At 56.0% G+C, this 453491-nt stretch overlaps 22 protein-coding genes and 2 non-coding genes across 38 annotated transcripts; 6 read left to right on the top strand and 18 right to left on the bottom strand.

Moving 5' to 3' along the window:
- Window positions 1-80913: 80913 nt before the first annotated feature.
- On the bottom strand, window positions 80914-80986 carry TRNAG-CCC (transfer RNA glycine (anticodon CCC)). The gene has a single exon. It is a non-coding gene; the product is annotated as a tRNA-Gly (tRNA).
- A 36397-nt stretch (window positions 80987-117383) lies between these two features.
- Window positions 117384-127793, bottom strand: RPS6KA4 (ribosomal protein S6 kinase A4). 3 transcript variants are annotated; one of them, XM_065883240.1, is made up of 17 exons: window positions 127739-127793; window positions 127565-127636; window positions 126653-126871; window positions 126442-126557; window positions 125817-125924; window positions 125532-125612; window positions 125348-125451; window positions 125102-125252; window positions 122633-122797; window positions 120775-120903; window positions 120462-120595; window positions 120272-120365; window positions 119623-119796; window positions 119348-119542; window positions 118938-119097; window positions 118585-118748; window positions 117384-118315 (listed from the first exon to the last, which is right to left on the bottom strand). In XM_065883240.1, the coding sequence occupies exons 1-17, from the start codon at window positions 127791-127793 to the stop codon at window positions 118121-118123; spliced, it is 2316 nt and encodes a 771-aa protein (XP_065739312.1). In that variant the 3' UTR covers window positions 117384-118120. The 3 variants fall into 3 exon arrangements, with proteins under 3 accessions (XP_065739312.1, XP_065739313.1, XP_065739314.1); XM_065883241.1 differs by having other exon boundaries at window positions 118121-118315; window positions 120462-120577; XM_065883242.1 differs by having other exon boundaries at window positions 118121-118315; window positions 120462-120574.
- Window positions 127794-129809: 2016 nt separating this feature from the next.
- Window positions 129810-144360, bottom strand: CCDC88B (coiled-coil domain containing 88B). The gene is made up of 27 exons (XM_065881751.1): window positions 144301-144360; window positions 143865-143998; window positions 143590-143701; window positions 143433-143502; window positions 143297-143355; window positions 143110-143193; window positions 142891-143034; window positions 142561-142709; window positions 142292-142373; window positions 141983-142141; window positions 141314-141460; window positions 141031-141139; window positions 140719-140855; window positions 139507-140637; window positions 136322-136449; window positions 136127-136244; window positions 135298-135393; window positions 135075-135215; window positions 133847-134103; window positions 133358-133501; window positions 132966-133152; window positions 132675-132820; window positions 132346-132444; window positions 131985-132151; window positions 131210-131416; window positions 130977-131045; window positions 129810-130296 (listed from the first exon to the last, which is right to left on the bottom strand). Exons 1-27 carry the CDS (start codon window positions 144358-144360, stop codon window positions 130241-130243), a joined length of 4392 nt encoding a protein of 1463 aa, XP_065737823.1. The 3' UTR covers window positions 129810-130240.
- Window positions 144361-156318: 11958 nt separating this feature from the next.
- On the bottom strand, window positions 156319-159177 carry PRDX5 (peroxiredoxin 5). Its single transcript, XM_065881961.1, has 6 exons — window positions 158929-159177; window positions 157605-157739; window positions 156972-157103; window positions 156861-156899; window positions 156681-156742; window positions 156319-156572 (listed from the first exon to the last, which is right to left on the bottom strand). Exons 1-6 carry the CDS (start codon window positions 159112-159114, stop codon window positions 156467-156469), a joined length of 660 nt encoding a protein of 219 aa, XP_065738033.1. The 5' UTR covers window positions 159115-159177; the 3' UTR covers window positions 156319-156466.
- A 289-nt stretch (window positions 159178-159466) lies between these two features.
- TRMT112 (tRNA methyltransferase activator subunit 11-2) lies at window positions 159467-160719 on the top strand. Of its 2 annotated transcripts, none has more exons than XM_065882984.1 (4): window positions 159467-159913; window positions 160010-160111; window positions 160260-160349; window positions 160437-160719. In XM_065882984.1, the coding sequence occupies exons 1-4, from the start codon at window positions 159836-159838 to the stop codon at window positions 160542-160544; spliced, it is 378 nt and encodes a 125-aa protein (XP_065739056.1). In that variant the 5' UTR covers window positions 159467-159835; the 3' UTR covers window positions 160545-160719. The 2 variants fall into 2 exon arrangements, with proteins under 2 accessions (XP_065739056.1, XP_065739057.1); XM_065882985.1 differs by having other exon boundaries at window positions 159836-159913; window positions 160275-160349; window positions 160437-160544.
- Window positions 160720-161499: 780 nt separating this feature from the next.
- On the bottom strand, window positions 161500-168410 carry ESRRA (estrogen related receptor alpha). Its single transcript, XM_065883011.1, has 7 exons — window positions 168252-168410; window positions 166461-166797; window positions 163432-163548; window positions 163143-163271; window positions 162558-162725; window positions 162190-162459; window positions 161500-161759 (listed from the first exon to the last, which is right to left on the bottom strand). Exons 2-7 carry the CDS (start codon window positions 166783-166785, stop codon window positions 161500-161502), a joined length of 1269 nt encoding a protein of 422 aa, XP_065739083.1. The 5' UTR covers window positions 166786-166797; window positions 168252-168410.
- A 158-nt stretch (window positions 168411-168568) lies between these two features.
- Window positions 168569-172013, bottom strand: CATSPERZ (catsper channel auxiliary subunit zeta). The gene is made up of 6 exons (XM_065882462.1): window positions 171993-172013; window positions 171385-171736; window positions 170431-170510; window positions 170148-170214; window positions 169324-169424; window positions 168569-168700 (listed from the first exon to the last, which is right to left on the bottom strand). Exons 1-6 carry the CDS (start codon window positions 172011-172013, stop codon window positions 168569-168571), a joined length of 753 nt encoding a protein of 250 aa, XP_065738534.1.
- A 437-nt stretch (window positions 172014-172450) lies between these two features.
- Window positions 172451-180385, bottom strand: KCNK4 (potassium two pore domain channel subfamily K member 4). The gene is made up of 7 exons (XM_065882461.1): window positions 179976-180385; window positions 179733-179856; window positions 175136-175259; window positions 174843-175003; window positions 174464-174650; window positions 173816-173955; window positions 172451-173136 (listed from the first exon to the last, which is right to left on the bottom strand). Exons 1-7 carry the CDS (start codon window positions 180383-180385, stop codon window positions 172732-172734), a joined length of 1551 nt encoding a protein of 516 aa, XP_065738533.1. The 3' UTR covers window positions 172451-172731.
- Window positions 180386-181626: 1241 nt separating this feature from the next.
- GPR137 (G protein-coupled receptor 137) lies at window positions 181627-184721 on the bottom strand. Of its 2 annotated transcripts, XM_065881759.1 has the most exons (7): window positions 184208-184721; window positions 184075-184124; window positions 183124-183349; window positions 182860-183009; window positions 182606-182734; window positions 182379-182494; window positions 181627-182086 (listed from the first exon to the last, which is right to left on the bottom strand). In XM_065881759.1, the coding sequence occupies exons 1-7, from the start codon at window positions 184562-184564 to the stop codon at window positions 181927-181929; spliced, it is 1188 nt and encodes a 395-aa protein (XP_065737831.1). In that variant the 5' UTR covers window positions 184565-184721; the 3' UTR covers window positions 181627-181926. The 2 variants fall into 2 exon arrangements, with proteins under 2 accessions (XP_065737831.1, XP_065737832.1); XM_065881760.1 differs by lacking the exon at window positions 182860-183009 and having other exon boundaries at window positions 181927-182086; window positions 184208-184564.
- A 1614-nt stretch (window positions 184722-186335) lies between these two features.
- Window positions 186336-195258, top strand: BAD (BCL2 associated agonist of cell death). The gene is made up of 4 exons (XM_065881761.1): window positions 186336-186399; window positions 186684-186878; window positions 193989-194182; window positions 194753-195258. The coding sequence occupies exons 2-4, from the start codon at window positions 186692-186694 to the stop codon at window positions 194876-194878; spliced, it is 507 nt and encodes a 168-aa protein (XP_065737833.1). The 5' UTR covers window positions 186336-186399; window positions 186684-186691; the 3' UTR covers window positions 194879-195258.
- A 933-nt stretch (window positions 195259-196191) lies between these two features.
- Window positions 196192-212591, bottom strand: PLCB3 (phospholipase C beta 3). 2 transcript variants are annotated; one of them, XM_065882936.1, is made up of 31 exons: window positions 212451-212549; window positions 209659-209736; window positions 209323-209391; window positions 209093-209233; window positions 208774-208853; window positions 208609-208662; window positions 208444-208519; window positions 208236-208336; window positions 207549-207715; window positions 207320-207466; window positions 206110-206350; window positions 205821-205905; window positions 205559-205745; window positions 204564-204769; window positions 203603-203699; window positions 203438-203522; window positions 202997-203121; window positions 202538-202692; window positions 202297-202458; window positions 201539-201638; window positions 201345-201449; window positions 201022-201113; window positions 199970-200123; window positions 199849-199884; window positions 199543-199735; window positions 198983-199124; window positions 198816-198892; window positions 198614-198703; window positions 198464-198521; window positions 198103-198189; window positions 196192-198014 (listed from the first exon to the last, which is right to left on the bottom strand). In XM_065882936.1, exons 1-31 carry the CDS (start codon window positions 212547-212549, stop codon window positions 197811-197813), a joined length of 3693 nt encoding a protein of 1230 aa, XP_065739008.1. In that variant the 3' UTR covers window positions 196192-197810. The 2 variants fall into 2 exon arrangements, with proteins under 2 accessions (XP_065739008.1, XP_065739009.1); XM_065882937.1 differs by lacking the exons at window positions 209323-209391; window positions 209659-209736 and having other exon boundaries at window positions 197811-198014; window positions 209093-209179; window positions 212451-212591.
- Window positions 212592-217580: 4989 nt separating this feature from the next.
- On the top strand, window positions 217581-219896 carry PPP1R14B (protein phosphatase 1 regulatory inhibitor subunit 14B). The gene is given in 6 exon segments (XM_065882724.1): window positions 217581-217614; window positions 217617-217723; window positions 217725-218006; window positions 219040-219123; window positions 219439-219471; window positions 219564-219896. Coding segments are annotated over 6 exon segments (609 nt in total). The 3' UTR covers window positions 219633-219896.
- Window positions 219897-220319: 423 nt separating this feature from the next.
- FKBP2 (FKBP prolyl isomerase 2) lies at window positions 220320-223042 on the bottom strand. 5 transcript variants are annotated; one of them, XM_065882080.1, is made up of 6 exons: window positions 222929-223042; window positions 221514-221682; window positions 221077-221189; window positions 220911-220957; window positions 220529-220564; window positions 220320-220439 (listed from the first exon to the last, which is right to left on the bottom strand). In XM_065882080.1, the coding sequence occupies exons 1-6, from the start codon at window positions 222988-222990 to the stop codon at window positions 220378-220380; spliced, it is 489 nt and encodes a 162-aa protein (XP_065738152.1). In that variant the 5' UTR covers window positions 222991-223042; the 3' UTR covers window positions 220320-220377. The 5 variants fall into 5 exon arrangements, with proteins under 5 accessions (XP_065738152.1, XP_065738154.1, XP_065738153.1 ...); XM_065882082.1 differs by lacking the exon at window positions 222929-223042 and adding an exon at window positions 222399-222587; XM_065882081.1 differs by lacking the exon at window positions 222929-223042 and adding an exon at window positions 222526-222530.
- A 1806-nt stretch (window positions 223043-224848) lies between these two features.
- VEGFB (vascular endothelial growth factor B) lies at window positions 224849-228123 on the bottom strand. Of its 2 annotated transcripts, XM_065882567.1 has the most exons (7): window positions 227975-228123; window positions 227389-227431; window positions 226846-227042; window positions 226606-226679; window positions 226377-226412; window positions 225900-226034; window positions 224849-225292 (listed from the first exon to the last, which is right to left on the bottom strand). In XM_065882567.1, exons 1-7 carry the CDS (start codon window positions 228032-228034, stop codon window positions 225271-225273), a joined length of 567 nt encoding a protein of 188 aa, XP_065738639.1. In that variant the 5' UTR covers window positions 228035-228123; the 3' UTR covers window positions 224849-225270. The 2 variants fall into 2 exon arrangements, with proteins under 2 accessions (XP_065738639.1, XP_065738638.1); XM_065882566.1 differs by lacking the exon at window positions 224849-225292 and having other exon boundaries at window positions 225922-226135; window positions 227975-228034.
- A 543-nt stretch (window positions 228124-228666) lies between these two features.
- Window positions 228667-231767, bottom strand: DNAJC4 (DnaJ heat shock protein family (Hsp40) member C4). The gene is made up of 7 exons (XM_065882886.1): window positions 231746-231767; window positions 231332-231424; window positions 230572-230665; window positions 229906-230090; window positions 229657-229818; window positions 228866-228952; window positions 228667-228775 (listed from the first exon to the last, which is right to left on the bottom strand). The coding sequence occupies exons 2-7, from the start codon at window positions 231406-231408 to the stop codon at window positions 228667-228669; spliced, it is 714 nt and encodes a 237-aa protein (XP_065738958.1). The 5' UTR covers window positions 231409-231424; window positions 231746-231767.
- A 484-nt stretch (window positions 231768-232251) lies between these two features.
- NUDT22 (nudix hydrolase 22) lies at window positions 232252-234935 on the bottom strand. Of its 2 annotated transcripts, XM_065882727.1 has the most exons (5): window positions 234442-234935; window positions 233989-234087; window positions 232898-232995; window positions 232666-232759; window positions 232252-232418 (listed from the first exon to the last, which is right to left on the bottom strand). In XM_065882727.1, the coding sequence occupies exons 1-5, from the start codon at window positions 234919-234921 to the stop codon at window positions 232317-232319; spliced, it is 873 nt and encodes a 290-aa protein (XP_065738799.1). In that variant the 5' UTR covers window positions 234922-234935; the 3' UTR covers window positions 232252-232316. The 2 variants fall into 2 exon arrangements, with proteins under 2 accessions (XP_065738799.1, XP_065738800.1); XM_065882728.1 differs by lacking the exon at window positions 233989-234087 and having other exon boundaries at window positions 234442-234921.
- Window positions 234936-235797: 862 nt separating this feature from the next.
- Window positions 235798-238213, top strand: TRPT1 (tRNA phosphotransferase 1). Of its 3 annotated transcripts, none has more exons than XM_065883265.1 (7): window positions 235798-235875; window positions 236106-236187; window positions 237052-237221; window positions 237309-237483; window positions 237695-237751; window positions 237827-237937; window positions 238067-238213. In XM_065883265.1, the coding sequence occupies exons 1-7, from the start codon at window positions 235801-235803 to the stop codon at window positions 238156-238158; spliced, it is 762 nt and encodes a 253-aa protein (XP_065739337.1). In that variant the 5' UTR covers window positions 235798-235800; the 3' UTR covers window positions 238159-238213. The 3 variants fall into 3 exon arrangements, with proteins under 3 accessions (XP_065739337.1, XP_065739336.1, XP_065739338.1); XM_065883264.1 differs by having other exon boundaries at window positions 235801-235875; window positions 237052-237227; window positions 238067-238158; XM_065883266.1 differs by lacking the exon at window positions 237827-237937 and having other exon boundaries at window positions 235801-235875; window positions 238067-238158.
- Window positions 238148-258299, bottom strand: FERMT3 (FERM domain containing kindlin 3). 2 transcript variants are annotated; one of them, XM_065883263.1, is made up of 15 exons: window positions 258159-258299; window positions 257413-257585; window positions 254416-254649; window positions 254081-254200; window positions 253816-253984; window positions 253500-253602; window positions 241290-241397; window positions 240994-241128; window positions 240864-240913; window positions 240634-240758; window positions 240336-240442; window positions 239997-240230; window positions 239516-239640; window positions 238819-238964; window positions 238148-238707 (listed from the first exon to the last, which is right to left on the bottom strand). In XM_065883263.1, exons 2-15 carry the CDS (start codon window positions 257570-257572, stop codon window positions 238532-238534), a joined length of 1992 nt encoding a protein of 663 aa, XP_065739335.1. In that variant the 5' UTR covers window positions 257573-257585; window positions 258159-258299; the 3' UTR covers window positions 238148-238531. The 2 variants fall into 2 exon arrangements, with proteins under 2 accessions (XP_065739335.1, XP_065739334.1); XM_065883262.1 differs by lacking the exon at window positions 258159-258299 and having other exon boundaries at window positions 238532-238711; window positions 238823-238964; window positions 257413-257572.
- LOC136127708 (U6 spliceosomal RNA) lies at window positions 249674-249780 on the top strand. The gene has a single exon (XR_010656163.1). It is a non-coding gene; the product is annotated as a U6 spliceosomal RNA (small nuclear RNA).
- A 1591-nt stretch (window positions 258300-259890) lies between the features above and the next one.
- STIP1 (stress induced phosphoprotein 1) lies at window positions 259891-272291 on the bottom strand. The gene is made up of 14 exons (XM_065881840.1): window positions 272220-272291; window positions 269079-269288; window positions 268434-268575; window positions 268133-268274; window positions 267289-267457; window positions 265899-266025; window positions 265704-265806; window positions 265315-265435; window positions 264266-264362; window positions 264002-264126; window positions 261487-261523; window positions 261169-261272; window positions 260818-260990; window positions 259891-260360 (listed from the first exon to the last, which is right to left on the bottom strand). Exons 1-14 carry the CDS (start codon window positions 272226-272228, stop codon window positions 260288-260290), a joined length of 1632 nt encoding a protein of 543 aa, XP_065737912.1. The 5' UTR covers window positions 272229-272291; the 3' UTR covers window positions 259891-260287.
- An 11999-nt stretch (window positions 272292-284290) lies between these two features.
- On the top strand, window positions 284291-435524 carry MACROD1 (mono-ADP ribosylhydrolase 1). The gene is made up of 9 exons (XM_065882460.1): window positions 284291-284588; window positions 294663-294764; window positions 295408-295524; window positions 421322-421351; window positions 433869-433985; window positions 434475-434596; window positions 434720-434750; window positions 434909-434982; window positions 435351-435524. The coding sequence occupies exons 1-9, from the start codon at window positions 284291-284293 to the stop codon at window positions 435522-435524; spliced, it is 1065 nt and encodes a 354-aa protein (XP_065738532.1).
- FLRT1 (fibronectin leucine rich transmembrane protein 1) lies at window positions 325462-327486 on the bottom strand. Its single transcript, XM_065882908.1, has one exon. It carries the CDS (start codon window positions 327484-327486, stop codon window positions 325462-325464), a length of 2025 nt encoding a protein of 674 aa, XP_065738980.1.
- Window positions 435525-436770: 1246 nt separating the features above from the next.
- Window positions 436771-444256, bottom strand: OTUB1 (OTU deubiquitinase, ubiquitin aldehyde binding 1). Its single transcript, XM_065882032.1, has 7 exons — window positions 444124-444256; window positions 442408-442469; window positions 442095-442193; window positions 437877-437995; window positions 437546-437630; window positions 437245-437439; window positions 436771-437130 (listed from the first exon to the last, which is right to left on the bottom strand). Exons 1-7 carry the CDS (start codon window positions 444179-444181, stop codon window positions 436933-436935), a joined length of 816 nt encoding a protein of 271 aa, XP_065738104.1. The 5' UTR covers window positions 444182-444256; the 3' UTR covers window positions 436771-436932.
- A 5424-nt stretch (window positions 444257-449680) lies between these two features.
- COX8A (cytochrome c oxidase subunit 8A) lies at window positions 449681-451305 on the bottom strand. The gene is made up of 2 exons (XM_065883100.1): window positions 451192-451305; window positions 449681-450008 (listed from the first exon to the last, which is right to left on the bottom strand). The coding sequence occupies exons 1-2, from the start codon at window positions 451303-451305 to the stop codon at window positions 449913-449915; spliced, it is 210 nt and encodes a 69-aa protein (XP_065739172.1). The 3' UTR covers window positions 449681-449912.
- Between the last annotated feature and the right edge of the window lie 2186 nt (window positions 451306-453491).

Raw genomic sequence — 453491 nt, 5'->3', positions numbered from 1 at the left:
AGTGCTGGTGAAAATGCCGTTCCCCTGTGGGCCCAGGAATTTGCATTTAAAAATAAGCCCTGAGGTGATTCTCCTGCACTAGGACCCAGGCCTCCCTTGGATAGTGGCTGGGCTAGAGGTGGCTACTGAAATCCCAGGGTCTTGGAGAGAATTCTTTCCTCCTTCTACCTCCTCCTTCCATAGGCTTTAAAAAATGTTCTCTTCTTCCCTGCCATTTACCTGTCATGGATGCCCCTAAGCTTTGCTTACAGGAGAATGTCAAACCTCCTGGATTTGCCAGAAGGCTCCCGGAATCTCCAACTGACTTTCCGCTTCCAGACCAAGGAATTTTTAATTTGTATTTTCTTTTTCTGGGGCTGCGGGGGGCAGGACTGGGTGCAGCTGCTCCGCCACCTGGTGGTCACACCCGGGACTGCAGCATTCCCAGCATCACGCTCATCCTCACCCCTGTGCCCATCCCCCAGGAATACCCAAGCAGAGGTGGGAAGAGGGGGCCTTGGGGTGGGATGCAGGCAGCCTCAGATTGTAGCCACAAAGCCCTCCAGACTGTCTCATTAAATTAATTCATGTAAAGTGAACCCCTGGTTCTCGTAGAACCAGAATTGCCCTTGGAGTTGACTTTTCTATCCAAGGGCTCTACCAATTAAAGCCAAGGCCAAGGGACTTCCCTGGTGGAGCGGTGGTTAAGAATCCACCTGCCAATGCAGGGACACGGGTTCGATCCCTGATCCAGGAAGATCCCACGTGCCGTGGAGCAACTAAGCCCGTGTGCCACAACTAGTGAGCCTGTGCTCTAGAGCCTGCGAGCCAGAACTACTGAAGCCCGCGCGCCTAGAGCCCGTGCTCCGCAACGAGAGAAGCCCCCGCAACTAGAGAAAGGCCGTACGCAGCAACGAAGACCCAACGCAACCACCACCACCACCACCACCACCACCCCGCAAAAAAAAACGCCAAGGCCAAGCTTGGCTGCCAAATGACCTTAGGCAGTTCACTTCCCTTCTCTGAACTCCAGGGTCCCTTCTCTGAATCTCTAAGGTGGAGGCCTTCCGCTTACTTATAGTGAGATTAAATGAGATAATGAATGGCCTGACAGTGGGTATTAACCACCACCATCATCACCGGCATCACACTTGATCCCTTATTCTTCCTTTTTTTCTTTTCCAGTTGAAGTCACAGCATTTCAGATCCAACTGGGCTCACTGGATTTTGGCCCCTCCCTGCACTCCTAGAAGATCCTAGGGTCGGCAAAAGGTGAGGGTCTTTCCTGGGCTCACACAGCAGGGCAGGGGTAGAGACTTGTATAAGTCACAGACTCATGGGGGTAATGGAAGGAAAGCCTCTTCTCTGCTGTCTTAACTCCAACACTTCCCGCCCCAGAGGAATCCACTCAAATGCTTTTTTCTATGTATTCAGGAACACATCAGCATTAATAATTAGCTGTCTTTAATTGAGAAGTTGTATGTGTACATGGCAAACAACCCAATGGTCCAGAACTTTGTAAAATGACAAATAAAAGTCCTTTTCCCCCATCACCCTCACCTGCCCGGAGGCACCCTCACCTGCAGGTGCCACCAACAATGTTTATTCTTCTAGAAAAATCTTAGAGCATCTTCAAATATATGCATCAAGTTTTAAAAGTGTTGAATAGGTAGTCAATTCGCAAGGTTCAGAACAGAAAATGTAAACAAGGTATACAATGAAGCGGTTCCCCACCTGCCCCCTTCCACGGTCCCCACTTGCCACCTCCACCCTCAGGTAACCTTTTAAAATTTCTTGTGCATCCTTTCACCTTTGCTTCCTAAAACATAAGCAAGGGTAAAAGTGCATTCTTATTTTGCTCCCCTTTATGCAAAAGGTAACTTTGCACTTTGTGTTTATTTCCCCACAATGGTATACCTTGTGCGTCCAAGAACATACTGATTCGTTTTCACAGCTGCATAGTATTCCATTGTGTGGATTTCCATAATTTACCTAACTGGTTTCCTGTCAATGGATAGTTGGATTGCAACTAATATTTTGATATTACAAAAAATGTTGAAATGAATAACTTTGCACATATACTCTTTTGAATGTGTGCTACTGTATCTGTAGAATAAAATTCCAGAAGTGGGATTATGGAGTTGAGGTGTCAGTGAGCTGGTGGCCTTGAGAGGCAGCCCCAATGGCCTCCCCCGGGACACCCTCATGTACACTGTCCTCAGCTTCCTAACACATTGCACTATGACCACACTTGTGGGGTTTTGCCAATATCATGGGTGACAAGTAGTATTTCAAGGCAGCTTTATTTCATCTTTCTTTTCTTACGAGTGAGGTTGAGCATCTTTTAACATATTTAAGATATATTTGTATTTCTTTTTCCATGAACTGTTTGTTCTTGGTCTATTTTTTGATTACGGTCTGTGGCTTCCTTAGCAATTTCTACAAGCTCCTTTTATGTTCGGGAGGTTGGTTCTTTGCCTGTGATAGAAATTGAGAATATTTTTAAATTTCTTTGGACTTTGTTACCGTGCTATTGTTCTTGATCTTTTTGCATGTAGAATTTTTTTTTTGTCATCAAATTTTCAATCTTTTTTTTTTTGACTTTGGGATTTTTGTGTCATAATCTGAGAGTTCTCCTCCACACTATGGTGATGAAGGAATTTTCTTCATGGTTTGCCTCTTTTTTTTTTTGCGGTACGTGGGCCTCTCACTGCTGTGGCCTCTCTCGTTGCGGAGCACAGGCTCCGGACGCGCAGGCTCAGCGGCCATGGCTCACGGGCCCAGCCGCTCTGCGGCATGTGGGATCTTCCCGGACCGGGGCACGAACCCGTGTCCCCTGCCTCGGCAGGCGGACTCTCAACCACTGCGCCACCAGGGAAGCCCGTGGTTTGCCTCTTTAAATCAAGAAAGATTGTTGGGTTTTGTCACATGTCTTTTCAACACCTATGGGGTTGACAGGATGACTTTTCTTGTTAAATCAATGAATATGATGAATTATGTTAATAAATTTCCTGAATCATATGAATGAGTTTTCCAAAGAATGCTGAACCATCCTTTCATTCCAGCAGTGAACCTACTTAGACAAGGGCTATTATTCCTTCAATGTGCCGCTAGATTCTGCTTGTTAAGGTTTTATTTAGAGCTTTCCACGACTCTTCGCATGTGAGATTGGGCTGTGGTTTCCTCCCTTCCTTCCTCCCTTCCCACAATCTTTGTAGGTTTCGGTATCAATGTGACACTTCATTAAAAATAATTTGGCAGCGTCTTCTCACGCCCTGCCTCAGTTTACATAATGGAGGGCTTTTCCTCCATCCTCGATACGTAGGAAGGCTGAGAAACGGGAGCCTCTGGGACCGGGGAAGAGAGACGGTGGAAGAGTGCCTGAGCTGTACCTGCGGGTTCCAGGAGGTAGGATGTGACCAGACAGTCTCGTATCTGAGCTTTATTTCCTCAGATGGGTCCGGGCTGCCAAGTGCTCACGTTCAGAGGTTGTGTCCTCTCCAGTGGACCCTGGTCACCACAGCCCCCCCCCTCCCAGCTTATGCTTTGACCCGATGCAAGAACAGTGATGTCTGGAAACTGCTGGAATCGTCCTGCAACCCACAGCCTTGTCCACTGGTCCTTCTCAAAGCAGGTGGCCTGAGACTGGACTTTCCCTCAGCCCCAGCTATGTGGATTCAGCCCTTCTTATTTGTCTTCTGCTCACTTCCTTTGGTTCTGTGGGGAAGGGGGCAAAGGACTTCTTTTCTGTACCTTCTGATGGTACCTACTGCAGGTACCCGAGGGCTTTCTCTGGCTTCAGGAGCTCGAGGGGGCCATGTAGAGCGAGTCAGAAGTTTTAGAGACATAAGGCCCCCAGAGCAGCCTCCAGCCCGGAGCTGGTGCGTCCATCCCCAGCTTGTCTGACCCCAGTGCCATGAAGGTAGCTGGCTTGATACCATCCCCTGTGGGCTTCCTTCTCTTCGCTGTCTCACTTCCCCTCCTGAGATCACCTCCAGATAAATGGTTTACACTCAGACCTTTGGAGGAACCCAACCTAAGGCAGGGGGTCCCAACCCTCTTTTGTGAGGCGTGACAGTTGGTCAACAGGGGTCCTGTGATTATGTGTGGGCCCCAGGCTGATGCCTCGGTAATGCTCTGGACTACTGAGGAGGTGGGTGACTCGCGAATAAAGGAGGCTCAGAGATGTCGGGTGATTCCCTCAAGCCTCACAGGGATGCCACAGGGTGGTAAGCCCCACGCCCAACCCCACCCCATACTCCTTCAGGGTGTCTGCTGCTGCGGGTTCCCCTCTCTGCATTCGCCAATAGACTAAAGGGACAGAGACTTAGAGACAGAAGGATCCTGAGATGCGTCCTCACCTCTCATCTTGCCACAGAGAAGAGCCCCAGAAACATAAAGTGCTGGCCCCGGGGTGGAGGGGTGATGGGGCAGGGGCCAGGATCCAGGTGTCCCTGCTCGGTTCTCTCCACACTGCCTGCAGCCACCAGAGAATGACCGTGCAGCCACTGGTCACCCGTGCTCTTCCTGCCTGGACTGACCCACTCCCAGCTGTTATGAGACCCACTCTTGCATTTGTCTCAGAGGGCTTGGGATTCATCTCATTACACACTGTAAGGGGCTGAATGGTGGCCCCCAAAGTGATGTGTCCACACCCTACTCTCCAGAACCTGGGGATGTGACCTTATTTGGCAAAAAGGTCTTTGCAGATGTGATGAAGGATCTAGAGATGAGAACATCCTGGATTACCTTAAATCCAATGACAAGTGACAGACACACAGAGGAGAGGCACAGGGAGAAAAGGAGGTCACGCAAAAACAGAGGCAGAGATCGGAGTGATATGGCCACAAGCCCAAGAGCACCTGGAGCCCCCAGAAACTGGAAGGCACACAGAGAGATGGTCCCCCAGAGCCTGCAGAGGGGCATGGCTCTGCAGACACCTTGAACTTGGACTTCTGGCCTTCAGAACCATGACAGAATAAATGTCTGCCATTGTTAGCCCCCTGGCTTGTGGTGCTTGGTTACTGCACCCTAGGAAACTCAGACACACATTTATTTATTCCACTTGGTTCTTAAATTTTTTTTTTTCAACCACTGCGCCACCAGGGAAGCCCAGTTCTTAAATTTTTTTCCAGCAATTTCCCTCCACCTACCAAGACTCAGATCCCAAAGGCTGTGAAAGAATTCATCATTACTTCAGCTCCACAAATACATATTAAACACCTACCAGGTGTCAGGCCCCACGTTGGGCCCTGGGGACCCAAGATGAGTCAGCAAGGAGGTATGTTCAGTAGAGAGACAGAGGTAAAAAGTCATCACGACATAGTCTGATCACACAATGTCAGCGGGACAAAGCAGAAGACATTAACTGCTGGGGAGGGGGCTCCGGAAGAACCGAGAGAGGGCACAGGTCCGAGGCAGGGAGAGGGAGGTGGGGTGGGTATTTGAGGAAGGAGAACAGCATGTGCAAAGGTCCTGAGGCGGGGGGTGGGGTAGAGGTGGGAGGAGAAGGTCTGGGCCCCAGAAGAATGTGTAGGGATGGAGGATTACAGGACTGGAGTAGAAAGGGGCCCTGAGCACAGAGCCCACCCGCTGGCTCTGCCCCAGAGGGTGACAAGCAGCTTCAAGAAAGAGAGCTCCAGTTATGTTCACAGTTTTGAGAGATCTTCTTGGCCAGTGTGGGTATAGGCTTGGACAAGACGGGGCTAAAAAGAGGAAAAGCAGCAAGAGGCTTTTGCCAGGCGCCGTACCATGCCTGGGCTGAGGACGGTGAGAGTGTAGTTTCAATAAATATTAAAGAGGTAACGATACGAACCGCCGCAGAAGGACTTGCTGGATCCAGTAACATCCCTCCAGATAGGTATCACCACGACAATCCTTTTGAAGGTCCTGATAGCATATACTGCTCTTCAGAATTCTAAAGTGTCTCTTTTCGGTAACGGGACATCTTCCAGACCCGTAGAGTGAGCCTGTCTTGGTCACACGCTGGATTAACCTTTAAGCTTATTTATTAACCCCGGGTCAGCCGCTCTCCCCACATGCACATCTTCCGACTTGAAAGGGGCCCTCGAAGCTCCGTGGTTGGGGAGGGTTTTCCCAGCTAGGTTCCAAGGGTGGCCCGCACTGTCCTGGCCCCTGGCCAATGTCACGGGCTGCTGAGTCACTCGGCCCCGAGATTACCAAGGGTTCCTGGACACCTGCCACATGTGCTGGCTCCACACACAGGCCTCACTTTGCACTTATGGGGACCCGATGACAAACTCTGAAACCGGATACGGGTATGCCTGTAGGACCTTGTCTGATCCAGCCTCCAACCCTGGAACAGAGCCGGAGCCCCTGATGTTCTGAAGAGGGGGGGTTTCACCTGCCCAAGCCCCCAAGCTGATGGGCACTGTCCCACCCGGGCACACCCACCCCCAGCACCTTCCCCCTGGGATGGCATGAATTCCTGGCCAGTGAGACGCCAGGTAGGAGGGCCTGCAGCCTGGCCGGCCCAGCACCGAGACTCAGGCCTGCGTGGGCATAGCACCTCCCTGAGAGACCACAGGACTCTTCTCCTGATGGGGTTCCCAGGGGTCTGCACATCACCCACAGTATGGCAGCAAGGGTGTCGCAGGGAGCTGTGGCTTCCCTCTCCCCTTACTACTCAGAGTGTGGTCCATGGACCAGCAGCAACAGCATCACCCGGGAACTTGTAGAAATGCAGAATCTCAGGCACCACCCAGACCTCCCGGGTCAGAATCTGCATTTGCCAAGATCCCCGAGGATTTTGTGTGCCTGTTCAATTTCAAGGGGCGCTGCCTTAGACCGTTCTCCTCCACCAGCCACTGCTTGTCCAACCCTTCCACCTCCTCAAAGGGACTTTCTAAGAGGGACTTTGTTGTTATTCACACCACTGCCTCCTCATCGAAACATCATCTCTTCAGGAACGGGATCTTACCTCATCTTTAAACTGTCCAGCGCCCAAGCCTGCCTGTGCATGGGAGGCGCATGCTGGGTGTTTGCTGCGTGGAGGGAGCGTTGTCAGGAAGTTTGCCGAGTGCCCCCCCTTGTCAACTTTATTCTCTGCCGGCACAGAGGGCAGGGCAGTGGAACCTGCTGCCCCCGCCAGCGCTGGGCCCATAGAGACAGACACCTGGGGACATGTGTTCCCCACCCCCCTTTCCCGTTCTGCCCCCGGTGGCAAGTAGACCCCAAACTCTCCTCTGCATTGTCAACCCAGCTACAGAGGGACCTCACTCAGCCACAGGCTCTGCAGCTATGGAGCCTGCTGTTAAGGAACCTGCTGGGCGCCATCGCCCAGGGGATGCAGGGGCCCCGAGGCCCTGCTTCACCTGGGTCTCCTGAGCTCTGTACCTGGTTTCCCGGGGTATGAAGGTGGGTGTAGGGTACAAGATAATCTGCAGAGCACTCATTTATCTCCCCCTCCCCAAATTCAGGTGGATTGAGAGAGATGACAAAAGGCAAAGGAGGAAAGGAATACACGTAAGATATAAAGATCATGGGGCAGGTGGACAAGGAGACCCCCCCAGGCAGAGGGACCCACCACCCAACACAGGAGGAAGAAGAGGAGCTTTTGCAGGAGTTCAATAGCACCAGGTGGGAGGCTGTGAGGGAACGGAAGAGGATTTGGGTAATTAACAGAAGGGGCATCAGCAAAGTAGTCATGCCAGCCCCCCTCCCTACCTCCCCTTAGCCACCGACTCCAGTGTTTGCCCAGGGTCAAAGCCTCAAGTACAGATAAAAGGGGTTCAGAAACTGGGGGCTAGGCCCACAGAACAAGGGCAGCACCCCAGCAATGTAAGGGTCCCATATCGGAGTGGAGCCCTTTATTCAGAAATTCATGTCCACTCGCTCCACCTGGCTACGGGACTTGACTGCTAGCCCCCACCTCAAAGGACCATGGCCAGGGCTCCTGCAGTCAGAGATGTCACTCACAGCTAGGTGGCAGGAATTCCCACTTGGCCTGAGGAAAGATGTTCCAGCAACCAACGATTTTGTCCAGACACTCCACTTCTTCAAACATGAATGGAGAACCAAGAAACACCAACACTTAGGAATTCCAGTGCACTGAGAGAGATACACAAGATCAACAAACAGAAGAACCAACTCAGTAGGTAAGTGAAGTAATGCAGTAAACAGAAGAAAAATCTAAAGTAATTACAGCTTATATTGTCAGAGAAATTTGAAAGGACATCTGTTTTTTAAAAAAGGAAAAGGAAACATTCTCAGCATTTTGGAAATTGCAAACATGACTGACAGATTCTGAAACTGTCAATGAATGGGTTGAACAGTGAAGTGGATGCAGTGACCTGGGAGTTCCTGATAAGGGAATTTCCCAGAATACAGTGCAAAAGGACAAAGAGATGAAAAATACTTACAACAAGTTACAAGTCATGGAAATTAGGCTTTTTGACATCTAATAGAGGTTGGAGAAAACATTGAACATAGGATTTGAAATAATAGAAAAAATTAGAGGGAAAAACATCTCTGAGCTGAGTGGTTTAGACTGCTGAGCAGGTATAACAAAAAAATGACACACACTTGGTGAAAGTCTAAGCTCCAAGAATAGAGATGGGTTTACACATTAAGCTCCCACCACGACTCATGCAGTATATAGTCACCTAGGCCATTATTTCAATCACAAATCTTTACTGAGGACCTGAGCACTGTGCCAATTACAGGTAACCCCACTTCTCAAAAGTTCACTTTACGCCAGTTCACTTTTACAAAGAGTTACATTAGCACCCGTTTTCATTAATTGAAAGAAATCTGAAGAGGACTTCCACTTTCACGGAAACAAGCGAAAATAGAGATCAGTATTTGTTCCGCAGCAGGCCCTTATACAGGCGGTGCCGCACCCTGGGCAGCGGGAGTGGCCCTGCCAAGTTCCTTCCCCAGGAACTACACCCAGCATCTCATAGTTTCATAGGAACGCTCTACTTTTGGATAGCGGGGGAAACCTGTACTATGGACGTAAAGGTGAAAAAAAAGCTTCTGGTCTGGGGGAACAGACGCGAAGCCAGGCAGCTAGGACAGAGGTGCATCCCACAGTGGTTAAGAACACGGGGGCTCTGCAGTGCTAATCCAGCTCCACCTTTTCCCAGTTCAGTGACTTCAGGCAAGTGACTTTAACCTCTCTGTGCCTCAGTTTCCTTCTCTGCAAAATGGGAATTCTAATAGCAGTTCCTGTCCCGTAGGTCGTGTTGAGGCCATAAGTAAAGCACTTAGAACAGTGACTTGCACGTAGTACAAGTGAGCACCGTATATATATTTGATAAGGACATAAAGGCAGTGATAAATGCGAATGATCAGGGATATGGAAGCACAAAGAAGGTGGCTGACCCTCCTTGTGGGATCCTGGAGCCCTGAAGGCAAGTGGGAGTTGCTCTAAGGCGGTTTCAGGCCCAGGTTCACTTAAGCAAGCGCCGCTGCCTCTTCCCTGGGACCGGGAAGCACAGTGGGGCCCTGGGCGTGTCATATCCTGTCTGGGCGATGCTGACGAGGATGGCAGTAGCACCAGTGCCTGAGGGAAGCAGCCCTGGCGCTCGGGATGCTTCACATCTCATCAGAGAGCTCCGCTCGTCCACAGCCTGATTTCTTTTTAGCACATCACAGTTCCTCAGCCCCAAGGCCAAGGGCCAGGGCCAATCTGTGGGCAAGGAGGGCCCTGAGAGATGAAGAAAGTGGGGGAGGTGGGCTGTTATATTCATCTGGAATCGTGGCAAGGCAGGGGGCTGTGGGGTGGGCTGCCTCTTGGACTCTCAGTGGAAACACAAAGAGAAGCAGAGCATCCAGGGCACAGGTGGCCAAGAGAAGAGGCTTTAGGCCAAGTGCTACCCCCCAGGGCCTGTCCCCAGGGATACGGGGCGTTGGGGACGTGCTGCCTCTGGGCAGGATCTCCAGAGGTGGGGAGGCTTGAATCCGGATCTCTGTGAGGCCCCAGGAGGAAGACAAACACTGGTTGACTTGAAAATTCTCTTCTCCTGGAGGGTTCTGCTTCCTGCTTCTGGAACGATGAATACAGAAGGCAAATGCGGCTCCAGGGGCTGGGCTTGTGGTCAGGGGACATGCAGCCCAGGCTCTGAGGCTCAGGGGTAGCCCAGGGACAGGTGGGTCCCATGATGCACAGATGACCAGTGGCCCCCTGTCAGCTCCCCCACGGTGGCCTTAGGTCACTGATTGCAGCCCTCCAGGGCTTACAATGCTGGCAGACCACGACCTGGAGCCCAGGGGAAGAGCTAAAACCCCAGAGCCTGTCCCGAGACTGAGGACAGGATTTCCTGGTCCACGGGGACTCCAGCACCTCTGGGCTTTCTCTGTGACCTCCAAGGAGTTTCCTTGCCCCGTGATTTTGTCACCAGGACCTTGATCCTTTTTCCCCCTAGGGTCCCACTCACTGTCCTCCATGTCTTGGATGGTATCTGGTAGTGGAAGAAGTTTCAAGAAGGAGAAAAGACCCCAGACTGGCCATACCAGGAAGGGTGCAGTAGATGATGTGCAGGACAGAGGTCAAACGCCTCCTGTGAGACGCCTGGTCCACTCCCCTGCGGTGGGAAGTCGGAACATCCTCCAACACTCCCATCCTGGAGGGAAACCTGCTGGTGCCCATTTTATGCTTCAGCGACCAGCGCTCCCCTAACTCTGCCCTGGAAGGACAATGACTGCCACTCTCAGCGCTGTCAGCTTTCCCTGACCAGGGGACACCAGCCAAGGGAGCAGTGACTGTAGTCTAAAGAGAGGATTTCCACCCCAAACCCTTCGTGTCTCCCTCAGTCCCCAAAACACAGGGGCCCCAGTGCACCTCTGTAGTAAAGGACGATGCAGCCCCAAGAGGCTCCGAGGCAGGCGGCCATGGCAAAGACCTGGCAAAAGGCCTGCGTTTCTGCAGAGCACCCTCTGCCCTAAAACGCCTTTGAAAAGACTACCTGGGAATCAAATTGCTGTGCTGACATTGAGAGGCTGAGCATGAGGGCTAGGAAGCCAGGACCCCATGAGAGTTCACAGCGCTGACTCTGGAGCCAGCCAAACTGGGTTCAAATCCCAGCTCTGACCGCTGGACAGTTAGCTAACCTCACCGTGCCTCAGTTTCCTCCTCTGTAAAATGGGGACGGTAGTACTGATCACATAGGGTGTGAGGATGAAATGAGATAATATTATATTAGTAAAGCACTTAGAATAGTGCATAGCCACACAGAAAAGCGATGTACATATTTAATAAAGAAATACTTGTTCCAGGTTTTCAAAATCTTCAAGGCCCAGGTTTAGGTCACCAAAAAAAGTCCAAGACAAAGACACAGTAATAAAATGAGTTTCTGACGCAGCAGGCGTTCATCATCTTGCTTCAGAGCACTGTTTTTTCAAAATTCCATCACTTAGGACTTCCCTGGTTGCTCAGTGGTTAAGAATCCGCCTGCCAGTGCAGGGGACGCAGGTTCGAGCCCTGGTCCGGGAAGATCCCACATGCCGCGGAGCAACTAAGCCGGTGCACCACAACTACTGAGCCTGCGCTCTAGAGCCCGTGAGCCACAACTACTGAGCCTGCGAGCCACAACTACTGAAGGCCCCGCGCCTAGAGCCCGTGCTCCGCAACAGGAGAAGCCACCGCAGTGAGAAGCCCGCGCACCTCAACGAAGACCCAAGGCAGCCAAAAATAAGTAAATTTATATTAAAAAACTTCTGTCACTTATATGTCTTCCTGACTTTTGTCACATCCTCAGTTCCCTTGTTTATTATTAATAAATGATAAACTATTATTTATTCATGCTTTTCTTTCAGTCAACAGACTTCTAAATAATTTATCTTCTGCGGGATGTTTGTCAACTACCATAACTGGAAAACCAGTATCACTTGTCATAAACAGGAGGAAACTGTAAAAACAGATCCTGTGGAAACAAAACCAACAGTATGATGTTCTAGCTGGATCCCTTTGCCTGCCAAGGGCTCTGAGCTTTCTCTTTGTTTTTAAGAATAAAGCATGAGCAAGGGTTAAGGAGATTCTCCCGTCAGCCAATCGGGGGCGGAAAGAGAAGTGACCAGGGAATCAACTTCTTTCCCTGTGAAGGCACGCATTTCCCCCTCCTGGGACACCGCCTAGAATGACCCTCTGCCCCTCCGGGCGTGCGCCCGCATCGAGGAGTGAGCATTTGGGGGCGGTGCTTTCACAGTCGCCAGGGCCAGATGCGCGCGGGCGGTGACCCAGAACAGGTGAGGCGGGAGGGGAGGGGCGGCCGCAGCTCAGGGCTGGGTTTGTCTAACGTGTGCCCTCTGGCGGCTGTTGCCTTTGGGCGGGAAGAGCACGTGCGCCGGGGGTCTCGGTGGAGGATCTGCTAAAACAGCCGGGCTCCCTCCCGGGACCCGCTGGACACCCCAGGATAGGAAGTCATTGAGCGCGCATCGGGGGGGGGGGTGCCCGCTCCGCCCCGCCCTCTTCCTCCGGTCACCTTGTGGCCATGGCAAGCTTGGGGCAGACCTCTGGTGCCCAGACCCCCTAGGCCTCCCTCCCGGAGACTCCTCGCCGCTCCCAGCATACGTCAACCTGTCTCTGCCCTTGGCATCACAAGCCGTCCTTTCCCTCTAAGCAGGACCGAAAGACATGAACCGCTACCGTTAGCCAGCCCGAAGAGGTGGGGGCGGGGGAACTGAGGCCCCGAACGCAGCAGCCGCTGTTCAGGCGATGGCGCCCCCCGGCCCTGCGCACCCACCTGGGCACCCAGGTAGTTGCGAGCCCGCTGGCTCCGCCCAGGAGCAGGTCCAGCGTCCGCGCGACGCAGCGGCGGGTTTGCTGGCGGCGGATCTGCAGGCGGCGCGTGCACTTCGCCAAGCAGCGCAGGGACTGGGCCTGTCGCGCCCCACAGCCTGCAGGGCCCCGGGGGGGGGGGGGGCCAGACCTGCGGGCGGGTGCCGAGAATCCGCCTGGCACGGCGGCCTCAGGGTTCCCCAGCACCACCAACCGCACAAAAAGGGAGGAGCCGCGCACCAGGCAAGCCCAGGGCACCGTGGATCGGGGGATCGCGAGAGGCTGAATGTACAAACCGACCAAGGCCAGACCACATACAAAAATAGAACGCTGAGCGAGCCGCAGCAAACCAGCCCGGGGGAGCCAAACCTCAACTTCTGCAGCATCAAGCCCCAGAGGCCAGAACTCGGCAGGTAACTACCAGCTGCCCTAATTTCTTCTCTGCTCCAACTTAAGACCTACCAGAGAAAGCCAAATCTGCTCCCCTGACCAATCACGTGGGCTGCCTCCCTTCTAATCTGCCCACCTCCAGCTTCCCCATGATGACAACCTCCAATCCTGGCACACCTGACGCCTCCCGTTTCCCACTATGAAGCACCTGTGGTGGGAAGCAGATGGTGTGAGACATAGCAGCAAGAGCTCGAGGGCCCCCAGGTCTGTGCCCTGGATAGTGGCCCTGGGGTCCCCCCCCCCATGGTCCTCATCCCTGGGAGCAGACAGAGCGCTTGGGATGAACTCTACACGCAGTCATTCGTTCATTCATTCATTCAACAGACATTTCCTGAGCGCCTGTTGTGTAAGGAACGGCCCGAGGACACGCCCCTAAAGCCCTGCCTCCCAGGGGCTCCACTCCAGCAGAGGAAGAGAGACAGCAATCAACGCGCAAACATATTAATAGAAATGGAGGGCAGAGGATGATATAGCAGAAGGGGATCGAGCGGGGAGGGGAATTCCTGTAACTCAGGAAGAGGCCTTCGTCCTCTTTGTTTAGGACGACTCTGGAGAACTAGGGGGCTCTACCCTTCTGCGGGCTGTGCGGCAGCCCCTCTCCCCTCCCCTAGTGCTGGCGGCCATCTCCCTGCCGCTGTCCAGGACAGCAGTGCTGTGCACGTTGCTTCGCAGCCCCCATCAGCAGCGTGCTTTGTTCCTGAGGCTCCGGAAGGACAGACAGGAAGCCAGCATCGACCCACAGGGACAAGGAGAGCATGTGAGGCTGCAGCCTCCTCTAGAACCGGGTGCTTTTGGGGACCCCAAGGTTGGTTCAGGGCTGTGAGCAGGGGCAATGCAAGACACAGCAAAATACCAGCCCGGATGTGGGTTTGAGGTCTCACTGTCTGTAAGAAAAGGAATATGGCTCAGCTTTGGAAAGAGAGAGCTGGGTGGAATCTCGCTTTGTCACCGTGTGACATGGGGCCAATTATTTAACCTCTTTACTAAGCCTCACTTTCAGCACCTGGAAACTGAGATGCAAATAGTAGCCCTCTCACAGGGCTGTCGTAAGGTTTCCATGAGATAACCTATGTGAAGCCCAGAGCACAGAGCCTGGCGCCAGAAAACCCCTAATAACAGGGCCTGTGTTTACCTGGCATCCAGCAAGCCCAGGGGCTTAAGGGGTGGGCATTGTTTGTTTCCCATGAGGAAACCGAGGCTGGAGAGCTTAACATGGCCCCATGAAGACTTGGAGCAGGGCACTGTGGGTCCTTTTCCAGCTCACTTCCCGACCTGTCCAGGGATCTGTCCTGTTCTGGATAGCAGCGCCCAAAGAAGGCTCTAGTTCCGCCTCTCCCACCTGCACTCGGCTTTCCAATTATTTGTCTATGCGTGTATAAATATGTATTTTTTTCTTCTTTTTTACACAAATCGTAGCCCCTCTCCATTTCCACTACCAATAATTCTTGGAACTCATTCCATATCCGTACATATAGAGCTTCCCGATTCTTCTTTAAGCCCGAGTGATACCCCATTGTATGGATGCATGCAGTTTATTTCCCACAGGTGAGTACATTGGTAGGTAAATTCCCAGAGGAGTGGCCAACTTGGAGGCGTGTGTGTTTGTAATTCTGAAGCTGTCACTGTTGTGATAGATGACCTGCCTCCCTCCCCATCAGTGGTGCCCGCTTTCACACTGTGGATCTTGGCCAACATGATGGGGGGAAACTGGTATTTCAGTGTCTTTTAACACATGTCCTGCTTACGATGAGTGAGCATCTTTCACATGTCTGACAGCCATTTGTAGTTCATTTCTGTGAGTCTCATCTGCCCAGCCCTTCTCCTCCCCCAGTTAGGCTGTTAGTCATTTTCTTGTTGATTTGTACATGCTCTTTATATTTTAGGGAAATTAGCCTTTGTCTGTGATGTGAGTTACAGATATTCTCCCCAGGCTGTCATTCAGAGCAGCACTTCTAACCTTTCTGCTAGAGACCATACCCTGTGCTCTTTTTTTAAAACTTCCACCATTATTGAGTTATAAGAGTTCTTTATATTTTCTGGATATAGTCCTTTGCCCAATATATGTATTGTGAATATGTAATATGTATTCTCCTCTGTGTAAACACAGACTAAAAACAAAAGACTAAAGTCTTTTCATTAAAAAAAAAAAATCCCCCAGCATCTAGCTTAGTTCTTTGCTTATGGCAGAAAATCAACAAATGTTTGACAATTAGATTAGTGATGGAAAAACATTCTTTATTCATCATCTTCATTAAATAAAAAAGTTTAAATCTTATTCTCACCATTTCATATTTATTTAGTTATAACTATATACTTAGACTCCTAATATATTAAAGATAATATAAAAGATAATCAAGAAATGGAAATTTAAAAGAATGAGCTAAAAATAAATACAAATGGGAGTTCTGACATTTCTTCCCTTACCCCAACAGATTGTCTGGTGCCTCTCCCAGAAGCATGCCACCCACTTTGGAGATCTCTGGATCACACATTGTTTCCTGTGAACTTCAGCTTAACTGTGATGTGAATTGGTGTGGCCTCTGGGGTTGGTTGTGAAATGTTTTGACTTGTCTCCCCTGATCTAACACCAGGCATCTCTGAGCTGTCACCGAAACTAGACCACACCTGCCAGGAATACAGGAAGGGGGGTGGAGATGGTGAGGTGCAGGAGATGCCAGTCTGGGATGCAGTAGCCCTGGGCCCCCAGCAATCTGAGGCCCACCGGTAGTGATAGGCGATGATGGTTCCCCCTGTGGCTCAGGACCAGTTTGCAATCCACTCCACACGGTGAGGAAGCCCGCAGAGGAGCCTGCCTTAGGGACAGGTGGGCAAAGAAAGGGACCCACAGCCAGGACCCAGGGTGTGCTGCCTGCAGACTTACAGAGAGGCCTTGAGGTCGTTATCATGCCAGCCACACCCACTGACATGGTGCCACTGTCGAGCTTGGGAACCCTGTACCAATGACTGGGGCAGGTGCCAAGACGTTCTCCACTAAATGGTGAGATGTCAGCAGCTCGCTGGGGAAGACGATGGACTGAAACCTCCCCAGGCCCCCCACTCTGTCCAAGGATCAGCAAGGGCCATGGGGCCCCTGAGAAGAGTTGTGGCATCACAGGGAGCCACAGGCAAGGACGTGCTCGGAGCAGGTGTACCAGTTTCCTCTTGCTGCTGTGACAGTGACCACCAACGTGGTGGCTTAAAACCACACCATGGGCTTCCCTGGTGGCGCAGTGGTTGAGAGTCCGCCTGCCGATGCAGGGGACGCGGGTTCGTGCCCCGGTCCGGGAAGATCCCACGTGCCGCGGAGCGGCTGGGCCCGTGAGCCATGGCCGCTGAGCCTGCGCACCCGGAACCTGTGCTCCGCGGCGGGATAGGCCACAACAGTGAGAGGCCCGCGTACCGCAAAAAAAAAAAAAAAAAAAAAACCCACCATTTCTTCTCTGACGGAAGAAATGTCTCCTCCCGTGGGGAGAATCTGGCGGCTCGCCTTCTCCCGTCTCCAGAGCTGTATTCCTTGCGCTCGGGAGCACAGCCACCTGCTTCAGTGCTCTCAGCGTCACCTCCTTTCATCAAATCTCCCTCTGCCTCTCTTACAAGGACACTTGTGATCATATTTAGGACCCACCCGGATAATCCAGGATAATATTCCTTAATCTCAAAAACCTTAATTCCATTGCATCTGCAAAGTGTCTTTTGCCATATAAGGTAACATTTGCAGGTTCCAGAGGTTAGGACCTGGATATCTTTGGGGGGCATTATTCTGCCCACCACAGAGGGCAACGCCAAGCAGAGAAGAGGCTTCGAAGACCAGAGGGTGTCGGGGGTGTCCAAGCTCACTTCTCACAGAGGCTGTGAGGCACAGGCACAGGGGCTGGGACCTCCAGTGACCGCCCCCCACCCATGTCTCTGCAGTAGCCCAATGGCTGCTTTGGGGAGCATCTCCAAGTTGGGGATGGGGAGAGGAAGGAGGGAGCCTGGATCCAGGGCTCACATCACCCACCCATGGGCACCACCTGCCAGACCTATTGCCCCACTGGTCCAGGATGATGGCTGGACAGGTGGCTGGATGAGTCATCCTCCCTCCAGCCTCCTTCTGGTCCCAATCCTAGTATTTTTCTGACGTTTTCGAGGACAGCTTTTGGTCAGAGAAAAGGCTTTTCAGAAATACTTTGTTTTTTAAGCCCTAATTCTTCTCTGAGCTTTTAAGTGCTAGGTACAAATCTTATCCTATGAATATATCCAGCCAATTTTAACAATCATTTTTAAGGCGAACTTTGATTAATGTTTGTAGCCTTTACCTACTTAGTTAATTAAACTCCTTTAAACATTTTACGCTGCAATCAAAGTGTATTATATTCCATTTTCTAAGTTTTTCAATTATCTGACAAATAAATCTTCCCAAGTCCTTAAGTGATCCTTATCAATCAGATCCATTAAACTTATAAATACGGTGATTTTTAAATATACAAAAACTGTTTACCAATGTAGTAAGACTTCAACTTACAATCACAGGTCGAAACCAATGACTCAAGAGCACATTTAAAATTAGAATCACAAGTCTGATATTAACACTCAAATCTGCCCAATTTGCTTAGACTTTCTAAGTTCTGAAAATGCCAAAGATACAAAGTAGATTTCCGAGCCTAACACAAAAAGATAAATGCTATAGTTTTGATTTACTTCATCATCACTATACTCAACTCTAAATTTCCCTGGGTTAAAAGTGTTCCCCAAACTGACCTGGGGTTTCCTTCTCAAGCACATCCTTCTCAGCTGGATGCGGGTTCTCAACCTGCAGATGTAGGGTGAGTCAATTCTTTTTTAAAAAAATAAATTTATTTATTTTTGGCTGCGTTGGGTCTTCGTTGCTGCGCGCGGGCTTTCTCTGACTGCGGCAAGCAGGGGCTACTCTTTGTTGCCGTGCACAGTCTTATTGCGGTGGCTTCTCTTGTTGCAGAGCATGGGCTCTAGGCATGCGGGCTCAGTAGTTGTGGCTCTCGGGCTTAGTTGCTCCGGGGCATGTGGGATCTTCCCAGACCAGGGCTCAAACCCGTGTGCCCTGCATTGGCAGGCAGATTCTTTTTTTTAAATTAATTTTTAATTTAATTTTATTTTTGGCTGTGTTGGGTCTTGGTTGCTACGTGCGGGCTTTCTCTAGTTGCTGCGAGCCAGGTCTACTCTCTGTTGCGGTGAGTGGGCTTCTCATTGCAGTGGCTTCTCTTGTTGCGGACCACGGGCTCTAGGCACTCAGGCTTCATTAGTTGTGGCATGCAGGCTCAGTAGTTGTGGCTCACGGGCTCTAGAGCACAGGCTCAGGAGTTGTGGTGTACGGGCTTAGCTGCTCCACAGCATGTGGGATCTTCCCGGACCAGGGCTCGAACCGGTGTCACCTGCATTGGCAGGCGGATTCTTAACCACTGTGCCACCAGGGAAGCCAGGGCGAGTCAACTGTGACATGAACTTTCTTTCCATTTTGTGAATAGTCCACACTATCTATCCATTTCACTGAGGAGGACATTCGGGTTCTTTTCAGTTTGGGGCTCTTGTGGATGAAGCCGCTCTGGGGGCTCATGTGATGTCTCGGTGGGATGCACACTCATTTCTGTTGCATCTACACCAAGGGTGGACTTGCTGGGCAGAGTATGAGCATCTTTTTAGCTTTCCTAGACACTGCCAAACACTTTTCCAAAGTATGCACTGCCAATCTCCCTGTTCTCAAGAAAGAAAGCCCTGAGCAGAAAGGACTCAGCTTCCCAGCCTGTTTACCCTCAATTTGCCTTGGCTTAGGGTCCTCCCACAGCTCACAGATCTCTCGGTTCATTGTGTTTCTGAGTTTCCAACTGCTCCTCAAACCCCTGCCACATCACAATCTTGGGGCAGCTGTGTGCCGGACACTGTGCTGACCCAGAGGGCCCAGCTGAGGCACGCCGAGTTCTCATCAGGAGCTCACTGGGTGGGGAGGTAGGCAAGCAACCGGCCACCAAGGATGTACTGTGGTCAGTGCCAGGACTGGTGAACATGCCCATAGGGGCACCAGGCCCACTCGGATGTATCAGAGAGGGAGGCATATACTTGGGCAGTGTCCCCAAGTATCCAGTATCCTTTCCCCTCGTGATAACATCAGCCTTTTGGGGACCACCCCTCCCCCGTTCACGCGGACCAGACTGAGTCCATTTCTGTTGCATCCACAGGATCCTGGCCAATCCCGAAGTTTTCCCAGGAAGTGACACCCAAGTTGGGTCCTGAAGGGTGAATAGGAGTTGGCAGAGGAGGGGTGGGAGGAGAGGCAGGAGGAACCACACATATGAAGGTGAAGAGGCAAGAATCGACCTGGAACAATGGGAGAAATGCAGTTCTCTCCACACTCTGGGAGGTGAAGTGAGACTCAGCACCCGGTCCTGAAGAGTGGGACTGCAAGGCTGGGGATGTGGGATTTCATCCTAAAAGGTAACCCGGAGCTGTCAGCAGCGTTTTGAGCTGAGCGACTTGCTCAGATTTCCACCTTAGAAAGCTTCCTCTGGCCACAATACTTGGGCCAGATGGAGGCAGGAGACCAGCCAAGAGGCAGTTGAGATGGGGGCGGGGGGGGGGGGGCAGGTGGAGCGGGGGAGGGGAGAGGCCTGACAACAGGAACCAGGCTTGTAATAGGGGCGGGGCAGGCGAGACCTGTAAGAGCCCCCCTCAGCCACTGGTCAGCGCTGCAGTGGGCCCCTCCCCTCCCCGCTCCTCTGTATAAAAGGAGCCTGAATTTGGACTGGGACAAGATGGTTTTTTGAGACATTAGTCTGCCATCTTCTTGGTCCCTAGCTTTCCAATTAGTTATTCCTTGCCCCAGCAACTCGTCTCCTGATTTATTGGCCTGTCGTGCAGCGAGCAGAGCGAGCTTGGGCTCAGTAACAGGCTGAGGCCCCTCCAGACCCACATCACAGCAGAGCTGGGCTGATAGCTGCGCCCTGAGCCCAAAGAGCCATGGCCTTTCTGGAAAGTTCCTAGCTCTGCCCTGCCCCCAGAGCCCTTCCTCCCTCCCTCCCCGACAGGGAGAATCAGCTGCTGCCCCTCCCCTGGGATAACAAGAAGTAACACTTGGTCCTAATCCCCAGAACCTGTAAATGATACCTTATAGGCTAGAGACTTTGCAGACGTGACTGAATTAAGGATCTTGAGATGGGGACATTATCCTGGTGGGCCTGCTGTAATCAACTGACGCGAAGGCAGAAGCAGAGAGAGACTTGAAGATGCTACATTGCTGGCTTAGAATATGGAGGGGCAGCCTCTAGAAGCTGGAAGAAGCAAGGAACAGATTCTCCCCAGGAGCCTCCAGGAGGAACCCACCCTATTGGCACCTTGATTTTAGCCCAATGAGAACCATTTCAGATTTTTTACCTCCAGAAATGTAAGATAATTTGTGTTGCTTTTAAGCCACTAAATTTGGGGTGATATGTTACAGAAGCAATAGGAAACTCATACATACACCAGGGCAACAGAAGCAGCCAGTCTCCACCAATAGGTGAGGATGGCCCTTCTCTGCCCCACCCCTCACACTCTGCCCACTACAAGACAACGTGGAACCCTCTACCTTCTCTCTATGGGGTCAGGTGTGGGCGTGGCTGAAACAGATCATCCAGTCCTGCTAGGGCTGGTTGGACACACCCTGCCACCCTACAGGCTGAATAATAAGCTCACTGCTGGAACTATCATTCGGGAGTTCCAGCATATGTCTGTTTTCTCCCTGCACAAGTGCTCCAGTAGTATTCTCTCAGGGGGACTGTAATGCTACATAACAAAATCCAGAGGCTGGTCTGTGTGGTGACTCAAGCCCCCACTTTCACACTTAGCCCAAGGCAACGGTGGTTATCCTAAGACACTTAGGACAGTCCAGTTACCCACTTTCCCAGCATCCCTTGCAGTTAGAGGAAGCAGAACATGACCCAGCACTGTTCTGTTCATCGAACTGCGTTCATTCATGCACAGAATCAGTATGAGTGTATTTGGTTGCAAGTACAAAACCCAACCAGCTACGTCTTAGACAGATGGGGTTTCTTTTTTTTACGTAACTGTAAATCCAGAACGAACAGCCTATCAGAAATGATGGGTGCATCATATTCAATGGGCAAGAGCAGGAGTGTCTCTAGCGATAGCACCAGGACAAGTGGCTGCAATATGGGAAGGAAAGTTGGATCCATACCTCACACCACACAGGAAAAGAAATTGCACATGTATTAAATAAGAGGAAGAGTAACACTCAGAAACCTAGAAGAAACGAAATATTTATAAACAGAGAGTAACACACGTATTTGGTGGTCTGGAGGGCATAGTAGGCACGCCCCCCACATCACACTGGTTCTTTTTTTTTTTTTTTGCGGTACACGGGCCTCTCACTGTTGTGGCCTCTCCCGTTGCGGGGCACAGGCTCCGGACGCGCAGGCTCAGCGGCCATGGCTCACGGGCCCAGCCGCTCCGCGGCATGTGGGATCTTCCTGGACCAGGGCATGAACCCGTGTCCCCTGCATCGGCAGGCGGACTCTCAACCACTACGCCACCAGGGAAGCCCACACTGGTTCTTTATCCCATGTTAATATGACCCCAACCCCTACAAGAACGAACACTCACACACCTAATCCCGGACCATCAAAATATGTGAAGCAAAAACCGATAGAATTGAAGGTAGAAATAGACAGTTCTACATTAATAGTTGGAGACTTCAATACCCGACTCTCAATAACGGGTAGAACCAGGTGGAAGGTAAGTAAGGAAATAGAGGACTTAACACAACGAACCAAATAAACCTGATGGACATATACAGAACACTCCACCTGACAACAATGGCATACATGTTCTTCTCAAGTGCACAAGGGGCATTTTCCAGAATAGACCATATGTAAAGGGATTCTGAACCCAATTCCAGTGTAAGGGCGGGGGAAGGGAGGTTCCCTCCATAACACCAAGCAATTCTCCAGACACCAGCTGGGTGTATTACCACTCAACTCAATCCTGACACTGTCTACCTGGAGTAGCATCAGGTCCCACAGATAAAGGGCTCAGTCCCACAAGACTCTTCCCCTCCCCCACTTCCCCCTTCCCCCGCCAGGTTGTCACCTGTGCTCCTGACCGACTGGCTATAGATTGGAGGTTCCAGTGACCTCCTTCTAGGACTTCCACGTTGTGACCTCATGGATTCAGCCTATTCCCTTTCCAGGGCCTGAAGGGGTGGGGGAAAGTTAACAGGTAAGTACAGATGACAGAGCTAAAGTAGAACTGAAGTCTGAGACCCGGAGCAATAGAGTCCTTTATTTATTTTTCTTTTCAAAGGAAAAAAAAGTGGGAATTCCCTGGCAGTCCAGTGGTTGGGACTCCGAGCTCCCAGTGCAGGGGGCACAGGTTCAATTCCTTGTTGGGGAACTAAGATCCTGAATGCCGCTCAGTGCGCCAAAAAATAAAAATAGAAAAGATTAAATAAAGAAGAACGAAAAAAGAAAAAGAAAGTGTTCAAAGTGGCCCAGAGCATGCTGACAGCAATGCTGACTCAGCCAAAGTCACAGGTCAGATAAAGGTCAGGGGTTAGGAGGCAAATACCAGTGATATGGTGAAGAAGTGATACATTGAGAGAAGGAATTTTTTTTATATATAATTTTTTAAAATAAGTTTCTTTATTTATTTTTTAGCTGTGTTGGGTTTTCGTTGCTGGGCATGGGCTTTCTCTAGTTGCAGCGAGCAGGGGCTACTCTTCGGTACTCAGGCTTCTCATTGTGGTGGCTTCTCTTGTTGCAGAGCATGGGGTCTAGGCACACGGGCTTCAGTAGTACATGGCACACGGGCTCAGTAGTTGTGGCTTGTGGCCTCTACAGCGCAGGTTCAGTAGTTGTGGCGCAGGGGCTTAGCTGCTCCACAGCATGTGGGATCTTCCCGGACCAGGGCTCGAACCTGTGTCCCCTGCATTGGCAGGCGGATTCTTAACCACTGCACCACCGGGGAAGTCCCGAGAGAAGGAATTTTTTAAAAATAGAATAACCAACTTGAGTTCGGGAGGGGAATAGTTGAAGCTGTCCAGTTGAATCAAGCCATTTTCGACACTTTCGCATAAAAAGTTTCCCTACATTGAGATTCCTTTGAGTTTATAAATTTCTCTTGGAAAACGTAAAGGATCTTTAAGGGTCAATTCTTTGGGCTATTTCTTATTTAAATTCCTCTCAATAGCCCATCTAAAGGCAGAGACCCACTAGGATGGGACTTGATTGGGGTTGAGGAAAGTTGATCTTTGATCAGGGACGGTTCATACAGCTGGAACATTAAGGAATGAGACAAGGTGCTGGGGTTCTCAGGATGCAGGGCAGGAAATGGGGAACAAATTTATAGATTGGAGGTTCCAGTGACCTCCTTCTAGGACTTCCAAGTTGTGAACTCATGGATTCAGCCTATTCCCTTTCCAGGGCCTGAAGGGGTGGGGAAAAGTAAACAGGTAAGTATAGATAAGTCTTACAGGTAAATCCCAGAAGGTGGGAGGAAAGGATTGGAAGAGTTGGTGGGAGAATGGCCCCGACCCAGGCCACTGTGGTGGACCCCCTCAGGTGGCAGTGTATATACGCTTAGAAAACATTGTGACCCATATTGTCCCATTGGGTTTCTCTTTCTTTCTCCAGCTACCTCTTCGGATATAGCCAGGGTGATTTTCAATCTTAATCATCACAAACTCAGAAAATGTACCTGCGGGTCCCAGAGCACATGCGATTTGAGTGTCCACCAGTTTGATCACAGAACAATCCTTTAGGTCATTCTGACTCCAGTGATCGAACTGCGTCTAAGTAACTCAGCAGGAGGTTGAGCCCCATCTTCCCCTGGAGCAGGCAGGTTGATGTCGTCCACAAAGACAACCCGAGAACAGAAAGAGAAGAGGTATCGGAAAATAGTAGCATCTGCACACAGAGTCCTATTGGGCAAACAAGGTTCAGGCAAAGAAATAAATTACCCTCTTGTTGAGAAAGTAGGTGGGAAGTGATAGTTTCTTTTCCAATCAAGAATACTGTCCCTTTGCATCCATGCTTTTAAGGAATAGGGAGACATTCTCATTACCAACCTTCATAGGTTAATAGTTTAGGATTCCTTAACCCTCTCAACACAATTTAATTCTCAATATATCTTGTCTTTTTCCCTTGTACAACGTCAATACGTTAAAACAGATGAGAAAGGTGTGATTTCAAAATGAGCACAACTTTTGAGTGGTGAGGGTGAGAAGGGTGTTCTTTGCAGAGGAACACAGATGAGTTAGTGGATAGCTGGGCTGTTAAAAGGCCTAGATGAGCAAGCAGCCGACTCTGCTAAAGGTAAATAACTCCCCAGATGAATATTCTAATTTTAATTAGAATTATTCTAATTTTAATTGCTTTGAATGTCAAGTTGTCCAATGCAGATACAAATATGACGACCATTTTAGGAAAACTTCTAAATCAAAACTCGTGATTTAAAAAAAAACAACAAAAAAACTGTACATAAAGCCGTCAAGCCCAAATAGTTGGTTTTCTTGTTCTGACCACAGCTGTGTACATGAAAAGGACCAGTGCAGTACTATGTGGATAGAAACCAAGGACAATTACCAGTCTTTTTTTTTTTTTTTTTTTTTTTTGCGGTACGCGGGCCTCTCACTGTTGTGGCCTCTACCGTTGAGGAGCACAGGCTCCGGACGCGCAGGCTCAGCGGCCATGGCTCACGGGCCCAGCCGCTCCGCGGCATGTGGGATCTTCCCGGACCAGGGCACGAACCCCTGTCCCTCGCATCGGCAGGCGGACTCTCAACCACTGCGCCACCAGGGAAGCCCCAATGACCAGTCTCTTGCCTAAAGGAGTACCCAAAACTCCCTTTCTTCTTTTGTTCCATTTTGACATGATAATATTCTGAGTTTGAGCTACTGTAGTTGGTGCCGAGAAATTAATTAGCAGAGGCTTGTAGGTTTCCTTATTAAGTTAATCGAAAAGAAAATTCTATATAACAGGGAATAATAAAATGAGCCATAGTTGGAATTATGTTTTGATATTTCAAAATAAGCACTAAACATCATTGTTGACAGACTCAAATTTTTAACCTTTAAGTGTCATAAAAATGTGAAAAGAGATGGAATCCATGGAAATAACCATGTCAGTGGAGTTTCTCTATTTGTCCAGGGCATGTATGTGGCTTCTCTGATTCCCACAACCACCATGCAGAGTACAGATTCCTTCTTACCATGAAGCCACGGGACCCAGAGGTTAAGAAACTTGCCTAAGGTCTCAGAGATGGATCAGGATTTTGTCTGCCATTTATTTCTTCGCAAATTAATGCCCTTTTAAATATACCTATTGTCCTTCCATTTATGTATCAAGTTATTTGAAAAGATAGATTATCAATAAAACAATGACAATTAGGCTGAAAACAGACTTATCACCAGCTACAGTGGAAGCCAGAAGACAGTGTAATAATGTTTTCTAAGTGTCATTAATGTGAAATAAAGATTTTACAAACAAAAATCGAGAGTTTACCAGCAACAGATGCCAACCAAAGGAGGTTCTAAAGGAGGTACTTCAGGAAGAAGGAAAACAATCCCATAAGGCCTGAGGGCTTCCCTGGTGGCGCAGTGGTTAAGAATCTGCCTGCCAATGCAGGGGACACGGGTTCGAGTCCTGGTCCGGGAAGATCCTACACGCTGTGGAGCAACTAAGACCGTGCACCACAACTACTGAGCCTGCGCTCTAGAGCCCGCGAGTCACAACTACTGAGCCCGTGTGCCACAACTACTGAAGCCCGCGTGCCTAGAGCCCATGCTCTGCAACAAGAGAAGCCACCACAATGAGAAGCCCGCGCACCGCAACAAAGAGTAGCCCCCGCTCACAGCAACTAGAGAAAGCCTGCGCAGAAACAAAGATCCAACGCAGCCAAAAATAAAGAAATAAAGAAAAAGAAAAGAAAACGCCTAAAATGAAAAAAGAAATGGTGGGCAAATCAATTGGTAAACATGCAATGTGAGTTGTCCTACGTCAATACAGACTGTGTAAAATAGTCAAGACACTATTCATTTTGAGAGGTTAAAAAACAAACGAGGGTCTTCCCTGGTTGCACAGTAGTTAAGAATCCACCTGCCAATGCAGGGGACACGGGTTCGAGCCCTGGTGTGGGAAGATCCCACATGCCGCGGAGCAACTAAGCCTGTGCATCACAACTACTGAGCCTGCGTGCCACAACTACTGAAGCCCACGTGCCTAGAGCCCATGCTCCACAACAAGAGAAGCCCGCAGTGAGAAGCCTGCACACCACAAGAGTAGCCCCCACTTGCCGCAACTAGAGAAAGCCTGTGCACAGCAACAAAGACCCAACGCAGCCAAAATTTAAATAAATTAATTTAAAAAAAAAAAGAAAGCAAAGGCACTTTTATGTAGCCACTGTAATTTTCAGTCCCACTGCAAGATGGAAGAGGATGGACTGAAGTGTGCAAAAATCATTGAAGCAAACAGGTCAATTATGAAATTATTGTCTCAGCTCCAAACCACTCTTCTCCATTTGGCTTTGTGAACCTGGTGCTGGAACTCAGTAAATGTTTTTCTGCTTTGTCAGCAGGGCCCCTGTTAGGTTCTGCCCATAGGGGCCAAAGATGGCGGAGGAAGAAGAGACTTCTTCCTGTTTGCTTCCTGTTCTGGTGAACTTTATCCCAGCAAAGCTTCTTCAGCCCAGCAGCAGCATTTCCTGCCCACAGCAGCGGGTGGGATCCAGTTTGCAGTTGTGAAAATTAATAAACAGAAACCTCATTTGAAGTGAAGTCAGGAGGCCAGAAGGGGGAACTCTCATACCCTGCCACTTGACCTCAATCGCAGACCCAACAAGAAGATTGCTACTTACCACCCAGCGGGAGGAAGGAAGAATTTCTCTTTGCCCCGCAATGGCCCAACCAATGACAGACTGCCACACTCAGCCAATGAAAAGCCACGACACTTTGACCTTCCAGTTTCCTCCAATGGACCCTTTGTTTATAACAAAACAGTCCCTCCCAGCTCCCCCTTCTCCTCTATAAAAGAACACTTATCTCCTTTGTTCTTGGACTTGCCTGTGGTTCACAGTAAACGTATGTCCTGAGTTGCAATTCTTTACTGTTGCTGAATAAACCCATTTTGCTGGCAAAGTAATTGACCGTTTTATTGTTTTAGGTCAACACAGTTTTTCCAGCACTTGCAGACCAACTTCATCATGCCCTCACTCTACCCTTCAGAGACACCAGTGCAGCCAGTACCTCCCCTCAGAGGTGTGGGCCCCAGACCTGGAGGAGGGGCCCTCCCGCTGAGTTTCTAAGGGAGGGACATTATTCTGAGTTTAAAGATCCCAGCCTCTTTTCTTAGTTCCTTCAGCCCTGGGGGTGGTAGCTGCTTCCTGTGGTTGCTCACCCCCTAATACCTTAGAGTTTTCTCTTTACCTAGTTAACAACTGTATACCTAGTTAAGGATTCTTTTTGTTTGTCTTTTGGCTGCATTGGGTCTTCGTTGCTGCTGGCTTTCTCTAGTTGTGGCGAGCTGGGGATACTCTTTGTTGCTGTGCAGGGCCTTCTCATTGCAGTGGCTTCTCTTGTTGCAGAACACGGGCTCTAGGCCCAGGGGCTTAGTTGCTCCACAGCATGTGGGATCTTCCTGGACCAGGGATCCAACCTGTGCCCTCTGCATCGGCAGGTGGATTCTTAACCACTGCGCCACCAGGGAAGTCCCAAGAATTCTTTATATTAAATCTTCTCTGTTCAAATAACTGGAGTGGTTTCTGTCTCCTGACTGCTCTAACTGATACAGTTTTAGAAATTAAAGTTCGTATCATATAATGTTGGAAATGTAAAAAACACTTCTTAAGTAAAAACACTTGAGTAAACCATGAGAGAATTATTTTACAATTTTGGAGGGGGGAAGATCTTCCAACTATAATGCAAACTTAAAAGCCATAAAATGCACACAAAAAAAGAATAAATTTGACAATATAAATTGAAACATTTCTGAGTGGGGAAAAATGACTAAGTAAAATTGAAAGACAAAGTCAAACTGGAGAAAATATGTATAATTAACATTACAGTCAAATCCTAATATATAAAGAACTGCTACAAATAAACAAGAAAGACTAACAACCAAAAGAAAAAACTTGGCAATGGAGATAATGATTCATAAAAAAAGAAATACAATAACTTAAAAAAAATAAACTTGTTATCTAGGAATAATTTTAGATATACAGAAAAGTTGCAAAGGTAGTCCAATATTGCATTTATTTTGCTGCTCAAATAGTTCCAGCTTTGACCATTGGGAGCTTTTTCAAACGAGGTCACGGAAGAGAGAGGTGTTTCGGATGTTTGTCGAATCTATCCCTTAAGCGCGGTTTTAAAAAATAATAACTAAATAAATAAACTTTTGATTCCCTCCCCATGTAGTTTTTAAAGAGCTTAAAGAGTCCTTAAAGGTGGACTAGTACGACCACTCACTCCTGGTTGAAGAAGTGGTGGGGGCGGTGGGATGTTTGGGAATTCCCTGGTGCTCCAGTGGTTAGGACTTGGCGCTTTCACTGCGGTGGCCCGGGGTTCAGTCCCTGGTTGTCGGAGAACTAAGATCCTGCAGACTGCGAGGCACAGCCAGGGCCAGAGGAAGTCGGGCCAGAGGAAGTTTGGAGACATTAGTGCTCATGTCTCCACCTTCTCCTACGCCCCGCCCCCCCCGCTGTGGACCCTCCAAAGGTGTCCCCACGACGCGTCCCTGTGCTCGGCTGCACCTGATGGGAAACAGCATCAGAATGATGCTCCCAGGAGGGGTGTGAGACGCTCACCATTCAAGAACACAGTTAACCGGTCCAGATGCATTGCCGGACTTGAGGAAACTGCGCTCCAAGTACAGTGAGCGCAAGCTGGGCTGGAGACGTTTCTGGCAAATGGAGAGGCAGCCCCAGAAGTCTGTTTCTTCGAGGAACAGGGAATCAGAGCAGGCAGGAGGGGCTGACCCATTAACAAGTGGAGTGCACTGCAGGGGGCGCCCAAGATCACGGCCACGTGTCCACCGCTCAGCCAGGGTCCCTGCGCAGCCTGGGCACATCTGGGTCCTAGAGGGGAGACCTGAAACAGCTGTTCTTGAAATCTTCTGGGCACAGAGGGCTCAACGGCAGGGCCTAACCCCTTCTGCAGACCAGGGAAGGGGGCCTTCTCCACCACCTGCCACCTGGAGCACTGGGAGGGCATAAGCCAGGAGGCTGAGCCGAGGGAAGGGACCGCTTGGCCCAGCAGAGGCAGGCGCTGGTGTGCTGACTGGTGTTGGTGCCCAGCAGAAGCCAGCTGGTAGCTGCCTGGACATAAGCACAGTGGGCTATCCAGGAACATTGGGGGGGATGCACATTGAGAGAACTCTGCAAGGGGCTGAGACCCCCAACAAGGGAGGCGCCAGAGCCCATCACAGGTTTTACCAGACCTGTGACACCAACCAGCCCCGGGTGCCCTTCGTGCCCACAGCTGGGAAGGCATGGGGTGGCACCAGCTCCACAAGCAGATGCTTCCAGCATATACAGCCCAAAGAACATCTTTGGAGGCCATCAGACCACGTAACCAGCAATCCAGTCTCGTGAATACACAGGGCAACTGAGACTTGCTCAAGGAATAGAGAATAAAACACTTCATGATTTACGGTACAGACAAGATTACATATAAAATGTTACTTTAGTCCTGAAGTTAAAATTTACACTCGTTCTAAAAAGTACACATTTGCAAGTATTTCACTTTAGAATATTACAAAAACAATTTTCCGATGACGTAACGATTACAATTTTGAATTACAGAAGGGAAAATGGAAGAGGCTGCTATCGGAAAATTGGAAAAAATGTCAACAGAATGGCACAAACAGCAGAGCCATGATTTTATGGGCAAAACAGATTTCTTAAAGCAATATCAAAGGGCCTGATTTGAGTAGTTACTTTGAATTTATTTATTTATTTTTGGCCGTGTTGGTTCTTTGTTGCTGTGCGCGGGCTCTCTTAGTTGCGGTGAGCTGACATGTGGGAGCTTCCCGGACCAGGGCTCGAACCCGAGTTCCCTGCATTGGCAGCCGGATTCTTAACCACTGTGCCACCAGGGAAGCCCTGAGAAGTTACCTTGAATATCCTAATTTCCAAGGAACTTGCCTCCTCTTTGCTGAAACACTTTGCCTTGTAAGAACACACAAGCACATAGACACTTCACAACAAACATATTACTAAGAGAATAGGTTTTTGTTTGATGCCTGTAAATCTGCCACGCCAACCGCCAGAAAACTGACAGAGCCGTTCTCACCTGGGATGAGCAGGACACCAAACCCCACGCCGGAGCCAGGCTCACTCTCAGGCGCATGTAGGGGCTGGCACGCACATCCCTGGACGGGACGGGACAGCCAGGGCACCGTGCTGGCCCTGAGGACGCTCTCACAGGCAGGAACAATTGCTGTCAGACAGGCTCCCTCTGCTGCCTTTATACACAATGGAGGCCTCCTGCAACAGAAACAAGGGGTTTCCTCCAGAAACATCCCGACCAAGAGATGCTTCCATGGTTGAAAGAAGCTCCGGGAAACCACTCTCCCACTAACACCAAGACCAGCCACAGAGAATTCTCACTTCTGAGAGGGCAGCTGTGGTCAAGGGGGTGTCTGGTTTGGGTGTGAATTTGAGGGCTGGCAGTCAGCTTCTCTGTCTCAATAGGAACCCTTATATTTGCTGCTCAAGGTGCAAACTGCTACCTCGATTTGGAGAACAGTTTAGCCAGCCCTGATAAAACGAAGACGCACATATCCCTGTCTTCCAGTTCCCCACCTGGGTCTGTCCCCTCAAGATGGACACACACACACATGGATGTTCACGTTTTTTTTTTTTAGAAGATGTTGGGGGTAGGAGTTTATTAATTTACTTATTTATTTTTGCTGTGTTGGGTCTTCGTTTCTGTGCGAGGGCTTTCTCTAGTTGCAGGGAGCAGGGGCCACTCTTCATCGCGGTGTGCGGGCCTCTCACTGTCGCGGCCTTTCTTGTTGCGGAGCACAGGCTCCAGACACGCAGGCTCAGTAATTGTGGCTCACGGGCCCAGTTGCTCCACGGCATGTGAGGTCTTCCCGGACCAGGGCTTGAACCTGTGTCCCCTGCATTAGCAGGCAGATTCTCAACCACTGCGCCACCAGGGAAGCCCGGATGTTCACGTTTTAGTGAAAAACTTGGGAATATCCAGACTGCCCATCAACAGGAGAATGATAAGGAAGTTAAGGTAAATTCAAGCGATGGAATGCTGAGCAGCCAGGTGAAATGAACAAACTAGAGCAGCGTCCGTCAACATGGGGTAACCTCAGACACATCACGCTGAACGGAAAAACGCATTGCGGCAGGTATCATATACGCTGTCTCTACAAAATTCAAAAATGTACAAGACAATACCATATACTGTTTATGAGGGCTTTCCTATGGAGGAGAAGTTGCATCCTTCCTGGGATGGATAATACTAATGGGGGAGAGAGAACCATCCATAAGGAGAGAGATGGCAGGTAGAGACACACTGTCATGTGGCAGCGTGGGGTGTCTTTAGTTAGGTGGCTGTCCCTGGACGTTCATTATATTATTCTTGCTACTTCTTTTTGCATGCTTGAAATATTTCATTAAAAAAATGACAACGGGGCTTCGCTGGTGGCGCAGTGGTTGAGAGTCCGCCTGCCGATGCAGGGGACACGGGTTCGTGCCCCGGTCCGGGAGGATCCCAAAAGGTCCCCAAATGTCCACTGGTGGATGGATGGATAAATAAAATGTGATTCTGTTAAAAACATACCCAGGATTTGTGGTAATCAGGTATGGTAAGACACACGGACTCAGAAATGATTGTCATGAAGGAAGAAATCTATACTCACAGATACCTAGAAACAGGAGGCATGAAACTCCAGACAGGGCCACTCAGGGGAGCACCAGGGTCAGTCGGAAGGCAGAAGAGAGAAGAAAAGGATGAGCGTGGCCCCGATCCTTTATTGGGGTTGTTGTGGGAGAGAATGGGAGAGGAGGGTAGTTACCTTGAGTAAGCCTAGGGTTGGCTAGTTTGAATAATTTCAGCAGGATCTGGGCTATAGAGGCGGTCCCAAGTTATCCAGCACCTGGCCCTGGGGTGATTTAGGGCAGGGAGAGAGTTTGATAAAGGGGATGGTTGGGCGTGTGGGCCCTGGCTTGGTGGTTTGTACATCAAAGGTGCATTCATAAGGGAGTCGTCTGCTATCTCCAGGAATCAGTAAGCCCTGGGAGAGGCAGACTCTCCAGGATCAAGGCCCCCAGTGCCAGAGTGTCAAGAATACAGAAGATATGAAAAGATAGCCAATGCAGTGGTATAAACATACAATGGACTATCATTCAGCCTTAAAAAGCAAGGAAATGCTGACACGTGCTACAACATCGATGGACCTCGAAAGCATTGTGCCAAGTGATGAGCCAGTCACCAAAGGACAAATACTGTATGATTCCACTCATATGAGGTCCCTAGAGTCAAATTCATAGAAACAGGAAGTAGAATGGTGGATATCAGGGGCTGGGGAAGAGGAGAATGGGAAGCCATTGTTTAACAGGTACAGAGTTTCTGTTGGGGAAGATGAGAAAGTTCTGGAGGTGGATGGTGGTGACGGTTGCACCACTATATGAATGTATTTAATGCCACTGAATGGTTAAAATAGTAAATTTAATGTTATGTATATTTTACCCAATTAAAAAAACTCCACAATGTCAATAGACCTCTTTTACATACATTAATGTACATAATTCTTTCAGTTACTCTCAGCTGACTCCTTTACACGTAACTGGGATATTTTCTCAGATAACTAAAATTTTCAGACTACCCTCGATAAAACAAAACAAAATAACAACACAGTGATTTACAGGGCTTATTCCTAAAGGTCAGGGTGACCCATCTGATCCAGGATCCTGGCTGAGATTTTCTCCCTTTTCCTCAGCAAGGAGATCTTCTGGACACCAGGTAAGGACATGCTGTCACATTTTGAGCTCCAGGGATGTGCACACACTGAAGCTTGAGCCCATTCCTCCCACCCCTGCCAGCGCATGTCAGAGCTGGGCTCTGTTCCAGGGGAGGGTGAGCTGGATCAGGCCTGGCTGCTGCCCTCAGAAGACAAAGGACACAGGGTAGATCTGCCAAGAAGTATTCCAGAAGGGCTGGATATGCTAAGGGCTTGTGGAGCCTGTACATAGAGCACAGAGGGAATACAGAGGAGAAATGCGGTACTTCCAGGCGGGAAGGCTGTGGAGACCGGCGAGGGGTAAGCACTTGGAAGGGCTCCCAAGATGGATGCTGGCGCCCGCACTCAGCAACGGGGACAGGGAGGCCCACTAACTGGGTCACACAGAATCTGGGCAGAAAGGCATGCAACCTGCTCAGGGCAGAGAATATCTCAGTGAGGGATGAAGCTGGACAAATGGCAGGCTGGAAGCAGGGGGTCCAATCACTGGCTAAGGCCCCTGGGCTTCACTGGGGAGCTTTGGGGACCAATGCACAAGCTTCTTTGACAGGAACAGCACCGTGAGAGCGGGGTTGTGGGATCTCGTTTCCCCATCAGGCACAGAGGAAAAGGGCGGAGGGGCCAATGGCGGACAAAACCCACCAAATCACATAAACAGGTGTAAACTGACAACTGTGGCCACTGTCCCCAAAGAGGGTACAAGTTCACAGGACAGGGTATACAGGGGGCTTTGATGTGGCCGCAGAGGTCAGAGAGAGCCCCCCAAGGAAGCCATGCTGGAGCCAAGGGTTTCAGCATAAGTAGAAATCAAGTAAGTGAGGGAGTCAGGCAAGAGGATCCCAGCAGAAGGAGCAGCATCTGCCAATGCCCTGTGGCAGGGTAGAGTGTGGGGCATTCTGGGAGAAGGGGTGTGGCCAGACCAGAACGAGGGGAAGGGCGGAGAGGTAGGTGGGGTCTTTCAGTAAAAGATGCACTGTCATTTATCTGACCAGTCACCTCCAGATGGTCCCATGGCTTCAGACACCAGCCATGCCCTTATGGCTCCCAGATGTGTATCTCCAACCCAGGCGCCAAACTCACACCAACTATCTACTTGACGTTGGCACCGGGCTGTATAATGGGCCACTCAAACTTAACAGGTCCCGTCCTCTATCCTCCCCGGGTCTTCCTCCATCTCAGTAACGGCAGCAGCATCACCTGGATGCAGGTGACCTGGGTGCCACCCTCGAGTCCACCTTTTCCTCTCCCCCCTTGCAGCGAACGCTGTCCTTGCTCACCTGATCCCCTCACACCCTCTTTCCTGGTTGTGTGCCCCTCCCCCAGCCACTGCGGGCTTCCTTCCTGGGCTGGGTCTGCCATTTTCTCCAGCTCCTGGAGCCACTTTTAACTGAGTATCCCTGTGATTGCACCTCTGTTGGCTCCATCTTCCTTATCCTGCTTTCCCTGCTCTCCCTCTAGCTTCTCCTGGTAGCGCTTCCTCAGTCAGTCTTTTGCACGTGAGCCCCATCTCACGATCTGCGAGAGCCCGATCTAAACACCCCTCATTCAGTCTATTACCAAATCCTGTGGTCCACCTCTACCACCTCTCTCCATCTCCCTGGCCACCCCCTAATGCAGGGAACCATCATCTCTCAGCTAAACAAGTACAGCAGCCTCCTAGCTGCTCTTCCTGAGTTCTCTCTTGTCCCCTACCCCCAACATTCTCTACCCAAATCATGTCACTGCCTGAGGAAAGCCATCACTCTCCTCTCAGATCAGCCAGGATGGTCTGTTTGGGCTCCTCTGGTACTGTGCCCTCTCTCTCTCTCTCTCACATACACACGCATGCACACACACACACACACACACACACTCACCAGCCAGGGCCGGGATGAATTGCCCTGGCACTGCCATTTACTAGCTGTGTGTTCTCAGGCAAGTTGCTTACCCTCTCTGTGCCTAGGGTTGCTTGTTTGTAAAATGGGTTTATTAAAACTTTCTTCAAGAGGTGTTGGAAGGATGTAACGTGCTTGACACAGTGCCTGGCTTAGAGTAAGTACTCAATAAATATAAGCCAGTTTTCATTAATTCATCAAGCAAAAATCTATTAAGCGCCTGTTGTGTGACAGGCACTGTTTTAGATGCTGGGGATGCACCCATGAAGAAAACAGTAAAGATCCCTGACCTCTTGGAGCTTACAGTCTAGCAGGGGGAGACAGACAGTAAACAATAATTACAATAAATAAATGAGCTAGTATGCTGAGGATGAGGGGCACTACGGAAGAAAGACAAACAGAGTGCTGCAGTGGGGATTCAGGTGGTCAGAACGCAATTTTAAGTCCGGTGGTCAAGGCAGGCGTCAGCACAATGGTGGTGTGTGAGCAAAGACTTAGAGGTGAGGGCGGAAGGCACACAGATGTCTGGGAAATGCATTCGAGGCAGAGGGAAGAGCAGTGCAGAGGTCTCGGGGTAGGAGACGGTGCTGATGAAGAGCAAGGAGACAGGGAGGAAGGGAGGAATCCGTGGGGAGCGGTAGGAGATACGATTACGGAGTTTATACTCCACTCTAAAAACACTTGATAAAACGGAAACAAATGCATAATTAACGTTTTTCCTTTTTGTATATTTTCCAATTTCTTTCATGCGCATTTTAAAACCTGTTTTTAAAATCATACATTTAAAAAGTTTTGAAAGCTTGGAAAAGGAAATTTTTTTACAATAAAGAAAGCTCTACAGTTGTGGGGAAGGAAGGAGCAAAGTTTACACCGTCCTTAGACATCTTCCCTTTAGCCCTCTCAAGCATCTACCGTCTGGGACACTTGAGGCGTTAAGACAATGTGGTGCAGCCCTCTTGGTTCCTCGGGCTCCTGCTTCCCTCCCCCAACCCAAAGGCCGGCTCTGGGCGCCATTTTGGATCCTCAGTCTATGGGATCAGCCGTCAAGGACCACATGACTCAAGTCCACCAATCAGAGGCTTCCCCTCCCCACACCCTGCACCATTTTGTGATTTATCCCTTGACTGCTGTGGGGGAGGTGGCGCAGGGGTGGGGGGAGGGAGGGGTGGCGGGGTAGCAGGGGAGGTGGGGAGGGATGGCAGGGCGGGGAGGGAGGTCAGATATGATGGGATTTGGCCTACATTTGAATGAGGTCACTGAATTTGGGTCTGAGTTAAAAGTTGGGAAGTTGGGGCTTCCCTGGTGGTGCAGTGGTTGAGAATCCACCTGCCAGTTCAGGGGATACGGGTTTGAGCCCTGGGCTGGGAAGATCCCACATGCTGTGGAGCAACTAAGCCTGTGTGCCACAACTACTGAGCCTGTGTTCTAGAGCCCCCGAGCCACAACTACTGAGCCCGCGTGCCACAACTGCTGAAGCCCGCGCACTTAGAGCCCGTGCTCTGCAGCAAGAGAAGCCACCGCAATGAGAAGCCTGCGCACTGCAATCAAGAGTAGGCCCCGCTCACCGCAACTAGAGAAAGCCCACGTGCAGCAACAAAGACCCAACGCAGCCAAAAAAAAAAAAAAAAAAAGTTGGGAAGTTGTTTAAATTGTTCCTGTCTTCTCTGGTGCATCTCCATGATGGTTTGTCACCAAAGGGGAGAACCTAAGGGGATTTCTCTCCAAGAATGCTGTATTTTGCTGGAATTTCAAAATACCTTTGCTTATTAACCAACCTGCACTTCCCATCCTCTGCATTCTGAGCCTCTCCAGCCCAGGTCCCCACCCTATTCCCATTATACTCCCAACACTTTCCTCTTTGCGCAAAGACTTTTAGTACCTTTAGGCTCCCACTGAATATTACGTCACTGCCAGTGTTGGCACGAGACCCGCAGCCTCAGGGACAAGGGCGGCTTGGGCCCCTCAATGACCTTGGCCCTGCCCACACCTGAGAAATAACCCTGAGGAGAGAATAGACCTTCAAGCAGGCACCTCCCCATCCTTCCCTCCTCAGCTCTGAATGGCCCCTGAATCCTTCTGTTTTATTCTCTCAGGGCCCGCACTTGTTCTTTCGCGTTGAGGCAGGAAAGGCAGCGCTGAACCCAAGGACAGTCTCCTCATGTATAGGCGGAAGGCAGAGCCACATCCTTGTTTTGCACTTAATAAGGCCATGACATGTGGAGAAATGGCATCTACAGCAGAAACTTTATAGCATCTGAACAAGGAACGCTGACGTGGAAACCGTGGAGCACGCAGAATAGAAATGCACAGGCGGCTGATGACCCTGTACGACCTGCCACGTGTGGCACTCAACTAGTAAGGGAAACAGCTCTCAAAGCACAAGTAAGGTGGCTACAGGAGACAGACGTGCAAGACCTGGGGCTGACGCAACCCTCCCCACAATGAATATTCCACCCCTAACCGAAAAGACCCCAAGCTGTTCAAAGGCCACACCTCAACCCTCCCCACAATGAATATTCCACCCCTAACGGAAAAGACCCCAAGCTGTTCAAAGGGCTACAGATAAGGTGAAAAACGTGCAGGGTGCCCCTCGCTCATGAGGACGCCCACAGTCTTCTCTGAGTGTGGCCTTTTGTCTCAATAAACTGCTTCTTTGTTCTCTTTGCTCCTCGGCCTTGTGTGGGTTTCTTCCCTTTGTGTTTCTCACACGAGTTCTTTTTGGACAAGTTGAACAAGAACATGGACTTTTGATGAAGCTTTTCCAGTATCACCATGATGGTTGATATGTTTATGTTTGTTTTCTTGTTTATTGTCTGTGTCCACACCCCACACATATACCCAGGCTGCCCACTCTAGGGGCAGGACTCCAACATCTGCCCCACCACACACTCTGGGCCACGGCAGGCACAGCTCTGGAGATATTTTATGAATGAATGGTCATGGGCATCTTCTCTCACTGGGGAAGGTGAGGAATTGCCTCTTCTCTCCTTTAATCAAGCCCTTCCCAGCCTTTCTCTGTTCCACATCCTTCTCTAGTGAGCTGGGGTAATAGGGAAGAAACTGTGTATTCTATTACAAGTTTATCACTAAAGGGATGTTGCCTATAATCTCAAATTATACATAATGGCCCATCTCTGAGATCCCTGCCTCCCAGGTAACCAGTGTTAAGCTAAAATACCTTTGTTTAGTTCATAGGAAACATCCTGACCAGGCCCACCTGTGAGTGGCTGCAGGAAGGAAGAAATTAACACATCCCCTATGGACTCTGGCTGGAACCAGGACTTTACCCCTGCCCCTTTTAGTATAAAAGAAGCCTGAATTCTAACTCAGGGAAGATGGTTCTTTGGGACAGTAGTCCACCATCTTCTCGGTCTGCTGGCTTTCCGAATAAAGTCCCTATTCCTTGCCCCAGCAACTCGTCTCTCAATTTATTGGCCTATCGTGTGGCGAGAAGTACAAGCTTGGGCTTGGTAAGGTTCCTGCATCGCCAGACCTGCCAAAGCCATCCCAAGTGCCTGTTTGAAGAGAAGCCCAACGAACACTGTTCTTTCCAAGGCCGTGACCCACTGTGCTCCATAACACAAGCCACAGCCTTATAAAAGCCCCACAGAGGTGACAAGACCCGCAGGCAGTCGGAAAAGCTGGTACCACTCACGGTGCCGGCCCAGCTCGTGCTCTAAACCCAGTTCTCGATGGGCAGAACCAGAAACATGGGGGGCAGGGAGCTCAGGGAGGCACTTTGTATGTGTCACAGTGACTGGGTGGGGTTCTGAGATGGGCAAGAATATCCTCCACCCCATCCTGCAAGGCTTCCAAATGTCTCTGGATTGGATTTTCAATCATTTAAAATCATTATAAATGTACCGTGGTTTTTAAATGTTACAGAATTATAATTTCAAAATTAATTTTTATTACAAGACCCTGTTTATACTTATTTAGCACCTAAAACCCAGCATCATCTTATATGTTTTTGGGGGGGGTTTTTTACTAAACACTTGATTTTTCAGGACTGCAACTCTCATGTGAAATATGCTGGAAAACTGTACTTTGTCGTGTTCCGACTTTACTGAGAGTCGGTCACCAGTTTGGGAGCCCATGTCAGCAGCGACGGCAACAGCACTTTTCATACTTGCATCACCAACACAGCACACCTGTGTCCGTCAGCATGTGTCGCTGTCAGGGCCACAGTGCCAGCCTCTGGGGGGCATATGGCAACACAGTGGTAGGTTGGTTACCTAGAAGAGATTGATCAACTAAGCAAAATATGGAGAAGAGTGGAAGCCTGGTTTCTCGCTGTCAGACAAGGGGTTACAAATACCGAAAGGGAGAAAACTGGCAGGAACCCTGTGTGTTAGATTATCATTGGAGAGGTGAAATCGTGGTTTTCAATACTTATGGATAGATACAGAAATGGGTGTAGATATAAATGTGTGCATACATGCATATCTTGCCTAGCTTTATCCACCGACAAGGCCTGGAAGCAATAGCGATCAGCCTGCCCAGCACGCAGAGCTCAGTTTCTCCCCTAACAGGAACCAGGGCTTCTTGGGGAAACGGCCAATTTCAAGACAGAGGCATGAAAAGTACAAGATGAGCCTATAACACCTTTTGTGCCAGAAAATAAGGATGTGCTCAGAAATTGATGGGGATAAATCAAAAGGACAGGGGAGCCAGCTCTGCGGGGCTCCCACTGGCTCTGAGATAACTGAACTTCAAAATAAATAATGAAAATAACAGTTTAGAACCTACGGAATGAAACAGAAAAACATACAGCTAAAAATGAATGAATAAATAAATGAGGAGAAAAAAAAACCTATTTACACTAAAATGCCAACTAATAGGGACTTCCCTGGTGGTCCAGTGGCTAAGACTTCACGCTCCCAGTGCAGGGGTCCTAGATTTGATCCCTGGTCGAGGATCTAGATCCCACATGCATGCCGCAATTAAGACCCAGTACAGCCAAATAAATAAAGCCAACTAATAAATGTAGAAGGAATGATGGGATTAGAAAAATTATCGTTTGACAACCATCATAGTTATTAATCATTTAACCTAGAAGTATCAATAGATGCTAAAACTGGTGGGTAAAAGTTTGAAGAGGCAGGGATACTTACAGTGCCTCAGAGTTCTTCCCCACAAAGCACATAACTACAAAAGGGAAAATGAGGACCTCTACAGTGGAGACGCCTGGCAGATACCACGTTAGTCAAGTGATCAAAGTCACAATGTCACATCACCAGTCATGGGACAAATTCAAGTCGTGTTCTCTCTGATCAGATACAAAGAGGAAAACATAACACAAGGTCTGTGATATTCCAGCCAAAAATGTATAACCTGAGTCTAATCAAAAGGAAACATTAAACAAACCCCACTGGAGGGACATTCTACAAAATAGCTGACCTCTACTCTTGGAAAGGGTCGAGGTTATGGACATTAAGGAAAGACTGAGAAACTGTCACAGACTGAAGGAGACTTAACAGACCAGACAACTAAATACAACTTGTGATCCTGGACTGGATCCTATGGCTGTAAAGGACGTTACTGGGAGATTGCCAGAGCTTGAAAGGGGGGTTCCGTTGATTAGATGGCAATAACATATGAGTTTTAACAACCTGATTCTGATGGTGCCTTGTGGTTATGCAGGAGAATGTCCTTGTTTGTAGGTAATACACCATAAACTATCCGAGATCGTGGGGCATCAGAATGGCGATGTATTCTTGAATGGTTCAGCCGGGGGGGGGGGGGGGAAAGCTATTTGTACTATTCTTATAATTTTCTGTAAGTACAAAATCATTTCACAATTAAAATTATCTTTAGCCTTAACAAATAAGAAGGAGTGATGAGCAAAGAAATTGGTAATTATGTGGGCAAATCCAAATATCGACTATGAAACAATAATAATAATGTCTAATTTTAGCGGTTAAAAGACCAGACAATAATAGTGCATAAGTTGGATGGGTTATGTTAGGAATTAAAGCATTCTGAGGTCCTTTATTATTCAGGATAATTATGAAATTTAGATTCTGTTATAAGAATACATGTGAAAAGTCTAGGGTTACCACAAAAAGAATAAACAAATAATGAGAAAAAGGGGGAAGGCAAAAATTAATCCAAAAGAAGGGAAGAAAGAGGAGGGGGAAAGTAAGACCACAGAAAACCCCAAATAAGATGCTCACGATAAATCCAAGCAGATGGAAACAGAAAGCAAAAACAAATGGTGCTATTAATACGAGAGAAGGTGGGATTTAGGTTAAAAACACTAACTAGAAAACAAGGGACATTATGTAATGATAAAAGTTACATTTATGAAGACAATGAAATCACTGTAAACCTGTGTCAGAAAACAGCATAGGGAATTTCCTGGCAGTCCAGTGGTTAGCACTTGGTGTTTTCACTGCCGTGGCCTGGGTTCCATCCCCGGTCGGGGAACAAATATCCCTGGAAGGAAGCCACACATCGTGGCCAAAAATGAAAGAAAACAGCATAGCAGCTAAATAGAAACAAAAACTATTAGAAATGGTAGGAGACCTAGATATATATGTATGTACACATATACAGACCCATACATTAGTATATATACATACACATATATGCAAGTATAGTGGGAAACTTTATTATATACAATAAATACAATAAAAATCTTCATTTAGTAGAAATATATCTAGAACTTTATGTCACCTGAATGGTGACATAACACATCCATAGAACATGTTTCTGTTTTTGTCCGTCAAGAAAGCCTTGAGAATATTTTTAAACTAGAGGCTTTAAGACCACATCTTCTAAACATGATCCAAAACGATTAGGAAAAATTAATACAGATATGAACCAAAATGTTCACGACTTTGAAACTGAGACAAGTTCCTAGCTTACACTTAGCTCAAAAATAAAAAACAGTGACATCCTATCATGAAAACAAAGAAAAAGAGGACTTTTCATCCCCAAATCTATATGAATCCTCAAAAAAATGACACTCGGAGGAAAGTTTATTACTTTAAATGCTTTTGCTGTTAAAGTAGAAAGGTGGGGCTTCCCTGGTGGCACAGTGCAGGGGACATGGGTTTGAGCCCTGCTCCAGGAAGATCCCACATGCCACAGAGCAGCTAAGCCCATGCACCACAACTACTGAGGCTGCGCTCTAGAGCCTGTGAGCCACAGCTACTGAGCTCACGTGCCACAACTACTGAAGGCCGTGCTCTGCAACAAGAGAAGCCTCTGCAATAAGACACCCACGCACCACAACGAAGAGTAGCCCCCACTCGCCACAACTAGAGAAAGCCCATGCACAGCAATGAAGACCCAGTGCAGCCAAAAACAAATTAAATAAATAATTTTTTAATAAAAAATTAAAAAAGTAGAAAGATGAAGAGTAAAAGAATTAATATCTTATATTCATCATGATAAATTAGGAAAGGAAAACAAAATTACTGAAAAGAAACCGAGAGAGGAGGAGTTCCCTGGCAGTCCAGTGGTTAGGATTCTGGGCTTTTACTGTCAGGGTCCTGGGTTCAAACCCTGGTCATGGAACTAAGATCCCGCAAGCCATGCAGCAGTCAAAAAAAAAAAAAGAAAAAGAAAAGAAAAGAAACCGAGAGAGGAAATTAACAAAGGTGGAAAGTGAAAAGTGCCGTTGATGGAGGGAGGGGTGGGCAGGCCACTTAGTGCAGGGCTTGAGGACGGTCCAGATATTTGCCTCCATCCTTGGGGCACAGAGAAGCCACTGAACAAGGCAATGTGATCAGAAGGTATCTCCTTAAAAATGGCTGTGGCTGCAGGGTGGAGGGTGGATGCAGGAGGGGGTGGATAGGGACACACAAGGGTGCAGAGTGGCCCAAGCAAGTCAGAGAACACGGATGGTAGCGGAGAGGGGATGCCGGGGGCACTGACAGCCCTTCTCCAGAAAGACACACAGAGGATCGGATTCAGCAGGACTCAGGTGGGATCCTGAACATGTATTTTTCAATAAGATCCCTCGCAGGATTCCCTCAGAGACACAAATTACTAAATTTACACAAATTACTACACAGCTGTTACTAATCAGAATATAGATGGTTTTAGAAAACGGAACAGACCAGTCAGAGGAATCACAGGAACTGAGGCCCCGTGGATTTGAACAACAAGAGTGTGAGAGTGTGTGTATGTTCGTGCATGTGGGCAATAGTGTGTGTGTGCGTGTAGTTTCCAGGAGATGCCCAAAGAGTGCAACACCCATCATGGGCCTTGGTCATTAAGCAGAAACGTAACCATCATTTTTGAAAACACACGGGTCTCTGGATGTGTTTATCAGATGCCCCAGTATCCAATAATGGTCAGTGTGAGGGCGAAGTAAGACCCCAGCATCAAAGCTCCAAGTTGAGGTGACAGGAAAGGACGAGGGACAGAGGAGACTTCTCCGTGACCCTAAAACCTGAAGGGCCACAGGCTCACTCTGAGTCACGGAGAATAGGGATTTGGCCCCTACAGCTTGGGAGAAACCCTGGGGTGCATCCATGGAACCCCCGAGTAAGGGCAGCCAACCCCAGTGGGCACCAGGCAGCTGTCGGGCCATCTCGCTGAGGTCGTGCCGGGAAAGAGCTCCGCTAGTTCTTCCCCTTGACATCCGGTGGTTCCTTCGGGGCTGTGTTTATTAACGGAAATCTCCTAAATGGCTGAAGCTGAACTGAAGTCCTAAAACCTGCAAAGCCCTTCAGCCCTGAGACCCTACTCTGGCTGGTGGCCACGAGTATCCATGGCAACCATGGTGGACCACAGAGGAGGGTGCAGACCTCACTGGAAACAAAGCCAACGGGAACGTGGCTCTCTCTTGTGTGGAGCGCCCCCAAGTGGTCAATCATGGCAGAGGCGCGAGTCTCTGGGAGACCAAGACTGAGGGATTCTAGGAAAGTGGCCAAAGCTGGGCTTTTCCTGAGCACTCCGCCAAGGCGAAGTGAGTTTCCAACCCAGCAGGTCCCCTCCCTGCCCCACCTTGGCATCTGGCAGTGAGTCATTCTCTGTCTTTGTTCTTTCATCCTCTACTCGCTGGGCCCGGGGGACCCAGGGGTGAGACTCATCAAGCCCCTGCCCTGGAGGAAAGTGTCTGACACCCCGATGAGTGTGCCTAGTTCGCTGGGGTTAAACCATTCAAGTAGTCACTTTACATTTTTATCGTAAAACAAAAGCAGAGGGCTTCCCTGGTGGCGCAATGGTTGAGAGTCCGCCTGCCGATGCAGGGGACACGGGTTCGTGCCACGGTCCGGGAAGATCCCACATGCCGCGGAGCGGCTGGGCCCGTGAGCCATGGCCGCTGAGCCTGCGTGTCGAGAGCCTGTGCTCCGCAACGGGAGAGGCCACAACAGTGAGAGGCCCGCGTACCGCAAAAAAAAAAAAAAAAAAAAAAAAAAAGCAGAGAGTTTCTGGAGCAGCACGAACAACGCACAAGAATTTTTCCGGTAAAACAGGAGACTTTCAAGTAATTTTACACTTGGGAGGGTCATTTCCAGCTCCTTCTCCGTGTTCTGGGAAACGCACGTTACTCTTCTGTGCTGAGGATGCATCTGTGGGAACATTTGAAAAGGGTGGCACAGGCTTTAGAATCAGGAAGATCTGGGTTCAAGTCTCAGCTCAGCCTATAACCAGCCATGTGGCCCTGGGTAAGCTGCTTAATATCTCTGAGCCTGTGGCCTCATCTATAAAATGGAGCTTAGGGACTTCCCTGGCGGTCCAGTGGTTAAGACTCCACACTTCCAATGTAGAGGGTGAGGGTCCCATCCCTGGTCAGGGAACAAAAAAGACACACACACACACACACACACACACAAAATGGAGCTTATATCTATTTTCCACAAGGCAAAGAAACCTTAAACACATTCCTAAATCTCTTAGGAATTTCAGATTACAGTTGATTCTCATTATTCAAGGTAGTTATGTTCTATAAAATCACCACAAACACTGAATTATCAAAACCCAACCATTGCCTGTAGGGAAAGTGAACGGTTAGGAAGTCCTGTGAGCCTCCTGTCCTGACATTTTGTCAACCCATCACTACATAACCTTGTTTTATGCGTGTTTCTGTTCAAAACCACCTTATTTAATATACTTTGTTGACTCATTAATATTGAACTCACAGCCCACAGCAAATGCTTGAAGCTTCCCTAACACAAATGTTTTCTCCCTAAGTCATATCCCAGTCTTTCCGTGCTTGGAAGCAGTAGACAGCATTTCAGCGCTACTCTCGGGGCCATTTTAAACAATAAAATCAGCAAGAAAAAGCACAAAGGTGCAAAAAACGTGACAGTACATAGACGTTGAAAAGGACACCTGTTTATAGCATGAGGGCTGAAGCCAGAAGTCAGAGGTCACCCTGTTGGGCCTCAGCTGGGAATGTGCACTTCAGGCAGCTCAGAAGTTCTCGCTGCTCTGCGCGTATCCACAAATGACTGGGAAAGCGCGGCAGGTATTGATTTGGGATTACAAATAAATCTTAGCAAGTAGGTGGATTTACAAATACGGAATCCGCGAATAACGAGGCGCAGCCGTGTCTGCACTTGGGCGCTCCTCGCCTCCGTCAGCTGTCACCTATCTGGAGCACTGAGCATTTTGCAGTTTTGGATGGGGCTGGGGGCGGGTTTGCCTGGGCTGGGACCCTCGGTGACGGCTTCTCACGGGGCTCACGCAGCAGCAAGCCTTCCCCAGGCTCACATGAACCTTGGCAAAGCCATGATGGAACACCAAGGGCTTGATTTTTCTTCTGTCTTGTTGGGGCTTAGAGCAGCCTGCCCCAAGATATGCCACAATGGCTTATTGATTATTTTGAATTAAAGTTACTTGAGAAACAGCCAGTGGGGGAAAATGATATAAAAAACCACTCTGACCCCCACCCCGCCACTTTCCCCCTGAAAGCAAGAAATAGATCTTCCATGTGAAGGTAGCCTCCCTGTACCAGGAGGATAGAAAGCCTCCTTATCACCAGAGTTAGGGCTCGAGCTAAGAAAGCTGTACAGACTAACTTTGTTACTTCACTAGCCTGCTCCCCCCAGGCACGAGCCTCTTTGTTTTGCTAAATCTTCACCAATAATTCTTTGTCTGAAAGTGATATCGAAACAGCCTGCTTTGGTCATTTCAGGGGTCCCATTTCTATGAGACCTTTGTAAGTAAGAATTAAATTGTTTTTTTTTCCCCCCCTGTTGATCTGTCTTGAGTCAATTTAATTATCAGACCAGTCAAGAGAACCCAAGCGGGGTGGGGGGAGAGGGAATCTCCCCTTCCTGACAGCCTGTGGATCATTTGGGTGAACTTCAATCCTAATTCTTCCCTCTTCGATTTTCTCTCTAATGAGAAAAGCAATAAAAAGAGATCAAAGACTCTGGGGCCTGTGGCCATCCATGTTCAAGAAATAGACCAGAGATATTGGTCCCCAATCACATGGGGGCCATTGCTCCCTGATCCAGAGCAGAGAACATACCAGCTAAGCCCCCATTCCCCACATACCCACCCCCTGCCCAGAGCTGCCTCTAAACAGCTCCCGACACCGTCCTCAGCTAATTCCTCAAAGCAGTACCAGCTACCTAATTTGTGGGATCCTGGCAAAATGAAAATGAAGGGCCCCAGTTGCAAATTATTAAGAATTTCAAAGAACATTAGACTAAGCCTGGGCCCTTCTAAGTATGGGGCCGCGCTTCAAAGCCTTAATCCCCCAGGCCCTTCTCCTGCCCAAACCCGACCATCCTGGTGGTCCTTGCTGCCCTGGCCAGCAACCCTTGTCCATTTCCCAGGGTGGCCAGCAGACTCCACCCACTGATGGCACAGGGGTGGGGCAGGGGCAGGTTCTGGGTCTCCAGCGGGAGATAAGTATCTGGTCTGGTGACCACCCCTTCCCCCCCTCGCCTCCCCACTCCTGGGTAGGACAGGTCTGTTAACTGTGTCAGGATCTGAACCTGAACAGGGGGTAGGGGGGTGCTGCTGGGGAGTGGTTAGCAGACTAGTCAGGCCCAGAGCTGTAGGAGAAGCTTTGCCTACAGGCACCGGGCGCTCCAAGCTGAAGGAGCTTGGCCGAGAGAACAGACACCTCCCCACCCCATGCTGTCCCCCTGCCCTGTGACCTGCCAGTGCCCCCGCACTGATGGAGCCCACCGAGAAGGCCCTTGCCTTCTGATGTGCCTATGACAGCTCCTACCCCACTCCGTTGTGATTCTCTGTTTATGGGTTTATGCCGCCCACCCTGCTGACTCCCTCCCAAGAAGGGGACCACGACTTACTCATCTTGGAGTTACCAGCTCCTGGGCCAGCACCACTGGATCGCTTTACCCGAGGGTGCCCCCCGCAGTGTTTTCAGGAGCCGGTGCGCCCCTTCCCTCCAGGCTGATCCCTTAGCACGGCTTCCTGTGATGAGCCCCAGGGGTCTTTGAGGAGGCGGAGAGAACCCTAAGCTGGATTTATGGAACTGCTGTCAGAACAGTAAGAGGGACAGAGTGACAGGGCAACAGGGAAAGGGGCCTTGGGAATAAAAATCCTACAAAGGGTCCGGGAAAAGTGCCTCTCAGGACAAATTACAACAAGAAACCGTCTGGAGCCTGAGCTGTGTGGCCGGCACTGTTCTGGGTGCCTCCCCGGCCTTAACTCACTTCATCCTCGAATCCGTCTGGTGATTATTCACATTCTACACATGAGGGCACTGAGGCTCAAAGAGGTGAATTGACTGGTCCACGATCATGATCAAGCGGCCAGTGGTAGCCAAGCCCGGACGGAACTTGTGGGTGGGGTTAGGGAGGGCCTCCAGATCCCGTGTAACCTCTCCCCCCGCTGCCCCTCGAACAGAATGAGATCCCGTTGTCAGTCTCACCCTAGCTCCTTTCCCTTTCAGTCGGTCAAAAAAAGTAGTGATTAGATTGTTAGACTTCCCTTGACCTAGAGATTGTTAGACTTCCCTTGACCTAGTTATGTAAATTATCGGCCTTGGTGTCTCCATCTCTAAGATGGAAATTGTGTCCTCCACCCTCCTCCCAGAGCTGTGTCCTTGACGGTGTCATTACTGATAACAGCAGCCCTCCGCCATCTCCGCTCCTCACCTGCCACCCTCTCGCCACCAGCTCTCTGTGCCTAGGACCGAAGCCCCAGCAATTCCGCAGCCCGTCGCCCCGCCCTCCCTTTCACCGGTACCCACCTCAACTCGCCCCAGCCATTCCCCTGCACATGTGCTCATCTTCCCGCCCTCCGCCCTCCCCCCACCCCCTCCCCCCGACCCAGCCTCCCGTCCGGCTCTTGCCTCTGACTTTGCGAAACTTCAACCTAGGTTAAATCAACTTCTCCTCCCACGCCTGAGCACCTAGGAGTACCCAACCCTGGGCTGCTGCGTCCCCCTGGCCATGGGTGTCAGCCCTCCCCCCTCCTCAACTCCCTACGGCCTCTCCCACCCTCATCTCAGCTGACGGAGCTGCTTCCTCCTCCCTGAGAACCTCCATGATCGCCCCCCTGCACACGCTGCACTTGCCCCCAAGCACCACGTGGGCTTCCCCACGTGGGGCCAGTGTCTCCCTTCTCCCCTGCTTCATCCTTCCCTTCCTCTCTCGCATAATCAGAGTTTCCCTCTCTTGTCAAGACCACCAGTGATTTCCTTGTTGCTGCATCCGAGGTCAGCTCTCCCATCTCAGATACCTGACTCTTCTGCAGCTCCTGACACAGCTGCTCATTCCTTCTGGAAATGTTCTCTCTACTTGGATCCCAGGGCTCGGCGCTGCGCTGGGGGCACCTGCTGTCTCCCACGCTGGCCCTCCCCAGCCCACTAAGGGCTCACTGGCACTGAGGCTCTGCTCTCTCCACACACACACACCCCCGCCCTCCCCCACCCCACCGTGGTCTTAACCAGATCCACACTCCAGCCAGGATTTCTACCTTTAACTCCCTAACGTCCAGTTTTATACTAAACGCCTCCACTGGACTGTCCGGGCAGCGTCTCAACTTAGCATGGCCAAGACCTCCCCATGTGAATGGCAGCTGCAACTGGCCAGTGGCTCAGACCAAAATGCTTGGAGTCATCCTTGGTTCTTCCCTTTCTCTCACACTCCACGTCCAACCCCCCAGCAAACGCAGTCGGCACCACCTTAGAATAAACCCAGACTCCAGGCTCCTCTGCCCACTCCGTCCCCACCTCCCACCCTGGACCAGGCCTCCGTCATCTCACTGGCCTCCCTATCTCCACCCTCATCCCCATGTCTAGTTGCCACCCAGCAGCCCAGTGGCCCTTTTAAAACAGCATTTCTCAGGGCTGCCCCCAAGGGGATGTTTGGAAATTAGTAGGAGCCACTCTGGTTGATGCAGTGATTGTGCCCAGCATTTAGCGGCAGGGCCAGAGCAGCCCCGATGCCTGGGACAGGCTCTCTGGCTCAGACCCATGGGACCCTCAAGGCCGGTTCAGTCTCCAAGTCCTCCTGTAGGCCCCCCTGCCCTGTGACCCCATGAGGTCTCACGTCACCTCACCCAGCCTCCTCCAATAGAGCCCTTGGAGTTCGGCCTCTCCCATCTCAGCTGTACCCCTGCCAGGCCCTGAGGGCAGGGTGGTCAAGAAGAGGTTTCACAGCTCATCAAGCCTAGAACCTAAAAGGATCAGATGCGTGAGGTATTTGCAAAAGGGTTTCTTAGGAGAGAGCTGGAAGTCCCACCTCTCGCAAGCGGGCTGAGGGAGTAATAGCAGGTCTGCCTCCCAACTCAAGCTTGGAGAGACTGGGCCTCCCAAAGGGCTTGGTGGGGGAGCACAGTGAAAGGGTGAGAGACTGGGATGCCGCCATGGCCCATTTTACAAGCAGGGACCAGCCATATCCCAGAGTTGGTCCAGGCAGAGGGGTCAAGGGCCACTGTGAGAGAGCTGCTGGAGTCCAGTGGGTCACTTAAAAGGACACACAGGCCTCACGGAGGCGGGCTGCTTAGTTCCCAGGGTCTGAGAAGGGAGTCAGTAAGCACAGGAATAAAGGAGTTCCTCCAGGAGCAAAGGGGCTGCCGATGAGGGGCCCCTGCCCTGGAGTGTCTCCACATCGCCCATGTCAGCCCCCAGGAGAGGCAGTGTCTGTGTTCAATCTCACAGACCCCAGACTGCAGAGCTATCTTAGGACCTGCCTTTTCTGCCCCCCTCCCCTATCCTGCCCCACACCAACACCTGCAGACTCACAGCTCCACCCTGGCCCCTGCCCTGCAGCTGCGGAGGGGAAAGGGGGCCAGAGAGGAAGAGGAAGCTGTCCAGCCCTCCTCCCCTGCAGCCAGCTGTCAACCTGCAGCCAGGTCGACATGCCTTGGCTCAGATGAAGAAGTATGTGCGGACTAATGCACTGGACTGGAAACCCTGAATTTCTGAATTGAGACCCTATTTTGGACTTAAAGTGACTGTAGGACACTTCTCCCCTGAGGGTGATCAGAAAAGTCAGGATTACCCAGATTTTCATCTCTCACTGTACGGGGTTGAACAGTGTTTCCCCAAAGTTCATGTCCACCCAGGACCTCAGAATGTGAGCTTATTTGGAAATAGAGCTTTGCAGAGAAAAAATTAAGATGAGGTCACACTGGATTAGAGTGAGCCCCAAATCCGATGACTGCTGTCCCTATAAGACGAGGGAAATTTGGACACAGACACGCACGGAGGGAAGGCATGTGAAGACACAGAGACACAGGCAAGAAGGTCACGTGATGACAGAGGCAGAGATTGGAGTGATGCGTCTACAAGCCAAGGAACTCCAAGATCACCAGTAGCCACCAGAAGAGGAAGAGGCTAGGAAGGATCCTCCCTAGAGCCTTTGGAGAGAGCATGGCCCTACTGACACCCTAACTTCAGACTTCTAGCCTCCAGAACTGTGAGAGTACAAATTGCTCTTGTTTTAAGCTGCCCAGTTCATGGCATGTTGTTACAGCAACCACAGGAAACTAATACACCCACTAAATATAAATTTGAGTAAGGCAGTGGGGGACAAAGAGAAAGATGCTTTCTGATGCCTGCAGGCTGACTAGGTCAGCAAAACAGCCAACTACAGGCTCCTGTTTCATCTTTGAAACCTCCGGGGGCTTGCTGGGCCCACTCAGTGTAAGAAAACTCCAAGTTCTCCTCCGAAGTCCGAATCAGGCCTGCCAAGTACGAAGGCAAAATCTTCAGCGTTCCTCGGCGGTGCAACCCAGCGCCTCCCAGGCTCTCCTTAAGAGCCTGTGTCCTCGATGCTCTCCACACTTGGATTCAGTTCATCGATGGTATAAATCTAAGATGCCAAGGCTTAAACAAGAGCCCTTAATTCTAATTAAAATCTCGCCAGCCACAAAGCTGCTGCGACACCGGGAAACGCCGGCATAAGACCACGTTTTCTTATCTCAGTGGTCAATGTGTCTCCGGCTTCCTTTTTCCCATTCATTTGTGCTGGTTTTCCGTGTATTTTGAACTCCAGATCTAGTTTGCCTGAGGTGATCAGCCCACTGGGAGACCCTTCCAAATATCCATGTGGGCTCAGATTTCCCCAAGAAACATTTAATGCAACTCACGAACACTGACAATGGACGGATAACTAACGCCCACGGCAAGGAAGCATCGCTGGCGGCCTAGCTCATTAGGGTCTACAGTGTCAGCACTGTGTACAGATTCTTTCTAAGTCAGAAGTCTGTCTTTCAATCAAATAATTAGTGCCCAGAGCAAATGAAAATGGATTTGAATCTCACAGCTAAGTTAGAAGGTCATAGCTTTTTCTATTTCAGTCTTTACATGCTCTATCTCCTTTACAGCCACAGTGATTCCGATTCCGCGTCTACTTCTTTCTTGTTTTATTTTATTTGCATTACGAATGTTAATAATGCCTTTCGTTTACGGCCCAGACAACAGGTTCATCCTCATTTTGTAGTTGAAGTTCGTGCGGCTACCGATTAGGAAGGCAAACTTCTAAAAACCTCTGGGCTCGCGTCTTCAATTCAAAACTTTATCCCCCGTTGTTGCTTTCTCCTAAAGCTAATGAATGAAAAATTGTGATAAAAGGACCTTGAGAGTCCACTTACTGGAATCACTCTGGAAAACTGGTCAGAATCTATGAACTGGAAGATTCCTTGCATCTAAGGCTGGTAAAAAACAATCCGAGGAGAATTCCTCCTCTCTCCCGAAGGAGTGGGACTCTGGAGAGAGAATCCCCTGGTGACGTCCGTCACGTCTCCCAAACCAATTAGCAGACGCACCGCCTGTGTTTGTGACTTGCTAACTCCTGGAGGGTTCCTGGTGTAGGCTGCAAGGAACACTGCACTTACCCTCAATTACCCACCCTCTGCCAGAGGCCTGGCTCTCAGGAGAGAGAGAGACAGTTCACTCATTTTTATGAGCTGAATTGTGCCCCCCAAAACTCATATGTCAAAGCCCTAAACCCCAGTACGACAAAATGTGACTGTATCTGGAGATAAGGCCTTTAGAGAGCTGATTAAGGTAAAATGAGGCCAATAGGGTGGGCCCTAGTCCAATGTGCCTGATGTCCTTATACAAAGAGAAATTTTGGATGCCAGGGATGCCCACGCATAGAGGAAGATGAAGACACAGTGAGAAGGCAGCCATCTACAACCAAGGGAGAGGACCCAAGAGAAGTCCAACCTGCCAACACCTTGATCTTGCACTGCTGGCCTCCAAAACTGTGAGAAAATAAATGTCTGTTGTTTAAGCCACCCGGTCTGTGGTACTTTGTTACAGCAGCCTGAGCTGACTGATACACTCACTGTCCAAGTCATTTGACCTCTGTGACCTTAAGTTTCTGATATGCCACAGGGATGGTTTCCTGCCCTCTACCACCTCACAAGGTCAGTGTTGAGGCCATGGACACAAAAGCCCTTTGTAAGACACAAAGCACCAAACACCCAGAAGACTGGAGGGTATGTGCCCATGGACGCCATGTCCAAGGCTGGGGCCAGGAAAAGCTGGGGTCAGACACTCGCAAAGCATCTGCCTCTGGCTTGAAATGAACTTTCAGAAAGTAATTCGTACAAAAACGCTGAAATGTGCATTGCCTTAGGCTTAACAATTCCACGTCCAGGAGAGAAGCAAACAAGTGAACTGACATAATGGAAAAAAGATGTTCATCCCAGAGTTGTTTATGGTGGCAAAAAAAAAAATTCCAGTAGGGAATCAGTTAAGGAAAAATCATATGACAGGATAATTTGCATCTGTTAAAAACCATACAGTAGGAAAAAAATTATCAGCATTGAAAGATGGTGATAAGAGACTGCTGTCAGGAAAAAGAAGAAAATACCTGACAACAGGACCATATGTAAAAACCAACTACTTTGTAAGACTCTACCTGTATCTATCTGAATACATACATAAAGAAAAAATAGAAAATACATCAAAATGCTAACAGTGGACAGGTGATTATGGATTTAGGGATGTACCTTTCTGAAGTTTTTCTATGTTCTTCAGTTTTTCTGCATTGAATAATTATTAATTTGTTTTTTTTTAAAGTAGTAACCAGTATTTTAAAATAAATATATAGGGACTTCCTTGGTGGTCCAGTGGGTAAGGCTCTGTGCTCCCAATGCAGGGGGCCCAGGCTCAATCCCTGGTCAGGGAACTAGATCCCACATGCATGCTGCAACTAAGAGTCTGCATGCCACAACTAAGACCCAGTGAAGCCAAAAATAAATTTTAAAAATTTTAAATTGTTTTTAAAATAATAAAATAAAATAAATATATAAATGGCACCTAGAGTCCAGAAAATAAATTTAATGGTTAAATGAATGATTTTAATATGTAATAACATAGAGTGGTTTGGGCAGAAATTAAAAAGACTGATTGCATGTAGGACTAGGGTAGATGTGGGGCAAAGGATCCTCTTACAAACTGCTGGTGGGGGTGTAAAATGATATAATCTTTTTGGAAAGTATTTCAGCAAGATATATTAAAACTTTAATATGCATACCCTTTTGTGCCATAGCATCCTTGGAAATCTATCCAATAGAAACCAAAGCAGCACTACATAGGGATATGTGGATGTAAGTGTGGACAGTGAGAATGCCTGGGATATGATGAAAGGCTGTCACACAGGGTGAGTAAAGGGCAGTAGAGCCACATCATGGACTTCTGTGCAGTCGTGAAAGGGCAAGCAATTTATACAGATGGCCTGGAGGATTCCTGTGATGAATGAAGTGAGAAAAGCAAGATGCAGAGAAGTATATATTATGTGGTTCCAATGTAAAAATGTTAAGCACTGATTCTATTGAAAGCCCCTCTATGGTCTGTACATAGGGACTTTGTGCATGATTAAATGAGTGTGGAGGGAAAGTGTTACTACTGAGTAACTGGGATAGGAGAAGGAGGGGATGTAGTGTGGGAAACTATCAAAAAATTAAAATGTAAAAGGGATCAACAATAAAAAAACAACATGTTTACTATGATCCACCATATGCAAAATATGGGGGTGATGCATAGAAAAATGTATGAAAGGATGCGCTCCAAAAAATCAATGGTGGTAATGCCAAGGTTGTAGGTTTTTATGATTTTTACTTCCTTCTTTATATTTTTCTGTAGTGTTTGATATTTTTACAAGAAGCATGTATTTGTAGTAAAGTCATGGAAATGCAGTAAAGATCATATATTTGGGGGGAAAAAAAGCAATCCCTCTGTTCCGACCTCTCTCTCCCAACAAATCTTATTTTGAACTAATTTTGAGAGTGATGCTGCAGGAGTATTTCAGAATTTGGAAGTCTTCAACGTCTCTCCATTTCTTCTTGGTCCTATTAGCTCAGGAAAAACAGGATTTATTCTTCAACTCGGCCATGTGTTCATTGATCTATTAAATAAAGCCTTTACATTGTCCCCAAACTGACACTCCTATGACCTACATGAATTTGTGATCTAGGACAATTTTTAGACCTTGATTTAAAAAAAAAAATTTTTAAACCTGTTCCTTGGTAATGCTATGCTCCCTAATCTGAAAAAGAGCCGGCACCTTTGGTAACACACGCCTGAAGCTGGAGCAACATGGTTCTGAGATCTGACACTTAGAACAGGACAGAAGAGTGTTCAGTGCCCTGTCCCCAGGCATTTGCTCTTGACCACCAGTCCTTTTTTTTTGTGACCCTTACTTGAGATGAGCCCTTACTTTTGCCTCCTTTGTGATTCCTAAGCCAGTGCAGGTGGTCAAACTTAGATAAGGACTGGTGGTCAGGGCTTCCCTGGTGGCGCAGTGGTTGAGAGTCCGCCCGCCAATGCAGGGGACACAGGTTCGTGCCCTGGTCCGGGAAGATCCCACATGCCGCAGAGTGGCTAGGCCCGTGAGCCATGGCCGCTGGCCGCTGAGCCTGTGCGTCTGGAGCCTGTGCTCCGCAATGGGAGAGGCCACAACAGTGAGAGGCCCGTGTACTGCCAAAAAAAAAAAAGCATTACCATTAAAATTCAGGAATAAAATAAGAATACCCACAATCACTCCTCTTTCAACATGTACTGGAGATCCTAGCCAATTCAATAAGACACGAAAAAGAAATAAACAGTATAATAATAGAAAGCAAAGAGTCAAAACATTGTGGGGTTTTGTTGTTAATATAATTGTCTATATAGAGAATCCAGAGCATTTACAAACTTTGAAGAGTAATAAAGGTCCAGCAGGCTTGCCAGATACAAGATCAATGTAGAAGATCAATAATATCGTAGGCCCAGCAATAACCAATTAGAAAATATAATTTAAGAAGGCATCGTTCACAATAGCAAAAGCCATTATGAATTGAGATTAAAGAGAGTGATGGGTAAAACTTTTATGGAGGAAATTACAAAATATTACTGCAGAACACAAGAGACATGAGCAAATAAAGATAAGTGACACGTTCATGAATAGAAAGACAACATCATAAACATAACAATTCTTCCCAAATTAATCTATGAAGTGAATGCAATTCCAATCAAATTCTGAATGCGCCTTTTCAGGGAACTTGACAACATAATCCTAAAATGGAAATGGAATAGTGAAAGATCAAGAATAGCTAAAACAATTTTGAAGGAGAAGTAGAGGTAAGGGGAAGGATTTTCCCTACCAGGTATCAAGACTTATAAAGCTGTGATAATTAAAACAATGGGATAGTAACCCAGGGATAGACAAATACACCCAGAATGTGAACCCAGAAATTTGATATACTAAAAGCAATAAGAAAGTGGATGGACTACTTAATAAATTATACTGGAACAAAATAAACATAGGTTCCAGCCTCATACTTCTGTGGCCACAGGGGTGCCCCACCCTTCACATTCTCAATGCAGACATACAAAAGTGTCCACTTACAAACACCTCTGAGACCCACAGGCTCCCATGCACCCTGCAAGAACAGCAGGCTGGAAGTGCAGGCTGAGTTAGTGCCCAAGGAATGGCGCTCAGGTGGTGATGGTCAGAGTTGAAGGATAAAAACCACCACTTCCTTGCCCCTCAAGGAAGACAACCATGAGACTGGTTCTACACCATCTCCCCAAGGTCCCCAGGGGTTGCCTGTTTGTCCGCTACCCTTCCTTGGCTTCCTCCCTTCCCCTTCCCATTGCTTGCACTCAAATATTTCTCTCGGGTCAGCTCCTGGAGGAACCAAATCTAAGATAGCACTAAACCAAAAAAATAAACCAGGTACCTAGAAGTCCCAAATATGAAAAGATGAAAAGCAAAGTTTTAAAACATTTATAAGAAGAAAATACAGGAGAAACTGTTCATGACCTCTGCACAGGTGAAGGATTTCTTAAACAAGATGCAAAAAGCACACCCTAAAGGAAAAGATTGATACATGTGACAACAGTAGACTGTAGTATCTGTGTTCAACGAAAGACACCATAAACGAAGTGAAAAAACAAACTACCAACTAGGAGAAGATATTTGAATCGCACTTAAGGATCATGACCAGAATACATATGAACGTCCTCCAACGAACAAAGACAAAATTGGGAAAATGAACCAAGGATAGAAATAGGAAATCCACAAAATAAAAAATATAAGTGAGGGCTTCCCTGGTGGCGCAGTGGTTGAGAGTCCGCCTGCCGATGCAGGGGACACGGGTTCGTGCCCCGGTCTGGGAAGATCCCACATGCCGCGGAGCGGCTGGGCCCGTGAGCCATGGCCGCTGAGCCTGCGCGTCCGGAGCCTGTCCTCCGCAACGGGAGAGGCCACGACAGTGAGAGGCCCGCGTAACGCATAAAAAAAAAAAAAAAAAAAAAAAATATATATATATATATAAGTGATCAAAAGGTATTAAAATATGTTCTACTTCAATAACGCATAAGGAAATGCAAATTAAAACAATGAGATAATCATATTTTATCTACCAGATTGGCAAAGTCTTAGAAGATGGAAACTTCTAGTGGGGGGACGACAGGCTTAAACACTTGTTCCGAACAGGACTCCGTGTAACCTTTTGGGAGAACGATTTGGTGATATCTACAAACATTTGAAATGCTTATCCCCTGTGACCCAGCCATCCCACTTTGAGAAATGTACCCTACAGAAGTAATAGCATGAATATATAAAAATATATTAAAGGGTATGTTTTTCTGCGTTGTTAGTAAATAGAACAATTTTAAAGGAAACCTAAATGTCTCTCGATACAGAATCTTTAAATAAAGGCAACTATACCACTTCATCATTAGAAACAAGGGGTGAAGTTTGGCTGTATACACCATGGGATACTATTCAGCCTTAAAAAGAAAGGAAATTCTGACACCCGCTACAACACGGATAAACCTGAAAGACGTAAGCTAAGTGAAACAGCCAATCACAAAAGGACAAGCGCTGTCTGATTCCACTTATAGGAAGTCCCTAGAGTAGTCAAGTTCATAGACACAGACATCAGAATGGCGGGTGCCAGGGGCTGGGGGAGGGGTATGAGGAGTTCGTGTTTAACGGGGAAAGAGGTTCAGTTTGGGACAATGAAAATGTTCTGGGGGTAGAAGATGGTGACGGTTGCTCAAAAATATGACCGTACTTAATGCCACTGAACTGTACACTTATAAATGGTTAAAATGGTAAATTTTATGCCATGTATACTTTACCACCATTTTTTAAGGCAAGGAGCAGATAACACGTATTGACCTAGACAGAGGGGCTCATTTGCTCAGTAAATGCTGGGGCCGACTTCCAGTGGAAGAAACAGACAATAAATAAGTAAACAAGCGTAGACATAAGATAATTTCAAGCTGTAAATATTACAGAGAAAATACAGAAAATGTAGCAGGGGCGTGTAATGGCAAGGGGACCCCCCTGAGATGGAGAGCTGGTGGGGGGCTCAGTGAGAAGGGGGCATCTGACTGATGCCTGAACAGTGAGGACACTTCCTGAAGCCCCCCTCTCACCTCTCCCCTTCCAACACTCTCAGTCCCATTTCCCCTCCTCCATAAGCCAAGAGAGAGCCCTGGACTCCTATCAGGGGAGGTGAATTCTCTTTAGATGTCATGCTAGTCCACGAATGAGGGAAAGCTTTGTAAAGATACACAGGGGGTTAAAAAGAAGTGAGTCATTTAGCTGGGGTTGGTGTGCACGAGGAAGAAAGTAAAGGTGATGTTAATGAAGCAGGATTTCGGGAAGGAAATAAATGCCGGGGTAGCCGGTGCCGAGGAAGAGCACGGCCTGAGGGTGCAGTTCTGCCCCTTAGATAATACGTCAGCCCTCCACTTCTAGAACAGTCTTGGTGCAGTAATTAACACGCCCAAGACCAGGTAATAGTCCACCGCTCCACTTCACTTCAGGCTGAGGCTCAGCCCTCAGGAAGCTCACAGGGGCAGATGTGTGTGTGCGTGCCCACGTATGTGTGTCTGTACGTGTGGCAGGGGAGAGGGGGTTCTTATTTTTCATACATCAATTTTAAAGTAAGGCGAAATTCACATAATATAAAATCAACAGTTCTAAAGCATACCTTTCCTTGGCATTTAGCACACTGAAAATACCACCACCTCTATCCAGCTCCAAAACTTTTCCATCACTCAAAAGAAAGCCCTGTACCCGTTAAGACTGAGGCAGGGATTGGAGAACGTGTAAGTTAGTAGGGCGCACGCTACAGCGAAAGCTGGAAGTGGGTGGGGGAAGAGAAGAGGGCAGAGCAGGGGTGTGGGTTCCACCTGAGCACGGCCCTGCTCTGACCCCAGAGGGGAGGCTCTGCAAAAGACACAGCGGTCAGGCCAGTACACCCACCGCCGGAAGCTCCGCCCACTGCCTCTTGGGAGGTGGGGCCCCCTTCTGCCACCTCCTCCTGGGCTCACACCAGCACACGGAGCTGATGATCTACACGCCAACCCACCTCCCCTCCTCTCAGCTGGTCATGGGGAGGCCTCTATCAGGTGGGAGCTGTCACAGGAATCTGGGCCACCTGTTCGGTCACTTTGGGACCTTAGTGAGCCCAACCCCCTTCTGCCTTAGAGGCCTGGCCTTGTGACCTGGTGGGTGACTCGTCAGCTCATGACAAGTTATGGCAGTTGGTCACTGGGTGGCCCCTGGTCAGGTGCTCAGGTCCTACTGCAGCCGGTGGCGCACCAGGAGTCCTTCTCTGCTGGGGGCGGCCCGGCCTTGCTCCAGTGCCTGGGGAGCTTCCCACAGAGTGACCTTTTCTGCCACAGACACCTCTAGTCCCATGGGATCTGGCAGGTCACATGTCCCAAGCATGGATGCATACTTCAGGGCAGCTCCAAACCAGCAGCGTTCTGTGTCACCCAATCAACGGGCCAAAGAGTGTTGAATATGTACGTATTCAGCAGTGCCGAGTGCGGCAAGCCCAAGAAGGCCCACCAGGAGGTGGAAGGGACAGGGTGCAATAAGCTGACCCTTCCTTCAGGGGAAATGAGCCGGCATGCAGACCACTGGGCCTTTTAAAACTTCCCCAACGGGCAGGGCCCTGAATCTCAGCTCACCCCCCTCCAGCCTCCAGAGCACATACGTTCTACCAAGGCTTCCCTCACACCTACAGCTGCTCACTCCTCAAGTCTGATTAACGTGCTGCCACTGGAATGGACCAAGGTGGCTGCCCAGATGGGCCAGTTCCTCTGGACTGTGTTGTGCAGACAGCGGGAGAATGAACACAGCCCTGGGGGAAGGCCGTGAAGGCACGTGTTGGCCAGATCAGTAGCCGCGTCGCATAACCCAAAATGATATTAACCAGCTCTGGCAAAGACGCAGGTCCTTCCTAGAAGCTGCACTGGAGGCTAGGACTTGGCTGAGTCTCTGGTCGTCCACTGTTGTCTGCCATGACCCAGCTGGTTTTTGCAAGGGCCAGGTTGGTGAATTCAACAGGGGTGTGATAAAGACCCCTGTTCCTGCATCCTTTAAGTATCTGAAGATTGCACTACTGTCATTCCTCCAGAAATGCAATATTGCTTTGGGTTTACTATCTTAGCCAGGATGGGGCGGGGGGAGGAGGATCAAGGCTGTAGCAGGGGCTGCTGCTCAGAGGAACAACAAGATGGTTCTGTGGGGCTTCCCCGGTGGCGCAGTGGTTGAGAGTCCGCCTGCCGATGCAGGGGACACGGGTTCGTGCCCCGGTCCGGGAGGATCCCACGTGCCGCGGAGCGGCTGGGCCCGTGAGTCATGGCCGCTGAGCCTGCGCGTCCGGAGCCTGTGCTCCACAACGGGAGAGGCCACAACAGTGAGAGTCCTGCGTACTGCCAAAAAAGAAAAAAAAAAAAGGTCTGTGAACTGCCAAGCATCCCATTCATATGTTCAGGGACTGGGAAAATGACTGCCAAGTGTGTCTCTGGATACAACAGGCCCATTGTGAGATGAACCTAGGCCAGGCCTCCCTTTATCACCTGGTCCCTGTGCATTCTTATTCTACTGTAACAGGAGGGCCCTTGGATCCCTGGGTGTCAATGTCAGTTTGGACGCTAGATCCAACAGCCCTCAAATGATCTAGGTGACCCGTTGTGGCAGCCGTAGAGATACGCCACTAAGCTCTCCCTTCAAGAGAGAAACCGCCACAAGGCAGTGCACTCACAGCCTCCATGCGGCACCACAGTGCTGGAGCCAAGGCCATGCCGTCCCCTGGCAGCTCTGGGTCAACAACCACACACAGCAGGGGTAGTAGGGCCTGGCATCCTCTTCCCAGTGAAGGACTCCTATAAAGGGCAATCTTTGGGCTCTGGCTCCATCACAGCTGCACTGCAGCTGGGGGCTTCTCCTGCCCAACCCCCATTCCTTCCCACTCTCCTTCCACAAGCGGCAGACCCCCGCCGCAGCCTGAAAGCTTTCCCAGCTGCTCCTGCTACGTCCTTGTCCTTTCACAGAGGATGACCCCATAAACCTCTTGCACCTCTAACTCCAGCTGCCTGCTCCCAGGGGATCTGAACTGACATACACCATTTCCCCAAGTACGGTTACTAGAATGAATGGTTGAAGTTTCCTGTTACAGGTTGAATTGTGTCTCCCCCCCAAAAAAAATGTCGAAGTCCTAACCTCCAGTACCTCTGAATGTGACCCTATTTGGAAATAGGGTCTTTGCAGTTTATCAAGTAAGATGAGGCCCCCAATCCAATATGCGTGTGTCCTTATAAAAAGGGGAAATTTGGACACAGAGACAGATACGCACACATGGAGAGCATCAGGCGAAGGTGAAGGCTGAGATCAGGGTGATGTATCTGCAAGCCAAGGAAACCACCAGAAGCTAAGGGAGAGGCCTGGAACCGACTCTCCCTCACAGCCTTCAGAAGCAAACAGCGCTGCCAACCCTTTGATTTCTGATTTCTGGCCTCCAGAACTATGAGAAAATAAATTTCTGTTGTTTAAGCAACCCAGTTTGTCACAGCAGTCCTAGTAGACTAATACAGTTGCTTTAGGGAAAGACTGGAGAAATCGTTGCTCTGTATGCTTGCCATGGTATTGCGGAAGTCATGGGACCGACCCCTCTTTCAGCTGGTGGATTCTGAGTTTGAGAACTGGTTCAAGTTTGGGCAAGGGATCACCACTTTCATTGGGGCATCTGACCTTGGCCTCCTGCTAATCCCTTCTTGATCACTTTCAATTATATACATTAAACAATACTCATGGTGGCTGCCCAAATATCTTGCCCCTGGAAACGTCATGTCCTATTAGCCATCTCCTGACCTCCATCTCCTGCAGGTCAGGGCCCTTGGGTGCCATGCCAACCTTGCTGTCCTTTTGGGTAATTGCACCCACCTTGGTTGTCTACAGGAAAGTGCTGGCCTCTGGTCTCTGCTCTTCCAGCATCCAATCATCCCCATTGCTACTGGGGAGCTCAGCTCTGTAGCAACATCTCCCATTCTCAGGCCCAGCCTACAGTCACCCCTGGGCTTCTCAATGCTGCTGGTGCCACCTCCCCAGTCCACTGCTTATCACACTGGTAAAGAGGGGGATCCTCCCAGGATTTAGTCAGCCAGCAGGCTTTCCAATCTACAGTAGAAGACCCATTCTAGCTTTTCTGAGCCTTTGCACACTTTCTCCCATAGTCTGCCCCAGCTGTTCCAGCATCTACTTCACTGAACGTGCACTATTACTTCTTCCAAGGTTCCGAGAACCATCTCCCAAGGGCCTTTCCAAGAGTCAAATTTTAGAGAGTCTTTCAATACTGTTAAACTCTTCAATATCCAGCTTATATTCAGCCTCCCTTGATCCGGAACCTCCAGAGTCCACTGCTAGAAATATTCTCCCCGTCTCTGCCAGCCCCTGATCACTTGCTCCTGCAGCTCCATTGATGATTAAGTCCTCCTGCCCCGTAGCAGTCAAAACACTCCCCTGGTCAGGGCGTGCTGAGATGTTATTGTACTTTGGGGTCTGGTGGTCAAGTGGGGAGGTGGGAGCAGATCCTGAAGAGGGTAGGCTTTGTTTTGTAGAACAGCGCCCCTTATTTAAGATTTCTGCTTAGTTTTTAATAAATGGGGGTTGGTGGGAACTTCCCTGGTGGTCCAGAGGTAAAGAATCCGCCTTCCAATGCAGGGGATGCAGGTTCGAGCCCTGGTCGGGGAACTAAGATCCCACATGCTGCGGGGCAACTAAGCCCGCGTGCCACGACTATTGACCTCAAAGAGAGAGATAAAACCCACACGTCACAGCTAGAGAGAAATCTGAGCAGACTGTACAACTTAATGAAATGATTCCACATGCCTCAACAAAGATCCCCTGTGCTAAAACTAAGACCCAATGCAGCCAAAAAAATAAGGAAAATAAATAAATTAAATAAATAAATATTTTTTTTAAAAAAGGGGCGTTGGGGGGGGAACTTCTCTGGTGGTCCAGTGGTTAAGAATCCACCTTCCAATGCAGAGGACACAGGTTCAAGCCCTGGTCCGGGAACTAAGATCCCACATGCCGCAGGGTAACTAAGCCCACGCGCCTCAAGGAAAGATCCCGTACGCCGCAACTAAGACCCGAAGTAGCCAAATAAATAAATATATTTTTTAAAAAAAAAAAGAAGGAAAGAAAGGAAGAGGGGGACGTCTTTATTCCAACAGGAGGGATGGGCCACTTTTGTGGGCCCAAGAGTACAGGAGGGTCTGGGGGCTTGAGGTTTTCAAGAACACCTCCCCTACAGCTCCATCTCAGGTCTCAGGATCTCCGCCGCTCCCTCCCAGGGCCCTGGCTTTGGAGGGGAGACTTCCCCGGGGTGGGAATTCAGCTCTCTCTGAAATCCTGTTACAGTTGAGTCCCGAGTCTTCCTCCAGCTGTCTGCCCTCTGGCTGCAGAAGAGGTTTCTTTAAATGCTGTCTAGGAATCCTCCTGATTTTGCTTTAAACAGGTGATCAGTGGCCTAAGCTGTTGGGATTTTTTCCTTCAAAGCATCAGTGGTCCCCAGCAACAGCCTCCCCTCCCACGGTCCTCACGATTATTATTTTCCCCACTGTCTCTCAAGCACCAGGGATACTGCATAAGCCAGAACATCCCTGTCCACCTGAGTCCTGTCCCAGGTGTGACCAAGTTGAGCAGTTAGGACTGTCAGCTCTCTGCCCCCCACCAGTGACGGGGCCTCCTCACAACTGGCCAGCAAGGCATCCAGTGCAGAATCTCATCCTCGGAGTCAGCTTCCTAGGATCACTCCCGGTACGACCTGCCTTCGGGTAGCTGGAAGCAGAGCCCGAGACAGGGTTTCAGGAGCAGGGATTTACTAGGGGGAGCTTGTCAGGACCAGCCCCTCTGGGAGTGAGGGAAGCAGGATGGCACAACTTGTACCACAGACTTACCCCCGTCTAGAGGCGAGGGGACAGCCTCTCACACCCTACTGTTATCAGTTAGCCATTGACTCTGGGCCATCCCCTGAACCTTCCAGGCACTGTGGCTCTGTCAGCTGAGGGCACTTCTCCAGCGAAGGCGGCAGGGTGCACCAGCTCCGAAAAGGGGATCTGGTCAGGACACCAACATCTACCAGAACCTCAGCCCTCTTTTCTGCTACCTCAGGCTGAATCACTAGGCAGTCACCATTTCATGGTCTCTGGTGGGAGTCAGTCACCCACCCAAGCTGCAGGGGATACAGATCAACCCCTCCAAGCAGCTCTGTGGGTGCCTCTCCATATCACCTCGAGTAAGGTGGGTGGGGACACCAAAGGTCACACTATTCTCTCCGAAGAAAGTCCCCCAAATTCCCACTCCACCCGTGGCCCCTCAAAGTGATAAGCCGGACGGGGTTGCTTAGCTAGGAGTTCCAAAGCCAGTTAACCATGACCCCAACTTTGCAAGGATGGCAGACTTGCTGGCCTATTTTCTTAAAGGCCGCACCAAAGGGAGCCACAACGTCTGACCTTGACACCCCATTATCTTAGTGTGCGAGCTGCCTCTGATTCCAGTTTTCCACTCCCCACCGCTTTTCCCTGCACCGGGGCTCCCCCCACCCCCGCCACCCCAAATCATTAGAAACAGAGGTCTGAGCTCCGTCCCTCGGGCCACCGCCCTCCACGAAAGCCGGGAGGCACGCAGAAGAGGAGAGCGCCACCTAGTGGATGACAGGGGAGGTGGAATCTGCAAGCGGCTGAAGGGACTTGGGAGACTGCAGGGCGGTGTCCCAGGGGAGGGGGTGGCCTAGGCTGGATGGCACAGGATGGAAAGGGAGAGGATTGGTAAGGGGAGGAACCAAGGTGCTTCCTTGGGGGCGCCGTGAGCCCGCCTCTGCCCACACGAGGGAGCGGATCGGCCCACCCAGGGCACGATGTGCAGCCTCTGCCCCCGCCCTTGACTCCTGGGGGAAACTTCGTGAACATCCCAAGAAAGAGAAACTGAAAATCCATTCTGGTGTTTGCATTATTCCAAGAAAAGAGGCAACGAAAATTCAGAAAGGGGAGAAGGTGTCCCTGCTCCATAGTGGCTTGGGGGGCATTGGCCCACCCCCTCAGCAGTGAGTCAACGGCCCCCCGGAGGTGGAGATGGAAGGTCGGTCCTCCACCCTTCCCCTTCCAGACACCCCTGTGGACAGAAAGGAGGCAGCCTGCACAGTTATAAGACAGAGGTTCTTCTAAGTACATTAAAAGGTCCGGAAGAAACTACCCAGCTGTTAGTAGAGGTTCTGGGGGGTGGGGAGTAGTATTGAAGGTACAGCTTTCACTTCTCAATTTACACACTTCCCCAAAAATGTGTCGGGATCATGGGTGAACTCCACTTTCAGTTTTGACCTCATTTTGTGTTTTTCGACTTAAAATGCAATTGCATAGACAACAAGGACCTACTGTATAGCACCAGGAACTATTTTCAATATTTTGTAATAACCTATAATGGAGAAGAACTAAAAAATTACATATATATATATATATATATATATATATGGGACTGAATCACTTTGCTGTACACCTAAAACTAACACAACACTGTAAAACAACTATAACTCAATAAAAATTTTTTTTAAAAAAGTAATTGGATCATAAAGACACAAAGTATCATGGTGGTTGCCTTTATCTGGGGGCCGGGGGAGGGGGAGTGTTTAATGGGGACACTTTCTGTTTTACAAGATGAAAAGATTTAAGGGGATGGAGGATAGTAACAGCTGTACAACAATGTGAATGTATCTAGTAACCATGGAGCTGTACGCTTAAAAATGGTTCAGATGGTAAATTTTATGTTTGTTTTATCCCAATTTTAAAAAAGAGAAAAAAAAAAAAACAGTTGGAAACAATGGGACATGAATTGCCTCCTTAACAAGGCAGCTCCAAAGAGGTGCTGAGCAGATCAAGCCTTACCTCAGGGGTCTGCGAGCCAGGGCCCCAAGTCCGGCTTGATGCATCCCTGCTCATTTGTTTATGTATTGTCTACACTGCTTTCATGCTACAGCACAGATTTGAGGAACTGCAGCAGAACTCATGTGGTGCACGAAGCCTAAAACATTTACTATCTGGCTTTTGACAGAAAAGGTTTGCTACCCCCTGCTCTAGATCCAACCGCCAAGTCACAGGAAACACAGGGGATAGAGGAACACGTTCAAAAACGCCGATGGCGTGCAACCGGCAAAATCCAGACTGCAGGAAACCGTAGGACAAACCACCATCTTCTTCAACACATAATCTGCCACAGAAAATGGAGGGGGCCTATTGGTTTAGAAAGGGCTGGGCGGTTTCAGAAAATAGAAGTGTGGATGCTAAGAAAGTAAGACCTCGTTTCCCATGGTAGCAAACGAAGAGATATATCTAAAACTGAAAACCAGGAATTAAAGTGAAACCACTTCACTGAGAGGCAGTGATCACACAAAAAAGAGGAAACATCTATAAAAAGCTGAATGTGGTTGCCTCTGGAGAGGGGGTTTCAGGAATCGGAAATGAAGCCAAGAACGCATTTTTTTTTCAACTCTAGTGATAGTATTTGACTTTAAGTATGTATAGGTTTAAACATAACATATTTAAATATAAATATTTGAATGAAACAATAACTTGAAATTTTAAAAATTTAACATACGGGTGAATATTTTTATAATCTTGGATTATAGAAGGCCTTTCTTTTTATGTATTTATTTATTTATGGCCGCACTGGGTCTTCGTTGCTACACACGGGTTTTCTCTAGTTGCAGTGAGCAAGGCTACTCTTCATTGTGGTGCTCTGGCTTCTCTTGTTGCAGAGCACGGGCTCTAGGCGTGCGGGTTTCAGTAGTTGTGGCACACAGGCTTAGCTGCTCCGCGGCATGTGGACTCTTCCCGGACCAGGGATCGAACCCGTGTCCCCCGCATTGGCGGGCAGATTCTTAACCACTGCACCACCAGGGAAGTCCTATGGAAGGCCTTTCTAAACACGACTTGAAAATCAGAGACAACTATGGAAATGGTTGACCTATTTACCTAAGGATCTAAAATGCCTCTATGGGAAAAGCTATTGTGTGTATAAGGTTGTGACAACGAAAAAAGAGATTTGCAACAGATACAGAGGGTTAGTATCACAGCTGGGTTTTGTTGTTGTTCTAAGCAACAGAAACTGACTTTAGCTGATTTAAGCAGAAGAGGGATGGATATTGAGTCCAGCACAGACTCTCTGGGAGGGCTGTCCTCCCAGACAGGAACGGCAGTTGTGCTACAGTTGGTCAGGTAATGACCCCACTTCTGTCCCCCATGCTGGGCACCGGCAGGGCCACAGGTCGGCTGCCACTGCTGCCATCCTCTCCAGAATAAAGTCTGCACAGTTCCTGCTTCCTCCCATCACTAGCATCCAATTGCATTTCTGAGACGAGAGCATCTGAGTGGCAGGGTCTCAATCACAGGCCTGCATCCTCGCTCCAAGCGGGGCTGAAAGGTGAGCTCCTGCCCTTTATAGCTTTCAGGGCAGAAATCAAGGGATACTCCCAAGGGGCGAAGAGGAATCAGACGTCAGGTGGACAAGAATCATGACAGATGTGCACTACGATCCCTAATACAACACAAGGCCTTACCAATCACAACATCAAAGATGAAAACCTTGGTAGAAAAATAGGCAAAGTCACACAAAGAGGCAATTGATGAAAAGTGAAATTAGGTCATAAATATATAAAAAGCTGTTTAAAAAAAAAGAAAATAAATAAAAAGCTGTTTAGCCTCACTAACGTAGCAGTCACTGGTGGTCGCCTACTCCAAATCAATTCCCACCGTATTCCTTGCTGACGAAACCCAAATGTTGTTTGGATACCAACGCCACCTGCAAACAACTCAGGCGAGAGCGTGCGATCCAGTTCTGGTCAATGAGCTGTACCAAGAGACTTCCAGGAAAGCATGCTCGACAGCCCTGGAGCCGACACAGCCAGAGTCTACCTCTTGCTCATGCAGAGTCCAACACGGGCATTCCTGGTTGGGGTGTTCTGCTCCAGGGAGTGACTCAGAAACCTAAGATCCTTCCACCGTGTGGTTCTGCCATCCTCAACATATGCTCCCAGATCGCTGCGCCCGTACCTTCTGCTCACATTCCATTGGCCAGAACAGGTTACACGGTCCCTTGGACCCACCCATCTGCAGGGGATGCTGGGAACTGTGGTTTACTCTGTGCCCGGAAGAAAATGAGGCACATTTAGTGAACCCCGAAAACTGTCCCTGCCACAGCTCCCCCTCTGGTCACCACTAGCCACTTGGCTCTTCCTCCCACGTGAAGGACACTCCTCGATTGGGTCTTAATCCTCCTCTTTTAACAAAGCTCTCTTTCCATTACTCTCCACGGCCTCAGGATCCTTCCGCATTAACTTCCTTGCCCAGGACTGAAGGGGTTGGGGGTCATTCCCGCCTTGGGGACTGTACAGCACTTGCTGCTGGGGGCTTTCTGCTCTTTTTGTGGAGACCTGGGAGTACACAGTGCTCTCCCACAGCACGGCTCGGTGAAGGGTGCCACCAGCCCTTGTTCTACCCGCCAGACTCCCACCACTCCTTTGGGCGGGCATTCCCAGCTGGACAGGGCGACCTCTGCTCTCTGCGCAAAGAGGCCCTAATGAATCGGATGAGACCCGCCAGGGGGGTGCACACAGCGCACAGGAAGGAGGCATTCGAGATCTCAAAACAGACACTCACACACGATTTCCAGAATTAACATTTAATAGAGGAAGTGAAAAAAGGAAAGGTCCTCTGAGAGCAGAAGCTGCATTCTAGACGATGAGATGGAAGAGCTCGCTCCCAGCACAGAGCCAAGACACAAAGAAACGAAAGCACGAATAAGATCGTCAGACCAGGCACCCGAATCTGTGAGTAATAAGGTTTCTGGAAGGAGAAAAATGACAAAAGGAGATGTGGTAATTTAAGAAATAGTCAAGTGGAAGAGAGACATGAATCTTGAGATTTGAAAGGGCTGCAGGCAGGAGGGATGAATAAAAAATACACACTTCGACGCAGCCGGGTGAGACGTCCGAACTCCACAGATAAAGACAAAGTCTTTGGAGCTTCCAGACTGAAAGGCTCCTGACAGACGGAGACGCAGGCTTCCCATCCACAGACTGGTGACAGAACGCAGGAGACCAGGAAAAGAAAGACTCCTTCACCACCAACAAGGGAAACAGAGCAGGACGTGCTCTGACAAGTTGGAAATCGAATCGGAATGGAAGACTTAAAAGAGTAGAAAACAGAGAAGGCAAGAAGCAGCAGTGAGAACTAACACACCATTGTAAAGCAATTATACTCCAATAAAGATGTTTCAAAAAATTAATGAAAAAACATTGTGCCCTTCACTAGTTATCAAAGAAATATAAATTATAGGAATACAAAGACATCATTTTTAACATTATTAAAATAAAAATTTTTTAAAAACCAGCAGTGAGCACAAAGCTTCCTCACAGTTACGCTGGATGATCACGTGGGAAGATCCCACATGCCGCAGAGCAACTAAGCCCGTGCACCACAACTGCTGAATCTGCGCTCTAGAGCCCAGAGGCCGCGTGCTGCAACTACTGAAGCCTGCATGCCTAGAGCCCGTGCTCCACAGCAAGAGAAGCCCCTGCTCACTGCAGCTAGAGAGAAAACCCCAGGAGCAGCAACAAAGACCCAACGCAGCCAAAATCAACAACAAAAAAAACCCGAAATCAAATAGCCTGAGACTGGAACTAAAGTTTCTAAATGACATCAATAAAACCCAGACATTGTGTTGGTGGCAGCGACAAGGGAGCAAGAGAGAGGAAGTGAAGTGTCCCAGAATCCTCTTTTTGGGGGGTGTGGGCAGAGTGGGAAAGTAAAACATTAGGGGGTAGGGTATATTTAATACTGAGCTTGGATACGGGAAGGGGAATTTGAGGTTTAAATAAGGTTATTTAGGATGGAAAGTTAACCACCAGTAGAATCCAGGAGTAGAGTGGAACTTCTAAATCAGGAGCAGAGGGGGTGCGGGAGAGCAGAAATAAGAATGCAGTTGTTCAAGCCGGTAAAAGTGAAAAAAGGAAAAAAGAAAACAACGAAGTCGAGTAATTGGAAAAGCCCCAGCATTCCAACCCCTTGTAGAGCACCTTGCTGATGGCTGGAAGGTAGAAAACAAAATGCATTTCCTAGCCTCCCTCGCAGCTCTGTTCTGCCCATCACCTTGCTTCTACCAAGCAGCTGCACCTGGGTGAGATCTGAGGACAAAAGTGAGGCCAGGCCCTGCTTCTGCTTCAGGCAAACAAGGGTGATGGTGGTGGGGCTGAGGTCCCCAGGGCAGAGGCAGCGTTAAGCATGGTCTTCTGGGCTGAGTCGTGGCCAGGCTGGGCCATCCTGCAGCCCACAGTCATGGCGGTGTGTCCTGACCCCCATGTCCAGCAGGGATGGTGTGGGCTGAGTCCCCAGCCTCCTGGTCATGCCGGAAATAGCTGCTCCCTCTCAGGCCAGTTCTGTTGTGGCACTCAGACAATCACTACTGAAACCTCAGCCCAAAACTAGTTCTTCCAGCTATTACAATAATTTGATAAGCATCTGGGTCCTGGTATAAATCTCCCTCTGCTTAAACTAGGTGATTTCTGTTACTTGCAACTGTACTATGACTAATACAAACATAAATATAAAATAAGATGGAAATGATTTTTAAAAACCAAATATGTCAATTGTCACAGTAAAGGCGAGCGGGCTAAATTCTCCTATTAACTATGAAGTTGGGGAAGAAAGAAGGAAAGAGAGAGAAAAAGAAGAAGGGGGGAGGGGAGGGGGAGGGAGGGAGGAAAGGAGAAACAGAGAGAGAAAATCCCAAATCCCATTATATGCAACCACTTTGGAAAACCACATGGCCCTGTCTATCTACTAAAGCTGAACATATGCCTGCCTCCACAATGGTCCAGTGGCTCCACTCCTGCATAAATACCCAAGGGAAATGCATGCATATTTCCACCCAAAGGAAAGTTCACAGCAAGGTTACTCAATAAAGCCCCCAAAGTAGAAACAACCCGCATGTCCATCACTGGCAGATAAATAATGGCGTGTTCATGCAGTGAACTACCGCAGAGCAAAGAAAAAAAGAACAAACTACTGTTACACCCAACAACATGGATGAACCTCACAAACATAATATTAGGAGAAAAAACCCAGACACAAAAGAGCACGTACTGTGGGATCCAATTCATATGAAGTTCAAGAACAGACAACACAAGAGCGACAGAAGTCAGAATAGTGGTTACCTCGGGTGGGGGCAGCCTTCTGGTGAGGGGTGGGGGATGTCCTATGGCTTCATCTGGTGCTGGTTGCTCCGGTACAGATCTGCGTTCAATGTGGGCAAGTTGTGTGCTGAAAATTAGTGTGTGTCATACTAGATGTTTATTATACCTCAATAAATGTTTTAATCCAGTCATATTATTTAGAAAGGAGATATATCTAAAACAAAATGAAAAGAAATACTGAAAAGAGACTAACTTGCTTGAGGAAAAAAAGAAAGCCCTAAAGAAAGGCATTTCAGGGCTTCCCTGGTGGCACAGTGGTTGAGAGTCCGCCTGCCGATGCAGGGGACGCGGGTTCGTGCCCCGGTCCGGGAGGATCCCACATGCCGCGGAGCGGCTGGGCCCGTGAACCATGGCCGCTGAGCCTGTGCGTCCAGAGCCTGTGCTCCGCAACGGAAGAGGCCACAACAGTGAGAGGCCCGCATACCGCAAAAAAAAAAAAAAAAAACAAGAAAGGCATTTCAAGATCAAATCTAGACTCCTTTCGTGCTGCTCTCTTGGACAGTGCTTCTGGCTCTGGGGGAGAAATCAGCAAGTCCTTAAGAAGAGACATCAAAGCCACCCAGATACCTGTTCTGGGCTCCTTCCCACCACCACCCAAGGGAAAATCTACTTCTTTCACCCTTGGACAGATGATAGGACTTCTGAACTTAGACTTAAGTTCCTTGATTGAACACTGAGTAGGCACCTACTGCATGCACCACACTGCCAGGTGTGTCTTTCCCTACCCTCTCCACCCTTCTGCACAGAAAAGCTGGATCTAATGATTTGCTTGGGCTGCTTGACCCCCTGTCTCAGCGATGGCTCCCAGCAGGGTCCTGGGACCTCTTAGGGAGGGTCATGCCCCACAGAGTCAGCCACTGCAATGAGGCACTGACCCAAACCAGACTGTGCCCATTCCATCCCATAGACTGAATTGTCGGCACCAACCCCACCTCTTGTGTGTCACACCCTAGCTGTGAAATGGTCGTGGTTGGGGCCACTTTCCTGCTCCTTGACTTTGAGGTTGTCCGTGTGCTGTTCATTGGCCAGTGACAGAACTGACAGTCGGCCAGGTCCTGAGAGGCCTCATGTGTTCCCCTCATCCACTGGTGCCTCTGTCATAGAGATGCATGCCTGGCTAGCCCACCAGCCTAAGGAGGATGAGAGGCACGTGGGACTGAGCTGCCCCCACGGCAGAAGCAAAGCCTGAGAAGCCACAGCCCAGCTGGATCAGCCAAGCCCAACCAATACATGAAGTCATGAGAATAAGTTGTTGTTGTTCTAAGCCACTGAGTTTGGGGATGATTTGTTACATGGTAATAGCTGACCAATACATCCTGTCACTCAAGCACTATGTGATCAGGACCACATGAGGGCATAACAACTTTTGCAGCCATTCAGAGGAGAGTGAGATCAACATGGAAGAAGAATCAGGAAGCTTCCCAGAGACGGTAGCTCCGTATATTGGCAGCCTGCTCTGCATCGGGTACTGCGTGTAGCCCCTTGTTTATCCTCATCACTGTCTCTGCAAGGTAATGCTGTTACTCTGGCAATGCTAAGCTCCTCACTCCCACGTGACAACAGCCAGCTAGAGCTGAGTGGTCGCCTGTCCCTTCCACAGGGCCCCCTACATCCAGCTCACCACACCTCCTCCACTCCCTCACGCCTCACACGTGGCCCAGGCCACCCCTCTATAGTACCTGCCCGGCCCTTTCCAGCAACAGAGTTTGAGACCCCTGCTCTGCCCGGTCCCTGAATCTCTACCAGCCCTGCAATGAGTCACAGTCTATCTTTTTAGGGAGGGGACTGTTTCTTTGTTGAAAACTCACAACTCCCAGGGCCGTCCAGCCTCTCTGCAGAGAGGAACCATAGTGAAGGTGAAATGGTGGAGAGGCACCTATAGAAGACAAGAGAGCCAAGGGCAGATAGAGGGGACTCCAAGGGGAGGAAGTGAAGCCCCAGGCCTCCAGGAGAGAGACAGAAATGTCCAGAGGCCAAGAGAAGCCTTGTCTCCAGAGGTAGGCCAGCAGACACTGCCGAGGGACTAAGGAGAGGAGAACCCAGCAAAGACCCCACCTGGGTCAGCAGGCGAGGGACCGTGACCTCTGAGAAAACTGCTTCCACAGGACAATAGGCAAGGAGCCAGGCTGCAAAGGGTTGTTTTAAAGACCAGAAACAGGTCCTGAGGACTCAAAACCAACCGCATGAAGGCCAATTGGATGAGCTTCCGGCTTTGTCCACACACTGACTGGTGTACACCCGGAGATACAGTACTGAAAACATGTTCTCCATTCCTTCCAGAATGTTCCTAAAATAGGGTTGTTTCCTCTCTTTTTCCACAGGTCACTCCATTCTGCTTTTCTACACATTCTTTGGTGCAAAAGAGACTAAGGCACGTGAATAGAGTTAGGAGATTTCCCAGAAAAAAACAACACTTTGGTTTCCATAGCTGTGGAATTGTTGCTCCCTAAATACCTGTGTCCATCATTTCTCTTCTAGACAAATCCCAGGAGAACAAGCCAAAATGCTCCCCAGACTCCTCCAGTCCCACCTCTGCCCCGGATATCTGAGCCCCTAGCAAGCAGGGGCATCTGTGGAACCAAAGGTCAGACAAGACACACTGTCCGGTCCAGTCTCTGTGCAGACCCACACTCGTATTCCAGAAGTTGTCCAGATATCCTCAACTATCCTCAGCTCTCAGGAAATGACGCTGCAAGAAATCTCTCCTGTCCTCTCGTGGGCTATCAGTGTCCCAAGCCTTCTTTCTCTCTCTCTCTCTCCTCTCCTCTCCTCCCCACCAAAAATCTCCCAAACCCACTAGATCATATCCCACCGTCTCCTCTACTCTCTTTCCCACTTTCCCAATTTTGCATCGAGGGGTCTGGAAACTGATGTGGCAGGGACAAGGTTCATCTCGAAGGCCAGGAGCAGAGAAAGTGACCCAGCCAGGACAGAAGTCCCCTCAGGAGGCAGGAGGAGGGGGAAGGACCATCCAGCAACACTTACAGCCTGGAGAATTTCTGCTCTTTAACAAAAATGAGCTCTCGTCGCTCCAGAGCTAGTAGTCTGAGGGCTGAAGGTCCTGCCCTGGTAATACCCCACCCCAGCTGACAAGCGGTATCGTTTAGGATGCCCTCAAGAAAATGGGGAAATGTAACTCAAAAGTCCAGAGGAGGGACATCCCTGGTGGTCCAGTGGTAAAGAATCTGCCTTCCAATGCAGGGGACGCAGGTTCGATCCCTGGTTGGGGAACTAAGATCCCACATGCCATGATGCAACTAAGCCCCACATGCCTCAACGAGAGAGCCCACGTGCCACAAACTACAAAGCCCATGCGCTCTGGAGTCCACACGCCACAGCTACAGAGCTCACGCACCCTGGAGCCCACATACCACAAACAGAGAGAGAAAACCCGCACGCCGCAACTAGAGAAAAGCCCGTGCGCCACAACGAAGACCCGATGCAGCCAAAAACAAAGTCCAGAGGTGAGGTGTGCTCAGACAGTATCATCTAAAAGCATGCTCTATCTTTCTGCTCTGTCTTCCAAGGCATTAGCTTCATCCTACCATCAGCCGCTCTGAGGGTCCTAGGGGGGCTGCCTGGCTCCTGGATCCCTGGATCAGTGGGGTGCCGCTTAGCCAGCTCTCGGGGGCTGGGTTTGACGGAGCTCTGATTTGTAGCATTTGCCAATTTCTGTGGTGTAAATGCTCCCACCATGGTTGATTGCAAGCTACCAAATTGACAAGGTAGTTGGAAAGAGATGCTCACGATAGCCAGTCCTAACTGACTCCAGCATACCCTCCCCTAGATGAAAGAAAATCCCCGTGGAACCGAGGACGGGGTAATGTGGATTGGTTTAGACTAATCAGGGCCCACCCCTGGGCTGGGAACAAGGTCAACTCCACCCAAACAGTTTGACAGCTGCATAATGGGGGCCAGAGGAGGGCAGAGCAGGTGTTGGGAGAGGCAGCCGTGATGGACACCTCTCACCTTCCCAGGATTCCCTTCCCAACACTCCCAGCTGGCCAGCATCTTGCAGTTTCCAGCAGTCCCAGGAGCAGGCCCCATCCAGGCAGGGTGGTGGTGGGTAGTGGTTGATCCCTGGTTTGAGGAACAATGAAGCCATGAGACGGACAGACCAAAGGACCTCAGGGATAACCAGGGGCGACAAAAGCCAACATCCCATGAAAGGCCCCAGGAGCCACGGCCCCAGGAGCCATGGCCTTCATCACGGCTGCCTGTAGTCTGCCTACTCGACAATAGTGACAGCCATTGCCCAGTGGTGCAATCACAGCCTGGCGACGTCCAGGCCAAAGGTGGCAGCCGGGACCCCTCCCTCCCAGTCTGCAAGCTCTGGGTCTCTTGGACCATCTCTGAAACCCACTGCGGGTGGAGGAAGCTGCGAGACTGGTATCCCAACCGCCTCTGTCGGGGCTCACGATCATGTTGTCAGACAGCTCATTTTTCTTTCAAGCTGCGCCCGTGGTTTTGGGAAGCCTGTCAGCTTTGTGAGACATTCACACCCCAGCCCCGACATGGCCCCCCAAGTCCGGCACCTGCTCTGGGCTGAGACTGAGGACCTGAAGCCCCCCTCCACCGCCCGCTTCCTGGGCCAGAGCGCATGGTGGGCTTGAAGTGATCTGTCCTGCATCATCTGTGCAGAAACCTGTTTGTCTTCGCTGCCAGCAGAGCTAATTGCTGAGTTAATTGGCAATCTGTTGTCAGGTGAAAAAAACCAAGTTAGAAAACTGTATCTATAGTTTGACATTCTTGAGGAAAAAGAAAAATGTGTGTGTCTGTGAGAATGTGTGTGTGTGTGTGGATGTGTGTGGATGTGTGTGTCTGTGAGAATGTGTGTGTGTGGATGTGTGTGTCTGTGAGAATGTGTATGTGTGTGTGTGTGTGTGTGTGTTGCAGGAGAGTGTGTGAATATAAACGGCTATAGGAGACGAGAACAGAGCGGGGGTTCTCACTGGGGGCAATTTCATTCCCCAAGAGACATTTGGCAATGTCTGGAGACATTTTTGGTTGTCACACTGGGGAGTGAGGTGGGGAAGGTGCCACCGGCATCTGGTGGGTAGGGCCCAGAGATGCTGCCAGACATCCCTCAGTGCACAGGACAGGTCCTCAACAGAGACGTCGACGGTGCTGAGGTTGCGGGAGCCTGATCTGGAGCAGGGGTTCCCAAAGTGGGGTCCTCAGAAAGGGCAGCATCACCTGGGAACTCGTGAGAAATGCAAATTCTTGGCGCCACCCCAGGCCTACTGAATCAAACACTCAGAGGTATCAAACAGTCAGAGGTAGGCCCAGGAGATCCCCGTGTTTTCACAAGCCCTCCCCGTGATGCTAGTACACTCTCCAGCTTGAGAACCACTGCTCTGAGAAGATACAATGTTTTATCTCTGGATGGCAGGACAGTGAATTTTATGCTTTTCTTTTTCTCTGTATTTTCTAAAATCTCTATATTTAAGTAGAGACCGGGCAAACTGCAATCTAAGGTCTTAATTAGTGTGACCGGGCAAACTGCAATCTAAGGTCTTAATTAATCCACGATGCTAAGGTTTCCTTGTCAGGGGAGAAGAGAACTGGGGGTTCCAAGACCGGAATGTAAATCCTGGCTCAATCTGACACACACACCGTGTCACATCGAATGAGCAGGTGCCCCGAACCTCAGCTTCCTCACCTGGGAAATGGGTGTGAGATGGTCGCTCTCCCACAAGTTTATTGGGGGCATGAGATAAAATATCCCAGGTAAAAGCACCCAGAATTGTTCTGGGTTCATGGGAGGTGACCAGTAAGTTCCCTGCCCCTGGGGTGGTGTGACCGGTACCGGTACCGTGGCTGGAGGCAGGAAGAGTCCCTGGAGAAGGTGAGGGCCGCGCCCACACCCCCGAGGGCGGGGCTGCTACATGGAGGTCAGCGGGGCTTTGTTCTGTATTTCCGGCTCCCGAGTCCAGGAAGGAAGCCAGGCATTAGCTCCCTTACCTCTGGGGGACACTGTGATTGGATCCAAGCTGAAGTTTCCCCCAAACGGTCTCCTTCTATAAAAATCCAAACACAGGGAGATTATCTGGGAGTCCTGGAGGGATAGGGAGAGGAAAGCAAGGATCCCGCAGAGCTGGGGAAGGGCAGCACCCACAGGTCCTCTGAAGAGTGAACTCCCAGAGGCCCTGACTCACGAAAGCCAAAGAATGGGGTGGCCATGGTGTCCACAGAGCGCCTGGGCCCTGACCTAGAGGGGCCACGGAAACCACAGGACTCCAGGAGACCACTGGACATGGCAAAGGGTGTCTCCATGGTGACTGTGTAGCCCAGAGACTGGTCCTCAAAGCTGTGAGCTGTGCAGGGTCCCTGTGGCAGGGTTTGGAGAGGAGGCGCCGTTGACGGCTGGGACTGCATTCCCTCCCACCAGAGTCAGACTTCACTGGATGTAAATAAAGCCCTGTCACCAACCTAAGTTTGTGAAATCCTATTCTTCCCAGTTACCACACACACCCCATCCTCTGAGGGAGGAACCATTGTGTCCAGCTGACAGATGACAGCGAGACTTGGGAGGCAGGTACCTCACCCAAGGCCATACACGGGGCAGGCCCTTGCTGAGCCCATAATTCCCAGGCTGTGCCATCCCCATCCTCAAGGAGGTGATGCTTCACACCCGGCTCCTCCCACACAACTCTCAGAAGCCCCTCACCTACCAGCTCCCGGTGCCCCCAGCCCCTCCCAAGAAGACCTCATCTGCAGAGATGTGAAGACAAGTGAACACAGCTCCAAAGCAGCCCACACTGCACACGGTGCTTGCCAGGAGAGGAAAACCAAGAAGGCAGATGCCTGGGCACCAGAAGACGTATCTCCGGTTTGCAATGGGAGACAAGGACTGGGAAGGTTGTGGAAGCAGCAGAACTTTCCAGGAAGCCAGCATAGACAGAGTCCAAGGGAAGACGGCCCTCAGATGCCCAGGATCCCCATGGGGGGCTGGCACGACACCGTCCTAGTGTGAACCAGGCCCCGCAGGGACAAGAACTCCCCTCAGCCACCCCGGACCCCTCCCTCCTAACCAGAGAGCCAGGACAGCGTGATCACTGTGGGTGACGCTGTCCCACCCCACGTCCTAGAGAGGAGCCCGTTAGCTCACACAACAACACTTCATGTTCACGTGGGCTTCTGGTGAGGGGGACATTGTGTTTAGGGGCATTTCCTCCACGGATCCTTTGAACTGGATGCTGTAGGATACTATTTTAGAACCAGCGAAGTCTGTCCTGCACTGAGGAAAATGTCAAAGACTCAGGCCCAGCTCCACCACCTGGCACTTGTGTGACCATGTGTCCGGCTGGTCCACGGCAGGCAGACCCAGTGCCCTCATCCCCGCCGGCCCCACGACCGCTGGTGCCTGTCTGAGCCACGGTCAGAACTCAGGCACCACCCTGGGTTGCAACATGAGCGGATCCTTTACACATATTGAAGGGTCAACTGAGAAATCCAAATGCACAGTTAGAGGTGAATAATTAATACAAGTTTATGCCCATCACCAGACCGACTCCCAGCAGAGGGAACCTTGACAGAGGCAGCCGGTCTGGGGCCGATTCTACAGGTAGGCAGCAGGGGGCGCTTTGGGTGACCTTGGACAGGTGACCCGACCAGGTGGGGCTTCCATTCCTACTTCTGTAAACGTGGGTGAAGACAGCTCCCACTTCAGGGAGAGCTTGTGAGGATTTGTGAGATTATGTGCCTGCAGCTCTAAGCCCCTGTCGTGTCGTGTCTGGCTACATGGCGAAATAATTGCTGGTTAGATGGTGGCTCTCGGCAAATCTTGCACTGAGACCACCAGACCACCAGTGACCACCAGTCGCCGGACACTGGGTCATTGCTCTTTATTTTTCTGGAGGATTTGGGACTCAGGCCTGCCAACGCTTCAGCCCAGGACCAGGCAGGGCCCTCAATCTCAAATCCTCACAGATGAAGACCCAGGATGGAGACCCAGGGAAGACAGCTTTCCATGTACATTTCACCCTAAACTAGGCTCTCCCTGCGGCCTGAGGAGATTTGGGGTAAGGAGGGTGCTTTGAGAGGAAAGGGAGGGCTTGTGAGAGGCAGCCAGGACCCAGGGGAGGGAGCAGCGTCCCCCCCAAAGGGTCTCCAAGCCCCATCCCCTCCCGTGGGGGCCCATTTTGTTGCCTGCACAAGCACCTGAGCTGGCTTAGAAGGTGTCGGCATCTGGCTTTCCGCAGGACAAAGAAGTAATGATCCTCAGAGGACCTGATGCTTACCTTGTGGTTTCCTTGGAAACCAAGTCTCCCACTCATCTTCCCCAGGCTTCTTCTTCCCTTTCTACTGCCTTGATCTGGGCCGCAAATCCAAGAAGGGCCAGGTCACTGCTGTAAAAGGGTGACCTCCCACTAATGAAGAGGAAAGGACCCCACAATTCCCCTGTCTTTCATGCAGGGTCCATACTTCAGGGTCACCAAGGAACCTAGGTACTGAAGAAAAGAATTCCTGCAAATAAATGTGGGAGAAATGGTAGAATTAGAAAACACCATGTTGTAGCTTCTAATAAAATAATGAACGCAGGCAATAATCACCAATAGTTGAAACACTTAGAGGATAAGTCAATGGGTGTTCTGGTCAGTAACAAAACGTCCAAAGCACTGCGACTGACAGCAACTGTTCCATAGGCTGCCTTACAGTCAGCGTGGACCCGGCTCAGCTGCGTGGGTCTCACTCGGGGTCTCTCAGACTGCTGGGGTCAGATGGAGGCTGGGACTGGAGTCATCCAGCATCCTCTCCATCCATCATTCTCATGTCTGATGCCTTGGCTGAGATGACAAGAACAGCGGGGACTGGCGGGGCATCCCTCTCGTCGTGCGACCTCTCCATGTGGCTAGCTTAGGCTTCCTTGCAGCATGGCAGACTCAGGACAGCCAGGCTTCTTGCGTGGCAGCCAGCTTCCCCCCGAGTGAGGTTCTGAAAGACCAAGGGGGAAGCTACGAGACCTCCTCGGAAATCACAGTGTCACTCTCACCACATGCTAGGGTCGAAGGCAAGGCTTGGAGCCAGCCAGATTCGAGGACCGGACTACAACAGGGTATGAACGCTGGGAGACATGGCTGGTTGGGAGAACATGGGTGGGAACCAGCTGACAAGTGAGGAGCCCTTACATGGAGTTGGCAGACTGTCACCGTCAGAACGCACAGACCATTTTTAGTATCACCAACTGAGGGACAAGCCGATGCATGTGCCTCTGATACGGTGCGGTGGGAAACCCCATCATGGAGTATCCATTGAGGCTAATTCTAATTGAGACATCATTTCCGGGAAGTACATGGGGAAAGAGGTAGCAATACTATGAGGCAGCCCAGAACGTGAAAAATCCTCAGGGGCTTCTACAATATCAAAAGAATTAAATTGATTTTTTTTTAATTTTTAATTATTTTTTTATTTTGGCTGCGTCAGGTCTTAGTTGTGGCATGCATGTGGGATCTAGTTCCCGGACCAGGAATTGAACCTGGGGCCCCTGCATTGGGAGTGCAGAGTCCTACCCACTGGACCACCAGGGAAGTCACATTAGCATTAAATTTAAAGAGAGAAGGGAGGGGACCCACCCTAGATTGGAAAGACCTTAAGAGCCTTAAAGGCAAAAGCCACACACAGGTCTTTTCTGGAACCAGAGTCCAACAGACCAACCATAATATAAAAAGACACTTTTGAGGCAAACAGGAAAATTTGATAATAGACTGGGTATTGGATGAGCCCAAGGGGTTATTATTTATTTTGTTAGGTATGATCATGACTTTGTGGTTATGTAAGAATGTGTGTGTGTGTGTGTGTGTGTGTGTGTGTGTGTGTGTGTGTAGAGAAATCATAGAAGTGAAATCACATTATGATTAAGATTTTATTTTAAGTACTTCAACAGAAAGAAAGAAAGAAAAAGAGAGAGGATTAAGTAGATGAAGCATATGTGGCCAAGTCTTGCTAATGATCCACGCTAGCTGGGTGATGGGGGCATGCAGGGCTTTATTGTACTATTCTTTCCACTTGTGTGTACATTGGAAATAGTCCATAATAAAAAGAAAGGTTTGAAGGGTAGCCATTGAGAGGGAGCCTTTTATCCCTGCTGCTCCCGACAGCGCGGTCTCGCACTGGAATCATTTGTCACAGTAAAGCTCAGCTGCCCAGACCTCGTCAGGAGCGCATGCAGCCTTTCAAAGTCACCTTTCGCAGAGCCAGAGGCCGAGATTCTAAGCCGTCACCTTCCGCCCTTCCTATTGTTCAGCGGGGGCTCTGCTCAGCAAGACTGCCGGTTTTAGCTCCCAAAGAACAGCGGGGTCCCTCCCCCAGCATGGCTCATCCCCAGCGTTCCGTCCCCATTGTGGGGGAGTGACACTGGCATCACATGGATCCTTCAAGGCACACGCAGCGTTGGGGAGGAAGGTCAAATACTTGGCACGTCCAAGCCCACATGTGCACGTCCTTCCCAACACGCACGATAGAGGGTGGGGGGCGGCCGGGGGGTACACCCAGTGGAAACTCATTGGCCGTGGCCAGTCCTCCTTCAGGCTAGATGATCCTTCTAGCCCTGACGGGCTAGATCAGGGGACCTGCTTCCTGGCCCAGCCCCAAGCGCTATCTCTTCGTAGGTTGGATTCTGCCTGTGTTTTAAATTCTTTGCTGATTTCCAGGTCATTGTCCTCAGATCAGCATTTTGGGGCCCAGGACCTGAGTCTACGGCCCCCTTGGGGCTTGGATGGGCTGCCTCAGACCTCCTAGGAAGGAAAGGAGTGTGGAGAGAGGTTGCTGGCCTGGAGATCAGGCACCCCAGGCCCAGCCACAGCTGAGCACCGCTGGGAGGGTCATCACTTCTCTGAGTCTCATACGTAAGCCGTAAGCCGGGAGCAGGGCCTGACGCTGGCCCTAGGCCCTGACTTCTGGGGATTAAGCACCCATTCACCAGGCCAAGGCTGATGGCTTGTTTGACCTGCAGCGATGCAGAGCCACTGTGAACGAGTTGGATTTATCACAGGCAGGGCTGAGTCTAATATCTGCTCCCTTTCCAAGGAGAACACAGGCCAGGCCAGGATGTCCCCTGGGAGATGTCATCTGCGCCCCAGTTCTTACCTGAGCACACGAGAGATAGAGCTTTACAAAGAAGGCATGTAGGGGACTTCCCTGGCGGCCCAATGGTTAAGACTCTGCACTTCCATTGCAGGGGGCACAGGTTCAATCCCTGGCAGGGGAACTAAGATCCTGCATGCCACACGGTGCGACCAAAAAAAAAAAAAGAAGGGTTCAAGGTGTGACAGCACAGAGGGGCCGGTGGTGTGTATGTTCAGCCAGAGGAAAGCTACACGCCCCCAGGCTGGGAAGCCCTCAGCCCCAGAAGGATTCAACCCAAATGAATAAACCAAACTTAACCCAAGTTTTATTCTTTCCCATAGCTAACAAAGCTATGGAGTCTCCAGTATACCTGTCTACCTTCCAGCTGGAGGATGCCATGGGAACACACTTGTGCACACATGCTCAGGTACACGCAGAGCTCGTGGAAAACATCCGGCCACCCAGAGAATGACTTTTTATAAGTCCCACCTGCAGACAAACCAGATGCCCTGCCCCACCCTCATCTGACTAAGCCCATCTTCTAAGGACGGCTCTGTAGATACTGGGCATTTCCCTGCCCCTCTCATCTGGAAGGACAGCACATCCACAGACTGGCCAATACCTGTTGGGCACTGAAATGGCACTAAACCCATTATGTCACGTAACCAGGTGGCAATAGAGCCAGGAGAAATTTCAAAAGAGCCAGAATATTCTTAATGTACAAACATGCCTATTTTTTAAAAAATATTCTTTCCTAACAATGTAGTAGGATTACAAGGGATTATTCATTTTGTTTGTTTTTTATTTTTTATTTTTGGCTTACCTGTATATTCAACTCTTTTCTTTTTTAAATTTTTGAATTTTATTTTGTTTATTTTTTTATACAGCAGGTTCTTATTAGTCATCCATTTTATACACATCAGTGTATACATGTCAATGCCAATCGCCCAATTCAGCACACCATCATCCCCACCCCCCCCCACAGCTTTCCCCCCTTGGTGTCCATATGTTTGTTCTCTACATTTGTGTCTCAACTTCTGCCCTATAAACCGGTTCATCTGTACCATTTTTCTAGGTTCCACATACATGCGTTAATATATGATATTTATTTTTCTCTTTCAACTTACTTCACTCTGTATGACAGTCTCTAGATCCATCCACGTCTTAACAAATGACTCAGTTTCGTTCCTTTTTATGGCTGAGTAATATTCCATTGTATATATGTACCACAACTTCTTTATCCATTCATCTGGCGATGGGCATTCCATGACCTGGCTATTGTAAATAGTGCTGCAATGAACATAGGGGTGCATGTGTCTTTTTGAATTATAGTTTTCTCTTGGTAAATGCCCAGGAGTGGGATTGCTGGATCATATGGTAATTCTATTTTTAGTTTTTTAAGAAATCTCCATACTGTTCTCCATAGTGGCTGTATCAATTTCCATTCCCACCCACAGTGCAAGAGGGTTCCCTTTTCTCCACACCCTCTCCAGCATTTGTTGTTTGTAGATGTTCTGATGAAGCCCATTCTAACTGGTGTGAGGTGATACCTCATTGTAGTTTTGATTTGCATTTCTCTAATGATTAGTGATGTTGAGCAGCTTTTCATGTGCCTCTTGGCCATCTGTATGTCTAAAAAACAATTCTATTTACAATACCATCAAATGAAATAAAATACTTCTAAATAATAGATTTAGCAAAGGAAGTGCAAAACGTATCCTCTTAAAACTAAAAAATATTGTTGAAAAAAAAGAAGACCTAAATAAGTGGAAAGACACCCATGTTCATGGATTGGAAGATTTAATGTTGTTAAGATGGAAATACTCCCCAAATTGGTCTACAGATTCGATGCAATCTCTACCAAAATCCCAACCTGTATATTTGCAAAAATCAGTAGGTTGATTCTAAAAGTCATATGTAAACTCAAGGTATCCAGAATAGCCAGTAATCAGGACAGTGTGGTACTGGCATAAGGATAGACACATAGAGCAATGGAATAGAATTGAGAGTCCAGAAATAAATCCTCGCATTTATAGTCCATTGATTCACAACAAGGATGCCAGTACAGTTCAATAAGGAAAGAACAGTCTTTTCAACAACTGGTGCTGGGACAACTGGATATCCACATGCAGAAGAATTACATCATATACAAAAATTTACTCAAAATGGATCAAAGACCTAAATGTAAGCACTAAAACTATTAAACTCTTAGAAGGAAACATAGGCATAAATCTTCATGACCTTGGATTAGGCAATGATTTCTTGATATGACACAAAAGTATGATCTACAAAAGAAAAAAATAGATACACTTGACATCATCAAAATTAAAAACTTTTGTGCTTCAAAGAACACCATCAAGCAAGTAAAAAGACTGTCCACAAAATAGAAGAAAATGTTTGCAGATCATATATTTCATGAAGGACTGGTATTCAGTATATATAAAGAACTCTTACAACTTAATAATAAAAAGACAAGTAACCAAATTGAAAACTGGGCAAATGGTCTCAATGTGCTTTTCTCCAAAGAATATATACAAATGTCCAATAAACATAGGAAAAGATACTCTCAACATCATTAGCCATTAGAAAAATGCTACTAGGGGACTTCCCTGACGGTCCAGTGGTTAAGACTCCACGCTTCCAAGGCAAGGGGTGCAGGTTCAATCCCTGGTCAGGGAACAAAGATCCCACATGCCACACAGCACGGCCAATAAATAAACATTTTTAAAAAAAGAAAATGCTACTAAAATCCTCATGAGATACTACTTCACCCCCAGTAGGATGGCTATAATCAAAAAGACAAACAATAACAGTGTTGGCAAAGATGTGGAGAAATTGGAACCTTTGTATCCCGCTGGTGGAAATGTAAAATGATGCAGCTACTTCAAGAAAGTCTGGGGCTTCCCAGGTGGCGCAGTGGTTGAGAGTCCGCCTGCCGATGCAGGGGACACAGGTTCGTGCCCCGGTCCGGGAAGATCCCACATGCCGCGGAGCAGCTGGGTCCGTGAGCCATGGCCGCTGAGCCTGCGCGTCCGGAGCCTGTGCTCCACAACGGGAGAGGCCACAGCAGTGAGAGGCCTGCGTACCGCAAAAAAAAAAAAGTCTGGAAGTTTCTCAAAAGCTTGAACATAGAGTTACCATATAATCCAGCAATTATTCTCCTAGGTGTACCCAAGAGAAATGAATATATCCACACTAATTAGCTTCCATTTAGAGGGAAACACCATCCGACCTGGTACCCAGATTCTAAGCTACAGCCTCACCTCACCCCAAACCCCTCAAAGGACAGAGATCTAGCAGGACCAGGAGCTGCAACTGGGAAGAGACCGGCAATCCCAAGAATGCACCAGGTCTTTTCTCCTTGGCTTCCAGAGGACAGCATCCATCCATTGAGAGATAACTCCTTGCTTCTGGAGCCATTAACCTCACAGCCTCTTCCAGAGATGGATCTCATTTTTCCTTCTGTCACCACTAAGTCTGGCCATCTCCCTTACAGTCTTTCCCTGTGCCTGTACTTGGCATTTGGTGTCTATTTTCTCAGGTACTACTACAGTAACCCTGGAGATTAGTATTTTTATAGATCCACAGACCTTTCTCCAACACCCTGAGGCCAGAGGTATTGCAGAAATCAGATTTCTTCAAATTTTAGAAAGGTAATGTGGTGCATACACTGTGTATCATGAAACACCCCCGGGGGAGTTGCGGCAGTGCCCTGTAATCAAACGTATTAATATTTCCACAGCGAGACGTATGAATATTCACAATGAGTGAAATAAATAAAAGCTATAAATAGCCTTTCATCAGCTTGGATCACGTTTTGCAGAGTTGAATCTCTAACCAGGTCTGTCTGCTTTGAAGCCTCTGCCCTCACCCCCTCCAGTAACTGTCCCCCCAACACGTGCTCTTAAAACTTCAGCCGCATCCATTTTCCTTTTCCATCTTTCCATACAAAAGCCTGCCTTTGCCATATTCTGGGACCCCAACCTACGTACACAGCCCTAGGGCGGCTGAAGAAATTTGGTGCTTAGAGTCCATTCCTAACCTCCTGAGCAACCCCTGCCTCAGAAAGCTATTTGTGTATATAGACCCTGTTTAGGCTGAGCCATGGACCAAATGCCCACCAGTGTTATATTTTTGAAAAAGGAAATACCCCCTTGCCCCGCACCTCCGGCAAAAGGCTCAGAACCCCTGACCCACTCAAGGTTTCACCTCTTCTGGGAAAACAGAAGGCCAGATTTGGCAGAGCAGAGCCTGTTTTGAGTCTGAGACCTGCCATCATGTCCCTGCTCCATAACTTGCTGTGGCTCCCTGTTGCCTGTTATTTCCAATGACCCTCTTTCTCAGACTGGCCTTAGGAGAATTGGCTTCTGAATCTCAGTATAAGACTCGTCTACTTATATACTAGGTGTCTCTGCAGAGGCCACTTAACTTATTCATTCAACAAGTATTTATTGGATACCTACTAACATGCCAGCACTATTACAGGCACTAGGGTTTTAACAGTGAATAAAACAGACAAAGTTTCCTTTCCACTTGAACTTGCACTGCAATGGGGGTGACAGATAATAAATAAATGTATAACGTAATGTCAGATGGTCAAAAGCGCCATGAAGAAAAATAAAAGGTTTGTCTAATGGAGCAAACCCCAATAAGATTTATAGGAGATCCAAAAAAGTTTTATGAGAATTGTATTGGCAGAAATATTACAAGCTTGAACTGAGAGAGACAGAGACAGTACAAAATGAAAAGAAATCTTTGACTTGTAAACTTCTACAGGCAGAAAGAAGGCTGAGAAAATCAATCAACTGCTAACATAAGCCACCCTTCATGGAAAAGGAAAGATGACTCAGAAGGTGAAACCAAGTTTGCGTAGAGCCAAGAGCCATGGGGAATTATTTCCAGCCCTTAAGTCCAAATGAAGGAACTCCCAACATTGGAAGTTCTGATATATTTCAGGATTGCTATTGACCAGTGACTCCTGAATGCCTCCTTTTTTGAATTGGGAGTGTCTTTAATAGTTATCTTATGCTTCTCACACCATTGTATGCTTCATGCATGGAAGGGTGGGGGGGCCATATAACTGTCTCTTTAGTCCACACATCTTCAGATCAAGAGGAACTGTCCTCAGAGAGCAGTACTTGAGGAACCTTACCCAAGAAGCCTCATCTGTACCTGACTTAGATGATGAGATTCTGAACTTTAGGAACCTTGAGAGGAAGTCAGAGAATTCACATGCGGGAGGCACATGACTTATTGGGGACCAGGAGGCAAACTATGGTAGATGGCCTCAAGTGATCTCCTCTCCTGGTGTTCATATGGTGACTTTCTCCCACATTGAATAGGAAGACCTGTGTAACCAAGAGGATATTGTAGAAACGATGGTGCATGACTTTTGACTCTACGTATAAGACTTCTTCTTGTTCTTTGGCTTCGTCTTGCCCTCTCTTGGATCACTCATTCTGAAGGAATTCAGCCACCATGTTGGAAGCACCCTCAAGCAGCCCTATGAATAAGTTCACATGATGAGGAACTGAGACCTTCAACCAACAGCCAGCTCCAATTCATCATCTATGTTGGTGACCTGTCTTGGAAACAGAGCCTTCAGCTCAGTCAAGCCTAAAGGTGGCTGCAGCCCTCACCAACATCTGGGCTACAAGTGTAATGAGAAACCTCACATCTAAACCATTCCACTAAGCCACTCCCAAATTCCTGACCCACAGAAGCTATCTGAGATGTTAAATGTTTATTGTTGTGTTAAGCCACTAGTTTTGTGAGTAATTTGTGATGCAGTAACAGATAGCTAACACAAATGGGCGTTTATATTTTGCTGAAGTCCTTCCAGGATTAGAGGATTCATTTATTCATTCATTAAACAAAGAGTTATTTAGCATCTACTCTAAGCCAGACAAATAGTCAACCACCCCTCCATGTGGGAGCTTATATCTCCCCACCCCCACTGATGACAGACTTGGTTATTTGATTTGCTTTGACCAATAAAATGTGAACTGGACAGATATATGTTCCTCTGAGCAGAGGCTTTAGAGCCATTTCATGGTTCAACCATCACTCTTATCCCTCTGCCTCAAAAACAGTACTTTCCTAGCTGATCCTTCAGCCTGACTCCTGGAATGAAGAGGACATGGAGCAGGGCTGCAGCCACCACAGGTAACATGTACTATTAGCAAGAACAAACCTTTGCTGTTATAACTGAAACTGAGCAGGACCCTGTGGGGCCCCAAGGAAAGTCTTCTGTGCCCCTCATTTCTTGTTTGTAGGGAACAGACTCCAGCCTCTGTGACTTTCCTTGAGTTCAAAGGGCAGGTTCAAACAGTCGTTAATCAGGGAAGGGAGGGGATGCAGAGATAAGGGAGGAGCAGTCAAGAAACAATAGTGCAGCCTTGGGGCAGGGTCCTGGTTCGCCTCAACGGATACACATAACAATAACTTTGAGCTCTTCTCCAGAACTAAAACCCCCAATAAATGGATGTTAACTACTTAATTAAGCATTCTTCATTCCAGAGAGAAGGTCACAGTTTGATAACCTTGACAACCTGCAGAAGCTCATCAGGAGACCACCTGAGGCCAGACTAAAGGAATGCAGGCCCTGCACACACCACGATCCTTATCAGCAACCCCCCTCCTGGAACCATTGCTATAAAACTCCTCATCAAATCCCCCTGGCTGGGGACACACAGTTTTTGAGGGCATGAGCCCACTGTGTCCCCCTTTGCCTGGCAAAGCAATAAAGCTGTTCTTTTCTACTTCACCCAAAACTCCGTCTCTGAGATCCAATTCAGCACCAGTGCACAGAGGCTGAGTCGTCGGCATCATAACCGCTGTGTTTTGGTGACTGTTTATCACTCAACATAATCCAGCAAGAGCTGATGGGTGATAAGTTACACTGCATCCACCTGTGGGATGTTGTTTTCTGAGCCTCCTCTCCTGGCTTTCCTCCCCAAAATGCTGTCTGGCTCATCACTCTTCCTCAAAATGTGGCTCCCAAGGCTCAGTGTGACTCCCAGGGCTCACCGCAACAGAGTCTGGGCAGCCAAGAGCAGTGGCCTCATCCCTCTCAGATCTGGGTGTCACACAATCCCTCCACAGCTTCCTGAAACCTGGGGGACTTTGCTCTCTGGCAACTGCACAGTCTCCCACGTAGCTAGAGAAGAATGTCTCTGGGGACCAAAAAGACGTCATGAGTCCACCTTCTGAGGCTTGGGAACTTGACCCTTAGGACAGACAGCCCTTCTAACCTCCTCAGAGCCTAATGAAACACCTTAATCTACAGCCTAACGAGCTTGATGATACGGTTGCCAAGTCCACAGCAGATTTAAAGGTGCAAGTTTGAGCTAAATGGACATGCTAGGAAATGAAGCCAAATCAAGGAAAGAAGCAATGGATTCTGAAGGCCAAACAGTGCCAAGGATGACCCAACTCACAACCACTCCACAGGATCAGTATTTATGTGCCCAACTTATAGGAGAGGGAACTGAGGCCCAGATAGGTTAGTAATTTGCTAAAGTCACCAGCTTGTCAGTAAGGATCCAAATTGGCATGTAGTACATACTCTGTGAACAGGAGCTCCTGGTGCTGATTTTGACCTTGGTGTTGTTTGTGGGTAAAGCAGAAAGAACCAGGGAGAGATAAAAGGGTGACAAGAGATTTTCATGGGACCATATCCCAGGTGGAAGGGGGATGGATCATCTGAAGAGTAGGGCATTGGGGAGAGGGGACACCTGAGAGCCCAGGGAATGCAGGAAAACCATCCCCATCTCAGCGAGGTCCTGCCTTGAACAGGCTGTCCCCTTGCTCTTCTCCTCCAGAGACTGGAATTCCTGGATTGTATAGTAATTCTATGCTGAATTTTTTGAGGAACCACTAAACGATTTTCCACAGTGGCTGCATCATTTTACATTCACATCGGCAGTGCAAAAGATTTCAATTTCTTCAAATCCTTGCCAACGGATGTTACTTTCTTTTGCTTTTGCTTTCTTTCTTTTTTTTAAAATTTTTTAGTAATGGTCATCCTGATGGGTGTGAAGTGATATCTCATAGGGATTTTGATTCACACTTTCCTAGTGATTAGTGACATTGAGCATCTTATCACGTGTTTATTAGCCATTTGTATATTGTCTTTGGAGAAATGTCTTTTCAATCCTTTGTCCATTTTTTAATTGTTTTTTTTCTTTGTTGTTCAGTTGTAGGAATTCTTTATATATACTGGATATTAACCCCTTATCAGATATATGTTTTGCAAATATTTTCTCCCATCTGATGAGCTGCCTTTTCACTCTGTTGATGGTGTCCTTTGATGCACAAAAGTTTTTAAATTTGATGTAGTCCATTTTATCTAGTTTTCTTTTGTTGCCTGTGCTTTTGGTGTCACGTCCATTAATCACTGCCAAATCCAGGGCCCTGAAGCTTTTCCCTTATGCTTCCTTCTAAGAGTTTTAGAGTTTTAGCTGTTAAGTTTAGGCCTTTGATCCATTTTGAGTTAATTTTTGTATATGGTATAAAGTAAAGGTCCGACTTCATTCTTTTTCATGTGGCTGTCCAGTTTTCCCAGTGCCGTTTGTTGAATAAATTATTTTTATACAAACACAAAAGCTATGTCTATAGTTATCACAGAACTACAAGCCACACTGAATATACAAATTAAACACAAACCAAGCAAACCACCAGTAAAATTCAAACAGCGCTAAATTAACATAAAGGATGACGTTATTTTGCTGAAACAAAACCCCCATAGCTCAGCAATAGCACAGCAGGTTCGACTGATCATCTCACCACAGTTCTCCACTAGAACCGCCGCCTAAATACATCTGTGCCACATTAGTCTGACTCTTTTCTGTTCCCATTAGCTGTGACATTTAATACTCCAATGTGGTCATAAACACACACGGTGATCATGAAACCACATGGCAATGTGCATTCACGTGCGGTCATGCAGGTAGGCCAGAATCAGGTGTCTAAGTTATTATTGACATGAAACCCTAAATTAAGAATCCTTGTAAAAAAAAAAACTCATGAATCTCAAACATAGAGAACAGACTGGTGGTTACCAAGAGTGGGGGGTTGAGGGAGGCATGGAGTGGGAAGTTGAGGTTAACAGAGGTAAGCTTTTATATATGGAATGGATAAACAACAAGGTCCTACTGTATAGCACAGAGAACTATATTCAAAATCCTATGACAGGGACTTCCCTGGTGGCACAGTTGTTGAGAATCTGCTTGCCAATGCAGGGGACACAGTTTCGAGCCCTGGTCCGGGTAGATCCCACATGCCACGGAACAACTAAGCCCCTGCGCCACAACTATTGAGCTTGAGCTCTAGAGCCCTCAAGCCACAGCTACTGAGCCTGCGTGCCACAACGACTGAAGCTTGCACGCCTAGAGCCCGTGCTCCACAAACAAGAGGAGCCACTGCAATGAGAAGCCCATGCACTGCAACAAAGAGTAGCCCCCACTCGCCACAACTAGAGAAAGCCCACGCACAGCAACGAAGACCCAGCGCAGCCAAAAATAAATAAATCAATTTATTTTTTAAAAAATCCTATGATAAATCATAATGGAAAAGAATATTTAAAAAGTATGTATAACTGAATCACTTTGCTGTACAGCAGAAATTAACACAACGTTGTAAATCAAATACACTTCAATAAATAAACAAACAAATAAATAAATAAGAACTTGTGAATCTTGAAAATATCTCTAGGACCTCAGAGAGTCCATGGGCCCCAGGTTAGAAACCTTGAGTTAGGTAGATGTAGCCCAAAAGCCTTCTAGAATAGAGAGGTGTGCAGTGGCTTTTCTATGGCATTTACAGGGTTCCATTTACAAATGTAAACACTTAACTTTACAGTGGGCAGAGCTGCATCTCTGCAGATTATGCTTGCTTAAGACAAATGTGTCTTTTCTAAATCTGGATTCCTGGGCTAACCTCATGTGGGCCATTGGTGCTGCCTGGCCTCACTCCCCTGGCGGGGGTTCCCGCCCCGCCTTGGACCTGCCTGAGCTTCAGGAGATCAGTCTACACCGCCTGCCTATGAACAGGAGCACCCAATTCAGAGGGGCTGAAACCCTTGACCCCACAGTTCAGAAGCTACCGAGCTTCCACTAAAAAACCGTGACCCACACTTCGGTCCCTGGGTCTGTTCTTAGGGAGAAAGGGACGCTGAGTGATCATTGCAACGTCTCCCTCTCTGCACAATGATCCACAAGGACTGGCATTCTGGGGCTCTGGTACCACGTGGAAGGAACAACGTTCTGGTCATCCACAGGCCTTGAGTCCGCACAGGATGTGACTGGCATTTTTTTTTAACATCTTTATTGGAGTATAATTGCTTTACAATGGTGTGTTAGTTCCTGCTTTTCAACAAAGTGAATCAGTTATACATACACACATATCCCCATATCTCCTCCCTCTTTCATCTCCCTCCCACCCGCCCTATCCCACCCCTCTAGGTGGTCACAAAGCACCGAGCTGATCTCCCTGTGCTATGCGGCTGCTTCCCACTAGCTATCTATTTTACGTTTGGTAGTGTATATAAGTCCATGCCACTCTCTCACTCCGTCCCAGCTTACCCTTCCCCCTCCCCGTGTCCTCACGTCCATTCTCTAAGTCTGTGTCTTTATTCCTGTCCTGCCTCTAGGCTCTTCATAACCATTTTTTTTCTTAGATTCCATATATATGTGTTAGCATACAATATTTGTTTTTCTCTTTCTGACTTACTTCACTATGTATGACAGACTCTAAGTCCATCCACCTCACTACAAATAACTCAGTTTCGTTCCTTTTTATGGCTGAATAATATTCCATTGTATATATGTGCCACATCTTCTTTATCCATTCATCCGATGATGGGCACTTAGGTTGTTTCCATCTCCGGGCTATTGTAAATAGAGCTGCAATGAACATTGGGGTACATGACTCTTTGAATTATGGTTTTCTCAGGGTAGATGCCCAGTAGTGGGATTGCTGGGTCGTATGGTAGTTCTATTGTGACTGGCATTTATTATAGTCATTGCTGATATGGAAGGGTGTGCCAGAGCAGATAAAGTCAGGTGGGACAAGGAAGGATTTAGAAGGAAAAAAACCACATGTGGCGGAAGGGTTTCATCTTCGGTTAGGTCAAGACTTGTCCAGCACAGGGAGGGGGAAGGGTAAGCTGGGATGAAGCGAGAGAGTGGCATGGACTTATATACGCTACCAAATGTAAAATAGATAGCTAGTGGGAAGCAGCCATATAGCACAGGGAGGTCAGCTCGGTGCTTTGTGACCACCTAGAGAGGTGGGATAGGGAGGGTGGGAGGGAGATGAAAGAGGGAGGAGATATGGGGATATATGTATATGTATAGCTGATTCACTTTGTTGTAAAGCAGAAACTAACACACCATTGTAAGGCACTTATACTCTAATAAAGATGTTAGAAAAAAAGCAAAACAAAAAAAAATTTTTTTAATTAAAAAAAAATAAAATCATATGTCAGGAAATAAAGCGTAAAGAAAATGAAAACCAAACAAAAAAACGAGTGTCCAGGAACTCCACAAGACCCAGAGCTAAGATGGAGCTCAGGCTTGGATAAGAGGCAGCTGACCTCTTGGGACAAAGTTTTATGGAGAGCTAGGGCCCAGGAGACCAATGGAATAAAGTGAATTTTCACTTGCATGTTTGTCTGTTTTCCCTTTTTACTCAATTTCTAAGCCAGCTCAGCAAACCTGGAATTCAAATTGTGTGAGCTCCAGGGGTATGACTTTAGCCATTGGCAGGGGCAGGATTTACCCTGAAGTCGACCGGCCCCTCCCTTGAGCAGCCCCTTCCAAAGGCCAGGGAGGGGCTCAGGTAGAGCTAGAGTTTGTGGTACCCGAAACTCATTCAATATGGGGCTGGGGGCATTCTTTAGAAAAAGAATGTAGAAGCATGAATACAGATTGCTAAGGTTTGGAGAAAGAAAAAAAAAAAAAGATTAAAATCAGCAAAGGAAAAACGTGTGCACGGCAAGGTCAAGGAGAGACCAGGTGCGAGCTTCCAGCTGCCCTCTCCCAGTGGAGAGTTTAATGGGCCAAGAACTAGAGAAGGGTCAGTGTTGAATTCTCCCATGAACAGCATGGGACAACATCCGAAGTATTGTCAAGCAGGGAGATCACTGAGCCTTGGTGTCCAGAGTTGTACTGGGGGTCAGTCTTGTAGGCGTGCGTGTGGCACCCACATGGCTGATCTTAGTTACCCATCCACAGCCTCCCTAGAGGCCAGACTGATACAGTGTGGCCACGGCCCCCGGTGAAAAAAAGCAGGTGGTCACCAAAATCATATTGCTGGCAGAAACTCGCTGGTGGGACCAAGGCCCCAGGGGAACAAAGACACTCTATGAAGAAGGATGTTCCGAAGGCCCAAACATTAGCTCCCTGGAGCTGGTTAAAGCCAGTTCTCTCTTTGGCTTGTGCAGCCTGCTTCCCGCTTTTCTGCTGAGTTAAGCCTTTACTGCGCAGGGCCCCTCCTGCATAGGTGGAGTTAACATGGAACAAGTTCTGCCTGCTGGAAAAACCGCAGCTGGGTCCAGCACGACGGCAGGAAGGGACTGCTGCTGCTGGAGTGAAGGGGTTTTGCGGGGGTGACACTCACACGGACAGGAGGGAGCAAGGCCCTTCCTCCTCCAGCCTCGTAGTCACTCCCTCTAACATCCTCTGTGGTCAGGGTCCAGCGGGACCAGCGTCTCAGCGAGCGTCACACCATAGAAGAGGACAGAAGGGTGGATTTGAAGCTGAAAGACGCTAACTTGATGACGGGCAAAGTGTACCCTTTGCCCACTCAGCATCCATATACACCCTCTGTTCACACTTGTACTTCCATACGACAACAAAAATTACTCTGTGGTAACGTAACAAGATGAAATGATCCTTCACACATAGACAATCCCACCCTCTCCCACAAATGGGAAGATGAAAGTCCCAACAGTCAGCGCGTTCATCCCAGGAGGCTGTAATAAGGAAGAACCTTTTGTATTCCATTACAAGTTAATCACTGAAGGGACGCTGCCCATGAATGACTGCAGGGAGGAAGGAATTAACACATCCCGTCTGTCCAGAGGCTGATGGGAACCAGGAAGTGTTTGACTTTACTCCCTTCCCCTTTTAGTATAAACAGAGCCTGAATTCTAACTCAGGCAAGATGGTTCTTTGGGGCACGAGCCCCGCATCATCTCAGTTTGCTGGCTTTCTGAATAAAGTCGCTATTCCTTGCCCCAGCAACTCTCTCCTATTATTGGCCTGTCTGCGGCGAGCAGTAGGAGCTCAGACTCGGTAACAAGGCAAGCACACCGTCCATCTCCAGGACACGCTAATTTCTCCTCCAGTTCAGTCACCACCCAATCTGAAAATTCTGCTACCTAAACTGTAAATTTGACCTCCAGGGCTTCCCTGGTGGCACAGTGGTTTAGAGTCCGCCTGCCGATGCAGGGGACACGGGTTCGTGCCCCAGTCCCGGAAGATCCCACATGCCGCGGAGCGGCTGGGCCCGTGAGCCATGGCCGCTGAGCCTGTGCGTCCGGAGCCTGTGCTCCGCAACGGGAGAGGCCGCAACGGTGAGAGGCCCGTGCACCGCAAAAAAAAATTGACCTCCAGCTTGTATTAAATAATGATAAAATCAGGGAAAGGAGGAGAGAGAAGGAAGAATCATGCATTACAGAGCAGGAACCCAATGTCCCCTTGGTGATCCGGATCAGTAACGGAAGGAGCAGAGTAACCCCCTTTGCCTGTTGGTTAGTGGGTGAGGCACCCAACAGGGCCAACTCAATCCGGTAACTAACCATGTCCCCCGGAGGAAGCAGTCCCTCCTTGGGAACTAAAGCCTCCAAACCAGCAGAGTTCAGAGTTGCCAGGAGGAGAAGCAAAAAATCCCTGAGTGGGATATTAGGGGTGATGAGGAAAGCTACTCTCACCCCACCCCTTGATTCCTGGGCCCATGGATTCCAGACATGGAAGAGCAACCCCATTCTTTGGTCCCAGGTTCAAGTGCACACAGCATCCTGAAGGGAGAACGCCATCCTCTCGGGGTGATGTCAGTGAGTCTGCAGGAGGCCAGCCCACCGCCCATTAGGCAGTTGCTTCTGAGTAATGCTGTATTTGGTAAAACCAGAGACTTCCATGAGCATAAAGCCATTGCCACACTTCTTGAACTCCTTGAAATGAACTCCTTGATCAGAAGCAATCCTGAACCACAGCAGGAAATGAAGCACCCGCAGAGTCCGCGGATGGGGGCGCCGGCAAAAGCAGGATGGCCAGAGAAGGTAAATCCATCTCCAGAACATGTGTCTCTTCCAGTGAAAACACCATGGCCACAGTGAACATGAACTCAGCAAACAAGCACCAGCTGGGGAAAGGGGCCACCAGACATCCACGGAGAAACCCTTTCCTTCACTCCCAGGTCATTCCATCCACCTGATTCCTGAGCTTCGTCTGCGGTGGGGATGCCCCTTGGGAGTAGTCGCGGTGGTTTGTCCACCCTGAGAACTCCCATCACTGATTTCTTACCCACACCTCTTTGTCACCTCTTCATCACCCATCTTCCAGTTCTGTTCTTTCCAAATCCCTGATCATTCTGCCACACCAGGGGTCAGCAGACATTTTCTACCAAGTTTTAAATATTCCAGGCTTTGTGGGCTGTATGTCCTCTGTCACCACTACTCACCTGTGTCGTAGTGACATGAAAGCAGCAGAGACAGCAAGCAAACAAAGGGGTGCGGCTGTACCTCCAATAAAACTTGATTTACCAAATCAGACGCTGGCCAGATTTGGCCTCCCAGAGCTAAACCATTAGGGGCCGCCCATGAATCACTGTAGGTCCGGAGTTCTTGTTTGCCATCCGTCCAAACAAAGTGGAAAACTCAATGTTTTGCTTGAACACCACCTGAAAGGGTTTCCCTTCACCGTGTTCTTCGGGGCAGCCCTGGATGGGGCTACAACGCTGCAGGCGTCCACTTCCTTCCAGTCAATGCCAGGGTATCAGGCAGAATCATCTATAAACCAGGTCCACGAGGTTTTCTCCGCGATTAAATGTTCATAAGGCCACAGGTGCAGGTCGGGAGAGACTGAATCTGGGGTCAATGTGTAAGGAACCTGACCACCTGCTCACGCAGCGTCCTCATGATGGAGCGTATCCCCGCTCCAGGCCAGGTGCTGCTCCACGTGCTACCTCCTGGTTCGGCGGCCCTGATGACGGCCAGGTCCCAACTGGATGCTGCAGAGGACGCTGAGCCATTCAGCGAGCCCCCCCCCCCCCCCCCCGCTCCAGGACTGATTCCTTTGTTCCCCAGTCGCAGGGACGGTGCCCTCTGATGGCTTGCAGTTGAGTCACTCTGGGCCTGGCCTCCACCCAAAGACACGGCCCCACCCCGGAGGAAGCCTGCTTCTGATGGCCACACCAGTGGAGGGGGAAAACGAGCCAGCTCCCCTGCCTCAATGTGGGACCTCACTGAAGGGCTAAGCCAGTTCCAGATCTCCCCTGGGACTGGCGAGCCCGCTGTAGCAGCTTCATCACAGTTCGGTGTCTCCCTCTGCCCAATTCCATCTCCTTCACTCCAGTACTGAGGTTTATTTCTAAGAGCACTCCCCCAAGAAGCCTCCTGCCCGCAATCTCCAGCCTAGAGTCTGTTTCGGGGTCAACCAGTCTGAGACAGAAGCTCAGCTGCATGGTCACTCGATGCCCAGCGTTCAGCCTCTACCAGGCCCACGGCCAGCCAGGGGAATGTTTCTCAAAAGGAGAACAGGGAGTTGTAGAAGAGGGCGTGGGTTTGCTCCCAAATCCTGGAGGTCGGTGCACCTGGGAAATGCATCTAAAAAGCACTGGCTCAGGAATTGCCCGGCCATCCAGGGGTTAGGACTCTGCATCTTCACTGCTGAGGACCCGGGTTTGATCCCTGGTCAGGGAACTAAAATCCCACAAGCCGTGAGGTGCAGCCAAAAATATAAAAAATAAAAACATTAAAAAGCACCTTCTCCCCAAGCGCAATCAGCACACCGCCATCCAGGTAGTAGACCAGCGTGTCATTCTGCGGATCATTGGAGATGGAGATCTTTGCTGATCGCACAGTGGCAGAAAGCAGGAGGGCTGACGTGGCACTAAGGCAAGACTGGGAAGGGGAGAGGTGAGAGCAAACTGCCACAAGTGGGCCTTGGGAATTGGTACAGAGAAAAAAAGCATCGGGCAGGTCGAGCACTGCGTGCCAGGAGCCAGGGGCGGGCTGCTTTGCTCCGTGCCGACACCGTACCTGCAAGAGCTGCTGCAGTCGGAGTCGCCACCTGATGAAATTCCCTGCAGCATCAGTGATTCCCCAGGATCCACCCACCTTCCCGGCAGAGTGACAGACAAGGTAAATGGGGGTGTGCTAGGAATCACCTCTCCTGCAACCCTCAAGCCTTTGATCTTGAAAAGCTGCCCAGGGATCCAGCACTGATCTGGTTCACTGTCCCAGAGGGAGGGAGGGGAAGCTCCAGGGACTCCCATATCTCCCTCCATTCTCACGGCTCTTCCTTCACAGGTTGGAGGGCCAAGGTGAAGCACCCACCTGTCCCCAGGAACGTCTCCTCCAACTGTATGTTCAGGAGCCGGGGAAATAACCACAGAAGGAGTCCACGCGCCCACTGGCTCCACCGTGATTGGAACTCTGGCTAAAACTCCATTTATCACTTGACCTACTTTAACTGGGGGTCTGTAATAAAAGATTTTTTAAAAAAAGAAAAGCTCCATAACACGACAAAGAGTGTAAGACTATGCAGAGAAGAAAAAGAAAGGACCAAGGTGGGGTTTTATGTTTAAAACCCTCACTGGGCCCATAGAAAAGCCCCAGTTCTCAATCCTGGCTGCTACACTCGTCTGAGAATTTATTAAGATACCGATGTGCTCCCCTCCCCCACTCCCACCCCAGATGGATTCATCAGAGTCGCCAGGAGTGGGACCTGAGCAACGGTATAATTGTGATTCCGACTGCTGCCAAAGTTGGGAATGTCAGTGGGGAAAGAACCACGGGTGGAAATAGACACTGGAAGCCTGACCCCCTGCTGCAGACACAGGAGGGGAAGGCTTCTGCTGCCGCTACAGAGATAACACACATTACTCAAGTCCTAGGAAATTCAGAAGCCCATGGAAAAAACACATTCCTGCCCCAGGGCCTCTGGGAACACCAGGATTCGGAAGCCTCGGCAGCTGACTTGGGTCAGGAATATTCCGCGGTGATCCTCCCGCTGAGACACCTGTGGGAAGTGAGGTACTCAGGCCTGGGGGGTTCCCAAGTGAGGGAATTCCAGCTGCTGGAAACCACCTGACCCAGGGGCCGGGGGACTGCAGAAAATCAGGGTCACTGCTCAGGGAAGGGCCTGTTGCACGTTGGGGCGGTGGGTGGGGCGTGTCTCACAAAGAAATAAGAGGCTTCGCCTATGCTAGATGCACACAGAGATGGGGCGGGAAGCCTTCGGTGAATTCTGGAGACCAGAGTGACTTCACTGCAAACTCTGAGTTACCCAAGAAGACCAAGGTGTCCCCAACGCCGCTCACTCTCTGAGAGGAAGCTGTGAGCCCAAGTGGGTCTGGGGAGCAGGAGATACAGTTTGCCTCTCGGTGGGCAATCTCCCCCAGTGGCGTTTAAATTCATGGCTTATGGGCTCTGGGTCTCCTGGTGAAGCTGAAACATATTTTCTCTTTTCCCTCCTCATTTCTCTGTCTTCCCTCTTTTCTCCAGCTAACACTGTCTCCTCTCTGGCCTGCGGCTGACCACTGATCCAGACAGAATTCCAGGAATGTGTGTTGCTGGGTTCACAGCTGGGATGATGGAGGGGCTGCTTTTTGTCTTTTCTATTTTGTGTGTATGGAGCTGGTGCTAATAGCACTTCATGTGTCTCAGTGACTGTGGCTCTATGGAAAAGTGGGGCAGGTAGGAAATCTAGGATTGGATTAACTTCACCCTGGCAGTGGAGGAGGAGCTGTGTCCACCCCAACGGGTGGCAGCTGCCGCCCAGGGAAGCCAACTCCAAAGTGTGGCCCTTGGTCTGGGACCCAACTTATAAGACACCAAAGAGGGAAGGATTCCTGATTCTCATTCACCTGGGCTTTACTTTAGAAGGGAAAGCTGTTCTGGGCTTCCCTGGTGGCGCAGTGGTTAAGAGTCCACCTGCCGATGCAGGGGACACGGGTTCATGCCCCAGTCCGGGAAGATCCCACGTGCCGCAGAGCGGCTGGGCCCGTGAGCCATGGCCGCTGAGCCTGCGCGTCCGGAGCCTGTGCTCCGTAACGGCAGAGGCCGCAACAGTGAGAGGCCCGCGTACCGCAAAAAAAAAAAAAAAAAAGAAGGGAAAGCTGTTCCATTTTTGAGCTTTGATAATGGGGCTTCTTATTCACATCTGGGCCGTTTGTGCTGTAGGTTTGACATGTTCTCAACGTGCAGCTCCCACCAAGGGCTTTTTTTTTTTTTTTTTTTCAGGGGCTTTGTTGAACAATGTCATTTGGCCTAATTAAAGATGGGAACTCGAATAGGAAGTTAATTTTCTTCCTGGTGTGTCACATGGCTGTAGCAGCTAGGAATGCTTTTGGCTGCAACAGAAAATCCACACAGCAGAGGCTGAAGCAACAAGAAGTAGGGGCGGATGGTGCCCGGTTTGGAGTTCAGAGCTGTCATCCGGGAGCCAGACCCCTTTTGTCTTTTTGTTCCACTCAGCTTGCGGGCTTTTGGCAGGAAGAAAGAGCTATTACTCTTATAAAGACAAAAAATATTTCCCAGAGCCCCCCTCCTCCCTGCAGAAGTGTCCTTACATCTCTGTGGCTAGAACCACATCACGTGGGCACTCCTAGCTGCAAGAGGGACTGGGAAGGTGAGTATCTGGCAAGTGGAAATCATATGGTCATGAGTGGGAGGCTGGGCACGTTGCCTTCCCAAACAAAATCAGGGTTCCAGTGGCAAGAAAGAAGCAGGACTATCTGTCACCGTGGTTATTAACGTCCTGTACTGTCATCTTTCCAAAACTTGAGGAACTCAACAATACAAAAGATATAACCCAATCATATATTTAAAATAACACAATTTAAAAATGGACAAAGGCTCTGAATAGACATTTCTCCAAAGAAGATATACAAATGACCAATAAGTACATGAAAAGATGCTCGACATCATTAGTCATTAGGGAAATGCAAATCAAAACCACAGTGAGATAGCACAGCACACCCACTAAGGTGGCTTTAATCAAAAAGAGAGACTGGGGGCTTCCCTGGTGGTGCAGTGGTTGAGTCCGCCTGCCGATGCAGGGGACGCGGGTTCGTGCCCCGGTCCGGGAGGATCCCACATGCCGCGGAGCGGCTGGGCCTGTGAGCCATGGCCGCTGAGCCTGCGCATCGGAGCCTGTGCTCCGCAACGGGAGAGGCCACAATAGTGAGAGGGCCGCGTACCGCAAAAACAAAAAACGAAAAACAAAAAAAAAAAAAAAAGAGAGACTGGGAATTCCCTGGTGATCCAGTGGTTAGGACTCGGCGCTTTCACTGCCATGGCCCAGGTTCAATCTCTGGTAGGGGAACTAAGATCCCATAAGCTTCGCAACGGCGGGTGAGGAAGAGTGAGGGACAGTGGAGAGTCAGTTCTGACCACAGTGTCCAACTTCAGAGACAGTAGGGGCTGCAGGGTCAGGGTGGCACCTGGGGCACAGAGCCAGAGGCTATAGCGGGGCCAGTCGTGGTGCCCGGTGTTCAGCGGTGGCCTCGGCAGACAGGTCCTGTGTGTGATTTTGCCCTGGGTCCTGAAGCCCCCTTTTCTGCTGCCTGGTCCTCTAGCCTCCCGGGTACTTACACCCAGAAGAATCCCTTCCAGCCCGTGGGTGAGGCCAGGCGCCCCTCTCTTAGTGCTCCCTGGTACCACTTCCCTGCTGCCCTCTCAGCTGCTGTCTTTGTCCCCCCACCAGACTAGCAGCCCCTGAGTCAAGGACCACGTCCGTCTTGTTCGCTTCTCTATCCCAGCCTCCAACCCAAGAAAGGCTTCTATTGTTGAATGAGTGTCTGATTCTCTGGAAACAGAAACAACCTGGGAGGGTGTTGACCCAAAGGTCCCATCCTGCAGGGAGACTCAAGGGATGAAGTGTGCAGGTTTTGAGAATCCCCCAAACCCAGCAGTGCCCAGCGCTACAGAGGTAAGGCTCTGAAAACGGCCCCTGAAAGGAAATCAGGAACCAGATAGGGATGAACTTTCTAAGACCTGCCTGAGTTTTGGGACCCTCTGTCCCCTCCCCATCACCCAATGACCTGCAAGAACCACAGAGCAGCAAGAGTTCTGGGATAACAGTCTCTCTCCCAAAAAGAAATCCTAAGAAGCAGAGTGGTGGCTACTGCTTTAAAAGGACAGGCTGGAGGACTTCCCTGGTGGAGTAGTGGTCAAGAATCCGCCTGCCAATGCAGGGGACAAGGGTTCTAGCCCTGGGCCGGGAAGATCCCACATGCCACAGAGCAACTAAGCCCGTGTGCCACAACTACTGAGCCTGCACTCTAGAGTCCGCAAACCACAACTACTGAGCCCACAGCTGCAACTACTGAAGCCCATGTGCCTAGAGCCGTGCTCCACAACGAGAAGCCACCGCAATGAGAAGCCCGCGCACCGCAACAAAGAGTAGCCCCCGCTCGCCGCACCTAGAGAAAACCCGTGCACAGCAACGAAGACCCAACGTAGCCAAAAATAAATAAATAAATAGATAAAATTTTTAAATAAATAAATAAAAGGAAAGGCTGGTCTCCCAGGCTCGTTGGGGGAGGGCCAGGGCTGGCCAGGGCCTGAGTGGTACAGGATGGTGGTGCACACGTGGCCTGAGGTACAACAGGCCTGGCTTGAGCCTCAGTCCTGACCCACGCTGCAAAAGATGAAAGCTCCCTGTCCTCAGTTTTCCCACCTGTAAATGGGGCTCGGTGAGACCAGCTACAGGCTGAAAGCAGATGACATCTGTAAGGTTGACATACAGCAGGTGCTCTTACTGCTTTTTGCCCTCAGGTCACCGTGAGGTTCCCAGATGGTGCCACCTGAGGAAAGGTATGTAGGAAAATCCCACTGTGAAGGGTCTGTTTAGCCACTGCCTGCCTGGAGAGAAACAGACTTTGCCAAGAAATGCCGACCCCCTTTCTCCTCCTCAAGTTCCCCCAGGCAACTTCCAAGCCATTGCTGGCCTCTGCATTCAATTCCCCTGCCAAGAGGGACCGCCTCGGGCAAATTGCTCCCATCGACTGTTTAGGTGGACAGAGATAGCTGCCCTGCAGATTAATGAATTGGCTCTCCAGCCCATAAATCACCTCCTGTGACAAGCCCGGTCTGTTCCCAGAAGGATGTCCAGCCTCAGAGCGAGCCACATCCACTGCAGTTTCCCAGACCACATTCCAGGGAACCCTGGTACTCCACAGGTATTCCTGGGAGTCAGGGGTGGGGCGGGGGGGTGGAAATCCCTGAGTCAAACAGGCTTTGGGATGCAGGTCTTCTCAGAGCCTTGAATATACTAATGAACTTCATGACTTTCCAAGAGGGGGCAAAGTAGACAGGGGATGACAAAAGCTTTTTACAGAACATCTGTTATTTCTTACAAATACCTTGAACTTTAAGGAACACAGTTTGCAAAGAGTTCATTTAAGGCAGTTTGCCACTACTTTCCAGCTGAGGACACTGAGGTTCCACCTCCTGCTGGGAGCAGTAGAGGGTCAGCCTGTTGTCCCCAAGCTGAGGCTCTACCCATGACATGAATTTTCGGAGCCCCCTGAACCAAAACGCAGGCCTGGTGTGTGAATTGGCCTCTGCCTTCTCCTCTGGGCCCTCCCTTGCGTCCCCTTAGCTCCAGCCAGGACGCCGAGGCACAGAGCCCCCCATGTCCATGGCCATCCACCGACATTCCCCCTCCTCCCAGCCAAGTCCTCTCTCCCATCCTTGCCCTGCCCCCTGCAGGCCACAGGAAGGTCCCTCAGCAGCGCCCACTGAAGGCTGGTAAATGAAGAACCCCACCCTCTCAAAAATCCCAACACCATCCAGGGACCTGCCCATCACACCTGAGGATGGGCCGGGCGCAGTGGAAGGAACCCAGCCCCACCCCTGCCTGTCAGCTACCTGCTGGAGCTCTGGGCCTCTGTGCTGGCCAGTGCCCACGTCCTATCCCACAGCTGGGCCAGGCTTCCTCAGAACCTCTGCCATCACTGAGCCCACTCCCTCTGCCAGCTACACACATCTGCCTGCATGGGACTTCTTGTTAATGGACATAACGTCGTCTATGGGCTCTAGACAGCTCTGGGGCTCCGTGCTTCCTTGGCCATGGCTGGTGGAAACACGGGAGTGGGTATTACATGCACTGTGACTTTGGTCAAGGCGTGACCTAGATTGGGCTTGGGCTGTGGAGGGAGAGAATGGAAGCCTGCAAGAAAGTTGGGCTTTTTTAAGATGGTGTAGTGGGAGGCAAGGACGCTGAGTAAGCTGTACGTGTTAAATGAAATCACATATGCAAGGCACTTGGTGCTGGGCCAGGTTCAGAGTTGATGCTCATAGATCAGTGGCACTTTTACTGTATTTAAACAAATGTTTTGGCTAATAGTGAACCCATTTTCCTTTGATGCTAATAGTTTGGAGGGTGATGGAACATGATAAAAACAAAAGGCTCTGATTTCTTTTTTTCTAATTGGTAGAGACCAATCACCCCCACAGCATCGTGAACAAGACCCCCCCCTTAGATTCTCTGTCTATAAAATGAACATTAAAATAACTCAGAGGAGAGACCAGGCTTTGTAAACTGCAGAGAGGTTGGCTGTTATACTTCTGACCCTCGCTGCATGTTTCAGACCCTTATTATGAGCAGCAGTTGGCAAAGGGATGTTTCTGAGGATGGAATCCTTTGGCTAACGGTAAGCCAGACAGGGCTGCTTGGACTGAGGTAGAAGTTTTTGCTTTAAAAACGAAAGTTGGGGCTTCCCTGGTGGCGCAGTGGTTGCGAGTCCGCCTGCCGATGCGGGGGACGCGGGTTCGTGCCCCGGTCCGGGAAGATCCCACATGCCACGGAGCGGCTGGGCCCGTGAGCCATGGCCGCCGAGTCTGCGCGTCCGGAGCCTGTGCTCCGCAACGGGAGAGGCCGCAACAGTGAGAGGCCCGCGTACCGCAAAAAAAAAAAGAAAAAGAAAGTTGTTTTATACCTTTAAATACATTCGGTTGAATTGCTGATTGAATAAGCAAATACAGAACAGACTGAGAACATTTGGTATGGGCTCCAAGACAGCAAAGAGGGCTGTGAACTTCAAGAATCTTTATGGAACAGTTGCTGAAGCCAGCTTTGCAAAGGGGTAAGTCTCCACCAGGTAATAAGGAGGCTACCACATTGGGAGCCCGGCAGGATTTGTGATGTTAATTAAGCTCATCAGATTCCAGCTCCGTGTAGAACCCACTCAGCTATCTGAGGCTATAAATGAAGTCTCTTCCATACCCACGTCTAAACTGCCAAGCATCTTCGCGCCCAGCTGCACGCTTGCAGGACCACGGCCCACCTCAGAGCCTTCTCGGGTGTTTCCTGTGTGCTCGGGTACAAGCCCAAACCTGTCTTCCTCCCTGGCCTCATCCGATCTGTGTCCCCTGCTTCTGCTGACACGCCCTCCAGGAAAGCAGCTGCCCACTGCCAGCCATCAGGGCTGCCCTCCACCATTTCCGCGATGCAGGGCTGCTCAGAGCCAGGTCAGGCTGGAGCTGGGGACAGACGTGCAAGGCTTTGTGCCCTCCCCAGAGCTGTCCTGTTCCTTGTCACGCAGGCCTGGAGGGGACAGTGCCCGGGCCCAGAGGCTCACCACCTCTCACAGAAGCAGCTCCACAGGTCTCTAGCCCCAAGCCCTCCCCTCCTCACTCCTCATGTTCCACTGTTCTTGCCTGCCCCTCCTCTCGCTGGGCACTTCTGCACCAAACGCTTTCATTCTCCCCTTCCAGTCCTAAGAGATGAAACCACATGTGTGTCCATTCCTACAAAGAGGACCAGGGCAACACAAGCCCCCAGGCCTGCAAAGTGTAGGCTCTGCCTCCCGGTATACACACCCCAGGGACACCCTGCTACATCCACATCAGACTCCTCTTTATTCATGAACAGAGGTAGGAAATTGGTATCAGAATTGCACCTGGCTGTAAGTAAAGACCCAAAATAACAGCAGCTAGAATAAGATAGAGGTTAAATTTTTCTCTCAGGTAAAAAGAAGTCTAAAAAAAAAAATAAAAAAATAAAAATAAAAAAAAAAAAAAAAAAGAAGAAGTCTAGAGGCAGCCAGTCCGGGGTTAATACAACAGTTCCATAGCCATCCATGACCCAGGCTCTTCTATCCTGCTCTCAGCCGTCATTAACATGAGGCTCCCATCCTTGAGGTCACCTCATGATCCCAAGATAGTCACTGCAGCTCCAGATATCACATCCACATTCCAGGCCGCAGGGAGTGGAAAGGGGCAAGGGCAAAAGGGCAGGCCTCCCAGCTAAGTGATCCTGCTTTAAAGAGCATTCCCAGAAGCCTCACCCAATAACTTTTGCTTACATCTTATCGGCCTCTTTCTGAGAGGCAAGGGAATGTGGCATTATAAAAATCCCATTGACACACCCAATACTATAAGCTTTCTGTTGCTAAGGAAGACAGGGGTGTGGATTTTGGATAAGCAAATAGCAGCCCTGGACACACTTTCTTGAGAGTTAAACGAAAGTAAGGGAATAGAGCCTCAAACTAATTTCTCACCTGGTTTCTTGCAGAGGGCCACAGATGAGAATAATACAAGTCCATAAACAGTGATTATGGCATCAAAAAAGAGCCCGTGTTGGGCTTCCCTGGTGGCGCAATGGTTGAGGGTCCGCCTGCCGATGCAGGGGACACGGGTTCGTGCACCCGGTCCAGGAGGATCCCACATGCCACGGAGTGGCTGGGCCCGTGAGCCATGGCCGCTGAGCCTGCGCGTCCGGAGCCTGTGCTCTGCAACGGGAGAGGCCACAGCAGTGAGAGGCCAGCGTACCGCAAAAAAAAAGAGGCTGTGTTGGGTATTCTCAGTCCATTCTACACCTGAGATGGGACGCTGTTTTGTGGTGCTCACCTTAACAATTCTACTACCATATTCCACTGCTAGGTAAGTATTTAAAACAGCAGCTAACCTACTATGACACTCAGCTAGTGATCTACTAGGACCTCACGGTCTTTGCTTCCTATACTTTTTCAGAACTTGTTCTTCCTCATCCATCTTTTGTTCGTGTTGTTTGCTTTTCTCCTTGAAACGACCTACTCAAGGACCCTGTTTCTAGTCTTTCCAGACCACAGTCTTCACACTGTGGTACAAAGTCGTTGATCAGAATGGAAAAGTGGGCTATGATGAGGGACACCGCAATGTCACATGATGACCGGCGTGATTTGTTTCTAAAAGGGCCGCTGACATGTCTGCCTTTTTGAGTTGGCGCGTCTGCCTCCAATAAAGAAAGTCCAGAGCTGGCATTCACGGCGCTTCAGGCTCTACAAGTTGAGGCAAGAACCAGACCCTAGGTGCAAAGTAAAGCTAGAACTTTTAGCAGAGGGAAGCAAATAACACACACATCTGTTAGGGGGAACCGTCTTAAAGGTAGGAGATAACCTTGGGAGATAGTTTAACATTACGATTAAGAGCTTAGTGGAGAGACCTGGGTTCCGGGGCCCGCACCCCTGGATGCGGTTGTGTGACTGGACAATTTATCTCTCTGAGCCTCATTTTCCTCATCCATAAAATGGAACAGTAACAGATAATAATAATGTAAGACCCATTCATTAAATGAACTCATCCGCGCACAGTACTTGGCCCAAAACACGTACCTGGCTCCTAGTACAGGGCAAGTGCCCCAAACATCAGTAATTACTATTATTTGTCTAACAACAATAGTGATAATAAGGGTATTGATTTGTTCTGTATGGCACGGAAGGTTTTAGCACAGGGCCTGGCACATAAGTCTCAATGAATTGGTTCAACCTCACTATTACCCTTGCCGGTGACAGAGGACATATCCAGAAAGTGTCTCCTCTTTCCACAGGCAACGAAAGACACCGCCTCCTGGACTTCCCTGGCGGTCCAGTGGTTAGGACTCCACCCTTCCACTGCAGGGGGCATGGGTTCGATCCCTGGTCGGGGAACTAAGATCCCGCGTGCTACGTGCACGGCCCAAAAAACCCAGAAAACAAAAGACACCACGTCTGGATCTGGTTCCCTCCAAGAAGAAGAACCTTCTGGTGTAAGCCTTCAAGCCTCAGGCGGGGGAGAAGCAGGGCATGGCAGCCCCTGTGGGTAAAAGCTTAAGGGGCGCCAAGCTGCCGAGTCTGTTTGTTGTCTGTGACTCCTCCCTGCTGACCCAGCAGTGCCCATCTGGGCTCATGGGCTCAAAGGCAGCTTCTCCCGATTCCCTTCTGTGTCCAGCATCCTCCCAGAAGCCTGCCTTGTGACAGGTTTTCTGGAACATCTGTCAGTGAGCAGGACCTGTTGGTCCCCAATGGGCAGGAAGACAACACACAGAGGATGGGGACAGGGGGCACGGCAGACGCCCCTACCCCACAGACTGCCCTCCTTCCAGTAGAGTGGTGATGGCCTGAATTTCTGGCAGAGGATCCTGGTTTCTGAGAGCTCCTGCCGTAAAATTGGCTCTGTGTCCCTACAGAAAATTCCACGTTACAGAAAGCAGGCCCAATGAGGCGGAGAACTCAAGCTGGGAGCATCAGGAGATGCAGCTTTGCCCTTCTGCAGCCCTGTGACTGTGGCTGGGTCCCTTCCCCTCCGTGTGCCTCGGTCTCTCCATCAGGAAAGTTTAGGGCTTTGGTGAGATCCATGGCTCTAAACACTGAACATGCATCAGGGAAGCTTGTTACAAAGGCAGATTCCAAGACCCAGTCCCAGAAATTCAGATCCAGCTGGACACAGAGGGCCCAGGAACCCACCCCAGCCTCCTCCCAGGACACGGGGCATCTCAAGCTGCCCCTCAGCTGACAGTTTCAGGCGTCCCAGAGTCTCGCTCTGCACATGCATGTCTCCTGGCACCAGCAGGGCAGCTGCGAAATGCAGGCATTGCTGGGAGATGCACCTTATTGAAATCAGTCTCCTTGCCTTTCCTGCTGAAAAGTCCTTACCTCTGAGGTTTTCAGAAATCTGAAAAGAACAGCTGTCTGGACTCCATGTGCCCTTTAAGCAAGGAAGCAAGGGTTTTCTTTCAAGAAAGATGTGGTGGGGCTTCCCTGGTGGCGCAGTGGTTGAGAGTCCGCCTGCCGATGCAGGGGACACGGGTTCGTGCCCCGGTCCGGGAAGATCCCACATGCCGCGGAGCAGCTGGGCCCGTGAGCCATGGCCGCTGAGCCTGCGCGTCCGGAGCCTGTGCTCCGCAACGGGAGAGGCCACAGCAGTGAGAGGCCCGCGTACCGCAAAAAAAAAAAAAAGAAAGAAAGATGTGGTGGAAGACCACGCTCACAGGCAGGTCCGCACTGTCCTGTGGGAGCCAGCCTGGGTCTCTGGCTTGGATGGCAGCGACCTCCCTGCCTCGCCCCCAGGGACGCCTCTGCCCTATGCCGACTCCCCAACCCCACTCTGCTCCATCATTAGCATTTAGTAACACCTGGGAGGTGTTCCGTGGGCTTTGTGTGTTTCACCCCATCTAATCCCCACCACAAGCCCATGAGGTAGCCAGTATCATTATCCCCATTTCACGGATAAGGCTACTGAGGCACAGAGAGGTTCAGTGATTTGCCCAAGGTGACCCAGCTAAGAATTGGTGGAGCTGGGCTTTGGAGTCAGGCAGTGAGGCTCCCAGAGGCTGAGCTCTGAGACCCGTGTGTGCTCAAGAGCTCACCTCTGCAGCCCCACCCAGGACCATGAGACCATCCATCCCGCTCGGGGTCTGAATCCCACACATCCCTGTTGTTAAAGCACATCCGGGAACCTGGCGGTGGGGCGGGGGGTGGCGGGTGGGTGATAAACAGGAAGAATAAGGTAGTTGCTGCAAAGCTTCTATCCTGAGGCCATGTGCCTCCCTCGGAAAGCCCGGTGAGAGCACACTCACACTCACACACACACACACTCACTCTCACACACTCATATGTTCCTGCTCTCACATATACTCAGTGAAACTCACACAACACACATTTTGCTCACATGCATACACATTCACACTCACACAAGCTCACGCACCCTCAAACACACTCACAACACATTCATGGTGCACAACACACACACAGCCACACACCTGTGCAGACACACTTGCACATGTTCACACGCTCTCAGTGCACACACATCCTCGTGCTCACACACGTGTGTCCTCACATGCACACACATTCGTGTACTCACACGCACGCGGGTGTGTTTCCAACCCCCACCCACGCCCAGCTGCTTGGTTTGTTCTCAAGCTGCTGACAGCACGGCAGTCGGGAAAGCTGAGAGCCAGACTCAGCAGGGGAGGGGCCCCCATCTGGTCCCCACACCAGGGGGAGGCAGGGACACCATCAGCCCTGGTGGAAGCTGTAAGGAGGGCCCTGGGGGCTGTTGGGCAGGGGCTAGGGAGACTGGAGGGTGGGGAGAGCATCCCCATTGTCTTGCCGGGACATGGGTCCTTGTCGTGGGCGTGCCTGAGCAGATCCTCATTTTCCCTGGGTTCTCTTAATTTCTTTTCAGTTAAGCTGCTGTTTGTGGAGGGCTCACAGTGTGGCCGGTGTCTTGCCAGGGGCCCTGCCGGACACCCCGCATCTCTCCGTGGTGGGTGCTGTTCTAGCCCCGCTTCGCTCAAGCAGCAGTGGAGTCCCGGCCCGGGTGAATGACTTGACAGTTGCATGGCTCGGCTCCCAGGTGTCCCAGCCACACCCCGCCTGCCCTCACCGCACGCCAACTCCCTGGGACTCCGTGGGGTTCACTGCCACCTTCTCCACACAGATGTCCCCGCCCATCCCTGCATGGAGAGGAGAGAGGGAGGAGCTCCCCACCATCCCGCTCGGGGGCCTCACGTCCCCCCACCATCACAGCCCAGCCAGACTCCAGGCAGAGGAGAGAAGGGCCCCCCTGGTGACCTCCAGGAACTCTGCCGAGAAAAACCCGGGCAGGCAGGCAGGCAGGCAGGCAAGGACTCACTCGGCTGGTGAGACGCGTCCTTTCATTTTCAAGGAGGCAGCGCGGCTTGCATCTCGCCGGTGCTGCTGAAAGTCACGTAAAATGGTAGGATCTTCCTGAAGGGCAGTTTGATCACATATATGGAAAGCCTTTAAAATGTGCACGCATGGGCACATCCTTTAGCCCATTAATTCCACTTTTAGGAAATGTATCCTAAGGAAATATTTGGACAGGTGAGCAAATATTTGACAGGTACAAGGATGTTCATTGCATCACTATTTAAAACAGCAAGGAATTGGGACTCCCCTGGTGGTCGAGTGGCTAAGACTCCACGCTCCCAATGCAGGGGGCCTGGGTTCGATCCCTGGTCAGGGAACTAGATCCCCCATGCATGCCGCAACTAAAAAAAGATCCCGCATGCCACAACAAAGATCCCGCATGCCTCAACTAAGACCTGGCACAGCCAAACAAATAAATAAATATCTTTTTTTTAAAAAGCAGCAAGGAATTGAACACAGCCCAAGTAGCCAAAAATAGAGAACGGTCTAAATAAATCATAATATACCCATGCAATTATGTGACTACAGAAAAAGTTTCATGTAATTATTGACATACAATCTATTTCTGAGTTTTCGACAGGCTATAACAACTTATTTATATTTGATACCATTTCCATTAAAAATCTCTATCAGTAAAAATCAGAAAGTGGATACATCAAAATGTTAACTAACACAGATTATCTATGGAGAGTTATGCCACTGATTCGTTTTCATTTTTTCCTTTTTGCATTTTCTGATTTTTTTCTAAAATTGACATTCAGTGAAGGTGAATTTTTTCAATCATATGTACATATTATTATATTAGTTTGACTATACATGAGATATTCCTGAAAGACATAAGAACTGGTAACATTGATGCCTCTGTTAACAAAAGGTCAGTGGCTAAGGGTCAGGACATATGGAAGAAAATTTTTTTCACTATGTACCTTTGTAGCCTTTTTTTTTTAAATACTTTTTCACACACTTCCTTTTTTTTTTATAAATTTATTTTATTATTTATTTTTGGCTGCGTTGGGTCTTTGTTGCTGTGCGTGGGCTTTCTCTGGTTGCGGCGAGCGGGGGCTGCTCTTCGTTGTGGTGCGCGGGCTTCTCGCAGCAGTGGTTTCACTTGTTGCAGAGCACGGGCTCTAGGCGCACGGGCTTCGGTAGTTGTGGCACGTGGGCTCATTAGTTGTGGCTCGCGGGCTCTAGAGCGCAGGCTCAGTAGTTGTGGCGCATGGGCTTAGTTGCTCAGCCGCATGTGGGATCTTCCCGGACCAAGGCTCGAACCCGTGTCCCCTGCATTGGCAGGTGGATTCTTAACCACTGCGCCACCAGGGAAGTCCCCTTTGTAGCCTTTGAATTTTGAACCATATGAGTTTATTTATGGAAAGGCCCAAACAAACTTTTTGGCCAACCCAATACAAATATAAACTAAATTTAAATGTTGAAACAAACAGAAGATTGATGGGGCATCTTCGACATTTCACAAACCACATTTTTGTGTAGCAGTGGATGTGGAAAGAGACTATTTATATGAGAGTTGCAAACTCAGATAACTAGAGGTTTCAGGAAGATAAAGGAGGGACTGAGCTGGTATGGTCAATAGAGAGTGGTGGGGACTGGGGCCAACCAGAAAGCAGGGGCCCTCTCTATGTGGCAACACGATTCTGCTTTGGCTGATCAGGCCATCAATAAAAGTCAAACATCCAGGCTTTCATATGCAATTTCTCATTTTGAAACATGTGCTGAGTCTTCCCCAGTGGTCCAGTGGTTAATGCAGGGGGTCTGGGTTTGGTCAGGGAACTAGATCCTGCATGCCACAACTAAAGATCCCACATGTGGCAACGAATATCCAGCGTGCCACAACTAAGACCCAGTGCAGGCAAATAATAAATAAATAAACAAACAAGCAAACGTGCTATCTCCCCTGCCCCCCAAAATAACAAGTCTCTATAGGCCAGACACTGGTACCAGTTTGCAATCCCTACTACATGACTGTGGAATATCCTTGTTGAGAGATGCAGGGGACGTTAAGGAGGGGTCAAATGGTGGTTGCAAGGCACAGACTAAAAGCAAGCACCCCGACTTCAGTTCTAACAGCAGCTGCTTACTTAACAGTGACTTGGGGGGAGGTGAACGTTCACAAGCTGCCAGGCCTTCTCAAGGGCATCAGCATTTTAACAGAGCTGGGAGCCCGAGCCTGCCCTGTGAGGCCATTTAAGAGTGGAATTAGAGGCTCAATGCAGAAAGGTGAGCCCTTCCAGCTCTCCCGGAAGAGACAGCCTCCACGTAAGGCTGGGCTGGTTAGAGACCAAAGTCAAGGTGTAGAAGGAAGCAGGCTGCCAGCCCGCAGCCCTGATCACTTTCCTCTGAGCTCCCCCCTCCCTGCCTGTGGCCACCGTCTCCCCGCCCACTCTGCTTGGTCACGCCCTGTCCAGCCAAGTGTCATCTGTCTCCCCTGCAGGTTCCCTGACCGCTCCGGGTAGAGGCAGGACTCAGATCCATGCTGCTCATTCCTCTGAGCCCCAGTCCCTTCCATCCAACAGGCTCCCTCCTTGGGGTTCCTCCCATCCTCCGAGTCTCATGAAATGAGACTAGGAAGACCTCTTTCTTAGGGTGGCTGTGAGTTATGTGGGATGAAGGGTGAGGAAATTGCAGATAAGAGACCACTTTTTATCCATCAGAGTAGCAAAGGTTTTATCACTGAGTGATAACACTCAGTGCCTGTGAGCATAAAGTGAAATGCGACATTTTCATACCCTGCTTCTGAGACTGTATGCCAGTATATCTGTGAATGGATGTTTGAAAGTATATTTCAAAGTATATATCAAAGTATGTAGGCAAATCTACAAAACAGGATTTAGATGATGGTTGTCTAGGGCTGGAAGGTCCAGGGGAAAGGCAGAGTGACTGCCAGTGGGCACAGAGTTTCTTTTTTTTTTTTTTTTTTGCGGTACGCGGGCCTCTCACTGTTGTGGCCTCTCCCGTTGCGGAGCACAGGCTCCGGACGCACAGGCTCAGCGGCCATGGCTCACGGGCCCAGCCGCTCCGCGGCATGTGGGATCTTCCCAGACCGGGGCACGAACCCGCGTCCCCTGCATCGGCAGGCGGACTCTCAACCACTGCGCCACCAGGGAAGCCCAGAGTTTCTTTTGGAGGTGAAAAAAAAGTGTTCTAAAACTAGACTGATGGTTGTACAATGATGCAATGATGGTTGTACAACTCCGAATATTCTAAAACTCACTGGGGAATTCCCTGGCGGTCCAGTGGTTAGGACTTGGCGCTTTCACTGCCCGGGCCCGAGTTCAATCCCTGGTCAGGGAACTCAGATCCAAAAAGAAGAAAACGGCGGCCAAAAGAAAAAATAGCTTTACTGAGATATTTTTAATTGAGGTATAATTTATATACCACATTATTCACCCATTTGAGAGGAAATTTCGGTGATTTTTTTTTTTTTTTTTTTTTTTTTTGGGCCCTTCTGCTCAGCGTGGCTTGCAGGATTTTAGTTCCCCAACCAGGGATTGAACCCAGGCCCCAGCAGTAAAAGCGCCAAGTCCTAACCACTGGACCGCCAGGGAATTCCCTCAATAAAGCTATTTTTAAATTTTTATTTACTTATTTATTTTGGCTGCATTGGATCTTCATTGCTGCACGCGGGCTTTCTCTAGTTGCCACGAGCTGGGGCTACTCTTCGTTGTGGTGCACAGGCTTCTCATTGCGGTGGCTTGTCTTGTTGCGGAGCACGGGCTCTTGGCACACGGGCTTCAGTAGTTGTCGCTCTCCTGGCTCTAGAGCGCAGGCTCAGTAGTTGTGGTGCAGCGGCTTAGTTGCTCCGCGACATGTGGGGCCTTCCTGCACCAGGGATCGAACTTGTGTCCCCTGCTTTGGCAGGCAGATTCTTAACCACTGTGCCACCAGGGAAGTCCAAGGTATTTTTTTTTTCTTTTTTTCCAAGGTATTTTTTAAATGCACAGATTTATGTACCAACTTGTCTCCACATCATTTATGATAGAAACAAAGTTTTAAACAATCCAAACATCCAGCCTTGGGGTAAAATTAAAGCCCATCCTCACTACAGAACTCCTATGGTTGAGGGAAGTCTGGAATCAGACCACCGGGATGGAAGGCACTTCTAGCTGAGTGACCTTAAGCGAGGTGCTGACCTCCACTGAGGCTCACTTTTCCCTCTATTAAATGGAAATGGTGTTTTCTTCAACAGCTAGTCGTGGGGAGTCCATGAGATAAGCCATGTAGTGTTCAGGGCAGTCCCCGCACACTGGAAGACCTCAGTAAATCCCAGTAAATACTTGGTCGTTAAATGACCCCCCTCTCACATGTGTTCATTCTCTAGTTCATCCTGACAGCCATATGACTCCCTCTTGACAAATGGGGAAGCCTGAGACTGTTAGGTGACTTACTCAAGTCACACGGTCAGTAAAACAAGTCAGAATTAGCGATGCTTTCCCCTCCCCTCCCTCCGACCTTCTCCTGGGCCCCCCTCTCCTCCCTCAGACCCATAGGATGGGATACAGTTGGGTGTTCCCACACCCCCTCAGACCCATAGGATGGGATACAGTTGGGTGTTCCCACACCCCCCCAACTGCCCTTGATCCACACGCATGGTGTCCCACCTGCCCACCAGGCCCACCTGGCTTTGCCCTGACTTCAGCATCTGTGGGGCCCCAGCTCCTGTCCCCAGGCCTCCAGTTACCTCCTCCTCTAAGAGGCAAACCTCAGAACAGGAAGGGAAGGTCCACGCTGAGATGACCCCACAGGGTGCCTATGGGGAGAGAGGCCTGCAGCAGCCCATAGTGTCCAGGCAGGGGGTTGGGGCTCTCAGGACGTCTGCACTATACGGACAAATAGCCCTGACCTGGGGGGGCACAGAGGCGCTCAGGCCAAACTGCCCTATGGCCACAACCACCCAGTAGGGATCACACAAGGGAAGTCTCATGCCCCTTGAGAGGGGCGCACTCTGATCACTGCCACAGCCGTGGGTATGAGCTGCTCCCCTCCTGCTCTCCCTCCCTGACCGGAACCAAGCCCTGTCCAACTGACCTCTCTCTAGGGACCATCCCTTCTCCTGCTCTCCACCCAATGAGGTTGCAGAGGGGAGTCTAAGATCCAGATCTAAGCCAATCAGCACACTGCATCCCTGGCCACAGTGATTGATTCAGAGTAGGCACTTGACCTAAATGGATTCAATTGGAGTACATCTCAGGATTCCTGCCAGGAATGCTAAAACAAAGACTCTCTTTCTCACCAGATTTCAATCTGTAGCTCCCTGGAGCACCTGCCACCCATCTTGGGGCCAAGAGGAGAGTCCTCCAAGTCTGCAACAACACCAAAAAAACCCACAACAGAATAAAAAGCTAAGACTGGGGAGCTGAGTCCTGATCATATGTTTGCATCCTGATCAGGTCTTGCCTGGAGCTACCCCTGGATTGTGTAGTTCAAAAAGCCTAGAAGTCCTGCTCTGCTGAAGCAAGTTTAGGTTGGGTTTTCTACTACTTACAACCAGGAGAATCCTAAATGATACATGGCAGAGGTATCAGATACACACCCAAGATAACTGTTTGACCCTCATGTCAAAAGCCAAGGACAAAGGGTACCATCTTACCCAGAAGGGTCTGCCCTGTCCCTCCTCTTTGAGGTCTCAGGCCCCGTTGGCTGGCAGGCAGCCCCAAGACCTCTGCCCATACACACCCCCAACACATACGCACACACATGCCACACACAGCACTGGGTAGACTTTTATTTTTAAGTCAAAGGCACAGCCTGGATGGGCTGAGGCAGTGACTGTGGATGCCCACCCCAGACCCCCAAGGTGCCACCCCCAGCTAGGGGCAGCTGTGCCAAAGAGGAGGGGATGGGTGAGAAGGGAGCCTCCCCTTTTAGGGGGTCGCCTACCTCCTTCCTAAGCCTCAATAGGCGGAAGCAGGTGACATGAAGTGAGGCAGAAATGCTTCAGGGGGTCCCCCAGGGCCTCTCACTGAGCACCCCCAACACAGGTCTTTGGTGGACGTAATTGCACAAACAGTCCATAAAGTGACAGCTTGAGGGGTGCCCCCTCGCAAGAGCAGGACCTCAGGGGAGGGCAGGGGAGAGGTCCCAGTTTCTCCCTGTGGCAACTCAGTGCTTAGAAATGGAGGAGGAGCCATTCCCTGCCGGGGCAGCCCCCTGGGGGAGAAGTGCCTTCCACCAGATGAGAGAGCATCTAGGCAGAGGGCCCCCCACTCCACTCCCCAGCAGGCCCCCTCCCTCCCTGCATCTCTAACTCTATCTGGTAAGACATTAAAAAAAATTCTCTGCTTATAAAAATACTTCTGCTCTGTCTGGGGGTGGGGGGGGAGGGGAGAGAAGGGTAACAATCCCTGGGGATGGGGCGGAGCTATACAGGAGGCCTGGGGGCAGTGAGCCGGCCTCCTAGAACACAGCCCCGACCGGGGAGAGGGTCACAGTGACGGAGGCTAGGAGGGGGGCAGGGGACCGTTGGCTCGTCGGGGGGCTCCCTTGGTGGCGGGTGCCCGGCCCGGGACGGCGGGCACGGGGGAGACGCGGCGGGATGTGGCGGCGCTCCGCAGCTTCTGTTTCCGCCGCTTGGCCAGCGGCGCGTTTTCCACGCTCTTCAAGAAGAAACCCTCGCGTTTGCCCCGATTGAACGCCTGGCGGAAAGGAGGCGGTAAGTTCCACCGGCCCGGCCTCGACTTCCAAATCCTAGCTTTGGCCCCCCATCCCAGGCCTTCCTTCCCATACCACTAGGTCAGGGCCAACAGGTCTTTGGCCTCCAGCCTCTCAAACGGTCAGGGTCCCGACAGGTCAGACGCCTGGACTCGGCTGAACTCAACCTTTCAGGACTCTGCGGGAGTCGCCTCCCGCAGGCTCCGCCTCTCCAGCCTCGGTCCCGGACCCCCCCGCAGGCCCCGCCCCTCACCAGAAAGGTGGCGTTGAGCCCGGAGCGCACAGCTGGCCCCGAGGACTCCAGCACGTCCGGCGTCCGTAGCGGAGGCGAGGAGCGCGCGCTGCCGTCCTGCAGCCACGAGCTGCCCCGCAGTCCCTCGAGCTTCAGCCGCTTGGTGGGGTCCACAGTCAGGAGCCCTGGAGGCAGGACAGGGGAAGTGTTGGCGGGCTGTGTGTAGAGGCTGCGCCCCAGAGACATCCTAGCAGCCCCACTCTCCTCCCCACAAGTCCCCCACCAGGACACCTGACCCAGTAGCAAACCCTGTCCCATCATGACCCCATGGCCTCCCCTTCCCCAGCCATGACCTGTGACCTCCGGCTTCGCACCTCGGACCAGCTCCTTGGCTTCCTCAGACACGCCTCGCCAGGCCTCACCGTCAAGGGAGAAGCGCCCTTCGCGGATCTTGCACATTATTTCCGCCGCCTGGCTCTGCCCGCCCTGGCCTGAGGCCCCCTGGAAGGGGACCTGGCCTGACAGCATCATGTACTGGGGAGTGAAAGGTGAGACCAGTCCAGACCTTCTCCAAGAGGCTAACTCCTGAGGCCCATGGCTTATGAACTCTGACATCCAACTCCTAAAACTAGGATGCCCAGACCCCAGCACCAGAGAGACCTCGCCTCTGTATTAGGACGACTTCTGACCCCAGCCTCAGACCAAACCCTGCCACCCCAACAAGAGAACTCCTGTCCCCAGGCTCGGAGGACCCTGACATCTCCTCGGAGACCCCGTCCCATACCAGAATGACGCCGAGGCTCCAGAGGTCGCAGGACTCGTCGTAGCCCTGCTGCGCCAGCAGCTCGGGGGCCGCGTACTGCAGCGTAAAGCAGGGTGTCTGCATGGGCCCCGCTGGGCTCTGCGGGCGCAGACGCGCGAACCCGAAGTCGATGATCTTCACCGGGGCTCCGGGCGTATCATCGGCGTACAGGATGTTCTATGAGGGAGGCGAGGCGGCCGTCAGAGACTGGCCCTCCGCGCCGAAGCCCTCCCAGTCCGCTGAGGCCCCGCTCCCACCTCGGGCTTGAGGTCGCGGTGCACCACCCCCGCCTCCTCGTGCATGAAGCTCACGGCCGACACGAGGCTGCGCAGGATCTGGCTCGCCTCGGACTCGCTGAAGTGCCGCTTCTTGCGGATGTGCTCCAGCAGCTCCCCACCCTGCAGTAGCTCCAGGACCAGGTACGTGTGCAGCTGCGGGCGGCGCGACGGGCCAAGGTCACCACCTGGGTTTACTGTCACCACCTACCCAACCGGGCCGCCCCCCCACCCCCCACCAGGCCCAGCCGGATCCTGCCCCGCGGTCAACATCAAGCTCCGCCCCCGGCTTCAGGCCCCGACCCTGTTCGAACCCTGACCTCAAGACCACCCCAAGAACCACCTTAGGACTCGCTTCAGTTTCTACCCCCTACTTTTTTCCAGGCCCCCGTCCCTTTGGCCACCTTAAAACCCGCCGCCCTAAATCCTCCCCCTGCCCCGTTCCCTTGGCCATCCTCAGCTCCGCCTTCCGGTCCTCAGGCCCTACTCCCCTGAAATCACACTTCCCTGACCTCCGGGTCCTCAGGCCCCGCCCATGGCGCTCTCAGGCCCCGCCTCCTGTCCTCCTCCCCGCCCCCCACGGGCAGGCTCTAGCGTCCCTGGGCTCCGCCCTAGCCCAGGAAGGCGTCACCTGGTCCTGAAGCACTTCGTGCAGCTTCACCACGTTGGGGTGCGACTGGCACAGCCGCAGGGCGGCCACTTCGCGCTGCGTGTTCGCCTCCAGCCTGGGGGCAGGGCAGGCAGGGTCAGGACAGCTGACCTCCGGCCCCGCCCTCCCCGAATCCGCTCAGCAGAACCCAGCCCACCCCGGGCCCGCCCACCTGCGGCTGAGGATTTTGACCGCGAACTCTTGGCCGTTCTGTAGCTGGCGGCAGCGGCGACACACGGAGAAGCTACCCTGGCCCAACGCGGGTTCCCGCAGGTCCAGTTCATACTGCTGGAAGAAGGGCGAGTCCTGGGGGCGAAGGGGACGCGTCAGAGGTCCTACCGGGAGCCTTGCGGCCATGCCACGCCCCTGTTCAGAGAGGCTATGGACCTCACCGAAGCCACAGCATGCGCCTGCTGAAGCCACATCTGGAGTCCCCAAGCCCAGATGCCCCCAAGCCCACTTCTCCCCACCCTGGCCCAACCCACCTGCATCATGGCGCTCCTGGCCAACGCTGCCCTGCCAGGCCGGTCTCCAGCAACAGACGCTTCCAGCACATCAGTCATCACCGCGTTGTTGTGGTCAAACAGGATGGACGGTGCCACGAAGGAGTATCCCTGGTGGAGGAGGGGTGTTGTCAGGGGTGGATGGAGGTGCAGATGAGTCCCCGGAGGCCCAGACCCAGCGGGAAGGAGGGCGGGGGCAGAGGAAAGACCCTGGAGTAGGGGATGTTGCTTTTGCATCCTGGTGCACACAGGATGTGTGGACATTTTATTCCACCGTGTTCTATGACCTCTTGGGACCATGCATGTCTGTTCCCCCACCAGTCTGTGACTCTACCTTTCCCATCACAGTGATCCCCCCAAGTGCCAAGGGCGTCATCTGGCACACTGCACTGGCCCAGAATATGATAGGCTGAATACATGAAAGAACTGTGGCCTGGCATCACACATACTTAACTTAGGAGAATTCAACTCTACCCACTCAGGACAAAAAGTCTTTACTCCTTCCTCTCAAATCAAACTTTGGCCTCCTCTGCAAGGGGGGCTACTGAGGAAACGTAAAGAGAAACCAAAGTTAATTCTTTGCCTTTCCTAACAATCCACATCCTGGCAATTCAAGGGACTCTCAAGGGTAATTTTAACAATGTGTTGTCTTCTCCTAAAAATGCAGCGCCACTGTGCGCTAGAATGCAAGCTCCACATGGGTGGGATTATTGTCTGTCAAGTTTATCGTTACGTCCCTAGTGCCCAGGTCAGTGCCTGGAACATCGAAGGCACTCAATACATACTTTTGAATCATTAAATGAATGAATGAAAGTAACCACTGATTCACAAGAAAACTTGCTCATTAGGACTGTGAGATCGAGGATGGATCGCAGTAGATCGAGGGATATTCAAGCACAGAGCTGTCCCTTGTGAGAGCTTCATAGAGGGGAACTGATCCATCCATACTTGATATTGGCCTATTCTTATTTAATATTTATGGACCATGTCCTACAGGCCAGGCCCCCAAGCTGGACTCAGGGACACAGAAATTAAACACACAGTCCCTGCCCTCTGGGAGCTTCAGACCAGGTGAGGCAGTCTCAGTCAGCGCCAGGATAAAACCTGCCAAACTGTTTAGAAGGAGATTTTGTCTGTAGCAGGCTGGTGCACAAGGAAAGGGTGACCCAGGGCCAGAGGAGCAGGGAAGACTTCATATGCGGACAGCACTGGACAACAAGGCTTGAATTTTGCCAGGTGAGCAGCTGTACCCTCCAGGTTGAGGGAACCACATATGCAAAGGTACAGAGGTGTGTTCTGGCACCTCTGAGCAGTTCAGAGGTGCTAGAGCACTGAGTGGAATAACAGAGTGCTGAGGCTAGGGCTCTGAGCAGAGGCCACACCGTGCAAGGCCTTGTATGCCGAGCAAAGGAGATGGGACTGGTCCAACAGGCCTAAGCTTCTAAAACTGGGTGGAGGGGGCCTATGCCCCCAGGAGTGTGATATGGTGTGCCAGAGGGACATGCAAAGCCACAGTATAAACAAGGCATCTCTTCCTAAGTGTCCCCTTAAGCAAGTGAATAATTTAAAACAGTATTTTTACATAACAATAGAGATAAGATGGAGAAGCAGGGAAATTAACATGAAATTTCAAGATAAACCAGGAAATTCAAAGGCATGTCCTGCCCAGGTGGTCTCTATGACTGACAGTTGTAGGTTCCGAACGAGTGGAGAGACCTAGAGGAGATGCTGACTCCTGATCAGGACACGGGGCCTGTGCAGTGCCCACAGGTCAGCCAGGGCTGAGGCTGAGCACCATTCTGCCTCCCCCGCATCTGTGGTTCTATGAACGCTTACTCACCTGGAAGATGCGCGGATCCCCAGGTGGGGGGCTTCCAGGGGGTGAGTAGACAGGCTCCAGCCGGGTAAATTCCTCTGCAAAGTTGCCCACGTCCAGCTCTGAGCGGATCTGGGGTCGGAATGGGGCTGGAATCTTCCTGGCAGCCAGAGCAGCCCAATCCAGACCCTGGAGAAAAGGAATGAGAGACAAGGGGTCAAAGGGCAGGAAGTGGAAACCCCTGCCCACTCAGGCCACCCTCACCAGGCAGCTCCTCAGTGAGGCAAAGGTCTCACTGGCATTTGTGCGGGAAGCTGTTCTTCCTGCCTCCCCAGCTTCTGTTTCCCTTCCTCTGATAACAGAATCCCTATTTCTCTTGGAGAACCAGCCCTCCACCACACTCAGCCAACTCTGGGGCTTTTAATAGAATTGATGTGCAAAAAAAAAAAACAAAAAACAAATCTCTTTCTCCTACTGGACTTAAATCTGGGAGGATATGGGCCTGGAACTGCTGGGGACCCCCTCAATGTCTAATGATGAAGTGTCTGTGCAGAAAAGCAGAAGCAAGAGACAAAGAAAGAAATTCCTAATAACATAGATTCAGCACCTGGATGCAGCCTTGCCTGAAGTCAGACCACTTTTCCTTGGACTTTTCATTTATGGGAGCTAAAACATTCCTTTTATGTTTAAACTAGTACAGCGGAGCCTGTTCGTTGCCTGCCCAACATCCATTCTCCTGGTCTTCCTTAGTACTATAGCCCCAGTTTTATTTCAGGAACCAATGTACACAACTAAAAAATAGTATTTTATAAACTTCCTTGCAGCTAGCAGTGACCAGTTACTTGTAAGCAAAAATTACGAGGTAGGAATCCAGGGAAAGAGCCTGAAGAGGAGGGTGAACCGTTGGTAAGGTGCCCTTTTTGCCCTTCCACTCCTTCTTCTTCGTGCTTCCCACCTGGAGAGCAACCTAGATAGCAAGAGCTCCAGCAGTCATCTTGTACCACGAGGCAACCTTGGGGACAGAGGCTACGTGCTAAGAATAGAGGAGCATTTAAAAAGAAAAAAAAAAAAACTGAACTTGGCTTCATGAAGACACCACAGCAGCCCCAGCCTGCCAACTTCTGGATTTCTTTTATGTGAGAAAATAAATAAATAAATAGACGTCTATCTTGTTTAGACCACTGTTCATTCCTATCTCTGTTCTTAGCGGCCAGACTCTATTCCACAGATATCACCATCTTGAGTTGGACTTTTTGTCACTCGCAGCCTAGAGGCCTGGCCTGGGTTTGAAGGCCCCAGTTCTGGCACCAGGGACCTGAGCACTGCTATCACCAAAGAGGCTATCTCAAAAGAAGGGGGAATAAGGGCACCATCAGGCCTCGAAAACTTTGGGGCGCCTCTCCAGTGTGACTACTGGTCCACCTACTCCCAGCACCTGGAGCCTGGCATGTGCTCAGGGTGGGCTGAGGAATTCACTTAAGGAAACTGACACTGTTCAGTCACTTCGCCCACAAAGGGACATCTTCACCGCAGAGACTTAGACTCCTGTCTGAGAAAGCTTCTCTGAGGGCCCTTCCAAGCAGTACTTGCTGGGAAGATTCAAGGAGATGGCACTCATAGCAAGGGTAACTGGATGTCTGGCCCACTATAAGTGCCCATTAGTGGATGCCTCTGTTTCTACGTCAGACCAAGGCAAATGTAATACCCACATGTAAACAGAACATAACAGTTAAGAGCATGGGCCTTCAAGCCACCCAGATGCAGGTTTAAATCTGAGCTCCATCACTTAGCTCAGTGATATTGGGCAAATTACTTAACCTCTCTGAACCTCAGTTTCCTCATCTGTAGAGATGAAGATAATCAGGAAGGTTCTGAGGCTTACATGAAATAATGCAAGCAAGGGGCCAAGACACAGGTGTTCACAGTCACAGGGCCCTGCTCGGCAGTGATGCTGGCCAGGCATAGTGCCCGAGCCAGTGAGGTCTCACAAGGACAGAATTCACTCTGCACTGCACCTTAAACTGTGTGTGCTTTTAACAAGTGAACAAAACCCACGTGGTTGATTCAGACATGTCCATCTGAAGAAGAGGCACACAGCCTGTACAGGTACAAAGACCAAAACCCTGAGTGCACGCAAGAGTCATCAGATTTGGGCTGACAGCAGACCTGGGGTCTGTTCCCAGCTCTACACTTTTACTGTGTGATCTTGGGCACCTTGCTCCTCTCTGAACCTGTCCAATGAAAGGACCGATGAATTCATTCTCAAGTCCCTGCCAGCCCTACCAGGCAATGAATGCTTTCCCGCCAAGAACACATCTTCCAAGTTGCAAGAGAGACGGCTGAGAAGACAAGCCTGCTTTCTTTATCTGAGAGGTTTTCCAAATCAAGTGAAACTGGCCAGCCTCAGACCATCCCTCCAGTGTCCCCCAACCCAGAGCAGTAGCCTGGCCCCGGTGTGTGCAGACAGGTATGGGGGCGAGCCAGGAGCCTCACCTGGAAGAAGGGGTGGTTCTTAACTTCCTGCGCCCCCTGGTGTCCTGCACCCAGCCGCTTCTTGGGGTCCTTGCAAAGTAGCCGCTGCAGTAGATCCTGTGCCACTGGCCCAATCCGGGGGGGGAAGGGAGGGGAGCACTTCAGGATCCGTCTGGGAGGATTGGTGGGGGGGCGTCAGGGGCAGCAAGCCCCCCCTCCAGCCCTGCCCAGGCCCCTCGGCCGCCCTCTGCTTCCAACCCTGCTCACCGAGACACCTCTGCCTGCGTGTTCCTCTCGCCCTCCAGGGTGAAGGGCGAAGCCCCTGTCAGCAGCTCGAAGAGCAGGATGCCTAGGCTCCACCAGTCCACAGCCTGCGGGGCAGAGCCAGGGTGAGGGCCTGCGGCCACCCCTACCTCACCACACCCACCCCTCTGATCCCCTGCCAACCCACCTTGCCGTGGCCCAACTTGCTGCGGATGATCTCAGGGGCCATGTACTCGATGGTGCCACAGAAGGAGAAGGTCCGCTCTTTCTGGGAGGGCAAGAGGACCCGCCCAAGGCTCAGAGTTAAGACTCGTGGACTTGTGAGGGTTGGAGCAGTGGGAACTCCCCGAAGGCAGGGCCTGGATCTACTCACCTCTGCACCCCCGAGAAACGCAGAGCCAGGCATGAAGCAGGAGCCGGGAAGGGACGGCCCGCATGGGGGTGCAGGAGGCCGAGACTGCCCTTCACTCACCTCCTCTGTCAGGAACTCCTTGCTAAGCCCGAAGTCCGTGAGGACGACATGGCCCTCGGAGTCCAGGAGCACGTTCTCCAGCTTCAGATCTCGGTAGATGATGCCCAGCTGGCAGGAGCAAGAAGGCCCTGAGGATCCCTCCCCCGACACCCTCTGCTCCTGTCCCTGCACCTGGTCCCTGGGGAAGGGGATCTCCAGTGCTGGTGCGGGGCTGGGGTGGGACTGGGCCATTGGATAGGAAAAGCCATTTAAGATGTAAAAGCAAGGAAGAGGACACCATGGGGAGGCCGCAGGGGAGCAGGCCCCAAGTTCCCAGGGAGAGGAGCCCCATCTCATGACGGCTTTGGGAGCCAAGGCATGAGGTCTCCATTTGCAGAAGTTCTGTGAACGTGGCCCCAGGAAGCAGCCTCGAGCTCCCTGTGAGAGGAAAGCCCCTTCGAGGAGACCCCAGGGGAGGAAACCCCACCAGGCAGCACGGAGGCCTTCCTTCCAGGAGGCCTAAGGGAAGCAGCTCCCGTCCCCACCGAGGCCACCAGCCCTCAGAAAGCCGCTATGTTCACAGGCCCCTTCTAAGGCCCAGGCCCAGTCCCCACGGCCACAGCCAGGTGGCCAGGTCCTCACCCACCTTGTGCAGGTGTTCCAGGGCCAGCACGATCTCGCCCCCATACACGCGCACCTCAGCCTCCTTGAAGTACTGGCGCTGATAGAGGTGGGTGAACATTTCGCCACCGTTCACATAGTCTGGGGGCGGGAGGTGGGTGAAAGTTGCGAAGTAGCCCCCTTGGGTGGCCCCCCTGCCTCCATGGCCCCCAGGGTTGGAAGGTGTCTGCCCTTACCCAGGATGAGGTGCAGCTTGGCGTCCGTCTGGAAGGCGTAGTGCAGCGTGACCAGGAAGGGTGCCTGGCGCACCAGCTCCAGCACGGAGCGCTCCGTGCGCGTGTGCTCCTGCGTCTTGGCTCGCTGCACCAGCGCCGCCTTGCGCAGCACCTTCATGGCATACAGCTTCCCCGCGTCGTGCCCGCCCGCCTTCCGCACCAGGAACACCTTCCCGTAGGCTGTGGGAGCAGCGAGTGGGCGGAGGGTAGGCCATGAACAGGAGGGTGGTGCAGACTGGTGAGGGTGGGCACGCTGCCAAGCCAGGAGGGTGTGCAAGTCGGGGGAAGGAGCTGGGGTGAGAGGCAGGTGTGCAAGAACTGGCAGAGCCTTCTAAGGAAAAGGTGTGCACACCCCAGGGCGGGTGCTCAGCGAAACCGGGGAGGGGATGTGCAAACCAGGCTGGGGGGCACACAACTCCGGGAGGCCTGCAGCGGGGGTGGGGGTGGGGTGGAGGGCGGGTCATGTGCAAACCTGTGGAAGATGAGACAGATGCAAGAGGATGCAAAGCCAAGGAAGGGGGGCAGAGGTGCACGCAGACAGGGGAGGGCCGGTCAAACCCGAGGAGGGGAGTTTGCAAAGTGGGGGAGAGGGCTTTCATATCCCGCAAGGGGAGGAGCTGTGAAATCACACAGGAGAGCTGCAAGCCCCCAAGAGTGTTGGCAGATCCCGGAGGACCTTCCAGGGAGGAGCGACGTCAACGTGGAGCAGCCCTGGGGGTCGGCGTGCAAACCATGGCAGGGCAGGGCAAAGCAGGCAGGGCAGGGAGAGGCTGGGGGGCACTGCCGGCAGCCTGGCCCAACCCAGGTGGGTGTGCAAGCGGGAGGCCCGGGGCACCATGCCTGGGACACCTGCCGGTGGATAGGGCTCCTCACCTCCCGTGCCCAGCACCTTGAGCAGTTGGAAGTTCTCCACGCCCACCTTCTCCTCGTGCCCGGTCAGGTTGGCTGCGGGCACAGGGGGCAAATGAACCCAGCCCGTGCATGAACCCTCCCAGCCGGCCTGGGCAGCCATCGCCCGGCCTGCACCCCGGGCCACCGCTGCCCCACCTTCGGTGATCTGCAGCTCCACCGCACAGCCCTCGTCCTCGTCCTCGTCCCCCATGGCCGGCGGGTCGCTGGGGCCCGCGAGGCTCAGCTCCGGGCGGCGCCGGTTACATGGCGGCTCCGGCCGGGGCGGGAGCTTCCTGGTGCCGCCTCCGGGGCTGAGGCGGGCGCCGGCGCCGCCTCCCTGCTCCCCGCCCTGCGAGGCCTGAGTCAGGCGCTGGAACGTGACAGCGCCGGGGCGGCGGGCGGGCGGACGGGGCGGTCCCATCTCCCGCAGGCGCAGGGGGCTGGTGCTAGGGCTGTGCGCTCTGGGCCCCAGGCGACCATCCTGGGGACCTGTGAACACCCCTTAGGAGCCATGCCTGGGGTCCGTGGATAACCTGGAGCCTCTGTGGGGCGGACACTCCCAAGCCAGGTGTTGGCCCCAAGGCGGTAAGTCCACATCAGGCTGTGTCCCAAGGGGGATGGGGGTCCCACTCAGGTACTTTAGAGCCGCCTTCCCCTCCAGGATGCCAGCCCTAAGGGCAGCCAAGCAGCTCTGTCCAATTCTTAGCCACCAGCGAAAGTGAGGGATTTCATAAAAATCACAACCCACTTGCCTCGTTTTTGATCACTCCTTGACCTCAGCAAATAGGGAAGGGGATCTGTCGGTCCCCTTGCCAGACAGCAGCCTGAAGCCACACGGCCACCCTTGTCCGCTACTGCCAGCCCAGCCCCAGCCCTGCGCCTCTCACTCAGCGTGGCTCTCGCTCTTGGTGCTGGGCAGGCTAAGAGGGTCCCAGAAGCCGCCCGGCCCAGCCCAGCTCCCTGTCTATACCCCCGGCAGCCAGCGAGACCCTCTCCCCTGTAGACTTGCCTTTGCAGGGGAGGCCTGAGGCACCCTGAGGACCAAGCCCTGTCTCTGGGCTCCCCTTACCTACAAGGGGCACCGAGAGGGAGCCCAGCCCAACCCCCAGCAGGGAGGGGCAGCCGATTTTCTGACCGAATCTCTCTAAAGCAAGCGGACCTATAAAAGCACCTCAGCCCCCAGACACCCTTCACAGCCCACCCAGCGCGCGCACCCCGATGTGGCTCTGCCCCTTGTGGTTCCCAAGCCTGGCACAAAGTAGACCTCGAAAAGGGGTGTCAGAGCCACATAGGTGTGGCCTGCTCTCCCCATCAGGCCCAGAGCCTTGTCCCCCTCCCTGACAACCGACAGGGGCCACCAATAGGGTGGGGCAGCCATCAAAGCCCCCTGCCCTGAGGCCTGTAGGAGGGGCTTCCAGCTGCTCAGCCCCACTGGAGGCCAGGGGGGTCTACTCCCATGCCACCAACCTCAGAAACTCAGGCTGAGAGAAGGAAGGCAGAGCGGTGGGTTATCCCCAAGGGGAGGGCTGTGGAAACCCTGTGAGTCAGGCTGCAGTAGGTTACCCTGGGGAGGCTGGCCTGGCCACCCCTCCCAGCTCTTCCCACCCCCAGATTCAGGTTGCCTCACCTCAGCCGGGCAGTCCCACCCTACTCTGGGCGGCCCCAGGTGCCTTGACTCACGTCCTGCTGCCCAGGCTAATGGCCCCCTTCCCGGGCGTCATCCTAGAGGCCCTGGTCAGAGACCCCGGCGTCCTTCCCACCTCGTGTGTCCCTCCACAACAGCCCCCAACACCAGGCGACACCCCAAGGGCGGTAAATTCCCTGGCGAGGGGCTCAGTCCCAAAGGCATGGAGGAGAGAGGATGAGGAGGCAGGAAGAAATAAAAGGAGAGAAGAGGGTACAGGGGGCGGGTGCAGGCCCTCTGGGTACTTCTCCTGCCCCACACTCGGGAGCCCAGACCCCACCTCTCAAGCAAAGGCTGAGCCCAGACTCAGACCCTACCCGCTCTGCTGGCTACCCAGAACCTCTGCCCCCTCCCCCCGCCACTGCGACATCCAGGCCAGCCCAGCGGGCCCCTCCCCTGAAGAAAGCCCTTTGCTGCCCCATGAAGGGCAAGGAGGCCAATGGCCACAGGCCTCTGCCAGCAGAGAAGGATTCCAGGCCACATGTGTCCCTGGCACCTAGTGGCTCCTAGATGCGGCTGGTAGACACAGAGCACAGATTCAGGTGGTTGCATCCCAGCTTTATTCTCCTGTCCCTCACATCCCACCTAAGGCTCAGAGACAGGCCCAGGCCACAGTCCCCGGGAAATGGTCCTTGACTCACCGTCTGGACCGGGCAGGGGGCTCTTTTGCCCACTCCTGCCTGCCTCCTTCAGCTGGGGGCTGTCCCGGAGACCACCTCCTCAGCAAAGGCCGCATGGCGGAGCCCCAGGCGGGAGCTGTTTGTGGGGGCCGGCCATCGCCCCTGTCCATAAAGTCATCCCAGCTCCAGCTCGGGGCCCCAGTGCAGGCTGTGGAGGATCTGGGGGCCCAGGCCTCCCTGTCCAAGGATTCGCCACAAGTGCCCTGCCTCCCCAGATTCTTGGGCTGCCCGGCGCCCCCGGTGAGGCTCCAGGGTCGAGAAGACTCCACTCCCAAGCTCCCCATCCACGCAGTGTCACTGGCTGAGGGAAGGGGCGAGAGCCCGTTTCTCCGATTCCTGCACCTCGACGTCTGGAAGGGAAAGCTCAGCTCAGGCTCGCTCCCTCGGGGGACTCCCGGCTGCCCTGCCAGCCTCAGACATGCCAGGCCTTCACTTTGGCTGTTCCCTCTGCCACCTGCCACCCAGTGCTCCTGATCTCACTCGCCCTGCTCGCCTGTCTTCCCAGAACACCATCACCTCCTAATATCCTAGGGCTGGGCTGCCCGGTATAGGACTGGGCACGTGAGATGTGGCCGGTCTGAACTGCAATGTGCTTGGGTGTAAAATACCACTGGACTTCAGACTTAGTGTGAAAAAAATAATATAAAATACCTCATTAATGACTTTTACACTGACTACACATTAAAATGATAATAGTTTAGGCATACTGAGTTAAACAAAATATGTTATTAAAACTGATTTTACATGCCTCTTTCTACTTCTCATGAGGCTACTGAAAAATTTTAAATTACACGTGGCGCTCACATCAGGTTTCTATTGGGTGAGCCGTTGTAGATAATTATTATTTTTATGCACGTTATTTGCTGTCTCCCACCTCCCCACACCAGAATGTTCCCTGCTGTATCCCCAGCTAGCACATCACCTGGCACGTCGTAAAGGTTCATTGTCAAATGAGTGAGTGGGTGACTGAGGCCTGCCAGGGGCCCCAGGCAGGGCAATTACCTGCCCTCCTTCCCAGGCCCCCACTCACCCTCTCTGTTGGCATCTGCTTCGCGCTCCGCCAGGGTCTCGACGGAGCCATCCCATCCCACGCTAGGTCCTGGGGGGGGGGCACAAGGCAGCCACTGGCCCGTGAGGACCAACACAGAGGCAACAGGGCTTGTGGGGAGACACAGGAGACAGGAAGGAAGCCCCCTCCCCCATGGAGCTGGTGGGTCCACAGGGAACTGGGGGGCTAGTGGGAGGAGGGACCCTTTCCCTCACCTTTGCCATGGGAGCCGGGTGCCCCCAGCGGGCCTGGGCACCGCTGTCGGAATCTCTGCCGCGGGGTGTCCCCGGGGCTGAATGACTCAGAGCTTCGCCCCACAGGAAATCTTGAGCTGAGTTTCCGCCGCCGCCCACCTGCCAGGGTCTCATCCCGCAGGCACAGGGAGCTCTGGGCCCGGCGCACGGGTGCCGGTGAGGGGGACCCTGCAAGAGGCACAGGCAGGGAGGGTATCGGAGCAGTGCCAGGAGGGGCTGGGCAGAGTGTAGGGGCCAGCAGGGAGAAGCTGCACAGGGGTCACAGGGGACAGGCAGCTGCAGAGGTGAGGGCGGAAGGGCCCAGGGCTGGGTGAGTGAAGGTGGCGACAGGAGGCTGGACCCTGTGCTGGTTCTGACACTAACTCACTGTGTGACCTTGGGCAAGATGCTTCCCCTCCCTGGGCCTCAGTTTCCTCATCTGCTGACAGGGATAAATGACTTCTCACTAAAGTCCCCTGCTGCTCCGAGGTCCTAGGTACCGCTGTGGTTGGGTAGGATGGCGTGGGTGGCAGCGCAGGCAGAAGGGAGGTGCCAGCCAAGAGGGACACAGCAGGGATGCAGGGCAAAGAGCTACTGGAACCATCTGGGGGAGTGGGGAGAGGTTGCAGCAGGGAAGGCCAGCAGGGAGCACGTGTGCAAGCCACACAGGAAGACCAGAGGCATTGGCAAGCCCTGGGGGCAGGGGGTAGGGGACATGGGGTAGGGACCATCTTGGTCACCTGACCCCCAGACCCACCTGTGCCATCTGCCTCCCTGCCCTCAGAGAGCTCCATCTCTGGGGGGCCCCCTAGGCTCTCGGTGCTGCCAGCCCCATCGGCCCCCAGGCGTGGCCCCCCATGGGGGCCCCCCTCCCGCCGGGGCCGCATCAGCCTCTTCACCTTGTCTGCCAGCCAGCTGCCCTTCCTGGAGGCAAGAGGGCACAAGAGAGGCTAAGGCCAGGGAGGAAGGAGGGACAAGAGGCCATGTCTGGGATGGCAAAGGCCAGGCAAACCGTCACTGGGGCCCAGTCCTGGGCTGGGCTAGGGCTCGAAGGGCAGGGCAGGGCAGGGGCTAGGTAGGGACGATCCCAGGCCCACCAGGATGGAGGGGCCTCTCACTTGGTCCGGGGCAGGGGCCCAGGTTCCAGCACACGGTACTGGTCCATGATCTTCTCCACCAGCTTCTGCTTCTCCCGGCGCAGGGCATTGAGCTGGTCCCTGGGAGGATGGGGAGGGAGGATGTGGGCTTGAGGCCTGGGCAGGAACACGGGGTACACCCTGGTGCAACCCTGCCCGTTAACACAGCCTGACATACCCCAGGATGGGCTGATAAATCCCCGCTGCCCCGAGCCCCTGGGGGTCAGCCTCCCCCTTTTCCCAGGTCCTCCCAGGGCGTCTCCCCATAAACAACCCAAGGGGCAGCCACGCCGGCCCCCACGGCCCCTCACAGGTACTCGCGCTGCTCGCGGTGCAGGTGGTCCCGGCTCTCCAGGCTGCGCTCCAGGAGCTCCCGGTTCTCCCGGCTCAGAGCCTGCACCTCGGCCAGCAGCTGCCGGTTCTCCTCTTCCTGGGCGCTCCGGAGCTCCGTCAACAGCTGTCAGGGGCAGGCGGCAGGACAAGCGGGGGTGCTTAACAGGGCTCAGGGCCGCCGCCTTCCACTCTCTCCACGCTCTTGCCAGCCCCCAAGGCCCCCTCCAAGCCAACCTTCCTCCCCAGCCACCACCCACCCCTCACCACACCTCACACTGTGTGGCCAGCCGGCAGGCGCTCAGATCCAGCTGCTGGTTGGACTCTCGCAGTCGCAGGCTCTGCGCCTCCAGCTGTGCCCGCTCCAGCTCCAGCCTCGCCAGCCGGCCCCGCAGCTCTCCGCGTTCCCCCTGCAGCTCACCTCGCTCCTGGGACACCTCCGCCAGCAGCATCTGAGCTCTGCAGAAGCAAGGAGAGCTGCTCTCCAAGGGGACTTGCCCCACCCCACCCCCAGGCCCCTCATGAGGGCCAGAGGAGCCTTGATGGGGAGAGGAGGCAAAGCAGGACCCCACGGGGAAAGCGACCAACTCATCACCATCCCACTTCACAGATGGGAACACTGAGAACTTGCCCGAGGGGCGAGGGGCTGTGCCAGGGCTGGTACCTGTCATGCTCACTCTGCAGCCTCCGGAGCTCCTCCTCCAGGCCCCGCTGCCGATGCCCGTCCTGCATCAGGCGTTCGCGCTCTGCCAGCAGGGCCACCTCCTGCGCCTCCACATGCGCCCTCTGGGCCTGCAGCTGCTCGTGCCTGCAAAGAACAAGGAGCTAAGAGGGCCGCAGGGACCGACGCCAGGGCGTGTAGGTAGCTGGACCGTCTGGACCTGTAAGTCCATCGTCTCCTAAGCTTAAGCCCCGGGGCAAAGCCACAGGGCAGAACGCTGTGCCAGGTGCCCACCACTCCTGACCACCGATGAGCCCCAGGGTGAGCCCACCCCGGAAGTGTAAAGAGCCCAGCCGCACAAGAGGGCACAGCAATGGAGGTGGGTCCACTGGTGGCACTGCTGCCTTGGTGGCATCAGACCCACCCAGGGAATCTGCTCTGGGCGGGTAGGGGGTGCCCAGGAGAGGAGCTGGGAGTTTGGAGGAGGCTCACCGGCCCTGCAGCTCCCGGTGGGCCAGCTCCAGTGCCCGCATGTTGGCCTTGAGGTCGCGGTGCCGGGCCAGCAGTCCCTCTAGCTCGGCCTCCTGCCGCCGCTGCAGCTGTGCCAGGGCCTCGTGATCCCGAAGCAGGGCCTGCTGCTGCCCACGGGTCTCCTCCTGGGAGCGCCGTGCTGCCTGCACCTCTTCCTCCAGCATCCCCAGCTTCCTGTGCAGCTCCTGGCCCTGCAGCTCCAGCACAGACTTCTCAGCCTAGGCCAGAGGAGGGAGCAGGGCCGGCTGGGTGACGTCCCAGGCCGGAAACGGGGTAAGGGACGGGGGCAAAAGGCAGAGGGCAGGGCAGAGGAAAGGAGAGAGCGGTCTAGGGATCCGAAGGCAGAGGCAGCCATGGAGGGGAGGGCAAGTGGCACAAGGTAGGGATGGCACAGATGGGGCTGGGGTCGGGGCAGGGCAAGCAGGAGGGACTAAGGGCTGGCTGTGGAGGAGAGGGCTGGAGACGGGGTGAAATGGGCACTGACGTGGGGGCTAGAGGCAGGCAGAGGGCTTACGGACAGGGGAGGAGAGGGCTGGAGACGGGATGAAATGGGCACTGACGCGGGGGCTAGAGGCAGGCAGAGGGGGTACGGGCAGGGGAGGAGAGGGCTGGAGACGGGATGAAATGGGCACTGACGCGGGGGCTAGAGGCAGGCAGAGGGGGTACGGGCAGGGGAGGAGAGGGCTGGAGACGGGATGAAATGGGCACTGACGCGGGGGCTAGAGGCAGGCAGAGGGGGTACGGGCAGGGGAGGAGAGGGCTGGAGATGGGATGAAATGGGCACTGACGCGGGGGCTAGAGACAGGCAGAGGGGGTACGGGCAGGGGAGGAGAGGGCTGGAGACGGGATGAAATGGGCACTGATGTGGGGGCTAGAGGCAGGCAGAGGGGGTACGGGCAGGGGAGGAGAGGGCTGGAGACGGGATGAAATGGGCACTGACGCGGGGGCTAGAGGCAGGCAGAGGGGGTACGGGCAGGGGAGGAGAGGGCTGGAGACGGGATGAAATGGGCACTGACGCGGGGGCCAGAGGCAGGCAGAGGGGGTACGGGCAGGGGAGGAGAGGGCTGGAGACGGGATGAAATGGGCACTGACGCGGGGGCCAGAGGCAGGCAGAGGGGGTACGGGCAGGGGAAGTGGCAGGAAGTGGGCAGCGACGGGGCAGGGGACAGGTGCGCAGGCCGTCACCCACCTGCAGGCAGCTGCTCTGCTCCTGTGCCCGCTGACTCTGTAGCAGCAGCTCCTGGGCGCGCCCCTGCAGGCTTCCCAGCTGCCCCTCCAGGTGCTGCAGCTGCCCCTGCAGAGCCGCCTTCTCGGCGGCCAGCGTTGCGTTCTGCCCGGCAGGGAGGGGGTTAGCCGGTGCCAGGCCTCTGGGGCACACCCCCCAGCCCCACGCCCACCACGGCGACACTCACGCTGCGCTCCACCTCAATGAGCCGCGCACTCTGGGCCTCCGTGACCCTCGGCTCGGCCTGCGTCTCAGGCCCCTGTCCCACAGCACCCTGGCGCAGCTGCAAGGAGAGAGGGAGTGGCAGCGGCCCGGGCACAGCGCAGCGGACCCTTACCCCCTGTGGCAGTCCCCCAGCGTCCCGCAGCCCCGCCCGCCTTGCTCCGTCGCTCTCCACCTGCCCTTTGCGCCTTCTCCCGGTTCTGCAGCGGAGCCCAGCCTCCGCCCGAGCCGCTGCTTCCGCACATCGTCCTCCTCCTCTGGGCCCCAGTTTCAACACTGCTTTCTCCAGAAAACCTCCGCCGATCAATCCCACACCAGCCAGCTAAGCAGTCTGCTGGGGGCCCACTGGCTATGGTCGCCTGTGTTCTTGCCTCTGCCCCAGGTGCACAGTGGGCTCCCTAGGGCGGTGGCAACCAGGTATGGGGCCGTACCAGAGCGGCGCTGAGCCCGCACGCAACAGGCCTATCAGAAACGATTCCCGACTCGGGACGATAGTCGCTGAGCTCAGGAAGTGGTGGAACCCACGCATGAGGGACACAGCAGGTGCCTCAGAGTCAAGCCGCCAGGCTCTGCCCATTTGAGGAATGGGGGAGACGAGGCCCGGGCAGAGCCGCCTGGCTCCCAGCACAGTGCTCCCTCCTACAGGCCCCCAATCGGGGCACAAGGCGAGCAACTGGCCAAGAGCGAGGGCCAAGACCGAGGGGGCGATACGGGTGCACGCGGCCCTGGCTGTCTGCGTGCAGGATGGAGGGAGGAGTGGGCCGAGGCCCCGGCAAGCAGGGCAGCGGCCTCACCTGGAACAGCTCCTCCTCCAGCTGCAGGGCCCTCTTTTTGAGTGCCAGCAGCGCCTCCTCCTTGCTGGTGGCCGCCACCTGCAGCTCAGCTTCCAGCCGCTGCTCCAGGCCCTGGTACCTGCCGGGAGAAGTGTTGGCTCCCAGCCCTCCCCAAGTCCTTGCCTGCCCCTCTCTGCCCCTCAGGCAACACCCCACCTTTGGTGCTGGACCTCCTGTTCCCGCAGAAATTCCTGGTGCTCCAGAGCCGCCCGTTCCAGCTCACTCTGCAGATGCTCCAGCCGGGCCCCCAGCTCCTGGCCCTGCACCGTGGCCTTCTCTAGCTCCTGAGGGCAGGCAGAGAAGCCTCAGGGCCAGAAGGGCAGACCACCACCCTCACCCAGGCCTGAGAGTCAGGAGACCCGGCTTTCTGTCCTTGCTTTGTCGCCCTGGGCAAATATCTTTAACCCTTTGGGGCTCTACTCCCCCATCTGTAAAATGGGAACAAGGCCTGGTCGCCTTGGAGAGTGGGTATGAAAGAGCTGGGGATTATAAACTGGGGATTATAAGCCTGAGGGAGGCCCCTGGGCCAGGAGTCAGAGGCACTCGCTGGGCAAACGTCTTCACCTCTCTGAGCCCATGGTTCCTCACGTGCCCAGTGACAGCTGGATTCACCCTACGTTCTGAGGCCACACAGGCCATGTGAGGGCAAGAGGGGCTCGGACGAGGCGGGTCTGGAGAGGACCCTCAGCCACAGGAGGGTGGCCACAGAGGGCAGGAACTTGGTGAAGGCCAGGCCCAACCGCAGTGGGAGCTGGGAGGGGGAGGGCCAGGATGCCGCTGACCACGCAGCCTGTGGCGGTTGGGCCGTACCACTGCGGAAGTGGATAGGAGACCCACTCTGGCCTGTGGGCCCCGCGAGGTAGGGCAAACCATTCTGAGGTACGGGGAGTGGGGGCCCTGGCAGGATGAAACCCTGGGGAAGGCCCGACCATGACAGCCGCCCGCCAAATCCTGCCCTTGGAAATGGGGTCTACCAACCCTTACTCTGATCTTCCTGGCTTAACAACCCCACCCGGACCACCGCTCAGGGTCACTGCACTTCTAGACACCCTTGGCCACGGCCTCTCATTGAAAAACTAAGAGTCCCAGGAGTCCCTGCTGCCTGCAGCCAGCAGCCACAAGAGCCCCAGGGCGGAGAATAGGAAGAACAGTGGTGCCCAGGAAGACCTGCATCTCGGGCCAGACCCCTGCCCTCCCCCTAGCCGGGAGGCCCACCTGGACAACCCCCTTGGCCCCTGGTTCCCTGACCTCCCTCCCCTGGCCAGCCACCCCGGCCTGTACCACACCCAGTTATCACCAGGAACTGCTTCACCAGGAAATCTCACAAAATTCCCCTTTGTCCTCAGCCTCTTCCACCCTCTTGGTCCTCAGAGCCGGCTCCTCCAGCCGGCCAGCCCTACCCCTACCTTCACTGCCCACCTGCTGGCACTCCCTCTCCACGGATTAAGCCCATACTGAGTGCCAGGTACTGCCCCAAGCTCTCTACATTCATTACCTTACAGGATCCTGTGACACAGGTATTGTTTTTATTCTGGTTTCAGGTAAAGAAACTGAGACTCCGAGAGGTTAAGTAACTGGCCCCAAGCCACACAGCTGAGTAGGGGATCTGAGATATAATCCAGGTCCGTCTGACAGCATCTCTCAATCACCTCCTACAAAGTGGACCCCAGAGACAACCTCTTGGCCTTACCCTCTCACCCACACCTCCAATTCTCACACTCCCCAGGCCAAGCCAACAGCCTGTTCCTCACTCCTCTCCATCAGGAGGCATCTCGGAGCAAATAACTTATCCTCTCCGGATCTCAGTGCCCTCCTCTGTGCAACAGGGATGAAACTGGCAACTGCTCAGCCAGAACATTTGAGTCCTCGTCTGCAGCACACCTGCCCCTCAGCACTGTGCCCCACTGGCCTGAACACCCGTCCCATTGCCTTGTGGTCTCCTCTGCTTCCCCTGAGGGGCCTTCAGACCCGCAGACCTGACCACTCTGCTCACTTTAAACCCTCCGGTGACTCCTCGTTGCCCTCATGAAAACAGCTGCAACTCCTCCCTTTACTCATAAGGAAGACGAAGCCCTGCCCTACAGGAAACCTGCTTAATGAGGTCTTAGTCTCACCTCCCTCCACTCCCCGCCTCACACTCCACCCCTACAAACTGTACCTCCTCCTGGCTCACTGCCGTTCTCTCTCCTCCTCCAGGAAGCCTTCCCTGACGTGCCCCAGGCTGAGTCCAGTGTGCTTCCTGGACCCCCACGGCTCTCCGCACGGTCCTGTCTCCACCCCAGACTGTGAGTGAGCATCTCCCGAAGGACACATGCACTGACTGCCTGGTACAGGGCCTGGTGCCAAGGAGATGCCCGCAAACATGCTTGACTGAATGAATAGAGGGGTTTCCAGGTCTTCTCTCTCCTCCACCCTCCATCCCAGCTCCAGCCAGCCTCACCTGCCACCTTTTTTTTTTTTTTGGCCGCACCACGCGGCTTGCAGGATCTTAGTTCCCCGACCAGGGATGGAACCTGTGCCCCTGCAGTGGAAGCGTGGAGTCCTAACCACTGGACTGCCAGGGAATTCCCTCACCTGCCACCTTGACCACTGGCACTGCCTCCTATGGCCCCAGGTTCCCCTGTACACCAAGGTGACCCTCCCCAAACGCATCCTCACACAGGTCTGCCCACACCCTTGGGTGAATTTCCCTGCCTGGGAATGGAGTACCAACACCTACAACGCTGGTCCAATGTACTTCTCCACCTTCCCCCACATCTCCTGGGCCCCTGAGCATCTCTAATGCCTTCAAGTCTTTGTACATGCTGTTCCCTCTGGATGAAATATCCTTCCCCGCTTAGCAAAATCTCGATCTTTCCTTAGAACCCTCCCGAAGCCTCTTTGCGCCGACCCTGGCATCAGCTCCCCTTCCCGTGGGGCTCCCGAAGCACTTTGCCTGTAACAACCAACGTATCTTGAGCCTTTGCCCAGCATGAGCTAGGCTCTTCACGCCATTATCTCCCTTGGTCTTCCAAAGACCCGCTGAGGCAGCTACGAAGAGCACCCCCATTTCACAGACGGAGGCACCGGGGCAGAGCTGAGCAAAGCACCACAGTCAGAGAGGCCATCTAGCTCCATGCCCACCTGCTACAGCCACCCCATCAAAGGCAGGGGACATCTGCCCCTCTCCCAAGCCAGGCATGCCTTTGGGAGCCAGGAGGGGACTTCGCCTTTCTATTTCCGGCCCCAGGCCCCAGCTCAGTGCTGGGCACTCAACGGCTGCTGACGGAGTTAATAACCCAAAACCCCAGCAACTGGCCTGGAACCCTGCTTCCTGACCCTGGCTACGAGCCCCGACATACCTCCTGGAGGGCCTGCCTCTCCCGGCGCTCCCTCTCGGCCTCCTCCAGGTGCCGGCAGCTCTCGCTCTGCAGCACCTGCAACCGCTCCTCGGCCGCCTCGGCCCGGGCCCGCAGCCTGGGCGCCTCTCGCTCCCACTGCCTCCGCTCGCGGCCCGTCGCTGCCAGCACCTCCGCCAGTGCCCCCCGCTCCCGCGACGCAGCCTCCAGCTCCCGGCCAGCGGCCTCCACCGCCTCCCGCAGCCGGGCCAGCTCCCGGGCCTGGGCCTCCACCTCCTGGTGGGCCTCGGCCTCTGCCCTCCGTGCCTGAGCCAGCTCCTCGGAGAGGCGGGCGGCCTCCGTGCCTCGGGCCTCCAGCCTCCAGGCCTGGGCCTCCAGCTCAGCTCGAAGAGCCTCAGCCTCTCTCCTCAGCCGTGCCATCTCCTCCTTGAGGGCCTCCTGCTCTGGGACACCACGGGCCAGGATCTCCCCTGGGATCCGCCCCTCCCAGGTCTGGGCCTCAGGAGCCCCCTCCAGCTTCTGCTGTGGTTTTTGTTGGGCTGGGTCCCCGACCATCCTCTCCAACTTCTGTTCATGCTCTCTGGCCTCTGCTCGCCCCTTGGGTAGGTCCAGCCTCTGGTCTAGGGTCTCCTCCACCTGCCCACAGAGGCTGGGCTCCGAGAGTCCGGGTTTGCTCTCAGGGTCCTCCTGTCTCAGCCCCAAGGCCTCGGGCACTGACTCTCCAGTCTCTCCTTCCAGCGACAGCTGGGCCTGAATTTTGATATCTGGACCCTGAGGTGGGGCCACAGCGGCAGGGGTCTGGAGAGGGGCTCCAAGGCCAGCCTTCTTCAGGGACTCCTGTGCCCCTACAGCGGGGCCTGACTTCTGGGCCATCGTGCCTACAGGCACCATGACAGCCGCCTGGAGGGGCCTCTCCACCACCTTTGGGTCCAAATCAGATGCCTGAGGACACTCAGCTAACCCCTCGAGGGCTGAATCTGATGCCAGGGGAGCCGGGTCCAAAGCCTGGGGGCCTTCATCCCCTGCCTGACCTGCCAAGCCCTGGGGGCCATGGTCTGAGGCCAGCGGAGTCTGGGGAGCTGAGTCTGGCTCTGGAATCACGGAGTCCTCGCTCGGCTCCTCCAGCAGGGGGTGCTGAGGGCACATGAGAGGGATGGTCAAACCCAGCGGAGGATGCCAGGAAGGACGTGCTGATGCTTGGGGGAGGGGACTCACCTGGCCACCTGGCTGCCCCTGCAGCGCCCGGAGCAGGCCTCGGAGCTCCTGATTCTCCCGCTCCAGGGTCCGCAGCCGCCCAGCCTCTGCCTCCCTCACTTCGTCATGCAGAGAGGGAGCCGCTCCTGGCAGGGGCGCTGGGGTGTGGGAGATGCGGTCAGGACCCCTCTGCTCCCTTATGGCTCCTCACCCACACCCACCACCCCCCGACACCCCCGGGGGAAGGGGAGGAAATCAGAAGCTGTCCCCACTAAGGTGCAGGAAAACACAGGCAGCTTCCCACCCACAGCCCCTCCACTGGGGTCCACTCACCCTCCCCAGGAGAGCCTGGGGCTGGCTCCAGGCTCCGCTGAAGCTCCAACTCCAGCTCCACGTTCTCCTCTGCTAGCTGGTCCACCTGATGCCGTAGAGAGTTCAGCTCCTGGAGGGGAGAGCAGGGTCAGACAAGCCCTCCCCGCCAGGGCCAGGCCAAGTGTGTGGGCTAGAGGGTCACGAGGGAAACAAGGAGTAGGAGGCACAGGCATCACCAAGGAACCCTGGGGACCACTGGGGCCACAGATCACTGCGTGACCAGGGCTCACGCTGGGAATCTCACCGCGTGGGCCTCGCCCAGCCGGGTCCGCAGCAGCAGGTTCTCCCGCTGGGTCTCATGCAGCCGAGCACAGCGCTCCTGAGAGGCCTCCAGCTGCTCCTCCAGCAGCGCCTTCGAGGCTTCCAGAGCCCCGGAGAGCGCCCGCTCCTCCTGGTGGGGGAGCAGAGAGAGCCGGTGGTGCGATGCCCCCAGCACTCCGGGGCCACAGACCCTGGCTCCCCTCCCCCATCTGACTCTGCACCCCTGTTGCTCTCCAGGCCCCGCCTCTCCCCGCCATCTGCCCCTCCCCCTCCAAGGTTTCTTCAGGTACCACTTCCCTAGCACCTGGCCCTGCCCCTTCTCCCCAGGAACTGCCTTCCAAGGTCCTTCTAAGTCCCACTTAGCCCCGTTGCTGGGTGCTCTCTCCAGACACTGCCTCCCCTACAACTGGCCCCACCCTCCTCTCCAGGACCTACCCTTACCTACAGCCTCCACCTCTCCCCTCCATCTGCCCCATCCTCCAGAGGGCCTGTCCCCAGACACCACCTGACCGCGTTCTCCTAGCGGTGACTATTCCCTCCATCAGGCCTGACCTATCCCTTGGCCCAAATTCGCTCCTCTCGAGGCCCACCCTGTCCCCGGCAGGCCGCGCCCCCCATGCCCCGCCCCCTGCAGACCCGTCGCCCGCCTCACCTCCAGCCGGCCCTTGCAGGCCTCTGCTGCCTGCAGCCGCTCCCGGCAGCGTCGCAGTTCCTCCTGCAGGCGGGGCAGGCGGCCGGCCCGCTCCCGCAGCGCCTCCGCCTCCTCGCGGTACAGCTCGGCCCGCTTGGCCTGTCCCGACAGCGCCTGGGCCTGGGCCAGACGGTGCGGAGCTAGGAAGGGCCACCCGCTGGCCAGAGGGTTGAGGACGGGAAGGAGCCGGGTTGGGGGAGGCAGTAGGCTGGGGAAGGTGCGGGGGGCGGGTTAGGGAATGCGACTGTGTCTGGGGGCACCTGAGCGCACCTCCTGGCGGAGCCTTCGAATTTCGGCCTCCAAGCCCTGCACCTCCACCTGGGAATCTAGCAGCAGCTCGGCTTTCTCCTCCCTGGAGGGAAGGGACGCAGGAGGGGTCTGGGGACCTGCACCCTCCAGCCCTTGCTAGGCCTGAACCCCATCTGGACCCCACCCAGACCTAAGCTACGCTCCCTGCCGGCCCCCCACCACCGCCACCACACCCACCACACCCACCACACCACACCCCCGCCAGGTCCTTCCCAGCCAGCGGTGCTCACAGCTCCTGCCGGACGCGCCGCAGTTGGGCCTTGGTGTTGGCCAGCTGCAGGGCCAGGTGGTGTGAGGCGCCCTCCGGGGGAGTCCTGGCAGGAGCCTCAGGCAACAGGGGGACCGCCAGCTGCCGCTCCAGCAGCAACTCAGCCAGCCGCTGGGGGACGTCAAGAGTCAGGAGTCCGGAGTAACCCACCCCAAGAGCCCCACATCGGCCCCCAAGCACCACAAGACGCATGTGACCGTTGCAGCGCCCCACCCCCACCCGCACCTCCGGCATGCGGCTGGGTGCCCGGCTGGGTCCCTGTGGCCCTCCTCCTCCTCCGGCTGCCTCGTACCTGGGCCCCCACGTCCCGCTCCCGAGCCAGCCTCAACAGTGTCCCCACCAGGCTCCGGGACAGCATCTCCAGCTCCGAAGGCGCCAGCTCCCCAGGCTCGGGCCCAGCCAGCGCCAGCACCAAGCCGGCCCCGGGCTGGGTCACCTGGAGGCACAGGGAGAGCAGGTCAGCCAAGGAAGTAGGGGGCAGGGTGTCCCAGACGGCCGACCAAACTTGTACCTCCTGGATGGCAGCAGCCAGCTCACTCTGGACCTCCAGGCTGAGGCCCTGGATGTGCCGGATGAACAGCTCCCGGTGCTCACACTGCAGGGGGAGCAGGGCGATGAGGAGGGGACAGTGAGGCTCACACCAGCGTCTCCCACCTCTGCTCCCAAAGCCAGACCCTGCCCTTCCCCGCCCCGCTCACCTGCACTGATGCCCCCAGCAGTAGCCTAAGGATGCCTTCCAGCTCCTCCACCGCCTCCTCTGCAGGGCACAAGCCACAAGGGGTTAATGCGCAGGGATAGGGGGAAGAAGCAGGAAGGGGTGGTGGGAGAGAGCACCTGAGAAGGGGTCAAACCCCAGCGCCTGGAGGTCTGGGGGTGGAGACAGGATCAGCAGCTGCAGCTCCTCCTGCAGCAGACGGGGTGGGAGATGTGAGAAGGGCCTTGCCGCGGGCAGGGGGCTCCCAGGCTCAGCCTCCCCCTCCTGACCCCTCACCTGGTAGAAGTCCCTCAGCCGGCCCCACAGGTGGTTCAGGTTCCATACTCGCCAGGCTGTGGGACCATCGTGGCCCCTGATCATTTGAGGGCCGCCTCGGGAACTGGGGGCGCTGTGGGCACAGGGGACGATAGGTGGGAGGGGTAACTGAGGACCCACCTCCCCTAAACCAGGCTCTGCCAACCACCCCTCAGGCTCTTCCCACCAGGCTGCCTGGCCTCCCTCCCCTCAGACCCCTCCGCAGCTGCCCCGGGTCCCCCTCTGATGCCCCTTACATGATGCCCAGCACCCGGAGGAGCAGGGCCCCGTCGCTGAGGCGTAAGAACCTCGTCTCCGGACAAAGAGGCCCCTCTCCTTCCTCCTCCTCTTCCCCCTCCGGCTCCCCCACCAGCCCGGCCAGGCCCAGCGCCTGTGGGGACACAAAGGAGTCAGCTGGCCTGGGTGGGAGGCCCGCACTGGCAGAGTTAATCCTGAGCCCCTCTGACCTGCCTCCTGAGCCCGCGCAGCCCCCCCCCCCACCATTCCCCTGAATGCCAGTGGCCACGGACCTGGACCCCTTTTCCTGCCGCACAGCTGCCTGGACTTCTCCATCCCCACCTGAGCCCGCCCCTCCCCTCAGGCCCCAGCTCTGCCCCCTCTCCCCCCACCCCACACCAGTCCCTCCCTGCTGCTCGTTTCCCCTCCCCAGACTCCCTCGCACTGCCCCCTCACCCAGGTGGCCAGGCTCCCACTCAGGAAGTCTCTGATCCTGGGCCCCTTGCCCCCATCCATGACGGGGTCAGGGTGTTGGTCCCGCTCTGGCGGCTACACCTGCCCTGAGAGGAAGAGGAAGTCCCCGAGTGGGCCCAGGCCCAGCCACAGACACCCTGTGCAGCTTCCTCCTTCCGGGTGCTGGCAGCCCCGTGCACCCCCGGAGTCATGCCTCAGCGCCACCCCCCTTCGCCTCCCTGCATCCTCCCAGCATCTCAGGCAGGGCCAGCCCGGAGGTTAGCAGGGGAAGGTGGAGTCAGGGCCGCCCAGGAGCAAGGCCCACAGCTCTCCTGGCTCGATGGACAATGGCAGGTGAGTCCTCCCCCTCTCTGGGCCTCGGTTACCCAACTTGAAACCCAAGAGGGTGACCTCAGCCTTGTACCTTCCAGGGCCTCGGAAGGGGCTTTACACGGGGGCATCTAGGTGCCCACACCTGCATCTTCTGATTTGCCTGGCTTCCCTTTCCCCTTGATGTTTCCCAAACTTACCCAAATCACCCTCCCAACCTACGAGGCTTGGGAGGTGCCGCCTCCTCTGAACCCCGACCAGATATCAAGCCTCCTCTGAACCCCGACCAGAAGTGAGTACCCCCTCCTCGGACCCCCCCCCATACTCTATATACACTGGACTGAGACAGAACGTCTAGCCCATGGGCTAGTGACCTCACAGGCCTCAATTTCCCGTCTGTGAAAGAAGTGAGTTAGAATCCAGCCTGTGAGGGACACAGTTCAATGCAGAGACCAGCAGCACGTGTCTCATAGATAAACCACGAGGCCAGGAGGACACCCCAGTTCCCCCACTGCTCACTACTGGGCTCCGTGTGGGACATTGCTGGGTACTGAGATGTAGTAAAAAGCCACATAGTCCCTGCCCCCCGTGGTATGCCCAGTACACTGGGGAGACAGCTACGCAGAAAATCACACACACACACACACACACACACACCCAAAATGTAACATTGCAGCTGTACTAGGTGCATTGACAGGGAAGGGATTTGACGTCAGTGGGATGATCAGGAAAGACATGGGGGGTGGGGTGGGGGGGATGACCATGAAGCTGAGATCAGGGATAACTGGGTGAATTAGGCAAAGTGGGGAGGAAGGAAGGGCATTTCAAGCAGCCGAAGCAGAATGTGCAAGCGTTCCGTGGCAGCTGGAAGCATGGCCCGTGTAAAGTTCAGAAATTATTCATGTTTCATCGATTCCCAGACACTTTGTTTTTCACATTTAAATCGCTAAAGTCAGGTTACATGGTGGAGTTGCTGGCTAGCCAGCAACAGTCCTGACGTCATTGTCATTGCCTGCACGTGCCCATACTTCAGAAGCATCAAATCCTGCCGAAAGGGCGTCAGCAGCTTGGGAGAAAACCCCAGAGACAAGAGCGGAGCACTCTTAGCCCCAGGCCCCAAATGGTGGGAGCTCCCAGGAGAGAGGAACCAGACTTGTCAGCAACACTCCCAAAGCAGAAATCCAGAGTCGGCTTGCTCTGCAGTCCTGCAAAGTTGGCTTAGGACTCTGATGGCTGCTGGTGGTTTCAGGTTGTCTTATGAATTTTGGGGGGGAGCATCGCTCTCCCGAACTCTTGATGCCTCACAGGAGTGGGTGGCAGGGAAATACAGACATCGCGCCTCTGTCGGAATCCAAATGTGAAGGAGTTTTCTGAACAGCGTAAACTATTTCTTTTGCTTATATTTTCCTTTTTATGTGTGCATCAGAATTATGTATGATGAGAATCTATGTCTAAGTCAAAAAGAGCTCCTTTGGGGGCTTCCCTGGTGGCGCAGTGGTTGAGAGTCCGCCTGCCGATGCAGGGCACACGGGTTCGTGCCCCGGTCTGGGAAGATCCCACATGCCGCGGAGCGGCTGGGCCCGTGAGCCATGGCTGCTGAGCCTGCGCGTCCGGAGCCTGTGTTCCGCAATGGGAGAGGCCACAACGGTGAGAGGCCCGCGTACCGCAAAAAAAAAAAAAAAAAAAAAAAAAGCTCCTTCAGGAAGTATAAAATAAAGAGTCTAGTGATGAAAGAGCCTTGGGACATAGTTAACTGGCAGCATTCTTCTTTTAGTGGCTTTTTCTTTAGCGGCATCTTTTACAATCGTTGACATCTTAGATTTGCTGCAAGATGGGGCAATATTGCAAACACAGGCTTATCATGAGCCAGTCCTGGTTACCAATACTTTACACTTACTAACTTATTTGCATAGGACTAGGTTATGAAATAAGGACTATGGGTTATCTCCAATTTATAGAGAAGGAAACCGAGACTCAGAGAGGTTAAGAACTTGCCCCAAATCACACAGCTCTGAAGTGGTAGCCTGACCAGGCAACGGGAAGCTGTGCAGGGTTGTTAGCAGAAGAGCATATCCAGTTGTTTAAGCCTCCCTAGAAGCATCTGGAAATGCAGATAATCCTCTCAGAGGGTTGTTACGAGGATTCCACAAGCTGGTGCCCGGCTGAAGCATTCATTACATGGTCCCTAGTGTGGTCCCAAATTTCAGACACCAGACACCAGCTTATTAGCTTTAGTATTAATAATATCAAGGGTCCATCCAGATTGGACTCTGCAAATCTTACGCCTATTTCCATCCCCCCCCCACCTTGGGATTCCAGCCCAGGAAGTACTCCGGAGAACCCGCTCTGGGTTAGCGAAGAGTGGTGACAGGGCCTCACTTCCCAGCAGCCAAGGGCCCCTGCCTTGCTCCGTGGCTTCCGAGTCACACCCTTCCTCCAGCCTCCTCGGAGGCCTGGGCCGTGTCGCCCCACTGTTCTTGCTGATTGCTCTCACATTCGTCACTCCAGACATGCCCGGCTGCACCTCAGTCTCTCAATCTGGTTCTATGACTTGGTTCAGCTGAGTCAGGCAGAGGGAGGCTCGGGGAGGGGTGGGGGGAGGAGGCTGGGGAGGGGCTCCCTCATCAGCTGACACCAAGATGTTGGGATTTCGAGGCTCAATTAACTATTCAGGGATGTTCCTCAGGGGCTGGCAGTGGTTCCTATCCCTAGGCTAGATTTTTTCCTTTAAAAAATTGTTCAGGAGCTTCCCTGGTGGTGCAGTGGTTGAGAGTCCGCCTGCCGATGCAGGGGACACGGGTTCGTGCCCCGGTCCGGGAAGATCCCACATGCCGCGGAGTGGCTGGGCCCGTGAGCCATGGCCGCTGAGCCTGCGCGTCCGGAACCTGTGCTCCGCAACGGCAGAGGCCACAACAGGGAGAGGCCCGTGTACTGCAAAAAAAAAAAAAAAAGAAAAAAGAAAAAAATGTCAAGAGTGCCTAAGGATATAGAGAAAAAATCAAGTCTCCCCTTCTTCACTCCCAACCCCAGTCCCCAATGCCATGCCCCGTTAGCATTTTCTGTGTCCTTCCTGAGCTGCAGCTGCCCAAGTCTGTCTGTCACAAGTGGTTGCAAACACACACACACCCACACACACACGTTACGTGTGCACCTCCATGCTTTGAGATCTGTTTCACAATCTGCTTCATTTCTGTTCAGAACCGTTGGCCTTGGCCTTTTGAATGGCTACATTGTATTCTACGGTGCGCTATCCCATCATCACTTTGTCTCTTATTGACAAAGGTTTTAAACATTTGCATCTTTTGCTATTCCTACAGTGCCATAATGACCGCTCATCTCAGAGATCTTTTTCTGGAAGTTTTTAAGGTGGGGGGGGTGGCGCCCACTGCTGCCAACATGTGAATTCAGGAGGCAGGCAAGAAGCAGAGAAAGACAGACAGACAAATGGACAACGTCGTCAACTGCCTGCAGCCTCCTACCTCAGGGCTCAGCTTCCCCAGCTGCACAGGGTGGGAGCAGGAAGGACTCCCACTTCCCCTCTGGTTTTGAATTCTCTGGGTAGCCCTAGTCTGACCCCAAAGACCCGGGGCAGGAGGGCTCGAGGGCTCTGGGGCTCCGGGAAGCAGAGTCCAGGGAGGCCAGGGCAGGTGGTGGCTTGGTTCAACCAGAGCCCAGGACCAACCAGGACTGAGTCAGAGAGCGACTTTTTCTCCCTGCCTGCGGCAGGCCCCACCTGACACCCCAGCGGCTTGGCTGGGGCCCAGCTCCCTAACCAGATGGTTCAGGGCCCCAGGCTCAAGAACTAAAACCCTAAAACAGCCTCCAGGGGCTTCTGGGCACCTGACCCTCTGGCGCTGGGTCTGAAGGACTCCCTACTCCCCACCCAAGTGTCTGAGAAGGGGTGTTTTTCCTACTTACTATTTGGGGGTGGAAATAACCAGAGTTGGACAAGAGCAGAAATGCTCAGCCCAGCAACCCAAGCAAGCTGCCCAGGCGGGAGGAGGCGGTGGGAAACCAGAGCCAGGGAGGGTAGGGCCCAGGGCCATCTGCCGAGTGCCGGGCCAGGTGCCCAGGGCCTCAGGGTGCAGCCTGCAAGGCCCGGGCCCAGCTCTGAAGAGAGCCCGGTGTGGCCCAGCCGCCACTACCTGACACTGGGCCAGCTCTCCCTTCCTGCTCTCCCCAGGACTCCCCGACGCTCCCGGGGGCCCTGCCTCGCCCCGAGCCTCTCACCGAGCCTGGCACCCCGGCACCAATCCTTCTCCTGGTGGCCTCCACCCAGTGCCCAAGGAGTTGTTCGGAAACACTGACTGACTCATGACCCTTCTGTGCTTAAAACCCTCCAGTGGAAGGACTTCCCTGGCGGTCCAGTGGTGGGACTTCCCTGGTGGTCCAGTGGTTAAGACTCCGCACCTCCGATGCAGGCGGCGCGGGTTAGAGCCCTGGTTGGGGAGCTAAGATCCCACATGCCTCGCGGTGTGGCCAAAAACAAAAAACCCTCCAGTGGCTTCCCCCTATACTATGAATCAAGTTCCAGCCTCTCACCATGACCTCCCAGGCCCCGCAGAACGGCCCAGGCTCGCCACCTGACCCTTGCCCCACACACACACACCTCCGAGCCTCACACCCGCTCCAGCTTCCTCAGTCTCTCTTCTGCCCTCAGCACCTCGACATTTGCTGTTCCCCAGCCTGGAACACCCTCTCCAACCCACACACGTGCACAACCCGCCTCCCCCATCTAGCTCCGTCTCCCCCTACTGGTGTGCCTAATGGCCTCTTTCTCAGAAAAGATTTTCCCTTTTTTTTTTTTAAATAAACCTGTAGATTACTTACAGTTTTGTTTTGTTTTTAATTTTATTTATTTATTTTTGGCTGTGTTGGGTCTTCGTCGCGGTGCGCGGGCTTCTCATTGCGGTGGCTTCTCTTGTTGCGGAGCACGGGCTTTAGACGCGTGGGCTTCAGTACTTGCAGCATGCAGGCTCTGTAGATGTGGCTCGCGGGCTCTAGAGCGCAGGCTCAGTAGTTGTGGCGCACAGGCTTAACTGCTCGGCAGCATGTGGGATCTTCCCAGACCAGGGATCGAACCCGTGTCCGTTGCATGGCAGGTGGATTCTTAACCACTGTGCCACCAGGGAAGTCCGAGATTTTCCCTTTCTAAAGGAGACCCCAGTCCTTCTCCCCTCTTAGTCTTAAGCCACTCTGCATCTTCCCTCGTTCGCTTCATCTGCTCCCCACTAGAGTGGAAGCTCTGTGAGGGCAGGGATGCCGTGGGGTCGTCCACGGCTGCGGTCTGGGCCAAGGAAACCATGAGAGTGACACCGACACCATGTGCTGACCATTTGCCCATGCCAGCTCTGTCCTTCACATATGTTAATCACTCAATCCCCTCTACAGCCATAAAATACAGGTACTATTATTACCATCTCCCTTTTATGATGAAGAAAACACAAAGAGGCTGTCACTTGCTTCAGGCCACACAGCCAGGAAGTGCTGGAGCCACGATACAGTGGCAGCTGAATTCATGGTTTTGAACAGATGAATTCCTACTTCAGGGAATTCCCTGGTGGTCCAGTGGTTAGGACTCTGCACTCGCATTGCCAAGAGCCCGGGTTTGATCCCTGGTTAGGAAACTAAAATTCCACAAGCCACGTGGTACAGCAAAAAAAAAAAAAAAAAAAGAATTCCTATTGCAGAGATGAGGAAAGTGAGGCTCAGAGGGGTATGAGGGTAAATAAGACAACTGAGGGTAAACCTAAGTCCTCGCTCTGAGAGCTGCATCTCCTCCCACGGTCCCCACTGCCTTTTTGCTGCCTGCTGGGAGGGTAAGGCTGGAGCCCAGAGCCCAGTTAGCAAGCATGGGGAGACCCAGTGCCAAGCCCTGAGGTTGCTAGCCTCCCTCATAATTAAAGACACACACATCAAAGACAGCTCTGAGGTACCATTAAAAATCCATTAAGCAGGGCTTCCCTGGTGGCGCGGTGGTTGAGAGTCCGCCTGCCAGTGCAGGGGACACGGGTTCGTGCCCTGGTCCGGGAAGATCCCACATGCCGCGGAGCGGCTGGGCCCGTGAGCCATGGCCGCTGAGCCTGCGCGTCCGGAGCCTGTGCTCCGCAATGGGAGAGGCCACAACAGTGAGAGGCCCGTGTACCGCAAAAAAAAAAAATCCATTAAGCGAGCAAAAAGTAAATCCAGAAGGTAAAACTCGGGTTGGCTCACTGCGGAGAGGGGGGAGAGGAGCACATGCACGTATCCCTGATGGCCCTTAAAACGGCCTCAGGGTTTTCAGACACCAGTAAAACCTCCAGCGCCCTTTGACCCAACCACTCTCAGCATTGGGGAACACGCCCTGAGGAGGAAGCCCAAGAGGAAACAAAATCAGAAATGTGTCTGAAGCTGCCCGTAGCCAAATCGTGGACAAACCCAGATGTCCACCAGGAGAAGCCAATCGTGCCATGGCTTGTGGACAAAATCCTCTCTCTGCCCTCACCTGGGCTGCTCAGTCCATTCTCTCATCTGCCTCACCTTTAGCGTTTACACAGGCTGTTCCCGCCACCTGGAGCACACTTTCCACCTCTGCTCGCCTGGCTATCACCTATTCATTTCTCAGCCGCAGCCAGAAGTCCTTTTCTCCCTTCCTTTCCCCCATGGGAGGGTGGGGTAGTGGGCAGGGTCCTTCTTCTGTGATACCCCAAATGACCAACCTGTGCTTCCTCTTCACATCTTCACCACACTGATTGTAAGCACTCATGCGGCGTCTGGCGCCCCCACTAGCCTGGGAGCTCATGGAGGTGGGACCAGAGCTGCGCTGGCGCTGCCCTGGCTGGGAGACCCGTGGAGCCCGCAGGGCCCGTGCCCAGCGTATTCACTGCTGTGTCCCAGAGCCCCGCACAGTGCCTGGCGCAGAGATGACTTTCAGCAAACAGCCGCCGGATGCAAGATACTGACGTGACTGTGGGAAGCGGAGCCCCCGGAAGTCCGAATGAGTCTTCACAAGCACACAGGACACGCACACACGCATCGCAGTGCCGGGCGAGACAAGCAACAGCCTCCTCTTGGCAGAAGTCACTGAGATTAAAAATCCACCTGAGGGACGCCCCTGGCGGTCCAGCCGTTAAGACTGCGCGCTTCCACTGCAGGGGGCCCAGGTTGCATCCCTGGTCGGGGAACTAAGATCCCGCCCGCCCCTTGGTGCAGTCCAAAAAAAAAAAAAAAATCCGTCTTAGTAGTGGTGATGGCTGTACAACGTGGTGAATAGACTAAAAACCAGTGACTCGGGCTTCCCCGGTGGCGCAGCGGTTGAGAGTCCGCCTGCCGATGCAGGGGACGCGGGTTCGTGCCCCGGTCCGGGAAGATCCCACATGCCGCGGAGCGGCCGGGCCCGTGAGCCATGACCGCTGAGCCTGCGCGTCCGGAGCCTGTGCTCCGCAACGGGAGAGGCCACAACAGTGAGAGGCCCGCGTACTGGAAAAAAAAAAAAAAAAACACTGACTTGTTCACTCTTATTTACTTATTTAAATTTATTTATTTTTTTTATTTTTTTTTTTACTGTGTTGAGTCTTCGTTGCTGTGCGGGGGCTTCCTCTCGTTGCGGAGAGCGGGGGCTACTTTTCATTGCCTTCAGTAGTTGTGGCTCGCAGCCTCTAGAGCGCAGGCTCAGTAGTTGTGGCACACGGGCTTAACTGCTCCACGGCATGTGGGAGCTTCCCGGACCAGGGCGCGAACCCTGCGTGTCTCCTGCATTAGCAGGCGGATTCTTAACCACTGCACCACCAGGGAAGTGCCAGCAAGTCTAGTTCTAATTAAGAACCACTATAGTCAAGTTTATGCTGGAACAATGGGAACCAATATTCAAGAAGCTGGAGAGAAGATAGCTTTCTGTCTCCCTCTCTGCACTTTTTACTCCTTCCCAAAACACATGTTGAATATTTCCCACATTCCCTACCCTGAGCAGGGCACCTTACCTATGTTAAGAAAAAAATATGATTCCCAGCTCAAGCAGGCAGAGTTGGTGCAAATATTAATAACATAACAGATTGATATGCATGTTTATTAGCACCAAAAATCTGTGCCTTCACACAGATGCTACCCAAACTTCTCTAGAAGTTATACAAACACATATATGTACACACACACACACACACACACACACACTTTCTCCGCTGTCACTCCTCTATGCCTATGCAGCCAAACCCAAAGCAAGACCAGCAGGGTGTGTTCTCCTGGGGCCAGTAGCCTCCAGGGCTCCCAATCATGGTGCCTGCATGGCTGCAGCCCAAGCCTAGTCTAGGCCAGAAATGCTGGGACCCCTTCCAGCCCCCTCTTGCTCTCAGAAGCCCAGGTTTGATTCTCTAGGAGATGACAAAGATTCCCCTGGAGATGCCTTCCCAGCTCCTTCTGGTGAGGCTTTGGGTGCCGGACAACATAAGGAGATCCTGGGAGCCTAGAGACATTGGACGGTAAGAGAATCACTAGCCCCATTATACTGATGTGGAAACTGAGGCCCAGAGGGGCACAGAACGGGAATCATCAAGGACAGCCCTGGGATTTGGCCTCTCTCCTAACTCCTAGCTCTTTCCCTACCAACATGAAGGCTGCATGGTGGAGAGCGGGGGTTCTTTTTCTTTTTTATTCCAGCCGTGTATTGGGCACTTACTGAGTGCCCTGTGCCAAATGCTTTACATAAACTGTCTCATGCATTCCCCACAATGACCCTATGAGGTGAGTTGGATTATTCTCACTCTAAAGATGAGGGAAGTGGGGTCAAGGAAAACCAAATAGCCTGCCCAAGGTCCCCAGCTCCTTAGTAGCAGGCTGGGACTCACAGTCTGGTGGTCTGAGCCCGAAGCCTGACAACCCCCCTCTGCTATGATGCGTCCCAGGTCGGGGACGGGGCTCACCTGGAATTCTGGTAGGACTTTAGGAGTTCCTTGAAACTTTTAAAGAGCATGTAGGTGTCCATGTGTGTGCACACGTATTCAAACATGCATTTTCTAAGGAAAGGGGCATTGCTCTTAGCAATACTTGAAAAGAATTTCTGACCCAGAAAAGGCTCAGAATCGCTGACACTGAGCAAAATCCTTGACCTTCTAGGTAGAAGTTGCTGTGGCCTTGGGCAGGTCAGGACATGCCGGGGAGTTTTACTTGCAGATGTGTCGGGTGAATGTTTGAGGGTTGGTTGATTGATTCTAATGTTGGCCTTTAGGCCACCAACAGCCCAGGCAGGTCACGTACAGTGCTCTGTCATGTGTAGCCCCAGGCCTCCAGAACCTGCTGGTCTAGGCCACCGTGGCCTGGCCTGCCCTTATCTATAGGCCTGAAATCTGACCTGTCCGCCCTGGAGGTGGAGATCTGCCAGATGCTCTTACCATGAGACGGTTGATCTTGGCCACTCCAGCACCTGGAGCAGCTCGCAGGACACCCACCACACCAAAGCTGAGCCACACGGCCAGCATCCAGGGCCACTGAGGCCAAAGGCCCACCTCCACCCACACCGAACTCCCATCATGCTGTCCGAAGGGGCCACTCCGGCCCTGGAAGCCCCCTCATCCTGCCCTAAAGGCCCAGCCAGTGGCAACAGGACCCTGGAGGGGACACTTCCTCTCAGAGGCCTCACTGGACTTCAGCCAGCCCAGACGTGAGGCCAGGAGTGCAGGAACAGAGGCAGCTGAGCGGTATGCATGGAGACCGGGCTTGTCCTGAGAGTGGGGAGCTGCCAGAGTGGCACAAGGCCTGCTGGGAAGAGGAATAAGGGTGCCAGCCCACAGGGGGCCCGCCTGACCTGCCATCTACACCGGCAGACACCCGGCTTTGAGAGCCCGGCTGCTGACTCTCATGCTCCCTCTACCTGGGGCTCCCAGGGGTTCCAAACCACTCACTGGTGTGCGCACAGGTGACCACGGAGGAAACTACGTACGCCTCAGTTTCCTCATTTGTATGACGCGAAGATTGAGAGATGGTGTCCGGGAAAGAAAGGGCCTTCCCGCCGTCCAGTCCAGGACAGCACTGTGACCCAGGGCTTGGCAGGGGCAGGTTACAAGGGCTTGGGAAGCTGGAGGGGTGGTCAGCCCCCCGCCCCACCCCAGCCCAGGACCCCTGAGGGGTGACAGACTGTGGGAGAGAACCGAAGGGACAAAGGTCAGTGGGCCGGCCATCTCAGGCAGGCTGAGCACCTGGGACCCCTGCAGGGAGGCTGGCCCCCTGCTGAGGGCCCACCCACATGGACACCACCCCTTAGACCTCCAGCCGAGTGGTCCCCTGGACTCACCCTTCCCTCCAACACCCACAGGTCCCCCCGTCCCAGCACCCATCTCCTGGACATCACTCGGTCATCAGTCCTGCCCCGCACTGGCCTCTCCCCTGCTCGCCCTGCTCCAGCTCTACATCCACACGGGAGCCCAGGTAGGAATCTGACCTGTCGCTGCCCTGCAGGCATCCTTCACTGGCCGGAGGGGCCCGCAGGGTGAAAGGTCAGCAGCCTACAGGGCTGCCCTCCCGGCATCCTCTCATTCAGCTGCCCCAGCGCCGCAGCATCTTGGGGCTGTTCCACTCTCCATACCTACGGTCACATTGCTCCCTCCATCTGGAGCACTGGTCCCACTGCCTCAAGGGCTGTGTCCTGCAACAGGCCTTTCCTCGACCTTCTCTGAGACCTCTCAGCCTGCCCTAGGCAGCTCTGCACCGGCCCTGAGCCTCCACAGATGGCCGGGCAGGGCAGGGAGGGCCCCTCAGAGCCTGGTGCTGACAGGGCACATGGCAGGTCGGTGCCACACGTGAGTAAAGTTTCCAGGGGCCAAGTCCAAACTCCTCTGAAGTGGCTGGGTGAGCCAGGCCTACCTACCTAACCTCTCTGTGCCATCACAGGGCAGTAAGAGCTCACATCCCACAGGGTCGTGGCGAGGATTTGTAGTTTAACTCGAGTACCTGCCTCCCGTAGGCTGTGAGCTCCTCAACACGGCAGGTGTCTAATAATCAGTCTGCTGCCAGACACAGGGCTTCCCAGGGACAAGAGGCAGAGGCCCAAGGGGGCAGGGCCTGCAGACAGCCATGGACCTCAGCCCCAAGCCCCGCTGGCCTCCCTGACCCCCAGCCCCTCACAGTACACCCACTGCTGGGCAGGTCTCATGAGCATCTCCTCCCCTCTACAGCTCACCTAGACTCTGCTCCCAGGAAGCCCCCAGACTGAACCGGCACTGCCTCCACTGATGGAGCTCCTTCTGCCCATCAGATGGTCCCACGTGGCCAGGGGCCCTTCTTGGGACGTGGGTGCTCCCAGAAGGGGTTCAGCAGAATCTGAAAGGATGGTGGGGCTGAGGTTTGGCCCAGGTGTCGGGGGGGGGGGGGCCTTGGGACAAAGTTTCTACCCTGAGGTCTACAGTCAAAATGAGATCATCCATCACCCAGGTATCAGATGCAAAAGGTCACGGGGCCCTAGGCAAGCCCAGGTCTGCCCAGGGCCTTCCCAGGTGAGCTCCCCCTGCACGACTGCTCCTTCCCTCACTCTTCAGACCACTGGCCCTTTCTCAGCTTGCAGATGGAGGCTTCATAACACCTCGTTCAAGGGACTTTCTCTGACTACCTCCTAAGTTAAATCAGGGTCCCCTACTAGTCCCCCCTTTCAGCACCTGCCCACTACCCTCACAGCTTGACTGTCAATGAGGCCTGGCCCTGAGAAAAGCAGGAATTCAAAATCAAGGAGACAGACATGAACCAGAAGTGTTTATTACAGAAATCTGGCCGAAGTTCCAACTGAGTAGCCCCAGCTGAGGCTAGGCTGGGGCCCTCTGCCCAGGGCTGGGCAGGTGAAATAGGCAAGAACAGAAGGAGTACACCTGGGACCAAGGCCTCAGAGCTGTGAGATGATGCTGGGGGCCAGACTGCAGGTGAGGCCCGTGCCATCTGGCTCCACGTTCAGGGACTTCACGATGCCATCCTCTATCACCATGGAGAACCTGCCAGAAAGAAGGGCCGGGCCAGCTGCAACAGCCTGGGCCTGGAGGCTGGGAATGGAGACAGGCGGGGTAGCAGGGGAACCGCACAGGAAACCCTCCTGCTTTTACCTCTTCAGCCGTCGATTCCCAAAGAGGGACACCAGTGAATCATCTAGTAACAAATCTGTCTCCTGAAAGGAGAAGCAAAGGAAAGGTCAGGAACTCCCAGACCTGGCTGGTCCCCACACTGGCCATGTCCCTCCAAGTCCCTGCTTCCAAGATGGAGGCTGGGGGACCGGGTGCACTCACCTTTCCAAAGGCCCCAGTGGGGTCGGCCAGGAGCCGAACCTAAGGAGAAAGTAAGGTCACAAGAAAAATCTCCTGCTTGGCCCCTGATACCCCGCAGGACCCACACCTCACCTTGCCTTCTGTGTTGTGCGCTCGTCCCCACTCTTCAGTCACAAAGACATCATTAACGCTCAGACATGCCACCACCTCGATCCCCTTGGCCTTCAGGGTGCCAGCCTGCTCCACGTACCCTGGCAGGTGGGTCTGGGGAGGGGAAACAAAGAATCAGAAGATGGACAATTGCCTCTGCTCCTCAGCCTACCCTTCATCTCTAGGCCCTCCTCACTTCCCTACTTCAACAGCTTTGATCAGACAATGAGAACTGTGTAAGCCCCAGTTCCTTTTTGCCTTGGCCACTAGGAAGCTCGGATCCAAACTTAAGTGTTCCTTGGTCAAGACCATGAACTTTCCATGGGCAGGACTATGTCTCATTTACCCAAGTCCCAAGTCCCTTCCACTGTGCCTGTCACCCAGCAGGATCAATGAGAGGTGTTGGATTTCATTGCATCACCTTTTCGCCTACATTCCTGGTACCTGTTCACAGCCTCAACTTATTTTTTTAAAAACCCAATAACGTTTTTTTAACTGCCACATCATCTACATCCTCTTGGTACAAGCTACCCCAGGACTATGTAAAGGACTAATGAACAATACAAACATGTACACAAGATCCCAACTGCTGAGCCCCAGAAGGGCAGCCCTCACCTTGGAACAGCCAGGGGTAAAGGCCCCAGGGACTCCAAAGAGCACCCCCTTCTTGCCCTTGAACAGCTCTGCCAGGTTCACCTTGTTCCCAGGCTTCCCTTCGAATACCACCACCGATGGGATGGCATCTCCCACCTAGAGGGAATGACACCAAGGTAAGGAGTGTGGGGGGTGGTGTGCAGGAGGCACCCGGATGGTGGTGCCTCCTTGGCCCTTTGTGCGGATGGTGGATGGCGCACAAAGGGCCAAGTAGCCCTGCCTGGTCCGGTGGAGCCAGGGTTGACACCCAGCGGGAAAGTCCAACCCTGTCAGAGCTTCCAGAGGTCCCTTCCCAGCAACCACCTGGTTACCCCACATGCTCCAGGTTTCAAGGTGGCCCTATTCCTCTTAAGGGCCAGTTGGTGACAACAGAAAAGGGGAGAGGCCTCTCCAGGTGTCGCAAGAGGTTGAGTAAACAACCTGAGTTACAGGAAAGGACTGGGGTAGATGGGCAGGAGGAGGTGGGGAGGAGGCCCTGACAACACGGAGGGAGGGGATCCCGGCCACGGCTGAGTGTCCCACCCTCAAGAAGAGAAAAAGGGAAGGCAGCAGAAGGTGGGAAAGTTGGGGAGTGGGGTGCAGATTCCTACATCCAGAGAGTAGAGAATAAAAGAAGGAATCTCTTGAAGGGGGAGGGATCAGTCTACCTGGGAGTGTGTGAGGGCTTCATGGGGCCAGAAAAGGTAGAGAAAAGGGGTGAGGGGAGTGCCTCTGAGAAACCCAGCAGGTGGTTGTAGGATGAAGCAGAAGGAGGGGGGAGATCTCAGAAGACTGTGGGGCAAAGGGGAGTCCCAAGGAGCTGGGGATGGTTCCAGAAGATGAGAAGGGTGAAAAACTCAGAAGCGTGGGAATTAGCCACGAGAGGAGTGCAATGGGTGCGGGAAGGTATGGAGGAGGGCACATATGGGGATTGAAAAGGGTAAAGGAGATGGTTCCGTAAGGTGGGAAGCCATGGTACTCAATCTCCTGAAAATGGTGAAGACTCAACACTGGTGTCCCAAGGTGGATGCGGAAGGGAGACGAGGGGAAGGCTCAAAAGCCTTGACTGTCCCAGGAGATGGGGCACGAGGCCCCTAAAACTGGCAACAACGTTGCAGCCACAGGGTCTTGATGAAGGGATGGGGGGTACAGACGGCGGAAGGAGCCTCTAGGGCAGCGGGGAGGGGTCCGGAGGGTAAGAAACAGGTTGACTCTCCCCCAGACAAGCGGGACGAAGGGGCTTGGGGAAATAGGCGGGGGGCGGGGGGGCCGCGAAGAGGTCAGGCCTGGCTGGGCCAACGGTCACCTTGATCGGGGCCATGGCTACAGCAGCGCTTCTGAAATCTCGGACCCCGCCAAGCGTCCACTCTAGGCCTCCTTTCACGCACCCTCCGGGTCCCGCTGCTGCCACTGCCGCACACTCAGCGACGGCCGGCCGGGAGACCGCCGAGCCCACTCTACTGCCCAGGATGCGCAGCCACGCCAGCGGCATGCCGGGTCTCGAAACCACAATTGCCCCGCCCCTGCCTCACGGCTAAGGTAGAAGGCTGGGCGGGACAAAGGTGCTACCACGCAATCCTGCGAAAGGCGGAGCAAAAGGCGGGGCGTAGGTCGCCCCGGCCCCCTGCGCGGCGCCTCCACTGCGCAGGCGCGGGCGCCGCGCGCAAGGCGGAGTCTTCGACACGGCTCGGCTCATCTGCATTAGGGACTGGATCACTTGCGCACTTGCAAATGGGCGGGGCTTTCGGCTGCCGCGCAGCTTATTTGCATGCAAGCATAGGGTGCTGCTGTTTTGATTGGCATAATTTACGGACTGGGGCAGTATTTCCGTTCCTTAACCGAAGCGAGGGGCGAGGAACGATGGTGTCAGGCGCCTGTGTAGGAGTAAAGCATATTTATTTTGCCTTCCACGAAGGCCCCTGCATTGCAGCTGTTTTACATATTTGCGTTGTACACGACTTGTAGCAATTTGAGGTTTGTCTCAGCCGAAACCACTGGGCCTGCGCCGTAGCAATCTCCTGCCAAAACGCTTCCGGGAGCAGCGTTTGATCCCATCCGACCTCCGCTCCGGCTAGCACGGGAAGTTCTAGCAAGTTCGCCGGTTCCGCTCCTCCCAGCTGTCCAATAGGATAGAGCGGAGCAGCCCCGGAAATGACACCAGGGGAATCCGCCCTCCTTCCGGTTCCGTCTTTGCGAGAGCGCGTTTCGTCGAGATGAAGCTGCTCACCCACAACCTGCTGAGTTCGCATGTGCGGGGGGTGGGGCCCCGTGGCTTCCCCCTGCGCCTCCAGGTACCGGCCGGGGGAGATCTCGGGCCCCTCTCCTGGGGGCAGGGGTAGGAGAACCAAGGTCTGGTCCCTGCCTAACTAAATCTCTCCACCGCGCAGGCCACCGAGGTCCGCATCAGCCCTGTGGAGTTCAACCCCGACTTCGTAGCTCGTATGATACCCAAAGTGGAGTGGGCGGCGCTTCTGGAGGCTGCGGACACCGTGAGGACCCTCGTTTTCTCCCTTGCACACCTTGGTGGTGGTGGTGGGGGGGGTGGTCTCACCGCAGTCCTTTACACCAGGCCAGGGAGCCTGGCCTCAGGGCGAGTGACGGGGATACCCAGAGATGATTTGGGCCTGTTGCCCACAGTTGCATCTGGTCGAGGTGCCCAAAGAGCCGATACAGGGATATGAGCATGACGAGAGATTTCTGAGAAAGATGCACCACGTTCTGCTGGAGGTGAGAACCAGCCCATTACTTGCTTCCTGGCCATACACCCACACCTGGAGGCTGTCAGTGCTCAGCTCTCTTCCCCTCTTCCTGCAGGTGGATGTGTTGGAGGGCACCCTGCAATGCCCGGAGTCGGGACGTCTGTTCCCCATCAGCCGTGGGATCCCCAACATGCTGCTGAGCGATGAGGAAACTGAGACTTAAAAGCGTGCCAGGCCCGTTTTTCATTTTGTGAGCGTGTGTATCTTTGTTTACGTATATCCTGTTTGCTACTTCTATCCTGTGTATCCCCAACCCTTGGTCCAGTGACACACCAAACACACGGTGTTCTTGAGCTCGGTATTATATTTTTTTTCTCATTAAAGGTTCAAAACCAAAAGCGGTTTCTCTTTGCAGCAAATATACATTAAAATAGAGTCTCTGTACAGCCAAGGGCTCTGGGCCCTGGCTTGCCCCATGTCCCTGCGCCTCCCTGGCCAAACCCAAAAATAAATATAGTGTTATTGCTCTGCAGGGCATAGAGACAGTGCTCTCCCTACCCCGTGAGGAGGCTGGGTGGGAGCTGATGTGGGCGCCCTGGCCACCCCAGGGGCCCAGGGGCTGGAGCCTGCTTGGAGTTATTGCTTCAAGGGGGGGGGGGCAGTAATGCCCAATGCAAATGATGAGGAAAGGAGCGAAGGGAGCAGGGGCCTTTGCTCTCCAAATCCCTCTCTGTTCTGGAGAGGGAGTCGGGTTAAGCAGCAGCAAAAGCATCACCCACTGGGAGACCGTGGCCTCCACTCCCTTCCCTCCCTGAGATCAGGCTTCTGCCCCCCCCACCCCACATACACACACACACACACACACACACACACACACACACACACACGTACGTCCCCTACAGCCCCCTATGGCTTCCGCAAGGCCCCCTACACCCTGGGGGCACGTTATGGCTTGCGAGGGGCAGCACTGTGCCCAGAGCCTGGGCATGCACGTTCCCAGCTTCTGACACCCCCTGGGAGTGGGGGAGGGGAGGGCATAGGGCCTGCTCCGGCTGATGGTGTTGCCCTGGCCCTGCCAGCAGGCTGTGGCACTGCCCAGACCCCAGCTCTGCCCCCTTGGGGCTGACCCCGTGCTGGGCGGGTCCTGCCAGCACCCCCACCTGTGCCCAGCCCTCGCCTCAGTCCATCATGGCCTCAAGCATCTCCAGGAACAGCTTGTGCATGGGCACCTTGCCCTCCAGCTTCACCCCATAGAAATGGGCCAGCACTTTGCCCGCCGTCTGGCGAAGGAGCGGTAGTGTAAGCAGAAGCCTGCCTGCCCGCCTCCGCTCAGCACCCCCTCCGGGGCCTGCCCGGCCGGCTTCATACTCCAGCAGGGCCTCGTGTAGAGCTTCTCGAAGCTGCTCCACAGCCTCAGCATCTTCAATGTGCACAGAGTCTGCGAGGAAAGGTGAGAGAGCTGTTGACGTGGGCCGTCTCCAGAAAGGGCAGAGCCACATCTGCCTGGGCACCGCTGGGGGGGTCCCAACCAGGAGCCAGACAAGGATTTGCTGAAGCACCACCCACTGCTCCTGCCCGTCAGCCAAGGCCCGCCCCTTCTCCCTCGGCTATGGCCACCTCCTGTCCCCATCACCTTTTCTCTCACTAAATGGTTCACCTTTCCACAAAAGTATGGACACCAGGGTTCAAAATCCTGCATGCAGTTCCTGGACCTGTGCTTGCCCGGCTTTGTGACTTTCAGGAAGTCACTGTTCTTTCTTCACCTAAGCTACAGTTTTCCTTGTCTGCAAAATGGGACTGTGCCACCATCAGAGTTAAAAACCAGAGGGCCTTACAAAGAGACCTGTCAGTACTTGCCCCAGACTCACCTGAATTGGCGAGGGCTAGGGCCTTCAGCAGAACGTATTCCTCGCGTTCCAGCCGCAGGGCCTGCAGTCGCCGCACCAGCTGCAACAGGGCAGCCCCCAGCTCCCCCAGGCCAGCTGCTCGAGCCCCCTCTTCATCCAGGACCAGGTCCTCAGCGAAGGCCAGCTCATCCTGCAGTGGAAGTGAGCGCTGGGCCACACCCAACACCAGCACCTCCATCCACACGCTCTGCAGAACTGACATCTGGTCAGACAGCGACAGTGACGAGAAACCTGGAGGGCGGCAGCGGGCAGAGCTGGCTGAGCAAGCGCACCGGAGCAGGCAGGGCCCCGCCTACCCAGGGAAGCCCCACATCGCCGGGGCCCTCTACCTGGGATGCTCTTGGCCCAGCTGATGGTGACCACGATCTCTCGGTCAAAGAGGTCACAGAGGGTAGCCACAGCTGGGAGGTGTCCATCAGGGCCCGCTGGGTCGGGCATGGCATACAGCTTCTCAGGCTCAACCACCAGGAGGTGGGACACCAGTGCATTCACCGGGGCTGCAGTGATAGTTGAAAGTGGCACTCAAATTCATCACCTGGCCAGCATTTCAGGGTCAAGCATCTTCCCAGAGTCAGTCCCCCTGTGGCCTTCCTCAATAGCCACTGGCCAGCCAGGCTCAGACACCTCTCTCTGGGAAGGGCTACACTATCTCCCAGGGAAAGCGTCTGTTTGTGGACAGGTCCTGAGTGTCAGAAAACTCCCTGCTCCCAGCTGTACTGCTCGAGGCCTGACGTAGAAAAGGATATTTTCGTAAATACTTCTTGGGGAAAATGAGTAAATGAATAGATGAAGGGAAGATTTGGGTCCCAGTGCCCAAGATAACTATTATCCCGGGTGAATGACGTCAGGCAGGTCTCCCATGTCCGAGCTCCACCCCAACCCCAGAGCCCCCAAAGACCCCACTGTGCTCTCACCTGTCTTCCGAGGGCCTCCAGCTACTGCCAGAGGTCCAGCAGGGAAGGGGCCTGGGAAGGGCAGCGGGTCCACCTCTGGCCGCCGCTTGTACTTCTGTCGCCCACCCCGGACACGGTCCAGACGTACCCCTTGAATTGTAGGACAGGGCTGTGTCCATGGGGCTGGGGCTGGCCTGCTCTCCAGAGCCCACCTGCCCAGCCCAGTCCGCCAGGAACTTCCCAGGCCTTGCCCAGCCCAACCCCCTGCACCCAGCCCCCACGCCTTGCCCAGGCCCCCGCCAGCGCTCACCCTCCTTGAGCATGCCCACCCGCAGGCACTTGGTGAAGCGACAGGCCTGGCAGGCCTTGCGTCTCCGCTTGGTGATCTCGCACTCGTTGGAGGCTGGACAGCTGTACTCGATGCTCCCTGCCAGGAAGAGGCAGGGCTCCAGTGGCGGCCTCCCAGGGCCCGGAGGAGGCCCAGCGGACAGGAGTCCCCTGACTCACCCCAGGTAAGCACAGGTCTGGGGAGAGCAGGAGTGCTGTGAATGGGGCAGGGAAGCCCGAGCACTGAAGGGAAAGGCCACTGGGCTAGGGGCCCTGGCCTGGGCAAGGGAGGGGCTGGGACCAGAGGAGTCGGGCTGCACCTGGCCCAAGCTTCTTATCAAGTCTCGTTTCTGGGCTGTGCTGCTCTCATCAAGGGCCACAGTGGCCTCCACATTGCTACATCAAGCGGTCAATTCTCATCCTTATGTCATTTGGCCCAATGGAGCATCTAATGCCATTGATCCCTCCTAGAAACACTTTTCTTCTTTTGCTTCTAGGAAACCACACTCCCGGCTTTCCTCCCACCTCATTGCCACCTTGTGGTTTCTGTGCATCGGCCCACGCTCCTTCCATTGAAGACCCCTAGGGTGGCCCTCCGACCTGTCTCCACTGACTCACTCAAATGGTGATCTCACCAAGTCATGGGCTTTCAAATCTCCGTCTCTGGCCTAGACCAGCCTGAACTCTAGACGTATCCCACTGCCTCCTCCTGCGCGCCTGGAAGACACTACAAACTTAAGCCGTTCTAGATGGAGCCCCCAACCTACCCGTCCAAAGCCTGCAGCCACATGTGTCCAGCTGCTCAAGCAGAAATCTAGGAGACATTTTTAATTCCTCTCTCACACCCCAAACCCAACCCACCGACAGATCCTGGTGGGCTTCACCTCCTACTATGTCCAGAAGCGCCCCTCTTCTGCCCCTGGCAACTGTTTCTACCCTTGACCAGAGTCACTGTCACCTCCCCTCCTGCTCTGTCTTTGCCTCCTTAGGTTACTGTCAACACAGAGACATCCTATTAAACCTAAGACAGGGAGTCCCCTAGCGGTCCAGTGGTGCGTTTCTCCTCACAGCCTGCTTTCTCCTACAACCTACCTGGGCTTCTTCAGCTCAAGACACCTCTTCAGGGAGGCACTCCAGAGTCCCAGACCCAGCCAGGTTCCCTGGCACACACCCTGCTCCTCGCCCTCCGGCGCTCACCGCAGCTGTACTGTAACAGCTGTGTACATTTCACTGTTTTCTCTGGCTCTCCCTCTGCTGGAGTGTAAACTGCTTGAGGACAGGAGCGATCCTGCCTTGGTCCCAGCTATGCCCCCACACCTGGAACACTGGCCAGGACAGCAGAGCACAAGTTTGTGAAGAGCAAGGATCCTGGAGGCTGCCACTTACCAATGGTGTGACCTTGGGCAAGTCCCACACCTAAGCCCTCGAACCCTCAGTTTTCCCATCTGTAAAACTGGGATGATTAAAGACTACTTCTGGGCTTCCCCGGTGGTGCAGTAGTTAAGAATCCGCCTGCCAATGCAGGGGACACGGGTTCAAGCCCTGGGCCAGGAAGATCCCACACGCAGCGGAGCAGCTAAGCCCGTGCGCCACAAATACTGAGCCTGGGCTCTAGAGCCCGCGAGCCACAACTACTGAGCTCACACGCCACAAACGCCGAAGCCTGCGCGCCTAGAGCCCGTGCTTCGCAACAAGAGAAGCCACCGCAGTGAAGAGTAGTCCCCACTCGCCGAAACTAGAGAAAGTCCGGATGCAGCAACGAAGACCCAATGCAGCCAAAAATAAATAAATTAAATAAATAAATAAATATAAAACTTTATAAAAAAACTACTTCTTACGAAGGTTAGTTGTGAGAACTAAATGGGAAAATCAAGGTAAGACATTTAACATGGCTCACAGCACCTAAATGCTCAATAAATGATCACTATTTATGGCTAGTGCTCGATAACTATTTGTCAACAGAGAACGAAGCATTCCAGGGTGGGTAGGAGACACCTGGACCCGGACCTGGACCTGTTGGCTCAGGTCTTCAGGGCCAGAAGGGAGCACGGAGCTTTTAGACCAGCGGGTCTCAGCCAAGTCAAAACTTGCTAGAATGTCACAATCAGTCGTGAGGCATCTGTCCAAAGTTCGGTTATTAGTAATAAGCAGAGGCAACAGTCTGGCCTTTACGAGCTTAGCTCTGGACCTCAATCGACCCAAGTTCATATCTTGTTTCTGCCATTTTTCTACCCGTGGGACCTGAACAAAGTTTTGAAAACCTCTCTGGGCTTCAGTTATAATAGTGCTGGCACCTTAGAGATTGCTGTGTGGGTAACTGAGAGCATAAACGTAACAGGACACAGTGCCTGGCACTCAAGAAATGTTCTCAAAAAGCCTACATGTTATAACCCCCAAGTAACCGATGGTTTATATAAAAATATAAGTAATGGGCCCATCCCAAATAACGCTTATTACATCACCATCTTGCTCACTCGTATTTTGATATGCTCTCCTGAGTGAGAAAAATTCAGGGAGTACTACTGGCAGGGATGCCTAATAGTCTTTTTAACGTTAGGTGCTGAAGTACGACATAGCCACTCAGTTACCCGTAAAAACCTGCCTTGTGCTCGTGCTGCTTCGGGGAAATCAACACAAAAGGGGGCATATTCTCCGCTGGTGAGAGGCCAGCAGCTGCTGGAAGCAAGAGTAAAGTTTAGGAGTAAGCAGAGGCTGCTTTGAATTTTTCAGAGCTGCTGTGGAAGGTGCTGGGCCTAGAGTACCCAGAAACTTAGGAGGCATCTTGAGTCCCACTCTCACACCCCACATCCAATCCATCAACACATCCTGGTGGCTTTATTTAACATTTAAGGGAAAGGACGTTCCTGGGAGGTAGGAGGGCCTGGGAACTCCAGGCTGCCAACCCCAAGTGGTACCACGGCAGCCTGGGGGCCTACTGCCACCCAGCAGTGCACCAACTGGGGAGCGCCAGGCCCAGAGGGCAAAGGGCACAGGAGCGGGGTGGGGGCTCACCCTGGATGGTCCTCTTGAAGAAGGCTTTGCAGGCCTCACAGGATGCCACACCATAGTGGTAGCCGGAGGCCACGTCCCCACAGACCAGGCAGAGGCGTTTGGGCAGGGAGCTGAGCACCAGCTTCCCACCACCCTGCTCGCCAGGCCCAGCCCCCTCCCCATCCTCCTCCTCCTTGTGGCCTGGGAGGCAGCGGGTGGGAGCTGGGCCAGGGGCCAGGGCCACAGGGGGCTCAGTCTCAGTCTCCGAGGAACCCTTTGGGCTGTCAGGACTGGCTGGCTCTGCCTTGATGTAGAGAGGCTCAATGCCCACCACCTGGCTGGACATGGCGCTGGTCACCTGCGGGAAGAGACCCGTCAGGTCACAGGGAGGCCCTGGGATGGGGGATGGAGACACCCTGTCACCCTGGTTGCCCAACCCCAGGCCTGGGGCCAGGCTTCCAGGCTCAGCAAGAGGGTGGGGGGGACAGAGTCCAAGGAAGGCTGCCCATGAAGAGGCCCCCACCCCCGCCCGCGACTGTTGCCATGGAAACAGAGTCTCCAGAGCCAGTAACTGACAGCCGGTCTCCCACTTGGGAAACTGCAGGAGGCTTGGAAACCCCCTACTCCCACCCAGGCCAAGGAATAGGGTAACCTAAGTGCCCAAGCAACCTTCAACCCCGTCTGGAATCCCCAGCCGGGAGTGAGATACCTCTCAAATTTTCTCCAGATGCTAGAGAGCTCAGTGATCTCCCCCACACCTGGGTATCCTCCATTCGAGAGAGAAACTGAGACACACAAACCCAAGGGTAGTTGATGTGCTCCACATGTGTGCGCGTGTTTACACCCACACTCCCACTCACCTGGGTCCTCAGGTGTCCTCACCTGCACACACACGCTCACAATCACTCTCCTGGGCAGGTTCACGCTCACACATGTCCGTTCCCAAACCCCGGCACTCACTCATGCTCCCGTTTGCCTTCGCACACTCCTGAAGTGCACACCCCATAACAGTCACACCCAAGGCTCATAATCACACTCTCGCTCACACACTCTTACACTCTCCCCACGCCCCCACACTCACACACACACACACACACACACACACACACAGGCATAGTCCCTCGTGGAAACACAGTCAGAGCCTCTCACACCTGACACATCGCCACCTCCAGCCCCAGGCACACCAGCGGGCGTGGCTCCACCTCCTTGCACCCCCTCCAGCACATTCGCTCTTACACTCCTGCTGCCGCAGAGTCCTCCACCACGGGGCGCCCCGCCCCCCCAACCTGCGCACACCTACGGGAAGTTGTCTAAAGTTGCTGCGCCTCCCCTCCCCCTCCGCCCGCGGGGGACCTCTATCAGGTTATCAGGAAGTAATGGGGGAGCGCCAAGGAGGAGGAAGTTCTCCCCTGCCAGTGCGATGACCTTTGACCCAGAGAAGAGGGTGGCCCTAGGCCCCTTCGAGCGCCCCCACGTGGTCTTCAAAGCCCCTTCCCCGACACAGAACCCTTCCCATCTTCCAGCCCGGCCCTCCCCTGGGACTTCGGCATGCTCCAGGTGCCGGACTGAACCCTGCCCTGGGACTAGATTCGAAGCCCAAGCCCGACTCTGGTCTCAGGCCGGCACCCTAAGACCTGGACGCCATATCCCGCCCAGACCCTGATCCTGTCTGGCTTTCGACCGGGTCCCGACCGTGACCCGGGCCGGACCCAGCCTGGAGCCCGCCCCCCGCCCGCCTCCCTGCCCCGCTCGCACATGGCCCCGGCGCACCGCCCGCCCACCGTCCAGCGGCGCTCCCCTCCGCCCCCGGACCTGGGGCCCCGGCAGGGCGGGCGGGCAGGCATGGGGGCCGAGCGGCCCGGAGCGCCGGGGTGAGCCTGGGGCCGCGGGCGGCCCCTCCTCCGCCGCCTCCTCGGGCCGCGCCGCCCCGCCGCGCCGTGTCCCCTCACTCGGCGGCGCCGCCGGCGGCTTGTAGGACACAAAAGGACATCGCGGCCGCTTCCTACTCCGCTTCCTCCAGCTGACAGCGGGGGCGGGGCTGGCCGTGCGCATGCAAAGCAGGGGGCGTGGCCCAGCGCCCTATGCTAATCAGGCAAGTGGGCCGAGCAGCGCCTGCGCTCCGGGACGTGTCAGGGCGGAACCGGCGAAGCCAGCGGGCCGGCCTTCATGAAGGCCTCGCCCAGCCGCCGGCGAGCCGCAGCGGCGTACTTGCTTGCGTATGCGGCCGCTGAGAGGGCGTGGCCAGAGGAGACGCGGAGAGGCTACGGGAGGGGGTGGGGCCAGGAGCGTTCTTACGTAAAGAAGGAGGCGGGGTGCGCTGTGCGCAAGGGAAATGGGAGAGGTAGTTCAGCGGCCGCCTCTGAGGGTCCGGGAGATGATATACATATGTAGATGAGAGGGCGGGACCAGCACGGGGTGGGGGGGTAAGGTGTCTGCATATGCATGAGGGGCGGAGCCTAGCACGCCCAAATTAGATAGGAGGTGCTGTCCCTTTCCCTTTTCCGCCTTCCCCCAGGATAACACAATCGGGGCACTTGGACCTCTCACCCAGTATCACCACAAAGCTGCTGAAACCGGAGTGGGAGAAGCAGACCTAATGCATGCAAGAAGTCCTGGATTTCGAGTCCCGGGAAGGCGGAGCCGATAGGGCCCGAACCGAGAACGCTCAAGGTCACTGCGGTGACCGAGTGAAGGTCACAGGGAAAGGCGGGGCCACGTGCGTCCGCCTCACGCGGGCAGCCACGCATTGACTCACGGACCATGTACAGAAGACTCTTTTATTTCTCTAAGGCTCAAAATCCACATGGACAGGGTCGGGCTTGGATCTGGGACCAGGGCTGGAGTCGGGCGGTCACTCGAGCCCGAGGCGGTGCTCTCAGATCACCATGACTTGCAGCCTCTTGTTCCGGCGCCTCTTGAGCCCCTCGATGTATCGCTGCAGCTGCTTGGTCAGGAAGTGGTCCCGGCCGATCTCCGATCGGTAACCTGGAGGGCAGAACCCAACTCAGGGCAGTGAGCAGGGGCATGGCCTCCCCCAGCAGCTGGTCTTTGTTCTTTGGGGAACTTTGGATCTCCAGGGTACTGGGACCTGCCTGTTTGTTTCGAATGGTCAAGTCATAGACCTGTGCTCCAAACAGATGGGGGATTCAGAGTAGGATGGGGGTGTTGGAGTGGAGGATGGATGAGGAAGGCAAGTTTAGAGAAGATGTTGCCGGCCTGGATTAGGGCACTGGGAGCAGACAGCTTTTGGGACACCGCTTCGCCCACCCAGTCTCAGCCATTAGCCCTCCCCACCCCACCCCCACATTCATAAACTAAGCAGGGCAAATCAAAGGAAGTTTACTCAAATAATCCACTGTCCAAAGGCTCCTCACAGCAACCAGGGAGGGGCCAAGGCCACAGAAAGGCTGTCATCCCCAATGTGCAAGTGAAGAAATAGCCTTAGAAAACCTACATCAGGTTGAGAGGGGCTGCACTGAGGCTAGAGCCCAGGCCCTTGACGGTCACCCCATGCTGTCCCCACTGGGTCTCCCTGTGCCCAGTCTCCTAACTTTTTACTTTTAATGGGGCTTCTGGAATATTTGTGGGTGGTAAGGGAATCTGACAAGGCAGACACATCCTGAAACCCCACTCCCACAGGCCGAAGCCCTGCCAAATCCCCCAAGGTCTCTTGTGGGAGCTGGGGGGATGGGGAGTGGGGAGGCTCACTCCGGAGGGCTTTGGTGAGGATTTCCAGAGCTTCATTCTCCATGAGTTCAGTCAGGGGCAGGGGCAGCTGGAGAGGCAGCAAGAGACTCAGATGTACAAGGGACCCCAGCTCTGCCCACAGCTGAAATGCCCCACCTGCTCCCTCCAGGCTCAAGACCCTCAACCGACCTGCCTGCCCCTCCACCCTGCAAAGCCCCCCCCACCGTCTCACCCCTGAAACCCCCAACTTGCCCATCCCCCACCCCCCCCACTAAACTCCCCAGTCTCCTTGGGTGCCTCCAACCCTGCTCTGCTGCTCCACCCAGTAGGCTCGATGGGGTGTGTGCTTCGAGATACTGAGCGATGACACTGAAGAAGACTTTTCTGGGAGAAGAGAAAAAAGGGATCAGTCATCTGCAGACTGCTGAGACTTCTCTGGAGCAGAGGGGATGTATGGGTAGGCATGTTGGCCGGGGTGGGGGCGGGGGGCCTTCAGAGACCAGCTCCAGGTGCCACTTTAGTGGGAAACAGGATGGGACAGTGGTTTAAAGCCTGGGCTTTGTTGTCCCACCCTCCGAGGTTCCAGTTATGACTGCCCCACTTTGTGAGACTTAAGGCCAGTGACTGACTTTCTGACCCTCAAGTTCTTCATCTGTACAATGGGATAATAAGAATGGCGCCATATGGAGGTTGTGAAGTTTAAAGGCGATCATGCAAGGGAAGCCCAGTGCCTGGCACAACAGCAAGTGCTCAACAAATGGCAGTTGTTATATTGTTATATGTTCCAATTCCCTGATGAAGGGCTGGAGAGCAGAGGTGGTGAGGAAAAAGGGGAGGCATGTCCCAATCAGCGCACAGCGCAAAGTAGGAAGTAAATACTTAAAAATTGTAACCAATGACTTAATGAATGAAAGACAGGCACCTCCTCAAGCAGCGCAAATCCACAGAAAAGGCATTAACTCCCTCCTTTCAACTCTCCGGGTGATTCCATTAAAAGCGCAGGTCTTACCGCGCTGCCTTTGCGCATTTTCCTGCTCGTCTCTATGACCCCAGGACATTGTACGACGCCTGCCCGGTAGGGGGCGTTCCTAGAAGGTCTGGTTGATTTAAAGCGTGGAAGATTAGCGTTGGCGCCCCTTCCAGGGAATCCTAGAAACTTGGGTCCCACAGTTTTCGCCCATTTTACAGCAATAGAAACTGAGGCCCTGGCCATTCCCCTGCCCTGTGGGCGCCCACAGCCCATTGAAGCCACACTGACCGTCGTCGGTCTTGGAATCGTCCTCCTCTAAAGAGCCTCCCAGGGAGCTGCCGCGGCGCATCTCCAGCTCCATCAAGGCGTGCTCGTCCAGCTCCTCTGGCTTGAAGCTGTCCTTGTCCTCTCCGTCATCCGATTCTTCCCAGTCACCGTCCGAGTCGTGGCCAGCCTTCTGGTTGTAAGACCAGCGAGTCTTGCCGCCTACGCTGCTGCCCTCCAGTTCCGAGTCCTCACGGACAGTAGGCAGCGCTACATTCAGCTTCGGCTGCGACTGCGTGGCCGTAGTCCACAGATTCCGGATGTCGTGCGGGCTCGACTTGCCTGAGCCACGGTGGCCCGAAGACTTGGCCAACGCCTGCAGGCCACATACACCGAGGGAAGCCAAGGGTCGTGGGGAATTGGGGAGGAAAGGAAGAGCAGGCTGGGGGGGGGGTATCCTGAGCCCATCCAGGGCCGAGACTCAGTTGCCGGGGTGGGGATGGGGAGGGGGTGATGGTTGGGAGCTGCCCTGAGCCAGGGCTGAGTGAGAGGATAGCCAGGGAGGGGCCCAGGGTGGACCTAGGATGAGTCTGGGGGCTGACAGGGTGAGGAGGACCAGGAAGAGTTCTTACTTTGAAAGGCTTTTCCTCCATGGCTCTGCCCCAACGGACCCAGTCGCCAAAGGCCTCGGGGCGAGGAGGAGGGGGTCACGCTCCAGGAAGGGGGAGGGGCAGGGTCCCGTCCAGAATGGCGATGGGGGTCTCGCGCGGGGAAGGTTCAAGCTACAGCCCTCCACACTAGATGCCATTATGTCTCCCCATCCCTGCCCCCATAGCTGTACTGAGGATGGACGCACCGCCCATCTTGGCAGATTCCCATGCCAGACCCTATCCTTAACCTCCAGGCAGAGACACCGGTCCAAGCACAGACAAGAGTGCCACGCCTTGACCGATGGTTCGGGTGGTGGGGGGGGGGGAGGGTTCGGCCTGGGGGTCGTGGGAGTGGGGGCTGACTTGCCCCGGAGGTGGCCCGACGACGCAACCACTCGCACACCCTCTCGCGTCCCCGGAGCTCCACGCCCGCAGCGATGCAGACTGTTTTCGTTTATTGATGCAGGCTTTGAGGCACAGTCGTGAGATGTTGTGAGGGACAGGCCCAGACGGACAACGAGACAGAAAGCCTTGGGGTTCTGGAAATGGATGAAGTGAGGAGGGGGCCAGGAGCAGAGAGTGGCAGACAAGCAACCCGTAGCCTCCTCCCCAGGTTTCAGCCGGGTCGGTCGAGAGAGGGCTCTTTGGTTAAACAAGCAGAGCATGCCGGGGAGAGAGCAAGAACGGAGCCCTTGGAGAGGCCCGGGCAGGGGTCTTGCCCCTACGCGGGCACGCCTTTGTCCCGGGGGCGCCCCGGGCCGCGGGGCCGCGCGGGCTTCCTGGGGGTGTTGAGGGGGCGGCGGCTGCCCCGTGGAGCGCGGGGCAGTGCGCAGCCGCGCTCGCTCTGCGTGTCCGAGGACTCGTCGATGAAGGCCAGATTCTCGCTGGGGTAGTCCAGCGCGGAGGCCGTGGGCGGGGTGGGCGGCGTGGGCGGAGAGGGTGGCTCGGTCTTCTCCGGGGCCGCAGGGGATAGGGGTCTGCTGGCGGGCTGCGCTGGGCACGGCGGCGGAGGCAGGGGTGGCCGCTCCTTCTCCGGCGGCGGTGGTGCCGTGGGCCCGACTCGCTGGGTCACCCGCGCGGTCACCGTGCCGGTCCAGCTGGCAGCCTGCGCCGTGAGGCCGCCCATCTGCGCGGGGAGGAAAGGCAGTCCTCGACCGGGGCTCCTCGACCGTCTCCGCAACCCCGGGAGCCTGCCCCTTCACCAGTCAGGCATTGCCCCTCTTTTCCGCCTCGTCTTCCTGCCTCGGGAGTGGGAAAGGCCGGAGGAGGGAAAAGCTCATCACCCAGCCACATGCTCTCCCCTCCTCCGTCTGCGCGGAAGTGCCCTTTTCTCCAGAAGAAAGGACCGACCGGACTTTATTTCAGCTCTCCCTCCCGTGCCCCCAGAGACCTTTGCGCCTCCCCCCTCTCCACGGCCGGGAGCAAGGAGTGGGGCTACAAAATATTTAGAACAATAAATAAAAATACAACAACAAATAAAATTTTAGTGTAAGTATGTCCCATGCAATATTTGGGACATTTATACTCAAATATTATTTGCAACTTATCCAAAATTCACATCAACCGGGCTTCCTTTATCTTTATTTGCTAAATCTGGTAACCTTATCCATGAGAGTAGAGATGGAGTCACCTGCAAACCTGTCAGAGTTTATCACTTTGTTCCCGGCCGGTGCGCACTGGGGCTCCCTCAGTCCCTGCCTTGGGGAGCCCACACTCTGGAAGGGAGGCAGACTAGTCAACCTGCTGCTGGTGAGCAGCGCGTCAGCGCCAGGGCGCAGGCGCGGTGTCGACGCAGGGGCGCCTACCTCTGCCCGAGTGCGGCGGGACACTACTCGCAGCCAGTTCCCGATGGTGGTGAGCACCGAAGCGAAGTAGGCCAGGCCGAGTAGGATCCAGAACCACACCAGCGGCTGGTAGGCTGCAGAGTTCTGGTTGGGGCTGGCTCCTGGGACGCCACGGGGAGGGCAGAAAGAAGTTGATTGCGAGACACGCCTTGAGCCTGTGAGTCTCTGGTTCACTGCCCCTCTTCCCAACTCGTTGAGAGGATCCGCCCTCCCCAGGACGGTGGGTATGAGCTAGAGTGCGCGAATGGATGCAAGAAGATGAGTGGGAGTGACTTGAAGGTGTGCAAGAGAAAAGTGGGGTGCTCACGTGCAAGAATGTGAGTATGTGTGAGGGGTGCACGTGTACAAGAATGTGGCACGTGTGAAGGGGTCACTTAATATGTGTGAGCATGCGTGGGGTGCAAGCATGCGAGAACGTAAGTGGGCATGAGGTGTTGGTGCATCCCTGGAAAAATGTGAGGGTGCATTCAGTGAGTGGATGTAGGGATTGGAGCAAGCACGTGTGAGCGCACAAGCGCCCTGTGGAACCTGGAGGGAGAGGCAAGATTGCAGAGCCTCTGGGCAGGAATAAAATGGGTAGGGAAGTGCAACCCAAGAAAGTGGCCTCACCGGCCACATAGTCCCCGAAGCCCACCGTGGTGAGGGTCACCACGACGAAGTAGATGGCCTCCAGCTTGCTCCAGCCCTCCACATAGCAGAAAACGAACGTGGGCGTGAGAACGAAGAGCAGGCAGCCGATCAGCAGAAAGAGCACCGCCGATAGAATTCGCACCAGCTCTGGTGGCACCTGCCACTTCTGCAGGGAGGGCAGTAGGCAGGGCCGAGGAGTCACCAAAGCCTCCAACTCTCATACCCCACAACCCTCTTCTGGGAGCCCGTGTCCGAGGTTCGCGCGATTCAGGCGCCCCCCGCTCACGTGCCGGGTGGGTATGTAGGGAAGTGTATCCCGAGCCCAACGCAAGGGCGCGCAGGGTGTGGAGCAGCTCACCAGGAAGATGGCTTCGATGTGACCAATGCCGCGGCGTAGGGAGGAGCCCAGCCGGTCCCCGACCCCTGCCAGCAGTATCCCGAACAGCGGGATCCCCACCAGTGCATAAAAGATGCAGAAGAGGCGGCCAGCATCTGTGCGCAGGGCCGCGTTGCCATAGCCTGGGCAGAGGGGTCTAGGGGTCATAGCAGCTCTAGGGGTTGCCTGGCACCCCCCTACCTCCCCCTGCACCTTCGCCTGTGAGAAAGCCCAGCCACCCCGTGCCCCCTCCCATGACCAGTCCCCTCCCCCACCGATGGTGGTGATGATGGTGCCTGAGAAAAAGAAGGCGCTGCCCAGGTCCCAGGCTGAGTGGTTGCTGTTACTGGTTGAGTTGGTGTCAGGGTTTGCACCCCCTCCCAGGGCATCAGCCACCTCCTGCAGGACAAGATGCAGAAGGAGGAACCTCAGTCCTTCCCTCCCGTCCTAGCCAACCCCCTGGCCGTCCAGTCTCCAAGGTGTTTCCCTCCTTACCCCTCCCACCTCTCCCCTGCCCTCTGGTCTCCCTGAAGGCAATCCCTTAGAGCAGACATTGCAAATTGGAGAGCCCAATTTTGTTTGACCAACACATTGTTTTAGAGACATTTGAATTATCGGCCCCTTAATTTCATATAACAGATTTCCAGTTTTACAGCGGTCAGGAGCACAGACTCTGGGACCAGACTGCCTGGGTTCAAATCTTGGTGCGAGGTGAAGTTGAGCTGCGCATCGATTTCTGCATCTATCATTTGGGGATGGTGATAATAGTACCTACCTCGTAGAGTTATTGTGAAAATTAAAGCACTCACATCAAAGCAAGCACTGTGTGTTCGTGAAATTAGTCCCCATGTAGAGATCGTGCCCAGTGAGTTCCAGCTTTCCACAGACCCCACCAGTCCCACCGCCCCTTTGGAAGCTGAGTTTGAGTCCCTTGCCTTCGAAAATCTGATGAAAGTTAGGGACCCTCCCTCCAGGAAGGTTCACATACCAATAAATTTTGCATCCAGTTTTAGGAGGGTCATGGATACACAAACCCCTGCCCACCCTGCTGAAGTCCAAACCAAACCCTGTGCCACATAGTAGGTGATCAATAAACATGATTAAATTAATGAAACGGCCATGTGTCTGCCCCTCTTGCCAACCAGTCTGCCTCCCCCTCAGAGGCGGAGTCTGTGTTTTGAGAGTGCCTGCCCTAAGTGATGGAGGTCAGAGCATATAGAGGAGGGGGTGCAGAGGGGCCCTTCCCCAAGGAGCACAGAGCTAAGACACAAGTGGTGTGAGGGAGGTCAGAAACCACCTTCCTTCTGACTGCAAGTCCTCATTAGCAAGACACATTCCAAATTAATCTTCCTAAAGTGACGGCCCAGAATCTCCGTTGTTCCCTGCTATCTGCAGAGTAGAGTCCAAACTCCCCAGCCCAGCCTGTAAGCCCCTTCTCAGTTCGGTCCCACCCTCCCTTTCCCCAGTCTTCACTCCTGGGACCCCCATTTTGGAATTCAAGTTACAGTGACCTTATCCCCCAATTTTCTGAGATGATTCCATTTCCTGAGATAATTGTTTAATACAGCCAAGAAGTGAAAGGTATGATTAAAAGTGGTTTAATTTTATTCTGCAACACTTTTCCAATAAATTCACTACTTAGGGGAAAAAATCCTTTGTCATTCTGTGTGTTCTAATTTTTGCTTCAAATGACTAGGCATCTGTTAAATCCAAGAACTGCAAAACACTCTGAGCTTTCCAGCCTCCACGCCTTTGCCCATGCTGTTCCTCTGCCTGGGAGTCTCTTTCAACCCAATCACACATCCCTAAATTCTACCCATCTAACCTGCTTCATTTCAATTACCAGCTCTTCCCAAAGGCCCCTGGCATCTCCCTCCTTGCCCCCAGCACCTAGCCCAGGACCCAGCATACAAGAGGCATTTAACAAAGAAGGAAGTAATGAAAGCTCCTTTTCTACTAAATCCTACAGTGAACTTTCCATGGATTTGTCCCTTCACCTAGATGTAACATCCTCTAGGGTAGAGCCTGCATCTGTTCCACCCCAATATCAATTTCCCTGCTCACCCTATGGTGTACAGCACAGCACCTAGCACATAGTAGGTGCATAATTGCTGCATGACTATTTATGGAAGAGAAATAAAGCAGCTGTTGCCCTCCTTGCTTGGTTCTCCCCTTCCTTTTCTTCTTCTTCTTCTTCTTCTTCGTCGTCGTCTTTTTTTTTTTTTTTTTTTTTAATCCAGGAAAAAAGGAATTCCTTTGTGAAGATAAAATAGGTCAGATTCCCTCCCTCCTCCTGCCCTGTGGTCTGGCCAGGCACTCTCCTACCCAGGCCTCTCGGAGCTTTGCTGGGCATTCTGGAGGTGTCAGAGACAATGTCAAGCTGCCTGTGTCCTGGACCCACCCCATCCTCATCTCTGCTCCAGGTCCTGCCACCTTGGGAATCAGCTGGAACACCGAGGCTCCATGTTGATGGCTCCTCCCTCCAAAAGGGGCAGGAAATAGGGGTGCCTTTCAATAAAATAATAAACATGAATGTATTAAAGTTAAATGTTACTTTATTGTTTTTTAATATGACAGTGGCTCAGAAATCAGAGAGAGAGCAGCAGAGGTGCTTGCCTGACAGTATCCCAGAAGGCTGCAACCCACACTTTCTTTAGTCATTGGTCCAAAGTTGACCCCATCCCTGACTCGCCCTCCCTCTAGCCTCCGCATCATAAGCATGTGTCCTGGTGGGAAGGTGTGCTCAACCTGGCATCCATGATGGCATGGACCAGCTTGGGGGATCCTGAAATCCTCCGAAATCATCAGTACATGTTTATATGTGCACTTTTCTGGAGGTAGCGGGTGGGGAAGTGTTCACAGTGTTCTTGGGTTTCTCTGAGGCATCTGTGACTTCAAAGAAGCATAGGAACTAGTGTAGGGTTGCCAGATTTAGCAGATAAAAATACTGCACGGGACATATTTATATTTTAGAAGTATTCATTCTTTAGCTGAAATTTACATTTAACTGAGTGTTCCAGACTTCATCTGGCAACCCCAAACCAGCGAGTTAGACCTGAGAAAATGTAACATATCTCATCTGCTACAGCCATGTATTCATTTCTTCCTTCATGCGTTCCTTCATTCAACCACTATCACACACGGAAGGAGCCATTTTAGGAAGATAACCCAATGCCAGGCACAGCGAGGAAAACAAATGCCGCCCTGGCCGCCATATTGAAAACACAGAGACCTGGATCCCAGCCTCTGCCCTGCACCCCCCAGCGGCACCCTGCCTTCAGGGGTGCGGGTCTGGAAGCAGCTCTCCAGCACAGGGTCCCAGTGGCATGCAGCTAGTGTCAGGGGGTCACGGGTGACTGCTGAAGGCGCTCTCCCCCACCCACGCACCTTGATGAAGAGCCCCAGGTCCTGGTCGCTCACACATGGATGGGCCCTCAGGAACTTCTCTCGGACCTCCCCCAGCTCCCTTTGGGCCTGCTGCTCATGGGGCTGTTCCAGGGCCTGGAACACCAGGGCACCGGACACCAGGTAGAGCAGGACCACAGCCAACAGTGCCAGTAGTGTGGTGCTGCGCATGGCGCGCCCAGAGGCCCGGCCAATTCCACGGCCCGTCTGGGGAGGCCGGGCAGGGGGCTCCTGAGGAGCTGCAGTCACTGTGGGCAGAACCAGGGATGCTGGGATCAATAACCTGACCTGACACCCCTACACCCTCCTCCAACCCCTACACACCCAATGGTCTTGGAGCCCCCAGCCCTACTACCCACAGACGTCTTCTCCTCACATCCCTCTGGCCGGACACTTGGTACCAGGACACACCCAGTCCCCCCACCTCTGTCCTCCCCCTTACCTCCACTGCCCGGCCCTCAGCCCCTGTCCAGGGACTCCAGGGTGTGAGAAGATAAGAGGGCACCGGGAAGGAGAGTGGAAGGGGGAAAGAGAGACCGAGCCTGCCGAGGGAGAGGCAGGACGAGCGAGGAAATGCTGGGGGCGTGGAGGGGGCCTGGGGAACCCGCCTTCCAGCTGGAGGCTGAGGGGGCACAGAGGACTGTGCAGGGCGGGGACGGGGGTGGCGGGTCCCGGCTCGTCCGCTGAGGCTGCGGCAGCATCTTCGCGGTTTCTCCCTCCCCCCCTAACTCTCCTCGCTCCTCTTCTAGACGCGATGGACCGGGCGGGGAGCCTCCAGGGTCCTCCAGCGCCCCGCTGGGCTTTCGAGGAACCCTGGGGCGGGTCCGGATCGCTGCGCAGAGGCGAGGCAGGGCGGAGGGGAAGGGAGGGTACTGGGTTCCGGGAAGCAGAACGGAGGGGGCGACCAGGGCCGGACCAGTGCAGCATCCCCTGGACAGCTGTCAGCCCCCGGGACAGCGGGGGGCGGCGCCCTCGCGCACACACGCGGGCACAAAGATCCGCGCGCCCACGCTCCACCCTGCGGCTCCAGGCGGCGCCTCTGCCCGGACTGCACGCACACACACACTCCACCTGCATACTCCCCGGCCTCTCGGGCACACCGGACGCTCAGGGCCGTGCACGCCGGGCCAAGGCCTCCAGAGGCCCACACACTTGTGTGCACACACTCACATACACACATACCCAGACCGCGGGGCCACCGCGCAGCGCCCACTGCCCAGACACCGCACCCCCGCCACTCGCTCCCACGGCCTCCCCGCGTCTTCACGCCGACGCCTCGGAGTGTGACGGGCGGCGGCTGGATGCTCGGCCGCAGAACTCCCGGAGGCGCCCACGAACGGGGAGGTGGGCGCCTCTGCCGGCCGGTCGCCCCCTGCGCGCCCCAGCCCCGGAGCCCGGCCGGCGCCCTTCGCCGCCCCGCACTCCCTCTCCGCGCCAGCGCGCCCGCCCTCTCCGCCCCACACTCACTGTCTGCCCCGCTGCGGCTGCGGCTGCGGCTGCGGCCCGGGCTCCGGCGCGGCCTCGCCGGTGCCTGCCGGCTGGGCCGCGGAGGCGGCGGCAGCGGCAGGGGCGGAGCGGGCGGCCGCCGGTGCTGGGACCCCCTCCCGCCGCCAGAAGCCCCCCTCCTCCCGCATTTAACCCCTCCAGCGCCGCGCTTCCCTCTGCTGTGCCTCGCCCTCGCCTCCGGCGCAGCTCTCCGCAGACCCTTACCTGCGGCTGCCCAGCCCCCCAATCCTGGCCAGTCCCGGGAGATGAGTGGCAGAGGAGCCCGGGAGGGGTCGCCGTTGGGTCAGGCCTGGAGTCTCAGACCGGGGCCCTGGTTCTGCCCTGTTGGCCAGCCAGCGTGGCCAGCGGCACGGCCCCAACTTGGACATCAGCCGGCTCACCTCTTCGGACAGGCTCCACTCTAATCTCCCAGCATCTTCCAGGCCCACTACCAGGTGGGAAGGGCCCTCAGCTCCCCGCCCCGAGGGACAGCCTGGCCCTTGGGCTCTGCACTCATGAGGGAGGAGACCCCAGGGGACAAAGGAGTGGGGATCCTGAGCCAACCTGGAATTGGCCGAGGTAGGGTTGGGACCAAGCTCTGGGAAATCAAGGTGGGGCACCTCCTGCATCCCCATCTTTTGTTCCTCACTTCCATGCCCATCCCCCAGCCAGGAACGGGTGCCAGCACTCCCTCCCCCACTGTCTGAACAGCAGGGCCCTGGCAGGTCCTGGAACTCATCTCCTCTCTGCTCTTACCCATTTCTTTACAACTCTGATCTTGCCAAAGACCCTCCTCTTGCCTGGGGGCCTCAGCCTTCACCTGGGTGGTTTTAAGCATGGGCTCTAAGGCTGGCCATCCTCTACCAGTAGGGGGCCTAGACAGGTTACCGAACTCTCCCCACCTCCCAGTCCTCACAGAAAAGGGATGACTCTCACCTCAGGCTGCTGTTCTGAGCATTAAAGTGGTTGGTATTTGTAAATGCTCAAAACAGAGCCTGGCACTCACAACTAAGTGCCCTACAAATGTTGGCAATTTTCCTTTCAACAAAAAGTGATGGTCCAGTTTTGAGCTGATTCTCTGAATCTCAGATGCCTTCTCTGGAGGCCCTGAGGCCTGCTGCTTAGGAGAGTCCCAGGTGAAGGGTTTCAAGACAGGCTCCGTGCTAGGCCCCAGGAACTCCCAGGAGCTGGAACAATTGGCCACACACATGGGCAGGAGACAGACCCTCTGATAAATGACTCCCGGCCGAGGGACAGATGACATCAGTAAGGGCTGTGACTACAGAGGGCAGTGACTGCACTATTAGGGACAGTCAGGGAAGGGGCCCCCCAGGACCACCAGGCAGGCTGTGTCGGGGCAGCCCAACCATCTGGCCAAATCCACACCTGCTAGGGAGATGGGGGCTGCTCGGTTACTGGCCAGCTCCTCCTCCGCAGGCCTTGGACTAACTCCTGGACCTGAAGGCCAGGTTGGGCATAATGACAGGGAAACAGGGTCTCTAGAAATGCCTACCCACTAAGGGTAATAGGCATAGGAGCCATGCAATCACTGTGCCAAGGGACCCGGGAGGGGGGGACACAGTTCCCTGACCTGGAGATGGTAGGCTTCATAAAGGAGGTGAAATTTGAAGCAGATCTTGAGGAAAGAGTAGAAATTATTCAAGTGGCGAGGGGACCGGAGTGGGAGCAGGGTCCTTCTGGTCTCTCTTCCCCTCAGACTGCAGGCTCCTCCGTCTCCTCACCCACCAGCCTCAGGGGAGGTAAATGGCCCCTGCCCAGCCCAGCAGCCCCCCTCAAGGGCCGGTGTCTGATCAGCCTTAGACCAAACAGGCAACTGTGTGAGAAACACAAGCAGACAACTGACAGACAGTGAACAGACTCGGGGCACAGACACTGTTTATTGAGTGGCAGGCGCAGGAGAGGTAGCTGGCTCTGGTGTAGAAGCAGAGGTGGTAGATCATGCCAGGCTGCTATGAGCCTCTGGCAGCCAGGGCCATGCCCCCCATCCTAGGGGACAGCACAAGCTCACTACAACAGGAGTAGCAAGGAGCCGGCCTGGGAAAGAGGCAGCCACAGCCCCCGGGATCCCGGGCAAGAAGCGGCAGATGAACTTGGCACAGGGGTCTAGGGTGGGAGGGACTGGGGTCTGGGTCTTCTGCGGGGAGATGAAGGGGGATCACGTCTGTGGGGTAGAGTAGAGACTGTGATGGTGGCTGCCTGGTCCCAGAACCTGGGAGAAGAGCAGAGGAGTGGTCCGCGTCTGGCTGCCCCCGCACCAGCCTGGCTCCCGCCCGATGGCACCGTACCAGCTGCTGGAGCCTAGGCTGCCTGACATGCTGCAGGCAGAGAAACAGGCTCAGTCCCACGGCAGTCACTAGGACCACAGTCACAAGAGTTGGGGGAGGGAGAGACACCTGGAAGAGCCCAGTGACCCAGACCTCTCTGACTATGGCAAACTTCATCTTGGAGGGAGAGGTGGAGGCTTTAGCAATAGCAAACCACAGGGGACCTCACCTGGTACAGATCATGGCACGGGTAGGGGTGTGGGAAGGCCCAGCTGTAGGTCCCCATGGCTCAATGGGGCAACCCGGGAGCCCAGGGGTCCTGAGGTGGAACCGGGACTCCTACCTGGTGCTCTCACCCCGGCTGTGCTCCCAAGAGCAGCCCTCATCCTCGCAGTGTGCCCGGTCGAAGAAGTAGGAACGGGAGCCAAAGACCTGCCCGTTGAGGATGCGGCTGGTGCTCTGGGGGAGGGAGCCGCCATTGATGCTTCCTCCTGCCCCCCACTGCCCTACCCCACCCCCCAGAACCCAGCCCAGGTACCCCCAGTGCCGCCCCTCTCCACTGGCCCTCACCAGGTCCTGCGGGGGCCGGTGCACCCGGAAGAAGCCCACCAGCAGGGTGGTGGGCAGCAGCTCCCACACAAAGAGGATGAGGCCAAACACCAGGTAGCCTTTGTTCCCCAGGTCGTTCACCAGGTCCGCCTGTGGGGAGGCAGGGGCTGTGCCAACCTGCAGTCGTGCCAATGGGGCACCCAGACAGGGCCCAGGCCGGCTTGGGGCCAAGAGCCACAGCTACTGAGGAGGCGGCAGACGTGCCGAATGCCCACCTGATCAGAGACGTTGTACCAGTCATAATCGAAGGCGTCCAGCCGGCTCCGGGGGGCCAAGGCCAGGGCCGCCAGGTTGTAGCAGGCCCGGCTGGCATAGAGCAGAACCATGGCACCACCCATTGCAGCTGCCTGGCACACGCTGGTCCCCTGGCACAGATGACAACAGAGGATCCTTAGGGAGGGTAGGCTCCAGCTTTCTCTCTACTCTGAAGACCCCAAACACCCCACAGGACACTCAGGCATCAGCCCTTGTGGCCCTACCTTGGCCTCCAGGTAGATGCTGGTGGAGGGAGCCCGCCGGGCGACAAGGCAGAGGCAGGCGGCAAGAGAGAGTGCGCAGATAACAAACAGGGAGTCGCTCACCAGGACGCGCACCAGCAGGAGGGCCCAGGGCTGTGCCCGGCGCCGGCGGGACAGCACAGCACACAGCACATTCACCAGCAGAAAGAGCAGCGAGGCCCCCACGAAGGCCCCTCGGACAGCCAGCCTGCGGCCCACAACACGGTCAGCCCCAGAAGACCACCCCTGGCGCTCCCCCACCACCCAGCCTCCCCCAGGAGACCCCGGTGTCCATCAGAACCTCAGGTCATCCAGTCTGAACCCTGCTCCTCTAGTTTTACAGATGAGGAAACTGAAGCTAAAGGGGTCAGAAGATGACTGACGGCTGTGGTACAGCAGAAAGAGCACTGGATTGGGAGTCAGAAATCCGGGTTTAAGCCCTGGCTGTGCCTCCTGCCAGGTGTGTCATCATGAACATGTTGCTTTACCTTGCTGGGCCCCAGTGTCGTCACCTCTCAAATGGGGCTAATAACAGCTTCACAGGTAAGTTGTAAAAATTAAAGATGTTTGTGAAAGCTCTTAATAAACTGTGAGATGTTATACAAATGACAAGAGTATCACCGCCCAAGGTCACCCAGAAGTGCCCTTTGGCTTTGGAGTTTCCAAGGGCTGGAGCCTCCAACTCTTCCTCCATCATGGATGACATTGGTACCCTCTCCCTTCACAGTATCTCAACTGTTTCTATTATAGTTGTCCTTCACATATGCAATGCCCCTGCTGAGCCATCTGCACCAGATGCCTAACTCTTCCAAGCTTTTCACAAATATCCTGGGTTGTCCTCGCCTCAGACCTACCAGGGAGGAAGGAATGGACACCGGGCTTCTCCCTGCCCCTGACCTGGAGGCTGAACCCACCAGTGTCCCGAGTACTTACAAGCCTCGGCTCATCTCTGGTCGACGCTTTGCCTTGGCCTTGAACACCACCTGGGAGCAGAGATGCCCATCATTCTTTGGGGCCCTTGGGGCTTGCCACCCCATTGCCCACCCCCACCCGTCACCATGGTTACCTGGGCAAAGTAGAGGTTCATAAGCGTCAGTGTGAAGAACTGGAGGCAGACAGGACAGCAGTAGAGAAGCCAGAAGGGCAGTGGCCCCAGACGGTTGGCTCGGGGTGTATCTCGAAAGTAGAAGGAGAAGAGGGTGGTACGCAAGGCAGCCCAGAGCAGACAGAGTGCCAGGAACACCGTCTGATAGCTGAGACGCTTGTGCCCATACAGGAGCACCAGCCAGAGCTGGGCATAGACGGAGAAGAAGAGCAGGGCGTACAGAGTGGTGTAGGCCGCAGTCAGCCCCAGGGTCACGGCGGGCGGCAGCGCAGGCACCAGCCCAGCAGCAGGCACCAGGCCAGACAGGTTACTCTCCATGTCAGGGAGGGCGGCCTGAATCCCGGAGACAGAGATGGAGGGGCTGGCAGGGGGCCAGGGAAATAAATACGGAGGGGTGGGAGTTGTAGGGTGCAGAGACAGAGATGGGGAGCTCAGGGGGAAAGAAGTTGTGGCTGGCCAGGCCCTCCCCCCCTGAATAGAGAAGGACCCTTGCCTTTGCGGGGCACAGGCAACCTGGGCCCCTCACTCAGGGGTGTGGAAGGACAGCCTTTCCTCTCCAGGGCAGAGGGGGATGGGAACACTGCTATCTGGGCCAGCCTCAGAGCCGGGGGTGGGGAGGGGGGTGGAGGTGCAGAGTCTGAAGAAGAGGGGTCCCTGGTCTAGGTCGCTGGAGTCGTCCTGGCAGGAGGGGGAGAGCCGGCCAACGCCAGTTTGCTCAGTGTGGCGGCCGCTGCTGGGGACGCTCAACGCCTGGCTCTCCCCCTCCCCAAACTGGGGGACTCTCTCCCCTCCAACAATCCGGATGGGGAGGGCCTCTGCCTTCCGTCCTCGGGATTCCGTACGCTGCCCCCACCCCACCCCCACTGCGTCTACTCCCCAGCCGCGGGGGGCGGGAGGAGGCCGACGCCGGGTCCTCAGGCCGCCGATGGGTAGCCGGCTCCGGTCGCTGGGACGCGGGGCTCCGGCTCCCTGGCTCCCGCTGCTCCGCCCCCTCCTGCGCCTGCGCGGCCGCCGTTCGCTACGCAAATTGCTCAGAGTCTGGCCCCTGCTACGCAGAACCGCGCCGCGCCCGGCGCGGAACCGTTCGAGAATTGGCGCGACTTGCGCCGCCGGCGGGCGTCAGGGGTTACAAGAGGCGGCGAGCGGCCGTGACGCTCGGGCTGCGCCGCGTCCAGCCAGTGCCCGGGTGGGCACTGCCTGGGGCCAGCTGCCCTTGCTTCTTTGGGGGGCCGGCAGTTCCCGTGCTTCTCTTCCCCATCCTCAAATCGAGATCATGCCGCCCGACCCAGGGCGGTAACGACTTCCCTTCACCCGGTCTCTGAACGAAACTTCCGCCCTCAGCCAAGATGGCCTCCGGGGCCCGCCCCCGGGCCTTATCCCGCCTGGCCCCGCAGCCCGCGCCAGCCGGCCCGCGCACTCCCTGGCCAGCGGCGGTTCCCGCTCACCTGGCCCGCCGTCTGCCAGGCGCGAGGCTCCGCGAGTCCTATGGTCACCCTCACAGGGGCCCCTGTCCCTTCTGCGCCGGGGCAGTCATCCTGCCAGGGCGGAGGCTCCCTCTCTTATCTCGAGTGCTCCCGAATTGGCGCGGGGAGTGGCACCCCTGATGCGGGCGGTGCGAGGTTTCCACCGCGGGGAGGAGGGAGGGGGACTTCCCGAGCCGGCCACCCGGTTCTGACGGAGCAGTGACAACAACAACAGTTGCATCCGACGGCTGAGCTTCAATTACGGCTTTGCAAAGTGCCTTCACCCACAGTAATCACCACTCAGTTTACAAGGATCACCGACTCCTGAGGGAGGTGTCATTATCCCCATTATACAGGGGTGAGAAGGCCCAGAGGGCCTGAGGGACTCGTCAGCAGGAGCTGGCCCCCACATGGGGACCCCAAAGAACCCCTCATCTGCTCCCACACACGCCCAAGGCATAAGGAAGTCGGGAGCTGAGCATCCGGAGACGTAGAAGGTACCCAGGAGGAAGGTGGGGGGCGGGGCCCGGGCCGTTAGTAGCCCCGCCTGCTGGCCAGTTAGTGACATTTCGAGAGCTGATTGGGCCGTGTCGGTGACAGTTCCCGTTGCCCAGGCAACTAGGGCCGGGCTCCCTCGGTGCTAGAGGGACGCGGCGGGCCCGGGTCAGGGGCCTCGAGATCGGGCTTGGGGTGAGACCTGTGTGCCGTCACCACGGGCGGGTCTGGCCGAGGCCTGGGTAGGGGCCTGGGGCTGCAGTACCGCCCCAGGGCTCTGAGAGATTTAGATCCTGGGTGGGTAGGTTGAGCTTCCTGCTGTGCCAGACTCAACGGACAGATGGGGGCCTGGGAGGCAGGGTGGACCTGGGGTTCTGAGGTGGGAGAGGGAGCCAGGGATGCCTGCGCGCCCCCCCCCCCACCGCCGGCCCCCGTTAGCCCCAGCTGTGCCCTAACCACCTACCATCTTACCCCCGCAGCCCAGAGCATGTTCCAGATCCCAGAGTTTGAGCAGAGTGAGCAGGAAGACTCCAGCCCTGCAGATAGGGGCCTGGGCCCCAGCCCCACAGGGGACAGGCCCCCAGGTCCCAGCAAGCACCGGCAAAGGGTCCCAGGCCTCCTGGGGGAAGCTGGTCACCAGCAGGGGCAGCCAGCCAGCAGCAGCCACCATGGAGGTAGGCACCCCTGCCCCAAAAACAACCACCTGGCCTCCAGCCCAGTAGCTCCCTGCACCCCAGCCACATCCACACTCACTGGGTGGCTTTAAGCAAGTCCCTAACCTCTCTGCACCTCAGCTTCCTCCTCAGTAAAACAGAGCAATTAGTCGCCACCAATGTAGTGCTGTGGGGATGATTAGGAATACCTAAGAAGCAGTTATAGAGCTGGTGCTTAGTAAGTGGTCAAAGTACGTAGCTCTTAGCTTAGGGCCAGGACAGAATCACTGAGAGGCAACTTAAGTCACACTTGCTTGGCATTTCCTTGGGGCTAGAAGACTTGGTGGTGCCCTGCCCCAGGCTAGCACTTTCCCTGAGATCCTGGGATCCAGCCTTCCAGCCCCAGCTATGTTCTTTCCAGCCCTGTGGCTCACACCCACACGCGGGTTGTCCTTGCCAGTTGCCAGGGCCAGGTGACCCCAAGAGGCAGACAGCCCTACCAGGCAGCGGGTCTGTGTGGGGCTGGGGAAGCATCAGCTGTCCTCCACATCTACTGAGGGGGACCCAGCGCTGAGATGGAAGGATGGGCCCTGGAGAGCAGTGGCCATTTCTCTGTAGTCCCCACCTCCCCAGTGGCCAGCACAAGCTTTGGCACCTGGAACAACCACAGAGATCTTCTGAAAACAAAACTCATGTCCCTCATCTGTGGAAGCCGAATTGACGCCCTCCCATTTTCAGGAGCAGGAAGGCTTATTAAGACCCCCTCCCCAGGGAATTCCCTGGCAGTCCATTGGTTAGGACTCAGTGCTGTCACTACGTAGGACCCGGGTTCAATCCCTGGTCAGGGAACTAGGATCCTGCAAGCCATGCGGCGCAGCCAAAAAAAAAAGAAAGAAAGAAACAAACAAAAAGGTTGGTATTCAGTTATTAGTCAGGGATATAATCTCTAATACAAAACAAAACAAAAAACCCGCCCTAGCCCGCTGTCTGTCACACTGAACTCCCGCAGGTTTTCTTTAACTTCCAGATTTTTGCACTTGCTGTTTTTCTGCCTGAAACAGCTTTCTGCACCCCCTCACCCGGCTGTCCCTTCCCATCTTCTGTGTCAAGTGCTGAATGTATGTTCCAGCTGCCAGGGGTTCATCAGTGACCAGAAGAGAGAAACCCTTGCCCTTGTGGTTGCCCACATTCTAGTAGGTGGAGGGAGACAAACCATAAACAAAGAAACAAAGTAGTGAGTGATGTAATGCGTTAGAAGATGACATACTACATGACACACTCTTGACTTTCTCATTGGAATCCAGAGTACTGGGGGGCCGGGGGAGTGATTTTAACTGAGGTGGTCAGGGTGGGCCTTGGTAAGAAGCAACATTTCAGCAAAGGCTAGAATCAATGAGGGGTGAGCCAGGCAGAGGTCTCTGGGAAGACAGATGCAGGCAGAGACCTGCAGGCGGAGGGAAGGGCATATGCAAAGGCCCTGAGGTCAGGACACAGTTCAGGCCAGTGAGGGGAGGGAGGTTGGAGACTCATCAAGAGTTAAGGGAGGGGGAGGGGCCGATGGACAGGGCCTTGAAGGCCCAGGTAAGGACTCTGGCTTTCCCTTTGAGTGAAAACCTAGAGGGCTTTGATCTGATTTGGACCTCGAGAGAATCACCAGGGCCCCCGTGTTGAGCCGGGTCTGCATTGGGCAGAGGCAGGGGCGGTGCCACAGGGGAGGATGGTGATCTGTGCCAGGCTGGTGGTGGTGGAAGTGGTAAGCAGCTGGACTCTGGGTTTCTCTTGAAGGTACAGCTGGCAGGATTTGCTGGCAGACAGATGTGGGGTATGAGGCACAGAGAAGATGGCTGCAAGGGATCTGGCCTGGGCACCTGGAAGGATGGAGTCGCTCTTAACTGAGATGGAACTGAGACGGCGTGGGGTGAGATCAGGAGCCCTGTTTGGGCCAGAGCAGGTTAGAGGTGCCTTTTGGGCATCCAGGTGGAGACTTCTAGTAGGGATAGATACCTGTAGAAGTTGGCAGTCGCTGATGTAGTGTTCTGTGGGCCCTGGGAACCAGTGTAGACAGGGGAGGAGCTGGACTGAGCCTGGGGATCCAGTCTGCAGAGGACAGCAGGAGAGGAGGAGTCAGCACTGGGGTCTGAGAAGGGGGGAACGGTCTGGTAAGGAAAGGGCGAGCTGAACCCGTGAGGCTCCTTCCAGGGCCGCTGGAGGAGGACTGCGAGTAGAGCACTGGACTCGACACAGGGCCAGTGCAGCTTGGGTGGCAAGTGGGGAGGGATGATAGGAAGAGAGTTGGAGGTAGAAAGGGGAGCCCACCCCCTCTTGGCAGCTGAGCTCTGGCAAAGAGGAACAGAGGAGCAGGTGGCAGCTGAAGGCCCAAGGAGAGTCAAGGAAGGGTTGTTTTATTATGTCTTTTATGATAGAAAGGGAAATGAAAAGAGCATTTGGTGGTGGGGGGCCCATGCTGCGCGGCTTGTGGGATCTTAGTTCCCCAACCAGGGATGGAACCCATGCCCCCTGCAGTGGAAGCATGGAGTCTTAACCACTGGACCGCCAGGGAATTCCCAAAAGAGCATGTTTGTAAGCTGATGGAGTAATCCAGGAGCGAGGAAAATACTGGAGGATGCAGAAGAGAAGGGAAGCTTGCTGGAGAGGTGTCCTTGAGTGGAGAGAGCAGTTTGGTGTGCAGGGGAGGGGCGGCTCAGCTAAGAGCGGTGGAGGGCAGGGGGAGATACCTCATGGGAACTAGTAGAAGTCTCTCTCGTGGGTGCTTCCATTTTCTTGGTAAAAGGAAGCCAGGTCTTGAGCCAGGAGTGAGGGTTGGGAGAGGGATGGGGGCTGATGGGGAGAGAGGAGCAGGTTTGAAGTGGTTGTCTTGGCCTAGAGGATGGAATGTGGAAGGTGTGCTGGGCAACATCTAGGGTGCCACTGGGTCTCGTGACCATGAATTTGAACTGAGGTGGCACGGCTGTGCTTTTCTCCAGCCCCACTGGCCAGTTGGCTGCCTGTGGGAACCGGCAGGGAGTTGGCCTTAACCAGACCTGTGCTGGTCTCAGCCCAGTGAGAGAGGTGGCTGGGGGCTTAGCTCGTGTTCAGTGTAAGCTGGCCAATGTGAGGAGCCCCAGCATCATTAGAGTTGGGGTGCCAAGGCAGGGAGCTGGGGAGGACCACTTCGGTGCCGTGAATGAATGAAGGCGCGAGCGGCTAAGGGCGTGGCTGGGGAGAGAACGGCAGGGAGCTCCAGTAACCTCCCGCACCCACGAGGGGCCCACCCTGTGGGCGGTGGGTGCTTGAGGCCCAGAGTGGGAAGGGTGGCACAGCCCAAGAAACTAGATTTGTGGAGGAGGGAGTGAGAATGGTCTGAAGCAGCAATAAGCCAAGGGGATGCCTATCCCAGCTCCAGGTCCAGCCATGAGGAGGCCTGCAGGGGAGAAAATAGCCACCATGTAAGAGGACTGCACTGGATTCCTTAAACTTTTCTTTTTTAATTAATTAATTTTTGGCAGCATTGAGTCTGTTGCTGCGCGCAGGCTTTCTCTAGTTGCAGCGAGCGGGGCTACTCTTCGTTGCGGTGCGCAGGCTTCTCATTGCAGTGGCTTCTTCTCTTATTGTGAAGCTCGGGCTCTAGGCGTGGGATTCAGTAGTTGTGGCTCGTGGGCTCAGGAGTTGTGGCTCACGGGATCTAGAGCGCAGGTTCAGTAGTTGTGGCTCATGGGCTTAGTTGCTCCGCAGCATGTGGGATCTTCCCTGACCAGGGCTCGAACCCGTGTCCCCTGCATTGGCAGGTGGATTCTTAATCACTGTGCCACCGGGGAAGTCCCAAAGAAGAATAATATTTTATTTCAGTGTCCCAAATACAATTTTGGTGGAATATAGCAATGCACAGCCATGTATATATTGTTCCTGGCTTCTTTCAAGCTATGACTGCAATGCTGAGTAGCTTGACAGAGACTGTGTGGCCTGCAAGGCCCAAAATATTTACTATGTGGCCCTTTACAGAAAACATTTGCCAGCCTCTGCTTTAGTGTTTTCTGATTTCCTCAGCTCTGGGCAAGGTGGGGGTATGTTCTCTACAGGACGGTAAGGGGCTTTTGTACCCCAAACGGCTTTGGGGACGCAGGAAGCCTCGGCCAAGACACGACAGGCAGCGCACCTGCTCAGGGAGGAGTGCCACGCTGCTCTCCTGCTGGGGGCGAGCAGTAAGTGAACCACCCACGTGTGGTAGAGCAGGATCCAAACCCAGCCCTGCCTGATGGCAAAGCCTCACTGCCTCAAACTGTCTGGAACATCACTGTTTTAATGAAGTGTGCAAGGATGCTCACAGAAGCATGAACATGGATGTGTCCAGCCCCATGCACGTACCCAGAAGCCCAATGGGTAAAGAACTTAAAGCCTGGTGGTGGGCCTAGGGGCACCTCCAGCCCTAGGCCCCTCCCAATTCCCCACCCCAGCCCCAGGCAGGCTCTCTGGAAGGATGGTGTGAGTGGGCAGGCCTGGGTACCCACCCATGCTCACAACCAGACAGGAGCCACGCCCATCTCTCACCCTTACCTTCCCCAAACTGGGAGAGGCCACCTCTGCCGTGCCCCGGGGCATGTAGGGGTGAGAGCTGATTGAAGGTTGGATGCATAGGGTGGGAGGGGCATATCCACTTCCCCCTGGGAGTTCACAGAAAATCCCTCAGATTTTTTTCTAGTAAACAGAAGGACGCTTAAATGTTCAGTTTACACTTAGGAGTGTCATTTTGACAATGGCTGGCTTAGCGTTGCTAAATCCATGGCTTTGGTAAAAATCCCCACTCCTTAGGGTAGGCCGCTGGTAGAGCTGGCACTTACAGAAGGACCAGGGGTGCCTTCCCAGACCTGAGCCCCCAAGGTGGCCCGTGGTGCTGCTGGGGGGAGCCGGGGGCATGAGAGTTAAGCACACAGGCACAGGAGCCAGACTGGTTGGGTTGGAATCCCAGCTCTGCCATCTACTAGCTGTGTGACCTTGGGCAAGTTACTTACCCTCTCTATGCCTTAGTTTTCTCCTCTGTAAAATGGGGACAGGGAGTAACCTCCTTCATAGGATGTGATGAGGACGTAAGGAATTGATACACACGAAGCACACTTCCAACCTGACACAGCGAGTGCTCTTCTGCTTGCTCTGATTCCTAGGCGAGGGTGCAGTGCCCACCTGCCAATCACTCATCTTCTGACCCTTGGGCCTTGCATCTGTCAAGTGTGGAGGTGTGTGTATTCTTAGTGCTGGTAAAGGAAAATAATAGCTGATGGTTCCTGAGCATTTAAGTGACCGGGCAGGGTGTACCAGCTGTGCGACCCTGGACAAGTTCCTAACCTCTCTGTGCTTCTACTTCCTCATGTGTGAAATAGGGAGAACTTGGCGTCTGCTTCACTGGGAAGCTGGGAGCCTGCAGGACATGAAAAATGCAGAATTGGGTGCTCTCCCTGTGTCATTTGTTCTCGTGGAGGTCCTGGGGTCTGGGGTCCATTTCACAGAGGACTACACTGAGGCCCCAAGGGATTAAAGAAAAGGCCCCAGGTCACAAAGCAGGAAGGTGGTGGTGGGGACCCCGGCCCTGCTGCCCATGCCTCATGGAACTGGTCAGCACTCTGCAGATGGGCCTATTCTCATCAGGGGTCTTGCTGCTCTCAGCTCCTTAGCCCCCACCCCCAATCCCAGCTGCTGATTTAGCTGCCCGTTCCCACTGCCAACTCACTCCTCAAAGGCTTTATGGTCTCCCTACCTACCTGACCTCAGGCTTTGGTGACGCCCAGGAGCTCCGACCACCCGCTTAGCCTAGGCCTTTCTGGATCCAGCCCCCTCTTCCCTTTTTGGCTTTCTCAGCCATGTGTCTGGAGATGGGACCCTTGGAGGCCCAGCAGCCCTGGAGCTGACCCACAGGCCTTTTGGGAGGGGATGAGACAGTTACCCCTGGCTTCAAGACCTGGTCTAGATCTTACTTTCTCCAAAACGCCTCCCTGTGGACGCTGGCCCCCTGCACTTCTTCCATGCCTGTCTTTCACTCTATACTTAGCTCTGGATTTTGCTCCTGGGAGTATTCTAGGTCTCTTCTGGACTGCGTATGGGGGTGGGGTTGGCAGGAGTTTGGGAGATGGCACACAGTACGTAGGTCGGTCAAACTCAGGACACACCTCTTTGCATAATGATCCACCACGCCCTTTCAGCTTACAAAGCACTTTCCAGCTCTTTATGTGACCCTTATGCAGTCACTGGTAGTAAGGACTGCGTTTATCCCCACAGGGAGGTGAGGGCACAGGTGCAGGGAGCTGAAGGACAGCTGGACAAGGGAAGAAGTGTAGCTCGATGGATAATCACTGGACTCTGGATTCCAACAAACCTCTAGGGACTTCTAGCCTCAGAGCTTCATAGCTGTGGGACCCTGCACAAGTCTTAACCTCTCTTAAACCTCTGTCTTCTCATCTGCAAAGTGGAAGCAATGTTAGTACTCACCTCCCAGGATGGTTAGGAGGATAATGAAGTAATGCCCAGGGCCTACTAGCACACAGCAAGTGCTCCCTAAGTATTACCTAAAGTCAACAGACCTCTCTGGACAATTTCTCCAAAGTGGGTGCTGTGAGAGGTACAGACTCGCTGCTGACAGGCTCTTGTTCTCTGGGGGCCCAAGGTCTCCTGTAGGCCACAGCAGTGAAACAAATGGACCCCAGCAGGTCAGCTGCAGGTCGCCTGGCTGGGGCGACCTCCTCATCCAGGGGACTGGTTTCCTCTGCGGGGGAATGGGGCTGAGCAAAGAGCTACCGGCCCAGGGGGTTGCTGGGAAGCCCCAGCATCACGCACTCGCAGCTCTAACTACTAGTTCTTATGCCCTTATTTTGTGCCAGGCACAGAGGAAAGTCATTTTATACACTAAGGGCCTGGCCCATTATTGGGGCTCAATTAAGATTTGTGGGATTAGTGAGAAGTTAATTCGAATCTTCACAAAAGCCCCATGAGCTTCCCTTAGGAGGGAACTGGGGCTCTGAGAGGTAGAGTGATGTGCACGCAAAGACCACAGCGGGCCGACGGAGCTAATGCTGAGGGCTTCGGCAGAGCTGGGGGCACAGAGGAGTTGAGATTCACGTCGTCCCCACCCCCTGACCTTCTCTGCAGGCACTGGGGCTGTGGAGACCCGGAGTCGCCACAGCTCCTACTCCGCGGGGACGGAGGATGAAGAAGGGACGGAGGAGGAGGAGCCCAGCCCCTTCCGGGGCCGCTCGCGCTCGGCGCCCCCCAACCTCTGGGCTGCACGGCGATATGGCCGAGAGCTCCGGAGGATGAGCGACGAGTTCCACGGCTCCTTCAAGGTGAGCTCCGGCCGGGGCGCACAAGGCACCGTAGTCCCGGAACATGCCGGGACCTATACTCCCGGGGCTCCTCCCACTGGGCTGTCCCATTCGAGTCCCACTGCATGTCGGGATTTGCGGTCTCGGGACTCCTCCCCCCAGCCTGTCCTTTCCCGAGTCCCAGGGCATTTCGGGATCTGTAACCCAGACCCCGCTCCAGAAGGCCAATGCTCCTGCGTTCCCCAAATCCTTTGAGCGCGGGGCATGCTGGCATCTGTGCTCCTGACCGACCTCTTTCGGATATCCGGGTTCCTGGACCTCAATTTCGGAACCCCTTCTTTAATTTTCGAATTACGGTCCCATCTTCCAGGTGCCAGATCTCCAGCTCTGGCGCTTACAGGGTCCTAGGCATCCTCTCTTCCCGCCCCCGGCATGGAGGGTCTGGGATCTCGGTACAGGGCCTGCTGGCAGCTATTGTCTTTATCTCCCCCGTGATCTCACTTGGCGGTGGGATTCCGGAAGTGGAGGGGCCAGGCTCGAGGTGCCAGGATAAGTTAATTCACATAACCCTTTCCTTCTCCCACCCCGAAGGGACTTCCTCGCCCGAACAGCGCGGGCACAGCGACGCAGATGCGACAAAGCCCCAGCTGGACGCGCTTCCTTCAGTCCTGGTGGAACCGGAACTTGGCGAGAGGAGGCCCCGCCCCCTCCCAGTGACCTTCTGTCCCACATCCCGCATCTCCGAACCGCTGCTGGCGGCCATCTTGGGAGTGGGCGGAAGTCTTTTCTGCAGGCATTATGCAAAAGGAGGCTGTTTCGTCCCTTTCAGAAGGAGGCGGTCTGACCCAGAGCCCAATTCCCTTCCGGTGTGTGCAAGGACCGCGGAGGGGCTCGGCCCCCATCGGAAGTTTTGAAGTTTTTCCGCCCTTAGGTGCTGGAAATGGCCCTGTGACCCCGCCCCCGGCGCTGGGCTGCCACAGTCGCCTTCGCCAGTTGCGAGCCGGAATTAACCCTAACTTCGCCAGAACCCGTTCTTCTGCGGAAACGCTGCGGGCCGTTGCTCGCTAGAAATGTGGTAATAAAGCCCGCGTCTATGCCGTGGAGTCTCCTATGTCCGTCGCTTGGGGCTTCGCGGGCAGGGGGAGCGGTAGCACTGACAGAGTTTCAAAAGATGCCCCCGTTTTATATATAAGGGAAATTGAGGCTGTTTCTGAGTGACATCATGGGACCGAGATCAGAGAGGGGTTGAGGCGGCGAGCAGAGCCACGGCTGCTTGGCCTCCGGGAAGCGGAGTGCGACCGGACCTCGGGGACCTCCAGGTCCTTATCTCTAATATGGTAATTGGGAACTGCAGGCCGGCTGGCCGCCGGAATTCCACGCACTGCAAACCGTGCCGCAGTCCCCCAGGGGAGGGTCATTTGTTCCTATTTGGGTCAGTCCTTTTGAGCAGCTACTGTGTGGCCGGCCTGGGGCCAGCGCTCCTCAGGGAACTGGCTGGACGCGTAGGGCGGGGGAGGGGGTGGAACGCTCGGGTCAGGGCTGTGAGTAGAGCGATGGCTAGGGAACCCGAGAAGCTTCACCAGGACCTGGGAGCAGAGCTCAGAGCTCAATTTCAGAAAGATTTATTGGCGCCCCCTACAGACAAGCCAGCACTTTGTACTAGGTACACAGAGATGAATTACGCCACAGCCCCTGCTGTCCCAAGCTTCCTGGCAAGGGGAAAGCCAGCCTCTCACAGTGGAGTTACTGTCAGCCAGTGCTGTAACAGGGGCCTGGAAGCGGGTTGAGGGCGGCTCCCTCCGGCAGGGTAAAGTCAGGGACGGCTTTAGGGAGGAGGTGAGCTAGAGCTGAGACTTGAGATGGGGGAGGGGGCTGTCATTCCCAGTGGAGGAAAGAATAAACCCTTGGAAGGATGGGGGAGCTGCAGAGACCAGGCTTCTCAAGGGTCGGAATGTCATGCCCAGGAGTCTGGAGTTTAGCCTGGTCTTTGAGGACCTGTGGACTGACGTGTAGTGTTTATGTGTGGAGTCAGGAAGATGGGAGTCAGCTGCTCAGGGGCCTGGACGGGGCAGCTTTGGGGCTAGGACCAGACCTGACCACAGAAGCAGGGAAGACCCGGTTAATGATACTGACCCTAAGGGAGCAGGGCCCAAGGCAGAGGTCCCCAGCCCTGGGAAGGCCCCGCTCTGGAAATCCTGTTTCTCTGGCCTCCCCACCCCATCTGTTTGCCTGAGGTTGCAGCAAAAACAAAGAAAACACTCAATTGGCAGGAGATAAGCTCAGATAAGAGGCTGCCTTCCTCTGGAGGAGGGAGGCAGCCCGGGAAGCGCCAGGAAGCTGGGAGAGGCCTTGAAGAAGTGCCAGCCTGACCCTGCTGCAGAACCCAGGCGCACCCTCGCTGCGGGGTCTCTGCCACTCCACGCTGTCCCAGGGCAGGAGGGGGAGGCATGGAGCAGGTCCTCCAGGCTGGCCGAAGACAGTCTGCCATAGAGGGTCCAGGCCCACCCTGCCTCCAGGTCAGGACGTCTTGACTTAGTTGTGGCCTCAGTTTCCTCATCTGCAAAACAGGCATAACGTCTCCCTCACAGGGATGAGGGGGATGCTGCGTCTCCTAGCCCCTGTGTCTGTGACTGTCAGCCTCCCTTCTCCCAAGAGTCACTTCCAGGCTCATCCACTTCCCACCTATTGCTGAGAGCCCAGGTCCCCTGATGTTGGGCAGGTTCTGAGCTGCCCAGCTCCACCCCTAACAGGTCCATCCCCCGATACAGTCAACTGCCTGTGTGGCCCGGAGCAGCCTCAGCGGAAGATGCTGGGTGCTTGGGTCATATCAGGCAACAGGAAGAGGGTGCAGGGGAGGCTTCCTGAAGCAGAAGCCTGAGCCTCTGTGAAGGGAGGACAAGAAGAGCCCGGGAGGGAGAAAAGTAATGGGTGGGGGCGGGGTGGGGTGGTGGGAGGAGAGGGGAGCAGGAGTGATAGCCCAGGGCAGAGGGCATAGAGGCAGGAAAGCCTGGGGGAGGCCAGAGGGCCTCTGATGTCAGGTCACTGGGAAGATCTGCAGGCAGTTCCTGGGCAAGGAGGTCTCAAGATTGAAACCCAGCAACCCTTTGTTGGGGGCCTGACCTCAATCCCACAATCCCATTTTATAGATGAGAAAACTGAGGCTCCAGAAGTAGCAGAGCCAGATCTAGGGCCCGAGTCCTCTCCAGCACTGCCCCACCCCAAACCACGCTGCACACAGGGTCCCTGAAATCCACTTTTATTCATGTAAAAAAATCCCCAAAGGATAGAGAAAGAACGTGACCCCGACTTCCCGGAGCTCGAAGTCTCCACCCACTGTTCCCTGGGCAAGCGAGGGAAATGAGTCCCACTCTAGGGTGTGGGTGTCCTGGGGGTGAGGCCCTTCTGGCCCACAGTGACCCACCCAGCACCTCCCCTAGGACTGAGGGCAGGAAGGAGGGACTGGGGATTAAAGGGGCCCCAGGAGGGTGAAGGAAGGGAGTTAGTGTGGGGTGCTCGCCCCAGTTTAAAAAAATAAAATTTCTAAAGATAAAAAGTTTAAAAAAAAAAAAAAAAAGCATTTAGTGTCTTAGCCTCCTGCCCTCCTCCCAGTGCCCACCCTGGCCTGGTGGCCACCTCTTGCTCAGCCAGTTCAGAGCTTCGTAGTCTCCTCTTGGCTCTCCGAATCAGCGCCGGACAGGTGCCCACTGCTCCCAGGCGCGTGACCATTGCTGGCACAGGCCACCAGATGCCCGTCCCCCAGTCCCTCCGGTGTCTCGCCCAGCAGGCTCCGGCGGATCTCCTGGGGCAGCCTCTCCCGCTGCTCCTGACACTCCTGGGCCAGCTGGGCCAGCAGCTGCAGGAAGAAGAGTATCACAGGCAAAGCCAGGCCACCCGGCGCCCTGCCTACCTGCTGCCTGCCTGCCCCTCATCCAAGGCCTCACCTTGGGCTCCTCTTCTGTCAGCTGTTGGAGAATCTGCTGCTGCGCGGCCACAAGGCGTTCCTGCCGCTGCTTTTGGGCCTCCTCCAGCTGTGGGGGGGCAAGGGCTCAGCCAAGGGTCTCTAAGGAAGGGGCTCGGACCCCAGGGCTCTGCCTGGGCACAGAAGTCAGGCAGGCATAGGCTCCCGGAGTTGTGTGGCCACAGGGTCCTGAGATGACTCTTATAGCAAACCTTCCAGACCCAAAGGAAAAGGTTCTAGAAATCCCTCTAGGGCAACGTAGCACCAGGCTGGCCCCCAGGATACAGGTTTACGATGACTGAAGGAACAGGGGTGGGCTAGGGTGGCACCTGAACTTCACTCACCCGACGGATGGAGTTGACCGACTCAGTGATGTGTCGACGGTTAATCTCTGTCAGTTCCCTGCACAGGAGCAAGGCAGGATGGGCTCAGTGCCCAGGCACCCGGCCCGGCCTGCCCAGCGCCCAAATGGCTCCCGGCCCTGATGCCCTTACGCCTCCTTCTTATGTTTCTCCCTGGTCTTTGCCTCTGAGATACTGTTGTGGCGCTTCCTGTCCAGGATCTTCTGCAGTTCCTTCTTCTCCCTGGAGGAGCCAGTGGGGGAAGAGGAAGCCTCAATGGCAGGACCGGGGTATCTGCCCTCCTCCTGGCACCAGGGAGGATCCCCCATCCGCCCATGAGATCCCCCGCCTTCACCTCTCGTTCATCTCCTTCAGTCTCTTGAACTGAGTGGCGTGAGCATCCATGACAATCTCCCTGAGCCTCTGCTGAGCCTACAGACACAGGTGGCCAACAGGTGACACGGGCTGTGACAGGCCTGTCCAGGAGGCAGTCTCTCCCCCACTGCCACACGTCCCCCTCACCTGTCTCAGGTGCTCCAGCCTCCGCTGGGCCTCTGTGTCCATCTGGGCTTCCCTCAGCTCCAGCAGACACTGCACCTGCTTCTTTTGGAACTCTTGATACCTCTTCACCTCTTCCTCCTCCTCCCTCTCGTCCTCCCCGCCTCTGTGGGGAGAACCCCTCTGGGTGATGCTCAGGTCGTCACATGGACTTGGGCTGGGAGGGCAGGGGGACAGGGCATACTCCAGCAGGCAATGGGAGATGCCAGCCCACAGGGGTGGGATCTGTTACGCCAATGAGGAGGCCCGTTAGCTCCACCCAAATGTTGGGAGCCTGTTTGGGCAACAACCTCTGGAAACACACTCTTACGGGGACTTCAAAAAAGGTATCGCTCCCTGGCGGAAAGAGGGTGGGACCCAGACTCCTCTGTCTTCCTCGCACCAAACCCTCCTCCCTGGGGTCAAGGGGCAGCGCTTGGCCGTCCCTCCACGCCCACCTAGTGCAAAAGCCCACGTGCACACACATTCTCATATTCACATCCATGCACGCAGCACACTTGCACACAGGCAGGCCGGACACTCACAGGACACCCGGCCGGTGCCGGCACCTGCTCTCGGCCTGGGCCTGGGCCAGGCTGTCGAGCAACCGGCGTGTGAGGGCAACCGCCTTCCGCTGATGCTTCTTGTGTAGCTCTCGAAAGTCTCGCTCTTGCCGGCTCTGGAGCTTCAACAGGGCCTTGTGGCCTCGGAGCTCATCCAGCGGGGCCGGGGCCACCTCTGTGGGCAGCAGAGCAAAGATGGGCCGGGCCGGGCTGGGGCAGACCAACCCTGCAGGAGCACCTGCCCCCTCCAGGAGTAGCCCCGCCCCCCAGAACAGGCCTGCCCCCTACCTGAGAGGACGCTGGCAATGAGGTCATCACGCTGACCTGGAGAGCAGAAGTAAGTCTGTCAGAAGCTGGAGGAGCCAGCAGGAGAGCTATGTCCCTGCGCCCACTCCAGGCTGCCCCTCACCTGGGCTGCTGAGGGAGGTGCTGGTGGGGGAGGTGATGGGGCCTGGGGCCCGGCGGGGGGAGGCGTCCAGTGGGCTGGGTGTGGGGTTTGGGGTCAGTTGGGACCCTGGCTGCTGAGACTGGGTCTCCTGGCTTGTCTCCAGGCCAGCCTGAGCCTGTGGGGGAGAAAGTAGAATGCTCTATGCTCTTTCCAGAAGATAACGTGAGGTCGCGTCTCTAGGATGCCAGGCCTCACTGCATATGCTTAGGAGCTTCCAGATTGTTCCGGAAAGCCTTAGCCCAGCCCCGTTTCCTCCCCTCTCCAAGTCCCCCTCCACCCTTGCCCACAGCTGCTCATCTTCCTCGTTGCTTAGCTCCTGATTAAATCAATGAAGGAAGTGGCCACAGAGTGGGCACCAGCCTCTCCCACTAACAGCTCTAGGCAGCCGTCTCTCTTCCCTGCCTGCCGCAGGGCCCCGTGAGACCGGGTCTAGATCTGCGGCGAGCCTCTGCTCCTGACCCCTCCCCGCAGAAGCCACTGCCCGGCTCCCAGGATTTCCAGATGCCCTGGTGAAGCGGCTGTGGCTGAACCCTGCACCCTGGCCTCGAGCGGGCTGGCAGCAGGAAGAGTTCTAGCCCAGGACTGTCCTGAAGGCCTTTCTCATGCAAAAGGGGTGGTTTCCACCTCCTTAAAATGTGGAGAGTAACGGGAGACTGCTGAGCCTATTGAACAAGGGAGCCCTGAAGCCCCACGCTGCCCTGCACCAGGGCGGAAAGGCCAGCGTTGGAGGCGGAGCCCAAGGTTGGAGGGACGGTGTGGGTGTGGGTAACTGCATGAGGTTAGCGTCTGCAGCAGGCAGGGAACAGCCCCACTTGGGGAGAAGAGCCAGACCACCAGCTGGGAGTGGCATGGGACGGTGCAGGTGGAGGAGAGCAGAGAAGGCTGCGGGGTGGGCCCAGAGGTCAGCCCTCACCTCCCTACCCCACCCACACCCCGACCCCCAGGGGCCCCCAGGGTCCGGGTGAGCCTGAGCCCTGCTGCCTCCTGCCTGCCCCCGGCCTGACCCGGCTCACCTCACTCTCCCCAATGAGGGCGGCCAGCTGCTTGGCCCTCTGGTCCATCAGGCTGACGTGCTTGATGGGATTGATCAGGGCCTCTGCGTAGTCTGGGCAGGAGCAGAGGGCAAGGGTCTCAGAGACAGAACCCCCGGAGCCAGCCTCCAGACCAGCCTTCCCCGGCTCTGGTCTCACGGAGGGACGGAGGGAGCACAGAACCCGCCCTCAGCTCTGTTTACCACCCTCAGTTGGGGCCACCAGTCTCAGCCACTCCCAGGCCCTGGTAGTGTCCTTGTCCCCACCCTGCCTGGCCTGCCCCGCCCCAGCTCCCTCCAGCTCACCTTGGTGGTCATCGGGAATGTAGTCAGAGGCCTCAGTGTAGACAAGCAGGGCCGGCAGGCACAGCGGCTGGTTGGCCTCGTTCCGCAGGCAGATGTAGTGGTACCCTGGGAGGGCGGGAGGGCAAGGTGGCTGCGCCCCGATAGGTCCCCACACACCCTGCCCCCCGCGCTGCCCAGAGCCCAGGTGGCCTCACCTGAGCGGATGGCAGAGACAGGCAGGATGCGGTGCCCCACGAACTTGCCACCCTCCTCAAAGGCCGCGACGCGCAGCAAAGCCAGCGTGGGCAGCACCACCTGAGGGCCAGACTGGCCTGAGCTGTAGCGGACCACAGCCACCAAGGCCGACACCCAGAGCGGGCCCTTGGACAATCTGACCCAACCACTGACCATCAGTCACCATCGTCACTGGGCCAGTGGTGGACCCACACCTGTGTGACCTCGCCAAAGGGATGACCAGCTTCCACCAGAGCCCTGAGTCAAGAGAACAGGCAGATGGACCCCTCCAGGCATCGCTATGGTGGGACAGGTCTGGTCACTGCCAGCTTAGAAACTGGCATGCGTCTGGGCCTGAGGCCACACCCCACCCCAGCAGGCTGCAGAGGGCCCATCCGTTTGGGGGGCAGGGAGAAGCTGGGGTGAGCTTGGAGCAAGTCCCTCCTGCCTGGGGGATGGGGTGGGCGCCAACGGGAGCTGTGGGACCTCCCGCTGTCTCAGCTTCCTGTCCTCTCCTCTCACCCCACACAGGGAAGGGAGTGTGAGCCTGATGCTGGGACATGCAGGACCCGGGGTGGGGCCTGGATGTGACAGGCCCAGCCTTGAGGTGCTGGGGCACAACCACCTCCACATCCCCAACCGCCACCAATGCTCCTGGTTCCCGTCCCCCCACTAAGAGAGCCCGGCAGGTCTGGGCTGCAGCTCCCAGTGCCGGGGAGGGCACAGGTGCGGGGCTCACTTTGGGGAAGTCGAAGGGCTCCTCATCCCACACGGGGTTGAACGAGTTCCCCTGAGAGGTCCGAGTGCGGTACTTGCGCCGCGTGTCGACAGGGAGGCCGAACATATCCACCTCCACGTAGATGCCCACCTTCCTGTCGGACAGGAACTGCCCCGAGATCACCTGGGGGGCCAGGAGGGTGAGGTGGCTGCTGAGAGTCCCGTCCCCAGGACACCCTGGCCCGAGCCCTCCCTGGCCCCACCTTGACCCGCACGGCATTGGCCACGATGCCATCCACGATGACCTCGGTGAAGGGGTCAAAGGACTTGTCTGGCCGCCGCATGAACTCGGGCTTGAGTAGGTAGCCACTGCGCCCGTTGTACTCGAACACGCCCGCGTTGAGCTGCATGGCCACGTCTGGGGGCAACAGGGGGAGGGCAAGGGTCAGCAGGTCGGATGGGGTCAGGAGTCAGGAAGAACAGTGCCGTGCAGAGGGGGGACCAGGAGTCGTTCAGGTCGGATCAAATGGCATCAAGGATCCAGACTCGGGAAAGAATGGACAAGGTCAGGAGTTAGGGTCAGCCAAGGTCTCGGCTGGGTTTGGGGATCTGGGATGAGACGGTCAGAGGCCCCTTCAGTCAAGAGTAACAGGGTCATGGGGCAGAGGTCAGTGAGGCGAGGGGGGGCCAGAGGTCAAAGGTCAAGGCAGGCCAGCACTCACCCAGGGTCTGGAAGTTGAGCGCGACGAGCTGGCAGCCCACATTCCAGAAGAGCTGGGGCATGTAGTTGGACGAGTCCACACGTGTGCCCTTGGGGTAGATGCGGCTGAGCTGCTGCTTGTTGTATCTGAGGTTGGCAGTCAGGGGCCACGCCGGGTACTGGCCCCGTCGGGTGGCGGCCCCGCCTTCTGCCTCGAGCCTAGTGCTCTAGGCCCATCCTCAGCTCCTGTGAACCCACCTCCCCGCCTTTGCTTAAGCTGCCCCTTCAGTCCCCCGCTTCTCTGCCTAGGCCCTGCACAGTCTGCCAGGCCTGCTCAAAACCCAGACCGGGGTGCTAGAGCATCAGGATCCTGCACAGGTGCTACGAGTGGGGTCAGAACAACCTGAGCCAGCCTCCGAGTGAGTAGCCCCACCCCACCAGCCCGAGCAACGCGGAAGGATACTCCACAAACTCCATGGGGCTCTTGGTCAGTTGCTCCATGGCCTTGGTCTCCACAAAGGATGACATCTCAAAGCACTTGTTCCTCTCTGGGGGGTGGGGAGTGGGAGGGGGTCAGGCCTGGCAGGGCCAGACCCCCTCCCACTCCTCCACCTCTCACCCCACTCACTTCGAGCAGCCTCGAAGGACTTGAACTTGACGGGCTCGATGTAGTTGACAAGCGTCGACATTTCCTCAGTGGCATTGACCTCACTGCTGGCAGTGCCCTGTGGACCCCAAATGCAGGGTCAGCGGTCCCATGGCCCCCAGCCATCAGTTGGAAGTTCCCTCACCTGCCTCCCACCACAAAGGAAGCACTGACCCTCCTCCCAGCCCTGCAATCACACTGCCCAGTTCTCCCAGCAAAGACCCCAGCCTGGCCACGCCTGTCAGTCCTGGTCCCATCTGCCCTGCAGCCTTCTCTCTGGGCCTCTCTGATGTGCCCTGGACCCCACCTTCCTGGTTTGCCTTCTATCTCCCTGATCCTTGGAGGCTGGAACTCCTCACCCAACCCCAGGGGCTCAATTATTCACACGCAGATGAGCCCCAAATTTCCATCCCCAGTCTCATTTCCAACCACCACCTGCCATCTCCTACTGGGTGGCTCACAAGAGCCTCAGACTCAACCCCTGCTACCTGAGCTCGACCATGGCTGCCCACACCCTTCCCCACTCTGGGCCCCTCTCAAACCCAATCTCATGATTGACCTTTTCTGTCACCTTCTCTCCTCAAAACTCAGCGCTCCCTCGTCTTGCACTGCCCCCTCCCCCTGCACTCTCTGGCCCTGCCACAGGGCCTTTGCACGGTGCTCCCTCTTCCTCAGGTCTGCTCACCCAACACCCCCGCTGAGGTCTGACTCCCCCTCCCGGCCCACGTCCTGAACACAATTTCACACTCGCTTCCGTGCCTGTTTATCTGAGACCCCTCCCTCACTCCACACACACCCCCCTCTGAACTCTGGGAGGGCAGGGATAACATCTGATCGTGAGCGGACCCAGCACCTGGTGCTGTGCCCGGCACAGTCAGGGCTCAGCAAACACTTGGGAAGTGAAGATGTGCTGCCACCCCCTCTTCCTGCCTGTAGGCCTGACCTCGTCGGTGGTCGGCTTTTTGGGGTCCGTCTGTTCCTCCTCTTCCTCATCCTCTTCCTCATCCTCACGGTAGGCAGATCCAAGGGCATCAGGGCCCCGCTGCAAACTCTCCTCACCCAGAGACTTCTGAGGCTCCAGGCTGGGCTTCTCAAGGCCCGCCTCCTCCCCATTGCTCAGGCCTGGGCAGCTGTCAGAGCTGGGGGACCCTGCAGAGGACAAGGCCACAGGCGGTCAGGGGTCAGGGCACACAGAGACACATAGGAGCCAGGAGGAGTTGTGCCCAGAGTGTAGAGGCGACTCACGGAGTCAAGGGGCACTCTCAGGGCACTGTGGCTGGGGGACGGGGGAGCTCAGCAGCTGGATGGGATCAAACCGAACGGTGGTATAGAGGAATCAAAGGTCAAAGGTCAGGATGCAGAGTTATAACCAGCAGGGAGATAGGTAGCGTGGCTCAGAAGGGTGAGAATTGGGGTACAACAGCCTTGACGGTGGGGGTAAAGGATGACAAGGTGGGGCTCCAAGTCAGGGCTCAGTGAGGGCCACACCCAGTGAGGGCGCTTAGTGAGGTGAGCACTGGGGTCGGATGTAAGCGGGACCTCAGTAAAGTGAGAGGTCCAGGGTGAGCTGAAATTAGAACCAGCTGGGTGGGTAGACTCAGTAGGGGTCTCAGGAGAAAGGTGGTTTAGGTCAGAGGTGATTGAGGTCAGAGGTCAGCATTCAGAGTCATAACCTGGTTGAGGGGGAGGGCTCTGTGAGGTGCGAGGTGGAGGTTGAGATTGAGGGGTCAGGAGGTGGAGGGAGCCAAATCCAACTGGGGTGAAGTTCAGTGGGGTGAGCACCTGGGGTCAGGGGTCAGAGGTCCCATACTCAGCTGAGAGGTGGTGAGCGGCTTGGTGAGGAGGGAGGTCAGGTTGGGATCCCCGGGGGAGGGCTGAGCTCAGCGAAGTGGGAGGTTAGGGTCAGGACTGGGGTCGAAGGTCAGGCCAAGACCGTACCGAGCTGGGGCGAGGAGGGCTCGGTGACGGCGGAGCTCTCGCTCAGGGCCGAGTTGCTCTGCTCTAGCGGCCGCTTGCGCACAGAGCTGTCGGGAACGCCAGTGCTGGGCCGGTGCCGCTTCTTGTTCTTCACCAGGATGCGGCCCATCAGGTCCTGGGGGCTGGGCAGGGGGACGCCCGGGGCCAGCTGGTGGGCACGGACAGGTCAGGGTCTGCTGGGCGCCCTCATCCCCATGCCCCGCCCCGGCTCTGAGCCCCATACCGGGTACTTGTCCAGGGGGTCGATGAGCAGCGCGTCCCCAAAGATGGAGCGGCAGTACTCAGCCATCTTGGCCTGCTGCTTTGCCCTGTGGGGCCAAGGTCAGGGGTCAGAGGTTCTTGGGGTGAAGCTGAGGTCCCCAGGGTAGGTCAGAGGCCGGCAGGGTCAGCGAAAGATCCCAGGGTCAGAGTTCACAGGAGCAGTCCAACAGTGCCATGGTGAGGTGGTTGTCTCTGGGTCATCAGGGGTCCCCAGGCCAGGATCGGGGTCCCAGGGTCAGGGGCCCACTCACGAGTCCACATGGTTCTCAAAGGAGAGGATGACAGGGTAGGGCGAGGTCTTGAAGGCGGTCTCCGCAATGGCCTCCAGCACATCTCGCAGCGGCACCTCCGTGGTCATGGTGAAGCCGTGGGTGATGAAGGGCTCCTCCTCAGGCGGCCGCCCTTTCCACACGTCCAGCTCCACGCAGCGGCAGCCCCACAGCAGTGCCTGCCGGTACATCTCCACCGACGATGTTCCCGCCAGCTGCCCCGCTGGGGGCGAGGCTCCGTCACCACGGCCACCCCGCCAGCCTCGCCCTCTTCCCCAGGTCTGCACTGAACCGGGCCATGCTGGGGACGCAGAGCCCCGGGGGTGGCCTGGCCCTGCCACGCTCTGTCTGGCCAGCTTCTGACCACTCCTTAATTCACTGTGGAACCAGCACCATCTCCCCGCAAAGTCCCAAAGCCGGGTAGAGTCGGCATCCACCAGCACTGGCTGACAGGCTGGTTCCTCCTCCAGGTCTCACCCTCTCTCAGATAAACACCCGCCACCCCCCATCCCGCCAGCCTGAACCAGGGAGTCAGCCCCAACACCCCCATGGCCCCTCGCTTCCCTTTCCTCCCTCCACTGCTGCTGCCCTGGAACAGCCTCCATCACCTCCTCCTGGGGACAGCAGGCCCCTCCCCGCCTCCCATCCAATCTCTGCGAAGCACCTGGCATCATCCTTCTAAAAACATACCAGGTCACGTCACCTCCCCCTGCTAAACACCTTGCAAGAAGCCTTCCCACGCACTTAGGATCAGTCCAAATTCTTCCCATTCCTTCTGTGCCCCCTGGGTCCCTCTCATCTCTACCTGCCCCAGTCCCCGCCCCACCCTGCCCCACCCCACCTCTCAGCCGCCTTTCTGCTTAAGAGCACCAAAGGGCCTCCTGCCCCTGGGCCTACGCACAGGCTGTTCCTTCACACACAGGCTGTTCCTTCACACACAGGCTGTTCCTTCACACACAGGCTGTTCCTTCACACACAGGCTGTTCCTTCACGGGGCAGATGCAGGCCTCAGCCCTTCCCCCGGGGAAGCCTCCTGGACCACCCCGAGAAACCCATGCACAGAAGCCCACTCCCCAGGGCAGGCAGTCTGTTCCAGGCGTGTATCCCTAGCAGGGGCCACCCCAAAAGGACGGAAGCAGTCTAAGGGCCAGAGGGCAGAGGGCAGAGGTCATGCTAGGATGGGCTTGCTCACCAGTGAGATAGGTGTTGTGTGAGGAGTTGATGAAGTAGGCACTGAGCGGCTGGGTCATGTCTGCGCTCAGATCCAGAGCCTCTAGGGGCAGGATGCCATTCTCCTCACCTCCCAGGTAGCGGCTGAAGCCCTCCATGGACATCTGGTCTGGGGGCGGGGTGGGGTCAGCAGGGTCAGCAGGGGCAGCTGCGGCCCTCCCGCCTTGCCCCCAGCTCCCACGCCGGCTCACCTCTCTCCAGGAATTGCTGGTTGGGCTCATACTTCTCGATAAGCAGCCGGGCCTGGGAGGGCCGCAGAGGTGGGTACAGCACTTCATTGAGCCTCGGGTCCCGTTGCTTCTGGTTGATGAAGTCCATGAGCTGCTCCAGTGTCAGGTATGGTTTGCCCTTGGCGCCTCTGGAGGGGGCGGGAAGTGGAGTCGGGCTGGAGCCTCACCAGCCCCTGCTCCAAACCCTCACCCTGCGAGGAGTCAGAAGCCCGGGTCTGGCTCCAGAACCCTCTGACTGGGACTTGGGCAAGTCGCTGGCCCCTCTGGGCCTCAGTTTCCCCATCCGCCCTCCTAACCATTTGGTGCTGCCATTGGTATCAGCAAGGGCTTTGGAAGCCACCAAGTGCCTGGCCCACCACACCATGCTTCCAGATCCTGGACCCGATCTCAGCTCCAGCCCTCACCGACAACACATCTGAGCCACTGGGTCCTCAGCCCCAGTGTGCACAGATGACAGCAACCTCGGCCAAGGGTCAGCATAGAACTGTCCACGACAGAGCCCCAGGCAAGGCAGCTCTGAGCACAGGCACAGCTCCAGCACGCAGAGACCCCGACAGCTCCAATTCCCCTCCCTTGAACTGGAAGGAACGCCAGCAGAGGCCAGACATGGCGTATGGGGGGCTGGGAGGCAGGCCCAGCCCTGCTCACATCTCCAGCAGGATCTTGTCAATGTCCGGCCGCAGACAAAGCTTGTTCAAGAACCGCTCGAAGATTTCCAAGGAAAACTCGTCAGGCCGGATGGACTCGCTCTAGGGGCCAGGAGTGAAGGGTGAGAACCCAGGGACAGCCAGCCCTCAAAGAGCAGGCGCCCACTGTGACACCCCCCAACCCCGGCCCCCGGCCCCAGCCCCCTCACCCGGTTGAAATTGAGGCCACAGGATTCCAGCGCAGTTTCTACCCGCTTCTTGTCTGCTGAGAACATCTTCAGGATGCTGAGCAATGGGAGGGGTTAGGGTCAGTGGGGGCAAAGGTCACCAAGGTCAGAGAAGCAGAGAAGGTGCTGAGGGAAAGGGGCGCTCACTTCTTGACCGGGATCCGTCCATCCTGGTTCACCTGCAGTTTCAGCTTCGTGTACCTGGGGACACAGGTAGAAGGGTCACGCCCTGGGAACAGCTACCTGAACCCCCCCCCTGCCCCCGATGCACCCCCCCCAACCCGGCCACCCCGGGGCAGGCCCAGGGCTCACGCTTTGCGCAAGAAGGTGTTCCGGGAGGCGTTCTGAGCCAGGATGTTCATGGCCAGCTTGAACAGCTCCTCGGACCAGACCTGAGGGGTCAGGATCCAGGGGGAGGGCGTGAGGGGGGCACAGAGGGGCTGGCCCAGCCACAGCCCACGCCCAGAACTAGGTCTGGTGCGCACTAAGTGCTTAAATACCACTTTGTAAGAGGATGATTGGAAACAGGGGCAGAGGACAGCCTAGTACACAACAAGTGCCTACTAAGTGATGGCTGACTCAGCAGGTGAGGCTGTAGCTCCCCCAGGCCGAGCCATCAATCCCAGCCCACCTTGGCTGTGTCATCCTGCACGGCCATGAAGTTCAAAAACGATGTATTCACCGGGTCTGGCCCGGCCACCACTGTTATCAACTTCTCCTCCAACCGGGCATCAGGGCCCCCAAAGCCCAACACCTCCCGAATCTTGGGGTCCTGAGTAGGTGAGAGCCAAGGGTGAAGAGGGTTGTCCCCATCCCCCACGGCCTCACGCCCATCCTGAGTCCTGGGCCCCCATCACTCACCTTGGGTAGGCGGGCATAACGGCCTGTCCTCGTGTCCCTGATGGAACTGATGTCCAGTGTGTCCACCTCCTGGGGAAACCAGATGCCAGGGGACGTCTGAGAGGCTACAGGGTGACAGCTGGGAGCCCCCAAGCTCCCCACGCAGGCCAGGGAGTGTCCACCCCCTGCTGGAGCCCCAGCCTCAGCCCCCGCCCTTAGCACTTCCTGTCCAGGGAACCGTGGGAGAGGTCAGGCAGCAGCGGGGCCCCACCCCCATGGGCGGGGGCTGGGGGTGGTTTCGGGGGTCTGGGGTGGGAGCCCTAGACCTCAGCAAGCTGCACCAGCACCCGCCCTCACCATGTTGGGCCCTGTCCAGTACAGGAAGAAGCCACTGGGGTCCACGCGCAGAGTTACCAGGTTCCGACTGGAGGCCTCCTGGGGACGAGACGGACGGCAGGGGTCAGGGGGTAAGGGCTGCCGCCCAGGTTTGGTCCCTGGACACCCTGGGGCCATCCCTCCCACCCCACCCCACCCAGTCTTTCTCTCAGTAGTGAAAATGAAGCCTCAAGCCAGCCCACAGGTCCTTTGTGGCTCCCTGCAGTCCTCAGGACAAAGCTGAGGTCCTAGTCCCCTCCCAGCCCCACTGCTCTCTTGCCCTAAGACTCTGTCACATGGACCACTAACTACCCTTTCCCCATCTCCAGTCTTTGCATCATTGTTCCTTTGCGAGGATATTCTCCCTTCCTTCTCTATCCCTGAAACCTGGCCTGCCTCCTTGGGGAGGCCCCCCCAGACCCCAAGCCTGGGCTCAGTTTCCTCATAAGGTCTGAGAGCTCCCTGATGGCTGAAACCCTCACAGCCCCCTTGGGAATATTTATGGAATGAAAGAAGAGGGTTTGGACGCCTGACCCCCCTGGTCCTTCTGTGTCCCTCGGGTCCCCATGACGACCAGCCACCCCTTACATCTGCTTCAAAGTCCATTACCCCCCCAACCCTGCGCCCCACTGGAGCCTCACAGCTTCGAGGCTCACCCCACCTCACAGAGCACAGACTAAGTCCCCTCGGAAAGGGACTCACCCTGCCCTCAGGACTAGACAGTGAATTCTGTTCTCACTCAAACAGCCCTGGCTGGCAGGAGGGTAGAAAAGGGTGCACCGGCCCCATTTTCTGAGGAGGGCCACCCTGTGTGACTCAGGACCAGCAGCAGTGGGGGAGGGGTGGTGTCATCAGAGGCTTAGACTCGGCCAGGGCCCAAGTGACCAAGTGGCTCCAGGTAGAACTCTCCTGCCCCAGGCCAAGAGAAGACGCTGCCTCACCTTGGTGCCACCCCAAAATGCTGCTCACTGGTGGACGATCCTATGGTCGTAACAACAGCTCACCCTCACGCTGCCCCTACTGCTTGCCAGGTTCGGGTCTAAGCACTCAATATCTAGGAGCTCACTTAGTCCTCCTAACAACCTATGAGGTTTGCACTCTTGTTCTTCCCAGCTTACAGGTGAGAAGACCGAGGCACAGAGAGACTACCTAGCTTGCCTAACGTCAAGAAGAGGAGCCAAGATTTGCATGCAGGCAGTATGGCTCCAGAGTCCCGAGGTTTGGGAAGCAGGGAACTAGGACCCCTGCCAGACTCCCAGCTCCTGACCTCAGCCACAACCCCACTGTGGGGCCTGGGATTAGTCTCCCTTCTCCAGACTCAGTTTTCATCTTCTGGAGAATGGGGACTGCACTAGCCCCGCCCATCTCAGCCTTTACTTACAAAGGACAGGAGGTTGATCTGGGGGCAGAGGGGATAGGAGGCTTGGGAACTGTTGGGATGCTTGGGCCTCCCCACCTCACTGTGCTGACACCCATCCTCAGCCCCTCTCCGGGATTACCAACCCTGCCCTGGGCTCAGGGCCCCCCAGGAGTGTGATGAGGGGGGAGTTCTGTGGGTACTGCCTCCAGGGTCTCCCTCTCCCCCTCCTCAGGGGTCTGGTCTTCAAAGGCAGCCCAGGCCCCAGGTTCTCAGGACCCAAGTCCCTGTCAGCAACCCCCACCCCACCCCCAGGGCCCTCTCCCTGTTCCCACTTCCTTATTTGGGTTTATCACACTGGAAGGAAAAGGAGAAACTTTTTCCCTTCAAGCCGGCCTGGGGGGGAGGGGTCTCCCCTCGCCCCAGGGGCGCCGGGGCACCCCTCTATGGCACACCTGTTACCTCAGGCCACGCCCCAAGCCCCTCCCCCCAGATCCCACGCCTACCCGCCCCACCCAGCCGGAAAGGAGCCGAGTCTTCCAGGCCTCCGGCCTGTCTGGGAAGGAGCAGCAAGGCAGCTCAGGCAGGCGGGGTGAAAGCCCTGGGGAAGGAGGGGCCCAGGGGGCAGAGGAGGGGGCGGTGTGTAAACGAGGGTGAGGTGCAGGACAGCTCGCAGAGCCGCAGGTGGGAGCGGGGCCTCTGGGAAGCTCCAGGGGCAGGTCAGGTAAAGGGTGGTGGGGAGGGGAGTCAGGATCTATTGGGGTTCAAAGTCCCGATGCTAAGGAGTGGAGAGCAAAGTTCCCCCGGGGTGGAGGAACTTGGGGGGGGGCACAGTCTCCACTAGGGCGGGTGACTTAGTGCTCCCACCTGAGCAGCGAGCTGGGCTGGGATCCAGAAGCAGGGCAAAGGGGTGCCAGCCAGAATAGGGTGAAAAAGTGATGAATGGAGAAGAATGTTCAGACTAGGGCACTGGGAAGGGTAGGGTCCCAGAGGCACCCACTCAGAATGGGGGTACACTGAACCAGACTGGGGGCTATGGTTCTTGAGCCAGACTGTCCAGTGCCGGCCAGGGGTCTGGGGACCAGGCCAGGGTTGGGGGAACCAGAATTAGACCGGCCGGGAGAGGTGAGAAGGGCCAGAGAAAATTGGGGGGCTGGAATTTATTGGGGTTCGAAATCTCTGGGCCAAGGAATGAATGCCATATTTTCCGTAGATGAGGGAGTGGGGGGTGGGGGACAGAGTCTTCATTACGAGGACGACTGGGGACTCAAGTTTCCGGAGCGCAGCCAGGCTGGGATTGTGGTGGGGGGGGGGGCGCGGTGGCCAGGCTAGTCTGGGCTGGGGGTCCCCGGCGGCTGGCGGAGCTGGGGTGAGGGAGTCCCCGGATCTGGGCGGAGCAGGGGGCCCCTGCACTTACCTCGTCCCATTTGATGAACTTACTCCCGCGCCGCAGGGTCTCCACGACGGTGGGCGGCTCCAGCTGCAGCGCGTGGACGCCGGGCCTGGCGCCCGCCATAGCTGGGCCGGGGGCGGGTCGGGGACCCACGGAGCCCCGACGGGGACCCGACGGCGCCGCTGCTCCCTCCGCGCGCTCCCGCGCGGCCCGCTCCGGCCCGGCGGCGTCACCGCCCGCCCGCCCGCCAGTCTGTCCGGGACAGACCAGAGAATCGGCGGGGCCCGGCCGGGGCGGGGCGGGGGCGGGGCCGCAGCGGCACCGCCCCCTCCCCCGGCGTCGGGCCCGCCCGCCCCGCGTCGGCTCCCCCTGGCGGCCGGGGTGGCGACTGCAGCCAGAGGAGGGATGGGGCAGAGGCACGCCCGGACTGGGGCACTTCGCTGGGGGTGGCTCAGCTGAACCCGCTCGGGGTTGGAGGAAGGCGCTTCGGGGCGGGGAGGCTGTTGGGGTGCAGCTGGAGGGACTGCGTGCAGAGGGCGTTGCCGAAGACCGGCCGGGGTCGGCCCGCTAAGGTTTCTGAGGGGCAGGGGCGGGGGGTACTACCGGAGAGCAGGACTTGGGCCAGGGGGCGCAGAGACCTGCCACCCACCCCACTCCTGCAGCACTTAGCTGAGCGCTGGAAAAGACACTCCCACCCCCCCTCTGTGCCCTCACTTCGCCTCACCCCCTTCTGCAGCAGCTCGGTACCCGCCCTCCCCTCCCTGGGAGCAATTAGCAAGCTAATGGGCCTTCCGCCGGCGGGCGCCCCTCCCCCGTCCCTAGCCCGGGGAGGCCCGGCGCCTGTCGCCTCCTTTGAGGACCCAAGCACCCTGGCTTTCCAGAGCGAGCCCTGGAACAGCGCCCTTCTTGTTCCGCAGACAGCCCCCCACAGCTCAACCTGGAGCCTGTCCCTGCGGGGCTCTCGACTGCAAACTGAGAAGGGGACAGCTGGTCGTTTGCCCAGAGGGGTCAGAAGCCTCCTGGGTGTCCACGAACAAGGAGGGTCGAGGAGAGGCTCTGCCACTCCTGGCCCACAGCAGGTGTCCTGAAATCTGCTGCATGCCAGGGACGGGAGCGGGGAAGGCGCATGGGCACTGAGATGGGTGGGGGCTGCAGCCCCTCCCGCAGGGCTTGGCTGGGGGGGCTCCTGCCTGGGGGCCCCTGTGGGAGCCCCCCCAATACAGAGACAGTAGCAGCAGCAGGTTTAAAGTAGAACTCATCCAGAGGGGCCAGCCAAGTCACCTAGAAACCCAGAAAGAGATGGAGCTGCTTCTGGGGGAGGAGGGGTCAGTCAAGGAGGAGCCAGCCCTACAGGCCTCTGCCCCAGGCTCTCAGACCCCCAAGGGGAGCCCTGCCTGGCACTGGCCATCCTCAAAATCCCCACCATGTTGGGTACCAACTCTAACCTAACAGATCTCCTAGCCTTTGGCTGAGGCCCTGTGGGGTGTGATTATTATCTCTACTTGAGGCACAGAGGAGGGGAAAGGGCTTGCCCAAGGTCACACAGCTTCGTAGGAAGATTGCAGCCCTCTGTCTTGAAGGCCAGTTTATGTCCTGCCTTTACTCCGTGCCCTTGAAGAGACAAAGAAAGGGGGACAGGACTTGTGATCCTTGTCCTCTCTCACCAGGGCAACAGAGCCATAGCCCTCAGAGACTCAGGGACTATGAGGTCTCACTGGGCAGTGCCATGCCAGGTAGAGATTGGCCTCTGCTCCCGCTGACTTGGGTCCAAGGCTACCGGCAGAACTTCGTCTCTCTGTGCCTCAGTCACCTTGTCCAGAAGGTGGAGGTTGTCAGAGGATGAAATAGGCAAATGGGTATGAGATGACCCCTAGGTGTAGACAGCTGAATCTCTAAGGAGTGAGAGCAGGCTGTGGGGACAAGGGGAAGGAAGGAGGAAAGGGCATGGATCAGCTCTGGGCCAGGGGGCTAGCAGGGCCTAGAGCCAGGGCCTGAGCTTAGGGGTAGAAGCTCTAGGCAGCAGCTCCTTGTAAAACAGGATGGGAGCCTGTTTCCTGGGCCTGAGCCCCTCCCCCTCTCCCTCCACCCCTCTGTCTCCCGAGGCCAGGGCAACCCCCATTAGAGGGCTTCTTCCTCCTCGGACACTTTCTTGCAGCCTTGGTAATGGTAATAGAGTTTCTCGGCAAGCAGTAAACGGTGGAAGGAAGGCAGCCTTTCCGGCCTCTACCCTTGATTAAGGGAGCGGTCTCAGCCAAGGGACCCTCCCTAGGGCCTCTGCTTTGAGGAGGGGCTGAAAGCAGCCTTAGCTGCCCTCTGGTGGAGGGGGGCCAGGATGCCAAGAGGGGTGGGGCTGGAGAGGCCACAGCCTGAGGCTGGAAGGATGAAGAGCAGCAGCGATGACAGGTTCAGACAGGAGAGCAAGGGCTGGGATATGGTCTTGGAGCACTGACCTCAGCCCCAAACCACCAGAAGTCAGCAGAATCCGCCCCTCTGAAGAGGCTCAGGGCAGGTAAATGACTTGCCCAGGGCCTCGAAGCCTAGGGCAGAGGCAGGATTTGAACCCAGTTCTTCCACTCCAAGGTTCTGTGCTGGGCACCCCAGCCTCCAAGACAGCTGCAGGCCATCATGGCCATCTGCACTAACTGTTCACAGGGTAGGCGGCCATGGGAAGGGACTGGATGGACAGGGGGGTCAGCCCCAGGAATCTGGGAGTGCCCTGGGGGTGGCACAGGAGGTGGAGAGAGGGAGAGTCAGGAAAAGCATCCCTGGCTCTTCCCTGTTCAGCCTAGAGAATCCTCAGGGGACCCCTGAAATTTGGACATGACCGGAGGCCTTCACACCAGCCTTGAGAGGAGGAAGATCATTGCTCAGGGTCATAGCATCTGGGGGGTGCAGAGCTGGGGCTGGTCTTCACCCAGGTCTTCACCGCCAGTAGGTTTCACTCCCACAAAAAGCTATGGTATATCCTCTCTTGTAACTGTGAGCTCCCCAAGGCCTGAATCAATGCTCCAGTTCAGAAAGAACAGACCCGCCCCAGTGGGGTGAGGTGGGGTGTGGTGGGGAATTTGGATGTGGGTAAGTTGCTTCTCCCATCAGGCCAAGCTGAGAGCCAGAGGCCAGGCTGGGGTTGGGGCTCTCTTTGAAAGAGTGGGTCTTGCCTAATCTGCAAGAGCAGGGTCAGCCCTTCCCTGGGCCCCCAGGCTGGCCAAAGGAGGCTAAGGCCAGAAGGGGGGCTGGAGAGGGAGGAGGCATCAGCCCGTCACCAAGCCACATTAACCTGCCCCCTACCCAGGCCTCCCACCTGGCCTGAATCCCACCGCCACCATCACCACACACACCATTCTCAGCCAGCGCCTTCTCATTGTCTATTCTCTGCAGCTACAAGGTAAGCCTACAGTCCTAGGTTTGAGTTTGCCTGCAGCACCAGTTGTGTGACCCTGGGCCGGTGTCATCCTCTCTCTGAACTCCATCTACTGCAGAGGACTTCTCTGGCATCCAGAGAGAGGGTGTCTGTGAGGCGCTGGGACTTAACTGCCTCTCAGACCCTGAGACTGTTCTTGGGACTGCAGAGGGTGAGCCTGCTGTCTGTGGAAGCATCCCAAACAGAGCTGCACAGCCTTGTGCGGTGGTATGAGTAGTGATTTTGTGTCAGGGGACCTGGGTACACAAGCTGAGCTCCATCTCTATCTGGCTGTGTGACTTAACCCCTGTGGTTCAGTCCTTGAATCTTCCATGCACTTTCCTATTTAATCTTTGCCACAGCCTTCAGAGGAAATGGATGCACAGAAGAAGCCATTCTTTCAGTCGGTCATTTGTTCAACCAATAGTTATCGAACACCTACTATGAGTCTGACCTAGGTGCTGAGAGTTCAACAAGAGTCAGGTAATTTGCGCGACCCATGTGGGTTTGAAGCCCAGCAGGCCCACTCAGCCATGGGCATCAGCAGTAAACAAGGGCCAGACAGGTCTCTGTGTCATGCAGCTCATAGTTGAGAAATGGGAGACAGACAATGAACCAGTGAATGAGAGACACTATTTAAAAATATGGAAAATCAAAGCAGGTGCGGGAATGAGACGCACGGTCTGCTTAAGAGAGGTGGGCCAGATTAGGCGCCTGTGAGCTCTGAAGGACAGAGGCGGCCACAGGGCGAGGATCTACCGGAGAGCGAGTGAGGTGCCCTCACGCTGGAACCGACTATGTGGAACCGACCGTAGGAACTCTCATTAGGGTCAGCTGTTATTATTATCTTTATTATCGTGAGTACCGGCTCCCCCACTTCCCAGCTCTTTACGCCTCAGTTTGTACACAGAGAGGTTGCGGGGTGCAGAAAACTGCGCCCTGTGGAGACCAGCCCTACGAGGGCGCTCCAAACAAGTTCTGCGCTTCCCGGACCCGGTTCCGCTCCAGGGGAGGGGCGGCCATGGGGACCGGACCCTGGGAACTACATTTCCCATAATTCCGTCCCCGCCGCCATCTTGGCGGGTGGGCGGTGGCTGCCTGGGGTCTGGCCCTTCAGGCCGCCCGGATCGCTCAGCTCACCCCCAACCTAGGCCTCCATCATGGGGGGCACGGAACCCCGACGAGTAGGCCGTCCGGTGACCTGGGCAGCGCCTGCCCGCCTTCTCCACTCCTCCACCCCCGGGCGTCCGGCCCACGTGTCCGTCCGCGCGAAGAAGCCTGCTTTTTACCCGCTGGCCAAGGGCCTGAGGACCCAGAAGTCGGGGGCTCCCACGTCTCTTCCTCGGACCTCTGTCCTGTATACAGTGCCCACTCCCCTCCATTCTCAGACGGCCCCTGATTTTGCTTCAGTCAGGACAGAACACTAGGTTCCCCGCAGGAGCGCAAATCCGGCTACCGGACGCTTAGAACGCCTGGGCCTGGGGCAGGAAGCTTAAAAGGGATAGCGGACAGCTAGGTCCAAACCTCTAAGGACTAGACCCTCTCCTAGCCCCTGCCCGAGGGCGGGGTAGGGGTGAGGGCCCTGCTGCAGGACTGTCCCTTTAAGGGGGTGTGGTCGGGGGGCGGGGGAAGCGATCGAGACAGAGAAAGCGGCTTTGGCTGCGGCGGCTCGGGCGGCGGCCGCGGGGGACAAAGGGCGGGCGGATCGGCGGGGAGGGGGCGGGGCGCGGCCAGGCCAGGCCCGGGGGCTCCGCATGCTGCAGCTGCCCCCGGGCGCCCCCGCCGCCGCCCTCGCAGCGGAGCCGTGCGGAGCCGAGCTCACGAGCTAACCCGAGCCAGCGGCCCGGAGCCAGCCGGCGGGCGTCCCGGAGGCGGCGGCGCAGGGAGGGGCCCGACGCGCGCACGTGGCCCCGGCGGCCGCCATGGCGGACAGCGGCCCCGCAGGGGGCGCGGCGTTGGCGGCTCCGGCCCCTGGACCGGGGAGTGGCGGCCCAGGGCCCCGCGTCTACTTTCAGAGCCCCCCTGGGGCTGCAGGCGAGGGCCCGGGCGGCGCGGACGACGAGGGCCCAGTGAGGCGCCAAGGGAAGGTCACGGTCAAGTACGACCGCAAGGAACTACGGAAGCGCCTCAACCTGGAGGAGTGGATCCTGGAGCAGCTCACTCGCCTCTACGACTGCCAGGTGTGTCCCCCACCCTGCGCCGACACCCTAAAATCAGTCCCGATTCGGGCCGCCTGGGAACCCCACCTTGAGCCCGCCTGTCACCCGGAGTCAATGGGCGCTCCGCTTCCGCGCGCTCCCCAGCTCTCCGTACTCCCCGCCCCCAATGTATGCTTTTTCTTGTCTGACCTAAGTCACTCCTTTCTTATCTGCTGCCTTGGACAGGAGACTCGGGGCTTGTCTGGGCTGGCGGGGAAAGGAGATCTACCTATTGCTTGCTAGCCTAGACTAGTTAAAAGGCGCTAGCTAGCCTGGGTGGTGGTGGTACGGGTCTTGCCTATTCTAATGGGCTAACCTGGGGCTCCATCTTGTCATGGGGGGGCAGGCTAGCCCACTCTCTGGGTTCTAGTTCTCCACCCTATGACTCCTTCCTTGATCAAATGGTGACTCAGTCCCCGGGGGGCAGGGTGGAGGAGTGGGCTTGCCCTGTGCTGCCTACCCTAGCGCAGCCCTGGGATGCAGCTGACTCCAGACGGGAGAGATGCTTCCTGGGGCGGGGGTGGTGGTGGTGGCAGGCACCCCCTCCCTCAGCAAAGCATGGGCTCTTTGTTTCCCCTTTACCAGGCCTGGGTCCTTCCCACTGACCCCTCACCCTTCACTTCCTCCTCACTCCTGGGAAGCTGTGACAGGTGTTTGGGGGAGGGGAAGGGGCTGTGATGAGTTGGGACAGCTGGCCCCACCTGTGCTCTGGTTGAGATGGGGGGCCCGGAAGTTGAGGAGACACATCTGCAGGGTTCCTAGCCCAGGATCCCCAGCCCTAGCTGTCTGGCACCCAGGGTGCCCAACTGGCAGGGACAGGAAGTTCCCCCCCATTGGGCAGTTTGCCTTGGCACAGGCCTGATCTGTTTTCTCCTCGGAGCAGCTGCCGCTGTCTGCTGGGCAAGAGGGCTGGCTCATCTGCAGTAGGGCAGGGGCCTCAGCCAGAGAGCCCCTCTCACACCCTCTCTCCCAACTCAGGCCCTTGTTTCTCCCTCCTCCCCCACCCCCACCCCAGGAAGAGGAGATCCCGGAGCTGGAGATTGACGTGGATGAACTCCTGGACATGGAGAGTGATGATACCCGAGCTGCCAGGGTCAAGGTGAGAGGGGGTTGGGGGGCAGCAGGGCCAGGTCAGGGGAGCAGGGAATAGAGGGGTGCCTGGAGGCACTGCTCCGTGGGTAGGCAAGCCTCTGGAGCCAGGCCTTCTTTGGTCTGAGTCAGCCAGCTCTGTGACCTTCCTGGGCTCAGCTTCTGGCTCTGTCAAATAGGGCCAGTGGTACTTGCCTAGCTGTTCAGTAGCTGTGGCATCTCCTGTGCCTCAGGGTGGCCCCAGTGCCTTGGAAGAGGGTATAGGTGAACTTTAGGCTCGTGTTCTTGAGACTCATAGTTATACTTTTCCCCCGTGCCCCACTAGGAGCTGCTGGTTGACTGTTACAAACCCACTGAGGTAAGGAGGTGGTTTCCCCAGAGGGTGGGGTGAGGAGCCTGGAGTCCTGTCATCTTGGGTTCTGGTCTCCCTAATGTCCTCCCTCCCTCCAGGCCTTCATCTCTGGCCTGCTGGACAAGATCCGGGGCATGCAGAAGCTGAGCACACCCCAGAAGAAGTAAGGGTCCTCGACCCAGGTGAACGGTGGCTCCCACAGGACAATCGCCCCGCAACCTCGTAGCAACAGCAATACCGGGGGGCCCTGTGGCCAGGCCTGGTGCCATGCGCAGTGCTCCCCGTGCCCCTGGCCCAGGGGCCTCTTCCCTGCCCCCTCAGTTTTCCATTTTTGGGGTTTTTTATTATTATTAAACTGACGGGACTTTTTGTGTTTTTATATTGACTGCGGCGCGGGCCCTTTAATAAAGCTAGGCTATGCCTTTGGTGCAGTTGACAGGCTTGCCTGGCTTCTTTTACGGGGGACACACTGCTCTACAACTGCTGCCAGCTCAGCTTCTCCCCAGGTGACCGCACGCCTTCCTGAGGGCCATGAAGCCATGGCAATACCCCGGTGCTGGCTCCCAGACCAGGATCTGGAAGTGGCTGGGGAGTTGGGGAGGAGCCGTTGTTGCTGCTGGCAGGCAGGAATACTCCTTTTCCCCTCTGGACAAGGGCCACCAAGTCACCCAGGGCTTGGCCATCATGACCTCCATGCCACTGAGCCTACTAGACCCCAAGGCTCTGCAGCCAGGAAAGGAGAGGGAGGGATGGGGGGAGGATGAGGGAGAGGGAAGGCTGAAGCTGTGGTTTCTAAGTCTCCAGGGCCCACAAACAAACACAGGCTCACTTCGTGGGCTTTAAAGTTTTTTTTCTTTCTTTAAACAGTCTGGTCCCAGATGGGGGCCTCTCCCCCAGCCCTCCCCAGTTTGGCTACAGTTCTGAACGTCGCTCGATTTTGAGCAGCTCCACCTCGAACACCAAGGTTGCACCGCCTGCAGGGGAGAAGTGGGATCAGAATGAGAACCAGGGCCACAGGGAGATGGAATGGGTACAGGAGATGGGAGGCAGGAAGGTTTATTACCTGGAATCTTTGGGGGAGCTCCCCGCTCTCCGTACCCTGCAAAGATGCACAAAGAAAGTGAGCCGTGGCCAGGCAGTGAGGTGTTCTGCAGACTACCAAGCTGAAACCAAGCCTCTGCCCATCCCAGCACAAGGCCAGAAATGGAGAAGGTGTAATGGATTTGGGAGGGGGCTGCTAAAGGTCTTGTAGAGGGCAAAGAGTGGGCACCAGAGCCAAGCGTCCCAAGGGTCTTGCCCTGTCCTCACTGCTGGACCCAACTAGACTTGGAAGTGGCATGTATTGAATGGATTGAGTGGAGATCAGTGCAGAGGCTGAACCAGCCTTCACCCTTACATAGATATAACCCTGAACTCCCTATCCCCATTCAGGAAGGGCCTCTTACCTAGCTCTGATGGGATCACCAGCTTCCGCTTTTCCCCCTCACACATCCTGTAGGACAATACATGTTCAGCATGTGGCAGCACCCAGGCTCCCTGCCCCCACCCCATACCTGGAGCTTGCCTCCCACAGTTCACCTCCTGGACCACAGCCATGGCCCCTCGACTCACCCTAGCAGCCCCTGGTCCCAGCCCTTGATGACCTGGCCCGTGCCCAGGGAGAAGACAAAGGGCTGGTTCTGGGGCAGGCTGCTGTCAAACTCTGTTCCATCTTCCAGCTTACCCTGTGAGACCATGGGAAGGCCAGTGAGGAGGAGGGTCTGCTCTGACACCCCCACCCCCAGGTGCTCTTCCCATCAAGGTGGCAGCCCACAGCACTGGCAGCCATAGTCCTAGAAAGGGACAGAACCTTGGGCAGCTCACAGTACATTGCACTGCTTGCTGGTGCCAACTGGGAGTAGACAGTTAAGAGCAAGATAGGATCATGCAAAGTAGATGAGGAGACTTGCCCAAGGTCACCCACCTTTTGGCAGACACACCTGGCTCCCAAGTCCTTTCTGGTCCCCGGAAGGCCCACCCACCCCCAAAAGCTCCACTTCCTCACCCACCGTGTAATGCATGTGCAGGACGTCCCCTTTGCGTGATTTGATGGGACAGTGGTCTACCCGTTTCTTGACTCCGATCTGCAGCTTCCGTTTGCCCTCGGCCCCGGCGGCCGTGACCAGGGCGCTCAGGCAGATGGACAATACTGTCAGGACCCAGCTCAGCCTCATGTTTCTGCGGGGACAGACCCCGACCAACCAACCGGGGGAGAGGAACGGGAGGGCATGGAATACGGGCAAGTACCAGGAGGATTCCACCCCACCGTACCTTGCCTGCCCCTGGGGATCCCCTTGTCCCGTGTCACCGCCCCCTCCCCCAGGCTCCGCGGCCACACTTACCAGTCCAGTGAGAAGGGGGCTTGCCCGAGGACCCCAGCAGCGGGGGGAGGGGGTCAGGGGAGGCCACAGCAGCCAGGGTCCAGCCCCTTTGCTCACCCCCTGCCCTTTCGTCCCTCCCAGTCCCCAGCTCTGCTCTTCAATTCCCCCCTGTCCCTTTCCGCAAAGTCCAAACCCTATCTGGCTGCGCAGCAGTTGCCCCAACCGGGCGACCCCATTCACGCCACACCCAATTGCCTCCCGCCCAGCAAACCCACACCTCTGCGGCTGCCGCAGGGGGTCGGCCCCGAGGCACCCACACATCGCCACTGGGTGGCTCCGGGGAGCCCCTGTCCTCCGGGGGTACCCCCCAGGCTGGTCCTGTGCCTCCGCCCGAGGCGCCGCCCCAACTCTGAGCCCTCGGGGGCCTGCGGGGCACCCAGACTGGCCCCGTGTCGGGTGGCCGCCGAGCCCGCTCCACCCACACCACCTCTCCCGGGGGAGTTCTCGGCCTACCGCGTCCCCAGGCACGGCCACCACGGAGACCGCCCCCGCGTGGACGCCCCGGGCCATTACCTGGGCCTACCCCTTCGCTGGGTTCCTTAGCCCCACCCTTTAGAGGGCGTGGTTCCGCCCCCGGCCCCGTAGTCCCGCCCCCGACAGGAGTAGACCCCTTTTCCTGAACTGTAGCCGCGCCACTCACCGGCTGAGGCCGCGCCCCCAGTGCCTGGGCTCCTTCCCCCTCGGTCTCCAAACCCGAGGCTCCTCCTTCCGCCTGTTCCAGCTCCTCCTCCAAGGGCCAGCCTCCGTCCCTCTCCAGTCCGAGCCCCGCCCCCAGCCCTGGAGCTCCGCCTTCCACTGGCACAAGCTCAGAGGTCCCACCCGTCTCCGTTCCACGTCCCGCCTCGACTCCCGGAGCCCCGCCCCGTGAGGCGTGAGAACCCTCCCCCTGCGGCATCCCCAGACAGCTCTGACCCCAACCCTCAATTCCCTCGTAACCTATCCCTTGTTGACACTCAGAGCCCCGGCCCGCTCCTGCCCCGCCTGATCCAGCCTGCCCCCTTGCACCCCGGCTCCCCACAGCCCGGGCTGTGGCCCCCGCTCACCTCCTCGCCGCGCCCCCGGAGTCCACCCCAGTCCTGCTGCCGTCTCTGCGCAGGCGCGTCATCGTTGCCACCAGACCCGGCCACGCCGCCCGCCCTCATTGGACCGTGCGAAACCCGCGGCCACACGCCCGCCTGGGCGGCCTTCTCTAGCTCCGCCCCCCGCGCCGCCATGTGACTTATGCGTCAGGTCCGGTGGCTCTGTAGTCCGTAAGGTTAGGTGAAAGTGACTTCTGAAAGGGCCGAAGGCACTTCCGGTCGAGGTGAAATTAAGGTCAGGTGGGCGTGGGTTCGCGGCGGGGGTCTTGAGACACCATTTTATGTCGCCCCCAGCCTCTCCTGTTTGCCCCTGAGCCTCTTTAGGATCCACAATCCTCAGTTGCTGTGGAAAGAGCCTGGCTTCAGAGTGAGCCCTGGGTTTGAATCCAGGGTCTGCCACTCATTGACAGGCTGTGTGACCTTGAGCAAGTTCCTTGGCCTGGTAACTCGGGCTTGATAACATCCACCCCGCAGGGCCCCCGTAGGATTGCTGCAAGTGATGTGCACTGCCAGGCCCTGGCCCACGGCGAATGCTCTCTCCCTTTTTTCTCTCCCAGTGTACAGGCCTGCCTCTACCTGCTGCACGATGACCCCTGAATCATGACTGTAATGGTCTGGCTGGGTCCGTTCCCCAACCGGACTTATTTCCAGGCACCACAGCACCCAGGAGTGAACATCTGTCCATTGAAGTAATGAACCTGCAGTTGGGAGGCAGATAAGCCTAAGTTGAGTGTTAGGGAGAGAGTCGACCTGAGGTCAAATCTCCAGGTCAGAGTTTTCAAGCCTACTTCCTCAACTGAAAAAGGAAGATAATTACAACACTCAGAATTGAGGACTAGGCGAGAAGGCACATACGAAGCCGTGTGCACGCTGGGCAGGCTTAAATGGTCTTGGGAGGTGGTAGCTACTGTCCCTAACCCTCATCTGTCTCACTCTAATTGAGCTCTGGCATTTTGGGTGACAGAATAGCTGAGAAAATGATTTGAAAGTAGCAATCACTGTCAGGAATGGTCTCTTCTGGTTTAACCCCACTCTTGGCCCAACAAGATCATTACCCCACCCTCTAACACTTCAGAGAAGGCCTCCATTAGGGTAGCTGCTTTGGCTTAACCTCTGCCATGAATGTTCTGTCTCGATGGGGCAAAGCACTGGTGCCCAAGGTTGCCCTTCAGTTCACCCCCTCATCACTCAGACCCAGGGGCACTGAAGGTTACAGGCCGAAAGCTGGCCACTGAGCTTGGGCTGGGTCAGATAAAGGTCAGAGGAGTCCCAAGCAGCGCCTGAGGAGGGGAGCCCAAGGTGCAAGGGAGGCGAGAGTGGAGAAGACCGTGTGGCTGGGGTGAGTGGGGCCCACCGACCACAGACCTCTGGTGCTGCCTCCCTTTCAGGGATGTGGGAGTGAGGTGAGGGCAGACCAGGTACGTGACCTTCGAGTTAAGCTACCGGGAGCAAAAAGCTGCAAACAAAGAGTGTAACCCGGCAGGGAAGATGGGTGTTCTTTCCTATTATGTGACTCTCTTTTTTTTGGAGCCCAAGGGCCCAGACCACAGTAATCATCGGTTCCCTCCGTGTGCACATGTGGGAACTGAGCCTCAGAAAGAGAGGCAGTGACAACCAAGGTCATTCAGCAGATCTGGGTCCCACCTCAAGCTCACTGGCCCTCTCCTTCCAGAAAGGAACCCTTGTAATGAGCAGAGGGGCAGGGACTCCCCAGGGCCTGCTAGCACAACATGAACGTGAAGGATGCACGATTCTGGCTCTGTGACCTGTTGTGGGGCCTTGGGCCTCATCTCCTCTAAGCTCCATGTCTAGGAGGCAGTGTGACGCAGACATTCATGTCCAAACCAGCCAGCCCGGACAGTGACAAACAGTGACACAGGCAGGGACAGTTCCTTCTATCTCTTTTATCGGGACTGGGGTTCACAGTTCTTGTACTGAAGCCCAACTCTCATTTTTTTGTAGAGGACCAGGGTCTTCTTAGTGAGGGGACGGAGGAGCCAGTTGTAAGATGCTCACTTGCACGAGGTGGTTAAAAACTGAGCCGGGACCCCATTCTCTCCCAAGATGGTACATGACCCCTTGTGCTGCCTCCAGGTCTCTTCATCCAACTCTGTCCACTTTGTTGGACGGCAGCCTCAGAGAGACAAAGGGCAGTTGGAAAGCCCTCTGAGGGGCCCAGGTCCTAGAGGAGCTTCCGCCCAGGTTGAGGTCTTGGGGACTGGACTGTTCTCACCAGGATGCCCTCTTGTTGCCCTCTGGGCAGGCCTGCGAGGCAAGTGGCCCCACCGAGTTTGAAAAGCAATGTATCACCTTCGCAGCTTCCGGCACCTGAAAAAGGAAGAAGGGGTCTGTTTATGCCGGCACAGCTCAGCCCTTGCTCCTCTAGACTCACCCACTTCTTACCTTCTGCGAACCTCATTCTCCCCTAACACTCCTGGGAAGCCCCAGCTGGCCTGGTCCACAGGACGCCACCCCATGGCCCCGCTGTGGAAAGGAGGGGTGGTGAGAAGCAACTTGGACAAGGGTGGACCAGCGTTCCACCACATCCCCTGGCCTCTTGGAGCACCTAAGGTGGAACAAACTCTACCACAGGGGTTTCTGGGAAGGCTCAGAGCCTTGCAAACTGGAAGGCTGTCTTTCTCTTTTCTACACCTGGCGATGTCACATCTTCCAGGACATCTCTAACCTCTCAAAGACAATGTCAGGGGGCCCTCACCACAGGTCTTGACTTGACTTCCCGTGTTGGCATCACGTGCCCTCACGTCTGACTCCGCATCAGAATGTGAGCCTTGTTTACGCTGACCCCAGTGCCCGCAGGCACCTGGTCAACAGTTCAGCACCCTCCAAGTTTCCCCTTCCCTGGCTCTTCTCCCACCAGCAGGCTCACTGGGACCTGCTCCAGGATGGCACCTTGACGCCACACCCGACTCCTCACCTGCAGGTGTCTGGGTTGAGCTCTAAGCCCCGCCCTTGACAACGGAGGAAGCTGCGGCGTCGGCAGCGGCAGCGGCAGGTCCGGGGGTCAGGGCGCTGGCGGCGCTGGGGGCAGCGTGGGCAGAGGGGCCTGGGGCTGGAGTGGGATGGGTGATGTCAGCTGGGGAGGGTGCTCCGGGGGCAGGGTCCCAGCCCGGAACAGAGCGGGGCTGGGGACGGTGGTGGGGAGTGGAAGCCCTAGGAGGAGAAGCAACAGGTCTCGGGTGAGAAGTAAGAGTCTTCCCGGGAGCTGGGGTTGGGGAAGAGCATATAGTCTTGGGGAGCAGAGGAAAAGGGGAGAGGGGGACACGAGTGGGAAGAGAAGGCGGGGGACCACAACTTCCTGACACACTCTTACACCCCTTGCCCCACCCACACATTACATTCTGGGTGCTGGGCCTGGGCTCCAACCCCACCTCAGCGAGAGCCCAAGACTCACCTGTCCAGCTTCACAGCACTCTCTCGTTTTTTTGGTCTGAAAAGTAAGAGAGACAGACAGAGACAAGGAAAAAGAGGATCAGGAAGCCAAGCATCCTACTCTCTTGCCCTAGATCCCAGGCCTACCTGGCTATACTCTCGGAAACCCGGTCCCCGCTGTGGTGTACCACCACACCTAGCACCCCCCAAGCCTTGTCTCTGCGAACTCAGGAGTGGGGCCTGGCTGGCACCTGCATTCACACTGGCTGTGTTCTTCCAGGGACATCTCTCCCAGCTGACTGCTTGGGTACTGGATCATGAGGATCTGTGCTCAGGAGAACAGGGAGAGAGACCGTCAGAGAGAGGGGAAAGGGACGCTCCATGGCCTGGAGAAATGAGAATACCTTGCCCACCAGCCAGGGCTCTGGCTGCCACCCTCTCAGTCCCCAGAACGCCAGCATCCAGCCAGGCACACTCCACCTGCCCCATACCTGCATTCGGACTTGGTGCTGCCCAGTGGGCACACACTCCAGGCCGTCGTCAGGGCAGCAGCCGCCACAGCGCTGCACCGTCACGCAGCTGGGCACCAGTTGCTTGGCCACAGTGCCCATGAGCTCCATGGTCAGGGGCACCACAACCTCCCGCGGCTGGCAGGTGGCACGGGCATACACGTCTATCCATGACACCACTGGGGGCAGACGCGTAAGGGTTAAGTCCCCACTGGGTTTCCTGCAGCTGCTCCCTGGTTCCCCTACCCCTGCGCCCAGAAGCTGTTCTCCTTAGTTCTCGTGTCACAGCCACCCTCCGCTTGCCCCTACTTCTGCCCTCCCAATCTCTCTTCCCTGTCCTGTTCATCCAGAACCCAGGAACCCCCCTGCCTCAATCTCCTCTTCTGTGAAATGGGCAGAATAAGAGTTTGCGTCTTACAGAAGAGTGTGATTACACAAGATGAGGAATACACAGAGTCTGGAATCAGGACTGGAAGAAAAGATTCTTAGTGCTGGCTAGTAGAAAGTTCCTATTGTTACTATTACCTTTCTTCTGATGACCAGGGGCATCAGGCTGGGAGACCGGGCCCTGCAGGAGAGAAGAAACCTGGACCCAAGGTGCATTCCAGGAAGGGCTAGCCCTGTCGCTGGCCCCAGGGCTCTGCCCTTGCAGTCAGGAGGCTTATTTCCAGACTACTCTGTTCCTGGGGCCACTCTAGCTTTACCTGTCCTCTCCAGGCCACCTGGGACCTGGGACCTGCCCTGGCTACAACCCCCCAGGCACGCTCTGCCGGCAGCGTCGAACCTCCAAGCCTAGGGACCGGGCTTGTTCTCGAGGCCGCAGATCAAGAGGGGCCACAGTGAGCGCCGAACCGCGTCCTGCAGGCACCGAGGCGGCCCCGCCCCCGGCTGCGCCCTGGGGACGGGGTGGGGCGGGGGAGTGGCCCCGGAGTTGGGCTGGCGGGCGGGGAGGGACGCCTCCCGGGGGATGCCCAGGCCGGGCTCCCGAGACGCCCCCGTCCGAGGCCCGACCCCGCGGATCCCCGAGAACCCGGCCGCTCCGCGCCTCCCCACTTCCGCCAACCTTGAGAAAGGGCACGGCGGGCGGGCGGGTTGTCGCGGACGCACGTACCTGGGCGGGGGCCAGCTGCAGGAGCGCGGCGAGCAGCAGGCGGCGGAGCAGGGGGCTCATGGTGCCCGCAGGGGCCGCGCGCCGGGGGCGCCCGCATCGCCCTAGCCCGGCGGCGCGGGGGGCGGCGGCAGCCAGAGCCCCATGGCGCGGGCCCGGGAGCGGCGGGCGGGGGCCGGGCGCGGTGGGCGGCTCCTCCGCGGCCCCCTCCCGAGCCCTGGGCGCAGGCAGCGCAGCGCAGCGCAGCGGCGGCGGCGGCCGGAGGAGCCGGGCGGGCGGGCGGCCGGTGGTGGCGGCGGCGGACGGCGGGGACGGTGGGGACGGCGGGGGGCCGGGCCCGGGCTGGCGGGCGGGCGGCTCATGTGACCCAGACACGCGCTCCCCACCGGGCCGCGGGGCGGGGGCGGGGTGGGGGAGGGGGGGCGAGGCCGCCGGCGGGGCCCGCCCCCTCTACACACACCCCACCTCCTGCCGCAGCAGGGGAAAGGGGACGCACCGCCCAGGGGGCCGGGCTCCCGGGTTGCCGCCGCCAGAGCCCGGAGGGCGGGGCCCGGGCCGGGGGCTCCGGGCCTGTAGGAGCGAGCCAGACAAGAGCTCTGAGAATCACTTTATTGCACGCGTTTTGGGGAGTGGGGTGTCCCAGAAGGGAGCACACCGCAGGCCCCATCCAAGGTGTGCTCTCCAAGGTGAACCGCTCAGGGGCTGGGGCCGGGGGGCACGATCCCGGGGCCTTGAGGAGGCCCGGGTGGTGGCTGCAGCTGCTGCCCCAGCCGTTGCTCCTCCTGGAGCCTGGCTCTGTTGGCCCTGCAGGGGAGAGTACCTGGTGGTCAGGTTGGGATCCTGGAGGGTGGTGCCAGGACAGTGAGGAGAGGGCAGGAAAGAGCTGGGACAGACCTGGCCCGGGCCCGAGTGTCATTGTAGATGGCTGTGATGATCCGATCCTTTTCATCCATGAAGCTACGATGCATCTGCTCCAGCTTCCTGCAAGGGGGTTACAACCGACTCTGGGAATCCCCAATCCCCGCTGTCTCCCAAGTCCCACCCCCCTCTACCCCACTTGAGGGTCTCACAGCTTTACACTTGTGGGTACCTCAGCTAACTGCCTGTGCTAGATGAGGAAAGGGGCACAGAGCAGCTGGTTCTTGTCCAGGGCCTAATGGCGACCCAGGTCCCTGACTGTCCTGAAGGTGGTGACAGCAGCTCTGTCATGGAGGTCCTTCAAGGCGACTAGAAAGGTGTGTTCATCTAACTCCATCACTGAACTAGGCACACTGCTAGCCGCGTGCACCAGCCTTTAGGTGTCTTTGCTACCGAACCTCAGTGGCAATGGCGCGCATGAGAGAGTGGCAGGAAAACAGCAACTGCTAAACAAATGAAGGCAGTTTCTGGCGAGGCCCAGTTCAATGCATTTCCTTCTTGTGCAGGATTCTGGTTGGCTCCAGCACTCTCTGGCAACCAGCACCAAAGATTTAAATCCAAATTATAAAAAACTGAAAATGACATTAGCCCTTAGTGCAGAGCTGCCTTTGCTAAATAAGACGAGACTCTGGAGGAGACCTATTTCATGCAGTTCTTAGCTTGAGAGACACAAGGGTGCAGGCCACAGGGGTGGTATGGATGGATGGCTGACACTGGGCTTCACCCACCCTCCTGCCCTCTGCCCATCACCCTAGGGGGACGCGCACCTGAAGGCAACATAGTGCAGGCCCATGCCTGCCAGCATGATCAGGAGGCAGTACCCCAGCACCCGCCGGTTGTGCTTGTACTGCTGCTGCCTTGACTCTGGTCCCTGAGGCCTCACTTCATGAAACTGGGCCCAGTATTTTGCATTGGGGGGTGCCCAGGAGCTGCTGGGAGGTAGAAGAAGGGACAGTGTAAAGACGGGGCTCCCCAGGAGACTTGGGGGTGGCAAGCTGGGGGCAGGACTACTGTACCTGTGTCCCTGATGAGCAGACCTGGGATGGGCTGTGGTTCCTGGACACTTTGGGGAAGCTGCTGAGCGGAGCTGGTGGTCATAGCTGCGGCGGCTCTGCTCACGGCTCAGCACTTGGTACGCTTCACTCAGCTCCACAAAGCGGCTGTGCAGGGCTGGGTTCCTGGGGTCCCGGTCAGGGTGCAGCTGGGGTGGGGCAGGACTCCCCTCATCTCCCTCCCCATGACCTATCCTGATAATATCCACCCACAAGGGCTCATATCATACCCAGAGGCCCTCCCTGGGCAGTGACCCTCACTCTCAGGCCTGCACATCCCTCTAGAAGACCAGAGAGTCAGGAAGCACAAACTCCTGCCCCCTCCCCTTGTTCAAGCCCTCCCCACCTGCTGCCTGGCTCTCATTGGATGCCCTGGTCCCAGCTTTCTCAAGAGCAGGCAGGTCAAGAGAACCAAACCCAGCCCATCAGACAGGACTCCTGGCTCCTGCCCCACAGCCTTTCCTTCCACCCGGCCAGACCTCTCCCCTTGGGGCAGCTCCCCCTCCCTATGAATGCTGAGGGAATGTGCACCAGCCAGAGTGAGCCTCTCAGCTCCATTCCTGAGAATTTGGAGCGGACCCCATCTGGCTCAGACTTCCCTTCCCCCACTCCACTTAAGACCACTGGTACCTCTTTGGACTTGGAGAAGAAAGCTCGTTTAACTTCTTCAGCGCTGGCACCAGGATGCACCCCCAACAGTTCATAGTAGTTACTGGGGCCAGACCTGTGGAGAGAGGCCCAAACCTGCAGGGGCTAAGGAAAACACAGAGGATACTCCTTCCCTGCCCGTCCCAGCCCCGCTGGACCACACCCTTCAACTCAGCATCCAGATGCTGAGGGGGCTGAGGCAGGTGCCAAGGGAGATCTCGAAATCATCCCTCCCTTTTTGAGTGTTCCAGGTAAGGGGCAGATCAGATTGTCTCAAAGTGTAGTTTTCAGACCCCTTGCATCAGAAACGCCTGAAAAGAATGTTTTAAAAAATAGATTCTTGAGGCCCACCTCATTCCTGCAAATCAGGATCTCCAGAGCAGCGCCCAGGAATCTGCAGTTTTGTAAGCTCCCCACACCCCGCCTGGGTTATGCACAGCGATGCTTGACAACCACCTGAGTTGTGGAATGCGCATTGGGTTTGGTTGGGCTCAAATTCCAGATGTGCCACTTAACTCTCTGTATGACCTTGGGGGGTCATCCTTTAATCTCTGATCCTGTGCCCTCAGCAGTGAAGGTGAGGGTAATCTGACAAGCCTGTAAGGCGCCTGACGCAGCGTAAGAGATCACGACTATCCCAGCACCTAGACTATCCCGGCACCTAGCGCAGGGCCTAGAATTGGGCAGGCCAGCCACAAAAACCTACTGAACGACCGGGCCCGGCCCCAGGCGCCCGACTCACCGCTGCCGGGCGGCCGCTGCGAAGAACCGAGTGGGAGGGTTGTGGGGCCACAGCCGGCGCAGGCGCAGGGGCAGCATGAAGGCAGGCGGGCAGCTGGTGAAAGGTCACAAAGAACAGTGGGATGGGAGCAGACTTCACCCACTGCAGCGGGGATGAGGGGTGGGGGTGGGGGGCAGAGGGAAGGGGCCTGGCCCCGTTGAGATGCAAAGGAAAACTGAAGCAGGCCCGGGGGACTCAGGGGCGGGTGGAACCTCCCTGCTGAAGACCAGACCCCAATGTCCTGGCCCTGTCCCCGCCTCTGACCCGGGCGTCTGTACAACCAGACCCGGACGCCGAGACCCCCCTTCCCACCCTGGGAGCTCGGGGGGCGGGTGCAGGAAGAGCCACACCAAGCCCCGCCCCCCCTTCACTCACGGACCCCTCGGCGGCCGCCGTTTCCTGCTCCTATTCAGGCCCCGCCTCCACACTCTCATTGGCTTAGACATCCAGACCACGCCTACAGGCCTGAGGGTGCGGAACAGCGGCGAGGCCCCGCCCCCCGCACATCCATTGGCCTTTGACGCCTCGGATCCACCCATCGAGACAGCAGCCCGGGGACTTGCAGAAAGGCGCCAGCGCCCACCTGGGGAGGCTGCGGCTGAGGGCCTGACCCTCTGTGAGGCTTTCGGCTCAGCCCCCGTTGCTCTGTTCCCTCGGACATGGCTGTTACTCCACTCTGCAGCGAGACGCGTTTCACAAAGCAGTTTCCACCCCATAATCGGCCTGGAACTTCACCGGAGCCTGGCAAGGGGGCACAGCCCTTAGCTTACAGAGGGGAAAACTGAGGCTGGGCCTTTTTTTCCCCCAAGTCACTTGTCCTGTCTCTCTCAGCCACCCCGGCCCCTCTCTCTGTCTCACGGAAACAGCAGACGCCAACGGAATCCAAGAATAAAGTCCTTTATTGTCTTCCGAGCTGTGGTGATAGGGCTGGGGACTCTAGGGCGACTTAGGTGGAACTTTCCTGGAATTCGTTGTAGAGGAAGATGGCGCCTTTGGCTGAGGGGCAGAGCTCGTCCCACATTTCAGTCTCCTGCAACCTCCTCACATTCTGTGGGAAGACAGTGAGACCCAAACATTCCGACCTCGGGTTTCTTGCAGGAGCTGTGCCCACAGTTCTGGCCCTCTCCCTTGGGCTGAGGGCATCCCCAATGAGGTCTTGTGCCTCTGGAGGGAAGCTCTGAGAGATTTGGGAGGCCCCTCTGACCCAGGCCCAGGAGACAGACATGCATCACCAGGCCTCTGCAAGCCCTGACCCAGCTCCTTGTCCAAATGAGACACACTTTGCCCCCTCAAACCTGTGTCTCCACAAAGATGATTGCTGTGGATTCGTGGGCCTCAGGTCCCCCACTCGTGTAGTGCTTCCTCACCTGCTCAGAAGTCAGGCTGCACCTGGACAAGGATGTGAGAGTGGCCTGGTGAGTGCTTAGACCCTGTAGGGTCCCTGTGGAGTCCCAGCTGCCTCAGCCATGCCGCTCAACCACCCACCTATTCCAGGACCGAGGACCCTGTCTCCCAGAGCTCACTCACTGGACGTAGAACTCAGCACTGGCACGGCCGGCACTGGTCTCATTGCAGGCAATGCCCAACAGCAGCGGCTGGCTCAGGGTGAGCAGCGGCAGGTTCACCTGGGGCCAGGCGTACCACCTGTCAGTGCCCACTGCCCACATCCCTGCCCCTCTCAATGAAGAACAGCATGTTACCCTTGTACAGCATTTTACAGTGTGTAGTTCAAGTGCCCAGAATCACAGAATGTCAGATCTTGGGCATGTTCATTTCACGTGGGAAAACCACAACGGGAGAGATGGAACAGTTAGCCCAGGGTCACCCTAGGGAAGTCAATTTAGTAACTGGGGGCTTCCCTGGTGACGCAGTGGTTAAGAATCAGCCTGCCAATGCAGGGTACACGGGTTCGATCCCTGGTCCGGGAAGATCCCACATGCTGCGGAGCAACTAAGCCCGTGCGCCACAACTATTGAGCCTGCGCTCTAGAGCCCACGAGCCAGAACTACTGTGCCCACATGCCACAACTACTGAAGCCCATGCGCCTAGAGCCTGTGCTCCGCAACAAGAGAAGCCATGGCAATGAGAAGCCCGCGCATTGCAACGTAGAGTAGCCCCCGCTTGCCTCAACTAGAGAAAGCCTGTGCACAGCAACGAAGACCCAACGCAGCCAAAAATAAATAAATAAAAATTTAAAAAGTAATTGGGACTCCCATTTACTCCTCTTTTCAACAAACCTGGTGGGAGTAGGCAAGACATTTATTATTGTCCCCATTGTAAAGAGGAACACAGAGACAAGGCACACAGAGATGAGGGTTAGAATTCCACTCCAAGTGTGCCTAGCTGCAAAGCCAAGCTCTTTGCTCAATGCCAGATGCCTGGGAATTCCCTGGCGGTCCAGTGATTAGGACTCCACACTCTCACTGCCAAGGGCCTGGTTTCAGTCCCTGGTCAAGCAACTAAGACCCCACAAGCCACATGAGGCAGCCAAAAAAAAAAAAAAAAAAAAAAAGCCAGATGCCTACAGACACTCCTGCCATCCCAGACCTGTGAAATTCTGGAATGTTCTATCCCCTCCCTCCTTGCCCACCACTCTGTCCCCCCTGCCTCTCACTCACCTCATCACATATCTCCTGAAGGACACTAGAGAAGAGCTCATGCACCACCAGCTCCCCAGGGAGGTTGATGTGCAGGGGTCTGCCACCTGGGCACAGGGCCTGTAAGAGGTCAGGCTCAGCCCCTGCTCCCCTCTTCTCGTCCTGCTTTTCCCCACACTCACTGGCCCTGAGGGCCTGGTTGGGCACAGAGTGAGAGCCTTGGTGATCCCCTGACCCAGGCCCTGTTTTTCCAGATGGAAAACCACAGGTCCAGCTAGGTCCTCCATCCCTACCCCCACCCCCAATTCCCTAACTTCCCATGGGTCTGGGGCAGGATTCAGCAGGGAGGCTGAGAGGCTGCCCTGAGCGGAGACTTTCGGATGAGCACCAGGCCAACTCCCCCTTTAAGGGATGAGGAAAACAAAGCCGAGCTCTCTGGGTCTTTGTGCCTTTGCGCCCAGCCTGGCATCTCACCTGAGGCTCAGGGTGCCCACCGGGCACGTCCACTAGCCCAGGTGCCTCAGCCACCTGCCCAGAGCGGCGCAGGAAGACAAGGAAGTCGTCAGCAGTGGCCAGTGCAGCGCCCACCCCTAAGGGGTCCGCCAGGTAGGCTTGCTTGTCACCCCAGTCGGTGGCCCCCTGCTGTCGCAGCCAGGCAGCCGAGCTGGCCCAGTTGGTGCCCAGGAAGTCTCGATAGGAAGTAAGGCCCAGGCACAGGTGCAGCTGTGGCCCCGGCGAGCCAGTGGGCACCAGGGTGGCAGAGTGCAGGCGGAACTTGGGGGCGTCAAAGAGCCAGGGCTGGGCCTGAAGCCGGCTCTCCCAGACTGCAGTGATGGCCTTGTCCCCTCCTGGCAGTGGGCGACGGTCGTAGGCAGGGCTCAGCTCAGCCCGTACCTGCTCCTCAGGCAGCCCCCCCGGGGGGCATTGCAGCAGCAGGGACACCTCAGAGTCCATGATCTGGATAGGGCAGTTCTGGGGGAGGGCAGAGCCAGGCCTGTCACCCCGGGGGACCCACAGCCACCCTTGGACCCGACAGCTGGCCCCCTCTGCCACAAACCTCCTGAGGGTACTCCCAGCCCTTCTGCACCCACCTGACCCCTCCCTGGGCTGTAAAACGTCTTATCCCAGCAAGAGCTCCGAGGCTCCTGCTACCAGACATCCCTGAGACTCCCGGGCATCCCTACGACTCAGAGGTCCTGGGTCCTGTCACCCGCTAATGCCTCTGTCTCCCCAAACCAAAAGTCTTGCCTCCAACCCCTGACGCGGCGGTAACCCTTCCCAGGGTCCGGAAGCTCCGGGCTGCAGCCGGCAATCACCTGCCTACTCTCTTCGCAGGCTCCGCCTCTTTCCCCCGGAGCGGAAGTACCCGCCCCCTTCTTCCTCGGCTTCTCATTGGCCGGTCCTGGCGCTCAGGGCCCGTCGGGGTCAGCTGACGGGCCCGTCCGGTTCAGCTACCCGGCCCCCGGAGTCGGTGAGCCTTCCTGTCTGTCTCGGCTCTGTCTCTCTGGCCGGCCCAGACATTTCTGCCCCGTTAGCCTGGTTGCCGGCCCCGCCTCCCCAGGCCCGCTTTGCGGGGCAGACCAGGAGCCTGGGTCGCAGGGGCTCGACTTCCCTGGGCCCTGTGGCTGACAGAGTGTCACCTTGGGCAAGTCTTGCTGGGCCTCAGTTTCCCTATCTGCACCAGGGAGTTAGGGGTGGGAAGTGAATTTAGAAATCTGAATATCTCCCTCCCAGCTCTCACATCCTGAGGCTTTGTGACTTTCTGGGCATCGTGGGGACATGGGAAGGTCCTTAACAGTCTCCACATTTCACTGCTCCCCACAGGTCTTGGCCATGAACGCCTCTAGAGGAAGGAGGCTGGAAGCAGCAGGGCCCAAGGGTAGAAGGGCTCACAGACCCCGGGAACAGGTGCGCCCCCTCCACCCTCACCCCTGCTCCCAATGTGGGAGGGCAGGGGAGGGGGTCCCGCTCCCTGGGAAATGCTGGTGGGGTGGGAGTGGGGGCAGATGGATTGTGCTGTTCTCAGGGAGCACAGGGACTCCTCTCCCTCTGGTCTCCTACAGCAGATCACTGAGTTCAGGGTGAGCAGCAGGGCAGGGTCACCACGGGGACTAACGGCCGCCTCTGGGCTCTTTCAGGACCGGGATGTACAACTGTCCAAGGCTCTGTCCTATGCCCTGCGCCACGGGGCCCTGAAGCTGGGGCTTCCCATGGGGCCCGGTAAGTGAGCATCTTAGAGGCTGGGCCCAGGAGTGGTTGGAGCCCAGGGAGCAGTGTGAGCCCGTCTGTGACTGCCTTCCCTCATGGCTCCCACCGCAGTCCTATGAGAACAGCACAGAAGGCACATCCCTTCGGATGACCGAGGCCCAGAGCCCAGTATAATGTCCAGGGCAGACTGGGAGAGGAGCCTCTATCTGGTCCAGGCCTGGTGATACCTCCAGCCCAGTGGTCCAATAAACACTTATCCCAAGACTGGGCACTGCGAGGGTTTGGGGCAACTGATGTTTATTGAGTGTCCACTCTGGGCTGGGTACTGTGCTCAAAAGGGTCACTTGATCTTTGTGACCCTCCATGAGGCAGATCCTATTCCCATATAAGTTGAGAAACTGAGGCTCAGAAAGGGGAGACTTTCTTTTTTTTTTTTAATTACTTAATTAATTTTTAAATTTTTGCCTGCCTTGGGTCTTCGTTGATGTGCGCGGGCTTCTCTAGTTGCGGCGAGTGGGGGCTATTCTTTGTTGCAGTGCACGGGCTTCTCATTGCGGTGGCTTCTCTCGTTGCGGAGCATGGGCTCTAGGCGTGCAGGCTCAGTAGTTGTGGCTCGCGGGCTCTGGAGCGCAGGCTCAGTAGTTGTGGCACACGGGCTTAGTTGCTCTGCGGCATGTGGGATCTTCCCGGATCAGGGCTCGAACCCGGGTCCCCTGCATTGGCAGGCGGATTCTTAACCACTGTGCCACCAGGGGAGTCCCAGGGGAGACTTTCTAAAGGTCACACAGGCTCTGTTCTTGTTGCTTGTGGCTTCCCCTGTTAACTGTGGCCCAGGCCAGGGCAAATTCAGCTCCTGACCACTCTGCCTGCCCACAGATGGTTTTGTGCCCCTGGACACCCTCCTGCAGCTGCCCCAGTTCTGCAGCTTCTCAGTTGAAGATGTGCAGCGTGTGGTGGACACCAATGGGAAGCAGCGGTTCGCCCTGCAGCCAGGGGAGCCCGGCGCCGGCCCTCTCATCCGGGCCAATCAGGGTCACTCCCTGAAGGTGGGAGCTAAGGGGACAAGTGGGAGAGCCATGTGAGACCCCTGTCTCTGAGGGGTCTCACTGCTGCCCATTCCCCATCCATCCCAGGTACCTGAGTTGGAGCTGATTCCCCTGGAGACCCCACAGGCCCTGCCCCTGGTGCTCGTCCATGGCACATTCTGGCAGCACTGGCCATCCATCCTGCTCAAGGGCCTATCCTGCCGGGGGAGGACGCACATCCATCTGGCCGCGGGACTGCTTGGGGACCCTGGTGTCATCAGTGGTCAGTGCCCCCCCAAGCTACTCCCACCCATTCTGTGCTCCCAGGTCCTCCTCCAAGGGTCATAGCCTCTTGTCCAGGGGCAGCCCAAGCCCTGCATGCAGGAGCAACCCCCCCCCCCCCCCCGCACCGCAGTGAGCTCAGGACCCAGCCCACCCAGGTTTGATAACCACAATCCAGACGCCCCAGACCCCAGCTCCAATTGTCTACTCAGGCATGCGGCCAACTTGCGAAGTGGCTGTGTTTATCAACGGGCCCCTGGCCCTGGCAGGTGAGTCTGGACACAGCAGGTATTGCCCCAGGCCTTCAGAGAGGGCATGAGTCACATCTCTGGCTCTGTCTGCAGATGGAATCCCCTTCTTCCGCTCTGCTAATGGGGTGATCCTGACTCCAGGGAACGCTGATGGCGTCCTGCCTCCCAAGTATTTCAAGGAGGCCCTGCAGCTACGCCCCACCCGTAAGAACTACCACCCCACCACTATTCTTTGTGCCTGAAGCCTGTGCCCTCTGCCCTCACCTCTTTCCCAGCTCCCAACCCCAGACTGACTTAGTTCTCCCTTCTCTAACCAACTCTTCTCTCTCTCAGGAAAGCCCCTCTCCTTGGCTGGTAATGAAGAAACAGAGTGTCAGAATGACCCCAAGCACAGCTCCAGAGGAAGAAGGATGACCCAACAATAAAATACTTTTTTTTAATGTAAAAAGATAACAAAAGAGAAACTCCAGTTTGAACCTATGAGTCATCATCCTGTAGCTGTAGCCAGTCTTCCTCATGTGCTCAGGGACTGCAGCTAGGTCAGGGGTGTTGGTCTTGGTCACTCAAACAGGGAAGGGCGGGTGCTGTACAAACTAGAGCCCCCTCTCCCTAGCCTGGGGGATGGCAGAGTCTGGCCCAGCCAGGTCCCTGGTCTACACAAGGCCAGTGACAGTGGGTGAATGTGCCCAGCTCGGTCAGTGCGCGTCTGGAGAGGATGTGGGCAGTGAATCCCAAAGGGTGTGGGCTTTGGAGCGGTCATGGAAGGTGGTGAGTGGGGCGGGGGCAGTAAGACAGGCTTCAGAAGGCCTCGTGGCCTCCTGTGAGCTGCAGGAAGAGGTCCTCGTCCAGCTCCTCCCCGCGGGCCCGCTCCCGCGTTGACAGGAAGATGTAGCCCCCAATGTACTCATGCACGATGCGGCAGCTGGCAGATACGCAGCTGAAAGCCACGTTGATGTGCTCGTCAAACTCGATGGCTACCTGTGGGGTGGGCAGTCAGAGGGCTGGTCGGGGGTGGGGTGAGGGAGCAGCCCTGCCCTGGTTGGGTCTGGCCCAGCCCGTGTCCCTCCCCCACCCTCACTCCGGGCCCACCTGCCGGATGTCCCAGTTGACATTCCACTGGCGCATGTTGCTGAAGCGCCAGGTCTTGACCACGTCGCCCACGGCCAAGTCGATGCGGATCAGTCGGTTGTTGGCGATGCCCAGAATCTCGTCTTTTCTGCTGCCCTTGAACCTGGTGCCCAAGGGGAGAGTGTGAGCCGGGGCCCCACCCTTCGTGGCCCCGGACCCCTCCCAGACAGCCAGGTGCGGAGCTCAGCAGCTAGCCGGCAAGTAAATCTCTTAGGTTCTCTGGGTCTCAAGTTGCTCATCTGGAAAATGGGGGTTAATTACCATAATCACAATGATAGCATTTAGCAGCATCAGTCCCCGCTTTTCGACAGCAACTTTTTTTTGGTAGCATCATCATCCATTTGCTCCTATCTTTGCAGGCTTGGAAGATGGGCAGTCACAGGGGGCACTTCCTGTCACGGCAGCCACCCAGCCCTGTCCTACAGATCAGCTGCCAAGGCCCAGAGAGGAAATGGTCTACGGCAGAGCTGGGACGGGTGCGGGATTTCCTGCTCTCCCCACCTGATCCCTCTCTTGTGTTTGCAGGCCGGAAGCGGGTGCACGCAGGCTGCCCTCGGTAAGGGCTCCCCGCAGAGGACAGGAAGGAAGGCTTCAGGTGGCTTCACCATCTTCAGAGACGGTGCTTAGCAGAATGGACTGGGGTGGTACTCATACCTGACCACGACGTAGGAGATGCCGAAGTCAGGCAGGGACTGCCAGGCCTGAATGAAGCGCAGCTGGGCCTCAGACAGCGAGAGTTGGGCCACATTCTGGTGGGCTTCCAGGATCCGTGGAGTGAGCTGTGGGACAACGCTGGTGAGGGGCTGCCAAGGTCCCTGAGACCCCCTGCCTGTCCCCATCGGGAAGACAGGATGCTGAGCCTGGGGCAGGGCCAGTGCCCAGCGTGGGTCCACCCGAGTGCACCCTCTCACCGTTCAGCACGTGTGAGCTGAGCCGGGCCCTGAGGTGGACATGGGCAGCTGGGCCGTGACACCCCCACAGAGGGTGGGGAGCAGCACGCTCAGTCTCAGGGACCCAGGTGGGAAAAGGAGCGAGTGAGCGTGTGCATTTCCACAGGAAGGCTCTGGGGACATCCAGGGGCAAGGGTGGCCAGGTAAACCCTCTGGCTGTTCCCGCCACCTACTCCCTCTGGCACCTGCTTGGCCTTGAACTTTCGCTGGAAGCGGGGGGCAACAAGCCCGTAGGGGTTGAGGCCCTCGGCGGAGGCATCAGGGCCCTGGGGGTGGTTGCCCGAGCCCCCGCCGCCTGTCCGCTGCAGGCTGAGGAAAGCCAGGATGGCCTGCACCTCGCTGGAGTAGCTGCTGTCCGCCATGGTGCGGCCCTTGGAGGCCAGTCGGCAGCCGGCCATCCAGTGGGCGTACTGCTGCTCCTGGGGTGGGAGGGGGGGAGAGGGAGGTGAGGGGCTGGCGAGGCTCTAGCTCAGCCCCTGCCCTTGGCCTGGCTCAGCCCTGGCCCCTGCCCAGCCCTCACTCACATCCTGGCACCGCAGGTAGATCTCACTCATGCCCTCAGGGGAGGGCACCAGGAGTTTAATGCAAAACTTCTGGCCTGAGACGTTGACATCAGGGACCACTTCACAGCCTGGAGGAAGAAGGGGTGGGCTAGGCTGGGAGAGGGAGCCCTGTTGAGAGGGCCCTGGGTGAAGGCCAGTCCTGCACAGTGGCCAGAGGTCAGAAGGCATCTTCCCCGCCCCCAGGAGGAGACAAGTGAGAGCATTCACCTGGCCAGCACACAGCCCTTGTCCCTCTCCTGGCCAATCCGCCCTCACTCACCCTTGAGGTTGAGCTGCTGAATGGGGTCCCCGGGGGCCTCGTCCTGGCTCTTGTAGTAGGACAGCGTGGTCTCCTTGAACACTACCCAGTGCTGGCGGTACCCCTTTAGGGTCAGCTTCCGGGGCCTGAGGGTGAGGTGGGAGGTTCGTGACAGGCCCCCTCCCTCCCTCCTGTCCTCTCTCCACACTGGGCCCCTCCAGCAGGGCTGCCAATTCTGGGCCCAGACTCACCGGAAGATCCGGAGATGGTCCTTGAGTTCTGGGATGGTGGTGAGGCTGTCCTGGGGAGGAGAGGAGTCAGCGGGGTGCTGGTCCCTGCACTTGACCCTGACCCCAACCCCTGACTGGGGCCCCTCCTCACCAGCACGTCTGTGCGCGCCGACCCCTCCAGCTTCACCTCCAGGTTGCTCAGGGCTGCATCCAGGTCATCCAGCCCCGGGTCTGTGCCAGGAGGTTCGTCTGCCTCCCCACTTTGGGACAGCTTGTTGATGTGGTACTGGGAGGAGCACGTGACCAGGGAGGGCTGAGCGGGCAGCCCCTTAGCCCAACAGTGCCCTCAGCTGGGCTTCCCCGGAGGTGGGCCCCCGCCGGAACACCCTCCCTGCCCTGGGCCTGGCGCGCACCTAGCCACCCGGGGTCCCCAGGCCTGCCTGGCACCTGTAGGGCTGCAAACACCATCATCTCCTCCTCAGTGCAGTCAATCTCCTCCAGCAGCAGGTCCCACCGAGCCTGCTCATACAGCTGCGTCAGCCTCACTGGGTCTGTCTGGAGTGGTGGGAGGGGAGGCTGGGTTGGTCGGTGCTAACTGCCCTGAGCACCCCCTGCAGCCAGCTCCTGCAAGCCTCAGGCCTCAGCCCTGCCCTCTGTGCTGTGCAAGCTCATTTGGTGGCTCCGCAACCCCAATCCCAGCCTGCCAGCCCCATCTGCCCAGGAAAGCGGCAGCCCCTTCCCTCTAACCTCTTTGTGAAGATATTGAGTATTTGTCTACTGTGTGCCCTGCATGCTGCTGAATGGACAATGGGGACCGAGTAAACCAGTCGGTAAATAAGTGAAGTGATTCAAGAGTACAATCAAAGCGAGAAAGGAAGTAGCTTCCAAAGGGCATCTCACTTGTGTGCTCAGGCAGGAAGCCCACAAGTTTGATGGTGATGAGAGAAAATGGAACTGGGGTGCGGCTGCACTGAGACCTGAGGATGGACAAGCCACTGAAGGGAAGAGTGGTAGGAAGAACATTCCAGAGAGAAGGAACTCAAAGGGGGATCCTAGTTACCCACAGAAGACCAAGCCCACGCTCCCTCTGAAACCCGCCAAAATTGATAGCAAAGGCATAAAAAGGATAAACCCAAAAGGACAAAGAAGAGAGGGGAGACAACTACAGCTGGTGAGAGATACCAACAAAATTTTGGAAGATGAACAAGCAAAAACATGGACAGGAACTGAGTTGCAGGGAAGGAGAGCTGGGATCTCACACCCTTTTCCCTCTCTTGTTCTATGGCAAACGCACTAATGAATTTTGTGACCACGTAGAAGGGTGAGATAGGGAGGGGGGGAGGGAGATGCAGGAGGGAGGGCATATGGGGATATATGTATACATATAGCTGATTCACCTTGTTATACAGCAGAAACTAACACACCATTGTAAAGCAATTATACTCCAATAAAGATGTTAAAAAAAAAAAAAAAAGAAAGCAAACAGCAAAAAAACTAAGATCTGAACAAAGGCATCCAGTTCACATGGCGGACAGGCTCAGGTCTGGGATCCTCTGGGAGGCGAGGGAGGGCTGAAATGAGGACCACAGAAAGTCTATAAAGAGAGCACTTCCCTCCCCGCTCCCTGCAGCCAAGTGACAGCCAGCTGGCACCAGGTAGAAACTAGAGATTTACTCTCGAGATGCTGAGCCAGAGGTACCCCTGCATTTGGTACATCTGGGTGCGGGGGGCATTGTGCTGAAAACAGCTGAATTAAGGGAAAGTTGGCATTTTGAAAGGTGAGACATCCCCAGCCCTTCCCCACTTGTCACCAAAGACATTGGCAATGAGCCTTCTATTCCCCAGTCAGGAGATCAGAGCATTCACTGCTGAGAAGCCAAAGAGAAACCCCCCACAGAAAGTGGCATTCCTGCCCCATCTTCCCCAGGAGGCCTAAAATGCCAAGCCCTATTCATCCACTTAGGGTTTCCAACTGGCTTCTTAGAGCCTTACTTCTAAATATGAAAAGACAGGCAGGGATCACCCACATTTTAGGAAAGCTGCTGGGATGAACAACAGAGACCCATGAACTATAGTCAGGGGAAAAAAGAGCTTGGAGGAAATAAAGACAATGTAGGGAGCAGAAAAAACTTCAAACAACATCAGTCAGAATCCTTACAGAGACAAAATACCGCACTCATAAAACAAGAACAGGACACTATTTTTAAAAGGAACGTGGGGCTGCCCTGGTGGCACAGTGGTTAAGAATCGCCTGCCAATGCAGGTGACACAGGTTCAAGCCCTGGTCCTGGAAGATAGCAACTCAGCCCGTGTGCCACAACTACCAAGCCTACGCTCTAGAGTCCGTGAGCCATAACTACTGAAGCACACGTGCCTAGAGCCTGTGCTCCGCAACAAGAGAAGCCTCCGCGATGGGAAGCCCACGCACCACAACGAAGAGAAGCCCTTGCTCGCCTCAACTTTAGAAAGCCAACACACAGCAACAAAGACCCAATGCAGGGCTTCCCTGGTGGCGCAGTGGTTAAAAATCTGCCTGCCAATGCAGGGGACACTGGTTCGAGCCCTGCCAGGAAGATCCCACATGCTGCAGAGCAACAAAGCCCGTGCGCCACAACTACTGAGAGTGTGCACCTAGAGCCCGTGCTCTGCAACAAGAGAAGCCACCGCAATGAGAAACCCGTGCACCACACGAAGAGTAGCCCCCACTCCCCGCAACTAGAGAAAGCCCACGCGAAGTGACAAAGACTCAACGCAGCCAAAAATAAATAAATAAATAAGTTTTTTATAAAAATAAAATATAAATAAATGAACGTGATTATAAAGTTATAGTAATTAAGACAGCATGGCATTCACAAAGAGAGACAAATTGATCAATGTAATCGAAGAGAGTCAGAGAGAGACCCACACATGTATGTTCACCTGACTTAAGACAAAGGTGATCTTGCCATCACTGGGGAAAGGATGCTCTTTTCAGTAAATGGACCTGGGTCAATTGGATACCCATATGGTACATTTTTTTTTTAATTTAAAAATTAATAAAGTTTTTGTATCCCTACCTCACACTACATACAAATATCAGTTCCATTTGAGTCAAAGATCTAAATATCAAAGTTAAAACAATAAAGTCTTTGGAGAAAAATAGGCCTACATCTGTGTGATCTTAGAATAAAAGATTTCTTAAACAGGATGCAAAAAATATTAATCATAAAAGAAAAAATACGACTCACATTATATTAAAATTAGGAGCTTCTGCTTAGCAAAATAAACCACTAAGAGAATGAAAAGGCAAAGCACAGAGTGGGAAAATATATTCACAATATATTTATCTGTCAAAGTACTCAGGTACAGAATATATAAAGAACTCCTACAAAGCAATATTAAAAAGACAAGCAACTCAATATAAAAACTGGCAAACATTTTGGAAAGAAACTTCACAAAAGGGGATATCCAAATGGCTAATAGCCATACGAAAAAGTTGTCAACTTGATTAGTCATCAGGGAAATGTAAATTAAAGCCACATAAAAAGCACATCAGGGCTTCCCTGGTGGCGCAGTGTTTAAGAATCCACCTGCCAATGCAGGGGACACGGGTTCGAGCCCTGGTCCGGGAAGATCTCACATGCCGTGGAGCAACTAAGCCCATGTGCCACAACTACTGAGCCTGCACTCTAGAGCCCGTGAGCCACAACTACTGAGCCCAAATGCCACAACTACTGAAGCCTGCATGCTCTAGAGCCCGCAAGCCACAATTACTGAGCCTGTGTGCCACAACTACTGAAGCCCGGGCACCTAGCGCAAGTGCACCGCAACGAAGAGTAGCCCCAGCTCGCTGCAACTAGAGAAAGCCTGCACACAGCAACGAAGACCCAATGCAGCCAAAATAAAAACAAACAAATAAATAAATTTTTTAAAAAAAGCACATCATTGGTTGCCTGGGGTTGGGTGTGGGATGAGGAATGACTGCAAATGGGCACTAGGGAACTTTCTGGGGTGACGGAAATGTTCTAAAACTGGATTGTGGTTGCACAGCTATATAACTTTACTAAAAATGAACTGCTCACAGTGGGCAATTTTTATGGTATGTAAGTTATATCTCAGTAAAGCTGCTTGAAGAAACAAACAAAATACCATGTGAGATACTATTATACACCTACCAGAATGGCTAAAATGGAAAAGGTAGGAAATACCTGCTGGTGAAGTTGCGGAACAACTGAAACTCATACACTGCAGGTGGGGGTGTATGAGTGCGTAGTTATCTACTACAGCTAAACCAATGCCTGCCCCACAACCCAGCAGTTCCACCTCTGGATATATACCCTATAGAAACGTGTACATATGTTCACCAAAAACATATGCTGGAATGTTCACAGCATCTCTATTCATAACAGCCCAAACTGGAAATTTCATAATGTTCATCAACAATAGAATGGAAAATGAGTTGTGGTACATTGACCGCATGGAATATTACACACCAGTGAGCAACATGCTACCACTATATGAACACGGATGACTTATACAAGCATAATGCTGGGTGAAAAAAGCCAGACACAAAAGAGTACAGATCGCATGATTTCATTTATGTAAATTTCAAATACAGGCAAAACTAATCTATGGTGTTAGCATACCACCACTTTACCAGCCTTCAGAAGCCAAGCAGTATTTCCCACAGGGGGAACCACATTAGTGGTTCCCCCTGTGGGAAATACTGCTTGGCTTCTGAAGGCTGGGAAAGTTCTGTTGGTTTACATTTGTGAATATTTCTAAATGTATGTTACACTAAAAAACAAAACAAAACAAAACAAAAAACACTTCAGAAAGGAACAGTCAGAAAATAAGAGCTCTTAGAATTTAAAAAGACAGTTGCAGAAATTAAAAATTCAATAGCTCATTTGGAAGATAAGTCAAGGAACTTTCCAGAAAGTAGAACAGAAAGACAACAAGCCTTAAAAAAAGAAAGAAAATATAAATGTCTAATTTTTTTCTTTTAAAAATTAATCTAGGAGGTCTAACATCTACTAAGTTCCAGGGGAAAAAAAAAAGCAGAAAAATAGAAGTAAATTATTAAAGAGATTGTATAGAACATTCTTCTAGAACTGGAGGACCCTGATTTGAAAGGGTTCAGCAAGTGTGCAGGACAATCAATGAAGAAAGATTCATACGAGGACATACTATTGAGAGATTTTTAAACACCAAGTGACAAGGAGAAGATTCTTTTGTGTTTTTGCTTTTGTTTTTGTTTGGTCACGTTGCATGGCTTGCAGGATCTCAGTTCCCCTACCAGGGATTGAACCCAGGCCAGGGCAGTGAAAGTGCTGAATCCTAACCACTAGACCACCAGGCAACTCCCAAGAAGATTCTTAAAAGCTTCTGGGGCCTCCCCTCCCCTTTCAAGAAAAATTAAAAGGGTCACACGTGGAAGGATTGAAAATAAAAAATGGCATTGGACTCCCCAACAGCAACACTGGAAACTAGAGGACAATGGGAAGATGGCTTCAAAATTTGGCAGGAAAATGTTTCAAACCTAGAATTCTGTACCTAGCCAAACTATCATGCAAGTGAGGGTAGAACAGAGACCTTCTCAAACACGCAGGATTTCAAACCACTTAGGGGAAGCTATTGAAATATATGCTCCATCAAGATGAGGGAGTCAGTCAAGAAAAAGGAACACAAGAGATCCAGGAATCAAGAGATCCCATATAGGAATTCCCAGGAAATAGTGAAGGGGAGTTCAAGGACAACAGTTAAGCAGTGGGTCTAGACTGCTATCATTCCACAGTTCTGACCAGGAAATAACACTGACTGATATCCTAAGGTGATCGATCATTTTGAAAGGGGCATCGTCCTTAGGTTGCAATGTTGGAGGGGCTTGGTTATAGAACATCCCACCTCATCACTCTGAAGATGCCCCACGGCAAGCCACAGACTCACAGAGAGTGTACAGATAGCCTTTTGGGGTCTCTCTTCTAATTGTACACAGACAGACAATTAATAGAAAAGAAATAAACCAAGAAAGGAAGTATAGTTACTCTGTGGCTTAGCTAAGAACGTTATTTATATGTGTTACTATTTACAGTCACACTCATGTTGTTTTAACCAAAAGCTACAACACAGGTCAACTGCAAAGATGCAAAGAGATGCGTGTGTTGTGGGGGAAGGAGGGAGGATATGAGACAGAAAAATCTTCACCTTTCATACAAAGTAAATAGATTATGCGTGAAATGAAAAAGTCAAGGGAATAGACATACATAAGCTTGTCATATAGATGTAAACACTAGAATAAAAAGTTACAGAGTCAAAACCTATAGTCTCTAGGGATCAGAAATCTGGGATAAAGAGAGGTGGGGTAAGGAGCTGTTTTTTTTTTTTTTTAATTGTTGTTATTACTATTAGGACTATTCAACTCTTTAAGCCACCATATGTTACTTTGATTAAAAATAAAATTTAAGCTTTTTTTTTTTCTTTTGGCCACACAGCTCGTGGGATCTTAGTGCTCCAACCAGGGATTGATCCTGGGCCCTCAGCAGTGAGAGCACAGAGCCCTAACCACTGGACCTCCAGGGAATTCCCTAAAATTTAACTAAGACAAAGAAAACGACAAAGACCAAACGGGATTTAGATACTGGACAACAGACCACACAGAACAGGGATCCCTGAGAGAAGGGAAACAAGTGAATGGTGAGGTTGCCCCAGCTTGCTGCCGGGAGCAAGCGTGCCTGCTGTAGCCAAGAGGAGGACCCCAAACGGAGCCCAGCATATTCCCTGAGGAGAGCAGGGGCAGTTGAGAATCTGGGGAGTCCAAGGCAGCTAGAATTCACAGGACAGAGTGTTGCAGAGGAGAGAGCTGCACAGAGAGAAAACTCTGGATGGAAATCAGCAGAGGGCTCCTCTTTAGTCATTAGCTGGGTACCGATCAGCACATGTGTATAAGGAAATAACTCAAGGCTAGAAAGAAACAGCAAAAGGAGCAGGTGGAACACTTACCAGAGCTCACATGAGGGTGGGGATAGTTCATATTCCCAACACAGATTAGAGAAGCCTCATCATATATATAACATCAGAATACTCGGAACACGTGAATTCCCTGGTGGTCCAGTGGTGACCACTGCCAAGGGCCGAGGTTCAATCCCTGGTCAGGGAACTAAGATCACACAAGCCGTGTGGCAAAAAAAAAAAAAAAAAAAAAAATACTCAGAAGGCTCTTGCCACAGTGATGGGGTAAATTAGCCCTAGATTAAAAGATGCTTTTTTCTGATCTAATTAATTATTATTTAATTATTATAAATTATAATGATTAGTTCATGTTCAAAGCAAACCTTAGAAGGAGCAAACTGTTTCCAAGTGTCTTAACTTCAAAACAAGGTTTAAAGATATTTAAAACACTACCAAAAAAAAAAAAAAAAAAAAATCCAGGACCCAAGAACATAAGATTTGTAGTGTCTGGCATCAAATAAAAATTTTCCAAAAAACAAAAAAATTTCCAGGCATGAGAACAAGCAGAAAAATACAATTCATAATTAGGAGATAAATAGTTAATAAAAGTAAATCCAGAAATGACACAGGTAATAGAATTAGTAGACAGAAACACTAAAAAAAATTATTTTAAATATATCCTGTTTGTTCAAGAAGGTAGAGAAAAGCATGAACATGTTAAGGAGAGATGGAAAATATTAAAAAAGGTCAAAATTGAACTTCTAGGCAGGGTATTAATGACATATTAGACACGGGAGAAGAAAAGATTAGTAAACTTGAGGATAGAGCGGTAGAACTATCCAAAATGAAACACGGAAAAATAAGACTGGGGAAAAAAAAACACTGAACAGAGCATCAGTGAGCTGTGGGATGATTTTAAGCAGTCTAATAGTCATGTGAACAGAATCCCATAAAAGAGGGGGAAGCAGGAAATATACCTGAAAAAATAAAGGCCAAAATTTTTCCAAAGTTGATGAAAACTATAAACTCAGATTGAGGAGGCTCAATGGACCCCAAGCATGAGAAACCTGAAGTGAACCAAGGCACGTGATCATCAGATTGTTTAAAACCAGTGATAAAGAGAAAATCATAAAAGCAGTCAGAAAAAACGTGTGTTTCATACAGATAAACAAAGAGAGACAAGCCACAAGACTGTGAGGCAGCATTTTTAAGGGAAAAAAAAATGTCAGCCAAGAACTCTACAACAAGTAATATCTTTCAAAATCAAAGGCAAGGGCTTCCCTGGTGGCGCAGTGGTTGGGAGTCCGTCTGCCGATGCAGGGGACACGGGTTCGTGCCCAGGTCCGGGAGGATCCCACATGCCGCGGAGCGGCTGGGCCCGTGAGCCATGGCCGCTGAGCCTGCGCGTCCGGAACCTGTGCCCCGCAACGAGAGAGGCCACAACAGTGAGAGGCCCGCGTACCGCAAAAAAAAAAAAAAAAAAAAAAATCAAAGGCAAAAGAATGACTTATACAGACATACAAAAGCTGAAATAATTCATCACCAGTAGACCAGCTTGACAAGAAATGTTAAAGGAAGTCCTTCAGGCAGACAGATAATGGTACCAGCTGGAAATCCAGATCTATACACAGGAAGGTGAAGACCCGGCAGGGAATGGTGAGTGTGTAGGCAGAGAGAAAAGACTGCTTTCCATATTTTAAAAATGCATTTGCAGGACGATTGGCTGATGGAACTTTTCTGTGTCTTGACTGTATCATGTCAAGGTCCTGGTTGTGATACTCGTTGGGGGAAACTGGGTAACGCGTCTCCAGGTATCTGGGATCTCATGTATTAGTTCTTACAACTGTCTGTGAATCTACAGTTATCTCAAAACTAAAAGTGTAATAAAAAAATAATGGACTGTACTCGCTTTGGCAGCACATATACTAAAATTGGAACGATACAGAGAAGATTAGCATGGCCCCTGCTCAAGGATGACACGCAAATGCGTGAAGCGTTCCATATTTTTATATGGAATCTAAAAAAAAAAAAAGTCATGAAGAACCTAGGGGCAAGATGGCAATAAAGATGCAGACCTACTAGAGAATGGACTTGAGGATACGGGGAAGGGGAAGGGTAAGCTGAGACAAAGTGAGAGAGTGGCATGCACATATATACACTACCAAACGTAAAATAGATAGCTAGTGGGAAGCAGCCGCATAGCACAGGGAGGTCAGCTCGGTGCTTTGTGACCACCTAGAGGGGTGGGATAGGGAGGGTGGGAGGGAGGGAGATGCAAGAGGGAAGAGATATGGGGACATATTTATATGCATAACTGATTCACTTTGTTATACAGCAGAAACTAACACACAATTGTAAAGCAATTATACTCTAATAAAGATGTTAAAAAAAATAATGGACTGGTTACAGTAAAAATAATCATGATGATGACTCAACAATTCTCCTCCTAGGTATTGATATACACCCAAGAGAAATGAAAATATATGTCCACTCAAAAACTTGTACATGAATATTCATGGCAGGATTGTTCATAACAACCAGCCAGTGGGGGTAAAACAAATGTCTATTAACTGATGAATGGATAAATAAAGTGTGGCATATATGTACAATGAAATATAATTTTACAATAGAAAGGAATGAAACACTGAGACAGGCTACAACGTGGATGAACCTTGAAAACATTACGCTCAGTGAAAGAAGCCAGCCACAAAAGGCCACGTGGTACAGGATTTCATATACATGAAATGTCCAGAACAGGCAAATCTATAGAGTCAGAAATTGGTAGATGCCTGGGGCTAGGAGGGGTGGGGGATAAGTGAGGAGTGACTGATAATGGGCGTGAGATTTCTTTTGGGGATGAAGAAAATGTTAAACGGGCAAATTATATGGTAATGACTTATTTCTCAATACAGTCTTCATCATAATAATAGCAGCAACAGGGGATTCCCTGGCAGTCCCGTGGTTAGGACTCCGTGCTTTCACTGCCAAGGGCACGGGTTCGATCCCTGGTCAGGGAACTAAGGTCTTGCAAGCTGTGCGGTGCGGCAAAATAAATAAATAAATAAATAAGAATGACAGCAACAAGGATGACAATGTATCGTGGGCTTTGACGTATGTAGAAGGGGAGTGTGTGATAACAAGAGCGCAGAGGCTGGCAGGGGAAGACGGGATCCCGCTGTAAGGTTCTTACACTGTAGTGAAGCGGTGTTTCACTGGATGGTAATTATAACCCCTAAAGCAACTGCTAAAAAGAGAAAAAAAAGCAGTATAGATAATACACTCTTATAAAGGAGGTAAATGGAATCATGAAAACTACTCAATCCAAAAGAAGGCAGGGATGGGAATTCCCTGGAGGTCCAGTGGTTTAGGACTCGGTGTTTTCACTGCCAGGGACCCAGGTTTGATCCCTGGTGGGGGATCCTGCCAGCCGCACAGCACAGCCAAAAAAAAAAAAAAAATTAATTAAAAAATTTAAAAAATAAAAAGAAGGCAGGGAATATTGTACAACGCAGGGAGCATAGCCAATAATCTACAACAACTATAAATGGAGAATAACCTTCAAAAATTGTGAATCACTATATGGTATACCTGTAACTTAGATCATATTGTTCATCAACTATACTTCAATAAAAACCAACAAACAAAAGAAGGCAGGGAAGGTGGGAAAAGGGCACAACAGCCTGGAGGAGAGGAAGGAGCACGGGGATGTGGACGGAGAGGAAAGGGGGGCCGGGCGGGTGGGAGGGAGTGGGCAGCGCCAGGGCCAGATCAGCACGGTCCTGGGCCGCAGGCACCCACAGGAGCCTTTTAAGCAGGATTGACAGGACCTAATGCACCTGTAAACGTTCATTCCAGATACTGCGTGGAGGTTGGGGAGGCCAAAGGAGGAGAGAGGCCCATTAGGAGGGGCTGCAGCAACTCACACGAGAGAGCCTGACGCTGCACAGATGAAGGGATGGAGAGGAATGGGTGGTTTGGGATGTTTAGTTCAAGGAAGGATCAACAGGACACAAGGAGGGATGAGATGAGAGGGAAAGGGAAAGACCCAGAATAGTGTAAGTGTGGGGATTTTGCCATGAGTCCATGGTGGGAGGATGTGCTGGGCAGACTTGGAATCAAGAGTTCTGTTTCAGGACTTCCCTGGTGGCGCAGTGGTTAAGAATCCACCTGCCAATGCAGGGGACACGGCTTCGATCCCCGGTCCAGGAAGATCCCACATGCGGCCGAGCAACTAAGTCCGTGCGCCACAACTACTGAGCCTGTGCTCTAGAGCCCGTCAAGCCACAACTACTGAGCCCAAGTGCCACAGCTACTGAGCCCACGTGCCACAACTACTGAGCCCATGCACCGCAACTACTGAGCCTGTGTGCTGCAACTACTGAAGCCTGCGCGCCTAGAACCTGTGCTTTGAGAAGCCACCGCAATGAGAAGCCTGAACACCGCAGCAAAGAGTAGCCCCGCTTGCCCCAACTAGAGAAAAGCCTGCGGGCAAAAGCGAAGACCCAATGTAGCAAATAAATAAATAAACAAATGAATAAATAAATAATTTTAAAAGGTTACTATGTCCAAAACAAGTAGGCTTATCCTAGTGGAAGGCTACTTTCAAAAAAAAAAAGAGTTCTGTTTCAGGCAGAAGCTGAGATGCCTGTTAGGTGCCAGAGCAGAGACAGCCATTTGGACATGAGAGTCTAGAGCTCAGGGGAGAGAGGTCTGGGCTGGAGGTGGTAAATCTATAAAGAGCACAGAGATGACCCTTAAATCCAGGAGGCTGGATCTTCCTGGGAGAAAGGGTAGAGAGAAGGAGGCTGGGGAATGGAGCCCTGGAGCCTGCAACTCCCAGAGGCTGTGGAGACAGGAGGAAGGGCTGAGGAACCTGGGCAGGGCGGCTGCAGACCCTTGTGCGCATGGGGATCCCAAGTGGCCAAGTAAGAAGTGGATGGCAAACTTCCCTGGCCATCCAGTGGTTAAGACTTCCACTGCAGCGGGTGCAGGTTTGATCTTGTATGCCGCGTGGCGCAGCCAAAAAAAAAAAGAAGTGGACGGGAAGTGAGCAGGGGACAGATAGCATGGAAGGCACGGTCACCTCAGCAGGACAGGGACTCCAGGATAGAAGACTCTGGGATAGAGTTGGCTGAGGAGAGAGAGGGAGTCGAGGGGCACCCACAGGAAAGGCTTGCGGGGAGCAAAGACGCTGGACCCCAGGGTTCTAGAGACAATGACGCTTAGCAGTTTTGCAGTGAAGGCGGTTCAGAGAAGTGGGGCCACAGGTAGAGGGAGCACCTGGAGGTTTTCCGGATGGATTCATGGAGGCTGTTGGTTGCCGGTGGGGACGGCAGGCAGGGAGGGAGAGAGGCACACAGGTGCCTGCCCGCAAAGCCTCGTCTTTCACCTGCCCCTAGTCCCTGCAGGTCCCAGTGCCACCGCCTCCAGGAAGCCTTCCCTGAGTGCAGGTGTGGGTGCCTCCCACCTGAGCAGCCTTTCCAGGGGCACCTACAACCGTCTACACTGAGTTGTGGTCATTATCTCCCTGATGGTCCTTGAGAAACAGGTCTTGCCATCAACCGGGGCCCAGCACCATGTCGATGGAGTTAATAAACGGGTGTGGATGGACAAATGGACAGATGGACAGACCCCTACAAGTGTCTAACGTTCCTAGAGCCCAGACCCCCGATGCAAGGTCCCCGCGTCCCACTGATCCAGACACCCCTTCTCCCTGACCCAGCCCACCTTGGGATCCAGGTCGAAGAAGCTGTAGTACTTGAAGCGCAGCCAGAGCATGTCCCCCGCCTTGATACCCTGCTGCATGAGGCACCGCGACGAGTCCAGCCACCTGGGCCGCAGCGCAGGCAGAGGCTGGGTCAGGGCTGAGCCGGGGGCAGTGGGGCGGGCTGGGGGCTGGGCAGGGGCTGGGGCAAGCACACACGTGCAGGAAAGGCCTGGGGACAGGCGTGGGTTTGGGACGAGCAGGACACAGGGGAGGGTGTGGGCTCCGGGAGCAGGGGCTCAGGCACAAGCGCAGGTGAAGACCCGGCAGGCGAGGCACCTGCTGTGGAGCTGGGTCTTGTCCAAGAGGGAGCTGGGCCGAGGCAGGCGCTGGAGCAGCAGGGGGTCTGGCGGTGCCAGCGGCCGGCTCAGCATGTGGTAGCAGGCCTCGGTCTGGGCACTGTCTGAGAAGTGGGCTGGCATCCCCCGGAACAACACAGGTGCCACGCCTGGAGTGCGGATCACGGTCAACCAGGCCTGGGCCGACCCCAGGCCTCTGGGGCCTGCCCTTGTGGCCGCCCCTGGGCTGCCCCGCCTGCACTCACCCCCAGCCAGGATGACCTTGGTCAAGTCATACACCTCCTCCTCCGGCTCCTTTTCCTTCTTCTTCTTCTCTTTCTTCTCAGGAGCCCGGAGCAGAGACATCTCCTCAGGGTGCCGGATACCTGAGAGGAGCAGAGGTCTCAGCGGGGGCTGGGGTTCTGCCCTGTGACCTCCCGCCCCACCCATGGGCAGTTCGGGGCAGGGCACAGCCCCACGAGCCGGATGGGGAACAGCTCAGCAAGGTCGAGGTGACAACAGCTGGGCCTGGAAAGGGAGGGAACGTGCCCCCTGGCAGGACCCTCGCAGGGGGCAGAGTGGGGACCAGCCGGGGACTCACTGAGGAGCCGGCAGATGGCAGCCACAGCCTGGAAGAGGGGCTGGGAGAAGCTGGCTCGGAGGCGCAGGGCACGGCGATTGGGCAGTCGCAGGATGACAGGCCGGTGCTGGGGCCCAAAGAAGAGGCGGGCGTCCGCCAGGATCCCGTATTTGTCCAGGGTCCAGTGGGTCTGCAGCAGCCATTGTCTTTTCTGTTCCCACCAAATGGCATGGTCTGACCAGTCCTGCTTCCGCTCTGTGAGGCCACAGGCAAGGGGGGCCACGTCAGCCTTGGAGGGCCCTGCCCCCAGTGCTGAGCACAAGCCTGGAATTCAGAGGTGGTGACCGCCCCTCCCCTGCCCAGGCCAGGGGCAGGGCCAGGCGGGGTTGGCTTGGGGGCTAGGACTGAGGTCATGGCAGAACGGCTCTTTGCTGGCTAACCCTGCTTGTCCCCTGGGCTCAGTTGCTACTGAGGGGAGTCACTTCCCAGGGGAGCCCCCAACCCAGAATCTTCGTGCTCCCATCTCACACACTCCGGTGCATTGGGCTCCCCTGTACAGCACCTCCTGTGTCCTCCCACAGTTCCTGGCTTCATGGCTTCTCTCTGGCATTCCCGGGAGCCAGAGGCAACTGCAGGGCCTGGGGTTGTGCCGGGCACGCAGCAGCAGGCATTCCATGAATGTCTAGTGGTTACTAGCTCTGTGACCTTGGCCAAGACCTGAACCTCTCTGGTCCTCAGTTTTCTGGTTCCTGAGATGCGAGCAGCAATGGACACTGCTCAGTGCCTGCCGCCACGTGGTGACTGTGACACAGGCGTGCGGCCGCATCGACACGGCGCATGGGCCTTTGGATAGAAATGCGAGCACTTCGAGGTCATGCGGCTGGTGAAGGAGGACACGTGCTCTCCTCTCCATCTTCCCTTCAGGAGCCTGAACTGGTGCCAGGTGAGCGCAGTGGAAGAGCAGAGCCACTGGCGTCAAAGCCCTTCCTGGGGAGTGGTCCCGTCCTCTGCGCCACCCTCCTCCCTCTTCCTCCTGCCCTGTCGCCCTCTGTGCCTTCACTCTGTTCTTGGTTTTGTGGCACCCACTCCCTGTCTCCTCCTGACCCTTCGCTCTTGTTCTGTCCCGTTGGACCCCTCTCCTGGCCTGCCCCCGTGCTTGCCCGTTGGTTCAGTCCGAGGACCCTCTTCTCCCTCCTTAGCCTCGGCCTCTTCCCAGGGTCTCACCTAGTCTAGGCCTTCATCTTCCTGCTGTGAGCCCCAGGCCAGAAACCCACAAGCCACTGGCTAAGGGGCACGTCCACTGGCTTCGATCATTCCAGACACCTTTTTTCACCAGCCCGTGTGCCCGGCTCTGGGACTATAAATGCGGTGACTCCTAGTCGCAGCCCTCAAGGCCCCACTTCACCGCGCTCTGCCTGACACTGGACAGAGGTGCCCCCTCCCCTCAGCAGCTCCCTGGGGGCTGGGTGACAACGGCTCTCCTGCCAGGCCCGAGCTTCCTCCCTTTCACTTTAGCCACCACATTTTACCAATGCCAGCCCTCCCCCAAACTCACCTCCTGTCCATCTTCACCCGACCCAAGGGGCCTGCCTTAGCCTGACAGCCTCCCACTGGAAACCTTTCGGCACAGCTGCCCTCCACCTCCGGGATGGAGTCCAAAACGCCTTATGGCATTCACGCCAGCCTCGTTTCTTGTCATACTCCAGGAGTCCTTCCCAGCCTAGAGGCTCCAGTTCAGCACTGCACGCCCCCACGCCCCAGCGTGTCGCCTTGTTCCTCCCTGCTGTGGCCCCCTCTCAGGATTCATACTGTCCCAGGCTAGGCGCAGCCCCTGTGTTGGCTTGCCCTGTGCGGCAGCCAACACTCAGCCCTGTGTCGGCAGCTAAAGGGTGGGTCCCACCTGCCCGGCTGCGCTCCAGATCAGGGGCTGGCCCAGCCAGCATGGCCATCAGTCGACCTCGGATGTGCTAAGGAGTGAGTGGGGGCTGGGGGGTGGGCACAAGAGTACGCTCAGGGCTGGGGACAGGAGCTGGAGGGACTTGACCCTGGGGGCCCCCGCAGCGGGTGGAGGGTGGAGGAGTGGGTCCGGCTGGCCCCTTGTTCAGGCCTCACGCTTTGCTGTGGGCCAAGCCCCGGGGCCAACCGGCTCTTCTCCCAGAGCACCCGGTCTTCACCCTCTCCGCCCTGTTCGGCCAAGCCTGCCTGAGTCTCTGTCTCCTGAGAGTCACCCGGTCTCCTGAGGGACCCTCTACTCTCCACTTCTGCTTTCACAACCTCCTTGGGCTCTGCCTTCTCGAGGCTTCCCTCACCGCCTCAGCCCTGTGGCCGGGCTGCCCTGCGGCCCTGTGCTGTCCACAAGCCACTGACCTCCCTCCCGGGCCGCCCAATCACCCCCACCCCCGGGGGACCCAGGACCCAGGCTGGCACTATCGCGGGCCTGCCTTCCGGCTTTGGCTATCAGAGCGGGCCCGCCGCCCTCCCAGGAAGGGGCAGCCCGCACCCCCAGCAGGGAAAGGCGATGAGAAGCCCCCGCATCAGCGGCCCTGCTCCCCTCCAGGGCTGATACCAGAGGCGGCTGTGCTGTAACTTCCTGTGGGGGCAGGGCCTTCTCACCCAGGCTGGGCCTGTCACCAGCCTGCTGAGGGCTTCCTTCCGCCAGGGGAGAGGGTGTGGGAGCCCCTCCCCACGTCAGCAGGAGCCCCCTCTGGGCTCCTCTCGACCCCCAGAATGGGATCTCTGCCTCAGCGCAGGCAAGGCCTCTCCTGCCCCAGAAGTGGGTGAACGGAGGACCGTGGCCAGGTCTGCTCCTCGGGGTCTTAGTGGAACCCGTTGGAGCGGGAGGAAGGGAGGAAAGACAGTGGGAGGGAGGGGAAGTTAAGTTGGGGAAATGTCTTTTTTGGAACCAAATGATTAAGCTGGTGCCTGAGTCACTGTGACTCCATTATCGAGGGCCACGCAGCAGGGCTGGCCCGGAAGTGCCAGGGGACCCCGTGGGCAACGGGGGCGGTGGGCACTCACTGATCTCCTCCACAATCTTCAGGAGCACCCCACCGATGTGTGACTCCCCTGTGACCCGGAGGGTGACCGACTCGGCCTCGGGGTCCTCCTCTCCTACAAACACCCGCAGCTCCCAGGACGAGTCGATGTAGTCCCCGGTGGCTGTCTTCATCCCCGCCATGGCTGCGGCAACTCTGGGGAGAGGGTGGGAAGGAGGCAGGGTGGGCAGCTGGGCCCTGGTAGGCTGCCTGTGGTGCCCGGGACAGGCGGGGGCCCAGAGAGCAAGCCCGTAAGGCAGAATGCCCCGGCAGCAGCAAGACGCTGGGAGCTGAGTTGTTGCAGGCGAACCTCAGACCCTCTCTCCGTCACAGATGATTGGGCTGAAGGGACCTTCAGAGTCTGTGTTGCCCAGCCCTCTCCCTTCTTGCAGACGGGAAGACGAGGCCCGGTAAGAACAAGAAGGGCCTCACTCGACCTCACCCATCTCGATGCCAGAGCTAAGCACAGCCTCCGTCAGCTTGCTCAGCCCACGGCCCAGCCCAAGCCCACACTGGCAGCTGCCCACCCTAGAAATGGTTGTGAGCCCAGGTCAGAAAATAGTTCCAGTCAGGCCCAAAGGTCAGCTCCATCATCCCAAACCAGCCAAAGCCTCTCTAGGGCAGTGGAAAGTCCAGGCTGCCACATGGAGAGAGGCATGCTGGGCAGAGGGGCTGCCGGAGGGCGAGGAAGAGAAGGGTCCTTGGGTCTTCAGCCACCGGCCGGCTTACCTTCCCTGCAAGGGGCTGGGGCTGGAGGTGCGGGTTGGAGCGTCAGCCACTCCTGGCTGCAGCCCGCACACCTGCAGACCACTGTGTGCTTCCTTCTCCTCTCTCTCCGTGGAGCTTCCTTCAGAGGCCAGCCCTCGCGCCTTATCAGAGCAGGGCGGGCCTGGCCCCTCCCCGGGGCGTGCTGGCCCTGGGGGCAGGAAGCAACAGCCAGCACCGCGGTGGTGGCACAGCAGGGGTTCCAGTGGGGCCCTGCCGGTGCTCCCGGTGAGCACAGGAAGCAAGTGGGGCTTGTGGACCCAAGACCACACAAAGGGTCCCGTCACTTGGAGGGAAGCTCGATGCAAACGAGAGAAGCCACCTATTTGTGTTCCCTTGCCGGAGCCATCGCTCATCTCCAACCTGTCGTGAGGTGGGCGTCCTTGGGCTGTAAGCATCACTCAGCTGCAGAGTCTGGAGAGCTGTGGAGTTCAAAGGGCTGGATCTGGGTTATTTAGGGACCTGGCAGGTCAAGTCAGCTCAAGCCCCGAATGTCCTTTATCACCACAAAGTAGATCCTTAAAGGCCCTGAGGGAAACGACTTTGTCTTTCCTGTCCCCAGTTAAGGGCCTCTTTTCCAAACTTGTCAACCTTAGAACTGCCCAGGGGAACAGCTGAACAGAAATGGGCCCCTGACGTTTCACTACCTGCCTCCCCCATGCCTTCAGGTTTCAAGACTTCAGACTTGCCACCTCTACTGTCCCTCCACCTGCATCACTCCCCTCTGGGGCCAGTACCCATGAGACTCACTCCTGTCATGTCCCTACGCAAATGTGACTCAGAGGGCCCCTGGGGGCCCAGCGTCTTCCTATCACCTGCAACAGGATGTAAGCTTTGGGAAAGCAAGGTCTTATAGTCACTGGCTCCCAGCACAAATTCAGCCTTTCTAGACAATCAATTTGGGGATGGAGGGAACAGAGACTGAAGAGACAGTAGCACCGAAGGTACAGCAGAATCCCTGTGGAGGACTGTGCCACCCAGATGGGGGAGGCCTGCTGGGGATTCCCAGGGGAAGGCCAGCTTATGCAGTCAAGGCAGCAGAAGCGCAGCCAGCTGGTGGCCTCAGCAGCTTCCTAGCCCAAAAGCTGCACTCCTGGAACAAATGAAGTTTTAGTCCAGCCCCAGAAGCCACCCCAGTCCAAGTAGAGGGTTTTTAGAAAGTTTGTTTCAACTGTGGAAAAGTGTAATTAAAACATACTTTGAAGTCAGTTGAGATCAGTGAGTTAAGAACTAAAACTAACATACAACCAACACAGAGCAGCTGACAGATTTGACCTTTCCAAAAAGGAGGTCTGAAGAGTGTCTCTTGCAATAGAAATTGTTTTCAATTCTTGAGTGGGACCCACTGTTCTCTGGATCTAACTGGTTTCTGGCTTTGCGATTTGAGGGTGGAGAACTGACAGCACGGGAATCACCTGGAAGTTCATCTGACCCTACGGAGCTGGAGCCACTCTGGGTCAGGAGCCTCCATGTCCCCTTTCAGTTGTTCACTGAGCGACAGCACCACCTAGTGGCCACCTTGCTAGGCCAGGGAACCCGGCCAAGCTCACACCCACCCCACCCTTCAGGAAGGAAGAGAGCGTGCGGGCCTGGTTCCCAGTGTTCAGTTCGCACTCAAATCTCCCAATCCAGGCTGTGACTCCTACAGGACATCTGCTTCAAAGTTTTTTGGCAAAAAAATCACTCAGGGACATAGCAGTGTATAACCACGCCTGACTGGCTTGTTTTATTGGAGAAGAGGACGTGGAGTTAACAACGTGAAGACAGTTGGGACCTGAGGTTGGGAAGAACACCCTCCCCTCCCCTTACAAGCCCACTGCCCCAAATAAAAAATAACCAACTATGGGAGAGCAGCTGAGACAGCGACTGGGGGCAGGGGAAGGAGACCATGCGTGTGCTGGGAGGGCCCAGAGGCAGCGGCTGCACGAATATGCGAGTACAAGTCTCCGAATCTTCCTCGTACGTCTGTATAAATATATAGATAAGTTGTTCACTTGTTTCCCCTTCTCTCCCTTCTGCTCCGTGCTGCTTGCCGCGGTCCCAGCTCCTCTTTCCACGTGAGGGCGAAGGGAAGGGGCACGATGAGCAAGTCATCACCGAATTGCGATCAGACCCACATCCATCAACTTCTGGATCTTCTGCGCTATCACAGGATTCTTTAAGTGTCTGACAAACAAGAGGCAAAGTTATTTGAAACGAGACAACCTATAAAAATTCCTACTTGCTCGCAGAGCAAGCCCCAACCAACACAAATCCCCCTGGACACCACCAACAAACAAGAGGCGGTAAGGGAGTCCTGGCAGAGACTGCCCAGGGGGACCCACACGGGCCTCCTCTGCCACTGTTCGGAACCTGACCAGTCCTGCTGCAAAGGAGTCCAAGGACACAGGTTTAAGCTGAGACCATTCTCCCAGAAAAACCGGTCTTTCCAACTAACCACTTAAGCCATCGCCACTAACGTATACAAATGAAATCCTTCCAGCTCACTATCAACTGCCAACCTTGCAAGTAAGAATTACACTATAAATATTCCACTCAGATCACACTGCTGCCAACGTCGTGTATTCTCAATGCTTTTGTCCACCTTCTCCCTCGAAGGCCATCTGCCCCCAACTTGACTCACTCGCTGAGCGCCTGGGGGTCCTTCTGCATCTGCTCCAGGATGAGCCGCATGGCTGGGTCACTCATTATCTGCTGCACCTCAGGGTCGGCCATGGCCCGCCGCTTCACATCTTCGGGGCTGTCATGTCGGTTGTACTGGGCCATCATGCAGCGCTGGTAACCATCTGCGGCCTCCTGCATTCCGGCAAAGCCAAAAGTGGAGGGTGTTAGCACTACCTGGCTCACTGCTGCAGCAGGTCCAAGATAACAGAGGTCACTGAGGGGAAGACAGACATACAGAGAAGCAGGCGAGAGGGAAGAATCAGACACGTGCAGGCAGGGGAGAGCTCACTGAAGGCCAGAGCAGCCCCACCTTACAGTTGGAGTCCAGGTCGAGTGCCTTCTGGTAGACATCCATGGCTTTGGTGTAGTCTTTCATCGCTTCCAAGGCAGCTGCTTTCCGTGTATAACCCTTGACTACAGACAGAAAGGGAGAGGTGAGGCATCACCTAAAACACACTTCTGAAAGGTGCTCTTTCAACTCTTCATCTGAACACCACTGTTCCTCAGCCTGACACTAGCTCCTAAATGTTACAAACCCGAAAGACACACAGGCAAAGAATATGCTCTCTCCTTCTCTCAACCCTGGGGCCAGTCAGGGGACAGAGAAACAGCACAGAAAGGCACTTACTGAAGGTCGGTTCTAGCTGGATGCATTCCTCACAGTCCTAAGGAGGAAAGGCAAGAAAGAATTAAGCTCATTCCTTTAGAGGAGCTACCCTAGGGCAGACTGATCACTTGGAATTACAAATCTAACTGTTCACCCAGGGCCATTACAGAACATTCTCTGCTTTTGTTCTAATGCTTCTCTTTTTTTTTTTTTTGCGGTACACGGGCCTCTCACTGTTGTGGCCTCTCCCGTTGCGGAGAACAGGCTCCGGACGTGCAGGCTCAGCGGCCATGGCTCACGGGCCCCGACTCTCTGAGGCATGTGGGATCTTCCCGGACCGGGGCACGAACCCGTGTCCCCTGCATCGGCAGGCGGACTCTCAACCACTGCGCCACCAGGGAAGCCCTGTTCTACTTTTAAAAAATTTTTATTGGAGTATAGTTGATTTACAGGTGCTGTACACGTGTACAGCAAAGTAAATCAGTTATTATATATATACACATATCCACTCTTCTTTAGATTCTTTTCCCACAAAGCCATTACAGAGCACTGAATGGAGTTCGCTGTGCTACACAGTAGGTCCTTATTACTCATCTATTTTATACACAGTAGTGTGTATATGTCAATCCCAATCTCCCAATTTATCCCTCCTCCCTCTAGTGCTTCTGTTGTTCCTGGCAGCTTGGTAATTTAACAGCAGGCCCAGCAAAAGGAGAGTAGGGAAGTAAGGAAAGCAGAACTAGAAGGGATAACAAATCCAGATCATGGACCATCTCATATAAGGGGGCTGGGACTCTTCAAAAGGCTAATGTTATGATTAAAAAAAAAAAAAAAGGAACCCCCCCGCCCCCCGCAAACCGAAAAAGTAGGGAAACCTCTAGTTTGAGAAACTAGAGGACATGACCACCAGATGAAACGAATGGACCTTGATATTGACAACTTTAAAACTTTATTTTTAGACAACTAAGGAAAGCTGAACATAAACATACAGCAGATGACATTATAGCCTGAGTCTGCTATTATTAGGTGCGAGTAATACTGAGACTGGACAGGGAGTCATTTCAGGAGATGCATGCTCAGGAACTCAGAGGCCACGTGCCAAAACGCATCATCTCCGTTCACAAATGGTTCGCCAAAAGCGTCGATGCTTATGGTTGAAGAAAAGGCGGAAAACATAGGTATTCTGTGTCTTTTTGTCTGAAATATCTTCAAAACATAAAATTACAGAGAAAAGAATGCTATGCAGTGTAGTGTGTGCACTGAGGCCCAACCAAGCAGCTCTAAGACTGGAAGCAATTCGACTCATTCTTGCCTCCCATTTGCAGATTGGCAAAGTCCTGTTCCACCTCTCAGGTGACTAACAATGTTATTCTTTGCTTTGCAAACCAACTTGCTTTTGACATTCCCCCTGTGCAGTCCCACCAGCAGCAGTGATGTCTCTAGGCCAGATGGACTGAGAAGATAGTGGCATCATACAAAACCATCATGGACTCAGGTACTGGTGTGTCTAGATAGATAACATTTTGTCTAGTTCCCACAAGATAGTCCAGGTTTACCTCCCAGAGAACAGTTTAAAAATCACCAAGAGGCACAGGGTAGCTCATGTTCAAGACAGCTATGGAGAGTAACTCCTTCAGTGTTGAACATTATCATATCTGACCATACTTGATGTTACTGACAACAGCAGATCTATCTAACTGGAGTATGGAAGAAAAGAATGGTAAAGCTGCTGTGGAAGTTAAGGCAGTTCTCCAAAAAAATGAAACACAGAACTATAGTACTTCCACTGTTGCATAAAATACTTCAAAGAATTGAAACCAGGGACTCAAACAGATACCTGTACACCCATGTTCACAGCAGCATTTTCCAGAACAGCCAAAAGGTGGATACAACCAAATGTCCATGGATGGATGAACAAAAGGTGGTCTACACAACGGAGTATTATTCAGCCATGAAAAAGGAAGTGCGACACATGCTACAACGTGAATCTTGAAGACATTATGCTAAGTGACATAAGCTAGACACAAAAGGTCCAATACCGTATGATTCCACTTACAGGAGGTCCCTAGAGCGATCAAATTCAGAGAGACAGAAAATACAACAGTGGTTGCCAGGGACTGGGAGAGAGGGCTGGGGCGTTAGTGTTTAGAAAACGCAGTTTCCATTTGGGAAGATGAAAACGTTCTGGAGATGGATGTTGGTGATGGCTGCACAGCAATGTGGATGTACTTGATGCCACTCACCATACACTTAAAATGTTAAAAAGGTAAACAACAAAAAATGTAAGAAAGGACAAAGGGGAGGGAAAAGGATCTACTTTCCCCAATACTCCCAACCACGAATAAATCCACAGGCCAGGACAGGGTAGACACAGGCCCTGTATTTTTACAAATTTCACATGTACATCAATCACCACCTTGAATCTATGATCAAAATAAGAACATCAAGCTGATGCTGATGAAAACATGGAAAGAGGAAAACACATTCCTCACGCACAGGTTACATTAACAGCTGCTCCGCATTCCCAGAGCCTCACCTTGAGTGCCAGCTGGAACTCCAGAAGTTTGGTGTAGCAGGCAGCTCGATTGCTGTACAATTTGGCATCTTTTGGGTTCCGTTTGATGGCTTCTGTATAATGCTTCATGGCCTGGGGATAGTCCCCTGAACATGGAAAAAACAAACTTAAAAAATAAAATAAAGCACACCACCAGAGCGCATCTACCCCACAGTCAGCCAAGGCACAGAAAGCAACATCTACACTGCTCTTATTCAAAGGTTCCATCATCTGAGCTGTAGGTACCTTTCTGAAAACATTCATTGCCTTTGTTCTTTTCCTCCAAGGCCAGGTCAGGGTTTATGTAGGCCAGCCGCTCTTGCTCTTTCAGGATTTTCTCTGCCTAAAAAAATTATTAATTCTTGGAATAGTCATTTTAACTCTCATAAACATTGGGCTAATAAAAAGTCTGATTAGAATTTCAATTTTCAGAGTGGCAAGATTTAACTTTTGGTTTAATAATTTTATATTCCTTACCAACTATATATAGCTTAAGTAAGCTACAAAGATATATTGTACAGCATAAAGGATATAACCAGGGGGCTTCCCTGGTGGCGCAGTGGTTGTCTGCCTGCCGATGCAGGGGACACGGGTTTGTGCCCCGGTCCGGGAAGATCCCACATGCCGTGGAGCGGCTGTGCCCGTGAGCCATGGCCGCTGAGCCTGCGCTCCGCAACGGGAGAGGCCACAACAGTGAGAGGCCCGCATACCGCAAAAAAAAAAAAAAAAAAAAAGAAAAAAGAAAAGAACCGATATTTTATATTATCTTTAAATAAAATATAATCTATAAAAATTTTGAATCGCTATGTTGTACAACTGAAGTATAATGTTGTAAACCAACTTTACCTCAATTCAAAAAAAAATTTTATATTCCTCATCATCAAGGTGTAGGTACTATGAAGCAGAATGAACGGTATTGATGTACACTTGGTACAAAGATATGACTTATATGAAAATGATGTACGTATTGACAGTTCAATTTTCTGCCTAATCTTTCTGTGAATAAAATCACTCCCCTACATAATTTGGTTGTATAAGGTAAGAAAAAACTTAAATTACAGTAACAACCACAACACTGTCAGAGCACTGGACCCTCAACATCAACGAATTTATGGTGGAAACCTTGGCCGACAAAAAAGGCACAGCAGAAAAAGTTATTCCCTACGTGTTGTCATCATTAAGTGACAGGGGCAGCATCATATACAATGACCAAAGACAACAGATTTGTCATTAAATAGTAATGACTACAACAAATAAAACAAAAAATAGCAAAACATCCCATATTCCCTACCCACCTGTTGGCATTTCTTGAGCACATCTGGGGTTCGGTGCTCTGCCAGAGACTTGTTGTAGAAATGGATGGCATCCTTGTACTTTTCTTCTTTGAAATAGGAGTTGCCAATTCGAGCGTAAGCTCTGACAAAGACAAGAGAAAAAAGAATTTGCTAAGGGCAGAACACAGACAAGGTCAGCCCCTGCAGAGAAAAAAACATCTGCAACCAACCAGACACAAGGCCCACATCACTGCCCCAGGCACCACGCCCTTCCAACACCTTCCGTCTAGGATCCTGCAGCCTCCTTTCCAGCCCACGGCTAACACAGTATGTTGTGCAGCCAGCAGCCCCCGCTCCACGCACACACGGAACCCTCCACACCGCTCAAGGCATTCCCAGGTCAAGCGTACTTGGCAATCTGTCGGTAGTCTTCTCGGTTTTCTCGCCCCACTTCAATGGCCTTCTCACAAAGCTCCCGGCATTTACCATAGTCGCCCTTTTCGAAGTACACGGCTGCCAGGCAGAAGGGTCAAAAAGGAAGAGTCAGCCCATGCCTCATCCCCAGGACCACGTAACAACTCCTGCACCTGTGTCCTGGGTCTCACCTGCTTGGTTGGTTATGTAAGTCATGTTGGTGGGGTCCAGGTCCTTGGCTCTGTCATAGTGTTTCAAGGCTGTGTCAAAGTCTTTCTTCTTATAGGCTTCATTCCCCAACTCTTTTTCTTTCAGTGCCTAGATGAGGTGTGGGAGAAGTCAGTGCTGAGCACATCTAACCAGACGGCAAAGAGAGCAAGGGCCTGTGACGTCACAGGTACCACGCAGCATACACAACTAACAAGGCTACAGAAGCAGGTTCTCCACACCCACAGTGAAGTATCAGCTGTTAGAATGAAAAATTACAGACTTTCATCTCTGCTTCCTCTGAAACTCCCCCTATCCCACCTACTCTCCTGGATCTTTCTCAGCAAGTGAGGGCTTCTTCAGGGGAGAGGAAATCCCTTCAGCTTGAAAGAACTTCAGAGAGGACAACATAGTTCTGTGCTAGGTTTAATTCTGAGAGGCTGAGCAAGTTCGGTTTCTGTCGCATGCTGTCTCAGGGTCTTAGCTGTCAGGCAACACCCACAGAGAGCGTGAGGAGCAGAAGGGGCTGTCCTGGTGGCAGGAGTCTTCGGCAGAGCTCACTACCACCCACGTTATAGGGCCTTTTTCCAGCTTTGAGGCACCACGAACAACCAACGCTTACCCATTTAAAGGTACTAAATTTGGCAACAATCTGCTGTTCCCATTTATAAGAGGGGAAATAAAATCGTTCAGGCACATGCCTCCTGCTCTGGAAGACCGAAAGTTGTTCACTTAGCAACACAGACAACTTTCAACTACACACCACGTCCAACCAGGAAACAGAAGCATAAGGAATGACAGACAGCATTCTTCTGCATCTCCGCAAGGACAAGGACCACACACAACTTTACTGGCTGGCCCTGGCTGACTTCCACATTGCCAGAACCACAGCGGCTGTGAGACTATGGACTAGTAGCTTCCACTGCCTCAAGACTTTGAGATACACGAATCCTATGAAACTGCTTGTTATGTGGACCTTTTAATATACTATTTTATTTTTAAAATATTTATTTATTATTTATCTATTTCAGCTGCACTGGGTCTTAGTTGCGGCACGTGGATTCTTAGTCGTGGCATGCAAACTCTTAAGTTGCAGCATGCAAGCAGGATCTAGTTCCCACCAGGGATCGAACCCAGGCCCCCTGCACTGGGAGCACAGTCTCTTACCCACTGGACCACCAGGAAAGTCCCGTGACCATTTTAATTAACAGTAACTTTAGCACAAACTGAGCATTCAAAAAACAATCACAGCCAAGGAAAGCCTATAGATGGTCCCACCTGACACACATATTTCTAATTGACTTGGCTGTTTATTCTAAATTCATGATAGTAAACAGTGCTAAAAAAAAAAAAAAAAAAAAAAAAGAGCAAGACCTGCTTCTTATTTTCTGGAAGATCTTCTTCCATTGGCTCTGGTTTTGTCTCCTTTCTGGGAGGAGGCGGCGGTGGAGGTGTCACAACTTCCTCTTCTTCATCCATACCACCTAGATCGACCCCAAGGAGGACGCTAAGAGTAGTCATGATCCGGGGATCTTGCAATTTCCTAGTATTGGTTAAAAATACAGCACTTAGTCCTCTCCACAACTGATCTTAAACCCCATTTACTGCTAAAGCCTAGATTACTGTATATAAAAGCTTCTCACCCATGAGAAGGTTCCTAGATCCTGTACTAAAAGTTACAAATGGGGAATACTCAACCCTTCAAATATCCATATAAAATGAGGTAACACAGACCAAATTTATTTCTTGAGGCCAGCAGATACACAGAGAAATGAGTTATAGATACACTTTGTCTGATCTCAGGAGCCAGAGGGATTCAGACAGTCACATATAGCAGTACAAGGTTTGGAGAGACCTCTTTATATCTGACATCCTTTCAACCCTGCGTTTCCACTCCAATATACCAACAGAGAGAGGGGGTCCTACGTGTAAAGAAACGATAGGGTTGGTGCTAGGTCAGCACAGCAGGAGAGCAGTGAAGAGGCAGAGGAGGGTTAGAACAAACACTCCAGATTACTCTGATATATACTCCCCCTGACCCTTTCTAAAAATACAAATAAACAGTAAACAAAGCAATAAACTCCTACTGCTCTTTGGAGAAAAAACAAAGGGAGAAACCCTGCAGTCCGGTCGAGGGAACCACCTGCCACAGGATCCCAGGAAGAAAGCACAACGTTCATGTCCATTTCCAGAGACAAACGGTGCTGCCTTGACTTACATGCCCAGGTCGGAGGGCTTGTTCCGCAGCTGCTCTATCAGTTCCCGGTAGGTAGGGTCAGCGAGCAGAATCTTTGTCCTGGGATCACTCTCCAACTTCTGGTATAGATTAGGCATGTTGAAAGGGTTCATGAATTTCCTCTCTGTTTCAAACAAAGGAAAGCACGTCACTAGAAGTCAGTTACTATGCCCACACAGCCTACTAGACCAACACTGGGGGATAGGGGAGCCTCCAAGTTAATCCCAATTAAAAAATAATAGTAAATAAAAGGAGAAGAGCAGTATATGTGGTGCCTGCCTACCTGCCAACCGGGCCTCCATATTCTGTAAACCTTCTTTGAGTTGAGGATTGTTTGCTTCATGTTTTAAACCCTCCTCATAGGTTTGCTTGGCTTCTTCAAATCGGTTTAAGAACTCAAGAGCTGCTGCTTTTCGAGAATAGCCCTTAAACCAGCAAAGAAAAATACAAAATGAAAGACACCTAGCGGTAAATTCCTAAGATGAACTCAAAAAAATCTATTTTACATTTCATGAAACAAAGTGGGTATTCACGTGAAGGCCTAAGAAAAAATAGAAAGAGGAGCAGGATACAGCAATGGTATATCATCGACCCTGTAGAACACAGCCTAATATCTAAGGTGCACACCTGCCCCCTCCCAGTTCATCTTTCGACCCTAAGTGTTGTCAGAATTTTGGGTAGTGTTTTCCTTCCTAGCAGTACAAAAAATAAGACATGTCTTAACCGATGGTACCTCAGATCTGATGAAACATGCCATCACTCTGAGGAACAATCTCAAACAGGTAAGAAGAATACTGGGGGGAGGGGAATAATCAACTATGAGTCTCTTGGGATAGGTAACTAGGCAAGCCAGGAGGGCTGGTATTTAAGAACTGCCCCCAAAGGAGTTTCTGGGCACCTGAGGAGCCCCAGCGCGCACACAGCTTACCTTGCCCCAGTCAGGCTTCAGGTCCACGGTTCTGCAGCCATCCTCGTAAGCCTTCTGGTAGTCTCCTTTCTTGGCATAGGCTGCGGAACGATTGCTGTAGAGCACGTGGTTCTGGGGGTCTAACTTAATGGCTTCCGAGTAGCACTGCAACGCGTCATCGATGTTGCCAGCACTCAGGGCCTTGTTGCCCTTTTCTTTGAGCTCATTTACCTGAGAAGAAAAGGAACCAATATAGTTTCTCTCCATAAAAGGTCTCTTTAGTCCCAATTTCTTAGGGGATACTTATTCCTTTCCGCAGCTATTGATAAACAGGTTACTTTATAGATCAGAAAAGAGAAATCAATAGATTCATTAATTTACATTTCCCACACCTTTGGGAACCAGCAAGGAAAAAATAACCAGGAAGAAGCGGCCTGACACTGTTCTTTGCTGGCTCCCCTGTGGATCAGTGAGAACTCCAGCCACTCTTCCAAAAGTCTCTACTTTGAGCTGATGAAGCCACTCTAGAACATACTCATGAGTTCCTTTTGTGGAAAAACAAATTTATTTGCCGTGGATTTCCACAGTTGGAATGATAAACTGGACACAGGCCTAGTTACTCCTCACAGGAAGAGGTAACCAAGAAGGAAGTGGACTGAGCGTGCACTGATATATGCTTCAGCAACCTGCCGGTTCCAGGAGCACCAAGACGCTCACCTATGACCAAAGAACAATCTGCTTCCACTTACAGATGTGGTAACATGTCACAACACGATAGATTACTGGTCTATTCCTTAACAGGTAAAGGAAAGCTAGGAAAAAACAGTTTTTGTCATGCTTAAGTATTAATACGCTACTACGAGGATGAAGAAGAATAAAGCAGCACTATTTGTGGTTCCATCCACTATCCTCTCAAATATCCGGAATGAAAACAGCAGGAATGCATCAAAACGTTTAATAAAGTGACCCTGGCCCTATCAGAACAGGATCCTCATTAAAGGGCTTCTCCTAACCAGGAAGCCCTACAAGAGGGGAGGGTCATCCCTCCAATGCATACACACTTGGTGAGACTACGCTGTGTCCCTCAAAACACAAAGTCATTCTTTCTTGGTATCTATCATCTGCCCATGACCCAGTGTACTGATGCAAGAAAGAGTTCTGTTATGAGAAATGACTTTGGAACCTTGAGGCACACCAACTGGGAACCTCCACCAACCAGAGATCTTAGAGAGACAAGCTCTATGAGAAAAAAGGAAAAGAAACTACCAAGATGCTGGCCAGAAGGCAAAAAGTTTAATAACTCAATACCATGAGGCAGCTGAGAACAGCTAGGTGAAGTTCTTGCCTATCCTACAGAACATCTTCCAAACTGGGCACCTACTTGCAGTAGGTCAGGAAATCAAGTTCGTACACAACCAGCACTTTAAAACATCAAATGGAATAGAAAATATCAGCATGTGGTACATATAATACAGTAAGTTGTTCTGTCTGACATGTTATACAGTTGTATGTCTGTATTGGGTCAAATTTTAAAAGTTTATCACTAAGATTTATTTGAAAGGTGCTTAGTTAAAAAAACACAATTTTGGACACTCAAATTTGTCCAACTTTAGGAATATTTCCTAAAACTGAAACACGGATCTCAGAATAATAATTTTAAAAAAAGCTACATATTGAATGGGAGCAAGACAGTAGGTTCTAACACACCTGGAGTAAAATGCCAGGCCATTTGTACAACGGGCATGGTAAACGTGCAGTCCCTGAGTTTAGTCACTCACAGTCTACCTGTACCTACACTTCTACAATGGGCAATTGCGATTAAGAAAAATTTTTTTCCTCTTTTGATAACGGCGGGATGAGAGCTTTTCTTGAATTTAACACAGCAATGTGTTTCTCACATCAGCCCTCTGTCTCTTGTCTATATCACAGCCTACTGAATCCCAGATACAATTGAATTATCACAAGAGCTCAAAATGTTTATTAAACTCTCCGTACTCTCCGTTTCCACTCTAATTTTTAAAAATTTAGCGAAGAGACCCCAGGTTTGGCTAAAAGAGTAATACCTATACTAAGGCAAAAGGTTCGACTTTGTAGATCACACCTGAACACCCGAGCTGTCCCCCCACTCCCCCCAGTCAATCTTTACAGACTAATAACAGCTTCCAATTGAATAAAACCTTTCTGGGCTTTTCACAACCCTCAGGCCACAGAGGGTACAATTAAGTCACTGAAAGCAACTAGCAGCAGCTTCAAACTCGGCCCCCCAACAATGCCGAGAGGAGTTAAATAACTTACTGCTTATCTGTATATTCTAAATTCTCTAAGCAACTAATTCCTCCTTCTGCAATGTGAAACCGAAGTTTTGTTAAGTATCAGTCCTGTTACTCTTGAATCGCACGCACACAGAAAGAAAAACGAGGAGGGGGAGGGGCCTCACATACGTTTGTAAAAACACTGGTAGGGATGAAATTCATTCCAAGGACTCTTGCTGCACCCTCCCCTTTCCTGCATCATGAAAAGAAGTCGGCCTGCTGCTCGTCATACCTTCACTAAACACTCTTCCATCCCGGCCTTTTCAGATGCAGAGAAGTAGGATTTTCCCTACTTCTGGCTACTAAGTCCATCAGCTACTTCCAGTGTATTCCCGTCCCCGCTCCCCGAATTCCTCCAAGTTAACTGTGCCAAGTCCTGGGTAGTCTCTTCGTCTGCAATCTGATCCCCCTTTCAGATGACGAACTCCCAGAGATTGACCCGACCCCTCCTGCCTTTCGCAAGGCCCCTCGCCCACCTCCATCCCTCCCAGCGCCTAGGGCGCCGTCCCCCTGCTCAGCCTGGACCCACGTCCCGAGAGACCTCCGGAGTCCGGCCGCGGCTCCTCTTCCCGCCGCGAGCCGGACTTATGCCGAACTGATACGTCTTCCAGCCCATCTCGCCGAGTCGGGTGGCGACAGGCGCTGAGCCGAACCCGCGCTCCCCACAGCCAACCCCCGCTCCCCGCCGCGGCCCTCACGCCCTCGCCGCCTCAGCTGTTCCGGCGGCCCCGGCCCCCACCCCGGCCGCCCCGGCCGCCCCAATCGGGCTCCCGCCCCGCTCCTCCACCCGCAGCCTGGCCTCGGCGGGTCACAAACGGCCCCGGGCCTCAGCCCGCCCCTCCCCCTTCACCTGCTCCATAGCCCGGCCCGGAACCCAGTTGAATAGACTCCGTCCGCTCCGCGTTCCCAACCGCACGCGCCGCCTTCTGGAACCTACTAGAAGCTGCCGGGACCCCCAAATCCCGCCCCTTCCTCTCTGGCTCACTGGTCGCGCTCCTCTAGGGGTCTTTCTGAGCTTTTCTACTATTGGCTTGAAGTCTAGCCCATCATCTTTGTTTCTCTCTCATTGGACAATATGGAGAACCCTGCCGCCCCCGCATCTCGGGATTGGGCGTTCCCCTAAAAGCTCCGCCCATCACAAGCTCTATGATTGGAGGGAAGGGCAGACCTCTGCGATCAGTGATTGGTCACTTGGTCCGCCAATCGTGGCCGCGCTGGCCGCGCCCATTGGTCCTGTTCTTTCTGGAAATTTCCACCTCTCCCATTGGGCTGACGGACTCCATGACGGAACCGCATTCAGATTTTAAAAAATTTCAATTGGGCGGTGAGTTGCAGACACTTTGCTCTGATAGGTTTAAATTGATGCCCTTCAAAGAGCAGGGTGGGGTTTTACTGTAGCCGTGGTTTATGGGAGGCCAAGGCCGCATCCACCGTCTGCAGCGGTGGTTCGCCAGGCTGCGGTATTGGCGGGGTAGCTGGGGTCGCTGGCCGCTTCCTTTCTCGCTCTGCGGGTAGTGTGGCCGAGGCAATTCGCTCGTGGCCGAGGCAATTCGCTCCTCCCCGGCGGCAGAGAGCCCTGGTCCTTCGCCCGAGCGTCGGGCTCGGGGGTCCCGGGCGGGGGTCGGGGGGCCGTTTGGGTCGGCCTCGGGAGGGCCCCCCGACGCGTTCCCGGATCCCGCTGTTGGGTTTGGGTGTTCCAACATCCCGCGTGGTGGTGAAGGCGCTGGGGCTTGGGTAGGACAGGCCTGGAATCTCACCTTGGCGGGGACTCTCCGTGGAATGGCACCACCTCTATGCATCTTTCGGGAAGAGAGTTTGGTAATCCAGGGCCGTGGATCGTTCATATTTATGCAGTAGACTATTTATTACTTAATGAAGGAGAGCTATCTCCGTTATCCGGAGGTAAAGGGGTAAGGGAGACAACAGACCTCATTGAGGTGCCCGATCACCTGGCGGGCGGCGGCGGCCTGGGCGGTCCTTAAATCGCGGCTCTTCTGCCAGAGGCAGGGCAGGTACCCGTAGAGAAGCGAAAGGATTTAGGGCGTGAGAGAGAAATGATTTTTCGTCCTGGACCAGCATGTGGTTGGTTCACGGAGCAAAGCAGCCCCATGACGGGTCTGGAGGGAGCTTAGATGAGGGTCTTGGGCCCTGCTGTGACCTCTCTCCCCCGCCCCCGCTGGGTAATGCTGTCCCTTCCCAGGGTTTAACTGCCCTCTATGCTAATAGGTTGTCTCCACAGCGTTCTTTTCCATCCCAGCTGTCTGACCTATTCTCACACTGCAGCCAAGGTCACTGTAGATCCGCTTGCCTGATAACCCCCTCCTTTGCTCGAAACTCTTGGAGGCTTTTAGATTGGGGATCAGGGCCTGTCTAACATGGCAGGCCTACTTTTCCCACCTCTTCTTTCCCTGTCCTCCACCTTCAGCACCAGTCTCCAGCCACACTGACCTGTCTGCTCCTTGAACTAGGTGGGCTCCTTCACTTGGGGCCTGCCTGCAAGATGTTTCCTCTGCTGGGATCGCCTTTCCACCAACTCTGCCAGGTTAGCATCTCCTCAGGTCTTTAAGGCTGAGATGAGCTGTCAGGGTTCCTTGACGACCTGCCCCCGACGAACTCACTAATTTCTGTCCACCTATTACTTGCTTTCACAGCATCATGGTCTACACATGTGTCCAATCACATACTAAACCAGAGACTGGTATCTGTACCACATTTTGTAGGGCCTACAAGGGCCTTGTGTCTCTTCCTTTAGCTCCTTGTCTTCCAGGTGCGTTGTACAGCGTTTTGCATGCAGCAGGTAATCATTAATTCATCAAATATGCCCTATAATTTTTTAGGTAATTTTGGGCACTGGGGAAATGCAGTGAGCAATCCTGACAAAAATTACTGTTTTTGTGGTGCTCATTTTAATGAGAGACAAACTAAAAAAAGTTTGCATGCTGTATCTGCAGTAGAGAAAAATAAAGCAGAGCGTTGGGCAAAGGGGGCAGTGTTGCATTTTCAGTAGGGGTCCAGATCAAACCCAGTGAGAAGCTAATACTTGAGAAAAAACCTGAGGAAGTGAAGGAGTGAGATTCATGGATATCCTAGGGAAGAACCTTGCTGTCAGAGGGAACAGCAGATGCAAAGGCCTTGTGACCAGAATGGCAGGGGCAGGGAGGGAGTGGGAGGTGGGGCTAGAGGAAGCGGGAGCAGATGAATGGGAGGCAATTGTGTTCACGTGGAAACATGCAGAAAAGTGATGTGATCTGACAGTTTTATCAGGATCCCTCTGATTGCTGTATCAATGAAGAGGATGAAAGCAGAAGAACCTCTTAGGAAGCTGTTGCAGGATTCTAGGAGAGGGGTGATGGTGCCATGAGCCAGGGTGGGAGCAGAGGATGGGTGAGTAAAGTTGGATTCAGAATGCATTTTGGAAGAGCTGACAGGATCTGTTGATGTATGGATGCAGAGCATGAAGGAAGGAGGTGACTCCAAGGTGTTTGGCCTCTTACTCATCTGCTAAGTTAAATCTGTCAACGAGACCTTTCCTTTCTTCTTGGCACCGTCCCCAGACCACCGCACTCCTGCCAATCCCACTGCTGCCCCCCAGCCCAGCTCTTTCTCCACCTCTGGAGGCCTTTTGAGGCCTTATATCGTCTCCTCAACAGCCTCTCTCCAGGCTTCTTTGCCATCCCTCCCTCTCTGTGATCTGGTCTCTGCTGTCACACATCTTTTTTGTAGTTCTGTGTGTGGTACAGTACTCTGGGTACAGGGGCTCAACAGTGAACAAGGCAGCCCTCAGATGCAGCTTCTGCACACGTGGACCTTGTTTTCTAGTGGGAGAGACAGATGGTACTTAAACCCCACAGCTGTGTGACTTCTAGCAACGTGCTTACCTCTTTGTGCTTCAGTTGCTTTCACTTTAAAATGTGGGTGAAAAAGTTTCAGTGTTAGAAAAGTTGTGAGGATTGAATGATTGGATATTTACAAAGCACTGAGAACAGTGCCTGACGACAGAATAAGTACCATATACATGTGTGAAATAAAAATAAAGTTACAAATAAAGATAATTCTAAAGAGTGGTGAGTGCTATAAAGAAAACAAAAAGTAAGAATAAAGAGTTACCAGGGAGGCAGGGAAGGAGTGCCTAGAGGTGGGGGGTTAGTGAAGGCCCCTTAGACTTGCAGTTATGAAAAGCAAGACACAGACAGCGTTCCAGACAGGGCAACAGGAAGTGCAAAGACCCTGAGACTGAAACAAATTTGGAATTTTCAAGGAACCCAAAGAAGGCTTTTCTAGTATACTTGTCTGTAAATGAAGATGATGAACTGCCTATGACTTCCCAAGGTCACTCTTGAGGATTAAACAAAGTAATCCATACTCCAATTTTTGTTTATTTATTTATTTATTTATTTACGGCTGCATCGGGTCTTTGTTGCTGTGTGTGGGCTTTCTCTAGTTGCGGAGATTGGGGGCTACTCTTGTTGCAGTGCACGGGCTTCTCATTGTGGTGGCTTCTCTTGTAGACCTTGGGCTCTAGTCATGCGGGCTTCAGTAGTTGTGGCTCACAGGCTCAGTAGTTGTGGCTTGCGAGCTCTAGAGCGCAGGCTCTCGTTAGTTGCTCCACAGCATGTGGGATCTTCCTGTAACAGGGCTCGAACCTGTGTCCCCTGCACTGGCAGGTGGATTCTTAACGGGGAAGTCCCAGAGAGCCCTCTTTGAGAAAAGAAAAATATAGATTAAAAAAAAGCATGGCACTTTAGAAGGAGTGCGAATGAGGCACCTTGAGGTTTAAGCTTATCCAGTGTCATGGTAAAGCCACTTCTGAACATTATGATTTCCACCAACTCAGGCTTCTCCAAGTGAACTCAGAGCCCTCCCTTGGGGGCCAGGAGGCAGTGATGCAGGCTGGCTGGCCAGTGTCCCCTTCCCCAGCTCCCTGGAACTAAAGCATAAGCTCCGCCACAGCAGGCATCCTGGCCCTTGGCAATGCGTGACGCTTCAAGTGATTCATGCTGCTCTTTAGGTGGGGAGCAAAATGGCCAGGGCTGCGTTTGGAGTCAACTCTGAGGCTGTAAATCCTGCAGCAAATGAGAGACTGACGGGGTCACTGCGTGCAACCAGATTCTCTGCAGAGCAAATTCCCAGTTTTAAAGTTCTCCCAGGAGTTCCTTAGTGTCCAAGTGGTTAGAATTCCGGGCTTTCACTGCCGTGGCCTGGTTTCAATCCTTGGTCGGCATGGGAGTGAGAAGTGAGGAGTGAGGAGTGGGGGTTAGGGGAAGGTTGCAGCTCAGAATTCTCACGTCTGTAGAACGTGGAATTTTTGTTTTTATAAGAACTTTCAGTGTTGGAGTGGGAATTTAAGACAACCTGAGTTTCCTTCTCCATGTGAGAGTGAAGTTCCATTCCATGTTCTGAGAAATCCCTAAAGAATATTTTCATTTCCCACTTAACGGAGTGATTCCAACTTAGAGCTACCTGTTACCACAGAGTCTGAGTCCTGATTAGCAGGAAAAGTGTGAGGGGGAAATAAAGTGCCGTAGAGTTCTGCTCAATTTAGTGAACTCGTACAAAGCCAGGAACTGTGCCAGATACTTCAAGGAATAAAACGATGGTAATTATTATCTGATAATTACTTATCAGAGAGCCCAGAACCCAGTCCGGGAGCTCGCCATCCACAGGCCCTCCCGGGCTGCTCTCAGCCAGTCTCGTGGCTATAAACACATCCCGGATGACTCCCACATTAGCTTCGGTTCAGATCTCGCTCCCAAGTTCCAGACTTGTCTACCCAGCTGCCTCCTCAATGTCTCCATTTGGATGGCAAATGGACTTCCCAACGTGTTCGAATCAGAACTGATAATCTCCCCTGAAGCTGTTTCTCCCTTGACTTCCCTTTCATCAGTGGCCTCGCTATTCTTGGGCTGGTTCAGGCTGAAAACTTGGGAGGCATCCTTGACTTTCACAACCACATCCAGTTCATCAGCAAATTTTGTCAGCTGGACACGGGCCCTTCTGCAAGTCCCCAGCCATTTCTTGGCTTTGGGAAGGGGAACGGAGTGTTGGCTCCCTGAACTGGTAGGTGGCCAGAGGCAGAAGGGACCCCCGGCCTGGGCTCCCAGGCCATATCGAGGCCTCCCACCCTAGATACTGCTTCCAGAGGGCAGGGCCTGTGATTTGTTCACACTGCCGTGTGCCCTCAGGGCCTGGAACCTAGTCCGTGCTTGTAAGAGTTTGGTGAATGAGCAAATGGAGCTGGTCATCCTTCTCCTCCCCCATGGGACCCTCAGCCCCTCCCAGGGAGGCTCTCTGGCCTTCTTCCCTCTAGACTTCCTTGCTCCCTATTCGGCTTACTCTTCTCTGGGCCAGATGGTTGAGTCCCTTCAGATTCAAACATCTCAATCCCACTGTTTCTGTTATCTGTTTCTTGAGAAATACCAAGTAGTGCAGAGTGTGAGCATGGGGAAATGGGCCCTCCCATGTCCTATTGATGGGAAGTTACACTTAGTAACATCTATTTAAAATACAAAAAGCAGGGCTTCTCTGGTGGCGCAGTGGTTGAGAGTCCGCCTGCCAATGCAGGGGACACGGGTTCGTGCCGTGTGGAAGATCACACGTGCTGTGGAGCAGCTGGGCCCGTAAGCCATGGCCGCTGAGCCTGCGCGTCCGGAACCTGTGCTCTGCAACGGCAGAGGTCACAACAGTGAGAGGCCCGCGTACAGCCAAAACAAAAAACAAAATGCAATTCCACACTTACAGATTTATCCCACCTGGGCCCAGCCTGGTGGCACAAGGATGTATACTGCAGCCCTGTTTGTGACAGCAAAAGGAATAGCACCCAATTACATGTGTATCCATGGAGGATACTGGGAAACACGATGTCGCTGCCAGAGGACGGAATATTAGTGAGTGTTCAAAAGAACACTCCGGTAGCTATTGACATGGAAACATGCCCATGATAGACTGCAGAACGACGAAAGTCATGCAGCAGTGTGTATGCCGAATCTTACTTTTGGTAAAAAAAAAGTGTGTGTATCTTTCTATATGATTATATGTATGCGTGGGAAAAGTCCAGACAGATGTATAGCTAACGGCTAAAGTTGTTGCTTCTGTGTTTGGGAATGGGGAGGGGTGCTGCATTCATTTGCTGGGGCTGCCATAACTAAATACCACAGATTCGATTCGGTGACATGAACCACAGAAATTAATTTTCCCACAGTTCTGGAAGTCCAAGATCAAGGTGCTGATAGATCTGATTTCTTCTGAGGGCTCTCCCCTTGGTCTGCAGATGGCTACCTTCTCACTGTTTCCTCACATGGTCTTTCCTCTATGCAAGCACGCATCCCCAGTGTCTGTGTATCCAACTTTCCTCTTCTTTTTCTTTTTGGCCACACCACGTGGCTTGCGGGATCTCGGTTCCCTGACCGAGGATTGAACGTGGGCCTAGGCTGTGAAAGCCCAGCGTCCTAACCACTAGGCCACCAGGGACCTCCCAAACTTTCCTGTTCTTATAAGGACACCAGATTGGGTCAGGGCCCACCCTGAGGGCCTCGGTTTAATTTCATCACCCCTTTAAAGACTCTGTCTCCAAATACTGTCCCATTCTGAGGTATTGAGGGCTGGGAATTTAACATATGAATTTTTTGGGGGGGACACGATTCAGCCAATAACAGAGGCTTTCACTTTCTATTATGTTGTTAAAATTTGTTACAATGGGGACATCCCTGGTGGTCCAGTGGTTAACATTTTGCGCTTCCACTGCAGGGGGCATGGGTTTGATCCCTGGTCAGGGAACTAAGATCCCACAGGCTGCACGGTGTGGCGTGGGGGGGGTGAGGGGACAAAAAAATTTCTTACACTGAACACTGCTATTCGAGCTAAATGTCCCCAGAGCATCAACCTCCTTCCCAGGCCTTCTCTGAAGTCAGAGGAGGGGCAGCTAGTGACCTCTGCCAGCCCAGCCAGCTCCAGGGCCCTCTGAGGCCCTTCCCCTGAGGAAGGCAGTGTGAGCCACTCCGGATCACTGGCCAGGTCCTCAGACCCACACTGAGAGGAAGCAGATGGAGGGGCCTCTGCCATGCAGGCCTATGATTTATAGCTACATGTTCTGGACATTTAGTACCTTGTAATCCATCCTTCCCCTTCACACCTCTCAGTATAACAACAATATGATATTGGCCAATGAAACAGGTAGGTGATAAAATATGAAGAGAGCGCTACAACCTGGATGAAGGGAGGTGCAAAATTGTGGTCACACAGCAAAGATGTTAGGGGGACCTGGGAGGTGCAGGGGTTCCTCTCTCTGAATGAGGCAGTAAAAAGAAGAAAGATGGCCAGGTAAAATGGGGTAGGGCTAAAACTTGAAAGACTCAGGAAAGAATAATGCACTGGGCTTTAAAATCAAGCCCCTGGGGAGAGGAGTGCACTGACTTGTGGGTCTCTTTAGGTCTGGCAGTTATCCTGGGTCCTGCTCTCGTCTTAAAGACCAGAAGCTGGAAACCCTCACTGTACTGTGGTCCCGCACCCCACTGCATGTTCAGTCTTGCTGAGATGGTGAATCTGCTCCTCTGGGTAGCTTTGCAACCCTGGAAGGTGTGGAAGCCAGAAAAGCAAACCCAGAATCTTGCTACCAGTTTAGGAAGTTTTGTAATCATTCTGCTAATACCTGCATGTTTATTAAATGTTTTGAAACATGCATCAATCTACCCTATTTGATTTGCAATTTTAATTAGAAAGGAATGAATGGGAGACAGCCTGCAGTGATGACTGTAATAATGCCTCCCATCCCTGTATGCCTGCCCTTTGCCATGGATTTGGCTGCTTCTATGAAGACATGGAGTCTATTTCTCCACTTCTTGGATTCTGGGCTGGCCTTGTGACTTGCAGTGCATGCCGTGACTGTGTGAATTCTGTGCAACACGATGTGGTGAAAGTGATGTAGTGTGACTTCCGAGTCAGGCCTCGAGGCATTTTGCAGCCTCTGCTGACATCCTCTTGGAGCAGGGCTTGAGAGCAGCATGCTGTGAAGATGCCCAGTCTGGCGTAGTGGAGGTCACATGGGACAGAACCGAGGGGCCTCGCTGACGGCCGGCGCCAATTGCCAGTCACATGAGTGAGGCCGTCCTGGGCCCCCCGCCCCTGTGGCCGTCTGACACAGGAGTGACCCAGGCAAGACCAGCAGATGAAACTTCCAGCTTATCCCAGCCCAAACTGCTGCTGCGGAGGCCTGGTTGTTATTTTAAGCCAATGAGTTTTCAGTGGTTTATGAGGCAGCAAAAGATAACTGAGACAGTATAAAAGGATCTAAGTTCATAAACGGTGTCTGAATATTTAAGAGAACTGATTTACCATGTTTATAAGTTTAATCTATTAGTGTATAACAATTGCTAACTGATTAGAAAAAAATATGCTTGGCTTGGGAGGGGAGAATAAGGTGGGGGATGAAGGCATCTTTACCAGCTACTCCCTCCCTGCTTATAAAGAAAAAAAAAACAAAAAAGAAAAAAATATGCTTGTAAAAAAAAATATATATATGCTTGTTATATGTGTAAGTCTCTTCTGCTGAGAATTTGAGGCATTTGAGAGGACCAGCTATTTCAACTCTGTAAAATGTAGTTTAAAATCTATTAGGGAATTTAATTACCTAAGTTTGCAATTGGCATTCATTTTCAGAATTTAATCTGTTGAACCTGTAATTTAATTAAATATTCATCAAAGACTTAGTGAAAGTAATTGTTATTTTTACACAAAAATTAGATTTATAAATAGAAAACTAGATTTGCAACTTGCATTTGGATGTTTAAGAAAAGCTAGTTCTTTTAATTTATAAGTTTAATAAATACAGTATTAATTTAAATACAAGCAGCAGTAGGTAACTTTTTTGCTGCATGAAAAAATACCCTCTCCAACATTAAAAATCCTCAACAGAAAACAGCGGGTGTTACAGCCCCACCAGAAGATTTGGCACTCCACAGACTCCCATGCCTTTGCTTCTGTAGGTCCCTCGGCCTGGAATGCTCCTGACACACATAGACATCTGTGGTACCTGGCAAGATTTTACCTTTTCTAAAAGGTCCAGCTGAAACTCTGTGAAGAGGTCCTGCCTTGCCAAGTCAGAATTGCACTTCTCTGCCCAGACCCATCCGTGTGTGGGGCCCAGACCTCTCTTAGAACAGACCCTGGTAGGCTATTGTCTGGGACCTTCTCTATCCTGGCTGCCATGTGAGAACAGAGCTGAATCCCAACAAAAAGAAATAGAAGGACTAGTTCAGATGCCGAGGGTGTCCAGGGTGCTTCCATGGCCTGGCTCTGGGGGACATGGATTTCAGGCTCTGTGCAGAAGGCAGCCTCCTGATAGGCACTGATACTTTCTATGGCTGGGTCCCCTGCCTCTCCTTGCATTCTCCTCCCCAGACTTTGCCGGGAAGGGTGTAGTAAGCAGAATAACACCCCCCAAAGATGTCCACATCCTAATCCTTGGAGCCTGTGCATATGTTACCTTACATGGCAAAGGGGAATTAAGGTTGATAATCAGCAGACTTTAAATGGGATCATCCTGGATCATCACCGGTGAGTTCAATGTAATCACAAGGGGCCTTGAAAATGGAAGAGAGTCAGAGGGAAAGACCACCAGGGAAGACCGGTCAGTGAGATGGAACATTGCTGGCTTTGAAGATGGAGGAAGGGGCCCACAAGCCAAGGAATGTGGGTGGTCTCTGGAAGCTGGTGCTGACACCTTGATCTTTAGCCCAGTGAGACCGATGTCTGACTTGTATCCTACAGAACTTTAAGAAAATGAATTTTATTTATTTATTTAAATTTATTTATATTTTTGGCTGCGTTGGGTCTCTGTTGCTGCGCATGGGCTTTTCTCTAGTTGTGGCGAGCGGGGGCTATTCTGCGGTGCGGTGCGCGGGCTTCTCATTGGGTGGCTTCTCCTGTTGCAGAGCACAGGCTCTAGGCACGTGGGCTTCAGTAGTTGTGGCACTCAGGCTCAGTAGTTGAAGCTCACGGGCTCAGTAGTTGTGGCTTGCAGTCTCTAGAGTGCAGGCTCAGTAGTTGTGGCGCATGGGCTTAGTTGCTCCGCGGCATGTGGGATCTTCCTGGACCAGGGCTCGAACCCATGTCCCCTGCATTGGCAGACGGATTCTTAACCACTGCGCCACCAGGGAAGCCCTTGTTTATTATTTAAGCTGCTACATTTATGGGAATTTGTTATAGCAACAACGGGAAGCTAATACACAGCGTCACCCACATGCTTCATTGCCTGAATCCGTGACATTTGTGTAATCACTTACCAGACCACAGATAGGAACCAAACAACCTTGACCCAAGCCTGGACTCTGACCCCCATAGGCCATGTTGACCTTGGGCCAGTCCAGGCTTCTCATCTGTGCCCTGGGGCAGTGCTGCCTCACCAGGCTGTGGGGAGCACATAGTGAGTTAATGGAAGTAGAGCAAACGGGTGTAGAGGGCTTAGCTCAGCTCCAGCTGGTACCTAGTCCCCTGTGAATGGTTGCTGTCCTGGATGCAGTTGGCAAGGCCCTTCTTGCCCTGGTAAGTTATTGGAGAAGCGGCAAGTGGTGAGGTGACCTTAGGCCTGGGGGCCTGACTACTGCATCCTGAACTCATCTCGTTGACCTTTTCGGGGAAAGGCGCAGGCCTCGTCGTTGGTGGTCCTGGAGTGTTGGGGGCCCTTGGCCCTTCCTTCCTGTCTCCTGGCTTCTGATCTACCCTCTGCCCACAGGTCTCCCACTGATCCTCTCTTGGGCACCATAGTGGTGCCAGCTGCATCCACAGGAGGGTTCTGTGATCCTCCTCACAGCCCTGTGAAGAGTTATCGCCACACTCAGTGCCAGAGAGGCCTGGAGCACAAGGCAGGTCTGCAACCAGTCAGACCTGAGAGCTGTCTTCCTAATATACATCTCAAGAAGCAAGGTACAAGGGGCCAGTGCATCCGAGTAAGAACGAGCAAAGCTGGTGCTAAAACCTTCTCTGGAACCCTGGCTTCTTGTCCCAGGTTAAAAAAATATCCACTATGGCGAGTTCCCTGGCCGTCCAGTGGTTAGGACTCTGCGCTTCACTACCGTGGGCCTGGGGTTCAATCCCCGGTCGGGGAACTAAGATCCCGCAAGCCACGGGAGGCGGCCAAAAACAAACAAACAAATATCCAGTATCATATTTATCAAATAATAAAATGGTATAGAAAGACATTAAAATTTTAAAAATCCATCCTTATAGTCCTTGTAAAAAATTAGGAAAAATATAAAGAAAAAAATCACCCCAATTCTTCCACCGAGAAGGCCACTTGGAACTCTAATTTTCTGCCTTCAAATTACACGATTTCCATCTTTGCCTCCCTAGCTGCTCTAGGTTCGGTTCCTGCCGCCGCCGGCTAAGAAGCAGCAGCGCAGCGGCCTGGGGAAAGTCGCCCAACCGGACGTACCCGTTCGCACCACTCGTCACCTCCCCACCGCCGGCGGGGACGCGGGGCTCCCGGGGACTGGGGGCGGGGCGGGTCCCGGGTGACCCGTAGGGAGCCGCGCTCGACTCACTACGCCCGGCCTGAGGGGCGGAGGCGGGGCCGGGAGCGGGAGGCACCTCCCGCCAGGAAGTTGGCGGCGGCCGAGCCAGCCCCAAGAGGAGGCGCACGGCGGCCGCGCGACCCTGCGAGAGCTGGGCTCAGGCGCAGCGCGACCCCGCTGGCCGGGCGGGGCGCGCACGTGTGTATACGAGTGCGGGGGCCCGTCAGCGGCCCGGACTACAAGTTCCAGGGTGCCCAGCGGCGCGCCTGGGTTTTCTGGCCGCGCGGCCCGCTGGCTCCTGAGCAGGTCGCCGCGGGTTGGCACGCGTCACCTGGTTCCCGAGTAAATAAGGGAGAGACTCCCCGAGCACCGTAAATAGAGTCCAAGTGGGCGGGGAGCCGCCCCGCGCCGCCCGCTCATGTCTCTGCAGAGCCGAGTGTCCGGCCGCCTGGCACAGCTGCGCGCGGCGGGGCAGCTGCTCGGCGCCCGGCGCCCCTGGCCCGGCCCCTCGGCGGGTGCCACGCGGACCCGCAGCACTGCGTGCGGTCCCCCGGCGTCCCTGGGCGCGTACGACCCGCGCGCGCGGACCCCAGCGGGAGTTGGGGCTTGGGGGGCGGCGGCGGTGGGGCGGAGAGCCGGGGTGCGCACCTGGGCCCCCCTGGCCATGGCGGCGAAGGTGGACCTGAGCACCTCCACCGACTGGAAGGAGGCAAAATGTAAGTGTAAGCAGGAGGGGGGCGCGAGGGGCGAGGGCGGCACTACGTGGGCCTTCTCCGGCTGGACAGCACCCCACCAGCAGCCTCGTCCACCCCAGAGAACTGGGGAAGTTAAGGTCCCATGTGCCCCGTATGGAACCCCATTAACAGCCACGCCCCCCATGTGCCCAGCCCCATAAACTAGTTCACCGCCCCGACCAGGTCCAGGTCCCCAGTGGGGGGCAGTGTAAGGAGGGGGGCAGTGTAAGGAGGGTGGCCTCACGCCATTGAAATGTGTTGCTGGGCACCCCCAGGGAGCATCCAAGACCTAGTACCTTAATCTGTTGTGCACGAGGGAAGCTGAGGCCCAGTGCCAGAGCCAATAGGCCAGAGTCACTCGGAGTTTGCTTCAGGATCTGACATAGGCTCTGAACTCCCCAGCTTTTGCGTAGTATGGTTTCTCAAGGGGTGGCATTTTAGGCAGAGTGGCAGGGAATGGGCTGAGGGGACAGCTCTGGGGCTGGCATCCCACCTGGTGGGATCAGATAGCCACAAGGAGTGGCCTCCCTGAGCAGGCCGGTTCCACCTCCCCCCACGCCTACCCGGGGGGCCTGCCTCTCTAGGCACGTGGTTTGGTGCCCTTTTGCCCTTAACGTTGGCCTCTGGACACTTGTGAGCACTCTCTGCCTTATTCCTGGGGGACAGAGGAGCTGCGGGGCAGGGCAGGGATGGGGCGTTGTGCCTATGAGAACAGTGACCCCCCCCGCCCCCCAATACCCAGGAATCAATCCATTTCCTCCCGCTCTGGGGCAGGGCATGAGTCCTGGTGGGCATGAATCCCAGGGCTGGACTCTGGGCCCGAATAGAGCAGGGAAGGCAGGCAACCTGACCTGCAGAGCCCCAAATAGCCCCGGCTGCCTGTCCAGCTGCCCCTGCCCTTCAGGGCCTGCTCCCTGGGCTCTTGTGACCGTTCGGGCTGGATCCCCTTTCAAAAGAACAGGGACAGCAGCTCATTGGCTGGGCCCTTGTGGCGAAGTGTGTTCAGCCAATGGGGTTGGGAAGGCAGGCCTAGGGCGGGCTGTGGTTGGGGGCAAGGGGAAGGCATCCTCTTGGGATTGGAGGTAGAGTTCAAGATGACTTACCGCTGTCATCAATTGCATTGCCTTCACTGGGATCTTAAAGCACCAGCAGGAAGCACTTGACTTTGCTCCCGGAACACAAGGAGTGCTTGTCAGCCCTTCAGCCCTGGCCCCAGAACACCGTTCAGGGTGGGGAGTGGGGGCTGGCCCCCTGGTACGGGGACTGTCCCCACAGGGAGCCCTGCTTTCCCTTCTCTGTCAGAGAACAGTAACCCAGGGTGGTGGGAAAGAGAGCTGGGGAGGCCAGGGGCCCAGGCACCTGTTCCTGGATCTGCCACTTTTTCTAGGACCCAGCTCTCCGCCCCTCCCATTCCTGGGTGCCACTGAAAACTTCCAGACCTCATGAAGCTGATGGGTCAGGGATTCCCAGGCTGCTCTCTGCTAGGAGCTGGGATTTCCATTCATTCAGTCCATGTTTATCGAGTGCCTTCTATGTAGCCAGCACTGTTGTGCTGGGGAGACAGGCAAGGACCCTGGCCTCAGGGAGCTTAGGGGGAAGAAACGGTAGAGGATGTGATCAAGGCAATGAGACAATGCCAGGTAGAGGTCAGTGCTGCAAAGAAGCCGTGGCAGATGGGGCCGCGTGAGTGCCAGTGTCCAGTCAGGGGGCAGTGTGAGGAGGGTGGGCTTGCCCCAGGAACCCCAGCAGTAGGTGTGAAGCCGCCCGCCCCCCAGCAGCCGTTAGGTGGTAGTTTGTGGGGGTGAGACACACAGAGGTCTCTCTGTGTCTTAGTTACCTGTTGCTGCATAATAACAGATTACCCAGACACTTGGTGGCTTAAAACAGCAAACATTTATATTATCTCACAGTCTCTGAGGCTCAGGAAGCTGGGAGTAGCTTAGCTGGGTGGTCAGGCTCAGGGTTTCTCAGGAGGTTGGCGGGGACTTGGTTAGGGGTGGAGTGAGCCCTTCCCAGATGGCTCACCCCTGTGAAATGGCTGTTGCCCAAATGCCTCATCTGGCCCACATTCAAGGGGAGGGAAATAAGTTTCCACCTTTGGGAGGGAAGAGGATCAAAGAATTTGGGGCATATTTTTAAAACCGCCACACTGAGGGACTGCCTCAACTGGATTCTGCCTCTGATTGGGGTCCAAGCTTTGATCCTTTATTTATTTATTTGGCCACGCTGCTCGGCTTGCAGGATCTCAGTTCCCCGACCAGGGATTGAACACGGGACCCCAGCAGTGAAGGCGCCGAATCCTAACCACTGGACAGCCAGGGAATTCCTACAATCAGTGTTCATTTACCTAAGTATACTGCTGTGTAACCACTACTTTGATCAATAGGTAGAACATTGCCATCGCCCCACAAGGTTCCTTTGAGCCCCTTTCCAATCAGTACCCCTTACTGCTAATCATTTTTCTATCTGTTCATTTTGTTTCTTCTTGAACTTCATATCACCAGAGGCATATACTGTGTTCGATTCTTTTTACTAATATCTGTGTGACTCGTCCACATTATTGGGTGTACCGGCAGTTTGCTCTTTTTTATTGCTGTGTAATATTCCATGGTGTGGATGTACTACAGTTTGTGCACGCAGTCTCCTGTTGATGGGCACTTGGTTTCCAGTTTGGGGCTGTTGGGAATAAAGCTGTTGTGAATATCCTTGTACATGTCTTTGATGGACATGTGCTCATCTTTCTGTTGGGGGTATACTTACACAGGACTCTAAATGCTTGTCTATGCCTGATATGATCCTCTCTCAAAGACTGGCACATAGTAACCAAACTCACAAGAGACTGATGTATAGTTCGGAGGGTTGAGGTGCAGTTCACGCTGGGGAAATGTAATAGCTGTGGGTCTGGAAACTCATGTGCACATGGGCAGGGCCTCCTCTCCCTGTGGAAAAGCCGTGTGGAAGCCAATTCATAGTCTTAAGTTTGCTCAGCAGCAGGTGTTCTCAACTAGGGAGCTGGTTAAATGATTTTGGAAGCTGATCCCACTGCCCTGGGCAGGCCGGGCAAGCTTTCCTGCGAGGGGTGCGCCTACCTACTGAGGATGCCCTTCCCCGGGCGGTTGCTCAGTGTTCCAGTACAAATGCAGTGCTGAGTGCCTGCTCTGGGCCCCAGGTGCAGAGGCCTCAGTCCATGGCCCAGCGAGTCCTCTGGACAGATAGTCAAATTCTGCCTGGGTTCTGCACATTCCTTTTTCCTGGGTTCAAGCTGACTGCCCACTTCTGTGGACCTGTTCTTTCTGTGGACCTATTCTTTCTCTAGGTAGGTAAATACCATCAGGCTGATCTTCCTGGCTAGGAGACATTCAGTCTTTTTGAGAGACCTCTGCAGTATTTGATTTCACTGGCCAGGGGTTAATTTCTATAATTTAATTCCCTCAGTTCTGGAGTGTCTCATTACCACCCGCCCCCGCCAGGTTGTGCCTTTTCATCAGAAGATTGTGGAAACAGTCCTACTGTAAGGCGGTTGGGTGCGAGGGGACTTAAGTTCAGGCACTGGGGTGTTTGGGGGCTTTGCCACCACAGGAGGGACCTGGCCTCCAGCAGAAGGGCACAGATCCTCCTTCTGACCTGCGGTAGGGGCAGAGCTGTGTGCTAAAAAAGAGAACGGGTATTGGTGTCATCAGACCTGGCAAGCCCTGGCACCACTGCTTCCATGCTCCCTGAGCCTCAGTTTCCTCATCTGTAAGATGGGACCAACAGCACCCGATTTGTAGGTTGTGCTGGGATCACGTTAGAAACCATTTTGTACACAGTGGCCAAAGGGTCCCCAGTGCCCCCCTCCCTTGACAACCCCCAATGCCCCCCGTTCCTTGTTGCCCCTCGGGTCTATCTCCTCTCTCTGCCCTGTTCTGGCCATGGGGACACTGAGCTTATATAAACTTGTCTCCGCCATGGTCTCAAATGCTAGAACTCTGACCCTCAGTTCCTGAGCCCTGTTTCCTCTCCCAGGTGGCTCAGGATAGGGCTCATGTGTTCCAGCCTGTTTGCATGGGGCAGGGCAAAGACTGATTTCAACCCCTGTGGGATTTCATGCAGAGCAGATGATTTAACTGATTCGACTGCCGAACCAGAAAATTTCCCAGGCACACCTGGGAATTGGGTGGGCTTCTCCCACCTGTCTTCTGGGAAGCAGCCTTGGCACGTCCCGGTGCGGGCGGAGGCGAGGGGGTCTGGGAGAGCAGAAAAGCTCCAACGTGCCTCCTGCCATCCCCCCTTTGCTCGTGCCATAGGCTTTGATGAGCCCCTGCTCTTGGGGGACGGTGAGAGGTGATTAATGCCCCCACCGCCGTGTTCCCAGAGCCCAGCTGTTATCAGCCCTGCCCACCCACCCTTCTTCAGAAGAGGAGCCTCCCTCTGTGCCAGCCTGCCCTCACCTTTCCGAACACCGTCTTGTGAAGTGCCATAAAGACACTTCTTTAAACACATCATTGAATTCCCATTCGCCTGGTGCACTTTATGGTTCTGACGCAGCCTGCTTCCTCCAGCTCGGCTTTCGTGCCCGGGAGCCGCTGAAAGCTTCATCTGGGGTCAGACCTCCCCATCAAAATTTACTGCAAACATCCTTTTACAGCACCTGTCTCACTGAGCTGTGAAATACTCTCGCCTCTCCAAAAAGGAAAGAAAATTAAAACGTATGTTGTACATCTTTTATAAGAAAAATAAATCTCACTTGTGCTTTAAGTCGGCACCTGTCCTTCTGGCAGAGGGAGGTAGCGCGTGTTATAAATGTGTGGGGCATATGCCCACCATAAGGGTCCTGCTTCTCCTCCTCCCAGAGCGAGTGAGGAGGGCCTGGGGACGGCCCCGCTGATGATGAAGCTGAGGCTGTGAAGACAGCGCTCCGGTCCTCAACTGGCTTCTCCTTCCCATAAATCAGAGAGCAGTGCAGCCTATAGCTCCTCGGGGTCAGGCTGCAACCTCGTTCTGGAGATGAGTGAGAACGCTGACCTCGAGAGCTGTGCGCTTGGGGACCACAGGCCGGAAGGGCAGGCTGACAGGTGTCCCCAAGGTTGGCGCCTTGTCAGCCGGTAGCTGAGCTGGAAGCTCTGACGGTCTTCCTTTGCCGTCTCCGGGAAGCAGAGTTGTGTTTTGGTCTTTGCTGGAGAGAGAGGACTGCGCGGGCTGTGGGTCACTCAGAGCAGACCTCGGGTACTGGGGAAGACAGTGCAGGACAGAGCCCTGGGCTGGTTCCCGCCCTGGCTTCCTTTTGCTTGCCTGTGGCCAGGGCGACTGCTCTACTGATTTTGTAAAGCAGAGTGGTGGCATCTGCCAGATGGTGTCTGCTCGGGGACCTGAGCCATCTCTGGGCACCCAGACTAGTGCCGTGGGGTGCCTGGGGCCTGCCCCAGCCAGAGGGACTCCGGTCTTGGGAGTCCTATGGGGTTGGTCTGCGCTCTGGCTGACCAACCCCTCCAGTGTCACAGTACGGGCCTACACTCCGGCCACAGGTCCAGCCAGCTCTGAGTACTGGCACTTGGGCATGCCAAGGCCTCGGAGGGGGCCTTTGGTCTCAGTTGTGCAAGACGATAAATATGGGGACCCAAGTAACTTAAAGAGCTCCTGCACCTGCTTTGCCCCAAGTTGGAAAAATAATGTTTCCCCTCCCAAATTTTGTCCTGTTTTCGTTTGCTCTCTTTGGGCCTTCTTATTTTACACACAGGAAAGACTGAGTATATCTGATGTGTATATCGCACTCGACAGCTTCCTCTGTGTTTTCGCAGCCAATCTTCTTGTTCACAGCAAGCTTGGGTGCCAGGGAAGGCTGGCCTTGTCCCTATTCTAGAGACGAGAAAACTGAGGCTGAGAGGGTGAGCACCTTGCCCACGAACATGATGGTGGGAGGTCATGAGCCCAAACCTGGGGGGACCGAGGAGCAAGAGTGGAATCAAACCCCCAGCAGCGGCCAGGCCACGGGCCGGCAAACGCCCCCGACGGGCCGGGGGAGGCTGCCAGAGCCTTGCTTTTGCTCTCCCGTCCAGCTGTTCTAGATTTCTCTCCATTTCCCCACCCGTACGCTCTCTCCGACCTCAGGGCTTTTGCACGCGTTGTTCCCTCCTCCCGGAAGACCCTGTTCTGTTAGCAAATTTGCCCGCAACCTTCAGGTCTCAGCTCCTTGGTTCATTGATTCATCCCACAGATGCCCAGGGACACTCACACATGCTTTATGCTGTGCCAGGTGCTGGGAATCCAACATAAACATGACATATCCCCATATGGCCAAGGTCAAGCAAAGCACAGATGGTAGGGGAGGCAGCTGCTCTGGGAGGGGGAGGGCAGTGAGGAGGGAACTGTAAAGGAAGACCAGGCAGGAGGCACAGCAGGTACAAGGGCCCTGAGGTGGGAAACAGCTTGGCTGTTGGGGGAACTGAAAGGCTGAGGGGCTGTGGGCAGGGTGAAGTGCAGTGGGGAGGGTAGCACGGGAGGAGGTTGGGAAAGAGGCAGGCTCTCCAAGCCCTGGCAAGGGCTTGGGGTTTGAACTGAGCTTCACACAGAGAGACAGCTTCTATCTGACTTCTGTCCCTAATACCTCTGGGCTGCTGTGTTAGGAACAGACCATAGGGTGGACACCGGGAGTCAGCTGGCCGGGCGGGGCGGGGGGGAGGCGCTTCCAGAGGGGTCTAGGGAGTAATCAATGACGGAGGCTTAGCCCTGGTGGGAGTAGCAGAAGGCACGGTGTCTGTGGTGTTGGGGGGATAAATCTAACAGCCTGCAGATGGATGGAAGAGGGAAGAAGAGAAAGGAAAGACCCTTGGTTTGGGGCCCCAGCAAAGTCTGGGGCCGTTCACTGAGAAGGAGGAAGGATAGAAAGGTCAGAAGCTCAGTTCTGCACACACAGAATTTGGGGATGAGAGCAGGCTGTGGGCCTGGGGGAGCAGATGCTCGGAAGAGGCGAGGGGCTGGAGGTGCAGCCTTGGGATCATGAGCGTTTTCGAATGTGTGGAACTGATGTGAAAACCCAGGGAGAGGGTGTAGATTAAGGAAGAGGGGAGGCAGCAAGGAGGCTGAGAAGGGGGGCCAGCGAGCAGCCTGGGATGGGAAGTTTGGGGTCCTGAGAAGAAAGAAGGGGTTGGGGGTGCTGAGCGTACAGGGGAGGCCAGGAAAGGCCACTGAATAAGGACGAGTGGCCAGTGTGGTGCCTCTGACCTTGGCCTTGATGGAGAGGTGGGGTCGGGGGGAGGAGGAAGTGGAGACAGCGAGTGGAGACGGTGGAGTGAGGCAGAGAAACAAGGCCACAGCTACAGCGTGTGGAATGCGTGGTTGAGGGAGGGTTTTGTTTTAAAAGCCGGGGAACACCAGAAGGTGTTTGAAGGCAGGCAGGGCAGTCCAGTGGAGGGGGAGCCGCAGGAGTGAGTCCTTGGGGAGGTGAGCTGGGCGGCCTTGGTTGGGAGGAAGGACCTTCGTGCCCAGTGACCTGAGGGAGGGAGAACGAGATATGGGCAGGTGTGTGGGGGGGTGTTCTGCCTTGGTGGGAGGGGGAGGCAGCATCCACTGGATGGATGGCCGGGAGGACGAGCGGAGGAGCCTTGGGAGAGGGAGAAGAGGGAGGGGGCACCCACTTCCAAAGGAGCGGCTGGAGTGGCCACCTAGGGAAGATGAAGAATTTAGAGGGAGCCTCTGCTTGGTTGGTGGGAGTTTCTCGAGCGATTTGCAGCTCCTGGGGCAGACCGGAGAAACTGGGGGTACCTCTTCCAGGAAGCTGTCCCAGCCGCCCCTCTGTTTGGTCAGGCCCCAGACCTCACCTCGCCTCCCAGGTTTGGTGCATGGTGGGTGCTCAGTAAATATGTTAACTGACTGATCTGTATTCAGACTGCCAGGGAGAGGCAGAGCCTGGAAGGAGTCGAGCCTGGTTTTTGCTTGGTGGTACCGTCTGCCGGCAGCTGAGTGCTTTGTTTTGTGCCCAGCTAAGCCTGTTCTGCTTCTCATTTAACGCGAGGGAGCTTTCTGTGCCCCCATTTTACAGAAGAAGACAAGCAAGGCTTGGAGAAGCACTTCAGTTCCTTCAAATACCAGCACCATCCCCCCACCACCACCCCTGCAACACGCAAAGAAAGGAGCGTTTAAAGTAGGAGCTCTTGTCCTGTTTCTCAGATCATGGGGAGGGCAGACCCTTGAGAAGGAGGCTGGGAAATGGGCTGTGAGCATCCAGGGACTCTAGTGACAGAGGGGACTGTCCACGCTGGGTACCATCCACGCTGGATACCCTTGCCTCTTAGAAAGAATGAGAATGGCACTGCTGTGGGGGGATTCTTAATCTCTACCTGGTGGAAGCATTTTTAATCTGATTTGGGTGCCCCTGGGATGAGGTGCCCCTGTCTCCCCTCAGCATCATTTTCCCCCTGTGCTTGCCTCCTGCCCCACACCCTGGATCGCACCCACCCAGAACCTCGAACACGCTGTTCCGGATGGTGGAACACCCTTCCCTACCCTGGCTACCTCTCAGTCCTCTTCCCAGTCTCCGCTAAGCTCCCCTGGACTGGGGTTCCGGCTGCCTCCTCTCCCAGTCCCCGAGTGTCCCTTCCATAGCACTTCTTGGAATTTGGATTGCTTGCTTGATTGGGTAAAGCCTGGTCAGCCTCTGTCTCCCCTGCTGAGAATTATAAATTCACGAGGGCCAGGACCACGTCTGCATTGCTGGGGGTTGGATCTCCAGCACCCTGTGTAGGACCTGCGTGTGATGGGTGTTTAAGGGAGGGGGTGGGGAGTGGCTGCCGGAGAGTGTGGTTCTATCTTGAGCTGGAGTCGGCGTAAGCAAATTCAAGGTGTAACGAGCTTTTGTAATAATTCCCCACAGTGTTGAGCTGGACTGTGAACCGGGCCCTTTCCAGGCTCCTCGGGCATCTTGAGAAGCAGAGGCTTGGATGGACTGACTTTGGCAGGGCAAAGGCACAAATGGGGGACCCACCTGTCTCTTGAATATCTGTCTGTCTCTGCCTTTCCACAGAAGGCTCCAGCAGGCAGACCCTACCTCTCCCCCTACCCCCTCTAATTGCCCTCCTACCTCTGCACATTTTCTGATGCTTTTTGGGTTCCTTGACTGTGGTCTTTCCTGTTTGTTGTCTCCCCCTCCCCTGGTGGTCACTGGGGGCTGCTGCATCTGGGGAGTGTGTGGTGGAGGACAAGGCTGGGCTGAGAGCCAGGCTGCCCTGGTGGTCTCAGGCCGGCAGGGGGAGCCCACGAGCCGCGAGCCTGGACTGCTGCTTTGGAGAGAGGCTTCCCTGCCTGGGGCCACCCAAAGGGAAGACCAGGCCCAGCAGGGGAACCAGCCTGGGTGGACCCAGAATCTGTGAGTGGATGGGGGGCCTGGCTTCCCACTCACGAGCTGTATGACCACGGGTGGCTTCCAGACCTTCCTGAGCCTGTTTCTTTATCTGTAAAATGGGGACAATTCCAGCCACTCCCTTGATTCATGACTCACCCCAGTGGGCATCTCTCCGCGGGGAGCCCTCTGCCAATGCAGGGGGTTTGTCACAAACGGGCACCAGACCCACTTGGTTCTGTGGCTCTTTGAGGAGCACGGGTGTCCTGGTTCCCTGTGTCCTGCTGCCTACAAATAACGACAATGATGATGTAACTGATTGATGATGTAACTGATTCAGTGCCGTTGACCTACCTGGCCTTAGCATGTATGAGAAAGCTTGAAATTAGTCTGCAAGGGCTGTCTTGAAGATATTAGGGACCCAGAGGTGTGGACGCAACTGGAAAGTGGCAGAGTTGAATTCTGCACTCAGGTCTGTGGTGCCTGAGAGACACCCTCCACCTCCATGGGCCCCAATTTCCCCTCCTAACAAAGAGGGCACAGCAAGCTCTTCCAGGGGACCCTCCTTCCACGCCCCTCCCCGTGTGCTTGCGGGAAGGATGGGTGTGCAGGGCTGCTTTGCACCCTTGGACGAGGCGAGCATCCCCATGAGGATAGGAGACCTGTGGGTGGTGGGGAGGCCCCCTGGACTGCTCCTCTCCCTGCCCGCCTGACTCTCCTGCCCACCCCACCCGCCCCTGCAGCGTTTCTGAAGGGCCTGAGTGACAAGCAGCGGGAGGAACATTACTTCTGCCGGGACTTCGTCAAGCTGAAGAAGATCCCGACGTGGAAGGAGGCGGCGAAAGGTAGGCCCTGCGCTGGGCAGCCCAGCTGTCCGGATGGTGTGTGGCCCTTTCAGGCCCATATCTTGGGAGAATCATAAAGACAAGGCCAAGAAGGAGAATGGCGGCAGCATTTATGAGTGCTTGCTGTGTGCAGGCCCTTTGCAGTGTCACCTCATTTAATTATCAACACAGCCTGAGGCAGGTTCGGTTTTTATCCCCATTATACCGTTGGGAAACTGAGCCTTGGACCTACAATCCCATGGCCGCTGGAGCTGGGATTTGCTGCTTGGTGTAGCGGCCTGCAGTGCAGCGTCCTGGTGAGCACGTAGGCCCTGCAAATTTCAGGCCTGGTAACCGGGAACCCAGGCCAAGTTACTTAACCCTCCTAGGCCTCAGTTACCTAGTGTGGAAAACGGGGATGGATGGCATTGATACTCTACCTGTGTGCAACGTTGTGAAGATTCAAGGAGATGAGTGTGTGCTACACACAGTAGGTGCTTAGTCAGTGTGGGCTGTCATTACCGTGTCGTCGGTCCTCGCGTGGCACATTGCCTCTGGAGGTGGAGGGCAGTTGATGGCGGCTTGCCTGACTGGTGGCCGCTGGTGGGTCACTCTGCAGTGGGGACCTCTCTATGACCCCACCCTCGGCCTCTGCTTGTTCCAGGGGTGACCGTGAAGGTGGATGAGCCCAAGTACAAGAAGGACAAGCAGCTCAACGAGAAGATCTCCCTGTTCCGAGGCGATATCACCAAGCTGGAGGTGGACGCCATTGTCAACGCCGGTGAGTGAGGGCTTCTGGCCAGCCTGAGCCAGAGACCTGGGTGGCCACCTCGTCACTGTAGCAGGCACGCGTGGATGCCACCTGGCTCCAGTGAGGCTCGGGTGGCTGGGTGAGGGTGGCCTGCTGGCGCCACGGGAGCCCAGCGTGTCAGCAGCGTGGACTCCTCTCCCCTTGGAACCCTGACCTGCTGCGTCAGGGGCGCCTTGGCTGAGCTGCCTCGAAGCTCTGAGACCCGTTAGTGGCTGGTAAGGGAGAGAGCTCTGCTGGAATTGCGCCGGACTGCCCTGCCAGGAAGGCGGTGGCCAGATGGGGTGGTCCGACCTTGGGGGCTGCAGATGCCCCTGACCACTGCTTTCCTTCCTCCGCCTCCTGCCCTCCCAGCCCCCCTTCTAATTGGGGTGGGCGAGGAAACATGTTGGGGAGCATGTCAGAAGAAGGGTGGGGGTAGAGGCCCCTGCACCCCTGTCAGCTTCCTGCAATGGCTCTTGCTGGCTGGGCAGTTTATTGTGATGAGTTGAGGAGTCTTTTGTGTCTCTCCCATCTTGGGAGAGGGAGAAAGGTGGCGGCTCTGCTCCCAGGCAGTGGTTGTCTGGCTGAGGTCAGGAGTGGTGTGTCAAGGGGCGGTCAAGTCCAGCAGGTGCTCAGGTGGTTCGCAGGACAAGGGCGAGTGGGGGCCGAATCCCTCCACTGTGGTTGCCAATTGTCACAGGACGGAGCCTCCTTCTTGGAGAAAGGTTTGCAGGCCTGGGCAGACCCCCTTGTCTTGGGTTCCAACTCATAGGGAAACTCCACTGTGCTAGCCCCTCCCCACCTGCGCAGTCACGGGCGCTCCCAGGAGCGTCTCAAATCTCCTTCATTGAACCCTTGGGCTTGCAGCCATTGGCTGACCCCAGTGCTGGCCAGGGCGTGGAGTGGCCAAGCGACTCTGGGTCTTGGTGGTGCCCGTGCTGGTCTTGCTAAGCGACTGGGCTTGAGTGACCAGGGGAGAGGTGGCCGCTCATCCGCTCTGGGCCCGCTTGTCTGTGATCTGGGTTGCATTTCTGGCAGTGGCATTGCTCTGCATGTCTCCCCGCTGATGTTCGCAGAACCGTGTGGTCACAGGGGTGTTCCCTCCCCCCTCATTGCCTATTTCAGCACACAGGTGACCAGTCACAGGAAGGTAGGAGTTCTGACTCGGAGCAGGGTGTGGTGGGGTCGCCTTTGGGTTTCTGCTTCCTCTGATATGTTTCTCTTGGGCCACTAGGATGGTGGGTAGCAGCGAGGTCCCCATCTGGGGAGACACGGGGCTAAGGCAAGTCAAGTCACAGTGGCCCAGGAGAGAAGGGTATTCTTGATGCCTGGACCCCAGAGGGATGGCCTGGTGTGGAAGGACCAAGCCTTGGGGCCCCGGCTGAGGGGACATTGCCACAGGCCTGCGAGGCTGCCCTGCCTAGTGCCCTGGGCCCTGTCAGTCACTGGCAAGGGTGTGGGAGGCGCCCCGCTGGTACTTTTTTTAATAAATTTATTTATTTTCTTTATTTATTTTTGGCTGTGTTGGGTCTTCGTTGCTGTGCGCGGGCTTCCTCTAGTTGCGGCGAGCGGGGGCTACTCTTGGTTGCGGTGAGCGTGCTTCTCATTGCGGTGGCTTCTCTTGTTGCGGAGCACGGGCTCTAGGCACAAGGGCTTCAGTAGTTGTGGCGCACGGGCTTAGTTGCTCTGTGGCATGTGGGATCCTCCCGGACCAGGGCTTGAGCCCGTGTGCCCTGCACTGGCAGGTGGATTCTTAACCACTGCGCCACCAGGGAAGTCCCCCCACTGGTACTTTTCTTCCTGAGCTGCAAAGTGGCCAGAGGGAAAAGTAGGGCATCTTATCACCTCTTTCCCAGCCAGGTTGATGGTCGGCAGCCAGGAGGGAGGGTGTGGGGACCAAGGCAGGGTGTGGGCAGAATGCAGATGGAGTGGTGTGGGGGCTCTGGAGCCTGCTCGCGGGGCTGCAGGCATGATTAATGGCTCTGCCTAAGTGCCCTTGTGCCTGGCCAGACTCTGAGTGCAGCAGCTCTGTCAGCCTCTCATGGCTCTCAGGGAAGTGCTTTGGTCCTGGCTTCATTTGATTCGCCAGGGCTGGGCGTGGCAGTGTTTGCTGTGTCTTTCTGGGGACTCCCCTTCTCCATGTACCTGCCTGGGCTTGCATGATGGGAATGGCGGGAAACCCACCCATTGGATAGTTGGGGATATTAGGGTCTGATGCCCATGAACAGTGATGCTCACGTGAACCGGGCATGAACAGAGCCCTCAGCACCTACCGCTGTTGTCAGTGCTAGAATCGATGTCAGCAGAGTCACTGGACGTCAACCCTGGCCCAGGGATGCCTAGAGATCCTGGTACTTCCTACAAATGAGCAGCTATGCCTCCCCCTGCCTGCCTCAGTTTACTAAATACCTCCTGGTGTGTCTTCCCGGGATCTCCTTTTTTTCTGGAAAGAGTCTCATAGCTGGGAGGACCCAGAACCTGCCTGGAACCCCAAAAAAAGGCTGAGGTGGGCCCTGGATCCAGAGCTCCCACACAGAGCCTGCATCCCCTGCGGACCCTCCCTGCAGGTTTTCCCAGCCCGGTGTTTGGGTGGCCTTGGCACTAATCAGACCTCGGGGGTCTTTGGTGGGTGTGGTACCCTCCAGCATCCTCCCTGGGCACCTCCCGACCATGGCCTGGGGCCGCCGCCCACCAGGGGGCAGCAGAGATCGCGGTTCCTGCGCACAGCAGAGCCGGTAAATCAGCCTGTTTATTAGCGGAATAAAAGTCGCGGCAGCGAGGGGCTTTTCAGGGCTGCATAAATCTGGTCTGTGCCTCGTGAAACCCACATGTGCTTAATTCATATGTAAAGTTTCAAGCAGGAAGAGAATACGTGTCCATTAAATTCTATTTGACTTGATTATAATCATTAGCCCTGAATAATTGCTTCTCAGCGCCGACCGCGGAGCCACCACAATGAGGAAAAGGAGCGAGCAGTTATCTCGGGGTGGGAATTTTTTAATTTTTATTTTTGAAGTCAGGGGCAGTGTTGGTCCCGCCAGGGTCTGTGGCCCATGGGGAGCCGTGTGGGTCGGACAGGGCTGGGGGCTTGAGGTCCACTGTGGAGCTTCTGGATTTTCTCGGGACGGGGTGGGGGGCGGGGACTCTCTCTTTGTCCCTGAGGCCAGATGGGGAAGGGTAGGGAAGATGCCATCGCTGCCTGGGCCTTGCTCCAGCTGCAGGGACCATGGAGGGGGAGACCTGCAGGGGCCTGGGAAGGGCCTGTGCGAGAAAGGGATCCGCACCCCAGAACCCCTCCATCCTGAAGAACTGTGGCTCGGGGGTGTCTCCAGCCGCGCAGGCGCTCTTCGCATCCCTAGGGAGGACCCTGGGAGTCCTTGGAGAGGGCAGGGGCCGGGTGTCCTCTCTTCCTGCCCCCTTCACTTCTCCCCTCCCCGCAGAGTGACTCCACCCACAGCCTCGCTCAGGACTTTGGAAAATCAGACTCAGTTTCCCAACTGTTCCCCTGGCATTTGAAGTCCAGGGCTGGTTTTTACCCCACTCTGTTTCTATTTGATATGTGATTGGGGTGTATGTGCCATTATGTGCCTGTAATAGTGGATATGTGTGTGATTTGTTGTGTGTATAATATGATGTATGTTATATGGTATGTGGAGGGGGGCTGGAACAGAGTAGAAGGATGTTTGCCTGGCCGGTGGCAGGGCATGAGGTCACAGGGGACAGGACCAAACCCCCTCAAGCCCCCAGGGGCAGTGCAGGCCTCCCCGGGTCATCCTTGGTCTTGCCCCAGTGGCTGCCAGCCGAGGCCACTTGCTTGGGCAGAGTCTGGAGAGTCTCAGGCTCCTGCCATCTGTGCTGGCCGCGGCTCCTGCCCACGGGGGCACACTGCATCCATCTTAATTAAATTGGGCTGCCATGCTGGTGAGATAAGCCAGGAAGCCCCTGCAGCCCCCATTCTGGAGGAGGAGATTCTTTGGGGCAGCGCCTGCCTCTCCAGCTTGGCCCCACGTCCCCCAGGCTGTGTCTAGAGAGAGCCAGGCCTAGCATCTCCTCCAGAGAAAGCTTGGGTCTGGGGGCGTGCCTCAGCTTCTGGAGTGTTTATGTCTTCTCTTTGCCACGGAATGGTGGGGACTATGGGGAGAGGCAGCATGACCTTGACAGGGTCCCTTCCATGCCCTTGAGTTTGCCAGCTTACCAAGCCTGTGCTTGTGGGCCCCTAGTTCCTGACAGACAGCTGAATCCCAGGCAGGAAATGTCCTGGCACAAAGAAAGACCCCCATTCTTGGCCAGTCCAGGGTCCGGCTGCCGGCTTTGGCCTTCAGGGCATAACAGGACAGAGCAGGGATGAATGTGATGCTTTGTGCAAAGACAGAAGGAATATTAAACTGCAAAGCTGACCCAGGCCACTGAGTCAAGGCCATGCGCGTGCTGTGGCCTCCGGTCAGGTGTCTCCAAGCCTCTATTTCTCCATCTGAAAAATGGAGCATCGTTGGCCCCACCCCAGGGTTGGCACGTAGTAAGCCCCTGTAAATTAGTATTGGAAAGTCAGCACGAGAGAAACTAAGTAGAATATAATGTGACAAAGCACTGGAAGCGAGGTCTGAGCAGAGTGCCACGCGTCGCCTCAGGGACCAATTAATTCTGCAAGGAGGGTGCGGGAGGCAAGGAGGGTCAGGGGAGCCTTTGCGGGGACCCGGCATGCGGGCCGGGCCGTGCAGAACAGGTGGGAAGCCATGTTTCACAGCGACAAGCTGGCCTCACTGGGAGATTTTTAAGTTGCTTATTTATGTAAAATAAGGCATGAAGTGGTGCTCTGTTTCCTTAAGTCTTGGGGCTTTGATTTGTGAAAATCTGCCAGCTGCTTCTATCACCCTCGTCTCCTTGGCAAGCCAGCCAAAGCCCTTGCTTCATCCCTTCTGCTGCCAGGAGGGCCCGGAGGAGCTTGGCCCACTGGCTGTCCCTGGGCCACCGCTCGGAGTCAGTGATTTAGAGACCGCCTTGATGGACTAGCAAGCAGGGGGGCCGAGGGACGCCGACTGCCTTGTGGGAAGTGATCTGACGCTGAACTGTCTCCGTAAATCGCTTTACCTGTCACTTCAGATTTAAAGGTGTTTACTGAGGCCGGGCCTTCACAGCTACCTTCAGCAGCAGCCTCTTCGCAGTGGGCAAGGAGGGTGGGCGGGAACCTGTGAACCACGGAAGACTCCTTGGGCCCTGGCCCCTGGGGAGCACAGGTGAGACGGGCCACTCCCTCCATGCCGACCACTTGGCATCCCCGCAAAGCAGGCAGGACTCGGATCCCCATTTTCAGTGATCAAACTGAGGCTCAAGAAGGAGATAACATGCCCCAGCTCGGCAGGTGACTGAGTCAGAATTCAAACTCATGTGTAGCCTTTCATTCATTTGATCAGCAGGCGTACATGGCAGGCCTGTTGTGCACCAGGCATTGGGGTAGGTCCTGGGCTACAGAAGACTCAATCTCAATTCCCAAATGCAGAGTGAAAAATATGAATGGAAGGGACAGCAAAGTGCATGAGGGATGGGAATCACACCTGCAAGTGTGGGAGGCAATCTGGAGGGCTGCCTGGAGGAGGCAGTACTTGAGCTGAGAAGTAGGGATCTGAGTTAGAAGTTGGACAAGGACATTCTAAGGGGAGAGAGGGAGAGCATTGGCAGGGAGGGTGAGGCGGGTGGGACTCAGGGGAAGTTCTGGGGGGCTTGGAATGAGCCGTGGTGGGTCCTGAGCTGAGGGTTTCCCTCTAGGTCTAGGCTGTATCCACACCCCATGCTACCTCTCCTAGCCTCCTGGTGTTATATCAGCCCCACGGTGTCAATGGGAAACTGAGGTTCAGAGACTTGAAGCATCTTACCTAAGGCCACACAGCTAAGCAGTAGTGGCACAGGTAGGGAAGGTTTGCCAGACTAAAGAGCCTCCATGAAATCCCCACCCCCACTTTTTTCCTGGGTAGCTGGGAATACCTTCTCTTTGTTCCCTTTCTCTTCTGGTTTAAAATTTGGGGTCCCCAGAGTGGGTCTGCTGTCATCTGTCCTCACTACAGGGAAACAGAGAAGCGGGATGGGGACTGGGTGGTCAGTGCAGAAAAGATGGATCCAGGCTCATGGGCCCCATGAGGCCTTGTGGTGGGCGCCTGCTCCTGTGGCTGCTTGGTCGTCCTGTGCCCCAGTCCCTGCCCTGAGCACCCCACCAAGCCCTGCTTCTGGGTGGGGGTAGTGTGTTACTGTGTGTTCCCTCTGGGCCAGGGGCTGCCCGCACACTGGACATATCACCTCATTTCTGAGGCAGGCAATAATATTCCCCTAGTTTACAGATGAGGAGACTGAGGAACGTATGGGACCACAGTGCTGGGTAAAAGGCCGAGCCAGGAATCAAACCCTCATCTTTCAAACTTGGGTTTGAGAGGGATGCCATCGCGTTTGCTTTTTCAGAAGTTCTCTCTGGGTCCAGTCTAGGGGTGGGGGGCTGAGTGGATTGGGAGGCCAACAGGGAGGCCTGGCGTGCGGGTGGCTCTCTCCCCACATTAGAAAGCCTGGGACACCAAAGACTGTGCCAAGGCCTGATTTCTACCACTGCAGGAGGAGGGAGGCTCATTTCCACAAGGTCGAGAAGCGGTTACATAAATTCATAAATGATGGATCCCTTCTGAATTATTGAGATTCCCTCAAGGGCTCACAGGGCCTGGGCCAGTGAGCCGAGCTCTGGCCGATGGGCAGGACTCGAGGATCCTGGAAGGTCCTTCTGCCCCAAGGTCTTCTCCCAAGTTTCCCTTTATTAGCCAGATCGTTCCTGTCCTTCCATAGGGAACGTGACAGTGGGCAATGGACCTTGGACCCAATGATCTTTTGTCCTGAGACTCAGTAAATGTTTGTTGAATGAATGAGTGATCAGATGTCCTTGAGAGTTGGTCAGACAGCAGGAACCAGTGATCCCCTCTGAGCCCCCTCCTTCTGCCCCAGCCCAGACCCCACGCAGACCCCTCTTGGTCAGTCATAGAAGCCACGGCTGGAAGGGACTAGAAGGGACTAAAGCATCATGCAGGAGAGGACAGTGGCAGACTGCCACTTGTGTGGGCAGCTGGTGAGGTTCCTGGCTCAGTGTGAGGCCCAATGACCTAGTGCCTGCCGCCAAGGCATTTGCAGTCTTGTAGGGAAGACAGGGGAGCATCTGAAGCCCAGAGAGAGACGGTGACCTGCTCAGGGTCACATAGCAGGGAAGTGGCAAAGCAGGCCTTCCTAACTCCCAGGACTGCCCTTTCTCCTGGGCCGTTTTCCTCCCCATCACAACACACAAATGGTCAGGAAACGCAGGTAGGGCTCCGCTGCCCGCCACCCCCTGCTGAGGGGCCCTGAGCCCTTTCTGTCCGGCTCATCTCGTCCTTGAGGCTGCCAGCCTTCAGCACCCACACCAGTGTGCCGGCCTGTGTCCCTGACGTGCTCTCCACCCCAAGCACTGAGCTGACGAGCCTGGAGCTTGTGGGAATGTGTGTGTTTTGAAATTAATGGGGACCATTAAATTGGCCAAGCATGAAAAGGGCTGGATCTGCAGCCCTTGGATCGCTCTCCCGGAATGATCCTGCAGTGCCTTGGCAAAGGGCTGCCCAGCCAGCTTCGGGCCTCCCCAGGAGGCTGTGTCTTGCCCGCCGTTTAACGCATGGGTACCCTGTGTCCCTAGGAGGTGAAGGGGGTCCGACACATCATGTGAAAGCCGTGGATTCCCCCCAGGAACTGGGGTCCCCTTCCCTCCCTCTCAACACAAAGCTCTGTGCAGACAGTGCTGTTTGTGGGGGTGTTGAGATGAATCTGCTCTCTCCAGACCCCTAGGGTGGGCTTACATACACACACCAGAGCCTGGTTCTGGGGACTCCTGGGTGGGACCTGCCCTGGTCCCAACTTGGGGTGGCCTCTAAGACATAGCATGACCTAAAAGAGTGAAAGTATCCAGCCCCCGCTTCCTCACCTCCCAATCTCCAGACAGCCCCACCCGCTCTGGAGTCTCCATTACAGGACATTGAAATTGGGACTTGGAGTCCTGGGTATGAGTCCCAGCTCCACTGTGTACCAGCTGCGTGGCCTCAGGCAAGCCCCTTCACCTTTCTGAGCCTCGGTTTTCTCATCTGTAAAACAGGGATAAAAGTGCATTAGGGGGCTTCCCCGGTGGCGCAGTGGTTAAGAATCTGCCTGCCAATTCACGGGACACGGGTTTGATCCCTGTGTCTGGGAAGATCCCACATGCCGCGGAGCAACTAAGCCCGTGCGCCACAACTACTGAGCCTGCGCTCTAGAGCCCGTGAGCCACAGCTACTGAGCCCACACACCGCAGCTACTGAAGCCTGCACACCTAGAGCCCGTGCTCCGCAACAAGAGAAGCCCCCGCAATGAGAAGCCCGCGTACCGCAAAGAAGAGTAGCCCCTTTTCGCCACAACTAGAGAGAGCCCTGCGCGCGGCAACGAAGACCCAGTGCAGCCAAAAAAACAAAAAAAAATGTGCATTAGGACCCACGTCCTGGGTCATTGTGAGTTTGTTTGTTTTTTTAAATGTTTATTTATTTATTTTGGCTGAGCCAGGTCTTAGGTGTAGCACGCAGGATCTTCGTTGCCACCTGCGGGATCTTCGTTGCTACGTGCGGGAGATTTAGCTGCGGCGTGTGGGCTCTAGTTCCCTGGCCAGGGATGGAACCCAGGTCCCCTGCAATGAGAGTATAGAGTCTTAATCACTGGACCACCGGGAAGTCCCTCATCGTGAGTTTGAAAGGAGACAATTCGCTCAGCACAGCGACGTCTGGGATAGAGGAAACCCAAGAAATGCCAGCTCTGGGCCTCCTGCTGTTGCTGTTTCTCTGGGAGGGCAGCTCAGACCCGTGGAACCAGGACTGCTGTGCACCAGCCCTCAGTAGGGCTGGGACAGGGGATGTCGAGGGCACCACCTTCCTGTCCTCCCTGTGGTGAGCCGAGCACTTGCTGGGCCCAGGGAGGTGAGGAGGGCCCTTCCTGACCCCTAGTCTTTTGGATTTGGGGTCTCTTGACCGTGATCATGCAGGGCAGGAGGGCTAGCCCCCCTCCCCTCCGTGGCAGGGCTGTCAGTGTCTGCTCTGCCTTCTGTCAGGAAAGGTGTGTGTGTCACATGGGAACAGCCCAGAACAGGGGATGTTCCCTCTCCCCAGGGGGCCAGGAGGTGGAGTGTTGACTGAAGCTGTCCTTCAGAGCTTGGCTGCCTCGCCTGAGCCCGAGCTGGCAGACCTGAAGCCACCTGTAGCTCCCAGTCCTCCCTTCCTCTCCCCTCCTAGGGGTCTTCTTGCGTTTCAGAAGCTCACCTTTGGGGCTCATTTATTTTGCAAATCATTTCTACTCATGTTTCCTCAGGCCCTGCTGGCAGCCGTGTTTCACGTGGATGCAGTGACTGCATCATGGGTTACCTTTCCCTGCAATCTTTTTTTTTTTTTTTTGGCCACACTGAGCAGCTTGTGGGATCTTGGTTCCCCAACCAGGGATCGAACCCACACCCTCGTCAGTGGATGTGAGGAGTCCTAACCACTGGACTACCAGGGAATCTCCCCCCTGTAATCTTGACTGATCACTTATGGAAGGGGTGTAGCTGTTCTGGGGGGTCCTGGAGCCAGGCCTGGGCTGGAAGCCCCCCACGGGTGTGGCACGGGCTGGCTTCAGAGCCAGCTCACAAAATATTGATAGATTGGGGTAAAATCTGGTTCCACTAGCTGCTTCTCCGGGCCTCAGTTTCCACACGTGCACCTTATGGGAGAATTAAGAGGAAAAAATGAGTTAGTGCCTGTAATGCCTTGCGCACTGGAGGGGCTCAGTAAATGGTAAGTATTGTTCTTATTAGTGAAGTATCTCACTGCACCACCCACTAGACCGGAGCCCCTGGAGGGCAGGGGCAGGGTCCACTGACCCCTGGTCTCCATCCCTAGACAGGGCTGGCACATGGCCAGTGCCCATCCGTGGCGGGGGCTGTCCAAGAATGTCTGCACAGCAGTTCCCCAGGAGGGACACAAAAGGACAGGAACTAACAACTCATCTCTGCCGAGGACCGCTGGGTGAAAGCAGGCTGCCCAGTGGGCACAGTGGCGGGAACTCCTGCTGCCTGCACATCGGGCAGGGGAGGGACCACAAATATTTATGTCCTTGTGGGAGTGTCAGGAGCCAATGAGGACTTGGGAACCAGGAGCTTGGGCTGCAGCCTCCGGGGAGGACAGGTACTGGGTGTGGACCCGGGTTTGACAGTGAGCCCGGACGGCCCTGAGAGGGTGGCAGCGGGGGGTGGACACGGCTGACTGGCATCACCCACTTTGGTTCATTAAAACCCCATCAGCCGAACCCCACACCCAGCGGCAACAAGTGGTCCTGTAGAGCAGTACCCACCCTCCTCCTTCCCCTCGCTGCTGTCTCCCCCTCGTCGGACATTGTAATTGCCATAAAAATAGGAGCTTAGCTGCGGTGGCTGCGTAGCATGTGGGAAGAGAGAGGCCGGGCTGTCAGCCATCCCCCTACCAGCAGGGCTCGAGCCTGTTTTATTATTGCCGCCTGGCTGTATTTCACGTAGGTTTAAACATCATCAAACGCCACATCCCTTTTGAAAAGCAAGAGCTACCTTGCTGGGGATGTTGAGGAGAAACAGGAACGTTAAAATCTACGAAGCAAATGGCCCAGAATTGACATTTGTGACGGGAGCCTTACAGCTCTGTCAAAGGAGCTAAGGCCTGCTTGGCAGCTGGCGGGGAACTTTCTGGTGAGGCTCACGGGTCATGCAAAGGTGGGGCAGGTTGTGGCTGAAGCTTTGGGGTTTGGCAGGGAGGGGACCAGAGTGTTGTTGATGGAATTCTGGGGGTCACCTGACCACCTCTTGGCCTCCCCAGGCTTGACCTTGACTCAGCCTCATCTCCCTCCTAACGAGGCAGATGGGAGCCCCTCTGGTGCGTAGAACAGGGTGCTGGGCTCTGGGACTCAGGGGGTGGGAGTGGGGGCATGTTAGGGGCCAGGGCTGCTGTGGCCACTTAGGAGCTCTTGTGACCTTGACCAGGGTACACCTCCCCTCTGAGCCTCGGTTTTCTTGTCTGTAAACCTGGGAGAGTGCTGCCCCCTCAGAAGGTGGTTTGGAGGACGGAGATGCATGCCAATGCCTGGCAAGTCACTGGAATTCAACAAATGGTGACTGTTATCACTGAGCAAGTGGGCGTTTGAGCTGGAATTGATTTTTTAAAAACGTTTAACCTACCTGTTTCCATTGAAAAACAGATATAATAAAACCGGGGAAGGATTAAAACAGGAATAAAAAGAAACAAGTGACAAGGAGGACGCTGACCTGGGCATCCAATAAGAATGTGCCCTGTGCTCTTGGCCACACCTGGAACCCTTTGGCCTGGATGCCCTTTGCACGTGCTTTCTGACCTGCCGGCCTCTGGCCTGGTTCCTGGGTCTGCTCAGCCTTACCTCCTGCCTTGGGATGCTGGTGTCTGGTCTACTGAGGGCCCATGCCCTTGTATGTTATGCTCTTGGTGGCTGCTTGGGCAGCTTGGCTCCTGGCACTTACCTTGGCCCCGCCCATAAGACACCTCAAAGCTAGGCCATTGTAACAAGTCTATTGCAACTGAATATGACAAGTGGCTTTGAGCTTCCTGGCAGCCATAGCAAAAAGGGAAACAAGATTTTAGGTTCTGTAACTCTAAGCTTGGAAATCCATTTATATTTCAGCTTAATACCTCTTTCTCTTTCTACTCTGTCCCTTTTCCCTCCATTGTCTCCCTCTGTCACCCTTACCAACACTTTTTTTTTTTTTTTTTTTTTGTGGTACACGGGCCACTCATTGTTGTGGCCTCTCCCGTTGCGGAGCACAGGCTCCGGACACGCAGGCTCAGCGGCCATGGCTCACGGGCCCAGCCGCTCCACGGCATGTGGGATCTTCCCAGACCGGGGCACGACCCCGCGTCCCCTGCATCGGCAGGCGGACTCTCAACCACTGCACCACCAGGGAAGCCCCCAACTCTTCTTTATTACCCCTACAGATGCTTCATCCCTTGCTCCAGAGTGCCATCTCTAAGTGCTTTGCTCCGGATGTGGGAGGCCCCTCTGCCCTCTCTTTTGTCGCTGCCCATTCCCTTGTCAGCGGCCTGGCCTCTGGGCCTCTTGCCTTGTGCGGGCCCACTGGGTCCGCCACTGTGATTTCTCTCAGATGAGCCAGTGACTAATAAGGGTTGCCCCCGAGCGGGGGGCGGCAAAATCTTTCCCTCCTTAATATCGGAGTTTAAAAATGTGTCACCATCAATTTGAAGAAAAGACTTGTTCCTGCTGAGAAAAGCGGCCTGGAGATTCGTCTCGCCTTAGGAATCACACAGGCAGCTGCATAAATTCCAGAGCCACAGAGGCTCTCCATGCAAATGCCGCCTCTCAGCCCCACAGCCAGCCTGGAGAGGCCCTTGGAGCCCACCCCAAGCTCCCATGGGCTGGCACCCCACCTCCCCACCTCTCGTGCTCCCACAGTGACTCTGGGGGCCCCTTTGTGGGGGGCGTCCTTGGTTAGAAGATACTCACTTCTCTCCACCTCTTTGTGGTTAAGCCGGAGGCTGAGCTTGCGGCTAATTCCATGTCGCTATGTGCTTTGATCCTGGAGGAAAAGGAGGAGGAAGGAGTGACTTCTGAGAGGGGGTCCCCACAGTCCCCAGGGGGAGGGGGTCCCTCTCTTACCCTTGTCTGTGGATCTGTTGGCTGCACAATGGATTTGCCCTGAGGGTGGGATTTTTAGAGCCTGGATGCCCTGTCCTCCGACCCTGTTTCATCCTTGTCTGGAAGGGACTGTTGGGGTCATTTTGACTATCCCCCTGTCTCCAGACTGGCCCCCTCCCCGCTGGCTGGCAGGCCTGCCCCTGGCACTTTGCCCTCAGACCTGGCCCAGCCTCCTGCCCCACAGACCCAGACCTTGGTCCCCTCCTCTCGCAGCAGTTCTCTGAGCCCGGGATAATCATCATTATCGATGACCTGGGAGCTGCCTTTTAGTATGCCTGCTTTTCAGGTTGGGAAGCAGTGGTGCTGGGATATTAAGTGACTTGTCTCCAGACAGTCCGGAAGCTTGAACCAGATCCTGGGTACTTTCCCCTATGTCAAATCACCTTTGAATGAATGAGTGAGTGAATGAATGAATGAGGGGCAGTGGGCTCATGGCAACCACTCGTAGTTCTAGGTGTCTGGTGAGTGGGCATGGTGTCAGCCCAGGATGAGGGTATTTGGAGAGCTTGGGGGAGGTCAGGGAACCCCCCCTTCTGTCATGCAGAGGTCATCGTGACCACCTTTGTGGCGGTGTTGTTTGTCCTCCCGGGAGGCTCACCCAAGCATGGCGCAGAGCAGGGGGGTGACCTTGGCCGACACCAGGTGGCCTGCAATCTGCAGTCTGACTCTTCTGCCAGGAGCTTAGTGGCGGGTGGGAGAGGGGTGGTCGCAGGGTGCCAGTGAGCCCTCCCTGGTTTTGGGGAGCCAGTGCAGCTGGGCTCAGCGTAGTCGGAAAAGATAAGCGGGAAGTTTGCAGCCTCCCTGGCTGCCGTGGCCCCGTCGGAACACGTGCTGAGCGGTCATTATACCACCTGGTGCAGGGAGTTCTGTGGGCTGGTCCCCGCGTCTGCCACCCCAGCTACTGAAAGGGCCCCACGAGGACTCTCGACAGCCATTACTCCGACAAAGGAGGGTTGTTTTTTTGTTCCTGGCTCCCTAAATGTTATTGCCTTTATAGGCTTTGGAAATCAGTTTTATGGCCTGCACTGTTTGTCTGCTGAAATGTGGAAAGCACTGGAGGGGAATGAACCACAGGTTTGCGTCTAGCCCTGAAAGGTCAGATGGCTGAGGGTGAAGGGGCAGGGCTCACATGTGTCCTCCACGCCTGGGTCACTGTCAGTCATAGCTGGAAGGGGGGCAGGGATGGTGTGCACCAGAGGGGGCCCTGGAATTCTGTTGGGAGGGTCAGCCTGAGGCTTTGGGACTTGCCTCTTTTGTCAGCTGGGTCCCGCTGAACTGGGCTGGGATGGTCATCCCTTCTTGCTGGATGCCCAGCTATACCAGCTGGCTCCCCTCAGGTGCCATCCGGGGCACCCTGCCAGCTACTGGCAGTGTAGACTTCTCAGTGCAGTAAAAAATAAGCCTGGGTTTTGCCAGCTGAGATGCAGGCCTGGCAGGGGCTCCCACCTGCAGAAGGTGCTTCGTCTTTGAGCAAAGTTGGCCCCCTGGGAGCTGGGCAGGGTGTAGAGATGCAGTGGGAGCATTCAGAAGCCCACGCAAATCCCCCCCCCTTCCCTGGGCCTGAGGACCCTCAAGGGAGGCCCCGAGGGTCTGCCGCAGGCGAAGGCTGCTTCTCTTCTTCTCTCTTGATACGCGAAGTGCTCCTACAAATCAATAAGAAAAGTGGGCAAAAGATATGGACAGGCAATTCCCGGTTGGAGAAAAACAAATGGCCAGTAAACAAGTGAAAAGACGCAGAACTTCGCCAGCAATCAGAAAAAGCCTAATCGAGATAAGAGACATCATTCTCCACGGCTGCAGAAGAGGCAGAGGCTGGAAGTACTGACGTGCACAGGCGTGGTGCTGGAAACAGGCCTTTGCTGGGCACACCACTGCATTGCAGCTCGCACCAACCGGCACACAGTAGGTGCTTGGAAATACTTGCTTTACCCCAGAAAACACAAAGAACTCCTCCTTGCTCACAGGGAGTCTCCGCAGGGCCACTGCTGCCTTTGTGGCCCCTGGTTTGCCACGCCCTCCGCTGGGGGTGCTCCTGGGGGGGTTTGGCCTCATTCCCACCCTCAGCTCCCTGGCCCCAGGGATCCACACGCTTCCTTGGCTGTGGTCTTTCTGGGCCTGGCCTCTTGTGGGGTGGATGCCATTTCCTGCTGCTGGGCAGTGCCTCTGGGTTTCAGCTGTCTCTGCAACCTCATGGCTGGTGCCTGGGCTGCACTGTACAACGGGAGTGGGGGGTGGTATTCATAGAAGCCACAATGGAAATGGGGGCCCCCAGAGTTGGGCAGCCCTGGCTGATATCATGGCTTCTTCCAGCACCCCAGGGCATCCTCGATTTCGGGAAGGTCTTGCCCTAATAGTGACCTTGGCTCCCCAGGCATCGTGACTGGCTCACCCTCATCGTCCGGCCCCAGAACCTCTCCTGCCATTTCTGGTTCCCTCTCCTACCCTTTCCCATTCCAGCCCAACTAAATGACTTTGGGTCTCATAACTGCGTGTTCTCTCTCACCTCCTGGCCGTCGCTTGGGCTCTCCCCACTGCCTGGAGCACATTCTCCTCCCATTTCCACTTGGCTGACTCTGGTCAGGCTCCAGGCCCCGGCTTAGATGTCATTTCCGCCAGGCACCTGCCCTGACCTGGGTTAGGCATCCCTCCCACGTGCCCCAGAGCACAGCCATTCATTCATTCAGCAGGTGCTGTGTGCTGAGGCTGCAAGGGCGAGCAAGGGAGATGTGGTCCAGGCAGCCAGGGGAGCGACACGGTCACCTGCAGCACTTGGTCCTGGAGGGTCAGGAAGGGGGTGCCCAGGGGAGCATCCCAGACAGGGGCCTGAGGTGGCGCCCTGGGGGTGGCTCAGCTTCTTGCCCCGGGAGCAGGGAAGCCAGAGGGAGGCTGGGGTGGGTGGTGGCTGCTCGCGGGAACCCAGTCGCCTTCTGCTGCCTGCCCCAAGAGGGCAGCCCTTGTCTGTAGAGCCTAGCGTGGCCTGACCACGGCAGAGCTGCCTTTGATGCGGGAGCTCAAGGGGGAGAGTACAAGTCCTACTTCAAAGGGCTTCATTCCCGAGGAATCTGGGTCTCCCAAGTCCTGGAATCGTCCTGCCCCTCATGTGCCTGCCTGGGCAAAGCCGCCCAGCAGGAGAGCCCAGGCCTGGGGGAGACTGCAGCCTGGAACTCGGCTCCTGGGATGCCTGGCAGCCTCCTCTCCTGGCCCTGTCCTCCCTGTCCTTCTACTCCCAAGACCCAGCCTCCTGCCCACCTTCTCTTTCTGGACGCCCCCAGACTGAGGAGGACACAGTCCTCCTTCCTCCATTCAGAGAGTATGCAATGATGAAGGCCCAATCCCTGCCTCTAAAAGACACTCAGTGTAGAGTGGGACTAGTGGGTACAGCACAGGGTGTAAGTGCCTAGTAGGGGAGTCCAAGGTGCTGTGGGTCGGTCTGGGAAGCCTTCCTGGAGGAGGCCTGCCTAGGGAGGCTTACTTCCCTGCAGCGATTTCTGGTGGGGGTGTACCTGTGCCTTTCCCTTCGGGTTCACAGACCCCAATCAGGCTGTCTCACTGGCCAGGACCTAGCTCCCGTACTAACCTCTGTCCCCGTGGCCTTGGGCAAGCGCCTTAGTCCTGGGCCTCAGTTTACTTGCTTGAAAACAGGGATGAGTGAGGATGAAATGCAGTGACAGGTGTCTGGTGCCTGGCACCATCGGGCTGCACCGCCTTGCCTCTCACAGATGGGTGCCCCTTTAGGAAATCCCCCCCAGTTATGAGTTCCAGATCTGGGCCATCACATGAGAAGGAGGCACATTCACTAGTAGACTCAGGCACACAGCCCGGCCATGCCAAGCGGCTCTCCGTGCCAGCTTCCCGGGGACGAAGGCCTCACTGAGAGCACATCTCCTGTGTCTTCCTGGTGACAGGTTCCATCTGCCAGCCCCTGGGGAGCCACCATCCCTGGTGACGGCCCCTCAGCCCTTCACCCGGGCTTGTGATCTCAGCTCTGAGGGACTGCAGTCCCTTTCTCTGGCCCACCACAGCTAATCCATTCGCCAGGGCCCCCATCCAAGAGAAAGCTAATTAAAGAATCTCTGCTTTTGGCTCAGCCTGGACTTTGAAGATTCCCTTTGGTCTTCCTGGAGTGTCTGAAAACAGGTGGAGAAAGGGGGCCTCAGAAATGGTGTCGGATAAGCCCCCGGAGCCTCAGTAATAGGCTTAATCCCCCCAAAGCCAGCAGGCGACAAACAGTCCTCCGCCCAGCGCTGCCGAGAAGGCGCTCGAGGCTTGTGACCCTGTGGGCCCCGCACCACACGGCTCCCTGTCCCTGGCTTTCTGTGAACGTGAGGCTGTGCATTCCCCAGGAGGGTCAAGGCCGTGGAAGGTCAGGGCACGGGTCCCTCACCGCACGATCTGCAAAGCAGGAGAAGCAGTGTGGCGCTGTGATTGCGTGGTTGGCGGACAGGCCCTGAGAGAGGTAGCCTCTGCTCTCACAGAGCGTACACTATTGCTGCCTTCAGAAAACACCCGCAGGGTCTCTGGGGGATCACTGAGCCCCTAAACGTGGGGTCATGGGGGTATCTTGGAGCCGGTCCTCCTTGTCACGCTGAGCCAAGCCTGGTGTAACCCGGGAGAGAATCGGGGCATCTGCTTCCACGCCAGCCTCCACCCTCACCCCCTCCCAGGTCCCTGCCCCCCCATTTTCATCGCAGCACTGGGGTGCAGGGAGCATTTAGACCCGCAGTTCCCTGTGCAGGGACATCGGGCCTGCATCGCGGAAATGAAAATGATAAAAACCTGCCCCTGAATTCCGGGTGGCAGCAAATTACTTAACACCTGAAGCAGGTTGAAATGTGGCCACTGTGGCTTTTAATCAGTCCAGCTCCGATGCCGCGGCTTCCACAGGGAGCCGGCCGGTCTCTCCCCGAGGCATCATTTCATCGCGTCCCAGGCTTGGCAGCAGTGCAAATAAGATTTCACTTCCTCTGTAAGTCTCCGAGGGGGGAGTGCCGGCTTTTCACTTGTGCTGTCCGTTAGCGGCTCGAGGGATCCTACTTCCTCTGCCTCGGGAGGAGAGGGTCCCTTGGAGGTGCCGGTACCGGACCTGGGTGTGGCAGGCCGTGCAGAAGCAGGTGCTGACAAGAGGCCGAGGGGTGTGGAGGAGGGGAGGGAGGCATCCAGCAGGGGGGCTGGGGGCGCCTGAGAGTGATGAGCAAGCTCCACCCAGCCCTTCTTTTTTTTTTTTAATTTATTTGGTTGCACTGGGTCTTAGTTGTGTCAGTCAGGCTCTTTAGTTGCAGCTTGCCAGCTCCTTAGTTGTGGCATGCAAACTCTTAGTTGTGGCATGCCTGTGGGATCTAGCTTCCCAACCAGGGATCGAATCCTGGCCCCCAGCATTGGGAGCGCCACCAGGGAAGTCCCCACCCAGCCCTTCTGAGGCAGCATTTTGGGGCTGGCTGGGGACCTCACATCCGACCAGGGCTTTGTATGCAGGGTGTTAAGAACTGGCCTCGGAATTTGGGTGTGGGGTGGGATTTGGGGTGTTAGACCCTTCCCGGGTTTGGTCGCTTCTTCAGGATGCTTGATGAGGACAGGGACCCCTCCTAGGAAGTGGGGGCAGGAGGAGGGAAGCTTCTGGAACCTGGTGGTAGCCAGGTAAGAGCAGCATCCAGGGACGGGGATGGTGGCTACCCACTCATCATCCCACTTGAACTGGAACTTTTAGTCCTGAGCCTGACGGAACAGCAGGAGTTGGACACATGAAGCAGGGGTGCTGGACTCTGGGGTGCCGCTTGTCTGCTGGGCAGCTGTTCAGGGGACTTGCCCCATACATATCCGTAACCTCAGCAATATGTGGGTCCTGAGATTTCTTTGGGAAGGGCTGGAAACTGCTTGGCTGGAGTGGAGGCTGCAGCAGGAGGGGTCCCGGGTTTGTGGGGAGACCACCCTGTCCCCCAGGGTCCATCTGAAGACGTGCTAGGGAGACAGGGGCTCTTCATTGTCAGCCTGTTGCCTCCACCGCCCAGAACTTGCACCCCCTTGAGGGGCCGGCCAGCTCTGCTTGCCCTCCTGTGAGGCTGGGCCTCACTACCGCTCAGACCGCCTCCTCCTCTTCAGAAAGGGTCAGTTATGTGTGGAGGGTCTTCTTTCCATTGACCTGAAATACAGGTCCTGGAACCTCCCCCGTGGTTCCTGGTGATTTCCTCCTGTGGGGCCCAACCCTGTCTGGGCCTCCAGCCCCGCGGGCCACTTATTAAAACCCCCATCTCCAGCCCTGTTGTTCAGAAGCCAAAAGCTCGGGTCAGCCTGAGAGCCCATCTAGCAGGTTTCGGGAGCAGGCCGCAGACCTTGGGTGTGGTCGCAGTGGCTTGGAGAACAGGCCCTGTTCCGACGTCTCTCCTCTGTGCAGACCTGGGGGCACTTGGCTGTTGCGGAGACACCTGGGCCTCCTTGGGAGAAGTGCCCGCCAGCTCAGCACCTGTACCTAGGGGTCAGGGATGCTGGGTAAACCCCGGGGGCGCCAGGGATGGGGCCTGCACTCCCCGGACAAGTGGGGGGGAGGGAAGCAGCGTTCTCACGGAGGCCCCGGCACACATCAGCAGCGTCGGTGCTGTCGTGGTGGGAAAAATGGGAGCAGCGAGCTGTCATCATGCGTACGCTTTACAGAGGCACAGGGAGTGGGTGGTGGAGCCTGTGGGTCTCACCCAGTTCTGAGGGACTCCGAGGCCCTGCCCGAGGAGCCCCCAGGACAGGCGTTAATCCAGTGGTTCCCAAATGCATGTGACCATGAGCCCTTCCTGGGCGGAACTTCTGTTAGCTCTAGGGGCTCAGGAACACAGTCTGGGAAGCCAGCCCCCCTGCTCCGGCTTGAAGAGAGTGGCCGGGGCACCTGGTCTCTGGTGCTGCTGCCAGTGTGTGGAGGGTCAGGTGAGCTGGGTCAGCCCCGTCCGAGGCTCCCCCTGCCTGGAGGGGTGGGAGGAGAAGTAGAGACTGCCTCGCAACTGGGACGCCAGGGCTGCTGCTCTTGGAAAGTCATCCTCCTCGGGCCCAGCATTGATAGATTGATCTGTTGGTTGATTGATTTGCTGGTGTTTATTGACTCCCTCCCTCCATTCACGTTTCCGGTGCCTCCTGCGTGCCAGGCCGGTGCCCTCTGGGATCTGAAGGGGTGGAAGGCAAGACCTGCTGGCCAGGGGCCCCTAGTGAGCGAGGTGTGGAACCAGTTACCTGTCCAGGTGAGAACCTGCAGGTGTGGCCCGGAGAGGGCAGCCTCTCCAGAGACAATGCCTGAGTTGAATCTTCAAGGGCCCTCACGGGCACCCGGTGGAGAAGTCAGCACAGACCCAGAGCCCGCTTGGGTAGGCAGGGCCTGCTTGGGGAGTGAACCAGAGGTGTGGCCAGCAGATGGGTGGGGCCAGCAGATGGGTCCTGTGCTTATGGGGGAAGCGGAGTCTTCCAGAGGGGGACAGAATCGGACTCGCCTGCGTGCCCCCTGCCTCAGAGCTTCTGGCAGACCCTCTCCCTTGCTCTCCAAGTCCTCCTCATCCGAGGAAACACCCTCAGTGGAGACCTGGCTCCCAGAGAGCCTCCCCACCCTGATCTCGTCCATGAGCATCCTTCCCTCCCCCTCCATGAGGCTGGAAGGGTGCCCCAGCCCCAGCCCCAGCACATAGTAGGCCCTCAGTAAATATCCACTCACTGGCTGGCTGATCAGGTTCTAGAAAGGTGAGTGTCAGGTGAGGAAGAGCAGGCAGTCCTCTTGAGCACCCACTGTGCGCTGGGCCCTAGGAAGAGTTTGGGGAAACAGACTCGGTCCTTTCCCCGAAGCCTACGTGGCGAGCCGCCCTTTAGGGTGATCTCTGGGCTGCTCCTGCCTCCAGGGGGCCGGCAGTGAGGACCAAGAGAAGAGGATGGGGGGGCGAGGGGCACCTGTGGGGTCAGAGCACCCCGTGTCACCCCAGCCAGGCCACCTGCCACCAAGGCACATCCAGAAATAACTTTGCTTCCTTGGCATATAAGGAGAAGCTCATTCACCCGTATCCAGATGTGAAATCAGAGCTAAGGCAGAAGTAATGAGCTCTTATTTTATATGTTAAATCTGGCAGAAACGGCTATTGTTCTCACGGAAAATAATTTTTTTCCTTTTCCCCCTCTTTGGAGTGTGAGATATCAGGCTAGGCCTGGAGAGCTGTGCATGTGGTGAGTGCGTCTAGGGGATGAGGGGTGTCAGAGGTGGCGGGACCCAGGCAAGCGGAGGAAGAGCCGTGTCCCCAGCACCCGTATGGTGCCAGTCTTATCTGGGTGCCCACATGGTTGCCGGAGCCTCTTATGAGATAATCCACGGCTCCGATTAATACATCTCCACGTGGAAACCCTCTTGGAGTCTGCCTTTAGCTGGCGGTCGCCTTCCCCGGGGCCCGTGGGATGGGGCCAGAGGTCCCTTCTCCATCCTGCAGCAGAATCATTATCTTGGTTCCCATGGTGCCCAGGGAATATACTAACCCAGAGCTTCCATCCCTCCCAGCCACCACCTCTATTCCAGTGGACCCTGACAGCGGGGCTGACCTTCGGGGCGGAGCCTGGGGAGGGGGTGTGGGCAGCCAAGACCACGTGGGTGACAGACACCGGCCCCTGGCACGCTGGGCCGCCGAGCTGAGAGTCAGCAGCTGAGAGGACCGTAAAAGTTAAATCTTTCTATTTATTTCAAGAAAGGACAAGGAAAGTGGACTTGGACATTTTATATGAAAACAGACAAACAGAAAAAAAGGACCAAATAGTTCATCACATTCATCTCAACACTGAAGTTTCAAGGCACCTACAAGAAGGAGGCCCAAGGGCAGTTCGCAGTGCACTTTGGTTTGTGTTGCTGTCGTGGTGGGTGTTTGTGTGTCTGGTGGTGAGGTTGGGAGGGAAGCGGGTGGGCCTGGGGCCAGGCCAAGTCAACCAGCCAGGTGTCAGATGGCAGCAGGCAGCAGCGGGACCGGCCCCATCACTCAGACCCCCGAGGTTGCTTTGCCCTTCAGAGAAAAAGGAAGAAGCCAAGGAGCGGGTGGCCAGATGGCCCCACTGGGCTGATTCTGCAGGTAGGAAAGGGCAGGGGCTCAAGGAAAGCCAGGGGTGCCCCTAGCAGGGGTCCCTCCGTTGGCAGAAGGGACCTTGTTCACAGCCCCGTCCTCCCCATGCCATTGGCTGGCCAGGCATCCACCTTCTGCAGCGGACCCTCCATTCACCAGGGTCTGGCTCAGGACCCCTCCCTGGTCTCTTCCTCCCCAGGCGCCAGGGATGGACTCTGCTCCACCAGCGCTGGGTGGCCCCCGAGCGAGCGCGTTAGCACTCCACACCTCACCAGATACAGTAACCTCTGAACACTGGGAAGGGGGATTGCTGTTGGTGGCTGTTAAAAGCATTTGCTCCGCAGGGCTTATGCATGGGGTTTCTTCTAGTTTACTCTTCTCCTTTGCCTCTCCGTTCACACCCGCCTTGCGACATTCATAATAAGGGGGCAGAGTCGCACAACTGCACTGTCTCTCTGGCTCGCGGCCCTGCAGCTGTCCCCAGCCTTCAACCCCATCTCCCCGCTTCTCTCCCTCTCAGATGACAAACCTCTAAACACCGGGCGCTTCTGCTTCCTCCCCACGGCTCTCAGCATCTCTTCAGGAGCTGAATGCCAGGTGGGCATCTCAGCTGAGGCCGCTGGCCTGCAGGCAGGTGGTGTTCTGGGTCGGGTAAAAATATCTAAGCCAGTTTCAGAGTTTTGTGTGTGTGTTCCTCCTGGGTACGCAGAACCTTTTGAAAGCGGGACCAGCCAGAGGTGGGTGGTTTCTGGGACCCTCTGCAAGCATGTCCTTGCACAGGGCAGGTGAGAGGTGCCCTGGACATTGGCTCCTGGGAGATGAGCACATGGCAGTCCCGTGTCTGCTGTGGCTTTGATCGTTGGCTCGTGTTGCATTTGGTTTCCTCCGTCTTGAGGAGAAAGCCTGGTTAGTTCCTCCAGGTGGGCGGCTCGGGTGCGGGGACTCTCGACAGAAGCGTCAGACACGGGGGGGTGGGGCACCCAGTTCTCTGCCCCCCTCGTCACCCACCTGAGGCTTGGCTCGGAGAGGGGGAACCGGGTCACCCCGGCTGGCGGCCAGATCTCGCCAAGCGCCTGGATTTCCCCATCAGGCTCACAGCTGGTGATCGCGGGTCTGAGGGAGGGTGGAGTGAGATGCTTCAGGGAGAAGGAGCCCCTCCTGGGGCCAGGCTGCCAGCAGGGTGGGTGCAGGATGAGAGGAAGGCCTCTGCCAACACACCCGCCTGGGCCCTTTGCACTGAGCCCCAGGGACAAGAGAGGAGGGAGGAAGAGATGAGTGACACCCCTGTGTGCCCCGCGCTGTGCTGGGCCTCAGTGACCCAGCGCCGAGGAGCGCAGGGACCCGGCATCTTGCCCGAGCCAGCGGCCGTCAACCCTGACTGCTGTAAAAGAGATTTAGGGGCGGTGACAGGAAAGACGTTCCTGCAAGGACCCTCCGGGCTTGGACTTTTGGGCCTTCAGGTGGGGGGTGGCGTGGGTGGGAGTGGGAAGGACAGGGGCCATGGCACCGTGGTGGCTCCGATGGCCACAGTGCCTCAGGGACTGGCTTTGCCAGGAAGTGGGGGCCGGGTTAGCCCCCCACAGGACCCCCTGTGCCCTCAGCACAAGTGGGAGGGGCAGTGGCAGTGGTGTCAGAAAGCCCCTGGCCTGCCAGCCTCTCCAGCGGGGAGCAAGGCAGCAGCTGCCCACCCACCGGCTGAAGATCTGCCCGGGCATGGTGTCCCCAGGGGAGACGTGGGGAAAGGTGGGCTTTGCCCCTGCAGCATGGGAGGTGGGGTGGGGTCTTGGGCAATCCTGGAAATCATATTAATGTGAGAAAAATGGGCCTGACCCCAGTGATAATAGAATTTCCGAAACTAGAGAAAAACATTGGGTTAAAAATGCAAAGGGAGGGCTTCCCTGGTGGCGCAGTGGTTGAGAGTCCGCCGGCTGATGCAGGGGACACGGGTTCGTGCCCCGGTCCGGGAAGATCCCACATGCCGCGGAGCGGCTGGGCCCGTGAGCCACGGCCGCTGAGCCTGCGCGTCCGGAGCCTGTGCTCCGCGACGGGAGAGGCCACAGCGGTGAGAGACCCGCGTACCGCCAAAAAAAAAGAAAAAAATGCAAAGGGAGGGAGGAAGTAAAGGGAGGGAGAATCAAGAGGCAAGGGAAGCTTCCTGAGTGTTTTTAAAGAAGCGAATGTGGATATTTCAGGCAACTACTTGGAACATTTCAAAAGAAATGGTAAATGCTTAAAAATTGTAGAGTGAAAAGTGCCCCACGCAGCCGTCACACTGGCTGGGACGGGTGTATTAAGCCGGCAGCTGTGAGCATGCTGTTGGGAGAACAGCTAGTGGGATGGTGGTGGGAGCTCAGGGGGGCGCGGGTCCTGGCACCGAGGATGGCCGGGAGGCAGCCTGGGACCGGGAGCTGCAGTGCCTGGGAGGTGGCCCCCTAGCGGCCCCAAGAGAGCCAGCGCAGGTGGTGGGTCACCCTCTGCGCTCCCTGCCTGTCCAGACTCCTAGATGGGGCAGCGCGTGTCTGAACTTCCTCTCCCAGCGCCTCTTAGACACTGAGGATGGGGATTTTGCAGGCTGTCTGGTGGCAAAAGCGACTCTTTGATGGGGCTGGGTGGCCTGGCTGTGAGATGGCCCTGACCTGCTATTTTCAGGGGACACTGGTCGTTTTGAGCAGTCTCTCGATATCTTCCTTAAAAGGTCCTCAGGGATGGTAAAGTGAGAGTGGGAACCAGGATCTTCTCCTCAAAGAACCAGGCATTGTCTTAACAGCTGCCACCTCCCCATCAAGTGCTTGAATGTGGCCAGTGACAAAGAGCTCACTGCCTGATTCTTTTTGCTGGGCCAGATTTCTCTTCCCTGACTTCAGTTTTCCCTTTACCGTTGGCCCCATTTCCCTTTCACTGGCTGCAGGGAATGGATCAGAGACAGACCCACCCTGGAACAGAAAGGAAGCAGAAGGACTCATGGCTTTAGAGTCCTACTCACGAAGGGACTAGCCCAGCCACTTCCCCTAGCTTTTCACCCCGAAGGCAGATGGAATCTGGAGGGCAGGGGCAGAGACTCTGCCTGTGGGCCAGGGCCTCTGCCTGCGGGCCACGGCAGCTTCTGAGTGACCTGTGTGGGCCACGTAACCCCCCCACCTCGTCCCAGGGGCTGCGCACGGCACTCGATGGAGGCAGAACTGCTTCCCCACCCGCCCCACCCCGAGCTCGAGCCCAGGCTCTGTCCAGCCAGCATATCCGGAGCCAGCGCTGGGGCACGCGTGGTGTCAGCCTTCAGAGACCCCAGCTCCCCACCAGCCAGGCCCAGAAGAATCCCTGCTTTGCCTTTGGCCACTGGGGACAGGTTCAAAAAATGCAAAAAATACCCCTTTCCCTTCACCTCCAAGGGGTTTAGTCTCTCCTAATCAATTTGGCAGACTCGCTTGCTTGTGACCGGTGATGATTTTCATTTTTGAGCCTTTATCCCTCCTTAAGAAGAAAGATGCCTCCTCTGTCTGATTCTAGAAGGCCTGTGCAGGGCTGTGAATTGCCTGCTAGCATTCACCCTGGCGCAGGCCCAGAGCCAGGCATCCGCTGCCTGTCACCCGCACTGATCTGAGTGCTGGGGGACATGGGCGCAGGGGACACCCCCAGCTGACCCCGCCTGAGCCGTGGCCCTGAGAGTGCGGTCTGGCCCTTGGGGCTCAGGCTGCCATGCGCCCCGAGGCCCCTCCTTCCGGAAAATGCCCCAGCTCCCTCCTGGTTGCCTTCCCAGCTCCATCGCTCCCTGTCTGCCGCATCCAATTTTCCTTGTTGTATTTTTCATAAGTGCGAGGCTCAGAAGCCCCGTCCTCCCTGGCACGTTCAGCTAGAAGCAGATTTCTGGAGTGGGTTGGCTTTGGGACTTGAGCTGCCATTGGAGGGGGTGGCGGTGTCCTCCCCTTACTCCACAGCTCTGAGGGGGTGAAGGAGGGATGCTCAGATGCAGTCCTGGCACGTTGCCCAGTCAGCTCCCTCAGATCCCCAGGATCCCTCACCTGTCCTGTCCCTGTCACTCTGGGCCTCCGTCACCTGCCTTGGGCCAACCAGAACCTTCCAGAATCAGCAGATGGTGGGGGAGCCCCCATTTGGCTTCTGGAGCCCCCATCTTTTCTGGGTGAAGCTAGACCCGGCCTCAGCCCACCCCTGCATTACAGAAGGGGAAACAGAGGCAGAGGCTGTGGATTCGCAAAACCTGCTTTCCCTGCATCTCCCTAGAAGCTCTCCCTGACCTTTCTTACTCTACTCCTTGCTGGGGCTGGTGGGCTTCCCTGGACCCCTAGGGGAGGGGGGAGGAGGCCCGGTGCCCATTGAGGAAGGAAGAGGCACAGGCAGGCGTAAGCTTCGGACTTCGGGTGGGGAAGCCTGGGTCCCCCAGCCACTGTCACCTCCCCTGCCAGCGTCACCCAGAGCGGGAGGGAGCCGGTGCCCCAGCTCCTACCCCCAAACCCCAGAGGCCCCCTAGTCGGCCACGCAGCCGCCATGTTAACGGGAGGTGGTCCAGGAAGCAGGAGCCAATTTAGAGAAGATGGAGGCTTCCGTGGGAGGCCGCAGGAAGAGGGAAGGAGAAAAGGGAAGAAAAGAAGCTTTTGATGCGCATCGTGTCTGCGGAATTGAGTATATGACTAATTAATAGCTTTTATTCTTAGTAATCTCTTAAGCATTCCATACGTTGGGCCCCACGCCTGAGCTGAGCTTACAAGAGGCCTCATTCGCAAAATGCAAATGACTCGCCTGGCCCTGCTGCCTTCTTTCCTTTTTTTTTTTTTTTTTTTTTTTTTTCAGGGGAAATTTAAAGGAAAATTGCCATGTAATAGAAAAGAGATTCCAATCACTACATCTAATTACCACAAAGGGTAAACCACTTAACCAAAGAAGTGTCATGATTTTTTTTTTTTTTTTTTAACTTGAAACCTGCCTTAAATGCCACAAAATACACTCATCAACGCTGAGGTCAATGAGGTTGTTCTGGCTAGTTAGAGGCTGCAAGGGTCAGGTCGGCCGCCCACAGGAGGGAGATTCTAGACAGAAGTGGTGGCCCAAGCCCTGTGTCCTCACGTGCTTCTAGGGGGTGGAGGAGGCTGGGTGCCCTGGAACATCCTCTCTCATTATGTTGCATGGCTGGCTCAGAGGGGCTGGACCAGGAAGAGATGGGGTTTCAGAGCGGACCTGGCTTCAGGCCCCATCCCTGGCTTGGGGGGCCGTGAGACAGCAGACAGTTGGAAGCTTGTTCTTAGAAAGGATGCTGGAAAGATGTTGGGATGCTGAGGGCAGAAAAGATGAGAGGGGGGCCCCCGGGCCCTGGCTGGGCTGAGTCTCCGCTATCTTCAGCACTTACACCAGCAGGAGGAGGCCTGCGGCAAGGCAGGCAGGGCCGGGTTTCCCCCTGGTGTGAGGTGGGGCCCAAGCCCCCTTAGTACAAGAGGCGGGAGCAGGAGACTGATGTGTCCTCGGGCCCAGGCAGGCCTGGGCCTGCTTTGTGCTACGGGGCAGGAAAGTTCATCACCCAGGCCTGGCCTGGAGGGCGCTGCTGGCACAGGCAGGCTCTCAGAGCTGCAAGGTCTCCCCTGTAGCCCTCCCTGTATAGGGCCACCTGCTGTTCCCCAAATGCCTTCTTAGCCTCTAAGGGGATGATCTGACCTCCCGCCTGGCTCCGGGAGAAGAGATAGGAGGATGAAGAGTGAGAGCAGGGGACCAAGCATGTTGGCAGCAGGGGTTGGGGGTTGGAAGTGGGGAGGCTGGGACCGATTTTCCTGGAACACTGGCCAAAGACAGGGGTGGTACCTTGGGAAGGAAACTGCATTTCAGAACCAGCAGAGACCTTGAACTTCTGACCCCCAGCCAGTGCCCCACACCCTCGTGCACCCTCTCCTCCTGGATGCTGCTAGTGAGGCCCCTCTGCTCCTCCCTGGGCCGCGGGGAATGCGCCTGTGTCTGGGGGGTGCCAAAGGGAGGGCGAACTTGACACGGATGTGACCTTTACACAGTCCCAGCCTTGGAAGCACGGTCCCAGCCTTGGAAACATTTCTCTCCTGACTTCATTGTATGAGAAAATGCTTCAGGTGGGAAAAGGGAAAAAGCTTGAGTCTAGAATGAAATGTGTCCATGACCCTCGGCCTCTCCCTGGAGCTGGGGATTGGGGTTCCCCCCTTGGTGAGACCATCCATCCAGCCTGGCAATGAGAGCCGCGCCTCTTCTCCACCTCGCTCACGTAGTTGTTGTGTCCATTTCTTTCAAGCCCAGCCTCTTCACTGAGGGGCCAATGGCATCTTTTCAGGTCCAGCAAATGGCTGGACCTCGGGCCTGTCACAGCAGCCCTGTGACTGCTGTTCATCTTTCTCTTCCTTTCTTTGGCTTTTGTCAAAGCAGTCAAGGCCTTCTGAAAACACCACGGCCTGGAGCTGGACCCCTTCTCATCCTCCCTGCCCTCAGAACAGCGTCTCTCCTTTGACATTGCCCTTCCTGGGCGCAGGACAACTGGCACCTTGACAGATGGTGACCCGAGTTCCCCGAGTGCTGGAATGTGGGAGATATCAGAACCCCAGGCACCACTCCTCTCTTCTTTCCAGATTTGCTGTCATTATTTCATCATCGTTTTAATCTCATGGCTCACCAAACAGCACTGTCAGTTGATAAATGATGGCAACATTGATTCCAGAGGGAGGAAAAAAAAGATCTTAACTCTTCTGAGGGCTCCAGTCACTACCCTTTTGGAGGCTGGCATTTTTAGAGAGATCTGGTCTTCCCTCTTCAGAGCGGCATCCCAGGGGTGGGCACAGTGTGGTGTTCTGCATTCTGGGGTTGGGGGGTGTGCCGTCTCCTAGGGCTTTTCTGAGAATTTTCATGTCTTTTTCTGGGCTTTGTTTGAGCAGCCATGGAAACCATTAGGTCTGATCAGCTGATATTAAAAAAAAAAAAAAAGTCTCTGCACCAATTACCTGTCTCTGGAGGAAGCACTTTGCACAGAGTAAATGCTCAGGAAGTAGCTGCTGAGGTGATTGCATTTGTGGGGGTGTAGGGGGAGAGAGGTGAGGATACTGGAAGTCAAAGAAAGCTCTTCTCTGTATCAGAAAGGAGCTTGGCCCAGCTCTGGCCAACCTGAGATAGGACTGACTGAACTGAAAACACCCCCTGCCCAGGGTCTCCCAGCCACCCAGCCAGGACAGACACGCCTCCGCCTTTAGGAACAGCATTATCCCCCACCCCACTCCCATCCCCAACACACTTTGTCTACTTACTCAATGATTTCTAGGAGAAAGCAACATTTTCGTGACTCTATTGTCTCAAGAAATTGTACGAACTGACCCAAGAAGTACTGTGAGGACTGTATATGTGGCTCTATCTACCCATCTGTAGATAGAGACACGACATAAAGATAAACAGGTAGATAGATGCACCTCCAAGCGCTGGAACAGCCACAGCTTCCCTGGTGCTTCCATGGACTATGGTGCATGGAATTGAGGAGGGCTTCAGTATGGGAAAAAGAAAGTTTGTTTTTTAATCAGCTACATCGTCGTTCAAAGAATGCAGTGAAAGATGCGCTATTTCTGCAAATCTGTAAGGGAAATGGCATGGAAAGAACCAGGACAATATCTCCACAGCAAAACATCTTTTCTTCCCCTCTCCTTTGTGAGGAGCCTGAAGACCTTCCATCGTGTCGTCGCCAGTGAGCAGCCGGCAGTGAGAGCTGCATGGGGGCTGCGCGTGTTGGCTGCTTCTCTAATGGTTCCTTTGTGACGGCCCTGCACAGAGCATGAGGCATACACAGACGGTGCACAGGTAGTATCTTTCCAGTTCAGGAAAAATAAGAGCCCCAATCCAACCCTTCCTGCGATATTATTTTTAGTCTTTTCCTCCCCACCTGGCATAATTTGGTATAAATTATGTCTTCATCAATGTCAAATCCCCCTCCTGCCTTCTATTCTTTAAAAAAAATTATTTTTTTCACTGTTGTGTTCTACGAAATTGTCAACCCTCCCCAAACTCTGCTCTCTGATGGGAAAGTCATCATGGAATTTCTTTTCCTTGTTCTGTCCGATGGCAGCAGGCTGGTCAAAGCCACACAGTCGCCACACCAGGAGGAGGCAGGAGCCGGGTGCTGGCATCACGTGTAGGAGTAGTCTACGTCAGGGATGCCGCCGTCCCGGTAGCCCCGCGTGGCGCCGTAGCCGAGGGTGTGCGTGCCCTTGCAGAGGCTGCTGCCGTTGGAGGGGAAGATGGTGTGGAGCACGTACTCGTCCTTGCTGTGGTAAGGGTTGACGGGCAGCCTCTGCACCCCGGGGCCGCGGATTTCCAGGATGGAGTTATCCTTCTTGGTCCCCGACTCCAGGTAGTCGTCCTTTTTCCGGGTGCCACGGTTGTAGGCCCGCTCCCGGGTCAGCAGCTCGCTGGCCCGGTGCACGTAGCAGCAGATGGTCCCCAGGACCAGGAAGAGGAAGACGAGGGCCACGGCACCACCGACGATGCCCGCCACGGGCAGCCCCGCCGTGGGGTCGGCGTTCTGCTCCTGGTTGAGCGTGGTGGTGGGGCCGTAGCTGTCGGCCGTCTCCGCCTTGGCACACACAGGCGTCTCGTCGGCCACGTAGGTGTTGCCGGTCTCCATGGTGACCATGCAGATGATATAGGTGGACTTGGGCTCCAGGGCCGTCAGCAGGTACTCTGTCTTGTCCCCCTGCACCAGAGTCTCCGTGATGGAGCCCACGGCTGGGCTGTGGCCCAGGCGCAGCCAGCTGAGCCGGAAGGAGGAGGCGGGGAGCGTGGCCTTCCACGTGATGCGGATGGAGTCGGCCGTCAGGGGCTTCACGTGGATGACCAGGGTCTTGGCGCTATCGCCCGTGGCCATGGGGTAGTCGAGGCTGGAGTCAGGGAGGCGCAGCCCCGGCCTCTTAGCCTTGAGGGTGAAGAGCGAGCCCTGGGGCGTGGTGGCAGAAGTGTGGTCACTGGCCGTGGTCTTGGCGGCGGCGTTGGCCGCTCCGCCCTGCACCCCCGCCTCGAGACATTCGTCCATCTCGCTGGTGATGTCTTTGATGGCCATGCCCCGGACCTTCTCGGGGCCCTGGCACATGAGGCCTCGCACGTTGACCACGGCCGCCCGTGCCTTCACCCAGTCCCGCAGCCACAGGAGGTTACAGCCGCAGAACCAGGGGTTGTTCCGGAGCAGCAGCTGGGCCAGGTTCTGCAGGTCATCGAACAGGCCGCGGGGCAGCGTGGTCAGGTTGTTGTTGGACAGGTCCAGGCGCTCCAGCTCGCGCATCTTGGCCAGCGTGTTGTAGGGCACGTGGCTGATGGCGTTGTCCTGCAGGTAGAGCTTCTGCAGGCGGGCGCTGGGCAGGTTGAGGGGCGGGGCGGCCAGCGAGTTGCGCACCAGCGAGAGCTCGGTCAGGTTCTGCAGGCGGCTGAAGGTGTCGTCGGCGATGCGCTGGTTGGCCAGCAGGTTGCCGTCTAGCACCAGGCGCCGCAGGCTGCTGAGGCCCTTGAAGGCGTGCAGTGGGATGGTGGAGATACGGTTGTCATCCAGCCGCAGCTCCTCCAGCGTGCGGGGCAGCCCCGAGGGGATGCTGCTCAGGTGGTTCCTGCTCAGGAAGAGCAGCTTGAGCTGCTTGCTGTCGGCGAAGGCGTCCTCCTCTATGCTGACGGTGGACACGGAGTTGTCATCCAGGTGCAGCTTCTCCAGCAGCGGGATGCGGGCCAGCGAGTCCCGGGCGATGGTGCGCACGTTGTTGTCCTGCAGGTGCAGCTCCCGCAGGGAGCGGGGCAGGTTGACAGGGAACTCGTCCAGGTCGTTCTCGTATAGGTAGATGACCTGCACGTTGACCTTGGTCTTGAGGTCCTGGGGGATGCCGGCATTGTTGATCTGGTTGTTCTGCAGGTAGAGGGTGGTGGCGTCGTCGGGGATGTCGGCGGGGATGGAGGTGAGCCCCCGGTCGTTGCAGTAGATGAAGCCGTTGTCGCAGCGGCACACGGAGGGGCACGTGGTGCTGTCGATGACCTCCGTCAGGAAGGCGATGAGCCCATAGCAGAGGAAAAGCCAGTCCCGCAGGTCCATGGTGGCTGTGGTCATCACGACGGTGGCCGTGACGGTGGCAGTGGGCGTGGTGGTGGCGGTGGCAGTGGGGTGTGCCACCACCATGGTGGACAGCTGGGGGAGCCAGGCCCCGCTTGACTTGCAGCCTCTACACCTGCAAGGAGCACAAGACATGTGCGGTGAGAGTGGGTTGGGTGTCCACCCACCTGCCGCTGAGGGGTGGCTGCAGTCGAGGCCACGGGGCAGAGGTCAGGCCTCGAGGTGCATGCCCCGTGGCCCTTCCAAACGCCAAAGTTTACATCACAGGTGATAGCTCGGGCTGAGGTCAGCCTCTAATGGCATTGGCTAATGTTAATCTCAGCGGGAGCAAAGATGCTGCCCGTGAACAAGACAGATGTGGCCTTGGCCCTCCTGGACTGTGGCCGTGGGCCTCGTGACGTTACTTTACTGGGAGCCGGGCTGCAGGTTCAGTCTCCTTTCAGGAGCCCACACTGAGCCAGTCTTTGTGGCTGATGCTGAAAGTGGCTGCGCAGTGTTGATGGGGTGGATTTGGAGCCACCATTTCTCATTGGAACAGGGATCTCGTTTCCCTCTCTGGCTTGGAACCAGGGACTGAAGGGAAAGCTTGTTTCTGCGAGGCCTGTGAGCTCGAGGTGGGGGAGGGGCGTCACTAGAACCTGCAAAAAGAATCTGCCAGTGTCCTCACTGGCGAGCAGGGGAAAGTGGGGCGCTTCATCGTCTGGTGTTAAAACAACACGTCCTGTTTGTCACTTGTGCATCTTATAGACAGAAGAGTAGGTGTCAACAGAACTGCTTTCCCGTGGCTCTACAGAAATCGCTTTCTCTCAGCGGTGCCCTTCCTACTGTGTTCCATGTAACGTGAGAAATTATTCCATACTCTGCCCCCTTCCTAAATCACGAAATTTTCAGCTATTTTAAAAAATATATATATCTGTTTTCTTGCATTTAAAGACATGAAACAAATAAAAGGAGGGAGGGGTCCACACTCCGAGGGAATTGTCTGCAAGGTGTAATTTTGGTTTTCACAAATGGAAAAATTGCAGTGTAGATTTTTCTCGTATTACGTTACTGTTCATAGTGGTAAAAAAAAAAATCAATTAAAGAGAAATTATCTTTCAACCTCAGTGGGGAAGTGGTGTTCATGCAGCCGGCAAAGGTCTGCTTTATAACTCCAGGTTCACAAACGCTTTTCAGCGTGAGACACAGTGGCCTCTGGGAGCCTGAGCTGAGCCCGCAGCCTGGAGGGCAGCCCCGGTGTGCAGAGCAGAATTGGGACCCACTCACTGAATGAGATGGTGGGGCCCTCACTCCCATCACCCAGGGACCCTGTGTCTCCATTTCTCAACCAGTTCAAACCCTTCTTCCTTCTGTCCCTCTCCGTTCCTGGACTGCTCCCCTCCGTCTAGCAAACTGCTCATCACCCTCCAGGAGCATGCTCAAACGTCTCCTCCTCTGCTAGGTCTTCCTCATGCCATACAGAGCTTCCCTCTGCTCCATCCATCCATCTGTCCATCCATCCACCCATCTCTCCACCCATCCACCTATTTACCCATCCATCTATCCATCTACCCACTCATCCATCCATCCTTCCATCATCCATTCATCCATCCATCCATCCACTCATCCACCCACCCTCTCACCTATTTACCTATCTATCCATCCATCTACTCACCCATCCACCCACTCACCCATCCATCCGTCCATCCATCCACCCACCCACTCACTTATCCATCCATGCATCTGTCCATCCAGCCGTTCAACATGTCTTTATTGAGCACCTACCATGTGCCAACCTGTGTTCTAGCCACTTGGGATTCTATTCTAGTGGGATGGTAGCTCACACTATAATAAAGGTCTCACCTAGAATTTTATGAATATTTAAGTCATTTAATCCTTCCAGCAAATGTCAGGTCAGTTCCCTTTTCATTCCCATTGAACAGATGAAAAAACTGAAGCTCGGAGGTGTTAACTTGCTCGAGATCACTTGATAAGTGGTGAAGAGAAACCTGAGCCAGGATCTTGACCACTAGGCTTGGGGTGCCGCATGCATCTCGTGCCCATCTCTGTGGGCTGAAGGTTGCACTATTTAGTGACTAGTGACTAAATTTCGGGTGCTTGAGGGCAGGGACTGTGGGTCGTGTAGGCCTGGTGTGGCTTGCCATCAGTGACCACCCAAGGACAGAAGGGAGGCGGCTGAGGGGCCAGGCAAGGCGCGAATGCCTCTGCCCTGCTCCCTGCCGACCCCTCAACTCTTGCCCCATTTGCATTACAGGGGCCTTTGCCCAGGCTGCCGGCAGCTCCAAGGCCTTCTGGAGGGAGCTCAGGCTCTGCCCGTGGCTAACGCACTAACTCTGCTCAGGGCCTGTTAGCGGAATGAAGCTTTATCCGTGAGGTGGACCGAAGGCAGGTGGAGGGCCAGCCGAGGACACCTGGCTGGAAGCAAGTGAGGGTGAGGGGGAAGGGTGCACGGGGTCTGCGCAAGGAGCCAGAGGGGGATGAGGTCCCGAGGGAAGCTGGGAGGAAGGGGGACTGGTGAGACTGTGACCAACACTCTGGGCCTCCGAAGCCAGCTCAAGCCCCCTCCCAGCCGCCGCCGCTGGCCTGAGGGGCTGAGGACATTTACCTACTTACTCCTCATGCTTCTTTGGAGGTTGTCCCTAGTCTGTGGGTCATGACCCCACTCACACCCCTGCCGCTTGGGACTTGGAGTTGGTCTTTGCTTCCCTCACATGTGTTCCCGGCTCTCAGTGGGTTTGGACAGGGATAAACCCAGGCATGAGGGGCAGCCTCTGGCCAGGCCCTGCCCAGCGCCCTCACAGGTACGTTTGCATCTGCCCCCACCTGTCACATGCACACAGGTCCTCGGTCCCATTTTACAGCTCAGCAGCCTGAGGGTCAGAGAGGTGAGGGGCCCGTTCAAGGTCACAGCCAGCCCAGGTTTCCAGCTGCACATCTGTCCCTTCCTCTGCACAAAGCCAGAGCCATGACGGTTATGGAGCCTGGAGGTCCTGTCTCAAGATGCTTATGAGCAAAGAGGCAGGGCCAGGGCAGGTGCTGGGGACAGGAAGGCTCAGGCCTTCTCAAGGCCACCTTGCCTCGGTCTCAGGGGTCAGGTCTGAGCCCAGGAGCACCTCTGCCCAGGCCCCTAGCATCTGGCCAGAGGACGCACACCCTCCTCTGAGTCCTGGCGCAAGGGATGCTGTTGGCCCCTGGGCTCACAGATTCCGGAGCAGCGCCCTGAGCAGGGGGCAGACTTGTTAAGGCTAAAGGCGAGGCCAGACCGCCTTCTCTGGCATGAACATCAGTCCCCGGTGCCCGCTCAGCACGTGGCCATAGCCCTCAGCCTCCAGATGCCCCGGCATCGTAATAGAGTCTAAATTACACCTTTCAGAGATGCCTGATGGATAACCAAGAAGCATTTGGGAGGCAGGGACCCAAGGCCTTTCTCTTCCCCTGTCTGCGGCCCTCATCCATCTTGGCTGAGTCTCCCCTGCCACCCCCTTCCCCAAGGCCTCCGGTTGCTGAGCCCTGGCTCCAGGAAGGCAGGGAGGGGCCTGGGGTGGGAAGGAAGACAGCGTGCCTTGCCTGAGGAGCCCTTTAATTGCCCGGGTGCCACGAGGCCCTTTTATTCCCTTGTTTTGTGTTTGATGGTTTATGTGGCCATCAAATGAAACCCGGTAAATCGCCCGTCTTTTACTTTTCGTTGTTGCGAGAATCCCTCAGACTTCAGCATGGTGTGAGTTATGACCTGCCAGCTCTATGACTGACAGCCGGATCCTTGGCGTGCGATGGAAGTGGGGGAGGAGAGCAGTGAGATGGCTCAGACTAGAGGTATCCAGACCCCCATTAGCTGAGAGGTGACCTGGGGCGTCATTCTTGGCATTTTCTATCAGTCGCTAGCTCCTGCCATTTGGACAGAGACACCTGGGTTCGAGCACTGCCTCTCTCCCTCTTCCTGGCTGTGAGATCCTGAGCAAGTTACTTGCCCTCTCTGAGCTTTAGTTTCCTTATCTATAAATGTAGCCATCAAGTTCCCCTTAGAGGGGAGCTCACTACTGAGCATTCAGTGAGGTAATACCTGCAAAGTACACCCTTGTAAGTGCATGAGGTTTAAAAGCTGCTGTAATTCTCTGACTGCTCCAGGCATACCGGTCTAGCCTCTGTGTTAACTGCTTGTCTCTCTCCTCTGCAATCCAGAGGCCCTTTCTTTACTCTCCTGCCCCTGCTGTGCCTCCAGGGTAGACTGGGAGGCTGTAGGCCAAGCTGCTTCCTGGCAGAGACTCCCTTTCATTGCTGTGATGCTGGGTCTCCCCAACCTCAAACTGTGCATCCTCAGCCCTGTCCCCCCAAGCTAGGGTAGAAACACTGACCCTAAGCCTGCTCTCCCTTGTGCTGCCTCTGGGCCTTTGCACATGCTGTTCCTGCTTCTTGAACGCCTACACACCTTCCCCACTCAAGCTTCGCCAGGCCAGCTTCTGCTCACCCCCCAGGCCTCAGCTTGGACGCCCCCTCCATGAAGCCTCCCAAGTTGTGTCTGGCTCTGCTTCCCATACCCACTTGACTGGTGGTAGTCGGACCTGAGTAATATCTGTAAGTACCTGCCAACTGGATGGAGGTGCCTCCCTGTTGGAGACGCCTGGCCTCCCGGCGCTCTGCCCCGTTGTCTTTTCCAAATCCCATGAAGCTGGGGCTGCCAGAGACCCACGGCCCTCTGGGGGGGTCTTCTTGGGGAGTCAGAGTGAGGGCAGGGGGGCAGCTGCAGGACCCCAGGCCCAGCACAGGCCCTGGCACGCTGGATAGGAGAGGGCATCTACCGCCACAGGCTCTGGGGATGGGGGCACAGTTAGACATGACGCACCAGGGGCTGAGCAGGGGTGGGGGCCTGTGGCAGGAGGGAGCTGGGCATCCCAGGCAGTAGAGGGAAGTCTGGATAGGCCTCCCCCTGCCTCCCAGTCCTGGCCTTCCTCCCCGTTTGCCAATGAAGGCAGCTCATGTGAGGATGTCCTGATGCTGCGACCCCCGAAGTACCGTCCCCACTATGGGAATCAGAGAATTCCAGGTGGCACTGACCCCAAGAAGGAGGCGTGTAGACTAGAAGCGGGGAGAAGACACCAGGGCTAGGTTTGAATCTGACCTCACCAGTCCTCAGCTGTGTGACCTCCAGTGACGCTCTCTGGGCCTCGGTTTCCTCGTCTGTAACGTGTTGCTGAGAACCCCACTCTTCTGGGAGGATGACAAGGGAGGGGTTGTGTGAAGTGCCTGGCACAGGCCTGGAGGTTTTGGAAAGAAGGGCTGCCCCACCCTGTCCCTGGGAGGGACCCCAAGGTCCTCCTATGACCCACTCAGGGCAGCCACCCACCTGTCTTGGCTGAACTTCAGAAAGAGGGAGGGCAGACACGAGTGGGCAAGGGGGCCCCAGCTCAGACAGAGGGAAGCCCCTCCCCCTCCCCCTTTCTCTGCACCCTCCCAGTCCCACCCTTCAGCAGGAAGAATTCATTGTGTTTTCCCTAAACCTTGCCAGGCCCTCGGGTCCTTACTGGCAGAGCAGGGCCCGAGGCAGGAGTGAGGTGTGCAGGGCAGACTGGGGGCGGAAGCAGTTTCTCAGCTCCAGGAGGACCCCTGCCCCACAGGAAGCAGTAACCTCCCCACTGGGCTGAGAGCTCCACCAGAGCAGGGTCACCTCCATACCTGTGATGGGTCCTCAGCAAACCTTTGTTTAAAGCAATGAGGGACCCCGCATTTTTCTCCTCCACCAGCTGACGCTATCTCTCAGGGCTCAGCTACAAGCAACATGGAGGGAGGAGGGCCTAGAGGCAGGGGGCCAGCCTTTACCTCCTGGTGCTCACGGGGGCCTGGGGAGAGCTCCCCTCTAGGAAGCCTCTTCCCTGGGAAGGCCTGCCTGGGATCAGTTCTGCTGCTCCACAAACCAAGAGTGGCCTTGGGTCTCAGGCCTTCATCTGTAAAATGGGCCCATAAACTATCTACTGCTCTGGGGGTTGAGCAGAGGGCCTGCTGCAGGTCCAGGAGATGTGAACTGCAGGCAGGAGGGGGACTTGCGACTTTTGTGTGAGTGGGCCTTTTCCGAGCCCACCCTCGTTCAGGCAGAAGGCCCGGGCCTGCTCCTGCCCAGCCCTGTCTAGGCCCACTGGCGGCCCCGTCTTCAGGCAGGATGCCATGACCTCAAGACCCTTCCAGCCCTGCGTGGCACAACTTTGCTCCTGATCTCGGCTCCTGGTGCCATTGAGAACTTGTAGTGCATGGGGGAAGGGGGTGGGATTCTTTTAAAACCTAAAGTTAATTATTTTTCTAATTTCATGCCGCATGCATTATGCATCAGCTGTTATCACTGGCGGTAATTACAGACAGGTACGCAAATCCACTAAAAATGTACCTGGAGTTCACCTCACCGCGTAGGCCTCTGGGCTGTGCGGGGCGGCGGGATGTCCTGAACTTCAGAGAATGCAAATTGCTTTAAAAAACAAGACTTTAAAATTGTGTCTTAGGAGGTTAATTATATTGATAACAGTGTTCGATATTAAACTATTCAGGGCCAGGAGGGGTTGAGGGGGGGATGAAAGGAGACACATGCAATTTTGTTTCTTTCTTTCTCTGTATTATTTAATAAGATGTTCCTGCACCTATATTTCTGTCTGTCTGTGTGCATTTTTAGTAAAGCTGCCTAGACTGAGGCTTAATTCCTTCTGGGAAGGAAAAGGGAAAGGTCAGGAGTTTTTCAGAAGGTAAGAGGAGGGCCTAAGGGCTGTTATTCCGGGTGGGGGGCAGCCCAGAGAACAGGGCAGGGGCCCTAGCTCTGCACTGCTGGGTTTCTCAGCAGCCAGCGGGATCCTGACAGCCAGGGGCTGGGAGAGGAGCCGGGTGATCAGGAAAGACTGGGAATGGTGATGCTTATTGATCATAAGACAGAGGCTTGGGCGCGGCTGGGGCTCCCCCTAGGAGCTGTGTGGCATCCCCCACATGCAGGCCCTGTTCTTGGGGCGATCCCTCCCCTCCCCCAGTTGTTTATCACAAGTTGATTGTCAAGCCCTCCCACTAGGATGTAAACTTCTACGAGTCAGAATATGTTCTATCTCGTTCACTGGCCTAGTATAGAGCCTGGCATCAGAGGTGTTCATAAACACCTGTTGCATGAATGTATGAATGAATGAATGAATGAGGATGCCAAAAGGGAGGCCCCAGAATCTGAAAGCCAGGACAGGGCAGTGGGAGAGAAGAGGGAGGCTGGCCCTCTGTCAGCCCCACGCTGGGAGGTAATAATGACAGGTGCCCTCACCACAGCCTCCCAAAGAGGCAAAGGGGTAGGTCTGAATTGTGCAGCAGGTGGTGGAGGAGCTGGACGGAGACCCAGGCTTTCCTTTCCCAGGTGTCTTACCTGCCCTCCTCAGCTGCCTGGTGGGGCCACCCCAGGCCCCGAGGGAGCAAACCCAGGGAAAACCCCTGGCTGTCTCCTCTCGTCTGCTCTGACATGGGTTGGCCAACCAGGTCCTATCCAACTGCAGGTCTGCTTCCAGGCTCAGAGGCTGGCCCCACCTTCTTAGAGATGGCCCCTTCCCTCCCACCCCCGCAGATATGCACAAGCGTGGAACTCACCCTCAGGACCCTGGAATCAGGGAGGTAGAGGACCCTGGAAAAACTGAGGCCCAGAGAGGAGAAGGGATGGCTCCAGGGCAGAGAGAACCCTCCAGCAGCCATGAACAGCCCTCTCCCTTGCCTGCCTCCTCTGGCCCTGGCACTGAACTCTCAAACCCTTTCCCAAAGGGTTGGCATGGAGAGGATGATGGTGGACAGTATCCAACTCAAGCAGGATCTAATGGGGGCTACCCACCAGCAGGTCTGCAGACCCCTCTAGCCCTGTGGGGTCGGTCCACTAGTAGCAGTAGCCGGCAAAGCTGAGCCCCTGCTGCATGCTCAGCCCTACACAAACGCCTCTCCTTTCCAGCTGGCCACAGCCCTGCGGAGCCTGTGTCCCCAGTGCACAAAGGGGAGCACACTCAGGGGAGGGAAGGGACGTCCCCAAGGTCACACTGCTCACAGCTGGAGGGCCAGGGTGCTAACCAACCTCTGTCTGGCCCCAGAGCGCAGTAAGCTGGTCTTTGTTTTCCTGCCTCGGGATGGAGGGAAGCTCAGCAGAGGCAGAGCCCAGCACTGAGCAGATGCTCCATAAATATCTGGGGTGCAGGCCTGCTGCTGCCTGCCTCTGGCTTGGCCTCAGCCCCAGGAATTACCCACCAGTCTCTCCTAGGAGATGGGAGGAGAATAGGAGCAAGTGATGGGGCGGTAGGTAAGGATGGAGGAAGGGAGGCCGGCTGGGCAGGGACCGAGCTCGGGCTCCAGCGAGCTCACGCCGCCTCACGGCCCCGCTGCCGGGCTGGTGCGCCGTTATAATAAATAACAGTAAATAGCCGATCCGCAGGGCATCTTTCACGCCGGTGGCTAATAACACGGCTATTAATGCCCCCTCAGACGGCGTGCGTGCAGTGCAGCGCTGACACGTGCCCCAGGCCCTGGCGCCGTCATAAATCAGCCCCTCTACTGGGGGAGAGTGCGGGGGATTGTCATTTTCCATCTTGGTAATGAATTGGGGCTTCCCTGCCCTGCCCAGGGCGCTGCCGATAGAGGTGGCCTGGGGTTTCTGGGATTTGTGTTTGGGGAGGCATGAACCCTCCCTCCTGGCCTCTGGGAAGCCAGAAGAAGTAGGTCCCCCCCACCCCCCCACAAACCTAGCCAGACCACGCCACCGCTGCCACCGCCCACTGTGTGACCTTAGGGCAATAACCGCCCATCTCTGGGCCCCATCAAGCCACTCTCACCAACAAAAGGGCTGAACTGGAGGCCAGAGCAGATGATGCCTAAGGGCCGGCAGGTGCAAGGCCTTGGATGGTGGCTTTGGATCAACCCCACCCTGGGTTCTCCTGGCCAGGGCAGGGGAAGGCCTTGGATGGAGGGGACTTGTGGACCCTCTCCAGTTGGAGGGCAGCAGGTGCCATGGCCAGTGGCTAGTTCACCAAAGGTCCTGCCTCTCCAAGGCCTCACGGCTGCCCCCTCTGGTCAGAACTCAGAAGGGCTCAAAGTGAGACCTCCCCCAAGGGGCAACGGCTGGGAGGGGCGGGAGTTTCCTCCAGGAAAGGTCACTCCCTTACATCCTGGGTCCACCCACCCTGGGGCAGAGCCCAGCAGCACAGGGCCGCCAGGTAGCAAAGGACCCCTCCCCTGGCAAGCAGATGCCCCCAGTTGCTTCAGCTGCATGTGTGGGGTCGGTGGGGTGGAGCTGCAGATCTCCAACCCAGCCCGAAGAGGACAGGCCCCATGTGTCCTGTGCCCCCTCTGGGCACGAGGAGCCCCTGGGCCTTCCTGGGCCACCGGAGCCCATCTGCATCCGCCTTACCTCCTTCGCTGCAGCCTGGCAGCCCGCAGCTCTGGGTGCTGCGCTTCCGTCGAGGTGGGCCTGGGCCGTGCTTACATTCCAGCCCACCAGCCTTGGCACTCAGGGTGCAGACCACAGACCTGGGGTGTTGGGTGGTGCTGGGGGTGCCCGGGGCTCAGGGAGGAGACCCTGTGCTTCGCTCTGCTGGGCTCCTCGTGTTCAGACGTGGCTGCGGATCCAGCGTAGCATCTCCTGCGCCCTAGGCTGCCGGCACTGCTGGCTTCTCCTCCTGGAATGAGGCGTTTGCGTGAGGGGCCTGCAGGGGTGCCCCCCGCAGCCCCGGGGCTCCCGTGCGTGACCTGAGGGTATTCTGGGCCCCTGCTCTCCAGGCATGCCCTAGGGCCGGGCGCCCATCCTTGGGGAGGGTGGCCTCCCTGCCCTCTTTCAACTTCCGCCCTTTTGTCTGTTGGCCGCCACCTCTTCTGAAAGGCTTCTGCCTGGCTTTTACCCCTTTTTCTTTACCAAGTTTTGTTTTGTTTTGTTTTTAATCCCTTTAAGTCACTTGGCAGAATGGGCTCTGGTGCAGAGAGCGTTCTTGCGTGACAGAGCTGAGAGGGAGTCACTCTCCAAAGAATCGGTATTCCTGCCACTCAGGCTGTGTCTCCGGGGGAAGGCGGGGGTCCATTACCCCGCTGAGGAGTTCAGATGTTCACCGCGGGGCTGGAGCTGCTGACATGCGCTGCTGAGCTGTCAGGCCCCACATGCCCCTCTTTTGGGAAGATGTTTGGGCGGGGCAGGGGGCGCACTCAGTCTTGCTTGGCAGATTCTGTTTGTAGGAAGGCTTTCTTGCTGGGGAGATGGAGGGACGTGTTATTCCTGCTTCAGCCCTGGTCTCGTCTGTCCAAAGAAGAGTCCTTCTCACCCACTCCCTGCCTCCTCACCTGCCAAAAAGCAATACAAGTGATTAAGCCCAGGGAAATTAGGAGCCGCACGGGGACCGGCAGCCTGGGCTGCAGCCCCCTCTCCTCCCCTCCGTCAGGAACCTGGTTTTTTTTTGTGGTTTTTTTTGTTTTTTTTTGCGGTACGCGGGCCTCTCACTGTTGCGGCCTCTCCCGCTGCGGAGCACAGGCTCCGGATGCGCAGGCTCAGCGGCCGTGGCTTACGGGCCCAGCTGCTCCGCGGCATGTGGGGTCTTCCCGGACCGGGGCGTGAACCCGCGTCCCCTGCATCTCAACCACTGCGCCACCAGGGAAGCCCAGGAACCTGTTTTCTTGAACGCCGCTTTCCCATGATCTGGGATTTCTCCCTTCTCTTTCCAAATCCACATAACAAACAGCCGGCCATGCCGAGCATCCTTCCTCGCAGCTCCCTGCTTTCCCTTTTCCTGGGGGTGGGAGGACCGGGAAGAGAAAAATGAAGTTCTGAGAGCTCCCGGCCGTGCAGGGGCCGCCCGCCTGGCCCAGAGCCGGCTCTGCTTCCCCCAGCACCTGCTCCTCTTGCTACATGTCATTCAAAGGATCCAACTGGGCCACCATGGCCTCGGCTTCCAGAACAAGTGCTGCCTTTCCCCACCGTGGGAAGCAGGAGCATCAGGGAAACGGGGAAGCTGGATCCCTGGCCTCCCCACCAAGGCCGGGGTCAGTGCTTCACAGCCCGGCTGCCCTCCACGGCCACCTTCCCCTTCCCCAGAGACCTGGGAGCAGGGTTGGCTGTTCCTCAGGATCCGAAACAACCTGGGCTCTCTGGGTCGCCTCTCATTAGCATGGCGCGTCGAAGGCCCACAGCGCCCTGGTGTCCATGTTCCCCCTGCAGGAGCCCCTCTTTGGAAAAGGGCTTTTATTACACATCTGAGAGTGTTAGCTCTGGTTTGAAATTGGATCCAGATGGGCTCGGCTGCATCTGGGCACTTTTCTTTGTAGGGCCGAAGGTGGCTGATTTGAGAAATGCGTGTTGTCTGAGGCTGTCACAAATAAAAACAAGGATGTTTAGGGTGCACGTCGTAACAAATCTAGAGCGCAGACCCGGGGGTCATCACTCACTGGGCGCCCAGCCCGGCAGGGAGCGCATGTAGGAAGAGGGGCAGGTGCTGGCCAGGGGGAGCGCAGGTGGAGGCTGACGGGTTGACGGGAGAAGTGGGGAGGTCTTAGGACAAGCTTCCTCAGGAGCAAGGAGGGTTAAGGAACAGCAAGGTTTAAGAGCCCACGGGACATCACCCCTGAATGGCCAGGGTCTGGGAAACACTCAAGGTGTGAGCAGGCAGGTGGGGTGCAGCTCCCTGGGAAGGGGCAGGTGGGGGTTGGACAGGAGGGAAGATGAGGACAGAGTCCCCACAGGAGAGGTGAATGCTGGGCTCCAGCGCGGCTTTTATTGCTATTACACCCGCGTGATTTCATCCAATTATAAATTGTAATTTCTCTGTGAAAGGGAGAGATGGAAAGCGTCCAATGAGGTCATCCGCCTCCCTGGCCGGGGCAAGGAAATTGGTTTATACCTTGGAGGGTGGGGGCAGAGGCTGCTGGGCCTCCGTATTTAGAGAGGTTGGTGGCAGTGTCCTCAGAGCCAAGGCTCCAGCTGGCCATGGCCGGCTGATCCCCCATTACAGAGCTTTGCTTTCGAAATTATGAATCCAGGAAGGCAGCTGCATCCTGCTGGCGTCAGGCCCTTCCCACAGCCCTCAGGATGAAGGCGACACTCCTACGGCAGCCTCCGAGGCCCCACAAGGCCTGGCCCTGGCTGACGCCTCCCCCACCGCCCCGCCTCAACTCCCACCACCTCCCCCTAGCGCCCCGAGTTGGCCCCTGCCCTTCCCCATGCTGTTCCCCCTCCTGCAAGTGTCCATCCAACATCACCCCTCACCTCCTCTCTGTCTGCAGGGTTGCACAAACCGTGAGGGCAATGACATAATGTCTTGAAAGGAATTAGCTTGCTGGTTCAAGGAAGAGACCACATCCGCTCTCCTGAGGCTGATCCCCTAGTGCCTGAGTCAGTGCCTTGCACACAGTAGGTGCTTAATAAATGCACCCAGTGAACTCCCCACTCTGCTTTCTCATTTAGAAAATCAAGGGTCCAAGCAAGGCTCTCAGTGGGCCTGTCCAGCCTTGTGCATTCTGGGTAACCCTCTCCTGCATCCCCCTTCCCTGAGTGTAGTCCTCCTGGGAGTCAGGCAGCACTGCACTCCCCAGGCCCCACTGAGGATATGGGCTCCTTGAGTGCTTCTGGGTGAGCGGCTGCCTCTTGGGTGTCTGGGGTGTGTGTACTCCAAGGGCAGCCTGGCCACAGCGCTTGTGAGGTGAGAGCGCTTTCCCCACACGGGTGCATGATTGTGATTGTTGTAGCCACCTGCATGCGCTGGGCCCCGGAATACCTCCTGAGCCCTTCTGGCACACGCCTATCATCAGGGCCATGCAGTCCCCAGCGGGCACAGTATTGGATCGAGTAAGCCTAGGCCACGCAGTGCAAGCAAAGTCCTCAGTCGAGTTGACCAAGGACAAAGTGAATCTTCATGGTCCCAGGGTCTCAGTAAGCTGGAGCCGCTCCTTGGCCAGTTCTGGGCACTCCGATCACAGGACAGCCTCTGCTCACCCTCCTTGCCTCGGCCGTCCCCTGTTCCCGTAGGTCTTGTCCCTGCGTTCCAGGGCCAAAGAACAGTTTTTTGGGTCAACGTAATAAAAGCTTCCATCTGTAAGCACTTGAGACGCTTACACAATTTTACTTTTTGTTATAAATAACAACGTCATAACTGTATTAAAAGAAATTTGAAAGGGGGGAAAGAGAGCCAAGTGCACAATCCCACGTCTCTATAGCAGTCTCTGCATTTTGGCCAGATCTGTCTGCCTGCACATATACGCCATTTACAAGGGGACAATGTCCCTTATCCTTCTGCAGGTCATTTCTAATTCGCCATTTCCCCTGAGCCTCGGGGCAACCCAGCACAGCTGGCGGGGCAGGGAGGACTGTCCACACCACGCAGGTGCAGTGACACTGAGAAGGGGGAGACTTGTCCAAGTTTGTATGACTTACATGACAGCGAGGACCTTGAACTCTGGGCCAGTTTCCTTCTCCCTGCAGGATGCCAAGTCTCAGTGCAACAGAAACACAAGGTGGCCCTTAGGCCCATGCACCCAGGGACCTTGGGTTTCTCCTGAGTCCCTGTCATGCAATTATCCATCCATTCATCCATCTTTCTATCCATCCATCAACCATCTATCTCTCCATCCATCTATCCATCTTTCCATCCATCTGTCCATCTCTCCATCCATCCGTCTGTACAGCTCTCTCTCCCACCCGCTATCTCTCCACTCACCCATCTACCTGTCCATCTTTCCATCTGTCCATCTATTTTTCCATCTCTACATCCATCCATCCATCTATCTGGCAAATGTGTATTGAGACCCATCACACTCCCGCCACTGTGCAGGACACAGGGACCTAAAGAGGAGCCTCTGTCCTCTAGGAGCTCATGGTCCAGTAGGGGAGGCCACTGGTTTGCAGAAGGCCACAGTGTGAGACACACATAGGGCATTAGCAGAGCCAAAAGCCGCTCCTTGCCCCGCCTGGGTGTGTGTTGGGGGGGTGCCTGGATCACAGGGGGCTTTCTGGGGAAGGTGACACTGTGCTGTGGTTCTGGGGTCCTCTAGACTCCCACATCACAATAGTCACGTGGGTTCAATGGCAAGCTAGAGTGGTGCAGGTGTGGCCGGGGTCCCCCCGTCCATCTTTCAGGGTGGCCACCCCAACCTTGGACCCCAGGGCCTCCACCTGAAGTGGAAACGCTCTGCAGCTTTACAGTTTCCACCTGCCTTGAAGATCAACACTCACTGATATTAATTCCTATATTAGCAATTAGTCTTCCTGCTTCTTTCCAACCTATGGCTCTTTGGGATGGATTTTATGTGTGTGTCCTTAATCAGATTCCTGTATGTGCTGCTGGAAACCCACGTGGGCTTTATGGCTGGTGACTTAGCCGAGTGGCGTTTTAAATGAACAACATGCCTGCCCCCTCCATGGGCAGAGCTGCCCTGTGGCAAAGAGGGCAGAGTTTAGATCATTGTAAGCAGGTCAGAGCTGGCGCGAGCTAGGAGACCCAGGGTGTTCTTTCATTTTAGACTTCCAGGCTGAGGTCAACATCTGTATCTGACCTCTAGAGATGAAAAGGCTCTTTGTGACTCAAAGCTGGAGTTTGTTCCGTGGCTGCTGACTTCCTGCCATGAGGACGGCCATCCACAGGGCCTGTCCCTTCTCCCGCACTGCAGTGTGTGTGTCACTCACTCCTCACTCGTGCCAGCGTGGACCCGGGTGCTGCCACAGTCATGTGCCCTCTATCCGGGATGCAGAGGGCTGGGGGCCAGGGCCATGGGTCAGGGAGAGCTTTTCCTTTTGGGAGTGTGGACTGCTCCTGTAACAGAGTCAGCATGGTAGGGGGTTAGGCAGGAAGGGCGTTTCAGGCTGAGGGAACAGCACATGCAAAGGCTCAGAGGTGAGAGGGCTTGGTGCAGTGAGAAGGTTGGTGTCCCAAAGCTCTGAGTTAGTGGAGGGCAATGATCTAAGCTGAAGTGGGAGATGGGATTCTTAGGGGGAGTTTCAAATGCTCTGCTGAGGGGCCTGGTCTTCATTTTGAGGGCAGTGGGCAGCCAGCGAGGGTGCCCAGGCAGGAAGGGGCATGACCAGACCTTCGTGGAGAATTGGAGGGTACCGGGGTGCATGGGAGGGGACCAGTGAGAGGCTGGGACAATGTCCTCAGGAGGAGGGGTGGAGAGCAGGGGGCTTGAGGGGAAGGGACTGACTTGGAGGCCTCCCTGAAGACAAGCCCAGGGGCTGAGTGGGTTCCTTCCCGCTTCTCCTCCTCACTGGAGGGTGGCTGAGGGTGGCTCCCGTGACTACATGAAGCAGTGCCATGGGTGGCTGGCCCGCCGGGGGCTCTGAGCCTGCCCGAGGTGGGTGTTGGTTCTAGGTGCCCTGGGCGGGGCAGCAGGGAGGCCTCTGGAGGGGGCGTGCTGGAGGCTCCAGCCCCTCCCTCTGCATGTGATTCGGCCCCCCTGCCCCCCTTCTCACTCGCTCTGGCCCCAAGGCTTGGCACGGCAGCATGGCACCCGCACAGCATCGCGGGTGAGAAGGGGAGGAGGTGAGGGAGCCTGCATTCAGGCGTGAACCCTCCCAGCCTCCGCTCTGCTAATTAAACCATTTCCTGACAAAACCCAGACTTTGAGGGATGGGTGTGCAAGCGTGTGAGCCGGCGGGCAGTGCCTAGAGCAGAGAAGCCGCCGGCTGCAGGGTCCCAGGCTCTTCCAGGCGTGGCTGTACCAGTTTAGGGTGCTGCCCCCACAATGTGGCCGAGCAGCGGGCACCTAGAAAGGCCGTCAAGTGGGCACTGTCATCCCTGGGCAGCGGTGAGACAGAAGAGCGGGCAGGTGCCTGCAGAGGCCTCCCGCACCTGGAGTGGTCTCGTGCCTTTGAAATCTCCTCCAAGCCAGAGGGCGGCGGGAGGGACTCGGTGCCGCGGGAGCTGCGAGAGCGGGCGAGGGCGCAGGCTGGCCAAGGGCGCTGGCACTCGGCTGGGCTCGTGACCACTGCTCCCAGCCCGAGGGCGGGAAGGCCCTCGACGGGGGCTGCAGGTGGTCCTGCTGTTCGGGAGGGGTGGAGGAGGGTGAGGGCACAAGGACCTCCAAGGCCTGCCCCTCTGCCCGCGTAGAGGGATGCAGCGGTGGGGCCAGCCTGTGCACGACACGGGGCATTCGTGGCCTTTGCCCACTGCCCGCGGCTCCCAGGAAGGGGCTGCCTGCTGGCCAGGTCTACCCCGCAGGGCTTGTCGTAACCGGCTGTGTCCAGCCCGTGGGAGCCCGGGGGGAATGAGTCTGGCGTAGCGGCAGCGAAGGCCAGGCCTTTCTCAGGAAGTTGGCCTTTGCCAACAGAACAGTGGCTGTGCATTTCCCACCGTACCCCGCTGTGAGCTCTTAGCCGGGTTGGCCCTCAGTGGATACAGGTGGTGGGAGCCCCAGGCAGAAGACCCGGTCCCCTCCCGGCCACCAGCCTCTGCATGCTCTTAACCCGGGCCCCTGGCCACCCCGGCCACAAGATGGGCCCTGCAGAGTCTACATGCCATAACTCTCGAGCAGATGTTTGAAGCAGGGCTTTGCTGGTGTGTCTGGTAGGTTTAGGGTCATGGGGGTCACAGTTAGCGGCCTCCCAGGGAGCAGGATGAGGAGCTTTCAGAACCCAGGCTCTGCTCGTGGGGTCTTAGCTCCCCTCCTCCACAGCCCCTTCCCTCAGCCCCCTCCCCAGCCTCAGATTCCTTCGGGAGCCCTACACCCTATGGGCACAGGCAGGTCCTCGGGGTTTAGCTTGCAGCCGGGGGACCTCAGCACCCCTCCAGCTGCTGCATTCAAAGGGCCACTCCTCCTTAGACCTCCACTACTGACCACACTCAAAGCCATGAGCTGGGGATTCCAGGCCACGCACCTCCATCCTCCAAGTTACTCAGGTGCAGCTGGTGGAAGCTGCCTTTTCTTCCAGAAGTATCTACTTCCCTCTCGCCAGCTGTGCCGACCCCCAGCCCCCAAGGACAGACACCCTCTCGCCTGGCTCCCCCTCGCCTGGCTCCCCGGCTCTTCAGATTCCCTGCACCAGCAGAAGCCTGTGCCAAGGGATTTTCGCCTCTGCGTTGGAAATCTCTCGCCCCTCCCCTCCTTCCCGTAAACTCACTCTCCAGCTGGGAGCAACGCACGCCGCCCAGGCCAGGCGGCCAGGCTTTGTTAATATTTACAGCGAGTGGCTCAGGAAGCTATTAGCTTCCTTTTCTTGTTGTTAATTGAAAGAGGAGAAAATGGTTGTAACACTTCAAAAGGACTTAAAGCACCGTCTGAGAGACCAGCTGAATTGGGAGGAAGGGAAAAGGGAGGGACTATTTTAAATCAAGAAAGGAAGCCCACACCCCACGCGAGGGTGGATGGATGCTCCTTGCCGGCTCTGCAGCCGCTTGGCTTTCCTCTGAGGTTTCCTCATTGCCACTCATGTATATTTTCCTTTTCATTTGGGAATCTGCCTTAAGGATAGAAAGAGGAAGAAAAAGGATTCAGGGCGTATTTTGTTAATAATGGGGCTCTTTGAAGCTGCGGCTAACGAGGCCGCTGGTACCTTCACTCCTGGAGCACATGGGCCGGCCTCGCCTGGCAGCTGCTTCCCTGTCCTGTGGCCACCAAAAAACCGGCACTCACCTTCCAGGATACAGGCCCAGACAGCGGGCATTGGGCTAAAGCAATTCCCTGGCCTCAGAGTCCCCCCACCCCCATGGACCCCATGGACAGGGATGCCATGGTCACGACGGGTGGGGGGACTTTCTGAATCCTGGTAGACAAGGAGCTGGGGCTCCAGCATTGCCAGGTCTCTGGCCTCTGTGGTTGGCCTCTCCGAACCACATTTCCTTGAGATAAATGATCCCTCCTATAACACCTGAATAGTTAGCTCCTGGAGTCCGACCTGTGATGTAAGCAACCACACGGCTCTGCCAGTCTCCCTGTGGTCAGATGGGGGCGGATTGGGTGACTCAGAAGGTCTTTGCTCTGGGAGCCTGCCATTTGGTTCTGGCTGATAAGTGCCGCCGCCTCCTCCGGGAAGCCTTCCCTGACCCTCCCTTGTCCCCAGCCTCCTTTAGAATGACCTCTCAGGCTCCCCTGGCACCCTGCTCTCTATTAGACTGGCTTTCTCTGTGTCTGCAGAGCGAGGTGACCGACTGCTCCAGACACGGAGGGCCCCAGCTCCTAGTTCTGGATGGGCTGTGTTGAAAGGAGGGACAGACTGCACCCTGCTCCCTGCCCGCTTCTGCCCAGGTCAGACTAAACAGGAACCCTGTTCAGTCTGGGCTCCATGAGATGCACAGCCACACTGCAGGGCAGGAGACCCAGAGGAGTGAGAGGCAGCTAGGGCAGTGACGGAGGGAGGATGGGACGGTTCGGGGAAGAGAGCTGGTCCCCTGTCCTCCGTTTTCTGGACAGCTGACCTAGAGAAGGAAGACCAGCCTACTCTGGGGAGGCCCAAGAACTAGAAGGACCAGGAGAGATTCAGTTAAGGAAGAAATCTGTAACAGGCAGAGATGCCCAAAGATGGGCCAGATTTCCATTGCCGCGGGTGCCAAGGCCCAGGCTGGATGGCCGCTTAGCAGTGAGGCTGGATGAGGATGACCATGTCAGGTGGGGGCCTAGCCAATCCCCTGAGGTCTGCTCTTGCAGCCATGCTGTGGTTCCTTCTGGCTACCTCCACAAAGCCCCAGCCCTGTACTCTCCACCCTGGATTCTAATTGTCTTTAACCCCCTGGCTGTGACCTCTTAAGGGCAAGGACTGTGTCAGCAGCAGTGACAACAACCGTAGCTAAACTGATTGAGTTCTGACTACAGCCCAGGCACACAGAGCTAAGTGGATAATAATAATACAACAATGACAACAACAGTAGCAACCCCGTATTAAGTCTGAGGCAGGCACTATTCTTACGTCACCTCACTGAAGCCACAGGCACTATTATTACCGTTTCAATTTTCCACCTGAGGAAACAGAGATACTCAGCAGCCTGCCCAAGGTCACACAGTGGGTCCACCGCGGAGCCCGAACACAAACCCACTCTCGACTCAGCTCTGTGCCCACAGCACATTTCCTGTGTGGCCAGGACCAGAGGGCTGCGCTCAGACGGGCAGGAGGCTGCAGGCCAGCGCTCCCCCAACCCGGTACACAGGGCGCATCGGCGTGTTAAAGGCTCTGAGAAGTCCCGTCTCAAAGATACCAATTTAACCCTGTTCGCTCCAGGGGTTACCTGTTAACCTCTGTTAACCTGTTAGCACGTTCCTCAGATCACGCTTTGGGAGACACAGTATGGTGTTTGGTGAGTGTCTGCTGTGTGCCAGGCAGTGGTGAGGACACAGTGGTGAGGACACAGTGCCCTGAACCCCGCCCCCCCCCCAGCTCGGTGCCTAGCACGTGCCTAGCACACGAGAGGTACATGCATCAGCGAATGCGGGCCAGATGAGGGAGGGGATGGATGTGTAGATAAGCTGCTCTGGGGCCACGGGAAGCCACAGGTCCTGGCCAGACGCAATCTCTGTCCTGAGCTGCCCCCATCGCCTCCTCCTCCAGCCCTGGACCGATGCTGCCTCCTCCGGCCACACGCAGCCTCGTCCTTACCCCTGGAGGCCAGGTGAAGCCAGTGCACTGGAAGCAGGCTGCCCCTCGCAGGCCCCACAGTGCTTCCTGGGCAGGTTGGAGCCCTCTGCCCCCACCCCAGGGCCCCTCTTCCCTTCCCTTCCAGCTCTGTGACTCTGGCCTTGACATTCCAATCACGTCCCCCAGCCCTGCCTAGAATACTAATTCTCCCAAGATGAAACCATCCGTGTTTAATTTTTGTAAGTGCCGGGCAGAAAGAAAAGACAAGAAAAGGGAAGCATCAGTGGTGGAAGTTGGGGCCCTCCTTGAGGCTGTGTTCAGAGCTTCTCTGGGTGGCTGGCCTTGAGAAGGTGCAGTGCCACCTCCCTCCCCCTCCCCCCCCACCCCCGTCACACTGCCCTTGATGAGGGCCAGGAGGGGGTCGGCCATGTGCGGTGCTACCAGCTATCCCAGGACCAACTTGCTGTCCCTAAAACAGGCCAAGCAGGGGGGCAGCCCATTATCCAGTGGGTGGGGGACAGCGGCAGGGGCCCAGTCTGGCCTTCTGAACACACCAGGGCATGCTGCTGGCCCTGGCTTGGGAGGGTTGTTTTTTGAGGCCTTCAGGGGGAGCCCCCTTAATTAAGAGTGGGCAGCCAGGCTGCCTCTCCCCTGTCCATTGTTTGCAAATTAGGTTTCTGCCCAGCTCCTGCCAGAAAATGGAGCCTGGGGCCTCCCCAGATGGGCTGGGGTCACAGTGGGGATAGAGGCAGGGCTGGGAGGCAGGGGCAACCTGGGAGTGCCCATAGTGGGCACAGGGAGAGTGCTTCAGTGCTAGATGACCTTGGATGAGTCCTTGACCTGTTGGGGCCTCTGCTGCCTCCTTGGGGCACTGGGATGTGGCTACAGGGTTAGGAGGGCCGTTAATAGGTGGTTAACAGCCTGGAGTCAGAGGTCGGAGTTGAACTCCTTGTGTAGCTTCAACAGCTGTGTTACTTGGGGCCAGTGTGTTATGTCTCTGAGCGGCCGGTTTCTGTATCTATGAGATGGAGTAGTGAGGGAAGCACCTCACAGCACCTCATGGGCCCGTGGTGACGATCCCAGGAGGTACCGTGTAGATGCCCTAAGGACCAGTCTTGCACTCTAGGCACATATGGGAGCCAGCGGTTATTATCGTCACAACCCCTGAGACAAGTGTTCTTGGTAAAGTTCTTCCCTCGGCGTCCCGTCGGGCTGCCTGGGAAAGCCACCTCCCTCCTGCAGCCCCTCTGCCCCAGCCTCAGCCTGTGGCCCCAGACCAGCAGACTCCTGCTGCGTCTGACTCTCCCTCGCACCAGCCTGGCCCTGGGACAGGAGCTTAGCTCGGTGCCACCTCCGCCCCGCATCCCAGTTTAACGCCCTCGTGTCCCCAGAGGGAAGAATGAAATTGTCATGGCAGGAAACATGTCAGAACATGAAACGTGATGAAATCAGCTGTGTAAATTATGAAATACAAATCACAGCCCTTTCCTTCTTCAGCAGCGTAAACGCTGGCAAAGGCTCTGTGGGCTGGAGACCCTTTGGTGGAGGCCTCTGGGCCCCCGAACCCCTAGACCAGGTACTGTGACTGGAGGCTGCTGGCGGCTCCAGCCTCCCCGCCAGCCGCTCACGCCCTCTCCCTCCTCCTCCAGCAAGCAGGGTCCCGGAGACCACTGGCTGGCCCTGAGGCCTCAGCGAGACACCACTCTGTGCAATTTCTGCTCTGGAGCCCCCGTGAACTAGATCCGGGCCAGGACCACCACTACGCTCCTCCCTTCCCCTCCTCTCCCGGTTCACGTCCTCCCTTAGGTTTTCCCCGCGAGCTCAGGCACAGGCCCCCTGTCTCAGGCCCTGCTCCCCGCGGCTCCCACCGGAGACAAACCCCAAACTGCTCCGTGAAGAGACCCACTGCTGTTCCCTTGCCCCATTTTAGTCTTGCGATACCTCCGGCTCAGAATGTGGGCCTGATTGGTGGTCAGGGACACGCCTGGGGCCCGTCAGCACTTCAGCTGCCTGCTCCCCTCTGCTCTCCTCCAGGGGCGCCCCTGCAGCGGCGCCCATGCTTCCGCCTTCTGCCTCCTCCCTTGTGCGCTGGGCCGCTGGCCTCCCTCCCCAGCCCCCACCCCAGCCGTCACCGCCACCTGTGAGCGCAGAGCTGGTGCAGGGAGGGTGACTCCAACCTACCGTGCTTTTTCGGCCACCTCCCCTCTCTTGCAGGGGAGGCATCACAATTTTTTTTAAATAAATTTTATCTACTTATTTATTTATTTTTAGCTGCGTTGGGTCTCCGTTGCCGCGCGCGGGCTTTCTCTAGCTGTGGCGGGCGGGAACTACTCTTCGTTGCGGTGCGCGTGCTTCTCACTGAAGTGGCTTCTCTTGTTGTGGAGCACCGGCTCTAGGCACTCGGGCTCCAGCAGTTGTGGCACACGGGCTCAGTAGTTGTGGCTCGCAGGCTCAGTAGTTGTGGCGCACGGGATTAGTTGCTCTGTGGTATGTGGGATCTTCCCTGACCAGGGCTCGAACCTGTGTCCCCTGCACTGGCAGGCGGATTCTTAACCACTGCGCCACCAGGGAAGCCCTGCACCGTGAATTATTATTGACCGAAAGCCGGCCCGGGCTGGAGAGGAGATGGGGAAATAAAGCACTGGGCTCAGTAATTGTGCCCTGCTCCCTGAATTTACTTATTTGTGGCTTGCCTACCCACTAGGAAACCCGACGATAGATAACTGCGGACTATTAGGCTCCTGGTCGGGAGAAACACCCTTGGATCCATTTCCTGAGGACAGGCAGGGGCTAGAGACCCACACGCCCATCCCATCCACCGGCTGGGTCTGATTTGATTTTCCCAGGCCTGCTCACCCAGGTAGAGGGCTACTTCTCCATGTTACAGACGAGGAAACTGAGGCTCAGAGGCGCGAGGTACCTTGGCCCAGGTCCAGGATGACCCACAGGTCCTGTTTTGCCTGGGACTTTCCCAGTTTTAGCATAAATCCTGGGCAACCCGGGACAGCTGGTCACCCTATCCTGGTCTCACAGCAGAGTCGAGGCCAGGACCCTGCTCTTTCTGACCCAGAGCCTGTGGGTGCTCTTAACCTATGTGAAGTGTCTTCACCATCGCCTGTCTGCATCCTGTTCCAGGGCCCATGGGACTCTGAGAGGCTGTGCATGCTATCCCTTCAGATCACTCTCCAGCCTGCTCTAGGCCCAGGAGGCTGTGGTCACCAGCGAGCTCCTGGAGCCCTGGCTTCTGGCTGGGCTCGGCCGTGGGGAGCCCCAGCAGCAGCGCAGACGGAGGGAGGGGAGCCGGGTGCAGCATGGACTCCCGGGCCGCGTCCCTCTCTTGTTCAGGGACCCGCTGACGGCCCTGGCTACTCTCTCTGGCTACCACTGCCTCCACTCCCCCTCAGACCTGCGTGGTGACTCTCGCTACTGTCCCCAGCCCAGAGAGCCTCCCCTTCCTGTGCAGGTTTCCCTAACCATGTCCATGGCTGTGTGAACAGCCCCTCCAGTACACTCTGATCCCCTGCGAAGTGACAACAGAATAGCCGCTTCCACCTCCTGAGGGCATCCTGTGTGCCACGTACATTCAAAGTCTTCTACTGTCTGCACTGACTCGTTTCATACTCCTAACGACCCTGTGAGGAAGCATACTGTCCCCTTTTCACAGATGAGACAACTGAGACGCAGAGAGTTTAAGTGACTTAAGTGCAGGACAAAGCTGTAAGGGGCTGTGCACCCTGGAGCCACAGGGATGAGAGGCGGTGCCATTGGGGGCTCAGGCAGACAGCAGCCCCTCACAGGCGTCCCGGTGTGTGTGACATGGTGCCAGAAGGGACCCTGTGAGTACCTGCAAGAGGGATGCTGGGGCTGGGGTGCAGAGGCCAGTGGGCGGAAGGAGGACACAGATACCTCACAGGGAGCCCTGAGCTGGGCGCTCTGCCCAGGACAGCACAGGGACCAAGGCCGTCACGTGGCTGCACTGCAGATGGCCACAGTCCCGGCTGCCACGTGCAGGGGACAAGTCGGGGAGCGCGAGCGCCCGCCTTTTCTGCTGAGGCTCACCCTCACAGCGGTGGCCCTACAAGGAGCGTGGTGGTGCCTCCTTTTCACAGCTGAGGAACCTGAGGCTTCCAGAGCAGCCTGTCTGAGGTCTCGCAGCTTCAGAGGGGCAGAGCTGGGGCTGGACCCGGCCTCCCTGCCCCCGAGTCCCTGCTGCCCGTCCCCAGCCCTGCCTGGCAGCTGAGCCTCTAGACACACAGGCCCCTCCATCCTGGTTACGGCTCCCCAGGGTGCCCTCCTGTCTCTCCCCAGGGGACACAGCGGCTTTAATCGACTCACCTGGAGGAGTCCCCAGGTGGCTCAACTTTAATTTTGCAAGCACTGTCTGAGTAACAGAGTCCCCGAGGCCCTGGGGTGGGGGCGGGAAGCTCACAGGGGCCCACGTGTCTATGGGGAGAGCCAGAGGAGGAGGCCAGGAGAGGCGGATGGTGATGGGGGACAGTGATAATGTGGGAACCCGCTGGACTGGGTGACCTGGGGCAGAGCCCCCCCTGGGCCCTCAAACAGCTGAGGAGGCCTGGACTCCCCTCCTGACACAATCTGGGCCTCTCCGGCCTCTCCCTCGCCCCAGAAGCTAAGGGGAGCTAAGCTATCACCCGCCCTCGCCCACAAGGAAAGTGGTCGATGGACCCCGGAGTGCAGAGATGCTGGGCCAGGCATCCCGCCCACCAGCCGTCCACATCTGGGCTGTGGGGAGTGAGGCTGGCAGGACACTGGCTCTACCTGTGCCCATTCTTCGGGGCATCCGTGGCAATGCCCGGCAGCTTGGGACCTGGGTCCCTGTCTCCTAGCCCAGAGCTCCTTCAGGGGGTGGTGAGGCTTACGCCCAGCTTGACCCTGCCCATTCTAGGGCCTAGAGAACACAGCCTGATCGGTGAGAGCTGCATGCCCCAAGCCCCTCCCTCGGCCTGGGTTCTCCTGTTGCCCTGAGCAAGGCACTTGGGCTGTGGGGAGCCGGCATGACCTACAGCCCCGGGGCGGGGGGCATGGGTGGAAGGTGGGGGGAAGTCTGAGTGGTGAGACCGTGAAGGAGCTCCCCTGCCCTGATCTGCCCACATGTTCCCTCCCCGGGCAGCAGAAGCAGGATCCCCCATCTGGCCTGCTTTCAGAGGGGACAGCAGCCAGCTTGTTTCCCTCCTTAGGTCCTGGGGGCCTTCCAGAAGGCCCAGTTCTGGGCACCAACATGGGGCTGGAGCCCCAGGGGAGCAGGAGGCCAGCACAGGTGCGCTTCTGCCAGACCTGCAATTCCCGGGCCTCACTTGACTGCGCCATCATTTATTTTAATGCCTTCGTGGTCCACGTTTGGGTGCAGGTGAAATACGGCCCCGCATCGTTCGTTTACTGGTGGGGCTGTTAGCTGTGCACCGCTGATGCAGGACGAACATGCATCTGGGGGCATAGATGAGGTGGCAGCCACCCAGGAGGTGGCCGCGTGGCCACTGTGTGGGAAAAGGCCAGCAGAGCGAGGTGGGCCGAGGGCCGCCTGCGGGTCATGAAGGGTGGGGAACCAGGCACCCTGCGTGTGTCAGGACCCAGTGTGTTCTGGGAGCGTCGGCCAGGAGATGTGGGGGCCAAGAAAGGGGTCTCTACATGGAAAAGGCTTCTCTGGTTTTCCTCTCTGTACCCCTGCAGTGGAGGAGAGGGGGCAGCATCAGCCCTGCTTCTCCTACCACTGTTTCCAGGGGGGCTGCAGCAGCCACAGGGCGGGGGAGGAAGGAGGGCAAAGTTACAGTCCCGCCGACCTCGGCTCGGCCGGCAACTGCCTGGGGACCCGGGCGAGTCACAGATCCCCCAGTGCCGTCACCTGTGCTGTGGGTATGATAACCCTGCCTCCTTCCTTCTCTCCTCCCTTTCTTCCCTAAACGTGAGCCAACATGGACAATATGATACCTGGAGCAGGGTGGGAGTCAGCAGCAGGGAGAAGGCCGGCTCGGGGAGGTAATGGGAGAAGCCCACCTGGGCCGGGCCGGGGCCGGGGGGAGGTCAGTCAGCTGGGGGCGCCTGGGGAATGGGTCTGCACTTCATCCTGAGGGCAGCGGGGTACCGGGGAGGGCGGAGCGGAGGGGGAGGGGCAGGTTGAGACTTGAGAGTAGAAAACCGGGGAGGGGAGGTCTGGGGCAGGCAGGAACGTTTTGTCCTCTGAGCTGAGGGTGGTACATAGGAGATAAAATTCCCAGAGCTGGTACTTCAGCTGGTGTGTGGCCGGCCGTGCACCTTACACCTCCATAAACAACAATTAACAGCTAAGGGAAGCTTCCCTTGGCCGTGCACAGAGGGCCTTGGGCAGGGTGGCCAAGCTCCCTACCCCAGCCCTAGGGCGCCCATCATATCTCAGCTTGCAGCCCCCAGTGCTCCACGGGCAGGGGGCAAAGGAAGGAGGCCTGTGGGCTTCCCAGATTGCTCCTGCAGTGGCCACCCCTGCTCTTCCCCTTTGGGCACCAGGCGACTCGCTGTCTGCCGGGGGCAGGGGCTGTGGGCAGAGGAAGGGGCACCCAGCCCACCTCTCTGAGAGCGCAGGTCGGCGGTGGCCCCCAGAGGAGCCCACTTCGTTCCACGGCATTATCTACATCACCTTCCTTACTCCCCCTACATCCTCCAGGAGGCGCTATGATTCCTCCACCGCAAGCTGAGCAAACTGAGGCCTGGAGAAGTTAAGAGACCCGCCTCCTGTCCAGGAAGAGGTGGGGCTGTGATTTGAACCCAGACCTTTCTGACAGCAGAGCCAGCCACAGCCCCACTGGGACCCTGGCCCAGGCCTTTAGGGCCCCCAGCTGATGACACCAAGCTTCCGCTTGGGACAGACAGGCTGGGCCCTTGGTCAACCCCAGTAGCCGGTGCCTGGCAGGACCTCCAGGCCTGTCCGTGCGTGACTGTCCCTTCTCCCCAGGGCGGGCAGACCCCGCTGCCCTGCAGCCACGTAGAACATTGAACGAAGCTGTCCCTGTGCCGGCCCAAGCTGAAGCCTGTGGTGGACCTGGCGGGTGGCAGGGGACGGACTTGGAAGATCTATGAGCTGGGTTAAAATTTAATTTGGGTGGAAGATCCCGGCCAGCCAAGCCGGCTGCCCCAGACAAATGGCCTCATCCCCGCCAGCTCCCGCCTGCCAGCCCCGTGGTTGGGCCTGGCCCCTGTGCCAGCCTCCCCCGCACTCCCTCCCCGGAAGGCAGGCCACCGCCCACATTGAAATCATAGCACCGAATTTGATTTGGCGTGGGGTGGGGGGACGGCAGCAGGCACTGAGGCTTGTTTGCACTTCAGCTCAAAACTGAACGGGACAGAATGGGCTTTGGGTGGGAACTGCCTCTGCCAGGGCCTCCCTTGGGACCTAGGGTCAGCACTGCCTCCAGAGGGGCCCCGACATGCCCACCAGCCTCCTCGCTGGGGGAGGTGGCCCTGGGCACCCCACCTGTCCACTCCGTGTGCCACCCAGCTGCCCTCTGTCCCCAAGCCCTGTCTTCTGCCCAGTACCCTGATCCTCCCTGGGCCCTGACTACCTGGGCTGGAATCCCAGATAGGCTAGGAGATCTTGTGCAAGCTACTAAACCTCCTGGGGTCTGTTTCTTCGTCTGTAAAATGGGACAGTCTGTAAAAGAGGGTCTATTGTTATTAGCTGATGTAATAATGTAACCCCTGGAGGTGGAACCCCCTCATTGCCACAGGGCAGCGCCTAGGCTGTGAAGGGGAGGGAGCAGGGGGTTTGCAAAGCCGAGGAGGGTCTTTGACTTCCCAAGAATCTTGTGGTCTCGCTCCCCACCAGGGCCAGGGGGTCATCTCTTTGGACCTCGGGGTGCTATTTTGGGTTTGCGCAGTCTGATCGGATAAGGAACAGTGCTGGGGTCCCCAAGGCTGAGCTGTGGCGGCACAAGCACGTGGGCCCCCATGCACAGCCCTGCTCGCTCCGGGCTGATCCCCTGCCTGAGCGGCCCCATCACTGTTCTCACCCCACTGCCGTGTTGGGCCCCTCTTAGGTGCTTTCCTGAGTGGGCACCGTCCACCCATTTTACAGATAAGGAAAGTGAGGCTCAGAGAGGTGAAGAAACTGCCCCCTGCAATTTCTCTGCTGCCTCCCAGCTCCTGTCCAATGTGGGGGGTTATGGAGAGATGAGGGGGAGCTGGGCCAGCTCAGGGAAGGGGGGGCAGAAGCATCTCCCTCTCCGGAACTCACATACACACTCACGCACGCTCTCACGCTCGTGCTGCCACTGGCAGGAATTCAGGCCCGGAAATAGCCATGTCACCTTCCGAGGCTGAGTCCCCGAAGTTGCTCTGCCTAGGACTGGGGAGGAGGTGACAGGAGGGGGCTGCAGTAACCAGGATTGTACAAGGCACGTGTGCATGCACACGCCCTCCCACATGCACCCGCTCACGTATGCACAAACGCACATGCACACAGGATGGGAGGGACAAGCTTCAGATGTCACCATCCTGGCCTCCTGAGGGACCAATAAAGGTTGGGCCTGATCCCGGCACCTTTCTTCTCCAGTTGTACAATGAGACCCTTCACCTGGCCCCGCAGGAGTGCGGTGCGGGGGTGGGAGGGGGGGGCGGCGTCTTCACTGAAGAGTGGGTGGCCGCCAGCTCCTGGCAATCGCTGGACCTTAGCCGGGGCTGCCCAGCACCCTCGCACACAGAGCTGGGGCCAAGGTGTTGAGTGGGGACCCTTGGGGGTCTCTTTTATCCTTTAGTCCCCCCAGGAATCCAAGGTCCTTCTTTCAGACACCCGGGGATCTGGGAGCCTGGACTCGGCCTCCTCCGACTGCAGCAGCCATTCCCACCCTCTGCTCCAGCCTGGGCTGGAGGACCCTGCGTCCTCTTGCTTGGGAACTCAGCTCTGTCCCTTGCAAGTGCTGGGCTAATCCTCCCAATGTGCTCCCAAGGGTGGAGGGATTAACGTGTCAACATATTTGCATTATAACAGGAGCGTCAGGGGCTTGGCTCTGAGAAGCCAGCAGCTTGGTGAGGGGCCAGACACCGCTGCTGCTGCTGCTGCATCTCCCAAACCCCATGCGTGCACACCCCTTCCAACGCACCCAGCACCCTCCCCAGGCTGGTGCCCCACCGCCCCCCGTGGGTGCTGCATGTCAGCCCCAACTCACCCTTGACCTTGGGAGACCCAGCCTTGGGGCTGGTGCACCTCAGGAGACACACACACACACACACACACACACACACACACACACACACACACACACACGGGACCGGAAATAGCCCTGTCCATGCTGTCGCCTACTCCCAGCTCTGACCTGGGATCACCATCCCCCTGCAGCCTCCCATTATTTACTTATGTGTTTATTTATTTATTCCCATCTTGTCCTAAAGGATTTGCACAGCTTACAGAAGTACAACCTAATAGGAGAGGATCAAGAGGAGGGAGTGGAGTACTGTGGGAAAACCCAGCCTCTGAAGCAGACAGGCTCGGGTTCAAGTTCAAGTCCTGCTCTTCATCTACTTATTTTGCTCTGGGGTCACCTTGCCTCTCTGAGCCTCAGTTTCCTCACATGGGAAATGCAGATAATAATGCCCACCCAGGGGGATGCTAAGGGGATGAAATGAGGAAACGCCAGGGGAGATTGAGCGAGTAGGTACTTGGCGCATGGGAGGTGCAAACAGCTCTTGGGTGCTTTCGTGGTTAGGAGAAGATGAAGGGAGAAGGAAGTCAGGGCAGGACAGGTGGGGGTGAAGAGCTGTAGCAGGCACAGCACAGCCCATCTTCGAATCCTGGGGCCTTCTGGGTCCCGAGCTGCAGGAAAGCGGTCTGGGCAGGAGTCTCAAACTTCTCAAATGCCAAGGTCCAGTAATTTCCCGCGGATTCCTCTCAGAGGGCAACACCACCATCACCCCACCTGCCTCTCTTGGGGTGCCTAGAGCCTGCAGGGTGGAGAGGTCTGGAGTTCCAGGTTGGGGACTCCACCCTCACACCTAGTACCTGCACCCAGAGGTGGGGTCTTCAGCTCCTGGCCCCTGAGCCTCACCCCAAATCCGATCCCCTCTTCAGCCTTGAGCTCTGACTCCCGTGGCCCTGGTTCACTCTCCAGTACCAGCTGTTGGCCCCAGCCTGACCTTCAGCCCCTTGGCCCAGCCCCCAATTGCCCCCAACCCCTTCACCATCATCATCACCTCCTCCAGGGGGACTTCCAGCCTGCCCTGAGTGTGGTCTGGCTTCTCCCCAGCCATCAACTGCTCCAGGCCCCCCATCCTGTCTTCTGTGGTTTCCCCCAAATCCTCCTCCTCCTGGGGGCTCCAGGCCTGACAGCCAGGAGGGGCCCGGGGAGCCAGGCACAGGCCGCCTGATCCACAGGCCGGCCAGGCCACTCTAGGCGTGCACAGAGCAGGCAGAGATTCCCCCCCGGCCCAGCCCAGGACGCTGGCGCTCACATATTTTGTAATCCTGCCCTGGGAGGTGGCTGCCTACTCTGCGAGTGGCGAATTTGTTGACACAGCTGTGGGGACTGAATGCCTATTAGAAACACCCGGTGGGAAGCAGCACCCAGGAGAGAGCCTGGGGAGTCCAGTGCAGAAACCCCCCACCGCTGAACCCTCAGTTCCACCACCCAGCAGCCGCTGTTGTGAGCTGGGAGGATGGACCCATCCTCTCCCCAGCTCCATAGCTACTCTTGAAGGAGGCAGATGGGGAGAGGCATATGCCTGCCCAGCTCAGCTTGGGGCCTCAAGGGGGTGGGGTGCTGGGCGGCCAACTGCCTGTAGGAACAGGCTTCTGCCACCCCCTCACCGACTGGGTCCAAGTGGAGAAGGCTTTATGGGGCCAGAAGAAACACCAGACACAGTCCCTATCCCGAACAGTCCAGGCTCCAGGACTACCGTGCTGTGATGCCGAGTGTGCCCAACAAGCGGGGATAAACCGGTTCACGGTAACTGAGGTTAAAAGAATTACACGGTGTAGGCCTTTCAGAGGAAGTTGGTAGAGGGTCCCCTCGTTAAATAGACTCCAGTAATGTCAGTGTGGGGACTTCAGGAGAATGGGGGATCCCCCCCCAATTCTCCCCTGCAGGCTGCGTGCTGTGGTCCCCAGCGATGGCCATATGATGAGAGTTCTCCTGTCACTGTCTCCCTCAGGGCCACACCAGGGCTTCGTGAGCTCACCTAGCTGTAAAGCAACCCTAGGATCCACTGGACGGCCTCTGTGCCCTCTCCTGTTTCCTATTTGCTCTCTCTTGGTTCTGAGTGGTCCTCAGTAGTCTGGGTCTGTGCAGTGGGTGCATGGAGGAAGGAAGTTCTACAGGGAAGGGTGAAACGGGGACACAGGAAAGGGCCCTTTTCTGTATAATAAATGTACCCCTTCCTTATCAAACAGGCACTGTACACTGTCTCCTATTCAACCCTCACCACCTCCCTTTGACTCGGGTGCTTATTTGTGTCCCCATTTTACAGATGACAAACCTGAAGCTTCTTTTTGGGGTGATAAAAATGTTCTGGAATTAGATAGAAGCAGTGGTTGCACAACTTTGTGAATATATGAAAAACCACTGAATTCTACACTTTAAAAGGAGAATTTTTCTTTTTTTTTAAGGCTCTAGGTGTGCGGGCTTCAGTAGTTGTGGTGTGTAGGCTCAGTAGTTGTGGCACACGGGCTTAGTTGCTCTGCAGCATGTGGGATCTTCCCAGACCAGGGCTCGAACCCCTGTCCCCTGCATTGGCAGGCGGATTCTTAAGCACTGCGCCACCAGGGAAGCCCCTAAAAGGAGAATTTTATCTTACATGAATTATATATATATATTTTTAAGTGAGTTTGGACCTTATAAAGAAGAAAGAAAAAACAAAAAAACAGGCTCAGAGAGGGGAAGCAGCTTGCTCAAGGTCTCAAGTGAACAAATAACACAGCTGGGGTTGGAACCCAGGTCGTTTTAACACTTCCCACAATACATCCCTGCTTCCCTCATTTATGACTGAAGACAAGCTTTAATCTTACTACTCCCTCACTCAAGAACTTTCAGTGGCTCCCTATTGCTCCTTCCATAGGCCCAAGAGCTCCTCCAGGCCTGGCTACACCTCCAGATAGAAGAGCCTTCTTCCTCCTCACTGCACTCCACATTCCCCCCTCCCCCATCCACTGCCCACTCCTGCCTGTGCCCAGCGCACCCACTCTACCCATCCCTTTCCTCCAGGGGTCTCGGCTCCCATAGGCTTTGTTCAGGCCTGGGCCCTGACTCTGCCTCTCTGTCCAGCCCATCTCCCACCCCAGACCCGTCCATCGCTCTGTCCTCAGCCTCGTTGGACTGCTCTCCGTTCCACGACAGCCGAAGTTTCTCCCACCGCCCAGCCTTGGCACTCGCTGGTCCCTCTGCTTGGGACACTTCTCGTGTGCGACTCCCCCCACCTACCCTGGCTGACTCGCGCTCATCCCTTAGATCTTGGCTAAGACACCCGCTGCTCCCTGCACGTGCCCGCATAGCTGCCCCTCCTGCCTGTAAGTTCTGACTGCAAATCTGTCTCTCCCTTTAACCACAACCTCTCGGAGGGCAGACCCGGGTCTGTCTAATTCCCAGAGGCACCCGCAGCACCAGCGCTGGGGAGCACACAGCAAAGGTGGGAGAGCTCCTGCAGTCCTAAAGCACCACACGGGCACCTCTTCGGGCGGGAGCAGGGAGAGGCCACAGGGCCTCCCCTGGACCCCCTCGTGCCCCCTCACAGTGGTCAGCAAGTCCTTTCAGAACCGACGGAATCCAACCACTTCCCTCTCGTCTATCTGTCCACCCGCCCACTCCCACCCTGCTCTAAGCTCCGCCTCTGCTTGGAGCCCACGATGGCCTCCTCCTGCCCGCCCCCCGCACAGCGGTCTGTCCACCGGCAGCCAGAGTGAGCCCCTGGGAAACTAAATCCCACCGCTACTCTCCCTTTAGAACAAATCCAAGTTCTTTACCAGGGTCCGCAAGGCCTCCACCTCCCCGCTTACCACACTCCGACACACTGGCTGCCTTTAGGCCCTGGATCCGGCCCAATCCCTCCCCACTCTGGGCTCCGCAGTCCCCTCCCTGGGCCTGCCTCCCATGCCCACCTGTGCCGCAGCGTGTCCTCCTCGGAGGGGCCTTCCTCCCCGCCATCGCCCATCTGAAACCAGCTTTCCGATTTACCTGTGGCCTGTCTCCCCAGCTCGGTTACCTCCCTGAGGGCAGAGCCCCGCTCTCCCTTCTCTGCAGGGTCCCCCTGCCCAGATCAGGCCCCTCGAAGCTCTGTGCTCAGTAAATATCTGTAGGAGGATGGGTGACGGGCTCTCCGGCCGGGCCATGGGCCGAGAAGCCTCCACAGCCTCGTGGCTTCCCCGCCAGCAGGAGCCGCGGGAACCGAGTGCGCCGGGCACATAGCCCCGGAGATGGGCAGTCCGTCCCGCGGCCACCCGTGGGACCCGGTGGGGCACAGGGCCGCGCTCAGGCCGCTACCCACCCAGACAGCTGCCCCTCCTGGGCATCCCTCCGACGCTGCCGAGGGAGGCTAAGGCAGAGTAACCAGATTAGCCTAAGCGGTTCCTCTTGTTTCCTGGTGTAATTGGATTGAGGCCATGTTTTGGTGCAGCTGCATTTAATATCGTAACTCCGAGGCCACCGGCCCCCTGAGAGCATCGGCGGATGGACATAGACGGGACTGGGCGGGGACTTCGGGCTAGAGAAGAAGCCAGGGGCGGGAGTCTCCCATCTCCCACCTGTGCGGAGGACAAGCACGATGATCTCCGGTGTGGGGGGAGGCGGGCAATGTCCTTCTGAACAAGGGACACGGCCTGCTCTTCCAGCTTTTCTGGGCTGGGCAGGAGGCTGCGCACGAGGGAGAAAGCACTGGGTTGTCGCCAGCACCCATGGGTGGGGGATGATCTGGACCGAGGGCAAGACTCTCGAAGGGGCAGGCCACTCCCAGATCTGATGCCAGACGGCCCAGGCCTGGGGTGTCGGGAGAGCCCCTGGGTCCCCGGCTGCTGAAGGACTGGGGAAGGAGGCCAGGCTGGGCCAGAATGGGCTCATGGGAGGCCCTTGGCCCAAGCGGCCAAGCAGCAGCCTTTCCAGGCTCCTAGGTGGCCAGAGACCCAGGCCGGCAGTGGGTTGGGGGGATCCTCTGTAAAAAATGTCAGCCCAGTGCTAGGTGACCTTGAGATAATGGGCAGTGACACCAGCTGGATGCCCCTCCAGACCTGGGCTTAAATGTTAGTGCCTCCAGAGACCAAGGGGGAGAGGTGAGTGTGTGCATGCCAGTGTGCCTGTCTGTGAGTCTGTGTGTGCCCATCAGTGTGTCCGGGCTGAGCACGTGTGTATGTGTGTTGGGGGCAAGGAGCCCCCGTGCCCCCCACCTTCCCATCTGCAGCCTGAAGCCCAGCCATGTCTCCACAAATGCCCATCAGCACCTGGATCCTGAGGCCAGGCTGATGGGTGTTTAAAAACCAAGAAGCTAAACGACAAAATTGAGAACAGGGCACAGCTGGGGAGAGAGGGCAGGGCGGCCTTGTCACAGGGTCCTTGATTCCCAGACACCCCTGCCCCAGGCACGGCCCAGTCCCACCTGATGTGGACACTTCCAGTCTCCCAGCGGGGGCACCTGTTGGGCAGATGAATCACTTGGCCTGGTGTGGCTGGTGCCTGTCCAGCTGGTTCCTCCTGGAGGCTCAGGCCCATCTCTGAAGACCTCAGGCACAGAGCAGCTTCCCCCTCATCAATGAGAGGGGGCCGAAGCCCACCAGGGGCTGGGGAGTCACCCCAGGGTCGAGGGCACTGGCTGGGGTCTGTGGACCCCTCACTGGGCCGCATCCCCCTCCCTCACTCCCACCGCTGCTCCCCACAGCTGGAGGGCCTGGCAACAGCTCCCATTCGTAGCTCGGCCCTGTTTTGGGAGGTGATAACCCAGCTGTGAAACTTCACTCCACGCAGATCCCTTCCATGTGAGGGAGTCTTAGCCCCAAGCCGAGGAGATGAGTGGGGGCGGGAGTATGAGAAGGAGAGGGATGGTGGAAGGGGAAGTTGGAGAGGAGACCCTCTGGCTGGTTTGTGGTTTGTGGCTTGCATCAGGCACCTGGCAGAGGGCACGGGGCAGCTCCGCCAAGCTGTGGGGCTGGGGGTGGGGGTTCCTGGGCTGGTCTCCTGGGGCAGCCCACTGAGTACGAGGGCTGGGTCCAGAGCCTGGGTCCTATCTTGGCTTTCTCAATAACAAGAGCCTGCTGCTCTGAAACTCAGTTTCCCCTCTGTAAAGTGGCTGTAATCTCACATTACAACCTGGCTCTCGCCCCCGCAGGGTCCTTTCTACCTCTTCTTTGTAGGGCTGGCAGATAAAATATAGGAAACCCACTTAAATGTGTATTTCAGACAAACAACCAATACTTTTTTGGTATAAGTCCCAAAGATCACTTGGGGTATACTTAATACTACAAAAATTATTGGTTATTTCTCCAAAATTCAAATTTAATTGGGCATCTGGTTATTTTTTTTTAACTTATTTATTTTATTTATTTTTGGCCGCATTGCATCTTCGTTGCTGCGCGCGGGCTTTAGTTGCAGCGAGTGGGTCTTCGTTGCGGTGCGTGGGCTTCTTATTGCGGTGGCTTCTCTTGTTGCGGAGCATGGGCTCTAGGCACGTGGGCTTCAGTAGTTGTGGTGCCTGGGCTCAGTAGTTGTGGCTCGCGGGCTCTAGAGCACAGGCTCAGTAGTTGTGGCACATGGGCTTAGTTGCTCCATAGCATGTGGGATCTTCCCGGACCGGGGCTTGAACCCATGTTCCCTGCATTGGCAGGCGGATTCTTAACCACTGAGCCACCAGGGAAGCCCCGGGCATCTGGCATTTTTATTTGCTAAATCTGAACTCTATTTCGTTGGATCAAGTCTCTCTCCACCCCTCTGCCTGAGCCAGTCCAGCTGCTAAAGGGGGAGTGGCCAATAGGTATTTGCTCCATCCTGGCTGTACTGCACCCCTGGGTCCTGCCCCCTCTCACCGCTTGGGTGCTCTGGTGCCACAAACCACCCAAGTCATCCCAGTGTTTGCTGGGACCAGACCTCCAGCTCCTGAAGTCGGGGTTGGGGGCCCGCAGTCTCCTGGCTGTGTGACCTTGGGTGATTTCACATCCCTCCCTGTGCCTCAGCTTCCTCCTCTGGAAAATGGGGATGATGGTGTCCGCCATATAAGGCTGCTGTGAGGATTAAATGAGCTGATACTGGCTGCAAGTTTAGAGCGGTGACATGAAGGTCGGCCATCTCTAGATCCTAAGTGCCCGCACAGAGCCCAGCGCAGAGGACATTCATTCATTCATTCATTCTTCACCCAGAGCATAAGGCCGGCCTGTGACATGCCAGGCACTGTTCTGGGCTCTGGAGACAGATCAGGGATCTGAGCACTGGGCTGCTCTGGGCACCCAGGGAGCCTCCAGACCTGTCCTAACCTCAGAGCTGCTGAACCAGGGTGCAGTGAGGGGGGTCTTTGACCCAGGAGGTGGGAGGTCTGGAGGTACCTCAGTGGGGAGGCCTATGAGGGGTCAGAGGGCTTTGCTTGGGAAGTAGAAACCTGCAGGGTGATATGCAGCGGGGCACAGAGCATGGGGCATGGCTCATTTGAGGAGCAAAGGGAGAGAGGGGCAGGGGGGGCAGGGCGGGGGAGAGCTGGGAAGGTTGCTGGGGCCAGAGGTAGAGGCCCTCCATGGTCTCACCAGGACCCAGGCCAAGGCAGGTGACTGGCAGGGTAAGACTGTGTTTTAGGGAGATGCCTCTGGTTGCGGGGAGCGGAGGCACCAGTGAGGAGGCAGCAGAAAGGAGTGAGAACAACGTGGAGCAGGACCCCTGGGCTGTTCCCTCCAGCTTCCCTTCACCCCAGGGCCAGGTTCGGGGTCTCCCCTCCCTCTCCTCAGGAGCTGTGTAGATTGTCACTTCAAATGAGGAGGGAACAGGACAAGAATCCAGCCACCGAGGGGAGGGTCAGCAGGGCCAGGTAATCTATCCACCTCTGCCTGAGCCTCGGTTTGAGACTGTATGGGGCTGGGCCACCTACCAGCTGGGTGGCTTTGGACAAGTTACTTAGCCTCTCTGAGCCTCAGTTTCCCCATCTGTAAAATGGGAATAATAGTGGATTGTGATAAGTCTCCAAAGAAGCAAAGCGTTTAAAGTGCCAGGCTTTAGATGGTGCCTAGGGAGTGGTTCAGACCCAGGAGGGCCACCCCCGGGCAGGGCCAGTTCTATCCAGATGGGGTGATGACAGGTCATCAGGAGAGCGGGGCCAGGTAGGTCCCAGCCTGTCTAGATGTGGCCCAGGATTCCCGGGGAAGGTCCTCATAAGCCACCCTGTGGGGTCAGCCTCACCTCCCATCTTCTCCAAGTAGAAGAAAGAGGCCCAGAGAAGATAAAGTGCTTCCTGGGGCCATAATGGAGACCAGGCCTCCTCAAGTCCAACATGCCTGGGTCCTCACACCCTTCCTGTCCTGCAGGTGGCTGGGGCAGGGTCTTGGATCCCAGACCTCCCTTTTCAGCCCTGGGGAAGTCAGGAGGCCAACTGATTTGATAGGGAACAACCCGTTTGGCCCCAGAGTGGCATCTCCTTGACCGAGCAGGAGACTCCCAGATGGAAAGGGTATACTCAGGATCCCAAAATGAGGTCAGAGATCACTGGGGCAACCAGAGCCTCCCCCACCCCAAGCTCCAAGAGCTTGGAACTTGGAGATTTGGTAATCTGCTAGCTGGGAGTAAAGCGCTGAGCTCAAGAACCCCAGGCAGCAGCTCAGGGGCCCACAGGGCTGATTAATGGTGTCTGGCTCCTGGGAAAAAGGGGGTCTATCTGGATGTGCTGGAAAGGTGTGGGCTGTCCCTCGAGGAGAGCCTGGTTCAGTGATGGGAGAAGGGCTACAATGGAGGGCATGCAGAGAAGGAGGCTGAAGGCACAGAGGGGGATTACTTATCCACCCTGTATTTGCTGTGTGACCTTGGACCAGAAACTCAACCTCTCTGAGCTTGCTTCCTCCTCTATAGCATAAAGACAAGTCCTCCCTCCCAAGGTTGCTCTGAGAGTCACATGGGATCCAGGGTGAGGGAACCCACTAGGGCTCAGCACAGAAAGCTGTGGTCACAAACCTCAGAGGTAAGAGGGCAGGGGTCAGGAAAGTTCTCCCAGAGCTTGGGCCTTGAAGGATGCATAGGAATTCAGGAGGTAGAAAAGTTGAGGGAACCTCCTTCATAAGCCTTACCACCCTGGTAGAGACAGGAAAGAACCCGACAAACAGGCTTCAGAGGCCTTGGGGAAGCCCTTCCTTTCTCTGTGCCTCAGTTTCCCCATCATAAAAGGAGACCATTGCCCTGAGCCAGCCTCATGTCTAGTTGTGACATTCTAGATGACTCCTCCTTGGGGGAAGGCAGGACTGGAGTGAGGAGGGTGTACCCCCACAACATCCCTCTGACCGGCTAGGCTGACAGGTCACCCGTGGTACGGACGGCTGGGGGTGCGGTTGGCAAGATGCCTCCCCTCTCCCTCGTGCCAGGGCCTCCACGGCACCCGCAGTGGCCAGGGCCCCAGCTTCCCTCCCCTGCACTCTTTGTCCAGCCAGGCCTCCAGCCGCACAGCCCAGAGTCCCAGCTGCGGCTGTGGCCCCTGCAAGGCTCCTGGGGCTGTGGGGCCTCCCTACCCTGAGTCCAGCCAGACACCAGCTTCTCCGCAGGAAGCTGCACCGTTTACCCTGCAGAGGCTCAGCCTTTACTCTCCGAGGAGTGCGCTTAGGAGGCGAGAGCCCACGCACACACGCACACTCCCACACCATCTGACGCGCCAGACCACACAGGCTCCCGGCCCAGCTGCAGGTGTGCAGCCCCAGCGCCGTCTACGGGCTGCGCCTCCTGAACGGGGGCCGGAGCTGGGCGGCCTCGGGACAGCAGGAAACTGGCACTAACTTTGAATTAGTAAGTTAACAAGTGCCACATATGACCTCAGTCGGTCCTTCCCTAAACCTCCCAGCTTCGTTCTGTCCATCTTACGGATGCCCAAACTGAGGTTCTGGGCGGCTAAGTAACCTGTCCAGAGCAGAAGCTGGAAAGTGGCAAGTGGGGTTCAAAGGCAGACCTGTGGGACCTGGAGTCTGGTGCTGGCTGCCTCAGAAAGGAGGGAGGATGGGCATAGGGCAGCAGGGATCTACAGAGACCACAGGACAACGGCCGGGGGACAGCACGTCGGTCACAACCCTGTGTACAGCATTAGGCAGCCCTGGGGGTCTGAGCGTGGTGCCCCATGGCCCTCAGGACCTTGCAGTGGGTGGGGGGGGGGTGTCTCTGGCCCCTTCCCCTGCATGTGGCCCAGCATCCTCGGAGCCCTCAGCATCCTCTGGCCTGCCAGCTCCACCTCTGGCTGACCACGGGTGGGGCTGTACACCTCCCTGGGCCACAGGACCCCTCATAAAATGGGGCAGTTGGAGCAGATCAGGGGTCTTCACTTTCAGAGGGCTCACCTTGAGAATCTGATCCTGTTCCTGGAATATGAACCTCCTCCCCCAGACATTCAGGTTTACAAGGGATTCTTAGGGCTCACAGACCCTCAAAAGGCCAGGTGAGGGACCCCGGGGCCACACGTGGGGTGAAGCTGCAACAGGAAGCAAGGGAGAAAGAAATCCCAGATTCCGCCGGGAGCAGTTACCTCTTCCTGTGCTCCTAGTGCTTTAGAAATCTGCACTCATTTCATCCTCAGAACAAGCCTATGACCAGGGTGGGGGTTGCTCTTTATCACCCATCTTATGGTTGCGGAGACTAAGGCACAGAAAGGTGAGGCAGCGTGTCCAGGGCCACACAGCGGGAAGCGGCACAGCTGTTATTTTAACCCAGCAGTCTGGGCACTTAACCACTGGGCTTAACTTGCATGGTGGGTTCAGAGTGTGTGATTTATCATTATGCTTCATGACTTACAGAGATGCCACATGTATTTTTTGTATTTATCTGATGTTATGTCATTATTTTAATTAAAAACAAAAGAGCTGGATCAGCTGACCTCCTAATTTTAGCTTCTGGGATTCCTGCACTTTTGGCTTCCAAAGCCTCCTCCCCGATGCAGCCCTCAAAAGGCGACTGTCCTAGGCCCGCCTCCCCGGGGCCCAGCCCAGCAATGGGGGCGGGATCAGCCCCTCCATCCCAGGGCAGCGGGAGGATGATGTGAGGCCCTGCGCCCCATCCCTACCCCCGAGGCCCCAGCCGCCTGCCCCCTCCTCTGGCTCCCAAGTGGCGGGGCAGGGCCACGCAGGTTATGAGTTCAGCAGTCGATTCGGGCTCGCATCATCTTGTCTGCCGGGAGGATTTAGTGCGCTGTCGGTCAATAGTGCGCTTGTTTTGTTATCGACCTGCCAGCACAGCGCAGGAGACGGCTCGTCCCCCTCGGCCGCTCAGGCCTCTCCAGGCTACGAAGCCTGGAGCTGGAAGCACCACTGGGCGGGTTGGGGGGCTCCTTGTGACCCCCCCGCCAGGCCTCCTGCCACTCCCAGCCCCTGTGCACAGCCTGGCCTGCTGAGTCCTGACTCAGGGTCCCTCACAGGCCCAGTCTCCTGCCTCACCTGATGCTGGGGCCTCCTGCCTGACAAAGGGCCCTGGTCTCGTGCAGACCCCACAACCACTTCACAGATGGGGAAGCTGAAGCCCAGAGAGGTGCAATGGCGCAAGCTGTACCTGGAGGAGGAGTTTCCAGGAACAGGTCCCCTCGTCTAGGGAAGCCCCCAGGTTGGTCCCAGCCCAGTCCAGGAGCAGGGGCCGCCTGGCAAGCTGGCAAAGGGACTCTGTCCTTGGCCTCAGCCCGGCCCTGGCCGTACCAGGTTACAAGGAAAGGTAGACACTGGGTCTCCGTCCGTGACCTTCACTCACGCATTCATTCAACACATATTGCCAGATTGCTGCTCTGTGCGGGGCCCCAGGAACCCCGGGTCCCCCGCACAGCTCCGCACTGGGCAGAAATTGAGGGCTGGAAGGCTGCTTTCAGCAGAGCAAAGTCCTGGTGTCCCACACGGGAGCGCAGGGAGAACAGAGAGATGAGTATGGCCAGCACGGGAAATGTGAAGGTTTGTTGAACTGTGTGCACTGCTCCTTGGGAGCAATGAATAAAGACAGCCCCTCCTCGGTTTACTTAACCAACCCCCGGAGGATGCGGACCCCCGGGCATCCCCTTCCCCGACAGTGTCCCAGACGGGCCCCTGGCCTCACTCTTCCTTCCTTCTCTCCCCACTTCCAAAATGGGAAAGAGCAAAAAAACTATTATTGTTCACGCCTCATCTCCCACCAAAGTTATTAAATTTCATTCCACGAACAAAAAAATCCATTTTTATTGCAGCGGGAGGAGCGGGCAGTGGTTTGCTGTTTTACGTTTTTATTTTTCAAAGTCCTGTTAAATCTGCCCCGATCAGCTGGGCGGCCCCACGGCCCCAGCACGCCCGGGTTAGTTACGGTGTTTCCTTCTCCACCACTGTGGCAGGCGGGGCTGGATCCCGCTGGCCCTGCCCCTGGCTCTCGGGTGACCCTCCATTCACCTGCAAGGAGTGTGGGGAAGCTTCCCGACAGCCTCTCGTTTATCTGGCATTTTATAGTTTTCCAGACACTTCCCGCACATTTCCTCCCGAGGCCCAGCCCCGCCATTTCACAGGAGACGAAACTCAAGCTCAGAAGGGTTCCGGGGCTTGCCCAAGGCCAGGAGAACCCTAACCCTTAGTTGCAGCTCTGTGGGCCTGGCCTGGCCTCCTTGGAGGGGACACGCTGGGCTCTGATCACAGGTCCCGGTCACCTCACTTGGTTCAGCAGGAATTCAGTTCCCACCTCTGTCACCCACCAGCTGTGTGGCCCTGAGCACACGACCTGGCATCTCGGGCCCTCAGCTGCCACATCCGCAGAAGGGATATCACAATAGCATCTCCTGCCTAAGGCCGCCATGAAGACCGAGATGCAGGGAGCACTTAGCACAGAGCTTGGTACCTGCCAACACCTCTCTTCACCACCCTCCCCCAGCCCCCCAGCTTCCAACAGGTCTGCTGGACCCCCTGCTCTGCTCCCCTGCAGAGGGACACGGATCCGGCGCCCGGGGGTCGGGGAAGCACATGCCTTCATAGCTGAGGTCTGAGATGGGCGCCCAAGATAAATCGTCATCATGGCTATTTTTTCTCCCGAAACCATTTGCTAAAGACTTAATGACTGTCAATAAGTAGCCTGTTGCGTCGGCTGCACTGCCCGCTCGCAGAGGTTTCCCGGTGAAGCATTTAGGTGACGCTGCCCAGGCCAGGCTCGGGAGTGTCACTGCGCCCCCTCCCACGTGAACACGCCGCTCTGCATGTGTCCCTGCAGGGAGGGGACTGCCTCCCGCTACCCAGGATGGGCCCCAGCCATTGCAGGGCAGAGCCAGCAGCCCCGCCCGCCCCCAACTGACCCCACATCTGGGAGGACTGCTGGGCGGGGAGAGCTCCCCACCCCCCCTCCCAGGCTTCCAGTGGCCGGGCTGACCTGAGAACCATCCCCTCCTCGAGCTGGCCCGGGAGGCCGCCCGCCCCGCCGGGCGCAGACAGCTGACAGGCTGCACCTCAGCCAGGCCTGGCAGCGCTTCTCCCCTCCTGGTTCAGAGCTGTCTCGGGTGTCAGATAGGCTGTGATTCCAGGTGAAGACATCCCCCGTGCCCCCCTCAACACACACGCACACACACCAGTGCCTTCCTGCTCCCCCTCCCTCCACCTCTCTCCACCACCCTGCCATCAAAAGCTGGGGGATGGGGTCTCCCGCATTCTCACGCTTCCCGCCCCCCCTCCCTTCTCCTAGGCTCATCTCCTGCCCCATCCTTCCTCACCCCTCCCTGCCGCTGTTCGCTGGGGATTCCCTCTTCTTTTCCCTCCCAGACTGATTAGCTCGCGGCACTGTCAAGAAAGGCAGCTCCAGATAATGTCCCCAGTGCTGCCTGTCGGCACCTGGGGCCGCTCCAGCCTGGGAAAAGGGGGTGGTTACGTGGGTGCCCATCTCCTACCAAGTCCCCTACAGTCCTGACAACCTCCAGCTAAGCCCAGGGGCTGACCCTGGCCAGGCTGGGAGGGCTGCTTGGGAGCATAGGTCCACAGTGGGGGTGGGCATGCCCACAGGGCTGCAGCTGGGACCTGAGCACCGGGCTGGCAGCCAGCCCAGCCCCAGCTTCTCTGCCCTCAGCAGGGAGAGAAAGAGACACAGACAGAGAAGTGAAATCAGGACCCTGCATGCTGGCTGGAAGAAGTGGAGGCAAAAGCCGCTCGGCGTGTGGAGCCCTTCCCATTTCTGCCTGTACCTCCCTGGCCTCAGTTTACTTGTCAATCAAATGGGAATGCTGGCCTTGCCGGCTTTGCGGGGCGCTCTAAGATTCACTCAGCAGTAAATATGTGCGACAGTGATAAAAACCATCCTCATCCTAGGACCTCATGCTTATGGCAGGCTCCACTCTGCCCCAGGCCTTAACATGCCCAATCTCCCTTATTTCTTTTTCTTTTTAAATTATTTTTGGCTGCGTTGGGTCTTCATTGCTGCCCACGGGCTTTCTCTAGTTGCGGCGAGCGGGGGCTACTCTTCGTTGCGGTGCGTGGGCTTCTCATCGCGGTGGCTTCTCTTGTTGCGGAGCACGGGCTCTAGGCGTGTGGCCTTCAGTAGTTGTGGCACACGGGCTTCAGTAGTTGCAACGCACGGGCTTAGCTGCTCCGCGGCGTGTGGGATCTTCCCGGACCAGGGCTCGAACCCGTGTCCCCTGCATTGGCAGGCGGATTCTTAACCACTGCGCTACCAGGGAAGCCCCTCCCTTATTTCTTGATGCCAGCTGGCAACACAGGTGTGGTGGGCACCTCCATTGTATAACAGCTGGGGCACGCCACAAGCCGGGCCAGAGGCAGGGAGCAAGCCAGTCAGAGTCTCTGCCAGGGCTGGTAGGTGTGAAGTGTCCTCCAGGGTGGAAGGGTGGGCCAGGCAGGTGCTGGGTGTGGTTGGGGCCACCTTGCCCCAGCTCCCCAATGCCTGGTACAGAAGGGGTTTCTGGCACTGCCTGGAGGTGCCACGCCACCTGAACAGAAGGCGGAGCCCTTGCCAACGCTCCCCTCACATGACTCCTGCCAATTCAAACGCTGTATCTCGATGCCATTAATTTATATTTTGATTCGACTTTCTTCATTTTAACGTCGCACGACTCTGGTTTGAGAATCGTCTTAATGTATTTATCTGTGAGGCAATTCGTTAAATAACCCCCAGGACTCGGTGGTTTTCCGTTCTGAGCTTTCATGGCAAGGGTGTTTTAAATTAAATTAGTGGTCAGGGTCCCTGAGTGCATTGTAACGGGGGTGAGTTCACTGCCAGCCCACTGAAAGTCAAGGGAACGTCGGCTAAATGGATGGGAGCAGGAAGTGCGCCGCTCAGCTCCTCCCGGACCCCTTTGGTGCCCATTTTGGGAGCGCGGGAGTGGCAAGCCACCTGCAGGCTGGAAGGCCAACAGCTCTGGAGCCAGCCCCCATTCCCAAGTGGGGCCACGCCTGCCAGGCCCCTGAGGGCTGACTGTGTCTGACGCCTCCGATGCCGCAGGCTGGGGCAGCTCCTTCCCTGGGCTCCCTGCCCTGGGGACACCAGGTGGTGTGTGTGCAGGAGCCACAGGCCCGTCTGTGCCGTCACCCCCTGAGGGCAGCAGGGAGCCAGAGCCTGGTCTCTGCTTTGGGTCCGTGAGTCCCAGGGAGAACTGCTGGGGATTTGGGGTAGGGGGTTGAGGTCGGTCCTCCCGTGTTCTCTAACCCGAACCGGCGTCTGTGTCGGCTGTCACCTGGCCTGGGGGCATGATTTGCGAGCCGAAAGGTACAGGTATTGAATCTATATTTCATTTCCACATCAGTAGCTGCTATTTGCCTGATAATGGACTCTCCCTCACGGCTCTCCCAGGGGAGACTGAAGCAGCGGGGAGGAGGCCAGGCGTCCTGCTTGCAACGCTTCTGTGCCCATCGGGTCGGCGGGTGCCCCAGCAAGGCTCTCCCCTCCCACCTCCTGGAGCTACATGCTCCTACGGGTGGGCATGCTGGCCTCCTACCCCCGCCGTCCTGCCCGCCTGACCCCCAGCAACCCTCAACCAAGCCATTCCTTGCTCGTGAGGAAATGAGACACTTCCATTCTGCCCTTTAAACCTCACATACCCTGGGGAGCTGCCAGCCCCTGGCAAATGGACCGGGACACTGGTCACTGAGAGTCACTGGAAACCTCACTGGTCTCCCCAGGGTCTGCCCAGCCCGGGTGAGGAGGGCCGGGACGCTAGTGATGCTTTGGCCCCTCCTCCGCAGCACCTGGCAGGGGCCTGACACAGCAGGTGTTTGGTACAGAGCCGTCCTGTGCACGGGGAGAGCGGGGCACCCTGGTTATCAGTGTGGGCGCTGCCGCTGGATGCCTGGGGCCAAATCCTGGCTCTGCTGCTCTCCAACTGTTAGGCTGTTTGCTTGCCGGTCAAGCAGCTCTTCTGTAAGACGGGTCCTCAGAGGAGCACCGTGAGGATGGGGTGGGTCAGAGCGCTCGGGAGCACCTGGAAGCAGTAAGCCTCCCCATGTGCCCACCCTGGAGGCAGACGTCTCCTCAGAAGAGTCACTCTTTAAATACACCTTTATAGCCACTTGGCAAGTTCCGATTCATCGATCAAGCACTCCCCCCCCACCCCGCCCCAGAGGTCGCCTCCTTTGGGAAGCCTTCCTGAGGCAGGGTGAGTTGTGCTCTCACAGTGCTGGGATGAACCTGGCTGCGTCCTCTCCAACCCGGCTGGCTGTGCACCGAGGGATGGTGGACTCTCTTTTCCGTCTTTTAAACCTTCTCTAGCTCAGGATAAGCACACACCCTGCCACATTCACCGTGGCCCCCATGAATGTTCGGTTTTGGAGGGGAGGAAGGAGAGAGGGAGGGAGATCCTAAAAGGCAGATCTGACTGTGTCAGGCCCTGGCTTGCAGCCCTCCAAGACCCCAGCCCGCCTCTGAACAAAGCTCAGCCTCCTGCCCCAGCCTGCCGCCATCCTGCCCCAGCCTGCCGCCCTCTGCCTTGCCTCTCACGCTTCATGCTGCCCCCACTCTTGACCTCTGTGCCGTCACTCCTCGGCCTCTCCTACCCCGGCCCTTCTCCTGAAGTGCCGTCCTGCACCCCTTTCCTTGGCCACCACCGTACCTCCATACACGTGTCCAGCCCATTTTTCCTCTGGGAAGCCTTTCCGAGGCCCCCAAGTCAGGGTCAGGTGCCTCTCCCGGTTTCCTTCCTCCAGCACCATCACTGCCCCATGTCTGGCCTGTCCTCCTACTAGACTGTGCTGGGGTGCTGGGGAGAGGACCAGAGTGTCTCAGCGACCATGGTGTCCCTCCTGCCTGGCTGGTGTGTCCTAGGTGGGCTCTGGAGGCACTTGGTCAATGAATGAATGAACAAATGATTGATTAAGGTCTTTGTGAAACTCTGGGCTCCTGGCCACTGAGTGCCCGAGGTGTTGTCTGGCAGCCCCTCTCTGCCAACCTTCACTGGGCAGTGGGTGCCAGGCCTGGCTGCCTTCTGGGAGGCAGGGGAGGGGGGAGGGGAGAGCTGAGAGAGCTCTGTACTGTTTAATGTCTGGCCAGAGGCCCTGCCCTCTGCACCCCGCTGCCCTATCGCTGTCAGGACGCTCTGGGTTTTAACAGGGCTGGAGAGGAGGAAGCCACAGCCAGCAGGCAGGTCTCAGGCGAGGCCCGTGTGTCATGCACACACACACCCGGCCCCGCGTGCCCAGCCAGGGCAGGGCCTGAGGACCCTGGCTCTTTGGCCAAGAGAAAACAGAGACTGCTTGTTCCGGTGCCAGGTCCTGAAGAGTCAGGACCCCGGGGCCCCAGCCCCAGTGCGGACATTGATCGGCCTCCCAGACCTCACATTCCCCTCCCTGTGGAGCCAGAGCCATCGGACGGGTCTACCCCCGAACAAGCAGGCCCTCCCTGGGTGAGACAGCCACCCCCAGCACCCGAAGGGCTGCACGTGGAGCTGGGAATGTCACTTGCTTGCTGGCTTTCTGTCCTCAAGCCCGGGCTGTGCAGTTTGGGATACTTCCCCCCTTTACTGATGTTTATTCATGGAAACCCAGCCTGCATCTGTCCTCAGATGACAAGAGAGAAGATGCAGGACAGAGAGGGAGAGACGGGGGGACTCGTAGAGATCGAGGGGCTCGGAGAGAAGGAGACCTCACGTATGTGTGGGTGTCCCTGTGCAAAGCCAGACAACCTACAAAGATCCACCGAAGATGAGCTCTCTCCCCGCAGCTGCCTGACGACAAGAGGAGCCATCACTCAGATGCGATTCGTCACCTCTTCCTCTGTCGCTGGTTCCTTTTCAAACCTCTCCACAGCTCTCTAGGGAGGGCCTGGCCCGTCCCCTGCCCTCTGCCGCCCTTTCTGGGGCCGGGGAGGAAGTGGGAGGCTTTGTCTGTGCTAATTGCATTGTTAGACTGAGGATGCTTGCGCTTGGCTGTCTAATTTGGGGCCTTGATTAAACATGACTGCTGGCTGACAGGTGGGCGAGAACCAGTGGCGCTGCTGCCCATGTAGGGAGAACCCGGTTTCAGCACACGCTGAGGCCTGTCCCAGCTACCCCCCCTTCCCGCCCCCTCCAGCACACACACCCAGGTAACCCAAACCTCACTCCCCTCAAGGTGGTTTTATTCCCAGATGAGCTTCAGCGAGCAGAGGGGAAGGAGCTGCTAGGAGGGTTGCTGGGCAGTAATGGGGGCTTCTTGGGGCCCTGAGACTGCCCTACCCCACCCCCTGACGAACTCCTGTTCATCCTTCAAGAAAAGCATACTGTCACTTCCCCCGGAATTCTTCCTCCTCTCCTTCCTTCATTCCTTGGGCTTCCATGACACCTGGTATACATATGGGCTGTGTTTTCTGTTGACGCACGAGTGGCACTTCCGATGAACAGGCAATCTTCTAGGTGTTTTATGACTGTTAACTCCTGCAGCCAGTATTAACCCTAGGAGGAGCCCACTAGTATCACTCTCCACGCTGCTCAGATGAGGAAACTGAGGCACAGAGAGGTTAAGCGATCAGTCTGAGGGCACACAGAGCCCGAGTTCACCCTGCTCCTGTGTCTGTGCCCTTGACCACTCTACAGTGGCCTTTTCACTGACCACATTGCTCCCTGAAAGGTTTCATTCAAATGGAGACCGCACTACAGCAACTGAGCCCTCACACCACCTTAATCCCCTTATAGCCAGGAGGTGTGGCAGGAGCCCTGTCCCCTTGCAGCTGTGGTGTCCCTGTCCCAGCATATGTCAGTCTCATCAAATGTCAGTTTGTCGGTGTGGCTCCGCCCCCAGTGCCTGGAACAGTGCCTGCAAAGAGTGGGTGTTCAGTAAATGCTGACCGAGTTGTTACAAGAACCTCACACTCACCCTAGTTGGGGTGCCAGAGTGCAGGAGGAGGCTGGGCTGAACTGGGCTGAAATCTGTGACATTTCCTTTGGCCTCGTATGTGGTGGGATGTGCCCCCTCCACATCCAGAATGCCCAGGTGGGCCCAGGGTATGGGCAGAGGACTTAGCAGATATAAGACCAGGATTTGGGAAGACCTCTGCCTAAGCCCAGCCCGAGTCAGCCCACAAACTCAGGGCTCCCTCTGGGAGGCAGCCAAGGCTCATCCCTTGTTCATTGGTTCACACACCTCACGCTGACTGAGCACCTACTGCGTGCCAGGCACCATGCAAGGCGCAGGGGGCTGCTCAAAGAAGCAAAGGGGAGGTGCGGCCCTCACAGTGTAGCGGGACCAGGCACTTGTGTAGAAAGGCAACTGTATGCCCAGCCAGAGGACCGAAGAGGAGGGACCCCTGTCTAGGGAAGTTCGAGAAGGCTTCATGGAAGAGGGGGCATTTGAGCAAGGCCACGTGGACATCCAGGCAGAGAAGGGGCCAAGGCATGCCAGGCAGAGGCTTGGACAAAGTCTCAGAGGCATGAACAAGGCCATATTTGTTTGGAAAATTAGCCAACAGAAGGAATGGAAATGGGGGGCTGGGGGGGTGGAGCGGGTGGCCAAGTATAAGAGTGTCTCATTTACTCCTTTGAAAAGTAAAGTTGGAACTTAACATTCCACTGAGGGATGCTCTCAAAAGTGCCCTGGCTGCCTAAATTGGGGCCAGAGGGAGGTGTTTTAAAATGCAGATTCGGGACCCCACCCACAGATAATCCACTCCTGCAAGTTCGGGGTAGCACCCAGGACCATGCATTTTGAACAAGGCCCTGGCCACGGGGTCAGAGGCAGGTGACTTAGAAAGCCCATGCCGGCACAAGGAGGGACCCGAGGTCCCGGAGGCTGGACTGGGGTCCGAGCAGGCGGGGCCTACCTACTCCTCTCCCCTAGCAGAGGGTCCTCGCCTCCAGCTGGGGGCGGGACGGAGGCATAGCGTGAAGGAAGGACGGACAGTGGCAAAGTCAGCGCGCGGCGCATCCATCTGCCCTGACAGCCAGCAATTACACCGCGTGATCGCCAGATTACTCCAAATGCATTTATTACAGGGGTTAGAAGCGGGGGACTTATTTACTGGCAAATCCATACTCATTACAAGACTCAGCCTAGCCTAGACTGAAAACAGCTCAACTGAAACAAATAATTACCAAAGTCCTTCCAGCGCGAGGCTCTCAGGTGGTTGGGGAGGGAGGTGGAGGAGCGCCGGGCACTTTCCATGAAGAAAAGGCAGGAACAGGCCGCCGGTCGAGGATGCCCCACCGCCCGCCCAACGCGATGCGATGCGGTGCGCATGCCCGCCCAGGTTATGAATATGCAAATAGGCCCCGCAGAGGTAGGGTAGGGCTGACACGCTTGGCCCAGAGGGCTCGGCCCACTTCCCACACCTGCCGAGGCCGAGAGAGGCGTGGGGAAGGGGAGCGACGTGGGGCCTGCAGGGTTCCCAGACTGGGTCTTCGAGAGGCAGCGCAAGTCCTGCATTTTCCAAGGAAAGAAACACTGGGCCAGGCACAGAGCACAAGCCCCTAAGTTGTTGAATGAAGGAAAGGATTAAGTATAGCCCAGACAGTCCTTGCCGGGATCTCACAGGCCTGAGGACCCACTCTCGTTCCTCAGGCTGGGGGACCGTGGAGGGGCCACCTCCCAGAGTATCGCCGGGCTGGGGTCTTCTCCAGGTACCCCTTCACAGGCTCACACAGCTGACAGACACTGGGCATCCCTGGGGGCATAGACTTGGGGGGGGCAGAACACTGGGCTCTCAGGCTCCAAATGCCTTCTGCACCCACTTGGGACTCTGGGGTTTCAGAAAGAAAATCAATCCAAGGATTTTTTAAAGACTGACAGAGCTCGCCTGGACTCCTGCTCCCATTAGACAGATGAGAAAATTGAGGCCAAGATGGGGCAGGGCCGGCTGCAATCTGCCCGCGCAGGGATGGAGAGCTCCCCGCCACTCTGCGCTCTTGGGCCTCCGGGGTGGCAGTGGCAACAATCAATGCCTGCGTGGGGAGCTGTCAGGCCAAATGAAATGTGGGCCCGGCCTCTCTGCCCGCTGGGCAGATGCTGGCACCGCCACCCGCGCCTTAAATATTCATTCACTTGACAGAACACTAATTAAACAAAGTAAGGTGCATTATTACTTGATTAAATTTTTTACTGGCAGCTTAATTGGTCTGTTAGTTGCCCCTTAGGGAGTTGGTCACCCGCTTCCCCCTACCCACTCCGTGTGGGAGGGGGCCCCTAGCCATCCCTGCGCCTCCCGCGCCTCCCACCCCTTCCCTGCCTGTGGGGCCACCTGGTCGCCCGCCGCCAGCACCCCCCCCCCCGGGCCACCCCAGAGCCCCAGTGCCAGTCTGGGCGCCAGGGGTCTCGAGCCCCGCCCCAGGGCCAGTGGGAGAGGCAACCAATCAGCGCCTAGGGGCGGGCCTCTCGCCGTCAAGCTCGGTTCCACCTAAAAATGCGCTTCTGAAACACTTTGGCGAGGGAATGGACCCCAGTATGGAGGGGAAGGCCTCGGTTTGATCCGCCTGCAGTGGCTGGGTGATCCACCGCTCTCTGGGCCTGGGCTTCGGTTTCCGTATCTGTGCCACGGCAGGGCTGCCCCCATAGGCCCTCTATCCAGGTACAGACACTTCCGTGCCCACTGCCACCGTGCTACCTGTTCCCCCAATCAGAGTGGGGTTCCCCCAGTCAGGTATGGCCTGGGGGACCCAGAGCCCGCACGGTCCAGCCGTGTAAGGCCCTGGGAATGCCCCCTCGGAACAGGTCCAGCCTCCCACCACCCCTACTGGTAGCCCGCTCTGCGGCGCCCCTCTTGGGTGCTCACCACCTCCCAAGTCTGTGGCTGGACACGCCCACCCTAAGAGGAGCTGGAACCTGCATGTTCCCTCTTCACAGCCCACACCTCCTACGTGCTTCTTCCATCCCCTTGGCGTGATGGGAGTCTGAAGCCAACCTTTGCCCCTTCCTCCTCTCTTCCCCCAAGTCTATCCTCTGGGGAGTCACAGCAGAGGAGAAGGGCCAGGGGCCGTCTTGTTGCTTCAGCACTAGCCAAACCCCTGTGTGAGCCTCAGTTTACCCCAGTGCAAAATGGGTGCCCATCCTCATCCTACGGGCATGGTTTAAGTGTGGGGCGCTGAAGCAGGAGCTCGCCCTCTCCACTCTGAGCTCTCATCTCACCCGCTGCAAGGGCACTGCCTCCGTCACCCCGCTTTACAGATAAGGCGATGGGTGCTGAGGGGCTCAGTGACATGTCCAGGGTCTTCTGGAGGGCCCAGGAGAGAGAGGAAGCAGGCAGAGTGGAGGTAGCAAGGCCAGGGAACGCTACTGGAAAACCAGAGGTGGGCGAAGCTCTGTCTGTTCTGTTCACATGCCCACTCGCCAGCAAACGGTGAACCTGCTCTGGGGGTGCGGGCAGGAAAGAAATGGGCCCTTCCCGGGATGGCGTGGGTCTGTGTGTCACACCCCTACCTCCAGCCCTGCCCGGTACGACCCCCAGACCCCCGCTGCCCTCTCCATACCCTCCCACTCTCCAGAGAGGATCTAGGCCTGGCCGATGACAGAGGAATCATCTGGCAGCCTCAGAAGCCGCCGCTGGCGAGCAGGAGGTGAGGTAATTGGGATCGCCGGCTGTGGGAGCAGGAAATGAACGGCCGCAGGCCGCGTGGAGCGGGAAGCTGTTCAGTGTCATCAGCCTTATCTGGGAACAGGCTGCCCAATTACAGGGCCACGCCTGTTACTCCGACAGCTGCCAGCTCTGGCTCCGCTGCCGCCCCCTCCCCAGTGTCCTCACAGCACCTCTGGGCCTGGGGCATCTGCTGCCCCTTCCAGAAAGCACCAGGCAGCTGCCCAGAGAGAGGCCTGCCCTGATACTCCCCTGTCCAGGTGTGCAACTCACGTGACCCCCAGCCAGGCCTAGCATACAGGGGAGCGGCTGCCAGGTCCCAGCCCCCGGGCCCTCCTCACTTACAGGTGACGGTCCAGGCCGAGCCCTGCCCTGGGCTGCCTCTTCTCCTACGGATCAGGAGTATTCAGGCCAGGAGCTGAGATGAGAAGCGAGGAGCACACAGTCGGGCCGGCAGGGGTCCCCAGCTGCCCCATCTCAGGGTTCCCTCGGGGAGAAGGAGCAGGTCACCCTTCTCAGATGCCTCACCCCCTCTACCAGCCACCGAATGAGGATTAATAATCCCGTGGGTGGACGGCGCTCAGAAACGCAGCACCACTGGGAGCCCTGACAGCCTGTCTTGTATCAGGAAAACAGGACTGTGACGGGTTTGCAGTTGTACATAACGCAGCCCGATATTAGCAGACCACGCTGTGGCTCACAGATCAGGGAGGGGATGGCTGTCCCAGGAGGGCTAAGCCGAGGGTGACACTGGGCCGCCCTTCCAGACTGGCGATGGGGAGGCGCCCGGCAGTGCTGCGTGCGCAGCCACGGCCCAGGAGTGGCCTGGGGGAACAAGAACGGCTTTGGGATTGGACCCACCTGAGTTCAAATCCTGTGACTTCACCAATTCATGCCTCCCTTTCCGCATCTGTAAAGCGGGGGCGCTGCTGCCTGCTCCCAGGGTGGTTTCTGAGAACTCAGTGGGCTCGTGGACAGAACACTTGGCGCAGTGCTGAGCACGGAGTAAGTGCCCAACAGGTGGCCGTCCCCTCCCCCTCCTCCCACAAGAGCACCAGTGTCCCCCACCTGTCAGACCGTCCTTTCTGGGAAGTTCTCCGTCAGACCTGCAGACAGAAAGGAGCACCCTGCGTGAGGGACACGTTTCTGCAGCCCCCTCTCCTAATCTGGCCCCTGGGGTGATGCGTGCTGGCGCGGGGCTGCCCTCCCCACCATACACACTTATGTGCCCTCTGGGGCCCACAGAGTCGTGCAAGAGTCCCCTTCCTGTTTGAAGACACCCTTTGCTAGGCAGAGAGGAGCCAGATGGCCTCAGGATCTCCGCCCCTCTGCCCCTCTCTCTTCGTCTAAAAAGGGGCCATGATGGTCTGTTTGGCCTTGGAGAGCACTCCATGCCCGGCACCCTTGCTAGCTGGGAGCTCCCCCAGGGCTGGGAGTGGGTCTGTCTGGCTTTTCTCCGTCCTGGAGCTGGCACCGAGCCTGGCACCAAGTGGTCACTTCCCACGAGGTACTGAGTCCACCTTGGCCGGTGAAATTGCTTATCAAGCAGCAGCTGTGCATGAACGGGGCAGACAAGGGTCCTGCCATCTCTCTGGCCTGAGCCACAGGTGGGGGGGACCGGAAGGAACCGCAGTAGGCTGTCCCCTCCCCTAAACCCAGCCTCCGGCCAACTCACCTCAGAGACCTGGTTCCTGCCCTCTCACCCAGCCTTATAAGCTAGCAGCTAACTGAGGCCAAGCGTGGTATAGGGGCCACCCAGGGCCACCAGATGGGCATACTGAGATCCCTGTTTAGGGGTAACCAGTGTGGTGCAGACTGGCCTGCAGGGAGAGGCCTGGTGGCCAGGGTGGCCTGGGGGGGGCTTCTTGGGGGAGGTAGCACGGGAGCAGAGGCCAAAAGGAAGGCCAGCTGGGCAGGGATGCTGGGGTGGAAAGGAGGACTCACTGTCCTTGTGGCAGTGAGTCTGGAAGGTAGACCAGCCCCAAGTATGGTGCCTTGAGTCTGAAGAGCATAGACGTGATTTATAAGACAGACTGGGAGGGCTTTCCTGGTGGCGCAGTGGTTGAGAGTCCGCCTGCCGATGCAGGGGACGCGGGTTCGTGCCCCGGTCCGGGAAGATCCCACGTGCCGCGGAGCAGCTGGGCCCGTGAGCCATGGCCGCTGAGCCTGCGCGTCCGGAGCCTGTGCTCCGCGACGGGAGAGGCCACAACAGTGAGAGGCCTGCGTACCACAAAAAAAAAAAAGACAGACTGGGAGCCTTCCCAGTGGGGTGGGACAGGCCCCTCACTCAGTGCCTCAGACCCCTGACTTCAGCCCAAGGTTCATACCATCCCAGCCCCAAATCATGGAGACCCCAGGACTGGCCTAGCGCCCCTACTGCGTCCTCAGCTGTCCCCAGTGAGCGCCGCTAGTGGGCAGAACCCCCAGGATCCCCTCTGTCCCACAACCTGTTGGCCACGCCTCTTCATCACAACCAGCCCTGCCTGCTGCCACCAGACTCAGGACCCACCACCCAGGCCCCATCCCTCTGGGCCATGAGGGCTGGCGGCCCACCTGGCCCCCGGCTGTCACTTACAGATGGAGGTCTGGGTTGTGTCTCCCTTCCGTCCGTCCACTCTCCCGTAGAGCCTCCTGTCCCCGCAGCTGCTCCCCCTTCCTCACCACCCTCCTCTCTGCAGACAGCTTGGTTGGGCTGAGTCTGAATTTCCACTAGGAGGGAGGGCCTGTTCCTTCTGTTGTGGAAGCTGAGCCTGGGGAGGCAGCAGGAAGCAGTTGGGTGGATGGGTGGGGCTGGGGAGGGGCACTGGGTTTCCCCAGGGGCCCTGCAGACCAGGGCTGAGGTCTGGCTCCCTCGGCCCCTCCTGTGGCTCGCCTGCCACAGCTCCTACGAAGCCAAACAGGCAACGACATCCAGGCCCGGATGGCCCGGAGGCTGAGAGACAAGCGGGCTGTGGTCCCACCTGCCTTGGCTCCATACTGGGGGCTCAGAGCAGACTCCTGAGCAACCTTTCCCCTTCCTCCTCTACCCCTCCCCACAGGGAGAACAAGCTGTGCTCCCATTTTGTGGATGGGAGGGCCGAGACCCTGAGGATTGACACTGTCTCCTGGGGCCCCACTGCTCACAGAGCTCCCCAAGCACCTGGCCCGTGTGGCTCTCGGCGGGAGCCAGCGTGGCCTCTGTCCCCACTCTGCTGTACCCTGCGTGCTCCAGCAGCCCCTACGGGACAAGAGCACACCCAGTAGTCACAAGCCAGGCCTGGTGCTAAGAACTGTTCCCGGACCAGGGCTCTCTGTACGGAGGGGGCACCGAGGCGGCGCAGAGCAGCAAGGAATAGACCTGGCACTCCACCCACGGCCCACCCTCCATCCATCCGTGGATATTCACTGCTTGTCTAACGTGCCAGGCCCTGGGGAACAGGAGAGAGCTGAGGTTCCTGCCTCTGCAGCGCTCACTGCCTGGTAGGGACAGACAATGGAAAGGAGTTACGCTATAGACAGAAAATGTCACGTTGTACCCTGTGCTGGGGAAGGACACAGGTGAGATGCTCCCCAGCTCCTCCTAGACCCTATGGGGGGGAGCCATGTGGGATGGGGACAGGCAGACCCTGAGCTGCCTGCTCCCACCCCCAGCTCTGGCTTTGCCTCCCCTCCCCACCCCCGGGGGGCTGCGCAGAGCTCCTGTCCCCTGTGGTTCCTGCTAATGAAGGGCAACTCCACCCACCCAGAAACCGGGCTGCTTCCAGCTGGTATTTAAAGAGGTGTCTCTGAGTATGACGATGGCGTTCGTTCCCATTCCTGTCTTGTGCCCACCCCACAGTGTCCCTCTCACGGCAAATCGGAGACAGAGCTACTGGCTGCCCCTCGCCCCTGCTCTGGCACCAGAGGAACGCCTCATCCAGGCTGGGCTCCCTGCCAGGCCCTGTGCGGGGCACGGCAGATTCAGGGACAACTAAGGCCTAGGGCTGCTCTCACGTCACCCCAACTGGCTGTGAATGAGGGTCAACTTCTGGATCAGGGTGGGGGAAGCAGGGAAGGCTTCCTGGAGGAGGCAATGTCAGCACAGAAAAGAAAAGGCAGGCAAGAGCCAGACTTCAGTGCATTAGGATATGGCAGGTGGGAGGTTCATCAACTGTTCTGAGAAATTTGGCTGTGAAGGGGAAGAGAGCTAGAGGGCAGTAGCTGGAGGGAAAAGGGAGGTCCAGGGAGGGTGTATTTAATAGGAGACACTAAACCTCCTTAAAAGCTGCCTGGAAAATGCTATCCGAGGAGGGATGGCCACTCAAGAAAAGAGAAGATGAGTTTCAAAGGGAGGACCCCTCAAGGCAGGAAGGGGCTGGCCAGAGGTGGGTGGAGGCCTGGAGCAAGAAAGTTTACAGGTCGGGTAGGTAGCAAGAAGAGGGGACTTTCCGTCTTCTCTGAGAAGTGAGAGACAAGGTCATCTTTCTCCCCATGAAGGACTCACCCATTTAAAAGATGAGGAAACTGAGGCCCAGGAAGGTTCCATGGCTTGCCCTGGCTCGTGGACTGTCTGGGGCCCACTGGCTAGCTGTCAGCCTGCGCTCTGTCAGGTGACTCTGGGCTGAGAGGGGATGAAAGGGGTGAGGGCCCGAGGGCACCCTACGGGGAGCCCAGTGCCCACTTTGTTGATACCTGCTGGAAATGCCGCCTGCATATGTAGGGCAGCGTGTTTTCTGAAGCGCTCAGATCAAGCCTGCACAGTCTTCTGGGGAAGCGGCTGCTGCCTTCTTCGCAAACTCGTTAATAATCCCTGCTGTCAGGCAGTCCTTCCTCTGTCTAACCTCAATCTCTCCTGTCATGGCTGAGCCAGCAGTCTCTGCGGGGCTGGGCTGTCCTGGAGCAGGCTGCCATCTGCCCCGCAGGGGAGGCCCGCCCTGCTCCCACACCCTTGGCTAATGGGCACTAAGGGCAGAAGTGCGTTGAGGCCCCACCCTCTCCACACCAGTGGGCGCTCATTTCACAATGACATCTCCAGAGAGCTGGGGCCCCCTTGGTCTCTTCCCAAATCTCCTCTCTGAACTGGGGATTGCCTCTCTGGCTCGGGCTGGCATCCGGCTCCTCTCTCCTACCTGGTGGGAGAAGCCTGGGCCATTCACAGGCTAGGGCACCTCCTGCCACCCCAGGCCAGGCCTCCATTCCTGAACTGGGCTGGAGACAGGAGTCAGTGGCATCCCCTGGGTGGAGCACCTAACACGGTGCCCAGTACGTAGGAAGCACTTGGTGAGGAAGCCGACCCCAGGCCATTGAGGTGGTGCGCAGGATGGTGTGGAAGGAACCCGGGACATGGCCTCGCATCTCAGCCCCATCACTAGCTGCCGGCTGACCCCGAGCAGACCCCTTCCACTCTCCAAGTCTCTTTTCCCACCTGCAGGCGAATGAGGGGCTCTGGAGCTGGTGGCTGTGCCACCAGGCTGGGAGCAGCCAGAGGGGGGAGGGCAAGGTGGGCAGGGACTCCAGCTCCCCCAAGCCCCTGCCCCCAGGCAATCATACCTGCTGAGGATGCCACTGAGCAAACATCCCTCGTGGGTCCCCACGGAGGAATCCCTGTGTCCCTCCCGCTCCAGCCTTGGGCTGTCTGCACAGAGGCGTCTGGGTCCAGAGGTTCCTATGGCCTCAGACCAGCCCTGCCTGCCCCTCTCCAGGCCTGGGTTCCTGGCCACACTCCCACGGGGGACACAGACATCCCTGGCCCAGCCTGACCCAGCACGTCAGCCCGCCAGGACTGCAGGCCTGGCCTAGCCGCCACCTCCAAATCCCAGCCTGCAGGAAACCGTGGGCTGCAACAGCCCCGTTTGCAGAGCCCAGCCTGATTAATCTGCTCCATTAAAGGCACTGATTAATTGGCTTAATTAAAAGGGTAACCTGGAAGCCAGCAGAACTCCCTCCTAACAAGGCACGAGGCGGTGCAGAGGCAGTGCTGGCGCGGAAGAGGGGAGCCCCCCGCCCCTCCTAGGGCCCAGCCCAGCCCTCAGCTTCCGGCAGCTCCCAGCCTACGTCGGCCTGGTGACTGCTGACCAGCCCCCCAACCCCACACACCCCTCAGTCAGGCTCAGCGTGCTGGCAGGAGTTGGAAGTCCCACATTCATACGCACCACTTGGCTGCAGTTAGGAGCCTGGAATGTAAGTGGCCATAATTAGACAGCACAGACAGGCTGCAGCTGATAAAGGTTAGCAGGCCTAGAGGGAGGGATGGCCGTGGTGGAGAGGATGAGCCTGGCCACACTGTTCCTGTCCCACAGGGAGCTGGGTGGGCTCTAGCAAGAGCACTATTGGCACTGTGGCAGAACTCCACCTGGGCAAGGAGCCCCTGAACCACCAGCTTCCATGATCACGAAGCTCTGGGGTCAAGAGAACCAGGTTTAAATCCCACCTCCACCTCTAGAGACTGGGTGGTTGTGGTCAGCTACTTTGCCTCTCTGAGCCCCCATTCTTCATTTGCAAAACACCTGCCAGAGATGCCTGACAACTTCCCTTCCCAGGCAGGCCCTCCCCGGCTCAGCAGAGGGGAGTACTGGGATTGATTAGTCACGTCTGCCCAGGGCAGTGGGTAAGGAGTGTAAGCGTGTAGGCTCGTATGCCACTCTGATCCCAACCATCCTGCCAGCCTCTGAAGAGGCTAATCTCTGTGTCAATATTTCAAACCTTTCCCACAGTCAGAGGAAAACAATTTTCACAACTCCTCGAACATAAGACCTCACTGCTGAAAAAGGTTTTAAACAGACAATATTCATTTGCGCTTCCCGCCACCCTTCAAGAGTTGGAACTGAGCAACCCTGGTTCAGAACTGAGGCTCTGGGGTGGCCTGTCCGGAGCCATCGCCTGGCCCTGAGGGTATTCCTTCTCACTGGAAGGAGGAGGGTGGGGGCATCCTCCAAGGAAAGAATTCGCACTGGCTTGGAGACCCTGCCCTCCTCCTCCCACGAACACTGCCCAAGATGCCAGCCAAGTTCACGAATAGCCCCCACCTCTTTCTCAAGCAGAAATGGCATAAACACGTAACGTGGTGCGTCAGGAGCAAACGGCCTTGGGATAGTCACTAGCTGCCCTTCTCGAAGCCCCCCCCCCCCGAGAGGAAAGACAGGACCTGGGGATGGGGTGGGGGTGGCCCCCAAGATCCAAAGGAGCCCGCTTAGGCCCCAGAGTCCCTAGGGGACGGGCAGGGAGTGAGATTAGAGGCCACGGGTGCTCTGTCCATCTGTTTAGGATGTAGAAAGGTTCGTGGGGGTAGGAGGGAGCCCCTGAGGGTCTGAGCCCCAGCCCTGCCCATCTTGTGGACAAGGCCTAAGGGCAGTCTGGCCAGCCCACTGTGCAGGGAGGAAGTCACCGACCCTGGCCCCCTGCCCCCATGTGCTCAGTAACCCTGGGCTCAGAGAAGAGAGTCGTCTGGCCCAGGTCCTGAGTACACACGGCTGTCAGCTCGCAGCCCTCTCCCACACTGAAACTGCAGGGTGGAGGCTCAAGGCCCGTCTGTCAGACCCGGACAGATTTAGTCTCAGTGCAAACAGCTGTTAGCCCGCTCAGCGGACAGCGCTGCCACCATGCCACCAGCCCGGGAGCCAGAAGCGAGGTTCCGGGAGGGTGCCCCCGCCCTGTCATGATAAGACTCAGTCAGAGCCAGGCCCTGGGGAGGGAGGGGCCGCCACTCGGCTGTCACTACCAACAGTGTCAGGCCAAGCCACCGGAGTCGCCCGCCCCTCCCCAGCTAGAAGGCGCACACACCCACCCTGTCACCCACTTGGGTGCCCAGAGGGCTGTCAGTGCTGGTATCTTTCCAGAGCTGCTTCACCCGGAGGGACCAGCCCCTTCCCTCCCCTGACCAGGCATCCACGAGAGGTGAGCTTCTGCCCACATCATCCTGTCTTGGCATCCCTGGCCCCGTGTTACAGATGAGGAGGCTTAGGCCTGGTGAGGAGGCCAGGTGAGTGGCTAGGGCACTCAAACCTAGGGCTCTGGAGCTGCACCCAGAGGGAGGCGTCCATGGAGCCAACCCCCCAGGTGGGCACAATACCTGGGCCCAAAGCCCTGGAGCGCACGACTGGGGACATCCGGCTGTTCTCTGGCGAGGCTGAGTGAGGAGGACTTAGAAGTGGGGGCTGAGGGGACAGTCAAGGCCACTTACAGCAGGAAGGCCTTGGAGGCTGGACAAGGGTCAGGCTGTGGGTGCCGAAGGCCCGGCTCAGACATCCGGGCGAAGGAGAGGCGGCCTCAGCTCTCAGGACCCTCTGGTTCCCCCTATGAGTCAGAACCCTGCCGGGGGCCAGTGACCCTTCCGCACACTGAGCCACAGCCCTGCCCTCACTCCCGCCCCAGCACGCGGGTGTGCTTTGCCCAGGACCACGCGCATCTGTCCCTCCCCCATGAGAATCCTCGGGTGCAGGGCGGGGGCTGAACCACCTGGAACCCAGCACAGTTCGGCCGAAAGGAACGCTCAGTCTGCTGGCTGGGTGACACCCATCAACCGCTGTGCGGGCCTCACTGTGCCAGGCTTGCACACAGCCCTGGGAGGGGGACTGTCCTCCCCTGGAGACCAGTGGGAACTGCAGCACAGAGGGGGTGCAGGCCCAATAGCATCCACAGCTACACGGTCAGGAAGGAGAGGGGCTGGGACCACCGTGTCCTCCCAAGGGCTGCAAAGGCTCTGCCCACGGGACAGCAGCCACCCTGGGCAGCAGGCAGGCCACGTTGCTGGCCTTGTCCAGCTCCCCTCGGGCAGCCTGCACGTTTCCAGAAGGGCAGGTAGGGAGAGCGCTGGACTCAGAGTCAAGTCCTGGGACCGAGCCCTGGCTGGGCCTCTTGGAAGCTGAGAGTCCTCTGGGACTGCTTCTCTCTCTGGGACTCAGGTCCCTCACGTGGGAAACGGAGCCGTCAGCCCCCACCCACCCCCTCAGGCTGCTGTGAGGGTCCTGGAGCGGAGCCAGCAGGGTTGAACAGGGGACTTGGAGCCTGGCACCTGGCTCCCCTGTGGGGGTCACCTGCGCCCACCCAGGAGGTGCTGGGGCATAAGGGCCCGAGAGCCTGATTTCCCACCCTTGGGAGAGAGCCCAAGGGAAGAGCAGACGGTCACCCTCATCATTTCACCAGCCCGCTCATTATGAATGTTAATAGCATTAATTATTTCTAATCCGGCATCCAGGCCCGGGCTGGCTGTGAGTCACCCGCAGGCCACCAGGCTCTGAGGGAGGCTCAGTCTCCTCCCCAGGGCTGTGGGGTCTGGGTCTGGGGCAGAACCTTTCAAGGGCAGAGCTGGGGGAGGGGAGGGGAGGGGAGGCCCGGCCCCAGCAATGACGGGGTCTACAGACAGGTTTTCACCCGTGGGTCCCCTAGGAAGGGGCTGCGCAGGCTCGGCGCCCGTTTCACAGGTGGGGAAACCATCCAGCTCAGAATGAGAAGGAGGCAAGTTCAGCAGCAGGACACTGTCCTGCAGAAGGTCACTGAGGTGTCCATCTGGCCCCACCCGAAGTCCCATACCCACCTCAGCAGGCACCTCCGACCCTGAACCATCAGGGTGTCTGTGCCAGAGGTCAGGGTCTGGGGGGGAGGGGAGAGGCTATCCAACCAGCTGAGCTAGGAGACCTCCAGGGTGTGGCCTGGGGACAGTTGCCTCGGTTCCCTCATTTGTACCATGGAGATTATAACAGTACAGCCCTTATAAGGTCCTCGTGAGGGTTAATTAGTTACCCAGGTCAATGCTTAGAACTGGGCCTGGGACACGGAAAGTGCTCAGAGTTTGCTGTTCCCCCACCCCGCCTCAGGTCAGCGGTGGTGTCCTAGTGAACAGCACAGCCTTTGGGGGCCCGCGTTCAATCCCCAAGGCTGTGGGACCTGGGCCAGGCCCTTTCCCCCTCTCTGTGCCTCAGTCTCCCTGACTACACAGTGTGGATGTAACACATGGTCTCTGAGGGTTCTCCCAGGAGGGACTGTTGGTGTCGGAGGAGGCTCAGTCTCGAAATCCCTCAGTCTCTTGCTGGGACTCCACCACCTCCTCCACCTCCCCCTGCTGTGGGACCTTGGAGCCCAGCCACAAAGTTTGGGCAACTGTCCCACCTACCCCAAAGGGCAAGCCTGAGGAAGGACCCGGGTGGGGAAGCCGCACGTAGATGCAGTCTGCCCCTCACCAGCCAGGCACCCAGACAGCTCCCAGAGCATGTTTCCTGGGCCCTAAAATGGGGTGACGGGGCCTCCCTCACAAGGGACTGCATGGCAGATCAAGCCCAGTGGTTCGGAACTCTGCGGGGCAGGGCAGGTGGCTCTGTGCCTGTACACCGTGATGGCCATTTGGGTGCTCAGCGGGGACGGCACTTAAGAATGGGCTCTGAGGGCTTCCCTGGTGGCGCAGTGATTGAGAGTCCACCTGACGATGCAGGGGGCACGGGTTCGTGCCCCGGTCCGGGAAGATCCCACATGCCGTGGAGCGGCTGGGCCCGTGAGCCACGGCCGCTGAGCCTGCGCGTCCGGAGCCTGTGCTCCGCAACGGGAGAGGCCACAACAGTGAGAGGCCCGCGTACCACAAAAAAAAAAAAAAGAATGGGCTATGGATTAGGTCCCAATGCTCCCCTAGAGCTCTGTGAGGGGAGGTGAATGTCTAACCTCGCAGAACCTCAGTTTCCTCATCTCTAAAATGGGGCAAATAACTGTCTACAACCTGTAGGGCTACTTTGAGGAATCAGTGAAATAACACACACACACGCCTCTCAGCAGACACACAGTAAGAGCTCCACGAACGGCAGTAGCCATCGTCATTATTGCTGTTATTATTATTATCTTAAATTAACCCTCTAGCTTCCACACCTTCTCCTCAAGCCTGAGCCAGACCAAGAGCCAGCCCCCTCCAAGGCCAGATCTGTGCACTGGGAAGAGTTCCTGGGTCTTGGCAACACAGACCACACCCATCCTAGGCCATCTGAGGGTCCAGGGCAGCTCCTCCCCGGGGAGGCCCCCAGCCTCCCGCAGACAAGAGCCTCTGTCCTGCTGACCCCGGGTCAGGGCAGGGGCAGTGTGCTGGCACAAAGGCTGGGCTCTGCCTGTGCCTAAGGCGGGGGCAGCTGCCCGTGGAGGACCCTTCTGCCACAATGAGGCCTTTGAGCAGCTGCCAGCAGGAGCTGAGCTCTCCTTGAAGGCCCCCGGCTCTCACAAGCCCCGTCTGTCTGTGAGGCCACCGGGCCCGGCAGGCAGCTGCCGTGGGGGCAGGGCCCACGCCCACCCTGCTGCTGGGCACACCGCCTCCCCAGCCTCCTCTCACCCAGAGGACGCCTGGCCAGGGCAGGCTGCAGGCCTGAGAGCCAGGCTGGGCCTCAGGGGGTAGAGGGGAGGGCTTGCCCACATCCCTGCTCTGAAGTGACAGTTCCAGGCCTGGCACACAGAACATGGGAAAAGCCCCTATCCCTCCCACCCAGGGCTCTCAGGAAGTCACTGCGCGGCTGGGGCTCTGGCTCCAGCCTTCCCTTCCTCTCTTGGCCTCAGTTTTCTCATCTGTAGAATGGAGCCTCCAAGTACATTCCGCACCTCCACCCCCAGAGCATCTGTGAGAATCAAATGATTCCTGCATTTAATTCTCTACCTGGTGCCAGGCAGGCGTGAGGACTCAGGGATTTGTTGACCTAATCACGACCCCATCACTGCTCCTACCTGGGACCTGGCTTCAACCCCAGCTCAGCCTGGGTGACCTTGGTCTGGCGACTGAACCTCCCTGCGTCTTTGGTTTCTCCTTTATAAAATGGGCTAATGCGGGAATTCCCCAGCGGTCCAGCGGTTAGGACTCTGTGCTTTCACTGATGAGGGCCCGGGTTCAATCCTCGGTCGGGGAACTAAGATCCACAAGCTCTGCGGCGCGGACAAAAAAAAAAAATTTGTTTTTTAAATAAAATTAAATGGGCTAATGCCACCCACTCCCAGGGCTGCTGTAAAGAGAAATCCATTTATCAACACGCCTCAGGCTCAGGAAGCCTTGGCTGGATGAATTAATGCATCCCAGATTTGACTCCAGAGATAGGCAGCACCTTGCAGGGGCCTGGGGAGGGGAAGGAGGATTAGTAAAGGTGGGTGTAGGTGGGGCAGATGTGTAAGCGCAGCTACCTACCCCATCACAGGGAGGCCAGCCAAGTGCTCCGGGGATGAGAGGCAGGAAGGGCTGGTTCCTGCAGTCGGTCAGGGACGGCTTCACGCAGGAGGCAGCGGTCACCTGATGTGGGGACTGAGGGTGGCCTTTTGGACACAAGGAACAGCAGAGGTGTGAGCCGTGTCATCCACAGGCCTGGTGGGGGAGGGTCTGGGGGAGGGTCTGGAGGAGAGGCTGGTGGGCCAGCCAGGGCTGGGCTGGGGAGGTCTGACATGCCAGGCCAAGGGCTTTGGTCAGTGTTTCAGGAAATAGGGAGCCACTGGTGATCTCAAAGCCAGTGAGTGACTGGAGTAAGTGTGAACTCTTTAACTGTCTGGTAGAGTCTGTGCTAGAGGGGCAGGGATGGGGGACATTTCCACGTGACGTCCTATTTCCCACCGCTGCAGTTTAGAGAGGGACGGTCAGGGCTGTGTATGTGAAGGGGACCTCGGGCCACGCACAGCCGTCCAGAGCCTGACCCTCTGTGGGGTCCTAGTCCCAAAGCCAGCACTGCCCAGGGCTACCGTGACGTGCCCCTGTGGGCAGCCTTGCACCCAGCACAGGGGATACTTTGAGAACCCAGAGCCAGCCTGGGTTCAAATCTGGCCCTGCCCTGACTTGGTACAAATGCCACCACCTCTCTGAGCCTCTGTTTCCACGTCTGTGAGGAGGATAAGGATGCCTGAGCCCCACAGTGCCCCCGGGACGGTTAAGTTCAACCCTTGAAGGTGCCTGCAGGACGGGACCCCTGTTCCCTCCTCTGGGCCTTTCCTGTGTGCCAGGAAGAGGGGGGCTGGGGACCAAGGGGAAGCCAGGTCTCTGTGGAGCCCTGACCAGAGTCAGTAACTGTGCTGAGAGAGGCCAGCGTTCAAATCCCACCCCTGCCTCTTCAAAGCTGTGTGGTCATGACCCTCTGTGCCTCAGTTTCCTCACGCGTAATAAGACACTAGACATTCCATCGCACAGGGATGCTGTGAGGATTGCGTGAGACGCTGCCCGTAAAGCACTCAGCACACGTGAGAACTCTGTAAATGGGCTAGCATCGCTGCTGTTTCCACGTTGTTAGCTCTGAATCCCTTCCCGTCCCCCAGAGAGGCCGAGGCGTCTTCCTGTTTTAAGGCGTCTGGGGGTACGGGGGCCTCTGTAATCACACAGCTGGTAGCTGTAGGGGTGTGGGCCCCCCAGTCACCACCTCCCAGCAACCGGCTTCCCCTCCCCACCCTGGAGACCCCAGGAGCCATCTCTCGACTCTGCATCCTCAGGGCCCCACGAGCTTGCCCCGGCCCCCACCCATGCCAGAATCAGGACAGCAAGAGGCCCCAGCCACACCCCGGTCCACACCAGAGTCTGAACGAAGCTGCCGGGAGAACCCCCTCTGCTGCAGGTGTGGGTTTGGGGCCTCTGACTGTCAGGGCCCCAGAGGATGCGGCCTTCACCTCCCCCAGGCCTCCCTCCTCCCCCGGCCCAGGCCACCCCAGCTGCACCCTCACAGAGCCTTGCTCCCCCAACCTCCAGAATGGGGGGGGGAGGATGGGGCGCCCCCACTGGAGCTGCCGACGGAAGGGCCGCACTGCCGAAAGCGGGCTGAGCAAATAATGACATTTCCTCCTCTCTCCTGCGCTCTTCGCCCCTTTCCCTTCCACAAATAAATTATCAACATGCCCAGGTCCCGGCGGAGCGGAGCATATCGCAGGGAACAATGAAAAAGCTTTTAATAGGATTCCAGGAGCTGCAGCCACTCGCTCTGGGCCCTAATGGAGATTGCTCCGTGACCGCAGGCCGCAGGCCACCTGCGACCCCGCGCCGCCAGCTCCTCCTGGCCCCGTGGGCCGCCTGCTGACGTCTCGGGCAGCGTCTGGCTGGAGAGCAGCCGGAGGAAGGGGAAGCACGTGCCGCCACCCAGCCTGCCCACCGTCAGCTAGCAGCCCGACCCTGCAGCCCGGGAAGCTGACCCAGCCCGGAGGGGCCCCCGCCTGGCTCTCCCTCCAGGGTCCTGGCACCTCCGCCAGAGCCCTCCCCTCATCCTCCCACCCCATGCGGGTTAAAGGGCGGCACCGGCGCCTGCACGCAGTGGGGCCTCGGGCCTCAGGGAGGGTGGGCTGAGTGCGGGGCCCTCCAGGAGGCTCGAGGCTCTGATGGGAGGAGACAGCAGGGGAGGGGCAAGGAGGAGGGGGAGGCTTGAGAGATGAACCTCTGTGCTTGGGTTTCCCGTCTTCAAGAGCATTGTAAGGACCAAGGGTGCCTCGATGGCTGCCCTTCCTTGGTGTGACCTTGGGCAAGTCACTTCAGCTGTATCTGTTTCCTGGGGTAAAATCAGGATAATAACAGAGTCTACCTCAGAGGCTTGTTGGGGGGGATAAATCCAGTTAATACCGCCGGGTGCGTGGCAAGTGCAATCTGTTGGCTACTACCTCTAGGACAATGACCACCATTTCCTTATGTGTTGGGGGGTAAGGGGTAAGATGCCCTGTCCTGGCTGTGCACCCTTAGTCCGGTCACTTTAATCTGTCTGTGCCTCAGTTTTCTCTTCTGTAAAATGGGTTGTTCTGAAGCCTCAAGGAGTCCTGCATGGGAAGAGTCCCTAGCATGGTGCTTCGCGGCCTGCCGCGTAGACGGTAAACAGTCAATAAAGGCAGCGGTAATGGCCTCTCTGCTGCCCTCACGGGAGGGATCTAGTCACTGGTCCCTGTGCCTGGCTTCCACCCGGAGGCCTGGCACACAGGAGGTGCCCAGTAATACCCAAGGGAGACCGGCCTGACCCCATACCAGGGGACTCACCCTGGGCAGAAGGTGACATTTGAGCCCTACACTCTCCCTTTTCTTCCTTGGCCCCTAACCCCTCCATTCCTCCCACCCCCGCAACCCTACTGCTTCCCGGAGACCTCAGGGGCTCCCGTTCTCCCCAGTTTCCCCAGAGTTACCCACATTACAACACGCTCCTCATCACAGCTGAGTGGTATAGGGTCCCTTCCCCTCCCCATCTATCCACCTGCTACCCACCGGGGCCACAGACCTCAGACACCGACCTCTGCCCCATGAGGAGCTCAGCAGATGCCCCGTGAGCCTGCCGGCCAGGAAGGACAAGAGGCCAGCGTGTGCAGCCCTTCCCAGGCCCTGAGCTCCTCAGAACCCCAAGCAGGGCCAGCATCCCAGCCCTGCGTCTGGCAGGACCTGGCCTATTTGCTGAAGTGCAGTAACTGCTGGTTCCTAGAGAGCCCTTCTGTGGACACTGTCACATTGAACCTTCACAGTGACCCTGGGAAGTGCACTCTGTCGGTCCCTTTCACAGGTGTGGAGACTGGGGCACACGGAGGGAAAGTGAGGCATCCGGGGGCACCCAGCTGATAAGTAACAGAGGCAGGATTGGAACTCAGGTCCACCAGACTCCAGAGCCTGGGCACTTTCATTCCACAGTCCGCTGCAAGGCTGACCTCAGCTGGAGCAGGGCTTGGGGAGGGGGCGCTCACCCCAGCTTCACTCCTTTGCATCCACCCCTTCCCCAGAGAGGGGCCCAGGGAAAGCACATGGGCGACAGACGGCCCTATCTACGGGGTCGGGATGGGCAGGGGCTGCACAGGAGGAGGCCCTGGGCTGGGTGGGGGACAGCCACTCAAGGCTCTTCTTAGCAGCGGGGCCCTGGGGGTCAGACGGGCTGTGGGGTCATCCACCAGAGCCCAGCTCAGGGAGGGCAGGTTAAGAGTGATGGGTGTGAACCTCTGTGTGCAGGAGTGTGAGTGTGTGTGGGCACGCGGGAGGTGTGAGCACGGTGCACACCTGTCTCCCGTCCTGACCTGGCTCTGCCACGACTGGGACTGTGCATAACTCATGTGTGACAGGCTCCAGGCCTGGCCCATCCTGGGCAGCTTCTCTGAGGGAGATAGTGAGCTCCCCCCGGCCGCTGAACCTGAGCCCCTTACTCAGGGCAGGGGCAGCCCCGCCCAGTCTAGGAGCCCAGTGGGCCTGCTGGCAGCCAGATTCCCTGAGCCTGAACCAGGCCCCTCAGGTCTGACCAGAGGAGCATGTTTTAAATCAAGGTCATCCCCGGGAAAGCCAGCGGGCAGCTCCTGGGCAGGGCCTGCAGGGACCCTCGTCCAAGTTTAATACAGGACCCACGGGGGCATGTCCCTTGAAGGGCAGCTCAGTCCAGCAGATTTCATCCCCAGGAGTCCCAGCTGGCACGTTGGACCCTCCACTGCCCCCCACACCAGCTCCTGAGGCGGTTCAGCCATGGCTTCATCCTTCACTCATCCGTTCATCCACCCTGCACCACACTGAACACCTACCATGTGCCGGGCCCCCTACCAGGACCTGGGGCTGCACCAGTGAGCAAGACAGACACAACCCCTGCTGTCAGCCATCCCTGCCGCACAGGCCCTCTGACCCCTTGTCCCCAGCCTCCCACCACTCAGGACCAGCCAGCTGGGCACTCCCCCCCGCAAGAGCAGCCCTGGACACCCCCCATGGCCCCCTGAAAACTCGGCTCTCCCCTCTGCTCCACCAGGCAGCCCTTGGCAGCCTGCCCCCAGGGAAAGCCCATCTGGGCGTTTGAGGGGACATGTTCCCGCAGCACTTCCCAGGCAGGCATCGTCGCGGTGGAGGCTGGAGGGGCACCAGGGCGACAAGAGCAGTTTGCTTCCATAGATAAACGCCGCTGTCCTCTCCTCCGAAGTGGATCCCCCTTTCTTTTCTCTCTTCCTCGCTCGCACGCGCTCTCTCTTTTTTTTTTACAGTTTGCTAAATCTGTTGTAATCTGGTGCCAACGATTAATTCAGGCAGAGGGAGGGAATGGGGAGCAAAAAACGTGCTGTCACAGAGCTGCTTCTCGGGAGCAGTGCAGACGGGAGCGGCCAGGACCAGCACCTCGGCCACCCCGGTTTTAAGCCCTGTTTTAATTAAGTACAAAGCCATTCCCCAAAGGCCCAGCCGCTGCCTCCCTGACAGCGAGGCCCACCCCAACCCCCACCCTGTGAGCAGAGCCTGCAGCACCCGGGCCCAGCCACCCTCCGGAAGCCTGGGTCCCGCGCTCTGCCTGGGAGGCAGTGTCCCCTAGTGGTTAGCTGAGCCCCATACAGCTGGGTCCCGGTGCCTCCAGGAGACCCAGGCTTCACTGCCTTCTTCCCCAGCCCCTGTCTGAGGGACACTGAAAGCCGGGAGGCAGGGAGGGGGGTGTCTAAGGAACACCCTTCGTCACCAGCAGCCCTCCGTCTACACCGGGGCCACTGCCCCCATCACAAACCAGCCCAAATATTCTCCCTCCTGGCCCATCAGAGGCTGGGTCAGGCTGCCCACGCAGGCGGACACACAGCTCTCAGGAACAGGGGACCACCCTGAGCCCAGGAAGCCCACCCTTCCAGGGGCCCACCCAGGAGGCCTAGGCAGCTGGTCGTTGAGGCAGGCCTGGCAGTCCCGAGAGATGGAGATGGACAGGCCAGCAGAGACCCAGGGAGACAGACCACAAGCTGTGAACAAACCTGCCATCCAGATGCCTCCCCGGCCCCCCAACGCTCCTCACACCTGCCAAGGGGTCCACACGCAGCCCCTTCTGTTGGTTCTGTCCTCTGGGCTCCTATTCCCGTCCCTTCTCCTCACCAAAGCCTGTTCCACCTTCACGTCCTCGGCTCAAGCACCCCGTTCCCTGATCCCGGGCCCCAGCAGGCTCCTCGGTCGCCCCACCTCAGAGGGCTGCCTTCCTGCCTTCAGAGCCCAAGGCTCCGAGGTGGGAGGGAAAGTATCTGATTGCAGTCTGACCCCCGCTCCCAACTGTAGCTCCCCGAGCGAGACTTAACAGCTGCTTTTTCCCTTTCCCCCAGAGCCGGCACTGCACCTGGCCCACAACCGGTGCTCAACACGAATGAATGAATGTGTGAATGAATGGGCAGGAAAGGAGGGAGGGAGGGACAGACAGAAGAGCCAGGGAGCCAGGGGTGCCCAGCAGGACACCTTGTGAGCCAGCCCCCCATCCCCACAGCAATACCTGTGGCCGACCTCCCCTCCCCCACTCTCACTGCCCCCCCCACGCCCCCCCCCCCCGCAGCTCTGCGGGGTGGGAGGCAGCACGGGCAAGGCCAGGGTGGGAGTTTCAAAGCCCAGGGCTGCAGTGAATCCAGCAAACAACTTCCACAAGGCGAGTCGAGGCCCCCGAATGCTGACATCACCCGCAGAGCCGCTGACCCCAGGGAGCGGCTGAGCTCTGGGGGCCGCAGGCAGCGGTAAACAGACATCCAGCCGCCGCTCAGGCAAACAGGCCTTGTGCAAACACGGCCCTCTCCACGGAGCCCTCTCCACTCCAGCTGCTTCTAGGGGATGCCAGGCTGGCGGGCGGGGGGCAGGGCATGGCAGGAGCACCCTGGGGTCACACTGTCCATTCCCCTGTCTTTTCCTCCAGCCATGCCCCCACCCTGGCCATCTTGGGGTGACTGCCTTGTGGCAGAGGAAAGAATACAGCTGCCTCATGTCTGGTACAAGCTGGAGCAGGCCTGAACTTTGTCTCAGGGAGAACGACCCAGGTTCTAGGGAGGCGACCCCCCAAACACACACACCAAGGGCAGCAAGTAGGCCTGAGGCCAGCGCCAGCCCCACCCTTCCAGAGCTACTGCGGCCTCTCCGATGGTAAGCCCCCTGGGGCGGCCACCACCCACCCCACTGCTGGCATTTAAGACCCCCAGCCACGCCCACACGCATCACAGCCCTCCTGGTCCATACGCACACAGCCCACACAGCCCATCCCATGAGGGATCCAAGACAAAACCCCTCAGCCTCACCCCTGTTGCTCCTGGACACTCCCACTGTCACTGGAGCTGACACCCCAGCCAGCTGGCACGTGAGATCCCACCCAGAATGGACTTTGGTGGCTGCGGCGGGGTGCCGAGGCATCCTTCCTGCTACTCCAAGGCCTGCAGAAGCTGAAAGCACTCAACCCAGCGTGATCCAGGGGTGGGGACCCCAGGGGGCAACGCACTGCTAGGCATAAACTCTGCTAGAAGTTCCATATGCGTCATCTCATAGCGGGTACCCCAAGGTGGGAACTGCTATTACCCCACTTTACAGATGAAGATATTGAGGCCCAAGGAGATCCAGTCACTGGCTCGAAGTCAGCAGGCCAGGCAGAGAACCCTCCCCAGGAACCACAAGTCCCTAGGACCCTGGGGCAGAAGGGCTGGCCCAGCCAGATGCCCCCCCGCACAGCCCCAGACAGGCCCCATCTCTGAGATCAGGCCATTTCTCAGCCCTGACTCCAGGGTAGCCTGGCTGGCCGGGGAGGTGGCTGCCAGCAGGTCCCCAGTTCCCCGAGGACACAGTGGGGCCATCTACATCTCAGGGCAGGGCCTTCACCCACTCACCGCAACTCCTGAGCCATCTGCCCCTTCCCCGGGCAGGGGGGCAACCTGCCCTGCCCCGCCCAGCCCTGCCTCTGTCCCACCTGACTGGGCAGAGGGAGCTGTGCCCAGCGGGCCCCAGGGGCCTCATCCTCCCCTGCACCAGGGCAGCCGCTTCCTGACAAGTGCCACTGCACTGGGCCTCTGCAGGGAGTCAGCTGGTTCCGGGCCTGCCTCGCTGTCCCTCGACACCCGCACTCAGGGTGCCCACGCATTCTCACAGGGTGAGAGAGCTGTTATATCCCCCTGTGCAGGCAAGGAAGTGGGTCCCCAGAGGTACAGGCCTGGGGCCACCCAGTGGGTGACACAGGCTCAGCCACCAGGCCTCAGTCTGTGCAGAGCTGAGTCTTGCAGGCCAACGCCCTCCCCGCAGAGCCCTGGCAGCAGGTGATACGATGGGGCGGCAGCAGCCCTCCCACCCACCATCTCCTTAGAGATCAGCTGGGTGGACCTCCCAGGGGCTCACGATGACGGGAGGCCTCAGAGGAGATACGAGGGGGGACACCAAGAAGGGCGCTGCTGCTGAGGGTCACCGTCAGGCTGATGTCTACCAACAGGCCCCTGGCTGGGGGGAATCTGACCCCCCCAGCCCTCCGGGTGCCCTCAGCCCTCGGGGACCCCTTCAACAGGAGCAGGGCATCTGTCCACCTCACCCCATTTTATAATGCATCCTGTCCCCGCCAAACTCAGCCCCAGGGGGCGAGTACACTCAACAAGGCGAACTGAGGCTCAGAGAAGCAGGGACTTTCAACTAGTAAGTGGTAGAGCGAAGGCACACAGACCCGGGCTTAGGGGACATGCTACAGGCTACAGCAGCCCCAGGGCGTGCCTGGCTCAAACTCATGCTGGGGAGGCTTTTTACTGAAGAGTGTCCAGCCCTGTGTCTATGTGAGGTCAAGGGGCCAGGGACGCGCACAGAGGCCACCCCCCGCCTCCATACACAGACACTCTGTCTGCCCTCCTCTCTCCTGCTCTCAAACTGGCCCGTGTCTGACCCTTCAGCCAGGATGTGACAGCCCCTCGGCTCTTCCTGTCCCTCACACTTACCAGGGCCCCCTCTCTGCCTGCTCAGCTGGGCAGTACTCCCTCCCGGGCATGGGCCCTGGCAGCTCAGGCCATTTCCATTTAAACCTCTGAAGAAGCCCTGAACAGTCGCCCACGGAGTCGGCACCAGCTGACAGGTGATGTTTGCGCCTCTCCTCCTGGGGCTGGCAGGAAGAGATGCAGTTGGCTTTCACTCCAGAAACCTGAGCCTGGAGCCCTTGAGTGTAGCCAGCTTCCCCACGGCTGCTGGGCAGAGAGGGGCATGCCCCAGCCCACATCCTTCTGCCAGGGGCATCCTGCGTTCTGTGGGGCTCTGAGCCCCACACAGGCAGCCTCCTCCCCGACTCCTGAGCCACCTGGGGAGGGAGACAAGAGAGACTGGTCTCTGTCCTCCCTGAGGGTGCAGGGGCCAGGGTGGGGCAGGGCAGGACCCAGATGCCCCCCACCTCTGCCCCCAGCCTAGGCTTTATTTATTCACATCAGGTCTCTGGCTTGGGCTACAAGGGCCTCGCACAGCCCAGCTGGTCTGTGTTCTCTTAAAACCACACGCCCCAGAGAGCCTCACAGCCCTCGGGGCCGCCGGGAAGCCTGGGGCAGCTCCCTGATGTCGATGCTCCACAACTTTCTCCTCCTCGGAGAGCTCTGATCAGCTAAGGCTCCCTGCAGCTGGGCAACAACACTCCCCAGCCTTCCGTCCCTGGGCCTCCAGTGCCCCGGGAAGAGGGGCATGCGCCCGGCCCCTGGCTTCCCCGGCCTCCAGCCCAGAGGTCCCACCGTTCTAGCCGCCAGGTGCACCGCCCTGGTCTCCTGCCCCCCACAGGGCTGACAGTCCACCGCGCGCACAGGGAGGGAAGTTGGAGGCTGCTTGTGCCCCCCTTGAAGTCGTTTTAAAAATAAAACCTCGCTCCAACCGTGACTCACGCGGCTGGTGGGGACGGGAGAGCGGCGCCCGGGCCGGCGGGCTGCCTCTCTTGGCGTGCGCCAAGCCCTCCGCTTCCCGGGTACTAGACCTGAGCCGGAACAGTCCAGCCCAGCTAGGCGACCCCCGCGGGCGGGGCCGTCTCCCTGGGGGCGCAGCGAGGTCTCGGGCCGGGGCTCCCGCCGAGCCCCCGCCCTTTCCAGCCTCTGCTGGGGAGAGTGGAGCCGCCGGCCGCGCACCCCGCGCCTCCCCGCGGCGGAGCCAGCGCCATGGGTACTCGGCTGTCGACTGGGGGGGGCCCCCCTCCCGAAATCCCAAAGGCTGCGCGGTCCCCGCGGCGGCCGGGCAAAGCCGGGCAGCCGGATCCTGCGGCGCCTCCCTGCACTCTCCCACCCCGCCCCGCTGGCCCCGGCGTCCCGTCCCGCACGCTCGGACCCCGGCCCCCGCCCCGTGCATCCACCCTTACCTGCTCAACGGCCAGGGAGGCGGGTCTCCTCGGGAAACTTTGCGGCGACGGCTGGAGCCTCAGGGGTTATTCCAAGGAGCGGGCGGGAATTGGAGCCGGAGGGCGCCCACGGGGGCCCGGGAGAGGAGCCCCCGGCGCGCGGCGGGGCGCGGTGGCGGGCCCGGGGCTGGGGGCGCGCGACGGCTCATCTGCTCGGCTCCGGCGCCCGGCGGAGCCGCGGGGGGCGTGCGCGGGGGTGCGCCCGGCGGCCGGGGTGCGTGTGCCCGGGTGGGTGCGCTCGGCGGAGCGAAGGCCAGCAGCAGGGCTTGCGCGAGCGGCGGCGGCGAGCAGGGCGCGGGGAACCAGGCTGTGCGGCCGCCTCTCCCTTCGCGGCGGCAGCGGCGGCGGCGGCGGGGGCCGTGCGTGCAGGCGCGGAGCGAGGAGGGAGGGGAGGAGAGGAGAGGGGAGGCAGCGGGCGGGGAGGAGGTGACGGGGGCGGGGGCGCCGCTCTGCGCACTGGCCGGCGGGACCGGGCGCGAGAGGCTGCGCCGCCGCGCGGGGACTCGGGCCCAGCCTGGGAGAATCGGCCTCCGCGTCCCCCTATCTCCTGCCCTCGGCTAAAATGGATGGGGAGGGTGGGGAGGTTGGGGTGTCGGTCCTCAGTGCGGCGGGGGCTGAGGAGGAAGGCTCCCACAGCCAGCCTCCAGCGCGGGGGCGGGGAGAGAGAAAAGCGTTCTCCCTCACGTGCGCCTCCCCTTACACCCCTCCTCTCTGCACTCATTCATTCATCCTTCCAACCATCCGTCCATTCATTCATTCACAAACAGTTACCCACCATCTACTGTGCGTGCCGAGGTAACCCCTTCCTCCCTGCCTGGCTCGCCTTCGCCACGGGGACCCCCTCGTCTGCCTTGCTTGCCTTGCTCCACCAAGCTGCCTGAGCGGGCAGTGCCCCGGGTCAGAGCCCAACCCCGCCTTTCCCTTCACTAGCTGACCGTGACCTTGAGCAAGTTACTTAATCTCTAAATCTCAGTGTCCCCTGTTGTAAAATGGGAGCATTAACATCCTACCTGCAAAGGGTTAACAGGAGGGTTGAAGGAGACCTTGAACAGAAAGGTGGCTAGGGCCATGCGTGGCACACACTGAGGACTAGAGATGTCTGTACCTGTTGTGTGGGGTCTGGTGCGGGGGTGAGGGTGCGGGTGGACCAGACCTCCCTCCTCTGAGCCTGGAGAGTCCCCATGCCCTTGGCCTCCTCTGGGGTACTAAGGAGCTCTCCGTCTGCCTGGCCTCCCCCTGGCCAGACCTTCTTACCGAACTCAGTCATCGGGCCCTGCAAACAACCCTTTCCCTGGAGGGCTGCTCTGAGCGAGTCCTTGCCTCTACCTAGAACCCCACCGCCTCCACCTAGGCCCCACTGTTTGCCAGTCCACACCCAGAATGCCCACAGTCTGGCTGGGACGCCTCCCCCTAGACCCATCCTAGCACCTCCCACCCACTGTCTGAACTGCAGGCCCGTGTTAGACCCTTCCCGGAGCCCAGTACTCCTTGCACTTTACTGTCCGTCAATGCCTGGCCAGGCCACCCCTCCCCTGGGATGCCCTCCCGGCTTCTCCCTGGGAGAAGGTCACCATAAGGGATACTGACACACACACACACACACACACACACACACACACACGTCCTGGGCTGCTGCCTCTCACTGTGAGCACCCCTGCCTTGGCCCTTCTTGCATCTCCCTCCTCACCCCTCCCTTCCCATTTCCTCCCCTTATCTCCCTCTCTTCCTTCCCCTGCTTTATACTCAATTCACCAAACAGCTATTTTTTTCCTCCCAACTTTTATTTATTGTCCAAAGAGCATTGTACCAACAATAAAGGAAAGAAAAATCACGCACACCGCCACCATCCTGTGACGTCAACAGCCTCCATTCCTCCGCTCCCTTGCAGGTTTGTCCGTGCACTGTGGGCTGTAATTTTTACAGAGCTATGGTCTCCGTCCCGCCTCCCCAGACCCCCATGGATGTGGGGGCCCTGGGGCTCCGTCTTCCCTCCATCGTGGCCCTCAGGAATTATGCGTGTCTTCCTTCTCTTCTAAACTGAATCCCTTGAAGGAGGGACCCCTTTCCACCCCTGCCACCCCCATGCCAAGCACAGGGCTGGCACGAAGCAGACACTCACAGCCTCGGAGTGGAGTGGATGGCATGGATATAGCGGTTTGACAGGTTGCCCTTAGATATCAAAGTATCTTCTTCATAATAGTGGTTTTAATAGCTGCGTGGTATTCCATTGAGCTGCTGTACCTGGTGGCTACACACTCTTCAGGGAATATGGAGGTCCACCGTGCCAGTTGCCTTTTGGGTGCCAAAGACCAAAGGGAATCAGGCCTTACTGTACCCTGCCCTGGCAAAGCTGGAATCCAGCCGGGGGACGGCCACCTACATAGCTTTGGCTTAGCGGGATCTTGCTGAAACAGACATCATTACCACGTGAGCCCTGGACACAGGGGCCAAGTCAACTGCGAGATCCGAGGATGGCTTCCCAGGGGAGGTGGCTGTTGAGCTGGTCTTGGAAGGTAGGGAGGAATGTTCTTGGCAGACACTAGAAGCTCATTTCAGCTTGTTCTCAGGGGCTGTGATGTGAAAGAGCCTGGGGTTTGGAGATCTGGAATTCTTGGTTGGAGCTGGGGGTTAGGAGTCAACGGGGACCATGATGGAAGATGGGGTAACTGATGTCAGCCAGGCCAGGTATACGGGGCCTTGGACAAGCCTGGAGAGTCTGGCCTTTATCTTGGAAGGAGTAGGGTGCCAGGGAGGCTAAGTACGGCAGAGGCACTATTGGCTATGAGATTCAGAAAGATCCCTCGTTCATTCAACAAACACTTGCTGAGCCCCTGTGTGCTGTGGGGCTCCCTGAGGGCATGGGCTCGTGGGGCCCTGGCCCGGGAAGACTGAGCTCGTCTTCGAGCCAGGCAGTCACAGAGATGCTCTCAGCACGAGGCAGCACATGTCACGCAGGGACAATTTGTGGCTTCAGCCGTGGGCTCGCCAAGCTCCAGATCCCCGGCTCCCAGGGCGGCAGTAACCCAGGCAGTGTCCGGCATCCAGGTGCAGTGGGCTCTATGCTGGGCAGCCAAGGTCACGCTGGCCCTGCCTGCAGCACCCCGGCCTCCCCGCCATCTGCCCACCTTCTTGGGAGTCCTCAGATGTGGATCCTGCTCACCACCTCACCACTTACCCGCTGCTGACCCCGGGCACTGTTGCAGCCTCCCTGTTCCTTATCTTAATGGGGCCATCACAGACCTCCTAGGGCTGCTGTGACAGTCTGATACGGCCACAAGAGGAAAAGTGCTTTGTATACTGTGAAGTACGGCAGCAGCGCGACTCACCGTGATTAGACTGTTGTCAGCCAAGGTTGTGCCACCCTTGGCCGTGCTTGGGCTTGTTCTGGGCTGGGGGCAGCAGAAGGGACCGCCTGACTCAAGGGAGGGGTAGGGTCCGCCCCACTGGATGGTCAGTGGGCATCACCAGGGACCCCTTCGCCCCAGGCTCGGTGCTGGGCATCCAGGAATGAAGCCCCCTGAGGGAGTGGTCAGGGACCAGCACCGCTGAAAAGGCCAAGAGCTGCTGTTCAGAGGGCATGACCTTGGACTTCAGCCAGCTGCCCAAGAGTCAGAGGCTCAGCCTGCCCCGCAGGCCCCAGCCTGGACATCATCTCCAGGGAGGGTAGATCTCCAGCCCCTCACCTGGATCCAGAGAGCCTCCTAATGGACTTTCTGCCCCATCTGGGGGTTCTTGGTCTTGAAGATCACTGCCCTCCAAGATCCCCAGGGTCCACTGCATCTGGGGGTACCTGATTGGGGTACCCAGAGAATCGCAGTCACTGAACACCTGGCCATCCCAGACTGTGGTCTCCTGGAGACGCCCAGGGGCGCCCTGATATGTTTCCGTGAATCGTGGGCATGTGGCCGGTGGGTAGGCTGGCTGTGCACACCTGGCTGGGAACGACAGTTCTCACTGGAAAGTCCCAGCAGCTTCTCTGATCCAAGTCCTAACACCACCACGCTCTCTCTTCTGCCACTATGCACTAAACCTTTCCATCCTGCACAGCACAGAGGGTTGGGGCTTCTCCCCATAAGCACAGGGTCAGAGTACAGGAGAGGCAGGGGTGGGCCCCAGGGCAGAATTTCAGGGACAGCAAGGCCCCAGCCCAGGCGGAAGTCCCAGAGAGGGTGCTCCAGGGAACAGGCACAGCAGGGACAAAGTTAGCTAGGACAAAGCCAGCAACTCCCGAGGACAGGTGCTGGGAGCAGTGGGGAATGGTGGCCTGGGGCAGCTGGCCTGGGAAGCCGCTGGCCTTGTCCGGGCACTGAATCAGGGGTCCCGCTTCCCTGCACTCTCCCGCCTCTCCGGACCAAGCCAGGTCCTACTCACCTCTCAGCCCAGGGCTTGACCATCCTGTCCTTTGAGAGGCCTCCCTGAACCCATTTTCCCAGTTGGGTCACCTTGTTCTCTCTGACCCCTCAGCTTCTTGGTAGCACTTAGCTCAGTCTGTGATTATGTATGATTTGTATGACTCCATTTTTCATCTACTAGACCAAACTTTCACATCTCTGAAGTCGGGGCGCGGCTGGCAGTGTGTTTTCTTCCTCAGTTGTACATGAAGCCGTGGTGAGACTCAGAATCGATGGAGCCCGTGTTCAGTGCCGTGTGTTTTGTTAGTGTCTGTCTCTCCCAGTAGCCTGTGAGCCCCTTGGGGGCACATCCTGGACCTCTTGTGGTCCCCACGTGTCCCCAGCACCTGCTGCAGTGCCGGGCACCTGGGGAGAGCAATCAGGCATTGCTGAGTGTCAGGCTGGAACAGCCCTGCAGGCAACGTGACAGAGCTGCCCAAGGCCAATCGTGATTCCTAAAAATGCCCCAAGATGATGGTTCCAGGGGTTCAGAGGGGCGTCAGACACACTTCCAGCTACTGGAGTATGGCAGGGTAGGGTCCTGGTGTGTTTGTATGAGTTGGGGGTGATGGGAGGTGAAGGATGGAGATCAGAATGGACAGATACCACATCCAGGCCCCTGGGAGGGTGGGGAGAAGTACGCCAGAGAGAGTTAGAGCCAGGCCTGGGGAGAGGCAGGACCATGCCACCCCAGGGACAAGGGTTCGCCACCAGCCCACCCTCCCCTGCCATGGCAGGACTGAGGCTGCTGTCCAGGCTTGTCTCTGATGGGCCCTCCTCTCCCTTGAGAACCTCCTCTTTCCCCGACAAATGACATCACCACCACCCCATCCCCCATCTCCTCCAGGCACCCGGGGCTGCCTCTTGCTCCCTCCCGCCCTCACCCACTCACTCCTAGGCCATTATTCCCAGAAGTGATGCTTCTGATGGTGATTTAAGCATTTCTTGACTCTGGCTATCATTCACCTGTTACACACATCCCAAGTCAAGTTCAGGAAGGGAGACCTGAATTGTGTCTTAAAGGACAGTCCAGGACTTCCCTGGTGGCGCAGTGGTTAAGGATCCACCTGCCAATGCAGGGGACACGGGTTCGGGCCCTGGTCCGGGAAGATCCCACACGCCACGGGGCAACTAAGCCCGTGCGCCACAACTACTGAGCCTGCGTGCCACAACTACTAAAGCCTGTGCGCCTAGAGCCTGTGCTCCACAGGCTCTAGGAGAAGCCACCGCAATGAGAAGCCCGCGCACCACAACGATGAGTAGCCCCCGCTTGCCGCAACTAGAGAAAACCCGCGTGCAGCAACAAAGACCCAATGCGGCCCAAAATTAATTAATTAATTATTTTTAAAAAAGGACAGTCCAAGTGGAGGGACCAGCCTGTGCCAAGGTACAGAGGGCCGGTTGGGGAGCAGCTTGTGGGCAGAGGGCTGTGGGAAGGAGAGTCAGAGGTGAGGCCAGAAGTACAGGCCTGATCGGGAAGGAAGTTGGAAGGAGGAAAACATCCCCAAGATGTTGGGGAGCCAGAGAGCACTGTCTGCCTGATTGCCCGAGGAGGTAGAAGCGGGGCAGGGTGGAGGGTGGTAGGGTGGAAAATTCGGGGTTTTGAGGTTGGAGGCTCAGAAACTTCTGCTGGAGCCCGGCTTCCCCCGACTACCCCTCCACCCCCCACTGCCTCTCTGAGCCCCTGCATACCTTCTTCTCAGGGCTCAGAACCCCACCCTCCTCCTCAGCGCCCCTCTCTCCCACCCCTGCCCCCCTCCGAGTTTAATGCCTTGGTCTCCACCACCACCCAGGGGCTCTTGAGGCCCGATGCCCCGTGTAGGCCACCTCCCCGGGGACCCAGGCCGTTCCTGGGCCCTTCCTCTTTGGTCCTCTCTGTCCCCCCAACAGGCTCCAACACCTCAGGGCAGCTGAAGCCACTGAAGATGGGGGTGGAGCAATGAGAATCTGCACACAGGGTGCCCTGAGCCTGGGGTCCTCCTCCTGAGTCCTGGTGGGGCAGAGCTGGGGTCCAGGGCTGGGGTTGGGTGGGGTCACGCAAGGCCCCTCCGCCTGCCTGGCCCAGGTGCACCCAGGCCTGGCAGGTTCTGAGCTAAGGACACTTCTGAGACTGGGTGCTGGGAGGAGCCACAGACGAGGGGTGGGGAAGGAGGGGGAGGGCTCCAGTGACGGTGGGGGGATGGGGTTGCCCAGCAACCACCACGCTGCCTCTGCGAGGAGGGATCCTTAAAGAGCTGAGCAGAAAAGGCTGGACTTGGAGGGGCGGAGGCACAGCCTCGCGTACCAATGGCTGCCTGCGCCCCCCCACCCCCACCCCCCCGCCGCCTCCCCCTCCAGGAGTGGAGCTCCAGCTGGGAGGGTGGCCGGACTGGGAGGACCTGAGACAGCTGGGCCTGGAACCACTGGGGTCCTATCTTGTCCTCACAGGACACAACCTGGGATGGAGCAAGAAGGCCGCCCTGAGGCCCTCAGGACAAGGGACACCCTGGGCTCCCGGACCGCAGGGCCTGGGACAGGAGGGAACTGGGACTCCTCAGCACCACCCCTGGCCCTGCCGCCAAAGGAGCTCTAGTTTTAGACCCAGATGAAACCGCCTCTTCCCAGCTGAGTGACCTTGAATGGGCCACCTCCCCAACCGCATGTCCTGAGAGTCCCAGGGGGCCAGCTGCAGGACTGTCAGCCAGGGTCTGCCCAGAGAAGGCGGGCCTGACAAGGCTGTGTCTGGTGGGTGGAGTTTCTAAGGAAGTCCTTCCTGGTGTCTAACTTAAATTCCCTGCGCAACAAAGGCTGGCCTCCTTTCCTCTGTCTTTTTTTTTTTTAAATAAATTTATTTATTTATTTTTAGCTGCGTTGGGTCTTTGTTGCTGTGCGCGGGCTTTCTCTAGTTGCGGCGAGCAGGGGCTGCTCTTCATTGTGGCGCACGGGCTTCTCACTGCGGTGGCTTCTCTTGTTGCGGAGCACGGGCTCTAGGCACGTGGGCCTTCAGTAGTTGTGGCACACAGGCTCAGTAGTTGTGGCTCGCGGGCTCTAGAGCGCAGGCTCAGTAGTTGTGGCACACGGGCTTAGTTGCTCCGTGGCATGTGGGATCTTCCCGGACCAGGGCTCGAACCCGTGCCCCCTGCATTGGCAGGCGGATTCTTAACCACTGCGCCCCAGGGAAGCCCCTTTCCTCTGTCTTTATCGGAAGAAGGGAATGTCTCTTTGGTCTCAGTACCACACCTCATGTTCCAAAAGCAACAACTAGCGTGAGGATTCAGCTGTGTGATCTTCTTCTAGTTTCTTTCCTTTTAGGGCCTCGGTTTCCCTGCCTATACACAGAGGGGCTGGACTAGCTCAAGGTGTGCCTCGCTGGGAGGCACCTCTGGACTTCTGCCGCCCTCTCAGAATCACTGGGAGAGCTCCCTCCCAGCTTCCTGCAGTGGTGGAAGACAGTGGGGGCAGGGGCATCAAGGGGGCCAGAGCCCTGCCATTTCCTCACACCAAGGTGCTCCTTCCATTGACTGGATTGAGCCACATTTGGAAGCCAATCCTATGCCCGATCCAATCCTGTCTCCCATGGTCCTCTAATTGGCCCCTGTGGGTTTAGCATCGCCTCTCTTCCTGGCCCTCCATCAACCCATCCTCGGCCACCACCATCCCTCCAGCCTCTACTTCCAGGTCCACTCCCTTCAATTTGCTCCCCCTCAGCTCTGAGGAGCTGCCTTCTAAAGTGCAAGCCTGACCCTGCCTCTCCCTCACTCTAGCACCTGCCGTAGTTCCCCACGGCCGTGAGAGAAGGCTCAGGGCCCCATGGGCCTGGCTACTCCTCTGCCCTCAACGCGGGCTCACTCCCCTCTGGACATTTCAACCAGATGGAGCTTAATCCACATCTGTTGAATGAATGAATGTCACCGAGAGCAGAGCTTCAGTGCCGGCCGTGCTGGCCTCCGGAGCACAGGAATGACCAAAGCAGACCAGGCCCTCTTCCACAGGCTGCCATGCTGGTAATAAACCAGCAAATAAATGAGAGGATGAGATCACTACAGGACCATGACGTGGCCTCTGAAGGAAATAAACAGGGTGATGGGGAACAGGGTGGAAGGCACTTCAGGGGAGGACTTTCAGTGGAGGTGACATTTTCATTGAAGACCTGAAGGATGAGCAGGAGACAGTTTGGAAAGAGATGGAAGGAGAGTGTGCCAGGCAGAGGGAGCAGTATGTGCAAAGGCCCTGGGGCATGAAAGAGCCAGACCTATCTGAGGAAGAGAAAGAAGTTCAGGGAAAAAAAAAAGAAGTCCAGGAAATTGGGAAGAATGGAGCGTGTCATGCAGCCATGCATTTGTGGAGGGGAGTATGGATTTTATTCTAAGTGTAATAGGAAGCTATTTGAGAGTTTTAGGCAGGGAAATGACATGATTTAATTTATATTTTAAAACGATCATCTGAACAACCACTTTGGAGAACAATTTGGCAATAACTAGTAGAGTTAAAGATGTGCATATACCACAACCAGCAGTCTCACTGCCAGGCGTATAAGAGACAAATTCCAGCACACGGGTTCACGGGCCGCATGCAAGATGCTACCGCAGCTGGGTTTGCAAGAGACAAAACTGGGCACACCTGACTGGTGGTCAGTGGGAGGACGGGTGGAAGAGTGTGGGACAGTCCCAGCCTGGGATATTACATAGCGGTGAAAGCAGACGGACCAGAGCAGCCTGGGCCTGCCGGGATAAGCCTCCCACGCCCCACCGCAAAGGGTAGCAGCCAATCCCAGGAGTTCCACTTTATGTAAAACTAAGACACGATGGGCTTCCCTGGTGGCGCAGTGGTTGAGAGTCCACCTGCCAAATGCAGGAGACACGGGTTCGAGCCCTGGTCCGGGAAGATCCCACATGCCACGGAGCAGCTGAGCCCGTGTGCCACAACTACTGAAGCCCACACGTCTAGAGCCCCTGCTCCACCGCAAGAGAAACCACCACCATGAGAAGCCCGCGCACCGCAACAGTAGCCCCGCTCACCGCAACTAGAGAAAGCCCGCGTGCAGCAACGAAGACCCAAAAATAAATAAATTAATTAAATAAATAGACACACAAAAAATTAAAACACGAATACCTGGGTAATAGCCTGTTGAGGGGTATACACAGTAAAACTCTAAGGAAAATACGTGCCCGATTCAGGGTGGTGGGTTCCTCTGTGGGGGAGGGGAGGGCAAGGGAGGGGAGGGCTTCACCTCTTCTATGACATTTTATTTGTTGGGCTGTTGGTGGGTCAAGGGGCCGTGTGTGTGTGTGTTCAATAGCAAAGGAGCCCCGGTTGCTGAAGAGAACAGAGTGGAAGGTGAGGGCCAGCAGAGGAGCTGCCCAGGTGGGAGGAGACGGTGGTTGGACCTCATGGGGAAGTTAGAAATGCAGCCCCAGACCTGCCCTGCTGTTCAGAACCTGCACTCTTTCCTCCTCCCAGGCCGTCATTTATTTTGTGCTCCATTAGCCCCGGTTCTCTCCTTTCAGGAAGAAAACTGAAGCTCAGAGAGGGCAAGGGGCTGCCTGGGATCACCCAGCAAGCTGGGGGTAGAGGAACCTGTGACCCTTCCCTAGTGGTCAGGGGGCCTCTCCAGCTGGGGCTGAGCAGGGGGTCAAGGCTACCTGCAGGACACACCCACACCGCCCCGGGAGCAGTGGACAAGCAGCCTCTCCGGGCCCCTCCCCCAGAAGGGCCCTCGTCGTCCACTTTTCCACCCGCCAGGGCTCCCTTGGGCCCCAGCCCCTCGTTCCTGCGTGGCTGGAGACTCTGCCCGCCCGGCTGGCTGGGGCCCAAGTCATCTCTTGGTAATTGGGTTTCAGGGATGTTTGTGGTTATGCTAATGGTGGGAGGCTGAGCGCTGGGACCCCTGGCTCCTGGGGGAGGGGAGGCCCAGGCAGCAGCCAGGGTCCCACAGCACTGCAGACTCAGCACTGCCTCAGAAATCGGACGGCCTGATTCGAAGCCTGGCTCCCTTGAGCAAGTCATGCAACCTGTCTGAGCCTCTACTTCCTCATCTGTAAAGTGAGAAAAATAATAGTACCTGTCATTAGGCTCTCCAGGGAGGGAAGGGTAAAATGAAAGAATCCACTGAAAATACTTGGTCCAATGCCTGGCACAAAGAACTTGCTCGATAAATGTGTTATTAACTATTTTTTGTTTTTGTTTAAAGTCTAAAAGTTCCTCCAGGAAAATGTGAACGGGGGCTAGCCAAATCTGTGCAATGAGCTAATGGGTGACTCACTTTTCCTTTGCTTTTTATGTATATTATCCAATTTGGGGCAATGAACATGAATTTCTTGCAAAACAAAATACCAATATGTGGAAGGTGTCCAGAGGGCTTGGAGAATGGGATCCAAGAATTTGGGGTCCAGCTTGGGGACCACCAGCTGGGAGGCTGGGTCTCCAGGGGCAGAGCCCAAGGAACCCAGGCAGGAGGGGACAAAGGAGGGGCCTAGGCCAGCAGGAACCGCAGCCAAGTCACCTGCTTTGAGCTTAAATGGCTGACTGGGCAGCTTTTGTAGGGAGAGGCATGGGGGTGGGATGCCCGAGGTAGACCAGGGAGGGGACTGCAGAACCAGAATGGACGTGCGTGAAGGGGCAGGAGTGAGGGAGGCCCATCTGAGGTTCAGGAGAGCAGAGGAAGGGGGGCCTGGCACAGGGCCAGTGGGAAGGAGGAGGCTGAGGGGGAGACTCTGGAAGAGGGAGCCCAGCTGGGTACAACTCCCAACAGATTTGGAGAATCTCAGGGCTCTGCTCAGAGAAGATGGAGTGAGGAGCTCGGTCCTGGAGGCAAACAAGCCAAATCTGGCTAAGCAGGATGCTGAGTGGTCCAGGCTACAGAGTCGGATCAATGGGATTGAAATTCTATCTCCACCACCCTCACTGTGTGGCCTCGGGCCAGGCGCTTATCTGAGCCTCAGTCTCCCCATCTGTAAAATGGAGCGGTGCATCCAGTAAGGTCCCCATGGCTCTCCCTAGGAGGCTGGTCAACAAACCTTGATGAGAAGAAGCTGCTGTCATTATTATTGTTGTTATTATTATTAATGCAGCCTGTCAGCAGGCTGATCTCACCCTTCTCCCTGGCTGACTGGGAAGAGCTGGGGACCCCAGCTCCTGCACCCAATGCCATCACGAAGCTCTATGACGCCGTAACAGTTTTTTTGGTTTTTTGGTATTTTTTGCGGTACGCGGGCCTCTCACCGCTGTGGCCTCTACCGCTGCGGAGCACAGGCTCCGGACGCGCAGGCTCAGCGGCCGTGGCTCACGGGCCCAGCCGCTCCGCGGCATGTGGGATCCTCCTGGACCGGGGCACGAACCCGCGTCCCCTGCATCGGCAGGCGGACTCTCAACCACTGTGCCACCAGGGAAGCCCTGCCGTAACAGTTTTAGAGGCATTTTAAACTTTATCATCCATGCCCCAAAGGCCTTCACTTAACTGACCTCCCCACCCCACAGATGAGGAAACTCAGGCCCCAGGGAGTGGAGCAGCTGGCCCAAGGTCACAGCTGAGGGTTACAGGACTAGACCTTGCAAAGCACGAGGACGTTGGCTCCTCCGATAAGGGCTGTGGCCTTGGGCAAGTCACTTTGCCTCTCTGGGCCTCAGTTTCCCCGTCTGTAAACAGGGCGGGAAGGGGTGTGTGTACACACGTATACACATGTTGAGCTGATCAGCAGAGGTCTGATAGCCTTGCCCCCTATGAGGGCCCCCCAAGCCTGGGGAATGTCTAGTTAAGCCTCACGCTTTCCACCAGGCCGCCTCACCTCACAGGACAGTGACCTTGGCCTGGGGGACAGAGCTTGTCAAACACGGCAACTGCTCTTGCAGCTTGAGATGCCTTTGAAGCCTCTTGTTTTCTCTTCAGAAATTAAGCACATTTCACATTTTATTCCATCTGTGGGACGTTTCTAATCTAAAACATGTTTTAAACAGCTCGCCCTCAAGTAATGTGGACACCCACTGCAGGCCTGTGGGAACTCGGGGAGGAAACGGTGAGGACTTCATGGGAACAAAGCCCACTCCCCCAAACCCCCCGTGGGGCTGGGGCCACCATTCCGTTCCATCGCGCGGGCCGTCAGTCAGTCGTCACCTCATAGGTGCCGGGCGCTGTGCTAGAGTCTGGGGCACAGGGGAGCAGTGGGGACTCGGCCAGGCAGAGGCAGGCCAGGAATGGGGCAGGTGCAGTGGAATGGTAGGGGCTGTTTGGGGATGCACAGACACTGGGGGGGAACCAAGGAGGAGGTCTGGGAAGGGATCACCTGGAAAGTGCAGTAGCCCCCTGGTCCCCCTCCTGCCCCCTTTGCCCTCTGACCTTCTCTCCTGCTTCTCTCCCCGACTCACTCTGCCTCAGCCACAGTGGCTCCTGGCTGTGCTTCAAACCCACCAGGCGGGCTCCTGCCTCAGGGCCTTTGCACAGGCCAGTCCCTGCCTGGTCTGTGCTCCTCACAAGTAGCTTCCTTTTCAGCGGGTCCTCGACTCCTTCTAGGTGAGCCCCTACCCACCTGCTTGCCACTCTCTCCTCCCTTCTATCCACTTCACAACCTCTGGTGCTAATGGTAATTCTTGTTCAAGTTTATCTGGCTGTTTCTGGACGGTCTCCCTGCCTGATGATGAGATCTGTGCCAGCAGGGCCTTGCTGGTCTGTGTCCCAGAGCCTGGCACATACAGGGGTTGGATGCGCCTTTGTCAAATGATAGAAAGCTGAGATCTGGCCTTACAGGGGAGGGTGAAGGAAAGGGGCTAGGGAGAGGGGCTGGGTGATTTGGGGGAGCAGTCCCCCCACCCCAAGCCTGGCCGGCAGCCTCTCAGGCCTTGGAGGCCAGGATGAGGCCACGTGGCAGCCGCAGCCTCCGGAAACACCCTCAGGGGTTGTGCCTGCTGCACAGTCACTGCTGTGCCCGCTCACCCAGCTTCTCCCTGGCCCAGTAACCTGCTCAGCGCTTTCCTCGGGTCACCGAGTCTTCTCTGTGGTGGCCCACATGGCCCACTGCCCCCTCCTTGGCACTCCCCCACCCGGGCTGGAGGAGTTAACCCCTGCCAGGGAGAAGCCTAGGCAGCTCCTACAACACCTCCTGTCACTGCCCTTGAACCAGTCCTGTCACCTGCATGGCCCCCACCCCAGATCCTGCCTCTTAGGGCCCCCCCAGGTGGGCTCTTCTGTGAGGCCTGGTGGATGAGAGCCTCTCCTTCACAGCCAGGGGACCCCGTGTGGCCTGGCTGAGTGACTCTGGGCACAATCGTAACCTGTCAGGTTTGTTCAGTGTGTTGTTAGTGGGTGCCTGCTGTGTACTGGGCTCTGTGCTGGGCGCTGGGGACGCGCTGTGGACGAGACACTCAGGGCTTGTGGGGGGGGGTAGGGTAGCAAAGTAGACGCTCACCTGGGAGGTCAGGATGCTGGAGGCAGTGATTCATGGCCCGTGGTAGGGTGTAGCGGGAGACCAGCTCCAGACACTGCCGGCTCTCAGGGCCGGAGATGGTGAGGGTCTCCTCCAGGCAGGGGACAAGCCCATGCAAAGGCCCTGGGGCCGGAGGAAATGGGGCAAGTCTGAGGACCTGGCGTGCGGCTGAGGGATAGATGGCGGGGAGAGAGGACAGAGATAAGGTGATGAGTCAGCAGGGTCCTGGGCCTGGGGTATGGGAGCAGCTTGTTCTTTATCCTGAGAGCAAAAGGGGGCTTTGGACCTTTAACCAGGAAGCTGGGAGTAACATAGGAGATGTTCATATTTGCATAGTGAGAAGATCCTTCTCCATGGCTCGGCTCTCTCATCTGTAAAATGGGTTAGTAATAGTGTCTTCCACACAAGGTCAGGATTAAATGAGCTCATGCAAGTACAGGGCTTACCTGGCCCAGGCCCAGGCCCTTCTGCCACTGTGGGCCCTTCCTCTACAAAAATAAAAGTTAATTGTATGACTTTGTTGGCATAAAGACAAATTTCTTAACATTTTATATATATTATATATTTGATATATACTTAAAATTATATATAACTTTTGTTTTCAACCTAGAAGTTCACTTTTTCTTCTGATTTTAAAAGAAATTAGGGACTTCCCTGGTGGCACAGTGGTTAAGACTCCACGCTCCCCATTCAGGGGGCCGAGGTGCAATCCCTGGTCAAGGAACTAGATCCCACATGCGTGCTGCAACTAAGAGTTTGCATGCCTCAACTAAGAGTCTGCGTGCTGCAACTAAGAAGTCCACATGCCGCAACTATGAGTTCACATGCCTCAACTAAGGAGTCCATGTGCCGCAACAAAGGAGTGGGCGAGCCGCAACTAAGGAGCCCACCTGCCGCAACTAAGACCTAGCACAACCAAATAAATAAATAAATATAAAAAATAAAATAAAAAGCACAAAAATACATACATACATAAAAAGAAATAAATAAATTACGTTTTCATGGTCCCTAAAAGTATTATGGGCCCCAGGTACATGCCTACTACTCCCTGCCTGGGCCCTCAAAGTGGGGGCTACTCTTCTGTTTAGGTGCTGCCTGGCAGGGCAGGAGGGGGCGTGCAGTGGGAGCAACCAGAAAAGGAAGAGGAGGGAATTCCCCAGCAGTCCAGTCGTTAGGACTCAGCGCTCTCACTGCCAACGGCCTGGGTTTGATCCCTGGTCGGGAACTAAGATCCAGCATGCTGCGAGGGTGTGGCCCCAAAAGAAAAGAAGAGGAAGATGTATCTGTGTGTCCCCCTCCCCTCCGCCCTCTCCCCTCGCCTCCCCCTCCCTCCATCCCTGTTCTGCTGCTGCCCTGGTTCAACCACATTCTGGCCCCTTTGATCCTCCCTGGGCCTGTGGAGAGTCAGGCAAAGCTGACCTTGTCCTTCCCCAGCATAGGCACCCCTGTGGCCCCCCGACCAGGGAAACGCTCAGACTTATTTCCCTGCATGTCCTTCCTTCCCTCCAAGGTGTGCTGCCACCTGCTCTGTGAAGCCCCCAGACTCCAGGCTGCTCCAGCTCTGGTACCTTCCTCACCTGGACATTTACACACTCTCCTCGACTCAACTTGGGTACCCTTGGTGGCCCCTGGCACACAGTTGGCACCCAAGTAAAATGTTTTTTTTTTATCATGTTGTATATTACATCCCTAGTACTTATTTTTTTTAAACAAATTGTTTTTTAATTTATTCATTTAGTTTTGGCTGCGTTGGGTCTTCATTGCTACGCGCGGGCTTTCTCTAGTTGCAGTTAGCAGGGCTACTCTTCATTGCAGTGCGCGGGCTTCTCATTGCAGTGGCTTCTCTTGTTGCAGAGCATGGGCTTTAGGCACGCGGGCTTCAGTAGTTGTAGCAGGTGGGCTCAGTAGTTGTGGCTGGTGGGCTCCAGAGAGCAGGCTCAGTAGTTGTGGTGCAGGGGCTTAGTTGCTCCACAGCATGTGGGATCTTCCTGGACCAGGGCTTGAACCCGTGTCCCCTGCATTGGCAGGCGGGTTCTTATCCACTGCACCACCAGGGAAGTCCCCCTAGTACTTATTTATCTTTATTTATTTATTTATTTTTGGCTGCGTTGGGTCTTCATTGCAGTGCACGGGCTTTTCATTGTGGTGGCTTCTCTTGTTGCAGAGCACGGGCTCTAGGGTGTATGGGCTTCAGTAGTTGTGGCATGTGGGCTCAGTAGTTATGGTGCACAGGCTTAGTTGCTCCGTGGCGTGTGGGATCTTCCCGGACCAGGGCTCGAACCCATGTCCCCTGCATTGGCAGGCGGATTCTTAACCACTGCGCCACCAGGGGAGTCCCCAATTAAAATGTTTTGTGCAGGGAGTGACAGAGGGGCCACTGGGTCCCCTGAAGTGACAGTGGCCGAGCACTCCGGGTCTGGCCCTCTCCCTTTCACCAGGCAGTGGCCACATTCCAGCCCCTGAACTGGGCCGGGAGCTGGGGCACAAACTGGGAAGCGGCTCTCCCCCACCCACAGGACAACAGGTGCTGGGAGTCGGGGGAGGGGCTTCCCCCCCTAGGTGCCCCAGGCCTGAAAAGGTGCGGAGTAGGCAAAGGAGAAATGGGGGTCGGGGGACTGCACTGCATGAGCAGCAGTGCGGGGGCAGGGAAGGGCTGGCAGAGTGTGTGAGAGGCGGGGAGCGATGCCCCCAGCACACCCCAGCCCCAGCCCCTGGCCTGGTGGGCCGCTGTCAGCGGACAGAGGATTTGGCAGTGACTGGGGTGCACCTCATTTCCACCCCAAGGTCACAGGCGCAGCACTGAGGCTCCTAGCCAGTTAATCGTGTCCAACAGAGCACGGCACAGGCACGTCCATGGGCAGGGGCCGCGGCAGGGCTGGACCACCTTGCCCTGCATGGGGGCCGACAAGCCAACTCGGATGGCAGGCGTCGGACCAGGCATCTCACAGCCCCGGAGGTGCACACTCTGGCCCAGGAGCCTATGCCCGCCACAAAGCCAGAACAAGCCTCAAGCCCCGCTCAAACCCTAGGGCCAGGCATGGGTCCCCCCTCACAAGCTTGATGACCCTGCTTCGCTGGGGCAGGTTTGGGTCCTTTGGGTGGGGCTGTGTTACAGACTCTGGTTTGGACCTGAGGTCCAGTGATAGTTCACGTCTTGCTTGCCCATCACCCCGCCTCAGCAAGGAGGCCCTTTCCGACAGAGGGAGGGTGCAGGGGTTAAGAAAATGGGTGTGGGGCTTCCCTGGTGGCGCAGTGGTTGAGAGTCCGCCTGCCGATGCAGGGGACGCGGGTTCGTGCCCCGGTCCAGGAAGATCCCACATGCCGCGGAGCGGCTGGGCCCGTGAGCCATGGCCGCTGAACCTGCGCGTCCGGACCCTGTGCTCCGCAACGGGAGAGGCCACAACAGTGAGAGGCCCGCGTACCACAAAAAAAAAAAAAAAAAAAAGAAAATGGGTGTGACAACCAGCCATCCTGGTTCAAACCCCTTTCCTCCCCTCACCAGTCACGCCGTGAGCCTCAGTTTCCTCATTGGAAAAATGGACTAATGACCAGTTGTGATTTAGAGCCTCAAACCAAACTGAGGGGAGCATGGGGGCGGCGGGGGCAGAAAGGGGAGGAGCGTGCGGGTGAGGTGAGGTGGGAAGGGCCAGCCTGGGCTGGGGAGCAGGAAGGCCTGAAACTGCCCTGCTTTGGATGGGAGGCTGGGCGGTACACCCAGGGGACCGCCTGTGGTATCTTTGGTACTGCTCCCCCTTTTCCGTGTTCCCCCCAAGCCTCCAGGCCATCCTCTCAACTGTGAGTGCCTCGGGCAGCCCTATGGGGGCACCATGTGACCAGGTGTCCAGGCCCCTGGGGAGAGGGCCAGACAGGGGCCTAAGGGAAAGAGGAGCAGGAGAACAGGCTCTAGACCACCAGATTGCAGCCCTTCCCCCTGAGCCCCACCAGGGGGCTGCTGGGCATGGTGGACTCGGGGAAGGGGACACTGCAGACCGGCCTCCTGGGATACCTGCTGAACTTGGGGACAGGCTGGTGACCAGGTCCTCCGTGCAGCTTGAGTCTGAGCCCCCAGTGCTGGGCCACACCTCCCTCTCCCACCTGTGGCAGGTAATGCCACCTGGTTACCTGGTCCCCCCTTCCCCCAGCTCAGCCTCTGCCCCAGGCTCACCTCCCTCCTCAGCCCCTGGATGAGACATCGGGCCAATCCACCCCAGTCCCCTCACCCGGGCAGGGCCACACTCGGTGGGGTTTAGGGGGTGCAGGGCAGGTGGCCGTTGGCATCTCCTTCCAAAGGGACCTGCAAAACAGCAGGTCGGAGCCCCTCCCCTCCCGCCCCTTTGAGGCTCGCTGCCAGTGCGTTTGACACTGAGCTCTCCACCAGCGGGAGCCGGCTCATTTGCGGCCGGTGTTAATTAAGAGAAAGAGGTGATGGGGGGAGGCAGGGAAGGGCCGTGGAGGGCAGCTTCTGACAGCCGCCAGGACTGCTGTGGGAGCCAAGGGGGCCGGGAGCTGGACCCGCAACGACCTAAGATGCCTGGGTCTCCCGTGCTGGCTCCAGGGCAGAGCTCTCCAGACGGCCGACCCCTCGTCTTTGCAGCCAACCTGCTGGCGTGGGAGGAGGGTCAAGAGTGCATCCGAGGGGCCTACTGTGTGCTCTGCCTGATGTGGAGGAGGCAGGCCCCAGCCCTGGGGGGCGGGGGGGAGGGGGGGGCAGGGGAAGCCTCCCTCCAACAGTCCCTCAGCAGTCTGCTTCGAGGTTGGCCTGCTTTGTGGCTTGGCTCTGGAGTCAGACAGACCCCGTTCCAATCCTGCTGCCACGCAGCTCAACCTCTGAGCTTTGGTTTTCTTACCTGTAAAGTGGGAGCGATGGCACTGCCCTTGTGGCTTCGTTATGACAGTAAATGGGGTCAGCCTGTGCCCGGCAAACAGCCTCGCTCGGTCATTGGCGACGTGCCCAGCCCCCAGCGGCCTGCCACGTCTGCTGGGTGTCCTGCGTGGTCCACCTCCTGCTCGCGCTCTCCCCCGGGGCTCCAGCGCTGGCTGCCTCCCCTGCCTGCTCAGCCCGCCTCCGCCCACATTCCCCGCGGCCCCCCAGCACTGCTCTGGGAGCGCCTAGCCGCTCCTCGCCTCTCCATCTTAATTAGCTGCTTGTATTAATCTTGCAAGGAACGTGGCAACTTGCAGCCCTGGGTTTTCGGGCTGTGGAATTAATTATTCCCCAAGCGAAGAGCTGTCAGCTCTGGGAGACCAGCCACTCAGAGCCACCTGACACCGCTTAGCAGCGTCCACAGCTTCTGCAGAGCACCCCGGGGCCCACGGCCGGGCCAGCTTGGAAATGGCCCCCATTCCCGGCCTGGGCTCTTTTCCGTGTCCCCCTCTTACAGAGGGGCTGCAACAGGACCTGGGAAGGCAGGGAGGGATGCCACAGCGGTGTCGGAGCTGAAGGCCCCGCCTGGGAGCCAGGACCCCTGGGGCCAGAGGGGCTGAGGCACAGTTGACCCATCTCCCCACCGGGCGACACCTGGGCCTGGGGAACGCACCTGCCCTGTCTCGCCCATCACTCGCACTCATTAGCATCAGTGCTTCACACGAGGCAGCTGTGTGGCCGGAAGCTGGAGCCCAGGCTGGGAGGGGGCGCTGACCCGCACGGCCCTCACATTCTGATGGAGAGGCTGCCAGCCTCACTCTGCCCCTGCGTCAGCCCCGTGAGGGGGCTGGAGAGGGCAGCTGGCCAGGCAGAGCGAGACGGACGGGGCAGCCGCGGCAGCTGGCGGTCCAGCTCTGGCCGAGGGTGCGGGGCACCGGGGGCCGGCGCAGCTGAGGAGCCCTCTCTCTTCCTTGACCTTCACAAGTCACCCATCTGTCCCGGTCCGGTTCCAGTCCCAGTGCCCTGGGCCCTTCCTGCGCCGCCCTGGGTGGGGTCCTGACCTCGCACATGAGTGCTGTCGTCCACGAGGCTCCCAGCCCTGGTTCATAATCCTCATCCCCCGGGGGCACTTTCCATGGCCGCAGCGACGCCGTTTGCTCCTAGTGGCTGCAGCTGTGTCTCCCACAGTCTGTGAGCTCCGCGTCTCTGCACCGGGCCTGGCACAGAGGGGCTCGGGAGACCCAGTGGGAAGAAAGAATGAGTGAGGGACTTCCCTGGCAGTCCAGTGGTTAAGACTCAGTGCTCCCAATGCAGGGGACGCGGGTTCGATCCCTGGTCGGGGAACTTAGATCCCGCACGCTGCACCGTGCTGCCAAAAAAAAAAAAAAGGAAGAAAGAACGAGTGAATGAAGGATACGTGCGGCCAGGGGTCGTCTGCCACTCTAGATCTCACGTGCAGCTGCTTCCGCGGTGAGCGGACCCGACCCTGGTGCCTCCCGATCCCACCGCAGTACCAACCCCAGGCCCATTGGGAGCCTCAGCGGAAGAGGAAGTCCCGCCCCTTCCGCCTCCTGGTTGTCTGCCCCTGCTTCAGGGACCCTGTGCCCAGGGACCCGGGCTGGCCCTCGGGCCTGGCTGGCAGCCCCCCGTCGCCCCCTCCGCGCAGCTGCGTGCCCCACCAACCTCTCCCCGACTGACCGCCTTCGTCTTTCTCTCTTGCAGCCAACAGCTCCCTGCTCGGAGGCGGCGGTGGTGAGTACATCCTTCCTGCGGCCTGGGGGTTGTCTGGGGGTCTGCTTCTCTCCTCCTGGCCCCTTCACCCGCGGAGCCCAGCTGGGTGCCACGCGCCTTCCCCGCAGCGTTCCCCTCGTCCCCATGGTGCGCCGTTCCCATTTCTCCATCTCTGCCCTTCTTTACCGCCTCCCACCCCATCGGCCTTGCCCGGCCTCGTCCTCACTGTGGATGAAGCCGGACACCTGGCTGGCAGGCCCGGCTGCTTCAGCACTGGGTGACTGGGGTAGGTCCCCACCCTCTGAGCAGAGGCCTCCTGGTCTGTAACTGGGGGCTGGAGGGCCCCCTGAGGTTTCAAAGGGACTGGGCCTGGGCCTGGGACCGGGTCGTTGTGGGGCCGGGGCACAGGTGTGGTGGGGAAAGCCCAGCCCCGCCCCTGACACCCACGGGCCCTCGGCCAGCCCTGTGCCCCTTTGGCCTCAGTTTCGCCACCTGCGAGGGCAAAATTAGCATCTCTGCTCTGCCCTGCAACCTCGCAGGGCGGCTCTGCCGCCAGGACAAGTTCTCATCGAGTCAGGGGGAGCTCCGCCAACAGTTAAGCCCACGAGAATGCGTGTGTGTTCACTGTTGTCAAAGACCACCAGGAAGCAGGGGTTCCGGCGGTCCAGGTGGGCAGGGCGTTGGAAGTCAGCGTGGGCCCGGCCCCCAAGGACGCAGGGCAAGGTCAGCAGGTGCCGGCACGGAGGGGCGGGGCGACAGTCCCTATGGCCCCCCCCCGGTGCCCGGCCAGCCCGGCATGGGCTGGCCACACCAGCCGCTCGGCCCCAGCCCCTCACCCCCCGGCTGGCGGGGCGGCCCGCTGTCTGTGCAGGCAGCAGTACGATTGGTGAGCTAGGGTCAGGGGTTAATGCGCCGTCGGATAAATCCCAGGGTGTGCTCACGGCAGTGGTGGCGGGGCCCAGGCCAGGTTTTAAAAGGGGAAAAATAAAAGGGGCCTCGAAGGTCAGGAATAAATAAGAGCGGCGTTAAGAGCTGTTGATGACCGGCCAGGATGCGGGATGGGGGGGTGCGGGGAGCCTGTTTGTGTTTAGAGATGCTTTCCCTCCCTCCCTCCCTCCCTCCCCTGCTTCTCCTCCAGCTTCCCTGTGGAGGTCACAGCTACCCTGGCGGCCTCACAGAACGAGGTGGATTCACTGGGGACTGGGGGTCTAGGACCCTCTTCTGAGCCAAGTGCCTGGACACATCTGCCGGGCACCAGAGGAGCCTGAGCACCACCACGACACAGGGTGGTCTGTGCAATAGGGGGGCTGGGGGCGGAGTGAGGAGTACAGGCTCAGTGGCCAGGCTTGGGGACCAGGGAGGCTCCTGCAGGAGGTGGCGCCTCCACTGGGACCCAAGGGATGGGTAGAAGGCAGCCGGTGAAGAGCAGTGGGAAGGGTGTGCTGGGCAGAGGGAACAGCACAGGTGAAGCCTGGAGTGAGGGAGAGCATGGGGCATTCGGGGAGACTCCGAGGACTGGAGTGGTCGGAGCCCAGCCAGGAGGAGGGGAGATGGGAGAGGACTCAGGGGCCTCAGAGACCACGTGAGGAGCTGGATTTTCAGCCGTTCAGTTAGGAAGACAAAGGATCACAGAAAGGTGTGGGACTTATAAGTCCTAAGTCAGGTCATCACCCTTCTTCTGCTCAAAATTCTGCCAGGGCTCTCACCTCACCTCCTTCCTACGGCCCACGGGGTCTCCAGGCACCTGTCAGACTGCCTGGCCCTCTCCACTCTGTGTCAGCCACACTGACCTCCCTGCAGTTCCTGGAACAGACCTGGCCCGCTCCTGCCTCAGGGCCTTTGCACTGGCTCTTCCCTCTGCCCCGAATGCTCTTCCGCAGAGAGCCGTGTGGCTGCTCCCTTCACCTCCTACAAGTGTTTACTTGCGTGCCATCTACGCGGTGAGGCCCACTCTGACCCCTGGAAATTGCAGCTCCCTGCCCCTGCCCCACCTCCCCAGGCCTCTCACACTAATCTAGTTTTTATTTTCCTCCAAGCACCTCTCTCCTAATGTGCTATGTAATTTACTTGTTGATTATGTTCATTGTTTATTGTCTGTCTCCCCACTGAGAACGATAGCTCCAGAAGGCATGACTGTGTCTCCAGCACTTAGGACTGGGGCTGGTGCATACAGTCGGTGCTCAATAAATGGTTGATAAATGAATGAATGAACTACAGGTAAAGGCAGGGACGGCCTTACATGTCAAGCAAAGGACTTGCTGATGAGGGCAATGGGAGCCACTGAGGCTTCAGGCAGGGCAGGGAGTGGCTCATAGATGGCCTGGTGACCTCACTCTGGGAGGTCAAAGGACAGCTGCTCTGGCCAGATTGAGGGGGGAGGCCCAGTGGCGTCCCTCTAGCTCCCTTTCCTGCAGCACTGAGGGTGAGAGGAGGCTGGAGCAGGCCCCAAGTGCAGCCTGACCGACGCAGAGATGGATGGGGTGGGCCAGGACCCAGGAGGAAGTGGGCCCGGAGTCCAGCCTTTTAATGCCAGCTGAGATTTATGGAGCCGCCGCCAGTGCTCACGGGGGCTGTCACTCTGCTAATATGATTGGAACAAGGCGGAGGTGGCAGGGAGGGGACAGGGGACAGGGAGAGGCTGGGGCTTGTGGGGGCCTGGCGCCCACCTGGGATGGGAATGGAAACAGGCGCTGGGCCCACGGGATGTCCTCTGCTCTCACATCTGCCACCTGTACCCTCTACCGCCCCCTGGTCCATCCAGCCTTAACGTCCATCCAGCCTTAACTGCCAGGAGGGAGGACACAGGCAGGGGCAGCCTGGGACTGGGGGGTCTGGGTCCCCATCTAACTCTGCCCGGACAGACCCTGGTCCTCCCAGGTGCCCTCTTCTCCCAAGTCCAGCCCTGCAGGGGTTCAGGCCTCTACCCACCCCCAACTTCCCATCACCACCCATTTACCTATCCAGCAACCACCCATGCCTTTAACAAGCACTGGTCCCGTTCAGCCTGCCCTGGCCACTCTGTTGAAAACTCCCCCAGCCAGCCCGGCCCTCCGTGCTGATCCTCTACCCTGCCCTGTGCCTGTCCCCGGAGCATGGACGCCCTTTCAACATGCTTGTGTTTCATGCTTATTTTTACTGCCTTTCTCCCCACTAGAATATACTCTCCCCAGGAACAGGGTTCAGGGGATTCCAAGCCCCTAGATCAGCCTTTATGGGGTGGTTAGTTGTACCCCTGTGTGCTGGGTGTGCCCTAGGAGCTGGGGACTAACAGCCTGCCCCGGGGTTCTCATACAATCCTGTTGGGGGAGGGCAGCTATCAGTTCAGAAAGGAGCTCTTAAAGGGGGGGCTGAGGCTGGCCTGCAGGGCTTTGGTGCAGGGAACCACAGTGTTTACAGCAAGTATGTAGGGGAGTCTTCTGTCACCCTAAACTTCAGTGGGAACCCCCAGGGGCCGCTGGGGCCAAAAGGACTTAACCCAAAGGGTCCAGGGCCCCTGGGCCTGCCTCACTGGGGTTGGGCACCCACCAGGCCCTGAGGCCAAGGTAGGTGGTCTGATAACACAGTGAAGGCCCCCCACTCCCCATTCCTTCCCAGCACTCTTTCTGAGTGTGTGTGTATATGGAGCCGGGGAGGACACCTGTGTCAAACCCTGGGACTCAGGACTTGACCCTGCCCTCAAAAGAGATCCAATTTGGTAGAAGTCTTCCCAACAGAGGGGGCATTTGACTTGGGCCCCGAAGACTGCATAGGAGTTCGTCGGGTACAGAGGGATGGAGAGGCCCACCAGGTAGAGAGCCCAGTGTCTGCACTGGGGAGACCTGACAGGACTGGGGCAGCTACCTAGCCAGACCCTCAGGCCTGGGGACTGCCAGGCCCACTCCTGCTCCCGCCTCCTTCCTGGAGAGCCTTTTACTGGCTCGATAAAAAATGTTTGTGAACAAACACTCTCCTATTGTATGGTAGGAAGGGAGGCGGGCCCTAAATCAGGCTGGGAATCGACAGGGCCCTGACGCGTGTCTCTCCTGTTTATTGGGACTGAAATGTTTACTCGGCGATAAGGAGCCAGCCTTCTGGTGGAGATTTGTGCACTCTTTTTCAATTACCCCTCGTCTTTCTCTGCCACTTTCGCACTAAAGGGATAATAAATGTATCAGAGCGTTTCAATTATTCATCTAAATCATGACTGCGCCTGCCACGGCCAAGCTTTAGTGACAGATTAATTCAGGGCCGCCTTCCTCTGCTTGCAGCGGCCATCTCTGCTCCCGCCTGTCCAGAGCCCCGAGGGCCAGCCCGAGGGGTGGGCGGCTGGGGTCAGGCAGGTCCCTGGCAGGGGCAGGGCAGGATGGAGCCCCGTCCACACACAGCCACTGCCAAGGACCCTCCCTTCCAGAGGTCAGCGGGCCCACCCAAACCTGCAGGCCTGTGAGGGCGCAGCCACCCTGCCCTCCTGCCCTCCTGCTTATCGGCTCTGCACGCCCTCCTCCCTATGCCCACACTGCAAGTCCATGTGTGTGTCCCTTACACTGCAGGGTCCCAGGCATCTCACACCAGGGAGAAGCCAGAGGTGGCTCGCTGCTGGCATAGCCCTCTCCTGGTCCCACCTAGTTATCTCCATGTCAGGGCAGCCCCTCCCACCAGCAGCCCCCCAACACACACACACACACACACACACACACGCCCACACACTGCTCTATTTACTGAGGGGCCTGCCACGTTCCTGGCACTGTCCTCAGTGCTTGGACACAGCAGGCACTGGGACACAGCAGACACTGCTCCTTTTGGGCCAGTATTCTGTCACCCTTGAAAATCAGACTCTTGTTTGTGTGATTAAGTACCAAGTGCTCCCCATCAGGCTCCCCCACTAAGGGGCACGCACAGGGTGTCTGTCTGTCACCTCCTGGAAAACAGTAGGTGCTCAGTGGGGACCTGTTGGTGGCCCGGCCATGCCCAGGGGCGCCTCCCCCCAGCCCAGGTATCTGTGTGCATTCCTCCCCCACCCACCATGCAGGCACATGGCTCAGGCAGAACCTGCCCCCCGGGGCCCAGCCTCTCCTCTCTCAACACAGGGACCCACGAGTCCGGTGGGGGGGGCACCCTCTTTCCTCTCTCTGTCTCCGTCTGAGTCTCCCTCGCCCCCACTCGGTCTGTCTCTTGCCGTCCGACTCTCGCTCCATCTCTGTCTCGCTCCTCCACACGGCTCCTCCGGCAGGTGCACTCTCCCCACCTCTCGCTCTCTCCTCACTCACCCTCAGGATCCGGGCCTCCACTTCTGCCCAGCTCACTTGCCATCCCGCGCACCTCCACCTGGCACTATCTCCATCGCCCAGCGCTGCTGATCTGTGATTGCTTCCCGGCTCTGCCCCGATTAGCTGGGGCCTAGCACAGCAGGCAAACAGGGGGCCCCCGTGGCCCTCTCCAGGGCAGGCGGTGTGGGCCTGACCAGCCAGTCCTGAGCACGGCTCCGTGCCAGGCTGCAGCGGGTGGGTGCATGGGGCGGGTGTGGCCAGAAGTTGTCTGGGGCAGGGGGCCGTGCTGCGGCAGAGAGGGGAAGGGCATTCCTGGACAAGGGCACAGCAAAGGGCCCCAGGGGCCGTCTCAGACCACGCTCCTGCCCCACTGGCACCTTCCCACTGCGATGGTTCCTGCGGATGCAGCCCTGCCCTCCCACCTCTCCCCCTGTTGCCCTGCTGAGCCCTCTGCCTGGACCCCTCCTCCCCTGACCTCCCCAAAGCCTTTCTTCTCATCACTCAGGGCTTTGCTCAGATGCCACCTCAGAGGCACCTCCCCAACCCTGAACCGCACCCATGCCTGCCCAGCTCCCTTCCCTCTCCTCTTGCTCTGGAGTGTGTTTCCTTCTGCTGTTTCACCGCGGTGATACTAGAGCCGCACTTCGCCTCCCTCGCCCAGGGCCTGGCGGGTCCACCTCCCCACTGCCCAATGCCTGTGTCGAGGATGGTGGGGGAGGCACGCGGAGGCCGGATGTCATCTAAGGCGGAGGCTGGAGGGAGCCCCAACTTGCTCAGCGTTGATGATTTTATTTCGTGGACTTGTGGGAGCCATGGGAGGTTTCGTGAGCAGGGGAGTGACATGGTCCCCCCAAGTAAAGGCCCCAGCTGAGGAGAAGGATAAGGTGCTCACAGCTGCCAGGCGTATGGAGTGCCCCCTGCCTGGTTGCCAGGGCCTTGCTGGGCTCTCCCTGCGGAATCTCATCCCCGTCACAGCACTATGGGACACACGTACCGTTAGCATCTCCATTTTGCAGATGAGGAAACTGAGGCACCAAGTCCCTTGAGCCGAACCGTGCTCCCCACCCCTCAGCCAGCCCTCCCTGGGTGGGAGAGAGAAGGGCGAGGACTCCAGCTCCGGCGCTGGGGCCCGTGCCCCGCCCCCAGCGGGCAAGACGCCTCCAAGCCCCTGCCTGCAGCTGCCAGGGGGATTTTTAATAACGTGAGTGATTTTTGCATGATGAATGAGGCGCTGCCGTTGTGTCCGTAATGAAGCCCTAATGTTTGGAAATCCCCATTTAAGGAGCTGATCTCACCCCATTATGAATTTCAGATCACATCGCGGAACTGTCGTTCATCCATCTTCTCCCTGGGGCACCCACCCGCCTTGGCCCCTTGAGGGTGGGTCCTGGCGAGTGTGGGCTCTGCATCCCGCCCCCCACAGTGGGCTGAGCCCAAGGCTAGCACAGAGCGGGGCTGGCACGGGTGTGCTGACTGAATGAGTGGCCAGGAGCATGTAGGCAGAGGCCGAGGCCGTTCTGGCAATGGGGTATGGTGTGGGACTGAGGATCCCAAGTCTCATCCTGGGCCTGGGAGGAAAATGGAGGCCAGAGATGAAGAGGGTAGGAAGGGCCAGAGAGAAGGGGGCCCGAGGCCCTGGGCTGGGCCACTTGGCCAGGCTTTATGGCTGGGCCTGCCCTCTGCAGGTTAGGGGCCTGGGGGTGCAGCGGCTCAGGCTTCTGCCCTCTTTCAGCCCTGGCATTCGGCGTTTGTGCAGGCGGCTGGGATGGGCGGCAGCTGCTGGCTGCAGCAATGTGGCTGGAGAGGGAGGGTTCTCAGGCCGGGTGCCCAGCCCCTGGGGCCTGCAGGGTGAGACGTCTAAGCGGGAGGTGGTCCCGAGGGCCCAGACCCAGGTGCCTTCCCAGGCTCGAGAGGTGCATCCTTCCCCTGGCCCCGTGGGCCTCAAGCTCACCCCTCTGCCTCCCCAGCCCTCTCTCTGCCAGGGCTTTCTGGGTGACATTTCCACCTGGCAGTGTGTCTCATCCCTTGGGCAAAGGAGACCCCAAGACCATGAGGGAAAGAGGAGTCTTCTGCCTGCGGAGTCCGTGGCTGTGCCTCGGTCTCCCTATCTGTAAAATGGGGCGACATGTGATAACGTGCAGGGCCCTTTGGTACCATCTCGCACTGAACGCTTACACCAAATGCAGAGGGAGGTGCTGTTACTGAGCTTGTACAGATGAAACTGAGGTGCAGGGAGGTGAAGTGACCCGGCGGAGGGGTGGGAGAGCTGGGGGGAGGGGGCCTTGGGTCTCTCGGGGCCAGGTCTGCTCTGCTACCAGGAGCCGTGGCCCACACAGCCCCAGCGAGCTCCTTTCAGAGGCTCTGAGACTTGGCACCCTGGGAGGGCACTGCCCAGGCCCATCCTCTCCCTCCGCTGCCCTGGGGACCCACAGGAGTCCGCGGGGCAGGGCTTGGGGCTGCCCAGGCAAGGCCTCACAACCCCCACCTGGCTGAGAGTGGCTTTGCTTCCACGAGCTTTTGTCCCTGTTCCTGTGAGATGGAGGCTGGGGAAGCAATTCTAAGCCTCTGCTCTCCTGTAACTGTGAGCTCCTGGATGAGTTGCTTAATCATTCTGGCCTTTAGTCCCCCACCGGCCCCCCGCCAGGCCACCTCTCAGCAAACCTCAGTCCTCCCCACAAACTTTCTGAGGCCAGTTCTGAGGCTCAGAGAGGTTAAGTGACTGGCCCAAAGCTACTAGCAAGCTTGTGGGCAGGATTTCTGGAAAGAGAAATCCCAGAAGGGGGCGAGTGGGGGGGCCAGACCCACAGGACAGTGGAGGGGAATGGGGGGGAGTTGGAGGGGTAGGCCCAGGGCCAGCCAGGGTCTCCTGCCCTCTGTCAGAGGCACAGCTGCCCTCTTCTCCCCCAGGCCACAGGCCTCCTTGTATTCCTGTAAATAATTAATTAGCCCCTGCTTGCTTGTTTGTTTAGCATGAGGGATGCTCCCCCTCTGAGATGCATTCATTGCTGAATAAATTTAAATATCTAATCTTCCCTTCATGAATATTACAGCACTCTAAGTAGCTGTCGAATACCCTAAGCACCTTGGCAAGGGGCCCCCACGGGAGCCTGTCTGCTTCACCTCCACGGGCTCCGAGGAGGGCCCGGCTCCAGGCCCTGCCCTCTCCCAGCGCCCTCCCGGCCCTGGACTTGCGAGGCAGGGGCTGAGTCTGTGTTGATGCTCCTGAGGGCTCAGTGCAGGGCTGTGGAGGCCACACCGATGGCAGGAGGCTGGGGTGGGCTTCCAAGCAGGGGCGGCTGGCTTCTCTGGGGGATGTGCCTGGACCGGGGCAGAGAGTCAGGGCTGGAACAGAGAGAGGGCAGACAGGGCCCCCAGACAGAAGAGATCAGGGAGGCAGGAGGACGGGGAGAGCAGGTCTCCCAAGGCAGCCTTGCTGGATCGGGTGGAGACAGTTAGTGGTCAGCCTGTGGATGCAGCTGAACGGTCGTGCAAGAGGAGGGTCCAGACCACAGGTCCCCAAAGCAGCCCCTCTGTCGGGAGGGGGATATGTAGATGTGGGGAGGGGACAGGAGCCAGGCTGCAGGGGCCAGCAGTGAGGAGACAGCAGCCGTAGACAAAACGTCTTCCCAAAGTGTTTGCGTGAGGAGGGCAAACAGTAGACAGACAGCCGGGGTGGGAGGGAGGCTCAGGATGGGAACGGAGAGACAGGTCCTTTCATGGTCCTGGAGGAAGTAGAGCAGTCCAGCTGTGTCACCTTGGGCAAGTCTCTCACCCTCTCTGTGCCTCAATTTCTTCTTCTCTAAAGCAAGAAAAATAATAGCACAGCCAGGCTGTGAGGCCCAAATAAGACGGTGGATGTACATGGCTCAGCGCCTTGCTCACCAAGGAACTGTTGAGGGACTTCCCTGGTGGCGCAGTGGTTAAGAATCCGCCTGCCAGTGCAGGGGAAATGGGTTCAAACCCTGGTCCGGGAAGATCCCACATGCCACGGAGCAACTAAGCCCGTGTGCCACAACTACTGAGCCTGCGCTCTAGAGCCCGCGAGCCACAACTACTGAGCCTGTGTGCCACAACTACTGAAGGCCACGGGCCTAGAGCCCATGCTCTGCAATAAGAGAAGCCACCCAATGAGAAGCCCGTGAACCACAACGAAGAGTAGCCCCCACTCGCTGCAACTAGAGATAAAAGCCCACGTGCAGCAACAAAGACCCAAGGCAGACAAAGATAAAAATAAGTAAATTTTTTAAAAATTTATTAAAAAAAAAAAAGAAGCTGTTGAGGCTGAAATTAAGGAGCCAGACCTAGGACCTTAAAGGTGGAGGAGCGAGGCGGAGGCTGAGGAGGGAGGCAGAGTGGCCTTAGGGCCATCGTCCAGGAGAGGAAGGGTTCAGCCCTGACCTTAGTGGAGGGACATCTGAGGAAGCCCCTACCACCCATGTGGGCTCCATCTCCCCAGGAGAGACCTCAGGTTTTCTGCTGACTCGGAGTGAGGTGGGGGTCAGGTTGGAGCTTTGAGGGATTTTGGGTTTGTTTTTTAAACTTTTTTTGGAGTATAGTTGCTTTAGAGGGTTTTTGGATGTGGCTGACCAGGGAGGGGACCGAGGGTTAATTGGTATGAACTGGGGCACCCCCTAACCAGGCAGACCCAAGGGCCAGCTGCCCCAGGGTCAGGTGGGGAGTGGGGAGGAAGGACATTGTCTTTGGATGGGACCCCAGGAAGCCTCCTCCTTCTGGTCTCCAGGGCTCAGCTTAGCCCAAGGAAGAGCTGGGACCGGGCCTGGGGGTCAGAGCCAGGGGAGGTACAGGTCATGGTGGGAGACATGGGAAGGGGCAGCCCTTTGGGCTGGGGGCCTCCTCTGGCACTCAGGGATGGGAGAGCTACAGGCTGCTGTGTGGACAGGGAGTGGGGGCAGGAGGGGACCTGGCTGCTGAAACCCTGAGTGCCAGGGCCAGTCTGGGCGCTGGCTTCTTGGGGGGAAGGGTGAGCAGGGGTGGAACCCCAGGCCTGTCTCTCAGCTCTGCTTTGGGAGAACTGCTCCCTGGGCACCTGCACACGGCCCCGGCCCTGTTCTGCATGCTGCTCGGGGGACTCCAGCCCGGGGGCTCTGCCAGCGCCAATTCCTCCCTCCTCCTACCCCCTCATGCCCCCAGGTCAGCCCCAAAGGCTTGGCTGCAGGCCTGTCCACTTCTGCAGGAAACAATAAGTCCCTCAAACACAGATCTCGCTGAGCGCCACTTTCACACGGCCCCCACAGTGGGCCAAGGTTGTCTGCAGGGTGGACAGCACGGGGAGATGGCAGGCAACCAGGTGGCAAGTGGATGAGACCACTGGGGCAGGGCTGGGAGGTCCCCAGGTGAGCCGGCTCCGGCAGGTCCCTGTGCTAACCCCGTACGCCCTGGACGCTACTTCCCACCCCGCTCCCTGGTATACACGTTGGGCACCCGCCTATACAGTCTCACTGACCTAGTAATAGCCAACACTGGCGTCACCTTCACTCGTGCCTTAAGCACGTTACAGGAATTAACTTAATCCTTCCAATACTCCTATGAGGTGGGTACTACTATTATCCCATTTTACAGATGGGGCAATCGAGGTCCAGAGAGGTTAAGTGCCCTGGGTCACACAAATGTGACTGGCAGAGCTGGCATCTGAACCCAGGCTGCACAGCTCCACAGCCCCTGCTGTGGCACACCGTGCTGGGTGGGTCGCCTGGCACCCCCACCCGGGACAGACACACTGCACGTGGACGCTGTACACCCACTGTGCCACACCTTGGACACACAGCCCAGGGCCCCACTCTCTGCCCCCTCCCATTGGGTGCCGCCATCCTCATCTCTGCCCAAGAGGAGGAGGCAGGGGACCCAGTCCCAGATTCCCTCCCCGGGTTCCCCCCAACTCCTCTACCCCACCTGCCCACCCCCACTCCTGGGATGCTCTGGGAAATCGCCTGGTGCCATCCCTGAGTGAAGTCGCAAAATTAGGTTTAATTGGCCTCACAGGGCATAAAAGAAAACAGAAGGAAAGGGGGTGGTCCAGTTGGTGTCCCTGGTCCTGTGCCAAGATGTTGAGGGTGGGGCTGTGATGAAGGAGCTAGGGCCTCAGCTAGCGCATCTGTAAAATGAGGAAATGATAGTCCTTACTGCCGCAGAGCATTGAGCTCCGTGTCCAAGAAGCCCCTGACACAGGCCTAGGGTGCAATCGGAGCTGGGGACCTGCCAGAGGTGGGTCATGTTCTCCTGGCCAGGATGTTAACGCCTCCCCTGAGGCCGGGGTGGGGGGGGGGCGGGGGGCGGCGCGGTCACTGTGCCTAATTATCAGATGAGGCAGCGGACGATCTGGGAGCGGGAAAGGGCTTAACAAGGTGCGGCGGGGCCAATGAGGGACAAGGCCAAACCCCGCCTGTCCCTCGGCGCCGCGGGAGAGAGCGAGGTCGGACAGGAGAAGAGTCTCTTAGGCCTGCGCCCAAGTTGTTTATCGGGGTCCAGGTCCCCAAGGTCGCTAGCGAAGCCCCAGAGCCGCCCTCGGATAAACAAGCGCAGGCCCGTTCCCAATTAAGCCGGATGCACTAACGAGGCGGCTCGTTAACGAGCTGGGGTGCACTCCCGGAGACACCTGCGCGGCCCGCATCACCTTCCCCGCGTGGCGCAGGGAAGGAGCTGGAAGACCTAGCTCAAGGCCGGGATCGGATCTGCCTCTTGTAACTAGGTGGGCTCAGTTTCCGCGTCTGTAAAGTGGGTCTTAGAGTTTGTAAAGTAGGTCCGAGGGGCCTTGCCTTGAGAGGTCGACCTTGGGACTCTAGGCTCCTGGCGCGGAGGCGGCGACTGGTAGCGGGCCCCGCGGCGCGTCCGGGCCGGAGCCGGGAAGGCGGACTTACCCCTAGCCCGGCTCGGGCTGCCGTTCCTGCCGTCCCGGAGCCTGCCTCCCGGAGCCACCTCGGCCCGGAGAGACCCCAACCCCTCCCGCGTCCCTGCCAAGAGCCCAGGAAAGAGCAGGGCGGGCCGGGCGCGCCCCCTGCCGGCCGGTCTGCGCCGGCTCCCGCCGGGGCCTGCTTTGGCCCCCGTCTCCGCCTCGATTTCCCTAGACGTGAAACAAGTGTGGGACCAGGGGTGGGGGTAGGGGGTGGAGGGGTGAGGGAGTGTCTGGAGGCCGCGGGAGAAGGGCGAGGTGCCCTGTGAGTCCCAGCACAGCCAGGGGATCGGGAGTATTCGGCCTGTGGGCCTCGGCCTTCTCTGTAAAACGGGCTCAGGCGTGCGGCGGGGAACCCCAAGGCTCACTGCCCCGTTCCCTGCAGTGGACGGCTGCATCCACCGGGCCGCCGGACCCCTCCTCACCGACGAGTGCAGGACCCTTCAGAGCTGCGAGACCGGCAAGGCCAAGATCACCTGCGGCTACCGGCTGCCGGCCAAGTGTGAGTCCCCGACACTCCCACCCCGGTGGGGCGCAGACTGGGCGCCTGTGTGAGTGCTGTAACTGGGGGTTAGGGGTGCACCCTCCACAGAATTGCTGGAGGCCTCCTCCGGGGCACTTCTGAAGTGCCAGGACCTGGCCCCTCCTCGCCTTCCCCAGGAAGCCGGTGGCGGGAGGGGATGCGTGGAGGCTGGGGAGGGGCCAGGACTTGGAGGGTAAGAGCTAAGGAGGCAACGCCCCATTGCCTCAGCCGGCTGCCTACAGATGTGGGGAGGGGCTCAGCGTGGGCCTGCCTGTGTCTGTGGAAGCGTGAACTGAGGCTCGAGGGTACACCTGTGTGCCGACCTGGGTGGGGCCCTTCCCCGGGGAGCCTCAGAACTTGGGGAGGAGGGGGCTTGTTTCCTGTCCGCTCCAGGGCCCAGGCCGGCAGGAGGGAAAGCCGAGGACCGCACGGAGCCCCCGGCCGGTCTGATCTCGTCGCCTCCCACAGATGTCATCCACACGGTGGGACCCATCGCCCACGGAGAGCCCAGCGCCAGCCAGGCTGCCGAGCTCCGCAGCTGCTACTTGAGCAGCCTCGACCTGCTGCTGGAGCACCGGCTCCGCTCGGTGGTGAGGGGCGCCAGGCGGCGGGGGCGGGGGCGACGTGAAGCCGGGGGTGGGGCACGGCCTGGCGGGAGGCGGAGCGGAGAGTGACGCGGTCCCCAATCTCTCCTCACCCCCCCCCCACCCTAGGCGTTCCCCTGTATCTCCACAGGAGTGTTTGGTGAGTGGGGTCTAGAGGAGGAAGGGCGTGGGTGGGCAGCGGGTGGGCCCAGACGCAGGGAGGGGCCCGGTACGGGGGTGGGTGGGAGCCGAGGCGAAGCGGCGAGGGACGGGTGGGAGCTTGGGACTCACTCCCGCCCCACCGGGCCCGGTCCGCAGGCTACCCCAACGAGGCGGCGGCCGAGGTAGTGCTGACCACGTTGCGCGAGTGGCTGGAGCAGCACAAGGACAAGGTGAGGCCTGGGCCCAGCCAAGAGGACCAGACGGGGGTGGGTGGCGGGGCGCACCCCGGCCCCGCTGACCAGCCCCACCACCCACGTACAGAGTGCTGGGCGCATGGGGTTCAGACCTTGCCACTGCTCTCTGCGTCCCCTCTCCTTTCCTCGGGGCTGTTTCCTCCCCGGCAACCAGGGCGCAGGGTAGTGCGAGAAGGCAATAGCACACCACACCATGAGCCCCTTCTGCAGCCTGAGCTCTAGACTCAGGTCGAAGAGCGCCCGAAGGGCGAGGCAGGTGCAAACCTGCTGGGGCGGGGCGGTGTTAAGACCGGGGAGCCAGGGTGTGGGTGGTTTCCGCCCAGGCTGAACAGGCCCTGGCGCAGGTGGACCGGCTCATCATATGCGTGTTCCTGGAGAAGGACGAAAACATCTACCGGCAACGCTTCCCCCACTACTTCCCCGTCGATACGTACCCCGTGGTGCGCGCCCCGGCCAGCCCCCGCCCCGCCCCCATCCACCCCGGGCGGGCTCTCACCGTCCTCTGCCTTCCAGCGTGATGGCAGCCCGCCGCCTACCCTGACCAGGACTGGTAAGCAGGGCCTGGCCCTCCGTGTGGCTGCCCACTAACCTCGTGCCCACTAACACACCCGCTCACCCCGCGCTCCACTCACCCCGCGCTCCACTCACCCCCACGCAGGGAAGCCAGGGAGGCAAGCCTGGGAAGCTAGGGGAGGCCCACAGCCCACATGCTCTGACCTACTGGCTTTGCCCACAGACTCGTCTGGGCCTACCGGACCGCGCTCCCAGCTCTAAGAAGTCGCGGAAGCCTGCAGCAGGGCCTGGCTTGGCCACCCTATTCTTTCCCTCCGCCCCCTGCCCCCTCAGCAGCCTCTCTAATAAAGACCACTACTGTTGCAGCTCCTACTGTCCCAGCCCTGGCTGGGGGCGGGTGAGGGAAGCAGCCCAGGTGTGGACAGGTGCTTTGGCTTAAAGGGGCTGGCGAGAGCTCTTGGTGAGCTAGGCAGGTGGAGGCACTGGCTGGACGGCAGAGGTGGGCAGCAGCACTTCACATTTATTGAGGGCCTGCCCCCAAGGAGCTCACAGCCTGGGGGCCGAGACCCCACATGTGCCGGGGGGAAGAGAAGAGGTGAAGGCAAAAAGGAAGGCAATGCAGACACCGCGGCCCAAGCAGTGGGGGTGCAAAGCAGGCACAGGCAGCAGGCCGAGGGGAGGGGTGGGAAGAGAATGGTGGCCTGGCGAGCCCCACTAGGCCTGGGCATGGAGGACCAAGCACAGGCTTGAGGACTGCCCCTCCCCCGCCTGGTTGGCACCACCTGGGGTGCTCTGGGGTGCCCCCGCTCCTCCACCTGCCCTGAGCCAGGCCCCACCATCACGCCGGCCCCCTCCACCCGGGACTCCTCCACCATGCAGACCCCTGATGGAGGGCAGGCAACCCAGGCCCTGGCCAGGACAGCAGGGTGGAGGCGGGGCCTATGAGGGAGGAGCTTGAAGCTTTGGTGGTCCTGGGTCCCTGGGCAAGTCTCTGAGGAACTTCCACATCCCCATGGAAGCCCCTGGCCAGCTAAAGAGGGAAGGGGCAGAGGCCTCAAGGGAAGGAAGCAGAACCCCAATAAGCAGGAGGGATCCCCAAGAGGCCTAGCCCCCTCAAAACTGCTCCTGGCAGGGAAGATTGGGGGTGGACAGGTGGAAGGCTGAGAGGAACCCACCTGAGGGGAAGGGGGGCAGCCAGACACAGAGCAGCCAGGTGGGCAGCAGCAGAGCAGGGACACGCACACACGTGGCTCACCACCAGCGTCCCCTTTAATAAAACACGGAAGGTCGTATGACAGGGAAGGGGGTGGGGGAGTGAAGTATGACCATTTACAACCACAAAAAAACCTCTGTACATGTCTAGCGCCTGGCAGAGGGGAGGGCAGGCAGGGCAGTGGCAGGCCGGGGCCGGCCCTATTTGTAGAGGATATCGTAGTGTCCAGGCCGGTAGAGAAGGTAGACCTTGGGCTCGGAGCCCTCGGGGAAGATGTGGGGGTTGGTGGTGCCGCCCTCGCCGCGGTCCATGTACTCCACCTGGATGGAGACGCTGAGCGCCTGGGCCAGAGCGATGATGTGGATGTGGTCGCTCTCCTTGCACATGGGCTCCACCTCCTGCGGCACAGGGGTGGCTCAGCCCGCGTCTCGGCGCCCCTCCCCCATTCCCCCCACCCGAGGCACGAGAGAAAAGAAGAGCCCAAGTCTGAGGAGTGGGGAGGGGGGCAGCACCTGCTGGCAGAACTCCTTGACGGTCCGGCCACCCTCGATGAAGTGCTCAAAGAACTTGCTCTCACGCTGCAGGTAGCCCGAGGTGAGCAGCCGCAGGTAGACCACCAGGTAGTCCGAGGTGCTCTGGTCGTTGAAGGAGGCCAGCAGGTCGGCCACTGAGGTCTGCTTCTCCACCTGCTCGATCAGGTCCATGAACTGCCACCCGAGGGGGACAGAGGGCAAGATGAGGGAGGAGATGGGTCAACCCTGCCACAGCCAGGCCACCCCCCTCCACTCCGGCTGACCGGGTGGCTGGGCTCACCGTGTTATGGAAATCCTCAATTGTGAACTCAGTGAAGCCCTGGGACACCAGGTCCTCTTTGCTCTTGGCGGACACGGCCTTGAACCTGTGGATGGAAGGGAAAAAGAGGCTGGCATGAGCTCCTAGGCCAGCAGAGCAGGGGCCCAGAGAGACCAGCCCAGGGGTGGGGGACTGGCCACTGACGGAAGCCCCAAGCAGAGGCCCAGCCCGTCATTGGGCCTCAGGTGGAAGCACACCTCCCAGTCATCAAGAGGGAGGAGGGGGCCCACAAGCCCTTCACGGAACCCTCCCCTACCTGCTTCCATTGTGCCCAAGTGGCCACCCTCCTCACCGCTGCAATTCCTTCCTGTCATCCAGCAGCGCCTCCAAGTGGGAAAATCCGAAAGCTCGATAGAAGCAGTTTCCGTCAGGCCTGGTCTTGCGGATGTATGAGTATTTTTTGTGGAGGTCCTGCGGAGAGGCAGCCCCCAGCCCACCCCGCGCCCGTCAACATCAGGCCAGAACCATGGCGGCCAAGGAAACCCCCCCAAGAAAGGTCACACCAGAGCGGGTGGCAACTGAGCTCCAAGTAGCCACCCGGCAGCCTTGGCTGCTGACTCTGGGGTGGGGGCTCACTTAGCGACCCACTGCCAGGAGCCCCCAGAGCCCCAGGAAACTGAGTTATGGACACACTGGGTGCACGGGTCACCGAAGTGGTCACCGGCCAATGGGTATGCCACGCTGCTGGGCCCGAAGGGCTGCTGTTTCATAAAAACAGGCAAGAGGATGGGTCCCTGACCGACACAGCTTTTCCAGTGAACAGTCTTTCAAACCCTGAGAGCTCCAGGACAAGCAAGTTAGGGTATGGGGCACAGCGCCACACCTGAGGCCCCTACCACACAGCCCCAGGGTCGGAAACGGCTCCCTCACCCCCCCGTCTAGTCTCCACCCGCCCGCTCACAGGTCCTGGTTTGCTCTTCTGCAGTTTCCACCTCAGCTCAATGGAACTTCTTCCGCCTGCTGAACCTCCCCTACGAGCGGGGTGTGTGTGCATCTGGCCCTCAGTGTGGTCTGGCAAGCAGGTCTCACTCCCCCGGCCTGCGCCCCTCCCCTTCTCCTATCTCATACCTTCTCCGTTCTCCTGAAGCCCCCCCCCCCCCCAGTCACCTTCCCGATGACCCTGCTTCCTCTCCGACTGAGGCCCCTCGGCCCCCGCAGCACACCCACCCACGGCCTCTCTCTCTATCCTCGGAGGGTCTGAGGCGGACACCAGAGCCGCCCCTCTCTTGGATTCTCCTCCCGCATCATCAATTTCTCTCTCCCGACACGTTTAGACCCATCGGCATATAAACCCAAGACCAGTTCTCCCTTCGAAAAAAACGCTCTGCTTCCCGTGAATTCCTTTCCAGCTACCACCCAATTTCTCTGCTTTCCTGTAGGGCTTCTAGTGAAGCCATCTGTGCCCACTGTCTCCATTTCTCTTCTGCTGTGAACTCCATCCCAGCAGGCTTTTACTCTAGTGAAGGTCACGGATGGCCTCCTAAGCCCTAAGGTCAAACCCACTCCTCCCCAGACCAGCCGGTGATGCACCCGCCCCACTTGCGTCCTCCCTTCACGTGCTGCCGGGCCCACCCTCTCCATGTCCTCCAACCTCACCGCTGCCCCTCCTCATCTAACCTGTGGTGGTCACGGGGCCACCAAACCACAGCGCACCCTTCCTCAAGAGCCCACGTGTCACCTGCCAGAAGACAACCACGCCACAGGCCATCCACAGCCCCTGCCATGTGAACAGCACAACCTGCTCAGGCCTGGGGCAGCTTCAGCGTCAGCTCTCCTGACCTCACGGCTCATGGGATTCAAACGTAACTCTTCACCCGCCCGCTTCTTGGCCCTCAACTCCAACTTCGACTCACGCCCAACTGCCTCGCCTCCACCGCCTCAGACCGACCCAGCCAGCAGGCAGCTCCTGACCTCCTCCTGGCCTCCCCTCAACTGCCCGCCCTCCACCTTTCAGCTGCGGAGCCAAAACCTCCCAGCCACTGCCGACTCCACCCTCACACCCCATCCAACCCAGCAGCAGACCCTTTCGGCTGTGCCCGCATCCAACCGCTACTCACCTGGGCCACTCAGCCGCCCTGGCCGTCCCTCCATCTCCAGCCAGTTTTATTGCACAAGCCTCCGCACAGGTCTCCCTGCCTCCACCTCACTGCTCAGTCTATCCCCACCCAGGCCACCATCGACCAGAGAAACCCATTGAATACTCAGCTCCCTCCGAGTCCTTTCTCGGCTCCATCCCCCACATCTCCTACCCGCTCTGCTCCAGCCACACTGGCCCCCACCCAGCTCTGCCCAGCCGGCCGCACCAGCTTGCTCCCTTGCCTCTCAGTTCATTACTCACACACCCCCATATTTAAAACCACAAACCCGGGGACTTCCCTGGTGGCGCAGCGCTTAAGAATCCGCCTGCCAATGCAGGCGACGTGGGTTCGAGCCCTGGTCCGGGAAGCTCCCACATGCCGCGGAGCAACTAAGCCTGCCTGTGAGCCACAACTACTGAGCCCAAGCCCACAACTACTGAAGCCCACGTGCCTAGAGCCCATGCTCTGCAACGAGAAGCCACCACAATGAGAAGCAAACGTACTGCAACAAAGAATAGCCCCCACTTACAGCAACTAGAGAAAGCTTGCGCACAGCAACAAAGACCCAACACAGCAATAAATAAATAAATAAATAAGTTTATAAAAAATAAAATAAAACAAATAAAACCACAAACCCTCCCACTCCTGATCTCCTCGTCCCGCTTCACTTTTCTCCACAGCACCGACCACCTCTGACATACATTAGGGTTACCTCTCATTTAATGGCTGTTTTTCCACTATGAACCATCACCTTGAGGGCGGGAGTTGACAGCTGTAGTCATCACTCTATCTCCAGCACCTAAAACAGTGCCTGGCCCACAGTATGTGCTCAGAAATGTTAAATGAACGGGGCAAAATGTGTACAAAGAGCCCAGATCACTGCCGCTACCAGAACAGCGACCAGAATCATCCTGAGCACTTACTCTTTGCCAAGCCCTTTGCGGCGGGCTAGTACCCTCCTCCTCCTCCTCCCAGGGTGCTGCCCAAGATCACACAGAAGGCGTGAAGCCAGGACTCAAACCCAGGTCTACTGGGCCCCAGAGCCCGTGCTTTCCTCTCTCTACAGGCCTCTTGGGTAAACCATAAACACCCTGAGCAAGGAGTCAGAGGAGACCACAGGCCACACAGAGCGGATCTGTGTGCACTGTTTGGCCCCCACATTTTAAATCTGAACAAGCTGCCAACTATTAGGAGCCTGGAGATTTTACAACAAAATAACCTCTGGCTTGTCTTGGAAGCACCGATGGAGTGACAGGCATGGACACTCCCATCTGCCCCATGAGCTTCTACTGCCTGCTACTGGCTGACCCGGCCACCTTCAATCACCTGGGTTGCCTGACTGGCCCCTGAAATGGCTAACCCCAAAGGTCCCTCCGTTCAGGTGGAAGGTTCTAAGCATCTCTGATCTTTGGGGGAGAGTGGGAAGGAGTAATATTTACTAAACCTGGGACATCCCTGGTGGTGCAGTGGTTAAGAACCCGCCTGCCAATGCAGGGGACACGGGTTCCAGCCCTGGTCCAGGAAGATCCCACACGCCACGGAGCAACTAAGCCCGTGCGCCACAACTACTGAGCCTGTGCTCTAGAGCCCGCGAGCCACAACTACTGAGCCCGCATGCCACAACTACTGAAGCCCGCCTGCCTAGAGCCCACACTCCACAAAAGAGAAGCCGCCGCAATGAGAAGCCCACGCACCGCAACGAAGAGTAGCCCCCACTCGCCACAACTAGAGAAAGCCTGTGCGCAGCAACGAAGATCCAACGCAGCCCAAAATAAATAAATAAGTAAATAAAATTTAAAAATAAAAAATACTAAACCCTTAGGCTGTGCCGATTAGACAGTTTACACATACTGTCGCGTTTCAAACTCCCAGCTCAAAGAGAAGTGAGTGGTTAAAGGACTTACCTGTTGGTAAGTGATGCAGCAGGGCCTTGCACAAAGGTCTGTAGGCCCCTTTTCCCCACTGCTGCCTACCTCTCCACACATCCCGGAAGCAGGATGCAGGACTGTGTCCCCGCTGCCACCCTCGTCCCGCAGCCGGCCCCAGCCCTCTCGGCCCCACTGCGAGCACTGAAAGCGTCAGCTCCCCGCAGCCTGCACCAGGCCCCACAGGCATCATCTCCCTCAACCTCACAACCACCCTGTAGGCAGATGCTTTCATCATCCTGATTTCACAGATGAAGACCCCACAACTCAGAGACCCCACGCTCAGAGACATCGAAGGAGCAGCTGAGGACACAGCTGCTGTGTGGCAGTCAGGATTTGAATCGAGGTCTTTTTGCTTCCAGAGTCTGCATGCTTATGAACCAGAGGGCTCCCCCAACATCCTACCCTCTCTGAGGCCAGACCCAGCGAGGAACAGGTCTAAAGCAGGCACGCTCCCGCCCGGTCCCTACCCGAGAGCTCTCCCTGCCCCCTCAGCCAGGCTCCCACCTTGATCTTCTGTTGATAGATGTTGTCATCCTCAGCATACTCTTTGTATAGGACAGAGAGCTCCAGCCGCTCCGAGACCAGAGGGTTCTGCACAGCGATCTGCAGGGGGCAGGAAATCCATCATGTTCTGATGGGTGAACGGAGTGACCCCCACCTATCAGCCACAACACCTAAATGAGAGCTGCTGAGCCCACTGGCACAGTGACCACCGCCCCCCATAAAGGTATCTAGTACCCAGCTCAGCCTGGACAGGAGGGGGCTCAGGTCCACCCTATGCATCCCCAAAGTAGGGCCGCTGGCCACAGCCCCTCACCTCTTGCTGAATTCGGTCCTGCTGAGCCATGATGGCTTCATCGTAGGCAAGACAGTTAACACCTGGAAGAAGGAAGAAGGTCAGGGATTACAGTGGGCCCTGGCTAGCCCCACTCCAGGCAGCCTGGGCGGAGGACAAGAGCAGGCGAGGAAAGCAGACTTGGAATCTGGAAGCCTGCGTCACACCCTGCTCCACCCCAACTGTGTGATCTTGGCAAAGTCCCTTCCCTTCCCTTCCTGGGCCTTAGTTTTCTCATCTTTAAAGTGAGGAGGCCAAGGTGATGACCCCCAAGGTACACTCTTAAAGCTCTAACAAACCCTTTCCCTGCCTTCTAACATCACTTCCCAGCAGCCCGGGAATGCTCTGGAGCCAGGCAGGGTCTCCTGAGGAAAGAAAGATGAGGAGGCAGAGTCTCGGGCTGGATGAGAGCTTCCTGTGAGCCTGCACTTTGCTCAATCACACCCTTCCTCCACCTGCCATCCTGGATATTCTTAATGGTGCCCATTTTACAGATAAACAAATGCAGACCGGTGAAGAAATCTGCCCAAGGTCTAAGACCTGTGGTCAAACCCAGGTTTGTCTAATTTCAAAGCCTGCACTCTTCACCACAAAAACCCTCCTCTGCTACCGCACTGCAGAGGCTTATCCTCAGCTGTGAATAGGGACTAATACCACCACCTTCCCCCTTCACTCAAGTGTCATGAGGAGGTGCTACCTTCGAGGCACAGTGTTAAAGACTCATCAGTGAGCTGGGCAGGTCCACCCTGTGGGCCCCACTCTGAGCAGCCACTGGTGAGGAGCCAGGAGATCTGAATCCTGGCCCTGGCTCTTTCTTAACTTACACGATCCTGAACAAGTCCATTCTAGGGAGCCGGGTCTCCGAAAGCTCAGTCCCTCGACTGTGCAATTAGAATGGAAGGTGGGTGCTGAATGATTTTTAAGGCCAATCCTTCTGAGCTTGAGCGTCCCGGATCCTCAGCTGGGCCTCCACCCATCCCCTATGCTGCCCCGCAACAGGGCTGTCCCTCCCACCCTAGTGACCTACTCAGTCCCCGCGTCTAACTCAGGGGTGAAAAGAAGAGGGTGGGATCGTTCTGAAAGGTCCAACTCTTCAGGGGTCTAAGAAAACAATGCCTAGACAGGCGGAAAGAGGCTGCTAAAGCCAGAAGAGGGGGCTCTACCGGAAACGAAGGCTGCTGCCCTCAGGGGCACACACCTGCGGCCGCTCACAACCCCGGGCCACCCGCAGCATCCCCAGCGGCCCACCCAGTCCTTTGTGCTCCGCAGCCCGGCGTAATTCGACGCCCCTCCGGGCTCGGTCTGCTCTGGAGAAGGCGGACAGCCGGGCCCGGAGGACGCCCGGGGCTGACTGCAAGGACCGGGGCGGGAGAGCTGGGGACCCGGGAGCCCGGCGCCCGGCCCCGGCACGGAGGGGGCTGGGCGCTGGGCGGGGCGGCCTAGGCCCCGCCCCGGGAGCGAGCGAGGGAGAAGAGCCGAGGCCGTGGGCCCGCCCCGCTCGCTCGCCCGCCCGCCCGCCGGGCCGGGGGTCGCGACAGAGGCTCCTTCCATTGTGAGGGGGAGGGGGGGAGGTGGCGGAGGAAGGGGTCGTCCGCGCGCTTCGCCACCGGCCGCCCCACCCCTGGCCTCTCCTCGGGAACCGGCCATCCAGCATCGCCCCCGCTAGCCCAGGCCGGACGGCCCTCCCCCGGTCGGTACCTTCCGAGTCGCTGCCAAGCGGCTCCTGCTTCTGCTGCTGAGGTTCCTCCGCCGCCATCTTTAAACAGCGCCGCACTGCCGACCGCTTCCGGGTTACCAGTTGCCCTCCTCCCGGAAGAGAGCCCCTCCTCGTGGCCCCTCCTTGGTAACGCCCCTAGCAACGGAATACCCTCGCGCGCCGTCACCTGAGGGGCGCACACAGTCCGGTGGGGCCGCCGCGGAAGTAGGTTAAAGGAAAGGTAGTACCCCACCCACCGTCCACCCGCACACTCGCTCGGCTCCATCTTCCCAGGCTCCCAAGGTGCCGGGTGGTGATAAGAGTCTCCTGGGGCCACTTCAGTTTTCTTTTCACTGGAGTTTGAAGCGCGGATTGTGTTATTGAGATAAGCAAGAAGATGAAATTAAAATCACGCAAGGCAACATTCCTGCTGCGGGCTCCAGAACTCGGGGCAGGCGATTGAGGATCACCTGGTGGAGAAGACCAGGAACCGTGCTAATATCAGAGCCCTGGGCTTCACCGCCCCTCTCCACTGAGCCCCGGTTCTGAGCGGGCTTTGGTGTCCCGCTTACGACAGGGAGAACATGTCCCTTGGGGTCAAGGACCTAACTTTGGACTCCCTGCCCTTCTGGTTATGAGAAAATCAGGGTGTTTGTTTTTTTGGGTTTTTAAAGAAAGGAGTTGATAAGAATGGAAAACAGATTAGTGGTTGCCAAGGGCTAGGGAGGAGTAGGGGGCAGCAGGGAGGAGGGTGTGATTGTAAAAAGGAAATAGGAGAGAATCCTTGTGGAGATGGAAATGTTCTTTATCTTGATTATATATAAGTATCCTGGAATATTCTGTACTATAGTTCCAAATGCAAGATGTTACCCAGAGGGGAAAAGCGGGTAAAAGGTAGACAGGATCTTTCTGTGTATTCTATTAAAATTGTCTGTGAATTATCTAAAACTAAAACTTAAAAAGTAGCAAGGCTTGGATGCTAAAGATGCTGTTATTTAGAGAGGTTACAGTCTGGGGCTCTGGTTGTCAGCTTCTCACTATGGAGGGCCTTTTTTCATGAAGTGACGGTGGTCTGTTAGCACTTGAGAAGGCCGTGCCAGAGCTCCAATCAAATCCCTCGGTTCGTGACAATACAGGAGCGCAATGTGATCTAATGTCTTTATCAGCTACATCCAGCCCTGGAGGCAGGGGCATTTGGTGCCCAGGCTCACCACACAGCCCACAGTGGCTCTCTCACAGCAACGCTACAAATGCCAAGTCTGTGTCCCAGCCGCATTGCAAATTATTATTTATTAGGTCACTGAGCCTTGGGGTTGCTTCTAAACTCAAGGAAGAAAAGGGCCACCCTGTTTGGATTCCATGCCTACCAAAGTGTTCATTCCTTTTCCCAATTTTAACAATGCAATCTGTAACTGCCAATCAGATCTTCAGTCAGTAGCACTGGTATTACCAAATGAGCTAAGATAGTTGATGACAAAAACTTGATTTCTATTTGGCTTTACAAAATCTTGAAAATAACTATAAGACAACTCCACCCTTACCCTGACTCCTTACTGTGACTAGGGAGTCTGAGGGGTGGGAGGCATTCGGGGTGAGTTGGGATTGGGATTAATGGCAGGGACAGAGAACACAGTTGCTCTGGAGAGTGAGAAGGAATCCATCTGTGGCCCAGTGCTGGACTGCAGGCGGGCCGCCAACGCCAAGTAAATGCCTCCCTCCCACACAAGGGTCTGGGGCTTGAGGAACAGACCTGCACCCTCAATCTATGCAGGGTGTGTAAATGAGGGGTCCTCCTACCTGCTGCCCACTCTCCCCCTCTTGTCAGGCAGAATGGGAAGGAAATGCCCAGGGGGAAACTTTGGCTCTTAATCCAGCCCAGGATGGTCAACTTTTGCCCCACTCTTTTCCATGCCAATTTATTTAGTAGTTAATAACTGTTCTCTTACCCTCATTCCATCTCTCCTGGTACTTTTTACCATTTTCGGGTTTTGATTCTCTATCCTGAAGCGTCTAAAACCCAACAGCATATTTGCCAGGAATCACCAGCATAGCTCCAGACGATAAACGTCTCTGCCTCCCAATTTGCAAACCCAGAAATGGTCCAGCACTGCTGGTCCTGCCTGCTGAAGCCTATAATGAAATAGGCAGCACTGGTGCTTGGGTTCAGGCTGCTGTTGGAAATAGTCACAAAGGGGACAGGCAGCAGCTCAGGACTTTTTCCATAGAACCGACAAGGCATAGATGCCTCCTCACAGGCTTGGCACGTGTCCAGACCCCACATCCCTGTCCCTAGGATTCTGTCAGGTGGAGGGAGAGGAGACCCCGTACCAGGACCCAGGGACTTTGAAACCTCAGCCACAGAGGAAGAGTTTATGGAACGGCACAGAGGCCCTAGAGAGCCACAAGGCTTCCAGGCCCACCCAACCTCTCAGGGGAAGGGGCCAGGGAACAGGACATGGTATGGGCCTTGGGAAAGCCACAGTCCTCACAGGGGGGTCATGGCCAGGAGAAAGGCTCAAGGTGCGCCAAAGATGAGGCCCCAGTGATCCTTCCCAAGACAGGCTTGGGAGTCAGGCAGCTGCCCAAGTGGGAGGCGTGGGGGCGTGCCCAGCCCAGAAAGGGACCTCTGGAGATGCCGCTGCAGGAACGCACAACGGTCCACAGGCTGCCAGCTCCAAAATCACGGTCTAGGGAGGCTCTGATGGTGCACCCGGGCTGATGAAGCTGAGCAGGGGCTGTACTTCAGGGCCACTGGCTGGGTGGATACTTGCCTGCAGGGTTCACACCACCTAAGGCAGGAAGCAAGCAGAGGAGGGGCAGAGGCGGCAAAGGGAGAGCCCCGCCACCACCACCCCCCACCCCATCCCCCCGACTCACACCACCCACGCTCCTTTTCCATAGAACCGCCTCACATTGCAATTGCCTCACATTGCATTGCCTCACATTGCAATTCAACTCAAGTCTGTTGATCCAGCCACTGGTGCCAGCTCTCCTCTGAGCGCCTCACAGCACCGGGAGAGTGACACAGTTGTCTCCTTATTGCTGTCACAACAAATCACCACAAGCTTAGTGGTTTAGAACAATACAAATGTATAATTTTACAGTCTTAGAGGTCAGAGGTCTGGAATGGGTTTCATCAGACTAAAATCAAGGTATCTGTAGGCTATGTTCCCTTTCAGGGGCTCTGAGGGAGAATCTACTTCCCACTCATGCAGATTCTATTAGCAGAATTCAGTGTCTTGCAGTTCTGGGGCTGAGGTCCTCATGTCCTTGCTGGCTGTAAACTGAGAGCTGTTCCCAGCTTCTAGAGGTCACTGCATTCCTTGGAGCGCGGCCAACTTTCTCCATCTTCAAAGCCCCAAGGCAGGCAGAGTCCTCAAGGTGGCATCTCTGAGATGCGAAGTATCTGCCTTCCCCGTCCACCTTAAGGACCCATATGATTACACTGGGCCCAGGGGATAACCTCCCATTTCAACATGCCTAATTTTAATCACATCTGCAAAGCCCCCTTTGCCATGAAGGTAACATATTCACAAGGTTCCAGGGATTAGGGCAGCACGGACATCTTGGGGAAGACATCATTCTTCCTGCCACATCACCACCTTCATTTTACAATCGTGAAAACTGAGACCCGGAGAGGCTAAATGACTTGCTCAAGGTCATAGTAAATGGCCAAGCCAGGCCTCAAACCCAGGCCTCCTCCCAGCCCAGTATTCTGTGCATTATATCATCTGCCATGACTGTAACCACCCCCGCACCCCACCACCCCCGCACCCCTCCACCCCACCTGGTGTGCACATCAGGATAGACCTCCACCCGTCCGGACTCAGAATCTGACAAGACACCCTCAGACACAGAAAATGCTCTTTGGGAGCACAAGGAGCCTTGCTTTTGCTATAAAGAATGGCCCCTCGGCCTCTGACTTGGTTAGGGATAAGAGAGGGACACAGAAAGGTGACCAGACTTAAGCTTAGTGGCTCCACTGAGAACAAGGGGAAGATGTGGTCCAAGCATGACGGCTCACTCACATCCAAAACTCTCCCACCCACCCACAAGTCTACGACCCTGCCCCCCTTCCGCCCGCTGCAGCACCCAGCAGGTGTGGGAGCACAATGGCTGGAGGTGCTATTAGGCTTCCTAAGGGCTTTCTCAGACCGGGTCCTGAAGATCTGGCCTGTAACCACTGGCTTCCCATCAGTCTCAGAGGTGGCTCAAGACGCACAGCTTCGGGCTAAGGTAGCCCTCCTGGGCCAAGGGGTCCACTGTGTCCCTTTGGGATCCAGGGGCGCAAAAATGGGGGACACCCAATCAAACCCTTGGCAGGGCAGTGGAGCTACCACAGAAACTCAAGACAGCTCACAGCCTGATGTGTGCCCACAGCAACCAGGTGTCGCTGGACACCACACAAAAAGGCCAGGAAAGACTAGACAAGGGAGGGAGAGCAGGGTCCCCCTTCAGCTCCTGTCAACATAAAGCGAGCCCTGCAAAAGGGGCTGGCGAGACGCATGTTCTGACTCGCAGGGTCTAAAGCACCCACAACCTAGAGCCCCTCAGCTCTCACCTGGCGTCTTTGCCCACCATCCAGCAGCTCCACAGGGGACGGTGAACCTGTGTCTGCTCAGAAATCATTCATGTCACCCCAGCAAAGAGGATGCAGAGAACTAAAGCCATGTCCTCCTCCAGGGGTGGGTCCAGCAGGTCAGAGCCTTCCTTCCAGACACTGGCGGTCAGAATTCCAGCGCAGTGGGAAGTGCTTCACATGCCTGTCCCAGCTAAGAGGCGCCCCCAGGAAGAATCACTGAGGAAGGGCCCTTGGGATGGATGGAAAAGCAGCAAACTCTCCAAGCCGAGTAGGGGAGGACACAGGGAAGCAGGCAGGAAGAGAACAAGGAAGCCAGTCAGTGCACAGATGCGGTGCTAAAACGAAAGGGGCCCCAGGTTGACATAAAAATGCAAGATACTGTAACGTTGCCCACAAGCAACTAGGAAGGGCAACAAGCACCTGAGAAATGGCTGAAGCCCACCGACCAAAGAGGACAGGGAAGGCTGGCCCCGCAGAGAACGGGCTTCCAGCTGCAGAGCCGGCCCCACTGGGAGAGGGCAGACACAGACACAGAGCCCCGAGCTTGGCACGACCAAGAGGACTAGAGGGGGAGCAAGAAAGGCTGCCGGACGACAACAGGACTTGTTTTCCACAGAAGCCAGAAAACGTTTACAGAGGAAAGCACGCAATGGAAGCACCACTTCCAGGTATCGAGGAGAACGGCTGAGCACCCTGGACCTACCACAGGGCAGTAAGCCGGCAGGGCCAGGCAGGCAGCCAGCCAGGCCCTCTTCTCCATACCCCACCCAACACCATCCTCAGCTCAAGTATGGAGGCAGGAGCCCAGGCCAAAGGCATGATGAGTTTCTGAAGCGGGGTTTATGTATTTATTTATTTTTTGGTCACGCCACACAGCTTGCAGGATCTTAGTTCCCTGACCAGGGATTGACCCCGGGCCCTCAGCAATGAAAGAGCGGAGTCCTAACCACTGGACCGCCAGGGAATTCCCTCTGAAGCAGGGTTTAAATAGACTTTATTGTTACAAGGGAGGCCCTACCGAGCAGGGCCTTCTAAACGGATACATGTGGTCCCAGGATGTCAACATGGAGGAATGAAGAGGTCACGACTGCAGAAGAGGGCCCTGTCACTGAAGGACGGGATCCCGGGGAGGCCGGCCAGGAAGGCAGCAGACATGATCAGGACAGGCCGGGTGCTCAGGTCACAGGCTGAGGGGGCGGACAGCTCCTGTCACTCCCGCTTCTTGTAGCTCTCCAGGTGAGACAGGACCCAGCCCGACGGCAGGAGGAAACACAGGAAGCAGGAGGTGAGCCCAATGGCGATATCCTACACAGAGCACAAGAAAAAAGGAACCCTCAGAGTCAGGATTCCCCCAGGCTTCTCGTAGTCCGAGCAGTCTGCCCACACAGCCCCCTCCAGGAGTCAAGATTCAGGCTCCAGAGGAGGGCCAGAGCATCCAAGGCCCACTCTAGGCCTTAAGGTAAAGGGTCAGATATGGGGTGGGGGTCAGCCTGGCTTAGGGTAAATCCACCACCAGATGATAAAGTGAAGGGACAGGAACAAAGCTGGTCTGTTGGGACCCAGGGACCTCGCACAGACCAATAACTCTAAAAAAATGCACCTCCCCTTCCTTGTCTTAAAAAGCCCTCCCTTCCCAAACCTTTGGGGCTAGAGGTAAGCGTTTTTTAAAGCCACTTCCATATTCCCGATAGCAGTGAAGATCACAGCACAACCTGGAGTCAGACTGGAGTTCTCATTCCTTCTTTGCCACTGAAGGTGTGACTCTGACAAGTCAATACACTGCTCCTAAACTTCCGCTCCCTCAGCCACGAAATGGAGAAAAGGGCCCTTTCTTGGGGTGACTGGGAGGACCGAATGAGCCCAGCGCAGCAGTCTTAGCACGGCGCCTGGCACCCGGCAGGCACTCAGCTGCAATTACCGTCACTATTATTTCCTCCGCCGCAGCGCTCTCCGGGCTCTGCTCCTAACCGGAAGCCCACTAACCTGGACACTGAAGACGCGCACTCAAGGCCGAGTTCTGCCACTGAGGCAAATGTAGAAATGCGCCAAACAGGTGAAAGTCACTAAGGGTTAAACTCTCCCACGTTTCTGGGAATTATTAAAGCCTGTTGGGGTCCTCTTCCCCACCCCAAATAAATAAAAGCGGTAACAATGACAGCGCTGACAGCCGTCAGGCATCCCCCAATGAACCGACGGGTAAACAGGTTCAGAGAGGGCTAAGGAAGCTTGCTCGAGACCGCACAGCGAGGAAGCGACAGGGCTGCACTGACACGGTCTGACCCGAGACCCTGGGGCTGACTGAACAGCGACTGCCGCCCGGGCACCATCCCCTCGTTCGCCCCCTCCAGACCCAAACCAGCACTGCCGCTCCCCGTTACGCTGCGGGCCGCGAGGTGCAGCGCGCCAGACCCGGCGGGCCCCCAACCTGCCGCGGGACACCAGGTGCGGCCGGCGGCATCTCCCATGCCCTTCCCGGCCCGCTCCTCACCGTGGTCCCGAGCTGCTCCCGCGGCGGCTTGGAATGGATCTGGGCCCGCGGAACGGGGAGCCGCCGGGCCGGGCCTATCAGGCCCCTCAGCAGCAGTGGAGTCAGCACGGACATGACTACACTGAGGAGACTGCAGGTAGCTGCTAGCCGGAACCCAAGGTCGCGAAGTCAAGGTGGCGGCCCCAGCCGGAAGTTCCGCAGCTGTGGGTTCGGGAAAAGAGGGGCCCGGATGTCCCTAGGAAGTGACGTAAGGATACACCTCTCGCCCGCCCTTGTCAGTTTTTGGCGCCTTCCTCGAAACAGCCAATCGACGCCATCCTACCACCGACGGGCGGGGCACAGAGGGGGCGTTCCTTTCGGTTATGCCCCGCCTCCAAAGCCGCCTATCTTCGTGAGTGACATCCGTGGTCCACCCAATCACATAAGCCAGAAACCTAGGCGGCACTCTTGACTCCTCCCTCCATTCATTCCCAAATCTCTACTCAGAAATCCCCTCTCCCTGCCAGGACTCCATTATTTCTGGTCCGACCGCCTGACACTAACCTCCGAAATGAACTCTCCCCCTTTACTATTACCCTCTCCAATTCCAGTCTCCATGCAGTAGCAGCCGACCTTCCTCCCTCCCTTCCTCCTTTCTCTTTAAACATAAATCTAACCAAGTCATACACCTAATTTGAAAGCTCCTCATTGCTTACCAAAGTCCCAATTCCTGGACGTCACTCTCCAGCCTCATCTCTAAGTATTCCACACCTTCCTCCTTCCTCTTTGGTTCCTCCCCCCACCCCCAAGCCTTTTGCTTCTTTGTATCTTACGTTCTACAGAACACTTTTCCAGCTCTTACCTACATAGCCTTCCTTTTTCAACACTCCAGCTCCTACTCCCAGGCTTCCACTAACTGTTACAGCTTACTTCATTCATCAAATGTTTCCTAGCCCCTACCATCTGCCAGGAACTGTTCTAGACACACAGTGAACAAGGACTCCCTTATCACGGAACTGACATTCCAGAGGCAAGAGACAGACAAGAGACGAACACTTAATGAGAAGCTATTGAAAGTGCCATGATATGATAGGAAGTAACAGGGGTGGTACTGCCTCAGGAAGCCTTCCCTGGCCACCCCAGGCCTGTGCCGCCTCTGTGCTCAGCAGCCCCTGCCCACGGGAGTGATCCCTGTCTCTAGGCTGGGAGCCACGTGAGGGCAGAGCCTGTATCTGGTTCACCACTGTCTCCAAAGGGCCTGGCACACACTCAGACACTCAGAGAACGTTTATGAATTGCAGGAGACTGAACAATAGGTAGAGGAGAACAGGAAAGGGGGTGAGGGGCCAGCCACTGAGCCAGGCCTTACCTATATAATCTCACTCCACCTTCACAACAATGTCACAAGGGAGATGCTGTTATTATTTCAAATGTTTTACAAATGAGGAAATAATCCTGGAGAACTGGGTGACCGGCTCAAGGTCACGCAGCTCCAAGGCTGCCTAGCCAGGATTCCAGGGCAGGTCTATCCACTCCAAAACCCATGCTTTTAACCACCACAAAAGTTACCGCCAAGAGGGAGAAGTTCCAGCAGTTCCAGTTTTGATATTGTGGTCAATAGCATCAAAGGCTGCTAAAGGGGATGGGGATGAGGTGAGGCGGCAAGGGACCCAGAAAACAGGGGCTTTGGAGGAAAAGCCTTGGCCCCACGGGAGAAGGGGTGTACTCACGGAAAGGTGGGAATGGACCCAGAGTGCCCCAAAGGGCGGTCTGTGTCTGAGCTTCTTCTGGAGAGGTGGGCTCCCAGGCCCTGAGCCATCCAGGGCCCTTCTCCACCCCTCCCCATCTCCCCCACCCTATTTGTGGGTATTGTTAATGTCCAGCAGTCTTGGTCCAGCCTCACCACCAGCTACCAGGCCCCCTGCCCTCACCCTGCCCTGGGCCCTGGCAAACAGCCCAGGACAGATGCAAACAGCCCAGGACAGATGCTTCTAAGCACCTCCCCCCACATCCCAAGGGGCATAGCCTAGGCACACAGTGCTGGGAGACCCAGACCCCAGCTGCCTGCCCCTGGGAGAATGAAGGGACAGGGACCCCCCTGCGGCCCTACGGGGGCTTTGTCAGACTTTTGTCCTGTGAATAAAGTAATAACGCCCAGATTAGAGCACTGCCAGGCAAGAGCCCTGGAGAGGCTTTGGGAAGGGATGGCTTTTCTGTGGTTCCCTGGGTTACTCCCTTGAGGAATCTCATGTTCCTCTCCTCCGCCTGCGTCTGGAGGAAAAGGAGTGAATGTATGTCGAGCTGGTACCCCTGTGCTCTGT

This window comes from Phocoena phocoena, chromosome 8 (assembly GCF_963924675.1).
Source record: "Phocoena phocoena chromosome 8, mPhoPho1.1, whole genome shotgun sequence".
Classification (NCBI taxonomy): domain Eukaryota; kingdom Metazoa; phylum Chordata; class Mammalia; order Artiodactyla; family Phocoenidae; genus Phocoena; species Phocoena phocoena.
The sequence above is the reverse complement of the archived record's forward strand: the minus strand, read 5'-3'. Positions and strand labels throughout refer to the sequence as shown.

What these genes read in the sequence shown, in the direction of transcription:
- COX8A (XM_065883100.1), bottom strand. Translation starts at nt 451,305, where the DNA reads ATGTCCGTGCTGACTCCACTGCTGCTGAGGGGCCTGATAGGCCCGGCC. An exon ending in GGGAGCAGCTCGGGACCACG is followed by an intron (nt 450,009 to 451,191) that starts GTGAGGAGCGGG and finishes TGCTCTGTGTAG; the next exon opens with GATATCGCCATTGGGCTCAC.
- MACROD1 (XM_065882460.1), top strand. Translation starts at nt 284,291, where the DNA reads ATGTCTCTGCAGAGCCGAGTGTCCGGCCGCCTGGCACAGCTGCGCGCG. An exon ending in GTGGAAGGAGGCGGCGAAAG is followed by an intron (nt 294,765 to 295,407) that starts GTAGGCCCTGCG and finishes TGCTTGTTCCAG; the next exon opens with GGGTGACCGTGAAGGTGGAT. An exon ending in CTACCGGCTGCCGGCCAAGT is followed by an intron (nt 433,986 to 434,474) that starts GTGAGTCCCCGA and finishes CGCCTCCCACAG; the next exon opens with ATGTCATCCACACGGTGGGA.
- DNAJC4 (XM_065882886.1), bottom strand. Translation starts at nt 231,408, where the DNA reads ATGCTGCCCCTGCGCCTGCGCCGGCTGTGGCCCCACAACCCTCCCACT. An exon ending in GCAGCGGCCGCCCGGCAGCG is followed by an intron (nt 230,666 to 231,331) that starts GTGAGTCGGGCG and finishes CTCTCTCCACAG; the next exon opens with GTCTGGCCCCAGTAACTACT. An exon ending in CTGCACTATGTTGCCTTCAG is followed by an intron (nt 228,953 to 229,656) that starts GTGCGCGTCCCC and finishes ACCCCCTTGCAG; the next exon opens with GAAGCTGGAGCAGATGCATC.
- FLRT1 (XM_065882908.1), bottom strand. Translation starts at nt 327,486, where the DNA reads ATGGTGGTGGCACACCCCACTGCCACCGCCACCACCACGCCCACTGCC.
- FERMT3 (XM_065883263.1), bottom strand. Translation starts at nt 257,572, where the DNA reads ATGGCGGGGATGAAGACAGCCACCGGGGACTACATCGACTCGTCCTGG. An exon ending in CAAGGTCATCCTGGCTGGGG is followed by an intron (nt 253,985 to 254,080) that starts GTGAGTGCAGGC and finishes TCCGCACTCCAG; the next exon opens with GCGTGGCACCTGTGTTGTTC. An exon ending in CTGGGACATCCGGCAGGTGG is followed by an intron (nt 238,708 to 238,818) that starts GCCCGGAGTGAG and finishes CCCCACAGGTAG; the next exon opens with CCATCGAGTTTGACGAGCAC.
- STIP1 (XM_065881840.1), bottom strand. An exon ending in AAGCCCTCCGACCTGGGCAT is followed by an intron (nt 267,458 to 268,132) that starts GTAAGTCAAGGC and finishes AACCAATACTAG; the next exon opens with GAAATTGCAAGATCCCCGGA. An exon ending in AGTTCCAGCTGGCACTCAAG is followed by an intron (nt 261,524 to 264,001) that starts GTGAGGCTCTGG and finishes TTTCCTCCTTAG; the next exon opens with GACTGTGAGGAATGCATCCA.
- KCNK4 (XM_065882461.1), bottom strand. Translation starts at nt 180,385, where the DNA reads ATGGGGATGCAGGAGGTGCCCCACCTTGATTTCCCAGAGCTTGGTCCC. An exon ending in CTTCGGGGACTATGTGGCCG is followed by an intron (nt 173,956 to 174,463) that starts GTGAGGCCACTT and finishes GTGGCGTCCCAG; the next exon opens with GAGCCAGCCCCAACCAGAAC. An exon ending in CCCGCCGCACTCGGGCAGAG is followed by an intron (nt 173,137 to 173,815) that starts GTAGGCGCCCCT and finishes CTCCCCGCGCAG; the next exon opens with ATGGGCGGCCTCACGGCGCA.
- ESRRA (XM_065883011.1), bottom strand. Translation starts at nt 166,785, where the DNA reads ATGTCCAGCCAGGTGGTGGGCATTGAGCCTCTCTACATCAAGGCAGAG. An exon ending in TGGAGGCCCTCGGAAGACAG is followed by an intron (nt 162,726 to 163,142) that starts GTGAGAGCACAG and finishes CTATCACTGCAG; the next exon opens with CCCCGGTGAATGCACTGGTG. An exon ending in CTGGGCCAAGAGCATCCCAG is followed by an intron (nt 162,460 to 162,557) that starts GTAGAGGGCCCC and finishes GCCGCCCTCCAG; the next exon opens with GTTTCTCGTCACTGTCGCTG.
- TRPT1 (XM_065883264.1), top strand. Translation starts at nt 235,801, where the DNA reads ATGAACGCCTCTAGAGGAAGGAGGCTGGAAGCAGCAGGGCCCAAGGGT. An exon ending in GGACCCTGGTGTCATCAGTG is followed by an intron (nt 237,484 to 237,694) that starts GTCAGTGCCCCC and finishes TTGTCTACTCAG; the next exon opens with GCATGCGGCCAACTTGCGAA. An exon ending in CGGGCCCCTGGCCCTGGCAG is followed by an intron (nt 237,752 to 237,826) that starts GTGAGTCTGGAC and finishes CTCTGTCTGCAG; the next exon opens with ATGGAATCCCCTTCTTCCGC.
- FKBP2 (XM_065882079.1), bottom strand. Translation starts at nt 222,395, where the DNA reads ATGGCCCGGGGCGTCCACGCGGGGGCGGTCTCCGTGGTGGCCGTGCCT. An exon ending in TCCTGCACATGCATTACACG is followed by an intron (nt 221,190 to 221,513) that starts GTGGGTGAGGAA and finishes ATGGTCTCACAG; the next exon opens with GGTAAGCTGGAAGATGGAAC. An exon ending in AGCTCCCCCAAAGATTCCAG is followed by an intron (nt 220,440 to 220,528) that starts GTAATAAACCTT and finishes TCTCCCCTGCAG; the next exon opens with GCGGTGCAACCTTGGTGTTC.
- OTUB1 (XM_065882032.1), bottom strand. Translation starts at nt 444,181, where the DNA reads ATGGCGGCGGAGGAACCTCAGCAGCAGAAGCAGGAGCCGCTTGGCAGC. An exon ending in TCTATCAACAGAAGATCAAG is followed by an intron (nt 437,996 to 442,094) that starts GTGGGAGCCTGG and finishes GCCTCTCCGCAG; the next exon opens with GACCTCCACAAAAAATACTC. An exon ending in TTGAGGATTTCCATAACACG is followed by an intron (nt 437,440 to 437,545) that starts GTGAGCCCAGCC and finishes CTCGGGTGGCAG; the next exon opens with TTCATGGACCTGATCGAGCA.
- TRMT112 (XM_065882984.1), top strand. Translation starts at nt 159,836, where the DNA reads ATGAAGCTGCTCACCCACAACCTGCTGAGTTCGCATGTGCGGGGGGTG. An exon ending in GCTTCCCCCTGCGCCTCCAG is followed by an intron (nt 159,914 to 160,009) that starts GTACCGGCCGGG and finishes TCCACCGCGCAG; the next exon opens with GCCACCGAGGTCCGCATCAG. An exon ending in TGCACCACGTTCTGCTGGAG is followed by an intron (nt 160,350 to 160,436) that starts GTGAGAACCAGC and finishes CTCTTCCTGCAG; the next exon opens with GTGGATGTGTTGGAGGGCAC.
- RPS6KA4 (XM_065883240.1), bottom strand. Translation starts at nt 127,793, where the DNA reads ATGGGGGACGAGGACGAGGACGAGGGCTGTGCGGTGGAGCTGCAGATC. An exon ending in ACGAAGTGCTTCAGGACCAG is followed by an intron (nt 119,797 to 120,271) that starts GTGACGCCTTCC and finishes CGCCGCCCGCAG; the next exon opens with CTGCACACGTACCTGGTCCT. An exon ending in AGCCAAGGAGCTGGTCCGAG is followed by an intron (nt 118,749 to 118,937) that starts GTGCGAAGCCGG and finishes TCCTGCCTCCAG; the next exon opens with GGCTCCTGACTGTGGACCCC.
- BAD (XM_065881761.1), top strand. Translation starts at nt 186,692, where the DNA reads ATGTTCCAGATCCCAGAGTTTGAGCAGAGTGAGCAGGAAGACTCCAGC. An exon ending in CAGCAGCAGCCACCATGGAG is followed by an intron (nt 186,879 to 193,988) that starts GTAGGCACCCCT and finishes CCTTCTCTGCAG; the next exon opens with GCACTGGGGCTGTGGAGACC. An exon ending in AGTTCCACGGCTCCTTCAAG is followed by an intron (nt 194,183 to 194,752) that starts GTGAGCTCCGGC and finishes CCCACCCCGAAG; the next exon opens with GGACTTCCTCGCCCGAACAG.
- CCDC88B (XM_065881751.1), bottom strand. Translation starts at nt 144,360, where the DNA reads ATGGATGGGGGCAAGGGGCCCAGGATCAGAGACTTCCTGAGTGGGAGC. An exon ending in AGCAGAGCAGCTGCCTGCAG is followed by an intron (nt 134,104 to 135,074) that starts GTGGGTGACGGC and finishes CCTCTGGCCTAG; the next exon opens with GCTGAGAAGTCTGTGCTGGA. An exon ending in AGCAGATGCCAACAGAGAGG is followed by an intron (nt 130,297 to 130,976) that starts GTGAGTGGGGGC and finishes TTTCCCTTCCAG; the next exon opens with ACGTCGAGGTGCAGGAATCG.
- NUDT22 (XM_065882727.1), bottom strand. Translation starts at nt 234,921, where the DNA reads ATGGACTCTGAGGTGTCCCTGCTGCTGCAATGCCCCCCGGGGGGGCTG. An exon ending in TTCAGGAGATATGTGATGAG is followed by an intron (nt 232,996 to 233,988) that starts GTGAGTGAGAGG and finishes GCCTGGCCCCAG; the next exon opens with GTGAACCTGCCGCTGCTCAC. An exon ending in TCATCTTTGTGGAGACACAG is followed by an intron (nt 232,419 to 232,665) that starts GTTTGAGGGGGC and finishes GTCTTCCCACAG; the next exon opens with AATGTGAGGAGGTTGCAGGA.
- VEGFB (XM_065882566.1), bottom strand. Translation starts at nt 228,034, where the DNA reads ATGAGCCCCCTGCTCCGCCGCCTGCTGCTCGCCGCGCTCCTGCAGCTG. An exon ending in CCCTGGTCATCAGAAGAAAG is followed by an intron (nt 227,043 to 227,388) that starts GTAATAGTAACA and finishes GTCTGCCCCCAG; the next exon opens with TGGTGTCATGGATAGACGTG. An exon ending in CACAGCCAGTGTGAATGCAG is followed by an intron (nt 226,413 to 226,605) that starts GTGCCAGCCAGG and finishes CTTACTTTTCAG; the next exon opens with ACCAAAAAAACGAGAGAGTG.
- GPR137 (XM_065881759.1), bottom strand. Translation starts at nt 184,564, where the DNA reads ATGGAGAGTAACCTGTCTGGCCTGGTGCCTGCTGCTGGGCTGGTGCCT. An exon ending in GGTACAACGTCTCTGATCAG is followed by an intron (nt 182,735 to 182,859) that starts GTGGGCATTCGG and finishes GCCTCCCCACAG; the next exon opens with GCGGACCTGGTGAACGACCT. An exon ending in AGCCGGGGTGAGAGCACCAG is followed by an intron (nt 182,087 to 182,378) that starts GTAGGAGTCCCG and finishes CTCTGCCTGCAG; the next exon opens with CATGTCAGGCAGCCTAGGCT.
- PRDX5 (XM_065881961.1), bottom strand. Translation starts at nt 159,114, where the DNA reads ATGCCGCTGGCGTGGCTGCGCATCCTGGGCAGTAGAGTGGGCTCGGCG. An exon ending in TAGCCATGGCCCCGATCAAG is followed by an intron (nt 157,740 to 158,928) that starts GTGACCGTTGGC and finishes CATTCCCTCTAG; the next exon opens with GTGGGAGATGCCATCCCATC. An exon ending in CGCACAACACAGAAGGCAAG is followed by an intron (nt 156,900 to 156,971) that starts GTGAGGTGTGGG and finishes CTTTCTCCTTAG; the next exon opens with GTTCGGCTCCTGGCCGACCC.
- PLCB3 (XM_065882936.1), bottom strand. Translation starts at nt 212,549, where the DNA reads ATGGCGGGCGCCAGGCCCGGCGTCCACGCGCTGCAGCTGGAGCCGCCC. An exon ending in TGCAGGATGACACAGCCAAG is followed by an intron (nt 208,854 to 209,092) that starts GTGGGCTGGGAT and finishes CTGACCCCTCAG; the next exon opens with GTCTGGTCCGAGGAGCTGTT. An exon ending in CCAATGCCGTGCGGGTCAAG is followed by an intron (nt 202,459 to 202,537) that starts GTGGGGCCAGGG and finishes CTGGCCCCCCAG; the next exon opens with GTGATCTCGGGGCAGTTCCT.
- CATSPERZ (XM_065882462.1), bottom strand. Translation starts at nt 172,013, where the DNA reads ATGGAGGAAAAGCCTTTCAAA. An exon ending in CGATTCCAAGACCGACGACG is followed by an intron (nt 170,511 to 171,384) that starts GTCAGTGTGGCT and finishes CTCTTCTCCCAG; the next exon opens with AAAAGTCTTCTTCAGTGTCA. An exon ending in CCTCACCAAAGCCCTCCGGA is followed by an intron (nt 169,425 to 170,147) that starts GTGAGCCTCCCC and finishes TCTGCCCTCCAG; the next exon opens with GTTACCGATCGGAGATCGGC.